The sequence below is a fragment of the Meleagris gallopavo genome, chromosome 6 (assembly GCF_905368555.1).
Source record: "Meleagris gallopavo chromosome 6, MGAL_WU_HG_1.1, whole genome shotgun sequence".
In the NCBI taxonomy this organism is placed as follows: Eukaryota; Metazoa; Chordata; class Aves; order Galliformes; family Phasianidae; genus Meleagris; species Meleagris gallopavo.
In genome coordinates this window covers 21540255-22116970 of record NC_139409.1, presented here as the reverse complement: position 1 = coordinate 22116970, position 576716 = coordinate 21540255, and the positions used below count along the sequence as shown (strand labels likewise).

Sequence of the window (576716 nt, the reverse complement as noted above, 5' to 3'; positions counted from 1 at the left end):
AACACCCACAAATGGGCTCTGTGCAGCCCCGTGCCGCCTCACAGCGCCATGGCACACTGCATGTAAACGCTCCGGGGCTTTGCTGAGAGGGAAAGCTGGCACAGGAAGCAGAGTTTCAAAAAGGATCGTGTTTGAAAAAATATATATTAAACAGAGCAAATACCATGTAAATCAGGACTACACTGCCTGTAGCAGGCAGGGGTTTTAATCATCACTTCCTCGATGAGGTACAAAATAGTAAAGTAGAATGTCATGAAAGCCTTTGGTTGAAGATGATGGTTTAGGTCTTTTTAAATTGTGTGTAAGTGTCTGAGAAGGAATAGCCAGAAGTTCTCTGCAAGCTGCCTTTAAAATGTGAGGCAAATCCTTGTGAGAGGCAGCATCCCAGTTATCCGTCTTGTGGGCACTCAGTTTCTTTCTACCTCCTTATGTCACTGAATATTCACATTGGAAATGAAATGTTGTTTATCTAAAACTTGGCTTATTGAAAGGCTTATATGTTGTCTCCTGAGATGTTTAGATGAACAAATTTGCAGCAGCGCATGGAGAAAATGAATCATTGCTACAAATAACTATGCAGAAGTGACACCTTCTTACCTAATAATATAATCCTGCCACACAGCTGAGTACAGTCTGCTTGCTTTACTGACAGAAATGCACCTATGGTCTGGAAAATAAAGCAAAGACTGCAAAGCTGCAGCATTCTAGCCGAACCTAATTCCAGGTCTGCCAGTTGGGCTTCCAATTAAGCTGTGATTACAAAATGTTATTATCATGCAGAATGATTTCTGTGTTAGGGTTTTCCACTGGTCCCTGTCACTAACTCACTTGTGCTTTTACTGTTTCTGATCAAAATTTGTCTAAATGTAAGGGCTTAAAAGTGTGCATCCCCAGCTGTGGTATTTGGGCTTGTATACCCAAATTACAGCTCACGTCTAGTTTGCACCTTCTAGACAGTCAGCCGAGGTATTTGTAAACCCCTCTGGTTCTGTCTAAAGGTGCAGAAGGAACATAATGTTTCCATGTAAAATGTCATACCCATGCAAAATAATGGGTATCTGCACTTCACACAAAGGCAAAACTGAGCAATGACTAAAAACCAAGTCTGTATTATTATTTTGTTATGGAAGCTGTATAAACTACAGGAGAGAACACACTGAAAGTCTTTATTTTCAGGTGCTTACAATCATTAAAAAATAAAATGCTCATGGGCATGGAAATTGTCAGACCAAAATGATTCTTTTTCCACTTGAAATTCTAACAACCTTGTAGCTGCCATTTATAATGCTGACGTGCTCCTGGGTCAGAATTATTTCATCTCCACCAGTTATTATGCATAGTTCCTTCTGCACATGGGACAGCAAGAGGCTGTCTGAAGGTGCGGATCTGAGGCTACACAGATACTACCTGAAGTCCCTGGTGGGTTCCTGCTGCTGCCAGCTCCCCTGACACTCACACCTTGGGGTGCTTGGAGGTTTGAACAGTGTTGCCCCCAAAAGCCACAGAACATTGTCCCTGCAGTCAGGTTCTCTTGCTGATTTGATATAATCCAGTGGATGTTTCTTGAAGCTAAGGATTGCCACAGTTATATATCTATAGAAATCCATCACATTCCCTCTGTGTCAGCCCAGCAACAGCAACAAATGCGGGTGTCCCTGTATACAGGGTGTGTGCACACATGCACACGCTCATACACACCTTGACAAATAGGATCTGATGCAATCTCCAAAAAATCAGTGGCCATTTATCTCCAGATCTCAGTAAAAGTTCCTCCTAGCTTTTGATATTAATGCTTAATGCCTAGAACTCCAGACAGCTAGAAAAATCTGAACTTATATGCTCTGATAGAATCATTAAGGTTGGAAAAAAACATTAAGATCACCTGGCCTAACTGCCAACCCATCCCCATCATGCCCACTGATTATATCCCTCAGTGCCACATGTACATGGCTCTTGAACACCTCCAGGGATGATGGCGCCACCACCTCCCTGGACACAGCCATATAATGATATATAATAATAATGACTAGAAAATTGTTACCTGTCATCTTTAAGTACAACCGGAATATGAATTATGGAAACCTCCAGGGAGTAAAGAGCAAGTGGTCTATGAACAAAAGGAGGCAAAACTATGATAGCAAATGTCAAATTTTTAATCAAGTTGATTATTTAATGATGTGTTAGTCAGATGCTGTCTGACTGATCTCTAGATTTATACATACATTCTTTCTTGCATTAGGTCTTTTCAATATTGAGCATCTTTTCTAAAATGTCCTAGGTATTGCTGATCCAGGTTTGAAAATGTGATATGGGCTGCGAAATCTCTGGAGTCTTCCTTACTGCTATCTGTATGATTCTGTGTCTTTTGAGCCAGATCAAAATCCTGCACTGATAGTAAGTAATACTAAGATAGTAAGGGATGTAATTACGGTTTTAGTGCAGCCTTAACTAAGGAATGGCTAAGCATTTTCTGCAGCTGGGGAAAGAACAGTGCTGGATCTGTCATGCTGTCATGTAACCCACTGCCTAGCAACTCTGCTTGCTCTCAAACACTGACCTGCATGTTTTTGATAATTTTATTGTATATGCAATGACTGCTGCCAGGTAGCCCTAATGCTGATATACAACTGTGTCTACGAGATACCAAACTGGGATGTTACTCTTGGCAGCAGGCCGTGGCAACCATCTTTGGGACATAGGAGATCAAAGACAAGTCAGGGAGCCAAAATACATCCTGAAACAAAAGTAGCAGACTAGGGTTGGTTTGCTGGCCCTTTGTTTATTTTGTTAATCAACACTGAGAGTAAAATACTTTCCAAGAAGATATTCAAGTTTGATATTATTTCTTTTTGAAGCTGTGGTTCATTAAAGGGTATTTTATTATTAGCATTATGGTTGCCTGCCTATAAAGGCTCAGGCTCCAGTCTCCAGATCCATCACAAGCAGTTTAATAAGATTCAGATGGTATACAAGCTATCAGAGAGGTATAAAATTTTCAGACTTGCAAAAACAGCTCCCTATCCTGGCAGACCATAATATCAGCAAACTCCAGTTCCGCTTTCTGTTTATCATAGATGGTTCTGATTCACAGCGAAATCAAAATTACACAGGAAATCAAAATATTCTAACTTAAAAGTATGCGACAGAGACTTTTTTACCCTTCCAAGACTATTCTATAATTCTGGGGGGATGAGGGCATTTTGCACTAGTGTTTACCATGCTACAAATTCCACAGGAAGCAAAATATGTGATGGGAAAAAAGGTAACATAAAAACTCACTGATCCTCCAGAAATTGCGGTGTGCTTAGTCTGAAGGAAATGAATGTATCGACACATCTCCTATTGTTTAAAACATTGCTGCTGTTGTTTAACATGAAAAAGCCTGCTGCAGAAAAAGGAAGGTTGGATAGAATATCTGCACGTGCATCTAGTACATCAGTAACTCCTGATTTAAGCTCTGATTTCAATTGTTGCATAAAAATGAGGTTAAATCCCTAAGTAGCTGCTAATTCCCTACATAGACTTGTAAAATTCCTTGGTGAACACTGTTGATGTGAGTGGAGTGAGTCTTTCATATATGTCTGCATGTATGTATTTATATGGTACATCTGTGTCTGTTTTAAATACAGAACAAAAAAGATTCTTAGAAATAGTCCTATCCTTCTACTTCATTGTTTGTAGAAGATCTGATACTTCTGTGTTGAAAATCTGCCATGCTGACAATGAAATTACAGGCTGGAAATGAGTCAACTTCACAATTCACTTATCTCCTATTTATTTTGCTAGTGTTATTGGCAAATTGCATCAACACACTACTATTCCTTTCGTTCTGAGGGAAATGGGAAACTTAAAATATGTTTCAGTATTTTTTCTGTGAAATGTAGATACCAGTGAGGGTGATAAAAGCTTCAGCAACAAGGAGAAAAGAATGAAAGCTGGCAGAAATTATGTGTTCTTTCATGCTCTTTCAACTGTGTTTTTGGAGCAGAGTGATTACAAGGGAATTATGTGCTGATGAATATATACACTCATGTGCTGGAACATCCAGGCAGGCCACCTTTTAACAAAGCACACAGTCCCTGGACATGGTAAAAGACCCATGTTCTCATTTTGGATATGTTTGCAAAGTTACTAATTAATTCAACAACTCATATTCAGTAATTACCATTATCTTTTTTTTTTCCTTCTTATTTTTTTTTTTTAATAATGAGTTCGAATTCCAAAGAAACCTGGCTTCTTTTCCTCCCTCTGTCTCCACACAGGAAAGCTGTTGAATAAGCATAATCTATTTCTTATCTTTCAGGAATGCAGGCTGGTTCACAGTGTAAGCAGCTAAGCAGAAAGATTTCATTCATCTTGTTCATTAAAATTCAAATAATTATGAAGTCAGAGATGTTAACTTTTCAGTTATTACAATACAGCTGGCAAACAGAGACTGTTGCACCAACTGGAGACTTGAAGCTTCATCTTTGGTGGCCAGGTAATTTCATTTAACAGTTCAGCAGGAATTTAAATCAATACTTCTGAGAAATCTGCTTTATGAAATTATTATTATCAGTAATTGATTTAAATGTGCATTTCACAATCTCATGCTATATATGTAAGGATTATTTCCAGTGCCTGTGGGTGTGTTTCTTGCTTTCTGTAGGTACTAGATAGAGTTCAGTGTTGAGAAGAATAACCCATGACCCCTATAAATTCTTACTCTGCAATGTTAAAGGGAATTGCACTTAATTGTACAAGATGGGTGGGATTGCTTGAAATGCTTGTGCTCAGGGGATGGGGTAGAGCTGGGCTAATAACCTTTGCTAAGATATTTTAAATTATTTTTTCTAACTTTTTGCTATTTGAAGTCCTCCCTTGAAACATTTATGTTCACCTCTTGTATTTGTCTTCTCAACTCAAAACTGAGAATACTTCCAAGAATAACTACCAAAAAATCAAATCAATTGTTAGTTTTGAGGCTTTGGCTTTGCCACACTAGAAGAAGAAATATTTGCCCTGAGGTATTTACCCTGTGGTAGACTGGTTGTACTGGTCAGATTTGTTGTGAGTGTATACGGACGTAGCCGCTGTAAAATGAAAGTCTTTCCTTTGGGAAATTACCATTAACTTCAGCAATTACCACTTAATTGCATTGTACTTTTCCCTCAGTTATGTGCCAGAAAACAGACTCAGCTCCTGTGAAACTTAACGAGTGATGAGAATGAGTGAGATAAAGGCAAGGTATTCATAGACCAGTCATCCTCGCCGCATAACTTGCAAATTACTTTGAATGAAAGAAGTTAAAATTCTTCCTATCCACTGCATGTCACCATTACACCACAGAGATGTGCCCACTGCAGCCCAGTGCATTGCTGGATGCAACCATTTGGACGGTAGGGATGTTTGGACAGAGGAGCCTGGGGTATCTGGCAATCTGACACTCTTCTGCGATCAGAGACTCTAGTAATACTTCTGAGGCAAAGGGATGTTCTTTGAATTCAGCCATGGCCATGTGAAAAGCTGCCATGTTGTTTGGCAGCTGAAGACACCTATTTTCAGTGCAACGGGTAACTCCTTGCAATTTGTGGAGGGACAGTGAGAGAATACTTGGTGGATATTGAAACAGGAAATTCCTAGTGCTATCTTTGTGCCTCTGCTCAATGAATAGCTCTCTCCAGCCTTTTATATTATGTGATTAGAAAGAGTTAAATGAGCATGATTGCCATGGAAATTTCTTAGGCATTAATGTTTTCTACTTCTGAATTGAATGCCCTTGTGATAGAAGAGAAAGAACAAACATCAAAAGTACCTTTTAACTTCACAATTCTTTCTAAATTTCTTTAAACTTATAGGCTATACTGCTGGCTTTCAAACTTCAAAGCGTGCAGGAAGATCAGGGTCACACAGAAAATTATTTCTTACAGTTTAATAAAATATGCATGTGAATCGTATGACCTGCCGGAGAAATTATTTATGTGTTAATGTAATGTTGTAACATTAATTACACACTTTAATTTCTTCCTTAGTAGCTTCTTTACCAGTAAGGACAGTACCGGTACTAAATTGGGCTTGAAACATATGTTGTGTCACCAAAGCTTAAATTATTTCCAGACAGAATATAATTTTTGCTTCCACAAGAAAACAATCCTTTCTTTTAGCATCTGGGAAAAAGGAAGCAACTGAGATATTTTGCCTGTTTTCCAGTCTTGCTCTTCCGCAGTGTCTCAGTATGCTGAAAATTTATTGATAATTCAATGTGTAGTTATTTATTTATTTATTTATTTTGTGAATGAGTCACACAGCTTATATTTATGGACATTATTACGAAGTGTTTAATTCCATAGGATTCATCCTTTTGGGCCTGATTCCTTAGGGGATTTCCTAGCTCTCTTGCTATGATACATGCTATTAAAAATCATGTTTGCGCTGGCACAAAAGCATATATTGAGTTTATCTTCTGATTTATTGCTTATGTAAAAATCTTACTGCATACACAAAAGTTCTATATTATTTATTTTATCAATGTCCTGTAACAACTACATAGTTCAATTCTAAATTGTCTAGAGGCTGTGAAAATAAAATAGGTTCTTCTCTCAACTACAGCACAAACTTTCATATCACTTACTTCTGATTCGGTCTTCTCAGGAGTAAATCTGAGGCCTTACTTCATTAGTGTGATCTAATTAGTCAAAATTAGAAATTAGTCAAGGAAAGATGTTATAGATGTGAAAAATATTATTATTCAGAAGTATTTTCTTTTATCTCTTTTTACTGTTTTGCCCTTTAAGATTTCTTTGGTTACATTTTGTTCTTGGCTGACGGTAAATTAGGAGAAAAAAGAAATAGGAGACTTGACTGTATCATACATTGTTATATACATCTGCCATAATTTTCTTAAGTAAATTGTCTTTGTTTCTTTAACCTGCTGAAATGTATACCTGCCTACTATTTGAAAATTGTTTGACTTTATTTTATTTTATTTTACTTTATTGTGACAATTGGAGGTACATTTTTATCCAGAATTCTTCATTTTGTTGTCAGTGCTAATTGGGTTACTACTATGCTTCTTATACTATCACATAACAACCTGAATCTCATACAGCTAATATGTTTTCTCTAGTTAATATGCCACCTTTCTTATACTTTTCCCATACCTCCTCATGGAAGAAGGTTTCCAATTGAACTTCCACCTGCATCCAGTATTAACCCAACCTTTATTTGGCTTGATAACACTGTGATGTCCTCTGATGATTTGTGTTGTAACTTGGACCCAAGTTGACTTCACAAATCAAACAAACATATAACATACACAAACAGTGTCTGTCTGGACTGTGCTGGATTCCACTACATTCCGAAGTGTTTGATATCACTAGACATTTGAATCTTTGTTATTGCTAGGCTTGTATATAGGCTTTATAAATTTAGGGATAAGGACCTGCTGGTCATCTCAAAGTACAAGTTACCTACCTACATAAGAAAGTCCTGCATAATATCTCGTTTAGAAAAGGAATTGAGAAAGCATAATATGTTTCTCTAAACAGTGCAAAATACCAGTGCAACAAGTCCAGCTTGTACAAAGTGCATTGGAGTTGTTACAAAATCTGTGGAGGAATCATAAGTAAAGATGAATGAGACACTTCACAGAAAATACCAGTTAACTTGAGCCCTTCCCTGAAGCATAAATGATTCAAATATGAAGCTTTTTTGAGGTTAGGAATGGTGTTTAATTTTACATTTTTGCACATGTTGGCACTTTGTGGAATCTGTGGCAGCAAAAGTGGAATTACCAAAATACCACAGGTATGTTTTGGGCACTGCTGCTCTAAATGATGTTAGAAAATACTGGAAACCATACAAAGACATTTTTTTTTTTCCTGGACATTTCCTAGCATTAGCACTCTGGGATGCTTTAGATAAATGTCCAGAAGCCTTGGGTGGATGCTGGTTTTTGCATTCTTCACAAAATGTACTGGACTGCCAAATATTTTTGTAATTCACTTGTAAAGCTAAAATGTTTGCATTCATTATCTAGTACGATCCTGTGATGTATTTGTTCCTTCACTTATTCATAAACTGTTCATATATATATTCTTAGATTCTTTATATTAGTCTATTTAATAAGAGGGAAAAAGCTACAAGTTTTCTTCTGTCTGAAACTTTTCTTTGAATCATTCATGTTTAGCATTAGCACGGTGAAGCCTGGGCTTGAAATCTAAGAAAGAAACCAGAGGGATAGGAAATGAATCCTGGGATAGAGAGAAGAAAAGATCATGTAATCATAGAATCACCAAGGTTGTAAAAGATCTCCAAGATCATCCAGTTTAACCGCCCACCTATCACCAGTATTTCCCACTAAACCATGTCCTTCAGTACAACATCTAAACATTTCTTGAACACCTTCAGGGATGATGGTGATTCAACCACCTCCCTGGTCAGTCTGTTCCACCGTCTGATCATCTGCCTGATGATTATTATTTTTTCAAATTATCAACTTTTCTAATTAAATTATGGCTCATCTAACTATCCCAGGAGTCCACAACACACAGATGACTCAAATCCCCTCCTCTAAGTTTGCTGGCTCCACCACAGCCCCCTTCCCACTGTGCTGATGCCATGCAAGAACTGTGTATTGATGTGTTCATCAGCTCACATTTACATCATCTTTGTTGTACGGATTTCCCCAGAAGGAAAGAATTCTTCTCTCCTCACAGGTCATGCACTCCCATTGCCTTTCTGTGCTGATCTGGCTTTGCCGGAGTTAGTTAAGCTGGAAGAGGGCTACTGACTCCTGAGTCTGGTGCTGGGTGGGCAAAGTAGGACCTGAGGAACAGTACCACAGGAGAGGTATGCTGCATCTATAGGGCCCACGAGCATCACCCACATCCAGGCTTAAGCTTCACCTCTTTCAAAGTTCCTCCAGCCTGAATAGTGCTGTACTTTCTGGGTATGTACACTGCTTTTTCATTGGAAATCAAAACTGCTATTCTGCTCCACTAGCCTTCCTGATCAAATCAGTCCATTTATTGAGAGGATCTACTGGCTATATTTATGTACAACATATTTTCATTTTATTCCTCATTATATATAAGTAATTATTTTTACACTGCATTCTCAGAGATGAGTGACAGCATACCAGTACCAGAGATCCTATTCTGCTTCCAGCAAATGCTCTGAGAAGTGTATATTTAGTAAGGTCTGTTTCCTTGGTTACACTTAGCAAATTTGCATACCAGCATGGTGGTATTCACCATCAGAGACACTGTAGGCCTTTCCATGTAGAGAGGGTTTTGGAAGTGAATAACCTTTGTGTTCCTAGCTTCAGTTTTGAATAAATGGATGTATGGGAACTGCTGAGTCACAGCCTGAACATCTGATTGATCACCTGAGGCAAAGTCAACCATGGGAGCACAGGTGAAGGCAATTCAGCTGTGTGACCGGGAGGGGTGGAGTCTGGCTGCACCTCTCCTAGACCACATTTAAGGACTGACTGCCACTGGGGAAGGGTCTCTTTCTGGAGGCCCTTCTTTTTGAAGTTTTCTACTGTGAGCCTAGAACAAAGGTGAGCATTTCATTTTTGATTGTCTATTTCCACTACAATAATCTTTTTAACTATAAACTTGTAAAATACCATCCCAACTATGCCACTCTTCTAACTGTACATTTGTTAATTGTACAATGGCTGAGGAAAAAATAGTTGTAAATGTATATATAGTAGGAGATAGATTGAGAATTTGAGCCCTAGGAGCCTTTGGAAATGAAATCAGATCTTTTATAAGATTGGGTGATGGAGCTGTGACTGTGATTGCAGGAACAGCTTGCAAATTTGGATCTAGTACCAGCTTATGAATACTCAGAAGATAATTACGTGATCTTGCTCAGGGTTTGTGTCCCGGCTACATTCTATGATTAATCACTGTGATGGTGAATGATAGGGCCCCGCTGTTGAACGTTCACTCAGAATTCCCTGAAACATGAACAAATTTCTCTGAAGCTGTGCTGAAGCAATGGATCAAGAGCAAGGTAATAGGGTACAGAATCTAGGGAGACCAGTAGAGCTTATACTGGAAAATAAATCTTCCCCTAACTGGCACAGCCTCTCTGACAGAGAGGTAAAGTCATCTCCTGCCTTCTTGAAGGAATGTGTGTCTGGGCTGGAAGGGATCTGTCTTCCCTTAACAGACCCAGCTACTCCATGTCCCCCACACATTTTCCCTCAATAGTGCCTAATTTCTTCAATAACCACTGGAAAGGGGAATCTCACCCCAATCAGCTGTCTGTACTGCTTTATGTAAATTCACCAATGCGTATGATCCTAGGTGAGGAGTTCAGTGAATAATCCAAAGCCAAGGTAATCCATTCATTTAGTTTCTATTTCATGATTTTAAAGTTATTTTAAAAAATAAGTATATCACATTCATTTGGTGATTAACAATGAGTCTGCTACTCACTAAACAGAAGCTCTGTTAGTTTTTGGTCTGGCCAACGACGCACAGGGTATTCAAGTGTCTTGGAAATGGATGAGGAGTCATGGCTTCTGGGATGCTCTGCCTGTGTTGACTGTGCATGTGTATTAACTCTACCTTGTATTCAGTTTCTCCTTCCAATAAATGTCTCTGCTTTGTAAAGTGTTTTGAAATCTGTACAGAAAAGTAGAGTGGTAAGCTGTGTATATGTAGCTGCATTTCCAAACTAGAAAATGTAAGTGCAGTTTCCAGCAACATATTATAAATGGATTGAGCAGCAAGCCATTGATCCAGATGTAGGCAACTGAAGGCAATGTAAGCTGCAAATTTATTAGGTTGATGTACCAGCTCTTTTCTGTTTTACTTCTGGACACAAAGTGCCTGAGCTTCCACCAATGTGGTAATGCAGACAGGACTAAGTATAGAACCATGCTCAGTCTCCCAACCTGATGATGGGGCTGATGTACTCCTGGAATTTTGTTAGTATCTTCTCAGATGCTGACTACAAGCTGGGCTACATGTTCCTGAGAACTGTTTTAATAGGAATGCTGCACTTTGAAATTTATTGCTCTAGCTGTGCCTTTGTGGTGCTGAGATGAAGATGGGATGAGCTGAGGGATTGCTTAGGCCCAGCTGGAAAAATTTCTTTTCTGATCCCCAAGGAAATATCCTTGAGTCAGAGCTATTTCTGAAGGAAAAGAGGTAACTCCAAGACACTCTAATGCAAATGATTAAATTACCAAAGGAAAGGTAATAGCCAGTCTATTCCCTTCGACTTCAAAATGGCTAATAGGAAGGATGAAATTTTACCTATCTCCTTTGTAAAGAGCTTTCCTGTGCATTGGTCTCCTCCTACCTCGGCCTGATTAAATCTTCCACTTAATGAAATGGGGAGAGGTGTTCTGATACGCTTCTTCAGAACAGTTGTTAAGGTTGTAAGTCTAGGAAGAGAGGATATGTTTTCTTTTTACAAAAATAGATTCTTACCAGAGTAAAAAAAAAAATCTTTACCTTTCATAAAGGTTTGCTATTTTGTCTTGCATTGCAAATTAAGATGTTGGGACAATGTGCAAAGTGCCAGTGTTTTCTGGCCAGGGTTTCCTTTCTTTTGAGGTACTCTTCAAACCATTACTATAGATTTCAAAAACTAATCTGGTGGGTCCCACTTAAATTGAAAAGAAACTAACTTTAAGGTATAGAAACATTTTCAGCCCTGGCATTTGGCTGATCTATGGCATTGCATTGGCAGGTGGTTTGAGCACTGTTTCAAGCAGCACTTGCTGTGGTGGTGAGGGCATCCTGCTGTGAAAACAGATCTGCATGGTTCATTAATGATAACTGGTGCTCAGACAACTCTCTTTATCTTGAAGAATCCTAAAGCAATTTATAGCTGGTGAGAACCACTGCCTGGTGTACTGGAACCAAGATACTGATATCACTTCTGCTGCTGCGGGCTCATCCATCAGACCCAGGTTATTCCTTTTGGCTCTGCCTCATTATGTGCTAGATGTCTTGCTTTCTAAGTAGTACTTTCTTTCCTATTACATTACTTTTATTTCCTCAGTGGCTTATAGGTTAGTCATACCAGGAGCCAAGATCTCCTAAATCCTGGCTCTGTATTAATTTGGAGAGGTCTGAGCCAGCCTCACATCTAAGCCTTAAATGCTTGCAATAGTAATCAACCTGAGATCATAAGGGAAGCTTTCAGGCTCTGGTGAGATGGACTTCAAAATAATTATTTTTAAAAGTGCTATTTTTATTTGCTATTTGTATTTATTTCCAATTTCAAGATCTTCACTGTGAACTTAGGAGCTTCTTTCATTTTCAATGAACATGGGAATTGCAATGTCATCTCCAGATGCTAAAAAAAGAATGTCTTGTCAGCTGCAGGGAGGTTTTTGCTAAAGTCATTATGGTGGGTACATAGGCCTATGAAATTATTTTAATAATAATGTAGTTTAAAAGCTTCTGCTGCACCCCCAGTAGGCCATTTAATCCCTGAAGAATTTACAGGCATATGTGTTCTGCTTCTGAATGTCTCTGTTCTTTCCACATTTGATAAACAAAAATCATCATTTTTGTATAGATGTATATTACACTTCAAGGAAACAAAATACACTAGGCTGTGTTTCTTGGGCCTTAGTATGAAGACATCTGCTGTGCTGTGTGCTGGCTTCTTGAGGCCACACATGTACTCATATGTAATACACCATGTCAGTGCTTTGCAGTATCTTGCTTCCATATGCAACCCTCCTAATGCTATGTGTTAATGATGGGGCAGAAGCAGAGGAAAGGCATTTGTAAATATGGGGAAAAGGGAAGAAAGAAGAATTCTGTATGTTAATTCCTCTAAGATGTGTACGTGAAGAGTAACACAGTAACTTGTGTACAACTGGAAAACTGAACTATGTTTGGTATGAGCTATATTTGGTAATTTCCTTGATGACCAGAAAGACTTAACACTAAAAAGACAAAAAATTTGATTAAAATTGCATGTTTGAATGAAGTGTGAAAATAGAATCGAAATATTGGTTGGGCACTGGAACAGGTTGCCCAGAGAAGTGGTGGGTTCCCCATCCCTGGAGACAGCTTCTCTATATTCCTCCCAAGCTACCTGCCACAGAATCACAGAATGGCCAGGGTTGGAAGGGGCCTCAAGGATCATGAATCTCTTACCCCCTTGCCACATGCAGGGCCACCAACTCCCCATTTAATACTAGACCAGGCTGCCCATGGCCCCATCAATCTGGCCTTGAACACCTCCAGGGACAGGGCATCCACAACCTCTCTGGGCAGCCTGTTCCAGCACCTCATCACTCTCTCTGTAAAGAACTTCCCCCTGACATCAAACCTAAATCTTCCCTCCCTCAACTTAAAACCATTTCCCCTTGTTCTGCTGTTATCTGCCCTTTCAAAGAGCTGATTCCCCTCCTGTTTGTAGGCTCCCTTTGGGTACTGAAAGGCTGCAATGAGGCCACCCCGCAGCTGCCTTTTCTCCAGGCTGAATAAGCGCAGCTTCCTCAGCCTGTCTTTCTAGTGGAGGTGCTCCAGTCCCCTGATCATCTCTGTGGCTCTACTGTAGACCCTCTCAAACAGCTCCATGTCTTTCTTGAACTTTTGGTTCCAGAACTAGACACAGTACTCCAGATGGGGCCTCACAAGGGCAGAGTAGAGGGAGACAATCACCTCCCTGTCCCTGCTGGCCACCCCTCTTTTGCTGGAGCCCAGGATACCAATTGCTTTTCGAGCTCCAAGAGTACACTGTTCTTGCTTCCACCCTCTGTAGGCTTCCTTTTTGTGTTTTAATTTGTTCAGGAGCATCTTGCTCATCCATTCAGACCTCATGGTATTTTTGACTGACCTTTTCTTTGTTGGGAGGCATTGTTCCTGATCTTGGTGATTCTCAAATACTAGCTTTCTTGGGACCCTCTGCACTCCAAGGCTTTATCCCACAGCTTTATCTTTTTAAAAATCGCAATGGACAGATTAGGTACACAGGGAAACATTTAGTTTTCATAAAAGTATACCCAAAGTGAATTATCTCTGGGCTAGCTTTCTTCCTTTCTCCCATAGAGGTAGCAGAAGGCTGCTTTTCTTTTTATCCTTGCAAGTCATAGCACCTCTGGAGTATAGGGAGTAAAATAATTCTAAAAACTGGAAGCCATCAGTGTGTGTTTGTCTACGTTTCCTGAATTTGCTGAGTTCTCTGATTCACAGAATATTCATGTCTTAGTTTCAACTGGAGCAGAATTATTTTCTTCAAAGTGTCTGGTATGATGCTGTTTTGGTTCAATGTTGGTAACCAGTGATGTTTATAGTTTCTGCTAAGCAGTGCTGTACAGAGTCAAGGCCATTCTCGGTGGAGGGCCCAAGGAGCAGGGAGGGTACAGAACTATAACAGTGGACTTAAACTGGCCAAAGGGATATTCCATACCATATGGCATATGCCAGGAGAGTTTTGAAGGGGGTAGGAATACTTCTTGCTCTTTTCTGCTCCTTGGGGGTGAGCTGGGCATTGGCTGGGGGTTGGTGAGCAATTCCTTGTGCATCACATATATATACATGAATGTATATGGCATACTGTCATAACTATTACCCTTTTCCTTTTCTCTATTTTAGTAAATAGTTTTATCTCAATTCAAATTTTAGTTTTTTGGTTTTTTTATTCTCTCCCTCATCCCACTGGGAAGGGGAGAGTGAGAGAATGACTGAGTGGTGCTGAGCCACACAGTCACAACATGTACAACTTGCTCAGCACACACATAGAACATAGGTGACTGAAGCTTGTGCCAGCAGTGGCAAAGCTCCTAGCAGTATAGAAAGTGTGCACGCATAAGTGCATATCTGTTTTCATGGGAGTGGTAATTATTAAAGAAAAAATCTACCTCAGAGCCTTTTAGAATGCAGTTCTTCACAAAGACCTGAACTCAAATTCATGAAATTAATAAAATTTACGACTTTGAAACATCAAGAAGCTGGATTCTATGGTAAATCTCTAATGGTTTCATTTTGCTTCAATTTGCCAGATTATGGCCCAGTGCAATGCGTGGGGGTCTGGTGGGATCCTTGCAGACAAATAAGTGCTCTGGGACAAGGCTAGGGCGAGATGCCATTACAAGCTATCTTGATTTAAACTTTTGGATTAAGCAGAAGAAGATGGAGAAAAGTGCCTTGTGTGTATGCTGGGGAGAAAAATGTTAGACCCTCTTAATTGCATACAGTTCAGCTGCAATGATATATATCCATTACGAGTTTCTTTTTTTCTGGGTGAGAGACTGAGCACTTAAACCAGGAACACATTTTTCATGTTAAATTCTCAAGATTCAACACCTCTATTTTCCTCCCAGAAACATGGATCTTTGTGTTTCCCATTAAAAAATAAGCAGCATGGACTCCAATGCATTTCAGACAGTACTTTTTCCTAGGTGTCTTCTAACTAAGCTGTAACAGCATACTCATTGCTGTTCCTGTATTTTGTCAGATTTCAGAAGTGCAGTGTCTTGGCTTCTGATGGCAAAAGCAAATCCTCTTCCTAATCACATTTGTCAGATAGTCTTTGTTTGCTTGGAATGTGATTTGGCTGGGCTGTTCACCTAAAGACACATCTCATTTTTTTTTTTTGACCACGTTTCATGAGGTGCTCATGTTTCTGCAAGCTTTCAATAAAATCCATGAGAAACAGGAGGTGGTCAAGCAGGATGTCCTAAATTAACATAGTATCAAATTTGAGACAATTTAGAGGGAATATGAAGCTAATGCAATAAAAACAATTTGTAAATAATATATGAACAAATGTAATTAAAACAATAAAATTTATTTAGGATTTTTTCGCTGAAATGTTAAGATGTTTTCTTCATATATAATCAGTGGGGTCCTAGGGACAGCTGAGGAGTAATCTGAATATTTCCAAATTTAATAGCTGGGAAAGTATTGTAATAAGAACTAGTAACAAAGAAATCTCTGTCTAACAATATTGCAGAGCAACCAAATGGTTGGTTCTAAAAACAGAAAGGAAAAATACTGTGGTTTTGTTTCAAGATAAATATTTCTGCTTTATGCATGCTATAAAAATGTATCCCCTTCTGGACAAATTAACTAGTTCTAAAAAACTGACTTTTTTGCACTCCCTAAATCTTTCTGTTTTTAATGACCTCTGTGCTGCAATTTTTGCCTCCAAGCAGTAATTAACCACTCTGCAAGTCACCACAAGTAAGTCAGAAATGAATTATACTTAAAAAAAAAAAAAAAAAATCTGTAGCATTAATATAGTTTAAAACAAAGTTATCAAACTTGTGCTGCTACTCTCTTGTGTGATTCAAGGACAAATGTTATGAAATCTTCAATAGCTGTTAGTGTCCTGCATAACAATTTTGGTTGAATACTGCAAAGCCTGAACCACTAAAGGAAGTCTGAAATGAGCGGAACTGTCCTTGAGCACACCTTAAAAATAGTTCATGTTTGTTATCCAAGCACAGAGAAACACTTCATGCAACTTTTTTCTAGGGTCTTGCATAAGATGATAGGAAAATATGCGAATAAAGATGAAGTATCTTCAGTGCATTTGGTCATATTTGATCAACATCTTAGGGGGGAGGAAATATGAAGAATGCTGTCATACAATTTTACCTGAGGTCTTTAGTTAACCAGCAGAAGGTCTACATACAGATCTTGGTTCTTTCACTTAAGCTGCTACCAGTTGGGAGTAAATCTATTCAAATCAACTAAACCTCCCTCAGGCATACAATGCTCAGAATTCTATCAGTTTACAGCTACAAATCTTTCAATAAATTGATAGTAAATCTCTTTGCTTCTGAGATGTGGCTTGTTGGTTTTTGTTTTTTTTTTTTTTAAGGAATACACAGCAAATCTTTATTGTTTGCTTCGCACCAGCTCATACAGCATCTGCTTTTGTCAGCAGCATTTCTTTGACACCATATGTGCCAAATGGAGTGGATTTTACATGACCAAAATTGTATTAGAATAAAGAGCTCAACTTTGCTTTTTTTTCTTCTGACCAACTTGCACTGAAACGGGGCATAGCTCATTGTTTAAATCTCTGCTCATTTTGCTAGGGTAAGGTTCATTTGATATTAATGCTGATATGCAGCTGTTCCCTTTTTGAATTGGAATTTTGAAGGGGTGCAATCAAAAGCATTTTATATACTTGTAATACATATTTTTGGGAGTCTGCAAATAAAGACCATCTTTGAATTTTTTTATCCCCAAATTCACTAAGTCAGTAGGAAATAATTTCATAGAGTAAACTTTTTAATCTGTTGGAAGTTAGAAATGTAATTCTGGTAAGAAAATGCAATCTGAGATACAATAATTGATATTTTGAATTTAAAGATAATAGAAATGAATTAAAAAATATCTTTTATGGGCATTGTATCTTAACATTACAGTCAATTTTTTAGATTACATGATGTTTGTGTAGGCTGGATATATCCTTGAGTGAAGTCTTGCAGAAATTCCCACTTGCTATCTACCTTCATATTTGGAGTAACTATATGCAGCATATCAAAATTAGCTAGATTTATATCACAATAGCTAAAGTTAGGCTTCTGACTGGTTAGTCAGTCAATTTTGAAATGGAGCACTGAACTATGATATTCAACCTGAATGATCCAATGTCAGCACTGCATTCTGCATGTGTGTATACATACCATCCTGTTTGTTATCTAGGTGCCCCAGCGTAGGTTACTTCCACATTGAACAGTTCATCTCTATGCATATCAGAAATCTGCTGAAGAAAATAAAATTGAGTTATTACAAAAGATTTTCTTGCCTGAAGGTCATGTACTCAGTGTCAGTGGGAAGAGACTGAAAAGCCAATGAAACCTTAGGCATTTTCCAAGATTATTGCATCAAAATACCAATCTTATGCTACTCATTTTTTTTTTTTTTAGGCTGGTTCACATTTTCAGTTGTTCTTTGATGACAAAAAAAAAAAAACCAATACAGATCTCAGGCATTATGCTTGAGGCTGCAAAGGAGTGAGGGGATTATATTGGCTATTCTGTGTCACAGAAACTGCAATGCTTGAAATGAAACAAGTGGGAGATAAAGAAGAGGACTGCAATGTGAAGGTGGAATGCTTTTTTTTTTTTTGTCCCCCTTCACACAATTTTCCCTGCTCTCCTCATTACTTCTTTCTTCCCTCCTGAAAAAGGAAGTTGTTGTGCTTACTACTTCCAGGATCCACTTTCCCACCTCTTTTTCTCTCTTTTCTGGATTTCTGTCTCTTGCCCTAGGTCTGACGGGCTTTGTGGAGTGGCACTGCCATGAGCAGCCTGGGGCTCTGCCCTGTGCATCATCCTCCTCTCTAGCAAGGCCGGGAGTGGGGGATGGTGCTGTACCAGGAGTGTCAGGAGATGCAAACAAACAGTGTACATCTGTTGCTAGAGCTGAGCTAGCAGTTCCTTTTAGATACAGTCAAAACCCCAGTCTAAGAGACGAGTCTCAAGCTGCTCATGAACACTATTTTGTCTGATGCAGAGGCTGGAGCAGGAGCCCATGTAGTATATATCCATTCATCTGCCAGGGTAGTGAAGCAAGTCTGTATTTCACCTAGTGCAACTCTGCTTGTTGAGTCTACTCATGGTGGATTTTTGGGATCATACGCACGTTTTTACTGACTGAATAAGTGTGATGACCCCAGCAGTTAATTACATAAGACATGAAAATAGTTTATTTCCAACAGAACATTACTTCTATGCACAGCAAAGGGTTCACACAACTCATGAGGCTCACCAATCTGGCTCTTTCCCACATACTGGAATGATTCTCTCTTCCTACTTGCTCCCATTTCTGGTTACAGGAAGTAGCCTCCTCTCCTTTCTGGGTGCCTGTGTGCACATGTTGAAAATCCACGTTCCCAGTTCCAGTCTATATCCAAGTATTTGAGCTCTCCCTTTGTTCTTGGACTCTGCCTGGGAAAGGTAAATCTTACTTGCTGGATTTCCATTAGGCAGATGTGGTCCTAGTTATTGGCTGTTCAAGTTGTTACCTCCAAAGTTTCCTTTATAACCTTATCTTTCTCTCTGTCTCATTTCCTGCTTGTGTTGCACTAGGAGTTGCCTTTGATTTAGTAGGTGAACTCTGGGTCAAATCGTGTTTAAAAAAAATATGTATGGGTGCCTTACTCCCCAGTGAAACTTGGGAAGACAGTCTCCCTGAACTATTCAGAAGAGTTGAGACTAATTCCAGCTCCTCCTGGTGAGCTTGGCTGCTCTCCTGCCTGCAGCTGTCTTCCAGCTCTGAAAATCAAGGACAACCTGGAGAAAAACAAACAAAGGGAATGCTTTGTTGGCTTGTAGTTTAAAATAATTGCTTTGCTTTTAGACCTTGTAATAACCTCCATCATTAACTTTTGGGAGGGGGCTGTTTCCTTAAATCCAAACACGTGCTCATATGCTCTCTGGGAAATTTGTGACTTAACCCAGTGAGATGGCATGACCTTCTGCCAGGATGAATAATTTCTGAGCAGAAATTCCAGTGGCACTTAGTAAGCTGTGCAGAGAGGTCATATACATAGCATTACTCATGATGATAACAACATCCTAAACCTTATCATTACGTTTTCACATTCATAAATATTTCAGCAGTAAATCTGTGACATTTTGCACTTGATTTTTTCTGCACTCATGGAATCAAAGAGTGCTAGCAACACACCAGTGAAGAAAAGGGCAGTGAAGCTGTTGTTTTCCCTCTGATATGCGTTCCTTGATTTTGTCTTCATGTATCCCAAGAAATTTGCTGTTTTGGCTTGTGTGTTAATGGCACTTTGAGATGGGATTGAACTGGGCTCCCTCAGGCCCAAGGACTAGCACATAACCATTAGAAGTTGTTTTAAAATAACAACTGCTTTTCTATTCTGCAGCGTAATTATTACCTGCTTACCTTAAAGCAAAACCAATGAGACCGCAGCCAAAAAAAAATTGCAGAAAGGAGCTTTTTCAGTTTTTGCTGTTGAAAATAGAAAGCAAGAGCATGCAAGTATACAATTGAGATAATGCTATCCTACCTGAGGTCATCTAGTCACCTTTCTGTACTACCTTTACTTTTGATGTGTCAACCAAGAAGTTTAAGCTTTTCTACTTTCTCCCACTAAGAAAGTTTCTTGCTTTAAAAAAAAAAAAAGCAAACTCAACTAATGAACAGGAAAGATTTCTTCTCAGTTGTAGTCATCTTCCTTTGTGTCCTTTGCAGAAAATACTCATGAGTGTTAATGGGCTGTAAATTTACTATTTGCATAGCCCCAAGTTGAGCTCTATGCTGACATTATATCAAACACAGTGTAGCTCCAAAGATCTCACAGTTCAACAGGTAAGGAAAAAACAAATGGAAGAGATAGAAGGGAGCCAGGATAAGAATACAAGAAGAAGCTACAAATAGCATATGATCACTGCCTTGCTGTTCTCCTTGTTACTTACCCATAACTAGATTTTACTTCAATACTTACAGTATTGTAGTGATGGCTTTTTGGAGTCAAGAATAATATCTTGGCTTTGCGTTTTTTTTTTTTTTTTTTTCCTGGAAGCTGTGCTCATTTGTACCACACGTCAGGGGCCTGCTGTGGAGATCAAGAGTAACTTTACTTGGAATCCTAAAATTAATAGATGTGAATAACTATGTGAAAGCTTAACTGCAGAAAAAAAGAAACAACAACAACAAAAACTCCACAAAATCCAAACTCAAGAATATAATGTGTCTGATGCATCTAATTATAACTAGTCAAGAGAGTTCAGCTACAAGTTTGTTGCCTCATGCAGTGGGTTGCTTGTGAGCAGTTTGCAGACTGGTCTCTGCATCCTAAACCTCTAGGTGGGGACTGGAGTGGTAAATCCCCCCCCCCCCCGCTGTGAGGACAGAGCAGGTCTGAGCCAGCCTCATGAGACCAAATGCGTACAAGTCTGTGGGGCTGGATGGTGTACATCCTAGGGTTCTGAAGGAGCTGGCTGAAGTGGTTGCTGAGCCGCTCTCCATCATATTTGAAAAGTTGTGGCAGTCAGGTGAGGTCCTGGATGACTGGAGGAAGGGCCACATCACTCCCATTTACAAGAAAGGGAGCAAGGAGGACCCCAGAAACTACAGGCTGGTGAGTCTCATCTCTGTGCCTGGGAAGATCATGGAACAGGTCATCCTGGATGACATACTTGATCACATGAGGAATGGGCGAATGATCCGAGACAGCCAGCACGGCTTCACCAGGGGAAGGTCATGCTTGACAAATCTTGTGGCCTTCTATGATGGAGTGACAGCACTGGTGGACAAGGGAAAGGTGACTGATGCCATTTACCTGGACTTGAGCAAGGCCTTTGACATGATCCGCTACCACATCCTTATCTCCAAATCGGAGGGATGTGGATTTGATGGGTGGACCACTCAATGGATAAGAAACTGGTTAAAAGGGTGCAGACAGAGGGTGGTCATCAATGGCTCTATGTCCAGGTGGAGGCTGGTAACAAGTGGCATCCCCCAGGGGGACCGGTGCTCTTTAACATCTTTATCAATTACAGAATTGAGTGCACCCTCAGCAAGTTTGCTGATGACACCAAGCTGAGTGTTGTGGTTGACACTGTAGAAGGAAGGGATGCCATTCAGAGGGACCTCAACAGGCTAGAAAGGTGGGCCCAGGTGAACCTGATGAGGTTCAATACAGCAAAGTGCAGAGTTCAATGGATTGAGAATTCACCATCCAAGAACATAGCCTGTTGGATTATATGGCAGGTGAAATTCGCCATTCGATGTTATTTTCTTCTGCCCAGCATTGTATCGTTGCACCAGTAAAATGAGTTCCTTGTTCATTCTCAAAGACTTGAGGTGTCCCATAGGCAGACATCAGTTTGGCGAGTGCCTTGATGCTATATGCCTGCTTTGCTTTTGGCACTGGATAGGCCTTCAGTAGCCCTCTTGCAGTGTTGATGCAGGTCAGGGCATATCTCGCCCCCTCAGACCATGGAAGGGGCCGGATATAATGACCTGCCATCATTGGAGAGGATTATGTCCTCTAGCAAGATGGGCTGTTGTTTCAGGCAACAGTCTCGGTCTCATCTTGGTGCAAGCATCACAATCCTGGCATTCCTGGACGATGAATGGTAGCTGTATGGGCAGTCCCCACGCTTTAGCAGCTGCCCATGTTGTCTTTTGTCCCGCGTGCCATAGCTTCTGATGTAACCAACAGGCGATATTCTCAGATGGTGAATTCTCAACCCATCGAACTCAGGCCAGCGTGTCAGCTTCATCGTTTCCCAGTGACTGTAGGGCTGATGACCAGAAACATGGTAGACACGTACAGTCCTGTGTTTGACATTCCATATGTCTAACCACACATCGTTGCCCCAGATTGGCTGGGCATGGATAGGCCATTCTTGGGTTGCCCATTGTGCAATCCACAAAGTGAGCCCCCAGTACACAGCCCAATTATCTGTACAGATATTCAGGATACCATCATCGGGTTCCTTAGTTATAACCATCCACACAGCTTGCAGTTCTGCCCATTGGCTGCTCTGACCATCCCCATCATCAAACCAGATAGTCTCGGTGGAAGGATGGTATGCTATTGCTCTCCACTTGCTTGGGTTGCCCTTACTGGACCCATCTGTGTACTAAGCATCTTGAGGGATAGGGTATTTTCCCTCCTGAACAGGACTCTTCTGCAGTGGAGCAACCAGTATTTCTTTTGGTGCATCACTGTGATACGCTACCAGGCCTAGGACCTTCTGGAGTTCTTCTTTCAATGGTGATAAAGACAGACTACTCTTTTGGCTGAGATAGGCAACTCATCATGCCACTGTTTGTGCTTGGGCCACCCCTGTTTTAGGAAGGTGGGTCAGATCTTTTACCCACCCCTGAATCAGCAGAATGGTCTTGACTATAACTTCAGCCGTTTGAGTTATTGGCTCTACTGCCTGCAGTGCCAAATAGGCAGCCAATAACTGTTTTTCAATCATACTGTATCTTTCTTCTGCTCCATGCCAAACCCAAGTCCAGAAACCAATGGGGGTCTGAACAGAACTCCGGTGTTGCCACAGGCCCCAACCAAAGCCGTCTTGAGTAACAAGAATATCCAACTCGGTTGGGAGGGTAGGATCAAGTATACCCAATGCCTGGGCTTATTTGACTGCCAGTTTTACATGTTAAAAAGTGTCCTGTTCTGCTTTCCCCCAATCCCATAGCTGCCCCTTTTTTCTGAGTCTATACTGTGGCCTTAGCAGTTGTGCTATGTGAGATATAAAAGAACACCAATAACCCAATATAGCTAGAAGCTCTTGCAGCTGCTTCGATGTTGTAGGGACTGGGAATGCCTGAACCTTATCTATGACAGCACTGGGCAGTACTTTGGTCTTTCCTGACCAAACTACCCCCAGGAATTTTACAGACAGGCCCAGACCTTGCACCTTTTGGTGATTTATAGCCCATCCCTTCTGTTGTAAATAGGTGGTTAATGAATCTGCCGCCTGTCCTACTGTCTCCAGTGAGTCAGATGTCAGCAGGAGATCATCAATATAATGATATAGGTTAACATTATCAGATGTGACAATACATTGGTGAATGCACATACCCTTGTGGCAGGTCCTGAAAGGTCCACTGCCTGCCTCCCTATGTAAACACAAACCAATCTTGCGATTCTTCAGTAATTGGGATACTGAAGAACGCATTTGCTAAATCTAGGACACAATGAGTAGGGAGACAACCTATCAGTGTGTTCATGCGCCATCTGACTTTCACACTGGCCATATGGGGGAATTATATGGACTGCGAGCAGGTCTTATAATGCCCACTTTTTCTAATTCCTGCTCTGTTTTTGATATTTCCTTTGGGTGGGCAGGATTCTATACTGTCTCACATTAGTAATCCGGCATGGTTTCGGCAGGCAAATAGGCCCATGTTTCACATGGCTTCTTATATTACCTGCACCGCCCAGATACTAATTCATCTCAGTCGAAATCTGAACTCTCCCATGGTTGTCTGGAGAGCCAGACTGCATAGAATATCTATGCCCAAGATGTATTCCTGGATTAGGGCAATAGATATCTTAAACTCCCAGGGTGGGAGACGCCCAACTCTCAATTTTAACCATGTTTGGGTGACAGGAATAGTTTGTCCCCCAAAACCACCAGTCATCACTCTGTCTCTATGAAATTTGTTCAGATCTTTGTAAATAATTGATGTTTCTGCTCCAGTATCAACAAGTGCCATAACTCTCTTAATATAGAAACTAAGGTCCCATATAGGTGGGAAGGTGCCTGTTGTAAGATTAAATCTTGCTTACCTGCCGAGAACTTTATCGTATCTGGGCTATTAAACGAGTCTTCATATGTTGCTTCTCTCATACCTAATTCACAAATATAATTTTGAAGGTCCTCCATGGAGGACCATAGTCCTGTGTTTAATGGAATGTCTGATTTGTTCGGCCAGACCATACGGCATGTTGCCATTAACCTGTCTATTACTGAATGGTTTTCATTGCTATACTGCACAGCAGAGCATAGTCTCTGCCTGTCAGCAGGGTGTACCGTTATGGTGGCCAGCTTTGCTACTTCTGGCCCATTAACCATGACACTTTCCACCCCGAATCTTATAATCTAAGCAACCATGCAGGTACACTCTCTCTTGGCCTCTGCCAAAATTGCTACACCAAATCCATTTATTCGGTTGCTGTATATGGCCTAGCCATTACATGTAAGTGTGTTTCAGCAGGGGGCCATTGGTCAGGGGGCACCCCTGCCTGTCTAGTATTTCCTTCATCTTTTGAGTTATAATAGGACGAGTTCCAGGGAGTCCACCATAAGCGGAACCTCTAGATCTGACTTAGAGTTTCTGCTTTTCTGTTCAACCAGATCCATTACTTCAGAGGTGTGATTATTATCTACTGAAATACTGTAGACCTGACCTAAAGACTGTAAAATTGTTTTTTTTTTTTCTTGTTAATACATTAAATTCCTGTTCCAGTTTGTCAATACAGGCTTTTAATAGCTGATTTTCACTTTTTAAAGCGTCTGATCTTGTCTCAGCTTGATTTAAGGCATTTTACAGTGGCCATGCCACTGTGGATGCAGCTAACTGCCTTTCTTTTGCGGTTAGAATGTCTCTGTCTAGTCCTTGAAAGTATTCTGTCATGCATACTGTGGAAATATTCCCCATAGTACGCAGAGGACCCCATTTCAATTGTGGTTGCTAATTGATAATAAGGAGATCCCAGAAACCCTGGGATCTGCCTAGGGATCATTTTAACTAGGGGAATGTTGTTCTCCCCCTTGACCCATTTATAGAATTCCAGAAAAAAGCCATGATATAAAGTATATTTGGTCTGCTTGGCTCACCAATTGTACAATCAATAAATATACAGAAGATATAGTATATCCAGGAGTTTGGCTTGATATAATTATTATACTACAGTAGGAAAAAAGGATACTCACCCCATCCTGGGCTCACATGATAGACTCCAGTGGAGCAGATCTTCAGAAGAGATCCTTCCCTACTGGCAGTCAGCTCTTAAATGGGTCTAGGAGAGGTGGAGCCAGGCTCCACCCCTTCCTGCAGCACAGGTGAATTGCCTTCACCGTGGCTCCCGTGGCTGACTCATTGCTCGCCTCAGGTGATTAATCAGAGGTTCAGGCTGTGATTTAGCAGCCCTATACATGCACTTAAAAAAAAAATAGTAATCAACATTTGCTGTTTGGTAAGAGTTGTGATAGTGCCTACTTCTTGGGCCACAGCTCAAGCACGTATTTTGTTCTGTTAGGCTTTTTGACTTGCTAGATTTCAATGGAGTAGCCATTAAAGATTCTTTCTTCTCATTAGCAATAAAAGGATGGATTAAGTACAAGTGTGATACTGACAGTATTTCATTGTTATAATGGAGAAATGAAAGACATTCAGACACTAAAGAAGAAGTGCAGGGACTAGAATGACGATTGCAAGTCCTATAGACTCTGGGTCTCAGTACAGGTCTTGAATGATGCTTTAAGACTCAGCAAGAGGCACACTATTTCGTAAAGTTTTCTATATCTACACCTATTATAGCTGCTTTAATCTCTGATTAAGAAACAGAGTCTACAGAGCATTCTACTCTGCCAATTGCAAAGTAGGCATATCATATGATGACAGAAAAGCATCAGCAGCATTTAGGTCAACTTCACACTATGACTTATTAAGCCTTTTAGAAAATAAAGCTCAAAGACCTTATTAATATCAACAAGGTGTGTTATAGCCACTCTTAATGGCAGGGATTAACCTTGTCATGGTTTGCTGCTTTCGTTACAGTGCTAACAGCTAGCGAGGCTTATCATTCTGTTCACTATACTGTATCTTTACTGAGTGCAACGAATAGCTGATTTGGTCTTATTCACAGCAGTGAAATGATATTTCAGGATTTCAACTTTCAGGATATTATGAATTTCTTCTGCAAAGCAGGGATCTAAGCCTTGAGATACTGTGGCTAATCAATTCTATTAATTTCTTGTTGAAGCAGTGAAATAAATTTTCTGACCTCGTATGTATTTTTCTGTGAATCAGACAGGAGACTTGTGGGGATGTAAGAGAACTTCTGGTTAAAAACAAAACAAAACAACCCCAAAACTGGAATACTGAGCTAACACTGTGAATTTAGTGGGTAAATTTGAATCTTAGTTGAGGAAGGCATCAGATATTTATTTCTGTATCTCTGAAATCCGTCTAAGAGGGATTTGATGTCCCTATTAGTGGCCTATGCTGTATTAAAGCCAGGAGGGCTTGAACAAGATTGAAGCAGGCAGAGTGTTTTGGAAAAGGACTACCACACCAGGGGAAACAAAACCCCAGTGCTTATCTACAGCTTTCAACTGCAAAAGGAACGCTTCTGTTTATTCCAGGCTGCCAGTATGGAGTTGGCCATATAAAGCTCAGCATAACATTTTAAAGCACAGAGAGTAAACTTAAACTGTAACTATCCAAAAAGGGAGTATATTCCTTTATATGTAAGAGATTAATACAATTATGTGTACCACATCATCTTAGGCTTTTCACCTGTGAGTCTTCCTGCATGCTGGGGGAACCTTTTAAGTCTTGATTTCTGCTTCCGTTAGGCTAAATGGCAATTTTCCATGGGACATGTGAAAATACTGAAAACCTCAGAGACTCAAATAATACTTTTCTTTTTAAGCAGACCAAATGACTAGAGAGAAAAACCTGCCAGAGTAGTGAGTCTTAATGACTCTAATGCACATTATGTTGGAAACTAGGACAATTAATGATTTAACATAATGACAGAACATGTAGAGAGATTTCAAGGATGGCTAAATAGATTTACTTCAAAGTCAGGCAGAATTCACATCTGGGAAGAAGTAATGCCTTTGTCTCCAGCCTCCCTGAAGTCAGTATTTAAACAATTTTCTTTCCTGCATAACAGCTGGGGAATAAACTCAAGAGATTTACTGCATTTGAACCAAATCTCAAGGTTATCTATTTCAATGCAGCTAGTACAAGCTGCTGTAAATACAGAGAGGAGATCAATATGTCTCTCCCTAAAGGAGGCAGGACAGGTAAAAAGGTATTTCTGCCACAGGGGTTGGTGTCTGCTAGGATGCCCTGAAGAGTATGAGACCTCAAAACATGCACAGAGCTGCTACTCTCATCTCATGGGCTCACCCACTCCTCATTCGTCTATTAGGCCTAGAGGATGGCATTACTATGTCTATGTTTTTAGAAACTTGACATCCTTTCTATTTATTTTTTTTGCCTGCTCTCCATTCCAACTTGAACCACTTCAGTGAAGTAAAGGGGTGAGAACTGGATTTGATTTCTCCAGTTGAGCAGGAAAAACATCCAGAGAATATAGGATGTCTCTGGCAGCTCTTTTGCTTTCAGATATAACTATACCTTTCTAATACCCAAAGTGTTTTCATCTATGCCGGGACTAGTGCCAGCAAGAGTTGGCCTAAACACAAGGAAGCTGCAAATGAACTGCCCCCTCATCTCACTTGTGCACAAGCTAAAGGTATCTGTGGATCTGGTACTATTTTCTCATTTTTGGACATCCTTTGATTAAATTTATCCCATTTAGACACCAGAGACAGGAAGAAAACTTAACATACCTTTGAAATACAACACACTGCACATAAAGAGGGATCTAGAGGAATGACTTATGTCCCTTCCAGAAACAAAGATATGAAAAATCAATGTTAATATAGACAGAGAGAAACCCAACACAATTTCCCTTGTGTTTGTGTTTTGGCTTGGCTATAATCTTGGGGCCAGAGTATTGAGACAGAACTCAGAGGGCATCAGGTGGCAGCATGGCTGCTGACAGATCTGGTGCCAAGGACTTAGTTGTCCTGAGACTGCTGGAGCATGAGTACAATTATCAACAATAAGGCCACAGCCTCATCCAGCCCCACTTCTCCTCCAGGGAAAGAGCTCAGGTTACAGGATCATTTGCGTAAGAAGGCAGTTCAAGTCCCAAATCTGAACACTCCCAAAGATTTAGATTTCAAGTTTGAACCCTTTTCCTCACTGATGACAAATTAGGAACTAAACTAAAAGTGAGTAATCAGAGATGTCCCCTGTGGAACTGAGCTATTTTAATGTAGTCCAGAAGACTGTGAAGAAAAAAAAAAAGAAAGAGTGTGTGAGCTGTGTGATGAGTGTGTCAACAAAAACTTTAGGAGAACTTTCCATTGTGTTCAGATGTAACAGACCCAAGTGCAGGAGATGGATGGAGCAGCAGCACTAAGAAACCTTGAGTGGTTGCAAAACCTTTCAGTGCTGGCTTTGCTTGGCTTTCCAATGGATTGCTCCCGTGGGCTACTTTTCTGAAACATTTCTCTTGAATAGATTTCTACATATTTTCCTCTGGAGAATCTAGGGAGAGATTTACTGGAAGTATCAGGAGAGCTGTAACCCCACAGGCATTATGGCATGAGATGAACTTTGTGTCACTAGTAGGGAAAGCAGAAGCACTGCTGCAGAGCTTTCTCCTTACTCCTTCTTCCAAGCAGACCTGAGAACGGAGCATGGTGCCTGCCAACCAGACCTCCAAAACTGAGCACCAAACTGCATAAGATCAGACTGAGTAAGGTGAAAAAAAAAAATCTGCTTTCTTTCCTTCATGAATTATGCATAGGTTTAGGAAATATCCCTCACTGCATGTCAGCACCAGGTCTAGCCTCTGTGTAGGCCCTCTTTTGGTTTTTTGAAGCCAAAAGTTTTGTGCTGCAGAAAAATTAGGAGACATGAAGTTCAGTTCCTATTTAGCTTAGCCTGTAGATGAGGCTATGTCTGGTTGCAGCTTGCTAGCATGCTGAGCTCACTTGGAGCTGTGGTGGTGACACCGTGCAGGTGTTGTGTGGCCAGTCTCACTCCTTGGTAGTCAGGTCTGGTATCTCACACATTCCCATTTCATCCATGTTTTTGCCTCTTTCTAACAAAGTTTGATGTTACTTCATAAGGCAAAGCTACTTTAAGATAATAATTAATAATTATTTTCTGTTCAAGGCAAAACATTTGCCTTATTTAACATCCTGAGTCTCTTCATTTTAACAGAGAGGTTGCAAGTCCTGCTTGATTTCTTTTTCTTCTGAGTAAATAACATTATTTATTCTATACATATACAGTAAGTCTTATGCAAAATCCAACTTTGTGCTTCCAGTTGTGGCAAAATGACGCCAATAATCGTTCCTACCACATCACAATGAGTGCATCATTAGCACTTGTCTGTGTGACATTTTCCTAATTAATTTCCTAATTAGTGCTTCATAGAAAAAGAGCTTGAGGCACAGAGAAGGCAAGTGGCTTGCAAAGTCAGCCAGAGCCAGGTATGAACCTCAGATCTGATAGTCCCAGATAGGTGATTTGGCTGTAGAATTGTCCTTTTACAGACAACTGTGACTTGAAAAAAGCCTGCACACCCTACAAATTCCAATCCATGCAATTGAGCACCTAAATCCTTTAGTACCTTTGAAAATCCACTTGAAAATATTTTTTTATCCATTTTTATAGAAAACACTGTCTTCTCTGTTCCCTATCTAGGATTGTACCTGTTTGTAAGGGTGGACATGAAGTTTAAGAATATCCTTACCTCATTCTGACTTGGAAAAAAGAATGTAAGACTCGACATTTGTTCAACTGCCTTTTGCTGCTATCACACTGTGTATTTACATTTAAGTCCTATATCCTAACTGAGAGTGAATATATTTTTGCATAAATCAACCAGCAAGTCCAGAGTTTGCAAAAATCAAATAAGCAACATCTATTTTGTATTCTCACTTTTTGAATGAGAGCTATGATAAAACGAATTATTTTCTGAGTTGCAGTAGATGGAGGAGAAGTTGCTGGTAAAGCACAGACAGCAGCCTGTAAAATGCATGCATTTTAGGGCAGCCAGCCAGCCCCCAAATTCTTCCCCTCCCAGATACACAACCTGAACTATATTAATGGAACTTCAGCAAATGTCAGAGCCTTTCCCATTCTCTTTGCATTGCTAATGCATTTGTGCGTTGCAAAACCTTGCATCTTCTTGAAAATATCAGCTGATGAGGGGAGCGAGGAAATCCATATTCCTCTGTTTGGCAGAATCTCTTTGACGCCTCCTCTCTTCTCCTGTCATGCTTCTGTTTGTGTGAGGATAAATGTACTGCAACTGGAAAAGTGAGATAAATAGCATAAGGAGAAATCATTATAAACCCCAGTGCCTGAGAGGTGCATTCTCGGAAATGCACCAGTCATAAAACCTGACCAGGCCTGAAAAATAAAAATCCCTCAAATAATAATATAAGATCCCCATAGACCATTTTCTTATGCCTCTTCCACAAGCATGGAGCATTAAAAGATTGAAAACTCTTTTTCACTTCATTCCATGCAGGCTGAAAAATCATATGACATACTCCACATGCATTTATAATAATAAACAGCGGAACAAAAGATTTTTCCTTTTTGGAACTGCGCACAAAACAAAACTTGTCCCTTCAAAATGAATTACAAATGAAAGGAATAGAGAAGAGCTATAGTAGAAGCCTTAAGTATTCTTCCCAACCCTCTTCAGAAAGATAAGTTGGAAGAGTGCTGAAAACTGGTGCTTTTTTTTCTGTTCTATGGGTTGATACATTGTCTATGGGTACATATACGTATGTATATATTTGTGTGCGTGGGTATGTAACTGAAGTGCATGTCATTCAGTTTCTGTAGGCAGCAAGCTTCCAAAGGCTTCCCTTCTTTACTGAGAATATTTCAAGCATGCAATGGATGTAAAACAATGTAAGAAACCTTGGGCCACCCAAGACGTCATGGCTATTGTGCTGCATTTGTGGCCTTTCTGGGGCTGACACACAGCATAATGAGGAACAGCTCTCCTCCCCTTGTGCTCCTGTAGGCAAGTTGCACAACTTGTTTGTGAACTGTTCTTCCTCTCTCTTGGTAGCGCGATTGGTGTAACGATTTTGTAACTGTAGTAATCTCCTCAGAGAAGCCTTGCTGATGCAATGTTATACTCATTAGGCTTTGCAGGTTGATTCCATCTGACTTCACCATCTGCTTTGATGGGCAATTTTCATTCATGAGAGGGAAGTGGTTTTTTTTTTCCAGAGGTTATTCTGAATTATTATTAAGGAAACCACATCCTACAAATGGGGATCACCCCAATAGAAAAAACCAATTAGCACAAGTTGCATTCTGGAACATTCTTTTGCCAGCTGTGTTTAAAATAATGCCAAAATGATAGACTAGACACATCTATCATGAACAACCCACGTTGGCACTCAGCGCCCGACTTGCACTCTGCTGTCTGAAATTCCTGTGTGCAGGAGACACACAAGGCAGAAGGCAAGGCCTGCTCCTCGCCTGCCCTGATTGCCTCACAAGAAGTCAATGGCTGGTGATCCTTCTCCCTACACCTCCCCCTTCTTGCCTCCCATGAAGATGCCCTTGGGACATGAGGAGCTCTCAGGCAGCTCCACACTCTTTCACCTGGTGGCAATTTTCACCTGGCTGCTTAAGCGATTTTTAACCACTGGTGAAGTAAAAGCACTACAACTGGTATAACAGATTGACGTATTTCTTCTAAGAGAGGAAATATAAAACTAAAACATGTGAGTTTTTGTATTGCAACTGGTTATCTCTCTATCTTCTAGGTAGGGTTTAATTATCTTCTAATTCTATTTTCCTAAGTTTTCTCCAATTTCTTCCTATGGATTAATACTATTCAGATCAGACATTTATGGATTTGCTACTTGTGACAAGACCAGTCTGGCATTTTTATTATTCTTCAATTTTATCACTCCTCCTGCATCGAAGCTCTGTCATTAATAGCATTTTTATTGCCACAGTTAACTTCAGCTCAGAATTGAGACTGTAATTTTTTCAGCTTGACACAAAAACCTAAAAAAAACAAAGTCTCGGTACTGAGGAGATTACCTGGTAGACTGACCTTTCAGAGTCCTCATACATTCTTTTGGAAATGGTTTCCGTTGAGAATTTATTATTTTCTACCCGCACTTAAATTTCTGAAGCTGTATTTTTTTATGTCCTCATGCTCCTGTTCCAGTGCTGCCTGAATTTATTGGTACAACACATCTTGTGCCACTGTCCTAATAAGCACCTCGCTGTGGTGTCGTTAGCAGTCAGCATTCAGTGTTCAGAAGCTTCCCCTACACTCAACAAAGCTTCTACCTACCCTGCCCAGTTTGGTTTCTTGCTTTAGGTAACGCTCTTCAAGACACAGTTCATCAAATTCAAATATTCATTATCTACTTTTTACACTGTTTTATGTATGGAAGCATAAGACATGTCACGTGTTTTTAGTCTTCTATTTCAGCTTTGGCCAGCTTCGCAGACCACAGTAGGTGGTTAAAAATTTACCTCCACTGTGCTGCAAGATCCCTTTTCTCTACCCTTTCAGTTACTCATCTCTGCTGATCATACACTATTGGACTTCCTCAAGTTTCCTTTGAGAGACTTTTTCAAAAGAGACTTTTTCAAAACGATAATTTATAAATTAAGTAAGTTTGCTTTTTAACTACTTGCCAGGTTGAGAGTACTGTTGTTTGTTTAAGAGCTGCCAGAAGTTCCACTTAAACTGTTAGTGCAGACAGTTGTATATTGATTTGCTCATCAATTCCTGCTTTGTCATCTCTCTTCTGGAGAGAACAGAGAAATAATTATTCTCTCTCACTCAGCAAGGAATATAAAATTCCTTTCTGGCATAGATGTTGTTAGTTGACAATTGATGTTTTCCTTAATATAATGTGATAAAGAATAATGACATAATGCTGTGTTTATTTCTGATCATGAATAAAATCTGAACAAGAAATACTTCAAAAGGTCATCCTTATATATATCTTTTTCTCTGCTCTGAAAGGATTGACCTACCCATCCAGCTGTGTTCATCTTGGCTACACAAATGCTTCAGACTGAAGTTAAAAGAATGCCTGTGTCTAAATTAACACTGAAAAACCGTACACAGCTCTGGGACAATGACAATGCCTCCAAACTCTTGCTTTTCCTTTGTCCTCAGAATGTCCCATCTCAGACTGTCAGAGTGAGTGTCCCCAGGCTCTGTCTTTGAAGACTTCTTTTTTCTTTTTTTTTTTTTTACATTGCTAATTAAATATATTTGCTGCATGAAACTCATTTTGAAATAGTCATGGACGATCACTGAAGCAAGAATTTATTTCAAACCATCTTAAGGAAAAAAAATCTGCCAAGGTATAGTTAGGAACTGATGTTATAGATCTAAATCTAGTAAGTACTTAATTAGCTAGTGCTATGCAACTCGATGTTTTGCAATGCATACAAGTCCTTTTGGAAGTTTCCATTGCCGGTTTGGGAACATCCAACCTTAAAATTGAATGCAAACTTGTCATCAAAAGGGTGCTGAGTTGCACACAGTAGTAGAAAGATTTTGGGTATTAAAGTGAAGACTGCAGAAGAAAGCAGAAGTTATAGTGGAGATATGGATCAAGACAGGGAAAGAAGACAGAAAACATAGGCTTCTTGCTTGAGCTGGGCAAAGAATTCTGATTTGGAAGAACTTCTTAGAGCATATTGATTTGCATAATGAATAAATGGTGAGTCGCTGCGTAATGACTGAGTGACAATGGAGAGATGACTCAGCATAGGTAGTAGCTGATCATGATGGTACATGTAGGATCCTGCACATTAGGCAGAAAAGCAGATGGTATAGTCCTGGTCTTCATCCCTACTATGCCAGAACCTACCAGGCAGCCCTCCCTCTGACACAGCAGATACAGCCCTTGTGTAAATTTGTCTGTTGGTGTAGTAAAGCATTTCCAAGATTGCAAATACAGTTTTAAATGCATCGTTGACATGTCATTACCTCTCCATTATATAGAGAAATGATAAAGAAAATGCAGAAATGGCGGGGTAAATATGTGGTTGAAGAAAATTATTAGAAACAGTATAGCTTCTGGTTTTGATCTGCCTCTCACAACAACAAATTCGGGTTCAAGTGGCCTTGTATAACATCAAAAATATGCATTTGAACTTGGACTCTATTCTTAAACTACTAAGAGAAATGAACATTTCAGAGACATGATCAATCTGCTCTCTTCTCCACCCTCTTTGGTTTTGTAAGGGATTTATTTCCTTGTGAATGGCAGTGAATTAACATAAAGCACAGGTTCCAGAAATGTACAGTTGCAACCCTTCTGGGGCTGAAAGCAAAGAAATACATTCTGATGTACCACAGCTTTCTCCAAATGGAGGTTGCTTATATGCTTTTACCTGCAAAGCAACTTACTCACAAACCAGATGGTCTGCTCATGGATAATGGATAGTTAAAAATACACGATTATGGCATGCCTGCTGACTATGACACATTTAATGTCAGTAAATGAGATTTGGTATGTGGACTATGTATCTGAATTCTCATTAGAACTGATGTAGATCAAGTCAAGACAGCCAGCGCAGCCTAAAGAGTGATCCAATTCATTCTAAAGCAGATAGAGCCTGAAGTATGAGAAATTCACTTCCTCAGTGATGTTTAAAGCTATAAAAGTTGTCCCAAAGACAAAAAAGATGACCAGGCCTCAGCTCTTGAGCATGCTGTGGTGTGAAAGAGCTTCTACTCCTCATATAGATGTCCTGTGTAACCCCACGCATCCCAGCTTTGCACCAGGTACCCACACTTTGGTACTGATTCCTTCTGGAGTGGCTCATCAGCTGAGCTGGTCTTGAGACGCTATTGATTGTCCTGACCAGATTTCTACTGTGAACAGTGAGAGTTTGGACTCCATGTGACACCTAGACATCTACCTGCAGATATATGAATTTATTTGTCTTAATCTGTGAGTTGAGTACCACCCTTGGTAAGTGCCTGTCATTCTGTAAAGAATAGCAGTTTTCTCTCCTTCAGCATCTATCTCATCTGACTCTGGGTTGAGGAGAATGGTGGGAGCGATGAGCAGCCCCCTGACAGTGAACCTGACTTTCACCATTTGTTTTTTGTGTTGTACAGAACAAAGCTTATGATCTCTCCAGAGCGGTCTTTGTCTCTTTTGTGCAAGTAAAGCTCATGTTCTAATTCTGCACATCCATGGCCACCCTGCAGACTGATTTCTTTCATGGCACTCATTTTGACCATGGGAATGCAAGGTACCATCAGTGAGTCATTAGCTGTAGGTCTTGTAATGCAAATCTCAGTGACTTTTTACTCATAATTAGATACGTCCTGTGACTTGAAGATAAACACTCAGATCTGATAGTGTGCCAAGGCAATTTATCAGCTTTTATGCACCATAAGATTGCACCATGAATATGACTGCTAAAACCAACCTCCCTTATGAGAACAACGTGAAAGTGTGCTTGGTGTAAACGAGAAAGATACTGGTAGGCTGCAGATTTAAGCTCATCTTAGAAAGGATGAACTTATTCTATCTGATACATCCAGCTGTGCAAACAGCTGTACAGAGAGACCTGTAATTAACTTCACTAATACATGAGGATTAGAATAGATCCCGTGCTACATATAAATGATACCTCTGCTTATAATGTACTTGAGTACCACAGAGGAAAGAAAGTACAAAGGGATATAAGTTATTTCTCTAGGAGTCAAGAAATAGGTTTGAAACCTCTGTTCATATCAGAACTTAGTTCTTTCACTTTCCAATGTCTTTTGCCTTTTTGAGGTAGAATTTATATGATAAAAATATATCCATTGCTAGGAAAGACAACAAGGACCACGCTGGCACTACTTCTGTTATGTAGTACTGAGTTTCTAACAGTCCAGTGATACTGACCTTCTTGAGTGACAGCTTGCTGTGGCTGGATCCTCAGTAAAAAAAAGGGAACTGAAGCTGTTATCCTTTGTTTTGAAACTGAGGGCATGCTGTCATCTGCAGTCATACTGGAGATGAAGATGTCCAGTGCTCACCAATGATTTTGAGAGCACTTGAATCCTATTTTTCTGCAAAGCAGTTATTGCAACTCATTACATTTTAAGTCCACTGGATGACTGTTTGTGCCACCTGCAAGCACATATGGCTCAAAAAAAAAAAAAAAAAAAAAAAAAAAAAAGGAGCAAAACCAATTTAAATTGCCATATGCAAGAATATGCAAGATCAGATGTTATCAATATTACAAAAAATACCAGTGTTTCTTATGGAAACTTTCTAAGGTTTCACATGATGAGCATGGAGCGTGATGCTTCCACTAAAATTTCTACAGAGCCAAACCACCACTGGCATCTCGTTAATTCACCCAGCTGTGACTACTCTGTATCAACATGTGCAGCTAACCTTTGTGTTCACAAAATTCACTCTGTGAAAACATTTTCCAGTGGTCAGTGTCAGACTCTTTCTTGCTGCTTTTTTTTTCCCATTCAATCTTTTTTTTTTTTCCCTTCAGTTTGAGATGTAGGATACCATTTCCCTTTGGAGCGTATCCCAGTGCTGAACTGTTGAAACAGCAAGAGATGCTGTAAATCTGGACAGGGAGAGTTCTTCATCCTCAGGAGCTGAATGCTTTGTGGCCATAGCAGGCAATGCTTCTTCTAACCTCTGTGACCTTTCCTGGTCTTAGACACAAACCTTTCAGTCTAAGGTGGAAACCAGCACCATGATAACACACTTCCAAATCTGCTGTTCCTCAGTCACCTTTTCAAACAGATATCAAAGAGTACTTAGGGCTTTTAAGGCGTCTCCTCATGACCTAGTTGGACTATTTTGCCTCTACGAAGGAAGAAATAAAAGAAGAAAAACAAAAATTTATCTGAATACAGTGTCCAAATTGTAAGGATTTGTTCTTAAATATATAATGTTAGAACAGCTCGAGCCCTAATTAAAAAATAGCCTGTTGCACTGCTTATATAATTTCTGCTTTTAATGTTAATAATGAATAACTGTTCTGATTAAATTGTTCAGTTTTCCGTAAAGTAGGTGAAAGCTAGTAATTTTTCCTAATTTCTTTTGGTCTTTTAACGTAAGGAATATATCTGATATAGAGGAGAAAAACATGCTTCTCAAAAGTCTTTTTCAACATACTTTTTTCCCTTTTGGAGAAAAAATATAAAGAAAAGTGATTGTTCTTTCTCAGTGATGTTTTCATTTTTTTAAATCAAACTAAAAATTCTCATTTAATTCAATTTCCTTTTTGTGCACCTCCCCTGAATCTTGGAACAAAGATTTAACATCCCTGAAGTAGCTTCTCCATGAGTAAAGGTTCACATTATCTTAGTTGAGATTTTTTTGAAGAGAACCACAATCCATTGTGTCAAGGCCAGTGATCTTTGTGGAAGAGTTTAAAAGATGCATTCCTGAACTTTCTCGAGAAGAACAGAGAATTAATTGAATAGAGATTTCTGCTGTAGCATGGAGACAGAGAGAGAACTGCTGTTCATATTGTGTATGTATATACATTCTCAATAGGTTGCTCCAAAATTAGTGCCTTCTATTTATTTCCATTGGAACTATCACAGATACAAAGAGCACAATAACACTATTTGATAGAGCAAATTCTCATCTACAAAGCACTATTTTTCAACATAGTCACCACTATTAGCTACATGTTTTCACCAGGGATGAAGAAGAGCCTGCATGCTGCGCTGGTAAAAATCTGCACCAGTGGAGGTGACCCACTGTTTCATACACAGCTGCTGTGATGATGTTGTTAGGAAAACATCGCTCATGCAGTGTATCTTTCATTGGCCTGAGCAAATGGAAATCAGAAGGCATCAAATCTGAGCTATACAGTGAGTGTGGTAGGTCATTCCATCCAAGACTGGCAACGTGCTCCATGGTCATCCTGGGGCCTGGCATTATTGTGTTTCAAGTGAACGATTATCTTTTTCTCTGGCCTGACTCTGGAAGTTTAAGCCTTCAGCTTAGTCAGCATCATGATGTAGCTGAACTGATGGTTTTTCTGGATTCCAGGGAAATCAGAAAGATCACTGCTTTCCTGTCCCAAAAGACAGTGCACATAACTTTACTCACTGAAGACTGTGCTTTGATCACTTTCTTCAGTGGTGAATCCACATGTTGCCATTCCATGGACTGCTGTGTTGACTCTGGTTTGTAGTGGTGACACCACTTCTCATCACCAGTAATGATCTAATCCAGGAAATCATCACCTTCAGCCTCAAATTAGTTCAATAGGTCCTGACAAACTTGCATACAGTGTCCTTTCTGTTCCTGTGTGAGTGTTAGTGGGAACCACCTACACAAACTTTGTAGTAGTCTTCTGATTTACATACATATACATCAGTTCCACAGGATTGGCTTTTTTATTCTAGGTTAATCAATATAGATCTGAGCATAATTTTGATGCAAGGAGGTGAAGGTGTGCTTATTACCCGTTTTTATTCATTCTCAGAATTGCGTTTTATGATGAGATTATTTTACCATCAGCCTTTCTACACTGATTTTTATTTTTGTTTGAATAATTCTTAGATAATTTTGTCTGTAACTAAATTTGTAGTTGTTCTACTGTTTTGTTGCTTTTATTTTTCTGATTTCTCTAAGTAGAGAGATTTTATTTTCATTTAGTTGTTGTTTTCCCCTCCTGCCAAGTAAAGTGTTTTTTGCAGTCTTGAAACAAGTATCACTCTGGGGTTGCTTGTGTTATGGGATTTGATGCGTCTCATTAGAAGGCTAAAGAAGTCAGTTGTAACATTTTGGTACCAAGATGATCCTTGTGGTGTCCCAGAAACTGTGCTGATGATTGTCTTGGTTGATTTATGTCATCCAACACAGTGTCAAGTACATCATATTTATTTAATATTATGACAAGATTATCCCCTATAATGTATTGAATTCTCATGCATGTATGTCACACCAGACATACCTCTGCATTAGAAGAATAATTACTGTTTTTGCAAGAAAATGGCAAAGATCAGTACTAATAAGCATCAGGTTTTACAAAATAACAATTTCTAATCAGCCATATGGCCTATATCTTTCCACATATTTAAGTAATTGGAAATGCAGTTATCTAATGGTGATCTTGATGTTTGTGTTAAATACTGATGATGATGAATAGAAATTGTGCCAAATTTGTATTTGTGGTTCTTGGATGAAAGTGCCATCAAAAGCTATTATAAGACAGTGTTATATGGTGTTCATTTCCCTCTGTGTGATGAGGTCATCATGCAGTGGGATAGGCTATATCCTTGCTTCCAGTTACAGATTGAAATAATCCTTGTTGGCATTTGTTACTCCTTCAGTAGCAAGCTGTATGTCTATGCAGAAAACCTAATCTACTTGCATATAAAATATTACCAGATACAGAATGACACATTAAAAGTGGTTTCACATGAAGCATGGTTAAAGAATCAGTATTCCGTTTATTTCTCAGGATTGCAGCAGTCCCGTTTTCTATGAGGCACTGAGAATTATTACTGAAAAAGTTCTGGTATTTCTGACAACGGCAGAAATACTGTTTCTTTTCAGTTTTCTTCCTCAAACTTCTAGAAAACAAACCTTGTTATGTGACAGATTGTTGAATTTCACAGCAATTCTCAATTTAGCTAGTATTATAGATATCAGGCTTTTCGAGGATTTCTATTGACAGCTTCTATATCTTCATGAACAGTGGAAAAATGAGTATAGTGAGTATGTGTACCTGTGCCTATATTCTGGGTTGTAAATTTTAGTTGGTGTTACCAACTGAAACTAGTTCAACTGATGTGGTTGTGCCACATAGTTGTGCAACAGATACTGCCTAACCTTTTACGTTATCTTTGTTTTGAAGTAAGTTATAATATCGTCTTTGTTTTCTGTTGAGTTCTGAAGACTTCTACTGAATGACTTCTGACTTTTGTCTTTGATCAGAAATGTTAGCAACCAAGCAGGTAAAGGACCTGTAAATCTTAATGTGCAAGAGATGGAGACACAGTTTGTCCCACTTGAACAGAGAAGAGATCGCGTTAAGAGAAATCTATACCTGAAATGCAGTCATTAATGTAGAAAGGAACCAAGCCAAAAGTGACATAAAAACATAATTGGTGACTTTTTTCCATTTCTCCTTCTTTCTTAAAGAAGAAAGATATTCCCAAAAAGAAAAAAGGTATATTTATATTTATTTCAGGAGTGGAGCATGAAACATTTTCCTGATCCAGTATTTTCTCACTGCAACCGACAGACAGTTTTCTTTTAAGACCCATGGGGGGTCTTATTAACACAACTAGGTTCTTCTTATAAATCCCTTTGCTTTGTAGTGGAACAGGACAGAAACTACTGCCTTGTGATCTTCTGGGACTCAGTAGCTTTCTCTGATTGTTACTTTTTTCTTACCTTACAGTGTCCCATGTTTTCAGAGCCAAATCTATAGACTTGAGAGCCCAACCTCAGCTGCTAGCTGCTGAAACCATGCAGACTTAGACTTCTGGAGTATTCTTGTACAGCATGTGTGGCCATAGGTCTCACACACAATGGCAAGTGCATGGAAATCTGCTTGGCAGGGAAAAAGAGAATTATTTAAATGTTTCTCAAATACAGGTATTTTGAAGAAAAACATCTGTTAAATCTTGCTGAGGGATGATGCTGCCTTCCACAGAACAGGAAATGATGGCTTTTATGCTTGTATGGCTCTCAAGAATAATAATTTAGCTCTGGATGTGTTCAGTCTGAGAGAAGTTAATGTGCAAAGAAAATACTTGTATGACATTCAAAATCTGCTGGAAACCTTGTTAGAAATAAAAAACTGGAACCCCCTTCTAAGCACAGTAGGACTGTAAGATTCCTGGCTGCTAAATCATGGAAAAGAAGAAGAAATGAGAAACTCTTTGGAGGATAAACCTGTTTAAGAAGGATTAAAATATATAAACTGATTCATTCAGTTGGGCATATCTACCAGCTCTGCATGTGTTCATTCTGTCTGTTAACTATTCCTAGCTGCAAGAGATACATGTGCTGTGCACAGACAGTGATAATGGTAGTCCTGCATTTTGTATGATATATTCTCTGCTCCAAGGGCCTAAGTCTCTACTGAACCTGTTACTCTATAGGCAGTATACCAGGGCTGCAGCATAATTCCAAAAACTTCACTCTACTCTGCTCTAATTGCCATTTTGTTTAGCCTACATGTTGATGACCATAGATACCGTTTGGTCAGTGACAGGTGATGCCAGTTTTGATTGGGAGCCCCTTGCAGATGCCATGAAGTAATGCTCTTTGGTGGTTAAAGTGCTGGTCTCAAAGGAGCAGTCTATTCATTATGCAAGTTAATGTGTACATGGTTAATTTTTGGCTGGTTTGTCTTGGATCACAAACACTGTTGAAGATTAGCAGTTGAGCCAGTTTGTTAATTTGTCCCTGATGCTAAGCAGCTGTCATTTAAATATACAAAAAGTACCTGAAATCCAATTCATATTCTACATAAAAATAAGCCATGAAGGATTAAGGTAGAAGGGCAACAGGAACTCTGGAGAATATACCTTAAATCATGGACCAAGCAAACATCAGTGTCAGCAGACGTATGACTGTGGTCTAGAATTTCCTTGTCCAGCAAGGTAGATACTACATCATGAATGTAGGCTTGATCGACAGCACCAGAGGAGTCTACAGTTTATCATGACTGTAGACTATTGACAGAATGCCTGTTACTGGAATTACATTTTTAATTTAGTGTCATTTGTTTAGAGGAACTACAGGTGACAAAAAAAGCTGCCAACTGAGATTGTATCCCAGAGCCTCATGGAGACCATTCTAACATCAATTCCATTAGCTAAAAGCAAAGGCACTTGAATTTTTTTCCCATAAATTCGGAAAATAATAAAAAAAAAAACAACCTTTGGTCATCCAGAGAGCTTTCTCATTTCTCATGAAAACAGATTTGGGAAAATGTTGAGACGAATTCTCCCCAGGATTTATTGAGTGAACAGCTGGGGAAGAGAAAAAGACTTATGAAGCGTTTTAGGTATTTTGTCCAAAGGCTGGCTGTATTTTTGAGGGAGAGGACTGCAGTAACCAGAAGGGAGGAGGAAAATGTAAGGCAGGTTTTCACATGCTTTATTTCACAAGCATGTCAGGGAGAGCTAGCTATTGAGACATTCATGGAGGACACATTACATCCGTGTCCTGCATTTGACATTCTTCATCACCTGCCTATCCTGCAGCTCCCTTTTATCCACCTCATTAAAATAGTCTAGAGGCTATTCATGCAATCACACTGAGAGAAGTCATTTCAGCCTGATCCAGTTGTCTAAGGATGCAAGATTCTTTTAGGCTGAACATCAGGAATAATTTTTTCATGGAAAGAGCAATTAAGCATCGAAACGGGCTGCCCAGAGAAGTGATGAGGATGCTTTCCCTGGAGGTATTTAAGGGGCATGTGGATGTGGTGCTTATGGAGCATTAGCTGTGAGCATCATTAGCTGTGAGCTTGTAGCATTGGGTGGATACTTGCTCTTGATTATTTTTCAAGCCCAACCTAATGATTCTATTATTCTAATTTTATGTTGGAGCTACCAGTGGTTCAGAGTTTCAGAAGAAGTCTTTGACTGTGCCAAATGTAAATTCAAAATATATATAAATTCTTCTATTCTATACTGGATTCTAGATGTCTCTGTAAGATGCTAGGTAAAGATGGAAAAAAGCTCTTTAATAGAGTCCTCCTGATTTGTATCAAAGAAGTTGAGAAGAGAATCAAATCTCATATAATTATTTTCTGAACCAGTGTAGAGACAGAAACACTAGACTGTAAGGCCCTGATTCAGGGAAGCATTAAGCACCTGCTTAACTTTGAGCACTGACTTCAATGTATTTAAAGTTAATCAAGCGCTTAAGCTTTTTCCTCTATAGGGATTCTTCTCTGCATAAGGGCCTAAGAGAAAATAGATAACTATAAAGAGCAACTGTAATGAGAGTGCACATGGGCCAAAGAGAAGGGGATTATTAATGCTTTCAGGTTCAGGGAGGACTAGGGTTTAAATATCAACCTCCTACAGTGAAACATGAAAGACTCTCATAAATGTGTTAAATCGCATCAGGTCCATTTAATATCATTATGTTTAATAAAAGCATCTTTACACTATAACGATCAGCAAGGATAGTAGGTGGACCAGTCAGGCTATTCTGGAAACAGAATATATTTCTTCTGTGGGGTTATCCTCCTTACTGCTACCTTCTGTAGTGTAGGTCTCCAATAAACAATAAGCTTCCAAGCTTTAATCTCTGGGAAAATCTTGAAATTGCCTTGAGGGTGGTAAAAACGTCTCTTCATGACACAACTGAGCTAGGCAATGAAGAATGAGGTTCTCTGAACCAGAATAGGACAAATGAGTGTGGGAAAAGTTCTTGTGCAACCTCTGTTTTGTTGGCAATTCTTCCAATAATTGGTAAGAGTGACCACAGAGTTGCAAATCAGAATGTAACAGTACAAAACTAAAACCAGACCTTTTATCAGAAAGGCCTTTCAACAGTATTGTTGATCCCTCTGTCTTTCTAAGTCTGTTGTGGATAGAGGAAAAACACATCACTTCTTGATTGTTTACAATCCTAGAGGGCAAACTGAAGTTGTTGATTTAATTGGAGCATTTAATTTTAAATATAGTTTATGATATGAATAGTGCTGCAAAGATTATTTGTCAAAACAAGAACCTTAGGGATCCTTGACTCCAAACCTCAACAGCTTTTATTATAACCACTTTATGATACCGAAACATCTTAGCAGTGAGTCTTTAATACAGTGCTCTGAGATTTTGTAAGAAGTTTGGGCAGAGTCACTGGCAACTTTTAAATTTGAAAGCTTATATGGGACATTTTTATTTTAAACAGGTCAAAGATAAAACATTCTGTGCAGGGAACATAAAGGCAGAACTGGGAATAACCAGTCTGGGTTTTATAAAATCAAAATCGAATTGGTGAAAAATGGCAAAACAGATTTCTGTTTCCCCATCTTGCAGAAAGTTTAGCATAAACAGAAGCTGTCTATTCAATGCTAAGACCTCATGCTTCAAATGAAACTGTGCTTTTTAGAAGAAAGAAAAAGAACTTTATGCAATTTTACTAAACAAAAAAAGAAAGCCCATGTCTTTTTAAGATATTTGCAGTTTGTATTGTCTTTATAGCAGTATTCTTAGCAATCTTTTATGTTAGGCAATAAAGACTTGTGTGAATAAAATGTAAACAATTGCATTAAGAGATAAAATGACACATTGTCAAGCACAAATACACCTTTCTTTTCTTCATCTATGGCTTTTTATTTCAGAACATTTTATGCACTAATCATTGTACCCTATAATGAATCCATCAAACTCACTGTAATAGAGTGCTAGAGTACTTTTGTGTTCAGAAAAACAAAGAGCCAAATTAATGGAAAGAAGAAATATGTAGGTTGCTCTGAAAGTAATACCTCCTATTTATTTGTATGGAAAATACAAAAGATACAAAGAAGACAGTAACACTATTCAATAGAGCAAACTCTCAGCTATACTATTTTTCAACATAGTCATCACAATTAGCTATGCATTTTTACCAATGGTGAACAGGAGCCTGCATGCTGTGCTCATAAAAATCTGCACCAGCAGAGGTGACCCATAGTTTCAAAACTGCTATGATGGCGTTATTGCTGCATTGAACCACTCATGACCTCACTGTGCTCACATCCACTGCTTGGTCTCCGTAAACATTCAGCAAGTGTTGATGAATGTCAATGGATTCCATTCTATCCACATGCAGGAATTCAATTCCATGACTTTGCTTCATATGCACTTCCTTGTTAGACTCCATTCTGTCAGACTGCCCCTCTGCAGCCATTTGCTGTATGGCAACAAAATGTAATGGAATATTGTTGCAAAGATTCAGCCTGTACTGTCACACCACTAACATCTGCCTATGATGTTGTGGGCCAGCATAATAAAGTTGGAGGCATTACATTCAGAGCCACTTTTACACATCTCCATGGATATGAATGCTGTCTGAGAAATCCCTTAAACTGCACAGTGCCCGAAGCTGGAAGGGTACACTGAGGGAAGGATTCCTGTATGCTCTTCTTCTATTTGTACTCTTTCCATGGCTTCTGCATTGCTGACTACATCCAAAACACAACCTGTAGGCCATGGATCTGCCAGTACGGCACAAAATGCATTCAATGTCCTTTGCCACTGCATTAATCTTTTTTCACATTTCACCTGCAAGTGCTGTAATTTAAAAATTTCTCATTTGAATGAAAGGCAACATAGGACTTGTTGCAGAAAAACAAAGAGTAGAATATCCTTCCATCCCATTAGCACTCCCTTGGGTTTTAGGGGGTATGTATCTTAGCAATTTAAAATCTCTGGTTTTCTACCCCCAAAAGATGCAGAAGTGATCCTTGGTCTGGAACAAAAAACAACAGAGAGCTATTGATCTTCAGGATGGAAGTTGCTTCTTCTTCAGGCAGGGCTCTCAGAGTTTTTTCTGCCATTTGTCAGGAAATGGCCAGGCCTATCTGCCAGAGCATCCCCATGCTTTGGAGCTGGTATTATAATCTGATAGTGATCACATCTCATCAGGAAAGAAACTCCAATTACTCCAAAAACAAATTAACAAGATTAAGTCCTTACCTAAATGTTGGCTGTTGCAAGTGGGTTAGTTTGGATTCTGTAGCTTGTTTCACTTCGGAACAGAGTACAAGGAGAAGAAACTGTACCTTTTACTGCTGACCAAGTACCGATTCATTCCAAGCAGAAATACATACCACTGAGGACCATCCTGTGCATCATGCAGACTCTGCCAAATGTGATGAATTTTGTTTTGGAGTGGGAAATGGGTCATACATCAGGTCAAGTTCTGTCAAAGTTTTTTCCTTATTGTCCTCGGGGTTATGCTGAGTTAAATAACAAGTAATTGTTTTCCAAGAAATACTAGGGAACAATAAGCAAATTCAGAGAGAGAAGTGAGGCCAATCTGTAGGCAAGTGATAGAAGAGATTATTAAATTTCATAGCATTTCCATTAAAATTTTATCAAAGTCTAAACAAGGATGAAAAGAAGTGGTCTGTTGCTGCCAAATTATTCCTTTAACTGATGATTTGTAACAAAGGTAGAAAAGCATAATTCCATAAGCTAAGTAGAAAATTTGAGTTAGTAGAAATGTCCTTAAACTAGAAGGCGCTGAATACTCGAATCCCTCGTATAGGTCTAAGTGCACAGTGCAGAGTTATTGATGAATGATATTTGAGAAGAAATACAACTGCAATGCAAACTGATCTTCCATTCACATTGCAGTCTGTTTTTATGTTTCATATGCTCATCTTTTAAAGATTTGCTAGAATCTGGTTCAACAAATATGTAATGAGCATGTCAAGAAAACAGGGAGATGGTACCATGTGACAGCTGGGCTGAGTAGGAGCTTCAGGATTCTGTGAAAGAGAAATGCACAAGAGCAGGAGGAGAAGGGTGACTTCAGATAGGGACAACAGGGGCAACACCTTTGCAGAAAGATTGTGTGGGTTGAGATATTCTTTTTTTTTTTTTTTTGTAACTAAGGCTTCATTAAGACCACAGTGTTAAACATAGTAGGATGTAAGTCTACAGCCAGGACTAAGAGCGCCTACTAAAAACTAGGTCACCATCAGAGGTTATATCAAGTAACCCCTTGGGTAAGTTGCTCTGAAAGAGTATGCACTAAAATATTTTCTATTTTCCCCCATTTTTCTTACAGCAGCTGGGAACGAAGATCCACTGATTGTACCAGCAGTGCTGTCCTGATCTGTAGTGAGGAGAACTCAGAGGAGAGGTGCTCACTGCAAGGAAACTGTGAAATGAGTCTCATTTTCGTGTTTGATTTTTTTTATTATTATTATTATTTTTTTTTTGGTGCATGCTCCAAATATTGCAGTGTGAAAAAGCATACAAACCAAACAGCAGTGGATGAACATGATTATTTTTTTTTGCAACAAAACAATCTTTCTAAACAAAAAGAACCCTATTTGTATTTAATGAGTTCTTTCTCACCAGTTAGCCAGTGGAAAATAAATTGGGGAATTGCTCATCCTAAAGGAATCCAAATCATTTAAAAGTAATAAATTAGGCACATTCCCTCAGGATCAGGGCATATTATCAGCCAATAAGCAGGATTAATTTAGATTTCAATATGTTATGCTCTCTATAATCTTTGCTTCTGGTGCATATTAGAGAACATTTTGCCCCACAATATTAGCCCAGAATAAGCAGGCTTTATCAAAGTTCATCTAGTTCATCTAGCCTCTAAGAATGATTTAATATCCTCAGTATTTAATAATGAAACTTTTAAAAAATCTGTTTATGTATCTAAAAGGTGATCCTCCCATTTTGAGTAGATCATTCTGTTCTCAGCTTTAAGAAAAGAATGAATATAGAATAGGATAACTCACTTTAAGATATCCCATCACAGTAGTGCTTCACAGCATGAAGATCTGTGTAGAGAACAAACATTTGCTTCACTTGATTGTCAGATGAGGTTGTCCTAAGACTCTCAGCATCCTTCTCAGACAAAACTAGTTCTTCAGATTTGACAGAGATTCTCATTTAACCAAATAGTAATGATTGATTCATTTCTACTGCTTTCCTCTCTATTCTGTTCTACTGAGGTGACAGTATACTTTATCCATTTTAGAGATTCAGAAAGGCAAAGGAATATGCCCAGGATCTCCCAGAAAGCTGAAGTCAGAAAAAGAGCCAGAGCCAAGGCAAAGAGAAAAAATATCTGCCATCTTCTCATCCACTAAGTATGTTGCTGCCATTGCTTATGACAGGCACAGCTTTGCACTAAGCTAGTGGAATCAGCCTCTGAGGGTTTGCCTGAACTCATCAGGAGGAGATTTGCTTCAGCTTGTAGTAATAGTTACCTAAGGGACTGTTACTCACTTCATATAATATCTATTACTAAATATAGTTTCATAACTATTATATAGTGGAAATAAAGCATTTCTCTATTACCCTAGATGAAAATGCAGCAGAAAGGGGAGAAGACATAGGATGAGGGCAGAGGCCTTGACAACAGGCAAAGGAAGATGTGGAAGACCTATGGGCTATAAATTGGAGCCACTTATGGTCAGCAAATGAAAGCATCCTTAGGCAGTGTATAAACGAATCCCATGGACAACAGTGAGAACCAAGAAGTATCCAACATACATAAAACACACCATATAGAGTTCATGGAGATACAACATGGACTTGTGCACTAGTAAGAAACAAGGCACATAGCACTTAAGCAAACAGAAAAAAGCCCCCCACCAAATCTGAGAGGTGAAGGAGAAGCCTTTAACACTAACATCATACTTCTCCCCCAGGAGAGGGCTTGAGACACAGAAGACTTGTGGTAACTCCACCTTGTGCCATACACTGAGAGACACATCAGCTTTAGGAAACTGAGCAGCAGTGGATGTGTAGGCTTGGCACTAGACAAGGAGGAAGGTGCTAGAAAGTTGGTGTATATATCATTTTAACTGTGCTACACAATTTAAACTGTGTAGTGTCATGGTAACTGCATTAACAATAATTGTTCATTGAGACTGTTAAGACTGTAAGTAGAACAATAATAAATTACTGACTTTGCGTATATGGTGCGCTTCTTTTGCCCATAACAAAACTGTACAAATAACAAATTGGTGGGAATTCAAACAGCCTTTATTTTAACTTGATGATAACACACTGACAACGTAAATAATATAACATACAAACATAAACAAACAAAAATAAAACAAACATAAACCAGAAGAGACAAAGTACAATGAAGGCTGTTTCTAGGATCATTATTACAACATTGAACATACTGGTAAATATAATCTAGGCTCAGATTCAACAAAGTGGTTACATGTAACTTCACATATAGGGCAATATTTAACTTACACTGCCTTGTAAACAGCCTCAGACGGCATAGGAAATTTTAGCCCTGCTGTGCTGATCTCCAACTGTCTTCTCTTGCTCTTTATAAATCTTTCTTCCTGTCTGCTTTCAAAATGTTATCTTAACTGGGATTAATAAAGATACACTGGGGAGCTTCTTATCTCTCATAGGAATTATGATTATAATAATAATAAAAAAACTTTAATCTTGGAAGAGTAATAGAGAGGAAGGGAGCTGGAAAGAAAAAAATGTCTGTGGGGGAGAATAGGTAAATGGTGATATAGAGGCAGTGCAGGTCATGGATGGGTCTACACCAAAACCAGAAATCCAAATAGCCCTGAACTTTGGGAACATTTGAAGCCTTTTGATCTGGACCCCTACTTTTCTCTCTGAATTAGGGATGGATAAGCTGATTCTGATAAAAGAAGATCCATCCTGTGACTTTTTGAAATTCAAAAGAACTCAGTTTACCTTTTAAATTAAGTTCTGAGCGGCTTTCCTACTTGTGTTCAGCTAGGAGAAGATGTAGAAATATCAAAATGCAGCGTGCAAAACAAGCCTACCTGGTCTGAGTGAGGGCATACTGAAAATCTCCTTGGGAGAATTGATCATACGAGATTTCCAGAGTAAAGAATCCTGGATGTGCATCAGAAAAATAGTGGAAGTTTTAGGCAATTTATTGAATGAAATCACAACATCAAACAAATTGAAATTCACCATGGCTTGCTGCTTACCTGCAATATAATTACATTTATTTTAGATATATGTGATTCTTCTATTTTTAACCAAAGGCCTGCAGTTTTTACTGGTTCCTATGCCGAAGATATGAGTGTCTATATCTATACTAGGAAATTAAGTACAGCCTGGCTCTTTTCCATCCTGGAGGCAAAATGAAATGGCAAAGCTCTTGGCCATAGGACTGAACTGTTTTGTTCTCCAAACATGGATGGCTGTATCCAAAGTCTTTGCAGGGAATACTTCTTGGCCTGTGAGTCATTCCTGCTGGGGAAAGGAGAAGTAGGCATGACCAAAACTAGTGCCAGATATTTTGCTTATATCTAACAGTATGGACAATCATGGGCTCATGCCTTGGCACTATTTAATTTAGTAAAAACAACTGAGCTGGATGTTGGCCATGTGCTGTGGAGGCTGCATTCTCTCTTCCTAACAAGGTACAAGAAGACCACCACAGTGACGAGTTTTGTATACCATAGAATTGTTGAATCATAGAAAGGCTTAGGTTGGAGTGGCTCTTAAAGATCATCTAGTTCCAACCCCACTGCCATGGGCGGGACAGATCAAGCTGCCCAGGATCCCATCCAACTTGGCCTTGAATGCCTGCAGAGAAGAGGCATTTACAGCTTCTCTGGGCAGCCTGTTCTAGCAGCTCACCACCCTCTCAATCATCATTCTTCTCCATACTGCTAAGTTTCAGTATGTCTGAAAGATGCTACTTATGAATTAACTTGTTTGTCTCCATTTAGAGACTGGATATCTTTGGTTTTGGTGCTGTGAAACATCCCACTTGATATTTGTCCAATTATCCAGGACCAGATTCACTTTTAATTGAGGTGTATATCCCTACTGTCAGAGCTCTGTTGCTATTCTTTGCTATTCTGAGTAGCTAGCACTGGAAGCTGCAGCTGATTCAGTAGTGCATCTCTGAAAGGATATAGATTACGGAGGACTTGTAAAGGCAAATAAAATAATCCTTTAAAGCCTGGAAAGCTAGTCATGACTGGTGAACAACTATACTGAACTCCTGAGTCTAGTGTATATCATGGACACATCTTGAGTCTTCACTGGAAAGAGACATAGATGGACATACCTACAGTTTGTCACCGATCGCACACCACTTTCCCACTGTAAAAGCCTACATCTTATGAACAAAATGTAACTTATGGACCTCTCCTATCTAGGTGACTGAGAAACAAGGGTTGCAAGATATGCTATGACATCTAACTACAGTGTTGGATTTCTTTATTTTTTTGCAGTAGAATATTACAGGTCATTCATCTAATGCAATCTCTTGACCCTTGTGCTTTTTGAAAGACCACTTTTCTTGCAGATATATTATTCAAGTGGGTCACTACAAAAGCACATTATGCTATTGAAAAGTGTAAGACTCTCAGTATTATCTCTTGTTTTGACATGTCTTGAAATCACCCCTACTAGATATATTATTTGGTTTATCCAGGTTTTAAATTGAGATGTTGAGATATTATTCAAGGAACTTCGTCAAATGAACAAAATCTACACTCATGCTATTTTAATATCTGACTAATAAAATCTTCAAATCATTACCCATATACACCTTACTCTTAAGTTACTGAAGAAGAAGTAACTTGATTATTTTGTGTTCTGGCTTATTGGGGGATTTGAACAGGAATGGAAAGATGTTTTTTAGATAGTAAAGTAGAGAGCAAATTACAGAAGAGAGAATAAAGGGATGAATTTTGTTTATAGATCTGAATGCAACGAGACCTGCAGCAATAAGTTTCTGCTTCATAAAGTCTGTGTCTGACTGTAGTGTAACAATATCTGTGTCCTGCACTCGTGCTTCTCATTCCTTCCCTCTCACATAGATCATTTAATTGCTTCAGGAAGGCATTGTTATCCCAGGAGTTCCTATATGTGATTCTCAGATCCACTAAGGCCCGCAAGTGGGATCTGGGTACCATCTGCTTTGACTGGACCTCACAATTAGTAAAGAACCAAAGTGGATAACCAAGACACAATAAGTACAGTGTGTTTCAGATTACTGTCCACCATGTTCTGTGAGAAATGATCTTTTAGAGCAAGTAATAACGCTTCATTAATGGATATGAGCTGAAATGGTCAAGATTGAAGGTCCTTAATGCATGGACATCTTTTACTGGAGTTGAGGCTGCTTGGATACAGCAGAGCTTCCTAGCCAGGGAATTATTTTCTTTCATACAATATGAATTTTTATGTCAATAGATGTTTGTATGAGCATCTGTGTCCGTGAGGAGAGGCTGGAGCACAAAAAAAACCATCAAGCATGCAAATGAAAAAAACCTGCTCTTTTATGAAGAAAATGGATCTGCTCTCTGTTGGTTGCATTGCTTGCATAGTTTATAGTTTAAACTTTATAATAACGTTTAAAAAAAAAAAATGTGTGGCAAACTAAGCAACTGGAACATAGGTAGAAATAATATATTTGGGTTACAGGAAAAAAAACTGGCATGACTTTAAAGGCACACATTTCATAACACCACATATGCAAAGCATTATAATAATTGTACTGTGCACATCTGTAACAGACAGAGTGAACAATGAATATTAAAAACATGTTCCTGGGGCTGGTCCAGAAGCTTGGCAGTAGAATTTTATATGGGAGACCTGTACTAGTGTCTAAGCACTGGGTTCTCTGCTGGCAAGCTTTGGCTTTGGCTGAGGTGGTGGGCTTGGGTGCAGAGGGGAGGAATTTGGTGATGCTGTTCCAGCTGCTGCTGTTTCATTCCCTCACTTGCTACCCCAAAGAATATATTTTGCTGAGGCAATCTGGCTGGAGATCTTGGTGACTGCTTTTCAGAGCTTTTGTTTTACTAGAATGAGGAGGAAAAGGGATGGATGTGGAAGCAAACATGCAGCAAGCAAATGGGCTTGAGGCCATGCTGGGAACACCTGGCCTCTCTTCTTAACAAGGTTTTCCTTGTTTGGATTTCCTGAGATGGGACTTCTGGGCAAGATGGTCAAGATAAGTACTTACACTGAGGTTGTATGGTTCCTGCTAGCTGATAATATATATAATTTAAATAGTGGACTATGCAGCGCATTAAAGACATTTTACGGGGAAGAACAGCGCAGTGTTGTTCAATAAAGAACTCCTTGCAAACAGTGTAAGGAATAGTTCATCTTTCAACCAAAATGCCAAGTACAGAATGATTTGAAGATTCAGATACAGATTTAAAAGGAAAAAGTAGGGTTTCATGTTTTTCATTTTATAGCAACAGGAGACACGCGATGAAAAGACCCAGAACTCAGATACCTTCTACAAGCACAGGAGAGTGCTCTAAAAAGGGCATGGATATCAAAATGCCACAGCTCTGAATTCAGTGGCTTTGCCATAGATTGCAGCTGTGAAGACAGCACTCAAGATTTCATTATGTCCTGTAGAAGGAGGAGCTTGGAACACTTGGTGTCCAGGCACAAATTATAATCATTTATCAGGGAAATGTTCTTCTCATTCTTCTCTTCTCGTTGAATTCTTTTGTTCGTCTACGTTATTTTACTTGCCAGGGCCATTTTATTCCTTTCCTTTTCTGTCTTTTTACAACATAGAACTTTTCTCTTTGGATGCCTAAGAAAATTAACAACTGTAATGTTGCTGCATTATGTCTATCACACTTGTCACCACTATTTCACTTATGCCTTTTATTTCTCTGTCAGCCAGTCTGTATAACATTATGAAAGCACAAAGCTTTTAGAGGAAAGACCATCCTTGCATTCTGTGCTCATGTAATGTCACTCTCACCGATGATTAATGCTCAAAAGTGCTATGGTAATACTTCTATTATTACTACTAATCCATCCTTAACAAATACTATTTAAGATAACGTCAAATTCTGAAAGACTGTTTTGGGCTCAACAGAAATAACATCTTCATTGTCATGAGACAGATTTAAAAATCTTACTATTAATAATAATACATAGACTTCCTGAGGCAATGCAAAATAGATGCTTTATTTTTCACAGGAAAGTGGGGATTTGCCAGAAATTCTATGACTTTAAGAGCAGAAGATTAAAGGAAACAAACATTAGGAGATTAGCAACAAAGTCATAAGAAATGAAAACATTGGATATTCATAAGCTAATAGTCACAAAAATCAGAGATGCAATGAATTTCAATTGTAAACATTTAAGTCATCTAAAAATTATTATAATCCCATTTTTCTTTTCTTCTTTGAAACACTTCTCTGATTAAATAAAGTTAGTTAAACTGTGGATTGTTTAGCTTAAACATATCTTCAAAGACAATTAACAGCATTCAAAAAGGTTCTTTGATGTGAAATGAGAAAAAATTAATGTATTAAAAAATACTTATTTGGATTTTGATTAAGTAAACCAGGAAAGAGCCATTCTGAGATGGAAAGGTAGAAGTTTTTTATATAGGAAAGCCATTGTTTGTCTATGTCCATGTAATGGATTATGATGTGTTATAGCTAAATTCAAAGGTGTTACACAGAAAAAGTACATAAATACTATGCTAGTTAGTATGCTAGTCTTCCTTATCAATATATCATATGCAACCTCTATCAAAAACTCACAGTAACCGAGCAATTATGAAATCTAATGAGAAGTATTGAAAATAAATACATCTGATATTACATGATTTGCAAAATATGGTAGCTATCTTGAATTGTTGCAAAGAGCAAGAAAATGAGTTGGGTAGGAGTGATGTACTAATCAAGGAATGCTATAGGAATGATGGATACTGTGATAGGTATCCAACAGATATGGGGGGAGAAGAAATCTGATCATAGTTAGTAGGGAAGAAGGAGTCATACTTCATGTAAATCTTAAACCTGCATTACCAAGAACCAGAGATAAAGTGAAAGGAAAGCAAGAGAAGCGATTGGGATCCACGCTGGAGAGAGAATATACAACCTGAAATATCTCACTGATGTTGGCAACTCTGGAGTTGTGGTGGGGTATTAGATATCTGTCTTCCTTTTCGTCTGTTGTCCCTTCCATTAATGTTGTAAGTCAGCTCTGTAAGACGGTATTAAAAAGACAAAAGACTACTGAGCTGCTAACTTGGATTTTGAGGCTCACTACAGCCCTAGAGAGTATGCTCTGGAATACAGCATCCTGAAGGAGAGGCTAAGCAGTATCTATTGCCAACTATCATAGCTAAGGGAGAAGTGATGAATGGCAGTTGGGAGAAGAGGCTAATTACAGGCATATTTTAAGCTGTTGAAAATACATTGTTTTTAAGGATTCACCAGGTTCAAGAATTAAATCAAGAAAAGATGTCAGGAGACGTGTGGATGATCGTGTCTATGTCATTGTTGAGTCATTTATGATAGTATTTGATAGTCCATGGAAATTAGGGGGGAGGAATGAAGAAACAGAGAACTATAGGCCAGATACCCTCAGTTTGATCTCTGGGTAGCTGAAGAAGGAAATAATTCTTGAAGCCATTTCCAAACTCATTAAAGACAAAAAAAAACCACCTGCATGAGAGGAGTCAATATGTATTAATGAAGGAGAGATTATGTTCGGTCAGCTTGATAACATCTGATGATTGGCTTGCTGGATGCATGTAGAACAGTCAGCAGTGTTTATTCTAACTTCAGTAAGGCTATCAGCACTGTCTCCCATAGTACCCTAGCAGATAAACTGATGAAGTACAATGTATATTAATGAACAGTGATGTAGTTTGAAAACTTGCTGAATTGTTGGGCTTAAATGATTGTCATCACTGACGTGAAGCTCAGTTGGAGGGCACTCATAGACGGTTTATCAAAGAGGTTTATCCTGGGGCCAGTAATGTTTAACCTTCTCATTAATGACCTAGTCTACACAACAGAGGGCACCCTTAGAAAATTTGCAGGTGACAGAAAAATAGGAGGAGTAACAGATCTATCAGATATTTAGGCTGCCATCCAGAGGGACCTCAGCAGTTTGGAGAAGTGGGCTGAGAAGAATCTCATGAAGATTAGTAAGGGAAAGTACATGAGTACATTTATTCCACCTGAGAAGGAATAAAACCTATAAAATATCAGATCTATGAAATCACTAGTAAATGCTGAGGACTAACCAGCTAGAAAATATCTTTGCAGAAAAGCACCTAGCTGTGCTGGTGGATAACAAGTTGAATATAAGCCAACAAAATGTTTTTACAATGAAGCAGCTTATTGTACACTTGAGGTTTGAGAAACAACAGCTTGCACTAATAAATAGCTATGTTGATGCATACATAATGTGTTAAAATAATTAATGAATTTAAATGAAGTCACAATTCCAAAGATGCTTTATAAAATCTCTTCAGTTGTATCACATAATTTTCTCCTAAGGACAAAAACTGAACATATTCATGTTGCCCTGGGGAACTGTTTGCCTAATGGTGATGTCACAAGGTTCATACAATAGGCATTTAGGATTCACCTACTGGTAAATGACAGCTTGCTGACAAGTATGTCTTCATTTGCATAAATAAAGTCAGGAAAAAAATTAAGTTGTACAATCTTTAGGACATGTTCTTTTTGAAAACACTCTTAGATGTTGTAGCAGTGTAGTTATGTGAAAAAAAAAAGGGTTTGATAATAGAATTCAAAAAAATGTTGTTATCCTTTTTAGCATGGCTGATTTCTTTGGAAGGTCAAATAATGAAATCTAGCTCTCTTCAATTGCTGGATAACCTTGAAACCACATTTAAGATATGCAGGATGCATGCTAACATTAGCTAATCTCTCTGATTAAAATTCCACACAACAAGTTATTTTAGTCTTAATGTATGAGCCTTTTCATTCTCCAAAAGACAGATTTAAAGTTATTAATTTCTAGAGGGAATAAGTGAGTAAAGCAATATATGAATTATTTGCTTATCTACATTAAATTGTTCCATAACATAAATATATATATAATATATGTATATATATACACACACACACGTGTATATAATCTGTATCTTCATCTTTGTACTTTGAGGTACAGGACTAGATTAAGATATTATTATAGCTTTATTTTGGGTACAGAACTGCATTCACTTCATATGAGTTACTCCAAGCTTACCTCCAGAGTGGAAACAGATTTAAGTTGAAAAAATAATGAAAATAAGGATTTATTGATAATATTTGTGATGTTAATGGTGTAGCTGCTAGAAATAATAGGTTTGAAAATTTCTCTTAGAGGCGTAAAAACTAGTTGTAGAATTTCTATGAGTAATCACATGTCCCACCATCATTAAATGTAATTTTTCTGTGAGATCTGCAGGAATCCCTTGTCATTACACTAGTATACAGAAAATGCTCCAACAACAGAGACTGTTTCAGAAAGACTTCACTTATGTCTCAGTTCATGGACTTCACTGCAGCACCGAGATTCTTGCCCTGGAACATCTTGAAACAAAATCAGAGTGTTTAGACACATGACAATAATCTCTTTACATGCAAATATCAAAGTAAAGAATAGCTTGGGCTAACAAAAATTCTAAATGACAAATTCTTTACTTTATTCTGAGCCTGTGTGACAAGTACTGGTGAAATGAATAAAGAGGTTGGTACAGACCAATCCATGTAATGTGAAATAGTGCTAGGAATTGAAGGGGCATGCAAAATAACTAGCAAAACACTGTAACTTCACAAAGAATGTGTTCTTCAAGATATGAAAGTTTCACTTGTAAAGTCACAAGTTCTATCATTTGGCAGGGAATTTTAATTCATTTTGTCTTTGTTGTTTCCTGGGGAAAGCCAGACCTTTCCTCTCAACAAAATTACTTCTTATAAAATGATTTATTTTTTTTTTGCATCTTTTATGGCATTATTCACCTGCTAGTGAACTCTATCGTATCAGAGAACTGATGGAAGGCAGGCATTGGAAAAAATCTTGGATTGAAAGAACTGCAAACTAGGAATCATTCTTCTCGTTTAATATTTATAATGCAGTAGTGCTCAAAGATTTTGTTGTTGCAATGAGATACAAACATAGTGATACAAATGGGCCCTTCCCAAAATGCTTTCAATAAAAGAATTAAAAAAAAAAAAAAAAGGAAAAAAGAAGTGGCAAGACTAATAAAAAAGACTTTATATGAAAGGACAATAGCTTGCAGAGTTTCTGAGAAGGCTGTTCTTCAGCCTTAGCTCTGACTTTCTGACTTCAGAAGGGATATCTCTGGCAGATGGAAAAGTCTTCAGCATCCTAAGCAAGGGTAAGACTGCTTTACAAGAGATCAGAGAATTAAGACTGATCTGGAAAGAAATGGGACCTCATTGCACATAATCTAGATTCTTCCTTGAGATTATTACTTCAAGTTAACTGTCAATTTAGTAGGCAATAAATCCAGTTGATCAGCACATGGAATGCTTCCCACATGGAAAAAGATTTTTTCAGATTAGACAACAAGCTGATATGATCATGCCACACCATATGCCTGGGGAAAAAAAATTCTGAGTGATTACCAAATAATTTACAGCTAGTTTTGCACAGCTGTCTGAGAGAAAAATGACTGGAGAGAGGGGGAGGAAGCAAACCAAATATCTGCTGACACATAAATGTGAGAACTAAAAAGCAAAAGAAATTAGGTTAACTTTCAAGTGACTGAGCCAGGTAAAATCAAATCTGAACAGCTGCATTCATTTTTGTAAGAAGTGAAATTGGGAGAGGATGTTTTTAAGGTAAACTACTAAGCTATGCAAAGCAAGACTAGATGGAGTGAGAAAGAGACCGTTTTCAGTGATGGTCTCAGTCTGGGGTCTGTAGAGAGCTTTGAAATTATTTGCAAAAGGTGACTGCAAAAACCAAGGTTATAAATATTCTAAAGCAACCCACGTGTGTTAATTTTCACTGAGGTTTCCACTTCTCCAAGTTAATTAGGAAGGGGTCCAGGAATCAAAAATATTGAAACCATTGAGTTGTGGACTAACCTCGGTCCTTGGACGCGCACCCCGTTCTCATTGCTGGCCCTGGGAATGGCTCTTGTGTCTGAAGAATTGGCCCTATTCATCCAACAGTCATTAAGAAAGAAAAGTCATCCCCAGCCAAATAGTGAGCAGAAACAGGTATATATCAGATAATGGACAGCCCAGAATGCACAGAGGTTGTAATTCACCCATGGGGTCCCTGTGAATGCATGTGCTCTAACTGCACAGCAGCTTGAATTCAGCCTTGTGTTTGCACCACAGCCATCTGGTGCTATTTAAAATATATACTCTTCAACTTTGACCTTTTAATCTTTCTGGTTTGAAAACATACAGCAGTTCAAAGGTTACCTCTCTTAACCTTGAGCAATTCCCTTTCAGGAACAGCACTGAAGGGTTATTATTATCACCACTTTTACTGGTGTTAATGAAGGAGTAATTTTCTATTGTGGTGTGTACACACATTTCAGAATTAAGCAGAATGCAATCATTATACATTTAAATCCACATTTTCCATAAGTGCCATGATTTTTAGGTGCCTCAGTTTTGGGAAATTCAAAGCGAGCAGCTTTCTCAGGGGCCTAATTATCAAATGGACTGAAAACTTGCAACCTCTTCACTGCCCCTCAGATTCCAGAACCTGAGGCACTTGGGAGCATTGCTAATGTTTTAACAGTTTAGCCATACATGGCCATGCAGATGCACACAAATCACTGTGCTGCTGAACAAATATTCAAGGTCTATGTTCTGCCTATGATAACGAAGAAATAAAAAGTCAATCAAAATGTACTTTCTGCCCTAAAGCCATATAAAATATAGAAACAGCCAACAGTGGACAACAGCAACAGGACTCTCCAACAATGGAAGCTATGATAAGGGAACCTTCAAGTCTTTAATAAAAACATCTATCTGGCCAATATCAAGAGAGGTGGTAGGTAAGGGCAGTATTGTGATAGCCATTTTTTTCAGTGACAAAGAAGTAGCCCTGACAATCAGTGTCATTTATTCCTTTTAGTTGATTACTTGTGTGAAGTGTCACCCAGATAGTTTAATACCACATGGAGCTTTGAGTGAGGCTGAGGTATTCATAATTTGAACCCTTCTCTCTGGATCTTTTCTTTTGTTTGGAATTTAAAATTTTATTTTAAAAAATATAGTATTACTTGAAATGAAACTATTTCCTGAACCAATGTAAGAGAAGAGCAAATTCAAAGGAAAGGTAGCTAGCTCTGTAGGCACCATCTGAAGGAGCTGATACCTGACCCTCCTCCATTATCCTAAGATTTTTGTTTGGTTTTCCAAAACTGCAATACTTGCTACTGATTATTTCAAAAGGGCTGTAGATCCCCTGGGACTTAGAGTCAAGTATGAGAAGCACACCTCTCATTTGTCCCCAGTTTTGAGCCTAGGATTTGAGTTCTTCTATCATTTAAGTTTAATTCTTAATTCTACCCAACTTGACTCACAAACCCATAGTCATTTCTGTATCAACGTAAAAATTATTTGAAATAACCTGGGGTTGGTATTGCTTTTTTACTGTTGTGGATCAGATTTTAAGTAACCCACAAAGAATATGAGAGGAACTAATTCTCTTCCTTACATTAAAAAAAAATATTGGAACTTCTAAAAAGAATTTACACATATTGCTTCAGGCTGCTAGCCACTCACCTACAGGTGGGTGGTGTTTGTTTAATAGCTGAAGTACTTTTTGACTTGACTTTCTGTTTTCCTTGTTTCCCAGGTGATTGGTTCTGGTGTTTTCAGAACTGTCTACTGCATCCTGAACATTTTCCATGCATCACTGACTGGGAACATTTTAAGTTGGCGTCAAAGATAGAGTCTGTGGGGAAGTCTGTACACAGATAATATTTCTTCTTTGTTCTTGCTTAGAAGCGAACATGCTTTTTGCAAGCTGTTTCACCCTCTGTGGCAGAAGAGTAAACTATAAATAATCAATCCATTTTTTTTTCCTTAGCAAGCCATATTCTCATTTTCAGAGCCAATGTACCACTGGATGACAGAAAGAGAAAGTGCTCAACTCCATTAGCACCAGCCATCCACTGAGGCCTGACTTGGCAGGCATGTGATAACAGCCATGTAAGGAAGCTTAGGAGAGGCCACACAGGAAGATTATATAAAAGAGAACCACAGTTGTAGACAGATAATGAAATACAATGAGATGGGCTGGAGGATACTGGGTGTCCTTTGGCATAAGGAAACAATCTATTTTTTGTAAGCTTTTATTCAAGAAGAATGTCTGACATTCACATATATAGACCACAATCTGCGAGAGTAGCATAAAGAATAACTCCAAATCTTGAAGTAGTCTCCTAAGCAGAGATACTTATGAAGCAAGAGTTACCTCTGAAAGTGCAGTAGATTGCTCCCTGGAATCAAGCCTTTAGCACCCTATTTTATTTTATTTTGCTCTGAAGTTGGAGGGGAAGGTAAACAGTAGGGTGGTGAGCATGGTGTTTGGGCTTGCACATTTAGTCAGGGTGAGAAAAATTTTGTAGAGTGTCCTCACAGGCCAGAAGACAAAAAAAAATGTGAGAATGTGTCATTGAACTGTACTGCTGGAAGCAGCACTAGCAAGGATATTGTGTGCTCCCTAGACCTATTTCCATCCTATCAAACTGGAGCAGGAGATATCACTACTACTGTGGGAACTATCCTAACTATTCAGGTAAGGGCTGTGAGGTATTTGCCAGAAGCTCTGGGCATGGCCTGAAGCAACAAAAAACAAGACAAGAAGCAAAATCGTAATTTCTGTCATTAATTTCTCCTTCTGCTTTTGGTCTAAATAAGAAATGGTGGGAAAAGAAAGGATAAAGTAAGGTAACAGGGAAAGATACTTGGAAGTATTTGAGTAGGGGGATTCTTGACCTTTCCTATACAGAAACTAAAAGAAAGACAATCATCTAGAACTGGTTCAAAATAGCAAATTTGCTGCTGATGAAAAGATAAGGAAAGAGACTAAGAGCCCAGATGGAACATGTTTTTTATTGAAAAACTCTCTAAGAAGTAGTTCTGTTGGGAAAACTTGATTGTCCCATTCAGGAGGCTTCATCTCTCACTTGGTGCTCTCATAGGTGTTACCTCTTGGGCCACAAAAGTGGAAATTTTACCTATTAGTCGTGTAGGAACTCTGAGATGTCCAAAAGAAGATATTCACACAGCTAACTGATTTTGCAGAGAAAAAGAATTTAGGTTCCCCAAGAAAGCTCATTATGGATGTTTTTATGGAGAAGGAAAATCTACCTGAAACTTTCAGGCATTCAAGCAAAAGCCAGAGACTTTAAGCAATTTTATACCTGGATCCTGAAGGAGCACCTATGTCTGGATCATGGAGAGGCATCTAAGATGAAGCCAATAGAAATGGAAAAAATTCTCCCTATTCCAGTAAATAGGCATACAAATCTAAGTTAGGTTTCATATGTTTTGAAAACAGCTCCTCCATGGATGAAAAGGAGGTTCTATATTGAGTGTCCTGTAAGTCCTCTACCCATTTATTTTGTGAAAGGTCTCTACCACCTGTATTTGGACACTCTGAAAACAAGGTACTTCTGCTTGTGCTCATGTTTGAGTTGGAAATCCTGTTTACCAAGTTACCACTTGCCTGGGTAAAGAGTTTCTTTGCTAGCTTTTTACTCCTGGGACACATGGAGCTCTCAGGAAAAAAAAAAAAAATTGCAACACATAATTTATTTGGCAAAGTTAGCCTTTTGCTCTTTTTTCCATGAGCGTAGCAGCAGCATGGTTTCTTGAATGTACTCATTATTCAAATATATTCTCTGAATAAACAGCCAAACATTCTGTACTGTCAGATTTTGCCATGACATGTTGACTAGTGATGCATCTCTTTTGGGCTTAGCTGATCACTCTGAGGTTGAGAACATTTATGCAGAGAAAATTTCCCACTGTGGTTTGTAATTTGCCTCTGAGCCCCTCTCCCCTCATTCTGAAAGGCGGATCTATGTGATGATAAGGGCTAAACTTAGATGTGGGTGATGGAAAGGGGCATCAAAGAAAAGCCTACTATTCTGCAGTTCTGTAGTGTATGATAGGACAAGCAGTCTCATATCAGGGGTGTTCGTTTCTATTTCATTATTCAGAAGGGATTTCTGAAGAGATCTGAAGAAGAGTGAGGAAAAGCAACTGTGTTTTGTCTATTCCAGAGCTTGACTAACTTGCTGAGGGAGTCGTGTTGTCTACCTAGACAAGACTTCCTTGTCTGTCTGCATCTTGAGTCAAGCCACTGTGGCAGCAGTCCAGGTAGGAAGAATCAGCTGCCGATCTCTGAGCAGTGCAGGCAGGGATGGGAGGGCTGGGGAGCGTGGGAGCTGTTGGCAGAGTATGAGAGGATAAAGTGTCCTCATCTGCACAAGGCACAGGAAGAAGGTTGGTGGGGGAGAGGAACCAAGTTGAGGCCAATACTTTGTTACACAAAAAGATGAAAAAAGGCACATATTTCCTTATCTAGCACCCAGCCCTGCAAGCATGGGAAGGTGCGCGTCAGACTGTTGTGGTGGAAACATTCTGGCAGCCTCAGTGTCTGCCATATCTGCTCAGTCACTTCCACTCAGACCTCAAACAAAGCGAAAACATCAAATACATGCAGGACATTCCAGAGTTTGAAGATGTTACCTCCCTAAACAGCCAAGACAAAATTAATGGTTAAGGTAGATGTTAGAATGCAAGATAATTTAAGCTGGCAGTTATTTAACTTCACTGTTTTGAAGGGAAATACACATTTTCTGTCACAAATTCAATTAGGAAAAATTGTAAATAATTCCACTGTGCACAGAAACTATAACACTTTTTGCCTTTTATGCGCTTAATAATAGATGCATCACTTCCCTTGCTAGCTAATCTCCCTATAACAAAGGCAGGTCTTAACTGTGGTGAAAGTGCAAGATGCTACAAGAATTCAGATCCAATTTGGCACATAATTGTTATCACCTCAAACCATCAGATGATGGTTTTAGGTGTTCACACTGGGTCTGGATCTGAAAAGCACCAAGTAGTTGTAACCCATAGGGGCTTCCCACTGGGTAGCTACAATTTTTCAATCTCTCACAACTGAGTCCCATTACAACGGGAAGTCTTGGATGAATTGGATATACCAGGGCCTGTTTCCATTCTCCAAGTGAAACTCCTGCATAATACAAACAGCTCTCTATATCAACCACAAAGATTATGGAGTGTGAAGATTAAAAAAAACAAAACCACAGCTCATCCAGAGACATCTTGATTGCAGATGTTACTGAATGATTCTCTGGTGCTGGAAATGCTCATCCTGGCTACATGTTGATCATAGAATACATTCTGTTCTCATGGTTTTCTGACACAAAGAATGGAAGAAATGCCTCAGAATGTAACAAGGGAGAAAAATACTTCTGTATGTGGTGATAGCCCTCCCTATCTTTTGCTCTGGGAGTCGGGTTCCTGCCTGAGGGGACCTGCGTGAGGGATAGTGAAAGTAATTATCCTGTCAGTTTAAATATGATTTTCTTTTACGTGTCTGTTTCTTGTGATGTCAGTTGATTAACCTGTCAGTCATCTTCACATGGCATGGGGCCACATGATCTCATGTGCTGAGGTACATGGTTTATTGTGCTAATCTAACATAAAATTGAAAAAGGCTACAGTTTAAGCCTTATTTTCTTATCTACATTTTGCAATTTTCTTTTGTGTAAATCTTATGCATTACTTATCTTCTTAACTCCATCCCATCTTACCCAACATTTATTCTCCTTGACTCAGTTCTTCCTTTAATTTACTATCTTGGTACATCTCACTTTTTCTTTCCCACACCTCACTTCTGCTCCACTATTCTCACGTTCCTCCATTCTGTCTCTTCATTTTTTCCACACTGGGACAGAGAAAGCCATGATGACATAGATACAGATCGTTTTGCTATTGCCTTTACCACATGTTGCTCCCTCTCAATCTTTCTGTGCTACAGCCCTTTCACTTTGAAAAAGAAAGGAAAAGAAATTGAAAACCAGAGGTCTTCACCTGAACTGCCCTGATTATGTCAGAAAAAAAATAATAATGGGGGAAATCTAGGAGATGCTATGTGTTACTTGTAAATTCTCCTTGTAATTGTGAGTTTTATTCTTTTCTGAGTGTTAGAATTTTGTCTTAAAGGATTTTGCTTGATCATCACCACATGGCAGTAACAGCAGCTTTATTTTAACCCCAAATTTTTCCCTTTCTTAATATTAGAACACTATGCTGAAACAAGCATCACAACAATTTTATTTGTGGGAGGACATCTCAGCTGGAGCCCAGCTGGCTGTGGAGGGTTTGGATGGAGGTGTTCCCATTCAAGTAATTCAGAAATCAGGTGCAGCTCAAGTTTACGTTAGCAGGTTAGGGTGGGGATGGTCCAAATTGATTTCTCACATGGACTAAATCTGTTCTTCAAATTTCACATGGGCAATGTGCTTTCCCATCCAGGTGGAGGACATTTCTGTATCAATTCTGCTCATAGTGGCCAGGAGTGGAGACATAAAAGAAACTGTTCAATACCTCTGCTTACAGAGATAAGTGAAAGAGTCATTGCCAATAATTCTGTAGTAATAGCAGAAGTAAGTACTGGGCATGATTTGAATCTCTTGATAGTGATACTGGAATGCCAGAATATTTATCAAGTCATTAGGATAGGCTGTGCCTAGCTGATAAGATGACTACAACTGATGAAGTCCACCTGAAGGCTCTGATGATGTTGGGGCAGATTTGCAGCCAACAACAGTGGGTAGCAGCGCTTGCCTTTAAGATCAGCATGTACTGTTTGTCAGCAGAATTATGCAATCTTCTGCCAGGGGCAAGTTTGTGGAATCTTTAATAAATAGACTTAGGAAACATCCTGATGTATATGTTTCTCATACTGGGGAGCCAGGGCCCTGCAGAGGAAAATTTCACTGTGTTTGTAGCAGAGAGGAGGGACCTGGGAGAAAATCGGTATCAAGAGTGATTAATATAGGCCTCATTTTACACTCTCCTGTGTCAAACTGCCAAACCTGTGATGGTTCTGTCCTTGGAAGATGAAATTGCCCTGTTTATATCATTTAGTGTCTCTTAGTGTCATCAAATCAAAAGAATGTTTTGTCATTTTGACGAGGACTAAATTTGGAACAGATTTTTTGCTATAATCATCTGTAAGCAACATGAATGAGGAAGGATTTCTCTCTGCTTTTCTGATGTTTAATCAGCATATGTGATGTATCGTGGATAAGATCAGGAGCTAGCACTTGAATTTAAGCTGAGAAGTGTTTTTCTTTGAGTGTCTTTTGTTAGTCAAGGCTTTAATAATTGCAGAAATATTTTATTACACACTTCACTTCAGCTGCCCAGGTAAAGCACAAAAGTTAACACTGACATTTGTTTTTCCTTTTTGTTTTGTTGTGGGACCCCTGCCTGCTGATGATCGTAGCTCTCTGGATAATGGGAGCCATGGTCATGCAAGTACAAGATACTGTTCCTGTATTTCTGTCTCCTTGTGTGTAGAGGTATGGGTTCGACATAAATTAGATGTTTTCCCTTAAAGGAATTTTACAGATAATCATAAAGGATTTTTAAAAGGCTTAGTGCTATTTACTTCCAGTAAACATAAAACAGTAGATAGAGGGGAGAAGTGGAGAAAACAGCTTGTTTTGTTGTTCACAACAAATTAAGTGTATAAATCCTTAACAATAAATGAATACTATTGACAGAGAAAAATAAATACGTCTTAATTATTTTTGACTTCTAAAACAAAGACAATCAATGGCAATACTGTGCTTTCAAATGTGTTTTGAATTTGACAGTGTCTTTTTGACATTTATAAAGTACAGTGATGAGCATGTAATTAAAGTTCTTTCTCTGTTTTTCAATATTGTGTTCTCAGTCTTCCAGACTTTCTTTAAGCTTGAGAGGGCTGAACAAAGGAGGAGAGCTTGCCAGCAAGTGGCCCATTCCCATGCAAGCCATGCTGTGCACCAGCAATGAGCTCCCCTTTGAACCCAGTGCCAAGCCAGACCATGTGCGTGCACTGAAGAACATCCATTCCCAATGTACTTGGGTTTTTGTTTCAGTTACCACAAAAATGAGGAATAAGACATTTTTCTAAATTTATTTGCTTTTTTTTTTTTTTTTTTTTGTCTAAATAAGAAGTATCAGAAATTTTGTGGCAGAAAGAGATGTTTTCTTGGGAGCTCACATATCTGGTGTGACTGTAGATAAAATACTGAACAGCATGTATAACCCTGGAACATTAGCACTGAATCCACAGGTAATGAATTTTGCTGTAGGCTGTTTTTCAATTGTTGTTTTCATTCCTTGCTCTCAGAGTGTGCTTTTCAGTAGTAAGTATCCTGTTCAGGATTACACACCAGCACTCCAGCCTGGGAGGGTTGGAGCAGGCTTAGCTGTCTCGGTAACACAAGCCCTGGAGCCAGCAAACTCTGTCACAAGCACACAAAAAAGGCACAGTACCAAAGTTGTCTAGGTTCTCTCACTGTTTCCACTGAGAAAATCATTATTTGGCCTGGTCCATTGGTAGAGGTACCTACTTGCCTCTAATTACTTATAATATAGAAATTACCATTCATACCATAGCTGAACAATACAGTAAAAAGCCACAGGACAATCTATACAAACAGTCTGTAGGTCAGGGACAGGAAGTACTTTACCTGTCAGACTGTCCTGTCACTGGAGATGAGGCACGCTGCTTGGAAACCTACCCAATCCTTGTAAGGGTTCATCTGGAATATTCTTTCCAGGCTTGGGGCCCCCAGTACAGGAAGGATGTGGAGCTGTTGAAGCAGGTCCAGAGAAGGGCCACAAAGATGAACAGAGGGCTGGACCATCTCTTGTGAAGTACGGCTGAGGGAGCCGGGCTTGTTCAAATTGGAGAAGAGGAGAAAGCTCCGGGGATACTTTATTGTGGCCTTCCAGTACTTGAAGGGAACTTACAAACAGGAGGGAGACAAACTGCAAGCAAAGTCTCATAGCGATTGGACAAATGGGAATGGCTTCAAACTAAACGAGGGAAATTTTTGTTAGATGTTAGGAAGAAACTCTTTACTCAGAGGGTGATGAGGCATTGGCACTGCTGCCCTCAGAGGTTATGGATCCTCTCTCCATTGAGGTGCTCAAGGCTGGGTAGGATGGGGCCCTGGGCAGCCTGATCTGGTGGGTGGCAGCCCTGCCCATAGCATGGGATCGGAACTGAATGGTCGTTAAGGTTCCCTCAACCAATTGATTCTTTCTAGTGACAGAGTGAAGTGAACCTGACAGCAGACATAGCTATCATGTAGATGTGATGTTGCCAAATGGTAGCAGGCAAATGCAGCTTATGGCATGTCCAGAGAGACAGCAGGAATTTTGCTGATATGTAAGTTACTGTGTGAGATATCCCAGTCTTTTTCTGAATTAGTTCTTCCTAGAGAGTTGCTAAATTCATATAGAAAATCATCAGCAGGTGACAGGACTGTATGCAGGCCTCCAGAGCAGCGCCTCTGGCTACACTTTCCTGAAGGTACCAGAGGTTGGATACCTAAAATTAATGCATTTACAATTATTTAGATCTTTAGAGATTAAAAGATAGCGTAACTATTTCAAGCAGAAGGCTAATCTGTGACTAGCTGCTGAATGACTGTGCCAGAAAAAGGCACACAAGATTGCTAAGGGCATCTGCTTTAGGAAAAATACCAGCAGGTTCCCATGAGGGACTTGTGTGAGCTCCTGGAGAGGGTGGGGTACAGAAAGAAAGCAGACAAGTGTGGTACAACCCAATCAACTCAGACAGAAGCCACGTGTGGGCTGAAGCTTGAGATCTCTGCGTCACATGAATGTCACTCTGGTCTCGTCTCAGAAGAAAAGTGGAGCATGGGTCCTGTGTGCGTTCTCTGTTGTGCACAGTTGGTTTACCCTCAGCAAATATTGTTCTAACAGAGCCAGCTGTCAAATTTGCATCTGTTGAACAGATACAAAACAATGATCTCAGTGGGAGGCAGGTACCTACTCTGCATAAGCACTTTTGCAAATCCCAAAAGGCATTTCTCCATCTTCAGGCACTTCAGCATCTTTGAAAATCTTGCCCTTTGTGCCTAGCTTTACCTCTCTACAAAACAGAGAAATCTGCCTCCCTAGGAAGTGAAGCAGAGTTAAATTTATTCATATTTGCTTTAAGCTGTGGAACCATAGATAAGACGTGTGGCACAAAGGTGTTCTTCTTGTTCAGCATATTGCACAATGAAGCACCTGTGTGTTCAGTTATTGTCCATGCTGTCATTGGCCTTATTTGAAAGATGTATCTATGAAGCAGAGGAAGGCAAGGTGCCACGTTAATGAATGATAGCTATAGAAAGAATACAGTATAGAAGCTACGCTATTTTGTGATGGCCCAGCTGTTCTTTTATGAAGGACACAAGCAATAGGATCTGCTTCAGGTATCCTCCTGTGTTTGAATGTCTTGCAGAAAAGAGATAGAAAGTTACTACAGGTGCTCATTACAATCATTGTGCAAGATGTTTGGTGAGATAAAGACAGTAAAGATAGCTAAATGCCTGGATCTGCAACTTTGGTGTCTAAAAGAGCTCTCAGTTTTCCAAAAGGTGTCTCACGCTCTGTGTGCTGAGCTACTTCTGCAATGAATTTCAGGGCAACTTCATTGAGTCTCCCTTATTGCAGAGGCCCCCTGGCCTTCTTTCCCATGTTTGCTTCTCTGTATCTTGCCTGACTGTAAATCTCACGGGGTTTCAGAATCTAGCCCAGCACTCTTTTGATAACCTGAATAAAAGCAGATGTAGCATTCGTGCCCTGAAAAATCCTTTTGTCCTAGTTTTTCCATGGACTGTCTGGAGTGCAAATAATCATCTGACTTGCTTGCCCTACTCCCAGATCCATGAACTCACATGGGCTGCCCTTTCACTGCTGGCCTTACCTTGAGATTGCTGCTGCTATTCTTTTGCTGGGACACCAGCAGTGGAGCTATCCCGGCCTCCCTAGGACATTCCATCCTCAGCCTGACAGTGATTTTGGCCCTTAGATCAGGTAATGGCCTCTTTTCTGTAGCTCAGAGGGGAAATAAGAGGATAAGACCTCTTTTGCTTTCTGCTTGCTCTTATTTTCCTGTCTGCATGAATAACATCATGCTCTATTAATATGATATATTTTTTAATTATGATCTACATTGTCCATTTAGAATTTGTGATTTGTTTTGGTTTATTTAGTTGGGGAACTTGATCTTTCCAAGTAGCAAATGCTGAAGAAAACCATACCAGAACTTCTCTTATGAGTCTTTTCTTAAGAACAACGTCTTAGCTTTCAATACCTGAGAGGCAACTGAGAGACAATAAAATGACACAGTTTGAAGCCAGAATACTTTGTTTTAATGCCTGGCCAGCCTAAGCATTCCAGTGCTCTGCTCATATCTCTTCCATTTACTGCTATGAAGACAGAAATATGATCAAAGAAAATAAAAAAGGAGGATCTGCAAAAAAAGTTGTTTAAGCTTCACAGAAACGTTGTACGTTAGCAGCGCCAAAGGCTGAGAACTCTCTCAGTGTGTTAAAGCCTTTTAATAATTTGAGATCACAATATAATCCCCTTGTCCAGAATCCTTATAATTTATACATGGTTTAATGCTTGGAATAAAGTTATAGTCTCAATTTTCTTTTTTTTTTTTTTTAACTCTTATGCCATAGTCAAGGATAATCATTTTAAATGCTGAAATGTGTTAAATGCATTAGTTGCACTGGTTTAAATGTTTTATTTTGAGTTAAAGTCACTCAAAACTTTAATATGACAGAAAGATACAGAGTAGTAATTCTCACTGTGACTCAGAACAGGAAACAAATCCTGACTTTGATCTGAGTAATAACGCTTCTCTCTCTGACCGACAAGGTTGCATTAGTGCTGTACTGAGCCTGCGGTTGAGGCTTAACACCGGGAGCACCCGGAGTGAAGCTCTCAGGCACAGTGATGCAGCCGGTGGGGGCTGTGGCTCACCCTGGGCTCAGCCCCATACTCCAGCCGTGCAGATGGAGCGGACTTGCACAGCTCAAGTGGGAGGTAGGCTTAGGGTGTCACCCTCCCCTGCCTCAGAGATAGGAGCTGCCTGTCCCCATGCTCTTAATCTGTTTCAAGGTAGTCACAGCAATTAGCTTAGACCACTTCTGTCATAGAAAATGTGTTTCTTCTGATACATAGACGTTTAAAGCTGGAGCACTTTATGCATTTGTTAGAGTGGTTAAATGAGCAAAGTGACAGATGTGATACAACAGAAACATTTGGGGAAAGAACAGGCAGCTGGAACACACGCTTGAGGAGCAGGCATGGGATTACAGTGAATCACATCTGCCTCCTAAGGAACAGAATACGTTTCCACAGCTCTGGTTCTGCTTCCAGTCCTACTGGTGAAGAGTGGGCTGGGCTCACCACGTACTCTCTATTTTAACTGGGGTGTGAAATGTGTGTGCTAGCAGCAAAATTTTGAATGAGCCTGGAGTCAGAAATTTAATCATACTGCTATGCTGCTGAACTCTGGTGCTAGTTCACCTAAGGCCTGCTAATCACCTTCAGGGATACAGTCAAACCATTCAGGAATGGATTACTAGCAGCACGAAGGGCAAGCTGCCATGTCAGTCTCACTCTAAGACACCTAGGGAATGATTTGGGTACCCAAACATGTGTGTCCAGCACAGTTTAAATATCCCACGGAGTCCTGCCTCATTACAAAAGGCCATGGATTTCCCTTTTAATGCGTCAGTTAACATGGGTGTTTAAGTACCAGAAATCACCTGAAATGGCACCATTCACCTATATTTATATTTAGGCACTTGAATTTGTGCCCTAATGCAATGTTGCCCTTGCAGCTATTCAAACTTGTAAGAGAAAGAAGAAATATCTGCTCAGTTCTGCACGCTCACTTCAGTAGGTCACTTCCACCTATTTTATAAAACCACAGTGAGTTGGTGGTCTTGCGGTTTGTACAGATTTTCCTAATTTTTTAATGTTTTCATTGGGAAGAAGTCATATTTCAAAACTGTGTGCCTAAAGTTAATCGAGCACTATTAGGTTTCAGAGTTGACTTGCATCTGAAAGACCCTAACTTCTTCACTTCATAGGCCATCATCTCCCCTGTGCCAAATATGTTGAAGGAAAGTTGGTCTTGGCAGTGTGTTTGGAAAGTTACAGGAATCCAGTTAAGCTGAATCATAGACGGAATTGTTATATCTGTGTAACTTTCACAAAAGATGTGCTACCAAAGCCTTTATTTTCCTCCTGAACTCCCATGGTGATATGGACAGATGAACTTGGCCAACCTGCTTTCAGAATCTGAAGACAACATGACTGCTCAAACACCTATCGGTATGAATACTTTGCCTCTTTTTAAAAGCAACCTCAGTGAGCAACATAGCATCTCCATCAACCTGATCTCTCCACTGATCCCTGCATTTCAGGCTTCTTTGGCTCTGAAACCAAGAAAATTCCCATTTTTCACCACCCTGCTACTCCTCTTAATGTCCAGCTTGCACAGACATTTCTGCCACATGCCTAATCTCAGTCCTCCCCAGAGCAAACCTTTATGTTCAGGGTATTTTGACAGCATTCCTTCCTTTTCAGGAAATTCAGAACTAATTCTGTTGCTTCTTTAGTCTTCCAATCTCCTCAGTGTATTAATCACACCAGGTGCCACACCCATTCAGGTGTCTCAGATCAGAATAAAATGGCAACAGGGCATCCTTATTTGATTTAAACACTAAATCACTTGCAATCTATAGGGGATTTGGACAAGAGAATTTTTATATGATAAAGAACTGTAAGGCCCAACTATGGGTCGTCTTCTCTATTTGATGGGAAAAATCTACTTAGGGTGACTGACAAACCTGCAATGCTTGTGCATAGAAATAATGCCAGGAACTCATTGCCAGATGACGCTGTTGGAGGCAAAAACTCATAAAAAGCATTAGGGCCTGTGCTGTGATGCATTCAGATTCTGAGTGTCCAGCTTGATTTTCCCTAGAGCACTTTGATTTCCCTCAAAGCAGTGGATGTCTAATTTTTGAAAATAAGAATCATTCCAAATGGAGTTGCATTTTTATATGTTTGTTATGTAAATATCTAGAATACATACTACTTTGAATACATATAAACCCTCAAGTATCAGTCCATAAAGCCAGAACCTACCAGAGATCATGAATAAAATTTGTCAATGAACAGGTTTAAATTTCAGTGACTTCTTAAGAAAAGATTATATTTTTGCCTTGCTTTAATTGCCACATGCTACAGTTTCAGAGGAAAGCACGTATGGCTAAGCAGTCAGCAAAAAAATGATACCATTAGCACATGATACATTGTGTTGTTTTCTGTGCCATGGATTCTCCTCCACATTGCTGCAGTTTACCCAGATCTCACAACAAACTCCAATCTGTCTTTCTGTAGCCTGGCTCTTATTCCTGCTAAGATCAATGCCTCCTGGTTGGCTGTAGATATTTAATTGTTCCCAGACATGTAATGAACTGAAGCCTTACTGTACATTTAACTCTGAGGATAAAGGGTCCATGACCAAACCTTTCTCTGAGCAAAAGTCACTTAACACATTTTTGCATTACAAAATATTCCACAACAAGATCTCACTGGAACCAGATGTTTGTAGCAGAAAGCATATGGCAAGAGGATGTAGGTCCATTTTGCTTAAATCATCTTGAAAATTCATTGTATCATAGCCCAGATTCTGCTCAAATTCATGCTTATAATTCCCAAAGCCTTTTCCCAGTCAAAAAAAAAAAAAAAAAAAGAAACACATCTCTGCTTTCAATGCTTGTGAATCATTTCCACATCCATTGATTTCCAATGGTTTGCTAAGAAAGCAGCTATGAAGAGAATTTGACCCACAGTGTACAAGGTGTGCATGAAGCTTGAATGAATGGAACATGTATGAAGAATTACTGAATGAGTGTTTGTCCTGAAGGAACAGAGACAATGGCTGAATAAAAGTCAGCCCTTTGTGTGTTCCATAAATATTTGATCTCAACCTGAAGAGATAGGAGTTTCCAAACAATGTGTATGCTGTTTATGATATTGTGTCATCTCATATTATACACTGCTTGTTGGTGCATGACAGCTGCTTAATCTGTTTATGTAGTTGGGTTTAATCAGGTGAGTTTGTTCTTATTGCCAGGATTAGGGTGTCTGACAGCATACTTCTTTTTAAATTGAAAGTCTCTGCCAATACAGACAAGAGCAGGGCCTTAAATAACACTGTAATCCAATGCCTCGGGCTAATGAAGGCTAAACATTAGCACTTCAGCCATTCGTTTAACTCCTTCAAACCCACAGGTGCTGCATCTGCCAAAGGGGTTAATTGCTTATGTTATGCCCAGCATAAGGCTAGTTGCGTGGCCAGGTATGTGTCTTTCATGTCAACGAGACAGGGATCCAGCAGACGTGAGAAGAACATTTTGAGGCACGTTTGGAAGGGAGGACCCAGGCCTGAACAAGTGAGTACAGAAAGCTGAGGCTGATGGATGGCTTTCTTGTCACACACAACCAGGTCCTTCATGCCCATTGCTGGACTCCCTTGTTTTTGGGAAGGCTGGTACTGCTGTCAGTACTACTCCAAAGCATGGCAGAGGAAGTATGAGCGCCTACTTTACTCTGAGAAGGAGCCACGCTTCAGATCTTTTTACAGGAGATGGTCATTATGTGGCATCTTTAAACACAATCAGAGCTGCTCAGTCACAGCCCAACTTGCTCTATGCAGAGATTTGGTCTTGCCAAAGGTAGGAGAATTGACAGTCTAATGTATTTCTACAATAATCTCCCCCAATCTTTAATTTGCTCTTCACCTAGGATCTTTCAGGCAATTGCATTTTTAAAAAGTTATTAGGTGATAGGAATGCTTTCAAGTGCATTTGCAATGTGTAGAAAACGGTAATCCAGACAGGCCTTGGTGTTTAATAATGATTATTTATTTATTTAATAAATACAAATCATTTACAAAAGAAATATGGAATGGCAGTCTAAGCTCAGAAAAAGGAAACAAAGCTTTTATTTGAAGGCTTTCAATAACCAGTCTGTACTTTCAATTTTTATCTGTCTCTTCTATTTAAAGAAATACATGCTGTCTTAATGACTTTCTGCATTCATGCAGAGCTACTACTTGCCATGCATAGATACAATAACAGAAAACTTTGAAATACATGAAGAGCTGGTCTGGTATCACTGCAGAAATTTTGTAACATCATGAGGACAATTAAGAATCCTCTTCAAAAAATTTTAACTGATATTTGACTGATGAGTATTATATGAATTTCATTCTTGTCATATTTAGTAAGGCATCGTTCCCAAATACTCAAAGCAATCTTATTTTGTTTGTGAGATATGCTTTTATAAAACCATAAACCACTTAAGGGTATTATTCAATACTGAGTTATAACATTCTGTGTGATAGGACTTTCTCTGTGATGATCTAGAAGCAGTTCTCATCCACTGATGACTATATTCTCATCACACCCATTTTTAGGGATTTTTTTTTTTCCCAGTTTTGGAGATGAATGACTGAAACACAGGTTGTATCCACACTGGGAATGCTGATATGGGGATTCCAGTACATTATGGGAATGAAGTATGCTTAGTATAGGCATAGTTGGACAAGCAGGCTTGCTTTGTACTGGCATAAGAAAATAATTTTGCCCTTCAAATAAAACAAGCTGTACTAGTACAATACAATTTTCCTAATGTGACTGCAAATCTAAATTCTTCTGGACAGGTCTTCTTTATCTAAACAAAAATCCTGGCTGAGCAGATTTTTAGGATTTTCCACCTTTGTCTGGACTTTACGGGCAGATCCTTGCAGCCGCTGCTCTGACCATACTGCAGCACTCAGGCACTCAGGACACACCTGTCCTGCATGGGTTCAGACCATACTGGGTGTGCTGTGAAGCTCTGGTGCTGCTGCTGTGAATCTGTGCTTCAGTAGCTTGTCCCACTAAAATCCAGGCCATGCAATGAAAAACAGTTGCTGTTGAGTTTCCTGAACAATAATAATTCAGCTTCTTCGTAAGGCCAACTAACTATACTGCAACGAAATGTTTCTGTAGTAGCAGCATGTCTGTTTACCAGATCATGTGCATATTGGATGTGAGGCTTTATGCTGGGGAGGACACATGGTGTTTATATACATACAGATGAAAGGTGCTCTGAAAGTACTGCCTCCTATTTTATTACCTTGGCCCATGGCATCAGAGGCAGATGTTCATGGTATGGCAGTAAAGACTGAACCTTCTTACCTTCCAACATGAAAGGTACCTGGTAATTCTGTAAATGCCAATCAAGTAGTGAAAATTTTCAATATTTATAGACAGAAAGAATAAGTTACAGAAAATCCATGTATTAGTCTTTGGTAACTTTTCTAGGCCTCATTCTGTTTTCCTTTTTATCCCATTACATGGCACTGGTAGAAATGTATCTATCAGTTTTTAACTTCAGTTTTTCTAACAATTATTTTAGTAATCAAACATATTAACTAGAATCAGAACATTTTCTAATACTACAAATTTATCATTCCATGAGGTTGATGGAAGTAAAATGAAAAGTAGACCCTTAAATGGGGAATTTTTTTTTTTTAATATATGGAATACTAAGCCTCTTTTTAACCTTTGGGTAGTCTAAGCTATTATACATTTGCTTCTAAGTGCTAGAGAAAGAAAAGAAATAAATAATACAAAAACTAGTATAGCATCTACAGACCTCAAGATAAGGAGCCAAATACTATGCAACCTGCAAATATTATGCAACTGAGCTTCATATAGAATTAGATTACTGTAACCATGGAGAAAGCACTATGAGGAACAGGTTTATCACATTGTTTTCATGGTTGCCAGTTGGATGCAGAACAGTATAAAATCAGTGAGAACTTTCAGAATAACCACTCACTGTCTGCTATGTGTTATGTCTTTCCTCCCACCCACAAAGGCACACCGGGTCAGTAGACCCTGTCCTCTGGAAAATGGTCTTGGGTACTTTACAATGAAGGGTGAGTGAGTGCTCTTGCAAAGAGGATTTAACCAGCAGGATAAGCACATTCTTTTGGTTGGGATTCACCAGCCCAATAATCCCCTGTCTGAAGACTGTGTTGCTCAAGAAACAAATCCTGTCTAGCCAAAAAGAGGGAAGGAATGAGATCCCAAAACGACTACCAGCACATTCCTCTAAACCTTCCCAAAATGTTGGTTCAAAACAGATTATTCTCAAGGTGAACTTACAATTACTAATGCACTCCTCGTGACTTGGAATAGCTTTCGTAAGAGGGGAAAAGTATTTTTGTGGTTATGGCTCAGAAACAACATTGTGGAGGTGTGTTGCAGGGGCAGCTGTAACATCATTCCATGGACTGATGAAGTCCTCAGGAAAATGCTCACAAATGTGGATGCATAAAGGAACTTGCTTACATTTGGGAGCCCACATTTGAAAACAGGACCTTTAATCTCTTCATACTGCATTTTACTCAGCTACACACAACTCTGCTGGGACGCTTAATTAATGCAAGTGAAGGCCTTTGTGATCCTTCAAGAATGATATGGCAGGATTACACCACCTCTAATTCTCATTCTCCCTGAAGAATAATCAGTATAGAATTTCAAGTAATAATGCCTGAATATATCTTTTGCTAGATACATGCTGAGCCTTAAGGGCTCTGTATCTCTGTAATACACAGTGCGAACATAGGGAACATGATTCAGGTCTTAGCCTTGTTTTTGGGACAGAATAATTCATTGTGGCTACTTGTCTTTCATTCGTCCTGCTTGCCAAGTGTGTTGGGGCAAGAGGAGGAAGGAAATACTCTCTTTGTCCCAATTTGTCATCTAATAAGGAGGAAGAATAATGAGAATAATGGGTATCTCCCTTTCTCCTCCCCTCCATCACGAGCTGCCCACAGAGAAATCATGTTGGAACTGAAAAAAGAGGAAGATATATTTCCTTTCTCCCTTATAGTTTGTCTCCCCCTCATCTTCATCCAGAAATGGTATCTTTGATCCTCTTGTCAGAAAAATGTCAACTGCATGAGAGTCAATTTATCATTTCTCTTTTGGTAGTACCCATGGTGCGCTGGACACATGAGTAAGGAATTAGCCCTAGAAAACTTTGGAAAACTAATTATCAATTGATTGATTTATTTCCTGAAACAAAAATGTGGGAGTTTCTGTCAGTTAATTTGTTTTGGTAACAGTATAACAAACACATAATAATTACTGTCCTGCATATAATTTCTCTGCTTGTTATTGCCTTCCCTGATTTACCTCTCAGTAAAATAACAGTCCTTCCCCAGGGCCTTTCTCAGATGGAAAACTCTGGACTAAGAGCCAGAGAGAAAGCTGGAAGCTGAGTGACAGGACACACTTACCCTTAATGAGGCTGACAGAGACACAAGGCAGCCCTGCAGTGGCCATAGGAACCTTTCCTAAACAATTTCTGATGACAAAGAATAGTTTTAGCCTCAGGACTTCAGTGTCTTGTTTCCACCATGCTTTTATGGAGACAGCTTACATCAGCTTTACCCTCCAGAGATAAAGGACCCTTTGTTTCATTCAATGAAGATGTGATATAAACAAAACCAAGACCTCTAACCTGTGTCTGTCTCTATTCTGCTAGTTTTTCTCCTCCAGAAGATCCCGAAAGTCTTTGGGTTCCATGGCATGGGAAGCTGATAAAGTAAGGTCCTGAAGGAGAGGGATGCATCTGAAGGAAATGCTACAAGTAAATAAATACCACTAGGATAATTCACTTCTCTTCTTTTAGCTTAAAGGGGTTACTGTTTTGCAATCCATCCTAACGAGATGGAACTCCCATTGGTATCCTGCAAATAACCTGCTGTTGTCACTGTATATTTATTATTCTATGTAGCTTGCGGTGTTCTCTCTTTATCTTCTTATTTTTTAGTTCTGGAGATGTTAAAATGAATACGGCTTTGTGATTTTTGGACCATGAAAGCAAGAGGCCAAGAGTCATCGTGGAAAACTGTACCTTTGTCACATCATCCTTAGAGACACAAGAGTCACAAAAGTTGAGGAAAAAGTATATTAGGCACAATTCAGCATTCTTCTCTACCTGCTTCACTCATCAACCTAAGGATCAGATGAAGATCTGTATGTACTTGCAGAGTATTTTGTATCACCATGGTACCAAATGAAGTGGGGAAAGAAATTGCTATTCAAATAGTTACCTCTCTCGGTGAAGTAGCCATGGAAACAGAGTAGAGCAGTGATGGTCACACCATCAGAGAGGAAAATAATGTATGGCAAGGGAAACGGTTTGTCTTCCAGTCCCTTTGCTTCAGCACAATGCTCCAGGTGTATCAGAACCAGAGCAATGCCAGGGCAGTTTTCAGGTAACAGGATGGCCCTGGGACTATGTAAGCAGCATGGATTAGGCATTCTTGTTTTGTGCTGTGCTGTATTAATGTACAAGGATACAGCATGAAGAGAAAAAGTGGTAATTTTTATGTGATATAGTTGATCCCAGCTGGAAGAGATACTACACCAGAAAACGTCAGCAACTAGGAAAAGGCATCTGAAGAATATTATCAGCATTTACTGACAGTGGTACTAACAGGGGGAAATGAAGGAGAAAACTGGACAGTGAATAAAGAGGTTTCTTTAAACACTGTAAGCTTTCTAGGCATTTATTTCTAAAGGTATAAAGTGAAATCTGGGAAGGCGAGTTCTATAGCTATGGATCTGGGCTGCACACTCCCAGCTGGCTCCAGACACCATTCATGCCTGAACAGTGAGGAGCATCTGCTCTGCTGTGTCTCCAGGCTTTTGCAGAGTCTTCTCTGCAAGTAACATGGACCATTAAATATGATAAAATGCTACAGTGTGAAGTGTCATGACACTTAATCCCTGGATGCCCTATATCCTATTGGGATCCTCAGTCATGAACTGGGTGTCAACTAATTGCAATGAATAAGGCAAATTAGATGGCTGGAAGAGGGAACCTCAGAAAACAGCTGAGCCAGGAGATAAGTTAGTTTTGTGAAGTGTAAAAACAAAAATATATTTATACACATGCACACATACATGTATGTTTAAAGAGTCTAAAGAGGCATATAGGTGCTCAGGTACTTCAGATGACTTGGACCTTCGGTACCACTAAGAATCCCTTTTGATGCTTTAAATCCACCTAGAATAATGAAGAATATGACCATGTGCCTAGAATATATATATATACACACATATATATATCTGAGCTACTTACCTTGTCCTCTTTTGTAATTTAGGCATAATTAATTTCAGTCAGAAGTTCATCTTCAAATAAAGAAGACACATTATGAAAACATGTATTTCTCACTATTGACAATAACAGGAGCTCTGAGGTAGACGAGGTGAATCCTACAGTTGAAGACACTTTTGTCTTTATCTCAACGCATTTCTTGCCTTGACTTCCTGTGTGTAAATTAATGGCAATCACTTCCACACTCATCTCTGTGTAACTTGCCACTTGAAGTTTGGTTTTGGGAGGAGGGGATCATACGTCCTGTAGACGTTCTGATAGAAGATGATGGTGTGGCAGAAGCTCTACACACCACTGTGATACTGCTACTAACCATGGCTGGCTGCACAACTCACGAAAGGAAGGCCAAAATGTTGTCTTTATTATGAACCAGGTGCAGTCTGCCCACCCTGCCTGCACAGGAACAAATATGCCCAGCCATTGCAATCAAAGCATAAATGCAACGATTGACTATTTTGTTCCATCTGTGCCCTATTTTGAAGATTGATGCTCTAGACTTCCATGTGTTTTCTCACATTCCTCTAACTGACCATTAACTTCCCCTTTGTGAGCTGGAGACTATAACTAACACCCGATTTCACTTGAATCAGTGGCAGTAAGCACCTTATATCTTGTTGTGTTTGGAGTTTATCAGAGAATGAGTTTGGAGTGAGAATTCTTTTAAGTGGGGAGAACTCCGCTACTCTCATTCTTAGAAATCCACACTTAGAAATCACTTGTTTCCCCTCAGCTTACTCCAAATATTTTGCACTTCAAAACATCTTTTTATTCACTTGACATTTTTGTATGTCAGCGTGCAGTTATTACTACAGTTAATTGAATAGTTCAATGTGATAATATGGCAGTCCATACATACCAAACGGAAGAATTTGTCAGGGCTTTTTGGCTCAGATTAGTTTTAAAAGCTTTTCTAATACATCATGTTATTTGAAGAACCAATATTCCCTCTGTGTGTGAAAGAGAAAAAGGAACAGAGAGTATGCAGAAATTCCTACAGGCATACTAAGTCAAAACACACTGTTATACATTTTGTCCCCACAGGATAATGGTGAGACATCCACAGTATGTGGCCTACTTTTCTCACAGACCCAAGATTAAAGTCTTGAGAACTGAGAAATGCACTAAATGTTTGCTCTGTATTCCCTTATCACGTTCACACGCAGATCCTGATGTGATAAGTACCGGCTGTCCTTCCCCTGGCAGTCTACAGGACCACAACCCGGTGTGGGAGGGCTCTGATCTGTTTTGGGAATGAAGCCTTTATGAAACATTTTTGGAAGTAATCCAATGACTATCAAAATGAGTGAAACGGGAAAAAAAAGCCAACCCCATCTCCCAGCCTTTCCGCAGTATTTTTGGGACCAGCTCACAAAATAGTAACTTTTTTTTTTTTTTTTTTCATGCAGTAGAAGTCATTCAGATGGATATTCTTGTCAAATTCCAGTTTGAGGAGTTGCATTTTATTGATTTGGACTAACTCCTTATTTCTGTTGAATAATGCAAACCCAGTATGGGTTTGGAAGATGACTGGCTGGATTTTCTTCCTGTCCATATTTTAAATCACATCTGATTTCATATTGCTTGCAACACTGATTTCCAGTGAACTTTTAAGGCGAGACTGACTTTGCACAAATGTTTGGGAAATATAATTTCTCCATATAATTTGAGTAGTTCAAGCCAGCCTATTTTTATAATTCCTGTTGTTGTGATAGCTGGATGTGTAATGTTGATTTGCTTAGATTTTGATCTTGTGTGAGATTTTGCCCACTTGCCTTATATTTGAAAACATAATAAAGTAAAAAATCCCTCAGAGCAGTAGTTTCCCAGACACTGTTGCTAGGTGATCCTCCAAAGCAGAATAAATTTTTAAACTCCTCAGGCTCCAGGCACCTGAGTAACAACCAGTAACCACACATTCAAATGAGAAGGCAGCATCACCATTTTCCAGCTGCTTCCTAGTTTTGCATCCTTCTTATATGCAGACTAAGATGGGCGACAGCTGTTCTGGTCTAATCTTCCGTGGAAACTGGGCAAGGCATTTACAAATACTATCAAAGTTAGATGAATTAGTTGGGTAGAATATCAACATGTGTAAAGCACATCAGTTTGCACCTCCTTGTTAACAGCTATTTATGTAACATTATTTGTGTTAAAAAGGAAATACATGTGTTTATATGCATAAATAATCAGTCAAAGGTGAGCATGAACTTTAGAAAAGCTGAAAGTCTGTTGGTTGATGAAATACAACAAAATCATTTATTTTTGAACGCAGCAGTTTTATGAAAACATGGGTCCTCCTAAATCTTTGTCAATTTCATTAGAATTTATCTCAGAATTTGCTAATTATATTCTTTAAAACAGACTATTATCCTAAGAAGTCTTTCAGATAAAACTTGAGATTTCACCTTTTTTATCTTCACTAATCATGCTGTCTGTCTCTTACAAGGCTCAAGTCAGCCAGACAGACTGGTGTACAGTATCCCTTGCATTCTGCAAGAATGTGTCATATGAATGTGATAGTGTAATAAAAAACAAATATAGCCAGCAAATCTATTTTATTTTCTTCACTTCCTTGCTTCTACAAAGTTACTAAAGCATTGCAAAGCCTTTGCTTGATTTACACTGCCAGAATTCTTCTGGAAAAGAAGGAAAGTTTTAGCATTTCATAATGTTCTCAAGCTTCCTTATCTCCTGATAAGCTGAAAATCCTTCCCCTTTCTCCCTTGAGACTCCCTTCATTAATCAGAATATTCTCACACACAAAATACAGCTCACTGTCTTCCTCTAAACCAAAGTCCATGTCTCTGCTGTAATGAGTATGTCAATGCTGAGAAGGAGCCAGTCAAGGAGTGACAGTGACAGCACATGGAGAGGGCCTCTTGTAGCTCTCTCCTTTCCCCTTGTCCATGGGAGAGGCACACCAGCACCTCCCAGCCTTGTGAGAAAAAATTTAAACTTCATTTCTGATTTTCTACCGACAAATACCCAAAAGTGTTGCAGAAAATTAGTTACATCACTATAATCTGTGACTGTGTAAAGGTTATTATAATGCACAAACACCAGAGAGACTAGGTTAAGCTTACACTGGCAGCTCTAATATTCACGTTGAATTACTGACATTGCAGACTTAATAACAGTACTTTCACTTCAGTTCTGTGTATGATTTTCATAAGCTTTGTAAAAGCGAAATTTGGAAAAAAATAAAACCAAATCATCTCATTACCTGAGATTTTCATTCCACCTTTATGAATTATAAGGAATGTTACGAATGGTGAGAAAAAAAAAAATCAAAACAAGTTTTCAAAATATTTTATGCAGATATTTATTTTTTCTCATTTTCACACTAGACATGTGCATGAGGCTGTGAGAAGCTAGGCTGGGCTGGGGAGTTGTTGGGAATCTGCTTTCATTAGTCCCTTGCTTGTCCTGCTCCTGGGAGCACATTAAGTGAATTAATGCCAAACCATGACTCTAAAAGCTGGATAAATTTCTGCTTCTCTCCTCCAGCATGTCTCATCCCAGCATACTGATGGCATAGTCATGGCTGTGCCTGCCAGGCAGGCAGCTGGTGTGGTGGCTCTCTTCCTCTTTCTGGGTGGCTGTGAAGATATGACAAACAAAGAATGAATCCTTATTGTCTGTGTGGAGCTGAAGGAGGGAGAAATGGATGGAGCAGTTTGCAAAGACTGGCTGAAAGCACCTCCAGGACAGATCTTTTCCATTGCACTGGAGTCAGCAGTGCTACTAGGGCTGCTGACAGCGTGTTCCCTCTCCTCTGGCTCCATTCCATTAATGCATTCCTTTCTCAGTCTCTCCCACCTTTTTCTCATTGAGTGGATCCTGGTGCTATGCACCCATCAAGGAAAGGCAGTCTTCACTAGGCCTAATTTCCAATCCACTCAGTAAAGTGTGGGAGAATGAGACTATCCTAAATAAAAGCTTAGCAGAATTGTTGTTTGCATGGCCAAGAATAACTTTTCTTCCACCCTCCTTTTTGCTAATGGGCCTGAACAGTGACAAAGATTTTTATAAACTCTTGAGTCTCAAGTTAACACGTGGCAAGGCAAATCTCAGCCCAAGTAACTAAAGCCTGGCATTTGATAACAAAGTCCTTAAAACAGGCAGTGTCCTTTGAATGTATTGAATGAGAGCTTTCACCATTATCAAGTATTAGCCAAGAGTAATGCAGACAAAGACAAAAATGGAAAATTTTTCTGGTGACCAAGTAAGTAACGCTGATGGTGTGAAAGTTTTTGCCAGTGTATGGGAGTTGTTAGGTCATGGCCTGAGCCAGTAATTAAGCACTGGGTGAGAAGGTGTGGCTAATCCAGGGAGTAGATCCTCACCCCTGTTTAAGGGTTAGCAGCCAACAGAGCAACATTTCTATTTGGAGGTCATGCCCTTTTTTAGACTCCATCAGCCTTTGGAAAGGGTAAGTTAATTTTTCCTGTATTGCTTTCTAAACAAAATGTTGATTAATATGGTTACAAGCATGCGCCAATCCTGGTAGAAGGCACTGTTGCACCTTCCTTTGCTGCACAATCAGTAAGGTGGGTCTTCTCCATACAGGGATGGATGGACTAGACAATCCTCACCACCACTTCCTTCTCATGCATCATAACCACCATGATGGTTTCAGGGAAATAAAAAAAAAACAAATAGTAACCATGTCTGAGCAGTCAGGTGAGACCCTCAGTACTCTTGCATGTTTTCATAAGAAAACCTACTGTAGGCAGAACTGTAAGAGTGATCTCTTGGGTTTTGCAAGGGCTTGCTTGCTCAGTGCAGTGAACAGAGTATGGAAACACTGGAGGTCCATTGTTATTACTACTGACAAGTGCTCTTCCTTCTTCCCCAAGACCAAAGTATTTATTTAAATTTGGACAACATCAGTTGAAAGGAAGACATTTTTGAGTGATATAAATAAGGAGAAAAAAATAGTACCAGTGCTACCTTACTGCATATTATATGTCATCCTATGAGCTGTAAAATGTCTATAAAAATTAATTGAATAGTTACAGGTGGTCTGATTTATTGTCTGATTTCTACTGTTAGATTGTGATTGTCTTATAGATGAACAATATTATTTTCTTCATAAACTGAGAAGCTGAGAGACAAACACAATTCAGAAATGGATCTCAGATAAAGCTTGAGGATCAGTACTTGTGCACTGCAGATTTCAGTCTAAAGCATCAAAATAGAGACCTTTTGAGACTGTCAGAAATAATGTTTTGGGAGGCAGATGCAGGAAATTGGCTTAGGGTTATGCCTCTTTTTCAAGATTCGGTTAGCTAACCTATTTAGAACGCTGGTCTATGCTTACAGGTGACAGTGAACAGGATTAATATTCAGAAAGAAAACAGAGCCTGGTGTCTGATCCTTCTAATTATTATAATTGCAGTAAGGGCTGAAAATGTCGACTCAAAATAAACAGCAACCTTTAGTAATGTTTGCTATACAAGTCACATTGAGCAGAACCAAGACCTCAAAGGAGAAATATGTTTTCTAGCCTCCCACAGGACCAGCTTGGTTTTTTGACAAGATCTTGAACACAAACAGTATTACCACCAAGATAATCTCCTATCTGGAATAGATCTTTTAATGGATAGGTTTGTGTACTGCTATCTGGTAAACAAGTTAATCAGCCATAAATAACATTGAAAGGAGACCAGAACAGTAGCAAATATTACTGGAAGGTGCACTGGCAGCCCTGACTTTAACATTGCTCTCTTTAAATCAGTTACCTATCACATTGCTATTCAAGTAATTAATTGTTATGGGATAAGTTCTCAGCTTACATAATATAGCTCTGTCTTAAATTTATGATGATAGGCCAATGCTACTGATATGATACTGATACTGTATGATATATGCCAGAAATATGTGTATAGAATCACCAAGAATTAAATTATTGTTAAAAAATGGTCTTCTCCCCACCATGCAAACACTGAGAACCATGAAAGTGAAACTTATTGGAAGTCTGTGGCCAGGAGGGGTTGTTAGAAAAATCTCATCTGAGCCCCTACGCAGCACAAAAATCCTGCCATTAAGGCTGGCTCTGTTTGAATCTGTTTTAGAAAGACATCCTGCCTTGTCTGAAAGCCTCCCATATGAAGGAGAATACACAGCAAGCTGTTTCAATAGTTAATTGCATGCACTGTTAGAAACTTGTCCTTTATTTCCAGTCTTATTTCTTCCTCTTTTTTTTTTTTTTTTTTTCTTTTCTTTCTTGAAAGGAAGAGATTAGAAAAGAGAGCAATTCAGCTGTGGATCTCATCAGGCTTGTTCAACATTGTTCACTTGTATTCCCTCTTGTAACTATTCCTGTTTGCTCACCAGCTCAGAAATGAGCCTTAGATGAGTCTTCCATACAGACACAATACTCATTATTCCAATTTAAGTTATATTAAATGAAGGATAGCCTCTTTCCGTTGGATGAAGGCTCAAGCAGAACCACCTTACTGAGAAGAAAGTGTTTTCAGATAGAGCTGACAGCATATTCTATTCTATTCAGGTTCCTCCACCGTGCCCATCACCATGTATACGAGCACCTTTCTGAGCAAAACTAGCACAATGCTACTTGCACCAAAACTTAAGTGTTCCCCTTCCATCTCCATGGCCATGGAGTGTACATTGAGCAAATGAGAATGGCCTTTCAGGATCTAAAGGGGGCTGTAAGAAAGAAGAAGACAGTTTCTTTAGCGGGCAGAATGATTTCAAACTAAAAAAAGGGAGATTTAGATTGAATATAAGTAAGAAGTTTTTTTTACAGTGAGGGTGGTGAGGCACTGACACAGGTTGCCCAGAGAGGTGGTGGATGCCCCGTCCCTGGAGACATTCAAGGTCAGTCTGGACCAGACTCTAAGGAACCTGATCTAGCTGTAAGTGTCCCCACTCATTGCAGGGAAGTTGGACTAGATGGTCTGTAAGGGTCTTTTCCAACTCAAATGATTCTCTGATTCTATGATCTCTGCAGAAATTCAAAAAATCACTGTCAACAGACAAGCCTTGTCAAAGAAAGGCACCAGAGAGGACTCCAGCTTCTGAAATAAAGATAAAATTGAGATCCTGACTGACCCGATTTACTTGGAGTTTGGTTCTCTAAATCAGAAATCTCTCACACTCTTGTATCTGTCAACTTAAATGCTTATGTTCTGTTTTTATCCTTCCAATTACTTAGTTGAACAGAGTGAACCTTAGTCAATTAATTCTTACTATATAGTGAAAAAATAGAATTGTGGTTGTTATAAAACTTTTTCACAGTCGAAAGGTCACATTTTATACATACTTTGGATGTAAATAACTATAAGGCATGTGGAACATGACAAAATTAAGTTTGCATCAGTGCCTCAGCCTATGAGACAGATAACAATGTAATAGCATTAGCAATGAGTTATTGAATGGGAATTACTGGAAGAGATTATCACTTTGTGTCAGGAGATTGGACTACCTTTGTGGCTCCTGTCCCTCAAGTCTACCAGTGTTAGGGCTTCTCAAGTTTGCATTCCACCAGCATTTTTCTGTAAGAACAGGAGGAAGGACAATGTTTTTGATACACAAATTGCACTGTTTATCTCACTGTCAGCATTATATCTCTTCATTCAGTGGGATCAGGAGCCTACTACCAAATAGCTTTGTAACATCAGTTGTTTGACCAAAGGCCTGTTCAGTCAAGTGTTTAACTGCTCATCTGTCACTGGGATTGCCAGTAATAACAATTAGCTTGATTTAGTTGTGTATTTTATCAGCAGCTTAATATTACCCAGATCTTTCCTTCACTCATAATGTAAGATACCTTTCTGCTGAATGTGGTTTTAATTAAGACTGTGTTCGCAACTTTGCACAAGCTGTTGAAAAATTCTTTCCCTGTAAGAAAAACGATGATGCAGTAAATGCTACTGTGACAGAGAGGTTTTTTGTGAGTTTTTATTAGATGCATGTTGAGCCCTTATGAATTCATGACCTTAGATGAGCATGTGTAGATGCTGAAGGAAAGATGGAATAGATTTAACAACTGCACTAACGTAAGTGTGAAATAAGCAGGTGCTGATACAAGCACTGCTATACATTGAGAGGGCATGTATCCTTACAGTAAGTGTTACCAACAGCACAATGACGTGAGGGCTGACTGGCCTTCCATGTGGTTGAGTAGATGAAGAAGACTGGGATGGAGCAGTACTGCAGCACTGATGCACTTTAAGCCTACAGATTTGTTGCACAAGAAAACAAAATCACATTTTTCAAGAATGTTACAGGAAACGAGTGGAGCCTGGAATATAACTTTCGCTTAAGGAAAGCTCTCACATATCTTTACACATGCCAGATAGATAATTCTTTGCAAGATATCAGCTACTGAACCATTACCCCTCATCTTCACAAAGGAAATTTGAGTTTCAAACTCTCTTAACAAGCCAAAGCTGTTACATTGACAGTCCTCCCCAGATGCTCCAAGTAATTCCTTGGAAAGTGGAAAAAAAGAAAAAAAAGAGGAAGTTGTTATATATGTGGAATTACATTATGAGCATGGTTCACTTTCATCTGGAGCAGATGTCATGTGTCCTTAACTTGGCTTCTATTCGGACGTGGAAGGCGTGACATTTACGTTTCTTTATAAACAGGCTGGGATTTGATACTGAGCAAACGTTTTCGTTATAGACATTCAGAAATATAATCATCATCCTCTCTTCCTTTTTATTGTCCAGAAGTAAATATTTTATAAAATTCACTCCTCATATTCTGCCAATAAACATTTTAGTGATCCTAGCAACAACCTTTAGATGTGCTGTAAATATACTTGGCAAGTTTAGTGCCCTTAGCCACTTTAAACAGTCACTTCCCATTTATTTTATATATTTTGCACATGTGGAGAACGTCAAAGGAGGGTGGAGCAGCACACACAGGACCCACAGTATTCATTCGTTTTGTATCTAGAAAGGTGGAAACTCCCTGCCTGAAAGCTTCTGTCAGGATCTTTCTTTTGTAGACAGTTTCCTAGTTTATTGGCTCTTTAGGAAAGAAATAGTCTTTTTGGCTTTTTTCCATTGTGGACTTGGTTGAAATATGCAACATCTTTAAAAGTCGATTTGACAAAGCGTGGGCCAGCAGAAACCCAACCCAAATAGAGGTGATCCAATGACTGTTTCTAAAGAAACCAGTCAGCTACCACTGAGCAACTGAGTCAGACAAATGATGGTGCATAGAAGCCACAGGTGACAGTGTCTTCTGCTTGTCCTCCTTATGATAAAGCCCCTGTCAGTGCATTGCTCAACTTGCCACCCACCACACTACAGGGCTTCAGCATCCCCCAGTTCCTAAGGCTTACAATTGGAATGAAAGTAGCTTTTAATAACTTAGCAATTAACTATTCCATCAAAAAAAAAAAAAGCAGATTTCTTGGTGAGCAATGCATCTGGCAGTGACTCTGCCAGTTTATGGCCTGTGTCTTGCGTCAGGATTCCCTTGCTTCTCATATGGGGAAGATCCACTGACACATTTTCTTCAATACAGACAGTAGTACAATCTTTCCCATCATGTGGCTAGCTATTTTCATACAGCTTGCAGGAACTTAATGGATCTATGTCAAATTCCAGAAATTATATAGTTAAAATATATGCTGTCACAGACAGCATACACACTTATACAGCAGAGCCATGTGAGACTCATTTTAACAGGAAGTCAGGTTAAAAATTAGCCCACATTGTTCGCTCTAAAGCCAGACGCACAAATATGTCAATTCCATTGAATAAACCCTAGCAGCTTCCTAGAACAGGGGAATGGCCCGCTTGCTGTAAAAGTGAAGGCTGTGTGTGCACCCCAGATCCTGAACTAGTTTCCCCAAATAGTCCCAGAGCAATCTTTCCTTGTAATGGTCTTCCTTGATTTAAAGACAATAAAGGGAACGGGTTCACAGAAGAAGAGACTGTTCCCGCTCTGAATCTTTAGAGAACTCAATGGGATTTTTATAGGACATTTTTACACGGGTGAAGGTGAACCAGTCGCTGTGTTAATGATCCTTGCTGAGCTTAATGATGAAAAGAACTGCCTGGAAAGCCAATGCAAAAGACTGGGACATCTGAAAATCTTCCTCAGCTACTTCCAAAGCAGCAGCTTGAGTCCCTTCTTTGGGAATTTAACAGCACTGGGGAGTTGTCTTTGCTGTGTTTTTACAGCTCTTTGACAGTAGCTGTGAATGTCAGATCAGTGGGATACCGCTGTTCCTACTTATTCAGAAACAAGCGCAAAATGCAAAATGTGGATCCAGATCCGGATCTAGAATTCAAGTGTTGCAGAGGCACAGGATGTTAGGATCTGGGGTTTTGGTCTCAATGCCAAAAACAGGCTGAAATCTAGATATATCCACACTTGTGTTTGTTCAAGTATTGCTCTGTTTTAATACAGTGTATCTTAAAATTTGTACTTTGATCAAAGTTGAAGCACAACTTGAGGGAGCTGTCTTCTTCTTGGGCTCTGACTTCATGGGAGTGAAAGGCCTTATATTTTTACGCTAAATGCTTTCACTGATCAGGCTTCCCATGAATGGCAGTGCTGCCATCATCACAGGTACCTGCAACCCTTTTCTCTGGCTCCCACACATCCAGGACAAAGCAGATAGGACTACAGGGTAGAGGAGTCAGCATGCAGTTATGCCTTTTGGAGAAGGCCCTACAGGGCTTTGCACAACATAGCAAGTCCAAGCAGGTAACAGGAGAACTAGCATTTTTCCCAAGCATCATGATAGTCATAATTATGGTCATATAAATCAATATGATGAAAGAAAAATCACGTATTTCCAGATGCCCATGGTAAGCCTACTTACTGTAAATTAGAACTAGAGTTATGTGTGTGGAAAACTCCTATAATTTTGGCCACAGTTGCAAGAAAATCTGTAAGAAAAGGCTCAGAGCTGTGACTTTGTTTTCATCACAGCATTTTGTTATGTCTTTTGTTATTGCTTTATCAAAAGAAAGCTGGGGTAGCAACATTCTCTCTTACAACAGCCCTATTTTTCATTTTGGGGAAAAAATACAAAAAACAATTACATTAAATGAGTTGAATGACTACCTTTAATTATCATTCACTGACTACGCTATGTCAGTTAGATAGATTCTTATATTAAAATGAATGCTTTTGAAAAATATATCAAGCACGCTGCTATGATTTGTCCTGCCAGCAGATTCCGACATTAATCCTTTCCCAGCATTGCAACAGAGAACTGTCTCACCAGAATTTCAATAGCAGTCATTGCACAGAGCTAATGATGAATCTTTTTTTTTCAAAAAGCATCAGTACATCATCCGTTCTATTTTGTTTTGTAATAGTTTGTAGCTTATTAGTTCTTTGATACTTACCTTTTCATATCAGATGGTTTGATAAAATATTTTTTATTAATATGCTTCATTAGGTGGTAATATAGGTGGTAATCCATGAATAGGGAAAGTAGTCACAGATATCACTTTTTATTGTTTATCCAGTTTTACAACCAAGACTCTGCTTTACCACTAGGTATTGGTAGTACAGCTTTAATATTGCTAGTATCTTCTGCACTGAGAGCTAGCATGCAACTGCCACAAATCTTCTTAATAGCTTCTAATCATAGGAAGTTACCCTCCAGAGAAACAAAGAAGACAGTTTTTCTCCCATCTTACTGATAAATGCTTTCTGTTTGTTGTCCCTACTGACATCTTGTAAGCATCTTCATACAGCGTGGTAGAAGTTCCCAAATCTCTGTATAACAGGCTCTCTTCTTGGCTCGTGGCTGGTGCTCTGTGCTGAGCTCTTCCAACAGGGACAGAAGTTTGACTTTACACAACATGACCTACAATATGCTTCTCATTGTTGTGGCAACATCCCCCCAGCTGGGAGAAATCCATCCCTTCCCAAGCCACAGGCCTCTTGGCTTCGCAGTACCTACAGGCCATTGGAACTAAACTAATTTGCCCACTAACAATTTTGTTTTGTTTTGCTTTAATAGAATCTTTCAGTGATAAATTGGTTTCAGACTAATTTTCTGCTCCATCTAAATTGTCATCGTGGGATGGCAGACTGCAAAGTCCAGACAGATTCTACACAAACAGATTTCCTGCTAGAAGATGATCAGGGAGCCAAGAAAGGCATGCAGGAGCAAGCAGATGCCCCCAAAACATCCCACCAGGACCTCATATTTCCCACTATTTTTGCCCTGGGGCAGGGGTGCTGCCTGCAGCTTGCCACCCTTGAGATACTCTTGGGTTTGGAGGTCAGTATGCTGTTGTGCCCAAAAAGAATGGTGCTGGCAGCTCTCAGGTTATTTCAGCCAGATACAAGTCTCAGTCACTTGCAGATAAACCTTAAAACAGAGCTTTTGGCATCTTCAGCCAAGGGCTGTATGTCAGTGTGTCAGTTTCTAAGGAATTCAGTACTGCAGTTTCTGTCAAAGGCAGTCCCCATTGTTCTCCATTTTTACAAACATATGATTTTCTTCTAAGCAAAAATAATATGAAATAATTTTAAATCTGTGTCATATTTTGCTTGTCCTTCACTGAGAAAATATACATAGCACATCATTTATACAGGGCAAAAAGGAACACATTTTCATAGCCATAGGTTCAAGGGCACTGCACACAAAACTGCATTTAATTCTGTTCACTTACATTATTAACTGCTCATGCCAGATCAGGAGTATTAACATTTTTGGACCCAGGCTACAGAAAGCTAAATGGTCAGTGCTTTAGGCTTCAGCATCCAACTATCATAACCTAAATTCGTCCTTGCGGAAAAGTCTTTTGAGAAGAAACAGGAGACCACTGAAGACCTGAAACATAGTTGGGTTCTGTAAATGACAAATTCATCTCCCAGAGATGTATAGTTTTGTTTCAGCAGCCTTCACTCTTATAGCTTCTGTTCATTCTGTTCAGTTTTTTAACGAGAGGCTTTATGAATTTTTGGATTTTTTTTTTTTTTTGAATGTAAAGAGACGCTCCATTGGAATGTGTGTAGGGATGTGGAAGAACAGGTACATTTATGGATGAAGATGTCAGGTTCCTCCTGCAGATATTTTATGGACTTCTCCTGGAGTAATTCACTTTGGTGTCCGGTTGTGGTCTGACAGCCTCAGATCCACTCCACTCCAAATACTGCCAGGACAATTGTGTATGCTGGATCTGGGTTTTCAACAGGATCCATTAAAAAGGCTGAATTCCGAGAGTTTCTTTTAAAAACACATTTTACCCTAGAGCCTTAATTTTAGCATCACATTCTATCCAGATATCTACAATTTCTATTAATATTTTACTAATCTTAATTAATCTTAATTAATTAATATTACTAATTATATTCCATAGCCTGTTCTAGGAACATAATCCTTACTGAAGTAAGTAGATTTTTGGTCAGACTCATACTGAGTGTATGAAATCTGCTTATAAGAACAGTAGTGAATAATCAGCCTAGTATCTAATAACAGATCTACTAATCTGTAATTGTATAATAGCCTACATGAGTAAAATAGGATATTATAAACACACACATGCTATAGACAGCACTGAGCCTGTTAGTGTCTTTTTCTCTTTTTTGCTGATGTAATCATTCATGCAAATTACTGAATTTGAGTATTTTTATTTGAATAAATGTTTCATGAATCCAAGTTGTTGTTGTTTAGCTAGTCTGGGAGAATAATAGCCAAGATGACTGAATAAAATTCAGCTAATAACGTATTGGTTGATTTTTGTTCATGATCCTTAATCTGTCAATTGTGAATATGATTTTTTCTTGATTTTCTTGATCATCCTTGAAATTAATGCAGAAATAAACAGTAGAATTACCTCAAAAAAGTAGGAAGAAAAAGAACATCAGCATTTTTTTCTACATTTTTCCTATAAATAACTTATTGCAGTAGGAAGCACTTAAAATCAAACAACCCATACTATAATTAGAGTACAGTTCATAAGAAGGAGCATGCTTGGCCTTATGTTTCCAGAGCTATACTATAGGCATGAAATAATAGCCAAACCAACGTATTATTTTATCAGATAAGAGTCACAAAAGTAAACTGAAAACTTTGCTCTGAAGCATATAATGTGGTTTTTTATATGGATTTTTACATATTTTACAGGTGATATGGGATTAAAGTGGGTTTAAGTTGTTCCACAAAAACAATTCAACTATAAAGCTTGAGCACAGGCTTGAGCAGGAGGCATGAAACTGTTCTGTTTTATTGCACTAGTTACAATGAACATTATATTTACAGCTTTCTTTTGAATGCACATTAAAATGATACTGAACAGAAGCAGGTAAAACAGAAACCTTAGTCTTTAGCTGTCCTGTTTGAAGAAAAAAAAAAAAGAATTATGACTTAGTTGTAACAAAAGCCTTGAAGCGGATATAGAATCCGAGTTAATGATATCCTGCAATCTGATCCTGAGCGGACACTGACAGCTGTTCTTGGGGCCCTAATGAACCATGCACATTTACAGATCACTGATTAGCAGAACTTGATACTGGTGGGCACAGACAAGTCCTAACACTATTTGAAATAGCTCTGGTGGTGTTAAATAACAGGGGTCTGTTATCGTGTGATTACCTATCTGTAAAATTCCTATTTATCTTCATTATGCTGCTGCTTTTCTCAGAGATGAAAGTGGGAAACGCTTGTCATCTTCGATACTACACCTGTTGCTTTAACTCTTTGTGTTTCTCAGATGAACAGATTCCTTGGGGTCAGGTTGCAAAGTGGCTCTAGGTGCAGCCATAGCCCTGCTGCCTGCCATACTGCTTTGAGAGGCAACAGTGACTTCAGTCAAAGAGACAGAAGGATTCCTTAGTGATTTTTGACTATAGTCACTGTTCATTGCATATGTGGGGAAATATGGTCCCATGCAAATAATAATACAGGCAAAGGTGTTCAGTTTCATGAAATGGTGCAAACTAAGAAGACCAACAGTAACAGTGATGCCAATTATCCAATATGGCAATCCAGTATGCTTTAGTTATGTATCTAATATTTGCATTTTGTTGATGATATCTCGGGTGCGTAGCCCAGTTTGTGCAATTTAAACACTGAATTTCCATAAAAAAACTTACTTATCTGCTTTTAGTTACCAACACAGAATGCTCACTGTCTGTCAGAGAGCATCTGCTACACTGACTGTAAGGGGAAAATGCTTCACCTCTGCAGAGTGATCCTATCATCTGAACTTGGAAAGTCACCTCTCTCACTGAAGGTCTCTCTCTCTCCTTGAAGGTGGTAAGAAGGTAGAAAAAATAGCAGTGGACATTTGCATAACAGTCAGAGAAAAAGCTTGCATCTGTCTGCATGATGTTGACCTGATAGGCATTATTTGTGGCTGTACTTCAGTCCATAGAATCATAGACGGATAGAATCACAGGATGGCTTGGGATGGAAGGACCTTAAAGTCCACCCAGACCCAACCTCTTGCTAAGGGCTGGTTGCTTCCCACCAGCTCAGGCTGCACAGGGCCCATCCAACCCAGCCCTGAGTGCTTTCAGGAATAGGGCACCCACTGCTCTCTGGGCAGCAGTGCCAGTGCCTCACTGCCCTCAAAGATTTTTTTCTGAACACCTAACCTAAACGTCCCTTCTTTTATCTGATGAGGACTTCTGACATGTAAGTAAATACCACCAAACCCAAGTAATCTTGCTAGGATTGCAAAACTGGAATTCCAGCCACAACAGAGATTTAAGGATACAGGTGGAAACCTCAGAAGTAAAAACCTTTTTGGCTCACTTTTTAAAGAGTGACTAAATTAATCCCTGTAAAACACTGCTCATTTCAACATTTCTTTTAAAAAGCCCAAGTGTAACCTAAAATTAGTGTACTTTCCAGGTATTTTCCTTTACCTGGGTTTTCTCTAAATGAATTATTCTGAAACATTTGTCATCTGTAAGCCATCATCTTCATCCTGTGTACATGCACAACCTTTCAGGTCTCAGAGAAGATAAAAGTTGTGTTTCTAAGCAACACAGAACACTGAAAATGAGCTCAGTTTCAGCATTGCTCACTGGTCCCTAAATCGCCATTTCTCTCAACTTTGCTGCTTACCAAACTGGCTGGACAAAATGAGCAATACTTATAACTTTGGGATAATGCTTAGTCTGAAACCAGCAAAACTAAGACTCAGATAATTATGGCTGATATCAATTATGTACACCAGCAGCACATCCCAGATTTGTGCTTCTGTTCTTTTGTTCACTATCACAGATTCAAAGTTTTCAATACCCTTGAAAAACTTTGAGTGCTATACCTTACATACAGAGGTAAATAATTATTTTTCTGTGTTTATGTATGAGCATTTGCATTTTCTTGAGAAATTTCCCTTAAATATTTAATGTTTGCTCTTCTAAATTATCTGTGGAAAAATCTACTGCTTTTTTTTTTTTTCTTTTTTTTTTTCTTTTTTTTCTTCCAGAACAGATGGATGACAGGGAATGAAATATGTCTTTCAAGGAGATTACCCTTCTATAGCTAAAAGGTCTATTTCTGGGAGAATTTTGAAAAGATTCCCCACCACAGTTTGGACTTTTTCTTCAGTGTAAAGAAGGCATTACTGTGCAATAGCAGCATTTCAGGTTCTCTTACTTAATTTTTCACAGTGCACTAAGCTGCACACACTGCCCGGACCCTTCCAAGAATAGAATGCAATCTTGTGCAACAAGCCCTTTGACTTGGTGGAAGATGTAGATGGCTTTAGGTACCTCATAATTTATGGTCCAAAATTAATGTTTTTATTTCTTTCATTTTTACATTAGTGTCAATTTCATAAACAGTTTTGAAAGATTATCTTAGTTCTAATATAATTCTATCATGGAAAATTAAAGAAACACTATAGCAGTCAATATGTATAGCTTGGGGTTCCTCCTGCTGGCAGCTACTGGATTGTATCCGATGTTCTCCCTAAGATATTCCTGCTTTCTTTCTTCTTCTAAGCCACTAACAAAGCAACATTTTGGTAGCATCAGTACTTAAAGAAAATGATGACACAAATATCTCTAGAGTCATTTTCTGGTTAGGTAACACAGCCTCAGTGAAACATTTAGCTGTTCATTTGTGATGGGATGACCTTCATCATAAAGCTCAGAAATTAGGCATTTATTCTCTGCCAGTTATTAGGGTCCATTAACAGTCAGTGGGAAGAGACAAGCCTTCCAAAGTGTGATTTATTCCATCCTAAAACAGGCATTTAAGATAGGGCAGATGAATTGCACTGTGGAGGTCGTATCTCTCCTAGATGACTAGAGCAGTCTGAAGTCATTTGTTCCTAGGACCTTTACAACAGGACCACAAAGTATGCTATCATTAATTTCAGAATAAAGGAATCATTGAAAATGATGTGTCTGGGGTGAGCAGAAAGTATAGCCAGGCTTTTCAAATCATACACAAGGAAAATTTGAACTGTAGTCAATGAGGTACTTCAGAAAATGGCAACTGGAATCTAATTCCGAGGGCAGACAATGGTGGGGAGAGCTCAGTGCTGACCTGACAGAAGTTGAGCCTTTGGCTGTTAGAAGCAGTTTCTTCTTTCTGATAGCTTTAATTTTACACTTTATATCCTGAACAGTCAGTTAATTTTTGTACTTCCCTCAGTCACAGCTCATTTAGGAAAACCTCCACAGAACTGCAGAACTAAAAAATGCAGACAATACTCTGAGAAATCGAAACCTTCAGCTGTCCTCTTGGCATAATCACCACTTTTTAACCACCATTTCAGGAGAACCATCCAGAATGGTGCAAAATAAAACGTGACTGCAAAGGCAAATGCCCTTTTTTGTGCTCTCTTTACTTAACTGCTCAATTTCTCATTTGCTCAGAGACCTGAAAAAAGAGAAGAAACTGAAAGTAAGAGGCCAGGAAGAGGACTATGGATCAATGCTGAGACACTACTGAACGTCACAGACAGAAGACCTTTTCCCAGGCACAGAGAGTGGAAACCCTGTTAGCTGAGCCAAGGGAAACAGGACCTCCTTCAGCAGAGACCTCGTGTGCACAGATGGCCACCAAGGCTGTGGACACCCAAGGGACATTGGCAGCCATTTCCCTGGGACATAGGAGGGTCAGTGCTTCAGAGAAGGCTGAGCTGAATTCAACTTTTCTTAGAGCAACTGTGCTGAACCGTGAGGATGACCTTGAGTTCCTAAATGTACACAGCAAGTGTAAGTGAGGGGTGGAAACTATTTGACCCATATATTGACATTTACACTGTGGATGTATTTGTCCAGGCTAGTCACAAGTCTCATTTTACAGTCCACGTAGAGAAACAATGATTTTATACAGGCTGAGGGAGATCAGTCATGCTCTGATTCCACTGAAACTGACCACTGTAATGTAAGCATCTATATTAAATCAGAGGTCTCTCCTTCCCCCATTGTAGTTACACAAAACCTGCAGGACAAGGATACAACTTCTGACCTGTTGATGTGTCCCAGAACCTTCTCTATCATCAGTGTAAAGAAGCTAGAAACCTCCCTTAGCAAGGTGAGTGGTGATAGCAGTTATCTAGATAATACCGGAACCTGAGTTGAAAACAGGAGAGGCTCTGGCTTGGCTACTGTATTCTTGTGATTTTTGCTGGAATGTAGACCTTAAGGTACAAACTAGAAAAAGCTGTTCTGAGATTGGTTTGGCTTTCTATGAGATCCAAAGAGGCCATGTGTTCCCTAGAGACTGCTGAGTTTTTTTGAACTGTGCTACAGCAGGACTGCAAGCAGCACCTTTACAACCAGTGAACTGTGGTATACTTCAAGAATACTCTGAACCAATAATCAGCCACTAAATCATTCTATGACTCTATTCTGTTTCCCTTCGTTAGCAGTCCACAAGCATGAGGAAGGCAAACTCTGGAATCTTCTGTGTTTTCTTGCTTTCAGAGAAGCCCTAGAAGAGCGTTGCTAACTGAAGTCTAAACAAAAAGCTGCTGTACTTTCTTTTGAATGAAATCTCCCATGTCAATGAAAAATCTGTGCTTTTATCAGTTCTGCAGAGAAAATAAAATCATGGAAGAAACTATGAAATACCAGGATCTTGTTTTTAATATTTAAATGCTATCATTAAAACTCATTGTATTGCTACCCAACTAATCTTCATGACAACTGCTCCAATTCAAAAGCTTTGATTGTGAAGAAATGCGAAAACAACGAGCAGAAATGAATCAAGATGCTGAAAACTCTCATAAAGAGTCTTTTTAAAAACCACTACCCCTGGGCTTTAACCTATGCCCATTTTTCAATATAAAAATACCACTTGATCTCAATAGAATGGGAATAACCCATAAACCAATCTTCAGATCTGAATGAAAACACAAACCACTGCATATTTTCAACTTTAGACCTATTGCAAGGCCATTGCGTAGTATCTGATAATGACATTTATGTTTATAGAGTCCATTGTTTTTCCTGTGCTGCAAACTTTCCATTCTTGACAGCCCTGTTTCCTGTTTCCCATTATGGAAGTCTCCAAAGGGGGTTTCCTTCTGTTTTTCTTATGGTCAAAAGGAATTTCATAAGTACAAGTCAAGTTTCTTTTCAGTACTACACGTGCAGAATGGAATCTGAAAGCTCCCAGTGTAATCATCTCCAGCATGTACATAGTTAGTGTTACACATAATCCACATCTGGGTCACAAAATCTCTGAAATGCTTCCAGGAATATTTAGACAGCCATAATGCAACACATTGCTGTATAAGGGAGAAATAGAGCTAACCCCAATGTCAGGATTATAGCTTTTGAGAAACACAGCAGCTCCCCTTCAGAACTTTGTAGCTCACCTTCTGGGTCCTGATTCTGCCATCAGTTTGAGTAGCATTAATATTTTCCTTTCCACTCGAGCCCATAGACACATCTGAAAACAGTTTACATCCCAACATGCCTTATGCTGCTGATGTTTAAGTCTAAACTGTGTATAAAACTTGGTGCATATGTAACCCATATATTTTAATACAGGAGACTGTCTTGGCACCTTTTTCTGCTACAATCAGCTCAGAACCCCAGGAGATAAAATATGGTTGAAACCAAACTAGCAGGCAGTCTGCAGTACAGTATTCATTTCAGAGTTAAAACACATTTCAAGATTAGATCTGGGCTTGGCACTATGCTGCAGTGCTGCCTTGTGTGTGATATAGTATCTATAAACTACTTTTCAACCACTGCTTATGGCACAGAACCCGTGCTGTATAAAGCCCTTACGTTTTCTTTTTAGCAAACTTTATTTAAGCAGTGGATTAAGGATGATACTTCAAGGAAAACAACAACAGGCATTACCTGTAACCATCAAGCGTAGTGGTTACTGTTATAGTTTCATAACTAATTTTTTAGGCAAGTAAAGGTAAGAAAGGTAGTTCATATTTGGTCTCTTCTTCATGCAGGTCTGGGGCTGTTCCTCAAGTGATTTGTGCCAAAAAAAAAAAAAAAGTATATATATTTTTTCACTCCCCAAAAGCAATCTAATCAGAAAAGATTATCTGGATCAATGTTAATCTGCTCTGTCTTGCCACTGCTTTTGAATTTTTTCATTGCAGACTTGCCTTCTAAATTGCTTTTAGTATGTATGACTGATTTTCATATAGGTCGATTAGTGAGAGGATGTTCCTGTGTGTACCTGTGCAGGATCTCCTCTGAAGAACATTTTTCAGCAAAAGTGATTCAATGCATGGCCAAGATAATAGGTGCTGTCTTAATGAGCAAAGACAAAACATTTATCCATGGTTCATCCATATTGACCTCTATTGTTTACAGGTTCCTACGATAGCCTCTGACGAGTGAAGACATGGCCCTTGGAAGGGGCTGTAAAAGAATCTAAGTAAGTATCCAAGATGAGATATCTTCCTTGTAGGTTGGTAAAGATGGGTGAATTGAATCTAAACCATGCTTCATTCTATGTTATTTTACCATTTATTCTCTCCATTTTTCTTACCATTTGTATACCAAATAGTGTGAATGCTTCTTGGGAGGTGGAGGTGGGGGTGAAAAGGGGGAAGAAGATGGAGAAAACCTTTCAGAGGTTGTTCTCTCCCTCTGCAGTGAGAAGATACTCTGTGATACCAGAGGTAGTGCTTTGTATCATAGTGGCTTGGATGGAGTACAGGCGATGTCACTGTTTACTTATTTACTTTGCTTCTTGCTAAGCTTTGTGTGTGCCCGACACTGACTACTCATCCAGCAGACATACTTTCAGAATCTTTTCTTTTCTGAATCTCTTCTTTTCCTCCTTTCTTTGTGTAAAGGATATGTACTGGCTTTGTGGAATCCCTGTAGCAAGTTGTGAATGATGTATGAACTGAAAAATCTTTGCCTGGTACACAGTAGGAATACAGAAAGTGCTGTGCAGTCACTGCTGTGCTATGCTTTTTTCTATATATACAGACTCACAGTAGTCATCTCATATTCATTTTGACAAGCCCTTTATGTCCAGACACCTTGGGATGGGATGGCTTGTGTACCATTGGCCTGTGCTGGAATATATATCAGAGAGATTTTTGTGCATAATTGTTCCCTGTGCTGTGCTTAAAAGAAAGTGGTGCCTTTTGCTTTTGCTAATATGCCAGCCTGAGGTTCTTCAGTTGAAATTTCAGGCAGCAAGCATACCTGGGAAGCATTGCTAAGATGTCTGTATTTTTGCAATCGTGTTCTCAGAGAGGGACTTAAATCCGAGACATTGAGCTATGAAACTCGAGGACATACTCCTTTTTCTAATTGGCATGAACCGTGGATATTCTCTGTTTATAGCCTATTGTGAACTGAATCATTTTGTTTCCTTTGGGTATCCTGACCAGCTTAGATGTGGAAAGAGTGCAGAATACACAGTAGAAATGCAAGTGCAAATCATAGAGGAAGCTTTTTTCTTCTATCTTAATGGTTACAAGATTCATACCTCTTCTCAGACACCTATTGCGAACTTAGATTTTTTATTTCCCATGCTGACATACCTGAAAGAGATGGCTTTGCACTAAGGTATTTCTGCAAGACATGTATTCCAAAGGAAATCTTATTTGATTTCCCTTGACTATACAAAGATGTCTTCCTAATGTGATGGTTGACTATTTTTCCCTCTGTGGTCACATTATTTGTTGGTCGAACCTGTTTGAATCCACCTCACTAGAGAGATTTCATTTTTATGAACACTGGCCAGTTAGGCTTCAAGGTAATTTTAGCCTTTCCCTCAGTGTAGCTTTCTCATTAATAATAAGTATTGAAGTAAAAGCAAAGACTCATTTTATTAAAAGAGGAGAGCTTAGGGAGAAGCAGAGGTGATTGACTAAAGCACAAGGATCTTGGCTTATGTTGAATAAATCACGTCTCTGCTCTGAGCCTCAGCTTCCTAACTTGAAAACAGGGATGAAACAGAAGGCTCTTCAGCTTTGGAGACTAACTAGTGAACAGTACTGAACAAAAATTATGGACTTGTTTAAAATATGAGGAAAAAAGAGAAGCAAACAGATAAGATCATGAAGGGGGAGAAGAGACAAATAGGGAGGGGGATGCCTGGACAAATGTAGCTGATTCTGGAGCCTGTGAGCACATTGAAACTGTTATCGCATTACTGCAACCTTGGCAGAAGTAAATTGCACTGAGGTAACACTTCTGGACATGATTTCAGTATAATTCCTTTCTTTGCACTGCAGAACCCTGACATGGTCCTACCCTAACCTTTCTTTGAGTTAATTCTCCTGCTGGGGAAGTTAAACAGCGAAAAAGCTTTCTGCACTTGCTTGAATGCAGCAGAGAGGAGCTAATGAGCCCTCCTGATCCTCCGTACTGCCAGGATGCACAGACAAGATGGCAGTGGCAACTTTGCCTGAGCCATGTACCTCACCAGACAGGGAGGCACACATCTTGCAGATGTTAACTGACAGCTTTGGGTACCTCAGGTCACCCTGGCACAATGTGCTGTGCTGACAGCAGGCATTCAAGAGCATGTGATGACAATTGTATGTCTTACTGTACCTCTTTCTGACTTCATTTGGTACTGTATTATGCTGACAAAATAATATACGATGCTTCTACCAACAAGATAATTAAAGTTTCGGTCATGATTAGTCTATAAATTGTTTCTGGATGCTTGCAGGAAACTGATATAAAAACGTGTCTTAGATAATTGGAATTTTTGAGAAACTAATGACTATTATTATCAAAATATGTTAAAATGGACTAGGAGCATATTGCCTGCATTTCATCAATGCTTTTGAGGTGTTCTCATCATTCTACTCTTTAAGAGTCTAAATCTAATACATCCAAGTGTCTACCAATCAATTTTTATTCATATACTGAAAGGAGAAAGCAAGCTTTCTTGTTTTTCCGTACTTGATCACTTTCTCAGCTTGAATGAATGACTTGAATAAGTCCAAACACAGAAAAAAAATTCACTGCAACTGTGGAGAAGATACAGCTGGCAGAAGCAAACATTTTTCCAGGTGTTTAGTCACCAACTTCCTGCTCTTGAATGGCCAGACTCTTAAAATTTCAAGAATAAATACACCCAGCTCAAGTATTATATTTAATTTCACATGAAATGGCCTTCACTTATTTCAATAACATTAGACCTTCAAATAGGTTAAGCTAATTCCAAACTTAATTCTAAATTATTTAAATACTTGTTATGAATCAGTTTTTGGAACATTTAAATACAGATCCTTTCATTATTATTTCTGAGAACCAACTTTTGCACCCTTTGTTTTTGGAAAATGTCGATTTACTGTTTCTTACTTCTAAGTCATATTGAGACAATACCATTTATTCTGTTACTTTTAACGTAAGAAGAGCAAAAACTGTGATCACCAAATAAATATGGTGTGTTCGCAAACGGGGAGGTTGTATCGAGTAGCACAGACATGTGCCTTGCACAGTCCAGCAGAACTTGCATGCAGCATTCATGTTGGGAAGCTCTTCCTTGCACTAGTCTTCAGTGATTACTTGCAGATATTTACTTTAGCACATGGCATATAGAACATTAAAAGGGTTTTGAAAATCTCTCAGTTTTTCAACTTCTGAAGGATTATTAACTTCAAAGTGTGAAGAAATGTCGACCTTCTATGTTTGGAAATGCCAGCAGCCTTTGCATATCCCCACCGCAGTCCCAAGCAACCCCCAACAGAGAGGAACGATTACTGCCTCAGTGGCGTAAGGATGGCTTTTGATCTCCTAACATATTGGAAATTACTTAAAGGTAAGCCATCTGCTAGCAGAGGAACAAAAATAGATTACATCACACCCTGCTAGAAAGATTGTGTTAAATCCTGTGTATCAAGGCTTTTAATAATTCTATATTAAGTCAGCTAATAGGATTAGGTACACATTTTCCTTAGGCTTTTTTCACCAACTATTAACAAAAAACTTTTTTTGGTAGAGATTTGTAAAATTCATGTGTCTTCCACTGTGAATAAAAGGAGTTCTTTCAGGAATTAAACATCTCTTCAGATCACAATTTCTCCCCAAAAGCACTTATAGTAGGAGAGCAGGATGATGCACGGGGAGTGGGAAGAACTTTAATTTTTTGTTAATGTGGTAAGTATTAGCTGCAAATGTCAGATTGCACTGCTAGAATGTTGTAACTACTTACATATGATGCAGCCTAGCCTTAAAAGATTGTTGAAGACATAGTTAAAAGGCTTTAAATTTTCTGTTTTCTTATTTATTCAGTTATATATATTTTTAAAGGTAGACTGCTGATTAGGAAAGGTGATTCAGACCGTTTCTGTTTAAACTTAAATTTGGAAAGTATTTCTTATGATTAGTGGTGAAATACAATAGTCAGAGTAGGAGAGCATAAAGTTTGTTATTTTGAGCAAAAGCAATGATTGTAAGACACCACTCACTTGTACATCCTTCTGGTTCCCAACAATCTGCAAATCATGGACTATAAGGGCTAGAACATTTATCCAAGTCATCGGGTTTAGAAGCACTTAGTGGACATTTTCTTCCATTAATTTGTACAATTATTTTGTAAGAGCATTATATTTTTGGCTTCTGTGGTATCCTTTGGCAGTGAATTTCACAATTTAAGTTCATGTTGTTTGGTAGCTAATTCCTTTTGTTAAAAACTTCTGATCTCAAAATTGCATAAGGAGGGCTGTTTACTGACTGCTTTTCTTGCCAAAATTAAATAATTTGAAACCATGCTTGTTGGTGACATCCTGTTTAGAATTTTGTTTTTATACTTGCTGATATTATTTCTTGCACATTTATCAGCTAAGTTTTACTATCTCTCTATCAAAAGTTTTATTATCTCAACATCTGAAAGAAGGATTACTTCTGTGTGTTTTGATGGTTTGTATTTCAGGTGGATTTATTTGTGAAATTTTCAGTATGACAAAAGGCATACTCATCACCATTAAGAAGTCCTGCTAACCAACCAACATTCACAATCCTGCTGTGGTTTAGAATCAAAAATACTCAATCAATGCAAATGATATGTTTTTCTGAGTAATTTATTTCATTTCAAAAAAAGATATCCCCCCATAAAATGAAGCTATAAGAGTACAGAAGCATGTCAGTTAAAACCATATCCAAAGGCATATTTTCTGAGAAATGCAAGAAATAAAACCTGATGTCACTAGTACTTTCATAAATTTGAATCTCTTTTCAAGACCTCATTGCCTAGAATGTGAATTAGACCTATAGCATCTGTTCTGGGATAAAGAGACCACAACTTGAAAATCTTGGGACATAGGAAGAGCTTGACATTATATAGTGGTGTAGTGATGTTTACTGTTTGTTCTATCCCTTTCCTAAAAATAAAATCTAAATATTTTACTTGCCTTTTTGACAATTACTCAATGCTTATATGACATTTACATTCAGTTATCCATCTTTGCAACTATATCTCACTCCTGACTGTAAAGACCACCACAGAGCCCTTAATTTTTTATATAAAGATAAAATTTTCCCATGCACATTGCTTTAAATTGTTCAACATCAAATTTCCTTCGCTATTTTATTGTTTAGTTGCTTAGTGACATAAAATTTGCTTGCAGTCCGCCACATTTGGCCCTTGTCCTTTGATGTTCAGGGTGACTAACTATCATTAGCAAGCTTGACTTGTCCCTTTTCCAAGACATTTTCAATATATCGAACAGCCTCTGAAGAATTCTTTTTGTGGTTTCCCTCCAATGTGAAACTAAACATTTACTCCTACCCTCTATTTTCTGTCTTTCATTCAGATATTCATCTAAAGAAAAATTCCCCTTTAGGCCACAGATGTTAACTTTCTTTAAATCTTTACTGAGGGATTTTGTAAAAAGCCTTTTGGAAACCCAAGTAGATGGTACCTACCAGATCATCCTTATCTACATGTGTTTTTTTTTTCAAACTACTCTGAATTTATAAAGCAATACTTCATTGGACAAAAACAGGGAGTAGTTCCAGATGTGTATTATTTCTGTTCTCATTAAACATGCTACTGATGTGCACTGTAGATTTCAGACTCACAAGCCTGTAGTTCTTCAAATCATCCCTGGAATTATTTCTATAAACTGACATCCCATTTGGCAGTCTCAAGTTCTTTTTCTAAGGCAGTTTCAGGCAAGAAGTTGCATACTCCCAGTAATAACTCAGCTATTGCATCCTTGCATTGTCCTAGAACAACTGCCTGAATAACATCTGCTCTTGGCTATTTTTTACTGTTCAGTTGTCCATTTGTTCCTTATCCATTTCTGTAGTCATTTCAATTTCAAAGAGATTCTCTGCTCAGTACTCAACAACAGAAAAAAATTATTCCTGAAATTATTCCTGAATGTGACTGTGAACACTGATATAATTCATATAAACTCTGAAGTGAGCTTTTCCTTCTGCATCATTACCAGAAAGTGGCCCTGTAGACTAACTGAAAAGGCTTCCTGTTTTAAAAAAGTATATTTTTGTAACAGTTCTGTTGACCTTACAGCATTTTCAAATATAAACTCTCAGAATTTATGATTTTATTTTCCTTACTTGGATATGATTTAAGGTTTTAGAAGGACACACTTAAGCTGTACAAAGCACTGTTTTTCTGTTAACTGAGACACTCAACTGGAATTCTTAAAAAGCTAGTCTTGCACAAAAAGTAGCTGTAAGAAACTGTTGGCTTTTTCCTCCCTTTCTGATATTTCAAAATGGTTAAAATCAACCTGTGAGAATTACTATTCCTTAAGATAACTGAAGTCTACCTCCATCTTAACAGGAAGACTATATTTGACAATAACCCTTTACTCTCTTCTTGTTGAAGATGTTCCCTTTCTCACAGCATTAGTAAAGCATTAGGTAGCAGAATCTAGAATTTGTTTTAGAATGGAAGTATCATTTTAGGTCTCTGTGATTTTGTCTGTGATTTTTCCTGTTTCATATTATCTGTGCACCGGTTAATACACATCAATAATTTTTAATATAGATTAAGTTGTCCCCCTTACAAATTTTATGCTTTTTAAGTTGTACAGCCATTCATACTATTAATGATATCTCCAAGAATCAATGTGAAGTAGACCTTCAGCAAAAAATACTTTTACCTTAGTCCAAGTCCAAAAGACCTTCTAACTTGCAGTTTAAGGAACACATTGGGAGGTAGAGAATCAAACTCACTTGGTCACAATCAGAACGGAGCCATGGTCTCCCAGCCTGTGACAAAATAGTGCAGAGTCATCAGAGAAATTAACGTCAACTTTTACACAAACACCAATGTTTTGAAAAAAGCGAAACCTGAGTCCTCTGAAATAAACACTTTTTGAAAGAGTACCCAGGATCTAAAATTCTGCAGCAGTGCCTGACCACCTCTGGTGTACTGTCTCTTGGGCTTTGTGAACCTCTGAGGTGCCAAGAGGGGGAACTGGATCTCTTGTTCAAAAGTACAAATTCAGTTATTCAAATTTTGGCCGAAGACTGAAACAACCAAGAGATTTATATGACTAACAGCCACTCAGGCACTTAAATCTAACGTTTATATATTAATGAGATGATTAAAACTCCCACTAAATTGCTGCTGACCATTTTAAGTCATCCTTACTTTCAGAAATTACATCACCTAATCTTAATGAGTTGCAACGTAGATATTTACATCTGAATTAGTCATCCTTAGTTCCTACTCTGTGGAGAGTAAAGGGATTTAGTTTCGAAGGTATGATTCATGTGGCCTACTTTTGAGGTCTACAGAGCATCCTGTGGACTATACAGTGAGCCCTTGGTGACAAGCTCAGATGTACCTGCCTGCACAGTAGGTGAGCACATTTTTGACAGATGATTTGAAACTCTGGTGTCAGCAGAGCTACAGATCATTTGTGCACTCTGTACAGCCATAAAACACCTGTGCATAGCAAGTGCCAGGCAATATGTGCTATTTTAAACCTCAAAGAGAAGTCATATTGAAAACTGATATAAGATAAAAGCAAGCCCATGAGCAGTTACCGTGGCTGACATGCAGGGAATTAACAAGGTGCTCTGTGTGACATGGGTGCAAAATGGCCCAGGTCATCCTGTGCTGAAGCTGTACAGAGCCCTTGTCAACTCCGTGTCTCACCAAGCTGATGGCACTAGGCATGACCACATCTTCCCAGAGGTGCCAGCACATTAAACAGCCTCCAGGTACCAGCTAATCTTCTTAGAAAGCCTAAGCATAAGTGGATGCCTGAAATGTCAGAATGCCTAAAATTTAAGCACTGAATTTTTCAGGTCCTGCTAGCTCTAGATTTAGTGAATTTCAGTATAAAATATTTCTGTTGCTTTAATCTCTAACTCAGAGAATTTAGTGTTGAATTTATCCTAATTTGACTTCACAGCTCATGGCTTACCTGCTATTTCTTCTTCATAGGTACATGCCTTCTATTAGGTTCTGGAGAACACTGACTTCAGATTTTCAGCAAGTCTAAATGGACTGTGTCCCCCAAAAAACTGGTAACAAATTGAGCTTGTGGACTTTACAACACTAATGGTTGCAGAAGAAAATATACTGAAGGAGGTGGAGGAATAAACTGAGTGGCTGAAGTGATCTGCAGGGCAAAAAAGAATTGCATGATGAAGCCTAAGCTTTCCTTTCTGGGATACTTTTTGAGGTGGCTACACCAAGTGATTTTTATCATCATTACACTTGACAAACTTAAGCAAGATAATGGCAGGCAGCTGGTGACATATCCACGATAGAATAGAAAGATTTCTGATATAATTTTGCAAGGAAAAGAGTTGTTGTGCTTTATTTGTTACTTCTCCTATTTCTTAACTAGAGGAAGAATTTATATCTTTCTTTAACATAAATGTTATTAATGGTAAGTATCTACAGCTCTCTCTACAAACAAAAAAACTCATAAAAATTGTAGTCCAGAACATCTAGTAGCTGTCTGTTACTCTTTAGGTAAGGCAAATGACTTGATTTTCTATTTAAATTCACTTAATTTCACAACTTTATACAACTACGACCAAATCATACTGTACTGACTCATAACACGTTTAGTACTCCCAGTGACATAAACAGAAATTGCAACTAAATGATGATGGAAGGATTTGTTCTCTGATCAGTAAATATTGCTGGTTTTGTAACCCTCTACCATGGTCCAACGTTTCTTCCACAAGCAATCATCCACAAGGTCTGGTCCTTGCCTACAGCACACACTCCATATCTCACAACAGGGAAATGTATTCTGTTTTATAAGGCCCTGGGGAATGGAAGAGGCACTGATCTTTGCAAGAACAGAAGACTTCTGTGAAGTGGGATTCTGCCTGGCCTAGAAACTACTATATACAGTGGCATTTGGTAATTCATTTGCTATGGAGAATATGTAACTAGAGCAGAGTTACAGGTTTAGATTCAGGTTTTCATTTCTTCATGCTCTGACAGAAAGATAATCAACATCTGAAGCAGTAAACCAAAACTATAAGGTGCTTCTCAGTGCTGCTGGCATTTATTAAACTTCTCTACATAATGTTCCTTTCATATTGATTCATGGTAGCAATAAGAGTATCCCCCCCGAAGAGTCAAACTTCAGATGTGTTGTGAGAATATCACTGCATCCCTGAGTCATGGATATTGCAGATCTTTTACATGGATGTGTCAGTGCTACCCCTATTTAGATTCATTTGCTTTAGGTTGCTTTTCTTTCTTTGCCCGAAGACAAAACAGCAGGCAAACCGTTGAAGCTCCCATGCCTTTTGACCTTGCCAAGCTTTGTTAGAGCATCTTATCTTTACACAGTACCCACAAGCATGCATAGGACACTAGAATCAGTGTACCAGAAACTCAGTGTAGTCTTGAGTCACAGCACCATAGGCTAAGAAGATGTGACATGCATTTCCATATCAAAACAAGAAAAACCTTTATTTCCCCTCTTCACCGATGCATAACATCCCAAAAGGCAAGAATGGCCTTCAGCTAACACAGATCAATTTTCTTTCAGCTTCAATCACCATTTAATTACTGTTGACTTCTTTAACCTTTTTCTCTTCCTTTATGGATTAGATTCCTTTATACTCTATCGCCATTTACTTTCTGTGTGACATAAGCAAACTTAAAATGGTATGATAAAATTTCAAATTTTTCTTCTTCCTTTCTACTCTTTATGTTCAATTTACTTCAAAAACCAAATCATTTATTGAGAAGGAAAATATTTTTAATGAATAGTCTTTCAACTTTATCTTTCTCCAGTATCTAGACGTCATTTGCTTTAAGCAAGTAATTGCTCAGATGACTGAATGGCAAGCTGTATAAAAGTATTAGCTTTTCACCTCTTAGCATTTTAGGAAAAAACACCCACATAGTAGTATATGTTTGATGCAATGAGTTTTGTTGACTTATTTTCCTCTTCAGCACATATTCCACATTTCATTAACCGAGCCAGACACAGATTAGTAAAATTAACAGTTTTTATCAGAATAAAAGCCATTGTTCAATGGACACAATAAATGAATGATTTCTCCACTAATGGCTGTAAAACAGCCAGAATATTGGGCAGAAGTCCTCCAAACACAAACCAGATTGTTCATTCTTTGTCACATTCCTTCTCTGGGTGAGTTCCATATATATACCTGTATCACTGGGCATGAACTGGTATAATTCAGAACAGAACATGGGTCCCTTTATTATTCAGATCAATTCCTTTTAATTACCTTCAACTGGACATGGAATTAAGATATTTTGCTTTCTAGTACCCAAAATTTTGCATTAGTACTCCTAGAATTGCACATATACCCACTCCTTGGTGAAGCTGCAAATATCAAACACCACCTATACAGGGGTAGGACCAACAGAGTTAGGCAGCAAGCTGGGGAGCAGACCAATTCTTTATTTGTATATTCCTAGGGCCAAAACAAAGGAGTGGAACTTTAAGTATTACCAACCACAGTGTAACATTGATTTCCTTAAGAAATCTTATGCATTTCTTTTGATATATTTTTTTTCAAAACATTTATCCTTGAACTTCTAATTAAGTTGGAGTAATGATGTTTCAAGAAACACAAAATAGAAGATGTTAGAAAAATGAGGGTGCTCTGAGGTATGTGGTATCATTATCAATTAAGTTTGATTTTTATACACCTTTTGCATATCACAATTAATGGAAATAAAAATATTGTTCCCTCATGGGAACTTAGCACTGATGTCAATTGAAGTTATTTCCTTTTTTTTTTTGCTACATATCTTGAGTGGAAGAGACATATTTGTTTCTCCTTCTTATACTTTCAACAAGCAAAAATGAGGGTAAAACAAGGTATAAAAGAGTAGTAATTCTTACTTCTGTTATACTACATAATACCTTTCTTGCATTTATTAAACACATTTTTTATTTGTGACATATTTTTTATTTGGTTACAGTAAAGTAAGGGAAATGAAGAAAATAATTTAAAAACAATTTTATGGAATAAAACACATCAAATACTGATGAGAAAACAGAATGTAATCCTTTTGGGTCATTTAGTCCTTGTTTTATTTGGTGGTGTGTGTTCCCGTACTCTGTATTCTGCTTCACTATATGCTTAAGTATACATATATACACATACATATAGATAGGTAGATAGCAAATGATGTAGCTTTCACATCCTTATTTTAGGGTGAGGATGAGCTTACTTTGAATACCCAGTGACCTACCTGCTTTAAAGATCGGTAACTGTGACCTAGCTGGTTTTAATTATCTGAAAACACTACACATGACCTATGACGTCTTATATCAAGAGCATCATTTTCAAATATAAGATGTCAATTAACATTAGACGTTAAGTGAAAGTGTACACACCTGAGTTTAAAAATATCAATAAAATGGTCTGACTCTAACCAACATAGACATGATAGAACGATATTTAAAAAAAAAAACATCAGTTTTAGCTAAAACAGTGGGAATTTGTGTTGGTTTAGAAAATTAGACCTTTCTACAGTGAGTCATTTTATTTATATAACTCGGTCATATTGTCCACAATGGTAAAGAGCCTAGTTAATTAGATCTTCTGCCATTGTATTTCATTCTACCCTCTCATATGTATCTTAGGACAAGCAGGAAAGGATATCTATTGTTTACATATTTTAGAAATAATATTTAAACATGGTTTCTTAGTTTAGCACTGGAAAATGTTAAACGACTTGCCATCAGGCTTGAAGGATTTTATCCTCAGAATGTTAAGAATTATACTCTATTTTTATGGTACTATAATACCTGCATGGATATAGTAAGCAATTACTCTAAATTCTGAAATATTTTTTAAAAATTTGAGGCTTTTTCTGTAAATTTACACATTATCCCAAGATTTCAGCTAAAATGCCTGGAATTGTTCTTTAAAACAATTTTATTTAAAAAAAAAATTCTGAAGTTTTCCAAACTGAAGATTATACGAGCAACTATAATTAATCAGAGCTCAAAATTTTGGGGTAAAATCAGGAATGACCTAAAGGAGATGACTGGATCTTCCTGTGTTTATGTATGTCCAAAAATGATCAAAAGTTCAAAAAATATGACTAATATCAAAGATCAGTACAAAATCTAATAGTGCCAATTAAGTCCCTGCATGACACATTCAGTCTTCTAATATAGACCAGGCAGTTAGTGAACTGTAATCAGATGTTAAATGTAGTTTATGTCACACTTATTAATATTTACAGTGTAAATGATCTGAGACAATTTTATCTGTTTTTGTTTGTTTAAATATTTATCTCTCATTTTCAATTGTTACTTTATTCAATTAGGGCCTGAACATCCCACATAAATCTGAAACCGAACATTTTGCAGCCCTGGAATAACAGAAAATGTTAAACATGATCTGATAGATGGAGATTTGGGAGACAAAGGGACAAATCTTTATAGAGTGAATTATATTCGGAAAAGATATGTATGAGTCTGCTACAAGAAAGTGTCAGTGACTTCCTTGGAAAGAGATCATTTACTGTATACTTGTGACATTCCTGGCACTGTGCTCATTCACCCTTGCAATGTCTACACATTGTTTTACGTTTCCCATAATGCTTTGAACAAGGGTAAATCAGAAGAAAAAGCTATGTCCTCCACATATTCTTGGGCCATGTCTTTCTTCAAAATTGGTAAAAAGTGATAGCAATGTTGGTATGAAAGAATTCTAGGGCTGCTCTACATTTCTAAACCAGAAGAAATGCACAAACACAGTGAACACCTTTTATATCCTGATAGTGTGCAATCTATGCTTACCTGAGCTTTGCAAAAAATTGGTTGAAAGCTGTAATGGTTTAGACTTTTGCCACTGCATGCTTCATTGGCTATATGACTTTCTGCTTATTACTTCTAAAATTTCATGTAGTAGTTCATTTTAAAAAAACTTGTTGCTCTCATTTTAGTTCGGATAGCTCAGGGACAACTGAACCCGGATATGAAGCAATTGAAGAGAAAAAAGTGGAGGTCAGCTAATAACTTCATCTACTCAGACACTGAAGTTTTTACTTTGGTTTTTACTTGGAACTTGAAATCTGCATTTCTGTATTCTCCTCATTTTGAAACTCATTATTTTATGAGTAGACTGTTTCTTTTTTCAGATCATCAACATAATGATTTATACTGAAGAAGAAGTTAGCTTAGTCAAGTAAGTTAGACAGTAATTTTCAGTGGAAAGGATTAAAAATAAGACTTGCTTAATAGAAGCCAAAATCAAGGGTTAAAAATCATGTGGAAAATTTCCTTTTAACGTTTAACTATTAAGATAGCAGGGATAACTGGAGAAAGAAAATATTGCTTATGAATGCCATATGTATCAAAACTATTGCTGACTCTTCAGGTAGAAGAAAAAAATCTTGTCCTATACTCACTGCATAGGAAGTATTAGCAAATGAAGACTAACATACACTTGGCCAAAATATAAGCCAAGTAGGCTGCTGCTAGTACTGCTTCTTATTATTATCCAAGACTTCTACCTTATTCTTCTGCCTTCATGCTGCTATCTCTCCTTCTCCTATAAAACTATTTATACTCTTAGATAAGCTTCAGGATTCTGAGTACATTCTTTAAAACCCACTGTCCTACAGCGGAACAGTCACTGAAAAAAAGTCAGATGTTCCTGTTATTTGCTTTCTAGCTCTTTTGCATCATCTATACGAGACTTTATCTTATTTTGCAGATTTCTGCACCCTGTTCTAATGCTACCTCTTTCTAACCACTCCTTGAGCTTTTCAAGTAAATATGCAGTAAAAATATACTTGTTTTCTGTATTCTCCTTGATAATAATTCATGCAGCTGTCTATAATTCCTCTGTTTAGAGAAACAAGACTGAAAAATAATGAAAACTATCACATTTCCACGAACGCATCCCCCATCTGATTGCTGGAGCATTAGTGCATACAAGGACACAAATGCTCTTGTAAACCTATGATCCATAGATCTTGTTGGAAGCCACCTATAGATCTTATTTCTATAATATGATACACCGCAGTTTTAGATACTCTGCCATACCTATTTTAGCTACTAACTAGGTTGTGCAATGTACAGAAGAAGCATTGTATTAAATTGTTTCCATTGAGAATAGGAGCTTCAGGTAGCAACACCTGAAAAACCTCTTTTGATACTGTGTATTAATTGAGTTGAAAAGCAGCACATAATTCATGAAAAAAAAAAAAGTAGCAGATCTCACTCAAAGAAAGGGATCGATGGAGTGGGATAACAGAGCGAACAGAAGGGCCACCTGTTCTCATTAACTCAATGATTAGTATTAATACAGTCCTATTACAAGGGAGAATAAAAACACATAATGAGCACATCTCAAACCATGTTCATATGGAAAAAAAGAGGAAATAGTACCATCCTGGTTCATGTAACACAAGATTTGGAAAGCTGGTGCACACACAAATAAGAACTGATTTACTGCATCAAGCATGAAAGCAAAGATGTATAATCGTAAATGCTCATATTGCTGAGTTCATGCTTTGTATAGAATCTATTTTCAGCAGCTGCTAAAGATCAAATGCTTTAAGATGCGAGGTCATACACAGAGCTTCTTTTATAATAGAAAATTAAACAGTTCTCCATGCACGTAAATTAGAGATCTTCTTTTGTTATGCAGGAAACTCCCATATCTACATATTGTAAACCATTACACGGTTTACAATTAGCTGATGAGCTAATGGACAATGCATTGGATGGAAATCCACAGACATTTTATTAATGGCTTACTCCTATGAGAGCTTACAAACAGTCATATTTTTTCTTCAGATTTTTAGGAATATGTATCACAAAAGAAGCATATAAGCAGTTCCAAGGCATAACATGAAGCTAGAGAAGAAAGCAAACTGTTACAATAATAAATCTCTTAGCCATACACAGAAGTACTATGTGTACACTGTGTACACTTTTGTAAGTGGGAAAAAAAAAAGGCAAAAAAGGCAAAGTATTCTGTAAATCTAAATTTGACATTTGATTCTATTTAACTTTCTGCTTGACCTGAGTAGGAAGGAAAAAATTACAAAATATAAAAAAGCTGAGTTCTCAACTATCCACATGAGATTTCAGAATGGTGATCTAAATGTACTACTTTGAGCCTTTCATGGTCTCCACTTGGCACTGCCAAAGCCTTCCAATCATCTTTCAAAATCTAGTCACTGCACATCATTCAAAAAACATAGAGCATATCTTTTTAATAAGACAAAGATATATAAAGATATATTGCTTAACTCAAATAGAGAGATGGTAGGTTATTTTGTTTTCATGTTATTTGAGGCTAGAGAAAATAATGGATCATATTTTCAGCTGGATTTTGAAAACACGCCAGCAAAATATGGCACGAATGCTTTTCACTGGATTAGTATAGCTGAGTGTTTATATGTAATCTGTCATTTACTTCTATAAACCCATATTTAGCATGCAAGTAGATACTTGCATGTTGTCACTGGACTCTGTTTCTATAGTTGGTCAAACCAAAACCTTGATGTGCATTGTAATGAACAGTGCTGCCCAAAAACTACTTCATTCAAATTCTGCAGCTCAAATCTATTTCTAAATAAGTGGTATCAGTTTTCCGAGAAGGTCACTCCTAGTAAAGACTGTGGTTTTGTTGAGATCAAGTGGAATACTTATTTTATAATTCAGCATTTTATTTAAATTTATATATATATTTTTTCTCTCTATGGCTAAATTCACATTCTCTCCCTGGACTCATTTATTGTAATTTAAAAGATTTTTTTCTTTTTCTGAGACTTAATCACTGCTTCTAATTGAACATCAGCAGAACTAAGTATGGGTCAAAACGATTTGCCAGTTTCAACCAAGAGAGAATTTCTGAACATGGATCTAGAATGGAATGTGTGTTTTCTTAAACTTGGGTTACAGAATATACAGGAAGAATTTCTGTTTTCCCCTCTCATAAATACAACTTTGTTAACTGTTACTCTGTTATTGATATGGTACTTTGTTTGTAAGTATTGTCTACTACTTTTAAACTTTGTTTACAAGTATGGCACCTATCAGAATATTTGGCCATAAGGGTGCAAATGAGTTTCACGGACAATTTAATAGCACAGAATCTGTGAGATTTTATCCCTTGAAGTTCTCAGCTTACCACTGTGGGATGCTACTCGTCTCACAAGACCTTGGAAGTTTAACAGCCATGTAAGTCTATATTAAGCATTGTCTCTATGTGAAAAGACCAATCATTCCATCATTCAATCAGTTAAATATTTGGGAGGATGATCTTCCATGGCTGTACATTATGCTGAGAATAGAGGTTGTTTGTTTTTTTTTTAATGAGGTGTTATTAGTTGTCCAAAGTCAGATTAGATTGAGTTTATCATCAAAGCTATCTAAATGTAAAAAAATGAGTTTGGGTAGTTCAGGGTTATAAGCTCTGCCCCTGAAGAGTTTCGATCACAAAACAGCAGTGATTTGGAACTGCAGTTTTCAAAGGACTACATTTGGCACGGGGAAGCTGTATTCTTCACCTGACCACTTCCTCACGCATTTTACTCTGACTAATTAAATAACAATACATAACAAATGGTACTTGAATTTAAAAATTATCTGCAGGTTCTCAACCCTGACAGTCATCCTGTGATATAAGTATTAGCTCTGGTACTTCTGGAGCCAAGAGCTGAGCACTTAAGTAGAAGCAGAGACGGACTAGGAGCAAGACAGGAAGGTGAATATCTTCTGGATCCCACTTGCCTAATTCGAGGGCAAAACATGTGCATGAGCCATAGGCACAGCAGTGCTGATGCATTTAGTATACTGTCTGCCACCTCCAGCAGATGTGGGACAGGGTGAGATGCACGGGGAGGTTATAGCTGCGCCTGCCCAGAGTGCCTGGCTCTGCCCACCAATCCCCAACATGGGAGAGCTACTGGCTCCTCTGTCACCTTGGCATGTCTGCCCTTGTTCAGTTTGATCAGATGTCTGCTTGCAAGCTTATGAAAGATAAATTTTCTGAAGCTGCTTTTAATGCAGCTTTTCCTAATGCCGGAGAATGCCATGGACCCCACTTAACCCAGTGCAGTTAAAAGGCTTATTTAATTTTTGGCTATTATCTTGAAGGACTCAATTCTGCAGTATGAGTAATAGAGAATTACAGCTATCTGGAAGTACAGCTGTCTTTATCTGCCTTCAGTTGCACTTACAAGCAAGTTACTGCCTCATTACCAAACTTGAAGCCTGAGATTTATTTGCACAGGGACAGAATGATTATGCCCAATGTCAGGTGAAGGACACTTGCTTTCATTATATTTCCCTTGTCTCTTGTATTATTCACATATTTCCTATTCTTTAATGTCTCTTCTCTTGATTATTAATGTATGAAGAATGCTGGCTGCACAGTTCAGAACATGACAACACCTGAGAAACCCCAAAGAAGCCAAGCATTGCTATGTGTTATTTATAGGGTTTCAGATTTTTCTGTATTTCCCTCAATTTCTGGGATTTTATAATTAAGGAGAGAAAGGCTGCAAACTCAGATTCAGATGGTGAAGGAAGCTCCAGAGCTCTATGCTTGACCTACTTATGCCAGAATGTCTCTTTAATCACTAAAAAATTCTTGTTGTAGGGGGTCAGAGGCTTCATGTATTAATGCACAAAATCATGGGATTGAGCTGAATAATTTATTAATTGCTTTTGCTCATCACACATAGCACTTTTGGGGGGGAAAGGGGTGAAGTATTTGATGAAGTAAAACATCTGAGTCATTTAAACTCAGTTTAAGAATGGAAAGGCAAAATGACAAGTGATTCCTTCCATGATTTCAATGGTTAAGGATTTGAATTGGTGTTTTGAATTCACCAACACCACAGATTCCCTGTTATAGCTGTTATCTAGCATTGTCATTGTACCTCATGACTGGAGGGAAATCAGCACGGTGAAATAGTCTACAGAGGACTAGTAGAACTAATTCTTGAGACAACAGGATTGTCTCTGCCACTCAAGCACTGTATGTGAGCTTGAGTATGTCTGGATCTCCATTTTTTACTTTTGTTTATGTAATTTTTTGGCGCAAATATGAATGAGAGAAGAAGGAAAACATTTGTGTTACAGTTGGGATGTATTTTGAAATCTTTAGGTGAATAATACTGCATGGGCAACACTTAACCTCAGTTTGGACAGCCAGCCAAAATGCTCACGAGACTTTTGAAAGTCTCCTAGCTGATGCTCATAGCTCTTAGTCCTTGGCTCAGAACAGTGATCTTCAAAGGGCAGAGTACTTCATATGGAAGGCTTTTCCCAGAATCTTTTCCCCACTGTCTGGCTCTAGCTGTCCTCACAAAGCCATTATGGGAGAGACCTGCCCTCAATAGCTGCTGGAAAAGCCAGAGCAGCTGAGAGACTGCAATTACAGCTCATTGTCTGAATATATTCCTATATTAGCAAATGCAAAAGAAATTTTCTTAAAGAATACATGCGATCCCTTATTGATTTCATTTTGTGTAAACTAAGAAAATATGCATTCAACTTTTTGCTGTTTCAAAGCCCACTAAAGATACTTTTCTGAAAATGTACTTCTCTTTTCATTTTAGATACTGCCATTAAAAATAGACAGAAGAATGTAAAATGTATATGTAGGGCTGTGATTGCTGAACATTTTGTTTAAGTTAGCAAAACTCTATATTTTATTGTTGTACAAATAATTCAGAATTGTTTGGATTATGAAACTAAATATAAAATGGAAACTGTAAAAAGACATGATGAAACAAAGTGGGATTAAAAAATACCTCTCAGTAGTCTCCTGTACATCTTAAAGACAAAACGTGCCACCAGTAGTGTAAAACTGTTTCACGTGTAATTCTTAGAAAGACTTTGGAATCTTTCTGTTTGTTTCATCTTAATTTTTCTTATAATATTTTAAGACTACTTTTGTAGAAGAGTTTATTAAATAAGATATATCAGATTTTAGGTCTGTAAAGAAATTGCATGTCAACAACTCACAATAGTTACTTCTTTTTCTATTACCATGAAATTTTGAGGGTCTTTGTGAAAATAAATAGATTCTATGAAGTCATTGCAAACTATCTGTCCAGTACTCACAGAAACTTGCAATTGGGCTGTGTGATGGTTTGCTTCACTACTGTGGTCTTGTTTCTTTCCTAATCTGGATGACTGTACCTGAAAAAAATGTAAAAGACTCTCAAGGATGAGCTCCAGCATGAAGATTGGAGTTGTCTTATGAGTTGTGTTAAAAGTGACAGCAAACTCCAAACTGAACCTGGAAAGTTTCCACTTCATGGAAGGAGGCACAAGTCCAACAACTGGCATGTGTCATGACATTTAACAGAATGAGGATCTCTAGGAGGCCCTTGATATGAGTTTCTGGAATTTATTTTTCCATCTAACATTTTACATTAACATAATAATTTTCATGCTGTCACTACACACGCACCCAGGCCACACTGCCCACCATCCCACACTGTCCAAACGATACCTACTGCTTCAAATCAACTAGCTGCCAGTCAAACAAAAAGGGAAAGTGGTGCCTGACCACTGGAACACAAAAGGGGCACTAAAAAACAGTCAACAGCTTTAAAGGATGCTCTGCTGAACTGAGTAATTCTAGCCTACAGCAGGAGTCTGTATTATATCAGACACAACTTTTCATTTGTACGATTGAATTTATTCAGGCCTGTCTTCATGACAGCATTCATTTCCTGCTTCTCAGACCTGTGCTCTTCTCATCCTGTATCACTCATCAACCCATTCTATTTTGTGTGTCAAAATGGCTGATGAAAACATTAAGCAAGATCAGTCCTGAAACTAAACTTTGAGAGGCATCCTTGGCAGCTATTGATTGGTACTTCTCCTTGCAGCAGGACCCTCTGCCATCTCTCTTTGAGCCATCTCATTATTTTAAAATTCATTTGTTATCTCTATGCTCTTTGTCATAACCAATTGTTTTTCACGTGACATAACGTGAAATGCCTCTTGAATACCAGATAGATGAATTCTACGGTAATTATTTAGTTGATTATTTTTTTCTTTTTAATGTAAACCTCTTACCTTGACAAGGAAACTTATCATGTTATTTCAGCATGATCAACCTTTAGTAAACCTATTTTTATTTTAACCCATCTTCAATGACAGGAGCAAATACAAAGTGAAAAATGGAAACCTCATTTGTTTGGAAAACATTATGTCTTCATTATCTATATCATCACCTACTGGATTTATCATTTGCTTTATTTTCAGGTTTCATACATGAAGAATTTCAACACAATGATCCAGTAGATTAAAATCCCTCACACTCTCTGTTCTTGGCCTGAAAGCTGATGAAAATGAATCAAGAAAATCAAGAAAAGTGACTTGAGATGCAAATGTTAGATAGTTTTAGTGCTCATAGAGCTTCTAAATCTTTATTTGTAATATCAGAAACAGTTAAACAGTTTAACAGTCATCTTTCTCTGCCACTAACTGGGAAAATAATGTGTTAAATATGAGTGAATGCTCATTGCCTATGTACGCCTGTGTAAGAATCAACAAATGTTTTGCAGTTCTTCATTCACAATGGGAAAATTATAATCAGTGGGCATTTTTGAAACAGAAGTTAATTGTACACTTCAGTGAGATGATACAGATAAGAAAAGTGATGGCTGCAGGCACACAACTACTCCTCTTTTTGTAGCTAGATAGCTAAGAACAGAGAAAAGGGAGGGGAGTATGAGAGAAAACAAATCCCCAAAGAATCACTAGTGATTGCTTCCTGGTGACTTATTTTTGTTCCTCTCTTTACCAGAGGACCACTTCCAGAAATTCTGCTTTTCAGGCTCCATCTACCTGGCCCCCCTGAGGCTCCCACCAGGCCTCAGTGCCCACTGGAGAAAGGTGGCCCCGCTGGGTCCTGCTGAGAATGATGCCAGGCTGAGGCCAGTGCCATCTGCCAGGAAGGCAGCCCGGGGTGTTCGTGTGGATCTAGCTCTGACCTATTTTAGATGTTTACATCTCAGTGAGCGAGTCACACCCAGTATCTTTTGTTTCTGTAATTCTCCATAATAATGAAACTATCTCACATGATGAAAGGCAGTTTTTCTGTCAGCCCTTCCAACGTGAGAGGTGTGCCATAATGACTGACAAGACAGAAGAAGTCATGAGTGCAGGAGAGCTAAAAGTGGTTTTGTACAGACGTGTTGCAGTGAACCTAAGACGGCTCTGCTTGACAAATTCCGTTCAGCTCACTCCAGAATCTGTAAACACAGATATTGGCTGAAACCTCATCTGACTCTTCCTGGCAATGAAGTTTTGGAAAGACATCAGTTTGTTACTGGAAACCTCCTGGGAAGCATTTCAGTACTGCTGATTGAAATTCTAACCAGGGCGTATATAGAAGGAATAGCAACAACAGGAAGTATTTTTAATCCAGTAAAGTATCTGTAGCACCAGCTCTGACACTGCAGAACCAAAGTGATCTGAGCACGACCCTGGAGGGAGCATGTAGGCTTGGCTTACTTGTGCACATAGGAATGTGCAAGGGAAGAAGGAGACAGTGTGGATTCTGTGCAAGAGGTTGTACTGCTGTCCCACTTGCAGATGCAGTAGTATTTTAATATTACACTGTGACAGAGGATGAGTGAGCTGATACCAGAGTATCAGATTTTTCTCCCCTTGCTTTTCTTTCCCTTTAGCCTGTTGGGTTCCAAAGTCGGAAGGCTTCATACTATACTGTAATCCACCTCATGCTAGTTGGTAACAAGCCAGCAGAGACAGTGCTGACATGAGTGAGGCCATGACTGTTCAGCAAGGCCAGGACTGCTTCTGTGATCTGGGCAGCTTCACAGAAAGCTGCAGTCACTGCAGTGGTAGGAGGAGGACACCAACAAGCTGCTTAGGAGGGATGTTCTGTGGGTCACCTCACTCAGGGCAGCACATTTTGGGGCTTACAGAATGACTGCCAGGCAGAGTAAAAGGATTGTGCTGCTGGAGATATGGCTGCAAGAAAAATGGCCCCCTTCTGATCAGCACAAATGTCACTCCTGCTGATGGAAAACATTTTCTAATAATAATAATGAAACACTAGGTTTGCAGGGAATGACTCACAAAGGCTCCAGTACCAGGGATAACACACGCTCTTAGTACGCTCTGGAGGATGAGGAAGATGAAGAGGTGACTGGAATACTTCTGGAATTCTCTCCTCACCCTGTTGGTGTATGATTTTAGCAAAACCAGTCTTCATTACTTTTTCTACATTCACATAAACACTATCTGCACAAGAATGTAAACAACAGTAATAAAGTGAAATCTTGGAAGCAGGACAGCTCCCGAAGAGTGCCTGCTTTCTGAAAACATGTACATGTACGCAGTCCTGCAGCTTGCAGCCAGTAGCTAGGGGCCTTTAGCCTGGCCAGTCTGCTAGTGACTTACAGGCTGACACGCAGGCAGGTGAATAATGGAGGACCTCCAGTGGATGAGGACTGGCCACCAACATGAATACTCATGTCAAGGTGGAGCAGTGTTGGCTATGGGAAAGGAAGACAGTGCAATACAACCTTTCTCAACAGTTACTTTAGCAATGGCTTTGCATACATCTTTATTCCTCCATGAGGCACCTCAGTCCCTCCTATTCTCTTTGAGATAGAGGAGTCCAGACAGATATCTGCATGGCTTCAGCCACAAGCTACAGCACAGCACTGCAACTGTAGCCCAGTGGTGCTGATATCCAGAACAGTTAATCAAAGAGGCTATGGTCTTTAAATGACAGTTTGTGACTGAGTGATCCAGGAATCAGTACCATCATGTTTCATACAGGGCTTAGAATTGGTTAAAATACATGAAAGCAGGCCTGCAGTCATGGGTAGTAGAGAGGATGGAGACTTGATCAGATGCAAAAGGGAGCAGGAAGTCCCACACATGATACTGAAGTTCACCTAGTTGGTCCTGACCTGTATCCCGTTGCAGTGTGGCCTCCAGCTCATTCGTGACTGGGGAAGATGACAGAGTATGATGAGGCATTTTGCTGTGCTGCTGATTTAGACTATGGTGGGGAACCTCCACAGCAGGCCAAGGCCATTCCAACCTCTACCAACTTAGTGCAGGAGTGTGAGTTGGGTGAGGCTGGTCCATAGACCTCTGACATTACGTTAAAAATGAAAAAATAAAAAAGAATCTGGGAGAGAGGAAAGTGAAATCTTTTAGTATTAACCACAATTAGGACTCACAAAATTCCCATTGACTATTACATGTGGCCATGGTACTAATAAGTATTAGGATTTTTCACTTTTTTAAGAGAGTTATTTTTATTAACACAAGAGTATACAATAATAAATAACTGCTTTGTTGTTCTTAAAGGCATTTCATGTAAAATCAGCCCACATAAACTATCAGGAATATATCTTTAAAATTTGTAGAGTATATAAATGGTCAGTAGCCCACTGCATTTTTCTTTTGAAAATATTCTTCATTCATTTAGTTGACAGCCGAGTGTGCAAAAATGCAGTGCAGTTTTGATTATAAAGTAGACATTTCAATCATTAGCCTATATAAGACACTTAAATACTCCATAGGTATCTAAATTTGTTTTATTCTGAATATGCTTTTCTTATTATTACATACCTCACTCACAGTTTAATTCTAGAAAAATAATACTTACTCTAAAAGTCATTTGCTGGAAAGTTTTATAGCCTGTGAACAGGTGAACAGCTGTCAATATCAGCTGGAACACAGTCGAAGGACCTGTAGCTCAGCATCTGGCTGAGAGAAAGGGCAAGTCCTCATGGCTCAGAGTTTCCACTCCATGTCAAGCTCCTCATAATAAAATCCTTAGAATCCACCTGCTAAAGCCTTTGGTCTAAGAGGCATGCTTATAAAGCCTCTGACTTTGAGGTCTGCTTTCTGGGACTAAATCATATTATTTCATCCTCCGAAGGAAAGCTGACATTAGTGGGACTTGGTGGTTAGTGCATTAAATGATAGAGCTTGACCCACTGGCTTAATAAAAAAATAAAAGAGGTAGGACTATACTGTTCAAGTCCATACTACTGCTTGACAAACTGAAAGGAATCAAATGATTGTCTCAAGACGTAAAATAAAAATTAAAACATTTTGTCTGCAGGATCTATAGATCACATCCATGAATGCATATTGAGGACTTGCTCTGCAATATTTGGTCACTCCATTCCTGGAGCTTGGTAGTTTGGACAGATCAGGAGAGATAAGCTCTCACTCTCTTAAATTTTTTGTTGCAGATGACAGAAGATCTGATTTGCAGCTGCTTAAATTACTTTTTAATAATCTCTAAGCATTGAAGAAATCATGCTGGATGTCTAGCACTGGTTGATTTTCTAAGAGTACCTTCTAGCAAAAGTAATTCTCTTGGCTTCAAGAATGAGGTTTGAGGTGAACAAATCAACTTGGCATTCCTATATGGGCCCAAGAGGAACTAGTTCAGATAGGGACTGGGAGGCTCAGCAGTGCAAACTGCTCTGACTGCCAGCTCTGCAACTTTAAAGCCCCAGCATGTGAGAGCACACTGGATAAAGAAGTCCTTTCCGTGACTCCAGCTGATGGCTCTATCACTTCTGGCTAATGAGAGGCAGAAGCAGAAGAGGAAGAAGACAAGTGGCAGGAGACGGCAGCAAAAGTACCATAGATAAGCAGGGGGGGAAGGATGAAAGGGGAGTGCTAGTCTGTAAGACACTTTTCCCAGCACAGTACCTGAGACCTGAGGCTCAACAGTCTGCTATCGGCAAATACCTGTGAAATCACTGATAAAACCAGAGTGGTAGTCCTTTCAGGGGATGGCTCAAACTGTTCGCTATTGCCATCGATTGCATCAAGTCACCCACTGCCAGAGACCTGGAGCTTTTATCCCTCCTGAGATAGTCAGGAGAGACTATTCTCATGACAGTGACTTGCCCATTTTCAGCTTTGCGTTATTTAAAAAGGGAAACTGAAGAAATTAGACTACTGTTAAAAGAACACTAAGATTGCATAGTCAAGCACCAAAGAGAAGGGACATACCAGACACAGATTGTGAAATATACATGCCTTTGGCCTTGTAGCACTCATGTAGTATGTTATGGCTCCAAAAGAAGTGACTACATGCTCATTTTTCCCTGGGCACCTTGCCTCTCATTCAGAGCAGAGAATGGCCAATACTTAAAACATTAAATGTGGTGAATGTACAGTGTTGTATAGGGCTGCTTCATCCAGACATGGAAAATATGTTCTGGGTTATGCAAGGGGCTGGAGGATGGCTTTAGTCTGTTGTTCTCATATTCCACCTCAGTACTGGCATGAATCACAAATGCTTTCCATTACAATAGGAGTCATAGGAAACTGCTTTTTCATATATAAAACTATTTCATAATGTTAACTGTCATGTAAAATGATCTCCATATTCAGTTGGGAGACATGAGGTTTTGGTGAGATCAACTAAGAGAGGTGGCAACACCACCAAGTTTTCAGGATTACAGATACTTGAGACCTGAAACAAGAACAGCAGAAAATAAGCACAGCTGTGGCGCTCAAAGGAAGAAAGAGAAAAGAAGAATCACAGAGCTGAAGACTGTCATGGGGAATACTTTCAGAGGTCAGATTAAAGTCAAATGGAGCAAAATTTGGCATTGTTTTCTTCATGTTGAATGCTTGACTTTATAGGCACATAATTCAGAGATCAGAATGTTAAAATTAGGTATAAGAAAATATCAGAGTATGGAGCAGAACCATTTACCTCCTATTCAATCACTTTTTGAATTTAGCTCAGGCTATAATGACTGAAAGCCACTGAAATGCTGATGATCTCCATCCACCTTTGCTAAATGTACAGAAACCAGCTTCAGCTGAAATTAAGTTTTCTATGTAAGAAGCAAAGAGCAGTTGAGAACTGCAGAGTGCTCTCACCATCCATTTGAAAAACAGCTTTTTCTGATGAAGATTAAAAGGTTTTGGTAGGGGAATTAAAAAGCACATAGTTATTGGCTCTACCGTTTGGTAAAATAAAACAAAACACACTTTTCTTATTTTTCCTTCATTTTTCTGAAGCTTATTTAATACATATTTTTTTTTATTACAGAGGGAGATGAATCAGGAAGAAATGCCAGTGAGACATGTAGACATTAGAGGCATGTAAACATTTTCCTTGTAAATATTCCCAAAGTCTAGACCCACATAAAAGCTGGAACTTACCAAGTCAGTCCTAATTGCACAATTTACAATGGAAAGCACTTAGATATTTTCCCAAAGGCAGGAATGTAGTTCTCAGAGTAATGAAGAGTCTTCTAGAACCTGTTCCTAGCTCTCAGACCTAATCTGGAAAGCAGAGCATGAAAAGAAAGCAAATGTAGATATACCAAACTTACAAACAAACAACAAGACCTTAGAAACCATGTGCTGTTTTCTAACCGCATAGTCAGCTTCTGAGAGATCATTACTGTTAATATCCAATCACTATGTATGGGCTTGCATTCAGATAAAAGAATAGGTCAAAGCATGGAAAGTTCTCTCATTGCTAGTGCTATTTCTACAACCGTAGTAACTTTCATTTTAGCACTGCAGTTTTTTAGGTGTCGAGTTATTTCATAAGCTCTCCCAGAGCCTAACAAAGAAAAAAAGATACAAAATTAGAAAACTACTAATCACTTTTTCCTAATACTTTCACTTAGAAAACACTAGCAAGGTGTATTCTTTCATTTTTAATTATTTCTTTTTTTCTGAAAACAAAACCAAACAAAATGAACTCACACTTAATATGCTTTTCCTGAAAATATATTAATTTGTATGGTTTGGATTCCATCTTCAGCTGATATTCTGTTTAATCAAAAATACTGCACAGAATCAAAGAAAAAATGCTGATTTATATTTTATTGCTCATGTTTTATCTTTCTTACTTGCATAAAAGGCCTATTTTCTGCATTTTTAACATATCTTAATTTGAATATGTTAACACATATATTCATATGCCTATTCTACGTACAAATATTTTGTATAAGTCTATAACAATGCATGCATATACATGAATATACATAAATATGCAGATATACAACTTTCAATTATTTTTTAAAATACATCAAAGGAAATCACTATTGTTATCCACCAGCTGTGACCAGAACTGTCTCTTTAACATGCTGCATTTAATGAGACATTATGTTAGCATTTCTTGCTTTCTCAGGAAAAAAAAATATCTATGTTAAAATCAGTAAGCGAATTATGTAAATAACGTACCAACCCTGATGAAACAGCAATTATATATCTCAGCAGCTGCGTACATCCATTTATGATAGATGATTAACTAGCAAATTGTTTGCATATTTGTTTTATGGAGCATTTGGCAATTTAACTATTAGCTATGAAGGTTTAGCCAAAAGTCATTAAAATGCTGAGACTAGTATAGATCACAGCTGGTGCTGTTTTAGCAGACCAAAGAACTACCTTAAAAGACTACATCCACAATGGGATTAGATATCATGCTGGGCACCTAATCTAACCATTCAGTGGTTTGTGGAGAGTTGGAAAACCTGAGTTTTGGATTCTTCTTCTGTTTGAACCCTAACATGTACGTCACCAAGTCTGTGTTATCCATATCTCCTGCTGACATTTTTGTGAGGACAGATACCTTTGCATTGGACCAGAATACAAGCACAAGTTTAGAAAGCCCATAGAGCTTCACAAGTAGGTCTTGGCTTTTGGAGGCTTGTATTCCAGTTCTACTTTGATAGATATCTTATATAAATCTCTTGCAATGTAGTTTAAATCTGTTCAGAAGAGAACCTGCATCTTGGTTCCCCATGGTCTGGGTAAGTGCACTGACGAGGGAAGAAGAACAGACAGACACACTTGTAGGTGTGGCTGAAGTGATTGAAGACATCATCAGAGATTTCTTCTAATGTTATCAAGCCAGCAGAATTTAATTGTGTGTTGTCCCTCTCTGTTTTTAGCACCAAATGCAGAGATTCAGGCTGTAAAAGCAAACTTTGCACTAAAACAGATGAGAGATACAGATATTTTCACAGCTGTTGCAAGCAGCTGTAAAACTGCATCCATCAGCTGCAGATACTTGAAGAGTGTGAGTTGCTCTGAAGGTAGTGAAGTTCAGGTTCTGGAAAACAACTATTAACTGAAGTGAACATGGATATTCATTTTGGTCTTTAAGACTTTTCTGCAGGTGGTCTGTTTTTATTCAGGGGTTCAATAATTCCAGTTCTTCTATTACTTTACATCATTATTTACGTGGAAACAGGTTTGTGTAATTTTTAAGTTAACTGTACATTCTTGTGCTTTGATGTAGGAGGTGTTGGTGCTTCTTCATCCCCTTTTAGGTCTCCATCCTCTCTCATGCCCGATAATTTACCACTGGCCGTTTTCTCCAAGTGCTATACTATACTGCAAAGATTTTTCCAGACACACTCAGATCCATAGCATGCACAAGCAGATTTAAGGAGTTTTTCCTCCCACCACTCCCGTGCATTTCTGCCCTGCCTCTAGGCATAGTCAAACCCAGAGCAAACATTGATCTGCTAGTGTTGCTACACAGAGATCATGCAGCTCTAGCTGTTAATTACAGGCAAAGTACACTATTTAGCAGAGAAAGACAAGCATCAGAGTAACTTGACATGTAGGTGCAGCTACACTGCTGCGCCTACGTATATTCACATGATGGCTGCACCCCACCTGCTTGTCCCCTGTTGTCCCTGCCTGCTCTCCCTGCCCTCCAGGAAGGAGCTAAATGAGCTCAGGCTTTAGAAGTATTAAACATATAAACATTATTTTGGAGGTCTGAGACAAAGAAATATGTATTTGTGCTTCTGAAGCCAGACTGATTCACCAAATCAGCAGTGATACAAGGCTGTTTCAGCTTAATTTAGCTATGTGAGTTAGAAGAGGTGTTTAAACAGTAAATTGCACCTGGCCAAAAGTCTACTGGATTTATTTCCTTGAAATGTCAGATACCAACCATAATTTTCATGTGTTCTTGTTCACTTATTTCATCCACAGCCTCGTCAGTTTCAGAGTTGACCTAGAAGATTTGTGAGGAATCAGAGAAATACATTGTTTGCTCTGTTTGTGAAACAGGCTTTCCAGGAACAATATTTTCTCTTGCTACTCGCCTCTCAAATTTCCTTTCAGCCTGTTGCTATGCTTGTGGAGTCTGTATACACTCAGTTTATACCATAAGCTGCTTACATCAAGGAGGTACTACTCTTGCTTGTCTGTAATGTAAGTTTTTCACTGTGGACATAGCAACATATGCAGATAATCTACATTATACAGCTAACAGGGGAGATGAGTAAGTCATCATGATCGTTGCTCCTTTGAGTAAGCTTGACAATACATGGTCATCAATGTTGAGAAAAAAGAAGAAAGAGAACTTGTACACAACACACAAGTTGTACACAACTGTGATGAGCTTTTAACTTGTTTCTGTAAGTGAAAAGAATAATTTTAAGATGAGATATCTGTCTTGCTGGTGTGTGGTTTTGGGAAGCACTATGGGATACCCTGCCAGAACAGATTCATCTAAAATTTAAATGAACCAAGTCTGAGCTTTCCCATTTTCTCATTTTTCCTGATTCAGTGCACAAGAGGATGGTGATTCCAGCAGGAAGAAAGCAGGAGGAAAATCTGCTTGAAGAGTTGCCTTCCTAAATTAAGCAGGATAAAGAGGCGACCTGAATTTGTTTGCTTGTCTTTAAATAAACAACTCATGAAATCTTAAAAAGAAGCTTTTGACTGTAAACAGTGACTTTGCCTATTTACTGCATATTAAAAGACTTACCCTGCCTCCTCCACCTCCAGCTGACAGGGAGACTTCCCAGGGAATACATGCAGGCTTGTTGCCTTCCTCAGGCACTGAGCTTTCTGGTGCTTTAGTTTCTAGCCCTTACTGCTGTAAAGAAAAAGCAAAATATGAAAGTGCTCTCCAGGTGGGAAATACAGCAATACCAAAGTACTGTCACCCTTTCCCATTTCTCTCTCCATCTCCAACCCACGGTACAGTTCTGCCTTGTTAGATGCTACTGGCACCAAAGAGAGCAAGAACCATTCATCTGGACAGAGCAGAAAGCCTTAAAATCTTCTTGCTTCAAAATGACATATTTTGATGTTATTTATTTGCTTTCTGTGCTTGAGTTTTCAGAGTCATGCCAGCGATTGCAATCATGAAGTCTACATTTTTTTCCTAAAATGGGACCTCAGGCTGCCATTAATAATTTCTTTCCATAGATGAAGCTTTAAGAAAAATATCAAGCATTTTAAGACTCCTAATAAAATCTCCAGAACTGTCAACATTTTATGTTATTGGCTCCCATGCTCTCCTCATCTCTTCCTGCTTTGAAAAACCAATTCACTCATGTCAGATAAGAGAGCCAGAATGCATGATATCCATCCAAAATTGGAGTGCAGAAACACATTTTGCAGTTCAGGCCAATCTCATCTCACAATCTTTAATAATAGCTCAATTTTAGAACATTCTGAGAGTAAAAAATTAACAGTAAACAGTAATATTTTCTTCAGATAGAAAATGTAAGTAGGGACCCAAATATGCACTACATGGTAGAATGAGCTGCAGTCCTACTGAGTGAGGTGCTGCCATTTTGATTTAACTTGGAGATACAGTTGAGGCCATTAGTTACTACAGCAATCAAAGTAACAAATTATTTTGCTTTTGACAAGTTGCTTTTTAATGAAACTTTGCCTTTTTGATGAGAGATGATATGTGACCTGAAATTTATAAACATTCCCGGAGCAACTCTCCGACCTTCTTTGAAAGATTGAAGTTCTGAACACCAAAACCAATTTGAGTCATTTTTGTGAAGAAATCTTTTGAAGTGTGTATACATGTATGAATTGATCCTGTTTGCTAGTTTATTCTGAAAATAAGAAAAACAAAGTTTTCCTTTATTTAGTGCTACGATGGGAATGCCACAGAACTGCAACTGAATCTGAGAGTCCCACTGTAGTAGTTACTACAGGAGAAGTCTGCTCCTGCTCCAGGACACATATAAACCCAGATGTCAGTTAGAGGAGAGAATAATGAGTCAGGGTGATGAGGTCACATTAAAAAAACAGAGTTTAGCAGAAAAACAGGAGCCTTAGTCTGCCACAAGAACTTTTTTCAGGATGATGTAATTTCTATTAAATGACATGAAATTACATTATTCTCCAGTACTGCACACAGCCCAAAACATTGACATGTATGAAGGTATGCAGTTTTTCCAAAGAGAAGAACTATTCAAAAATAAGTACAATATCTCAAAATGCTGTGACTTGTAATAGTGGATACAAGTATTGTGTTTCCAAGGTTTTCAACATTGGAAAGAACATTTGCAGACCTCATTTTGAAATAACTGTCCTTGAGTAATAGAAGACAGTCCCCTCTTTTTTTACAATTAATATAGTAAGTACATCATCATAAAACTTTGAAAGGATTGGGATCAACTTATTGTTTGACAAAGCTAAAGCAAGAAGGGTAATCAATCCCTTGGCAATGGAAATTTTAAATTTAAAATAAGCTTTAACAAAGCCTTTGAACCTTCAAACACTTTATCCTTAAGAAATTAATGGGTCCCTGTAGAAGTCGTATTTCCTTTTCTGTTGCAGTTATATATACTTCAATTACATTAATCAACAATGAAGCAAAATAGCAGATAGAGACCAGCCTCCTAGGAAAAAATACTTCATGTCTCTTTGCCACTTCTTGCCCTCCCCTTCCCCTCCTTATTTATTTATTTATTTATTTATTTATTTATTTTCTTTTTTGTATTTAAAGTTGCTCTGGGTTCCTTGGGAAAAAAAAAAAAAAAGTATTTTCTGTTTTTTTTAAGCTCTGTTTATTTCAGCTTCACTCTGCTGTCGTAATTACACCTCCCTCCACCCCTGACCTATTCCCCTCTCCAGCAATTTGTGTTGACTGCGGCAATACCTATGGATGAAAGCAGCCCTACGTGAGAGGTTTCATTCTGCTGAACTTGGTACAGCACTGAAGAGTCCTTCAAATGTTTCTCTTCTTTAAAGGCAATTGGAACTTTATGGAACATTTTCTTTTTCCTCTTAGGAGCAATTACCGTTGTGGTCCCCAAGCTGCCATGCCAGCCTCTGCCTTTGGGCAAAAATGAATATATTTTTCAAGTTTCACTACATCAAAACCTCCTAGAAGTGACCTTCCTTGTTACAGGTATAGATTGTGGCTGCCTTTATTGTGTCTACCCTTAAATCCCATCTTAGTTATAGTTTCAGTTTAGCTCAGCTTCTCCAAACATGAAAAGAGAGTCTGTGTGAACTGTTGACACTGTTTTCCCCTCTTGGTTCCTTTGCTCTCCTTAAAAACCCAAAGCCTAAAAATAAATGTCTTCAACTTCAGCCTTCTATCTGGTGTCTCCTCGCACAGCTTTGTAAAGAAGCTCATATCCACCACTGAACATTATTTTGTCATTCTTGTGATGTTTAGCTGATCTCTCTGCTAGCTTTACCTGAGAGCACCACCGTGTAGAAGCTGCATGTCTATTACTATCTGTATTATAAATGTTCTGCTTAAGGAGTTTATGTAACTCAGAGGTAAGAATTTGGTTTTGGCTGAAAGTCATTACCTCTTAGCCAAAAAGCAGAATTTTGTTTAATTTGACATAAATAAAATTGACGTGCTGTGGCAGGTCTATTTATACTGAAGGATGGGCCCTTGTGTTTAAATCAGTATCTCCACATACCGCATGAGGATAGCTTTGCTAGAAGAAAGCCCACAGCATTGGGTTAGAATTTGTGTAGTCTCTAACACAGATAGCACTAATGCAAAGTGAGATAGACAGATCTTTACAGAGCAATTCACTATATCCATACCTCCTGATCCTACAGAATGTGCAAGAGGACCCAACAAAGACATGCTATGTCCCAAGGCAATAAAAGGAAATTTGTCCTTTTCCTTCTCTATCACATAGAAATACCTCTTATTTGTCTGTATTTGCAGATATCTAGCTGATGAAGTGGGCTGATAATTGATCACAGACACTGAAATTTAAATAGAAACATGTATTAGATGAAAAGTTGACGGAGCTGGGCTTGTTCAGTCTGGAGAAGAGGATTTCCAGTACCTAAAGGGAGCTTATAAACAGGAGGGAGACCAACTTTTTATGTGCACAGATACTGATAGGACAAGGGACAAGGTTTCAAACTAAAAAAGGAGAGATTTAGATTAGATACTATAAGGGTGATAAGGCACTGGAATAGGATGCGCAGAGAAGCTGTGAATGTCCCATTCCTGGAAGTGTTGAAAGCTAAGTTGGATGGAGCCCTGGGCAACCTAGTCTGGTGGGTGGCAACCCTTCCCACAGCAGGGGGCTTGGAACTGGATGGTATTTCAAGTTCCTTTCAACCCAAGCCACTATATGATTCTATGATCATAGATAAAAATTCTCTTTGTAGCTATGTGAAGGCACATGGAAGACAGAAAGGTGATTCAAGACAGCCAGCATGGTTTCAGCAAGGGCAAAACATATCTGACCGATCTAGAGGCTTTCAATGATGGAATGGCTATATTAATAGACACCTGGACTTCTCTTAGGCCTTTTATATAGACCCTGGACAACATCCTTGTCTCTAAACTGGGGACATATGGATTTGAAGGGTAGACTATTCAGTGGATAAGAAATGGATTGGATGGTTGCATCCAGAATTGTGGTCGATGTCTCTATGTTCAAGTGGAGACCAGTGAAGACTGGCATTCATCAGAGGTCCATATAATGACTAGTACTGTTTAATGACTTTATTAATAAAATATGTTATTATGAATTGACATGGTTTGGCCTAGTGAAGGATCTGGGAGACATTATAGCAACCTTTCAGTACTTGAAAGGTACCTAGTGGGAAGATGAAGAGTGGTTTTTTATCATGGAGCGTAGTGATAGGACAAGAGGGAACAGTTTAAAATGAAATAGGGCTGATTTGGATTAAGTGAGAACAGAAGACAGAATACAGAAGAAATTCTTTACTATGAGGCTTGTGAGGCACTGGAAGAGATTGCCCAGAGAATCTTTGGATATCTACTCCACAGAGCAAAGGTTCTTCAAAGGAATCTTTAAAGATCCCTTCCAACCCAAACTATTCTATGGTTGTGATTCCATGAAATTCAGCCCTGACTTTAATCGGTTCTGTCATCCTTAAGACAGAAATTGGAGGGAGAGGGAGATTCCCACTCTGCTGGGTGTCTACTTGTAAAATGCGTACAGTACAGTTTTGAGATTACAAAATTGATTTCTGCACATTCAGACCTCCTATGTTACTATCCCTTTGCTTTCCTCTGCAATAAGCTTACATACTTGGCTTTGTTAGAGTATTCAAATGGCGAGATGTGTCTTTACTGAAATTGTCTTATATTGCACACCATGAATGTACTTCTATTTTTTTTTTTTAAATCATGTTAAAGAGAGCTGATTGCTAAGTTAGTTTCTTAAACTCAGTGAAAAGCAACAGTAACAGACTGGTTATGAAATTAAGTATCTTGTTTTGCTTCCAAGGAAATTGTAGGAACTATTTTGTGGTTGAAATAATTATGGATATGGGTGTGTTTTATATAATATGGGTACTTAATTGCTGCATTTAACGCACTCAGACTATTTTTAAAGGACTTTTATTTATAATAAACTTCTTCATGTCCAAAATTGGTTCCAGCAGTTTTAAGAACTGTAGACAAAATGCATGAGACAGAGCCTTGAAATTTACACCACTCCCAAAACACAACCATGCTGAGATGGCTGCTGATGACAGTGCTCCCAAGCTCATTTAAATTTCTATAGTATTATAGAAAAATAATTAAAATCCCTGGCCTCATTTTTCTGCCCAAGTACAAATTTTCTGACATTTTAGTCTGCTCAATTTACAAGTGGAAATCAGTGTTTATTTGTAAAGAGTAACCTGTTTCTGGTTTCTGTATCCCTTTCTGGATATAGAAATTAAGCTATATATAGTAGAAAACAATCTCTGAAGTTAATACATAATGGAGAACTGCAGAGGCAACAAAACTCTAATGGCTGGAAGGTCAAGTGATGGGAAGACCTAGACTTGCTCAGTGGCAGTGAATTACTGACTGATGTTGTCCAGAAATTCATAAAGAGGGAGACGAAACAGAGGGTGGGGAAAAAAAAAAAAAAAAGCGTTTGTCAAGCAGGACTTCCAGTATTTCCTGAAAAAAATTGTTCTGAAGCATTAACATTGGAGAGACATTGAGAAACAAGATCAGTTTATCTCCCTGGTCATAATAATGAACAGAAGCCTTCTGAAGGAAACAGCATCGAGAAACGTACGCACCGGTAACTAAGTGTCCCAGCATATGATATAAAACGGTATATAGCCCCTGCTTGAGGCAGAGTTCCTGATCCATTGCAGAGTGCCTGGGGGAGCTCTGGAGTAGCAGATCAGCCAAAACATTCTATAGGAAATCAGATATCTTTGATAGCAAGATCAAGAGTAAGTAAATAGGGCCAAAAAGCCCTTTGGAAAGAGTCACCAGAGAGTAGAGCAGTGTGCTTTGCAACAGACAGAAGATGGAGCAGAACATAATTCAGATCATTGTGCCTTGTGGCCCTGTTTGGGTTTAAAAAAGAAGTAGCATTAAACTATCCAGGAAGTGAAATATAGGCAACTCAGGAGCCCATAGAGCATTCACTCATCCTGGGCAATATGGGACGATTTGCTAGACTCAAGTCTACATTCTGACCAGTGCAGCTTCCCGAGACTTTGATGCATTTACAGGACAGATTTACAGGGGAGACAGAAGAGCAATTTGACTTTTTTTTTTTCCCCCCTCTGCTTCCTGACTGGCACTGCACACAGCTCCCCCACTTCTCCAGTTCAACTGAGACTCAATCCATCACTGATTTATATGTATATAAATCACAGACGAGATCAGAGGCAGGGTGTTTGTATAAAAGAAAAATCTACTTTTGTAGTTTGAGCAGTAAATGTAATTAGCAGTAGGATTAACCCGAAACTTGATGTACAGAGTACAATAATATTGTGAAACAGATTTTGGATCTAAAGTTTGTGGTCTGCATTATCAAACCTAGCAGAAAAATATGAATCTTTAAAGAAAGGTTTAAGCTACTTTGACATTCCTTACAAAGCACTGGAATTGGTAAAAAAAAATGAGACTTGACCTTCTGCTTTTCTCCTTGTAGAAAATATTCTTTCAAAAAGCAAAAGCAACTCTTTTTTCTGAAACTGACTATCATTCTATTGTACACTTTATTTGCTCCCCTTCTTTCACCCTATGTCATTCAGCAGTTTTTCAATATGGTTCCGAGACAGTCTCAAAGGGAATAAACAAAAACTGTAAGTGCTTTGGAAAAGTTACTTTTTTTGTGGTGTTTTTTGTTTTGTTTTTAAAGAGCATTAATCCTGTGCATCAAGCAGTTCTGAATGATGTCATTAAAAATAAGAAAATACAGAGGCAAAAATTGATGGAAAACATCGGATTCTTCTAGAGAAAGCAGACCTTAGGGTACTCAGCTTGCAGTGCCTTTGCACTGCTCACCCTACCTTTCCTTTGGCATTTCTCACTGATAGTTTTTGGCAATAGCATGGTTCGTCTGCTGGTTTTTGTGGCTCTCTGTCTACCCATGTTTGGTCACGAGGATGAGCCATTCAGCTTGTAAGTAGCATGAAGGTTAGATGTTATCTGCTACGCAGAGAGATGCTCATCACCTTTCCTTCTGGCTTTCCACAACAGCTGCTCTCCTCCATTCGGGCAGCGTTTTTAACTCATCTGCTGATATAATCCAGGAAAAACTCAGCTGGTGCCTCTACTTTGGGTGAAATTTGGGATACAATTACATTGTCCTGGTAAGTACAGTTTGCCTGCAGGAGTTATTCAGGTCCTGGATATGACCTGGGAACTGGGGCATTCAAAGTTTTATCAGAAGTTTGTAATTCCCTTGAAACTTTGTCTTACAGGAGAAAGGAGATAGCAAATATTGAAGACTATATCTGTGTAGTAAACTAGGCATGACGAGGGCTATACTAGGGCCCTGTCGTGCTATCCCCTGTACTGTTTAATACTTAGCACCTTTCCTGCCAATTATCCCTCTTTCAGACAATGCTTGGCTGCAGCTTAGGGCTATAAGAGAGGCCAAGGACTATTCCCAGCAGGCATGATGAAAGAGGCCCTGTTGTTTGAGGGAAAACAGAGCTCGGGTGTGCGGACACAGCAGCACTAAGGCAGTGACCTAGCTGCTTGTCTCTCTCCTATTTGATTCTCTGTTATAGACACAGTCAAAATACTAGCAATGAAGAACTGATATACGGAGGAAAAATAACCATGTTTTTATCAGTAGGATTATATATAGTTCAGCTGTTTGCAATATGGCTGGTACAAGAAAACAGCTGAACAGAGTTGGGGCTTCTGATTTTCCCTGGGTCTCAGCTGATTCTGGGGCAGCCATGAACAAGACTAAAGGGCATGGCACTTGCTTCCCACCCGGGTGACCTCACTTCAAGTCAAGACTCCGATACTGCTGAATCCCACCGGCAGAAGCCCAAGCAAAATACAGACACTATTCAGATCCCAAATAACCCTGAAGGTGACTAAAGAAAGAAATTCTACAACTTTGCCTGAGGACTGGCACAGAGGTACTTGGGGGAGAAAAGCATGGCTCACATACTCTGCTTTTTGAGAAGAAAAAAAAAAAATCCAGAATATGGCAGAAGATTTCTATCAGTTCAAAAACATTACAGCAGCATTTGTAAGGGCATACAGTGTATACACAGCTTTAAACAGTAACTATTTCAAATAGTGTCTTCACAGATCCTTTTTAGAGTGTTATTTTCACAGCAAAAATGTCTGCATTCATAATTACAGTAGGAAGTTCAAGGCTTCTGGAAAAGGAGAGTGAAAAGATGGAATAAAAGACTGCATGTGGGGAAAAGAGATTGAGAATTACTCAAATACTGAAGCGATAATATATTCTTATATTAATCTGAATAATTTCCTAGTTTCTATTTTAATATGTAGAATAGGGAATTCTGTGTCCCTCATGCACTGATTTGGTCAGAAAAATCACCCACGCTGTTTTATACAAAACACTGCAGCAGACAGAACCAATTTCCATTAGTGTTCACATTTTTTCCCCAAAGCATCTCCTTACCGTTAATGTAACTGCTCTACATTGTCCTCTTATTGTCCTGGACATGAATAAATCATTAGCCTTATTTTATTAATGAGGCCTAGCTAACAATATTCCCAAACTGACTCTGCTCTCACATCTTTCAGTGTTACAGATAGGTGCATGCTGTACTTTTGTTTCTCTACCGGGAAAGTATGGAAGCTTCACCAAGGTGATTATGTAGATTAATTGATAAGCAAGACCTGTTCCAGGCAAAGCTGGAAAGAAGAGGTCAGATTCAGTTTCTGATTTATTTTTTTCTTAAGCACTGGAAACTTTTTGCTGATTTTACATGTAATACTTGGCATCTACATTAGATAGTATCTTTTTATCTTAAGTATTGTAATGAAAATCCTTAAGCATCCTTAAGCATAGGTATTCCTGAACACTGTTACAGTGAACTACTGTTTTGAAAGCTGCTGTAACCTTACAGATAGTGATGAGAAGCAGTAGGAACAGCTCTGCGCCAGTACTGAGAGAAGTGATGGTTTTACAATGACGTATTGCAGGGTAGAACTTTGCACTGATTTGTTTCAGGGTCTGTTTGTGATGCAGTCTGTGAGGAAAGACTGAAGGGAAGTGTGTATGGGAAAAGAATCGAGAAGAAAAAAAAAAGGAAAAAAAATGAGAAAAAGCTGATATAAAGGGAATAATAAAAGACAAGAATTGGGGTAGACAGAAGCTTGAAGATGATACAGAGAAAGTAGAAATGGGTGAACTGCTGAACTGACCACAGGACTAACAAAAAGGCAGTATGAAGACTAGATTTTGAGTTAGATGAGACAGAGGAGAAAGCCAGGAGTTCTGCACTAATGGCACTGTGGCTGTGCTTGCTTCTGAAGATACTCTACTTGAACTCCATAATAGCCATATCCCAAGATATTTAATTCTGGCCTTTGGCCTTAAAATTGATTTCCTTCAATGTTCTCAATGCCTGATTGGGGATGGAGAGATTAGCTTACAAATATGATGCATCATCACAGTTGCATGGATGGATTTCTCTCCAGCTATAACTCCCAGCCCTTTGCATATTTTTGTTGACCTAAGAACAGAGAGCTTTCATTATATATTTTCTGCCTTTTCACTACGATTTGGAAAATTACCTTTGCCACTGTTTACTCCATGTATGGTAATACACACTCACAGGGGATCTTTCCTGCCTATCTCACATTATGTACCTTATTCCCATAACAATAAATGATCCCTCTTGCATTTCTCACTCCATGAATCCAGATACTCTTGAGAATGGTGCTATATAAATGCCTAAATGGATAAATCAACAAGATACTTCTCTTCTTTGTACTCTTATAGGAAGGAATATGGGGACTGTGCATTCCTCAGTAGTCTTTGTTTTTAGAATGAAGTATATGTTCTACCACTCCAGCAAGAGAAAGCAAGAGGTATCTGGTGCCAGTGAACTCCTGTACTTGCTTTGAATACTACAGTGCTATTGTTTTTAATATTTAAAGCTTCAATGTTGCCATGTAACTGGGGAAATAGCTTTTTGTGTTTAAATATTTTATGGCTTGTTGGAGTCCAAGTACAGGAAGAATTTCTTTAGTATGCTAGAGGCCCACCCTGACTGAAAAGTTTTTTGTTAACTCTTGAATGTGTAGAAACTACTCTGCATTGCAGAAATACATTAAGCATGGTCTGACCCATTTAGACACCACAAAGTACTGGAAAGTTTCTTCATTTTCACTTTTATATAGACCTTTCTATCTTTTAAATTGGCTTTTCAATGTTGAAGAAAATCTTTTATTTCATATTGGAATACTTTTTATAAAGATAACATTTAAAAATACGTGTTTATTTATAAATTGTTCCACCATTGCAAACTTCCAGAACCCATCGATATCAGAAATAAAAGCTTCATCATCAGTATTGGCTACTGTTTGCTATTTCAAAGTTGCACAAATTGCTCTGCCCTCGTGGCCAAAGAAGGCCAATGATATCCTGGGTGCATTAAAAAGAACACGGCCAGCAGGTCAAGGAAGGTGATCCTCCCCTCTGCTCTGCCCTGGTGAGGCTACATTTAGAATACCGTGTCCAGTTCAAGGCTCCCCAGTTCAAAAAGACTGGGCTTTCCTGGAAAGAGTCTAGAAGGGGGCTACCAAGATGGTAAAGGATCTGGAGCATGTGCCATAAGAGAAAAGACTGAGTAACTGAGTCTGTTCAGGCTGGGGAAGACTGAGAGAAGATCTGATTAATGTTTATAAATATGTAAAGTGGGACAGAAATGGAGGAGACCATGCTCTTCTTGGTGGTGTGTAGCAGTAGGACAAGAAGCAATGGCATAAAACTTGAACATTAGAAACTTCATACAAACATGCGTAAGAACTTCTTTCTTTAAGGTAAGGGTGATGGAGCACTGGAACAGGCTGCCCAGAGAGGTTGTGGAGTCTCATTCTACAGAGATATTCAAGACCCAACTGGACACCTACCTGTGTGACCTATTTACAGGGTAACTCCTTTAGCTGGATCTCAATGATCTCTTGAGATCCCTTCCAACCCCTGTGATTCTGTGAATGGTTCTTAATGATCTGGCTAAGAGCTACAGCCCACTTGACTCCTGTGAGGTATGTTCAGGGTGTCACCATCTTAGCAAAGTTTCTTTGAATTTCAACTGGAAACTGCTGAAATTTGATCTCTTCTGAAAGTTTGTTTGTGCACCAACAGTGAAATCAGAAAAATGAGGTCATAAAAATCAATTTCTGATATTAGTGATGAAACAATCAGTTGAATCAGTTCCTGAATTGCAACAATTCTCAGTGATCTTTATAGCAAATACAGTAAATACTGACCCCATATGAGAGATGGCTTTTACCACTGCTTTGCACAGACAACTAGAATGGTAGGTTTATTGTGAAACTGAGGAAGAGGGTTAGTGCAGAGCAACATCACGGGGACACTTGAGAATGCTGACAGTGCAGCAGGACACTCAGATATCACAGTGTAATAAATCCAAAATCTTTTAAAGTGTGGCAAAAAAAAAAAAAAAAACTTTTCTCATGAGCTTCTGTAAATGACAGAAATGTTTGCCTAAAATCCTAACACTCATGAAGTATTCCAGGGGAAACCATAATTAACATGTTCAGAGATGAAAAAATATACAGTGGATAATCACTCTGCTGAAAAACACATTTGTTTTCTCTTTACATTAAAAATTAATGATGTGCATTGGCAAGAAGAATGAAGTACAGATGATGGTTTGAAGGCACCCATGCCAGATGTCTGCTCAATATTTGGAGTAGTTTTTTTTTTTCCTCTAAGCTCTCTTGCTCACATGTCACTCCCAAATGTTGCCTGCAAGGCTGGTCTCAGGGCTCCTGATGCAGGATCTGAAAATTTGTGGGTGAAACTCTGTATTTGCTGACCTAACCCAAGCATAGCAAGCATTACAGACAGGATGTAGGTGCTGTAAGACTTTTGCAGGTAATGTCAGCACCTGCCAGGCACTGGGACTTGCAGCCCTGGTCTTAGTGCATGGCCATCTGTATGATACGGAACACAGAGGGACATCTCACTTAGAACCAATGAAAAGCGATGGATTGAGTAAAGAGACCTAAGGTCCAAAGTGAAACTGGAGTGGAAAAAAATCTGTGTATTTTCAACTTTTCTCTCTCAAGTTTCTAGATGTATAATTTATTCTTTCCCTAAACACTGCAAGGATACCTGCTTCTGTTCACAGCCATAGGTTTAGCACACTGACCTAGGATATGAGAAATCACTTCAATTTTCTTTTCTGCCTGAAGGTATGTGAATTGAGATCTGCATGAGGGACTTGGCCATCATGTTAGTCTGGGAGAAACGTGCTGAAAATTGCTCTTGCTTCTCCACAGTGCATGGAGAAATTCAGAATTACTGTGACACAGAGAGGAGCGAACCTCAGAAGGACTCTGTACTCCTGCACCGACAGCAGAGAGGAAGATCTGGGAATCAGCCATGTTCCAACAGTTACTTGCAATGTAGTTAAAACTACAGTGTTTCAACATTGGAAGAGGGAGAACTGAAATTCTTTTCCTTTTTTGTCCCATTGGTAGACTGCAAAGTCACGCTTACTCCCTTCAGCAGGGAAGCACCCCTATGCCAACACAGCAACAATCCAGAGCAGTTTACCAATGGTGCCCGAGTGTGTGCAGCCACACAAAGGGACAAATTGGCTTCTCATCAGAGGAAAAGTGGCTGTTAGCCCTGCAAGAAGAGAGCCCTGCAAGGCATGTGGTGTGGACATGTATGGGAAGGTCAGTGGGATGTGGTGTACTCGAGCACTGGTCATAGCACAGGCCCTTGTGGGCATGGAGGGTGCCCTTACTGCTCTAGCAGGACAGAGTAGGGGACAAGGCGGCAACTAGGATTGTGTGCATTTAGGATTCTGTTTATGATATCAAAGCTGTTAGATAAAAAGCTAGGAGGTGAGAGGGAGTGAAAAGTGAGAGAATGAGGGGGAGCAGCTTCTGCAGAATGTGCAAGAGGAACAAGTGTGAGGGGGTGTGGATGGAGGGCATTGTAAGTCACTAAATACTCAAGAAAGATAGCTTTAAGACCCATTCCTCTCTCCTTCATTCCTCTGGCCTCTTTGAGAGCTGCGTGCGAGCCCCAGCAGTGCTCCTTGCTTTCACTTGGTTACAAAGTTCCTGTTTTAATAGCCTATGCCTCAATTTTTAGATGATCCCAGAAAAGTATGAGGCAAACATATACATCTGAGAGTAATATTTGGCCTGTTATGCTTTGATCTCTTGAATATTGAACTTTAACTATTAAAAATACATGAAAAGTATTCAACTGCAATCAAACATCACCTACACCGTGAAAAATAAACCCTTCTCAGTTTTGTTGCTCTCTTGAAGTCTTAAACATATCAGATAACGCACTGAATTCCTGCCTCTGAAATAGCTTAAATTTCTTCTTTCCAAACAGTCCTCTTCCCTGTAGAAGACTACTGTACAATCAATAGGTGTACAAGGTTAGGCTCAATAAAATTACCACAATGGAAAGATAATCAAAATAAATAGAAATACTCACCAGTATCATAGGCTCACAGTAAATTCCACAAGGAGCAATCTCCAGAAAGAGGCCCATCCTCAGTGGTAGTCAGCCCTTAAATGCAATCTAGGAGAGGTGCAGTCAGCCTCCACCCATTCCAGTAAAACAGGTGAATTGTCTTCACCTGTGCTCCAGTGGCTGACTTAGTGCTTGCCTCAGACAGTCAATCAGAGGTTCTGGCCATGATCAACAGTTCCCATATAACTACCTTGACCTATACTATCTGGAAGTCCAAGTCCAAAGACGCTCTGCAAAACAAAGGAATAATGGCCTGTGGTATAAAACTGGTGTGGAGTGGCAGCTTAGAAAAAAACTCAGTGAAGAAACAGACTGAGTAAAAAGTGGCAGCACATGCAGCAGATTTTTATTCCTGATCACCATATTCTGGGGATAGTCCACATCTGCATCTGCCAGTGTGATTGGCTCTGAGCAGCTTGATCTAGCTGTAGATGTCCCTGTTTCCTGCAAGGGAGTTGAACCGGACGACTTTGAAAGGTCCTTTCAAACTCAAATGATTCCATGATTCTATGAACATTATGTTTGATGAGTCCAGTTGCCCTATGAGGAGTTCCTCCTTTGAAAACCCTAAAGCAGGTCACTGATTTACTAAAGCTGGATGCAGTGAGTCCTGTGAAGTTTCAGGTTCATACACCTGCTCCTCCCATTTCACACATCTGAGAGGACCCAATTAGGCTTTTGCCCATCCAAAAAGAAAAACAAACAGCAACAATGAAAGACGGCAGGACATCCATGACTGTTTCAAGGGAAAAGTTAAACAAGAAATCTGAAGAACTCAGGCAGAAATGAAGGGTAGGAGATGTAGGGCACAACTTCATAATTACTTAACTTCCTTATTCATAGGTAATTCATAGGAGGAATAATCTTCCCTGATTTGAAAGTATGGATTCATTTTAGCAGTCTCTGAGGAGTAGAAACTCACTGAATTAGAAACAAGAATAGCCTGTGCCATCTTTCCAGAGGAGATTTTGTAAAAATCTGAATAGTTTCACAGGAAAAATGAAAGACCATTCCTGATTTTTGATGACATAAATACAAAGAAAGTTAAATGAGTATATTCATGTTTTGAAATGTACTGTTGCAAAATGAAACAAATTTAGAAAATGGAATTGTACAGTGTACCAAAAACTCTATTTTCAGCCATGTCAGAACTAAAAAACTATAAAATAAAGTGAAATTTAATAGCCTGCTTTTATCGAGACAACCTTGGAGTACGGCAGTCCAAAGAGATGCAGTGGCAGAGCTGGTCTGGAATTTTCTGGTGAAACCTCTCTGATCTGAAAATAGTAGCTCCCTCTAAGCCGAAGACTTTGTAGAAACTAGTCAGCTGAGAAGAATTTCCAGTAAAATAAAACCCAGGGCACATCCGAAATTGTCTTGAGTTCTTGCCAAACTGTCTCATGTCCTGCTTGAAGAACAGATTTCAGGATGTGGCTCAGCTTCTCTATCATGCAAAATCCCTCATCTCAGATACTCCTGGGCTTTCTGACCTTTGCTCTTACCATAATTTCTCCATATAGCTGCTTATGTGACACAGGTTGTCCTCCAAAAGCGCAGCTCCTGATTAGGTCCATCATGACTCTGCTTTGCATCAATACAGGGCGAGCTGGAACAGTGCGGATACTTCTCTGAACCCTCATCTCTGTGGGGTGACTGTCAGTTCACCCTGAGCTGGGTGGCTTTTCTTCACTGCTCACTGCTTGGTTTACCACAGGTTTCAAAGGGCTCCACTGGAGATCTGGACAATTGTTTTCTCTGTTTTGTTTCAGAAAAACAGAGGGCTAATCACACTTACCCAAAAAGAGCATGTTTTTCAGAATGACATTTCCATTAAGGGTTCTTACTTTATGCTGTATTGGAGCAAATCACCAATTGATATATGGGTTTTACAATGAAATCAAAACCCCTAGTTTTAAATGTCTTTAATTTATGGTCTCAAAGAAGGAATGAAATCCTATGGGATGAAGTCTCTCTTAAAGAAATGACTACCTATCCCACACTCTTCTAATCCTACATTTTAAGTCTTCCAAGAGCCGGAACTGGGAGCTATTAATATCAGCAACGTCTAGCAGTCTAATAGAGAAAGAAAACGGATTGCTCCTTCCCTGCGTATGTATTCATATCTGTGTTAGTTATCCTGTGGACTTATTAAAGCCCCATGCTGTTAGAAGCATAGAGTCAAAGTTCATTATGAAGACCACCAAATACTGCGTGAGTTACATCACCAAACTGACTCGTTTCGATTGCAGGAAGTCAACTTAATTTTTCTTGCCTGTAATAGAAGAGACTGCTGAAGAATGATAACAGAAAGCTCAGGGGCTGTAGGACTGGATGCAGCTGTGTTTGTAATAGGGAAGCTGCATGACCTGCAACTTTTTACCTTAACCAGTTTAATCTTGTTAGTTTGAAGCTGACTTTTGCATTAGATTTCCTCTCCCTTTTCTCAGAATTATTGAATAAACTAAGATTACTGCTTACAAAACAGTCACTAAAGCTGCAATAACCAAAGAGCATCTGTGAGATCAATCATAATAATGTTTTTGCTCTCCACTAACAACAAAATTTACCTCTTCCCCTTACCCCACACATACCTCTATTGATTCCATTTGTAATTAACTATTCTTGCTGTTTGTAACACATGGAAATGAAATGTTTGCTATTTTTTGTTTTTTTTTTCACTCACACGTGGACAAAATGAGATTTAGGGCTAAATATATGCATATGTGAAAGAATATGGCAGTAAACAAATTCTGTGGCAGACCTTCAAGCAAATGCTCATGGATCATATTAGATATATGTAAAATTAAATCTGAAATTAGTACGTGGGTGGTAATTTATCTGGGGGACAAAGACTGTAGCAGGCCTCTTACCACAACACCTGCCAGGGATATCTAACCCAAAAATCACAGTTTTCCATCTGGAGGGAATCAAAAGGGGTGGGAAGCAGGCGGCAGGCCTGGCCAGCCCACACACAGCTCTGGGCTCGGGACAGAGACCCAGCCACGTCAAAAATCCCCGAGCTGGCTCCCCCGAGGCCAGCTGGGTGCTGGCGGTGTCTGGGAGCAGAGGAGTGCCGGGAGGAGCTGAGGTCTTGCAGCAGATGTACTGGCATATTTGCTGCAATGCTGGAGAGCCCTGTCAAGGGAAAATTATTTATCTTTGGCTGTTTGTCAGGGTTTTCAGTAGCTGAGACTTTCTGCTTGTGAAATACTTCCTTGGTGCTTAAATTGTTTTCTTGCGCTGCTCTTCTGAGCTTTCAGATGCTTCATCCAGTACAGTCTGACAGGCTCCACAACAGCCTAGTAAAATCAGATGCATGATGCCAGACAGAGATTTGCCAAACCCCATTTCTATGAAAACTATCTCAATTTGGTTACTGCAGTGGCAATCTAAAGTAGAAAGTAATCTTATATTCATGAATACACGTATTCATCTGCAGTATTTGCCTTTGATGGCTAGGTACCAATAATTTAGCAAGTGACACATACTGACATTCACTCCAGAAGTTCAGACTGTCTCAATACTATAGCAGCACCAGTAATATAAAGTACACTGCCTTTCTCTCTAGAGCAAAATTATTTATGCATGACATGGAATAATGCCTAACAGGAGCCATGAAAGGAAGAAAAGTGCAACGAGTGAGTGTGTATATGATATGACCTTGTTAACATTTCACCGCAGCATAATCTTTTTGTACTTTCAAGCATGATAAATTAATGCATGCTGCTGTGAGACATATTGGAAGTGGCAGATAGACACCCATTTTAAAAACCTGGTTCAGGGACTGTCACTTCACCATTAAGCAAGTAAAACATATAATGGACTCAAGAATAAAGATGAAAAACCTTATAGAAACAACAAAAATCCTTCCTCTTCAGCTGAATATGTTCAAATACCCATAGGTTCCATGAATTTGATGAGATAAATCTGAGTAAGAAATATACATTTTGACAAACAACTTACAATTTAATCCAGAAATCATGTATATTGGCATGAAAGAATGCTCATTACATGTGAATCTGAGGATATGATAGTCTTGTCGAAAACACCCAGACAGAAACATGAAAGCTGGTCTCGAAAAAGGTTATATAAAAGGTTATATAAAGGTTATATAGCTAAATCTTTGTGTATATTTAATGCAGGACCACTCCTGGAATTAACCTAAAAAGAATGAATGTCGTACAAATAGGATGTATATATTTAAATGCTATCAATACATAAGCTTGCTTAGATTTAGTTTTTTTGAATCTGGCAAAGCATTTTCTTACCTGTTTACACAACAGTGCAGCTTGACTAAGAGAGAAATTGTGAGCTGTCAAGTGAATGTCTAATGACACAAAACGAATGGTATCAGTTGCTTGATCCATAGTACACCATCAGTTCAAAGTAAACATCTAGAAAGAATACAATGCTGTCAGACAGCTATTCTGTTGCATGCTTGTGGCATAATTCTGACTGCTGAGAATCCTTAGCAACACTGCTTGACTTTTACATAGCAAAAGCAAGATCTAGATATCTATATTCTGCAGGGAGAAAAACTGTCCCATGGAACAAACAATGAAGACCAATCTGTTCTTCCTCTGAAATCTTTCACTTTCTCAACGAAAATGTACAATTTCAAAAGGAATAAAAGACATTTGCATGGTTCAAACTACATATTGATTGCTCAGTCTACTTTGCCATTTGACTTCTTTAAAGATTATCTTGCTTGGGTTTAGGTTTTGAATAGTTTGAATTCTGTTGATACTCTTGCCTCTACTCAACAACAAATCTATTGCCAAATGATCCCAGTCATTCTGACAGCATAAGGAGTGGTAATTCTTCTGTGTGATTTTTCTCTCATTCCATGACCTTTGTTTCTCATGCACACAAATAATACAAAATTTAAGAAAAGTTATTCTTCCCTCTTTGAATCATTAGAAATGTTCTTACTTGATCACATAAAATTTATTTGGAAATGGGTTTTCTTTTCCAATTTTGTGGTCACTGAATGCTGGTAAAATGAACTAGTAGTGATGTAGCATTTGAAGAGAACTATGAGACCCCTAACATTTAAAAAGGAGAACAGAGAACTTTCTAAACAATCTAACTACAGTTATCTTGAGCATTCTCTGGACTTCTATGCATGCTAAGGATATAATCATAGAATCACAGAACAACATAATGGCTTGGGTTGGAAGGGACCTTAAAGCCCTTCCATTTCCAACCCCTTTGCCATGAGCAGCGACACCTTCCACTAGATCAGGCTGCCCAGGGTCCCATCCAACCCTCAGAGATGGCGCACCCACAGCTTCTCTGGGTCACCGTCCTCTCTGTTGAGAATTTATTCCAAATATCTAAACTAAATCTACATTATTTTAGTTTAAAGCCACCCCTCTCCCGTCCAATCACTACACCATTTGATAGAGAGTCTTCCCCAAACTTTTCTGTAGGCCTCCTTTAAGGACTGAAAGACCACAATGAGGTCTCCCCTGACTCTTCTCTCAGTAAGACCAGCTCCCTCAGCCTGTCTTCATAGGAGAGGTGTTCCAGCCCTTTGATCACATTTGTGGCCTCCTATGGACCTGCACCAACAGCTTCTCATTATTCTTGTGCTGTGGTCCCAAGACCTGGACACAGTGTTCCAGGTGGGTCCTCGCAAGAGAGGAATAGAGGAAGACAGTCACTTTCCTCGCCCTGCTAATCATGTTTCAAGGAGCAATTGAAATTTCTGCAGTAGATACTTTTGACTTTAATTATGTAGAATGCACCACTTACTTCATTTTTTGTTTTGTTTTGTTTTTTGTTTTTGTTTATGGTGAGAAATAGGACACCACTGGAAAACAGTTTTACTGTCTGTGGAGGAAAAAGTAGATTTTCCTTGACATTTTTCCCATGAAATTAAAAAAAGAAAGAAAGAAAGAGAGAAAGAGAGAAAGAGAGAAAGAAAGAGAAAAAGAAAGAAAGAAGAAAGAAAGAAAGAAAGAAAGAAAAAAGAAAGAAAGAAAGAAAGAAAGAAAGAAAGAAAGAAAGAAAGAAAGAAGAAAGAAAGAAAGAAAGAAAGAAAGAAAGAAAGAAAGAAAGAAAGAAAGAAAGAAAGAAAGGAAAAAAGAGAAAGAAAGAAAGAAGGAAAGAAGGAAAGAAAAAAGGCTATACGGGTCTGAAACAGTTTGTATCTAGAGCTTTAATACAGAAAAAAAAGCCCTCTTTCTAGATGAAAAGCTTGAAAATGTAGATGACAGCCCCACACGTGCTTCCACAGAACTGCAATGAATGTAGCGAAATATTAAACAGTAAATTTGGCACAAAATAGATTGGAATTATAGTTGCCTAACTTTGTAAAGTTTAGTTACAGAATAAATGCTGTAATGCCTAATCATTTCACTGAAAACACTTCATTGTTGAAAGTGGTTGAGAGGATTGACGGGAAGCAGTAAATGCAGCATTAAAGCAAATCAGTAATAACATACTTTCGGACATTATTTCATCCTTTTTTCTATTTTCATTTTAAAGCAAACAATTTCCTGTAATTTTTCTCTTTCTTTTTTTTCTTCTCTCCAGTTTCTAGTTTTTCTGTCACAAGCCTTCCAAAAGAATTGAAGAAAAGGGTAAGGAGATTTTTTTCTAGAAGTCTTTCTGTGATCTTTAATCATGGAAGAGAATTTGTTAAGAAGCCTGATGGAATAGATTGTTTTCATACCACACATCATATTTCATTCTTTCAAAGCAGTGTTGGGTGGAAAAAAAAAATCCAAATCATGGACTGAACTGTACTTGTGTAAGTGTTGTACCTCTATAAGGCAAATGCAATCTTCAGATCTGGTCTCCATCTCTTTAATATTCAGATCAAGGTTTTCTTGTAATCACTTTACAGAGAAAGAGATCTGCTGTAAAATGTTGATCCTGAATGGAAGTGTACCAGAATCCCTGCTGCTGAGCTTCTGGGTTTAGCTTCCAGCTGCAAACCTGAACCCGCATCTGACCTTTAAAAGAATTTGGGAGGATCTTTTTTTTGTGTGTCTTCTGAGGGTATGTGCCACTCCCTCCTACAACCACAGCTGCGACCATAGGACTTTATCTGATGGTTTCTCTTACAACAAGTTGCATCTTTCACATTACTGTGTGGAACATATTTAGTATCGAGAGGAAAAGCTTTCTTCTTTTTCCAGTACTTCTCAAGTAATCCTCAGCCTTAATAAAATCTAAAGATTTTTCTAGCTCATTACTTACATTCATCCTAAGATCATTACCAAAAGTCATATTTAGAAAAGGATTTTCACAGAAATGATGGCTTCCAAAAATGACAGAGACACACATTAAAGAGTTTACAAAAATGAAACAAGTAGTTGTGCTCCATGAACGTTTTGAAATTTTTCATCATTATTATTAATTAGCTAAGTGAAATTACTGTACAGAAAAGAAATGCATGTCAGTAACTGTTAGTCTCATAGAGTGTTTTATTTTAAGACTGTGTAATACCACTGATGGATAAAGTTCTAAAGATCTAAAAGTTGGATTGTTGATATGAACAACTCACAGTTCATATTTCTGTCTGATTTTTCCTGATGTTGAAAACAGACTCAAAGAAGAAACATCTCTTTGGGGAGACTGAGGGGTGTGCTTTTAAAATAAAGGAGACTTGGTTAAGCAAATGAGACTGATATCTCATTGGTCTTAGGGACATGTTTCTGCAAAATTAAAAGCAGGATTTGCTTTCCATAATTTTATTTGGAGGTGGTCAGAGCCAAACCTGCCTTAATCATTTAAGGCTAAGTTTTGATGGCATATGATAGCTGTCACGAGATCTAAGTTCCTTACACTTTATTCATCCCCTCCCAATTCCCTCCAAATTCTCTTTTCTCCTTCCTGCATCTGATTCCATCCAAGAACAATCCTTGACCTTGCAGGCATTTTCTTCACTCCAGCACTCCCCCTCTCGCCATCAAGGAAGTCTTTGCCATTTCATTTCTGCCTCTCCTCATTGACTTCCCTGCAATATGATGCTGAACTGTCCTCAAAACTCAGGGGAGTTGCACTTAATTTTAGAAAGAGGACAAAGAAATGAATCTCAGATCTAGATCCAAATCTGAAGTTTCCTGTGTCTTTGGCCTTTTGATAAAGCCTTCCAGTTTTGGCACTCCCGTGCTTATTTCATATGTACATTCCCCAGTGTGTGGGAGTGCTGTTGTTTGGGTTAGAGAACTGGAATCCTGCAGTCAGGAACTCAACATTCTTCTAACTTACTCCCTTCATGGTCTTTATGACTAGTTGCTAAGTTGTTTATTTAAGTGACACTGACATAGGGTGTTCCTCATTTTTTGTGCCAACTTGAGACATAGTTGACATAATTTTTGGAAGCTATATTTATCTATTTTAGAAGCCAATAACACTTTGAAGCTATGAAAATTGGCATGGAATTCCCTAAAGTTGGCCTCTGCAAAACTTAAGTGTACTAACTCAGCAGCAACTTTTGAAAATTCGATGTTAAAAGACCAAGTTTATCAATCATCTACCTAAACAAAAGGCATAATCGGTAACCTCACAGGATGGGGATTAATTGCTTTTTCTTGCAGATCCAGCTGCTTTTCCAACTTTCTTATCTCCCTAGATACAGATGCACCATTCTTCTGGTCACCGGGAGAGTTGCCTAAGGCCACTCTCACTGAACTAGATAAGCTTTGCAATTCACTGTGATCCTAAACATCCTTGTCTTAGCAGCAAAATGTTAATAAGTTTTTTTTTTACCAGTCTGTCATCTCTGAAAGTGCTGCTGTGAGCCACAGTGCAGTTATCGCTGCTTTTAGTGCACTTAACCCATGTCTTTCACATTTTGCAAAGCACTGTGTGCTGTTTCACAGGAGCTTGAGAACTCGCCTGCATTAGACACAGCATGTTCTCCACTTTTACTTGTTTTACTGTAGCAAAGAACTTTGTCACAATGATTTTCCCTGCTTATAGGATGAACCATTGATTCAAACTGTCACTGTAGAGAAATATCACTCTCTCAGACAGTGCTGGAATTTGGCGCTCAAAATGTACTGGAAAGACTTATATTCAAGGCAATTTCTCTGCTGCACATCAAGCCAAGCATCTGAGTTTTCCTTTCAGAAGTGCCCAAAGATGTTATTGCCAAGTCTCACCATTAGACCAGGAGACATTTTTTTTGGTTTTCAATTTTGTTTCTCTTATGGGTTTGCATTTTTTTTTCCAAATCCAATTTACATTTCATTCTACATTTGCCTTCGTAGGAGATCAAAGTGTTTGTACACTGTACAAATGTAGGTTTCCACACCCATCCCTATTTTTTCAGTTTTAGAAGGCACATTATAACATGCGAAATCAGTTTTTCACAGAGCCAGTAGTAACAGAGGCACATATTTCTGCAGATTAATAATTCTCTTTACTGTAGCGCTCATGAATTCTTCTCCTCCCTTTTCCTTCTTCTCTCACAATTTCAAAGTCCACCCAGTGATTTCAGTGATCAAGTCACATTTATACAATTATCTGCTTCAAAGACATTTTTTAGGAGAAAATTAAAAAACAAAATAAAGGATGAACTGGCAACACGAACAATTTCCTCTTCACTTTAATCATTACCATAACCATTCAAAAAATAAATAAATCCTTCTGATTTCAAGTAGAAAGGATCTTTTCTAACTTGGTGGTGTGCATCACTGCTATTATCACCACCACAAAATAGAAGAGTACGAACCAGAAGAACTGCAAAATTGTAGATCAGTTGGCTTCACAAAAGATCGAGTTGGTTTGGGTTTCCTGTTCCTAACTTTAGGTTTCTGAAAGCTGTGTTTTTGCTTTGAATTAGTTATATAGGCTTTCTCTGCAGGCAATGGCAAGAGATGCATATCTCCAGTTCTAAAGTAGTTGAGTGCAATGGACCAGCCCTGGCACTGTCTGCATTTCTCCATGGGCTTCAGAGGTGACCTGCATGACTGCCTTAGAAGAGATGACAACTCTCTGACAGGTAAATATATGTGAGATGAATCCCATCCTCCATGTCTTCCTAATGAGATAGCTATATTATTACTGTGTATGTAATCTACAACTATTTGTGCACATGTATGGATATGCACAGATATAAATACACATATAAATGCATATAAATAAAGAAAGCATGGATACTTCACATATATATGTATGTATGTGTATATATATAAAACAAATTCTGTGTGCTAGATATATTGCAGTTGGGTTGATGAACAATAAACACTCAGCTCAGAATGCTTTTGTGCAATCAAACATTAAATTGGTATAAATTGCTTTATTCAAAACAATGAAGCACTTCTCTCTCCAGTCCTTTAACGGAATGTAAGCAGAAACAAAGAAATCCATAAAACATATCAAGATTGTGCAAATATTTCTAAACCTTCTTTGAAGCTTTTTAAAGCTACCCATTAAAAAAAAAAAAAAAAGATGGTGAAAATGTTCAATTACATGTATTTATTGTGCTGTGAGACAATGCCTGTATTGTGATGCAATACTGAACTTAACACAGCTGTGGAGTCAGCAATGATGACCTGTTAGGCACATATGATACAATATATTAAGATGGCTGGCCAATTCGGGTGAGATATGGAGAAATCAGAAAGCTCAGTGCTCACACTGCTAAACCTCAGGAGCTATGCAGAGCCAGTGGGACAGTGCAGCATGCATTTATTTCCCTGAACCTCAACACAGATGGTAGCCTTAATTACAGGCTGCCAGCTTCAGCATTTCCTCCTTCATGCTGGTTTTATTTTGGTTTGTTTTCAAATGATATATTTCGTCTCTGGTACCACAAGGACAATGAAATAACAGTCTAGTGCTACTGTTATTGAAATTTCTAAACACAAAGCAAAGTAATATATATGGGTGAAAAGGCTGCTTCATTTTATTTTTTTAAACACTTGAAAGCTTGTAAAATGCCATATGTCCCATACGTCTTTGTGGAAATTATTGTTGAGTAATGCAGAAAATGACCTTTCTTGGTCTCTGTTAGTGCAACAGCCCTTTTCTTTCTTTTGGCAATGAGTAGCATAATTGCATGGAGGTTGAAGTTCCCATTTCACTTCTTGTGAATAAAATATATTACTATGGACATGTACATAAGGATGACATAGCCATATCCTTTTTTTTTTTTTCCTTCTGTTTTGTTTTAATGGAGTGCTCGTAGTGCGTGGTGCTAGTAGATGATTATGCAGTTAAGTCTCCATTTTCTGACTTTGCTTTTCAGACTTGCAGTGAAAATGGTGAGCAAGGTGAGCAGTGCTTTTCTTCCCATGATTCTCCTATGAGTGCACAGCTGGATCAGCATAGTTGAGATGTTTGAAGTCCTTCATTTTAGTAAATTTTCCCTTGGATTTATTATAGCTTGCCTAATTTAAATATAAAAAAAAAACCATGGTAGAAAAATTGACAGCTTTTTTTGTTTGTTTTCAATTTAGTGCTTTATAGGACATGGATGATCAGGGATAAACATTATAAAAAATAAATAAATCAGTATGTTCTTAGTAAAGTTTTTAAAAATAATAATAATAAAAAAACTACTTCTTATAGAGCTGGTCATCTGCAGGAACTAATAAAACGCCAACAGAAAATACTGTGTTCCAAGTACAGCGTTTTTTCTGTATTGTTGTTATACACTACTTAAAATTTCTTTAAAAGGTGGGGTGCTGGAAAATGAGAGACATCCTGGCAGAAGTACAGGCAATTTTTAGAGGGAGTCCACCCACTGAGAAATCTGTGGAAGCAGCTGTAGGCAGAAGAATGATACCAGTGGGATCTGGAAGTGATCCTCAGAAAGAGTGAAACAACAGGAGCTCAATACTCAGTTCCACCTTTACTGCATCCAAAAGAAAAGAAGTAATGTTGCAGTATTTTCAGCCAGAAAGTGCATTGTGAAATCCTCCTGCTCCTCAACTCCTGATCTATTTTGGAAGTTATTTCTGGTACTAAGAACGGTGGTAAAATAATTAGGAAAAGCTTTAAAAAAAAAAAAAATCACTCATTAAGGTCATTTACTTGCAATTGTAGACAATCATATCATCACACTTTACAAATACAGTTTAAAAAATGGCTTCAAACTGTGGTTATAGAGCCCAGTAAGTTTCCAGAAGTCCAGCTGAGACTCTCGCTCATTTCATTGTTAGTTCTTTTTGTATTCTCCAACATGAATGCATGTTCATCCATTTTATATCCATTTGTCCTTGTACTCACTTGCCCTTCAGAAGAAAAGACTTTTTTCTCCTGGAGACATGCTTAAGAAATAAACAGTGTCTTCTCCGAGACTTTCTTGTGCTACATAAAGCTATCAAAGTCCTTTTAACTTCTTCTATGTGATGTGTTTTCCATTCTGTGGTTATTGTCCTAGTCCGAGCTTTCACCTGTTCTGAACTCATCTATCAGTGATGGAGGTAATGGAGACTACTCTAGCAGTGCTTTGTGTAACCATGTCAATAGCTCTTTCTTTAACCACAAAACATATTGTAAGTCCTTGGCAAAACCTTAAAACATTGCTCAGGGGAAGTAAATGGTCATGCAGTATTTCTGTTTGGTTGAAATTCAGACCCATGAGTCACTAAGGATTTGAACCTTATTCAGTGAAGCTTTGTAGGTAACCTGCTCATTTGTCAGCCAAAGGACATGAGTGACCTTTTCAGCATGCAGCTAAGCATAGCTGTTTCTTAATGATAATAAAGGGAAAAAAATGGTAGGATGGGACTTGTGGGAGTGATTATTCCAGGCTGAAAAATTGTAAATTAGCTTTAACAAGAATGGGATAAAACAGTAATAAAAGTAGAATTTATTATTTGTATTCTTTGGATCCCAAAGCTTAGTGTCTACTTCAGACAAAGAAGTCTGCGTCCCTGCCCATCCTGTCCTCCTCCAACATGGGAGGAGCCCAGGATCCCTGCCGGCCATGTCCTGTTCTCGCTTTCTGTTTTTATAAAGCACTTTATGTATATACATTTTTGCTTTACCTTTTATATTGTTATGTATTTTTTAATATAAAAAATACCTACCGGAGAGTCAGAAGAGAAAACTACAAAATGGTTTAACATTTATCCCCATTCAAATATGCCTGTTTGTTCTGGAGGATGCCAGGTGCTTCAAAGGCTGCCAAACTTATGGCAGGGCTGTGCGGCACAGCCGCCTTCGACGGGGAACTGAGCTAATAGCCCCACATGCATTTCATTTAAAAATATGGACAAGCATTCAATCAAAATGAATTTTGTCATCTTGGTCAGGACCGCATTCAATCTGCATCGAGAGACATGAAAGGACTCTCTGTTACCCATATTTTATAACAATGACTCATTCAGCTACTATAATCCCAGTCAGATACAGCACAATGCCATTTCTTGCCTCTTTCTTTTCTTTCAGCTGTAACTTCTCTGCTACACACAAAACTCAGTGGTTGTCAAGAAGGTCTTGTTAGCACCTGCTTTAGGGGCTACCTACTTATATCCAAGGCTTTGCACTTTCATACCATTTTCTCCCTCTAACTCTGACCCTTTTTCTCCAAGTACGAAGATGTGTTTCATCTTCTGCTTGCAGCTGCAGGACAGGAAAGCAGCTCCAGTCACAGATCTGTGTGATACAACCTTTTTGCCTGATTTGTCTGATGAAAAATGTATAAGCAAGTAAAAAACATTATTATCCCAAAGCAATTCATACACAAAAGCATTACAGCCCCACTCACTCCAGCAGAGGCAGCAGATAACTCAGCTACGTACACTTTTTGTTATTTAAAAGGGATTTACCTTCTATCGTTGTTTTCCTACACTGTTTCCAATGCTCATTAAAAGAACTAGATTAAAAAAAAAAAAAAAAAAAAAGCCTTAGTGAAATCCTAGTCTGAGTGAACGGTGAATTTTCTCACAACAAAATCAGAAATAATAATTGGGAGAGATAAGCACATAAATTAATCTGTGGTTCTCGTTAGACAGCATTGAGAAAGACATACTTTCTTGGGAAGCAGACTGACTTAGATATTGAAGACATGAAGCAATTTTAGTAGGAATGATCAAATTAAAGGAAGAGATTTTTCTGTCAGAAAAATCATCATTAAATAACCAAACAGCCAGCACCAGATTGCACTCATGTCAAGACACACAGTTTCTGTTAAATCAGTGGGAAAAAAAAAGACAGAAATAATGACTGCATGTAACCCACACAGAAATTAATAAATTGTATTTAAAACAATTTCCACCTCCCTCCTGCTTGCTGCCTGCCTCACACCAGCTGGGCACGTGAGCTGCAGGCCTCAGGGGAGGGCTCAAGCCGAGCTCTGTGCCCCTCTCTCAGCAAAAGTGGGTTTGAGGGTGACATGTCCCTCACCCCAGCTCCCAGCTGGTCCCAACACGGTGTGACAGCCCTGTCCCTACAGTCAGACCATGGGAGGTGGGCACCTCCAGCCATGGGCTGTGAGGAGACAGCAGCTGGGTTGGGTTTCCCCAAGTGGCTCTGCATTTGGTTCTTGTCAGGCCAGAGGGAGCCGAAAGCATAGCAATGGGTGGATTATTTCGGCTAAGTCATCAGCAGACTGAAGTAAGTGGCTAGACCACAGGTATTTGGAGACAGTAACTGTAAGCTCGGTGTATGCACTGACTAAAATAGCTTCTCAGCAGCTGTAAGTTATTATGTAAACACTGGAATCTTACATCCTTTAATAAAAGCCACCGAGGAACCGGAGCAAATTTAGTTTTGTCTCATGCACAGTCTTATGAAAAAACATATAAAAACATTCCACAGTAGGCTGTTGCAATGTTTCTAAAGACATAGCATTTTATAAGAATCCAACCAAGTAAACTGGGTTAGAGTTTATTAAAAGTCAATTAAAAAAAAATCTCTAAACTGTATTAGGAACATCCAAAAGGAGGAAATATTTCTAACGACGGTTAGCACATGTGCATTTCTCCCTTGGAATCAAAGCAAAACATATGAATCAAAATAATGCTTATGGCCAATGGATACAACTGTTTCTCAGCCTGATTAGGGATGTGGGTCCCTCAGGTCAGCAGTGCCTCACGTGTTCTGATTCCAAAAGAGGGAGAGATGTTTCTGAGCACCGCATCCAACTATGCTCATTGTGTGTGGGAAATCACAACAGCTGCACAGAGTTTAACATGCATGCTTGTGGATACAGGCTATCTTCTACCAGCTAAGCAGTGTCTGAGATCTCCCAATAGGAACATGACTACATTTTTGGAAGAAGATCACTAAAACAGGTGACAGTCTATTTCCATGTAATTTAACATACAGGTATGTGCTCCCTCTTGGGAACAAAGAACATTTTCAAAAACCTAAAGAAAGAGCCTCCTATCTCTCTTACACTCATACACAGGATAGACGTTCTATGACTTTCATACAACTAGCAGAATTCCTTCTGCTTAAGACTATAATAAACAATATGCAAAGCAAACTCATAGACTACGGAGTATACTTACTAATCAATGAACAGAGGTGAGCTGAAGTCTTGACGGACCAGGAGAGGCAGAGATGCTAATCAGATTTAAAATGGAGCTCTATGTACCTGGGACCTGGCTAAGGATGAAGCCCTGGTATCAGGAGTTTAAGCTTATTATGAGTACTTTTGTCATTGGTCTCCAGAAGAAAGTCAGGTTTGTCTGTTGTGTTCATTTATTCCTCAACTGTATAATCTCATGCCTCAAGCCTTTCTTGGACTTTTAAGCCAAGAAATAAGGACTTTTTATTTCCCTTCTTCAGAGAAACTTGAACTCTGATTTGTTTAGCTTCCACCTGAAGCATCAGAGGTAAATCGCAGCTAGAGCCTTGACAAGCTACATTGGTGCTTCTGTTGAAACACAAATCACTTAGGTGCCTTCAAGGTGTATACAGAAGGTCTGTGTATATCTGCCACATCTGCATTTGCAGAGTGATTTTCCTCAAAATTATATTGGCGAGGATGGTTGAATGTCATCTACCTACCTTGTTATGATAACGAAGAGCATAAATGCTCTTGTGTTAGAAAACACAAATCAGTAGTAAAGCACTTGAGCAGTCAGCTGTCTCTTTGATGTTTAACAGTTTCTATAGATCTGCAAATAGTTATAAGGAATTGGCAAGATTTCTGTGGCTCCTCTGTGGCTGAACATTTATTGAATGATCAAATGCAATAATAAGAGGCTGGGCAATAAAAGCATCTAAATGATGCTTTTTACTCCATTTTCATGTAATAACTTCACTTTTTCACAGACTACAGCTATACAGAGGGGAGAAAGGTGAGTGATGCACCACAGCAGGGACATCATGATGTAGCAGATGTTTAGTGTGCTCAGTATCTAAATGAATGTCCTGGTGGTCTTTCACTAGGCGCTGAGGCCATGTGCAACACTACTAGGACAGATCTGCTGAACTACCAATATCAACCTTTTTTTAAAAAAAAACTCTGGTCTAAAATTCATTATCTACTTTTGCTCTGAAGCTGTAAAATTCCTATGAATTTGTTTCACAAAAAGCTTATATTTCAATATGTCTTAAATATTTTACTAAAAGAATTATTCTTCTATTATCATTTAATCCAATGTGGTATGAACACGATATTTGACAGCCTGTGACTGAAAATTCCACCTGCCTTTCTGGATTACTAGCATAAAGTTTTACAGCTGTATGTGGCAAGCCAGTAGGGTCACTAAAAAAAAGCAGCCTGAATTTTCTATGCAGATCAGTGAAACTACTGTTGGACTGTTATTATTCTTCCCCTTAGTGAGAATCTCAAGAGACCAAATGAGCTGAATTATCTTCTCTTCACTAGTGGACTCATTTCCCGGAGGGTCAAAAATTAAACATGGCAGGCAGTGCAGGAAAAGTTTTGGGCACACTTTGAAGTCCTCAGAGATTCATGGTAGTCAAGAATGCAGGCATGAGGGTCCACTGAGAGGGCCATCCTGGTTCCCATGTTACAGAAGTCCTTACATGAATCTCCTTTGCCTGGAAAGCCATTTTTTAGGTGGTCAGGCTGCAGCAGGATGAGAGCTGTGCTTGGCAACTTTGGAATTCAGTGATAAGTAAGTCAATTGTGTATCCCAGAGGATGAAGCTCCTGCCTCTGCCCAGCCATGCACAAACAGGGACCTGCAGTCTTCTACCATTGAGGCTGTGACATAGTAGAGTGCTCATAGTTTACGTATGGTAAGTCAGGGAAAACACGGGCATGAGGAAACCAGAAGTGGTAGCTCACCTGTGCTACTGGGCAAAGAAGCAGATTCTCAGCACTAACATGGGTCAGTGATATCTTCAGGCTTCAAAGTGCCCAGGGTGTGGCGTGGGACTGCTTTATGCTGTGTGAACCCAGGACAAAGAAACATTCACCACTGCAAAGTTTTACTAACTTGTAACTTAATCTGAGTAATCTCATCTAAGTGATTTACATTTTAATGTCAATAAATCAAACTAGAAAAATCTAAATAATATTGAAAGTTCAGAGATCATTTCATTTAAGTGATTTATTCTGAGAAGGTGGAATAGTATCCATTAGGAAACAGACTTTGGGCTCGTGGCAATCTGATGTGGCTGAGACATCCTGCACAATTTTTGAGGAATTTATTCTTTACAGTGATTTAACTTCATTATATTAGTTATCCATGGAGTATACAAAACACTGTCCAAATAGTTACAATCCTTTAGAATTTTGAGTTAGAAAAGTCACAGCTTGTGATGAAGACTGAAAAGCATCAGATGAGGAAATATAACTCTTCCTCCCAGAACTGAATAGCTTTTTTTCCCCTGAAAAACAGCCTGCTCTAAATGCTCTAAAATTATACTGAGGAACACAATTGCAATGTATTAAAATGGTTGTCACACATGAAAAATCATTCTTCTCAAAAAAGACCAACTTCTGTTCAGTCACAATGAATGGCTCGGCTAAAACACAACAGAAGGCGTAGAAGTCCAGCTCTCTTTTCTCAGGCAGCGCTTTCACAGAAAACAAATGGCTTGTTTCCTGGAGAAGGTCAGGCAAAACATAAAACCGAGGCAAGGAGTAGATAGACACAGTTCAGGAGGACTGGATAGGGCAGGAAAGAAGACTTCAGCCACGAAACCCAGCTATTAATAGGCAGGAGCAAGGCAGCCCTCCAAGCATGATCCCGTGTAATTAGGCATGGAGCTGCAGGGAATCTGACACAGAAAGGCACAACTTCACAGTTTTGAACAGCAAAATAAACCTGGCCACTCAAAGTCATCTGTTTTCCTTCTCTCCCAACTTTCTCATTCAGAAATGTGTCCACGGGGGTGAAATAACCTTCCCTTCTGAGCATCCATCCACAAAGGCACTTTGCTTCCTAGCGGGACCAGGCCTGTGCCACGCACCATCATCTCCAATCTTCCCATGAAGGAGGGAAGGAGTGGGGAATTAAAACATAATTTGCATCGTGGTCACTTCTCAAAGCTTTGTCATGCTCAGCTAGGGTGGGCTGGGCTGGTGGCTCTGCTGTGCTGTGGCATGTAGAGGGTGTCAGAGGCAACAGCAGAGATGAGGAGAGCTGGTGTCAATGACGGCGATGGGGGACAGAGCAGGATGGTCTGGTAACTAGAGATTAATACAAGCAAGCTGTATCATTTTTGTTTAAATAGCAGTTAGGCCTTCGTCACCTGGCCACAGAGACAGGTGCACTGCCTACATGCTCTCCTGACATGGGAATGAGCAGTGTTCCTGGTGGGACAGAGATCAGGCATGAGAGTGCCCTGAGATGCAGAACAGACTGACATAGCAAGGTCAGCATAAATCACTGACCTGGAGCTGCAGGGAAGCCTTCATAAACCCAAAACAGGAAGGGATTTAAGCCACTTCACCCTACCTCACTTTCTGGGCTGAGTCTGCCTAACTAAGCACAATTCAAATATTTCCTTTGTCTGTGTATAGCAGTCCAGTACCGGGCATTTGACTCTTCCTTTACTATTTTCTGCTCAAATAGCTTTTCCCATCTCAGCTTTTCTCACTCTTTCTGAAGTACCTCAATAACAGCCAGTTAATCACAGCAGGCACTTGAAGGCTAAGGATGAATTGAGGATGGCAGAAGTGGCCATGGGAATTTAGGGGAATGATACTAATTGAATCATCCTAATTGCAAGCAGAGGTGTGCTCTTGGAGACATGCTACCACAGAATTACAGGGAGAGGTGATCCACTCCAGCTCCCAGCTCCAAAACCAGGCAGGAGATGCTCAGCCCCTCCTAGCAGGTGTTCATCTGAGTGCTCCATAATGGGCTCAGTGATGGAGATCTTGCAGACTGCCTCTAAAGCCCTGTCCTTATGGTTAGAAGCATTCACTGCAGTGACTTGCTGCTTCAGAGTATCCCAACCTAGCTTTTAGCTAAGGCCTACCCTTGAATAAAGTATTCTTAAGTTTTACCTTTTCCTTTTGAAAAAGTGAAAACAAATAAATATTCTCCTCCCCAGTAAGTGTGCTTATATAATGATGAGCTTCACATCCTTTAGACTGCTCTCCCAGTTTTCACTCATTTCTGCCTCCTGTACCAAAGCAGGTGTGATAGGAACAACAACCCAGAAGCAAGCAGCAAGCACAGCTCCTGACTGAATGCCCTCCCTAAACCTTCATTGTACCAGGAAGAGCAATTTTACCAAGTCCCTGGTAAAGCAAAATAATATGATTCTATGAACTCCTCCGCAGTGAAATGGCCAGTTTATCAGGTGAATCATGGATGTTCAACATTTTGTTTTGCCTTGGCCACATGGAGTGAAGAGGAATTGTCTTGGGCTACATATTTGTAGGTTGCTCTGAAAGTAATGCCTCCTGTTTATTCCCATGGACACTACATCAGATACAATGAGCACAGTAACACTCATAGAAAAACAATTGTTTGATAGAGCTACAAAATGTTGTTTTTCAACAGTCAAAACTATACCAGCAGAGGTGTTCCACAGTCACTGTTGCCACTGCTGAAACACATCACCAACTACCTCACTGTGCTCACGTTCAATGTTTGGTCTCCAGAAACATTCAGCAAGAGTGAGTCAAGGACTGTCAGTGGATGCAGTGTTTTCTTCACAGAATTCAATTCAACCCCTTTTCTTCATCCGCACTTCAGTGTCAGATGCCATTTTGCCAGACTCTCCCTCTGCTGCCATCTGTCACACGGCAACAAAATGTGACGGAATATGGTGGGAAGGTTCAGCTTCTACTGCCATACCACCAACAACTACCTCTGATATCATGGGCCAACATAATAAAATAGAGGGGCTTACTTTTGGACCAGCCCTCATAAAATATAAATTATAGTTAATTTATGTTAGCTTTTTTTTTTTTTTTAACTAAACCATAAAAAAAAAAAAAAAAAGCAACAAAATCATAATACTACTGGGATATGTGACCTTGTTTTTGTAAGACTAATGCATCAGGCTGGTTCAGTGGCAGTGGCTGCAATTCTTAGTCAGATCTTAAGATGTTTGTCAGAAATCTTTGGTGAGATTTTACTCTTCCAGTACCTCATCTTTGAAACAGGTGTTCACGAATGTGCATACTGCCAAAGAATGATGACAAGACAAGAATAAGGAGTGACTGTGAAGCAAGGGATTTTTCTCTCTGATAAGACAGGTCTTACTAAAATCCGGTAGAGAGACATGATCTGATTTTTGAGTTGAATGTCTGTCTGATTGCAACTTCACACATTCCATTTGAAAATTTGCAGGTCATGTCTTTCTGTTGACTGAAAATGGAATTGCAAATATGCAAAAAAATTTGACAACTTCTTTGCAATCTTGAAATCTCAAATTTCTTTATCAGAATGGAAAAGCATGGCTGCATGTACATACCACTACACAAGCCAGTGTACATACCATTACATCAAAGTTCTTCAGCAGCCATCCCTAAGAACCTCTGCAGCATTGTGAGGGTGCTAGCAGGGTTATTCAAGCCTGCAGAGCTCATGATGACAATAAAGTGGAGACATCTGAAAATACTGAAGGAGTATGCCTTAACAAAGTAGAGCACATTGCTGTCCAGGGTTATGTAGGTTATGTCCAGGCTTTATACCTACCCAAATAGTTCCACTCAATAGATATTGGTTAGTCAGTGTTGTTCTGAAAAATACTGATTTTGCTGTTTTATGAAAATGTATCTGCCTTCCAGGGAGGTATGCATTGCTTCGTTCACCAATCTTGAATCAGATGCTGAGATATAATGAGAGTGTAGATCTGATGGAGAGGGTGCATCCTATACTCCAAATGAAAGAAAATCAAATGAAGGGCTTCTGTCTTTTGCAGCCAGAAAGAAAGAGCCTGCAGAAATTATAATTAGGCAGTGCTGTAACTCATTGCATCAATAATCATTTCTCTGGTATCTGGGCTGCTGGATGGATTTATCTGTTGTCTCTTGTCTTATGTTTAGTCTGTGAGAAATATGGAAGAGAAGCTGTCTTCTGCGTGCTGATGGGAGACATCAATCTCTGAGAATGCTAATTGCTGCCCTAACATAAAATAATAGACAACAACGATCGCTACATAACAACTGAATATTGGAAATGATGGCAAAGTACACCGATCCCTCTGGTAGCAATCAATATTGTAACAAAATTGGGTAATCATCATCTCTTGCTGAATGAAGCAGAAAAAGCTGTGTCCTGCATTTACATCAGTTGGGGTGCTCTCCAGTTTATCTGTGAAGTCAGGCTTGCCAGCTCCTAAAATGCAATTTGGGAGATAACTGGATCAGTTCTTCCCAATGGATATAAAGCAATGAAGGCTCTGATGAGAGACAAAGGGAGAAGGATTTGGTCACTTCATATGTTCCAAAATAAACACAAGGAAAAATAAATCTTAAAGAAGGACTTAACAAAGGAAGGGGGGAGAAAAGTAGAGATAAAGAAAAATACTTTGAGATACTGCGCAAAAGCAAAGCGCTCTGTTTGAGTGTGTATTGTTGAGCATGGAAATGAAAGGAGATGCTGCTATTCCATTTTCTGTGCACTGAATATTTAAAGTGTAGATGAATCTCTTTGCCCACCGTGGGGGCAGTTCTGAAGCAGCTGCTGTCCTGTGTTTCACTGCAGAGGTAGAAAAGTGCCAGAGCAAGTGGCTTCCTCTTATTTTCTGACTAACAACTTTTAAAAAATTATTTTATTTAACTATTTTTTTGGAGTATTCCCCTTCTACAAGCAGTGAAAGCAATCTAGCCCAAAAGAGACAAGCAATTTGTTCAGTCAGCTGCTAAATGTGCTGGGCACTCAGTGCAACCCTGCAGAACCATCCCAGCAGCCAGGTGGTAGCAGGGCAGCTCTGTGCCCCAGGAAGGCAGGACAACAAAGTAGGTGCTCATCTGTGTTGTATCACGAACATACACACCCAGCTTTCTTCTGCCCCTATTTGGCTTATATCCATCACTACGAAACCTCAAAACATGCTCTATAGTCAGATCAGAGGATTGTGCCCTGAAGTGCATTTGGAATGGCTCAGAGAACAGCTTTTCTTGTTCATTTCCATTTTGAGAGACAGAAATCAGAGCGGTCACAGCTTAGCTTCTACCTTGGGCTCCCTGGAATATTTCTCTCCGTAGACTGCATACTGTAGTGCACAGTACACATGCCATGTTTCTTTATGAAAATCTGCCTTTTGCATAATTACATGCAAATGGGGTCACTGTACTACAGACCTTTAACTAGCATTAGACCCCTCAAATATCACTTGCACTAGAATATCCTAAGGGTATTCTCATTCCACTGTGAATTTATCCCAAAGCCAATACCCATTCGTGTATTTTTTCTAAATGTGCAAAAATAGCCTAAGTGCACACTTTCATCCATTAACCTCATATTGATGGAGACAGCACAAAACTCACAGGGCTAAATTCTAACCTAAGTTCAACTTGTGGACTTCAGCGCAGTTGAATGCATAGAATTGGGCTCAAATTTTGATTCATGCATGAGAAACAGAAGGGCTGTGTAAAATGTACTTGTGACTATGCAGGAATTACACATGTGAAAAATTACATTAAAAAAAAAACCTATCTATCAAGAAAATGACAGCCTAAGGAAATTGTAACTTTCAGTCTTTCTCCTCCATTGGCAACATTAATTGTTTTGAAAACATCAAATCTGACCACTCACTACATTGGCTCCCTATAGAGCTTCTCTTCAGATTCATGTTCCCATTAAATGGCCTAAAACATTTGCAGAGGCAAGGAATGTACTTGACTATTGAATTCGTTTGGCATGAAGGATCTGTCTGTAACAAGACATAACGTCTTTTGTACAAGATAGAGAGCTTTCCAGGAAGCAAAGCCAATGCTCTGGCCTGTGCATTTGACAGGGTCCTTAATCCACTTTCATTAGTAAAAAAAAGAAAAAAAACCCACCATAATAATAAAAATAAAAGATAAAAAAAAAACCAACAACACGGAGTCTTTAACCTTCCAGAAATGTCTCTGTACATGAAAAGAAAGTAAAACTGTGAATGACATGCATGTCCTTACTTTGAATGCTTCCAATGAAAGCATTCAGCTACAATAGAAAGTAGCATATAAGAGCTTGAATGGAAAGAAAAAGAATCTTAGCAAATGATATACAAAATAAAAGGAAATTGATGATCTTTCAGCTGCCAGATCACTGGGTCAAATCTATCTCACAAGAGCTCCAAAAGTAATGCCTCCTATTTTATTATGTTGGCCCATGATGTCAGAGGTGGATGCTGATGGTAAGGCAGCAGAGGTCAACCTTTTCCTCCAAGATTTCATTACATTTTCTTGCTTTGTGACAGATGGCAGCAGAGGGGCAGTCTGACAGAATGGTGTCTGACATGGAAGTGCATATAGACTAAAGGTATGTCACCAAATTCCTCCATGCAGAAAGAATGGTAACCACTGACATTCCTTGACTCTTGCTGAACGTTTATGGAGACCAAACAGTGGACATGAGCACGGTGAGGCAGCGGGTGGTGTGTTGCAGGAGTGACAATAGTGACTGAAGGACAAGCTCATTCTAGACGGCCATGCACAGGTGTGACAGCATGAAAGCAAGAGCATCTCTATCAGCTCACCTGCACAAATCAGCTAATGCTGGTGACTACGTTGAAAAATAGTGTTCTGTGGCTGAGAATTTGTTCTATCAAATAGTGTCACTGTGCTCTTTTGTATCTGTTGTAGTTTCCATGGAAATAGAAGGCATTACTTTCAAAATTACCTGTGTAATACCAGTTCTACATGCAGCTTTTTGGTCTATTGGTTCCTCGACTCAGAAGAAATCAGCAATCAAGTTTGACTCAACTAGAGCCAACAACACTGAAACAGACTAAGAGGACATCCAAAGTTACATTATATTGCACAGAGCTGAATGCATTCTAGTATTTTGGGATACAAGAGGAGTTTTATAGGGTCATGAAGAAAACTTTCCTTGTGAATGTTCACTGCTGGATTCCCAGCTCCTTCCTCCAAGTCCTCTGCAGTTCACCATTGCTATTTACCCAACAAGGCAAAGTATGCTCTGTAATGCAGCAAGTTCAAGTGTTACCTGGAGATCATTGCAATGAAGTCTCGTTGAGTGGGCAATAAAAATATACTGCCCCCTTTTACAGACCACAGACCACAGACCCAAAACAAGGTCACGGGAGAAATCTGCAGCCTTGGTCAGACCAGCAGCAGGATTGCTTGGCCATTTCTACAACCAAATTTTCTTCAAGTATCTGCAATCTGGAATACCACTGTAATATTAAAATGAATCAATCCATCTTCCTTGTGACAGTAAACTTTTCTGTACAATGCTTTATGCTGCAAAAATTTAGCAGCGTGTGTTAGATATATGCATAGCCTTATAACAATTTCTTTGGCACAGAATTTCATCTATCTATCCACATATTTTAAATGTGGTTAATAATTTATTTTTGAGTCCATTTATATCAGTGCTTTATTATGGATCTTAAGGGGGAGTATAAAACATTTCTGTCATACTCAACTTTAAATTTGCCCAGTGTGATTACACACTACCTATGGGAGGATAGGTGTGATAGAAAAAATGGAGGTTTGCCAGACAAATATTGGTTGAAGAAGGTTTAATTTTTCAAGTGAAGAAATTCACGCAGTGTAAGGTAAAGTCTTGAAAGCTTGAACCTGTCCACTCTTACACAGTCCATAAGCTGCCTCAGACCTCCAGTTAGCTTTATGGTCAGCCAGTCTGGAGATTTACAAGCATCACTGTAGTGATGGTGATAGGAAACCACAAGGTCAGAAGCCCTTGGGAGGCTGAAGAAATGGTGCCTACGCTCTGGGGTTCACAGTGCATCAAAGTGTCTCACAAGAAACGCTGTATCCTCTCAGCCACCTTGGAGGTGTTATGGTCAAGCATCAGGGGATAAATCTGATGTGAAACTTCCCAGCATTATAAGGGCTCCACAGTCCTGCCCTATATTTTTGTTTCTGGAAGCCATTTTTAAAAATCTATCTGTAGATGAAGGAGTTAAATGTTATATTTCACCTCCTCTGCAACTCACACTGCAAGGCTTATCTAATTCATGTTTATGTGCAGCCTGATTCCTCTGCTAAGTGCTTTTACTCTCCCACCCAATTTGGCATGCAGTGAACAGTGCACAAAATAGATTTAATTGATTTGTACAGGTATTAAAACAGATTATCATCTACGCAGATTTGGAGCGCAGTCACTGTGTGTTAGCCAAATAGATGATGCAAATAATAATTGTATGAAACAGACGGTTTCAGAGAGCTGGGTATTAGTAGATCGTGTTAGACAGCAAAAGAATTTGACATTTACCCAGCAGATGACAAAGGAGGTCCAAACATAATCACGAGATGAATTGAATATCCGGGAATGGATGATTTAAAATATCAGTATGGATATTAAGAATATCATTTTCATGCAAAGGCACTTAATCTTAGCTATTCCTGCAAATGATACGCATGATGAAATGCACCAATTTCCAATGCAGTCCAGAGCTTCCCATCCAGGCACTGACCATAAATAAATGCCTCATGCAGGAGGCACAATTGAGCATATGTGTGCAGACCCAGCAAGAATAATTCTGCTCTAAAACTCATATGTGCCAAACATCCAATGGACAATATTGACATACTGACATACTGATAAATAAGCAAAGCAAATGTCACCAAATTACCACCTTCTGCATGCAGTTAACAATGGAGAAACATAGAATAGAATCACAGAATCATTAAGGTTGTAAAAGACCAGCAAGATCGTCTAGTCCAACCATCAGCCCATCACCACCATGCCCAGTAAACCATGTCCCTCAGAGCCACAAATTATGTAAGCCATTGTCCTCTCTCTTGGAAAAGTTGTTGTCCCTGCTACTTTGGAACACTATTACCCATTCATCCCACCTTGCTCTAGCCTGGCACAGGATGATGGTGGGCTCCTGGCACTGCACTGACGTAAGTGCAGCACCAGGACATGCTGGCTGCCTGGGGATGAGGATAAAACCAGGACATGCAGTGATCTTTCCATGCAGCATCCGCAGTGACCACACTTTTCTATTAAATGAAATTGTGGAAGGAAAATGAAAAACCTTGCCTGGAGAAAAAGGAGGCACGCTGTGAAGACGTAGAGTAAAAGACTCCCTTTTGTGTGCAACGAGGGGAGGGGGGGCAGGGAAGGTTGTTTTTCCAAGAGCATGGGACGCTCTTACACGATCGGGGCTATAGAAACTGAAAAAGAAATTATATAGCATATTCTTTAATCAAATGCCTATGACAGCTGAATTAAAACATTATTTAATAGAGTTTGCTCTGAGATTTGAAGTTTGTTTCACTTTGTTCCACAGCCCAGGAGACCACTCTTTCTTTATGTCTCCCTGATGTATGAAATCACTTCAGTGTCCCTCGCACGGCTTCAGGAATAACGAAGGCTGGAAAAATACTCTTCTCAGGTAATAAACTCTTAGCTGGCCTGATTTTTTTTTCCCCTTTACAATGAATGCACAGTTGAACAGTCTTCTTATTCAGCAATGATCGATGCTCAGTTCTGACCAAAACTCTGTTGTTCCAGCCGATTTTGAAAGGTGCCTGTTCAGAACAATGTAAACTCCAACAAAACTCCCTCCTGTGATTTTAAGGCTCTTGCACAATTACAGACATCACAGCTTCCAGGCTTTGATTCAGAAAAGTACTTACATGTTGGACTTCAAGGGGTCTTTTCAGACACGATGTAAGTTGCCTATGTAGATTGTTGCATAGAGGTCTGAAGACAAAGTGTTAGTAATTACTGTTGTCTGAGAGCATGAAAAAACAATAAGGAATGGTTGGGCTTGGTGTTCAAAGGCTAAATAGTTTAAAATGTTGATTATTCTATGGTATGATAAGAAAAGAAAAGCCAAAAAACCAAACGCTTCCCAGAAAATCTCTGAAAAATAATAGAAAGGTTATAGAAAGATGGGTTATAGAATTGATTGTATGCCTACACAGAATTATTCATCACCAAACACCTCAAAGGGCTTTATAAACCAGGACTGTATTTTACTTCGCGATTAGAAGAAACATGAAGCGCTTGCTTTCAAAGCCCCAGTCCAGCTTCTAGGAGACTTCTCCTTGAACTAAGGTCAGCCACTGCTTTTCTGATGTATCAGCTGATATATCACATGCAGATCCAGTGTGGTTCTCTCCCATCCCCTGACCTGTTCTTCCCTTCCGCATGTTGCTATCTATATGGTTCCTCCTTAGTGGAATAAAGAAAACCAGATCAAATTTCAAAGACTAAAATACTGACTCTAAATAAAAGGAATAAAAAGAAAATTGATTGTGGTAGACCCAGATTGTATCTAAAGATGTCAGTAGTATTAGTTTTAGAAAGCAGTGAAATAATAAAAAGTCTTGTCAAATAAAATCTTCAAATGAAATTTAAGATTTCCACTGAAACTGAAAAACAGCACATTATTGTGTACTAATACAGTTTCAAAAACAGTGCTATATGACCTTCAGTTGCTTCAGTTTAAACCTATTTATTTATGATACCACTGACCTGTTCTTATCTTACAATCTTTTTATAGGCAAACATTGTTTGCTTTCAGCAATAATCCTTCTTCAGTGGGTAGCACAGAGATTTGTACTTTTATTATGACTAAAGTGGAAGTACAGCTTTGTCAAGACAAAGTAATTGCATCAAACACAAACCTGACAGAGTCTAATAACAACAGAGCTACACGGCTGAAACGCGTGCTACTCTCCTCCTGGGAAATCTAAAATCCACAGAGGTAATTCTTCAGGTAAATATGTCTTGGAGGCTTCTTCATGTCATTGTTCACTGATGTATTTGCCATCAGAAGAGAATGGCATGGGACAGAATTTAAACTTTTTTGGAGAGCAGGCAGCACAAAGCTGGCCTTATTTTGTTTTTCTAAAGTTACTTGGCACTGTGGATCTCTAAATAAATATAAAGTCATTCGCAATCAAACAAGCAAGCAAGAAATGACAAGTGTTTTGACAGTGTTCAAAATACTTTGAGGTATTTTTAGCATATTTCTGAGTCGTATTAGCTTAACCTGTAATAGAATATAAATGAGCCCATATGGCAGAGATGTAATTATGTTCCATGTGAGAAATCCCTGTGGTAGATTTGGGGAAAAAAAAACTCACCACATGTGCCTTCTGGAGGGCACGATTTACACATGATTACCTACTCATTTGCATCGAGAAGAATATGAAGTAACACAATGCTAACAACACTGTAATGAAAAGGGCAAGCAAAGACTCCAGATCCCTGGGGGTGCTGATCCCTCTGACTGACATCCAGTTAGGAGCAGGGAATTCTTCCCTTTAGGGAGTACATTTTATGAAGCGATCTTTGATTATGTGGGCACAGTAATCACAAGTCTTAATTATTATTACTGTGAGAGAATGGGCTACAAATCTCCGGGGAACATCTCTGTCACAGATATTTTGCCGGCAAACGCTCTAAATGAGTGTTTTCCCAAGGATCATTTTCATTCCAACCTGATATTTAGCTGAAGTTTCTTTGACTACTAGTCATGAAACATTAAATATAGATTAGAAGCAGAGAGATGTTGAAAGTTAAAATTCACCGGAGGTGCACACCCGTGCACTTGAGAGACAGCCCCAAATGTTGTCCAGATGTTGTAGCAACAAGGCTGAGGGTTCCCAAGCTGCAGCACAGCCACAACAGAAGAGAAAGTGGATGTTTAGCATTCCACTGGCCTTCTGTTTAGTTTACTTGTAGTGTATTAATTTAGCAGAAAGTCCTAACAGCCTGTTAGCGGTAGATGTTACCAAGTATACACTGCCCTGAAAGAATGAAGAAATTCTTTTATAGCAATAAAGGGAGTAATTCAAAGCATGTAATTGATTTTCCACATTTTCAAACTGTGATAAGACTAAGCTTTAGCAACAGAAACATATGTTTGCAGTTTTGCCAATGTTCTTCAATGAATTTTTAAAAAAAAGAGTCTATAACTTATTGGTTAGATTGTTAACATGCATTGGGCATTTCAGTGGCTATTAAAGCACTTGCCAAAATACTATCATCTTCTAAACAGACACAGAGGTGGTACGGCTTTTTTCATGCCATAGGACATGTTTTCATGATTATGAGTTTTGAGGAGAAATGAGACAGAAGAACAACAAGGCTTTCCTAATGAGCTATTGTCAGGTTTCTGTGCTGTCCTCCCTTACCTCCTCCACTCTTTTCACTCTGAAAATGCTGACTGAGGCACAGCTCTTGCCTTTACTTACTCTCACAGCACTTCAGCCTGCTGCTGAGCAGTGTCTGACAGCCACACTGTTGTCCCCAGGCTTCCCATTAGTCCTCACAGTCCACTCTGGGTTTCCGATGAACCTCCCTGATAACGTTCACCAGAAGAACTCAGAGCAGAAGCATTTGAGTAATTTCCAAATGTCAAGCAATGCACTGCAGAACAGCAGCAGGAATCTCAGGTGAACTCCTGCAGCTGTCATTTCAGATAGAGTTTAAGTCCAGAAGGAACATTAAGAATTATTATTGTGGCCTTTTGCCTCAAACAAGCCTCAAAATTGTATCAGGAATACCTGCATCAAATACAATAATTTGATGGTGTGTAACAGCTTATCTTTTGGAAAGACAGCCAGTCTGAATTTAAAGGCTCCAAGTAACAGAGCTTCCAGCAAAATCTTTTGATGTTTCTCTCATTCAGCACTTTTACTGTTAAAAATATGTGCTTGTTTCCATATTAACCATGTCAAAATTCATCAGTGCAGTTCAGAATGGTATTTGCTTTCTCCTGACACCAGAAATAGTGCATAATGCTATGGCTAAACTACAGAGACCAGCCTCAGGCTTGTCATGTTTCAGCAAGAGGTCACCTTCTTTTCTTGGACACTTTATAACTTCTGTTTTCTTCCCATCTTGCATTATGAGAAAAGTAGGATGCCTTATAGTTCCTTTACGGGGAGAAAAAAGAAAAAAAAAGCAAGGGGACAGCCTCAGAATAACCTTACCTGTCAAGATACACAAGGGAGATATGGAAAATTTGAGTCCTATTCCCACTCTCTAGGCCTTGGAGTTGACATTTCAACCCAGACTTTAAGTCCTGCTGGGTGTGCTAAGACCTGAACTGCAAACTCAGATTCTCTTTGTGTTTCAACAAATGCTGGTGGAGAGCAAGGCAGGCTGAGGTGGCAACACTCACTGGGACCCACCAGAGAGCTGCAAAGTTTCCAGAGGCTTAGATAGTTACTGTGGAGAGAAAAACAGAGGTTCATGTCACCACATGTCATTCGCTCCAATTCCCCTGTCGGAAGATTTGCCAAAGCGAGAAGGAAACAGCTTGGAGGGTTGCCTGCTCCCAACCAGGAGGGTGTTTGCAGTATGGCAGTAAAGAGACCATCTTTTGGCATGGAAAGAAGTTGGCAACGCTGACTGAGAATCAAACAGGGCATAGGGGAAAAACCCTCAGAGACTGGAAGCCAGTTGGTTCATGTTCACTCCCTCAGGACAGCACGGAGCATCCCCACAATGGATGAATTACTAGGTTTTAAATCATGTAAGCAGGCTTCAGACAACAGGAAATGGGGATACAAGGCCATTTAAACAAGACTCTCTAGGTTTGAGTTGGCAGATGGTGGGAATAAGTACTGAAGTTTGTCACCATCTCATTGCTGTTTGGTGCCAGGAAGCAGCAGATGATGATATTGTGTGACTTCCTCCTGGACAAACACAGCAAGGATCAGCATCTGAACCAAGGTTTTCTGGAGGTTGGAGAAAGGAGAATGCAGAGGCCAGGAGTTTCTTCCGCCTCTGCAGGTTCTTCTGCAAGCAGGGACCGACTTGTCGCTGCAGCTGACACCACGGCGGGCGACACATTTGATGAGGCAGCCGCACTCTTCCAACACAAAGTGGGGTTTTAAAACACATGAAGAATAGATTGGCTGAGAGATGTGCTTGCAGCCCCCTTTTCCCACAGGAACTGGTATTTGTAGAGTCACAAGGCTTTTCTTCTACAAAACAATAAAACTAGAAAGGTAGAATATTGGTGAATTCATTCTGTTGTTTAATCTGACAGCCTGGAAGAAACACAAAAACAAACAAAATCCCCAATGGTTGCTCTATCCTGTTCCTCCTCCATACATGCCTCCTCCCTTTCAAAAGCTATGCACAGTGAAAACACAAAAGGAATGCTGCTAACTTCCCTGGGGCTTAGAGAGCTGTTTGCAGTGACCATTGCGGGCAGTGTTGTTTACATGGATATATTAACAGCAACAAAACCTAACTCCTCAGTTCCAGGTTTTAGCAGCTTATAAGGCCTTAGTGAGTAGTTTGGCAATGTCCAAAGAATACTAAGGACTGTGCAAAGTTCCTGGCATGAGGGCAATGTGAATGGAGGATGCTCCACCACATATACAGCCAAAAATCTTGATAATCTCAGCTTTTCCTGCTTTCTACTTTCAATTTGCACTTAAGAACTCCAAGCCTTCATGCAACAGCACTCTTCATCAGAAAACGAATTTGTTTCTGCCACTTCCTAGCCCTTCTTTTGTTTGTTGTTGTTGTTTTTTCCGGTACTTTGGAATATAATAACAACAATTATAGTAATAAAGAAAACAACAAAGAAAGAAAAAAGGGAAAAGCTACAGGAACTGTGTGTGCTTCACTGCAAATGCTGCTGATGTAATTCTCTTTGAAGTGAGCAGCAAACTCCTTTGGAAGTTAATGAGAAGAGGATCAGGCCCTCCACACTGAACTCGCATTGAGAGCAGATAAGATCTTGAATCACTCAGAACCAAGCATGTTATTTGTGCAATATGGGCAGGCTGAGTCAATCTCTGAATATTTTTAATGGGTGTCAACGTGAAGTGTTAATTCCACAAGTTACGTTGTTTTGCCATTTGCCAGTGCCTGCTCTCCAGGCTGCCTCCATAGATGGTATACATGCCTCCGTTGCCTATGAAGAATAGCTGTTGCACAGAAATTTCCAGAACCACTGCAAGAAAAAACAACATTGAGAAAATAGAAAACAAAACTTTTACAAAGAACTGGAGAAACAAATGATGACAGAAATACCTGCTATACCTTCATGTTCCTGGTTTGCATAGAAATAAAAGTAGACCCATTTCAAATAGGTATGACAACTTTTTTAAAAAGACCTCTAAGTCAAAACAAGTGTTTTGTAACTGATCACTTTTGAGAAACTAATCTTAATCTCCTTTTTATGATAAAATAGAGGAAAAAGGTACTGAAGAGTCAAACATCATTAAATAATATCTGCCCTTGGAAAGTGCCTTTATATAGAGGTCAGAAAAACACTGAAAATATTTTTACAGTCCAATGAAAGGAGCAAAGTACTATGAATAGCTTTTGAATGAGAAATCTTTTTTTTATTTTTTACATTACATTTTTCTATCCTCATGATCTTAAAGCACTTCTTAATACATCTTGAACCCAAGAAGAAATTACAACCCTACCAAGGCCAACAGGAAACTTGCTGTTGCCTTAGCAGGGTGAGGATTTTACCCTTACTGTAAAGATATCCTAAGAAACACTGGGCCCAACTGCCCACTTGTATGGAAAAAGACAGCTGGAAACACAGCAAGCCTACCACACAATTTCCTTTTCATTCTCTCCTGAGGAGAGATTTTTAATCTTGGAGTAGAAAACAGGATCCAAGGAAAGCTGAAGGAAAGCCTGCGGTTGCCATCTAGAAGGAGCTCCCAACCCACCACCACCCGCAGCCACAGCTGAGCCCATGCCTGCTCTGGCACAGCGCCTGCTGCTGCCCCGGGGCCATGCTGGCAGGCAGGCCGGGCACCCACAAGCAGCCATGAGGGCAGCGGGGAGGGTGCAGGAGGCTGCTTTGTGTGAGGCAGTCAGGAGGATTTCGTCTAGTCTTCAGAAACACCCAAGCAGAAGCTGATTCTCTGTTTCCACCTTCTTTGGCTCTGGGACATACTGATGGAGACCTCCCAGTGGTTTATGCAAGCTCTGGTGAGCCATTTCCTTTCCACATCAGTTGTAGTGACCCTTCAGCTACTTTGGCAGGGGCTGCAGTTTCCAGTTCATCTCAAATTGTGCCTATGCAGAAGATATCTCCTGCTACTCTCCTCCTCTGCCTCCTTGGCCTCTCTTTGCCCACACAACACAGCCTCCTGCCTTCCCAGCCCCCACGTCCACCTTTCTCCCCATATCCTCAGCAGTGGGGGAATGGAGCCCCAACACAATGTCAAGAGTGATAGATCTAGAAGCACCCATCACAGCACTCTTTACATGTTGGCGCTTTTGGGCTTAGGACTCTTATGCTTTGCCACTCAGGAACTGTTAACCTTTGCCTTTGTGTCAGGAAGCAAGGATGGCACTCAGGCATCATGGTACAGCAATGCCGGTTGCGTCTCTTCACTAGAATGGGAGAGGTTCCATTTCCTCACCTTTGCAGCTGGGCACAATTTGATTCTAACAATTTCACTAACATTAATGCACCTAGTTCTACAAAACACTAATCCCTTGAGCACATGGCAAAATTTACTTTAATTTCCCTCTGAACTATTATTTTTTTAATTAAGTTTTAACTTAGGGCTTCATGCTAAGAAGTGACTAATTCCTGTCTCTGCTCACAGAAAGCAGAAGGAAAGCCTGCAGTTGACATCTACAAGGAGCTCCCAACCCACCGCCACCAGCCACAGCAAAGATTTTACTGCCACAAAGAAAGTACTGAAAAGTCAACAAGAGTTATAGTAAAATCTGGCTTTATGATGAGCTGTTTCTTCTGAAAAAAAAAAAAAAAATTTAAACAAATATATAAATATTTTTAGAAACCCACCTGGATGTTTTGAGTTTTTTGGTTTTTTTTTCTTCCATGTTTCCTCTTAAGATGCATTTGTAGGGGAGTAGGCTAAATCATTTTCCTGAAGGCAATCATGAAGGTGTGATTACACACTTTTCTTCTCAATTTTACACAGAGCCAATTTATCATAATGCACAGTAATATTTGAACATGAACAACTGGAAAATCCTTATTTGCTCATGCTATACTTCAGTGTTAACTCAAGTTCAGTTCCTTTTGGATAACATCTGTTCTTGTATTTAAGAGTAGAAAGTCTCAAACAAAGAAGCTGTGGAACAGCTTCAGGGCAAGTCACTTCTCTATTTGGCCAGCAAGGACTTTGTGATTAATGTTGCGCGGTCATTCCTCAAAAATAAACTTGTATCTGCATGAGTTGTGTTCTGCCAACTGTGGGAGCAGTGCAACTCGTGCTAAAGTCACAGAGATGGAAAGGGCAAGCAAGCAAGCAGTAGAATGGGATCATTACAAGGCTGACTAGGGATGCTGTAGTGGCACATGATTGAGGACAGCCAGGATAGCCTCTGCCCTAGGTAGGTAGGGGAAAAACAAAATAAAATCCAACGCATAACCTGGTAAGCCAGGAAAATGAGCCAATTCAGCACACCCCCAGTAGTGTTTCTGCCAGTAGGACACCCATGAAGTTCACAGAAGAAGCAAATGTTACTTCTGAGGGAGGATGGGAGCCTGAGAGGATGGGAGCCCAAGAGGCCAAGATGGAACTCCAGGCACTGAATCAGTGGTGGGCGAGCTGCCAGGGAAGACTGACACGCTCTTGTCTTTGGGAAGCAGACTGCAACCTCCTGTGGCTATCAGCTCTATCCTTCACTTCTGTAGTAATCTATGCATGGTAGTGGAGGTCAAACAACTTACCAATGATAACACAATAGTAATTAATGCGAAGACGACAACACAACAAGTCATATGGCATTGATGAGTCATAGTTAATCTCTTAACAGCAATGAGACCAACACTGAGTCATCACAGTAATGTAAGATCTGATACTGATCAAGTATGTAACAAAACAGCATAAAGACATCCCACCTTAGGGATACAGACCACTTTTATTTTTTCTTGTAATCTTTATCATCAAAATATCACATGATAAATGACTTTTTAAATTGTGTTGCAGTAAGTAGTTAATATTTGTAAAAGTTGTATTAAATCTAGACAAAAACACTCCTCCATTCAGAGGGATTCTGCTGATAAGAACAAATGAACAAGAACAAATTTCATTTAATGTGATGTACTACTGAACTACGGCAGCCTTATATGTTAGCCTATAATTACACCTTATTAGACATTGCAGACCATTAATAACAAAACAGTCTAAAAAACAGCTAATTACAGATAAATGTCTATCTCTTCAGTTACAAACCTGTGAAGTTATTTCTAAGATAGCTCATTAGGAATATTTGTCATGGTGGCAGATACACCCTTCCCAACACAGCATGTTTATGTTGCAGCTTAATGGTTATTGTGAAGTTCCACCTAAATGCAGACACATCACACCCAGTACTATGAGTGTGGCATTGAAATACTTGGAGAAGACAAGACTTGCAGGGTCTCTTGCCTGCAGCATTTCATGTGACATCGGTGGCTAATTATCGGTCTTCACTGAGAGTTGTTTGACTAGAAGACTAGAGGTTATTTATTCAACCTTAAGATAAGCAACGTAATGTTGCTGATTTGAATGCAAAGAAGGGCAGGACCTCATGCATGGAAGGCTCTCTGATGTGGTTATGCTGGAAGTTTAGACTAAACACAACTTGAGATCTGAAGCACAGTTGTCAAGGCCTACGAAATCAGGATGCTTTCTTAAAAATATTTAAATATTTTGAAGTGTTGCCTACAACTAAATGGTCAGTGTCATTGCTTTTATCTGCAAATTGTGGCACTTGCACTTATATACTACTTATAAATGCCTATTTTGCTCATTCACAAATACTCTCCTAATATCTTCTACTCCATTCTATGTTCATATAGGAGTTATTATTGACCTAAAGTGATTAACTAAATGCCTTTCATCTTTCTTAAAGGGCCTAATATGATCTAATCTGTTTTAACACAGTTAATGGGCTACTCTCAAATCAACATGGGGGCTCAAATGCTTGTGATATGTCCAGGACCCAATCCTGGGGTGCTTTGTTTGTCCTTACACAGCTATTTCAGATTTAAAGTGTTTGGAGACTTCTAAAAACTGAATAGTGAAAGCAAAACCTCAGCCTCAAAGTCACCAAGTCTTGTTTTCTAAACTCGACTGTAGCCCATTCTTAAAATTATGATATTATTTCAAAACTGATTGGGAACTCAGAAAAAAGCCCTTCTGTGGCAGCACTTCTGTGCAAGGGGTTCAACCTAAAGCAAGAAAAACAAAGTTCCCTTTCTCTTCATGAATGTGAATCATTGCCAAAGCCTTCCAACTCAACCTATGAGCTACAGATGCAAATATGTGTGCAAGCTACAAGGGCAAGTATGTGAGAAATCCCCACAGCTGTGGACCAGAGAGTGACCGTCACTTCTAATGGGAACACACAACAGAAGGACTTGCACTTTAAATCAACCTTTAAATTCAGAATCCATATGATCTATTCACTCTACATTTGCAAAACATGCAGAATAATGATATTTTGGTTCAGCAAGTGCAAACAGCAATTAATACAAATCTAATAATGAAAAAAAGGAGGGAAGCATTGGATAGTTAGGATGTTTAAAACTGATTTTAGACAGTATTGCTACAGAATCCTGAAGCACTGTCAATGCAAACTTCTTTCAAATATAATGCAATTCCATTGTTTGAGCACTAGAGGGTCAATTAATGATGAAAATAGAGTCTTACCTCAGTTTCCTTATTTTTATAGGTAAGCAATTTGACCTCTTCTCACCTCTTCAAGTGTCACAAGAAGTTCTGCTAGCTGAAGCTCTTTGTGATGCCATGCAGTACTGCGGTAGAGGAGTTGTCACACAAATGCAACCTTTTTTCAAACAGTACCACCAATAATTTACACATCACACCAAGATCTTAACAGATTTCCCTATTCAGCTGTTGCATCCATACCTTTCAACAGAATCATGGGGTTGTTCTAGAATTTGTCTCTTGACCAGGGGGACAAAAGAGGTATTACTAGCCTGTAGCCCATTTTCAGAAATACTCATCTTGTGCATTTACAGCAGCCTCTTTTCATATCTAATGATCATCATACAAAGATTCCAATTACTGTCCAATTAAACAAATGAAATACTCAGCACCATCTGCAACGCACTTGCACCCAAGAGGAATTAATGAGATGACAGTAGAAAGGTGGGCACCATCCACAGGGCAGAATACAGGCCCTGTAGACTGCAGCTTTTCCATTTGATCAGGGGAAGAAGGAAAAAAAAAAAAAAGCAACACTTTTTTAAAGTATATGCATAGACTAGAAATTTGGGGCATTACGATATGAACTAACCAGAAATCCTTCCCCTTACCAATAGGATTTGTTATGGAAACAGCATATAATTTCATTCCAATACCACAAATTTGCCACTACATTAAAGAGCATTACTGTTACTGAAGGATGAACAGTAAATCAGCATTCCCAGTTCTCCAGGCTACAGCCCTCTTCAGTGGAATGGTTAGAGTAACTTGGTAATTCCCAGTGCCCCTTCAGTTCAGGCTATAAATACACCCTGTGAGAGACAGAAAAGTTGTCGACTAAGGAATGCCTTAACAAGTACTTCTAAACCTAGGATACTTTGCTATACCACAGCTTTTGTTCTTACATTATTCATCTTGTCAGGGAGGAGAAGAACTGGGCAACGCTGCTTCTTTTTAGACAGTGATGCTCTCTCTGGAAAACACAGTACATCAATTACACAGATGGTGCTGTAAAGAATCCTTTCTGAATTCCCTAAGCCAGTGGACAGATTTGTTTTTGAAGCAAGGTAAAAGTATCAGCGATCACCACACTGTACCTGTGCAAAAGACACCTTTGTATCATATGAGTAGAAAGTCTCAAATATGATATTTGACACGTTAAGAAATAAAAGCATAAAAAACTAGGGAAGTCATACTGACAGTACCAGAGTACTCAGTAATGGCTGTGACCTTTCAAATTACTGCAATGTGAAAGTTCACAAAAATTAGCAAACAAAAAGGCAGAGGCTTGCTCTGCTAAACAAGGCAAGCCATTTAAATGACTGTACTGTCTCTTGAGTGTATTTATTGAAATAACCAAGATTGAACATGGAAATCAGCTCTGCAATCTATGGAAAAAATCCTAAGAACTGGAGAGGACCCATATTTGTTGCAAAGCACAAACTGCAAAGATTAACGTTTCACTTCATAAAGAAACTGCTATTACTGAACTTTCAAAGTATTTTGTTTTTAAATTGGCCCTCCATCCCTTACCATAAATACAAAGTTTCTATTACAATTAAATGTGTTCTCTCATGCATAAGTAAATCACATGCATTCAGCTGCAAGACGACAGATCACTCAAAATGGCTCAAATGTAATTATACATTGACCAAAAAGAATTCCATTGCAAATGAAACAGAATGGCTTGCAGTTCAGGTCATTAGCTGAATGCTGACCAGTACAATTTTCAATGCTAAAATTCTGAAGAAAAAAAAAAAATACTGAGAAAAATGGGGAAAACATCTGAGAAAGAAAAATATGGTTATTTTAAACAAATTAAAAATTAGGAAAAAACCCTCCATCCTCTCATCTCATGTCATTACAGGAGGTTTTAAGCTTTCCTTATTTCTCTATAGCTGTTTACTCACCACAAAAAAAAAAAAAAAAAAAAAAAAAGTAAATGTGCCCCAAATTATTTCCACCTTTCTCTTGCTCTGCAGAATGATATGCTGTACTGGGTTATAGCACTGGAAATCAGATCCCCATAATTAGGCACTCTTTCCTAACAAAACCACGCGTACAGAACCGCACTTGGAACAATGAATACTGAGATGCAGAAAAAGTGATGTGTATTAAGGTTTAAGAATGTGCGCAGTTTTTGTAAAGCTGAAATATTTCCATGAGCACATCTTTTAACTATGGATTAACCAAACGTTCCAGGAAAACAAAACTATTTTACTCGATCTATTCTGACAATATTGCAACATAATCTGAGTTTCATTCGGAGCAGTGAGAAAATCTTTTTATTTTAATAGGAAAGAGAGAAGAAAGGCTAAGTTGAGAGAACCCTTTTCTTTAAGGGAAAAAAAAAAAAAAAAGAACTGGTGAGTTTCTTTCTTCTCCTGCCATATAGCAGATCTCTTCTTGGATTTCACACCACCAACCATACCCTGTCAGAGATCTTGAACAGTTTACATTACTTCTTTTGAAGGATTAATCTAGACCGGCCCAGAGATAAAAACCAAAATGCACAATGAATTCCTGCACTGAATTCCAGCTTGTTACTGTGAACTCAACACAAGAAAAGAAAAAAGTAATCCCACACATCTTGTAGCATACACACTGCTTTCACACAGCATCTTAGACAGAGGAATACGTAAAAGGACAAGATAGTTTTGTACAAAACCTCAATTTATTTCAGAGAAATTAAAAATATGGTATTTAATATATATAAATTTCTATTCCTCTATAAATATAGATGATCTTGTGATAATGAACAGAAATAAATGCATACCAAATTCAAATAATTTTGAATTTCAGGGTATGGTAGCCATAGATAACATTTATGAACCTAAATACAGGCATTTGTAATATAAAAAAGTTTAAAACAATACAATCAATCAGGAGAGAGGCATTCTGCTGTTTTTCGTACAGAGGACTAAATATTTAAATGCATCTGTTGAAAGTTACATTTCATTTTTAACCTTTTTTTTTTTTTTTTTTCCCAAGAAGAAGCACATTCCCAGGATCATATAAGGTAGTAGATACACTCTGCACACATGGTATCAGATCTTTGTAGTGTGCAATGTTATTACCGTAGTGGAGGGGAAAAAAAAAAGGAAAAAAGAAAAGACAGCAGAGGCTCTTTCAGGTCTAACATCCCATCAGAGCGCTCAGACATTCTGGTTTTCTGTTTTCCCTTTGTTTTTACTACTGGCAAAAATCATCACACCCTCATAATGTGTAATGAACTAAACGTCAATGAATTAAAATTCAAGGGAACGGCAATGGCTCAAACGTTTCCAAACTGAGGAGCCAGCTTATGGATTTAATTAAAAAAAAAATCTGAACGCTGCATTTTATTCCGATGAAGCTCTTTTTACTGAGCTCATATTTCCTGATTCTGTTTGCGCAGAGCCCGCAGTTAACCCCCGTGAGCACAAGCAGGCAGCAAGGCGTTCCAGGTAGTTCTCCCTCAATGTTTTCCTTATGGGGAGAAGAATGCCAATGCACACAAGCAGCACCATGAAGACAGAAGAAGCTGCAACTGACTCCTGGGTCTGGATTTGCAGGTGGCCTTTGTCTTTTCCTCCAAAAACTCTGCACTTTGTCAGTGACAAGGCCAATATCTTATTCCTGAGGGAGAACGCAGAGTAAGCACCTCCGGCTTTACAGCTCAGAAGTTCACTAGGGTGGCTAAAATACATATATATTTATATGTATATTTATATATATATATAAAGGAAATTCAGCATACCTGTGTCCCCATTCACCTCCAAAGCCATCAGACATGCTACAAGTGCAGACAGTGATCGACCTCAACTCCTGGCCAAAGAGCAACAGAACAGCTCACTCCTTCTTCAACTATGTGGTGCATTTAAATCAATTTAACAAGGAGAAAGGACAGCCAGCAGCCAGTCCCTAGTACAGGACACCATGGTGAAACTCTCCCTTTGCAAAAAGGCCAAATGAACCTTCAGCAGGACAGGCTATTGTTCCTCACCTCACAGAAAATTGGGCCCCATGGCTAAAGCTTGGCCTGGGAGGGCTGGGGCGTGCCAAAGCATGGTCCAGCAGCAGTGCCAGGCCACATAGGTGGCAGGATGGCTCTCCTGGCCACACTGTCCCTGCATGGTGTGAGGCAGAAGGCCATGAGGCAGTGCACTCCTCCCCACCCTACCCCCCCCCCCATACACCTCTAGCAGGGAGGGAGCGGTGCTCTAGCCAAGGTTGGCCAGAGCTGCTCCACACCGGCACCGGGCACCTGCCCCAGCCCAGGCTCTGCTGCTCCTGAAACTCCAGGCAAAGCCATTGCAAAAGCTGCGTGGGGGAGAGGGAGAGTTTGTCAGAAGTTTTTTCCATCCTGCCCTATGAAATAAAATCGCAATGCCTTTTTCTTTAAAGTTAAAAAAAAAAAAAAAAAAGTGGTGGCAAGGAAGTAAAATCTGCAAACGGGTTAAAAATGTCCTAAATAATTAAAAAAGTGAGTTGTTTTTTTGTTTTTGCAATTTAAATACAAATATACTTACAAAATCTTACAGAGGCTATTTACATCTCTCTCCCCCAGCCTCACGGTATGTTCAGTTCCTACAGGAGACAGCAAGAGAGAGGAGAGGGAGAACATAACCCCCAAGTCTGTCCCAAGCACAGAGTTCCCCACCTGACTTTTCCTCTGCAGGAACGCCAGCGGTCTGCACAGTTTTCCAGCCCGGCCGCGGGCTCACACGGTGGTCTCACCCTGCTTGCTGTTGGTGAGCCTGGTGTAGAACTTCCGCCAGGAGTTGAGTGTTTTCCCCGACCAGATCCAGAAGCCTGAGGTGATGCCCACAATTAAGGTCATGAGATACTTGATCATGAAGACGGTGAAGTCAGGGCTCATGGGTGGGTGATGGCTGCTGTGGTTATTTGGGCAGGGGATGGCATAGCTCTTACAGCTCTGCGTGACCCAGCTCCTTTCCCACTGTTCCCTAAAAGCTTGCTCGTAAAAATAGCAGGCAATGACGATGGTGGCCGGTACCGTGTAGAGGACGCTGAAGATCCCTATCCTCACCATGAGCTTCTCCAGCTTCTCCGTCTTGGTGCCATCGTGCTTCATGATGGTCCGAATCCTGAAGAGGGACACGAAGCCAGCCAGCAGGAAGGAGGTGCCGATGAACAGGTAGACGAACAGAGGGGCCAGCACGAAGCCTCGCAGAGCGTCCACATTGTTGATGCCCACAAAGCAGACACCACTGAGCACATCTCCGTCCACCTGCCCCAGGGCCAGGATGGTGATGGTCTTGATGGCCGGCACAGCCCAGGCGGCCAGGTGGAAGTACTGGGAGTTGGCCTCGATGGCCTCGTGGCCCCACTTCATGCCGGCCGCCAGGAACCAGGTGAGGGAGAGGATGACCCACCAAATGGAGCTGGCCATGCCAAAGAAGTAGAGCATCATGAAGAGGATGGTGCAGCCCTCCCGCTTCGTGCCCTGCGCCACGGTCCGCGAGCCGTCCTCAGCGAAGCGCTCGTTGCAGACCACCCTCTCCTCCAGCAGGAAGCCGGCGATGTAGGCCACGGCCACAGCCGTGTAGCAGCCCGAGAGGAAGATGATGGGCCGCTCAGGGTAGCTGAAACGCTTCATGTCCACCAGGTAGGTGAGGACGGTGAAGAGCGTGGAAGCGCAGCAGAGCACGGACCAGATGCCGATCCAGGTGCGGGAGAAGCGCAGCTCCTCGGGCCCGAAGTACATGAGCCCGTAGAGGCGTCCGGGCTCGCAGGGCGCCCCACAGTCCTTCTCGCCCAGGAAGCGGTAGTTCAGGTAGGAGGGCACCTTCAGCGCCCGCGGGCAGGAGAAGCGCCCCGGGCCTCACCCGACCCCGAGCCCCCCGCGCCGCCCCCGCGCTGGGGGTTGCTGGTCCAGCTCTCGGGGCGCAGGGCGGGCGTGGGGGTGCCGCGCTCGGAGGCGTTCTGCCCCACGCAGAGCTCGCCGGCCCCGTGCACAGGGAACTTCTCGCAGCGCAGCGTGTCGGGCCACTGGAAGCCGAACTTGTTCATGAGGGCCTCGCAGCCCTGGCGGGCGCGCTCGCAAAGAGAGCGGCAGGGCGGCAGGGCCTGCTCCAGCACGGTGCACACCGGGGCGTACATGGAGCACAGGAAGAACTTGAGCTCGGCCGAGCACTGCACCTTCACCAGCGGGTAGAACTGGTGCACCTCCAGCCCCGCGTCCTCCTGGTTAGTGTGGCCCAGCAGGTTGGGCATGATGGTCTGGTTGTAGGCGATGTCTGTGCACAGCGGGATGGAGATGGGCTGGCAGTAGCCGTGGTCCGGGATGGAGATGCCCCGCTCGCTGAGCGCCGCGGACTGCGCCGCGGGCTGCCCCCCGGCCGGCAGCGCCGCCGCCCACAGCAGCAGCAACAGCGGCAGCGCCGGCGGCCGCCGCGGGCACCCGTGGCCGCCCGCCCGCCGCCCGCCGCCAACTTCCCTGGGGCCGCCACCCGCCGGCCCGCGCCGCTCGGCCATGCTCAGTCGGTGCCGCCCGCCCAGCCGGGCTCCCGCCGCCGCGCCGCCGCCGCTGCTCCTCCCGGCCCGAAGTTGCGACTCATGAAGGGAGCGGAGGACAGGGACGGGGCGGCCCCGGCCGCCGCTCGCGCAGCTGTGCCCGCTCCGGCGGCAGCTCCCTCCCGCCGCGCTCCGACTACCGCCGCCGCCTCCTCCGCCGCCGCCGCCGCCTGACCATTTGTGCCGGCCCCTCGAGCCCGCGCCCCTCGCCTCGCCGCGCCGCGCCGCGCTCCCTCCGACCGGTTTCCAGGCGCCCCGCAGTCTGCCTTTCACCGAGAGGGAGGAGCCTTGAAACCGACGCCGAACTTTCCTGCGTAAGGGACCGTCTCCCAACGCCTCACCCGGGGGCGGGCGCAGGCGGGCGCGGGGCAGCACAAAGGCGGCGGGGGCGGTGAGGGGGCGGGACGGGACGCGATGGGACGGGGGCGGGACGGAGGGGCCCCGGGGCTGAGCCTCTCCCGTGCTGCCGGGCGCGGGGGGAGCCTGGCCCGGGGGACACCCCCCCCAGTTTGCCTCGCCAGGCAGCGTGGCTCCGCGGTCGCCGCTTCTATCGGGCGGGACAAAGGGCGAAGCCTCATACAAAGCCCCGGCCCCGCGCCGGGCCCCCGCGCACCACGCGCTGCCCTCAGCGGGCGGCCGCCCCCCTCCGGCGGTGCCGCGGCCCGGGGCCCCCTCTGCTCTACAGGGATGGGGCACTGCTGGTCCTCCTTGGCGTCCCCCTCCCCAGTACGGGCAGCTGCGCTAATTCCAGCTCCCTGAAAGCCCAGCGGGAGCTTGGGAGGGGAAATCGATATTTGCCAAATGGAGGCGGGCACGGTGGTGTGGGGAGGGGGAGACGGGACCCGGGGAGGAGGACCGTGCTACTGTCGGGCTGCCAGGACTGTGTTTGCAGGGGTGAAGGAAACTGGGAGCGGGGAACAGTAGAGGAGTATCTTTACCGGGACAGAACGATTGTTGGGACAACTTTGGAGGAGCGACGTCAGTTTTAAGACTGAGATGGTGATAGCTGCTCTGAGCTGTGCAGGGGGATGTGGGAGCAGCCAGAGCACGCCAGAGGCATCGCTAGTGTCTCGCTATTCCATGTCTGTGCTTTATGTACATCCTCTGTCTAGAACCTTTACAGCAGTAGCCTGAAAATAATCATGAAAATAAGGCTTTGCCATCACTCTTGCTCCACTTGCCCAGATATTCGAGTTTAATTTAAGGTGAATGCTGCTTGACTTAAAATATTTCAGGTCAGGGTTTTACAATACTTGCTAGGAAGTGTTTTGCCATGGGCACACAGTAGTTACCAACAGTGGCCATTTCTTCCTGTGTGTCTGAAGTGCAGTGTCACAGTTCCGTTTGTTCTTCCAAAACATGTAACCAGAAAAAATGGTAAAGGCTGAACGGGGGATTTACTGTACTCACTGAAATTTGATATGAATAAGAAACTGCTGTTGGAGGTGAGGAGAGTGCTAGCACGTTTTCCAAGCAGTGAGTAACCAAGCCTCTGTGCTGTGACATAAAATCATTAGGGTTGCAAGAAACCCCTAAGTCCAACCATCAGCCCATCCCCACCATGCCCACTGATCTTGTCCCTCAGTGCCACATCTGTACATTTCTTGGTCACTTCCACGGACAGTGAGCACCACCTCCCTGGACAGCCCATTCCAGTGCCTCACCACTCTTTCTGAGAAGAAATTTTTTCTAATACCTGACTGTTATGACTGCCTTTCAGAGCAGAAGCAGGCATGGTGCTTCCCTAGTTTGATCCCTTGCAATGTGCCATGCACAGTAATATGTTGCTAAAACCCATTACGAATAGGACAAGCCCAGCGTTTATTCCAGGCTGCCACAGGTGGCAAGGGTTAATGAAAGATATTTGTATCTCTAGAAGAGCTGCAGATAAAACTTGGACGTGCTATTTAGGCCACTGTTTTTCTCCCAGCAGTGCTGTCCCACATTCAGACTAATTAATAGCGAAATCTATGCTGTGTAACGACTGTAGGAGTGGGATCATGTTTAGAAATTGCACAACCTTAAATATGTCGATTGCTGATGTCCTCAGTTACTGAGGTTCATTGGATTCTTTCTTGAGCTCTCTTCTCTGAGGATCATAGTTTAAAAACGATGTGTGCAAATGCTGCCTTTTTCCATCGCTTACTGGAAAAAAAATTTTGATTCATTGCAAAACATATTTACAGGTTTAATCTGTAGATTTTCCTCTTCAGATCTACCTCAGTAATTAAAATTACTAACCCCTTTCTAGCACAAAGCTTAATTTGTATTCAGCTAGAATTGTTTTCTTACTCATTCTGAAACAACAACACTGAATCTTTGGACAGGAACATGTATTTTTTTAATGCACAATCTTTCTCACTGAAAATGAATATGGACTTTAAGCCACTCTCAGGAAGCTTCTGTGGTTTTCCACCTGTGGTTTCTAGCCCTAGAAGTACATTTCGCAGTCCATGAAAGGTGGTTAAGATACACGAGTCCATCCACAGTTGTCTTAGATTTTCTCTACAGGGATCAGTATTTGTAATATTTAGAAAAGATTTCTCAAACTTAAAACAAACAACAACAGCAATGACAATAACAACAACAACAAAAACACTGAAAATCACTAAGTTGCTGTGTGCAACAAGCCAGAAGTTTTCTAGTAGAAGGAATTGGTGTATGCCAGACAAGGTTTGCACGTACTTGTAATACCTGTTATCAGGCCAGCTGGTATGGAAGGAAAACCAGACAAATGTCTGGGTTAACACACCATTTTCGTGGTTCTGAAGCAGTAGCTACTAAAGCTAAATGCAGCTTGGAAACAATTGCTTAGATTTAAGGTATGGATGTACCAGTGAGACCAGATTGGAAAGAAGGAGGGAACTGGAATGGATGGGGTGTTGTGGGGAAAAGAACTGGGCTGAGAGCTGTTAAGTTCATGAACATTCCTAGAACCTGATGGTTTTATCTGTTCAGTGACTTTTCTTGTAATAAAAGAAAATTCTATGTGGAAAAAATCCTCCCAGCAGCACTTGTCCTAGATTTCAAGTACCCCAAACCACAAAACTCATCATTAGAAGCGTAATTCTCTGTGGCTCAAAACACCAGCTTCATTTAAACTGTGCCAGAGCAAGAAACAAGAAACAAGTTGATGTCTATCAGCTACTATTGCTACAAATGCCCCTGCCACCAAACCATCAGCATCCTCTAGTCTCACATTTGCAGTTCCAGCAGTGTAATATACTGTGCCCTGCACATGGCTGTGCTATCAGTGAGTGAATTTCCCCCAAAACAAGACATTCTTCTCCTTCTTCCATCACCCCACTTATCCTCTCTGAAACAGACCAATTGTTTCTCCTAATCATAAAATCATAAATCATTTGAGTTGGAAGGGACCTTTAAAGGTCATCTGGTCCAACTCCCCTGCAATGAACAGGGACACCTACAGCTAGATCAGGTGCCCAGAGCCCTGTCCCGCCTGACCTCAGACGTCTTCAGGGATGGGGCATCCACCACTTCTCTGGGCAACCTGTGCCACTGCCTCACCACCCTTAGTGTAAACAACTTTTTTCTTATATCCAATCTAAATCTCCCCTTTTAGTTTGAAACTATTTCCCCTTGTCCTATCACCACTGCTAAAGGGTCTGTGCCTTTCCTTCCTATAGCCCCCCTTTAGATACTGGTCTCCCCAGAACATTCTCTTCTCCAAGTTGAACAGCCCCAGCTCTCTCAGCCTGTCCTCATAGGAGAGATGTTCCATCCCTTGGATCATTTTGTGGCCCTTCTCTGGACACACTCCCACAGGTCCACATCTCTCCTGTACTGAGGAAACACGTGGAAGCAGGACTCCAGATGAGGTCTCACAGCACGGAGCAGAGGGGCAGGAACACTCCCTGACCTGCTGGCCACGCTTCTTTTGATGCAGCCCAGGATATGGTTGGCTTTCTGGGCTGCGAATGTGCAGTTGCTGGCTCATGTCCAGCTGCCATCCACCAGTATCCCCAAGTCCTTTTCAGCAGGACTGTGCTCTATCATTACATCCCCCAACTTGTACTGATAGTGGGGGTTGCCATGACCCAAGTGCAAGACCTTGCACTTAGAGTTGTTGAACAATCTGGTCCCACTGCTAGGCCTCTCTAGATAGCATCCCATCCCTCAAGCACGTTGACCACATCACACAGATCAGTGTCATCCGCAAACTTTGCTGAGGGTGCACTTGATCCCACTGTCGATATCACTGATGAAGAAAGAGCACTGGCCAGTACTGACCCATGAGGAATACCACTTACCACTGATCTCCATCTGGACACTGAGCCATTGGCCACCAATCTGGGTACAATTTCCCATCTAGCTCTTCATCCATTGAAGGATGTTGTGGGACCATGTCTGAGACTTGCTGGAGTCCAGATAGATGACACCAGTGTCTCTTTGCTTGTCCATTGACACAGTAATGCCATCACAGAAGGCCACTAGATTGATCACACAGGACCTGCTTTTGGTGAAGCCACGCTGGTTATCCTGTATCATTTCCCTCTTTTCCAGAGTACCTTCTTCCATTGCCATGTTAAAGCCACTGCGTATTTCTGATGATAAAATCCTGAATCCACATAATACAGACTCCTTAAACTAAATTGTTTGATTCTCAAATTTGATACAAAGATGTACAGACCAAACTTCTAGAGAGAAATTATCCCAGGCAGCTTTTACAGTTGCATAGTGAGGTAATTTCATTTTGCAACATGCCAATGACATATCCATCTTCTCAAAGGCCATGAGTGTCTCACAGATTTAGTCTTGCCAGAAGAATAAAATCCTGACAGTGTAAAAGCCTACCTTGGTTACTGACTATTTCTTGGAACATCTAGGAGACTTGGAAGTATGCCTGCATAGACAGAAATAGCAAACACATGCAGCAACTGGCAGAGCAGATTGGTAGGAGCTGACCATGAGCCCTATTTGATGGTGCAGCCAGAAGCCAGAGGACTGCAGCAAAGCATCACTCAGCTGTACAGCCAAGTGCTCAGAAGGCCATTTCAGCACAGAGACAGTTGTTATTTACAGGCGCTTGACAAGATACCAAGTAATTCCATTGCCATCAGATGTCCTAGGTTGTCTCACTCTCAAATTTCTCCCAGATGCCTTTGTACACGCCTTTTATTAATTGGCTTCATTCCTTTGTGATTGTTGATTTAGGTAAAAAAAATGTACTTTGTATTTGGGGTTTGTGAGAATAGGAGAAATAGAATGGAAACGGAGCTCTAGCCTCTGAAGTCAGTGGTAATTTACTCCTGCTGCGTGACACCTATTGTAACCCAAACTCCTATGGTGTAGCATGGGCTAGGAATAAAGAGCAATCTCTGACTGGCGCTTCTGTAAGTCAGACCCCCATTACAGTTAGTTTATACGCTTTAAAGAGGCACAAGGAGAAACACTGTGCACAGTCAAAGCAGAATAAAAAAAGTCTCTTCCTTCCAATACCAGCAGCATTTTTTTTCCTTAATATCATTTATTCAAGATAGATTGAGTATGTGGAGATTTGATTTTGTTTTCTTTTCAGAAGAAATGTATATGCTCCCTTGCAAATTGAAGCCGCATGTTGCCTGCCTTTCCTGCCGTGTCCTGTGCTGGGTGAGAGGCACAGGGCTGCAGCCTCTCTGCTGCTGCAAGAAGTTTTCTGGGGATTGAGGCAAAGTCACAGCTCTTAAAAGGGCAATTGCAGATCACAGCTCATTTTGTTCAGAGGAAATGTGAACATTTTTACTCTCTTTTTATTTCCCTTTCTTGGGTGAATTCTCCCACAGTTATGTACAGTGCCTGAGAACAACACAGCCTCTCTCATGTTCCTTAGACACAGATGCTGATTTAAGGGCTGGAGCCTGCAATCCTTACTCCCCAGAGCAGACCTGCTGCTTTTATTGATGCAAAGGAAGTGAGTAGAACTCTGTAAGGCTGGGATGTGAGGAGAAATTACAGAATAAGCTTTCACTGCTTCTGGCCTCTCACTGCTTTTGCCATGCTTTAAGCACATTTCCCTTAGTGAAATTACTCCCTATTTACACTGATGTAAATGAGATTTAGATCATATTTATTTGTCGTATTTATAATTTCAAAACATCAGATTTAAAAGGCTATGTGTGAGGTGAGGGGATAGAGTGGAAGGAAGTTTGTCTTCTTTGTTTTTTAGGCACACATGCATTTTCCATGAATGTTACTGAGAGAATGAGCAGGATGAGGTCAGAGCTGGGAGTAATTCAGAGCCTCGATCTGCATTTATCTACAGAATGTGGCTCGGTACAGATTAGAAGAGAATCTCAGCTTTCACTTTAAAAGAAATCTTTTGGGCTTTTGTTTTACTTTGGAAAGACACTTTTAAATATTTAACCAGTGTAAACAGAGGCAAACTGCCCAGAAAGATTGAAAGGACTGAGCTGCTAGGATCTGCTTGTAAGCATTTCTTCTCCCCTGAATACATTCTTCTTCATGTCAGAGGAGTCAGCTGTATTTTGAAGTAAATTCTTTTCAGAAGCTTTGGGCTGGTTTTGTGAAAGTAATTATCCTAAGGATGGGGAGCACTGGTTTTCTAGGCCTTCCCTAGTTCTGCAGCTGGTTTTTCCTGTTGGAATTTCCACTACTCTGTGACCCTCGCTGCGCAGTCACTGTTTGACAAGGCAGCACCTCGAAGAGTATTCAAGATATTGCACATGGTCCCCATATGAACCGTCCTTAGCCTCGTCTTGGTGTCCTGAGTGATCTGTTCTCTTCAGCTGGCCACGTGCTGAATGCAGGATCTGAATCAAGGTCTTCTTCCTTACATTGGAGTCTCATGCTCAAGTGTCCCAAGTCATGTCCGAGATGACCAGTCTGCAAGCAGCCATGGCCTCGGGGCTGCTTGGCGGGAGTCAGCCCACGCACAGGATTTATTCTGGCTAGACAGAAACTCATAATATTTCTGAAAAGCCATTGAGTTTTTGCATTTCTATTTATAGACTTTTTTAGAATTGTATAGCTTTCCCATGAATATACCTTAGCTTTTAGAAAAATGCAGACTCTGATGTAAAATGGTTGCTTAGAATTTTATAATAGGAGGGCATTGTGCCTATACGTACATCCTTCCAAGTACATATCTGACTGCAGTTAAGTTTTGGAGATTGAGGTCTTCCTTTTGGCAGAGAAGGGCTAGCAGCATCCTAAACTTTATCTACACTGATACAGGCTGGTTTAGCAACAGGAATCATATATATTAGTTCAAGGACTGATACATTATTTGAGCGAAAGGAATCAATGAATGCTAGTTCTAAAACTTCCCATTTTAACTTTGCTTGGTGTTTGAACTGCCATATTTTTCTAAGCCATTCTGCTTCACAGGAAAACTGGAGTCACAATAACTACTTTTATCTTTGCTTCCACCAGGTGCAAGGGCTTTTTCATCAGATTTCACATATATTGTTTTGGATTAGAGTGTACTAAGATAGAAAGTTGTTCATTATGACCTAACAAGCAATGGAAATTTGCCAAATTGGGGAAAAACAGCTAGAGGTCAGCCAAAAGTCACTGGGATGAAGCTGATGATGGAAAAATGAGGAGAAAGTACGTGGTTGTACAATCACCTTAGATGCTTCCACACATGCTCAGAGGGACATTAGCATATAATAATGAGTTCTTGGAAAAGAATGAATATGTATGCCAATGTATTGCATATGTATATATTAACTGTTTAAATGTAGAACCTGACTCTGCGAGGGCGCACTTGGTTTGTTAACTTGCCTGGTACTTATTGTAAGGACTAAAGGAATGCCACTTTCTAACACCACATTGGCTTTAGAGAGTTTTCTTCCCGGATTTTGGATGACAACACCACTCCACAACAAGCAAAAGGGTTTAGTGAACGACTTTAGAGGGGTACTTTTCCCTCCTTCTTACAAAAGTTGTATTGGCAGCTTCCAGGTTACATGATGGAGATATTTCACAGCTGCAGTTGATCTGCAGCAGCAGTTCCAGTGAAACTGCTGTGAAACCACATCCTTGAACCCACATCTCTGGGATATGCCAATCAGCATCATTTCAACTGTTAAAAAGCTGTGAAGAACTGTGTTCCCAAATGAAGTGCTAAAAGGAGAAGATTTAGAGATGCTTCAAATGAAAGCAAGCCTGATTTTGAGATAATGCAACACTCAGAATGCCAAGGAAAAGATATATCTCAAACCTAATTGTTTTGCCATGTCTACTTTACCACTCCTCTTACTTTTTTTTTAATTTTCTTTTGAAATGTTCCACACTAGGGATATGAGGCTTAAAAGCTTGTCTATTTCGGAAGAAAGTGCCAATATTAAATGAACCCCCTGTGCAGTCACTCTTATTTCAGTTTAAAAGTATCTTTCACAGAATTAGCAAGTAGATTCCTTGCTGACATAAGCTTAATCAATATGAAGCACTCAGGCTGATGTAAATTTATCTCCTCAATGGGGTTGCACCAGTTTCTCTAGATCTCTTTCAGAAAGCATTTAGTTAAATCAGTTTTTTTCTTCAAATGGGCAAATCTGGATTCATTGAAGATTTGCATGACAACATTGTTGCCAGCTAAAAAAAATGAATCACTTCAGTAGTACGTAAATAACACTTCTCCTTTGTTGAGTACCACCCGTTAGAGATCTTGGAGCTGAAAATTCAATAACTTCGAACAGTGTTCTTAATCCCCATTTTCTAAACACAGGAGCATAAGCACAGAGAAACAATGTGTGTTTCCAAGGTCAGGGGAAAAGTGTATGGTAAAGCTGGACAGAAGATACAGGCACGTGATTTTGGAAATAGCCCAATGTCTTTGAATATCTTTGGCTCCTGCATCTTTCAGGGACCTTATACATAAAAATTGGTGATACCCATGCTTTCTGGTAATTTGCCCTTTAAAGTCAGATTGCCAGAGCTGGACTGATGTATCCCAGAGTAACCAGTCTGTAACCTCTCATTTGAGTTTTGTAAATACAAGGCTAACTTTTTCCTTTTGAATGATGATCTGTCCTTGTAATAAAATCACCAACTTGATAAATATTTATTTCTAGTGGTATCCTCATTTAGCTATACATATAGACATTCTAATCTCAAATTCTGCGGCAAAAAGGGTATTCTACCACATGTTATGGTTGTACCAAGTATATTTTCTGTAGAGATAAACATTTCAAATATTACTCTCAGAGTAGAGCTTTTTAGACTAAGAAGAGGAACACAATGACAGTATTTATATAGTACTATCATCCATTCTGGAAAAATGGTCAAGGTCCAAACAACCATTCCATCTGCTCTATTTTAAAGCAAGTTTATTATTTTGAAGTCCTGTAAGTGTTGGTTCTGGTCACAAACTAGACTGTCCATTAGCTCTGCTGAAAAAAAAAAAAAAAAACAAAAAAACAACAAAGTCAGGTCTGATGAGCTTGAACTGATCTCCCCAGATCAGGTGTGGGTTCAGAAGAAGAGGATAATGCTATGGTATGAGTGATTGCAAAGTAACTGTGTAAAATAAACCAGAGCTAGTGTTGTCATCATAAGTGCTTGTTCATTCCTTTGTTGAGTGATGTTACTGGAAGTTACTGCATCTTGAAACACACTGAAAATGCTTTCAAAGCTTGACAAAAAGCCTTCCGCCCTTTGCCGTACATGTTCTTACACCATGAAGTCTATTTGGAGTTCAGTTACGCCAATGATTTGCCAAAATATTGGAGACTTACAGCATTTTTAGCTACAAAGAACTTAGCTGTGCAGTACTAATGCAGTATATGATTTCTGCAATTAAAAAGGGAAACTTGAGACAAAAGCTGTTTAAAAATATTTGCAAACCTCTCAACTCTGTCTGTTCCCCTGCTCCCTGGGTACCTGGACACCTTGGCACCTCAAAGTCTCTAACATTTTCTTCTGCGAGATAAAAGCATCGCTCTGTTATTTTGGAGACGGAAATCTAAGGCAGAAAGAGATGAAAATGGCCTCAATCAAATTCAGGTGGGAAGTCTCTGTTTGAAGAGGGAATTTAACCTAAAGTTGGCACATGCAGTTCTTTTTCAGAAAACTATTTTCCCTCTGGAAAACTTTGGAGGGCTGTGAATCGTTATTTTCTTAAGGTCCCTGAACCATACTTCATCCCACTTCTGTCCATTTCTCCCAGCCCTACCCTGTGCTCTGCTCAGTGCAGAGAAGCAGTGCAGCCACCTGAAGGCTTCACACCCAAATCTACTTCTACTCCAGTGCTATCAGTTCCCTCTCTAGGCCTGGGATAGTACAGAGGCAGTGGTGCAGAGGGAAAGGAAGGCATGAGCTGAAAGGTAGCACGGGGGGGGGGGGGGGGAGGGGAGGGCTCCTGTCAGCAAGAGCTCCAGCTTTGATGGGCTTCAAGCAGTTGTGAAACTGCAGCTTGGGCTGCACCTTCATGGAGCAAATGCAATCATTAGTTATTCTGATTTGAAAAAAAAAAAAAGGAATCTGGACTAACCATTGAGGTGATAAATATGGGGAGATAGCCCTCTGCTTTGTTCCTCCCTGTAAAAAGCAGCTTGCTGAAGGACCTGAGAGAAGAACAGGGCTTGAGACACCTTGAGCTAACTGCCCTGAGAATTGAGAGCTGAATGCCATTATTTATCACCTCTCCCTCGCTGCATATGGCAGGGCTCTTTAAAATGGATTTATTTAAACTCACAGTGTTGGTTTGTAGCCAGGATAGGACCTTAAACTGTATTCTCTCATAGTAGCATGCCAGCTTCTTAATGTATCTTCTCTTGACTTAAAAGCAATCAATATGATAGATGAACATCCTGACTAAGCATTTTTATAGTTATATGTTTATTTCTTGCTTCAGCTCCAGTTTCCTCTCCTTACCTCCCTCATGTGCTCTAACAAACATCTCACTCAGCATGCATTGTCAATAGCCACTGAAATACCTATGGGTAGCACTCATGTTGTCAGTTCACTGGGAGGGAAGCCCCAGTAACAGGACTGGACAGCAGACTTTCCATCTCTGCTAACCTGCCAGTTTTTACAGGGGCTCTGGTGCTGTGAGAGGATAGCAGCCTGGCACTGAGGCACACTGCTCTGCCCACATGGGCTTAATTTACATGGCAGACCAGCTGTGACACATCTCAAGTGACTTACCACTGGTCATCCTAGAGATCCAAGCCTTGGCCTGTTCTTCTCACAAGTGGATAACCATGCAATAAAAATAAATAAAATTGTCACCCTTCTGAATTCAGAAATTCTGATAGTATCTGACCTGTTCAGAGACCTCTTTCACATTTGCTGCTGACAGCTGCATCTTTCCGCTCCCCTACCAATTCTATTTAGCCCCTATAGCTTCTGCCTCTGAATTGGATACGTGTAGCCTTCTCATATTGCTGTACACTAATGAAAGGGAAGTTTTAGGAGATTCTCATGCTGTAACCAGACATCTACCCTATATAACACAGTGTTACACAATTACAGTTTATTTCCATGCCATGCTGGAGGATTAGATTTGAGGTTGAATGCCAGACTATTTCAGATGAAGAAGCCTCTTCTGCACGTCCTTTCTTTAGAACTGTCCAGGATACAACCTCTTTATTGAGGTCTGATTGTTGCTACAAAGTTCCCAAGTAAGCATTTTTATCTTTTTTTTTTTTTTTTTTTGTCCTGACATCTAAATCTTCTATCATAGATTGTCCATAGATTTATAGCCAGGAATATGCCTGTGATCTGAATTGCTTTTTCTCCTGCCCTGGAGAGCTGCTGGGCAGGTGGCAGAGCAGTAGGGAACAGGCAGCACCCCAGGTGATAAAATGTCCCGTTTCCATTCTGCTCTATGGAAAAATTTAAAACCTTTGATGTCTGAAGGCATATACACTCCAGCAGAGAGAACTTCACATCTCATCCTCTCCTTAGTCCAGAGTAGATCTTTTCCATTATCTCACAAGATGCCTGACAACACAACGCATACAAAAATTGGATTGCTATATCAGATCATGAACCAGCTTTCCTGAGTGTTGTAATTAAGACAATTCCTAACTGAGGTAAAAAATGGTGGTTTAAAAATTCATCCTGAGAAGGATGCTCAGTGTACCTGAAATAAGGCTCAATACAATTAAATTGACTAAACAATTCCAATGAAATTATCATGTTAATAGGAAAAGTGTAATGGAGGAGTAACTACATGAATGCCCTGATTACCTACATTCTAAAACACATAGGGATATCAAGGAGCTGGTGGGCACTGAAATCCATAATTTCTACTATCATACGTTTTTGCAGTAGAAAGTAGAATTAAGCAAGCACATTCTTTGGTATTTAATAAAAACAACTCATAGTGTTATAGATATTAGTCTTGATACTGACATAGAAAGCATGGCCCTGCTTCCATGCTGATAGCCAAGAAATTACTGACATTTCCTCCATGGAGTATACTGTGGTAGTTTACCACCTTGATGCTGAACAGGTAAATATGCCCTCTGCAGGGCTACTCTTTAAATTCATCCAGAAATAGAGGCAGAATTCATCCTCCCGTTTATGTTTTGCCTCCCAGTCCTGCTGCATGCTCAGATTAAGAAGGTGGGAGAGCTGCACACCAAGCAGTGCAATGGCTGAGCTGCTGAAGGCTGTCAGGACAAGAGCCAACAAAGCAGTACAAACTGGCAAAGCTTGCACAGGAACATAGGGAGGTGGTCAGGGAGCAGCTAGAAGCAATACCTGTACTGGTTTTAAAGAAAGGAAAATCTTGCCTATCCAGATAATTACGTAAGTTTGGACTTAGTCACTGGTAGGAAAAATAATCCTGAATGTAATTATCAAGAGATTAAAGCCGGCTTCAGAGGAAGCAGTGGGCCTGAAACGTGTGACTGCTGTGCAGTCACAAGCTGTATTGATCAAATTATCACTCTTGACAACTGATGGGGGGGAGCAATAAAGCTATTTTAAGTAAGCAGCCCACTTGGTTTGAGTAGATACAATAATAGAGGGTAGGGTTATCGTATGGAGTGTCAGTTAACTGTAATTACAGAAGCTGTTCATTGAGGCTCCTATAGTGCTGTAAGAAGTCATAGGAAAATAAAGCAGTTGGGAAGTCAAAGTTTAATTTAGGAGTTGGAGACATGGAATCACACTCACTTTTCATTGCAAAGATGAATGTTGGTGTTAAATGGCTTGGAGGGCATAATTTTGGAAGATCTACAGCAAAACATTTGCTAAAGCAAATGTAAATGATAGGGCACCAGTGGCAGATATGTCTGAACTAAAAAGAAAAAACAACTATTATTTGCTGCCCTGAGAAACCGGTTTTGTGGATCTGAACTACTAACTCCAAGAAGATGCAACAGCTGCATCTTGGAGAAGGAAAACTACATCCCATGCTGACATGCAGCGCAAGGGGATTTACAGACAAGTTAATATCCACATCAGTGTCAGGCAGCTCAGCACTGATAGTTCAGTAAAGATTTATTTAAACGGGCATGTACCTTAGTTATATTTGATACACAATAGCTGGTCAAATTGTGGTTCAATAAGTTCTAACATGCATATATTTTTTTTCAAGCTTTTATATCTTGGGTTGAAAGCAGCTCAGTTGAGTGAGATAAGATGGCAAAAGACTGGAGACAGGAGAAGTTCTTCAAAAGATTGCAGGCAGAAATGGAAAACATTTGAAAAGGTCAAAGACTGAGACAGGAAATCAGGGGAAGGGATTGGCTTTAATTAAAAAGATTATGATGATGATGATGATGATGGTGCATCAGACAACAATACATGTCCATACAAAAATAAAAGAAATGCACTGAAGGCCTAAAAGCTGTTACAAAATTCATGACTGGATATTATATTACATTCATCTATTTTTAATGGTGAAAAAATTCCTGAATATGAATGAATAACAATGTCATAGTGTTCCCCACATCTCGATGGACATTCTAAAACAGACAGAGAAGAAAAGGACCATTTACCTAATTTTGATAATTAAAATTCCTAAGTTTTCTACAGCTCCAAAATTCAGCTGTCTCGCTATAGAAATCAGAAGTCAGAAACAACCACCACCACTTGCAATAAAACCACAAATTCAGAAGTTTTGCCAGACAAAGGAGGCAGTGTAGATTCATTATCATGTGTATTTAGCATACACAGACATGCAGGACACAAATTTGCACAGTAAGAAGAGACAACAGACAAATCAAATACACAGAAACTGCAGAAATATGATATGCTTGCCAAGACTCAGACACAAGTCTTCACAGGAGTCTGCTTGTGAGCCAATTTCGTATTTGAATAATTGAAACGACATCTAATGGAAATTAAATATACACCATAAAATACATGTCTGTATTCACCTTTATGACAAAAGTATTAATACAAAGGTACAATATTGAGATTGTCTAGGAAAACATCTTGTCCTAGAAAATGTAAGAGCTTTGTGTTCAAAGGAATTAGAAAATAAACTCCCTTTCTATGGAGCCCCTGTCCCTTGGGATTTGGCATAAGAAAGAACAGAGAATTTCTAAGAAATGCCAGGTTTTCTTTGCTGGCGTATTTTTCACTTTGTTCTGAATGGAAACAACTTGAGCTCAAAAGGTAAATTTCATTGACTGTAGATTTTACTAAGTGTGAGTTTAGCAGAGAAAGCAGAAGAAAGCGAAGGATGTGCTAAATATGACTGCATTTTACAACCCCTTTCTTTTCTTTTGATAAGCACTTAAGAGAAGTCTATTCAGTGAGAGCTGCCAATTCTTATTTTTACCATATGTACAGATCAGGAATGTTGGTGTGTATGGTATGTATGGGTGCATGGTAAATTAGGGTGAACTCTGTTGCCCGAATGTTAAATAAGAGGGCAAATTATGCAGGATTTGTCTATTTTGCTGTTCTCATTTGTGATTTCTTTGGGCAGGGCAGCTTTATAAGACTGCCCTAAAGATGATATCATAATGGAATGTTTTGCATAATGGAAAACACAATCACCTCAGATCTTCTTTTGCATGACAAACCGTTGATTAGAAAAATAATAGGATGGAAATTGAATTTGTATTTATATAGGCAGGCATTGGAACCAAGGAGAATGGCAGCTGACCTCAATACACTGGAGAACTGACATAGGCAGATGCAGAACCTCTCTCTTTACAGTAAATTTAGCTTAGAAATAGATTGGGAAATGAGTGCGAGTCATATAAAAGCCTTCTTGTGGTAAAAAGTGTCTTATTCATGAGGAAAGCATCCGAGATATACAAAGATAGCGCACATTTTCAAATGATTCATAGCTGGTTTTATACTGTAAAAATCACATTACACCACCGTGAAAACAAGAATGTTTTGATATGGAATGAAACTTGAAATGTCTGAGATTTTGTAATATAAATCCAATTCAGCTTTTGCAACTGAGTGTTTAGGTTCCTCAATGCACTGTTACAAAACAAACAATAAATATAATGGCCTGAATCAGCTTAATCAACCATCTATCTACATGGTTGAGTTGTTGGATTGTTATTTCAGAACTGAATAAAGCCACGCTCCTATTCTCATCCAGGTTCACACGTCTGCATAAATATTTGTAGGATCGTTGCTGATACGCCTTTGTCATAAGACACATAAACTCAGTGGATTTATTTATCTCAGTTCTCAGAACAAGGTTTATTTTGTAAGTATAAGCATGGAAATAAAATGTACTTTCAGGGAAATTGTAAAATCAGAAGATGGATTTTGCACACTGTAGATTTCTTATTAATCTAAGTTATGTGGCCCTGTGTGATTGAACTTAACATGTTCAGCTTAGAAGACAGCAACATAATTTCATTACTGTCAACAATCTTGATGGCACAAAACAATGTTGTTCTCTGCCAAGTTCATACTTTGCATAGGTCTAACATTGATTTTGGTTGATAAGGATTCCAACACAGCTGGTTTACAGGAGAAGACTGTAACGCAACTGCTTAAAATGTGCCTTGCTAAAAAAATGCTACCATCTGTGATGGGAAGATAATGTTGTGATTAGCAGGAGTTACGTGTGCTTGCAAAGTGCTAATTACAATGTGTAATCTCATGGTTAGTTCTAAAGTAGTCCTGAACTGAAGTGTGTTGGCCAGTCTTGACACATCAGTCAGTATCTTTCTGTGAGCCACTTCACCTCAGACAGATAAGGATAAAATCTTGGCCTACCTTTGGTCTTCTGATGACCATTTCCTCTGTCCCTTCCTCACTGTGATTTGCTGGGACATTCTTAGTCTAATCCAAATTCTCCAGAACTGCTGTTGAAAAATGCAAGGATGGGTGATCCAGCATCCCTCAGGATCAAGCTTATCATTTCAGCTGTATATACTGTACGACTGGAGTTACGTGTGTTCGCTTTGAGATAATGTCACGATTTCATTGTGATCAAAGATCCTGAAAAAGCAAGGCATGGCTGATCTCTGCACAGTGCCTCTTCATGTTATTATCTTAACAGTAAGCTCTCAGCTGATTGCAGTTTGGATCTTATCAGTTTTACCTTCAAGCAACAGATAAAATCATTTCAGTTTGCTCAGGAATAGATCCACCTTAAATAAGACACATCTTTACAGACAGCTGACAGGTAATAGCAACCTTTTCAGGAGTAGTATCCTTTTAGTATAAAAAATGTCACAAAATTGGCCACAACAATTAACATACATATGTGAACAATGGATCCAGGTCTGCAGCTTTTCAGTGCCTGAAGAAGAAGAGTTAATTGGGGATTAGTACTGCAAATTGCTTCACCTGGCTTCAAGCAAGCTCTAAATGAACTGGTTGATGAGAACACTAAAAAGATAAGCCAATTTAATGATCAAACATGCCTACAGAATCCTCTACCTGAACAGCAGTATTCTTTGCAACTTTCTTTGAGGAATAGTTTGCAGTATACTAGAGAATGAATTTCTCACATCACCCAGCCAACTCTTTCCAGTTGTCTGAACCCAGAAACACATCCATCCATGTTCCCAAATGCTGTTTAATATCATGTATTAGCCTTCTTTAAAGTGCTAGGAACAAATCCTGTGCCAGCACTGCATACTCAGCGTATGTATTTGTTCCCTCCTTCTGCTTTCCTGTAATTGATTACAAAGCTGCAAATAATCCATCATGACATTTGTTTCATTTGTGGGGGGGGAAAATGTGTTTATGAAACATATTCTGAAATAGAAATGTAAGTCATAGTAATCTATTCAGCCCAGCTCAGCAACAGCTCTGAGCATGTCCCCTGACAGCAATAAGTCAGAACAAAGCCAAACTCTGTAATGACAACCACTTTCAGATGCAACATTCCTTTTCTTTTTTTCTGTTCTGCACTTCCAGTAAGCTGATCCTGGATGCTGTTTAGCCAGCTCCAGTTTTGGTGTCTCCTCTATCCAACTAGTGAAACACAAGCAAACAAACAAATCCCGAAAGGAAGGGCAGGAAGTTGTGAGAGCAATGTCATGGTTATTGTTACTAGGGAAACCACTTCCTTAGTATTCATGTGTTCAGCAGAATTGTCTGGCTGTGTCTCCAAGTCTCAGGCAATGTCATGAAATGAATGGCAACCGAGAAAATAAACTCAAACCAACACAAAATGCACTACCAATGTCCATGATGCTTCAAATGAAAATCTAATTTCTGTAAATCAGCTCTAAGCAGAACTATCTTAACACAATGTGCTTTTATGACAGGAGTGTGTGGGTTTGGAAGAGGAGTCACCCCTTTCTCTGGCTATACTCTGCTCTTCTTTTCCTCAACATTAATACAACATCTGTGAAGGCAGTCAGTATTGAGAGGCTAGAATTAAAATCCTAAACTCAGATACTTTCATTTTTTTTGGTGCTGACCCTAATTCCAATTTCGCAGCCAAGCTAAGGAAGGGTAGAGCTAGGATGCTGCTGTTGAGGTGCTTGAAAACTGGATCTTGATGTTGGGACTTAGCTCTAACAGGACACAACATGCTCCCATTTGGTGGCGGACGGAGGTTTTGTGTGTGTGTATGTGGGGGTGGTGGTGGGGAGTTAGATCTCTTTTTTCAAGACGCAGCTTGTTGCTCAGCCACAGAAGTATGTGTGCTGACTTTCAGGACAGTGATGAGAATCATGTCAAGGAAAAGCCTCGTCTGTTAATACCCCCACCATCTTTGCACGGTTTAAACAAGCAGCTGCTTTCACAGCTTCAATCACAGAAAGCAAGAAGGGCTCTCAAGAAATCAGCCACACAGAGCAGGTTGCAATATATCTAGCCTGCACACATATGCTCGCCAGTTCCTAATCTCCCCAGTGGTGTAAATACAACGTAACTTGTTTTCAATAGGAATTGATCAAATGATTTTGCCTCTCCTCCATCTTGCTGAAAATCTCAAATGACTGATAAAGCCTGAAGATGGTTTCACACACCTTCCCTGAGCATTTTCAGTCCTGGGCTGGCAGTTCCAGTGCTGGCATTATTGCAGAGCAGCTCTGTGCATTGCTGTACCCACTGGACTCCAGTCACAGCCTGGGTTTCCTCATTCAGCAGAGGTCCAGGCTGGCACTTGAGAAAGTTATCATTCTTGAGGACCTCAGTAACCCCAAGCTGAGCCAGAACCAGCCATCTCAGTAGGCTTGCTCTTGCTTTAGAGCTGAATGAATTGCAATCAGGGAGTAGTGTGCAGCATCACTGAGTGTTTGAAAGTTCACTTTGAAAGGAGGACTTTCTAACCTGACTTTTTAGAACACAGCAAGGGTGAGGCAGTTGCAGGCAATGCCTCAGGAAGAATTGCAGTGCGTGGCTTTCTAAAGAAAAATGGGGGGAAAAGAGCAGAAAATGAAAATACCTTCTTCTAGTGTAACCAGATGATTAACAGCTATTTGAGCCTTGCTGAAGCAGTAGGCAAAAAAAGGGTAATGTAAAACTCAATCTATACATTGAGATAAGACAGCACAGCAAATGGATAAAGAGGAAGATCCTTTTGACTCCACCAAAGTCAACTGTGACAGAGATAGACATATTTAAAAACATCAGGCTTGCTTCCATTTAACAAGTTTTATCTCTACTGCTTAGCAACTATAGTGGACGTGTTTTGCTTTACACTGAATAGAGTAAAACCATAGGACCATAGGATTTAGAAATATCCCTGCCATGAAGACCTGCAATACAGAACAGCAAGTATATCAAGATGCAAAGCCTGAGTGGAAGTACAGCTCCTTTTTCTTTCTGTGCACTTGTGTTTTTGCATGACACTCAGCCTCATCCTCAGTCTACAGTGTGATATGGACTCACCTGATCTACAGTCAGATTATATAAAATAGGCAATGAAAGACCACTGGGAAGAGACTTTGGCAACTAGAAATACCCAGCACAAACCAAGAGAATCTAGTTGTTAAATCTCTGATGACACTAAATATGTGTGCTACAGCATATGAGAGCAGTGAACTAGAGTTCATACACACAGGTAGAAGCTATTGGAAGAAGGTGATTGAAGAACACACAGAACCCCTCCCTCCCTCCCCTGCTTACCAAATTAAAGATGATCTAATAAATATGAAAAACACTTTTAGGTTTCCTTTGACAGTACAGCACTACATTGCACAGGAAACACTGTCTGCCCTTCAGACTTCTAGAAGTGATCATTCCTCTGTACTCAGCCCTGATGAGGCCACACCTGTGTTCAGTTTTAGGTCCTTCACTACAAGAGAGACATTGAGGCCCTGAAGGTTGTTCAGAGAAGGGCAACAAAGCTGGTGAGGGTTCTGGAGCACAGGTCTTATGAGAAGTGGCTGAGGGAGCTGGGTTTGTTCAGTCTGGAGAAGAGGAGGCTCAGGGATGACCTTATCGCTCTCTACAACTGTCTGAAAGGAGGTTGTGGTGAGGTGGGGGTCTGTCTCCCATGTTACCAGCAATAGAACTAGAGGGAATGGCCTCAAGTTGCACCTGGGGAGATTCGGGTTAGACATTAGATCAGGCACTGATGCGGGCTGCCCAGGGAGATGGTGGAGTCACCATCTCTGGAGGTGTTCAATATATGTTTAGATGTTGTACTGAGCGACATGGTTTAGTGGGAAATATTGTTGATAGGTGGATGGCTGGACTGGATGATCTTAGAGATCTTTTCCATCCTTGTTGATTCTGTGATTCTGTGTAAAGGACAACAAGGCGATGTGTTCAACACAAGCAGTTGCTGCAGGAAGGCTAGGTAAGGCTTTGGCACTGAGAGACAGACATGCTGTTGTCAGTTTGCTGTGACTCCTTCTGGCTTTTATTTCGCCTAGGTTGTACCTAATGGCCTCCACCACAGGATGTACTTCAGCTGGACACCACTGAAAGTGGGGAGACTACAAAGAGGGAGTGCTGATCTGAGCTTGCTGTATTCACATAGCTTCCTAAGGTACTGGCTGCCAGCTATGGGATTATTGAGCTGGAAGACTTTTGTGTTGAGAATTAAGGTTATTTTGATGAGGCAGGGTACATTTGAAACACACAGTAAGACCTGCAAGGTGCCCATTGCTCCTAGGACCCACCTAACAGACATGGGTTAAGTCTCCAGGAGCCCCATGCAGTGGATGGTGAATTTCTGGGGACATTCATGGGAACAGAGCTGTGCCCACTGGGGATCGCCACATGGCAAAAGTACCCCACATAAGGAAGCTGCCACTTCACTTTCATAGGAACCTACAGTCACAGAGGCACAGATAACAAAAGCTGATGACAAAAGGAAGGCCCACATGTGGTGGTTTGGACAAAGAGACAGCCTAGGGAGCCGAGAAAGAAAACCTGCTCATTTGTCAGACAAGGAGTGCAGGCAGCAGAGCTGGAAGCACCTCCTGTGGTTCCCCAAAGCTGTAGCTGTTGGAGGAGGGCAGGGGCCAAATCACCCGCCTCTCTTGTGCTTTGAGATATACAGTCTCTAGCAAGTTGGAAAAAGAAGCAAGCCCCACTGCAGCTGTGTTCACACTTGGCAGGAGCTTTAATAAGAAGCCTGGTTTGCAGGGGAGAAGAGGAAGGGGAAACAGAGCAGCCCTGACTTACCTGTAAAAATTCTCCAGAGGGACAGGACATCTGACTGGGGTGCAAATGAACAGCATGGTTTCATTGCTTCCTGGCTCAGAATGTGCCTGAAAGCCCTACATTTTGAAGATGACTACATTTGTCTCTGCTTTCGTACCTTCCCATCTCTACTTTCAATATCCTGAAGAGCAGCAGAAACCAGCTGAGAAGCCCATAATGGATATTGATGGTTGAGGCTCAGTTTGATCAGAGGACAGCGTGTGTGCAGTGGGCCATGCTGACAGTCAGTGCAGATAGCAGGGCTTCCAGGGAGCTGCACAGAATTCAAATCTTCCAAAAAGACATTTATACTCTCCCAACTGAAAAAAAAAAAAAAAAAAAAAAAGCATTGCAGCTGTGACTTTTAGCAACACTGCTGAGAGATCCATTCTTAATGTTCTCCATAGATTATTGATCAAATGAAATGTTTGCCAAGGTCGAATGTATATAGGCAACAGTTATTTGATTTTGAAAAGGGAGGACTGAAGTTGTATTTCTATAGTTTATCACAGCAAACATTTTGCTGGAAAAGTCAATGCAACTGCAAAGTGAGAACATCTGCTGGTCCTTGCAGAGGAGGCTGGAGCCCCCCAGCAGTGATTGTGGATGCTCCCAGAACAGAACCTGAGGAGGGCAAAGGAATGGCAGAGCTTGAGCTAGGGCTGGGCACAGAGTGTGTAAGGAATCACTGTGTCACAGAAAAATGCACGCACTTTGTAACCTTAAGACAAATGTAGTCAACCATTTCACCTGAAATAAAATGTGGAAAGGGTTGTGTTGGCGGATTTGCAATATATATTTTTTTACTTTGGCATTTCAAGCTGACTTGAAAACAATTTCTGAAACAATAGATATTGGGGATAGAACACCCATGTGCTATACCAACTGAATTGAGACTGGAGGCAAATAACCACTTCTCTTTCTACTCAATTGAAAGCTGGGTCATGGGCCTCCTACATCTTCTGGTTCTAAGTGGGATGCCTTCAATTCTTTTTCATCTTGGAAGCAGAGACCGGAAAATTCAGGTGAGTGTACTATACACAATAGACAGCAAAATTCTCACCTGTTTTTGTAGTGAATGTTCAGGCTGGACACCTCAGCAGTGTCCATTCAAGAGAGGATGCTCCCTATCTTCCATAGCTGCTTTAATGAATTTTCTTCACTCCAAGTATCAAAACCTTCAAGGCACACACCACAGCTCCAAAAATGGGGAGTGGGGCTGGGCTGGTGGCAGAGCTGGGAGTCAATGGGCAGGGCTACCACTGCAGCTTATGCCGTTTTACCTGTCCTGCCCAGTGGGTTACAAAAGGACTCTGGCCTAGCAGGACCACAGTCTCAGGCAGTGTCTACGGCAGAAATTTTATTTGATCCACATGTGAGGCACAGTTTGGGCAGCCAGTCCTATGACTTGGCATCTAGGATATTTTTGTGAGAAGAAAACCTGGAGATTGCAGAGCAGCTGGAGCCTCCCACATAAGGAGGGGAAGTTTTCATTGCTGCATGCAAAGGGTATGTCCTCTTCCCAGTTTTGTGAACACTGCTCCATTTACCCTACATGAGTTTATTTTCACATTGCTTTCATATTCTTTAGAATTGCCTCAAATAAAACAATGTAATGTTTTATTTAACCTGAAACAAAACCTTTCCCATTTGCCTTGCAGCCTAAAAAATTCTGGTTTCTTGTCAATACAAAAATGTTCTTACTTTTTTTTTTTTTTTTTTTTTAAGATTGATTTATTGTTCTGGAGCACACGCACGTACTCATGCTGCCTCGTGCTGTCATTTGACACCAAAAGTAAAGGTAGACTGGTAGAAAAAGTAGGCCAGAGAGCAGGAAGCCTTCCTGAATGAATCAAGTTCTTTGAGCTCAGCAGCATCAATAAGTGTGTAATGATCAGCTTGTCCTGACTGCAGGCAGGGAAGGAAATGTCCACGGGCAGTGCATTAGATGGGCGCTGAGCACTTCCCATCTACAGAATCTGCCTAAAATCCTTTTATGACAAATTCAGATGAATTGTGCATTTCTGCTGCTGCCCAAAGCAAATGTCTATATTTGCTCTGCCCAGCAGTAGTTTGCTCTTTTTATGTTCTTCAGAAAGTTAACACAAAAACCCTCTTCACTGTATAAACTGCCTAAAAAGGTCAAATTCTGATCTCATGAAATTAAGATCCTATTCCAGTAGGATCAGAATTGGCCAAAACCAATGAACTTAATCTGTCTCAGATTCCCATGGTCTTTGAACTGAAGATAGATGGAGACAGCATATTTGGCCACTCATCTTCTTTACCGCCAGATGGACAAATCAGCAAAGTGAGCAGAGGTGTGCCACTCAAGGCCACAGCAGACCTCTCTGGCTTCCTCCTTACCACAAGTGAAATCATTTTTTTTCCATTTATAACCAAGCTAAATAGCATTACCTTGGTGATCATCTTAAAGGTGATGGTTTAAACGTTCCCTGAAACTTGGAACTGATGAGGCACAGTGTTTGCAGTATCCCCTGTCACAAGCAGCCACAATGAGCTCAGACACAAGTGTCTTCATAGCAGAATTCCCAAAGACAAGCTTCACACTAGGGCTTCTGCTTCAGAGGTTCCTTGGTAGGAGCAGAAAGTACCTCTGGAGCATCTGGGAAACCCCATCTTTTTATTTGCATAATTTACGTTTAAATTATTTAAAAGACAATATAAAGATATAGGAAAATATGTGTATGTAATCATCTAATTCCCTGGAGTGTCACCCACATAAACAAAGGAGAATCAGTATGGACTTTAAACAGAGTCATGTAGGAATTCCTGGCTTTCTCTTTATGGCTGAAGCATGTGTGACAGAGCGAGAACCTGTGTTCTGGATAAAGAAAGCAGACTGCATTAAAGGAGAAAATAAATAGTTAGCATATTATCCATAGCAAAATGAGACTGTCCAGATCTTCCTATTTTCACTTAGCATTATATTTAAAAGCAGTATTAGACTAAAAACCAGCAAACTTCACTCCAGTTGATTTAAAATGCATCTCAGTGCATCTGAGCTACTGTCTAATCCTTTTGTTGGAGATGTTCTGCATTAGCGAGCCACTTTTGATTCATGTGCTAACAATCCCCCTGAAGGCAGGTAATTCACAGGCGATGTTCACCATGTGCAGAGTGGTGCTCTAGTTCCAACAGACAGAAGTCAGTAAACTTTAAATCCCAGAGAGCCTAAACTTACTTTGCATAAATTGCCCTCACGGGAGCTGAGATCTGTTTATATGCATCTGCTCTATCAACTTAGAATTCAAATAATTTTCTTACAACAGTAGGAATGCAGATTAGAGAAAATCACGGCAGAAAACAAAGGTTGCAACTAATTGTGAGTACAAATAAAATGGAATGTGAATTGCCTCACTGTAACCTTTATTTAGTCAGATACATCCTACTGCAGTATGTTTGCAATGGAAGATTTATTAGAGGAATGATTAACAGAAGGCAAGTGCATTTTTATTAAGTAATAGTTAAGCCTAACAAGTACTGATTTCTCTAAGACTGCAAATGAGACCTACACACTATGGGGAATTCAAACCTTGGTCTTTCCACTGTGAACACCTTGAGATAAATCTATTACAAACAATACAATACAATACTGGTTGTAGCAGAGAGCTTGACTTCTTTTTTTCTGAGCAGTGGTGCTCAGACATTGACATTTCTTTTCCCTCAGTAACATCTATATTTACAGTAGACAAGAAATTTGTTATCTCATGCAGGTGAAAAAGAAGACTGTGAGCCAATGCTACCAGAACATCTGCAAATGAGTTAAAACAGGACAAAATGTAAATTTTATTGTAGGTAAACCATAGCCATTGCAACCTCTTATATAATTAACAAATTTTAGGGCTATCAACTGTGACTTCTCCCTTGCATACACCACTGACATTCACAAAGTGGAATCTAGCCTCAAGCTCCAATTTGTTTTTAAGCTGAAGCATCTGTTTTAGCATAGCATATGAGATAAAGTCGTCAAACTACTGAAATCAATGTAAAAAAAAAAAAAGAAAAAAAGAAAAAAAAGAAAAAAAAAGAAAAGAAATCATCATTTACTTGATAAAAACACATCTTTCCTGCATAAGTTATGATGGTCTATTAAGTCATTGTTTTCTTTAGAGAGAATACATCCTATTTGTAATCTGAATTTACTTAGTGTCTCTGACAGCTGGTGAAGCTTGTGTGTCCCCTTTTGATAGGCTACATTGTTAATGCTAATCAGTAATTCATTCCTTCATGGAGCTAATGTTTTCTAGAAATACTTCATTATGAACTAACAGCAAAACCATGAGTGTGTGGACTTGAAATTTTGTGTTCAAACAGTGAAATATTGAAATACATGGGGACAACTATTCGTCCAATTTCACATCCAAAAGTAAGTCTGTGGTGTCTGAAACCAAAATAAACTTACTGATTTTCAGCAGCTGCACATGCTGGTAGATCCCGTTGGCTCCCAGCTGTATAGTGAAGGGACAAGGATCCCTGAGGTCTGCAACCCCGCAGTCGCTCAGCTGGAAACCTGTCACAGAGCTGGCAAATTTCAGCTTCTGGCACCCACAGGTGGAGGGAGTTAATTGGAAGATAAGTGTTTTATCTCCTGATAAATCATGATTTTCCAAAGCTGTTGTATAACCTTGCTTTGCTGGGGAAAACTTCCAACCAACTCTAATGAGACAGCCAAAATTAAGTTAGGAAAGTAATTTAACTGAAAAAAAGGTGCAGGGAGGTCTGGGAGATTTGTAGAAGTGCTGAGGAACACCTCCAAAGAAAAAAGCATATGTGCAGCTACAACACTGATTTTGCTGTTGGGACAATGTGGAGCATATGCTGTGGAGCATACCTGAACGAGAACGTGTGGATTTCATTTTTTCCTGCATTGCAACCCACAGCTAGAAGCATCGCAGGCTGATCCCCCTCTGCTAATCAGTTGTTTAGAAGACTGCTACCAGAGAACAAAGGAGACTGCATGGGGAAGAATAAACCAGGTAGAGACTGAGGATCATATGAGAAGAGTGATTAAACAGCACCTTTTCTGCCTATCTTTGTAGTAAATGTCCAAGTTAAAAAAAGAAAAAAAAGCCACCTAAGGCCTTTTCTCTAACTCAGACTCCAGAGAGATCTTTAAAAGAACTTGGTTGTATTTTTTTTTTCTTCTCTGTATGGAAGAAATTAATAAAAGATCAGGGTCTGGGGCAAGTGTGACTTTGATACTGTGTTTTATAGATGCCATGATGTCCAATTCAGACTTCAGGTGTTCACACAGGAGCACAAATGCCTGCTACTGCACCAGCTCTGCATGGATGTATTTGAGGCCGCATTATGGATCTGAGACAATACAGTAAATACAGTTTAAGTGTTCTAATGTATGTGTGTTGCACGTAAGCTGCTGGGATGCAGCAAAGTACCTTCAAGCACTAGTTGAGCTGGTGGAACCCTGGTCTTATTCAGTTTTTCGATGGAAAAGGGGAAAGCTTATTGGGGGTCTCCTGGAGCTTGATGTAGGCTTGATGTGACTTGATGCCAGCTTGCACCTGCAGAAGCTTCCTCATGTGCTGTATGTGTTTTGAAGGTGCAAGGTGCACTTTAGGGACAAGGCAGGCAAGAGGAGCATGAGGATCCTGAGCTGTAAGAGCAACCAAAACCCTGCGCCTGCTCTGCCCCGCAGGTCTGTGCAAGCCTGATGCTGTGGCTGAGGTAAAGAGGGCCTGCATTCACAGAGAGATTTTCTACAACATTCCAGAAAACGTCAGTGAACATTTTTTGCAGGTGTGGTGGGGTGTGGGAGGGCCGGTTCTCCATCAGGGCCCCCTCTGAGCCTGGCAGGCTGCTCACCAGGCTGAGGCTGCAGCAGGCAACCAAGCAGGAGCTTGATGCTGCCAATAACGAGCACTTTCCAACCAGAGGTGCCATTTTCTGTGGGATACCCGTTGAACGTTGCTTCAGTGTAAGGTCGCGTCTTGCTGGTAGGCCTCCTTCATGCTTTGTGTGCAGCGACATTTCTGTGGCCTTCCCACCATGACGCTGAGCCTGTGCTGCTGGGCCTGAGCCAGCAGGGCTTCTGAGAAGTGGGTGTTTGTTCAGAACAAGGCACCCGAAGTGATGTTCAGCGAGCCCAGCAAACGTAAATGTGCTCCTTGTTTGTTACTGGCACATTCTTGTACCAGACAGATTCCTGCAGTCAAAATATTTTGGTGAGAGCACAGCAGCCAGATTTACAGATGCAGGAATTCACCGAGCACAGTGTTTTGAAGGGCACTGCAGGTTTCTCTTCATAAAGTTATTTTATTCCTGATACAGTCATATCAGGCAGGTGGGATGAGAGAAAACAAGTGAACAAATGATGTGCTGTGTCACAGAGGCTGGATTTTGATTTATGCACAGTAACACTGCATTAATACAGTGCACTAACTGCACTAATAAGTAGCAGCTGAGAGTCCTGATGGCAGGAGGCAAAGCTGGCTTTAGCTCCGATTTGTCATCTGTCCTCTGGTAAGATGTTCCTGTCATTTCCAGGCTCTGGCTCCTTTCTTTCTCTTGTGAAGACAGTGTGTGCTCCAGCCCACCTGGCATTGCTGCTTCCCACAGAACGGGTGCTTGTCTCAAGCCTCCCCTCCCCAAAACCAGGTATTCTCACACTTGTTTATTTCTGCAGCGCTGGTGCAAGAAACCAAGCTGAGTAATACTGCAGAAACACACTGAGGTGTTCAAAGCTCTATGTTATTACAGAAGGTGAATGTATAGCTCACTTCCTCATATTTAGGGACTTGTAAGGGCTCATCCAAGACTCCTCTTTCCTTTCATCAATTGGTTGTCTTAAATCTAAATTGCAGTTGTTGGGGAGAGGGCTTGGGAAGATATCCAAATGTCCTCTTCTCATCTAGGGATCAGAAAAGAGCAGCCAGGTTAGCAGGAGGGTGAGCATTCGATTGATTTCTAAACCAAGGAAACTTGCCCATGACCACTTCCTATGAACTACCGGGCTCATGGCCTAGCCCTAGACAGCATGCAGATCTCCGTCTGGTGCCCTCTCTCCTGCTTCCTCCACCTCCAGTCCTGCTGCACCCACAGATGTTGTGTTTGAGTGGAGATCAAAAAAAGCAGCCGGAGCAGAGGCGCAGTGAAGGGCCAGGCTGCTGCATGCTGCCAAGCAGAGCTTGCTCCCTGCTGTCCTGGGCTGGCAGAGGATTGAGATACCTGTAACTTCTAATGGACTGGCTCCAAAATTATGGCTTATGCTACTCTGAGTTAGTCACTAAATATGCACAAGTACAAGCTAAAAAATAGTAAAAAAACACTGCTGTCACCCAGATACATACAGGTTTCTGGAATGGACATAGTGGATGTGGCAGTACTGCTTTCTCCACCAAAGAGGCAGTTGTATTCCAAAATGTGCTGGGCTGTTCTCTGGATGTTCAGTAGATAGATGAGCACTTGTAACAGTCAACAACGTACATAAAAAGGGCAAGTTGTGGCTATAGTGGTTTGCAATTATCAGGTGCAATGGGCCAGAACAACACGCTGGGAAAGAAGTACCTATAAAATATCATCTAGCTATATGAAAGGGGCTTCTTCCATAAAATCATAGAATCATGGAATCATTAAGGTTGGAAAAGACCTCCAAGATCATCTAGTCCAGCTGTTCACCTACCACCAATATTTTGCCACCAAACTACATCTCTAAGTAGAAAGACACTTTTGCTTTGCTGTATGGATTCAGGAGGGCAACTGAAAGCCTCTGAAGAGTTTGACAGTTCTACCTATGTCTCCTGCAGCATTCAAGAGGCTGTTCATGTTTACAGTGTTTCCCAGTGAATCTGACATGATGATTCATGCACGGGCTCTTGCTTCACAGTGACATATGCTCATCATCTGGACAATAAACAACTCTTTGCAGTTGATAACAATATTTTGTCATGTAATGTTTCCATCTATCTGTACAGAGAAATATAACTTTCTTTTCAAATATAACTTTGGGGGGCTGTTTATTTTTTCCTTCCACAAAATCTGGTTCTTTATATATTCACAGTGTATGCCAGGGCTGTGTGTACAGCTCATCTCATCAGTGCATGAAAACCTCTGAGCTCTTCGAGTGGAAGCTGGGGGCAAACTATTATAATTAGCTGGATTGTATGCTGCACACCTACACCACAATCCTAATTCCAGTTGAAAGGTGAGGCTGTCATAAACCTTTTTGGGCTTCAAGACTTTACTGGATTACAGTTAGCACAGTGGCATTTTCTTGCACAACTCTCAGAGTTGTTATGTGTTTTATATGAATCACCATATTGATCCTTGGAACATTAATGTAAAAATATGTTTGATTTTAGTTTAGTGGTTCTTTCAGAGCAGCGCATCCCGAGCAATCACCACCAGGCCCTCTGGGAAACAAGAGAAAAGGAAGAAAAGGAACATTTTTTGGAATCCCTTTCTCTTGCCCAACTCAGTCTCAACCAGTGCAGGCAATAACGAAGGGGCTGCAGGACTGCTCTCCACTATTATTGTGCCTGGCTCGCTCTCAGCATGACTCACTGCAGACAATATGTAACACCACTCACAAGGGGAATGAACAGTAAATACTTGGCCCTGGATTTTTTTTTTTTAATCTCTTCAGGTTTTTCTCTCTGATTTGTATCCTTTTATCCTCGCCCATGTGCTATATAAGCTTCTCAAATCTAATGTCCATAACACCACCCCCCACTGGTAGCAGCAAGCCCTTCCGCTGCTGTAGGGTTTACTTTGCAAAGGTTTACAACGAAAGGCATTATTTAGAAACTGTGTGTGTTAACCTAGTGGCAGAAGGTTGCTCCTACACCTTCCCCCTGGTTTTTCTTCTGCCGGGGGAGGGGAGGCTGCTATTGTGGTAAATCCATCTCTTGCTTCGCTGCAGCAGCCAGGCCAGCTTGGAAAGAAAACCCTGGGGCTAAAGAGGCTCGGAGTGGAGCCAAGGGGGTCAGGAGACGGTTTTAAGGATTATACTACATAATTAAAAGCTCACTCTGAATGTGCTTCCTGGTACCCAGTGCTCAAACATACAAAGCTTTTACAATAATAATTCCTCGTTCTCATTTGTATTTGAGAGATTTGTAGGGTAAAGTTGTCACACAGGTAGTGAGTCAGGAGTGCCAAACAAATCAGCTACAGAACTACAAGCATAAGACATTCATCGAGGTTGTGGCAAGGCAACACCCCAAATGTGCCCTGGTCAGTGATATCAGGAGGTAAGCTAGAAATAGACGAACACAACACACATATGTTTCCTTGGGTGGTTTGGTTTTGGTTTTGGCTTTTTTTTTTTGGGGGGGGGGGGGGGGGGTTGGTGCAATTCCTTTGGAGTGTAGCTGATGTCATTTTGTGGCAACTAGATTTAAAACTGGGGATTAACTTCCTGAAGAGTTTTGCCGTTGGAGCTGGGACAGAACGTGATGCTACCCATGTAAAACCTGGGAGATGGCAGCCAGCCTACATTGCCTTAGCCCTAAAAATACTAACATTTTATCTTCAATTATTCATAGTTGGCCAGAGCCAAGACCAGAACTTTGGTCTCCTCTATCCATTCTCTAGGCTGGTAGCTTCCAACAGAAGCATCCAGCCCTCCCCCATGCAGACCAAAGTGATGTTAAAACTGACAGATTCCTACAGACTCCTGCATTTGCTAAAAGAGCATATTCTGACATTTCAGTCAAACATTCCAATCAAGTCTGTGCAAGCTGCATCAATTTAATGTGCATTGTCTAAAAATAGGTCTTAACAGGATGTTGATATCAAAAAGCTAGAAGTAATGGAAAGGAAAGTACTGAAGGTGGATATTGATTATATACACTGTATGTGAACAGTTTCCTATTGAAAGCTGTAATGCACAAATAAACTGAGTTAAGCATCAAGCAGCACTTTCTTACTCAGTGAGATAAATAAGCAGGTACAAGCAGATGTAAATCCAGCTCCTGCATCAAGATTGTGAAAAACTGTTCTTTAAATAATTTTCTACCAGAATTCTCAGGTCTTTATTTCAAGAGAAGCTGCAATAAACCAGAATTCATTCTCTGTACAAAGACAGATTCAAATTTGGCGGAAAACTGTCCCTTCTACCACCTTCAGTTAAATGCCAGTGTACTGTGCCTATATTGTACAGAGGGATATAAGGCATGGAAAGAGACACCAGACAGTGAACTTAATAACTAGCACAGACAGAAGTGTGCTGTGTGCAGAGCCTTGCCCCATGTAGCCTGCTAATTTTGATTAAACTCACATGTTTGGCTGAATTGGTGCCTGATCTTTTCAATTAATTGCTGCGTAAACACCTGCCTGCTTCTGGGTGCTTTCCATTTCATAAAAATCTGTTGTTTACAACCATCTCTTATTCAGTAGCTGTAGAACAAAACAGAAAAGAAAGGCTTTATTCCATTATTTAGGTCTACACCACATATACAAAGGAGGAGAGAGATTCTGCTACACTTTATTCAATATGATGTTACAAGAAAACAACAGTTATAGCTGACAAACCATTACATCTTTCATAATACAGACAAATTACAAGGTGTAACAAATAATGCAACATTTATTTACTGTACTGCTTACTATGCTGTTCTTCTGAAGTATATATATATATATATATTTAATTACATTAACATTGTTTTCATGTACCAGCCCTCCCTTTTTATTTGTTAAAAAAAGAACACCTCTTAGTGCACCATACGAAAACCCGCGTGGAAGCTGGCAAGCTGGGATTTTGTATACAGCACCATTGAAATGCATTTGGGGGGATGGGAATTTTTAGTGCATCCTTCCCTTTTAGATTTTTTGCTCACGTGAAAAACGCAAGGCAGTAACATACGGTCACTCCACCTAACTGCTGGTAGGGGAGAGTTTTGTTATGCTCAGTAATGCAACATAATTCTATTTATAAGGGGTGTAGTGTTTTGCTCCCCAGTTCGTACAGCCCGAATGTTTTATATAACAAAGATTACAAAACCCAGTTATATTCACAGATGTGTATTTTGTATATAAGCATACCGGAGCATTGACTACACATTCACTTGTGTGCACTGACATAGAGCACATAGAAGTCACCCACCAGCCAAAGGGAATTTTTTACCCTACCCTCTTCCCAGGAGTCTGAAGTCCATAATCTCCACACAACAAAGAGAAAATGGAAACCCCGGAGCCTCTGTCTACTGCTGATTGAATTTTCAGCGTTGCATTTACCGGCATTATACTAAAACATGATCCTGTTTAAAAACAATAGTGAGAATTGGAAGGACTCAACAACCCGGGATGTCATACAGCAGTGTAATGTTGAGTGTTGGAATGTCCTGCTGGTGCTGTGCCTGCTGGGTGTGGATTGGAGCTGAGCTGATCCCATCTGGAGTGGGACCAAGCCATCTCCAGGTTCTTCAGTTGTATAAAGTTGGGTTCTGTGAATGTGAACTTGTAAGGAATCTCTGTATCGCACAGGCCATCTCTATTGCCACTTTCCCTCCTCCGTTCACCTGATATTGTACAGAGTCAGAATAGCCCTCCCACTTTTATCTGCCTACTGCTGCCCTGTGGCTGCTCGTCCCTCTTGCAGCTGAGCCACATCCTCTCAGTATCATCAGGAAGGATCTGCTGGGGCTCAGGCAAGAAAACAAAAATTACACTGCTGGCGGCTGTCAGCTCTGGGTGAGTCCCACAGTTTCTCAAGGACTGTGCCCCACAGAATACCATCCATTTAAACTAACTTTTGACTGCTGATAGCATGAAACACTGCACTCCCAAGACCTGCAGCATGTCTGGAAGACCAGGCTGATTGTTTTCTTGTCCCTCTGAATATTCTGCAGGGAACTGGTTTGGGAAGGATGAGAATAAAAGAAGGTAGAGCTACTGATATTCCCTGACTCTGCCTCAAGGACATTGACGGAGTTTAAAAAGTTCATTCATCAGCACTGAACAGGGCTGTGGTGGAAACCTGCAAGATGCTGGAGAGGTGGGATGACTGCCAGGGGACCCTAACTGAGGGGGTCTGTCAGGTGGCTGATGCAGGACGGGACAAAAAGGACGAAAAGGGAAAAAAAGGCTGTAGAGTCCATTCTCTGCATAAAGGTACTCCCATTGTCTCAAAATAAAATAAAAAAAAATATCAGGTTTCCTAGAAGATTTCATGATCCAGAAGAATAATGTGCAGCAGGTACCCTTAGTGCAGGGAGAAAGACCTCTGCAGGTGACAGCAAACCTGTGTCACCAAAGGCAGTTGGAAGAACCAGAAAGGAGGTGGTCAAGAGATTCGGGTCATTCCTTAACTGATTGGTGGCCAAGATAGACCCACTACTGCTGAAAATCAAGTTACTGTTGAGGAACTCAGATGTTTGTGCGCTTTGGGCAACTGTGTTTGAAGATTTCTGGACCAACTCTAATTATTTCAGTGGTGCTTAAAAGTGGGAATGGAGCAGAGCAGATAATCTCACATGCACATGTGTACACACACACACACATACACCATAAGCAAACATGACATGATTCACAATGGACAGCAATATGCTGGGCTTGTGGGAACAGTTAGGGAATCAGTCTCTATGTTAAACCTTCAGATGTTTAGTAGAGCAGCATAAATGTGTGCCTCCCAATTTAAGCTGCCCAGTAGATGTATCTATGAAACTACCTTTATATTCCTAATTGAAATCTTACATTTTCAAAAATTCTTCAGATTTTTTTTTGCAGCATGATTTTTTTTTTCTAAAAATAGCTAATTTCAATCATCAAACTGCACAGCGTTTCAGTAGCAAAGATAATGTATAAAAGACTTTTCTCTTACAAAAAAAAGAAACATGAAAGCCGAACAAACCACATCTAAGGCAGTTTCAGTGTGTGATAAAGTCAAAAATTCAGTGGTCACTTTTTTTTCCCTCTTAAATACAGGAGGAAAACTGTAGTAACTTCTAAATAGGATTGTGACTGAAAGTGGCTTTCAGATGGCTTTTACCAGATCCTGAAAGAGAGATATCATTGGAGGAAACTGTGTTTTAATGGCTGTGCAAATATTGAGAATATTTCCATGGTTCAACTCTTTGAAAGTGTAGACTCATATGCTAGTTCATTAAGAGGCCTTTCGTAGCTACTTGAGCATTCAAGGATTTGCCTTATTGGGTGTTCTTTTCTTATTAAACACTGCTGGAGTTTAATAAGATGGCAGTAGCACAAATCCTTTCCCCCTCCTTTTAACACTGAAAGCTAACCCAAGTGTTACCGCACTTCTTAAAAATGTAATTCAATGCATCCAGCAAGCAAGGGATGTCAAATTTATGTGTAGAATAATATTGCCTAGCAAGCGGTTCTGTCTGAGCAGGAGCATAACTCAACAGCGGTTTTTGCATCGTGCCCTGCTCTTTCTCAATGCAAGCATTGTAAATGATCAGGGCAGTTTTATCCACCCCTGAACACAATGTGCTCCCCAGCCACAATGTGGCAGGGGCTTCCTCGCCTAAAATCACACAGCTTTGTTTCTTGCAAAGTTTGCATTTGAATGATTCATTCAGAAAAGCGATTTAAAGACACATCATCTGGTAGCGCCTTCCAATCAGATCGGGGTACCTATAGAAAATAATTTGAAAAGTGCTTTGGTGTGGAACAGCAAATCATTTGGAATAAGGAAAACTCTCTCTTTCGCTTCGTAAGCAGCAAAATAACACACTTAGACTTAACGGCTCATTCAACAAAAATTTCTCTGTACCTTAGTATCTTGAATTAAACAGAATAGTTTCAGAATCTCTTTTTTCTTTTCAGGAAAACATTCCAAAAGGTAAACAGCATGAGGAAAAACATGGAGATCTGAGCCAAAACCCACAACAGAAAGAAATACTCAAAAAGGGAATAAAACCATAAAGAATTCGTTGTATATCTGTCAGCTGAGCGCATCTCATTTTTGCTTTGTCTTTCTCACAGGCCTATTTCAAAAACTGGCATGCTACATAGCCTAAGCAGAGTAACCAAATTCAGAGTGCTGAAGTAAACATGCGGTTATTGCCATGTTTTTAAAATGGATATAAATGGTCTGAGGATAACATGAGAAAAGAAAGAACCCAACACCACTTCAGGAATAGTGGCAAGGCGCTGTAACTGTCAGCCCAAGTCGGGCTTGCTCTGGCAGAAATAGTCTTCCCATTGGTTGCAATATGTGCACGACTCTCAAAGAAAGCACAGTCCTTTATGCCACTGCTGGCTTTTTTGTACAGTCATTACTGAAGAAGTGTGAACACCAAATGTGTTGTCTTAATGTATTTAAGACATTGCTGGTGAAAGCATAAAAATCCTTACAAAGATGCAGCGCTGCAGTGGAAAATCAAACAAAATCAAACACAAAAGACTGAAAGAGTACATGCCATGTATCAGTAAGCAAAAGCTTAATCTTCACATAGTTCTCTGAAATCACAAGGTATCCAAAATGCGTGCAAGGTTTTAAATAAATTGCAGGGAAAAACAGGGTCTTGCCAGCTTCAATTTTCTTTTGAATGAAATCCACCATAGAGAAAGAAAGGAAACAGGCCATGGTTCCTTCCTGGTGTCGGCCTCCTCATTAGGTTTTTGTTTCCCTCCTCCAAACTGGTAAATTTAATCCTGTAAGGAAACAATATAAATTATAATAAGCTTCATGACTTGCATTTTTAAATTATTTTTACTTGGTATATAATAGATCAGTCCAAAGCCAGTTCTGAAGACACCAGCTCAGAGCGAAGGACAAACATCCAGAGCACTTTTAGATCTGGAACCTCAAGAAAACGAGCTTAGAACACTGATGTTTTCATGGTGCTGGTTGCCTAAGTGAGATATGTTTATCCATATTCATGTCTATCTGTCCCAAGTGCTAATCTTCAGAGGTGCCATCAGCACTCACATTCTCCATGGAAATTACAGGCAGCTATATATAGACTGTCAGCTCTTCTAAAGGTAGTCATACCCTGAGAATGCAAAGGAAGGTTACTGAATGCTGCTGACATGGCTTCAGGAGTTTCAGGGGCTATTTTTGCCCCTTCAGCTTCACAGGAACACTTGTGATCAGGTTGTGGAAAGGTTTCCTCAGGTTCATTTCTCAAGAGTTATTGGAGGTACCTCACAGTAATGTCACTTTTGTAAACACTGCCGAGTTACAGAGCAACGTAGGACACTACATTCAAACACCTTTAGTTGGCTGTTCTTCTATTTATAAAAAAGATAACAAAAATCTCTCCTTTTATATACAGAAAGTAAGCATTGCACCAAGAGCTTTGCTTATATTGCCTTTCCCTCTGCTAATGGTTCCTGGCTCAGTGCAGTGACTGGACCTACAAGGATGTATTGCAGTGTCCCTGAGATTTACACCAAGCAGGAGGCAGGCTAACAACGTGGGAAGCATTACTTTAAAACAAAACTAACAACTGCAGGACCAGCTCAGTGAGGGCTAAATAAAGGCTAGATAGACTGGAGCCATTGGAAGGATTTTATAATTAACATACTTAGCTCTTAATAAATGTTCAGGTAGAATTCTATGCCAAGTAGTAAAGTGGAACTGCATTTTCTGATAATGTTGAGAAATTCTGTAGTTTTATGAAGTTCAAAATGTTTTTGTTTTACAGAGATTTTCAAAACCAAGGATTCTAACTACAAACCTGCTATTCTTCTAAAATGTAGTTTCAGGAAGACAGTCAGATATGGAGAAATTTTAGCACTTAATTAAAAGAAAACTTAAAATTAAATATTCATTGAGCTTAGAACTGGTTTGTATTAGCATGTCCTAGAACTATTTAAATCAAACTCAATGCAGGTGCCAGTGAATCTAGTCTAGTCCTCATTTCAAAAGCAGGACAAAAACAAGGCATCAGTTTCAAGCATAAAATTTTAATTGTGGCTTTCATCAAAACAGCCTAATCTCTACACTACATCTGACTTTCATAGTACACAGCGTTCCTGCCGTGGTTCTCGAGAGCTCTTCTTCTGCCCTTCAAGTGCCAGAACTCCTGAACTGGATTAACAAAAGCCTGTTCTTAATGATGCACGGCAGCATCTCCTGGAGCTTGGTCTGCCACCTCCTGAGCTCTGCTTGGGTTGTTTCCCAAATGCCTCTGGAATGTCTGTTCCACATGAAAGTCCCCAGGGTCGAGGAGTCTGGCTGAAGCCCCAATAAATCTTGTTTCAAGGAATAAATTAGAGTTTAGTTTACTCGTCATAAACTCAAAAAGAAAAGCAGTATTTCGAACATGCTGAGATTCACTGCTGCTTACTTGTGAAACATGGTTGACACTGTTGCCAAATTCTACATCTGCCTTCCTTAAAAAAACCCACAAGAACAGACCAAATAAAATAAAAGCAAACCAAACCACAATACTTTTGGGGGATGATCACTTTGGAGCACCCCCTTAGAAAGGAGGAGACTTCCTGTTTGGAAACCTGGTTCTGCATAGACACAGGACAAGTGCTCGATTTCAGGTTAAGCCCAAACTGCTGGAGTTCTAGAGCCTGCCATAATGCTGCTGTAACATTAAGGACAAGTGACTAAATGATAAAAGACAAAGACGCTTCTCTGAGAGTTACCAAACTCTTCAGATTTGATGAAAATTGCATCTTAAAAAGATAATTACATTAATTACAGAGAGCTTTTTCTTTCTATCAGTTGACCTCAAGGCAGTATCTAAAGAAGGCTGGAATCACACTTCTCCTGGGGATATGCTGAAATTCACCAATCATTTTCTGGCTTCAAGTATGGCTCAGCAGGCAAAGCTGATCACACGTTACCAAGCCAAAGGCAGGTCTTGTGCCTCGAAGATGGGGAATTCCTTCATCAGAAGCTTGAACATTCAAAATCAATCCCTGTAATGCTAAAAGCTTCCATAGAAATAAACAAAGCTGCCACCATTTAATACAGGGAATAACCTTAGCATAGTGCAACTGCTGCCAGCATCAGTGCAGAACAAGGCTGAGATCAAACAGGAAACTCAACAGAAAAAAGAAAGGTGATTTAATTCCAAATTTCCCAAGTGGATCTGGCTGAGGGAAGACTGGAAGACAGAGCGCAAGCAGAACCAGAGCATGGCTGGTGATCACCATCTCTCAGAAGATGCACTCCCCTGCCCCATTCAGGGCTTGTGCACAGCCCTCCCATTGCTCCCACCACACCCCGACGGCCAGGTGGTTCTGATGTTGAACCCTGAGTTTTGGCTGCTGAAGCAGTTCTGCTTTGCATAAAATCCTTACAGGAACAGGCCCAGTGGTTAGGAACACATTTGCTGGACAATACATAATGCTTTCAATGGAGCTGAATGCTTATTGATGATTCCAAGTGGAGTCAACAGGTGAAATCCCTTCCCTCTGCCTTGTGGTTAACACCTCTTCCTGGGAAATGGAGAACAGAGGTTCACCTGTCCTGAGGCAGAGGAAGGAGCTGACACAGTGAGACCCTCTCAGGGACATGCTGTAACCACTGTGCCATGGGGCAGAAGGCCTCCTTCCCTTTTTGTTTGCCTTACAACAAGACTTGTTGTGTCACATTGATAGACACCGCCCTACACTGGAAGAAGAAGAGAGTCTCTATTTGTCCATAGCAGAAAATCCATAGTAAAACAAACATGAAATTGTAGATTGGTGGGAACCAGGCATTTTATTAAAAAAAAGCATTGTTTCTCCAGTGAAGCAGTTGAACTGAAGCATGGGTTGTTCACAGAAGCAGGACCCGAGGCAGTTCCTGAAGCAAGGCTCGCCACACAGTGCTGCTGTTCAGTCCCCAGATGGCCTAGTATTCCATGTTTGCATTTTTTAAAGATGTATTTTAGAAATACCCTTGCTTAGAATTTAATACATTTTCCCGATCAAGCCAAATCAAAGTTTAGCTTTGTGACTTGGCAGATTGTGTTTATGGCCTCTGGTCACAGCTTTGCTTATAGAAGCATAAATTGTTAAATGGAATATTTACAACTTGTGATTTCCCAAGAGCAAAATAGGGTTCTTTCAGATCTCCTTTCTAAAAAAAAAAAAAAAAAAAGAAGGAAGAAGAAGAAGAAGAAGAAAAAAAAAGAAAGAAAAAAGGGCCCTGAAACAGACCACCTTAAAAATGAACTTACACTCTTTTACTCTTTTTTACCACAGGTCCAGGCAGTTTTGATTTTCATGATGTTTTACTGAACCCACTGGAAGATTACAAGCGCGGTAATGATGCGCTTGAAAGAAAAAAATATATATATATCAAGTGATCTAAATCAAATAACTCAGTTGTATATATATTATCTAGAGAAATCATCTGCTGCGTACATCCTGCTTGGCAAAGATCCTAAGAGGGATAAAATAAAGAGTTCACCCACCTTAAAATGGTAGCGGCCAGTGTCAGAATATAGGAGTTCTTGATGTAACAAAGGATACCAAAGGTTATAATTTAAACATTAATCATGCACTCAGCACATGAGGCAGAGGAGGATGACTCAATGGCCCTCAGATCCCAAATATTTTCCATTATTTTAATTAATAAAAGAATGCCATTTCCTTTAAAAATGCAAATCACCAATTCAATACATGCCCTTTTTGGCAGCATCAGCATCCTTCTCTAGGTGCTTTTAATTTCTGAATAAATCATAAAATTGGGTGGAGCTGTGCTCCCGCAGTGTCCTTAACATGCAAAGCATACCCAGAGTGCAGGTCTATTTACGTTGCAGCTGATTTAGCATTATTATAAGAGTATTCATTCTACAACACCATATTTAAAAGCAAAATGTGAGCTGACAGCTGGAGATGCTGCATTCCTGTGAGCTGAAACGTGGGGTATTTAGGATCATCAACAATATATTCATTCTCTCCTTCCACCAGACATATACATGCCGCAGATACCATTCATCCCCTCTAAAAGAAATATGATATTAACAGGTGATTTTTCCCCCACAGCTTTTGTTCCTCTCTTCATTACAGAAGTCATTTTAAAAAGCCAACCAAACATTATCAATATTATTTGCACTCGGGTAATATCTGCATGCAATTCGTTGCTATAAATATTAATTAATTGGATCACCAATACCCATAATGCAATTTTATTGTGACCTACATGCCCTATGAACCAGATATTTTTTTGGATTCCGTTTTCTTAAAACCAACTGTCAGCATCATGTGATGGAGGAGATGAAAAATGAAAATGAGCGTTCCCGCTGTGCAGGTGAGTGACCTGTGGGAGACAGCTCTGCCTGCCAGGATTTTTACATGTACCATCAGACACAGACCAATTGATTAGATCATTTTATACCCGCCACCAACTAGGCTCAAGAGACTAATTAGAGAGAGTACTGCCTGCACAGGCACCCCATTGACACCTAATTTGCTCAGCCAAAGCCTTTGGGGAGAATGTATTATCTCTGCAGCTGCACTTCATGCATTTCTGATTTGAGGCATAAGCAAGGAGTACTTCTTCACTCTTTTGAGCAAACTGAGTATATAAGCCCTTAAGTGCTAAATACAAGCAGACAAATTAAATCCAGCCAGCCTCCCATAAATTCTTTTTCCCCTTCAGATCTATATATACATATGTACATACATACACATTTTATATCAGTCTGCAGTATATGTACACAAGCGTGCAAATAACATGTACACATGAGCATGTGTGGAAAGCATAGGTGCAAAAAAAATATTTCTATGAGTATATGCTTTAGAATATGGAATTACTGTCTTTCTGTGGGAACTTTTATTTCTGTGAGATATAACAGCAAAGCAATTGTTCTAATATATAAAAATAAATGATCTGCAGTACGGTTAGCTCAGGCTCTGAATTACCACATGGACAAAGCTCAGCAGACTGCTGCCTGTAAAGTTTCTCTGCATATCTTTAGAGGTCTTCAGTATGCTGCCTAGCTTTGTTGAAAGCTTTTTTTCAATGGACTGCACCTTCTTTGTGGTTCCTGAGGAACACTGTTCACTAAGGCTAAATATAAGATTGCTACAATTGCTTTCTGCTGGGCTTTGGTTTTATCTAGTTACCCAAGCCCCAAAATACACTGGAGAAGTAAGACTTAAGGCTGTCATTAAAAATTTATTTAAAAGGAAAAAAAAAAAAAAAGACACTAGAAAAACTACGGTGCTTTTTTTTTTTTTTAACAGCTGGAGAAGTGTGGAGGAAAATATTTTTTGCTGCAGGTTGGTATGTGATTCCTCAACTCAAACATATTGTAACACACAGAGAAAATGGTGAATTTATATTGCTTCTAAAATAGCACAGAAATGAACATCTCTTCTCTGAGATGTGGTTATAAAGGAATATTTAGGAGTTTAATGAAGATGAATTAATAAGTCAATTTAATTTCAGCTCATGAGGAAGCATGTGTTGATATGGTCAATTAACTCAAGATTTTGCAGTAAGAAAAGTATTAAAGAAGTCTTAGCTTAACATGGGTGAGATACCAGTGTGGCAAAAACATCAGCTATAACCTTCTTTGCTAAATGCATTTGAATATGACTTCCAATTTTTTTTCTTATGTTGGCACAGTATAAAGAGAGGACATTCTCACCTCTCACTATTTACACGCACCTTTTAAAATTTGCTTTACATTTATTCAATAACAATAAATCTCACTAAACGTTCAGCTGACACCTCTCAGTTATCACAGTAAATGCTGGCTGTTCATAGAACACAGTACTGCATGGGATACTTACACATCATAAAAATAACTACTAACAGTCAACAAAAGTAAAACAGACTTGACAAGTAACTAACAAAGCACTTACTGATGCTTTTGTCTGTTCTTTTCCACTATGTCTGATTTTCTGTGTTTTTATTCTTATATGTGCTGGATCTACCAGACTGTATCTTCTGCCATGGATACTGCTGTATATTCTTTCATACACTGCTTATGTATTAATGAGAATATAGAGTCTATATACCTCACTGTCTTCAGAATTTGTCTTCCTGCAATTTTTTTTTTTTTCCAGATAGGCTTTGTGCAGATCACTGCAACTCCAGACAAAGTAATTTGCATGAGAAGGTGACCACAGGATCACTGCCTGCTGCCAGAGTGGATGAGGGGATGACCCTGAAAGAGTTGAGTGCTGGATGAGGACTGTACACCAGTCAGAAAATAAAACAGAAAAAAAAAAATTGATACCAGTAAGAAAAAAAAAAAATTGAATAGAAACAGATTTATGAACAAACTAATTTTATGAGTATACATCCATTGAAGTAAACAACGTGGCATAACCTTAATAAAGGTGAACAGCCAGTGGCTCAGTGGATATGGAGCTGAGGAGCAAGAAACCAAGATCTGACTTTGCTACTGAATGTCCCTATAGGCAATTCATTTTATCCCCTTGCAACTTCTGTTTTATAACAGAAGATTTTGTTCTACATTCTAGCCTTTGGGTTTAGAATGTCTCCCCAGATTTAACAAAAGAATATAGTATTAAAACAGCTGCAAACTTTGGTGCTTGTTGAAATCCTTACTTGGACTGTCAGTTTTCCATATTTTGCCTTTGCATATAGTAGTAGTCCAAAATGGGAATTCTGCATCACCTAGAATTTTGTGCTCCAACAGGCAAATGTGGGAGGTTGATTCTGCAGAGTGAAGACTAACCCTTAAACTACACATTGGTTGCTAAGTAGCATTTATGCATATCAATAATTGCAAACCAACCAAGCATAATGTTTTGCACACAGCTCTCTTCAAAATATTATAATTAATTCCTTCATAGTGTGCCTTGCTAGGAAAAAAGAAATACAAGTCCTGACCATTACGTAATATTTTATCAACAGTATTCACTTCCAATGACATTTAATAACATGTTTGGTTTCACAGTTGATTTGTACGTATACCTTAAACTTTTGAATGGTTGTGGTAACTTCCAAATTAGTTTTCTCCAAGTCTTTCAGCAAAAATTCCTTACTGCCCTAGCTGTCCACAGCTGAAGTTTTTTCTTTGAGTAGAGAACAAAGTCCACAAAGCCTTTTACAATTACCATTTGAATAAGGCTTCACATGAAAAATGGCCAGGAATGAATCTACTACATATCTTCTAGTTTTTGAGAATAAAGCACAGCCCTCTGTGAGTGAGCTCTGGGAAAACTAATACTTCAGACAAAGTTACAAAAATGGCAGTGTTATTGAGCTCGATATAGTTTGCAAGCACAGCCACAGAAACTTTATTAAAAATAAAAAAGAAATCAGAAAAGCAAACAAACAAAGAAGGCATACATCATGACCAGAAAAATATTAGTGTTGTTTGTTTGCAAGAATATACTTTCCACTTGTGATTAGATGAGTAGAAAAATTCAAAGATGTAATATAAAACCCTCCAGATCCCAATATACAGGCAACCCAAACAAGCCCCTACCCATCTCCTCCTTTCCCTCTATTTTTTGATTGATGTGTTGTACCTAAAACATTATGTTTCTAACCCTTATACTTGCAAAAACGTCTGCCAAAGTGACTGAATGTGAACTGGATCTACAATGAAAGAACCAAAACCTTTTTTTTGCCAGTGTTTGTTACAATGGGATCCTTATCTCAGCTGTAGCACCAGTTCTTTACTCTGAAACAGGTCAATAAATGCTATGCCTGAATCAAATTTGTGTATGGTTCTATTAAAATATCTAAAAGAAAGCAAAAATAGTCTATTAATTATGGTGATAGATTTCTTCTTGCTGAAGAAGCAAAGAGGCTGGAGATGCAAGCACAAGCAACGAGGTGTAGGTCAGATGAGCTGTGGTACTCTTCCACAATATCTCATCTTTGTGGCAAAGTCAAGTTAAGAAATTCCCATTGCCTGTAAAGCTCACTCACTATTAATTCCTGCCTTGCAATTTGTATTCCTGTTACTTCTCCTAATAAAACTGCCTGTGGCTCCCCCTGTACAATGGATAACTAGAAGTATCAGAAGTGACATTATGTTAAACCCAAGTCTTCTCAGTGATTCAGTTTGATATAAACTTATAAATGGTTGCCCCAGCACAGCTAGAGGGACTGAAAACTGGTAAGAGAGCATGAAGGAACCGCCCAGATAGAGCTGAGCAGAATTTTTTTCATGCTGTCCTTGCCTGTAAAGATAAAAATCTTGGAATTACATCCTTGTTTTTCATTAGCAGCACTTCCCTAGTGCAGTGCTCATAGCAAAGCTTCACTTTCTGAATGCTGAAGCCACCTCCAAAACCACAAATGGCTAATTATTTTCAGGTATCCAGAAACATAGAAAAATCTGCCTTAGCTGGCTACTTAGGGAAGCAGACAGAAGTCACATAATGATCTACTAATTAAAAAGAAAGCAAACTATATTCAGAAGGTCTGGGAATACCTCTAAGATTGCCTAATAAGGATAATCTCCTATGCATGTTTGAGGGAACAGCAAACAAGACATGGCTGAGAGCCCAAGCATCTAACTAAAAGTTTCTTGCATTTTTTGGGGTTAGTTTCCACTTCTTTGCAATACAAATATATTGGCCCACCAACACATCAGGGAGATGTTAAACAGACTGTGAAGCTTGAAGTTATATTCAATCAGAGCTCAGAGACCTGAGAAGAGATAGAAAAGCTTCAGATTCTTTATATGATGGCATTTAGCTTTGGATGAAGAAACCTAGTGTTGAGGGAGAAGAGATCAACTAGACCCCAATCCAAATACCATACCATGCATGAAGCTTCCTGACTGCCAATCTCAGGTCTGACAGTCACTGTTATTTATCAACTTGAACTTAAACACTTTTCTACTATCAGCTGATCAGTTCGTAAGTCAGATGTGATGACATGCCTGACTGCCTCACTCCTCTTCCCCCATCCAAATAATACATTCAGAGAAGTTATTCAGAAATTTATTCGTGGTTCTCCCTGTCATGTTTTTTATCCCCATGGTTGCCATAGAGCTGCTAGGCTGTATCCTGCTGGAGCAGTCTGCTGGAGAAAATGACATACAATAGATTAAATGCCTGCCAGATGACTCATTAGCATTCACCTCCTCCTGAAAATCAGGCACTACCTCATGCAAAGATTGATGTATCCATATGGTCTTTATATAGGGCATTTTGTACATATTTCTTTTTGAAAGATAAGTGCTCTTGGAACAAACGTAATCCTTCTTATGCAAACCAGTGCAAAGCAGCAATGGCATAGTCTTGAAATTGGTGTGGATCATTTTTCTAATCAACTTAAGAGAACCAAAGACAGCTTGGAACTTATAGATACCTCTGCAATGGGTCCACAACACCATAAATTAGTTCAGTTCCCAAATAATTAACATTAAGAAAACAAAATGAACGATTATCATTACGAAAATCATTGTAGTAGCTTGAAAGTATCTACAGGCAGTTTGGGATTAAGTTATGTTTGTCAGTTGTTTTTTGGAGAAGAGAGTTTGAATGATGCAAGGAAAAGAAAAAAGAAGATAGAGGGAAGGCTAAGTTAAGAAAAAAAAAATCACCTATATTTTTTGGTAGTGTTTTTCCTAGAGTTTCTTTTCAAAAAGAGTACTTTTTAAACCAGCAAGCAATTTTTAATTAATCCAGAATGTGGAGTTAACAGCTTTTGTTTTAACTGGACCAAATAGACATCATTATAGTCACATTCTGGATAGCTTAGATCCTTCTAGCTGAAAGCTGCTATTTGTAAGAGCCATCTGGTTATACAGTCTATTTGCTGTAGCTTTTCAGAGACCAAACATCGTGCCAAAATGGTCATGTCAATTAAAATAAAACTTTTAGGACAGTACTGCAACTCTTAAGCACACATACAATTAAACAGAATGTAGGCCTCACATGCTGAAACACAAGGATCTTTCCCACAGTTACAGCATATTAAATGAATGGCAAGATTAAGTAATAGATATATTTAAATTTTGGAATATATTTCCAAATATCATTATGTCCAAAGCTCTTAAGCTATGTGCCCACCCATTCCACAAATGTCATACAGTATGATTGACAGAGAGATCAGGAAGTCTTCAGAGCTGACCTTTCCAAGCTTGAATTGTTTCCCAAACTAACAGTCATTAAGACTAGAATGGGGCAGGACAAAAGCACTGGCGTCTATATGGAATATTAGCTGCCTCCATGCTCATTCCACATTGGTTCTGCTAGTACTTACTATAGCCCTTTCATCTATACAAACCCCACTTGGAATTCTTGCTAAAAATCTATGACATTAAGAACAGTTACTGGCAGTTTCAGGCCAGCTGAAGTTTTCCCTGTCAGTTTCATTTTTACATACAAAACCATATGGAGCATGAAACAGATATATTTCCAGAATGTGGTCTGGTCTCTGTGGCATTAAATTGAAAAAACATTCCAGAATTGGCATCTCAATAGAGCATCAACACAGCAGTGAGGATCTCCTGTCTAGTGCTTAGAGAGATCACAAAGCAGCTCAGTGAGTGATTTTATTTCTCATAGTTCCCACTCTGGCTGTGGTAGGAGCTTTTTCCACTTGTATGACTAAGATGCTCAATTATAACACATGATTTGGGAAACCCAAATTGTGGTTATTTCAGATAAACACAATTTTTAGAAAATGTGGAACAACTACATCCTTCGAAAATCAGGCCTCCTTCAGATATCACAGAGGCTTTCCCCACAATCCTGATTGTTTTTGAAAGATTTGTTTTTAAAAAGCAGTTTCACACACACAAGGTTTCATATATGTGGCAAAACTAGCAGATGCCAAATCAGGTGTAACATTCCATGCATTTTATGGCATGCAAGGACAAGGATCATGGTCAGATAGAGGACTAAAAGCTTTTCTTGCTGTACCATAAGCATCAGTTTTCTTGGAACTGCAAGAAATAATCTTTTGTTTTGAAGCTTGGTTATAAATGTGAGGTTTTGCATAGCTCATTTAAATAGTTTAAAAGGCACAAGGTTAAGAACAGGAAAGCCTTTCACTAAAGGTGGTTAGACCTTTTCAAAGATTTCATATTATTTGAAGCTTACTTTCACTGCATTATTCTGCCTTGGCTGCCTCCCAAGTGGGTATAAGTTAATTAAGTAGGATTTTGACCCTCTAAACTCTCTACAAACTGCATCTTCACCTAACTATTTAAAGAAATCAGATAAAAATACAATCGTGTAGCAGAATATGTATTTTTACAGCTGTGGAAAAAACAAACATGTCTATTAAGCTTATTTGTAAGTACTTCATAGTCAAAGCAGCAGCCAAGAATCATAGACGATTTTAATTAAAATAATTCTGGGTGGGCACATAAATTCATTTACCACAGATTTTCTCAAACTGGAATTTCTCTAGCATTACTGAATAGCGTGACACTCCTGTAAGTCTTCATTTGTTCATGGTAACTAAAGTTCAAGCTGCCTGATTAGCTTGTTTATATTTATATATATATATATATATATTTATATTATATAGTTTCATTTATAAATCAGGAAACTATAACTGGGCTCTATGAAAAATACCAAAGCCATGTGGCTGAAAATTCATATAGGATAGGAGAGAAGTAAAGGGAAAAACAAAACGGCAGATAGCAACAGTGCAGAATGATAACCAGCATTTCCATGACACATGCTCTGGGTCTAATTTTCAAAAGAAGGTGGAAAAGATGCACTGGGAGAGTACTGCATTGCTCTCTACAAGCAGAATTCTTGTATGCTCCTCTTCATCTTAAAGTACAAGCTTTTGCATACAAACACAATCTACAATCTCAGATTAATATACTCTTCTGAAACAGTATGGCCTTCTTTTAATTTTGTCCAGAAACACATACAATTTAGGTGTGAAAGATTATAAGAGTTATATATGTGTAAGTTAATATCTAGCTCATTTGTAAAGAATGAACAAAGAATTAACCAACCTCTTTGTCCATAGGTGATGTGTTCAGATCTTGGCATGGGCAGTGACAAAGAGGCTACTGCTGGGGTCAGAAAAGTGATCACATCCTCACTCTCAGCAGGTACTTCATAAATTGGGTTACCATAGAATGAAACCTATCCAAAATGTAAGTCTTTGGTTTGATACATTAATAATAATAGAACCTAACTGCCTTACTGATGCTTGATGCTCTAATTTAGTAGTCATTTGATAATAGACACATATTCAAGAGTGCTTGATTTGGATCTGACTGCAGTTCACTGACTGGGATGGATTTGTCCGTTTCTCTGTACTTCTCTGAACTTGTCATTTCTGCATTACAAGCAGGAAGACACCACAGAGTCATCTCAGATATAAGACAACCCTCTCACTGTAGGAGCAGAGAGGAGGGAGACCTGCCCACGTCAGACCTTCTGAGGTGAATGATCATAGATCATAGGGTCTCACCAGCAAGGTTTCTCTTCTCCCCGTTTCAGTATTCCCAAAACAAAGGATTCTAAAGTAAGATTTAGCAGTAGTGTATGTTAAAAATTAAAAGAAAGAAAAAAAAAAAAAAGTGATCCAAAAAAACACTGGAAGTTCTGAAAATTATAATAAATAGTTTGAAGGAATGTCAACAGCCTGTAACTCTCACGTATCAGAACATTTTTATCCCTACAAGTAAAGGCTACAATAGCGGTACTGTAAACTCAATGAGATACATACTCTGTACTTTGAAAGAGCTTAGCACAGAATTGTTTCAATTATTTTCCTCGTGTAGTAAGTGAAGGCTGAAAAGGAGATTTTTGAAATAAAAAATGTTATTGTTAACTCACTAATAACAGCTTAGCGTCTTGGGAATAGTATGGTTTCTGAAATACCTTTTGGCTTATTTTACCTAATGGACTAAGTTGGTGGTATCCTTTTCACGTGGATTTTAATGTAAGGCATCAAGACTTCCTTTATGCAGAAGTACAATAGACAACACTGGACACTGATATCATATCCTGGAAAATTTTAGAACACCAACATTTGAAACAGGGCATTTTTATTAATTCAAAGAAGTTAATTTTTCATTTGTAAATGCCTAAGAAGTGATTAAGTTTAGAGCTGATGTATAACGTACACAGTACATTATTTATTTTTAGAATATAAAATACATATTCCCACTGTTCTGAGAAAATACTTATCCTTAAGAGTCAAAGTAAGGGTTTGATTTCTCTCCTTTGATTCTGGAGGCCCCATAGATGAGAGGGTGATGAGCTTCCCTGTGTTGCTTCTGACATTCAACCTGCATATGGCTTGCAACCAACAAAGTAGCTAGGGATAATAGATAGCAATGCTTAGATAAAGCTGCTGGAAGGGATCTCAGGAAAAAGCAGAGGTGACAGCAAAGGTGCCCAGCAGGCCAGGGCAGGGCAGACTAGGACAGACTGCAGTCAGTGCCAGGCAGCAATACCACTAACAAATGATGAGGTATCACAGCAGAAGCTGCTATAATATGCAAATAGATTCTTACCCTCCAGGCCCGTATGTCATCACACCAAGCTAAACTGAAGCTGCCTGCTAAAATGGGCAATTTCACATGAACTTGGCAGGAGAACTGCCAACACAGGGCTTGTTTTCCACTGCTGCCACCCACTCTGCTAATTCAATTTTGCTTCCTGATTTGCTTTTAAATAATAATGAACGAAGCAGATGGGAGGGGAAAACGTTCCTGGCAGTTAAGCGAGCATATAAGTGAGGCTCTTTGCTTTTCATATACCTTGTGCAAACTAGGCTCTAAACGCGATGTCAAGTGAGTAACAGTGGTTAAACAAGAAAGCCAGGATTTGCCATGTTCTCAGTCATTCAATCTTTGACCAGGACAGGCAGACAAACAAAACAGGCAGAAGGATAACATGTTGAAAGAGAAAGCAGCACCTTTCATAACATTTAACTTTTATAGGCAGAGGGATGGACAACTCCTCTTCCCATCCTCACAAATACCAATTATTTTTTGGGACGGTGAAAGGAATTAAACTGCAGAGTAACATTAAAAATATCTTTCGAGTCAAACCCCTAATAATCAGTACAGGCACCCATTGCTGGCTCCTTTTTGACAAAGAGAGGGGAATCAGGCTGAAGCACCAAATTATATGATGGTAAAAAAAAGGACAGAAGACTCAGAAAGGCAGATGGCAGATAGCAAAGAGCATACAGTCGGGTGGCTACACGTCTTTTCAGCAGCAGCAATACAAACTATTATTCCTGGGTCACACAACATTATTTCCTGTCCAACAAACAGCAGGTAAGCTTGTTTGCACAGTGCATAGTGTTTTCTCTTGTGTCAGCCTGACACAGAGGACAATCACCTCCTACTGCTACTGAGTGGCCTCACACTGTGGGTTGAAAGGTACGAATCCTGCAGACAACAGATCTTGACGAAGGTGAGAGAAGGCATTGTTGTGATTCACTACACATGAACTTTCTTCTGCCAACCCTTTAGTTTCTGAAAGTTTTGGATGTTAAATACCTTGTGCAATGTCGTGTCTATTCCTTCTAAACCTATATTATGCATGCTTTAACTTATGGTTATTTTCTTCTCCCATGAGACCTTTGACATATTCACTGACCAAACTATATGCCACTTTTGTAAGACAATGAGTTTTATTGAAAATTAGACCCACTACTCCTTTATTTTGGAAGCTGGAAGGCTTCAAGCAATTGGAGCAGGAGACAAGAAAGAGTTTCATTAGATGAATGCCTAGAAAACCGCATTTGAGTCCTGTTTCTGCCAGAGCTCCAATGTGATGCTAGAAAAATTATATCCCAGCTCCTACATGATGCTAAGGAATTTATATTAACCTATTTTATGATTTTTTTTTTTCTAATAGGAATTTGGCAACTCTAATTTTCCGTATAATACAAGATGGTTCCTGGTTTGGACTACTGATACACTGAGCATTCACTGCTGCTGCTGGGGTCACTGCAGAATGAAATTCAATCTGAACACATTAAGCACTAAAAGATGCTAGGAGCTCTGAGAAATCAGGCAGGAAAAATTGATTTATTTTTAACAATTGTCATTTTAATACCCACACCTCAGCTCCTGGTGTGTAAAATAAACACCTCTGCACCATCTCAGCTCATGGATGCACCGTGAGGGTAGCTTCCCAGTGCTGGGAAGGAGCTAAGGTATAATGCATCACAAAAAGCCTCCACTGAAATTAATGATTCTGCATATCCAGTCTATGGATATTGTAGCCATAATGCACAGGATCAAACGCTGAATTATGAAAATGAAAATAAACATTAACTATCTTTCAATATTTGCAATCTATTATCTTGGGGGGAAAAAAAAAAAAAAGTGATTTTGAAGTCCCAAAGAAATGATAGCATATCATCCTGTAAATGAAGACTGTAGATGCATAAACATCTGGAAGAAATTAAATTTGAAACCTTAGTTACTTTTTCTTAACTACTGCTTTATAAAAGTTTTCCAGTCAGATGCGTTAAGAGAAAAGAGTATTGCTAAGAACTAATGGATTGTTTATCTTCCCACTTCGTCACAAACACGATGAAGAGATCCGTAATATAAAACACAAGCCTGGCTCAAATTTATTATTAGCTTCTACTTCTTTCAAATGAAATCTTGCGTCTGGTTTGATCTTGCAAGACCACCGTAATTTAATTTGAGGCAGTAGTCTTTGACAACACAGGATAACGTATTCCATTGTGTCAATTTTCTGATCTTTGTTTTTCCATCTGATGTAGCTATTTCACTGTATGGCTTCTAAAAACTGGAAGAATTTTATCCAGGCATCAGTACCGGCCTGTTCTTTGTACTAATTAAATTAGTTTCCTGTTGAGTAAGTAAAATACTGGCAGCCAGAAATAGTTGGGGAGACAGCTCTGTGGCTTAAGCACTGAACCATGAACTTTCCCGTTCACCACAATATTAAACGAGTAGACTCTTGCTGACAGTATGGGGAATGAAAGAGCATTCTGTTAAGATATTTGTTTCATTCCTGTTCATGAGCTACCGATCTTCTAAAAGAGAGATTTCTAAAGATATAATAAGTATTCCATGCTGTAGAGTTAACCAAACAAACACATTATTTGGTTCAAAAATATGCACGTCAGTGTTAAAGCTGAATTTAAACTTCACATCTAAGGGGTCAAAACTCAGAAGGGAGAAAAAAACCCAAAAGCGGCACAATGGCCCAGTCTCATCACAGGCTCCTTGCCTCCATCCTAACAATCACAGAAGTGAAAATTGATACAAGGCACAGATCTTTGGCCCAAGCACCACACAAGTGGTGCTGACACCTTGAAGGATTAGGGCAAGAGACATCGCGTCTCTGATCTTCTATTCTAGTGCCTCTCAGCAAGTGCTGCAGAGTTTGCTATGTGGGTAAATAAGGTATAAGAGCAAAGCAGCACACACAGCACATGAATGGGACGTCTAAATATCCATCCTTACTTCACTTTCATTTTCCCTTGTAATGCAAGAGTTTCTAAAGCATTATACCTTGTTTACATTAAAATAGTCATGCTTACTACAGTACATGTATACTGAGACCTTGTGTGCATATATTTAGCTTAAAGCTAATCTAAGGAGTAAAAGCTCCTTCTGAAAATAGAGATTTATAAAAAGAAACACTGATAAACCTTTAGCTACAGGGACTGGTGGTCACTGCAAAAACAGCGCTGCAACACAAAACCTGTGTGATTTTGCTGATCACCCCATAAATCTTCCTTTGTCCCCTGAGTTTAAGTTTTCAGCCAAGAAAAACAACATTCTTCATAAAATTAATGAAAACAAGCTGCTCTTTGCCTACAGAAAAAGATTTTTCTTAATTACATTTTTTGCTTTGAATCATATATCCTGTAGTTTGATTAAATCCTCTTAGAAGTCAACTAAAAATTAGAGCTTTGCAGCGTGAACCTCAGAGGTGGTGTTTACTTGGAGAATATAAACCCACTGTGCCTTTGGAAGTGGATATTTAAAGCAAGAATAAGAGCAATATGCAGGACAGTTTTTATTATTTTTATTATGTCGCTGCATAAATTTATTTTCAGGGCTTAAATTTTCAGAGAAATACGATCTGGCCAATGCATTTATTAGAAATAAATGGGCTGTATAAATGAATGTAGATAAAGCAAGAATACTGGAATTCTGGTTAATCCCTTGAGGCAGTAAATCAGGATTTCTAAAGCACTTAATGCAAAATATCTGCATCAAGGGGTTAAATATATAAAATATGAAAAGTCAAAGACAAGAACTAGATTAAAAGGTTACATGGAGACAGTGCTGTAAAAAATGGAGCCAGCTGCTGAATAGATATCCAACAGACATTTATTTAGGTTCACTGGCTGCAGCAGCCGCTGGCATACTCTAAATGAACTCATACAACAAACAAAAATCGAATTCTAGTGACAGTCTTTGATCATTTTTAGTACCAAAGCAGAAAATTTCCTTGTGAGAACCAAGCTACATAGACATGATTGAGCTAACACAACTAATTGCCCTGACTGAAAACCCTCACTGAATCCTTACAGTCCCAGCAGTCCAGATGAGCCTCACGCCCTTCCTAGCAAACAAGACAGCAGACAGTGAGAAGACATCGCTCATTAATTCAAACACTAATTGAATCAATTCCTATTCTCCTAAAAACCTCCCTTTGCTCAAGGGTGAAACTAGCTCAAGAACTATGGCTTTGCCAGGCCTCTGTTACATTCCATCCAGGTCACCCAGCTCCCTGCTCTTACAGCCCTTTCCAGCTCTCAGACACAACAATGTCCACTGGCTTCAGCATCACTATGCCCGTGCAAGCCATGAGGGAAGGTGCTTATACAGCTGATATTCATCTTATTTCTTAGAAAGTTTCCACATATGCAAAGTGTTATCACCACTAAACTACTTGCACTTTGAGGTTTATTTTTTCCCCAACAAAACTGCAGGCTGAAGAACAATTTTCCTTTCACTCTAGCTCATGATGCTTTCATACACAAATGTATTTAAAAATCTTGTTTTTATGTACTAGTAAGATCAAATTAAAAAAAAAAAGGCAAAAAAAGAAAACAAACAAACATACAACAAAAGCTAAATACTTTGACCAACAAAAAATTAAAGTATTGCTCATACAAACATCAATCTTCCCTTCGATTCTCTGTATAGGTGATTATTTTTAACACAACTGCAACCATCCCCCAGGACTAGTAAGAGTTGGCTCTGAAGCCCAGGAGTGCACATTTTTGTAAGGTATAAAGCAGCAAGACATACCTTCATACATATATTCCTGCTTTCATGCACATGCATGGATAAATTTCAACATCACTTTTGTATTACCATATGAAGACTGTAGCCCTGATCCTTTAAGGGGCTCCATGCAAAGAAACCAGTACCAACACAGGGCTTGTTTGAAGTCAATGTGGTTTTCCCAGTGGGAGACAGGAAAAGACAGGAATTACTGAGTTAAAGTTGTGTATTAATATTCTCAACATAAATTAAATACTTGCAGCTAGAGCAATAAATACTGAAATCCTACTATGAATCAATATTTTTTAGTTCTTTGGGAAGACAAGTGACCTTGATCCTGCCTTTGTCATTCTAAGCTTAAAATTTTTAATTTTTAAGGGAAATGTAGTCCAGATTGAGTGAAATCCTGTTCCCCACGCTGGCATCTCCAGAAACTTCGCTTGCTTCAGTAGGTCTTAATCACATCCCTAAAGCTAAATATTTGTTCAGCTACATTCCTAAATTGAGGTTTGTATGAACAGGAGATGAAAGGAGACTTTTCTTTGTATGACAAATTACAGTACTCATCACTTTTGTTCAGCAAGGTCATATCAAATACCATTTCACAAATCAAGTAATATCTTAAAATTCCTATGAAGAGACACAGAAGATTACATCCTGCATTTCTGTTTGGGACGAGGCTGACAGAATCCACTAAAGCCCTGAACACAGTTAATATGACCTCATTATACCTTTTAACCTAAATTTGATAGCACAAAAGTGAGTTTCAAACATTGTATTTTCTTCCTTCTCCCACCTCTAATTTTTTTACTGTTAAAGATGCATGGCTGTGTTACAGTCAAAATCATTAAAATGTACATTAAAATTAACTTCCACTTTATCTCTTGATAGCTCTGGTATCTTGAAAATACTTTTTAACAGGATCTTCCACCCTGTTTTATTTAATGTTACCTCTCTATGGAGAACCCATATCACCTGGATGGTGTCAAATGTTGGCCCTGCTAAGCAAGCTTTAGGGCATCTCCTCACTTGTTATTTAGCCTCTTGATTGTCACTGACACACAGGAAGAAATAACAAAACAAAAAAAAATGCCCAGGGAATGGTTATAGACTCAAAGCTACTATTTTAAGTGATTATACTGACATAATTAGCTAACATATAACAAAATGTGTGAACTGTGAATTGTGCTCACAATTGTGAATTGTGCTCAATACATACATTTTATTTGTGGAAAGTGGCTATCACGATTACCATACATATGTCAAAATTCACTGTAAACTGTTCTTTTCACAACTTAGTTTTACAGTGACACTTGAAAATACTACACTTAGACAACAGACAAGTACATGGAAGAAGCAAATTCTGAACAAAATGACACTTCTATCACTAATTTCACTAATCTCACAAAGCTGATACATTTACTCCCATGGGTCTGCATCAGTGTGGGAATGCACAGGGAATATGCTATCATAGCATTGCTAATTCATCTGTATTTGACCTCTGAGGAGCAGTTTGTGTCATTGTGGAGTGGAAGCGCTGGTAAAACATTTGTCTAGATAAAAGACCTCAAGCAGTTAACCTGCTCAGCAGAGGCAATGCAACCAGGCACCAGGATAATGACCTCTACCCAAATGGGGAAGGTACATCAGTGTCATACCATGACAGCAAGACAAAGGATGATGGTAGCTCAGCAGGAAAACATTAGCAATGATATAACTCTTGGTACTGTATGGGAATGAAATGCCTTAACAAGTACAATGGCAACCTGTTTTTACCTAACAATGATTTAAAGTTTTGGTATTTAAAAAAGCAATTAAACCACTTTGTTCTTCAGTTGTCTTTTAAGCTCCTGCTTTCATTCCATTTTGCTTTTTCCTTAAAAAAATCCTGATAAGAGTAAATCCACCGTGTGGGTAAAAGTCACAATTCAGATCAAACCAGCTTTTCCCATTTGAAACGTGAACTGCAGGATGGCTGAGCTTGTCTTACTTCAGTCAGTTGTGACACCATTCTCTAGCACAAACTAGAAGAACCTGATGAACCTCGTTCAGCGAGTCCAACCTGTCCCAACAGACAGATTAACTACGTTTTTATGCAGATTATTTAGGTTTAGGATGCCCTTTGTTGTTTATACTGAACTCTTCTTTCTTTTTTTAAAGAGAGACACTGTGTCACATAGCCATAATTTTTGCCATAGAGAATGCCTTGAATACTTAGCTACTGCTCTTTTAGCTCCACACAGAAAGTTCTGGCTTTAAACTATTTATTTTTAAAGTAGTAGCATGATCAGACTTGCATGTTTATCTAAAGATCTTTACTTTATGAGAGTGATTTTAGTCTGTGAGGTTTCCTCTACACATGGTAGGCAGCTGTCAGAAGCAGTGAGCAGGGCGAGGGGTCACCACAGCTGCTCTGCTAAATCACAGGGTTCCATCAACATCGCAGAAATCCTGCCGAGTGGGAGCTGGGAGACCATGGATTAGAGTGCACTGGAGTGTGTATATAAGGTCACACCATGTCTATCAAAGTGATATCAAACTGGTATGCCGTACAATACATTTTACTGTGTTCTGTGTTCAAAGAAAATAAAAGGAAAATGGACATGTGTGTAGCAGACCACAGTTCAATACAAAATTTCACACTGTCCTTTCAAACAGATGGATTTACTAAGTTCACAAAGATGTGAATATATATACTTAGTGGAGATGTGTTGACCAAGAACTGCATTTCATAAATTCTACAAAGTAAACATGAATTAAAGTAGCTCTCATTAATTAAGTAGTGAAAGAAACTATTCAGGGAAACATTTTCTAAGTGCTTTACCCTCATATACATAAGACAACTATAAAATACTATAAAATACTTAGTGGTATCTCCTCATTAAACTTCACTTTTACGAAGTAAGTAACCTTATCATCTTAAGATAATACTCAGGCTAGGCTTGATAGGTAGCAAACACATAGTTTTGATGTGTGGGTCGACAGAAATCACCTTCAAACCTGCCTGTTTCGTAGGACAGCTACAAGACTTTGTATGCTTCATCTGTCATGTAGATGACATGACAATCCACAGAATTGGTGTGTATGTAATTCTCATTATTAGGATGTTTCAATCAGAAGCACAGAACTATGTTTCCTGACCAAAAAGAAAAAAAACACAAGATTCAGAGCTTACATCTTGCATGAGGACAGAAGGAAATGGGTAGGACTACAGAGAATTTATTTTGGCTGAAGTGTGGAACAAATGAGATGACTAGACACTAGACAATGTCTTGTACTTCTGGCAGCTTGTGCAAGCAGAAAGTTGGTAGAAGTATTGAGACAAGAAGGTTTTATCAAACCACATCTGTCTGCAAAGTTAAAACGTTGATGATGCCATTGCAAAATAGTTTCCACAATTTTATAATTACTGGTAATCACTTTCTGCAATAGGAAAAATGAAAATAGGTGCAAAGATACTGAAAAAGCATCTTGATTAGAAACTAGTTGTGAGGCATAAACTGTTGAAAGAATCCAAATTCTATGATATAGGAGAAAGTCGCCCAAATATCTGAACCAACAGATACTTTTTCTCTGTAAAGTTCTGAAGTTTTACTATTTAATCTGGTTCTGTGAGATACCCATCATGGGCAAGTGGACCACTTCAATTGCTAACCTTGGCAAAGTTCGCAAAGTTCTCAAAAAGAAAAAAATTACCACCTTAAGCAGAAGTAAATTACAAACCTCCTTTTCTCCTTCCCGTAAATACCAACACCCACTTGCTCAGTAAACCCTTTAATCTCTTCGTCACAAAACCCTTCGTGCCTGGCATTCACTCACACATGCATCCGCAGTTCTTTTTCACAGCAGATTACCATCCTCGCCTGTTCATTGCTCAACCTTTCTGGACAAACACATCCTCAGTTTACTTGCAGGCATCCTCCTCCACCTCACTACTACCTATGCCAAAGCCCTGTCTTCTTAAACACTGCCCAAGTACATCTGAGGTGCCAAGAGATTTTTTCTCAGCCATTGGAGCTCAGGGTGAGGTCTTTCCTACCTTTGGATTTCTCCAGTTTTGTTTTGTTTTAAGCAGAACACTTTGATTCTGAACCGTTTCTTCCTGGGAAAGGTTTACCCTTATACTGGACAAGCATGAGTTGGTACAATTGAAGAAAAATGCAGACAAATCTTCCTGGCAGTGCCAAGCCCTTTCCTCAGCTCAGCTGCTGCTGGCTGGGGATGGCCTCCAAACTCTGTGGCTCTTTGGTCTTGGATAGTTGGTGGCAAAAATGAGAGAAAGAAGGAAGTTTCCCATGGCTTGATGGGAAGCCCTGCGCCTACTCTTCTAAGCCATGGTCTTGTGGAAACAGACATATACACACAAAAAAAGACCTAATTCAAAAACAGAAACAAAAAAAACATTCTCCAAATGCTACCTTATTCACATGTAAGAAACTTATCTTATTTCAATGGAAGAATAGGTTTCTATTTTTTAATTTTTTCTATAATTTTCAATCCCTCCTAAGAATTGCTCTTCATCAGAGAAGAAACATGCCAAAAAGATTTGAAGGAGCAGTGAGTTGTAAGACAAACTATATACATAACATAAAAACAAACAAAAAAAAAACATTACACCAACATTATCACCAATTTCACTTTGAAATCCTCTCTCCCCATCCTCTAGTGAAAAAGCACCATTTGCTAAATACTACTTTAATATAAACTATATTAAGTACTACTAAATACTGAAGAGCACAAGTCCCACACAGACAGTGTATATCTGGTATACCAAGCCAGTTGTGCCACGTTTCTGTGTGTAATTTCTGGGATGACCATTTCCCTGTGTTCTGTGGGTCATAGCAATTTTTCCACAGGACAGATCAGCCAGCTACATAATCAATACATGCAGAGCTGAAAACCCCAAGAGTCATCTGGTAAGCATGATAATTACATCTGAAACACTGTAATTAAGACCACGCTGCACTACAAGTTCCACAGAACCAGCAGATGAGGGGATGACTCAGATACAGCCTTCTGCCTAGCTCTTTGCCTGGACTGCAGCATTGGCTTCTGCAGGCTGAGCTAGGAACAGCCGTGCGGGCTGCATGCTGGCTCCACGGGCTGGCCTTGACATCAGTCCGTTGTGGGGCACACAATTCAGAAATCTTCCCTGTGGCACGCAGGCAAGCTTTTATAAGTAACAGCAAATCAGCCAAACATTTCACAGATCAGCTGCCACAGTACAGACTAAATGAAGAAGTCTGTAATTAGCATTACTAGTTTAATAAGAAGAACTTTTCAATAATTCTATATTAAAAATGTCCTGGTTATAATTATTATGTTAGGCTGGTAACATAATTACGTATATAATTATTAACCCATATTAGAAGATTAGGGCAAACAGCAGCTAGCTTATAGCAGTTAGCTCACAATTAGCTCATAATGATTTCATTATTTGGCACACTGTTTTCTACACAAAGCTCTCATGATTTCTTTTCTGAAATTACAGAGAGAATTGCTGATTGAGAATCTCTGCGTGAGCCTGGAATTTATGCACTTGCTTCACTGCAAAGTAAATAAAACTAAAGTGTGTACTTACACGCCTACGGACCAGCCCCACTAAGATCTTCAGGACAAAAATATTCAGGCTTTCAAAACAGAGATACAGCCACTAAAAAAATAATCTCTAGCTGCAAACCAGTCTTTCCTTCCCGTTATAATAATTCAGGAATAAACAAATATTTTTTAAAGCAATTTTCATTTTTTCAATAGATTTTAAAAAGTTCTTTATGTCCCTATGGTTTTTTGTTTGTTTGTTTTTTGTTTTTTTTTTTTAACAGAATGAATAGCTGTGCATTTGGCAACCACTCTAAGTGTTTTGGTTATACTTGAAGAAAACATAAAGCTTTTATCAGCATCTTTAGAAAGATATCAAATATTACTTATACACATTTAGAATTTTTTTTCAGGAAAATCCTTACACCACACTCTTCATGTTTCCCTTTCTTATTCCTGGTAATTTCATCCCCGTCTCCTCACTGATTTCCCTATCTGCTCTCCTACTTTGGCAAGAAACACTGCGTGTCTGAGAGAGGTGGTAAGAAAAATAAAGTCTTGTGGTGACAGAGCTTCTCTGCATGCTGACTGTGCAAGACATGGCCTCTAAATAATTCAGTTTGGGACCAGAAATGGCCATTCTATGTAAATAAAAATAACTCAACTCGGAGGTCAAATGCTCCACATTCCTGAGAACTCACAATCAGATCTCTGTTGCAACTGCTAAGTGGAATTTCCACATTTTGAAATGAGTTCATCATTTGCTTTCAACTATGAGTAAGAAAGATTAGCATATATAGAACTCATGTGTCAATATCCTTAAAAATATTGCACCCCAACAGCTGCTATTTTAGATTATTTGATTTTCTTATGCATTTCAGCTTTTCCATACAGGGTGCTTATAAATAGGAGAGAGACTTTTTACATGGTCTGATAGTGATAGGAAAAGGGGAAACAGTTTTAAACTAAAAGAGAGTAAATATAGATGAGATCTTAGTAGGAAATTCTTTACTCAGCAGGCGGTGAGGCACTGGCACTGCTGCTCAGAGAAGCTGTGGGTGCCCGATCCCTGGAGATATTCAAGGCCAGGTTGGATGGGCCCTGTGCAGCCTGAGCTGGTGGGGGCAGCCCTGTCCACGGCATGCGGTTGGGACTAGGGGGGCTTTAAGGTCCCTTCCAAAGCAAACCATTCTATGACTCTGTGATTGATTTCATGTTTCCTGGTAAGAAAAGTTGAGAGGTAAAGGAACCACACGTAATACATTTATTAGAAAAATAAGATATCATACACAGCATAGTGGTAGGATAAGAGTGAGAGGTGTTACCTCTAGCCTTCAGGGTGTTAGGGATGGTACTATTAGATTGTTAGGCACAATGCTACTAATCAAGAAAGGCAAGGCAAGAAAAAAGGCATGTTATCCAAAGAGAACACTGAAATACCATGCAAACAAATATTTCACGTTTGCACATCACATATACATATAACTATTTTTTTCTTAAGTATATAAACACCAGTCCATTTCCATTTTGACTCCTACACTTTAGGCAAACCCAGCCCTAGAAGTGCAATAGATAGTCTGAAGCCAGCCGTGAGCTCTGCCCTCCCTCTGGGTGCATGCAGGCCTCCCTGCATACAGCTGGCACATGAGGGCACTTCCAGTCCCTGGGGAGGAGAGGAGCTCTTAGCATAGCCCTTTCTGGGCTGTACAAGACAAACGTTGATGACAGCAATAGGAATAATACTCCCACAACAAAGGAACTGCTTAATTTAAGTCTATAAAATACAAGTTCACATTTATAAATATGTTCTATTTAGCATGCAAGTTCTTTTCACCTAGATAAAGCATTTTTTCTTTTTTCTTTTTTTTTTTTTATTTAAAATAACTCTCTTAGGTCTGGAAGCAAACCAAATGTGAATGTGAAGTAAAACTCCAAAAATCCAGCACAACTCTGGCCTATGGCAGTGCTGTTATTACAGCCCCAGCTTCTGCTGGAGCTGCCAGAATGAAGCTGCACAGGAATGGCTGAAGAGCGATCACAAAAATACCTTTTTCCCCACTGCCCCTCCAGAAGCACGGATCAAATAACTGCTGCTCAGCTGTCTGCCTTTTAAGTAAAATTATTTTAACCACTGTACAAGTCTCAGTGTCAGGCTAGGGGGTGTTTTGCCTCCATTGTTTTCCATGCTCCCAGCCTCGAATCACCAGGCAGCACTGCGGTGATAAAAGGTCAGCTGTTTTACAAAGTATAGTTGTTTCCTTTAGGTAAAGGAAAAGGTGTGCCCAGAGGATCTCATAACTTCTTTTCTCTTGTTTAGCACAAACAAAAACTGTCAGAAACCAGTAGTTATACAGATCAGACATAAAATTGGTAGAAACATACCACTATTTCACAGGAAATTTTAGCTATTTCCTGGGACGTGCCCTATACCTATGATAGACATGAACACTCAGTACTATTGTTTTTCTTCTATTTTATGCTACTATCATGAATATTTTTAAGTTTTTAAGGAAAATAATTCCACCACTGGCTTTATTCTCAAAAATATGTGCATCTTTCTCACAGAACTAGAAGTGTGGGGGGAAAGATGAGCACCGTGTAAAGTGGTTCATAGGAAGAAACAGAAACAGGTTGGTGGAAGAGGATGTGGGAGTTGTTACGCCATCTGCTAGAAAACTCCAGATTCAATCTTTAAAAAGTTTCCAAAGTGAGAATTTCTTCAGAGGCATACTGGGAACACAGCATTAGGTATTTGTGGCATCTTCTCTCCACCCTACCACTTGCACAGACAACTGTCAAGAAGATACTTCCCAGATGAACTCCCAGTCTGTATTGGAAGTGATCTTAAAGACCTCCCCGAGCTCCAACCCCTGCTGTAGGCAGGGCTGCCACCCATCACATCAGGCTCCCCAGGGCCCCATCCAAGCTCGCCTTGAATGCCTCCAGAAATATAGTTTTTAAGCCCAGAATACTATTTTGAAGTTTTATTGTAGTTACTTACAGGGCTTCTAACACTAAATTTCAAGCTTAATTGCATATAGTCAGAGTTTTCTGAATTGCAGTTCAATTACTTCCTTCATTATTATAACTAGGAGATAGGTAATTACAAGATCTCATTCAGTATATGTTCTATAAATTCAATTTTTCTGCAATGAAACACAGCACTTTATGAAGAGAATGTGCTTTTACTGTAGTAGACAAAAATACTTCTAGATGTATACAAAGAACAAGAACCGTTGTGACTGTCCGGAATGGCCTCTGAGTTCTTCAGCAAATAAAATCATTCAGTGGTTGTCCACTAATGAATAACAAGCCTTCTTAGACGCCCAGCTATTTCCCTTCACTATCACAGATGCAGTGCAGTGCTTTCAGCATTTATCTAGCTAATACTTTGAAGCGTTTGGCTGGCTAGAAGACCCAGCCCACACCCATGCTCCACTGCCCATTCTGGGGGTGCAGAAAAGGCTTCACACAGAGGCATGATCACTCCATTCAAAAACATGAATGTTGGGAGCTAGAGATAGAATTTAGACTTACAAGTGGTGTACGAAGTTTAACTCAATTCTTTTACTTATATGGCAAAGCTGAGGAACAAGCTTTTTAAACATATTTTCTCCCATTACACCTCATCTCCTCCAGCAAACACTGTCCCTTGTGAGGACAGTCAATGGGAGCGGTTGAGGGAAATATTCCTATATATGGAAAAGCTCTGAGTTAAAGATAGCTCTGGATGACAGATCATGTTAAATTCTCATCATGCCCAGGCTCCTCGCAGTTACAGTAGTAGAGATTTAAGTGATGAAGGAAAAACCCGCTATTTAATTCCAGGGGCTTCCTGACAGGAAAAAATACTTCAGAAACTGAGAGAGAGTCCTAAATTCCCAGCTATTTCCTCCCGTGATATCATCCATAATGTTAGCCTATAGTTTCCAGAGAACCCGACACCTGAGAAGCATTTTATGTTTTCAGTTAACAGCAGTTCAAAGGCGCCAGATAATATTTGTCAAAAAAGGGTGCTGTTTCTCATTTAGGAGAGCTATCTTCACAGCCAAATGACTGCAGGATCAGTGTTGCACTGTAGCCATAATTCAAACCACAAGTCTGTAATATGTTGTTTCTACTGCCAACATGTAATGTTTGCTGAATATTAAATAAAGTGTTCACAGACTCTAACACTGTACACACACATTCTCCTTAAACGGATAAGGACACTGATAAGCAATGTAGCTGCCATTTTTATTGGCAGCTGTGAGGTACATGTTTAAAGTCTTAATCTTTACAATCTGGTTCTACATAGACAGGTCTTATCCACTTACTTCATCATTTTTAAATTAGATATACTTGCTATAATAAATATTTCTACTGTGTGCATTTTATTTCTATTAAGGTTAAAGATTTATCCTCTCTTAAAGATGACAATTTATCAAACCATTCTTTTCCCCTTAAGTTCCTGTGCCGCTTAAAGATGTAATGAAGAACACTTCTCCCAAAAAATATTTCTAAAGAAAAACATCTAGTACCTAAGTTTTAAGTCAAACAAAAGAGGTTTTAGTTTGTATAATCCAAAATCATCCAAGTCAATTCTCACTCCCTGTGCCATGCTTACAGAAACTGACACAGATGAGGACCTTGCTGTTCTGGAGATGAGTCTCCTCCTCCTGCTTTCCATTCCATAGGAAATGAAGAATGGCTGGTTGGTCTACATAGCTGCAAACCCATTATTACTCCTCACCTTCTGCCTATCATCCCATCTGCCTCCAAGGTGCTGCAAAAGACTATCACATGGAGCACAACTCCTTGGTGTAAGGGCAGGCAGCATTCGACATGAGCTCCTACATCATGGATTTGACTCCTTCTCTGATTTCAGCAGGAAAAAAAAAACATTCTCTCTACCATGTGCATCTTAGTTGGTTGCTGAAGGCTTTCTCTCTAAAGATGCTGCCTCTGTGCTCTACTCACGCCAGATTCAGCAAAGTTGGTCTCATGAGATGCAGAATGCCATTTTCTCTTACTGGGAGAGAGCAGATCTGCCTTTTGTTACCCCTTTGGGATTCCCTCCCAATATGGAAGGGGAGGAAAGCTTTAGACTGCCAGAGGCTTTAGAGGAGCTCAAGCCCTAGGCCCAGTGCTAGACCAAAACCAGCACCAGCACCTCTGGCCCCCAAACTCTCCTTCGCTCACTCCCATGGCCCCTTTCCATAGGGGCCTTCAGAAGGGCTGTGAAAGCAGAGCACAGTAACTTCAGGATGAATATTTAACGGTATGCATACACAGGCATGCATTCAAGATGTACATTTCACAGCTGGATTTCAAAACTGGCAAAGCCAAAATGTAAAACACATTGAGGAGTTTCATCAGCTTTATTTTGTATAAAGAAGGAGTATTTGAAGGATGAAATAGCACTCAAGGACTCCTTTTGATACTCCTGCAGCTTTACCCTGGTTTCAGCTATTCTCTCCATGGGTAATGGTAAGTATCCCATAAACACACATGGTGGGGATGGAAAGCAAGACTGAGAAGAAAACGGGACCAACTTCCATTCTCATCACAGGCAAATGGAAAAGGAAAAAGCAATCCAAGTAATCCAAGCAATTTATTGTATAGCTTAAATGGCAGCATTCTATGCTCTGGTGATTTCCTATACATTCTGTAAGCAGATAATACTAATTATTTAATAGAAAGCTGAATATATCGTGTAAAGTTTGGTTACACAGATTTCTTTATCTTTTAAGAATGGATAAAATAAAAACTTACTATGTGCTAGAAGCTTCTTTCTTTGCTGACAGGAACCAACTACACTTTTGCCCCCTCTTAAACAAACCAGTGTACTTTTCACTCCATAAATCTCATATTACTTCCTTCCTTTTCATTTATTTTGAACCAGGAGGAGTTTTTAACAGAAGTGCTTTATGGCAGCAGGAGGAAAACAGCAAATGAGGATGGAAGCTGCATAAGGAAAGTAAATCAAAAGTAATAAAATCACGCAGATCCAGCAAACTTTGTGGGGGGAAATGAAGTCGAAGCTGACTGAATCCAGAGCTGGAGAAACATTACACATGAGAAAACACCATTAAAAATAGGCTGCCCTCTTAACAGATGATATGGGAAATGAAGCAATAATTTATAATGCAGATAGGAAAAAACCTGCCATGCTTGCAAATTTCAAATGAGATGCAAGTTTGAATAACAAGAGATAATGAAATGCAAACATGCAATCTTAAGGGTAGAACACCATGGAACAATTTAATTAAAAGGAAAACAATATGCTCTGCAACCCAGGATCAGAAATAACACAGTGCCTATGCTCTTGTTCATCTAACCAGACAGCTATTTAGCAGAGAGGGTTAGCAGTGCATTCTGAGGCTTGAAAAATTGTGCACGAAGGTTTGAACTTGACCTGGAAAATATCAGTAATGATGCAAATCTTTTCAAGCAAGTATTTTAGAGAAAGTCTTTCAGCTGTCTGTAGGTGACACAAGCATAAAACAAATTGAAACGTCTCTGGTAATAAGAACTTCTGCTATGCATTTATAATTTTTAAAAGTAGTTTTACTTTCAAAAGCAGAATATGGTAAGCATTTACTGTAATAAAATACAGCTATTTTCCCCAGATTTCTAATAATGATTTTAAAAATATTTGCATGTTCTGCACCCTGAAAACCTCCTATAGCCACGATATTAAGCAGCACAATGAAAGAATAGCTTAGTTTATGTTAAAGGATATTAACTACAGTAAAAGATATTGTAGAAGAATGCGGCCTGCAGATTTGCAAATGAGTTTCACACATGATTTATAAATGCAAATGTGAATGGTAGGTGATAATGGAATCCAAGCAAGCGTGTGCACACGATAGATCAGATATGCCAGAGAGGCAGGGGAATTGTGCTGCACTAAATCTAATTTTTCAGACTCAAAAATGCCAAGTATTCGGGCTTAAGTAGCATGAGAAAGAATCATCTTGATAGACTGGAATTATAGGAAAATAGCATCTGGGTAACGCCAAATGGTATCAAGAAGGTAAGGGCAAAGTATTAGCAGTTGAGAGAGAAATTATAGCACCAAGAAATATTTAAAAAAGACATCACTCAGTTCTGGAAGAGAGATCAGTAGATTTAGTAAAGATTATAAAACCTCACAGAATCCAGAGGACAATGTGTGTGTATGAATATAATACTTCTCCCCAAAGAAATGGCTTAAGCAAGTGGGTATTCTTGAGTTGCCATTACATTTAACATCCAGATACATACAGGAAACATACGTGGAACACAGAACTGGAGCTTCCAGGTTTTAATACGTGAGTTGAGGATTAATTACACAGGGTTTTATTAAAAATTAATTACTAAAACAGAACATTAATAAAAAAATGAAAGATAAAAAGGTTGGGTATATACAACTATCTGCAACTTACAACTCAATGCCTCATGCAGAGCAATGTGAGATTAAAAAGAAGCCTCAGATAATCCTTAAGTGACAGAATGATCACTAGACAACTCTGACAGTTGAATTTTTAGGGTAGCTTTAAATCAATTAAAACCAGAGATCAGCCTGAAACCAAGCGCTATTAGGGGTGGCCATCTGGACTGCTCTTCTTTTGGACATCCCATGAGCTCCACCTGCAGCAGCTAAACCAGGCCAAAGAATTTAGCAAAACGTTTCAGGTGACACATGGAAAGACACATTATACACAATTACAGCAACACTGTAAGCCAAACATGAAATGTAAGAAGAGAGAAAAAACTGATCCTTAGGATGAATATATGAAACACTTAAAATATTTATACAAAGTATATTATAGAGTGCCAGTATTGCAGTGTACTTTGAGTGACTGAGATCTCTCCAGGCTGTTACAAGGAAGGCATTCAGAAAAAGAGTGTCCTTCTTTCACACAAGCTGCTCCATGTTCATGACATTCAAAGGGTTAATTACACAGCTGAGCGTCTGCTTCATTTACTGATAAGCAGAGAATGTTTTAATTTTTCGGATTTATGAATTGCTGGGGTCAGTCAACATCTTGTGCATTACAGCTCCTGTCTATATGTATCCCTTACCTGCTGGGCAGAGACAATTCCTCGCTCACTTGGAACCCTGAAGCCCTTTAAGCCATTTGCTCTGTAGCCTTGGCAGCTGGGCTGAATACAATTCTTCATTTTTTTGCAACTAAGCCTCTCTAAATAAAAACTATGGAGACTTGTTATCCAACAACAGAGCGTGAAATCACTACATTGCAATTCTCTACTCTAAGAGTCAATTTTTTTTCAGTATAGAATTGTATGCTAGGGTCAACAAGTAGAAAAAGCACATGCAATAATCTATACCAAGCTGTAAATTTATTTTCACTATAATGAAATGCAGCTTGGAAAAAAATATGCTCTTGATATAATTTATAAAAACAAAGAAAAGCTAGTAGTTGATACTGTCCTTTGAATGCTAGCTCACACAAGGCTGGACACAGCAAAGCAATCAGCGCAGCACTCCTGTGTTGTTATGGTATAATGCTTTATATTCAAAATTTTTTACTATTCCTTTAAAAGAAATTACATCATTTGACACTAAGCAGAGAGTAAACGTAAGTAACAGGTCTAAACTGCTAAATTTTCTGGGTGATATTTTCATTGCATTAATTAGTAGGAAGGAAGATTAGATAAAGGCACATGGCTAAGCTGATACATGTTAGCTTGAGAATCAGGGCTGATCTGCTACACTTCCACTTTGACTCATTTCCAACAAGTTTTTTTTTTTTTTTTTTTGCTTGGTAGTATCCACTGGACCCTCCATTTGCCTAATGCATGATAAAAAGTGTTCAGTGCAGCCTGAAATAGATCCAAACACCCCTGAAGTTTTGGTAATGTAAAGATGGCCACCACAGACTCTGCTGGTTTTAATAGGCAGTCCATCCACTTTTTGGACGGCTGTACAACAGTCCCTACTTTGAGGCCTGATGCTAAGTCAGGACAATTTGCCCCTTTCAGGAAGACCATGAACATGCTATGTGTCCAATAGAAAGAACAGGAGAGAAGTTCTGTTACTTATGGTGCTCTTTTAAAAATATTTTCTTTTGTTGCTTTGTTAGAGCACTTATAAGTAAATTTTTACAACCTAGCTTCCTCATAACCAAACTTTTTCTGAGAATTTTTTTTTTTTTTTTTAAATCTGCATTTGAAATGAACCATCCCTGTGTATCTTCAAGGACTCTTACTCTTAGTAAATATTCTTGCAATAAGACAAATAGCGTCAGATATGAACCCATTTCAGAGATAGTACTTTACAGTGTGAGTTGAACCTCATATGGCTGTGCACTCTTGGTAGAGCCTCACTGTTGCTTATTACTATTAACATGAAATAATGGTCTTGATGTGAAGGATAGCCATCACAGAGGGATTTAGACATGTGCTGAACATAATCCTGAAGATCATTTTGCCCTAGTCAAATTATTTGCTAAAAACTCTGAGGTCAGATTTTCTCCTGATTCACCTGAAAACAGTGAATTTATTGCTACAGGTCTATACAGTTAAACTATTTATCTACTGTAAGAGAATCTACTCTCTGGTCCAAAGAAAGTCACCCATCTCCCTGCTGGGTGGGAATTTGCCTCTTCACACTTCAATTCTCAGAATACTAATTCCAAACCTTCTCTCTTCAAACTTGAGTCCTACACAGTTCAAAAAGCCAAAAATCTGAAGACTGGGGAAAAAAAGAATTCATTTACAATCTAGAGAAGACAGAAGTATTAGTATATATATATGAAGGCTTTTGCAAAACCTGCAGTTTTCCATGTTTATAGTAAATAGGAAAAATAACAGTGGACTCAAACTGCAGCCAAAGCAGCCAAGTTGGAAGTTTTTCTTGATGTCTGAGAGGATGGATAGCAAAGCTCTGGAAAGGACTGCCTGGGGCAGGTTGTGGAATCTCTATTATTGGATGTTTTTAAAAACAGGTTAGTCAAACATCTGTCAGGATGACACAGATACAGCTGATCCTGCCTTGGGGAAGGCACGATAGTCTAGGTGACCTCTCGAGGCTCTTCCTGCCCTATTTCATATGATTCAGTGATTCAGCACATACTTTTGAAACACCCGGGGGCTTGATTCCTTTCTTAACTCATGTTATTTTTAAACTGGTGAAACTTCACTGATTTCAGCAGAGCTTTTCCTTCCTCTCTTGCAGTAAGTGTGAGAAGAATCTACTTGCCACTGCACTGCTCAGCTGGTTTCCTAAGATTACTTTTTTTTTTTCCTAAATCTCTCTAAGGCTGGCAATATCACTGATTTGATTCAACTTTTGTATTATTTCAGTAAAAATCTGAGTCCCATCATGTACAGCAGAGGCAAAAAATGTTTTGTGTGGGAAAAAAATTGAATAAAGAGTCTTTCAAGTTGCCAACAACTCTCAACTTTTCCCTCCAGTGCATTTACATTAAAGTACAGAGATAGAGCTTATAATGGGCAAAAAGTTCACCTCATCTACTAGAGGAAGCCAGAATAGAAATGGCAAAGAGGAAATAATGCAGGATGAGCCATACTAAAGTACTTAGCAGTACCTTAGAAAGAAGGACACAACCTACCTCTGACACAATGACATTATATATTACAGTTGGCTGTATGTCTTATTAACAGGGTATTCTAAATACATTAAGGAGTGGGGACAGGTTTTGCATGACAGCTATTAAGCATGGGAGCGAATCACATTCCCATCTTTTAATATCCAAAGAAGCAGATAAAATATGTCAAAAGCCCCTTAAGCTATGCAGAATCTAGAAAACTACTTATTTTAAAATGTCAAAGCTATCCACAATCCACACACCATCAGCAGATTACACAGAGCTTCAAATAGCCAAAAAAATTGTAGTCTATAAAACAGTAAGTGAAATATAGTTACATTGCACTAGTTCTAAACAACAAAGGAACCACAGAAAACACATTTCAGATCTCCTAATTTGTTCTCTGGCCACTGCCATTGCCCATAAATGTTAAATATCCAGACTGTCATCATTTCTCTTATAGCACTGCTAGGTATATTTGTAAAATCTCAAGTCTTTGGTGCTCTTTTTGTTTGTTTTTCTGGTTTTGATGCATAATAAAATCTCTCTTGTTCTTCAAGTGTTTAAAAAGATACAATACCAAGAACTAAACTGCACATTTCAGAAATTGCCTCAAATCCAAAATAATGATAAAAGGATTCTGGCAAATTTACTGTCTTCAAAGCAGATCAACTATATTATATACATGTATATATAATATATATACGCATACACACATACGTATCTGTATGTGTAGGTGGATTTTCACCTCCAGAAAATTTACAGAATGAAGATTTTAAAGAAATGTCATTGTTGGAATTCACCTGAAATGTGCTGCTTAGGACTTCAGCAATTTCTGAGACTTCTAGCTGATTCTTTCTTCTGACTGGGTTTGAAGTGGTCACCCCTTTTCTATGATCCTACAGCCCAGGAAAAGCTTACGTACAACTTCATGAAACAGATGGTAAAGATGCAAATGAAAAAATCTCAGAGGCTGATAACTCCAGTGGTAATTGAACCTGACGTATTTCCTCTATTCTGGTCTAACAGGGATTTGAATATTTGTTTCCCTCAAGTAAAGGTTGTGAAATCCCTTGAAACACAAAACTATGATGAATAGGTCTCCAGCGTGCAAAAGACATTTCATTTACTTGTGCAGAGCTTTGAGATTTGATTCTTCACTTAAGAGTAGTCAATTTCCCTGGGATGATGAAAGATTGTATAAACCCCAAAGGAGCACAGGAAGGTTTAACTCCCACTTCTGAATTCCTTTAATTAAGAAAATGTTATCTGCAGATTTGGCAGGAGTGGGGGTGTCAGTTCTTGGCTTGAGGAGCAGTGAAAACATAGCAAAAGCTTTAGATGTGCTCAAGAACTATATTAACAGTTTTTTACCCCTTTAACAACAAATCACTCAGACAAACCTGCACATTAAGTTTCACCCAACAGTGAGCTGTGTAGCCTTTTAAAAATTCCTCTGACTACCCAAGAACCCTCGACACTATGTTAGATACATGTGTTCTCTTCTGAATGGGAGGCAGCTTTGCCTCATTCCTTTGACATGGCCTGCTCTGCATCTGAGTTCATCACAAGGGCATTTTCCTTTTTTCACCTTTTCATCTCATTACATTTGCTCATCTCTAATAGATTTTGTCACTTTGTTCAAGTGTTGAAGCTTGAGTGGTGGCAATTGGAGATACCTTGATGGTATCATGTTAGCTCCTACATTCTAGCTTATTTTGAACAACTTGGTTCTTCCATGATTGAATGCACCCAGCTCTTCCAGGATTTAATTCACCTGCACTTGAATGGGGGCTTTCTTTTACATATTTTTTTCATTTCCAATTAGGCTGTGCACATCGCAAGTACTCTGGCAACAACGGACAGGGCTATTCTTTAGCCTGACTACCAAGATTCTGTGTATTTTCTGGGAGACAAAAAGAAACGAAGAAACTTATCTTATCTGGAGCATGTGGTATTTAAAAGCTTTTGCCTTATCTTACTGGTCAGCTATCCATCAGATATCCTCAGTGATAAAGATTGGAATACCTGCAACAATAGACTAGAGGCAATAGAGTTGAAATCTTTATAACTGAGACCCATTATAACAAGTTAATGGCAAGAATGTCTTTGTATTCTGTTTTTATTTAGGCTTTGTACATCTCCTCTGTTATTGGCCATTGGCTCCAGAAACCGGTAAAAAAAAGGAATCACTCAGTGTTTCCTCATTCAGAAGTTCAAATCCAATGTAGTTCAAACAGTAAATGCAGTCTATTTAACAGAGCTGTTGAAACAATGTGGGCTACCTTGTGTTCTACAGGAACAAAGACTATTCTGACCATGTTCTAAAGAAGGGGAATGAATTTTTCTATTCTTCCACCTCTTCTGCTCCTAACAGCAATTCTTTATGCCAGCAGTGAGACTTGGACCTTGTCAGTGACTTCTGTCCCTTTGTGCAAGGATGGGAACACCTTCCATTAACTATCTGTATGATTGCAAGTTCCCCTGAGTTTCATATAAAGATCTCTTTCAGTAAGTTCCTGATATTTTGCCATTCAGCTAAGGACGTTCAAAATTATCTCTCCATTATCAGCTCCTACCTAAATAAGGGATGTCAGAGGGCTTTATTCTGTTGTTCCAAAGTGCTATGACAGGATAAAAAAAAAAAAAAAAAAAAGCCTAGATCTCCTTTTATTCAGATGGTGGAGTCACATACAGTCAAAAACCTGTTATAGGAAGCTTACTGTAAGTGGCTGTGATGCCTGTGAGGGAGATGACCTTTTGCTTTGGAGATGCACAAACCATCCAAATCAGAGGAAGGAAAGAACAGAGTGAAGCTGAAGGAGAAGCAGTTAACTCATATTCCAGTTGCCATCTCTGAGGAGAATCGTACTCACCAGATTTAATAGCTTATATAAAAGTTGATTTCAGCTATCCCAGCACTCTTAGTATCTGCATTCTGAACCCTTCCAAACCATTGTTAACAGTATGCCAACACTACTGGAGAACTATTAGACCTCTCAGATTAATACTAATATTTTAAAAGCTCAAGCCACTTATTCAGCCTAAAGAATGCTTAATATAATGGAAAGGAATTAATCCAACTAGACTACTAGTTAAGGCAATATAGTTTTCTCATTTCTAATGTGCACAACTAAAACAAATAAGCAAGCCAGATTAAGACAGAGGATTGCTCTACCATGTACTTGAAATGAATTAAAGCTCTACTGAAGGAGATAAGCAAATGAGAGTAAATCTTTACATTGGGGACCTAGCAGAAACATTTTATAGCTGAAAAAAGCCCTCAATTTGATTATGCTGTTGTTGCACATTTCAAATAATTAATTATAGGTAAGAAAGTTCAACAAGTTTTGTTTACTTCTGCATCAGATTTTTAGCTCATCACAATAAAGTGAAGAACTCAATAATATGCATTCAAGGGGTTGTCTGAAATTATGCATAAATTAACATTTTTCCTAAAGCAATATTCTTTTAATCTACTTGCAATTGTCCTATCTGTTGGCATAAGCAGAAGGCCAAAAAGATGATAAAGGGCCTGGAGCATCTCCAGTATGAGGAAAGGTTGAGTAACCTGGGTCTGTTCAGCCTGGGGAAGACTGAGAGGGGGTCGGATTAATATTTATAAATATCTAATGGAATGTGAGAGGCAGATGGATGAGGCCAGACTCTTCTCAGTTATGTGTAGTGATAGGACAAGGAGCAATGGCCTAAAACTTGAACATAAGACGTTCCATGCAAACGTGAAAGAACTTCTTTACAGCAAGGGTGACGTGCACTGGTGCAGGTTGCCCAGAGAGTCTCCTCTGGAGATATTCAAGAACATTCGGATGCCTACCTATGTCATCTATAGTAGGGAACCTAATTTAGTGGCAGGGTTGGACTCAGTGATCTTTTGAAATCCCTTCCAACTCCTGCAATTCTGCGATGAGACATCTAGAATATTTCATAAGATGTAGAAATCTAGTAATTCCTCAAGAATTCTGACTACAAATTAATGTGATGATTGGAGCATTTAAGTATCACTGAGTATTCAGGAACGAATCTTGAATTGACAGGCCAGCCAGTTACTTGAATAAAAGCAGATTTTATGCAGAGAGGGGTACCAGCCTACAAAGCTGAAGGCATGGCAAGAGATCTCTGCATGCGTGTAATCAATGAATATATGGATGTTATAATTAAGAAATATACAGAAACGTCAGACTAAACAAGCTATCACACTAAAGAAGAATGGATGGAAAGCTTACCCCTATTCTGGGCTTGCTGAGAAGACTCCAAGAGGAGTGATCTCCAAAATAGATCCTTCCCTAGTGGTGGTAGTCAGCTCTTAAATGGGGTCTAGGAGAGGTGCAGCCAGGCTCCACCTCTTCCAGTAGCGCAGGAGAATTGCCTTCACCTGTGTTCCCGGGACTGACTCATTGCTTGCCTCAGAGGTCAATCAGAGGTTCAGGCCATGATTCAGCAGTTCCCATACACCATGAAAGAATTACCGCATGATTTTAGCATCACTGAATTTCACTATTCTGAGATAATTGAGCCACAACTCAAGATAAACACAAAACAATTAGATTGCCCTTCCATAATATGGAAAACATACTCCTAAAGCTCAAAAGGAAAAATACTGCTGATTTGTAAATATTGAAATGTCAAAAGCTTATTTTCTACTTCAGACAGTTAAGCAGCCACATTCTGGAGATCATGAAGCACTTCCAAATAGGAACAAATAAAATTAACAGCAAATGCAGAGACTGATCATCACAATATAGTAACTGTAAGGAAAAGAAAACATGACATTGAAAAGCATCAAGTAGAAGTTGATAGCATAAAGATGATAACTTCTTAGCATGTAAACGTTGTGGCTGGAGGCAAGTTAATAAGGGATGTATGTGTAAGTCATTAGGATTTATTTGTGCTAGCCCTGTAAATTATACATGGGTCTGCTTTTAAGGAAATCACCTTTTTGCACTACTGTAGATTTTATGCCAAATCAAAAAGCAAGGAAGCAAGCATAATTATTCTTGCTTAAATAACAGTTTGAAGAAACATGAAAGAGTTGCATCATTTAGGAAAAAAAAACTGTTAAAGGAATATCAGATTTACCTAAAAATTAATTAATGCAATGTAAAGTAAAGGCAGACCAGTTTGTCTTCTTTTCCCAGTGGCTACTGGGGGACTGTTAAAAAGCTCCTTAATAAACACATTTACACACAATTTAGTTTGTGTCTACTATTAGTCAAGCACTTCAGAAAATCTCCAAATTAAGACATCTGTAGGGATGATATGGATGATATGCCAAAGTGCAGCATAGCCCATATTAAAAAATGCTAATGAGTATTAAACCATATGAATTAATAAATAATTAACATGCAGCAATCCCTTTGCATTTAAGGAAGACATTTGAAAATCTTTCAATGCACTCAGATTAGATTATAATCTCTTGAGCAAGCAGTTTTTTCAGCAACTTCAGCTAGAAACCCTTTCTTATTTCCATGACATCAGGATTTCCCAATCTGGTTCAAGATTTTTATCATCACTTAAAAGAAATTATTCAGCAAAATTATTTTAATGTAATAAAATATTAGAATATTATATATTATAGATATTATATATTATAGAATATTAGATAATTTTTCAGCTAACAGTTGAGGAAAAATTGATTGACAGAAATATGTGTGACAATGCCACAAACCCATCTTTAAAACTTCTACAACTGAGTGAAAATCACTTTGATGCAGCATAACCTAATCCTTTAGTTTCAAATCTGATAAATAAAAATCTGATGGGTTTAATTTGAACCAGAAATTTTAGAATGGGCCAGGAACTCTGTTCCCAGTAACCAGCATGAAGCCACTGTACACCCTGAAAATGAGATCAGGTGTCCATTCTTGATCCATATCAAATTTGTTCTGCTGGGCAAAACAGGAGTGCATAGACCCCATGTTAACTGTGGAAGCATAGCTTTATTGTATTAAATGGAAAATCTTTATGTGCAATACATACACAGAAGTCAGTGGGGTGAAATTAGTGCAAAAATATCTCAAAGCCCTTAAAATAATTAAGAAATCTATTTCCTAGAATAGCCTTTCAAGTGATTTAAAAGAAAAAAATGTAGAAGAAAGAGGCTTAGATAAAAGAATAGTTCTCCCATATATATTATCGTTATGCTAAAGAAAAATAAATCTAACAAAATAGAAAAGCTTTATTTAGAAAATAATTCTAGTGAATCTCTGGGCTCAGAGATGACCTAATTTAACTTTTTAAAAACTGTTTCTATTGACTTCACTGCTGTCTTAGCAGGAAAGTAGAATACAGCTTTCCCTGCTGAAATATAGCTGACCATATGCATGCACTCTGTAGCACTACAAAGACAAGACTAACACAGTGTCCCCACTCTTCCAGGTTGAGGTACATTCCTATACCCCAAGAAACAGAATAGAGCAAATGCTGACTTCAGTGCAAGACCTAAATAAATAGTTGCACTTATAAAATCCTTACACATTTATTTGGGACTAAAATGCTCTCACTTCATGACAAAGAGCAAGGGTACTGCATTTCTGTACATCTGAAAACAGCTTTCCAACTAATCATCTTTTGGCCAAGAACTCCAAACAGTTCTGGATGCACTAGGCATGCAGTGAGCATGCTTCTGGGTTTCACTCAGAAGGAGGAAGAGCAACCAGCTAAATCCAACTCCATGGTTCAAGAGACCCTGTTCACATTATTTTCTCCTTTGGCATTGGAGGTCGATTTTGGAGGATTTGACTTTTGGTCTTAAATATTTTATTACCCACTTGAAATTCCCTGTAAGAGAAAAGTCACAAAATCAAAAGCAAAAAACATGAAGCAAATACTTTTTTCTCCTTTAAGTCAAAAACACAGTGTCAGTTTGGAATACACACATGATGGCACCAGTTCAGGACAGAACAGTGTCACAGCCGTTTATGCTAAATATTGGAAAGTGAAATTAGTATTTCATAAATGGAAAGCAAAAGCCTGACAGGAGGCCATGCTTCTGTCAGAACATTATTCCTAAACACACTGTAGCTCATCAGAATGAGCAACTGTGCAACTCTTGCAACTCTTTTGATGACAACCTTCTTGTGGTCCACCTAACTTATCTGCCAAACGTATGAAAAGAGAGCGGCAACTACTTTTGGAAATGAGCAATGACCTATTTCCTACCTCCACTGCTGCTTCTCAGTGAATTTATGTGCACTTGCAATATATGAGTTTTTACTTAAAAGTTAAAGCCTCATGCTACAGCTTATAGCTCTCCAGTGGGATAGGCAAGTCCACGGCAACATGCATGCATGTATACACGGTCACGACCTCTTCTCTTCTTCTAACTTTTCTTCAGTAATATCCCATTGTTCCTGCCCAAAAATTTCACATTATTTCCAAGGATTTTTTTTTTACTCTGTTGTATCACTGGTCTGCAGTCTGTACTTCACACATCGCATTAGGAAGCTCTCAGTAATATACTTTACAAAGTTGCATCTTCCGACCTTATGAGTTAGCAATTCTTTCAACAAATTGTGCCCAGAGAGTAATGAGCAGTTGTCTGAGAATGGTGAGTCACGTAACCTCCCTGCCATTACTATCATAAAAAGAAATGACCATTCCTTTATTAATATTCAAGTTGATAAAGATAGCTTTAGATATAAGCTTGCATTTCAATTTGTGTATTACTCTAAAAATATGAACAGAGACTTTCCTTGTAAAAGGAATTTTTACATTACAGTTATGAAAGTATCTTTTATTTTATACTCTCTTTTAAACAGCTCGCTTCCTGTTTACAAAAAAAAATGCCCTGCATAAAACCCATTACAATAAAGAATCAGAAAATAGATGCTCTAATTTTCTTTTAAAATAAATAAATAAATAAATAAGAAAATGTAATAAAAAGATAAAACCTTCATAGAGAATTGCAGCAATTATATCTCCACAGCTACAATATAACCCAAAACTTTGCAAAGCCTTTGATTATTGAACCATGGCTGAAGTGAATAATTTGGCTTTCACTAAGAAAACAAGCACATTCATTCTCACCACAATGGAGAGAGGCAGTTTTAATTAAACCTTATCAAAAGATGAATAAAGAATAAACTCAATACCCATTCCACAGGACTCTATTTTCATCTGTTTAGTTTAAGCCTGCCATGTTCATGCAGTAATTAACCACTGTCCAAGGAATGCTGGAGTTGTGTTAATGTTGGTAAAGATTTAATTAGTTCAATTATCTGGAGAATATTGAAGGCTCAGCACAGTACCAATTTCTTCAGGCTCTATACATACCTCAGATCAAAATATATTAAGTTGAAGTATAAGTGAACAAAGAAAACTTACTATTTCACTTCAGCTACTGAATGAGAGTGTGTTTAACAATTTTGTTACCCTAATTTTAAAATAAGGTTTCAGAAGTAGAATGTAAGTTGTGACTCGCCCATTCTTCCAGATAACTTTTTTTCTAAGTCAGCTTATAAACGTATTTTAAACAGAATTAAGTTTACTTTAGAGAAGAAAACCCAGTCCCCCTTTATATAGGAGAAAGTATTGCTCCTTTAACTTTTTTTTTTTCCCATTGCCTACATATTTTATGTCTTTCATGGAAAGTGAGGCATTTAAAAAGCATTGAAAGCTGTGACACAGACAACTGTTTCAATCTGTCAGACAGCATGGACAGACAGTAGGGATCATTTCAGAAAATAGCCCGGCCCCCCAGCGGCCTTGACCTTCCTGGTGGGAAAGCGAGCGCTGTGCTGTGCTCAACAAGCTCGCCAACAAAGAGGTATATTTAGTTCCCCCAAATTCTGACACGCTTCTCACAGGAAAAACTCAAACCGGGATGAGGCACTGATGACTACTGCTAACAAAGGGTAATTTCTAATTGGAGACCGCACATTTACCTTGAAACAAAAAGGAAGAGAAGTGAAAACATTCCTTCATCTTGCTACGTGCTGACTGTAAGTGCTGGACTGAGCCTGGATCCTAGTTTTTAACACTGCTCAGCTTCATGTTAGATTCTGTTCAAGACGCAAACACTGGGAGCTGTATGTGCAGCTCCTGCTGCCTTCAATGGGAATGGAGCCCGAGAATGAGAGCAGCAGATCTCTCTTTGTGTTACTAAAATATCAGCATTAGCTATTATTTAAAATGGATGTTTAAATAAACCATGCTGTACCATCCTGTAAAACAGGATGGTTAAATAAACCATCCCGTAAGGTTTAAATGACATGTTTATTACTACCACGTTCCTGTCTTTGTTTTCCCAATACTGTTTCTTTCTGAGTTCAGGTTCTTTATAACCACTGAAGGCAGCAGAAAAGACGGCCAGCATGTGAGACATTCACATCAGTTTATTTCCTTCAGGAGGGAAGAACTGTAGGAGTATGCTATACCTTTCTTATGAAGCAATAAAAACTCAGAAGTTAATATAAAAGTAACTGCTCTGAAATTGTGTATGACATTACACCCATGTTGGATTCAAAGTCTTTATTCGTCTCTGTAGCCAGTCAAAAACTACTTTATGGATAGCACTGCTTTGCTTCCTGGCAGTGGATACCATTTGGTAAATAGCCCTTATAGCACAGAGTTTCTACTACACAAATTAGCTAGAAAAATGTAAACACTTAAGGCATAAATTAAACTAGTAGAAGAAGGTGTGAAGTGCACACTGAGTGCCAGCTGACGCCTCAGTTTAGCACCCATCTTGGCCAACTTTTGATCTCTCTTTCCAGTTTTCAGTAGGGTGGGAGAAAAAGGGGAGATACCAAAATTAATTCAGGCTTTTCTAGAGTCCAGATGGCAGACAATGCTCAGCAAGCAGCTGGATAAAGCACATTTTCCATTACCTGACTCCATTTCTGTGCTTGATTTTTAAGTTGCATCAACACTCTGAAGACTGAAGGTGCCCTGGTGTCCTATAGCTTATTCCTGAAAGACTTTCTTCTGTCTCATATTTCTGTGAGGTTTTATGATCCATGTGGGAGCAAACAAGGCTAAGTATGTAATGATTCATGTTTATCATTATTAGTTGAACAAAAGTTATGCTGAAACATCAGCATCTGTCTCTGAATGAGCATAATGAAGTGTCTGAGCTTAAAAAAAAAAACAACCACTGGCCACAGTATGTACTGAGTGCCAAATTTCATCATATGTTCAATCATTTATTAATATTAAAGATATATTTATTTTCTCCTTAATTATAACTATTAAACAACTGCAGAGCAAACAGATATATCCATTCAGATATATCCAACCTCATATTCCAACTTATAAATTGCTCTGCATGTTCTTTCCCAGCATTTGACCAAGTCTTAAAGATAGCACACACTTCCATTAAAGAAAACACAAGCTATATTCAAGCAGGGACTTTGCTATCCGTCACACTCACGAAGCATGACAGGGAAACATATGTTGCTTTACAATGACCATTAAGAAACAGAGCTGAAGGGAAAATGAGTAACTAGATGCTGACAAAGATATTTATAGAATAGATTTTGTAATATTATACGTTCCACAAAGAATGGGATCTTTACTGAGATCAACATAATTAAAAATTATTTAAAATCATTTAGACTATGGTGGTGACACAAAAATTACATCAACAAAACCCAAAAGCTATATATTTCAGATGCTGTACTGCTATGCAGCTTATTTAGTCCCTAAATATTAATATTCTTGAGATGATGCACTTTCTTCCATGTGAAAACCTCGGAAGGTGGTTGTGTGCTCTGTCAGCAGAGTTATTACTCCAAGGAGGAGTAATTTGCCTGCCAACACTTTTAAATAGGTTTTGGCTTTGAAACACTAATCACTTATTTTATCTGGAAAAGTTCTAGGAATGGAATAGTTCTACTACAGATTTTCTACAGAGTGGGTTTAGCTTAGGGCTTCTGACCCATCTCTCAGGTGAGAAAAAAATAGGACAGAAAAGATCCTAGAGGAGGTATAGTCCTTTACCCCAACTGGCTTTTAAAACACTATTTTTAGTTGGCAGGATGCTGTTCGCTTAACAAATAATTGTTTTGGAGGAGGCAGCAAGCGTTTGGCTGCCTTAAGCCTGGAGGTCATCTGATTTCTCTGCTATCTCAACTTTGAGAACATAATTCTCCTGGTTTTATTTTTATTAGTCTGAAAGAATTTTGTGATATATGAGCGTGGCTGAGAAATACCAGGAAACTTTGTCTGCACCAAAAAAAGGAACTTCAGAGTATTTCGTGCACATAATGAAACTAACTCGTTCAGTTTTGCAGTGTAAGTCATTTTTACCACACAAATTCCCCACTTTTGTGTTAGCGAAGAAGAATACTTTGAATCTTTCAGTTTAAAAGATCTCCATACAGACAATAGTGTGTAAACAATCCCAAAGTACATAACTTTACTAGAACAACCTCACGTCTGTGAGTAAGGGCTTCAGAAAGACCCCTTCATCAGATTTCCTTCTGCTCTTCGCCCTGAACAAAGCCTTGGCTGACAATACAGAAATCTCCCTCTTTCTTTGGATTAAATCCCCTTTGCAGGAGAAGTATGCAAATGCCATACGTGTTTCCCTAGCTGAGGCTACCCTCACCCAGCTATCTTTTCATTGTCTATTTTACTCAGGCAGACCATCCTACTGGCTGACAGGGAGCCCAGCCTTCCAATTCAATATCTTTCACAACACTGACAGTTGGATGCTGGGGCCTGCCATGAACTCTAAAAGGAGCTCATTTAGTCATAATTAACTATTCCCTGCATATTTCCTAAGGTATGGTAATTGTGCTAAAAGACAACAAGTGAAGCATTCATTCTGGTTTTCTTTTAAACTTTTATTTTTTCCACAGCAGTCTCTTTCTCCCCCACTCATTTTTTTTTTTTTTTTTAAATCTTTTCTTTCTTTTCCTCCTCCCTGGTAACATTTAGAGTAAAGAAAAGGAATGACAGTGGAGATAGGGAGCCACTGAAAACTGTGATGTAGACAGCTCAAAAGGCAAAGCTGGCCATATGATATAGGACACCCTGGCAGCACTGAGCTATTCAGCTGGGCAAAACATAAAGAAAAACGAAATGAGTAGAATAAAGCTATGTCGTCAATACAGAATGATGGACATCCTATTTGGGTAACAGGGAGTAACACATTTCCAATTCCTTAGATAAGGTGATAAGTGATCGGTTTCTATTAGCACCACAGTATATGTATTTGACCAATCTAAAATCTTCAAGTTATGCAGACGTGATGCATTTTATACAGTACTCTTCCCCCACCACACAAGAAATGCACAGACCAAGTCCAGCCCTGCCTTGTGTTGCACACCCCTTGTGTGTCGAGGTTCTCACAGGAATCAGGTTTGACAGACCCAACCCCATATAGCGACCACATTTATCCTTGTTGAGGCAGAATGCTGTGGGAAGCTCACATGGATTATTTACCTTAAAAGGCAAAATGTGATCTCATGTCTGCCCTTATCTGTTTTCTATTTTAGCTTAAATGAAGGAAAGGCTGACAGCACTCTCTATTTAATTACTGAGTTTACATCTGCTGGAATTCTTTTGCCTTTCAGAAAGATTGGGACTTAAAGGATACCTATCCATCATAACTGCATGCAGTCTATATACAAAAGCGAGTGACTACAAAGCTAAGTCTCTTCATATTCCAATCTCCCCCTTGGATGTGCACCAAGAGCAAAGAAATTTCTGGCTGTGTAAAGAATTCACAATGGGATCAGTGGGCATGCATGTGTGTGTGTGTGTACATCTGTGTGTTTTACATGTTACAAATCCAGTAACTGCACCAAAAGTGACAAACACACTGCAATTCATTACTTTGTGGCATTTTTTTCAGTGCCACACAGAAATGCCACAAGAAAATGGGTTGTGATCTCTCATGAACAAGGTAAGTAAAATTTGTGACCCACAAAATTTTATATTCTAGGTTTATGACTTCATAAGTTAATAAAGAAAGAAATAAGGGAGAGGGGGCAAAGCTTCAAACAACAGTCATGGAACAACTCATTTTACTTATGTTCACAAATTAATAATTCTGGTTTAACTTTTTAGTAGTATCCACTCAGCTTTAGCATATAACCTTACACAGTGTTTGCTTCAAACTTGCAGACTATTTTATGATTTTTAAAAAGTTTCCATTTTTTCTTCAAACATTGAAATGCAACCATTTTTTGAAGAATACATCATAATATTAAGACTAAAGTTACTTACATGTTTCTAAAATCCACTTTATTTCCCTTTATTTCTTGACCACATCAAATATGTGGAGGGGTTGGTGTTGAGACAGGCCTGTCTGCTAAATTTTTTGCATTACCATGATCACAATTCATAGTGGATTCACAACAGAAGGTCAGAATATCCAGTAAAGAGTATGTTTCTTTCACAGATATGAGATGAAAATTTTGTTGATTCCACTAAATACACACTAAACAAAGAAATTTTACAGATGACACCTGGTGGACCTCCTGCCTTTTTTTGGCCTCCAGTGCTTTCTGCTCTTGAATAGTGTATCTTCCTACATTCCTGAATTTGAGATGTTATTCTCCCTCCTGTGTTTCTGTAAGGACTCATGCATTTAGACTAAGCTCTGTTTACTCTCTGTCTTTCACAGTAGCTCAGGAAAAGAGAATTAGATCTCTGAACCACTTTGTTCCAGGGAGACACATTTAAAACTCACCTAAATCCACAGGTGTGTTGCAGTTTCTCTATGCTGCATTTAAGATTCTCAGAGAGGAGGAGATGACTATGTCCTGTTGTGACTTACTGGTAACCTTCCTATTTTCAGTATCACACAAACAGGTAGAGTAGTTTCCCAGAAAACCAAGAGGTTTGGAGGCGATTAAAGGAAGTGAGGAGTGCAGTCTACACAAGAGAGCTAATGTAGTATTTGGAAAATCAGAAATTCTCAATTTTTAACTTCTCTGAGGAAATATGGCAACGGTTAATGATCCCAAAATAATATCCCATTTTTTAAGTATCAAAATTAAGACTTACACTTTAAGTTTCTGATCAAGGATTTTTACAGAGTTAGGTCAAGAAACCTCCTATGTGCTTTACTCTATGCGTACACTCCTACAAAAGGTTTAGTCATATATGTTAACAGCCTTCTGGGAACTTTAATTTAGATATTAAAAAAAGAAAAAAAAAAAAAAGAGTGAGGCAAAATCTTAGGAAAAGATTTTGAGAAAGACATATTGGTTTTCTTCAACCCACAGGTAATGCAGTTGGAAAAAAAAACTACAAAGTGATTGCTATCAAAGTCACAGAATAAAGGTTAAAAAAATAAAGGAAGAAAAGAAAAAGGACATGGCCAGATCCTATGTTCAAAATATGAATTGTTTTATACTGTCCTATTTAAGTTGGAGCATAATATATAAAAACAAAAGTTGAAATTTTATTGATTGAACCAGGTTTCATCAACAACTGCTCACATTACAAGAGAGCTGCTTAGATGACCTCAAGTCTCACTAGATTTTTCCAGAGCTCTCTATGCATACACCTCCCCCCAGAAAGACATAGGCAATTCATAGAGTATGTGTTTTTACACACAAATAATGATAAAAGGAGCCACTGACGTGGAATACAGACTGTGTGTTGGAGCTCCTTTCTGGCCGAAAAGTGGTTCACAAAGATGAGTAACTTCACCAAACACATACTAGCAGGTGTGCAGAACTTTGGAGCAGAGACGTAGAGATGAAATAGAGATGAGTATGTGATTTCCCCATTACTGCTACTCTCTTAAAGAGTCAAGGAACAAACCAGGATTCATTAAGGAGAGATAAGTCAGGATTTGAGCAAATGTCAAAGAACTGCAGGAACACTTTCCAGGTTAAGTTTGAGGGACAGAGGGCATTTACTAATTCCTTCCTTGCTACCATTCTTCATTTCTATTATAAAGTTCCTAGAAGCTAGGAAAACACTGAGTCAATAATAAAATAAAATACAGAAGCCATCCAGTTAAAAAAAAAAAAAAAAAGGATTAAATTCCTCCTTCTGCTTCAGGCTACTTTCTTTTACTTGCAAGAAAATATAGATTTGTGGGAAATATTAACTGTTGAACTCTATCTACGTACTTCTAATTCTGAATGATAACTTCCTTGGTCAGGAACATGGGACATGCACAGGTCACCAACCTGTGGAACATACAATCCGGGGAAAAGTGATTATCTATACTTGCCTAATTTCCTAGCCAAAATGTTCCTTTCCTTGTGCCCCAGCAGCTGCTGCCAGATGTAGACAGACACTGGTCTCTAAGATACATCTCAGGGTTAAAGTTTAGCAGGTCTTCCCAGGTTTGTGTTCTTACTGGCCCTTGCCTTATTCCACTGAGCTAACATACTCGGAGATTTCTCAGACAGCTCGCTCTCTTTTCCTAATAGAAGTCTCATCATCAAACTCCATTCAAATAGTTTAAATGCATACTGCTTCCCCAAACAAAGCACCAGAGCAGATATTGAGTAATGAATACCTTCTGAACTTTTCTAACTCACTTCCAGTTTTTTACTTAAATAGTAGCTGGGCAAATGCAGAACTACCCAAGGTGTGAAAAATTCTCCTAGGGGATCTGTATAGAGGATATTTTTACTCCAATATTTTCCTCTCTCTATTGAACTTTGCAAAGGTCTGAGGCTGTGCATTCATTAGAGCGGACTGTGGCAGCCAATATTCACAATGCGTTTCTGAAAGAAGGTTGCACTGAAAAGTTATCTGAAAGGTAAAGAATGCCTGTGCTTACTGTGCTTTATTAACTCTTTGTTTTGTCAAACTAGCAGAATGTTGATGCTAAGCTTTTTATATTAAATGCAAAACAGAAAACACTAATCTGTAAGTCTCTGTACAAATATTTTGATTAAGAAAGTCCTTTCAAAAAATCTGATTCTGATTCACATTAGGTAGAGAAAGGGAAATTCAACAGCCTGTGGTTACTCAAAAAAACAAACCCTGGCTACTCCATTACTAACTGTAAATCTTTGATGGATGAAAGAAAATGAAAACTGAAAAAAATCATCAAGGATCAGAACACTAAGCAAACACTCCTCAGTATTCAGCCAAGGGACTGCATAAGCACAAGCTGCAAACTTCTGAAAGAAGAACTTGCACCCTTTAAATCTAATTTCCTCAGCCCATGATGTTATTGTTGTCTCTAAGTTAGTTTTGATAAGAGAGCCAGCTTTGCTCCCACTGAAGAACATGGCGTCCTCCTGTTGTCTTTAGGAGGAGCACAGCTAGAATCAAAGCCTCTGTGATAAAAAACTCTGGAAGGTACCATGGCCCTGTACTGCTTTTCACATTTCTGAAAAAAACTGGGGCAAAAAAATCTACGTAGTTCATTTCCATTGATATGAATTACGCCTCTTCTACAGAAATATAGTGAAACAAATGAATGTTTAGCAACATTAATGACCATGAACTAGTTAAAGTGCCTGGACTGGAGAATTTCCCTGCAATTTTATCATTACAGAATGCCTCAGATAAAGTATTTTGTAACACTGGTATTTGTACAAGCATTCTTTTAGTTCCTAATAGCTAGCAGAGCTGCTGTCTTCATTTAAGTTTAAATTTCAAACACCAAATCTAAATGCTTTATTTATTTTTAAATCCATACTTTATGGAAGTATGCATTCCTTCCTGGAAATGAAATTGTATCATGCAGCTGGAATTGGTTCCTGATTTTATGCAGTCTGATAAGGGTTAAGAAGGAGCTACATTATAATTCAACTTACAACAGAAACACGTCTCTTTATAACAACAGCTTGCTAAAAAAGCCACCAACGCGCCCAGAAAACAAAACACTGTCCCATGCTAATAATGCATGCGGCTCATATCCACCACGTTCTGTTAAATTGCTAAAATTACCCAGATAAACCATTGGAGAGTATGTTGGGTTTAATTAATAGAACATGACCTGATCATTTTCACACTTAGGAAGAAAGAAGTTTGCATTCTTTAAATCTGGAGCTCAACCTGGAGATTATGCTAAGTTGCTTCATTCATAGTCCACGCTCCTCCGCACATGTCAGGAGGACAGCATTTGTCCCCTCTAGTGATAAACAAATTATACATGAAATCAATTCCACTTCACAATAATTTTCCCTATTGGGTATTATCTTTCCTCCTCTGCTCCCTCCAGTTAAGCTTGCGTCCTGTAACTTGCTAATGAGCTGGGGGCTTTCTGTTCCAGGTGGCACCCCCTGCCTCGAAGTCATGACATTTCCCATTTCGAATGCTGCTGGCATTTTTCGACAGCTCCTGCTAACTAGCCTTTTTGACCCGCACTAAGAGGAACTCATCTGATCGAATCCTCTAACCTGCCAATCATTCCAGCAAATGATCTTCACAGTCACTCCCAAGGCAGGGGCGAGGGGAAGAGAGAGAAAGAGAGAGAAGGAGATGGATAGAGAGGGAGAAAGCTAGCACGAGCGCGATGCAGCAGGCAGGCAGGCAGCTCTGCAGCTACCTAATGAGAGTGCTTTAAGTCTCTGAGGCAGCTGAAACACTGAAAAACTGGGGGGAAAATTAGGGCAGAACTGAATGCCTGGTGCTGTAATTACTGATTTCTTTCCAGCCTGAGATCATTTTGAGAGCAATACCTCCGAGATGTGCCATTTTACGAAGAACACAAGTTAATTTTCCATATAAATAGAAAACAGATATATTTTTCCCTGCCACCATCAATATGCAAACCTCATAATTCTGCTCTGCCAAATGGCGTTCCTTACAGAATTAATTAGGAGCTGTAAGCTTGTTAAATGAGTGTCTTCACCTAGGGATGATTATGAATATTTTTTGTTGTTGATGTAAGCCATAAATAGCATTTCTAACCTAATTTAAATGCTGACAACATTTACACCTCTGTGTTTACAAGTGTCTGCACACAGACACATGAAACAACAAATACAATATCTACATAGTCTAGTTGAGACTTTCTGGGCTGAAACCAAGCAGAGTCACGATAATGACTAACTTGTTTTGATTTCGTTCTTTTTATGATGTGACAGATTACTCACTGTTGAAGCCTTCAAGAACACAAGGACAGATTTAATTGTGTAGACTTTCTTTGCCTACATATAGCTAGTTCTATTCTTAATCAAACTTAACAGGTAGACCGTGAAATACCCAGATTTCAGTAGATGAACAATACACAAAGTGAAGATGACAGATACTAAAAGCAAATGTGTAATATAAATTTCAAGGAGAAAAACAAAAAGGCTAATACTGTGACGTCATATGCTGCAATAGTATTGCTACAGTGTCCATGTAGGAATGTACAATGCGTAGTTAGTAAGGGCTAACTAACAAACATTAACTTCAAGAGAGTTATAGAAATGTCTGTACAGAATTAATGGCAGAAAATGATCACTCATAATTCCTAATTCAAAACACACATATGTTCCAAAACAATGTTATTAATTTATAATAGGGTCACAAAGTAACAAAGACAGCCAATTTTATCTCTGCTTCTTAAAATACTGGAAGATACAGTTTCAGACGTATTCTTCCATATCATATTTCTATTGGAGATTTTAGAATATTTTTTTTTTCCCATGGATTTTTTATATTGATTTAATAATAGAAACATGAGGAACACCTCCCTCATCCCCAGTGATGAGGCAGAATAGATTCATTTATTTTTATTAGTGGAGTTTTAAACTACTGCTGCATTTTTAAGCAAGATTCTCCCCACACCTAGGAGTATTCAGTGCACATATTTTGCACTGGTTGATTTGATTTCTTTGTTTCATAGAGAATCAGGCAATATAAACTACGCACTAAATATACAAACATAAAGCTCTCTCCTCATCTAAAATATAAAAATTAGGGTTTGTTTTTTGGTGGTTTTTTTTCTTTTTCTTTTTCTTTTTTTTCTTTTTCTTTTTCTTTTTTTTTTTTTTTTGGACTGCTGAAAGTAGTATGTTTTGTTACTTTTGAATGCTGCAAATTGTGCCTCAGAGGCAATGCCTCTCATTAGCTGTGCTGTCTCTCCGGGTTACAGATCGTGTGTCAGCACTGGAAGCCTCTGCTTTGTCTGGAAACCTCAGTTTCTCCCCTTCAGTGGTTCCACTTTTCCTCTTAGACAAAGCCTAACTGAGGAATCACGTGATTAAATAATCCTGGAGTAGAGATGACTGTCCATGGGAGAATAGGGATAGCTCAGAACGGCTTTTGCCTCCCTCCCAGTCATTGTCATTTATACATTGTCCTCTGTGTATTCAAACGTCATCCCAGGCTATCAGCCCACTTCAACTCAAACTGCCTTTCATGCCTAGACACTTCTTAAAGCATCAGTGGACCACAAAGCCTGTCTAGTAGGAATCATTTACTATCCTAATATTAATAATACAATACAGTGCTCTTCTGGCATAGAGGTTTCACTTTCTGTGTCCTAAACAAAGCAGAAGACAGATGAACAGCATTGCAACTGAGCACATGCATTCATGCAAATATCACTAATATCTTTCCTACAGCTCTAGCAATTGTTAAATTAAAACCTCTACACTGAAAATTATTTCAAAAGTGAATCTTCACAGTGCTGAAGGCAAGTCATTGTGCATTAGAAAAGAACTAAAAATAGGCTCCAGACTATGCTATGGAACAAGAAAATATGGTATTCTCCCTCAACAAAAGTACATCTCTAATAGCAGTAATGGTTTTCTTCTGCCAGCTCTGTAGCTGATATGGTTGTGAAACTCCATGACTTAAATAGATCATACCAGTAGGTAGCCAATAATTTCATGCAGAATAACATAGGATCAACCTCTCCTGGCTACGGAAGTTGGAAAATCTTGTCCCACCAAGTGCAGTTGGTAACAGTCTCTCTTCACCTTCCTTCAGCCCCAAAGAAACTTCCAGACTAACTCCCCAGCCAGAATACTGCCTATGTTTCTGGAAATCCTGTTCATGCTCACTGATTTCCATGCATCAGCCTTCCCTTTCCTCAAATCCCTTTTACTCTCTTCCCACGTGGCTCAGGACACTCATGAACAAAGCTCTTTTGCTCATTAGGTGATGCCAGATGGAGGCCAATCCTCCCTAACAAATGTTTCCCCCAGACACTCTCAGAGCTCTCTGACCATTCCATCACCACAACCCATATTCATCACTTATGTTGTTAAGTGGTGCTTCTGGTTCAGGAACTTCAGGCACAGGTGCAGACACTGTTATATCCTGTGTATAGGAAAACTCCGGGCCCCAGTGCTCAGATGGCTGAGTGGAATTGCAGAAGGACTTCACTGATTCACTCTCCCCAGTGCTATGCAGTAGAATACCCACGTTCAGAATGGATTTTTTGTCAAGAAGTCAAGAGACTGAATTTTTGCTTCTCCAGATTAAGAAATTGTATTTACATTGCTGTAGCCAATAGAAGCTGTACTGACCCAGTACTGATACAGTACTGACACAGGACTACCATCACACCTATTTCCAGCTTCCACCAGATGCATGATGGGAGTGTGGATCACCCTTCCCTGTGGCACACCACAAGTACCTGGAGGACTTCTGTGTGGGCACCATCTTCCAGCCTCACATGTGCTTAAGGGAGATGGGGCTTTGCATGGGCCAGCAATTTCCTCAGTTCTTTTCACTGTCTGAGCAGATTTTACTGACGACAGTGGGATTTTCTTTATGGCTGAATAAAGGGCAAAATTCAGTCTATAAGTCTTATTTTACACTAATAGGAATGAGATAATAAATTCTTAGATATCAAGAGGAAAATGTAACCCAACGCCTGGAGTTTCTCCCTTGTGTGTTAAATTTAGGGCATATTCTATCAGTGTGGTGATCTTATTCTTTGATATTAAGTAAAGCACAGCTGGAACAGTCTCATAAAACCATTATGTTGTTAACATATGAAAATAATGGCACTAAAAGTATTAAACAGCCAAAATATATCTTGGATTCTGCAGTCATCTTTCACAGCTTAACACTAATTTAACATTTTTCAAAATTGATGCTACAATTGCAGCTCTGTTTAGTACTATCATTACTGGACTCAAACCCAAATTACTTTCAGCTGCCCGCCACAACTGCAACTTATTAGCCTTTTCATGAAAGTCAATTTATGTAAATCCAGTATTAGTTAAATAATTAAACTGACCCTCAACATTCGTGTTCGTTGTCTAGTACTAAAAGATGCAAGAGAAATTTAAACCTCCTATCTTCACTTCTTAGCACTCCATCTTTTTCAGCTGCAGCAGCACAATGACTGTATACATCTACTTGGATCTAATAAGAAAAAAGTGCATTTAAAAATGAGACTGTTAACTGCTATGCTTCTTGGACTGAGCTTTTCTCTCCCAAGCGAATTTATAATCTAGCACCTCTAAAACATTACTGGCTACTTTCAGCTTTTTACAGTGACAAAACGTGGCTGACACACAGTAACTGCCCGGTATTTCTCTTTCATGCAGATCTTCCTCCACAGTAATTACAGGGTTTTGTCCCTGAAGCTGGACAGATGAAGACTCAGAAGCACAGTATACAGTGTTCCATGGTGATTCAGCAATGCTGGGATACCCAGGACAGAGTAAACATGGGGAAACAGTGAATTAGAATGACTTTTCAGTACTGACTGCTGACACACACACTGCTGGACTACAGCCTTCCCGCAGCTTGACTACTGCAAAGCAGGCAACAACTGAGTTTCCACACAGCAATGCTAAAGAAGCACTCATACACAATTTGCAAAAGCAACACTGAAGTTTAAAAAGGGCCAAAAATCAGAAATGAAATTATTTGGATAAGGCTGAAATAGTCCCCTCCCCACCTAGCAAGTAGAAAAGGGTAATTTTATGTAACAATTCTGGGCTTTGGAACACTGCTGGTCAAAAGCAACCAAATCAAACAAGCCCTTCAGTAAGCAGCCCTTTTTGCCATTACACTGGTAACTGTCACCTATTCAGCTTTATTTTGTTTTACACGGCTGAGCTGACCCAAATAACAACATCATCCTTCCATTGGCTGGGCTTGTGTCAGTTGCCAGCTTAAATGTGTGAGGAAGAAAGAATTCAGCATCCTGCAATTGAAATTCAGGATTGCTTGGATGCATGTGCGTGTGGTGAAGCAATACAAATAAAGACCACTTTTTGTTTTGCTCCAGTGAATTGTCAAAGTGATTTTGAAAGCCAGGGGATTTCATTATGGTAATACAGGTTAAATACTTTAAAAGCATATGGTATTACCATCCTGAATGAAGCTGTCCCTGTGGCTCTGGGAGGCACACAATAGGTCAGGAGCACATCTCATGTCTCTGGTCAGCCAATGAGAACTGGGGATTATAAATCTCCACAAGAAAACACTGCCTGCTATCTGGTACCAGGTAATGCCTTGTCTTTTCAATTACAATTTGACTCATCCTGCTCCAGAAAGGAACGTTCTCTAGCCATGTATTCCACCAACCAAAAGAAAAAGCAGGTCTAGAGGTTCTTATGGTCCACCCTCATATTGATAAAACAATACACGTAGAGATGAATATTATATACAGTATATCTCAGCAGAATATGTAGAGATGGGGAAAGTTTCCACAGAGATGCTTTCCAACCACTGGGAAAAAAAAAAAAAAAAAAAAGAAAAAAAAAAAGGCAGAAAACCTTCAGGCACAAAATAAAAATATAAAAATATAAAAATCTTTGGTGTTATCACAAAGCTTTGAAGATACTTGGATATGGTCAAAAGATTTCTTCCCTCTCTCCCTGAAATGCCCCATCTAATTCACTGCTGACAGACTCTTTTGTGTAAAATAGAGCTCATTACTACATATTTACTAATTTTCTCCAATAGGGACCAGTCTGAAAATTGGTAACTTCAAATGCCAGCTCTTTCCCCATGGGCATGGAAATAATGTGTTGTCTCTCTCCTGGAGTCCATGACAATGACAATTTAGTCCACAAAAACCCTATTACCTGTATAGGTCTGACACAGGCATTACTTTTCAGAAACATGTCTCAGATCATCACTATTTTAGGCATTTTTTTTTACTCAGGCGGGCAACTGAAGCACTGCAATATTTTAAACAGTAGAAATTCTCCGGGATGCACCAGTTTCTTCATCTTCTTTGAAGCTATTTCTGAGGGCAGCAGATGAGCTCTAACACATGATGACAGAGCCATTTACAAAGTTGCTGCCTTTAGCTCCTCTCCCTCACTGATCTGCCAGAAATTGCTTCTTCCAAAGTTGGCAGATGCTGATGTTTGCTCACGCCTCAGCCTCTCCAGGGCAAAGCCCACCGTCTTTGCTCTCCAAAACGAAAGGTGGATTTAATTCACTGGGTGTACTGTTAGGGCAGCAGCTTCTGGCAAGCATATGGAGAGCTCAGCAGGAGATGATAACTTCTTAAATTATCACAGCAAGATTTGGCACTGTTTGTTTGTTGGAGCTCTCTATTTTATCTCCTGTTCTACCCTGACAAAGAAAACGAGGAACACTCGGATGAAAAGAAGAGACATAACAAACACAAAACTAGAATTTACTTCTGCACCATTGTGGTTTTGGCATTGATTGAAAATGGTTCCTTGTTTTTTTGTTTTTCTTTATTGTTTGTTGTTTGTATAGATTTTTTTTTGCATGTCTTTTAATAAATAAATACACAAAATCCAGAACCACTCTCCCCATCTACACTTCAGAAGATTCAGAGATAAACTGCCTACAAATATTTCTCTTCTACAGCTTCCTGATGAATACTGGAATGCTTCAACACATTTTCAGTGGAAATACATAGCTGCTATTTTGGGTGGGAACTAAAAAAATAAAATAGATTGTTCATACTCCAAAATTCAGATCTCTGCAAACAGGCAGGAACAGAGACCTTGTCCCTTTGACAAGGCCACTGCACACACTCTGCTGTGTTTCCATGCTCACCAGCAGTCTCACAGCTGGACACTGAGGCACACAGATATGTTTCTGAAAAAAGGCTCCTTTTTACACCACATGGTAAGGAATAGTTGCCTCAAGAGTGCAATCAGCTGGATCTATTTGAATGCCAGCTCTGGCACAAGAAGATCCAAGCTCTGGAAGTACTTCTTTCTCTGTATCTGAAAGGATACTCTAATGGTTAGCTCAGATGCCAACATGAGATTAAATTCCACCTCTTCCATTAATTCCTTACCAGCTGTCTATATGCAAAGTCCACTCAAGAAGATGAATAAAAACATGCACGTACTCATCTTGTCCAGGAGATGGGCTACAAGTATTTGGTTTCCTCTGTTTTTTTATAATTTGATCTATTTCCTTGCAACATTGGCAATTTTTAATTTTCTTTTAACACTACGGGGTATTAAGTTATCCAGCCATTCTTGCTGAGACTTAAACAGCTCATTCTGTTTGTCTCCATCCTCACCTCACTTACGTCATGGTCCTGGAAAGCTACTGTCATCTTCTCACTTTTCATGCATCTTCTTGTTTCACTGAGACTTATGAATGCTGACTTTAACTGAATATCTCACACTAAATATCCTACCAGCTACTATAATTTATTACAACTCTGCTCCTCTGCTAGAATAACTGGCTCAGCTCCTATCTCATCCATTTTTCTGCTCACTTTACTGACTGAACATTCCACTTCAGTCACTACTCTTCTACTTAAAGTCACAGCCACCTCCTATTCAGATTAAGCCTTCACCAGGCCTCCCTTTCACATTATCAAGACTTCAGACTGATTTATCCTAACTTGTTGCTTTTTCCATACTGACTGATCTTTCCTCTTGCTTGCTACTCTTACTCCTTTAGAGGTTTCCGTTCATCCTAACAGCTCCTCACCAAGGTCCAGGTTCCATGTCCATATTTCTTCTGCCTCCCCTGATATTCTAGTTTCATCCGAATGAGTTTGAGCCCACATAAGAGGACTTTTACTTTGTACTTTACACTCTTTCAGTATTATCTGCTTTTCTCCATTTTAAGGCTCAAGCTAAACAGTACAGTCAAGAACTGACCTTTTATTTCACTGTACGCATCTACCACAATGCAGTCCCAAGCAGTGATGGAAAACTGTAATCAGTAATTACAAACAGCTACTTAACATTTGTTAAGTATCCCCAGCTTTAATACAATGAAAGGTGCTATTTTGTATTAAAGCTGTGGTTAAATAGCCACAACGGCACAGCAATGTATATCAAACGTACACATGGCTCTCTCTGCTTACAGATAACATTTTTAACCATGTATTTTGTATAAATGAAAACTCATTTGTTTGTAGGCAGAAAGAAGATTTTGTGCATTAGGAATAAGATTCTGTACATTAGCTTCCACACAAAAGGTCTTTAACACACGTGGGCACATTTGAAGTTTACTTTAGATGGATGATACGTCACGCTAGAGCAGACAAGGTTGAAGAGACGTCTGCAGGGACACATCCCCAGGAAAAAGTAGGGATTAACTTGTCAATAAAGATGTAAACAGACTGCTCTGAGCAGCCTCATTTCTGACATTAGAAGATCTTAAATGGTTCGCTGGCAAAGAGCACGTGCGAAATTGGGGCAGACTGTCAAGACCGCAATCACTTCTTTTCAGTATTCAGCCATTGCTGTTTTCCAGGCAAACAGCCTTCGTAACATTACAGATTAAAAAAAAAAAAAATTGCATGTAAATACCAACAATAAAACAATGAAGGTAATTCATTAGGGAAAGTAACATCTGATACTGTAACAAGCAGAAATAGCAGAAGCTATTTGCACATAGCGAATATATGCCACATAAATATCAGTCTATACCTTTGAATAGGTACAAGAGCAGCAGAAGAGCTACACAGCAACCGCTCCCTTACTTCAAGTCAGTAAGCAGCCTCTCTACACACTTGCCATTCTCCTGTTCTATTATTGGAATATCTGGAGCCAAATTACATACTGTTCCATCGCCGAACAACTGTGATTAAAAAGATCGAGTATCAAATCCCCAATGGGTATCAAGGCTGTCCAAGAACAAAAACAGTTCTAGCAGATCCAGATATATGAATCGAATTTATTAACATGTCAACACTTCTGTCTCCATCAAGAACACCCTTCTGCTATCAAGTTTACCAGACCTACTAAAGGAACCATTCCTTTGTCCTTGCCCCAGATTTTAACAAGAGAATTGGTAAGAGGTATTTTATCTCTCTCCATCTTACCAGGGGGAAAAGCTCAATCTAAATTAAAGGCAATTCAATGTTTAATCTGCTGGCACTGACTTCTGCGATGTTTTCAACCTGTCAGTCACACTGATCCTGCCCACAAGGCCAAGAATTTACACTCATCATATTGACAGATGTATACTGCAGAAACAGATTATCTGCTCGAACACGTGCAATTTAAGAAACATACAGTCAGTTTCATTGGTCTACCGAAATCTAAAATAAATTGTATTTTCAAAGACATACTTCCCAATAACCATCTTACCTGCATCATCTATTACAAACTCAGGTATTCTTCAGTGTTTGCTGTTTGATACACCTTTGCCATAACTATTGTTTTTCCCAAAGACTCTCATGCTTTCTCCGGTCTCCGCTTGTAATCTTACATTCGGTACAGTAAAAATAGAAGACACTGCAAAACAGAATGTCAGTTCAGAAACTTTGATTTAACTTTGATTTTTCCCTGAAAAGCAGTTATATAAAAATAATTGGTTAATATTTATGCCAAACACAACACTGAATAAATAAATACGGCTTTTATTTATACCACCCAATTATGCAAGTAAGCACAGTAAAAACTGTGAATGGAGAGGGATGGCAAGTGCTATGATGGAAGTTGTCTGATGTCAACATTTTCTGTTGCATATGCCTTTAAAAAAAGAATACAACCATTTCCAGGGCGTGCATATGCTTGCTTACTTCTCCTTGCAATGCTTACAATTCATATTTTCCACTTTAAATTTTCCTGACAATGATTAGGGTTAATTATGAAGATGAGAAAAACTAGCAAATTTTTGTAATAATTTGACATCACATATACCACCTTCAAAATCTCTGCAAGCCAGTAGAAGTGAGCTATTTCATTAGACTTCATTTTACTAACTGTTAAAGATAATTAGGTTTGTTAAAAATATTCCAGAAATTCAGAAAGCCTTCACATAAGGCAAATCCTTTCTGCATGAGTTAGAAAAACCTTGAGGATTTCCACGTAACACAGGCAACTAATTAGCAGCAGACACGACATTAATCACAGGGGTCAGACTGCAAATGGTTAAGGATTCACACAGTGATGATATGAAAACTCACTTTTACTTGGGATACCTCAAACTGCTGGGGAAAAATGACTAATTTTTGGTACCTTCCAAGAACAAATGTGCGTATGAAAATACCCTTGGATAGCTGCCAGTGCATTGCTGCATAAGGAAATGTAATGGACTGTTTGTTAAAAGAAGTAATCAGGGCCATAACAGTTTCCTTTTTGTTTGTTTGTTTGCACTAAAGACTAGCACAGCTGTATTTCGTGCATTTAAAAGATGAGGATAGTTTTTAAGCAGATCTTCCCACCGTACTTTTGATATCTCAACTTATATTTGATATTCTGCTTTCCTCAGTAGCATACATTACAAATGACAAATTCTATGCAAATAAATCAATATGAGCTTTCAGATATAAAAGCAGGAAAGGGGGAGGACTAAAATTACTTTTTTTCAATAGAAAAGAGTAAATAAACATATATAGTATGTACATAACAGGGGTTAATTTATAGATTACTGCTCATGTCTGAGATGAATGAGAACTGCGTTATTTCATAAACTGTATTGTATTCTCAGACAAGAATTTTTTAGCTGAATTGCAAAAGTCTTACATTTTAATGTAACATTTTTAAAACTGAATGTGATTAGATGACAGACAGCTCCTGTCTGAAAACCTAACTCTCAACTGAAATTGTGCCATGACTTGAAACCAAAGCAAAACCTAACTCAACCCTTTTGGGAATTAAATTTCAAATAAATTTTGCAAGTACATTTAAAATAAAACGCAAGATTAAAACGTTATCCTGTAAAATATTATCCAGAAGATAAATAACTAGCATTAAACCTCAAAAAGACAGAGAAACTTTTTTTTTACATTATTTATTTAGTCCAAGGCACCGTACTTTTGTGAAATACTGTGATTCTGAAGAAACAATATTTTCAGATGGAAAATCATACAACTGACTTTTTTTGTCTCTCTCTTTCTTCTGCCTCACCTGTGCATCTTTCATTGGTTTTGGTCCTAAATCCCCAACTTTGCAATTCAGTATTGGAAATAGACAACATTCTGTGATGGATACTATCAGGCACACCCTTCTGCTGTGTGCAGATTCTCAGGGCATTCATGCCTACATTTAATTAGCTATGAATAGCAAGTCTTTCTCAATGCAAAACATTAACCCAGAGAACCAGAATCACAAAAAGCGGTGATTTCTCTATACAGTAAACGTTTTCCAAACTCTCCAAAGTATATGACTTCTTTGTTTTGTAAATATGTTTACAAGTATATCCAAGTCATATTAAATAGAAATGATTGTAGTACTTGATACTGGGATTGTCCTTTCTTGCATCTGGATTTATGCTTCATAATGATTATCTACTAGCCACAGAAATAGTCTTTCTGTAACTCAAAATTTTACTGGAGGCATTTAGAAGAACCTTACTTTAAAATATAATGATTTTTCATCTTTATTCTCCCCCCTTCAAAAGGTTTCACTGCTCCTGATGTTTAACGTTATGCAAAGACGTGTTTCTGCCAATGAATATCGCCTTATGGTTATGCTTCTGCAAATAACCTGCTGTGAGCTGATAAAAGGATTAATGCAGCCAAAATTCTTAATCTGTGAAATTACAAATTAAATTCTCATATTAAAAATACCACCCTGAGGTATTTTTTGTGGTTTTAATTCCCCTCTGGTGTTCTGCATACATTGTGCTTGTTAATGACTAGGACAAGACTGTCTCTGTTGGCAGCCTGCTGCAGAGTGATAATGTGTAGGCATTTACTTCACTGATAGAACTGGATTTAACCACTGACTGATAAACTAAGTGGCAAGTGGGTAATAAGTCCATATTAACAAAAAAGTACTACTGCAGAATTCAGAATTCAAAATCCTGGCTAGACTAAATCACGCAGTCAGAAGGATTGAGATGTCACTAGTGAGAAGTGATTTTTGTTTTCCATTTAGAGGAAAAAGGAAAAATGAACTGGCATTCTTGATGTTTCATTAGTTCTGAAGAAATGAATCTCTTTGCCTCAATTTCAGCAAAGGCAGACTTTCAATGGTACCCTTAATTTACTCTGCATCTCTTGAATTTTCAGCTTATGAAGGGCGACGGTCAGAAAACTGAGTGGAGTGGGCAGGGGATTTTCATGGCGGGGGGGAGCTGGGAATCTTTTTGCAGAGCAAAGAGAAGATCTGTGACATAACCTATGCTGTATAAAAATTAGTGTTGCCACTTCAGTGTTAATGTTCCGGTTCTACAAACGAGAGAGAGCTCTTCAGGGCAGAGTCAGGAGTAGGGCACTTAGAGTGCCAGTCACAGAACTAGCTCAACACGTGTTGAGATATACACATATTACACATACTGAGAGTGGAGAAATGAAACTTTTGGAAGAGTTTTCTTATTGAGACTGAAATAAACAAAATCTATTGAAGATTAATATTCAGAAAGTAAACTCAATTTTTACAAGCTTCTACATAGGCTATAATTAAGCACATGCACCACTGTTACATATCCAAAGATTTTACCTTGAAGTTGGATTTAGATCTTTTGGTACTGGATGCATATTTGAAAATAGCAACTGGAACAGGTTGCCCAAGGAGGTTGTGGATGCCCCATCCCTGGAGGCATTCAAAGCCAGGCTGGATGTGGCTCTGGGCAGCCTGGTCTGCTGGATGGCAACCCTGCACATAGCAGGGGGGTTGAAACTAGATGATCATTGTGCTCCTTTTCAACCCAGGCCATTCTATGATTCTAATGAAAGCATGCTCCTCTAAGTTAAATTAAAATAATGATTTGTATTCTCCTGTGAAACCTATTTATAATGCTAGAATCTTCTCAAGCAAAAAATACCATGCACAATGATATTTTTCCATAGAATAAATAGTAGGGCACTTTTAACTCTCTGGACAAGAATTAAAGAGATAACTGTCAGCATACATTCTGATTTTTTCCAAGTCAATTAGAATGCATTTTGTTTTATAAAAGACATAAAAAGATGCACGTAATAACTGAAAGCATTCTCAATTGGAAATATCATCCCCCATCTTCTACTTACACTATTTAATTCTGCAAATTAACCAATTGTCTACTTGTTTTTCAGACTTCTCAATGCCAATTCCCTTCTTAAAGGTTACCATTATAACAGATAGAGATTCTGGATTTTTATCCTGCGTGCTGCAGCTAGTTAAGAAGTACTGTATGTCAGAAAATGAAAAGCACTAAATATGTAAATTGTATTTTTCCTTTTGCTTTATGACAATTCAGATAATTCTCTTGGCTGCACACATAATCAAATACAAAGATAGCTAGCTGCAGACTGCAGAGCAGAGATAGCAAAAAAAAAAAAAAAAAAAAACAGAATCCATTTTTCCTGTGTTCAAGCTAACTACAAGCTAACTATGTAATTTCAGATACACAACTGCACTCACATATTTTGTGTGTAGATGTGCACATTCATGAATATGTTGCACATGAGTGTTAGCATACATACAAGTATACACACATGCACCTGTATGAACTAATGTCTTTGTTTTCAATCGATTCAGAGGAGGTTATACTCACTATCAGTTAACTCCCATAGCCGAGGGGGCAGATCACTGAAATACTCATGGCTCAGAGCTGCCTGTGCTGACAATCTGTTCTTTGGGAAACACTGGAGTAGTTTGGAGGCTAGATCTTCTGCATGATTCACATAGCTCAGCCTGAAACACAAACAAGGAGGTTTTTCTGAAAAACAATCTCATTATGCTGTTTACTAATACCATCTGCAGTTGGCCCAGCTGAAACAAGCGTCTTGCTAGCCAGTATAAAACAAAGCCTGTTTGGAGCACTGCAGGGAAACACATTCCTTTGGTTGGGAGTCAATGAATTATTTCTGGATAGATAGTGGAAAATTTATACACATTTTTCATATACAGAGCATATAATGTGCCATATCACACATGCCCCTACCTAGGACACTGAAAGATCGTGAGCAGAAGCATCTTGAAAGCAACTGTTCTGATTTCTTCATTTGCATTTTATTTGAACATAATGACAGGCTGAGGGTTTACGGCACTGGAGACAAATGGTTATTTCTATCTAAAAACCTGAAATCCAAGCTTAAAATCATAATTATTTATAAAACTTTGTAAATATCAGATTTTAAAATCCAATGATAATTAACACGAACATATGCATCATGATTCATAAAGGCGTTTTGAGAAGTATTGACTTATTTTTCATCTATTCACATGGCAGGAGGCTGACTTCATTAGGTGTTAATGCAAGGCAAACATTAAATTGTAAGTGAATTATCTTTTGTAAACTACGTAGGGAATTTGGGGAAAACTCATTATTTTACCAGGAGTTATATCTTTGTGGTATAATATGAAAATATAAGCTAAAAATAATAGATTCTGAGAGGGGAGAGTACAGTGGCAATCATCAGGATATAGCTTTGGTCTATGATAGTACAGCCACCCTCCATTTCCAAAGCCAACAATTTTTTTATAATACACAGTTCAAAAAGAAGTGCTGGATCAGTACACATCGTGTTACTACTGCTATTAGTAGGTAACTCTATAAACACTATAAAATGCTCATTACAGGTCTCTTGTCAGGTAAAAATGTCAAGCTATATTATACTGATTTACTAAGAATATATATGATTTACTAACAGGTATTAGTTTACTAATACAGAAATAGCAGACTGCAGTCCAAAATACTGCAGTAATTGAAAAAGATAGTGTTGGTGTGCTCTAAAATCAATAAACCTACAGCATGTTTCATACAAATTCTTCTCCTTGTTCAGCTCAAGATGGCTTTCAGGAATACCATTCAGAGAACATGGATAAAACATAGGATTTTTTTTCTATTGTCCCTATCTATCCGGTCTTGAAGAACAGACAACATTTGTCCAGAATTTATCTGGGGACCAATTGCTCAGAAACACTGACATTTTTAAGCCATTACTTCGCACGAGTCATAAACCTACAGAAGTCCCAGGATATGGATTTGGAATTAGTATTCTAGGTGTTCAAGACAGGCATAATTTTTGTGGTTTTGGTTTGTTTGTTAATTTTTAAATTCATGACAAAGTAAAGACATCTCAAATTAGACAGTTATTGCCTGTAAATTAGATTTTACAAAAGGATTAATTCCAGACTCCTTAAACTACTAGTACATAGAAACTCTTTTACTCAACTTTTTTGAAAAACACAGCAAAGTTCATTAAAGAGCACTGCAAAATACCAGGAAAAAAAGACTATTCTTCACAGAGAAAGTGGAAAGGATGATTAAATACCCATTGAGAATTGGCATTAGTTCTTCTAGACACCTAAATTCTCATGGACCGGTGATTATATTGAGCAAGCGAGGCTTGTTTATGTCTTAATCCCACGTACACCAAGTATTTGTTGAGAGGCCCTGGTAAATTATTTCATCTAGGTATTTTTTTCCCATACACAGGTAGCTACATCTGTTTTGGTAGCCAAAGTAAACTTGCTGTCTTGAATGAAAGATAGTGTTAAGTTAGAAAAAAGTAGCCACTTCCTAAAGTAGTGAAATATTAACACCCAATATGAGAAAATGAACTTTATCATCCTTAGCTGTATATTGAAGGTATATTGAAGATGCTAATTGAGACTGGCAAAGCGTAAGGAAAAAAAAGTGAAGCATAATTCAAAAATTAATGAATTCTGAACTGCAGGTGAAATTTTGGATGATGACACTCTAGTTCCTTTGTGTTCTGGAATAAAGGAGTGTCACTGCTTTGTTTCCATCACCAAAGTACCTGGTAAGCTGCTAAGATTTGTTAAAAAAGAAAATCAGATTTACTAATAAATTGAAATTTGAGTAGGAATGAGTTTTGAAAGCCAAATTCACCTTCTCAGTTTGGAAACCACAAAGATATCAGTTAACCAAGAAGCCAAAGTAAAAAAAATGAGCAGATTCTACATAAATACAGTTTAAAAAAAAAAAAAAATCTACGGCTGCAAAAAAAAATCCTATCAACTAATGAGACAATTGTGAATAAATCAGTCAAAATTAGAACCTGATTTATAATAAATAGAAAAAAATCCCTAAGTTTATCACACAGCCTGCAAAAATATTGCAATCTGCTCTTATCATTACATTTTCTTGTCCAGATAACACTCCAACTAGGGCTTTGGGGGTTAGTTGATAACACAGTGCTTTGAAGATTCCCGTTGCTCCATATTAGAATCAAGTTCCCAAGCATTCATATATTTAAAAGTGAAAAGGGACCATAATGATCATGTCTCACCTCTTATGTTCTATAGTCTGAAGATCATCCAAGTAACTCAAGGAACAAAAGCTAAACAAAGGTCTACACAAAAGTGGCAGTTTTGTTTGTGGAGATTTGCACAGAAATGAAAAAGTTCTTCTCCAAAGAGCATGTCTTCTGATAAGGACATTTCTGGCAGTCACTGGACATTGCAGCAGGCATATACACGCGGAATCCTAAGGTTGTCGGTCTTAAAACTGATGCCTTAGAAGAATGCATGACAAATTTTGTTGCTTTGCATGAACTCAAGCTATTCTTTTACTTATGAAAAATGTACTCTATGATCATATTCATCTACTATATTAGAATTGCTTGGAGAAACCCATTTAGTGCATAACCTCAGCAGTTTGGAACATCAGAACATCAGAACATTTGGTTTTGTTTCCTTTTTCTTTCTTTCTTTCTTCTTTTTTTTTTTTCCCCCAATAGTCTCTTTAAAATCTCTTCCTTAAAACATTAATGATTTTTTTGATATAAGTTTGAAACATCTCCTCAATAGGAACAAAAGCTGAATTTTCTGATGGGGTTCAGTAGTTAAGTATCTAATACAGAAAAGTTAACAAAAAGGAGTAAAGAAGAAAAGATTTAATTTTTAAATACACCTCCTTCAGTATGTGACAGAATAGAATTTCATACAATATGGCTTTGTGTCTAAAACATAATAGCATGTTTTGTCTCACAGCAGTTGGGCCATATAGTAACTTGGCATGCATGATATGGCAAGTCTCAATATTCACGCTTCACTTACTGTCACACTAATCACCAAGGAATAGTTACTAGCCATGACAGCATACATACTTTCAGAAAATGTGGCATACAGCAGAATACAGATAAATCTTTGACAAAGAGTATTAGATATTATGTATATATTATTCTGAGAAATATTGGGAATATTTTTACAGACCTACTTTGGTGACACTTGCAAAAACGCACTGATTTTCGACTTAATCTCTCTGCCTTAGTTCAACAAAAGCAAACACTATATGAACCTTTCTCACTTCAAACACATTTGAATCTGACTATACTTGAGCAGTTGTAAATCTCACTGGATTACATGAATTTGATTTAATTTTATAAAACAGGCTTGAATGTCTTTCTACTGCAAGGAAGGTCAGTATTTGGTCAAGCAGAACAAGACTAAGATCACTGAAGTCTGTTCTAAGCACTTGAGGAAAAAAAAAGTTTGGGGCATGTGCAATGAACTTCTGAACTTGGGGTGATTTGCTTTTAAATGCAACGAAGAATGCAGCTCAAATTCACATTAATAATTAAGACAAATGGGCATTAAAACAAATGGAGATAATATGCTGTCTATGTACTCCTAACAGCATGAGGTAAATACTTCCCAAAGCAAAAATCGTTTACTGTGCGTATTTGCCATCTCAAGATACAACTCTCACAGCCTATCACTGATTCATTTCTCAACTGGAGCTTACAGGATGGCCCCGAGGAGGGAGGCACCTAACTCCCTGTGGGAGCCCCAGCTCTGCTACTGTATTCTAAGTAGTCTCTTGTCACCTGAAGAGCTGAAAGACAAAACAACAGCTAACTAGAACAATCACATTATTTAGCGTAGTTTAAAGCTTACAGATATTTTACCTACAATCACAGCCATGAGGGCCATATTTCAGTTTTAGGATTTTCACCCAAGCCAGCTTGGAGTTGGCAATCTTTCCACCTTCTCTCAGGCTGTAGGGCTCTCCTGATGCAAAGCTGTGCCAACTTCATGCATTAGAGTTAATGATTGCATTGCAAATCCCTTTATCTTCTGACCAGCTGATGCCCCTCTGTGCCTTGACTGCGTTGCATCTCTGAATACGTGTGTGACTCTGTTCAGAGAAGCCACACATTTCACAGACCAGAGCAGAACCTACCTCAAGCCACATTTTCTTTTTACTAAATACAAAGAATATTTTCAGTTGTTACAGCCCTGCAGAGAACACATACCATTTTCCAAGAGCCAGTGTGCCAGCGCACCCAGAGAGCCTCCGCACTGCAGCTGCACAGGTTGGTCAGCCATCATGAACCAACAAATGAGCTCAAACTGGGATGCCATGCTTTTAGCTTTCAATAGAGATGAAGGGATGGAAATCTAGCGGAATAAAGAAGATGCCTTTTTTCTTAGTGTTTTACACAGAAGGTACCAAGGACTAAACCTCATGAACAAATTGAGGAGACAGCTTTTGAAGGTTTACTGAAGCCATGGTTTACTCAGTCTGTTTGATCAATCACAGAAAGCAGAATTTGCTTTGCAACACAGGGTAGAGGTACGTTAAGCCAAATCACACAGTTACAGTTAACCTACAAGTGCAGTCACACAACCATATTTCAGCCCAGGGATCATCCCCCACATCTGCTTGAGGCCACCATTCTGTGCAGGCGTATGTGCCTTCCTTAGAAGAAACACATCTCCTGACATCCAGTGTTCCTCTCATTCCAGACAAACTGAGTTGCTGGCAGCAGTTTTGGTTGAGAATCACAGAGCTCTCTGCATAAATGATGGAAAATCATGCTCTCTAGCCTCTGTAGGCCACCAGCTCAATGGCATATTTCTTGGTTTCTCTTACAACAAGTAAGATAGCCACATGAGAGAAAAATGTTGTTAGGCTTCTTAGATGAGCAAAGCTGGGGCAAATCTGGCACTGAGGTCTGGTACTACACTGCTTCCAGCAACCTTGCTCAGTTTTCTTGTGCACAACTGCACTCCAGTATCATTAGATCTTCATAATTTCCCATAAAATCGTATGAAACAATCTCTCTTCGGCATTTTAGAAATTAATCATTTTAAATTATATTAGTATATAACGGCATCAGCAGTTCTATCTGTTGAAGTACTGAAAGGGTGATCAAAGTGTTTACTAGCAAAAAAAAGCCATGACAACCATTCATGAATGCTCTCCTCATATCTGCACAGAACTAGAAGTATTGGTGTTTGATTCTTCTTGCTGTTCACACAGATGTAAAAGAGGTCATACCCCTCTTTGAGAAGCTGTGGAGGTGGGTTCATCCAGTGCATTCCAGCAAGCTAATAACCCTGACAGATCTGAACTAATTCTCAGTAGCTGGAAAGCAGGTATGGAAAGCAATAGCATTTCATGAAAAAAATTGAATGTGACAAATGAAGGTTCTAACAGTAGAAATAATATATATATATGTATGTATGTATGTATGCATGTATGTATATATATAATTACTGCTCATTTACATCTAGATAAATTATTCTTATATGCTTGGTAAATTCTTAAAAGAACCCACTGAACCATACATAAATCATTATTATATGTAACTGCAGCTCTCGAACTTCTCAGAACGGAGTAATACAACATCAATCTCTATTTTGAGAACTGCTGGTTTTCTCTCAAGCACAAATACACTTAACTATCAAGCCCTGTAGTGTTCTGGCCCAGGAAAATCAGGACTGGCTGTTTCTGAATATCTCCAGATAGCACAGCTGATCAATGTTCCCAAATCTGAGTCACATAACCACAACATTTCTGTATCCCATTGAGACAAACAGGGAAGAAACGATGGTAATAGTTGCAATGGCAGGAAGTGACAGTGATTTGCAATGTCCTCCTCTATTGTCAGGTTAGGTATGCAGTCGCCAAGAAGGTGTTGAGGAGTGGCTTGATATAGATGGAGATGATTACTGCTTTGTTGCCTGGGCTCAAGCAATTTTGCCACCAGTCATGTGATACTGCTGTAGTTAAATACCTTTGTGACCCACGTGAGGCACCAGATACTCAGTTTGGCCACATCTAAGCTAGACAATAAAGTAATCCAGATCATCACAGCAATTCTCATTTGATAATGGCTATTAAGCTCGGTTGTGACTACGAGATAAAATCATTCAAATCTGCCTATGTGGATATCACTGGATGTAATTCAGGACCAAAATTTCCCTATGAGTCTATTTCTCCCTGACTTTTTCTCTGCTACATTTGACATGTTTTGGCATTTGTTTCAGATGTATTATTGTACTTCTACTACATGACTCTGCTGGTGATATTCAGTTTGAAATGTTTGCATCATACAGGATATGACACTCCTGGACATCACAATACTTTTAAAAACTGATTTGGTTGATTTGAGCTTTAAAAAATTAAGGCTATAGAGAGTCAGCCAATGTACAACAGACTTTAAAGTGTCCTGGCTTTTGTCCTCCTATGGTCTGACACAAATCCAGGCTAGTTCTTGCTCTGATGTCTCCTATTAAATATTTTGGGCTATGAAACCTTTCAAAGAAACACACTGCCAACTACGGAAAGTGTAAAGCATAAAGACAGTAAAAATTGCTCATTGACAATGTATACTGTTCATTGATAATATACACTGGAGCATCAAAAGAAGTGATTGAGAACACTGTGATAGACATTAAAGACAGGAAGAAGAAAAATTTAAGCAGCAACTGTTCAATATATGTCACGTTATAACCTACTCTCAAGTGTGGCTTTCTGTGATAAGATCGTGTAATTTCCTGAAATTCTGGGAATTCTCAGGTTATGATATTCCAAGCAACATGATTACTGAGTATAGTATTGTGCTACTGCTTAAAATCACAACAAGTTACGTGAACACAGAATATTTTCTTGGGTATTTCATTTTCATTCATTACTTCACCCAGTTTTCAGCAGTTTCCTCTCAGATACAGATATTTCCCAGGGAAAGCACTTGCTAAGAAATTTTAATGAGAACATCCCTCACCATTTTGCTCTAGAAAGAATTTAGCAATTACCTCTTTATGATTTTACATGCCACCATCAATCAGGTATCTCTCTTAATTCTTTCAGCATCACAGTAAGTCCAGCACTAAAGATATTCACTATGAGAGACATAGTATATTACTTAAACCATCAGAGAGTACTATTGAACGTGCCAGATTTGCAGTTTACTGGAAGGTTTTTGCTTGCTGTAAATGTAATTAATGAAGAACAACACCATGGTGGTGACATCTAATCAGGAGCTTTTGATTATTTTGAAATTCTTTAAAGAGCATAAATCTTATGATCAGTAGGGCACTTATTAAAAGCCTTCTTCATGCATCTCAGCAAGCTATACAGAATATCCTTGGAAAATAAAAATATCTAAAAATAATTACAAACACTCCAATCATTTTATAAGCTATTATTTCACCAGAAAATGGGGAAAATATATCTTTAATCCTGAACAAAAGCTCTTCAAGGTTTATGTTCTCTATAAACCTTTCACTGAGAACTGAAAATATAAGTTAGTAATGCAATAAATGCCCTAACAAATATATCAGATTTTTCACTTAATGCTTTTTACAGGCTTAAACCAAACTGAGTGAAAGAAAATCACCTTTTACAGTCTGACTCTTAAAGGAAGAATGCCTTTCTGTTATGCTTTTTAAAAGAAGGCATGGTGAATTTATATCAACTTCGCTGAATCTTGGGGCGTGATAAAAGGAAGAAAATACGGCAGTGAAGTTAACATTCTATAGCATTCTTTCTTCACATATTTATTTCCTCCCTGGCTGGACATGAGCCAAAAAGAAAGGAGGAAACACCACCCCCATCCCACCCCCAATGTAGAAATAGCTGAAATAAAACTTTGACACATGATACAGTTAGAACTCTGTGCTCTTCTTCCTCTCACCTTCAACAACCCAATTGTTTCCAAAGAAATACAAATAAAAACACACCAGAGAAAAAACAACCAACTTCTGGATTTCAAACTTGTCAGTGGGTGCAGCTGTAGGGGCAGTACAGAAAGTTTCCCCTATTTTCATGTATTAAATGGCTACAGGAAGACAACATAGTTGGCTTTTTGGACCTATTACCACTTGAAAGCTAAAAAAAAAAGAACTAAGTTCTGGTAAATATACATTAGCACTGCCTTATAAATCTCTGCCCTCCTGTCTGGTATTTTATCGTCTTGGGTTTGAGAAGTCTTAATTTTATTCCACTGTAAATAAGAACTGGTCTGTTTGCTCAGTACTGCCACAAGAATTTGCTGCAAGGTTGCAGCATGCCAGCAGTGCCCCATGAAGAGTGACCTTGCTTTACTCAGCGAAGCCAGAGATCATTTATCACAGTTAACTTACAAATCTGTCTTTCTGGGGCCTCAGGTCTGTCAACCACTTGGAAGCAGCTACTTGTCCTGTCCTCCCAAAGCATCCTAAAACATCAGGCAGTCTGATCTTTTCTATTATTGTATACCTCTCAGCTAATAAAATGTATTTTATGGATACCGAATGATCAAGAGTACTCTGTATTTATTTATACAGCTCATTAAAGGTGGATAGAGATTTGGAGGCAGAGAGAGTGCCTCAAGTCTGAAAAGCTCATGAAGATAGACCCCAGGCATATGCATGTGTTTAACTTTATGTATATGAGTTGCCTGGTTGAACCCAATGAGACTAAGCAATTATGTGCAAGTAGGCATCTTGGTCTTTTTGGAAATATACTTCTAAACTGAGATGATGGCATGAAAATGATGCACAGCTAGCAAACACTGAGAGGAGTAAACCAGGGTTATTATAATGAGAGCATATGGGTAATATATCCAAACCATTATATGTTATTATACATATATATTTAGATATATAGAACTAGCTGTAGCTCTCACATACCAGGTACTGGTTCTGGTGACATTAGGAAGCCACATTCACACCAGCACCATAGTGCAGAAGGTGCCATTCCTTCTCCAAATTCACTCTCACTGCTATTTCTCATTACATTAATGGAAATATTTTCTAAAGGAAACATCAGGAATCATGCAGAAGGGAGAAGCTGGCTGATTGAAACTCCAGTGCCTGCTATTGATGCTAACAGCAACAATACTTGTTAAGAGACAAACATGCAATCTGTTAAAAGAGGCATGAATTTAACTTTGAACTTGAACAGGGAAAGAAGTGTTTCTTAGGCACAAGACTGCTAGAGAAGAAGAAAACAGCAATCGTTCTTTAGTATGCAATTTGGGGAAAACTAAACGCAATTTTGAACTTTTTTTTAAGTAGAACAGTGTGTATCCACACATACGTGTACTGAAGTGTGCTTTTTTTTTTTTTTAATTTAATAAAGTTGCTCAGCTTTAACACAACTGCTTAATGCCTTTTAAGTTATGAACAGGCTGGAAAAGACTGACCAAACCACAAATTCCATATATTTTAGCTACCAACTACTGAAATATATGAACTGTAAGTGCTTGCACTCATGTACATGTGAGGATGAAGTGTTATCTACACTCAGCTTTCAGTAGGGAAAGACTCAATCCCAAACAATTTTTGCAAATCCTAACCTGTTGAAGTAGCATGAAAGAGATACAGCTAAGCAGGGAGTTATTGCTATTTAGACATAAATCAGCATAGGTGATTTAAGAACTAAAATCAAAATTGTTATCTATTACAGTGACGATTAAAGATCAGATTTTCCAAAGAGCCAGCTATCACTAGAACTGAATGACAGAAGAGCTCAAGCCTCTTCTAATGATCTAAAGTAAGCAGTGGATTTTCAAAAGATTTTACGTGTGGAAAAGTCACATCCATGGAACACTGCTACATGTCTGATCCTGTGTGCTGCCACTGAGTCAGGACAAGAAGGTAAATACCTACATGGCTGTTACGCCTCAGCAGAAAGGAGACAGATTTCAGGCATTCAGAGCAGATCAGGGCTGATCATAGCAGCTTCCATATTGAGGACAAGAAGCCTGGAGAAAAGGACTGCAAAGAAGTGGACACAGGGGACACAGCAATGTGATTCACAGAAGGGAAGGCAGTAGTTATGAATCTGTTAGAAAGGTGTAGGGAACTGGAGAAGGATTAAATAGGACTGAGAGAAGAGTGGGAGCACATTCAGAGCTTGCTGAAGGAAGAGGCCTAATAATTATGGAGCACTTTGAAAAGGATAAGAAGGTGCTCAGGCATGATTCATTGAAATAGCCAGTGTTGGAAGGGAAAAAAAAATAAACTGAATGATCTGAAGAAGAGTGTTGGGCAGAAGAAGATATGAGAAGTATACTGTGATAACAGAAAACGAAGGATGTCAAGATCTGAATGACATAGCGGCTTGGAGGAGGAAAAATGAGTACTCTGGAAAAAACATTTAAAGCAGTCTGGATGCACAGGATAAGGAAAAGATAGATAAAAACATCTCTAAGTCTTCAGGTCCAGGCAAGAAAGGATGTAGATGGATGTCTCTAGCACTGTAGAGAGAGAAACTGGGAAACTTCTCTAAGAACAAGCTCAAGAGTGCAAGGAGCAGAGGCACTAGCATCTCAGTTAAAGCCTGGTAGCGATGACTTAATGGGGCTGCAGTGAGAGCCTGGCCGCTCAACTGCTCAGCACCCACACTGCCAGATGGATTACTTTGACCCATGCCAACCAACGCACTTCACGACCATTCCTGGTCACGCAGAGGGAACAAGCCATGCCAGAATCTGTTCCCTAAAGGTCGTATCTACAGCTTCCTACAAACAGGGCGTGCAACAAATTTTCTTCAATCTTGTGCTACGAAATACTATCCTGCAGCCTGCAACAAGGGTCTTGTCTTATCCTGGTAATTTTAAATTAAAAAAACAATAGTAAACACCCTAAAAATAGTAATTGCACCTGCAGCTGCATGGGAAGTGCACAAAACCCACAGGAGATGCATGTCCATGCACTTTCTCCTACAGATGTAGCTAAGGTCTGCCACATGGCCTCAGGGCCAGAAGATAGGGCCTGGCTCTGCTTTAGTTAGCACTATAGACATTGGCTGTATCTGACAGAAAAAATGATATACACCAAACACTGCCTGTCAACATCTCAGGAAGGATTCATGCCCTCATGGTTGCAGAATAAAGCTTGACTTAAGGGCACTTAAAGATCAAATATGAAAGAAATAAAAGGAATATAACAATCTATTCCAAAACAGTCATAATGCTGAAAGAAGGCTGGCTATATTCTGGAAATGATTTTTTTATGTTACAGCAGTAAAATTAATTTGAAGCACACTAATAGAACACAATTAATATTAAGTAGTAAACACAGTTTTAAGATTGCTACTAATCCAACCAAAGGAAGCAAATAAAAAATGAAAGTCCATTCTTAACTGGCACCAGAGAGAAAAGCACACATTTCATCTATTTATACAAGATTTCCCTAGATTTTTTAAGTTTGGTTCAAAACAAAAGCAATATTTAAAAACTATTCTGCATTCCTAGAAAAAGCAAACAATACATTCATGAGAACATGACAGCTGAAAAAATTTTCTTTTTTTCCATTTAAATTCGTTGGAGTAAGATTCTGAGTTCACAAATTCAACATGAAATTTAGAGCTTTTATTCGTCTGTATTTCTACCCTCCTACTGCAGTAGTGATCATAAAACACACACAGCTGGCATCTTTATTATTTTATTCACTGAAGGATTTAGCTGGACAAACATCACAAAGATGGTAGCTGCTTTCATTGAATTTATGATCAAACATACTCCAGCATAAGATCAACTCTGTAAGATCAATTATTATGAGATGTGAATAATTTAACAGAAAGTTTTCTCTATTTGTAAATCAGATCTTACAGATATAAATTCAGCTAGAAGCAGACCTTAGATATACACTGTATTATTATACATTACAGTATTTAAAAGAATGCAGGTTTTTTTGTGAATTCATATTTATTGCTATATATTATCATTCACATTTTGATATCAAGGAGACCTGCTAATTCAGACAAACAACATTTCACTTTTTTTTTTCCTAAGCTCCAATTAAATTTATCATAACCAGAGAGCAAATGAACTGTTTTAGTGAAATCTTTCAAAATTACAGAACGTGTTTCCTATAAAGGCTTAATTTAAAACAATATATGAACAACCACCACCTTAATTTTACGTATTCCTTTCACAGATTCTCACCACAGTCTGTTGTTCAACCTAATACCAAGGGAGTTATAATAATTTTAACGCAGAACATGTGCCTTAGGATATGGGATTGACTCAATGCCTAAAAGAAAAAGGTCAGTTCCCTTTGGAACCACTTGCCTCTTTGCCCTCCAGCAATGACAGGTGCTCCAGTCCAATGCTGAGTCTCTTTCTTCACCAGCATACTGCTGAAGATATATAATCTAACCTCTCCATTTTAATACCTCAGTAAGAATTATTATATTCCATCTTCCCATATTGATAATTAGCTCAAGAAGGCTCCAAACCTTTCTACATACCTGGTGCCTGCTTGCAGCCAGCATCTTTCACAAATTCTCAAACAATAGCTCTAAACTTTCTAAAACCAGCTACTGAAAGACATCACTAAATTTAGGTATGAAAGTTATTAGTTACTTAGCTAGCAAATAACTCCAAGTTTCCTTGCAATCACTGCCAATCACTAGTTTTCTACAACATCATATGTTTTTAGATCTCTAATTCAAAAATACTGCATGAAAAATGGAAAAATTCTTATTTCTCTGTCCTACACATCAGGAAAGAAGTGCCACAATTGGAAACATAGGAAAGGAAGCAATGAGAAAGAGGTGGTTTACAATTTTCTAGTTAAAATGGCAGTGAATTTTGGGAGATGGTCACAGGAGGTCCTGATGAATGACAATATCAGCGATCACAAAAGCTACTGAAAAATTCAAATCAACGTAAAAGACAGTAAAATAAGTATTTCTTTTAGGTGAAGCTATTTGTGATGTTTTCATTACTGCAGAAACCTTAACTACTCTCTGTAATTCCTTGGTGGGCAACAGAGCCAAACAGCATGGGTTTTGAGATGGGCTTGAAGTATTTGCAGAGGTGAGAATAATCAGTATCATTATTGATATTTATAACACTTATTGCCTGTCTGTGCCATCTCCCAAACTTATATCAATTTCTGAGACACTGAGATAAGAGTCAGAGAAGCTGCTGAGTTGAAGAAAAATTATCCATGATACCTGACAATAAGCTGCCGAAAATATCAAGCCTCTGGAGCCAGTGGCAGCTGCTTAGCACTAAGCACTTTTGAATACCAGCCCAATTCTTAAGATGCACAGGATATTCTGGCACTCATTTTGGAAAAATCTTGCCCTTAGTGGACACATGCAAATAATGAGATACCCAGCAGCAAGATTGACTTCATTTATATTGTTGACTTCAAAGTATGTCTTCAATTCTTCAGACAAATGTTTTTAAAACACATCTCAGAGTAAATTTTGTCAGCAATGTTATTACGTAGAGAAGAAAAATTTCAGCACAAAGGCCAATGGTACAGAATTGTAGCAACAGGGCAGACTTTGAAATGTAAGAATATAAAGATACTTGGTGCCTCTGATCAGAATATATTAGACTTCAAACCAAGAAGTGAACAGAGACACTATGGCAACACATGAGTAACAGATTATTGACCACCAAAAGCACAGTTCTGAGAAATTAATAAAACCTTGGCATATCGAGATGCATAAGCAAAAACAAACAAACAACAACAACAAAACTCCAAACCAATGAATTCAAACACAAAAACAAACAAACAAAAACAAAACAAAACAAAAACTTGGAAACATCTGAAAAGAGTTGATCACTACTCAAAACCATTAATTAGGAAAATATTTTGAAAAAAATCATGCCTAGAAACATCAAATAAACATGTCTACCTAATATACGTTCAATATCTTAAGGAATTCTTACAGAATTAGTAAATATCGCAAACAAATTTAAGAATCTTTTGATTCTTTCTATGAAATACATCTAAGAACAGTTTGCTGTCTTTCCTCCTTTCTCTTTACAGGCTTACTGCTGTAGACAATTATAGGCGATGTTTACTCACTTTGCTCTGCATTCTGAGTTATTTCTTGCTTTTCAAATAAAGAAGAGAATCTTGGCAAATATTGGATGTTGACACACAACATAGTAACGAAAGATAGAAAACAGAACAAAATATGGACAATATAGAAGCAAAAATTGTTTTAGGAAAAAAGGGCTTTGTAAACTCTTAAGACAAAATGGGGATTAAAAGAACAGATTACTAATGAACAAGACATCAGATGAATTGATTAGCTTTAAAAATGGATTTTTTTCATTGGTGGAACAAAGTGACCAGAGAATGTTCCATGAGGTTTTTCTAAAAATCCTTCTCTACAGAGAAACTCAGAAGAGCTGGGATGTGATACGCCATCTCACAGACTGAAAACTGGCTGACAGACCATAAGGAAAGGGTAATGGTAAGTGGCAATGTACTGAGTTGGAAGGGAAGTGTCCAGCTGTGTGCCACAGGGATTAGTGTTAGTCACAGTTTTATTTAACATCTTTATTAATCAACTGGACTAAGGAATACACTGCATTCTGAATCAGTTCGTAGATGAAACCAAATGTGAAGACATCAGCAAAGCCAAAAAAAAAAAAAAAAAAATAGTACAAAGAGACTAAGAGAAGTGAGAGATGTGGACAGAAAATCCACCCACAAGATAGAGTATAGAGAATTACAAACAACTAATTCCAGGGGGCACTAAAAGATATATGGATTGCTTCAGAAATAATAGGCTAGCCATAAAGCCAACAAGCTCCAATCCACTGCTAGATAGAATTAATGTTGCACGATACAACAAGGATTATCTGTGCTGTTTTTGGCTGTATTTTTACAGTTGTCATGGATAGGAAAGTTACACAATGGTAACAGTGTGATTTTACTAAAGAAACAGAATAGTAGTATACAGAAGAAGGGAACAAAGGCCTTTGTGGGCCAGTTTAGGTTTATTAATACTTTCAACTGGGCCAAGAGGATGTAACACATAAAGCATATCAACATCACAAAAGATGGGGAATTATGTGTAAAGCAAAAATAAATTGAAAATCAGGATAGGCATTATAACAATGAGACTCTTAGGCAGTGCAATAATCTCTGCCCAAATGTATAGAAGCTGTAACATTTGTGTCGTTTACAATTAGAGTTAAAGAAACATTCACATTTAAATTGTTAAGAATTTTTGATCATGGCAAAGGAACAAACAGAGGAACTCTAGAACTCTTTCTCAGTCATTGGTTTCAATCGGGATAAATATAATTAATTGTATGAAGCTGGCAAAGCATAGAGCACATTTCAACTGCCCCACAAGCATTACTGAGCAGGGCTGAGAACTTTGACTTTTGCACTTTTCCACTTGAGCCCTTTTATGATGCCAGAAACATAAAATATAATATTAAGTGGGTTCTATGCATAGTAACAGACAACAAAAACAGGCACAGGTGCACAAACACACCTCTTCCACCCCCTGAAATCTATTTAATAAACCCCACGAGGCAGCGAAATAAACAACAATGACAACAAAAAGATGGTATTAGGAAGATAGAAAGAAAAGTCTCCTCTGCTGAGGAGGATCTGTGCCAGCAGAGGAGTGGCTGCTGCCTCGGCTCAAGCGCTCCTCCTGCTGCAGGGAGCTCCGCAGCGCTGCAGCCTGCCGACCCCCTGTGTGGCTGTGTACGGGGGGATCGCTGTGGGCTGCCCTGCCAGAGGCTTCTGTTGTATTGCATTTTATTTTTAATAAAATAGGGTAATAATTTCACTGTCTGGTAAATGGCTTTTTATTTGCATCCCATGTTAATGTAAGTTTCGTCATGATATGCATCCTAAGTTCCCTTGGGGAAAAGATGACTGATAAAGGAGGTATTTATAGGAAGCAGGAAACAAAATAGGAAATGAAAAAGCATACAGCAGTATCACAGCAAGCAAATCACTGGCAGGCTGAAGCAAGTTATACAGCTCTACATTTCAAACATGAAATCTCCTCATTTTGAGCCTGGCTTCCATCTTTGCCTCCCTAGATTGGTCCTGAGCTCCCCTGAGATGCAGGCAAAGAGACGGCGCCAGCACAACCACAGGGCACACTCCGACTGCACATTCATACGTGTATCACCCATCTTCAGCCAAAGTGCACTCCAGCTTCTGCACAGGCCTGCTTTTAAACAGGCTTGCTTTTGTCTGTTACCAATTACACTGGGGAGGATTTTGCTTTTACTGTGCTTGGGAGCTTGAATATTTTTTCAGTGGCACTACAGACTGCACTACAAGGAACAATGTAGCTCACAGGGTGGTGGGTGAAAGGGATAAAAATGACAATTAGAAGAATTTCCTCTTTAGAAAAAAACCTCACTAAGGCAAAAGTTTTCTTAAAACAAACAAACAACAAAGCAAACAAAACAACAAAGCAAACTAACAGCAAAAAATCCCATCCCCAAGTCTCAGCTTCTAACAGTTCCAAAGTCTATGTCATGGTTGAAATGAAATACAGATTCAAAGCAAACAGACTCATCTCTATCTGTTTGCTTTGCTTTGTTCAGGAAGTTTTCACAAAAGCAGTCCCAAAATAGACAAGGCCATCCTGGAATGCAACACTGTGTCCTCAAGAAGAGCGGTTGCAAATACAGAGGCCATTTTGTTGGAGAAAGAAATCCTCAGCAATGGGACTAATGGGACGTAAGAATGAAGTCCTACTTCGATAATAAATACTACATGTTAGGGAATCACGAAGTAGCAGTGCTATTTATGTAGAGCAAAATTTGTGTTTTCAATTGCGCCTTTTCTTTCCAACCTAATTTCTCACAGTGCAACCCATTATGACAGAAGGATCTGAAAAAGCTTTTTATATCCTAGCAAATACGTACAAGGATAATTAGTTCTCTTTTGTCATTTGTCCGTAAGGTTTTATTATTGTGGAGAAGCTTTTGCAAATTGAAAGAGGCTGCACTGCATTCTGAAGGCAGAGTGTTCTTGGATTTTATTGTGTAGAAGTAATTGAACAGAAAAGTTCAGAAAAAAGGTGAAAGTATAATTCACTATGGTCTCTATAGGAAGATCATATTACCACATCTTAATTATTTTTAGACCAGCATTTTATAATCACATTCCTCAATGTTAGGTCACATAATGTACATGAAGCTTTATACTAGAGGGAAGTCAAGGCAAGTTTCTTTTCCTAACACAATCAGCGTTTTCTACAAAACTTGTAACCAGATCTTATCCGGTAAATGTTATCTTTATAATTTTTAGATGTTTTCACAAACAGTGAGGAAACAGCCTCAAAAGGACTTAATTCACTATGTGTTACCTTCTGTTACATGACTTCCTCAAACACTGTCCAAAAGTGGGCTTAAATATTGACCTCTTCTGTTAGGGGATCTGATTCCTTATATAACAAGGGTGCTGGGTTTCACTTTGATATTGTTGTTGCATTCCACACTCTCTGCTAATATTCAGTTAGTCTGGGAATTAAAGTGTCACTGTCTTGTGTGCATCGTTATTCCATTACCCAGCTCTGCCTTTAAACTTCACATCTTGTGGAAGCTGATATAGTCAGTCAAGTGTAAACATTTCACCTTCAGTTTACATCTATGGCTTTCTGGGAGTTCTTAGGTTGGTGTTCTATTTTTTGCTGTTGTTGCTGATTGGTTGGTTCTTGTTTGTTTGTTTGTATCTTCTGCCTTATAGACATGAGCCCTGTTCCGTGGAATTTGGAAGAGCATTATTCTTCTACTAACCTATCCTGACATAAATTGTAGTTTATATTTTGAGGTAAGTCTCTCTGAAGATTTCTGAAACCATATAGTTATTCTTCCATGGGTTCCATAAAGGTCTCAAAAGATGTACGCAAATAACATAAAGGGGTGGACTGTGCTTACTTTTGAAAGACAGAGCAGTAAATGGCAAAAAACTGACTCTGTTTAGAAAATGAAAGATGTAATCTCTGGATCTGGGAGCACCAATTTCAATTCTTGCACTGTCTTACAGTTTCTGTGTGACAAATTTCTTAATATCTTTGTATCTCAACCCCCAGTCTATGAAATGCAGTAAAGGATTTCACCTCAGAGAGGTACTGCACAGATAAATATATTGTCCAGGAATACTGTTATGAAAAGAGGTTGTTGAAACTGTTCAGAAGAGTTTTTGTTGCCTCTGTCCACATTTGTAAGTATGAGTGGTGCAGAGTCGAGCAATTGAAAAGTACCATGGCCCTGTCTCTGACTGTTGTATACCTGCACTGGGTAGTAATATTTACTGTGGCAGAGATTAATAGCTGCATCAATGGTAAGACAATTTTCAGACAACCCCTTCCTCTCAATCTAAAATAACGCTTAAAGATACAGTTACAAACTTTCAAAACCCATCCTGGGATATTACTTTAGAATATATCCATAAAACACTTACTTCATACCATCTAGAGATTGCTGCAGAGATTGTCTAAAACACTTTCCTGCCACAAAGGCCTGATGCCCATGCTAGCCTCAAACTGCAAGAAGTCATTTCAATTAGTAACTTTATCCATCAAAGCTGAAGTTTTAACACACATGTATATCTTTCTAAGACCATTAACATTGTTCTTTAAGGTTTACCTATCAAAAGTGCTTAGCTAAATGTATAGAGAAAATGTATTTGTAATAAAATCAATATATATTTTAAAACAAAACATTATATGCTTTTCTTCATGTTTTAGGTCTCACACTTAACCCAATTATCCTTAAAACAATTCTGTTTTAAATAGAACATTTTTGTGACAGTCTTCAGCAAATTAGATCAGGATGTTAAAAAGGATAATTATTTTAGAATAGATATTGCTGTTATTTGAAACATCCTAATAAAAACAGAAAAATTCAAAGATGAATCAGTCTGTCAATGTGTAAAGTTTTATAGTTGAATTATAAACCAGGTCTTTATTATATGATGCCTATAACAGAAACTTAACTACAAACGTGTAAGCCACAGCACTCTAATACAGCACACAGATAAAGACTTACAGTAGAAAAAGGAAAAATCCTTTACATTTTGAATGTAAATGATACATCATTTTGGGGCTCTAAATATTTCCTATTATAGTAGAACTGCACATATGAAGCACTGAAGTTTGCATTTTTCCTGCTTTCAAATCCCTTCATTTATACTGAAAAATTGCAAATCCTTTATGCATGGAACATTGTAAATGTGTAAATATTTTTTGAAGGGGTTTCTTAGGAACAAAGAAGCTTTGAAACAGTCTGTGATGTGATCATAACTTGTGTCAATTATGAAGTCTCAGAGACTGAAGAGTTGGTTTAAGCAAACTGGGTTTTGTTCCTTTTTGATATTTAAAAAATATATCATGAAATTGAAAGTAATGTAAGATACCAGCTTTTAAATTCAAATCTATTGTTATCCTGATTTGTGCACTGGAGAAACTGTTAGGTCTAATTGCTGTTAAATATGGAAAAACAGTCAGTCCATGCTTGCAGAATGGATGGAATAGTGTAGCAATATCTATTCACATTACTCACGTATATATATGCCCCCAAGCAAACACATTCACATCAGTATTAGTTTCCTTGTCCCTCTTTCCCAATCCAAATCTAATTGCCTATGTTGTAATATAATTGCTTCTTCCAAGCTTTTGTATTTCATTAACTACTTTCAAAGAAAAGATGAACTTGCAAGTTTGTTCCTTGTCAAAGGACAGAAAATAGACAATTTGAGTAAGTTTTCAAATGAAAGCTGTGACTTTCAGGGAATTGCATCAGTCTAAGCAGCATGACTGAGGTAGAATAAGATGCTGCAAGATGCCTGCAATGATCACAAGAAATGGCAAGACTATTTTGAAATCTTCCCAAAAACTAACAGTAAGAGCAGCTATCCCTCTATTGCTCTTTGTATTATAAATAGTAGATAGTCTCTTCCACAAAAACCACTAAATTAGGCCTCCAGACTGAATTGGACTACCCAGCAACTTGTCTACAGACTGTTGAAAATCAGTTGACTATGGCAGGTGACACTCAACATTTGTGAAAGCCTGCACTGGCTTTGGGTCTGTTAGCTTTGTATCTCTAATTGCAGGAATTAAATAGTAATGGAGAGTTACATGAAAGGCATTATAGAAATGCAGGTTCTGACCAGAAGGATGGGCATTTGATGGCATCCCATCTGAGAACTAACTTCTGATTTTAGCAATGATCCTGGCATGTTTAAAGACTTCTTTTTTCATTTAACCACAATTTCAAAAATTTTATTTTGTTTGGTTTTAATGAAGAATGCCTTTGTGATTCAATCCACCATGTTGGACCAAATGGGATGGAAAAGACCAGAAATAGAAGGAATAACAGATTAGCAAATTGAGAATAAAACTAATCACCTCTTGGGCAGATGACTGAATTCTAGAGTTGTAGGCACATCTATTGTTAATAAATATGATATTGAAAAAGGATTTTGACTTTTACTGTTGGTTGGTATTACAGTAAAATTTGGAATGAGTATAGAAAAAAAAAAAAATAAAATAACAAGCAGAGGCCAATCCCTGCTGAAAAACAAAGAAAAAAAATTGTCAAAAGGAGGAGAAAAATTCTGATTTTTTCTGTCCAGAAAATTTGTTGATACAGTTATTATTCTACTTATTGAACTGAAACAGTATATGCTTTCTTCAAAGTGTAGGAGATCTTAATTACTCAAGACAGTGCTGCCCAAATATTCTGCGTACAAAGAATCTGCATGTGCTGAGAAATCTAGTAAACTTCACACAGATGGTGGGTTAGGCACGCCTGGTTCGGCAGGCAATGTTTCTGGATTTGGAGCACAACCCCTTTATATCAGCAGCCATTTGATGTAAACACAACAAATTTCAGGAAATATTAAAAGAAAAAAATAAATTCACATTGACTTTCTCAGTCAAATTAATTAAAATATACAACAGTATGGTTATTAACTCACAGCAAGGAACCTGCAATGGGGGATGATTGCTTGAAAACAACAATCCCTTCAAAGTTGATTAGAAAATCAAGATCATTTAAAAGTCTCAAAACATTTACAGTTGAAGATTCAAAACTGAGGGTCTGAAGCAATATGAAACATCTTGCAGTGAGTTCAACAACCTTGCTAGTTGACATTCCCATGAATAAAGTATTATGCAATGCAGTTTCTCCCTATTTACAGAAAATTGCCAATTCAAAAAACATTCAAAGTTGACAGAAGCAGGAAAGAACAATATTTCAGCAATTTTATATATGTACCATGATTAAAAAAGTTAAAGCCATTATAAATTAATTGGGATAACTTCAGATTGGTATGAGTCATATCCCCGAAGAGTTAAAAAAATAATAATAATTAAAACAAAAATGACTTACTTATTCCATGCTTGCCTAAGGTTTTTAGGGCTGTACTGTGTAAACCGTTCTGTAACAAAAAAAAGAAGATTGTACATTCAATTATCTATGCTAAAACCAGTTATTTTTATTTTTTTAAATATAGTTATTTACCCTCAATTTTCACCATTTTTATGCAACTACAGCAGCTCAAGTTCCTACACAGGGAAATAAAAACAACAGAGAAGCAATTGCCATACAAACACAAAGTTATTATAAAAGAAAAAGAACAATAACAACCAAAGATATGGCAAAAAACTGACTCACTGCAACATCACCACAAATGGAAACTGTTAAAAATATTTACAAAATACTTTTGACTGCTAGGAAAAAAAAAAAAAAAAGATGCCTGACATCTAAAATTAGTTTTATTTTTCTTAATCATGAATACAGTTCTCTATGACCTGTCACGTTTTCATGGTTCCCATGAGGAGTTAATGTGGGGCTGTGTGATGCGCAAAACATGATGGCTACATAAGAGTTCACTTTCTAAAGAACACATACAAATAACCAGCAGAGGTAACATGTTGGCAGCTTATTCAGATGTAATTACTTTCCCTCCCAGATCCATGAAAATCCTTGCTCTGCACTAGGGCTCTTGTTGGCTAAGAATGACGCTATGAAAACTGCTGCAAAATTGAAGAGGCCACACTGGGCTAATGCTTAGAACAGGAGTTAAATGCCTCTCAGTAAGGAACATATGCTATTTGGCTGGATGGCATTAGATGCTTCGTGGAAAGCCTTATCACACTAAAATGCAGACTAGTACTCACTCTGGCCATCTGCCCCAGCATGATGGCATTAGGTGCTCTGAATAAACTCCACATTTACAAAATATTCAAAAAAAAACCCACAAAAACATTCAATTTTGTTTCCACTCTACGAAGAGAATGAAATTTAATAGACGTACCGTACAGTTACAACAGTATTTTTACATATGTATCTACAGAAACAGGCTAGGCAGAGAATGGCTTCATCATCAGAGGGCTGGAGCACCTCCCTTGTAGGGACAGACTGAGAGAACTGGGGCTCCTCAGCCAGGAGAAGAGAATGCCTGAAGTACTGGAAGAGAGCTCATGGAAAAGCTGGGGAAGGACATTTTATAAGGGCATGTGGTGACAGGCTGAGGGAAAATGGCTTTAAACTGGAAAAGCGTAGATTTAGATTAGATATCAGGAATAAATTCTTCGCTGTGACGGTGGTGAGACACTGGAACAGGTTGCCAGGGAAGTTGTGGATGCCCTAAGCCTGGAGGTGTTCAAGGCCAGGCTGGATGGGGCTTTGAGCAACCTGGTCTAGAGGGAAATGCCCCTGCCTATAGCAGGGGGGTTGGAACTAGGTGATCTTAGAGGTCCCTTCTAACCCAGGACAAAGAAACAGTGTGCAGCATGGCAGTGCTGTGTACTGGATGAGACTGAGATACACATTAGAGTTCAGCTAATACGGCACAGGTTTGCACATTAGTCTGTGTTGGTGCAGAAAAGTGCTTGGTGGAATGTGGACTGAACTTGCTTGAAGAATCTCTGAAGAGCTAACTTAAATCTATGGAAAGACAGATCTTGATTTCACGCCTCGTTCAGGTTAGGTCAGATACTGGCAGAGATACATACACATTATTTTTTAAAGGACTGATAGAGGTTCATTCTAAGCAATTTAGCATATTTTCACAGTGAAGCACTGAGTCAACTATTTGGCCAAATTGCTTTTAGGTCCAAAGATCTGTTCCAGCTCTGCAAGAAAATGAAAAACTATTGCTATCCCAGATGAGATTTTACTACAAAACTGAAATATTGGAATCAGTTATGTAAATTCTGGGCATACACAATCAAAATGAACAGACTTTTCAAAGTGATCTTCCTTCTTTATGTTTTCTTTTTAAATAAGTACCTTATTCATCATATATGTATCAGGCAGTGAGAGGGGGAACTAGGAAAAACACAGTAAGGGTGAAGCCCTCTACAAGAGGCCGATGTCCTGAGTCCTCCATTCATTTGCTGTGTGACTGCAGACCATGCTTCTCCTAATCACTGATATCAACTCTTTCCCTCTACTTTAAAGCAGATTAGAAACTCCTCTCTTTAAATTCTGCAGAAGAAAGGAAAACATCGATAGAATAAAGCTCTCATTTTTCTCTACCAAAGCTTTTGGGTATGCCTCCAGCCAGAATTTTGTTAGCTTACACAGAGTAAATGGGACTACTGTGGCAATTAAGCCAGTCTCCTGTACATCCCAGCTCTTAATGTTTTTCTTAAGTAATCCTTCTTCAGAAAATAAAAAACAGAATAACAAAACCAATTATTTTGATTTTAGAGCTGCCAGAATAGAGGAGCTACAGCAGTCTTGTCACTGATTTTTTCCACCATGATCCAATTTTTTTAAGTCTTGAATTATGGCAACAAAATAATTGACAGACAACATGCCTGTCAATATCAACCTGCTAGTCACAAGGGAGACAAATAAAGAAGCCATTATCACCTTTTATCTGAGAATCTCCTTTCTGTGTCCTATTAGTGAGAACTGGAATTCAGTCTCACAACTACATCCCTAAGTTTTCCTCTGAATTACTTTTCAGCATGAACTACTTTCACATACCTACATGGATGCCCTGTCTGTTGTTACTAGGTGGATTTAACACAACTGGATTTAAAGCTATGCCTGTGACTGTGACCAACAGTATGAAATTAAATTTTATAATATTTTCAAGCATTCCATACCATTTTGGTATTTATTTTTCAGATGCTCCCATAGATTTGATAATAAAAATTAGTAATATTGGTTGGTAGATTTTGACTGTATGAGATCCTGTAATACTGCAGAATTACCTTGAATGCTCCTCCAAAAAAAGGAAACATTTGCCTGACACATGCTGCAAAAGGCAGCAGAAGAGGTGGGCAAAATCTCAGTCCAACTTTACGGAAGGAACCCAAAACTTTACTATTCTCTCAGAACCATAGGGCAAATGATCTCAAGTAGGAGTTCCCTACAAATATTTGCATCATCACCCACTCATGTAATCATGCCTCAGTGCAGACAAGCCACTGTCAAGTCTGCAGAGCACACTGTCTTGCTGTTATAGGTGCCACTCTTGTCAACATTTGAATTTTAAAAAAAATTGAAAATTTGCACATTTGCAGATTAAGACTTGGTTTAACATATTTTCGAATCTTTATAGTTCAGATATTTTCTGATTGTGATTATGAAATATGCTTATTTTGAATAAAAACATTGGAAGACAAACATGGTAAGCTCTAAAATACAGAGTAAAAAGCAGGATTTTAATTTACTTTATGCAAACACTTAAATACTTGCAAATCTTTTGGAAACAAATTCAGGAAACAAATATTGATCCTCTGATTTTTTATCCCAGATATATACCATCATCATCACGAGCTACCGTGTCTCACTGTTAAAGAGCTGGCTTTTCACATGGATGCCGTATTTCACTAGCCAAAGATGATTTGTCATTATGCGTAACAAAAGAAGGGAGACCTCACTTGTTATTTAAATCCCATAGCACCTAGAAGCATTCTTCCTTTTGCCTCTTAGAAGGCCAAGTTAGCTAAATTTTGATTAAGAAGTTGTTCATAATCAAACACCGTGTAAAGAGTGCCTTACACAGGATGCAGAAACAAGAACAAAAATACAGTATTAATATTCCTTAATGTGACAAAGTACCAATCACGTGATCATCCTGTAACATAACATTTACTCTTAAGCATTTAACAGAGCACAGACTGTAGCACAGGCTGTAGGCTGACATGCTACATCCACAACTCCAGATTACCACCCTAGAGTCAGCATTAACTGTTTTGTCGGACACCGAAGGTAGCCCACTGGGAGATGCTGGGTACACAAACATTCTTCCTGCAGCAGATGAATTTGAGTTTTGATTTGTTTCAGACCTTTTAGCATAACATACTCAATGCCTGTTGTGCCACAGAGGATTTTATGTCTCTGCCCCACAGATGAGTGCTATTGGAAAGAATAACAATCACAAAATGGAGCCAGAAGTGAGCAGCCAGAGGTAGGAGAGAGAGATTTCTTGAGCTGGTTAATATGACAAATCTGATGCATCGAAAAGCATGTTTTCAAGCAACTGCTCCCAAGCTATTTTCAGCTTGAAGATACACAAAACTAAAGGGAGGAAAAAAAAAAAAAAAAAAAAAAAAAAAGCTGGTGCCAGAAAGCTTATCCATTACACCCAGCTGCATTTAGTGGTTTTAGTAATAACAATATTTCTACAGAGCTTACCTCTTACTTTCTTTTTGTTTTCTTTAGACAATTGCTCTAAAGCAATTCTGTTATATATGCATATTTGTGTGCCCACATATATACCTATACGCTCTTCACTGCAAACATCATTATCTGCTCGATAAACACACTCCATCTGACAGCCTTGCATCAAGGGCAGGTTCAAACAGAAGAGAATTTCAGCAGAACTCACTAGTGAGCTTATTAGCAGACCACTGAAGAGCTACTGGTCTGCTGTGAGAATTGAAAAAATAAGCACTTGCATTTTAAGTAACATAAAGCACAATGAGGTTTAATTCTCCTTTATCTGTCAGAAAGACACATGAACTATTGTACCTTTGGCACATTCGCCTTGCAAGAACTTAGAATAGGCAAGAAGAGCTACAGAAGGATTAGAAACAGCTACATTTTGATTTTTAGCTCCTTTTTAACACTATTGATAATCAGCTTCTAGTCTAAACCAAAGAATTTAAAATGCAGTTTGACTTCAAGGCATTTTTTATGTTGCTAATCAAAACATGCTGGCTAATATGCATTCCTTGATTAATGTTCTTCTGTATTTAAAACCAAATGTGATCAGCTTAAATGCAAATATTTAAACACTACCATAATTAATATTTTGAAAAGTCTAGTGCACAATTTCTTTAAACTAGTTTTCTTTACATTTCTTTAAATTAAATCTGTAGTGACTAACATTGCACTGTGATATGTAAAACTCAGATATGCTATTTTTATTAAAGATTTGATCCAGAAAACATTTACATTATGTGAGCTAAAGACATGAAGACATTGTCCATTCTGACAAGAAAAAATGTCAAGCTCTATCTGCAGCTCTACTGTGCAATTTGAATTTTTACTGAAGTTCAACCAAAAGAGGAGTTTTATTGTAATACTGAATTAAACTTTGTTTTCTCTGTATACCAAGTATCTTGAGAAAAATTACTTCTGTTCCCTGCCGTCCATCCCCATTTCCTTTGCCTTTCCTCCTCTCTCTTTCAAAAGGGAGAGAACAGAGCAGAACACAAGGTGTGTACAGAGGAAGCAAGAGAAGCTGTCCTAGGATCTCTATTGAGTATGGAAAGGAAGTGTTAAGCTTATTAGCTAGCATGGTCTAAAGTACTGAACTGAATTACAGTACCATGTGAAATGGCTCTGCCTTTCATCTGGCTCCATTGCATATATACTAGTTACTTTAACATTTAGTTTGATGCAATTTCATTTTACGGCGGATGAAAACACCAACAGTGCTGCTTCCCTTGGGTCACCGATACCAGAGACTTGAGGAAACGTGTGCATATTACAATTTTGACAAAACTAAAAAAGAATGAGAGAAAATTCAAATTAATTCTTCTTTCCAGATACCTCTCTGAGTCAAATACTCAAATTCCTTAAGATTACACCTATGCCAGTAAATGAAATGTAGCTGGGACTTGCAAATTGCAACCACTGTAGAATGTCTGTGGTACTGCAGCACCCTCCCACCCCCATGATAGGTGTGAGACCTCCTCCTTAGTAGGCATGGCCCCCTGCCCATGATAACTCCCAAAGAATGCCTGAAAGTAATTATTTGGAAGATATAAACTAAAGGTAGTTGTTAAAGCCAAAAAATGCTCTAACAACTTAACAGTAGAGATTCTCCCTTTGCCTAGAAACATTTGTTGGCATCAGTCTAGATGGAAACAGGCAAGATATTGATTCAGTGTGTAACAAATTGTTGGCAGGTTTTGGTGAAAGTCTGTAGAAAAAACTGTTACTGAAATTTGGAAAGCTGTATGTCCTCATATGCAGTATTTGCATGACTTTGTGTCAAAGGAGTTTCTTCTCTCAATCCAGTCTGGACTGGATTAAATGAAGACTGAATTCTTTGATAAATCTTGGTTATCAGTCAGCTGTTAGAATACAGGTAATCAGACCCTATTTCTAAACTAAATCTATATTTATTGATCATCTGGGAAGCAAAGCGGAATTCCTCAGTCAGAACAGCAGCTCTTCAGTGATTTTGTCAGCCACACAGCCAGGAGTTTTGTTGTACTTTTTTTTTTTTTTTTTTAAATAAATACTAAATCCATGAAGTTTCTATCAATCTCTGGCAAACTCTGTAACCTTTGTCACAAAACTGCAATATTTCCTATGAATTCTGTTTTCCCTACATAGTTTCCTTTTGCTTTCTCCTTAAGGATAGTCTCTCTTTTTTTAAGTGTTTTCATCTTCACTTGACGGATTCTGTTTTAGAAAACAATAATACTCTGCAGATGTTTCTACTGTCTCATAAAAGGCATCCATTTCAGGTATATTACTTTATATTATTTCTGATAGTCTGTTGAACACAGTCAGATTCAGGCTCCCACATCACCAGCCCAAGACTAAATATGAAACTTTCTCTTACCTGGAGACGGTATTGTATATTGAGGTAAACAAACCACTCTCCTTGACAGTTAACATCTTTTAATGGCCAGCATCACCTCGTTTATCTTCTGACTTCTACCCCTCTCCTCACTGACAGGATCTTTCACCAAATCCCTATTCAACTTCCCAATATGGATATTACACATCAACAATTCCATAAAAATTAATTGAGAACGGAAGAGTAGAAAATTAAGTGTGGATGTCAATATGAGTGGCTTATCTTGCTCAGTTATTTGGAATAGACTCTGAATCCATCAGAAATGGCTGGAGAAAAAAGGAAAATTAGAGTCTAGACTAGGAAAAATGGGAGATTTAATGTAGATGGAGAGAATAATACACAAAATCCAGGAAGATTCAAACGTGGAAAGGAAAAGAGTCTGGGAGTGTTGGTCAGTGCTTGGATGAACTTGAGCCAGCAGCATGCCCAGGTGGCCAAGAAAGCCAGTGGCATCCTGGCTTGTATCAGAGATAGCATAGCTAACAGCACCGGAGAGGTGATCATCCCTCTCTACTCAGCTCTGGTGAGGCTGCACCTCAAGTACTGTGTTCAGTTCTGGGTCACTCACAACAAGAAAGACATCGAGGCCTTGGAGTGTGTTCAAGTGAAGGGTAACAAAGCTGGTGAAGAGCCTGGAGCACAAGTCTTACGGGGAGCTGCTGAGGGATCCCTGTTTGTTTAGTCTGGAGAAGAGGAGGCTCAGGGGAGACCTTTTAGTTCTCTACAACTTCCTGAAAGGAGTTTGTGGTGAGGTTGGGTTTGCCTCTTCTCCCACACAGCAGTGATAGGATTAGAGGTAAAGCCTCAAGCTGCACCAGGGGTGATTCATATTAGATATTAGGAAAAATTTATTTTCTGCAAGAAAATAAATAGCTACTGGAATGAGCTATCCATGAAAGTGGTGGAATCATCATCACTGGAGGTATTCAAGAAATGTGTAGATGCTGTGCTTAGGGACATGATTTAGTGGGACATATCTGAGGTACGTGGACAGTTGGACTAGATGATCTTAGAGGTCTTTTTCAACCTTAATGATTCTATGGTTCTATGAGGCTGGTAAAGAAGCAGCATGTTTTAGAACACTGCTCCATCTTGTAATTTACTCAAACTGCCTTCTATGTGAGGGCAAATAAGTTCTTTTCACAATGATCCTGATGGCTGGGTTTCTTTGGTTGTATCTGAGTACAGGAAGACACATTCAAGATTACAGCAATAATGACAGCCTCAAAGTAAATCACAGAAGTAAAACCCGAATCCTAAATTACGACATATTTCAGAGTTTTCAAATGCATTTTTTAGATCATTCATGAAAGTAATTTACTAAGCAGAATGTGTGCATGTGCGCTTGTGTGCATGTCTGCAAACACAAATGGTTGAGGCTGATCTTGATAAACTCAAAGAATAGGCCAAATTTTATCTATAAGTATCTCCCATATCACTTTCAGTATTTGTGAGATGGACTGCAATGAAAGATCTCAAAGCAGGCATATAAAATATAAGTTGTTTTCTCACTTTTCTAATGGCAAAAACAAATTACGTCCATTTTATTTCCATAGTTAAAAGCTGTTAAAATTACTGAGGTTAGGAGTTTAACTGATGTAGAGCCACCCACTGCTACCCTTAGAAATGCATCTCTAATTCAGAATCAGAAAAGTTCCTGCATATAAAGATGTCAGAGATCACCATTTATGCACTGGCTGCCTACCAGAATAATCAGACCTTTGGCCACTCTAGGGGAGAAGAGGCTAATGTCATGTTTTTCAGTCATTACTTGTTTCTCCCATTAAAATATGATTAGTTCCCTGCAGCACTGGACTGCGTCCTATCAAATCACAGCATGAAAATTAGTTATTTATATCTATGCAAACAAGAAATACAATGAAATCTTGTTTCTGCTGTCATCAGTCTTCCCAACTCTGTAGACATTTAATGTGCCCCTTTATTATTATTATTATTTTTTACTAGAGTTACTACTAATACATCCTGTTTAAATCCCATTGTTTTATGCTCACTTAACCGCTTAACTCAGTTTATGGCATCAAAACCTTCCCTGAGTGGACATTGATACTCTCATCACCAGTGCTGTCTTAAAACTCACAGTCCACACAAAGACACACAAAGCACAGGAGTTATTTAACCCTATATCATATATAATCAAATGCAGTAATTTCACAGATCTTAAAGAATAATGGAATTGGTTGAGAGCTGATGAGACATTTCAGGTTACTCTGCACTCTGGCTAAGGAAAGGAAAAGAGTAAGTTATCCTGAATGTATTAATCTAAGAAATAAATGAAATCATTCAACTTTGCTCTTAATAAATTATTCAGGAAAGAAAGGTGTTTTGGTCCCATAAACTTAGAATGCTTTGTCTAGGGAAAAACATAGAGGGTAACAATTTCAGACCAGTAGGAAAGGGAACATGGCTGGCTGAGCATTGGTAGATGGAGCCAGTCAGCCTTGCCATTGACAGAAAACTGCCATGTGCAGAATGGCACAAAGGAAATCTTTTTCTTAAGAAGCAACAGAGAACCTGATATCCATGACTAAACAGCTCCATTGACCCCATTGATCATCATCAGCATGAGCACACAGTGTAAATCCAGCACAGTCCATGGGTCAGAGCTCTGTGTGCAGAACCTGCTGCTAGTATCCTGGTGTGATCTCAGAGGTGATGTCTTTTGCTGCTCTCACAATTTCAAGTTCTACCAGCATAAAGTCCTATTACTCTTGGGATATTTAGACCAAATTTTGGATGTCCAGTTAGATTATTGTTTCTATTGCTGTATTTTTTATTTATTTTTTTTAAACCAAGACACAAAGGGAATGTAGAACAGTATGTGTTTCAAGCAACTACAGAGAAGTGCTTTTTCCTTCGGAGTGCTCTTAGACCTCCACAGTATATAGGAATTAAGGAGCTCAGCACTTTGCATTAACAGGTCCTAGAATCATTAAACAATTGCCTGATGGGATAATAATTATTCTAACTTGCAGATCTGCATACTTCAGAGGTGAAAAGGATCTGAGAGAACAAAGAGTACACTGAGCAGAAATTGTGAAAATACCAAATGACCATGTTCTGATTCAGGGGCACCTTCCCTCCTTTCCCCATTTTTATAACTGTTTTATACTCATAGCTGACAAAATTCTGGGACAGAGAAAATAAAAGCAAGCCTAATACAATGCCTGTCTAAAAATTAGATTTAATGGAGTATGCACTGTGGATTTATTTCCTGATGATCTTCTGTGGTAATAAACCCACATTCCTAAAGACAATTAGAAGGCACAGAAGAATTAAGCCAGGAAGTTTCTTGGCTGCCATCTACTGTTCAAAACTCTTGAATGCAGAATGTGAAGGAAAATAAATTCATAGAATGTACATCAGCATCTCCAGGTTTTCTCCTTGTCTTTAATCTCCCTGGATAACAGCAGTATCTTTGAAATGTTTTTAAAGACCACTAAATTTTTGTAAGGATTCTGCATATGTACTCACTTATTAATCAATAACAAATGAGAAACACAAAGTCTTCAATACTTAAATGTTTAATTCACACTAATTTAGGAAGAATACTGTGGATTGCATATATGCAGTAATGCATACTATAATGCATATATGTATTATAAAAAGGTGTGGCCAACAAGTTGAGTGAGGTGATCCTCCCTTTCTACTCTGCCCTGGTGAGGCATGGAAAAGACTGAGAGGGGATCTTAGCAACACAAGTATCTAAGGATGTCAAGAGGATAGGGCCAGGCTCTTTTTTGGTAGTGCCCAGCAACAGAAAAAGAGGCGATGGGTACAAATTGGAACATATGAAGTTCCATGCAAATATAAAAAAAACTTATTTATTTTGTGAGTTACAAGCAAAACAGGCTGCCCAGGGAGCCTGTAGAGTCTGAATATCTGGAGATATTCAAAACCTGCCTGGATGCTTTCCTTTGCAGCCTACTCTAGGGAACCTGTTCTAGCAGGGAGTGGATTTGATGATCTCCAGAGGTCCCTTCCAATCCCTGTGTTCTGTGATTGTGTAACTACACAGCAATAAGACCACAGAAGGGTAGAGACTGAAAAACTGTGTGGAAGTGTGCAGAAATGTCTGCCTGTCCTTTTCTCAAAGTTTTGTTTTATTACCAGAAGAAGCCCAACAATATTTCTCTCTCTCATTTTCAGAGCTGCCTTGATCTCTGTCCTTTTCAAGTCTTCTGCCTCACTACCCACCAGAAGTAGCCAGAGTTGCCATTACAATATTGCAAATCTAATGAACAAGACATGCTGGAATGAAAGAGGAATCTTTTTCTCTAAATTGGACATATAAGAGGACTTGGAAATTAGTCTTAATATCAAGTTTTCACAGTTTATGACAAAAGCTGAAGGGAATACTGTCTGCAGTAAAGAAGAACCAGGAGCCTACTGAGAGCCCTTAGGCATGCAAGGAGCAAGATATCTGAAATGTAAGTCCTGAATTAATTCTGTCAACGACGTCATTTATGCTGATGGAGGACAGGCCCCACATCAAACTTCATTGTAGCATAATGAAGGTGACTTTGTACTTATAAGTCTCTAGGGAACACACTCTTTGCTTGTTTTTGCACAAATGTATCAGATGGTAGTACAGATATTCAAGAATGGTTGTAGACTGTGACAACTTAGGTTATAGCGCCCACTAAAAAAAAGTAACTTGTAGAAAGTTACTAACAGATGATCTAGTAGTAGCTTCAGCTTTCACTAAGTCTTTCCCCTCTTCTTTGGTTTCCTTCAGTATTCCTTAAAGTTCAGAGTGGTCTATGGAAAAGTAAAAGCTAATTGGGAATCAGCCTGCCAAGTTATGATGCTCAGTAACAAAACATAGCAGGGGAATGCAAGCAGGTCAGGGCTTATTTTGTAATAAACAGGAGAAAAAGCAAAAGAAAGCAAAAGCAATTAAGCAAAAGGAAAAAAATCAATCAAACAAATAACAACACCTTGAGCACAATAAATAGCGAGGATCAAGAAAATTATGGTCTCTGCACTGAATTCAGGTCATTTGAATATTGTGGAGGTTCTTTAGTAAATTAGGAGCTGCCGAAAAAACACAAGGGATGCTTTCACAAGCAAGTTCCTAGACTGCGGGCAGAAATTACCTGTGGCCTGTATTTTCAGTTAAAGGAAAACGTGGATGAATGTGGTATTTAGACCTACCTGGTTTGAAATGGGGTAATGAATGGACTCCAGGCCACGTATCTTCATTTGGTGTTCCAAGTACCTGAGCACAACAGAAAAAGAAACAAACAGCTTTAATGGGAAATCATGATGATTCATTGCATAAAGCCATTCCTCCAAAGAGCTCAATGCACCTCAAAATCTAAACTGTAAATAGGCCTTATTATTATAGAAATATATTATTATAATTATTATAAAAAGATAAATTTACTGTGGTTACAAGGTACCATTGGAGCTAGTAAATGATGGTATGTTTGCATCAGACAGCCTGTTTGACCAATGCATGTTAAAGCTACTTTCCACTGACTAATTCAAGCTAATTGTATGGTGCAGAATGCTGATGTTACATAGGCTAAATTTTTGACCTTGGAAATAATTTCAATCCGTGTAAACTTAACTGAACAGACACTTAGTAACAGATGTCAGGATAGAAGATTTATACAGATGAAAAAACAGATGACTAAGAACATGATGTGAATAGCAGCCTGCTGAGATTAGCTGTCATTTTAAATGGATGTAGCAAGCTTAGAACAAGTGAATTTTTAGAAAATAAGAAATTATTGACTCATAAATTGTGTTTTGTTTCTATTCCCTTCAGCTTGTAGCACAAATCAGACTAACTTTTAGCAGGAAAGAGCTTAGCACTTCTCACTTCCATCTTATATGCTTTGCACACATGAAAGTTCAACTCCTGGTGTCTTTGGCACAAAAGATAAATTAGTTGAGAGAACAGCTATATTTAATTCTTCCACAATTGTTTTTACTTCATGATACATAAGTGACAGCACTTGCTTTAAGTGTGGCTGGGAGGAACATCTGAAATAGCAGCTCTAAAAATGGGATTCTAAATGAATTGCAGAATTTGGAAGTTCTCCTGTGGGATCTTCCCTGTTACAAATTTTCATACAGTTTCTAGCATCAATGAAAATCCTAGGGACTGTTTCAGTATTTGCTGTAAGCTCAGGCCCTGGAATAAAGGCTTGATTTTGTGAAGTGAATGCATCTCACACTGGTATTGTGCTCATTTTGCATTGTCATAAGCATAGAAAACCCCTCTGCCAGCCCTGCCCCTACCTGCACCACTGATGTTCTGAATAAATCTTTCATCCTCTGTAGCTTATGTCACTGTGACACTGTGTGGTGACTTACTCCAGCACAAAATGAGCACCAAGCTAGTTATTTGTGTTTATAAGTTAATGCTTAAAAAATTCTGTGGAAAATACACACACACACACACAAAATCTTCAAAACTGCCAAAAAATTATTTCATGCTATTTAGAAGTTGGCTTAATAATTTGAAGTAGAAGTAGTGGCTTCTTAGGCAGAGACAATTACAAGGTGAGTTTTATGACTCTAGGGCAACAAGTTCGTCAAGCAATTTACAGCATTGCCTGTTTCTAATATGAAAATAGTAACGCAAAGACACTCTACACAATGATTAATGCCTCAGATAGAAGAAAACACATCTAAATTGGACCGTTTGCAAGAATAGTAGGAACTGAAAGTGGAACATCAAGGTGTCAGAGAAACAAAGACATCAGTCTCCTTTCAATTAGACAGTATACATTCATGGAATTATTTGGAGATGCAAGTTCGCTGATTATATTTGTTAGTATTATTTGCAGAATCTTGCTGTCAGTACTTGTGAAACAAGACCTAATCAACATTTGAAAACTTGCCCTTCAACCTAGATCATCACAACACCAGAACTCACTTCATTATTGCTATAAATGCTTTGAGTGCTACTGCTAGCAGTGCTGTGATTAAACATAAAAGAAGTTAGAGACGCCGCTGACCCATTATTACATGATTAAATCAATTTGCTTTTGTAAGTAACTTTCACCTGCCCGGTACAGATGCACATGTACACTTGGTGTCAAGCAGCACCCAGACCAGGAGAGGGAGCCCGTGGATTAGAAACAGAGCTGCTTCAGTCTGCTTGGTTTAAACTGAGAAATGGGGCGGGCACTTTGCAGTCCCACTTGCAAGTGAGAGGAATATTCTCTCACAAAATGCTATGAACGTAGTAAAATTAGTCACACCTTTTCAAATACATATTTTCAATTTTATCTTATTTTAGATGAGATATAGGCAGCTAAGGAATTGCACAGCTGAATATTAAAATCCACTAACAAAATATGAAGCTTACAGTAGGATATTTATCAGACCAATTTAAGGTAGAACTCGGAGCTATGGAAATGGATTATTCTGATTTTCAACATAACAGTAGACCCAGCAACGGAGGGCTTGATGGGAGATCTCTTCTGTAATTAATATTATGTGATTCACAGTTTTTCTCTTTCACCAGTTTTCCAAACCATTCTTTTAATAACATTCCAGCACATCTGCTATTATAATGTTAAAGAGCCAGCTACAAATGAGTACTGTGCAAGGCATCACTCAGACTGCCTACAACATTTATACCTTCTGTCAAGGGTAGCGGCAGTTTAGAAACAACCAGGTTTTTCTATCATCTAAATGCCTGCCATTTCAAGGTAGGAGCAGCTGGTAGTTCAGGCAGTGATCCAGACCCTGTATTTCAATTCTCTGTACAAACACCAGAAAGATCATCCTTATTCCATACACATATTAACACGCACAGTGCAGAAATTCACAATATGTGACTATCAATCAACAAGTAAGGAGGAGAAGGCAGCAGGGAAACAACTGCGTTTTTAATAAAATGAAACAATCGCTGCCCACAGGTATGTCACCATAAAGTGATTTGTAGGCAGCACTTTGTGCAAGTAATGCTTCTAAGCAGCAATTCATCCCATTTTGATGAGCGGGTATTAGGCAACTTAAAGTGATGAGTTTTGACATCTGCTATAAACAAAGAAATGAGAGTTCATGTCACACTACAGTGGAAGATCTCCTTGGCTTTTGGCTTGCAAAAGAGAGTTAAGGGACCAATCTGAAGAAGGAAAGCAGAGCCAAACAATCTTCTGGTTTTACTTCAGAACACCATCCCATAGCTGTTAAGAGTGTTTGTCCAGACCCTACTTGACCACTGTCAACACCTTGGCACTGCAGGTAAATCTGATTACATGAGGGGTTTGCAACTGCTGTGGAAGATACAGGAGACCCAGCCTGTTGGATATCCACCTAATGCCAGCAGCTGTTACTTTGTGGCTGACCTCACAGTTGTGACCATTCTTTCATGGGCAACCACTTCTCATCCCAAGCATGCCACCGAGAGTTCAGTCTCTTCTACGTACTAACACCTTTCCTTTCAGTTTCACACAGATTCCAGAAACGAGAAAACAACTACTGCTGTCACATAATTCAAGCCCCTGTTTAAGAATGGAAATAGTCTTTTATTTATTACTGGGAATTCTTTGGAAAAAATAAGACAAACTCGTATATTTTTTCTAATCATAATTTGCATATCAGCAAGATAAACATTCAACTTGTATTCTTTGATATCCTATTTTTAATTGAATTGCCTACACAAAACAAAACAAACCCCTACAAATTTCAAATTTGGAATGGATTTAGTGTTTGCCACAGGCCAGGAGGGTTATAGCTTCTGTAATGAAAAGTCCATGCTCTCATGGGGTTTTGCTGTTCCACAATACATACAATTACGACATGAAAAAACACCCTGACCTCATTTATTCCCTAACAAACAAGATAAAATGACCTTAACTTGTCATTTGAAATTTGATGTTCAAAATCAAGATTAGATTCTGATCTAATTTGCATGGTGAGAAATCTATTTATATGAAAATAACAGATTTACAGTGCATGAGAGTACTGAGGGCCAAATACCCTCACTGCGAGTTGATGCTGTTACGGTTTGGCAGCAACAATACATGGAAAGTTATGAAAACAGAACCTGCTGTTCCAATATCCATATACAAGCATAAAATAGACAGATTGCTCAAGAAACGCAACACAAATGCACTAAGGTCTACTGTGTTTCTGTAACTTTTTGATAAAAAAAATAAGTTGCTTGCTTTCTACATTTTATTTTACAAAGACTCATAATTCACTTCATGAACGTGCTCCCTTGTGTGCAAGGGAATCATTATTTTATGGTGAGCATTATGCCAATCTATCAACACAATTAGCTGTGAAGTCCTGCATTCTGCTTAGAAAGCATTCCCTGTTACATCCATGTAATAAGGTCATTCTGGCTAACTATTTGTCCAACGAAGTCATCTGATTCTCTTGTGAGATGAGCAGTAGTGCACATATTTCCCACCAGCTCTTTCTCTAGTGCCACAATTAGTAAAAAAAAAAAAAAAAAAAAAAAAAGTATTTTCATTTCTAGTACAACTTTTGAATATATCAAGCCATATATTCTTGAAATAGTGCTTTCACTCTTTGCTAAATACAATGATACTCAAGAAAAGTGATGGTCTGGATTTCAACAAGACAAAGAATGTGCAGCTAGTAGATTATTCAGGGTTTTCTAGCAACAGAACAGAATGAAAAACAAGATCAGCATGCAAATGAGATGCCTTTCCTCAGAAAAAAAATATGGAAATTAGGCTAAGCAATTTGCTGAATTTTCAAGTCTTTTCTTATTAGGTCAACTTGGTGAACAAAAATAAAATACAAATAAAATATAAATAAAATAAAATAAAAAATAAATAACCAGGACAGTGAATCATATTTTTTCTTTAATGAAAAGACCTTAGAATTTAAACTAGAATAAGCTACAAACTGTTTGTAAAAATGTTATTTTCATTTTTTTAATTTTTTCTTTCCAAATGTCATCAAGATTGTCTGACTATTCATTCACTGAGTCTTACTGCATTTAGTGTGAGCTCTGGGCTGTCAGACACCATACGAGAGATCTGTCCAAGGAACTGAACTTATTAAGAGAATAAGAGAATAAGCATTGTGGAGTTACTTCCAAATCATCAATCTCTTCCTTTTTAGTAAGATATGGAGGCCTCAGGCATTCTGCTTTTCAACAAAGATCTGCTACGTTCATCCAAACTACACATTTCTAGTGAAACTTCCAAACTTCCAACTTAGTCAAAACGCCAGGCGTGTCTTCCATTTTGGTTAGACAAAGATAAGTTAGCTGTTTAGATCTGGCTCTTGATAATGAGGTCAAATTCCATGATGCTCCACCACTCATAGGGCTTCTGAATGGGCAATCTTGCATTTGCGAAAAGACAAAGTTAGATGATCTCTCTTTCCTGGTGATAAGACTGTGCCCAGCTGATCCAGCCAGTCCTGCATTCCCCTCCTGAGGGTTCACTGTTAGCTACACCTTAATCACGTCCTCTACCATCAGCAAAGCCCTGTAGTACCACCTGGTAATGTCAGTGAGCACAAAGTGAGTAGTGAGGACTGAAGGAGGAACTTTGTCCTTCAGCTCACATTTTGCTAACGGGTTAAGCAAAATTCAGCAACTATTTGTGTATTATACATGCTGACTCAGTCTGCTGACTGACAACTGCAGCTACGCTCCCTTCTACTCTCTCCTGGGCACAACGGATGACAGCTGAGTGTCAAATTTAATATCCAGAAGACAAAGACAGAAATGGAATAGTCTTAGTAACAGTCTTTTCTTCACTTTGGGAGCTTAGCTGTTCAGTTTCCTTAAGGGACAATAAATCTCTCAGCTTGTGTAATGCACTTCCATTTTGGTTAGAGGATGAATATATTTTAACTCAGAGAAGGCATTGAATATTCCAGGAATCCAGCTGGAACAATAAAGTAAACATATTTTCTCTACAGAAAAAGCCTATCAGCTAGGGTTACAATAACATGTTTATTTGGATTCACTAGAAACAAAAAAGGACCTTCCTGTCAAGGACCACTGTCATCAAGATTTAAAATTCTGAAGTCTTTCTTCATTGAATGTATGACAAAAATTACACACAATCCCAAATCTGGAATTTCACATTAGATCAAAGTTAAAGCAAGTGAAGTGAGACTATGTGACAAAGGCACAGTCTCCTCCTATGTGTAAAACACTTCTTCAGAGCCTGAAAACCGTATTTTGGAACAAATGATTTTTCAAACTTGCAAATCTTGCTGTATTTTTCCAGCCAATTGTCATCAAAGCAACTCTCCATTATTCCCATACAGGTAAGAAAGAAAATACCAGCCAAACATATCAAACATACAGAATGTGATGTAATGTTTCTCACATGATTCCTCTTCAGAATGAAAATTTAATAAACAACATCCCATAATTCTCTACTGACAAAATTAGATTTTCAAATTCTTGTTTTCTTGTATAAAGCAGGTCGTATTTTTTGCTTCCTTATGTCCCTTTAAAGCTTCCAAAATCATAAAAAAAGCTTTTAGTGATGATATTTGATAAAAGGGAGGAACTTCATATGTAATATGTTGCAGAATAAATTTAGTGTGATCTGCATTCATTCAGGACATTAAGTCAGAATTCAGAATTTAAGAGAAAAAAAAGTGCTTAGAAATCAAGCTGATTGGAGTATTTCTTTTGCAAGTTATTTTGTGAATGTTTTGTTGTAACAGAACAAACAGAGTAAAACCTAAATATGAAATTACTTCAAGAGCTGTAAGTAGCACCTGCTAAACAACAACTATAGCAAGAAAAATAGAAAGAGAAAACACAACTCACCAACTAATAAGCTTGTTTCTCCTATACAATGAACTGATGCTGTTTTATGAAAAACAAAAGTTACTGCGGCATATTCTCTAATGTGAAAAAGGAACCGAGCCATGCGCACCTATGGTAAGATGCCAGCTCCTTCAGGCATTAAGTGGAATATCATTGTTGCGTTATAAAGAATTAATAAAAACAGCTGCTTTGAACATAAGGAGTTCATTTACGATGAAGCTGGCTTAAAAAAAACATTTAGGTAATGTGCTATTATGGATGAGGGAACCAAAACACAAAATTAATATCAACACCCCCCCAGAATTTTAACAAAACACATTAATTAAAAAAATATCCAATTCAACAAATGTTTGTGCTTTTAGCTCCATCATAGATCAAGAATGAGGCATTTGAAACAGCAGAAAACTCAACTGTTGTTGAGAAGCTTTTTCACACTGAAGCAAAATGCAACAAAGTCTTAATAGGAATCACAGAATCATAGAATAGTTTGAGTTCAAAGGGATCTGGAAGATCATCTCGTTCCATCCCCCTGCCATGGGCAGAGCTGCCTCCCACCAGCTCAGCTGCCCAGGGCCTCATCCAACCTGGCCCTGAGCGCTTCCAGGGATGGGGCACCCACTGCTCTCTGGGCAGCAGTGTCAGAGCCTCAGCACCCTCTGAGTGAGAAATGTTCCCTTCATACAAAATCTAATTCGCCATCTTTTGTTTAAAAATGTTCCCCCTTGTCGCATCACTATCTACCTGTGTAAAAAAGTGATTTCACTCCTGCTTATGAGATCTTTTGAAGTATTGGAAGGCCACTATCAGGAGCCTTCTATTCTTCAGACTGAACAAGCCCAGCTCCCTCAGCCTGTCTTTGTAGGAGAGGTGCTCCAGCCCTCTGAGCATCCTCCTGGGCCTCCTCTGCACCCTATCTAAAAACTCCACATCTTTCTTGTGCCAGGGCCGCCAAGCACAGATGTAATCCAGAGGGGGACTCACAAGGTTAGAATAGAGGGGAAGAATCCCCTCTCTCTCCCCGCTGACCACCACTCTGTTGAAGCAGCACAGGATACCACTGGCCTTGTAGGCTGCAAGTGCATACTGCTGGCTCATGCTAAGTTCTTCATCTATCAGGAACCGCCAAGTCCTTCTTAGTAGGGCTACTCTTGAGGAGTTCTTCTCCCAGTCTGTATATATATCTGGGAAACTTATTCAATATATGATTTTCCCAAGCTTACTTGGTGCATTTAAAAAATATTTGAGTAGCTTTATGTATCAAAAATTTAATTTTACCCCAACACTGCTTCTGCTCTCTTTACAGCACAAACAAAGAAACTCAGAGCTCTCTTCATCCCTGATGTAACCAAAGCTACCTTTCTGGGGGACACTGCCAGCGAGGCACCTCCGCCATCTGACAGGAGAAGGGGACCAGAGACTTCCCAGCCCTGCTTCTCTGTCTGATTGTGCTTGCTTCCCCGTGTCAGGAGCAGTGCAGGCACTGAGGCAGAGCAAGCCCACTGCAGACAGATAGCACAGGATGAAATGCAATCCTCCTCCATTTAAAAGTGCACTGCCAAGGTTTGGCCTGTCAGCGTTTGGCCAGGGGACAGTTTAGTTTATTCCAGAAAGGACCTGCTAAATAAATATTTTACTTTGAACCACAGAAATAGCTCTATCAATGAGATGACTGTTAGAAAATAATTCTGTCCATAATCCAATTTAAATTAGAGAGGAATCAAAGCCAGAATCATTTCCTCTAAATTTCACAATGAGACAAAAAAGTCAGTGTGAAACAGCTTGTACTGGACTACAGCATCCTCTTCCTAAGGCTAATCAGCACACCTTGTTACAACACTCTGCCTTCATTAAGGTTCATTATGGTGGAAGAAACTGGTTTCTGACACAGTGATTCCTAATAAAACATTCCCATGAATAAGACTAAAAACATTAAGAAAACAAGATCTGAAAAACTTATTGAGAAAACAAATGGGTCTGTGTTGTAGAGAGAATCTGAAATTAGCAGCAGGAGGTGGGAAAAAGGTGAACTCTTGACAGAGACTGTACTTTTCCTCAAACCAGTGAAAACATGCAAGAATTCAATTTGAAACTGCAGCACATAAGAAAAGGAGACACTGTTTAGCTCCAAAGTGAAAAGAGGGCTCTTTTGTCAGGGCTCTCCCAGGCCCAAATGGGCTGAGGCAGCAGAGCTGAGGTCCTTTCCTTCCAGTTTTCCCAGCCAACAGGCTGAGAAATCTTCCTCAGTCAGGAAACAACCAAATCATCAGAATAAAAAGTCCTTGAACTTAAACAATGGTGTCTCTTCTGCAGAACCTATAAAGCAGCTCGATAGGATGAGACTGAGTCTTAATGCAAGAGAATTTGAAAACTTCTGTGTACCTTGAAACTGTGGATTAAGAAAGGTCTGGGAAGAAAACTCATGCCTAAGACTACTGCTGATCTCAACAGATTTCTCTTCCCTTCTTCCAAGAAGAGGAGACTGCTCTTCTATCAGTACCACTTGTGAGCAATCCAACAGAGATGGAAAGGCTTCGCTAAGGAAGACCTTGCTGTTAATATATGCGAAGAAGTACTTGTTTCTTATCTCTGTGCTAATAGCTCACTTCCTTACTGTTTGGGAGTAGAATTGTTTCCTTCAGCACAAAGCAGAAGGAGTACTGTAACAGTCTAAGAACCCCTAGCTCACAAGACATGCTTGTTTACGCATCCTTGAAAATCTGCTCTGATTTACCATGTACAGAAAGGTAAAGACTCTGCAGGCAAGATTTCCTGCACCGTTTGTGTTGTAAAGCCTTTGGAATAGCCCATCCAAAGACAATCCCTTCCTAAACATGCTCTTTAAAGATTTATTTCAAGTTTTTTTACTGACTTTTTTCTTTAAGCTGGAGAGAAAAAAAAATCCAAAAGCCTGTGGGAGGCTGTTATGAAATGTACTTCCACATGCTGTGCTGTGCTGCCTCAGCAGCTGGTTCATTTGAATTCCAGGTATGCACTACTGAGGTTTGTGTTGCTGTTGTAGGGTATTTCAAAACACCGGCTTATCGGAGGAGCAATGGTGCTTTTGGATCATTGCCCCTTTTTGAAGACCACAAAGCTGGCTCAGTTCACACACACACACCTTCCTAGCAACGTTACAGTGCCCAACCTTACTGGCATGAGTAAAGACACACCATTTTGTTAGGATGTCTACAGTGCTTAAAGCCAGAAAGCTTATTTAAATAAATAGCAGACCAAACTTATTCAAGTTCCTATGAATCATCATAAAATTAGCAAAGAAAACATTTAAAATAAAATGGTATGTCTTCAGTATACCAATGTTTAACTGGAACGATTGGAACAAATAAGCATGTGTAGGATCAGACCCGTTCCTGACCAGGGTCACCAGTGAACCACAACCCGACCCGATGGTTTAGTTTGCATAGAAACTGATCTACAATTTCCCAGAGCAAAATCCCACTCTGAGCAACAAAGCACAGTGCTTCTTGGGTACTGGAAACCCTACGTCCCTGGCCTGGTGCCCAGTCACAGCACATCTGAGGAATGAGTGCATCTCATTGTGACACTACATTGGAACCTGTCATTCCTCATGCACAAGCAACAACATACACATGGCACAACAGAAGCTCATTACATGACAGAAATACGTTTGCAGTGCAAAGGAAAGATGTTGTACCGAGTGAGATAGAATATCGCATCTGGGCTAACAACTGCCAAGCTCATAGTCTGGAATAGAATGGTAATAAAGAGAAAATTCTTTTTCTCACCTAAAAATTCTGGGAAGATACCTTACACCAAGACTACATGTTAAGCCTGGTGCTCAGCACCACATAACAGCGTGATACTTGAATTAGATCACATCATCCAGCTCTTATTTTGCCAGTCAAGGTCTTGATCTTGCAATAATCTCAATTCTGAATAGATTCATGCAGCCACATGGAGTCAAGTGAAGCAGTGGGTATTCTGTCAAGGTTTTTTTAAGCAGCCATTTGTTCAATCTGCAGCAAATGAAGGCAGCTAGTCATGCTGCCATTTGAAGAATGTGTGAGTCCAGGTGTTACAATATTTCTGAAACAGCGAGTGCATTAATAATGAGCTCCAATTGTGTCGGGTATATGTGGTGGATATAAGTGCACTTTTCCTGGCTAAATATCCTGCTGATTCCCTACACTGAACCATATCAGAATTCTCAATTCAAATCATTTTTTAAAACGTCTAACATTATCACTTAAAAACCACCTCAAGTGATTCAGTTTCAGGTGCACTTCCTACAACAAACTGCAGCATGATGCTTAGCATATTCAGAACTCATTCCAAATAGTAATATTTAGTGGTAAAACAAAAACAAAAACAAAAACAAAAAAAAAAAAACAAAAACAAAAAAAAAAAAAAAAAAAAAACAACACCAGAGTTTTATCCTTCTACCTTTCTGATTTATAGGAACAGAACAGGAAAGAAGAACAAAAGAATGAAAGCCTCCAAGTCGTATTGAAAATTCTAAAAAAAGGGAAAAAATAATACCCTATCTTGATGGACTTATCCAGGCCACAAAAGCTGCTGGGGTATTTTTCGTGTGGTTGGGGCAGAATACCACTGCTGTCCTTTAACACTCAAAGCCACAGGTTAGCCACATGTTGCAGCCTGCTTTCAGGAGAAGCCATGTGTGTGTGTTCCTCCTCAGGAACAGAAAGCTGGAATGTGGAGGGGTCAAAGCAAACCCATTTCCCAGGCTGGCAGACTTTCCCAGCTGTCAAGAGAGGGAAGTAGAATCCATATTATCACCAAACACTTTGTGACTGAAATTAAGGTCATTTTAGCTAATTATATGTCTCTTTGCCATTAAGTAGCAATGTATCTGTTGTCAGATCATGCTGTTACTTCATTTTAAGAAAAAAACAGTACGCTATATGATTCTGAAGTGACAATTTGATTATACTTGCTTGATGAAGAATTTAAGTGGGGAGGAGGGCAAACATTGGGAGTGGTTTTTGAAAGAATGCCAAATTTTGAGACTCAAATTTCCTGAAAATTCAAAACTGTGAGAGTTAGGAATTTATTGATTATTCAGCAGCTGTAGCTTTAACAATCAGTTGGCAGGTGGTCTAGGACTTCTCATTTTGGTTATTTAAATGAAGGTGGAAGCAGGTGTCCCTCAACTGGAAAAGGCAGCTGCACTTCCAGCTTCAGTGAACCCATTTGTTTTCTTCGACACTCGTTCACTCAGTTACTTTGCTCTTAATTTCTGAGCTTTCAAAAACACTAGGCAAGAAGGATTAGGGTGTAGTCATCTACTGTCTCCTCTTGAATATGCTTCAAGCCACGTGCAAGCTATGCACGTTGGCAGCCTTTGCTCTCTGCAGACTGTGTTGGGCAAAAGGGACCTCCTTCCATGAAGCTGCTGACGTGCAGCCCCTCCTCTCCGCTGATGGCTAAGAAGGTTGCAAAAGGGAGCTACAAGGGCTGGGGGGACTTGTAGAACACACTGCCTACAGCTCCAAAAGGAATTTAGGAGGTTGTATTGAAACAGCTGGTGACAAAGTGTGAATGAATAAAGACAAATCCCTAAAAGATCAGAGCTGCTTAACACCTGCATACCACATACTTTTTTTTTTGAAAAAACAAAAAACCTCCACATTGTTGACAACAGAAAAGGCTGAAAAATGATTGTACAGGAACACTGAATACGAGCAATGCTACTATTACAAGGAAAAAACAACACTTGATAGGTAAGTTTTAAAGACCTCATTTCATTATCAGAAACGAAGGTGTTACATCAGTGAAACAAGGGTAACTACACAAGTTAGAAAGAAAAATCAACCTCTCAACAGTATAGGTGCAGTTGATCTCTTGAATTATGTAAGGAATACAGAATAGCAGCAGGATTTTATCATTAGTTGAAAGGTTGCAAAAGCAACAAAAATGTGGAAATACTGGCAAGAAAAAGATAACATGAGGCAAAAGTGGTAGGCAGCTGTGCTGAATATTAGTGGTAAATGAAGCTCAAAGAAGTGATGACTTTAGGAAGAAACAGATGTTTCACTATTCCAAGCTTTCAGCTACATTCATTGGCCAGATAAATATTCTTTACATTATTGTGTAGTCTACGGATAAAACAACACAACAAACAAAAGAGGATTTACCCTGGCTACAGTTATTACCCTGCTTGGAACTGCTGAGCAGCTGATAAAGCAGTGTGATCAAGTGAGGTCAGAATCACCACATCTCCACCTATCCCTCTCCATGAAAATTGAGTGATACTGGTGCATGTAACTGTTATTCACCAAATATCTTAGTCATCAGACCAAGGCATATTGGACCAAAATGCCTAGGATGCTGAGTATTCAAATTATTGAGGCCTCTTTTGAAGTAACTGGAGCAACCTGCTGTATGTATGCATGCCAAGATGAGAAATTTAGGATAACTAAAAGACTGACAAATTCTCTGGCTGCATTCCCACTGATTTCACTGATGGAGTAGTTCAGTAATATAAAATTTACGAACCTTTCATTCTTCTTATGAGAGGAGCACGGTTACCGGCTGCTGCATAACATTTACCTTCTGGATATATGGATGGAAGGGACACACAACAAATATAATATGTACTATGATGAACATGAGATACAATACAATTAAATAATTTTTGTATAAGGCTCTTGTTTCCTTTTATAAAACTACCTATTTATCCATCCCTGTGTTTCTTCCTGAATCGTTCTTGAACAGAAATAACCTACCACGAAACATTAAGTATGATTGTATAATACCAAAGTTAAAGCACATCTGTTATAAAGTTTCTCTTAGAACTATTTGATTCTGACCTTTGACTCTTTTCAGCCATACAGCAAATATATTGTCTAAGAGCAAGAGATGATGAACAATAGCTTTCCTATCGGTAAACATAACCTTTTCATAAACAAGAACAGAAAGCATTGTTAGGAAAATGTGTGAGAAAGGATGCACTTAGCTCCATATTACCAGTTAAACTGCTTAAATCTTGTCTAAAGCAAGCCTGCTGATTTATACTCCTGATGATGGCAACTCTCAGAAAAGCAACTGACACTTAAAATGCTTTCAAAAAAAGACGTGACTCAGTGACCTCTCAAATCTCATAGAACCATACACAGATATTCTGCAAAAGTGGCTCACAAGATGGAAAGATTAAGGAGCTGAGGGACTGTGGACTGAAATTCCCCATCCCAGTGTAACAGAAGACAACGTGTTTAGAAAAGATACTAGCAAAGTCAGTGAATACAGCTATACAGAATTTAGGTATAACTTACTATAGTCTTTTTATTGTCATTATTTTTTATTTATAGCTCTCATTAATTTTCTAATGCTGTCAAGTAAGTATGGGCAAAGCTATTCTTGTGCTGGCATATTCATATCATCAGCAAGTCTTCTGCCAGCACATAAATGGAGCCACAAAAATCACACCCTTCTACATACACAATGCCATAACAAGAAAACTGATACTTAGGAATACAGGATTCTTTTTTTTCTTTTCTTTTCTTTTTTTTTTCCCACGAGTGTAGATTACATTAATTTACACTACAGTAAGACAGACAGAAGAGACTGGCCACCTTGAGACATTAACAGATGGTACAGAACTGAAAGTAGTAGCTGATACACCAGGTCGTAATGTTACTGTTCAGGAAGATTTGAATGACTGGAGAACAGGGTGACAGGAATGTCATAAGCAGAAGGCAAGGCAGAGTCCTGCACCTCAGGAAGGATAATTCCATCCTCTGTACAGTGTCCAGGTGAACCAGCTGGAGATCAGTTTGACAGAAATGGATCTAGGAGTCTGGGTGGACACTAAGTTGAAAATGAGCCAGTAATGTGCCCTTACAGCAAAGGCCAAAAATATGTTGGTCTGCCTTAAAAAAAAAAAAAAAAAAAAAAAAAAAAAAAAAAAAAAGTATTACCAAAAGTTCCAGGGAAGTGACTCCTCCTCTACTCAGCACTGGGGAGACACATCCAAAGTGCTGAACGCCCAGCATAAGACATAGTGGAACAAGTCCAGCAAAGATGATTAAGGGCTTGGAGCATCTGACACACGAGAAATAGCTGGGATAGTTCATGCTGGAGGAGAGAGAAGGTTCTGGGTGATGGTATCAATACTAATCTGGTAAATAAATACACATCTGGGGGGGGTGTGAAGAATGCAGTGTTATCAGTGGTATCTGGTGACACAACAAAAGACAACGTGCACAGACGTTATATGCAAGAAATATCACTTAAATATTAAAAAAATTCTTTTTTATTCTAAGAGTGTTTGAACAGTATAACAGGCTGCCAGAGAGACTATGAAGTCTCCATTCTTGGAAATACTAAACAGTTCTGGGCAACCTGCTCTAGCTGACCTTGGTCTGAGCAAGAGGTTGGACTTGACATTCTCAAGAAGTTTCTTCCAACCTCAACTCTCTGTGAATCTGAACAATTTCTGTGGTTAAGAGTGCAAAAACTGTTTCTGGATCATAGGTTGTTCCGTACCCAGAAGGGTTAATAGAAAACCCAGACCAACTCCAGACTTGGGAGCACCCTGGCAAGTTCTATGAAACCCCGAGGAGAAAGATTATGTGAGATCCAAAGAAGACTCACAGAAACATGAAAGGGAAGCCAGGAGCTGAGAGCCAGAGAGACACTTTCCATGGAGGTTGATACTGCTCTCACACAAGACTGCAACTCAAAACACATCAAAAATGTATCAGAGTAAGAACAGGATATCTTTAATGATCATGAAAGTAATTAAGCAAGTGTTTTAAAAACATAAGTCTCTCTTTAATACACAGTAAAGTTTAATCAAATTGAAAGTTTATGTGGTCCACAGTTTTTTAATCCAACTGAAGACACAGAAATTTAACCAAGAACTTTCAGCACAATAAATAGGTGCCTCAAAAAATTCCTTGATTTCTCCTCCAGATGTAATTATTATGAGGACCACCATATTTATGTGAGCACCATACTACTCTTTTTGTTAAGAATTTACATTGCACTTCTCTGCTCCATCAGTAAGAAGGTTTTAGAGTTTACACCACAGCTGTTTGGATCATGTTGTGTCCAGAAAAAGTACTGTGAGTAGTTCTCATTACGTCCTCATTATACAATATATATTAATAGTTCTCTCTGATGTACTCTGAAACAGACCTCAACTGCCAGAAATACTGCTATGCAGTGATACATATATATGCACTCTAAAGACAAATGGTGAAAATTGGGCATTTTTATTTCTGTAACTGACAACTAGAGAATCAATTTTGCTATTGTGAGTTATTTTAACTAGAGAACTCAGAATACTGTGAAGAAAGAGCCAAAACAGCAAGAATGAAACATAATGCTTTATTATCTGGAGCTATTTATTTCACACTCAAACACCTGAAAATACCTACTGCATTAAGAACCTAGTCAGGCAATTCCCCTACTCTCAACTCCAGTATGAAAGTTCTTGTTTTCAACATCTTCGTATGAAACAGAATTTCTTTTCTCTCTCTCTTTTTTTTTTTTTTTAGATTTTTTCTTTCTTTTTCGCTCTTATTAATTTGTACAGTACTTCTCCAGCAGTTTCAAATGAATGCATCTTATTTTCCATGGATCACTCCTCTAATAAAAAGACAACAATAAAAAGGAACAAAAAGAATAAAAAATTCAGATATGTTCTGAAATTCTGTTCTCTGTGCAAACCACATGAGCAATGACAACACCAACAGTGGACACACAGGTATTATTTGATAGTATTTTAATATATAGTATTCAAAAATCAGGTGAGATTACGTAGATATTTTTTGCGTAGGTCAAATTAATGCCTAGGTTATTCAACCACAGCCATTTAACACATTAGGAAAGCAGCTGATCTGGACTAGATAGACTAATGATAGCTCTTGAAAACCTGAAATCTCTATAAATCCGTAAGCTTATCTGAAAATTCAAATTTAGTTTAGATAAAGATGTTAATCAGCAGCTTGTATAAATGTCACTGACTACAATCCTGTGGCACGTGTTCAGCATCTTAATAAACTAAAATATACTCCAGGATACTGATTCAGGAAACACTTAAACAGGTATTAAAGTCCATCTTTATTCAAATTAGCCATATTGCTAATTTGCAGTATCGCAAAGTATACTTGTTATGTACATGCATACCTTCTACTAACTGTGCTGAAAGAGGATGTTTCCCTGAAATAATATCTACACAATGATAAAATAGGTATATATTTCTTCCAGTCCCTACTAGGGCAAGAAAAAATTAGTCTTGAAGTCTTTTAGGGAACATGTGCAGATAGGACACATCAGTCATATTCTCATAGCCTCCTTCTAAAAACATCATCTCAAATTGCCACTCAACGATTTTTAGATGTTTTCAATAGTAACAATGTTTGACCTTGAACTACAGATTGTAAGCAACAATTTTGGCAATCAAGTTGCTCTTCAGAAAACCTGCTTTGATGTGCAACATGCAGTTGGATATAAGTAAATGAGGAAAAGAATATCCTGGTTTATTAAACATTGCTCCTTTTTGTATGAAATGGAAAGAGAAGGCAATATAAATGCTTGATATTTGATCATTTATCTTCCTTAGGAGATACAACCAGCACTTGAGAGCAGGTTTTTGAATAGTCCTGCACTCTATTGTCTTGTAGAGTAAGTTTTAAGATAACAGAATATCACTACGGCTAAGAACAGGCTTCAACATAATTTGTAATATGCACAAATTGCTTATCACTGCACTTGTTTTCAATGTCATCTGCATCCAAAAACAAAAAAAAAATCCAAAAAATCCAAAAAAATCTGAAAACATTTGAAATTACAGCTCTGTAACACATATGGACACAAACTGCACAGGAGATTTTACATGGCACAGTTTGTTTCTGAGGTGCATAAGGCCAACAAGAAAGGTGCCTGAAATGACACATATGTAAGTAACCAGAGTTGCACTGATTTACACTGGCTGAGCCTCAGCACATCTTTTCAAAGGACTGCCTGTAACCACCCTCTGGAGGGACAGATGAGCCTAGAAAAGAAACAATGCTTCTTTATAATTATAGACCATTTCTCATTCAGCAACTGAAATATGGCAGATACTGAAGAAACATTCCAATTCCAAAGAAAACCACAAAGCCATTGCATTTCACTGAACCATGTCTTAATTTGTTTTCTTTTTCTGATAGCCAATTACTCTTCGCATTTCATACTACCAAGCTGATAATGAGCCAAACTCTGGGGGTTTGGCTCAGAGTTAGCAGGCTGAATGAGAACAATTGCCCATAAGCAAAGGATGACACCTGTGTTAGAAGGAAGCCACCAAAACCAGTATGGCACATCAGGTTGTATGACTGGTTGATCCAGCACCCAGCCATCCTTTGAAAGTCAACAACAGAGTCATACATCCATGCATTTTTTCCCTTCTGTTGCCAGCTGGTAGCTCCCCCAGCAAGCGTCTGTCATTTTCTACTGAGTGTTTTTATGACCTGGAGGTTACTTCTTCCCTCTTCTAATGGAATTGTTAATAGAGTGCAAGACATATAAATTATCATCAAGAACCTTGTGCCCTCTTATAGGGAAAAAAAATTCATATACATCGATAGTAAACTATATAGTGGATGCCAAGCTAAAAATAAGCTGAAAATCTTTTTAAAAATCTCTTAAGAAATCCATAACCCTTTACAACACGTGAAAAGATAGAAGATTTATTTTTTTGTTTTGTTTTAGACCACTTTATTAATTCACCACATGCTAGTTTAGAATTATACTCATTTTAAGTTTGGCAAAAGCATAGATAGCCCAGAGAGGAGCCACGTAAAAGTGGTGTCACTGCAAAACCTGCAGACAATTACCCTAAAATGCTGAGTATGTGCTAATGACTTCAAAGAGAAAGCTTACAGCTAGATAAGCCTTTTATTTATTTAATTAATTTCAGTGATGCTAAAAAGTAGTGAAATATTTTGTGTATTATTATAATGTGAAATAGACGTAAATTCAATACCAAGATGTAATACATTGCTCTCCTCTTGTTCTATGTATATGTTGTTATTGAAGAGACCTCAGCAGTCAAGTTTCCAGTTTAAAAAAAAAATTGTGTTTGCATCATGAAATCATCAGTGGGAGGGAAGCAGAGAGAGATGGGAGGAAAACAGAACACCTTCCCCTACCCCACCAAGAAAGAACAATCTCTTTTGCAAAGATGAAATTTTCTTGAATCCAATTCGTCATCTGTAGCATTCAAGACACCAAAGATATCACGCCTACATAAAATGAAACTTCAGACCAGGCCCAGCCTTACAAGTGCATCTATTCCATCTGATATGAATGAGCTGTATTTCTGACCAAAGTACTTAACATATGACAGAAAAATGTGTACTGAATAAGGAAACAGGAACAGAAGACCAATAAAGATAACTAAACATCTCATTACTGAAATAAACTTCAAAAAAATCCCAATAGTTGAAAGTATTCCTCCCTTGGGCATGGCTAGTTTTCCCCAAAGACATTATTAACACAATGTACCACACAGCAGGGTTCCTATGAGCTCTTCATAAGCTTAAATGAAAGGGAGGTTGTTAAAAGATATCATTTCTGTCTTTAGAGGATGTACCTGACAGGAAGCAGCCCTTTGGGTTCAGAACTAGAGGGAAAAGCTTTGCAGCTTCACAAACACCTATTACCATCTGAATCTCAGAGGAAACTACCTATGATCCTGCTTTACATGACGCATTAGGCACGTGGTTATAAATATATACTAAAGAATATATTGCTAGCATTTTAAATCTTCAATACCAGAAGCAATACATATGTTTCCATTTTAAAACAAAAATTCAATTTGAAAAAATATAGTTACTGGAAATTGCAAACCCCTGCAAACCTTCGCTGTGCAGCTCTATGAAGAAAGTGGTTTCACAATCACCCTTCGGAATACCAGACTTCTGGGCTCAACAGAAGCACACTGTTCTCTTTAAATTACGTTTAATACTGTGCATGATGGCACCCAACAGAGCTACAACTCCTAGGACCAAGAGCAGGCACTGCTTTTTGCAATATGTGTGTATGGAAGGAGAGGAGTTCCAGGCTCCGAGCTCCCCACTGTGTCATGTCAACTACAGCAGGAGAGCCCACACAGGGCACCCACACAACCATCCTTCTGCAGACTGAAGGCTCATTTATAGCAGAAACATCCTTTAAGAGCCATTATCCTGCACAGAGATCTGCAAAGTATTAGAAGAACTGTTTGTGCATTACTCTCACAGTGCAATGTAATTTTTAGTGTAGCTGGCACCAAGACAGAAGTTCAGCCAACACAAAAATTATTCCCTTATCAGGAGGGCTTCAGAGCCTGAGAGGGAAATTCACTTTGATCTGCAGTAGCTTACCAAAACCTCACGAAAATTGGAAGAGACAGAAATACCTTCCCACTTAAAAAAATCTCTCTAGAAGAAAAATAGAGCTAGCACTAGGAATTCAACACTGATCTGGTTTGAATCTGTGAAGAACACTGAGTATAAAAGCATATAAAAGCATATCCTTACATCAAAGCCAGGGTGTACCCAAGCTGGTGCTTCCAGCATGGCTCAGGGTGGAGCCTGCACAGCACACCAAGCCTCCCACTGGGAGCAGCTCTAGCACTCACACAACTAAGTGCTGCTTAGCTGTCAGCTCCTCTGGGGACAAAGCTCACATCCAAGCATTTGCTGCAGCTTTTACTTCCAGATAAAATTAAAGCTGTATTTATGATGGCAAGTTCTCCTTGATACAGAAAACCTTTAAGTCTTTGTCTACGGAAACGCATGCCAATAAACGATCAAAAGGAAGGATCTGTTGATAAAGAATGCGGCTACTTTGTATGAGAATCCAAATAATATTTCCCAGTTTTGCGTAGTTTTATTCAGATCCAACAGACTGCGCCACACTTTCCCTTTTACCAGGGCAGAATGGTTTCACTCTTCACATGATCCAATCTCATCAGTCTCATGCGCATATCACAAGACTAGAGAGTAGTGCTGAGATTATCCTATCAGATCATTATTCCAGCACATCTAGCATCTTGCAGCAAAAGCTTGGGCTACTGATCTCAAAAGATGGTGAAATAGTTTTCTGGATTTCTCAGCTATGCTAGGATACATCTGAGGAATAATAATGGTACATCACTGCTGTGATAGTTCAAGGCACAAGAATTGTTAGCTGTTACAGTCTGCAAGTATGGATTTCTCTCCAATTGTATATAATACAGTTCTATCCAAGAAGTAATCCAAGTCCCGGTAAGCAGGAAAAAGTATGGGCAAAGATGTAACAGTACACTGACACTGATTAAGCCAAATCACTTGCATTAAGACATTTATTTTGCTGTTAAGCCTTTTCGAGACAGCAACCTATTCCTAGGTGTTCTTTCCCTTTTATTTGGTAAGTACTTTTTTCTTTGTAACTATTCACACTTGTAAATATATTCAGGAAAAAGCAATCATATTATTAGATCCAAACTGTGACAATAACAGCATGCAGCCTGCTCATTCATACGGTCAGCACCTCTACTACTGCTCCATTTCAGAGAAAAGATTCTGGTTTATAAACTCTTGTTATTTTATTGGGGTCTACTACAGTAATGGAACCTGAGAATGTTTATTAAGAACAGCTATTGCAACATAAACATAAAATCAGTTCATATTCCTGTTCATAAAATTCCACAAGTGTCTAAAGCAATAGAAGTCAAAAAAATACACATTTAAACAGATGCTTTCTTTAAGATAACTGAAAGACCAATCTCTTTTCCTAATCTATTATACACAATCAATTAAGCCATTATTAAACATAAATATCAGTCATAACCAGGAAGAAACACTGTGCTGTGCTGTATTGGATCTACCCTTGCTACACATACATGTAAAGAATGTTTATGGTAGGGTTATGTAGAAGCATTTACAGAATCTCTTCACCTTGCAATTCATAACCACTGAAGCAGCATACATACAACATACTCTATTTTAACTTATATAATAATGGAGAACTATACAATAGGGAAATAAACAGCCAGTAAGAATTTTAAACTGTTACTTGCATAAAATTATGTTTAGTTTTCCTATTTTTCTTAGTTTTTAGTACAATGTAACAGATTTCCTGAAAGTTCTGATCTGCAACCCAGACTCTTACCTGCAACCCAGACTCTTACAGGCTATGGAAGTGTGACTATGTCTGGTAACAGTGGGAAGAGATAAAACACAAGTTAATGCAGCTTTTGGTGCAAGTGGCATAGGAGAGGGATAAAGAACAAAAGCATCAGCAAGAAGGTGGGCAGCAGCCTTTGCCATGAGAAACACATTACTGATGATGTTGAAAAAGTGAACTACAGGAAGACTTGTGGGAGAAATCTTGTAGTGGTTGATCTGGTTCGTTATGGCTGTGAGTCTTCACCAACAAAAAGTTAATTGTATTAGTTATCTTGTGTAACAACCTGATTAATTTTGTACTTCAGAGTAGCTAACTTCCATACTGTACATGATTCACTGGAGAATGAATGAATTTAATCCTTCTCTTTAAATATGAAAGCAAAGAAGAATAACCCTTTGTTTTATAACTTTTAAACAGATAAATTCTTAATGATGCTTAGAGCACACTAGAAAAACATTCACTGAAACTATTTAGCTAAAGGTAACTAGGTGCTTCCATTAGAAAGATTAACTCTGATTTTCAACAAATCATAAATCTATCCTTTCTCACTTTTTCTTCTCAGGTTTGTAAAATATCAAGTTATAGAAACATCAATAAATTATCTCTTGCTGTTTCAACACTGTCCTCGGTATTTCAGCTGCAATTCGAAAACAGAATAAAAAATTTGGGAAGATACAAAACTCATTGTTTTGGCATTTTGACACAAAAACAGTTGTAGGGAATAAGGAAGAGGAGGGAACACGGGAACAAACAGCAGGTTTATAAAAGACATTTAAACGTAGAATTTTATGACACACCTATTGCAAAAAAAATGTGAAAAGGGGCGCTAATTTCTGCTGTTACAAGTCTACTTAACATCCAACACAGACTTGCTCACTAAAATTTTACCATAATATAAGAGATGAAGCACAAGAGAAGAATTTTTACTTTTGAACTTTTGTGTTGACCAACAGGAAGAAATTTCATCTCAATAAATGAGAAGCATAAGTTTTAAAAAGAGGAACTCTAAAACTGGCCCAGTAGTTGCTAGCTTAAAACAAACACGCTGGCAAACTAACAAAGCAATTGAATACAACACAGAAACTCATCAAGAACTGCTTCTGGTTGGGTACATTGCGGCACAGCTATTTTTCCTTAGCAGAGGATTAGCCAAGTGGGCAGAGTAACAAAATACTTTACATGAAATGAGAGATTTCTATATCACAGTCAAATAAGGTCTAGTTTTATAGATTTTTTTTCAGTCACTCCTAAAAGCAGGTGATAAATTCATTGATGTTCCCCAAAAAAGACAGGTACAAAGGCAAGTCCGAGTGAAATTAATCAATCGGCAACTTCATTCCTGACACAAAGGCATACACGAACATTTGCCAGCCATTGCTTTGGGTATGTTATGTCAGCAAAAAAGAACTCACCAGAAATATCCTTTCAAGTTGATCTTGAATGTCTTTCATTCCTGGAAAAGCAGCGACTCCTTGAATCATTTCTACAAAGATACATCCCACTCCCCTACAGAGGGAAAAAAAGAAAAGCATGCATTATTAGAAGATTTATTTTAGATTAAAGAACTATAAACAATGATTTGTCTCTATTACCAATATTCAAATAATGTATTTTGTTTGCATTATATTTCAGATAAATGCCAGGCTGAAGGACAAGCATTTGTACTTACTGAAAAACAATGTACACAAATACTTCGTTTTTTGGGTGTTTGAAGGCTAAGAGTAGAGATAAGAGGAAAATGAATGCTAGTTGTTGACACCAGTAAAGGCACCACAGCAGCTTTCTGTCCCTATGAGTGCTTCCCAAGGAACATGCTCCCATACAGACTCTGGGGATGTGGGAGTGGCACTGAGAGAGCATCTTTGGGAGAAGCTGAACGGGACAGGACCGTGGCACAGAGGTACATTGGAAGGGCTCAGAGTGGAGGCAAATCTGGAAAAATGAATCAAAAGGACACGTGGTTGCTCACAGACAATGAATTATGATGCTATTGCCCGAATGCAGGTGACTCCTGGAATAGGCTTGCAGCCGCAGCCTCTCTCCTCTCCCCATCATGACAGCTGCCTTGCTACAGCTCCTTGCCCCATGCTACCATAAAGGGTATTTCGTGCAAGTCCCCTCAATCTCACGCATTTAAGTATTGACAGAAATACTAGGAAATTGGGGAAGAAATATACAGCCAAAAGAATGGATTCTGAAGACCTGAGGAAAGTTTCTGCAGGATGTAAATGATGAAACTTTGGATAACCCGTGTAATTATTGTGTCTGAGGAGCAAAAGAAATTAGAAATTTGCATTTGCTCCTTTTCTGGATGAAAGGAGTTCAACGCTTGTTCCATCAAAAAAAAACAAAAACAGTAAGAGAGAACATGTCTCTTGGCTGCAATAGGATGCAGAGTTCAACTAAATGCTGTAACTTGTTGAATTACAATTCCCCATACATATACAACTTGTATATGCAAAATCCTATGTATGACATATAACCCACATCTGTGTAGCAAGCACAGAAAAAAAAAACTTACTGCAAATGTCAATTCAATAACCCAAAATATGTATCAGAATGAAGTAACTCTCAGAGCCAACTGCATTTCCACCTTCCCCTTAAACTGTGAGTTGTGCCCTTTTTGTCTGAAAATTCCAGTAGTAATCTCTAATTTAACTCTGTTTTCAGAGGTAAACTATTACAGCTGGGATTATCAGCAGCTAAACCATGTTATACTCATTTCTGAAGGCTCTGACTACTGCAGAACAGAATGAAATAATTCTGTGTTTCAAGACGATGAGAGTTGATGGTTAAATCTCTTGGAGAGAAAATTAAACATGCATTTCCAATTTCTACATCCCAAAGCAGAGATACAGTAAACAAAGTTTCTCCCTAGTCATTGAAAAAGTGGATGAAAACATTAAAGGCAGGGTTCTGGTCCAATTTTGGAATAATTCAGGTGTTTATAAAAGAGAGAGGCTGAAATTTATGTTCCATATGCTGCTGCTGGTTACTGAATGAACAGAATTGATTAAACTGCCACTCATCATTCACTCTGGTTTGTGCTTCATTAGGCACAGATAGGCACAATATATCTTAGTCAAATACTTACAAACAGTATCAGGATCTCAAGCAAAGAAAAATTCAAGATTTCTGTTGGAAGCCATTTATTCCAGAGAAGAAACAAAACAATAGAATTTAAACCACAGAAAAGGGGATTGGAGCACTTTTACAACCGGAAAGAGGGCATTTCATCAAACCAGTTTATCATTTTAACACTAGAGTGATGTATTGCTATCTGCAGAGAAACTACAGCTAGCTCTGATATAAAAGAAACACATAGATTTTTCCAGATTGTTCATATTAACAAATATGAACAAAAAAAACATTTTCAAAATTTTCCACTTCTAGCAGATTTGGTACAAGAATGAGCCAAAAATCTAGAAAAAAAAACTGCAAATACCACTGAAGAAAAATTTCCTGCTTGGAAAGAAGAATCCTATTGAGTGACTCGGGCTGTTGTGTAACCTAGTACTCCATTTAGTCATATGCTGAAATAAGGAGTTAGATGAACAACTAATACAAAAATGAAAAAGTTATTAAAATAACTGAGGAGAGAAACATGAAAAAACTTCCAGCCTTGGGCTGGAGGACTGCTGTTCACTCTGGCCCACTTGAAAATTATGCTTGGTTTCAAAGCTTATGGCACTCACCCAGCACTCTGAAGAACAAGCCTACAGAAAGGAAAGATTAAATGAATACTAAAGAGCAAGAGAGAGAGGAGGAGGAAAAAAAGTATGACATTGAAATGAAATGAAATATCCAGAAAGGCAAAACTTCACATGAAGACTTTAAATGCATGGAATGGTATTTTAGATGCCTTATTGTACTTAGTGAGTTTTGTATTAAGCTCACAGCAAGTAAAAACTAACTGTATGGCAGGAATTCTGAATCACAAACCTTAAATACACACCTGGAACATGAACAGACGTAAAAGTCTGTACAAGGCCTTTACATTTAGACTTGTTTTTGGAAAGCTCACAAACCACTAAATAGGTTAGAGAGATTTTTGAGCGAAGTCACAATGATTTACAGGCCAGATCTTAAGGAAAGAAATAAAAGATGTCATTCTTGGCTAAAAGAAAACACGAAGGACAGGGAAAATATGATTACTCTGTATTTAACATTATGTAAAACAAAGGACAGTGAAGAATTGGCTAGGATTTTATGATTCCCAGAACCATAGGTAGATCAAAGATAATCAGAAATGGGAAAAAGCATTTAGGAAATGAAAACTTCAGGATGTGTTAGAGAAATACTCTTAACAATTATGCTGTACCCAGGCCTCCCAAAGGATGGGAACTCCACAGTTACAGTCAAGTGAAACCAGGCAAGCTGCAACACTTACGAATGTCCTTCAGGGACCAGATTTGCATTAACAGTGAGGTGGATAAGATTATCCACAGATCACTCCCATCTCTAGTTTCTGTGATACAAAGATTACATCTTGATATGTGAAATATGACCAATTAACTTGGTTGTACTGTGCATGAATCTCCAAGGGCATGTTATTTATGTATCATCTGGGCACACAGCACACATTGTCATTTCCAGGCAGCATTTCAGAAATCATTTTTGTGACAAAAACGTATCTCAGTACATTCAAATCAAATTTTTCTACTTTCTTGGTAGGTCTTCTGACTTTGAATAAATAAGCCAAATGCTGCTAAGTCTGAGATGCTTTTCTTAGAGATCTTCCCCATGCAACAGCACAGGATAACCTTACAAAGTAAAGTGACAGCCATTTAATGTTGAAATGTGTGGCTTACTCTCTGATGACAAAAAGCATGACTAAACCTATTGATGTATTGATGAGACCATATGTGGCCATACCATCTAATATTGCTCTTCTATTGTCCTGCTTAATTTGCTGGGACTTTGGTTGCCACCACACATCCTCACACAGGCTAAGAGTTAATAGCACGGCTAAATGAGTTACTCTTGCATCTGAAGTGACACAGTAAATGAGCCTGTAAAAATGAAGTGGGATGCCTCAGGAAACTGTTTATGATGTGGACTCTTCTGTTTTTCCTCTGCACAAAATCTGTAACTCGAAAACCTATTGTCTTAAAAGTAGCTTGCTTACTTGGAGTTTGGTTTTATATTTTTGGTTTAGGAATTTGCATTCCTCTCTTGTGTAGCAAAGATTCTTACTGCAACAAGAAGAATCTACAGCCTATCTCTATTTGGATACTACAAGAAACTAATATAAAAGTTCTGAAGAATACTGTGTATAAAAGATTTTAGGCTGGTTTCCTTCAGCTATTATTTTTTCCTGATGGATTTGCAAAAGAGAATACAAACACATTTTGGAATAAGGAGTCATTTCCAAATTTTGTGTTACTTTATACTTAAATGGAGGTTATATAAAGCCTGAGTGGATACTCGAGGAACATTTACTCTTAAAAATTGTTGAACTTTTTGCCTTGGACAGATCTGCAATGCTTTCTAACAGACTCCCTGAAGGTGATGACATTCAGCATGATCTTCGTAGCAAAGATACATGCTGGCTCTTCACATAAGGTTTTTAGGTGGCCATGAAGCCTATGTTCAATGTGGAGAATTTGGCTTCAGAGTTGGAAGGCATCTTATGAAAGCCAAGTAACTACTTCCAGTAATCCTCCTGATCAGAATTCTGAAACTCAAAGTTAACATTCTCAGAGTTTTCATACAAAGCTTACCAAGCTACACACAGTTTATACAAACTGCTAAATATATCATAGTAATTAAAACAGCAGCAAACCTGCTTCTTTTTATGGATTCTTCATAAAGAGACAATAGTTTATCTTCCATAAAATTCACTTCTAATATACATGTTGGAATGGCATGGAAGCCTTTCTCTTGCCAGATTTATTCAGAGGCTAGCCAGGTTATTTGTATGATCCTGCTTATGAACAGAACTATGAAAACAAGCTGTAGGGAAAAGAAGCAAGGGACTTCTGTCTCTTTAACTGATCAAATGCTGATATTGTTCTACAATGATACAGAGTCAGAAATGAATGGAATAACATAATCACAGGATGGCTGAGATGAAAGGTAAATCTGGGCCCATCAGCCCAGCCCCTGCTCCAGAGCAGGTGCCCAGCTCACATCCTGGAAGCTTTTGGAGATCTCCCAGGAGGAGATCCCTCAACCCCTTGGCAGCCTGTGCCACTGCTATGGCACCTGCAAGCACAGAAGTGCTCCTGGGGTTCAGATGGAACCTCCTGTATTCTAGTTTGTGTCCATTGCCTCCTGTGAATGCCATGAATGATGAACTTAGCTGGAATTCATCTTTCCTGATTGCAAGTCTTTGATATATGAAAGTAAGAAGGGAATTTAGACTGATCAAAGGATAGGGGCACAAGGTAAATAGATTGCAATTCTTACATGAGAAATCATGAGTGAAGCAAAATTTCTCTCCCATACTGATAAAGAACATTAAAATTTCTATAGAAAGGAGATGCGACGAATGAAATGTAAATTATTTCAAAGTATGAGATTTCAAATTATTTATTGAACCAATTGTAGTTAAAAATGAATAGCATTCTAGTTCTTGCCTGCATCACTGCACTATCTAGATACAAAAGCTTCACAAAGTGTTTGTGATTCAATAATCAGTAGCAACTTTCAGATTCTATGCTAATATGAAAGATCAAATTGTGCATAATGACTTTTTGCAAGAATATTACAATTAGCTTATTTGTTCTGAAAAAAGGAGAATGCAAGAAAAAAAGAAAAAACAAGAAATCACCTTCATAATTAAACAACATTTTGCCACAAGATCCTGTTGAAAATGCTTTTCTCAGTTTTCTTTCCCTCCCATGAATCCATACTTTTCTGTCCCGACACACACACACACACAATATTTTTATCAGTGTAAAAAGGATAGTAAATCTCTTGTTTCAGATGGATAAAAGTTGTTCTTTAGATAGGAACTGAAATGCCCTTCCAATAACCAGAGACAAAGATGTTTTCCTCACAGTCAGTATTTCTATAAATTAGACCCCATGACAATTTTCCAATCAAAAGTTAACTCAGCTGTTAAAACTTTTGAGGAGCTCACTGACAATAAGAAGTTTAATTAACAATACCTTGACAGTTATTACAATATTCTTGCCTTAATATCCTAATCCTGAAGATTAGCATTTCTTTCTAGTGAAAGTTCCAATCATAACTAACACTGAGGGCAGACGAACTGTTTTCTCTCTTGGGCCCCAAGCAGCATTTCTTCAGTATGCACTGGGACTCCTACTCTGAGATTTCTTTCACTGCAAAGTGTTTACAGCAGATATGGGATAAAGATGCATTTGTAATGTCTCCTACATAAAAATATAATTTCATGCACCTGTGTCTAAAACAAGATTTTTTTTTTTTCCTAATAATAAATATCTTAATTACTATCACAGGTCTTTACTTGTCAAATATTCATAAAAGGACACGTGGAATTACATCAAATACTCAAATCTACCTCAGAGCAGACAATATGTGGAAAGCGCCGTACTCCTTAAAATTACCATTTATTTGTCTATGAATACAATAGAAAATCTTCATGTGAATAGCTGACCCCAGATTATGATCTGAATTGACATCATGTCCATCAACTCAGATTTATGAAGTTAAATAACAGTGATTTAATAAGCAATTTCATAACATTTGACTTGCCTAGTTATGAGCAATTTCTTTCACAGCTCTAAGCACAGTTGATCTTCATTACTAAAAGTGAATTTAAAAAGTCAACATGAGGTTACCTGAATTGTTACTAAGGTTTGTTTTTTATAAGCAAAACAGGATATGCAAAATTTGCCAGCTGTTAGCAAAAACAGTTTTTAGCCAGCTGCACTTGAAAATAAAACATCCCTAGTGACTTCCTGATCTGAGAAACCCAGACGCAGCAGCACATGTATTACCAGAACCAAAAATGGCTTATTAAGCCATTTAAATTACTTCATTTACTAAGACTATATTCTTTCTGTAAAGAACAAATAGAAGAGGTTCATTTGGGGACTTTTCCCTATGTTTCTGTATTACTTATATATGGTTTTTAGTAATTCATAAACCCTTTATGTATTGAAGCTTATTTTCCTTGCATTGACTTTCAAAGGACTGTAAAATTCAAGGATTAAGGAAAGTTACACCAGAGGCAATGCAAAGCCATTTTCGTAAGCTACCATTAAGTCCTCATCAAGAGGAAAGAAAAAAAAAAGAGAAAAAAGCAAACATATCAAAGGTTATCACAACTCTTTGATGTAGTCTTAGGTAGCGTAGCACATTCACACAATGCCACTGTATCAAATGCTGTCAGCAGTAAATCACAAAGCCCACTGCATTCATTGATTTCCATCGCTAGCCTGACACCACTAATGCATGTATGTCTTCATTAATATTATTTTATTGCCAGTGGCTATTTAAAAAGAAAGCAGGAAAATGTAATACTGTATGTGGATCATTAGCTTTTAGTTACTCCCCTAATGCCCTACACCAGCAAATGAAGTGTAAAAATAGCCTGCAGCCTCTGCCACCTGCTTCCCCGCCACTGTCCAGTGGTTAATACTTGGACTCCTTTTTCATGCAGCTGGGCTTTTCCTCGGTAAGAGCTCCACTTTCCCTTCCTTGGGAGCCCCCATGAAACATTATTTATCACGGGTAAAGCAAGGGCCCCTTGCCAGTCTTTTTTTTTTTTCTAAGTGGAAGAAACAGCTGTGCTTTGTGCATCAGCGTTATTTAAATATTTAGTGAAGTGGCTGCCTAGTTTTGTCATAATGTGGATTATCAATAAGGACACAAGAGAGCATGCAGTTTCTGCCATAAGGACATAATGCCAGTAATTGCATAAAAATGCTAATGCTACAAACACACTTTTGATAACAAATTACCAAATTATTTTTGTAGGTGATGGAAGATAGGTTTCTCCACGACTCTGCCTTCCTCTCACTCTGGGAAATCACCAAGTGGTTTTGATGTAATTATTGCCCAGCTCTGAGCAGCCTTGCACAAAGGGAGCCCCTATGCTGCCTGAGCTCCAGCAAATCTCACTTCTGGACATGCCACGTCCACAGAAGTGACCCAAACATGGACCAACACCTCTCAGCAGCACACAGCAAGAGCTGTTGCAGGCAACCCAGCAAACACACAAGCAAAACCCAAAGCTCTTCTGTCACATGCAATAGAATTTTGCTGTAACCTGACTTCAGATGCAGCAGTAGATCAGCCTTTACAAAAATTCCTACCATGTGAATGAAACTGCATTACCAGGGCCTTCTATGCTATCCATAACATGGCCTATATCCATAGGCCAGTTTGTGAGGGGTAGCAGAAATTTGAAGGCCAACTGAATCCTGGACTGCATCAAAGGAGGAATGGCAGCAGGGTGATGAAGTTGATTGTCCCTTTCTACTCTGACCTTGTAAGGCCCCATCTGCAGTACCGTGCCCGTGGCTGGGCCCCCAGCACAAGGAGGATGCAGAGCTGTTGGAAGGAGTCCAGAAGAGGGCCACGAGGATGACCAGAGGGCTGGAGCACCTTTTGTACAAAGGCAGACTGAGGGAGCTGGGCCTGTTTAGCTCGAAGAAGAGAAGGCTCCAAGGAGACCTCATTGCAGTTGGCCAGTACTTGGAGGGAGCTTACAAGCAGTAGGGGAACCGATTTCTTAGACGGTTTGATAGTGATAGTGCTGTCACTAGAGGAGACTGGCTTTAAACTATAAGAGGAGAAATTTGGGTTAGATGTTAGGAAAAATTCTCTACTCAGAAGGTGGTAGGGAACTGGCACAGACTGCCCACTCTATGATTCATTGATTCAGCAAGCTACAAAATAAATCATTTTTTTTAAAAAACTTGTTCAGGGTAAGTTTTTCTTCAAAGTAAATGTATTCTGCAGATCTAAAGGATTAAACACAAATTCAAATTAACTTTTTCCACAACACAAGATGTTCTTGATGAAGAAAAAATATTTTTCTTACACATTTCTACTTCCTGAATCAGTCTGCAATGCTTCTGTCAACAAAGTTGATGTTCTAACTAATGACTGCATGCACAGATAACAGAGGCTTGTGAATTCAAAACCAACAGGATGAACAAAGAACCTCTACCTTGATTTCTAACAATCAAAAAACCAAACGCACATTTATTGTTCAACATGGGCTTAACTGATATAAAGCAAGGTAGGTGCTGTATCCTGCATGCATCACACTGTCCTTTCAAATCCGTAGTTCTAAAAAAAGCCTGCTTGTTTGAAAGAAAGTTGTCCAACAATGTGTCACACACTGACTTTCTGCTAATGAGTAGAGGAGATTAAAAACAGACGCTGTATTTTTGCATCCAGAGAATCCTGGGGTTTTACTTGCTACATCTCAGAAGAACTGAGGGACAGGGCAAATTTGGGCATTTCAGTCATAAATGCAATGCTTTACCAGTCATGCGTTTTGGCAGGTTTTGCTAATATAGCACTATCCACCATGTACTGTATCATAGTGATCAGTTGTTTGCTAAGGAGCAGGAAGCAACAACTTGTCCTCTGAAAAGCCTTACTGGCTCTGCTAGTGGTGTGCCAACAGCAGGTATCCACCTGGATACCATGTGTGTTGCAGGAGGGTATTCATTTATGGAAATAACTGAGTCAACCACAGAAATTACCGCAGACGAGCTGTACCACTAGGACTTTAAGCTTTAATTATACCATTAATTGTGCCACATATTTGTTTTACCACACAAACAAAATCTGAGCTAAAGCACCTACGTAGAGTCTTGTGCAAAGATGCTATACTGACCACATATCAAGGCAGGTAGAATATTCTGTTGATCCCAAAAGGACATCTGGAGGTCTGTACCATAGGGTTACCACTTCATTAGAATACGTATGGCTGGGAACTGATTTAGCTCTTGCAAGACCTGTGGGGTAAATACAAAGAAATTAATAAAAACTGAACAAAGAAATGATTTGCTGTAGAGTTAAGATCCTAAAAGTATATATGAGACCACATCATATTATCATGAACTCATGTTGCAAACAATTTTTTCTACTAATAACAAAATAAGTTGCTTAATGAAAGAAAGAATCTATGATTTAATACTTGGCTAAACAGAGCTGTGGTTATTATGAAGGAATAATAAAATTTGACTTTGATAATGACAACCAGAGGCCCTGGAGAGATGTAAAGTTACAATGTGGTATACTTAAGTGAAAGACAAATAAATAAAGTTATTCATTACCATTAACTACTCATCCTTAGGCATCAGAAGTCCTTTCATTTAAGTGCTTAGGAAAAGAGAATGAAAAGGGAACTCCCAGACATACAGTGACACAGATGAGATGTTTTTTAGGAGAGCCTAAGGAAACCTTCCGCCATTTATGCTGCAAACTTCAGCCTGCTTATTCAAATTTATATTTGAAAGCAGTAGAAACACTCAGACATTTCCATTCAAATAAATATTAATATTGCAGTAATACATCAAAAAAATGTTACATGCAAAACTCTTCTTTCTCAAAAAATATATATTGGCAGTGCAGCAATCTCAGAAACAGAAATCAATGTGATGAAAGCTGTGATCTACTAAAAATACACTATTTACAATAACTGTCTTTCAAGCTTGTCAGTCATTTAAAATAACTCACAGAACTATATAAATCATAATCTACCTCATGTAAAATTGGAAAGATTTTAGGAGAGATGCTCATGTGCTTTTATAAACATCAATAAAATGCATATCTTTCTAATGGTTCTCCTACAAGAGTGTCTCTCCTTAAGAAACTGGAAAAAAGATTTTCAGGACTTTGGTGACTGTTCCCATCACCTACAAACACCCTTTCGAAGCAACTTGCTCCTGCTTACTGCCTTGAGACAATCCAGTCCCTCACTGGGAACACTGGACATGCAAAGTAACAGAAATCGGGGCAATGCACCACTGCTTTTTGTCTTCCTAAACAAAGAATTACCAATTTCCCTTTCACACACAAAAAACGAAATCTCTAAAAGGTCACAGTCATGTCTTACACCCCACATGAAACAGAAAGCAGTCATGCCCTTAGAAAGAAATACACAACATGAGAATCACATAAAAATGAAAATGAGAGTCCTTTGCACCTTTATTCTCAATGCACTGGAGAAGCTATTTAAGAACAGTTAATCTCAGTGAATATATCTCCATAGTAATGATGGCAAATCTTGCCAGTAGATTGCATTATCAGCTGATTATAGCAATTAGACCAGTGTAGGGGAATAATTTGACTTGTATGCCAAAATTTAAAAAAAAAAAAAAATCAAATACGAACAAGCTTTTTTTTTTCCGCTTCAGTTTTCAGACTTCCATCTCCTTTGTATTTGTCCACTTCATCACTAGCTTGATAGTTTGATCAACACTTGGCTCATGTAAAGAACTCAAGGTTGGCAAGCATACCTCACAAGACAAGAGGTAGCCTTATGCTACCTGCAGTACCTATCACAGAATCATAGAATGGCCTGGGTTGAAAAGGCCATTGAGTTTCAGCCCCCTGCTATGTGCAGGGTCATCAACTACCAAACCAGGCTGCCCAGAGCCACATCCAGCCTGGCCTTGAATGCAATGGGGAATCCACAACCTCCTTGGGCAACCTGTTCCAGTGTGTCACCACCCTCTGAGTGAAAAATGTCCTCCTAAGATCTAACCTAAACCTCCCCTATTTCAGTTTAAAACCATTCCCCCTTGTCCTATCATTTTACCTCTTTAACATTTTTGTTTCTAGAGAATCAGAATCCAGCAAATGCTCTAATTGATGAATAGCTCACATTCCTAGCACAGAGAAACATTCACAAGTCTCAGTTTTTGAGCTCCTACAACCCATCCTACAGTATTCCCTGAACGTGTGAATCTTGACTTACTGTTATTAAACTAAGTAAGTATTACACAAAGACTGGAGAATCGCTGACGGTGAATGTTCCCATCCTTCTTTGCCTGCCTGATACTCCCTTCCAGAACTCCTTTGCTGTTGCCTCAGAGACTGAACTGGGTTACAAACCTTTCCTCTCTAATCTTCTGCCCAGCTGTGATAGGAGTGAAAGCCCAGGAAGGCAGGGAAAAGGCACTTTTAAGAAACCAGCAATACAATATGATATTGGGAAAATTGGCAAAAGCTTTAGAATTTTGTGGGGTGATAATGGAATGCAGGTTTCCCTGGTACAAAGTTCTTGACCCACACTCTCAAGAAGTCTCCAATGTAAGGAGGAATAAGCACCTAACTGGCCATACCAGAAATCATACTGCAAATAATACATTTGTGCTTGCCAGTAGGTTTCTGCCACCATTCTAACTAAGGCAGAGGTCTGCAAGTACTGTAGCCAACCTGAATACATCTTCCCTGACTTGCGCCATTGTTCAGCCAGAATCCTGCCCTCTGTTGGGATGCTCCCCACCCTGCTTTCACAACCTATTGTTTCCAGATCTCCTTCACCCCTAATCCAGGCCAGGATAACTGAGATCCATCACATTTTCAAGGGATGCCTCTTTTCAGCTAATCCCAGTCTGCTGGACAACTAAATGTTATTCTTCATTCTACTTTCACTTCCAAAACTTCATGAAAGCCTTGTTTGAGGTTGCTACATCTGGTTTCTCAGTTATAAGAAGATCATTACTGGAATCAAGAAAGTTAGGAAGCAAAACGTTAATTTGTAAGAGCAAATTGACATCAAATGGCATCAGTGTTCCAGGTTTACAGCCATAAGTTTTATGTAGTGGCTAACTGGTTTCCTGTTCATGCACTTACACTACTTTGCAGACTGTATGGACAAATTTAGCAGAACTGAACAACCAAGGGAAATACAAACAAAAACTAAAATTTGGCACAGGAACATTTGGCACAGACCCTCTTTTTTTAGTCAATTGCTTTTCCAGTGCAGAATTCAAAGGCCCTAAATTAGGCTAATGCCTTAGAGGAGCTTCTTTTTCTTAGGAATGGGAACAAAGTTTGCTTTTTCTGAAGAACACTCTGCACAAATACAGCATTTGCAATTATGAACACTTTCATTTGAAGACTCAAAATTAATGTAAATGTCTTCCATCCCACTTGAAGCATGAAAAACATCCTCATCTTTCAGATATATTTACAGTTTAAAACCAGCGCTACCAAAATATATATATATAAACACTGACAAGATTCTGCATTTCTTGTTTTGATGTTCCAGATGTAAACAGATGACAGTTACCATCTTGGGTTACTTTGGTGGGATTTTTTTGTTTGTTTGTTTAAAAAAAAAAGCAGAAAAAAGCAAACTGAAAAAAAGCTATGTATCTCATACCCTTTTGCACATTCAAATATGCTTACTCATGCAAAATTTATTTAACCACATCCTTCAACTGAAAGGAAACTGAAGGGTAGGATTAATTAGCACAGCATGTTCGATCACTTTCTTTAAGGGTTCCCTGTCTGTTTCCATGGATACCCTACAGGAAGTGTGACAGTCTCCTTTGAAAATGACAGAGCTCAGGGGTGATCATCAAAACTTCAGATCTTAATGGCAATGACAAACAAAAGCCAAAAGGGAAATGGTGACATCACCAGGTGAAGGCACAGCATTTACATACAGCTGCTTGCACCCTTCTTGCCTGTGAAGGGGCATAGATGGCTCACTGACTATTGGTGAAGTCCCTCCCAGATCCAACAGCCTCCAAAATATAAAAGGTCACCATGCAGCCTGTGTCTGGTCTCATCTGGAAAGGGGGAAGCAAGCATAAGGCCCAGCAATTAAAGTCAGATGGCACCAGCCCTGCTCAGTATAATTATGGCAACAACAGACACTCCTGTTATCCAGGGAGATTACTTCACTGGCTATTATTTATCCTAGCTGGAAGAAGAAACTTTTCTCATGCATCACATGCCTCCAGCAACATCTACCTGTGCTATGCCACAAAGCACAACTTTATTTTATATCATTCATTAAACAAAAGCTTATGTGATCCTGTAATGCCCTTTATTTAAAACAGGCTTACTGACTATGCTGATGTATGGAATGGAATGGAATATCTAATCCAACTGTCTGAGCTCTCCAGGACAACTCAAAAGCAAGAAGATATTTCCCTGCATGGTAAACACAATTTTCTCTGCTTCGTCTGGCTTTACCTTTTATCTCAGACCCAGAGACTATCTCCGATTTCACCTAGCATCAGTCAGCTATGTAACAAATTTATTTGTACTGATTTATCACCACTTTTTAATTTATTTTATTTTACATGGCTTTTAAAAGAGGAAGCAGCTATACCCAGACTCAAATACAGTATCTTTGGTTGTGAGCACAAATTTTAATATTTGATTTTTTTTTGTCATAGAATTACCTTCTAGTCAAATTCACGTGACAACAGTAAGCCTTTGTTCACAGTGAGCTTCATCCTACAACTGACAAAGACAGTAATGCAAAAAGGAGGGCTTGCCAAGTATGTGCATTGTTTTCCTTTCCACTGCACTTTAAATGTATTGATTTCTTTACTAATTTTATTTAGATGTGATGAAAAGGGCTTTAGTAAGGCATGCTGCAGCCAAAAAAAAAAAAGACTGGTTTTTCTCTTTCATTGTTGTTTATCCTTGATTCATAATCTTTCATGCTTCCTCTCTTCAATTCCTGTTCATTTATTTTATTTTTTTTTAAACTACTTTGAGGTAAATGGTTTATTACCATTGTTCAGTAACAATATTAAAATATTATTAACGTAATCTATTCAAATCATGAATTGTCAAATTCGCTTAAGCTATTTATTTAGCTACTTATTTACCAACAAAGACATATTTATTCAGTGAATACTTGAATGACAGCAAAACAGAAGTAGAATGGGTGGAAACTGACATTGTTTCAACAGGACACTCAGTTCTCCACCCCAGAATTCAGTTCTTGGCAAGTAAATGTACTGCAGCCTGAAGGTCCCTCTGCTGAACAGAAATCATCTGTCCCTTATCTGTAGCTTATCTGAGTTAAATTTCTTTCAACTATGATAAATTACCTACAGTATCCTTTGCCTGACTCCTAATGCAGCCACCAGTTCACGATAGTGACATTCATTTACAAAAGTCACCCACTATTAGAGAGAGCCTAATTAGGTTCCCCGGTTAATATTCCCCAAATGCACTTGGGCAATGACTAGTCTTCCCAAGCAGAGAGCATGAGTCAACCTTCACAAGACAGACAGCAATAAGTCAAACAAAAGGCATGTGTGTCTGACAGCCTGGGTTTTCCCACACTATCACTACTTGTTCTAATAAAAGATTATTTCTCCCTGCAAATCTTATCTCATGTATGCCTTCAGACAATCACAATGTAGATGGTAATTATTCTGGTCTGTGTAAAAGTCTCCACCATCAATTTGACAAACACAAGTTTGAGGAAAGGAAGATGCAGAAATATTTTTTCTGCTAACAAGAAATAAGAATTTACCCTGCATGAAAAGCATTTTTCTCTTTTTAACAATTCAATAGCAACTCTTTTGTCTACCTCCAAAGCCATCCACAAGACCATAGGCAAGTGACAAGGAAAAGAGCTCAGGTGTTCGTTGTATATTAAAGACTTCTCTGATTAATTTGACTGAAAACCATCCTAACTATAAAGCTGTTTATTTCTCTGCTTTAAATCCTTTAAAAACTTTCTGACACATATTGAAAAAGCCTGCTGATGCTGAACACACACAATGACTGCCAAACTCATTCATTCTCCATTAGCAGAAAGGAACACACAAACAATTCTGTTCCAATCAAAAATAGGTGGCACAGAAGTGCAAAAGAATACACATTCCATTTTTGACATACTGAAATTATATATATCCCCATGACCTTCTGGGTCAGCGTGAGTGTGTTCAAACTGCCTCTCCAATCTAGAAGCAGAAAAATAATGGTGTGGGCAGGATAAAAAGAAAAAGAAAAGAAATCCACCACTAACACTGCCAACACTGTAAACATGCACACGGCCGTGACAGCTCACAGAACTCAAGGACAGCAAGCAATTTCACATCAAAGATAATTTCTGCATTAATGAAAAGATCTGGATTCATTAAAAACATAAGATACATGCCCACGATATTTCAACTGTTCACTGTCTCAAATCTTGCTTTCTACTTTCTGGATTTTTCCTTAATGATCCTCATTTTCTTCTGTCACAAAACATTCCACATGAAAATGATTACCTCTCCTCTTAACAACATTCCAGCACAAACACAACTACTTTGCTAATAAGGCTGCAAGTGAAGAAGTCAGTATTGCTCATTCCACAGTTATTAAGTTTGAAGCAAAGAGTTAACAATGCCTGAACAGATGGTTTTACATTGGGAGGATCTGCAGAAAACAGGGATGAAGTTCTAGAAGGGACAAACAAACAGAAAATAACTCTCGGTTGAAAATGAGAGGTAATACATTTGAGAATGGTTCGGTATTTCCTGGGAAAAGAGAAAACTGGGAAGCAGCTATGAATCAATGAGCACTGTACTGAACAGTTTGAGTTTAGAATATAGGAACATTAGAAAAAAACAACAACAACAACATGGGATTTTAAAACATATGAATAAAGATCTTGCTGAAGACAACACAGGTTGCATACTACTTTCATGCAGTTTTGAGGAGTAATGTTCTTCTTTCCCTATCATCAGACTTTTTCCCTAACAAACCAAAGGAACTCAGAAAAGAAAATGTAAAGTGATTCAGACCATGAGGGAAAAACTGCTCTGCAGAGACAAAGAGAAAGATCTGTGTGTACAATCTGGTGAAGTGTAATAGCCCATCAAGCACTGACCATAGAAATCAACATCTTACTGCAATGCTACGTGTGTTAACAATTGTCTGTGTTCCCCATCTGGACAACTAAAAGCACGACTATAAGATCCAATTTTGGATTACTCCATCTCGGGACCAAGTTAAACTTTTATCAACTGCTATCTTGATAATTTATCATTCAATAAAATGCAGTAGGTACTTGACACGCTAAATAGGACACACTGGCAAGGAAATAAATAAGCTTTCTCCAAGCTGTTCATGACTTATATTTGCAGAAAAAATGTCATGTAGACAAACTGCCTTCCCCTTTGCTGAGGTAAGGTTTGCTGAGGGGACTGAACACACACCAGACTCAAGTATACGACAGCAGTACCATTTAAATCCTTCCACTGCAATGTTTCATTAAATCTGACAGCTGAAGAACTGTTAAATAAGCATGTTTTGTTGCTAGTGTAGGGACTCACCAACATGCACAGAGAAACACAAAAGCTAAGTTTCACCATGAGTTTTATATGCAGATATCTAAACTCTGTTGTTTACACTCAGGTAATTTTGTTTCTGAAGTGAGCATACAGCACTGATCCTGACTGTTTCCATCAATGAGGACCACAGCTCAGTGCAATCAATCTGGGGCTGCTGGAACGTCTAAAAGGCAAAGATACTTTGGTGTCTATTAGAATGTTGCTGCACGGAGTGAGACAATGCCATTTTGCTGATCATTTCTAATTCAGAGCTAAAACATCCAAAGAATTTTGATGAAGATAACAGCCAGGATAAAAAGCCTATTGTAGTATCCGTAAATTTATTTACAAACAGGGAAGATCCCATGAATTAGTTTAGGCTAATTTAACAAGAGCAAGGATACATGAAAAATCAAGTGTTAGAACAACGTTAATACACAAGTGTTAGAACAACGTTAATACAATCTACAAACAATAATACCCATGAAAATCAGATCTAACAATTATTTCTATTTGTAAATCCAATACCATTTGGCAATACACACAAAAGTGAAATTTGTGAATCTCAATATGGGCACTGAAATGCCAGTTCTTACAATGTAAGGCTTGGCCCATACGTGTATAAATGGCACCATTCTGCAACTAACAGATCCACCAACACCCGGCCCCTGTGCTGCACAACCAGTGCCATTAAGTTTGATGTGCCTGTGCTTTCAAGCTAAGAGTCCCTTGCCATGCACGTCCCTGCTGCAGGACACAGCTGCACTGGTTCCACCTCACAAGCCTGGCATCTGAGCCATGGCTGGCACAAATGGTTCTGTAGCAATGGGGAAGATTAACCCAGCTGCTTCCAGAACCCATGCCAGACTGTTCATATATAATACAGATACTCAGCTAATTCTTGGTGTTGCTGCAATACATTATTCTCTTAAACTTCTATATTTTCTTAGCATGTAAAACATTGTATCGGCTCTTCTGTGGAAGAAGTCCAGTACATTTTGCACTACCACATCAGAACATACATTCAAATGCTAGATAATGCCTGCAGAATCTAAGAACACATCTGTCTGTACTGGCTTAAGTCAGAGAAAAATGATCTGAAAAGATTAGGATAATACAGTACAAGCATTGATACAAAGCTAACAAAACAAAATGAAACAGAAGTCTATCCTATTTGAAGAACAAAATAACTATAGGAGACCTAAAGATCTCACTAAATTTTAACATTACTTTCACTTGGCCTTAAAGTATGAGACCATTAAGAAAACCTATATAAGTATAGTTGCTTCTGTAGAGAAGCATTATAGTGCAGCAACATATTACGACAGTGATCTCTGGAGCCTCAGATTCATCTGTTCAATTGAATTGCTCCTCAAAACTCATCTAACGTCTATGTCATCTTGAATTAGCTGAATCGCAAATCTTACAAGGAAAGTTTTGTGAGAGACATTCCAATATACTTAAGTCTAAATGATGATTTGACTTCACATCAGTAGTGCATCTGTATTCCTGCAGAGCCACCTAATCAGTTCATAATACAATTTTGTCACAGAGAAAGAAGAAATGAAAACAGGCAGTTTTGTTTTAAAAAATTTACATTGGAAATGCAATAAAGCTGTGGATTCTACAATATAATTCTGGAAAGAGGTGGTTAAAAAGCAAATGTTCCTCATGTGACATCTTTCTAGAAAGTGATACTGAAATGCCACTGCCAGGATGGCAAAATTTGAGTTCTTAGGACCAAATCTACTCTGTTACATAGATGTAACCTTACTAAGTCAGCAGATCCCTTTATCGAAGAAATGAAAATGTTAGTACTGAATCCAAGGCATTTTCTTCTCTGCTCTTTCAGACTATTGCTGTGCTTCTCCATAGAAGTGCTTGATAGAAACTACTTCTACATTGCAAGAAAAGTGTCTTTAATAGTATTTTTCACAAGGGGCAAAACACTACTGCCATGCTGTTAGTAACTTCGCAAGATTTATTTTTTTCTTAAACCGCTTCTTGCATGTATGAACAAATTTGAGGTACACAGGTGAGCACTTCTGCAGGCATTATCTAGCATTTGAATGTACGTTCTGATTATTTTGATAATCCATTCAGCATCACATCCTGCAACCTGCATGGCTGAAATCTTGAGCACCATCCTGAACAAAGAACTGTCAGTTTCCAGAAGGTAAATTAGAATTTTGTATTTATGAAGTACATTTCAGTAAGAATGTTTTTTATTATTATTTGAGTTTTTTTTCCTAAGATCTACAGACAGTTTAAAGCTGAACTGAATTTCCACCTTGCTTGAAAATTCCAGAGCTTAACATCAATTATGATAATATCAACACAGTAAAGAATTTTCTTCCAGTGCTTCATAGTCAGTATCTACTTCTGTAATCAAAACTACCCACTACAGTTAATAAGTAACTTAAATTACTTAAACCATTGCAATGAAATAGTGTTAAAACCAAATACAAGAGTGAATACCAAAAAAAAAAAAGAAAAAAAAAAAAAGTTACTTGGAAATGACTTTAAAAATGAAATACGATGAATGTGAGTATCATAGAATTCTTAGAGTTGGAAGAGACCTTTAAAGGCCATCTAGTCCAACTCACCTGCAATGAACAGGGACACCTACAGCTAGATCAGGTTGCCCAGGGCCTGATCCAGACTCACCTTGAAAGTCTCCAGAGACAGAGCATTCTCTTCTCCAGGCTGAACAGCCCCAGCACTCTCAGCCTGTCCTCATAGGAGAGATGCTCTATCCCTTGGATCATTCATTTGTAGAAATGTACGTTCATAACTAGGAGTGGGGATAATAGAGATGACACCTGAACATCTTCTTCTCCCTTATTTTCAATGGCCACAGGAAAAAAAAAAAATAAATCTAAAAATCCCCAGGGCTGCCAGGAAAATTCTCCTCTCAATACATGAATAGGAATCATGCAACTAAAGAAATACAAATACAGCCAACATTGTACCTTTCAGAAAGAATGGAAAAAACTTGCATAAATTATTAAAAATTACCTAGATAAAATGTGAATCTAACACAAGGACTTAAAACATCTGGGACAAAAAAAACCCCATGGCATAAATTACAGAGCCAACACTTCCTTAATATGCTATCTGAATCATGGCATTATTTCACATCATGTTAAACAGTACATTTCTCTTTATGAACTGCCATTCTCCTTTCACGTTAATCTTTTCTTTCCATATCAGTATTTTTGTTCTGAGTGATGATAAATTCTTTCTTCCTTAAGCCACACCCTTTCTCACTTACCCTTTCATTTTCCCACAGCTGATTATTTGCTATGTAAAATAAATCTGCATAATCAACAACACATCAAAGAAATTTAAATGATTTTAAAATTTGGGGTAGTTTTCTCCCTTTATTATGTAATGTTCTCCTAAATAAGGAAGCAATAAACAAAACCATGATCAGACCAATAAGCCCAAAAGGGAAAGCACTACTATACCAAACCAGGATGTCTGTATTCAAAAGCTTTACCAGGTGCACAGCAGGCATTCAGATATAGCTGCACTGACAAAAGCAGCTTGCCATTTTTCAGGCAGGAGAAAAGCACTCCTCAAATATCCCCATGGGCTGACGCACAGGAAGCTCCGTTTGGACTGAAGTTTTCCTAGCTGCAGCTGCTCAGCATGTCTGAAAATATCGTGTGACATATTAAATTTCAGAAACCAGACTGGCAACATAGAATGCCAAGGTGTTTCTCTCTTAATTTCTAATTTGAGAAAGGAGGGGAAACAAAGTTTTTAAGAAAGTTTGGTGCTTTAAAAATGGAGGTTTATAGCCACAGTATTTACAGGGCTACAGAGTAAGGCTAGAGAAGCAGCAAGACGTGTAGACATGAAAATGTGGTCACATGACAAAATAAGGCTTTTTTTTACGATGAAAAAAAATTTCTTGTTTCTACTGCCCAGATTCTAAATACATCCACACATTCCTGTGGATGGATGGGCTTCTCTTGTGGTAATAATAACTGGTGTGGTAGTAATGCAAGGTCACAATCAGAACTGAGCGAGCCGCATTGCAGCTGACATCTAAAGACCACATTCTTCCTATGCACAAAACACCCAAACAGAATTTTTATCACAGTTGTTTTAATGGTGTCATAACCAACTTCCTTTATTGCCCTTAATGGATAATTAAGATGCTTTCCTCCTACTTAAAGGCTCAATGTCGCTAACTTGTAACAGTGGGAAACTGGATTGAACCTTAAGTAATCTGAGATGTTTTTAGCAGGGGACTCATTTAGTGACTCAAGCCAATCTCCAGTTCCTTATTGGTTTTAAAACAAATTACTATTTTATTCCTTAGTATCCAATAATTCTACATGGTGTTTCTCAGTAGGAAGAACTCTGTTATAAAATCTGCTCACTACTATAGCAGAAAAGATGTGTATTTTCCAAGAATTTTATTTTCAACTTTTAAAAATCAGTCAGTGGAGACTGACATGGACAAAAATTCAGTGTGTGGCTGACTCCAGATAGAAATCCTGTGTCAAATCTATTAATTCTCCATAGGCTAGCAAACCTAATTTCTCTTCCTGCATTGACTCTCACAATGGCAATTTTAAAATTAGATACGTCTGACACCTCAATAAAACCATCAGATCAATGAAACAAAGGAGATGAAGGTCTATAATGGGAAATAAGGAACTAAATATGCATGAGAAGCAAGAGGCACCATAACAGTACCAGGCTACACATTCTTTGCCATCTTCATCTCACAAAAACAACGCACAAAAGAATTAATCAGCCCAAATACCAGAAATCAAAACCACCCTTCTGTACTGCCGCTGCTTGAGACTTCCTGCCACCTACACACCTCTTCTTGCTCCTTACCACAAGCCTCTTCTGTGGAAAACATGAGAAGGTAACACGAGCTGCACAGGAAGGCCTTGCTTTGGGGAGAGGAAGGGAGCAGCTTTGGCTAACCACAGCCATCAGTCAGTTGTGCTGTTAGTACATAAAGTCTGAGGTGGAAGGACAGCTTGTCATCCTAGGGAAGCAAATAATCCTTGACAGGAGTCTCCACGTACATCATACTCACAGCCTCCACAGCCTACAACTTTAACCCTTCCTCCAAGAGGGAACAAGCTTAGCTCCTGAGCTTTTGGCTCCCTTCCTCTAGATGCAGAAAGCAACGGGGGTTATAAGGGTACTTTTTCACTGATTTGGTAGTATGCAGTCAGGGTTAGGCCAGGCCAAATGCACACAGTCTGCTCTGTTGCTTCGGACCTTGAGCCCAGAAGTATCAGCATTTCAAGCACAATGACAGTGCCTTTTACCATAATCTTCAATAACTGATACTCCGTGGAACATTTGCACAGAAAAAAATAGCAGTTATCTATGCAATCTTTTATGCTATCCAATGTTTCATAGGAATGTATATGGTACTTTATAAAGAAATTCCTTATGGGATTCTTTCTGTGGAAAAGAATTTTTTTATTCAAGTTATCAACATAGATTTAATCATTTTAACAGTCAACTAACTATACACCAATAGTTTTGACCCTCGTGATAGATCTCCAACATGCACTCCATAGTAAAATCCGTATGGAATTTCATGGAAACATGCTCTTTAATACTCAGCTGCAGCTTAAAATTGCAACTCCTTTGAGTATAATTCTTTTTATAACGAACCTCAAGCTTCTTTGCTCCTATTTTCTATTATTAATTGTACTATCTATCTAAAAGGATGCAAGACTTAATCATTCCTATTTGACACTTTCTTACACCAGAAGCTTTTATATCAAAAAAGCTTAAAGTAAAGTAAGACTTCCACCAAAATGCAAACATCTTGCAGCTCCTTCATAGAATCAAAGAATCACAAAGGTTGGAAAAGACCTACAAGATCACCCAGTCTAACTGTCCACCAATCACCAATAGTTTTTAGTCCTTACTCATTCTAGGAGAGTCCAATAGGCAACAAAAAGCTGAAACAAAAAACATTGGTGTCCATGTTATTCAGGAAGGCATAGTCTTGGCCTTACACTGTCTTAGAGCCATGGCAGACTGAGAAAGTCAGTGTTTATGCTAAAAAGAATGGCACCCAATTAAAATATGGAACCACACAGGAGATATTTGCACTTGAAATAATGGCACAATCCAAAATGCAGACCAAACAGATCTTCCACACACCTTGTGCAATTCACCTATATTGCAGGCCTAGCAGAAAAGACAAATGGAAAAAGTGGCTGCAGGGAAGTTTCACCAATGAGTAATTCCCTGAATTGCAACTCCCAGCAGCAGGTTGATCAACTCACAGATAAAGCAGGAAAAGGGCCCTAATAATTTGGCTAGTTTCTCTCACAACCTGAGGTGCTATGACAGCTTCACATGCAAGCCAAGTATATGCTCATGCCCTGAGAAGTTTTTTCATACATCAGTAGGTGACGTGTCATACCTGCCCCTAAAAGCTCTGTAAATCTTTCATGTTACAACTTCTAATAATGACTGTATGTTTCCAAGCCGGAAAGTGCAATATTATTCTAACTAAACAATATGTAAGACAAATCATACTACAAACAGATGAACAGTCCACCTTATCCCTAGAAGAGTCACAATATTAAGTACATAGCTGAAATTTTGGGATAAACATACAGGGAGGTAAATACTTCCTGGGAAGTAAAACCTGGATGCTGGGATCCACTTCCCATCTCCTTGCTGAATGCTATAAGATATTTAGAGTCTGCGAGCTGCAATTTCTTAAGAATCATGATGTAGATGCAAACATAACTAATAATTTTGATTTAGATTAGCGTACACAAAACACAAATAGGAGCTATTGTGCAAAGAAGGACTTGCTTCAGGGATGGTGGTTGATCAGCCCCAGAACGTCTTTCCAGCTCTTTTTGAAAATGAAAACAGCATTCACCTTTCATCAGTTACTAGGGACCTAGTCTAGTTGATACAATTTTGCTAAAATGATATAGAAGAGCCTCATGGTAACATTAGCCATCCTTGTCAGTACCCTCCAGATGCCTCCTGTCTGGTCCCGGGAATGTACGTGGGTCAAGACTTTTGAGAAGATCCCTGATTCAGTTCTCTTCCATTCACTTCTCTCCTCCCTGAACCCTGTTTCAGAAAACAAAGGACTGTGAAATTTTATTTGTGAAAACCAAGACAAGGAAGTCATTGAGTACTGCATCCCTATGTGAGTCTGCTTCCTCACTTAGCAAAGGGACAACATGTTCCACAACTGCATATTTTTTCTCTTATTTTCCTCCAGCCCCTTACACCTTTGCCTCCTCAGCAGTCTGTTGCCTTCTACTTCATCTTAACCCATTTTCCTCCCAGGTGCCTTAATCTTCTCACAGAATGCAGAGCTGCTGCCATCTAAGCCCCTTCAACATTTTGGACCTTTCTGCATGAGTATCACTCAGAAGCACCCTCATGCAGTGCCAAAGATAATATGCCTGGCAGGGTTTGTTCTGTATTTGCTCCTCTAGTTAAGATACACATCTTTCAGAGGTCTGACGCTGAAGAAGGGATCAGTGAAATAACACAACATACTGCTTATAATGTGTGCTTCGTATATAAATAAACCAAAGAATTCTTGAATGATTTTTCAGTATGAATACAAATCACTTGTGTCCTTACGTAGCTCTTTTGCTTAATTATTAATCATCTGATCACAAATAATGTTTGAAAAATACATTTTCTTAGTGTTTAGTCTTTGAGCTCATACTCCTGTCCACTGTTGTACAATCATGTGACACTATAGAGTTAATATAAATGCATTTATTCTAGATACACACTTTGCTTTCAAAGCTGCTCAATGACTTTTGTAAACAGAAGCTCAAAGATAATTTTTTCTAAGTCAATACATATCCAAAGGCCAAACAAACACATTTGTAAACAGTGTACAGAAAAGTTAAAGTGAAGAAATTACTAACCAAAGCCTTAGCAACAGCTGTGCAGCCCAGTCTATGGTAAATAGCAACAAAAACAAGGCTCTATTCATTTAAGTTTGTAAATGCTTAAGGTGTTACTCATTACAGGTTTATAATACTTTATTTCTAGTCAAGACAGACATATGTACTGGGAGAAAATAAATGAAAATAGAGACAAATTTACACTACAGAATCAAAAATAATTCTCACATTTATTCAATCATTTCATAACAAAAAAACCCTAATACACTTTAATTTCCTCTGGAATTTTAATTAGATTGAAAAAAGAATGCAGGAAGTTCAAGGACTATTTTTCAGAGCAGTAATTATTCAGGTAGTAGTCTTCCCTATTATATCTTCTGAAGAAAAGCCATTTTTTATACCTCATAAATTTTTAATTTGATAAGGTCTCTGTGTTGTGTTATCCCTTTTCATTTTGCTGCTGTATTCTCATAAATGTTCATTTCATAGCAGCTATAGCACAAGAACAGCAAAACAGGCTGCCGCTCAGCCAAACAAAGGCGCTCCCACACAGCCGAGTGTCAATGTCTGGGAGCTGTGCTGTAGAAAAACACATGCCCACGGTTGCTCAAAGATTCCACTTCAGCTGCAACGCAATGCACTGGCGGGCATGAATAGCCTTTCTTCTACCTTGTTTATTCAAGAACTATGATCTGCTACAGCCTGCTTTTAAGTATTTGATATCCTGTGCTGAGGAGACTAAATAAGCCTCACTCCAAATTAAAAACCTTCAGTCAAGCTGTTGGTATTTTGTAAACTTATGAAACCAAAATATAAAGGTCTTCTCCTTAGAGACAAAAAGGCCTTTGCTCTAGGATTTCATATTTATTGTGCTGGCAAAGTCAATACTATCTCTGACAGAAACCGATTTTGTGATAGGTTCTCTTCTGCCTTGAGTGCATTTAAAAACAAAGCACTCATTTCTCTAATTTCCATACTGCTTCTCATGTAATTAATCAAAAGCATAATCTAAACCAACTTCCTCTCCAAGCACATTATCATGAATTAGGAAATTGTGGGAGAGAAACATAGAGAAGCAAACCTCTCTTTTACATTTTGTTTAAGAAGTAAACGCGCACATGCATGCCTGTGTGCGCACACGTGTGTGCTCTCATTTCTCCTGCCTCCAGTGAGAGAGGTCACAACCCTTCAGACTTCAACCCCATCACTTCTAATTTTTCAGCTCGGTTCTCAGAAGAGAAATTCAACCCATCTGGTTTTCAATTTTACAAGGTCATCAGCCATGAAAGAAAATACTGCTTGAAAAAAAACAGAGACATATAATCTCCTCTCAGTATATAAAAGTAGATTACACAGATGTTTCTGTTAGGTCAAGACAAACTACAAGCAGAAAAGAAAAAAAATCCTTACCACATTATCATACATTTGTACGCCTACTACTGGTTATTTCTTTCTGTTTTTACCTTCTACGTTTCTATTCTTCATTTCATAGTAATGCAAAATTGTCAACCTTTAATTCTTGCCAATACAAAGCTGAGAAAATCTTGCCTTTGATGTCACTGAAGGCACATTTGGCCTAGTGCTGCACTGAGGCAAAAAAAGACAGTTCTATTTTCTACTACAACGGGGTGAAAGCAGACAAAGCAGAACAAACATCCCAGCCTTTCTTCTGTTTTGCTGGCCACAACAGCCTGCACACCCAGAGAACCCAGTCAATTGTGCATCTGAGCTGGACACTGCATTGATCAGTTCACATTTCCAACAAATTGCTTAGAAGTGGTGGTGAAAGGCTTTTAGTTTGTTTTCTTAAGAATGCGGCTGAAAAGTCAGTAGGCTCCCCGCCCACAGCCAAAAAACAGGAGGCTACTGAACTTTGCCCAAGGCTACTGTGGAATTGAGCAGAGGCCACTGACTTTTTCAAACTTCTAATTTTCTCTTCATTTTTAATAGGTTTTCCAGAGATTTCACTAAACATTGTAATAAAACATGAAGACCTAAGACTGGTTACTCTGATGTGTCTTATCAAACAAGTTGCTTGAGAGGAACTTCAATATACTACATTTGGAGCAGTATTTAACCAATGAACTTAATCAAGGTAGGACTGTTTTACCTATATATTATTGAGTATGTTTGAGTATGTTTGCATTCATATTGAGTATGAATGCCTTGCAGTCCAAGATGAGAATCAGTATCATTATATATGTTTACTAACCAACCTAACGTGGGTTTCAAGCTCAAGAGAGACTATAACCAGAGAAACAAAAAGTGAATGAAAAGTTACAATGGATTGACTATATCTGTATCTGTCAGATGATTATTTTATTACTTACTATTATCGTGACTAACTTATTGTAGAAGATTATTTTCTAGGAGGATATTTTTTAAATAGTCATTCTTCTTGAATGGACTTTGCCTTTCTTTTTAAAAAAGCTTCAAATTAGACATGTAGCTTCAGGGGAGAAGATAAAGAAAAGAAAGAAAGAAAATAAAATACAAAGCATCATATGATCATATGAAGCACTCAAGATAACAAAAGAGACTGCAAGATTATCAACAGATTTCCCAGTATCCTCCAAGCTGGAGGACCATCATAATAACATCTTAAAGAATTTATAATATAGATATATTTGGGGATATTCCAGATAACTGCACGGTGTATTGCACATATAAATGACATAAAAAAACCCTAGCCATTTCAAACAGCATAACACCTGCAACAGAGAACTAATTTATACTTCCACTACAATCAGAAACACTTCATAATTCATATGTTGCATTAATTTAAGAAAAAAAAATGTGGGAAAGCTTTTTTAAAACATTTAAGAAGCTTTTGGTATCTTCCAAGTTTTGAGAAACAGTAACAGAAAACCATATGAAAAAAAATTTTTTTTTTTTTTTTAACTTAGTGCTCTTTCTTTAACCACCTCACAATCTACAGGCCAATCAAGTTATGGAGTGTGTCTACCTGAACTTCTTTTCCCTTCTACAGCAGTGCAAATACACACCAAGCTGTTAATTGGAGTAATACTAATTAAAAGACAAAAAACATGACTACATTAACAGTGAAATTGCCAATTAGCACATAAGGCTTCCTCATTACTGCTGGTGAATGAAATGCGAAGCCTGATGTGGATAGCAGTCATAAAAATAAAAGAAAAAAAAAAGCTGATAGGCCACATTTTCAGCTTATATCAGAAGTTCTGCTGGAATCAGTAAATGAAAAGTAGACCTATAGGAAAAAGAAAAATTCCTACATGTTTTGAAAATCACTGAAGAATTACACTGTCATGATCCACATATCTACTCACAGTGATTTTCATAAGAAAGAGTAATGTTCCTGTGCATCCACTAGAAAGTACTTTAAAATACATTTATAAATTTTTATAAAGACAAAAAGGGTAATCTTTCAGTGGACAATTTCCCACGCCTTTATACTTCACATACTCCTACTTCATATATATACTCCCCAGAAGGGACTAAGAATGGATACTCAAAGCAGTCCAGATGATCTTAGTTTCCTTTCATCTTTAGAAAGAACAAATATTCTTGTAACCTTCAGTCTCTTTCAATCAATCATCATTTTATGAAAGTTAATCCTACTTCCAGATCTCCACAACCCTGGAGCTGCTTGTATCAAGTGCTTGTGTTCTTCACATATCCTGTATTTCCTCAACTCTTGCTCCCTCTTTCTTCATCTCTCTTTTCAAAGGTTCTGAATTGTAATTCAGAGGTCTCACAGGAAGAAAAACTGAAATACTTCCAGCATTATTTTTCTGGTGAGAACTGGAGTATATATTTGTTTTTCATTTGCTCCCTTTTAATCAAGCATTTTGTTGACCATAATCAATTTCTTCGCTCAGGAGAAAAATGTGCAATTATCTACAATAAAGAACGTGTGTCTAAGGAATAGGGTGGGGGGGAAGAGAAATCAATGGAACCATCTGTCTGACATTCCTACAACATTATAAGAGACTTGTAATTAACTGCTTGCCTACCAAAGTCTGCCAGCTTTAACTCCCCCGTGTCACTGATCAGAAGATTCTGTGGTTTCAGGTCCCTGTGCAAAATGTAACGCTGGTGGATGTAAGACAGTCCTCGCAGCAACTGAAATAAAAATAACTGAAAAAGAGGGGGACAAAAAATGACCTCTGTTAATATTTTGCATATAACCACAGATGATTGCTTCACAGTATGCAGGATGCTTGCATACTGTGGTAACACTGTGTTAGAACTCCTCCCAAATTATGTAATTCCCACCCCAATTTAACACATGAAATGTCAATCTAAAAGGTTTGTACTTTGCAAGGACTAACCCCATTTTCCAAGCCCTGCTATATTTTAGATTCTACTTGCCTACATTAAAAAGAACAGCAATATAACCATGTGTAGAAGGCTCAGTTCCTACCAAATTATAATTATATTCCATTTACCCATATGGCCTTAGAGATTAGGTGGTAGCCTGAAGACAGATGTGTATCTTCTCTAATTATAGGAAACAACAGTATGGGGTGGATAGGAGTGGGGAGATAAGGCTGGGGGATGGAACACTGAAGCTAAAACAAAGAAATTAATAGTATAACAATAATGCCTGTGTATGTAAGCAAATCCCCAAGTAGGGGAGGTTTCCCTCTTTAAAGCTTTTTATGGAAGTTATTTAGGTACAATTCATAAATAATAATTTTTAACAAGCCTAAAGATGACTTTGTAATTACACTTACAAAAGTTTTTGAAGTAGATTTAGATAAGAACCCAACTTATTCCCCAAGGATTTTTTTTTAACCCTTCACTATGCTCTACAAATGTATCCCTAGAGCTAAGTAATAATGCTGTATATTTTTGAAATTTACAATTATGAACAAAGACTTGAAAGATGGAGAACTTTTGTCCTCCCCTTTTCATCTTCTCTCCCATCACCCTCCTGCATTCTAGTGGTGTCTGATGGAAAAGGTTGTAAATCTTATCCTAGCAGATTTCTGTCAATTCAAAGGGTGAAGAATTGCTTCCTAGGAGCTTTCTTTGCACTCTGAAAAATGTATTGAAATTTATTGAAAAATTACACAGATCATTCCTATTGCCTGACGTAGTCAAAGGAATACGGTTTCCAAGTGGAAACAGAACAAGCATGTCTAATACCAAAAAGATGGGATATTCAAGAGTGGATATGGACCTTGTGACCCACAGCTCACTGGCTGGTGAAATGTGCTCTCCTGTGAAATCCACACCAAAGATTTGAGGAAAGTCAACCTGTGTGCATGAGAATCTCTAATTAACTTGCAACACAAGCATCCTATTTAGTGACTGCTGAAGAGAGGAGACATTATAGAAGGGGTTACAAAATCTGATTATAGAAGAGAATAAAGGCTGACATGAAAGAAACAGAAATGTCATGTTACTGAAGTTGAGATGAATTTAATTGCATTTCTTTTTTTTTTTTTTTCCCCCTCCAATTGCAGACAGAATACACTGTATGTTTAGCTATTTAGCCAGGGCACAAAGAGCCATATCAATCACTTTCTTGCCAGAGCTGGGTCTAACAATGTGCTGAGGAAACTTAACAGCAAAAGACAGAAATAAAAGAAAGAATAGCAGGAAAGTCATAAGTAACATGCACATTGCTTTTTAGAATTGTGGTTAAAATGGAATTCACAGTACACAAAATCTATCTGAAGGGCAGGAAGCAGAAATGGTTTTCATTACAGCCTTAAAAAATATATTCTATTAAATCACTTTCAAATACTTTTTTAATAAAATATATGGTAAATAGCCATTTTGCTAAACCAACTCAATTGTGTTAAACTTCAACTATTATTTTTAAATATGCAAAGAAATGTCAAACAGCACATTATCTCACAGCATTATGATCTATATAATTCAAGAGTATTAATTAGTGTGGCCTTTCATTTGGCTTTAATGCAGAGTCAAGTGATTTGACATGACACATTGTACTAAAGAAAAAAACAGCAATTTTGCAGCTAAACAGCACAAACATACACTCTTGAGGACAGCATTGGAATATGGTTTATTCCAAACTTCTGGACACATTGTTCTCGTGAAGTACTTTCACAAAAGTCAATTAATTCAGTCCCATACACTATATAAATTGTTTCCTCTTTGGATGAAGATCATAAGAGAGAAGGAGAAAAATCTCCCTGAACTCATTAAAGGGTAAACTTTGCCAAGTTTTTGCTGTCTTCTCTTTTCCCCCTCAGTGTTGTTTTACTTTGGTTTTATGAAACGTGAGAAGATTTAAGTGAAAATATGAGCCTAACTCTTGGCAGTATTCTGCAAACTGTGTGTCCTTTGGGACTGCCTGGAAAGAGAGAACAGCAGAAAAGACTGTATTTCCAATTGTTAGCCACTCCACAAGAAGAACAAATGAATTGGAAAGAATTGTTTCTCATGCCTCAGGAAACACCTTTCAGGCAAGTAATCTCCACTGCGTTCAAGGAAAGCTCTGTATGAGAAACCTCTCCACTTCCCTTCAAAGCTATCTGTGTTATAAGGACAGAAATTGATTCCAAATTAGGTACCTTTACACCTTATATGCATATACACTTGACCTCAAATCAGCATGCCCCCAAAACCACGGTCAAATCCTCATTTAACCTGTTCCTTGCTCAACTTCCTCCATCTTGCCCAACTCTCACAGCAGTGGGCCTTCTGTAGGGGTTGTGAACAGTTCTCTTAACTAACATCTCCTCTCAGCTCTGCTGAAGGCTCAGCCACCATATGACTACAGCCCTGTAGACCAAAAGATGACTCTAAAAAAAGTCAAGCCAATATCAACTTATGTCAGTGGCTTTTTGTGAGAGGAGAAATTATACAGAAGAGATTTGTGGCTCTTAAGCTTTAATGTTACTAGCTTTAAAATTTCCATTGTTGTAAACAAAGCTATATAGCCTTCAAATAACTTGTAATAAAAAAGCTGTGTACTGTTTGCCATTTATTACTAACAATGGAGATTTGGTGATAAAATGAAAGACTCATAAAATGATAAGGGTTGTTATGATGAAAACTGGAAGAGAAATAAAACACAAGCAGGATAAATCTATAGAAATAAGGCTTTTGAAAAGATTTAATCTTGTGCTAGGGCACTCAACAGCTTTCATATTCATACAAAAAATGCATATATATATATATTTGTATTTCAGGCCTTGCTTATTTAGGATACCTGTTAAAAAAAAAAACAACAAAGAAACAAACTTTTTCAGCCTAAAAAATTACCCTGAGTTTTCACTTTAATCTGAGCTACATGTTCTGATGAAGATTTTTCAATGTCACAGTGAGAAAAATGCACGCAGGTCAAAGCCAATCTGGAGTTTATAGACTGTGATATTAAAAGATTATCACTTTAAAACTTACAAGAGAAAGTTATCAATGACACAAAAATACTGGCATTTATAACAAATTAAGCTAGTTTTATGGTGTACATCCTGGTGGCCAGTTGAGCTACATGTAACTTTTGACCAAATGCCTGTTTAAGCCAATTAAATATTTTGAGAGACTTGCCAGCTGCTTGGCTTAACAGCCCTGCTTTCATGGTGTTTTTGTGAGTCTGGGCAAGCGTACAAGCTAGACCACCGTACAGCTGCAAGATAGCTCATGCACAGCAAAATACTTTACTATCTTGTTGGTCCCTGAAAGTCACATAGGATCTCAAGCTCTTCTCATCCAAATGAACATATAAACTAAGCATTAACACAGGCCATCCAAAGCACATCTACAGCGTAAGACTGCTGGGAGTTAATGCTTTCCGACTTATTCTCAGATAGCTCTGAATAGTATAATGATAAAGGGGGATGACCACATACAGATGATCTGTGTAGAGCTTGCCCAGATGAGGCCACATAATTGCTTTCCATTCCCAGAGATTGTAAAGAGAGTTTCTGGCAAAGCATGCTGAAGTAAGTGAAAAGCAGGAAATAATTCACAACATTGCCAAAAAAATCCTCTGGAAAATGCATAATTTCAACACAGTGTCTGCTGAGGCATCAAGGATCCCGATGACAGTAAAGATGCTGCCCCAGAGGCCTGCAGGGGATATTTTAAAGAGAGGAATTGTCTTTTACTGATGATACAGAGTGATTTCTGAATGAAGTGAGCATTTGAACTCCCTTACCCCATGTTTTATTGCAAAAATAAAGAACCTGGCCCTAGATACAAAAGTTGAAACTAAATGAAACCTTTTAGTCTATAGAAAATGCACAGAAATCTTTGTAGCAAGAGAACTGAAATGGACCTGAGCTAAGCTGGATCTTGAGTTCACATCAGTGGATCAGAAGAAAGCTGAAGAAAGACTAGATTAATATGCCAACCCTTTAGCAAGCTCATTTCACTGTATTAACATAGTTACTTTCAAAAAATAATATACAATACTGCACAAGCTTTATCATCATTGATAACACAAATGCTCCTGCTTGCTGTATGTATTAATGCACACCAGCTGGGTATCACATAATCGTTTGAATTCTCTTGTGTGCATTCAGCATCAATCAATATTGTATTCAGTCTTAATAAGCCATCACATGTAAAAATGCCAATAAAAGTAACCCAACTCAGGACACCTCATTCTTGCAACTATCATACTTCACCCATGCAGTACAATCACACAGCCTTAGAAACAAACTCAACCAAACACTGTGCTCAGCTAGGTTTGGGTTTACTACATGGTTTGGGAATTTTAGATCTAGTTGTCTTAAGCCATATTAGCATATGAAAAACCTACCTGGTAATATTTATTAACACTGAGACAATGAGAAATATCTGTGTGACTTCGGCTAATGTGCCAAAAGCTGAACATGCATCATATTTAACCACTGCTGGTTTTGCTATTCTTTTATCTCCTTCTAACCAGGATAATACTCACAAGATTAAACACAAGTTTTCACTTCTAAGAACATCCTGGGGAAATATCTAACTTTTTAGGTCAAAGCTTCATAGACTCTTGCAGTCAGATGAAGAAATTCCAAGAATAAAGTGTTGACTTGAGATGAATTTGAGTCCTGAGGAATAAATGATCTTATCTGAATAAAAAAATTGTTAGCTATTTGAATCAGTATGACTTTCATGATTATAATAAGCTTTATATAATAAGAGATACTTCTCTCCGACCTTCCTCAAATCGAATTCTCTCAAAAAGAATTTTAAAATATTTCTGTCCAAAAATCACTTTTAAAGGCTTCTAACTTGTTCTTGTCTTCCTTATACAAAAGTCTTTTAAAGACAATTCCACAAAGAAATGTATAATGATACAGCCACTAGGGATGCAAATCATATAATTTATCTTTAAAAAGATCCTAAAAATACAGGTTTTTTCCACTTACTAGCTGCAGAACTGAATGGGAAAGAGACTGGAAAGTGTTAATTGGCTAACTTCCATTCTCTTTGATGTTCCTTTAATCATTTTTTTCTCCCCTCTGGGTTCAACTATAGCCATGCAATGAGAAAGGTGTGCTTAATTGAGTATAAAGACCCTCCCTTATGATCAGTTACAGTCATCTACTAATGTTCAATAAGTAGAAGACGATTCCAAATCCTTACTCCTGAATGGTGAAAGCAAAAAAAAAATAAAAAAAATAATAAAAATCCAATAAAATCACCTATTCTTCCTTTCATCAATTCATTCCCATGCTGAACTAGGCTGGGGTCGCAATTGGTACCTCACCAATTTTTAAATGCACAGGAAAATGTTTTTGTCAGCCCTGCAAATTCTTTTTTTTTTTTTTTTGCCATATGTGAACCATGTGGATCATACATTGCACATATAGACAAAACATTATATGTGCACACATTCATTTTGATTTAGGGTTTGCACATATTTCTCACTGCAGTAAACTTAAAAATTACATTCTTCTAGCATGAATTTTAACACACTGATAAAGATTCTGTGTTTACTATTCACAGTTGTGCATATTATCAAATCATTACTTTAAGTGACAAGACTGACATAAAGTTGAGTGAAATGCTGGTGCCATATTTAACGTCTGATAACTAAAAAGTCTAATTTAAATAATCAATTCTCACTGCCATGTGTAAAAGACAACCTTAATTTAGCATAACATTATTCTGCCTGCTGTACACCTGCTTGTTCAGTGGATGAGGAATGAAAAATAGCAACTTCTCAACCACATTAAATAGCCTTGCTTCCTACTTAGCATATCTGTTAGAATACATTTTTTATTCAGCTCTACATCAGCAACATCACTAATTTCAGCATGCAGGAGAGAGATTTAAAAAGGATCACATTTGTTTGCTTTGCTTCCATTAATGACTGCTAAAATTAAAAGGACCACCATAATAGATATTCATTCAGAGTAAAAAGTGTTTTCACCAGATTCCCGTGAGTTAATGAGACAGGTGAAACAAGATACAAAATTTCACTGTAGCCAGATATAATACCATGGTTTCATTGTCCAGTTCCTGTGTATCCAAGTCTGTGGCAATCAGACACTACTAGATACAGAAAGGAACTCAGGTCACATTTTCTCCAACATCACTTAGTCCTACATTTGTCCCACAGAGACACAGGACAGGCCATGTGCTTCAACACATTCTCCCAAAGGGGACCACAACACAATCACATGATGGAAAGGAAACAGAAGCACCACAGCGAGATCACTACCAAAACCCAGAAAAAAAGTTAATCATTCTTTTCAAATACTGTGCTTTACTAACAAACATATGTTTTCTGTATTACAAATCTCAGAAGGAGTTTCTGACCAGCAAGACCCAATATGTAATGCTCTGCTACTGCCAAAGTTTCAGCAACTGCATTTCCAACTCAGTAAGCCTTGTGTAGCTTGGACATAAATTACCTAATCTATCCTTCCATATTCCAAATGCTTCCTTATCCTTTGTGCTTCAGGTTATTCTACAACAGTAATCAGGTTATTTACAAATATTTATGTGTACAGAAGACATAAGATAACTGCTCTATGGCTTTGACTCGAATTATTAATTTTCACATTAGTCATTAAATGACAAAATTATTCATCTGTCAAGATCAGATTCTACTCTAAAAACTGCAATCATTAATTAAGGACAATGTTCACAGAGCTGCTGTATGGAGAGAAATGAATGAATGTTGCAAAAGACTCAAATGCCAGAGCAAGCCTGAGACTTCTGATAACATCACATAACTGTATTTCAGTATTTTCAATTCACTCTGCATTTTGTCTTGTCTAGAAGGCCAGTAATAAAACCTTAGTTTAATAAACCCAGTATTTTTGGCATATCTGATTTAGATTTTTTCTCATTTTTGTTAACTTAGAACACTGATCACTTCTGGACACTTCTGGAGCACTTGGCATGGAAAAATATTATTGCACTACATAATGTTTCAATAGTTCCTATTCATTACATTTCTTTCTTTTCATCTTTTTCATCATCTTTTTTTTTTTTTTTTTTTTTTAAGAAGATTTAATACTGAAACTAGTTGTCTTTGTGTGTGTGTGTGTCTGTGTGCGTGAAATGTGAACATACTTGTACTAGAGATTACAGTGTTGTCCCTGGAGACTCAGTACTGAATTCCACCCCATACTTTGCCAAAGATAACATGTTACCTCGAGAGTCAACAATTTCCTCTGACTTAGAACTTTAGTCTTAAGAGTGATAAAGTATTTTCTAAAGGTTGTAGGTAGGGGTTGAGATTTTGCTTTTGTTTAAAAAAAAAAGTCCATCAGTTCTACATGGAAGTCTGCTGCATCTCACTTCCTGGGAGCAAGGAAGACTCAGAAGTGAGAAGGGTAAGAGCTGAAGTCAAGCACTTCTGGGAGAAAGCTGAATACTCCTGTGCTGAATACTCCTGTTCCCTGCATGCAAAGTTCATAAACAGTAGCTTGCCTATTTCCCTTATTGCTTTTTTGCCCTCGGAAGAGAAAAGGTGCCCAGGGAGAGGAACAAATTAGAACAGCAAGATTAGATGGAAGATGAACAAACTGGAAGCTCCTGCTCCCTATAGTCACAGTAGATGATAGCAGCCTTCCAAGTTGCCTGAAGTAAAAGATTTAGCAAGTGATTTTAAGAGATGGAGACAGCTTTTGTCTGGTTGACAAGCACACTGTCATTCAGGCTGGTGTTGCACAGATTGAGGAACAGTGGGTAAGAGGCAAGTGACTTTATTTTGTCAGATATGTTTTTTTTTTGAAGTTAAATGCTCACACAAACCAATATTACCTCCAACAGTTTGAGCAGAGAAAAAAAAAAGGCAGAGAGAAAACCTCTCTTTTTGCTTTTCCCAAAAGACTATAGCTATTTCAATGCAGCATCATTAATTAAGAAGCAAACCAGCTTTTATTTATTTTAAGGGAAGGAATACAAAGAGGCAGTACAGGCATGACAGATGCGAGCCTGCGCTCCACTTGTTCCACCAATAATAGGAATAACAGGAATTTTAGAGAAAATGAACTCAGCTATAAAATAGATGAATCAAAATGGAAAAATGATTTTAAGTACAGATAAAAATAAAATGTGACTGGGAATGCAATAATATGGAGTAAAAAATGCAGTTAAATAGCACTATTATTTCAAAGGTTAAAGGAAGGTTAAGAACAGTTTTAGCAGTGTGATACATTGTCATAGGATGTGCTGGAGTGTAGATATTTAAAAATTAAATTGTAAGTTTACAAAACAAGAACTGCTTGTAGACAGCTGCAAACAAAGATTTGGGAGAACCAAAAAGATACGTCAAAATGGTGGGGACCAGACTTTGAACATCTCCATGTACCAGACCAAAAGAGGCACAAATCAAAATGTAGCTCATCACAAAAAAGAATTTGCACACTCTGTTCACTACCGTGATCATTTAAGCTTATGCTGTAGAAAGAAATCCAGATATTTCAAGAGTCCAAGAAGCGTGAACTGCAGGAAGTCAGGAATAAGTCCTGTTCCTCAGTCTGCCACAGTCACACTTTGAATCTTGGTAGCTTCACACAGCACACATCTCTATGCTCCATCCAGGCTGCATCAGAACTTCCAATAAACGCAGAACAGGGCATAACTTATACCTGGAGGCATATACTTAAGATATTTGCCTGCCTTCAGTTTTGGAAAACTGAAAAAGACATCTTCAAAACAAGAGAAAAAAAGATGAGACTGTGCCTATTAAACAAGAACTTATTTCACGATTAGCTTTCTTTTTTCCTCATCTCCAGTTGAAATACCATCCACAGTATATTCACATATAGTTATAAAAAAATAGTAGATATGCAAGCTTGTTACCTACCAAAGTTGTATACAATTGTATATTTGGAAGTAACAGTCTTTGAAGAATTTATAGATTGAAATTACTCTTTTCTGCCGATTTCCCTTCTAGCTAATAAAGATTTTGAAGGCATCTAGCACCCTTAAGTAAGCAAGATCATAAAATTATGAATCGTTTGAGTTGGAAGGGACTTTCAAAGGTCATCTACTTCCAACTCCCACACAATGAACAGGGACACCTACAGCTAGATCAGGTTGCTCAGAGCCTAATTCAGTTTGACCTTGAACATCTCCAAGGACGGGACATCCAGCATCATTACAGGCAACCTGTGCCAGTGCTTCACCATCCTTATCATAAAAACATTTTCTTTATATCCAAGCATAATCTCCTCCCTTTTAATTTTAAACTATTTGCCCTCTCCTATCACAACAGACCCTGTTAAAGAGTCTGTCTTCTTTCTTACAGTTCCCCTTCAGATACTAAAATGCTGCTCTCAGGTCTCCCCAGAGTGTTTTCTTCTCCAGGCTGCACAGCCCCAGCTCTCAGCCTGTCCTCACAGGGGAGGTGTTCCATCCCTTGGATCATTTTTATGGCTCTCCTCTGGATGTGCCTACATCTCCCTCCAATAGGTCCCATCTCTCCTGTACTGAGGACTCCACACGTGGAAGCAGCACTCTAGATGAGGTCTCACAGCACAGAGCAGAGGGGCAGGATCACCTCCCTCACTCTGTTGGCCACGCTTCTTTTGATGCAGCCCAGGATATGGTTGGCTTTCTGGGCTGCAAGGGCACAGTACTGGCTCATGTCCGTCTGCCATCCACCAGTACTCCCAAGTCCTTTTTGGCAGGGCTGTGCTCTATCCTTTTATCCTCCAGTTTGTACTGATAGTGGGGGTTGCAATGACTCCCAGACATTGCACTGGGATTTGTTGAACCTCATGAGGTTCTACTGGGCCCTGCCGATCAAGCTTGTCTGGGTCCTTCTGGATAGCAAGATTCTTGGTTAAACTTTCTCAGTAATGGGTGCATTAAAAACAATATTAGATAATGAAATTTCACACACAAACTCTTTGAAGAGTTTAAAAACTGATGGTTTTTTTTGTAAGACTTGAGCCTCTAACACAAGGAGTAAAAAACTCTGAAATCGCTATATGTGAATATGTACATACCAATAAAAATGCTAAAAAAAAAAAAAAAAAAACAGTATTTTTTGTTTGCTGGCATGCATCCCAAGACTCTTACCACTACGAATGGAGACATTCTTCTTCATATTTCCATGTATTTGTAATATTCTGTTAATGCTTTACTTAAAATATCTAAGTGACAGCAAAAATACTATCCAAAACCACAAAGAAAGGCAATGTCAAACACAACACCCAAGGGGACAGCAGGATGTGTGTCCATCAAAGTAATTTGGATTTTATTTTATTTACAGTTCTTCATCTAAAAGTAAGCCTGAGAGAATGGCATTGTTTTAGCTTGTAAGTATGGTAAAAATTCAGAAATGTAATTAGGATTAATATGTTCCACAGAAACCAAAACATAAGTAAATAATGGCTTTGCTTCTGCATTCCTACAAAGTCCTGTTTTATAGGAACTAATGTACAGTATTTTTGGAAGAAGAAAGATTACCTGGTTTTGTATTTATAACAGATGGCAACAAGTCAGAAAGAAATATCCATCAGTAGGCTGTAGCTTCCTCCAGAACAAAATTAAAAGGCCTTTGGTCACACAAGGAGAGCATCAATGGCTTAATCCCACAGGTTAGCTCCAGAGAGCCAAGACTAATTTGTTGCTTCTGGGATATAATTGCTCAAGTGGAAGTTTTTAAAAATGGACTTGGAGATCACATAGCCAGCAATTCTGAACAAACAATGTTTAAATTCTGAAACTGTAGCAAGAAAGAGCTGACAGGGAGAGAAGACTAATTAACACTGCTCAGTTCAGCCCTTGAATATCAGATATATATATATATCGGGGGGGTTCTGGTAACGGGGGATGCTGAGAAAGCAGAGATACTGAATGCCTTCTTTACTTCCGTCTTCAGTGAAAAGGCTCTCCCTCAGGTTTCCCACACCCTGGAGATTAGTGAGAGGCTCTGGGGAATGGGAGACTTCCCTTTAGTCAGGAAAGAGGACGTGCGTGAGCGCCTAGGCAGTACTAAGGTCCACAAGTCCATGGGACCTGATGGGGTGCATCCACGTGTGCTGAGGAGCTGGCGGAGGTCATTGCTGAACCGCTCTCCATCATTTTTGAGAGGACTTGGACAACAGGGGAGGTCCCTGAAGACTGGAGGATAGCCAATGTCACTCCGGTCTTCAAAAAGGGCAAGAAGGAAGATCCGGGTAATTATAGGCCTGTCAGCCTCACCTCCGTCCCTGGAAAGGTGATGGAACAGCTTGTGCTGGATACCATCTCCAGACAACTGGGAGAAAAGGAGGTTATCAGGAATAGTCAGCATGGGTTCACCAAGGGGAGGTCGTGCTCGACCAACTTGGTGGCCTTCTACAATGCTGTCACATGCTGGGTGGATGGGGGAAGAGCGGTAGATGAAGTCTACCTTGATTTTAGAAAGGCATTTGATACTGTCTCCCACAACATCCTTATAACAAAGCTGAGGAAGTGTGGGATAGACGAGTGGACAGTGAGGTGGGTTGAGAACTGGCTGACTGGCAGAGCGCAGAGGGTCGTCGTTGGTGGTGCAGAGTCTGGCTGGAGACCTGTAACCAGTGGTGTCCCCCAGGGGTCTGTGCTGGGTCCGATCTTGTTCAACATCTTCATCAATGACCTTGATGAGGGGATAGTGGCCACCCTCAGCAAGTTTGCTGATGATACGAAGTCGGGAGGATTGGCTGACACGCCTGAAGGCTGTGCTGCCATTCAGCGAGACCTGGACAGGCTGGAGAGCTGGGCAGTAAGAAACCGGATGAGGTTCAACAAAAGCAAGTGTAGGGTCTTACACCTAGGGAGGAATAATTGCATGCACCAATACAGGCTGGGGGATGAGCTGCTGAAGAGGAGCTCTGCAGAGAGGGACCTGGGCATCCTGGTGGACGACAGGTTGGCCATAGCCAGCAGTGTGCCCTCGTGGCCAAAAAGGCCAATGGCATTCTGGGGTGCATTAAAAAGAGTGTGTCCAGCAGGTCGAGGGAGGTGATCCTCCCCCTCTACTCTGCCCTGGTAAGGCCTCATCTGGAGTACTGTGTCCAGTTCTGGGCTCCCCAGTACAAAAAAGACAGGGATCTCTTGGAATGAGTCCAGCGGAGGGCCACAAAGATGGTGAAGGGCCTGGAGCATCTCCCCTGTGAAGAAAGGCTAAGTGAACTGGGTCTGTTTAGCCTTGAGAAAAGAAGACTGAGAGGGGACCTGATCCAGGTTTATAGATATCTGAGGTGTGGCGGCCATAGCGGTGAGGCCAGTCTCTTTTCAGTGGTACGTGGAGACAGGACGAGGGGAAATGGACATAAGCTGCAGCATAGGAAGTTTCGCACGAATGTGCGCAAGAACTTCTTCACAGTGAGGGTGACGGAGCACTGGAACAGGCTGCCCAGGGAGGTTGTGGAGTCTCCTTCTCTGGAGATATTCAAGTCTCGCCTGGACGCCTACCTGTGCGACCTGGTGTAGGGAACCTGCTTTGACAGGGGGGTTGGTCTCGATGATCTCTAGAGGTCCCTTCCAACCCCTACGATTCTGTGATTCTATAGTTTTGGATGGACAGCTGTGTCCAGAAGCTAGAACCAAAATAGGTGACAAAGCCTCAGAGTAGTGATTATGTACATTAACAAATTGAGTACTGTGCAACAAAGCATTAAGATATTATGCAGTAACCATCATCTCCCTCTGCAAGTAAAGAGCAAAGTAAGCTTGTAATCTGCAGGCTGGCTGTGGTCTGGGAGCTGCTTGCATTCGGGACTGAGTTCCCTGCTCTGCACAGCCTGTCCTCCTTGCTGAAAAAAGCCTTGTGTTTGGCTGAGCAGTTTTCTTTGCCTCACAATTCAGAACAAGTAAACATTCCACTGAAACACCAGACAGGTTGATTCAGTGTTAGAAAGGTAGGAGCGCAAATCACCATGCCAGGTTTTAGTACTGCTTTAAATTAAGGCTAGCTTTTGCTGCTGGCCTGCTAATAGATCCAACATAATACAGACAATCAATCTTCATTAATATTGTCTAAGAGAAGAAAAAGTAATTTTAATTGTCCAAGAGGACATTTACGGCAGTTCCATCTGCTCCAACTTCCCCAGGTTTTTCCCTCTTTTTCCAGTTTTTTTTCTATTAATAATCCATTTGGATTTAATTAAAAAAAAAAAAAAAAGGAACTAGCAGTACATCAGACTTAGCTACTTACAGAAATATTTCTCATTAACTCTGAAAGCATCGCTCCTACATTGTAAAGGCAGCTGCAGGAATATATGCAGCAAGTTTTGAGAAGAAAAAGCTTCTCCTGCTGCAGCTCCCTCCACAACTCACCCAGCACTTAGCAATGCCCCTAGGCAGCTAGCCAACTAAATAGCAAAGCTTTCCTGCTAAGCCTTCCTCCTGCCTCAACATTTATATATGGTTTCTGAGGTAAATCTGCTTCAGAAGACAGGTAACTCAAGATTTAGTGGAGTGATGCATTAGCAAGCCTAATTATCCATGTATGCCTGTCCTCATCCAACACAAGCTCACTGGGCCCTGATATTGTTAAGAAAAGGTAGAACTATGTGAATTCCAATCTCCTCACAGTGGGGAGCAATTAAAGCTACAACGACTGCTACATATTAGGTCTTAGGTGACCTAATATACAGCCTTGCAGTATTCCTATGAGGTTGAAGCAGCATAAGGGACTTTCAAAACCAGTTGTAGTTTATCCCAAAGCTCACTGGGTGGAACGTTCAGCTTTCCACAAAGGGAGATGAAACACAAAGTCACTGTATCAAGAAACACATTCAGCACGTGAAATGAAATTTCTGAAGCTCATCAGTGAAGAAGCTCAAAAGCTGTGAGGAAGAGTTCCCACATGGCCCACATTCAGGGGCTGCACTCAGAGAGGGACTGTAAAGCCAGTGCCTTCTGAAGGACCTTTCCTGTCCACACTGCCAAAATGTCTGAGTGACAGTCACAGGTTACAAGGATGCTAACTTGCAGCATGCATGCCACTTATTTTCAAAAGAAAATCTGTTTATTTCAGTTTGGCCAAATATGTTTCCTTAAACCAAACAGGTCTTTTGAATTTTCCAGAGAAAAGATACTTATTTTTCCATGAATTTCTCAATTTCTGTGTTTGGGAAACAAGATACTGAGTAAAAGTCTCAGCATGAAAAGAAAAGATTTAGGTACTTCCAAAGTACAATAGGAATGATGTCAAAGTGCAAGACAAGTGTAACAACTATCTGTGTGATCTACATGTACAAGACACCCTTTGTCGGTCTGACTGGCTTCCCTTTAATGCTAAAATAATTTGGCTTAATTCCCAGAAGGCAACTGAATCAAACCTCTACCAATCTATTTATCCAGTAAATCCTGCTAATAACACCTCTTGCTGCACAATGATTCTTAATATCTACCTTAGAACAGAAAAATGAAAAACAGTGAGATAGCTACAAAAATGCCTAATCAGAATGAAGGAGCTAAAGGATTTTATATGTTCATACAAAAAGCATTACAATCAGCTAATGTAACTTGTTACAGTCCCCTCAGACTCCATAACCTTACATTGAGGTACCTCACTGGAACCTACAACATGTTTACTTGGGAGTTTTATGGCCATATTGTCTTGTCGTAAGAACAAACCCTCGAATGGAAGAGAGGGATTACCAACGCTGTAACACTATTTACTCATACCTTCTGTCTTGGAATCAATTTCAGAGATTACAGAAGTTCTTTTTAGAGGAAAGTTCAAATATTTTTACTATATAAATATATATATGTGTGTGTATATATATATATATATGTATGTATGCATATGTATGTACGTATATATATATATATACTTCAAATGCCAATCATTTTCCCTTTAGCTAATTTAGCTTCAACAAAAGCAGGAGTTTATACATACATTTATCATTACTGTACTTGTCATGCGTGTCCTCTTTTTGACTCTTACCTTCACATTTTCTGGATGAAGCCCTCCAGGGTGTTTGTCCATGTACTGACATAAATCAGTGTGCTAAAAGAAAGCCAGATGGAAAAAAGTGTATTAATATCTGTATGACTACAATAATAAATATCCTCCTACTTTGGAGTGGATAGAACAAATGGAAAATAAGGAGATTTTTCACACAAACACACGTTCCTTTAGGCTATTATTTTTTAAATAATCTTAACCCGACTGATATGAATATTCAATGAATGTAAATTGAATTTGTTTCCAATGTCTGCATATGGTAAATGAATTATTTGAATTTCAGCATCATTTTATAGCTTGTATGACCATATCACTGTCGATACCATATAGTTAATATGGGGAAGAGGAAGAAACTAAGGCAGAACCTCAAAAGCTACTCATATTATTCATTAAAACTTTACCTTTTAAATATAATTTTAGTTTAAGATGGTTTAATGATTTAAAAAATAAATTTAAAAGGCATAGCATGTCAGAGTATTTGATAATACTTTTCAGCTCAAAAAGAAGCCCATGTTATACACATACACATATACAGCTATCAATTATGAAGCTTTAGCAAAGTTCCTCACTGAAAACTCAAACACTACATTTTCACTTCACAGTTGCATATATTTCCTGCAAATGCACCATAAAATCCTTTAGAAAGTAAGGAGACTAGTATTATATTGATTAATGCTATTCATTGGTATAATGCTTACTGTTTACTAATGGATATGTATTATTTTTACTATGAAATCATTATTTTCTCTGAATTTTTCATTTCTTCACTTCCCTACCAATCAGCAGCATACTCTCAGTGAAGTGGCATTTTGTTTCTCTGATTTGTTTGCACAACTCAGCTTCTGGAATTATGTTCAGAATAAACAAAGCAGAAATATGCACTGGAATAACCACAAAAACCACTCTGACTTCTACATCTGGTTTCAGAGCACATCTGGTAAAAATCATCCAGCATTCCTTGCAAAGCTGCTTGGTGATGCCTGCCTCGCATCCAGAACAGACCAGATAAAAAAGGGAAGTTTGAAGGTGAAGTTTTGGATAAAAACTGCCTTCCACATACTAAAGCAGTTCCTCTGTGCAGCATAGCGCTCTTTTGGAGAATCGTCAGATGGATACATAGGGAAATTTACATCTGCTATGATGCAAGAACGACGCTGACCACAACTGTGTATCATCTTGAAAAATAATGGCAATGCAATGCACATGTGGAATAAATGTTGCAATGGTGTGATGCACAGGTTGATGGGATTGTGCACTATCACACCTTTTTTGGTTGTTCTTCCTTGGTTTCAAGATAGCAAATGTCTTCACTGCAGGACGTTGCTTGACTCCCAAAGTGAGCCATGCAAATCTTACAGTCAAACAGATGCACCACCACAAGTATCACAGAGCAGAACTTCCTCCAAAACACAAGCTGCAGTAATACATACTTCAGCTCACAGTTACCACTGTAAAATTAGTGAACACATTTACAAAATAACTGAAAAACATACCCAAGTTAGTATTTACTGTCCATACAGTGGTTCCCAGGCAGTTTTCTGCAACTGTATCAATAAGCTGTGCCAAAATGAACCAGATATCATCCTTCAATACTCATCAGCATCAGCACATCAGACAACTTTGTTTAGCGTTACTGTTATCAACAGTAAGGAAATTAAGAAAGTCATCCGTTAACCCTGTCATTTAAAAAAAACAAAAAACAAAAAAAACCTAAAAGCTTTCTTAGACCCAGCTCTTCGGTCACATCACTAGTAACACAAATTGTTTTATTTCCAATAGACTTGCAACAATAAACCCATTTTTTTCCACTTACATTTCAGTTATCATCTGGATACTTTTCCTCCATGCATGATCATCAACTACGATCAAACACAAACACAAAACTATGATTTGTGTTATGTATCATTCACTACTTACTCCTTCCTATCCCAACAGCCAGGAAACCAGCCTAGTATAACTTGCATCAGTAGTTCTCCTGCAAAAACTGATTACTGGTATCTACTGCAAATTTCATACATGCAACAACTTCTAGGGAATCCTTCAAAACTAACAGTCAGTTGAGCAGCAATTGCAGCAGCCTTTTGGCATCTATTTTTCCCCTTCTCACAAGCTACATACATAGAGAAACCTCTAGTAGATCTTCATTCAGACTGTAAACAGAAATGCAGAGTATTTTGTGTAAATCTTTGAAGAACTTCTCCTCTTAAGAATAAGTTAATCTTTTTCATAAAAGCAACCAAACACTATGTTACCAACCAGGAAGGCAGCTCATAAAATTATAGTAAGTTGTTCCTCACTTAAAAAAAAGACAAAGGACAGCACAATCAGCTCTATTCTTTTCTCAAGGTAGGGGCTCAAAGTGCACTGAATTAAATAGTACAGCCAGGAAAGCTGACAGCACAGCAGAGAGCTATTCCTAAACCATTTTCTCTTTTGGCAGGCAAATGTCCGCTCCAGTGCTTGTGTGCTCGGCTGGCAGTGCAGCTGAAGCCATGAATGCAAGATTCAGGAAAGCATGGGAAAAGGAAACAGAGAAAACTGGGCAAAAGTACTTTTCTAGTGGCATTGCCTGAATATCTGTGACACCATATAGAAGACTAAACTTTTCCTCTCTCACTACATTTCAAGTCAGAAGGCAACACGCTTTGCCAAGTGGAACAGTGGCTGCAGATACAGCATGACACACGACACTGTAAGGGTTTGCTGCGGCTAGTGCTTTGGTCTAATTAAACATACTCACTAAAAGAAAATTCAGGACAGAATTATGTATTGGTTACAACATAAAACTATGCTGAAATGAGGTAATGAAGAAGAAAACAAATGAACCAAACACCTTTGATAGTCTTCTCTCCAGTATCTCCGAGGTGAGGATGCCTTACAGGTAAGCAGAATAGAAATGCACTATGGACTCCCAGTAATTGGCAATGCCTGTCTCACACATTCCAATCCCAAGCTGATCTGGCTAGGCCAGTTCTTCTTCGAGCTATAGCTTCTAACAGCTCTGTCAGTTGCACTGTAAACCTCAACACAGGCAAATTACCACAGGTAATTCCACACTGACAGATTATTTGATATTTCAGATAAACTAAAAATCTCATTCTTTCCTGCTCTTAAAATTCCACTAATCTACCCACAGCTACATGTACAAATAGCATGTTAGCAGTCATCTGTTTATCTCAGCTACATAGAACTAAACAGAGATAAATCAAGCTTCCATTGTGAAGAATTCAAAAGCAAGGAAACTCCATGATTAATAGTGTTTATCCAACCTTTCATTTGTTTGCTCAATGAATTTACACTGTGATAACTTTACAAATGCCTGATGTGATCGCATGCTTTCCTCCTTGCAGGATGAGACATACTCATTGAGCAGAATTAGGAGTATTTGATTACAGAACAGCTGTTCTGGTTTTGTGGTGGGTTGGTTTTTTCTCCTTTCCTTTCTCACACAGCTTGCAGTCTCTGGCTTATTTACTACTTGAAGGCAGAAATATTAATCTCACGGGCTTTCCTGCCCTGTTTATTGCTATGCTATTCACATGCTTCACAAACATAAATGATTTTGAGAGCAATTCAGGGGAGATGTGACATTATTCCTTTTTATCAGGTAGGGAATTGAAGCACAGAGAAAAGAGTCTGATTTAGGGAAGTCAATAAAAGCACTTTGGTTTTCAATTTTCAGAGTATTTGGCCTTCTCTCTTTTGACTGACTTTTGTTACAGGTGAGTATGTGAAACTTTGCAAGGGAGACAGAATCTCACGTGGAATAGCAGAAGTCTATTATTTCTGAACTGTAATGCAAACTTGCAATGACAGCAAAAAACTGTGGTTGTGATGAGGATTTCCCTTGTGGCATCGAAGGAAAAAAAAAAAAAAAAAAAGAGACAGAACAGGGCAATAAACACCAGGCCATACCTCCACTGCACATTCCTCTGCAAATCTGCACAGCAGGCTCTTCCAAGGATGCCAAAAAGAGATCACACAGGCAATCCTTCTATTGGCGCCCATTAATTTTAAGAACTTGACTTTGCCACTTAACACTACACTCTGTGCAAAATCTGTTATGCTTTAAGTAAGCAATTCGACCTCCTCCCACCAATGCCTCCCACAGAAGCAATTCCACTGGCTCTGTGGATGCAATCTACATCATTAAGAGTTGTGAAAGACTAAAGTGAAGTTTCTGAGACAGTGCAACTTCAAAGAAAAAGTTCTTAGGTACAAATGAGAATTTTTCTGAGGCAAATTAGCCAATCAATGTTTTTAGCATCAGATTTCTTCAAGCAGATGTATTTTGCTAAATTAGACCAGAGATCATTGCTCCACAGATCCAATTTGAATTTGGAGTTCTGGCACATGTAGCTGCATGTCCTTGAGGTAGACTCCATCAAGCCTTTGTGCTACCTTCTCTCAGCTATATAAAACACAAACCCTTACCTCAGTGCACATAGCAAGTAACTGGACTTCCACCAGAAAACTCTGCAAGTCCCAGGATCCTTCCTGGATGGGCATCGTGAATTCTAGTTAGGGACTAGAAGAGATGGAATAGAAAACTACCACTACAACATGCTATTTCCATTCTTCTGTTTCTAAACTCCATGTAGAAGTACATCAGTCAATGCCTACTTCTGACCTACTCCAACCTCCATAAATTTCAAATATTTTTCTCCCAATAAATTTTGTATTTCGGTTCACATGAAGAAATGTATTGGAGTTCTGCTGTAGATTCATGGCAGTGTATAAGTCTGCAGGTCATTTCTGTTCAGTAAGACTCTGTTTTAGGTTAGCAGACACATGTATGTATGTGTTTGTGACCATACTGTGTATAACTGTGTAACTGTCTGCTGAGGGGAAAAGAACCCAGGCTGATATTTATACAGCTGAACCAAGGTTTACATATATTGCATTGTACTTCTGGAAGAAAGAGAGTTTGCAAACAGGAAAAAAAAAAGGAAAAAAAGAGACAAATGCTGACGATACAGACTCACTTTGAAGAAAGAATTCTAATTATGAATAAATGAGTAAACCACAACCTACAAATGTCCTCAGATATGCTCTGTGCCTCACTTGAACGTCAAATATTTTGCTCAGCTCTCTTGTTCAGAAATCAGAGGCCCTGCTAACTTACACAAAATGTGTTCAGACAAACAGTAGGATGTCTACTTTTAAAGGCGCTGCCCTTTTTCATAATAATTTGACCATCATTCTCTTCTAATTAAATTAGCCATTTCTGTTTTCCATGCAATACATTCTCTTTCCCTCCTCATCCTCAGTGATGATAAATCTACATGTGACTTAGCTGTCCCATAATTCTGCCTAATTGGTTTCAGCTGTCATTTTTGAAGCTGAAATGCATGCAGAGCCCGGGGCTTGTGAACGGAACAGGAAGCATTTCCAACCACATTCCCATCATGTAAAACCAGCAATGTGAAAGAACCCTTCCATTAAAACAAAAACTGCACTATTTGGCTTCTGGCAATGACATCATGCAGCAGACAGATTGTATTGTTTCACTTGGGCAGCAAGACTGTTGCAAGCCATTCTTTTCTGTTAAAAGGAGAGAACACATTATTCATGCCCTAGCAGTTTTACTGACTAAAATACTGTCCCTTTTGTCACCGACAAATTCTCAAACTGATAATGCAATTTACCAATAAAAGCACAGGCAGTGGTAATATTTGATGTGACAACAGAACAAAGAGAAGTTAATTCTATTTAAATTGAATGCATCCTCTAGCCAAAACGTTCTGCAGATTACTGCACAACAGTTCAATACTTCTGGTGTTTTCAAAAATGTCACAGACCTTCATTTCCATATATTTCTGTGACTTTCTACAATTCAGGCTTTTCCCCACATGAGAACACACAGCATTAGCCATGCTCACATACAGTGCCCTAAAAGCCATCTCTGAGCTTTTCACTTCCAGAAAAACAGCAGAAGGCAATAGCAGCAGCTGGCTTAAGTAGCGGGGGAAGGACTTATATTAGAGATTCAAGAAAAAATATAAAAAAGAAAACAAAAACAAGACGTCTTTAATGAAAACAATTTTGCTAACAGATGTTTCCAATGACTTGGATCTCTCTCACATGGCCAATAAAGGCAAATATATGAAAACATATGAATATTTCTATATAGAAAAGGAGGTTGGGAGGCATGGGAGTACATGATACGTAAACAAGCCTACCTGAAAATCCCAGAGAAAAAAGGGAAAACACAGTTGTGTGGGTGGTATTAGACAATATGTGTTTATTGATACCAAGTCTTTGCTCAATGCATACAGAACAACCTGGTCTGAGACTCAGATGGGTAGGACACACTGCTTGCAAAGAGTCGGTGAGCAAACTACAAGGATTTCAGCAAAATTCAGTTTTCTTCAAATGCCTTTATTCTCTGTCCACCTTAATAACTGTATCGATCTTGCTTTCCATGTGAAGCAGGTTGAAGAGACAGTAAACATGATTATTTTAAGGAAGAAAAAAAATCACAAATCACGAATCAGTAAGAATTTCTATTTACTATGACCAAAACGCAGCAGCATATCATCACCTTGTTTAAACTGTGATGGAATTACAGTCCTCAAAGTCAACATGTTGGGACAACTTTTACAAACTGAGCAACCTGCAGTGCGCGTGGACAGTTAAGTGTGCGCACTTTCTTTAATTTGCTTATTCATTAGGTTTCACACAGCACTGACTTATACTCCCTATATAAACTAACTCTACAAATACAATAATAGTCATCATCATCACATTTGAAGATACAGAAAGTTTTTCCTTAGAGTATGACAGACAGTCCTAAGCTGATGGGGACAGAGGTCACCCCAGGACCATGTAAAGCAGACCACACACAGCTGAGAGCTGATGAGGCACAAACAGCCATAACAGAACACCAGGTACAAACACAAATGTGGTCACGATAGTAGGCTGGACAAACCAGCACAAGATGAGTCTGCTATGGCAGTGTGCTGTGCTACAAAGAAATTGCTACCTTCACAACAGGAAAGAACAGTGCAAACACTTTCACTAAAAGCTTCAGCATCCTCTGGCAGACCTCTCTCACATTGGCTGAGTGGTTTATTTTCAGCCATGCCTCCTAATCCCAACTGTCCATATATAATCACAAAATTAATAAAAATTTTACAGGAAAAATTGCAGTTCAGACTAAGATGTGAAAAGAATAACAGTGCTACCATGGATTATACCTTCTATACTCAAAACAGTAAAACAAGAATAAACAATCAGACCTGTTTTTACTTTCAATTGTTGCATCTGTCTATTATTCAAACTAAATTCTTGATTACACGCTATTTTTTAATATCATAAAACTATGGTCATTTTATAAAGATAACTGCAATAATTAATATCTTTATTCTGATTCCAAGATTTTTTAAAATATAATTACTTGCCAGAAATGCTCACCCCAAGTTTCTGTTTCCAACAATGTCTTAGATCTTTATTTTCTACCAATAGTACTAAAATAGTACGAAGATGCATAATGCTAATTGAGAAGGGAAAATCTATTTTTAAGATTTACAGTCATCACTCTCCAACTGTTTTTGAGTTCTCCCCCTAATCTGCACCAAGTAAATCAGATTATTTCATTGTTAGAGAAATTAAACAGCAGTTACAACAAACATTATTAAAGAGCAAGAGAAAATTAACTAGATTGGACAGTCTCTAAGTTGAGATACTGTCAGGTTTCACCTCAGAGGGACCAGGAGAAAGCCAGTTTATTACTGAAATTAAAAGATGAGGAATATTACTTTTGGTAGAGTTGAGCAGAAATCTGTATTATACAAGGGCTGCTCTTCAAGTAATGCCTCCAATTTTATGATGTTGTCCCATAATGTCAGAGATGGATGTTAGTGATATGGTAATAGAGGCTGAACCTTCCCACCAATACTACATTACATTTTGTTGCAGTGTGACAGATGGCAGCAGAGGGGCAGTCTGGTAAAAGGTACCTGCCGTGGAAGTGCATATGAAGCAAAGATGTCACTGAATTCCTCCACATGGAAAAAAAATGCACCTATTGACATTCATCATTGCTGAACATTTCTGGAGACCAAACAGTGGATGTGAGCACAGCAAAGCAGTGAGTGGTACATTTCAGTAATGACAGCAATGACAGTTGTTCGCCCCTCCTGGTGCAGCTCTTGTTCATTGCCATCAAAAATACATAGCTAATGGTGTTGACTGTTTTGAAAAGCAGTGTTCTGTAGCTGAGAATTTGCTCTATCAAATAGTGTTGTTGTGCACTTTCTAAATGTTGTAGTTTCCATGGAAGCAAATAGGAGGCATTACTTTCAGAGCGACCTACATAGAAATTACCAATTTTAAAAAACCCTAAAACTATAACTGCCAGTAGTAGAGAAATCATCACTCCATAGTATCTTTTTCAGTGCTTTATTATCCTTATCATTAAAGAGTTTTATAGTTTAATCTCATCCTTACTACAATTTAGGTCATTTGATTTTTTTATTCTCTTTACCACTGACATGGAAATAGGTCTCTGTCGTTATGATTTATTCAATGGTTTTCAACTATCTAATCCTTCCTCCCCCCCAAATAGTCATACTTTGACTTCTCCTCATAAGCCGTTCATTCTGAATGGTTGCTCTTTCCCCCTCATCTTTCCAGTTGATTTATAGAATCAGAGAATCCTTAGGGACCTTTAAAGGTAATCTAGACCAACTCCTCGGCAATAAATAGGGACATGCACAGCTAGATCAGGTTGCCTACGGCCTGATCCAGCCTCACCTTGAAAGTCTCCAGGGATGGGGCATCCACCAGTTGATTTATATTTTGCTTGTGTATCCAAGGCTGGTGGCCTTACCTGTACTGAGTAGAGCATTACATAGACTATCTTGCTTGTTTCCTACATAGAATATCTTCCTTGTTTCTACCATTTCATTCACCTGCTCAACTTTGGTATTACTTATGCTCTGATTTTTTTTGTTGTTTCAGGCTTTTTAACACTCCATATTGAATACATTTCTTACTATTAAACTAAAAGAACAGAACATTGGAAAGCACATTGCAAAATTAAACATTTGATAAGGTTACAGAAAAATGGTACAAAGAGTAGATACCTAGATAGGCAAAGCCTCCCAGTTTGTTAGACTGACAGTCTCGATTAATCTCCAGATGAGGTCTGCATATACTTGTGAGACCTTCAAAGTAAAACAGTAACATTCCTCCTCATGCTAGGCCTGTGTGAGCCTCTCACCAGGCCTCCTTCACCTAGCAGGAATACCTGAGCTTTAAAAAGACTTTTTTTATTTAGATTTTTTCTTTCCTTCTTCCCTGCTGATTCCAGAATGTGGAAGTCTTTACCAGACACTAAAGCAGGAAGCAATTTCCTTCTCAAATCCCTTCTGAATCCCTGTCTTCCGAGGCTGACTTTGCATTTCCAACTTACGGTTGGACATTAGTATTTCCCATCTCCAATTTGCTCATTAAAAATTGAAAAACAAAGCTTTCCCAAGAGCAGTATTCCCCTTCAGCCTGTTCTTAACAGTACTGGATTTCCTTCTCTTTGCTCTTTTATTCTGTTGTCTTATTGACTGCAATTTAAATAGTCCAACTCGAGGCAAATCTGGGTAATGAGGCAGGGGTTTAAGAAACAGGGGAATGGTCAAGGAAAGTGGAAACTATCAAATTCACTGTTGTCATGCCTGGGAGCCCTCCAAAACTCTGCTCCTTCCCTGAGCCGGACAAAGATAGCTCACTGCAAGAACTCCCTGGTTTGACACACACCTTGACCTAAAAAGGGAAGAAAATGGCCCAACATTTCACTCACATCAAAATAAGGTAGCTAAGCTGAAATTAAAGCAGCTCTGAGACTCTACGGGCTTTCCATGCTCTCTCTTCTATGAAGACAACACTGTTTTTACATACCAACAATTCTATCCTACCTGTAGATTCAGTATGTTTTCATTAATACATTAAACAGAAGAGCAATAATGTGCTTTGCTTCACATTATTAATAGATAAGAAACTCAAAATTTTTAATGCAAAATTTTTTTTATCCTTTTAGGTAATGAGTGTTGACAGTTCTCTTACATAACACTTTTCTAAGACATCCCATGTCAAAATCAAAATTTCAGATCTCAGAACTTCAACTCTGTGATGCTTAATTGCAATAAAGAATGTATAGCTGATTTTTCAATCAACACTAAAATGAAAAACTTGCATGTTTTCTTACAAGAAATAGGAGGAAAATGTAGTTGGATTACTTCATTAACACAGCTCATATAACAAGTTATTTTAGCTGTGATAATCAAGCAATGAGAATTAAGCTTTCTTCTTTAATATAAAGTAATCTTTAAGAAGGAAAAGCATACAGAAAGATTAAAATAGGAAAGGTAATTGAAAGTGTTTGGTTCTAAATTACACTATTATATTAGTCTGGAGGTTTTTTTGTTTTTGTTTTTGTTTTTTACTGTTGAGGCAGAAATAATATTACTCATTACTCATACTTCCAGTTATAAATGTATTTGTTCTCATTTAAAATCTACTTTATAAATATTGAAAGCATAATGTTAAGTATTGCTATACAAGCTCACTGTTATAAGCCAGGAATAGGATAAGTTACCAATTCATTTATGGATAATAATATACTTACATAATTACACATAACATTAAAGACCTCATTATCATTCTAATAAGCCAGTTGCAATATGCATTGGTTTGAATTGCCTTTCAGGAATTGAGTGCTTCTAAATACAATTGTTTTTAAATAAAAAAGTCGGAATCAAATGGTATCAGCCACTGAAAATTGCAGTAGAAAGAGATGTGAACTAATCTTCAGTCTGTAAAAAAATCTGAGATCCTGTCTGTAAAATTCTTAATTTCCTTTGGCAGCATTGGCCACATCAGTGCCACTTGCCATACAACTTAGGGAAAAGGGGAACTAAACTTATGTGAACAGCCTTCATCAAACTGTGACGCTGAAGTCACCTTTTTCATTTGGAAGCCATTATGATTTTAAACAGCATATGCAAAACATATCAAAATTTCACATTTTTTTCAGGTTCTGTTTAGCACACGTCAGTACAACTAACTTCAAAAAAAAAAACAAACAAAGAAACCACACAACAGCAACAAGAAAACATTTTCCATTCATACATGAAAGACAATACCAATCCTTCAAGTTTTGAACAGCTCATTCTTACAACTCCGCACATCATAAGCAACAGTTCCTTTCAGCTTCTTTTTCAGTATGCTTGAATGACCAACAGTAATTACATAGAGCTGATATAAGAGTTACCAAAGTATAGAAAAAAATTATGCCCTACTGCATACACTAAAATATTTTCAATTAAGTTCTTTTATTTGAAAGGAGCAAGCTTCCTTTCTTAACTTCCACAGAAATATCTAGTATTCCTTACAATACCAAAATGTTTATTGTATGGACCATGAAATTTCCCAGCCGTACAACTGTCACGTATATTCTTAAAGACTGATTTGTCTTGCTTCCTTTTACTGTCAAGATTAGAAAGTTCTGTCATGTTTACTTGTCTAACAAACTTCCACAAAAAAGAAAAATTCTAGGTAGAGGTACTCAGGGAATTTAATCACTGCCATGTTTCCTTTTGGAGGATATTCTGCTTGCAGCTTTTAACTTATTATTGTAATGCATTTTGCTCTGAAAAGTGCTACATGAAATTAAATTTCCTTCTACTCTTTCAGGCTGAAACTGAACACCTCCGATAACCTCAGACATTTCATCAGTATTAATTCCCGAATGAAACTGTCACCAAACTAGCAACACAAAGTTTTCATTTGCTGGATTAGTAACCATTCATCCCAAATTTAATTATGAAATCTAATTCAAAAGATTTTTATTATATTGGAATGGCCAATAGTAATTAACGGCAATAGTGTACGAGTTCCATGATTTTTCTTTACAAAGTAAATCAAACTCAAGCCTCCAAGTTTTGTTCACCCTGGCCTTTGAAAATGTCCACCACTCTGTAGCTTTAATTGCATAAGTATTTCTATTGATTTTTGTAGAAATCACACATAATATTGAGTTAAACCCTGTAGAGATGTTTCAAAAAGCATTACAGACATAGAGCTCAATAACATCAATTATATAGTTAGATTGCATAATTAACCAGCCAAAATTGGTAGATTTAAATGGGCAACCTTAATTCTTGTCTCTGCACATTCATATTGTGCACTGAATGAACAAAAAAAGAAAAAAGGCCTTAGTGATCATGCAATTACAACTGTATCATGCACACAGTTTAGGATATCCTCAAGCATTAAGCATTATCAAAGAGCATTATCTATCCGACCAGCCCATAACTTCACATTACAGAATAATGAAAACAATCTTTTTAAAGCAGTTGTGCCATCTCACAGAGTAGGAGTAAGCTACAACGTGATTAAGATATATTCCATAGGCTGGTTAGAGAGAACCTTCTCCTTCTTCCTCAGCACCACCTTTCCAGACTCTGTCCACCAGCCAAAATAGCATAATAATAAAATACTACTTGAATCAGTTGCTTGAAACTGTTATCAAACAAAATCCTCTCACAGTTTTGATTTCAACCAAACACAAGAGGAATAAAAAGGTGTAGCACCAGTAGTTTTGATCACAAAAGCACTTTGATTAAAAGTAAATATCTAAGTGAATTCAAAAGAACTGCTGCTGCCTGAGGTTCAGTCTGTGCCCATGCTTACTAAGGGTGGCAACCTGATATAACGCGTGGTTGAGAGCTAGAGTTTATAAACACTACTACTGCATGAAAAATCCAGAAATTTGATATTAGTATTACATGCAAAAACATCTATTTTAGGGATAAATATATACTACATATCTAATTTCTCAGCCATTTCTGACTAAAATAGCTAAATACAGACAAAGATAAAAAGAACTGTATGAACTTGTGTTCATATCTGCAAGTAATTCTACACTGACTGTTAAATGAAATTAAATACCAAAGCTTTTCCTATGCTAATACAGTTTATAAGTTAGGGACAGAGGAATCACATGTTTTAAGAAAAAGTATTGGATTTGCATCAATACTCTCATACATGAGGAAAACCTATGTAATGTATGCAACTGCTCAGTAGGCTCTTGTAGATGAACACCTTCATTATTAAAATGTAGCATTTCTATGCAAATAGACAGGGCAAACAGCTTCTTCAGACAAGAAGTCATGGACTATCATGTAATGATTAAGGCATGCTCTCAAGAAACACACAAAAAATCTCATCTGCCTTAAGTAGGGACATAGTAACAGCAAGAAGGCAATTTCCCATTTGTAAAACTAAACGAGTAATCACTGTGTGTTATAAATGCAAAGCCTTACTGACTGCAACACAATAACAGATATTATGCTGAAAATTCAACCTTCTCTAAACTCATTTGTTTCTTTTAAATTACATGTTGTTGGACCCTTCTGTGAAAACTGAGAGGTTAATTGTGATAGAACATTGCATAATTCCAAAGCCAAATGCTGAAGTACTTCTACATAAATACCATATGTTTGTCTCAGGGAAAGTGAAACGATTAATTAGGAGTTCAAGCCCAAGACTTTGGAAAGTAATACTCTGAACACAATTAGATTGTTACACTGTATATTGTGAAAACTGAGGTTTTAATTAGTAGCTAAACTATGAGCTATGTAAAAATAACAATAATCTGAAATTCTGAATTGTGTGTCAGATTTTGTTCTTTTAACTGACATTGTTTATAACAAGACACTACACAGAAGCCAGTCACAACAAAAGCCATTTAAATTTTCCTGTCACAAATGACAGGAACTACCTGTTAAGAATTTTAATTTTGTTTTTCTTCTTACCTATGCTATCCTCATCTACTTCAAAATTATCTGTATTACATTAGTCAAGTAAATGCTCTAACATTCCTAGTTACAGCCATAACTAGGAAGCAAAATAATGAACCGGTTTGGAAAGACCTTACAGAGTCCTATAAGCCACATCTCCAGCTCTGACTGTGGTCTAGCCTACCTTGCCCTCTGTTTCAGCACACTCCATTATAAAGCATCATCTCCTTTAATCTCCACTCTTCCAAAGAAAGCACAGTGTTATTTTGGCCCAATTCATAGATCACTGACAGCAAATAGCTTTTCCATAGTAGTCAATGCATTCTGAAATGTATCGAGAATGTTAATAACTCTACTCACCACATATTCAAAAACGAGTGTTAAAGTCTCCTTTGTGTGAATGATGTCATGAAGGAGCACAATGTTTGCATGTTTCAGTCCTTTCAAAAGAGAAGCTGAAAAGGAAAACATACATGTTATCTTAAAAAGGATCAAAATATTTCACTTTGGCCTATTATTTTAGTGACTCAGATGATTATTTGACATCTTGAACTTCATAACCTGATAACCAAGAGTTGTACGTCAGCATCCTTTAGCTCTATGGACTACAGTGCAGCTGAAGACCATATGTTCCTATCCAGTGTGGTGCAGCAGCATGATGGCTAGAGGAGGCTTAGCAGCCTCCTATAGGTGAATCAATCATTAACTTCGAGAGAGTAACTTCTGGAGAGAGTCAGGGAACTTCTAGAGAGAGTAGACTGGGAATTTCTAGAGAGAGTCCAGTGGAGAGACAGAAAGATGATGAGGGGCCTGGAGCATCTCCCTTATGAGAAAAGGCTGAGCAAACTGGAACTGTTCAGCCTGGAGGAGATTGAAGGCTGATCTTATCAATGTTTATAAATATCTAAAGAGCAGGAGCCAAGTGCATAGAGCTAGGCTCTTTTTGGTGGTGCCCAGTAGGGACAGGATAAGGGGCAACAGGCAAAAACTGAAATGCAGGAGTTTCTATCTAAACTTAAGAAAAAAAATCTTTACTTTGTGGGTGACAGAACACTGGAACAGGGTGCCTGGAGTGGTTGTGGAATTATCTTCTCTCTGGAGACGCTGAAAACTCACCTGGATGCTTTTCTGGTAGACATGCTGTAGGGAACCTGCTTCAGCAGTGTGTTGGACTTGATGATCTCCAGAGCTCCCTTCCAACCCCTATGATTCAATGATCCTGATCAAACACCAAGTTTGCTTCAAAAGAGCACATTTTTGTCTCAGCCTGGGAGGTTTCGTGTGTTTTTTCTTCAATGTTCCAACACAACAAATTTCCAACCAAATTTTAAATCTCTCATATGAATGATGTTTTAAGCAGTAATTGTCCCTTATCTTACCCAAAGAATATTACAGATTTGATGGCATCTCTTGCATTAGCTCATGAGAATAGAAAAATGGTGTTGTCACCATATATTTTTTTCTTTAACAGAACCAGTTCATGTTTTCAGACTAGTGACAAATAAAGATTTGGTGAACTTCCAGGTGATCACCCTCACTAAATTTATTTTCCTTCACAATGCATATTTTATGTTTATACCATAATACATATTAAATATTCCACAAGTATGGCATATTTCAGCAATATGTGCTGACAAGCCATGCGCTGTTACCAAAGTCATGCTGTTTTGTCACCTCATGCATTCATCTGAACAGGACTATCAGTCACTACAACAAAGTAAATAATAGATACAAAGACATGCAAATGAGTGGCATAGTTCAGTAGTGAATAAAAGGGAACTTTCTTCTCTCATCCATCTTCTGTCATAGAAAATAACAAATCACCAGATGACACTGTCAATTTCTAAGACAGCATGGGTCCCTCTCCACTGCTGTGTAAAATGGAAGTTAAGGAGCTCCCACAGCACAATTACCCTTTGCTATCCTATCAAAAGTTCTCTATCAGACTGAGGTAACTCCAGGGGTTATCTGGCTCTGTATTAGGGTAAGTATAAATCACAACTTATAATGGTACTCAAGAGATCCAACAAGCTGATACCATTCAAGGAAGAAACACAATAGCGACACAGCATCTGGCTGGATCAATGCTGTCCTACAAGCATCCTCAGCAGCAAAACTCTAGATCTTAGAATAAAGGGGAAAAAAAGCATACAGCAGCTTCAAAGCAAGTCCACAGATATCCTGTTTCTGAACCTGCAAGTAAGCTGTATGACCAGGAATGTGGCAGCACTCCATCTTGACTGAGGAGGTGAGAAGCAATGCCTCCAGTGAGCTGATTCAGCTTGTGCAAAACAGCTCATGCCACAGAGAGTCAGAATAGAGGAACCTTTCCTGTGCCCTGAATATGATGCTACTGAGCTGTAAATTTGCTTTTACAGTTATTAAGCATTTGATCAATACATCTCTAGTCCCGATTAGCATTGCACAAATAGAGAAGAAGTTTTTTCTTCTGAAAGGAAAGGTCGTGTATAATTTTTCACAGGAGATTTTCTTGGAGTAAATTTTCAAAGAAAACAGTGAAAAAATGCCACTTAAAGAGAGAAAGACACAAACAGCAGACAATTAGAACAATTATTCCAAAAGAGTAGTAATATCAGAAATATTTCTATCACTTGCAGTAATTGAGCTTTTCCCAGTTCTATTGACAAATAGCCACACATGCAGAGAGATTGGGAACATAAAAAAATCTATGTCCTGGCAGAGCCTCTGTCAAACCATAATAGTATTTATGACTTCTGTCAGCTTTTGCTGTTCAGCCCATCACTTGAGGCCTATAAATCCTCTGGTTGGCCATTACTATGTTACTAAAATCTGTATATGGGTCATTAAAGCTTAAACAGTACATTGAGAAAGCAGCTTACCCTGAGGTCTTTGCAAATATTCTTTCCTCTTTGGTCCCCTCCCCCTCTTATTTATCTTCTCTAATATCCAATTCTCTCCTTTTACAGTCTCAGTACTCAATACCTGCTATGTATTACAAGAACTACAAAGAATCACTTGCAGCTTGAGATTGTTGACTTCTCCCCTGGTCCAAGTGAAATATGGTAAATAATAAGGCACAGAAAGTAAAATCTTCTTAATTAAGCTAATTTTACACCATGGAAGCAAGAGGAAATTGCACTATCAATTTACATTGCAACAAACCAAGTGCAACTGTGGATATTAACAGAATTAACCCTTGGGTTTGCCTATCAGTACTGTCATTCTATTACTGATAGGATCACAGGTCTTTGTGGAAATGTTACCTTGCTATAATGAAGAAGAAGAAGAAAACAAACAAACAAACAAACAAACAAACAGAAAAAGAAAAAGAAAAAAAAAAGAAAAAAAGATGAAAAAGAAATAAAAATAAACAGAAAAAGGAAAATAGACTTGTCTGAGGTAGGAAAGCTGTTTCTTTTTCCATAGAGCACTTCATAGACAAAATGAAATGTGAACTGATGGTGCTTGGGTGTCTTTTTCAGAAACAGTCCCTTTGAGAACAAATGACCAACATACCTACTCAGTTGAGCAACGTTTTGCTAGAAGTGGATGGAACTTTGGATGAACCAATTCAAAGTTATCCACTTATTCAAAGACAAAACCCAGAAAGTCACAGAATGAAATGAATGAAAAGCATAGTCTGGGGAATTCATCAGCATCACTCTGAGGCAAATCTGACTTCAATTTTGAAGCTACCAAAGCAGCTGCTGCTGTAGCTCCATGAGACACCAGGTGCTGCTGTGCCTGATGTTACTTCTAGAACAAAACATTCTCCTTCGAATGCCAACTCAGTCCAGTGGTTATCACCCACAGATCTCACGCAAAGATCTTTTCTTTTAAGATAAAAGGACAAAAAATTGGTGAAGAAAATTACGACAAATCAAACGTGGGAAAAACATACCAGCACTCACTTATCCTTAGTCCATATTCATAAAAACAAAATTATATAACACTGCTTCAATGCCGCTTTCTTTTTTCACCCTCTGTATTCTATGTAAGATAAACAGATGGCAGCATTTTTAATTCATTTCCCGAAAGAGTTTTGAAGAAGCACAGTAGCACATGATGCTAAAATGCTTTTTTGAAACACTTTGGACAAAATATATGCATTTGAGTGGACAGGTGCTTTTTCTGTCACATGTGTTTACACATTCTCTTACAGCAAATTCTAGCATTAAAAAACAGGGCAGAGAAATTAGTGTCATAATTCAATAATTAATGACGTCCAAGATGATCATTTGAGTGACTTGTACAGAAGTTCACGACTTGAGCAACTGAAAGTAACGACACTCAGCACTTATCCATCAAGAACTAATAACATATTTGCATACCTAAAGGAAACACATTGTATTTGCCTGAATAACCATTACAGATTTCTCCTCCAACAAGGAGATGCTCTCATCTATTATGAACTCCTGGCAAACTGCTTTATTGCTTGTGGTGGTCAAGGAGCTTTTTGCTGCTCCCAAAGGAGCTGGGTTCTAAAGTATGCTCCTTCTATGAGCAAGTCAATCCAGATGGACAGCAGCCAATCCTACCCAAAACATGAGCAGCATTAGTAAATCAGTGCCTTGCTCCCTGCAGGGTTTACAGCATCAGCTCAAGCCTGGCACTCCACTAACATAGCCAGACCAACACTGACTTGCATCCGGAAGGTTTGGAAAGCAAGAAGCATGCAAACAGTCCTCTGAAAAAGGCTATTCCATGCTCATGATGTCACATTTCAAAGCTTCTTTTCACAATCAACAAAAGTAACTACTGCTATTAACTCCCAGGCCTCACACAGGAAAAACATCTTACTAGCAGCTCTATCAAAAATGGCACCTTCTGACACGGGGAGCACAGTGAGCCTGAACACTAATTGTGGAGCTTGGATCATCTTATCACAATTTGTTCATTCTTGCAATTCCTGGCTATCATCCTGTTCTCACTTTGTGAAAAATCGTAAGTCTCCACAGTGGCCCTAGATAAAAGAATCTCTGATGATTTCTAAATTGCCTGGTATTGCAGCAGCCTTGAAACTGTTCTCAGCAGTAACAAAACATCTCAGCTCTCATGCTGCTCAAATTTACCATAATGTACAACTGCTACTGATCCTCTCACAGATTACATTCTGTATGCAAAGGCCTCAGCCTACTCCCACCCTCCTTCCAAAAAGTGACTGTGACAGCGCTGCTTTTCTCAGTGTATAGTAATTGTGGTACCCTATGAGGCTGCCACGTACCAGTGCTCACCATCTCAGCAGTTTGCACACTGCTCCTCACACATGTCCTTTTTCGCTAATGTCACCATTACTCACCTAATATCAGGAGGGTTTTATTCTTCAAGACAGCACGTTGTGGCAGTTTGTGTCTATTTCATATTATTAACATAACATCTTGGCTGCACTGTTTAATTTCTGAGACACTAAATCATGCAGGTTGTAGTCAGTATCACAGATTTGGGAAAGCAAGTGATTTGCTCTATTTCAGAGCCAAACAACGTATCTGCAAAATTCTGTGGCTTGTCACATTCTGCAGACACAAAGACACTCTCTGACAGAGTGCCAACTTCTCATAAGCAGTTGGGTTCAGTCTCTTAATTCTGATCTCTCCTGGAAAGATGCTTTGAGTGAGAAAACTTTCACAGCTTTTTTCCTTATCATGTCTTCAGAACAAATATACCCAAAAGTGCCTTACTGACTGCACAAATCACAGAAGTTCTGCTTCCTTTCCCAGAAACTTATGTTTTCAATTACACATATTTTATAGTTTTGTTCGTGTTTTTTTTTTTTTACTCATTTGGCCTCCAAGGACAATGCCCCTTATGCTTCTCATCCACATCCTACAAGGGGGACACTTTGCGTGAAAAACAAGTACCCAGAACTATGGGAACAGGAACCTAGCACAGGAACAGGAATTCACCGCTCTGTGTTGGTTTTGCATAATAAATGTGCAGAAATTTCCTCCTCAGAAACACAATCCCCCAATCTACACTTTGCTATTTTTGAGTTCACCCATTTGAAATAATTTGCTAAGAGCAAATAGATTCATTTTCCTACAACCCCTATATTACACAATTCAATTCAGTGGAACTGTACATCCCTGGTAAGACCACAATGGCCACACATTCCTCATGTTCTCACTGCAGGATAAATTCTGCAAAGTGATCATTATTTGTAATCTCAGGTAATTGACTTCAGAGCTGCACACAGGTAAATGCACAGAATTAGCTAGCTTCTGCTCTGATCTTAGAGAGCACAATGCAATGAAGATACACAGATCACAGTTCAGATTTGAAAGATTTCTAGGAAGAAATTTCTTAAAAATTTCAAAGGTCCATGAGCTACAGGAAGAGCAGAAAAAGCAACGAAATTCCAACTGGTGATTATGTAGGCTTAGGTGAATTACCTACTTTACAGCCAGCTCCGACCTCATGACAGTCTCTTCTAGATTTAACAAATGTCCTTTATTCTAGTTTTCATTAAGTCACAAGAAAAATGACAGTTTGGCATTAAGGAAGTGCCTCAAATCCTTGCAATAAAGAATTTGCCAGCCCCCCCACTGTAGGCAGCTTTGCTGAAGGAGTGTTTGGAAGACATGAGCCGCATCTACCTCCTCAGGCTGAAATTCAGTCTGACACATGAGTGGGCTGAACTTTTATCCAAGCATTTTTTATTCGTGAAATTTCAACTTACTGCTCCTACTTGAAAGTGCAGTGTATTATTTAAACCAGATATACAGAAAAAGAGCATGTGTAACAACAGAGGCACCTTTAGCATTTCTAAAGAGGCTGAAGCCACTTTGCCTATTGAACTGTAACAATGCATTGGAAAGACTGATCAAATAAGCTCTGAAAAGCATTACAAAATAATATACTCACAGATATACAGAAGACTGCTGCCATGTGAAATAAATGTCTCTTTTGTTATGTCCTAGATACAAATTTATGGGTTGTGTATTGTTCCCGATGTTCTTTAGACACAAGTACACATGGAGGTCAAAAATAATGGGATATTATCTTATTAAAGCCAGACTGTCATGGAAAAAGACTGTAACATGCTGCTCATATCTTGACAGAGCCAGTCATATCTTGCCTTCACTTCACTTTCAGTACTCAACAGGAGGAAACTGTGTAAACCAAAAACACATCAGTGCTTATGGAAAACAATTTTACAACATAGGCAAACATGTGAGAGCACTTGCTACCTTTTTGTACACAAATACCGTGACTGGGACTAATAGCGCAATGTACTAGTAAAACTGTCACTGTTTTATTATGAGCTACTTTTTATTAGTTTTGCTATTTTGCTGAATTTCAGACATAGTTTTCATTTAAATATCTGTACTTTCTCATAAGTTCTTTGCAAATTTTCAGTATAATCAGTTCCTCCATTTCTCAAAACATGGGCTTAAGTAACACCTTCCATAATCCCTCAGTTACCTTCCCCTTGAAAAAAAAAAACAATCCTCTATTTGAGTCAATACTTGAAACCTGAAAATATTTTGGATTTTAATACAGAAATACACATTTTGCCTTCTCTGTGAAAACCCTTTAAATTTGGTCTGGTTACAAGATTTTGAAATCACTTCTTTGGATCAGACTGACACTAGGTATGTCTTTATGTAGTGACAGCATACAACTACACAACGGCCTTATAAGAACAAAAGAAAAGTTAAGAGTCTGTTGATTCTTAAAGGACAGAAGATAGGCACGTGGGCTCAGAGATGGACTGTGAATGACTGGGATCCAGGACTCAAAGACAGGAAACCCAGATTACCCCAGCAATGACTCTGGAACTGAGTCACAGATGAGAAAAAGGAATGAGGAATGCAGAAAAGGGGAGAGTGCATGAGGGGTTACAGTCCAGAGTGGAAGCTAGGATGGCAGCATAAAGAGAAATAAAAGCCAGAGGACAACCAGAGAAAGGGAGAGAGCGCGCAGACAAGGCGCAGGGACAGAGCACAGAGTATGGGATGAGCGAGTATTGAAACTTAGGGTAAAGTAAAGGAGAGTACAGACAAGTAGCACATATTCTCCACTTAAGCCCATATGAGAACACAAGATTCCAGGTATAGGATTGCCAACCTGCTGCTTTCAGCAGAAATCAGTGAAAACACCAGGCACTTTTCTTCATTTCACTCTAACTTGAGCTAACAGATAGAAGCAAGCTAACATGGCTCCCAGCAGGTGTTTCAGTTCGAGTAGGACATGTCCATATGAAATACAGAGCTTTCAAATACAATGAAACAGGAATGTAGATGCAATATCACAAAACGGAATTTGGATTTCCACTTGATTTGTCAAACAGAAAATGATATAAACAAAAATTTGAATCAAAATAAAGCAAACCATGCCAAGTGAAATGAAGGAAGTATACATTTATAATGGCTTCTGCACAGTCACTACTATAAGATAAGTTATAGCTTTCAGCACATAGTTGCTTCATTAGCTATCTTGAATTTATCCTGCACTTTGGCAACCTTTAAAGTTGCAGTCTAACTTATCCAGCAGTGACCGCTTTGTGTGCTTGTACAGAACCCCAGAATGGTTGAGGTGGGAAAGGACCTCTGAAGGTCATCTGGTCCAACTCCTTCTCAAGTAGGGCCATTTGAAGCACTAATTGTTCTCAGCTCTTTTTTTTTTTTCCCCCCGCAGATGGAAGAAGTGATTATTTAAATCTAAGTTTTATACAGGATCAAGTGTGAATTTGATCCAGCAACTTGTCCAGCTTCACTGGAAGGCACAACATTCTTTGTAGGATCTTGCTCATTCACTAGAGAAGTTACATGTCCACAGGACCAAGCCAGAGGAAAATTCTCCAGACTTTCATCCTTACCGCTTAGCTTGAGTCACTCAAGCTGAGATCATTACCAGGATCTTTATTTCCTGGGCACATGCACTTGAGATCTTTATTCACAATTATCAGAACTAAGAGGTTCTCAGGCAATTACTATGGAACCCCAAGTGCCTCTGTACAGTCATATTATTCAACACTATGCAAGTACTTTGAAAGTCAGCAAATATCTCAAAGTCACAATTTAAAAAGAAACACACTTCAGCAAATGGGTTGGTAGGAAGATGAACAAATATTTGCCAACTAGTCAGAGTACAGTGATAAGTAGTCTAGAAAAATCTCAAAACCATCTGTTTTAGTAACGCACAGTAGGTGCATACAGCTAGAGCCACGCAACAAGAACACTGAACAAAATTAATCATTCAGCATCTGACACAGGCAGAGATCACACAGCAGGAGCAAATATGGTGCTACTGTGTAATTAAAGAACTGCACTGTACAAACATTAAGTTTTCACAGATAATCTTAGTTCTGACATCTTCTGAACAATTGACTTTATAGCTGTAATAAAAACCTGCTGCAGTACATGGGATACAAGCATACTAGTATTACATGTTCCAAATGAGGGTCTAAGTAACTGAGCACCTACTGAAATCTTTGACCTACAGAAGTCAGTGTGAGTTCTGTTACCTATTTTTCCCAATGCATTATGTTCAACAAGAAATAATTTAACTGCATTTAACTTCAGTGAGTGATTTCTTCATACGCAGAAGATAGGAAGGAGTTTTGGGAAAGTATTTAATTGCATTAACATGAAATCCAGTCACTCACCAGCATATTTTATCCACTACTTACAAGTGAGGAATACCGAAAAAAAAAAAAAAAAACCAAAAAAAAACCAACCCTATTTACTAAAACCTTCTTTTGCTATATTTTTCTGTGGGGCATTTCCTCCAGTAAAAACACTGCATGAAAAGCAGAAAGAATTATTTCTGTCAGCATACACTTAAGGCTGCAAGAAAAAAAAGCTAGTGGCATATGTCTTGCCTTTTTTTTTTTTTTTTTTTTTGTAAAGGGAGTGAGACAGAAGCCTTTAAAGGATAATGTCAATTTTCTTTTTCTGGGTGGGTGAGGCTCAACATGCCTCTTCATTCACAGCTGGAAAATGATGCTGGAGTGAACACAGCATTGCTTTGTCTCTTGTGGAATGATGTAAAGGTTAAAGAAAGGCAGGCTCAGTAAGAAGCTGGCAAATATTATTTTTATGAATATTTTAATAAATAGAATTACAGTGAAGGCATGCTGTTCTGCAACCGAAAGGAGAATGACAGAGTATAGGAAATTTACATATTTCTTAACAGTAAATGAAATCCAATCACAGCGTAACAAGCACTAAAAAGCAACTCAAAACAATGAATTACTGGACAAGCATAATTAGAATACTAATAGTATCCAGAACATTTACAAATATTTTTAGGGACAGGAAATAACCTTAATTCTGTCTACATCTCTTTGATGCATATTATTTCATTTGCATGAAATCTTTCCCATCCAAAAAAGTGCAAAGCACACAAACAATGAAATGGCAAGATTCCCTCACGTAACTTGTAAACTAATTTCCAAAATGAAAAGTAAAATAAAACGGTGATGAAGTAATCTGGTAGACACTACAGCAGCAAAACCCAGTGATAATTACAGTGAAGGTTATTGCAAAGTGTTTTCCAGATGAAAGAGGCTGCATTACAAACTACTAATGATGCTGTACTACCAACAGCAAAGAACTTTGGTGCCAACACTGGCAATCACCAGCTTAGCAATCATATCCAAACTTCAGCATTCTTTTCACATTTTAAGGACCTACCAGCTTACAAAGGGTAGATATAATGTCCTCCTTCAGTCTTCGCTATGGATATTCCCTTCATTCTCAACTTAACTGCCATTTACTCTTGCAATTCATAGCATCCATCATCAATGTTAATTGAATTTCAGGTGTAATCAATTAGGAAGAAACAGAAAACCGTAAAATAGACCCACACGATTTTTGCTTTATTCAACCTGGAATGCAATCAAACCTAAATCAGGATGACTGCAAACTTTACAAGTTTACATTTAAATGACATGAAGATCTGTACTACGTTGTCAGTGTCTAGAGCAGCATGTGCTTGTTTAAACCTAATGAGCAATGTTCAATTTTTAAAAGGACAAAAAATTCCTTTAAGCAAAAAATGACAAGCACTGTATGTTACTATATAAAGCAGCTGGCCCTCACAGAAAGTAAGAGAGGTGCCAGTAAAGAAAAGAGGGGCTGAAGGAATGTCTCAGCTTCACAAAGCTGACAGCCACAGCTGATAATGACAGGGTGATGATAAAGTTAAGTGATGCTAACATCAACAAGAAACCCAGTTGAGGTAAGTTAGTCATTTCTAGCCCCTGTGTTTGCAAAAAAAAAACACAACAAAACAAACAAACAAAAACAAAACAACAAAAAACAAAAAACATAATTTTCGAAGACAGATTCTGAATTACCTGTTTAAATACATTGTATCAGCAAAATTGTAGCTCTAAATCCATACTGAAAGTCATTCTGTGCAACAACATAAACAAAACGCACCCAAGAAACATGAAAGTAATGAAAGTATACATTAAAGAGATCTGTCAGCATAACCCATTAACACCACAGGCGGTAAGAAATCATATATTTCTTTAAAAGGCCAACTCAACAACTAACAGCTTGTCTGTCTACTACTTGCAGACATAAAACATTCTTTCCAGTCCTCTTGAAAATGTACTTGCTTCTTCCATCCTGTTGTGTCATGCATCAATTATGAGATAATTATATCAATTTAATATTTGCTTTTCCAGATAAGATTCTTTTTATAGAATCATAGTAATTAATAATTACTATTATTAAAATTGATAGCGCGGCCTCATAAAGTGCTGCAAGACAACACTATTAACTTGCCAAACTTTAATCAGATGTCCTGATCTTTTACAGTTTGTGTCTGACAGTGTTTGTTCCAGTCCAAACAGGTCAGCCTTTTCCAAGAAAGGACTCAAGGACAAAAGCACTCTTTAATGTTGTCGACCTTATCTTTAAACAGTTCTCTGATGTTATGCACTGAAAGGCAGCCATCAAAAGTTACACTTCAGGTCAAGGAAATGTTTTTTCTTGTTTCTTGAAAATCTGTCCTATTTGTCAAAGTTTATATCTGGTCAGTGGAAAAGTCTACTTCAAAGCTACTCTTTAACAGCTAAAATCTCCCAAATAATCCATTCTCTCTGAGCACACTCAAACATTCACACATTTGGCAAAAGCAAAGGAAATTTGAGCCAACAAGTTTGAAATCAAATGTCAGCTATAGATGGGACTATGTTAGCAATAAAACTCTTCTGATAGTTCCCCCCAAAGTACACCAAAACTGTTCCTGGATGAACATGTTTCCAAGCCTGTTTGATTGCTGCTCCCTCTCACTCTTTATTGCTGCTAATGACAAAAAGGTTGGGAAATGCTGCCCTGCCCACATAGAGTCCCTGTCTCAGCCCCATAGGCTCCTGGCTGAGGCCACCAATCCTTCCCATCTTCCCATGACTGCTTTCCACACCTGCTGCTGCATTGAGTGGCCTCTGTGACTTGAATTCTTCCAGACCCACCAACCATTCCTAACTGACAGTTTTCAACATCGCTTTTCTCCTAGTTCTCCTTTCTATCAGTACTCAGATACAGGCACTGCCAAGTATCTCAGTGAGGCAGGCTTCCTCTCCCAGGCTGCCAGAGCACAGCAGAAGGGGGAACAAGGATGGTAAAGGTTAAAATGGAAGGAAGACAGGAAAAAAAAAAAGAAAAAAGAAAAAAAAAAAAAAAAGCATGGATAATGTATGTAAAGTTTTTAACCTGGTTGATATCACAGGAAAAAAAACAACACACACAAATAAGTGGGGTTTTTTGTTTGTTTGTTTTTTGGTTGGTTGGTTGGTTTTGTTTTTTTTTACACTTCTGCAATGCAGTATGGCACTTGAAAAGTCCTCTTGTGAAATTGGCTTAAGTGACATCCAGAAGTTCAGGAGAAACCAACAAACCAAAACCATAGAACTTAGATCTAGGTCCGCCTTCACCCGCATGAGCTCTAAGACAAAGCTAATTCTTTAACAGAACTCTTTAAGTCTGTCTTGATTATTATTATGGTTGAACACAGCAGTGACCTGCTATCCAAAAGCATGAGGCATAAAATGGAACAGAAAACAAGCAGGGTGCCTTAGTGAACAGCTGGATCTAGAACTACTACAACCGGCCTAAATTAATGCATTTCTCTGTAGCTTCCGTTTTTAATTAGAAGGATCAAAGTGAATAAAATACTCCTAGATTGTGTGATTCAATAAATAGGTATAGCAGTCACTATAACTGATGAGTTCTTTGTATTTACAGAAATCAGGTGAGGGAGAAATGAAACTTTAGCTGCTAATCCAATTTGATAGAGCACAAATTACACCATTCAGCGTACCAATGTACTGGCAATATTGGACCTGAAGATCTCCTTATAAACATATCAGTCGAAGAGAAGTCTGTCATCTCACCAGCTGAACCCCAAAAGATTGTCCAACACAGACGCAAGGCTTTTTGGTGCTGTGCAACAAAAGTTGAATGCTTCCAATGTTGATGACAATGCTTGACTACAGTTTAAGAATAACAAAAGCATCATGGCTTCTATACCTCTAAAATTCTCTGGAACACATGTTGTTCTAAGCTTTCTCTTGATGCAAGTTCATTTGGAACATTATTTTGGCATACCACAATAGGTCAAACACATTCTTAGTCTCTAGAATTGAAGTGAGAACACCTAAATATGCAGGAAAACACAGTTCTGGCTCTATGAGGTCCTTGGAGTTCTTTGCTTATTGTGAGTAAATCGAAGAATGATTTCAACAATGCCACAAAATTTCTGGGGCCAAGTTTCTCTGTTAAGAGAACACTTGAACCAGGAAAAAAAGTCACAGGAATGAGGACAGAAATATATACTCTCAGATACTAAAGAATTTCTTTACCAGCATAGCTAATTAATGTGCATGCTACTTCAGGCACTCCTCAACAATAGACTGCAGCTCTGAAGGAACTTACTAAATGAGGAACACCAAATTCCTCTTCCAACACCCGCCAGAAAATTTTGGCAAAAAATCATGAACTGAATGCATCTGAAAGTCTAAGAGCAAATTCCAGTTCAGACATACACATTAAAACAGTGGCAGCCAAAGTGCTAACACAGTGCTAAATTACCACCTCAGTTCAATATTTCAAACAGTACCAGCAGTTTGGAAGCAGAACAAAAATATTCCCCAACAGGAAAAGGAAAGATCAGCCCATGAAGCAGGCATGAGAGCACCTCTCATTTATATCTAATTAGAGCTCAGCAACCAGTGATGACAGATCACAGACTTCAGCAGGTCCATCAAAATGCCTCTCCTCCAGCTGGTTAGGATGCTTACATTTGACAGACTGATAATATTCAAAACAAACAGATGAGATCTCTACAGATAAACAAACCTGGTCTGAAGCACATTTATCACCCAAATTTCTGTGTGAACAGGACAAGCTACACATAAAATATCTGAGAATAAATTACAGTCAGGTACTTCTATCTCAAAGATATCCTTAACCTTAACTACACTATGAGTACTACACATTGTAGTAACTGGGATGGTGTAACTGCCATTAAAATTATCTGCTGGTTTTTTGTTTTTTTTTCCAATATTTTCTTGGCCATTAATACACTGTTAATAAGGCCTCATCCTTTGCTGTGGTTTGGCTTTCATTTCACATTCAAGGAACTTTTATAAACTTGTTTGCATAATTCTCAAAGATGTTAATTTATAATTCTGTCAATGATTTTACAAGGTTAATGGCCTCCGCAATTAAATAAACAAATGAGAAACTGAATGACTTCCATTTTATGCACTTCAGTCAGCCATAAAAACAGCATACTCTGCATGGATCTTGGGCATACGAAACATGGAGGTAAAAACATCCTTCTGCTGACAGCTCCAAAAGAATGTACAGAGAAGGACTTACTCCTCTTAATGACGAGCCATGGTGTGCTTCGACTCAGAAGCTCATTGCAGAGCAGAGATTGAGGCAGTTTCCCATATGCACCTCAGAACTGTCTGTACTCCATAGGAATAATTTCAAGTTAAATAAAACCCAAACCACTGAATAAAAGCTCACCTTGTGATACTGAAGGCTCAAAACCATAGCTTCTCTTTTCAGAAGCAAATCTGTTACTCAAGATGCTTGTCATTTAATTTAGACATTGCTTTTATTTAAATTTTAAATTTAAACCTCAAATGAATGTAATAAGAACTAAACAGCACTGATAAAGGAAGCTCTAAGTCCCTTACTCTAAAAAAATACACATGCTTCAATCAGTCTAAAAGGAAGCCAATTAAGACTTGAAAAATGTCACAAAACTGGTGAAAATATTTCATTCCACGCCTTAATAATTTTTTTAATTAGTTGATTTATTAGTTGATATCCAGTAAAAGGCTGGATCCCGTGGATCCCATCATACTTGTTTTTAACATCAAAACATCAGAAGTTGCAACAATTATACCCAAATTTCTTTGTGGAACTAAAAGTATGGCTGTCCAAACTTCACTGGAGAACTTGATATTACAGCAGCAATGTATCAGAAGTTCATTCCAGGAAGAAAAGGGAGGGGAGGGGGAGGGAAGGAGGGGAGGGGAGGAGGGAGGGGAGGGAAGGGAAGGGAAGGGAAGGGAAGGGAAGGGAAGGGAAGGGAAGGGAAAGGGAAGGGAAGGGAAGGGAAGGGAAGGGAAGGAAGGAAGGGAAGGGAAGGGAAGGAAGGGAAGGGAAGGGAAGGGAAGGGAAGGGAAGGAAGGGAAGGGAAGGGAAGGGAAGGGAAGGAAAGGGAAGGGAAGGGAAGGGAAGGGAAGGGAAGGGAAGGGAAGGGAAGGGAAGGGAAGGGAAGGGAAGGGAAGGAAGGGAAGGGAAGGGAAGGGAAGGGAAAGAACAAAATCCCTTGGTTTTGGGAGGGGTGGAAGGATGTGAGTTGGTTGGTTGGTTTTAATGCCCAGAGGTTTCCTACTACCTCAGAGAGGTAAGAAGTTGCTTCATGCCCTTGAACTCTGATCAGGAATTATTTACAGTCAAAGAAATGAATTCTTTGAATGAGGCACTCCATCCAACATCTTGTCTGCAGACATAAAAAAGGAAATTAATGCAATTTATAAGCCTCTTGGACCAGTGGCCAGAAATCTGACAGAAACGTGTTAAGAAAATCTTGAACCCATTATCCACAGACATATACACTTACAACTTATTTAGTTTGACCTCTTCAATAGAAGGACCAATTTTCAAGCTCATAAATTTTTACTGAGCATATTTTTAGAAAGACATCTATCCTCCTGCAACAAGCCTAAAGCGTCCCCAGTTCTCATGCATGTTTTGGAAAGTAAGAAATCCACCTAATCCCATGCAGATTTTGAATGAAGACTACACATTGCTCCAAAATTTTTTCTTTTGTTTTAGGTAGATTTATGTGAGGAGGGCTAAGAGACGAAGCATACAGACAGAGACACTTCAATATCTGTAACTTGAATTTTGTTTGTGAACTGCTGCTCTAAGCCTTAGTTTCTCCACTGACATGCAAAATAATGCATTTTTGATTATGCAAATAGTCCTCTGCTTTGTGAATAGGGCCTCAAGTGATTCAAATGGTAATTCAGTCAGAAATCTTGATGCAAAGCCAGCATTTCAACCATGTCAGTTTTACAACCAAGACTTTCTGAGAAACACAGAATTAAAAATTGAAAAAAAATACCATTTAGGATCACAAGTACATTGAGATAAAGTAACCTGAAAAGGATGGAAATTCTTAACAAGATTTTGTCAATGAGCCTACACCTGCTGGGTCTGTGTTTAGTTGCACATCCCTTCAGGAACTGACAGTTTCCTAATGGCAGCAGTGCAACACCACTATGCTGTGAGAAACCAAACCAAAATAACAAAAGCTAAATTTCATCCGGAGCTTAATGTGCTAAATGCTCAGGGTGTTTTGTTTTGTTTTTAATAAAATCCCCATACAATCCAACACATATTCTAATGAAAAAGTTAACATGAAAACATGTTAAACACTGTTTCAGACTTCACAGCACACAAAAGAGCAAGCGTGCATTCTGTATTCCAAAGAAACAGAAAGGCAGTGTTTGAATGATTTATCCTGATGTTTGAGGCTGATATTATAAAAAGTGTTGTACATATATTTTTTTCTAGTTACAAAATTTTAGGCAGACAACATAAAAGGAGACACATTTTAATTGTGTCCAAACTAGAACTCCAAAATTGACCTAGTGACTTTTCCTTTCCTTTTATTTCTTTTCAGTCTGTAGCTATAAGAGTGATTTGAACTACTTTGTCCTCTTGCATTTTGGGAGATAAGAAGGGCAGGGAGTATGTTTCCAGCACTGCTATCACCCTGCCTGTAAGACTAGCTTGGAGGTACGTAGATTTTCTATCATCCATGTGACCTCCTTCATTGTTTCTGCTCAGCGAAAATCAGGTGATAATTAAGACTAAATGAAGCCCAAGGACATTTGATATTTAATTACCTGACCTGTACAGCTAAGAGGGCTTTACATTCCTAGCTCTCAGTTTAAGTTACTTATAAACAAAAAAGGGTGTTAGGATGCTTCCTCAGGAGATTAAGAGCAAAAAGCTAAATGCATAAAATCAGTTCTCATTGACAGTGCAAGTTTTGAGCATCTTTTCAAGTCACAATCCACAGCAGTCCCATTCACATTAATCCCTTTCTAACATCCTAGATTAATAGGCAAAGAAAACTTGTTGGTATGACTTCTGCATCAATTAAAGTAATTCTGAAGTGACATTCACTAAAGAAGGACAAATATCTGTATCAAATCAGAATTGACACAAATCACCAACTTCAGCTAATAGATTCTCATTTACAAGGCTTTCCTCCTTTTTTTTTTTTTTTTGTTCATTTTTCATTTGGCTTCAGCTAAATCCACTGCCAAATGAGAAGCTGTTGACTTTTGTGTCAAGTGGCCCAGACCTTAAAAATTCACAAATTGCACCATTACAGATTCTACAGCTGTAGAATATATCCCACACTGATAACTACTAGACAGCACTATCATGTCTTATATGTTAATAAATGGGTCAGAAGTGGAAGGTCAGGATATCCTATTACCAGTCTCTGAACCATCCAGTTCCCCTTCCTCTTAGAAAAATACAATGAATTATCAGTTTCTTTTTTGTATTGCTTACTCAGGAGGAAAATTCCCAAGAAAAATAATGTGGATATTCATTTTCATTGCTTTGAAGATGACAGTAAAGGTCAGTTTCTGATTTTGAAATGCTGCTCTCTTTGTATTGATTATAAAGACCAAAAGCAGTAAATTCATTGTTGCTACAAGAAGAGATCCTATTATGAAGCATGTATTTCAACTTCATATAATTCCTGAATGATAAATCTCCCACACAAGCAACAACTGGAGAATAGAACTAAGACATTTGTAACACAGTCTTCAGCATAAGGGAAGATAGGAGTGAGGAAAAAGACCGATGTTATCTCCCTAAGGGCCTGACCCAGACATCTGAGCCTACAGCACCTAGTAGAAGCTAGACCTAGACACAAAAGCTAAGGAGAAAACTAAGTCTAACTGAACTGGTTCAAATGATGAACTGCCATCTTAGAATCATCAAGGTTGGAAAAGACCTACAAGATCTTCCAATCCAACCATCCACCTATCACCAATAGTTCTCACTAAACCATGTCCCTGAACACAACGTCTAAACATTCCTTGAACACCTTCAGGGTGAGTGACTCCACCACCTCCCTAAGCAGCCCATTCCAGCACCTGACCATTCTTTCAGAAAAGTAGTATTTCCTAACATCCAGCTGAACCTTCCCCGGCACAACTCGAGGCCATTCCTTCTAGTCCTATTACTAGTTGCACAAGAAAAGTATAAAATATCTTGCTCAGATATTTTTGAAATTCAGGACATAGCAGTGATAGAAAACACACACTAAGATCTTGACAAAGACGAACATCTTCATGTAGATTTGAAGTCACCATTTTAGTCACAAGGCTAAATAGTATAGTTGCTGGGGTTGTTCCTTTCATAAAAGGAAGACATATCAAAGGACAAAACAATCTAAAGAATTGGCTAGGTTTAAGAGACACCAACTGATATCATGCTTTTGCTTACTACGCATGGCATTGGTATTTGGAAGGTATGCCCCTGAAAGGTCTCTAATCAATTCAAGCAGAGATGCCAGAACTTACTATAACCTTCATTTACATTAACAACCAATTAGTATTTCTGTCCCCAGTCAAAGCATACCAAGGGATATATGGTCACAGAGAAAATGTTGATGTTACTCTGAGCAAGATTAACGAGCTCTCCATTTTATGGCTGTAGTATAGCTGTAAAAAGAGATTAAATTTTCATACAGAATAAAAAGACATGCTCACCAACTTCCACTTAAGCAATAAAGCCATGAGGGTTGCACAAGGGTTCTGTAAGATGTATAGTTATGTGCTTTTGTTGTGTATGAAGAAAAGATTGCACCCTCTTATTATCTTCCTAGATTTTTTATTTGCCACTTTTTCCTACCCTTCCTGTTATAAAAGTACAGCAGAGCAGAGCACAGTTCTGAATCATGCCTTAAAACAGCAAGAAAACAGATTTTATGAGCAGAAGAAACTTTTTGGAACAGAATGTCCCATCTGGGCCAAGGTGGAGCTCAGGTGAGGTGTAAGCAGAGTTAGGCAGAGGAATTAATGGCTTCCCTGAATGAATGGATTTTGAAGCTCCTAGTGCTAGGAATTAGCACAAAATCCTTTACCCACCACTTTCCATGTGAATACTGACAATTTCTGCAACAAAAATAGGGCAGAGCCTGAAAGGTCTGCCATCAAACTAACTGGTAACAGCCATGAAGAAAGGACTCTGAATGGTGAAATGATAACATAAATAAAAATAATAACAATAATAATTCCCTAAAGTGCCACCACATTCTTTTCTGTCTTTATCTGTGCCCAATAAAGAAAGGCAGAAGACCACATCTTCACTTCAAAAGTGCTAAATGAAGATACAACCAATAAAGCTGTGCTCAGCTTCAAGAGCCTACAGTAAAAATATGGGGAGGGGGCAAACAACTCTGTGAAACATATTTAGCTTTATGGAGCTGTCTAGTTTGGAACTTTTGTTTACAGTTGTTAGAAAAGTGTGACACTTTTCCCACATAATATGAGTTCATAGAGGAGTTTAAAATTTATATCATGATTCCCAAATGGAAACGTCATTTATATTGCATTTATGTAATGACAACCCTCCTGAAGGATTTGTAGCTGTGAGAGACACTAACATGTTAGAGGGTAAAAGAGGGGGAGAGGGGAAAAAAAAAGGTTATGTTCAGTCTGTGAATAGCAAGGAACAAAGAAAGAAATAGGACAGACTTATTCAATCTCTACCCCTTCTGAGCACTGTACATAAACAGTAGCCTTCGTTCAGTACAGTAAAAAGGTGAGAGAACAACAACGTGAGGTGTAGTTTGCATGCACTGAAATGTAATACAAACATAAAACAGCATCACTGTAACCTCTCATTAAATATCTGAGTGGGACAGGAAAATGAACAGCCACTCACGTTCGCCTGAGACAGGCAGAAACTTACTTCACCTGCTGAAGTCAGTCAGTCAGTCCAATTGATTTCCAAGAAAAACAAATGAATTTGTCATGAAAAAAAAAAAAAGTAACATCAAGGTGAAAGCTTCAGCTGCCCTGAACCCACACAGAGCAAAGGATCCAACATGTTTCTCTGAGGCATAAGCAAATCAAACAAACTCAAAAGTGGGAGAAAGCACAAATCAAACATGGTCAAAAATCTGAGCTAACAAAAAAAGAGTCTGTCGTAAAAGCTAAAAAAAATTAGAGGTTACTTTTCTATCATTAATGTTCAGTAAAAAAGAACATACACTTCCCTATGTCATTGAAAAAGTATATAATAAGTACCATCCAAAAGTCTTGGGAATTTAAAAACAGGAGAACCCTTTTTGTAATTTTCAAAACTCAGCTCACCTTTATATGGGAATCTCTCCACACCAGCTCTATACCAGCAATCAAATACATTAATTTTTTCCCCACAAGTTCAGTTTGCATTTAATGTCTGGATAGGAGGTTGGACTCGATGATCTCTGGAGGTCCCTTCCAGCCCCTAGAATTCTGTGATTCTGTGATCTTGTGCTCTTCTCTTATCTCCAGGCAGCATACACCTCATGTAAGGCTGTAGGATGGCCACAGCAGAGATCAGAGAGAAAACATTTTTGGATTTTCTTTACCTCTGAATACTTCTTGACCTTAAATATTCAGTGATACAGTGTCCCAGAGGCTCTTGGCTTGTGCGCTTTATTTTTAACAACACTGAGAAACAAAGCTGTTATGATTACAAACTGTACTGTCTTTACAGCTAATTGAGCTGTAGCTATTTAGCCTGCAGAAGACTGCAGCTTTGCCAACTCCATAGGCAACGAAAAAGTGCCCAAATCTACAGCCAAGCTCCTGTTCATTTTTTACTTCAGAGCTCTGAATCAATCCAGCTTCTAGGGAGAATGAACTTAGCCTCAGCCTCTAAAAACAAAGAGGCCAAAATTCTATCATAACTCATATGATGTGAATGCTTAGAATAGCTACATCTCCACACTCTTAAACATAATTTCTTAAAGTTCCCTGAGGCTTGCTGAGCCAAACACAGATGAAGCTTTAAGGCATTCCAGTTATGGAAATTTAAATTTCTTGACTGGACTTCATGAAGGAAATGCAAAAGTCCTCCAAACTCCTATCACTCAAAATAAAACAGCTGTCAAGCTTCCTTAATAAAAATAAAAGTAAAAAACTACTGCATAAAAGGTAGAATAGATTTGACATGTGGTTTGTTTGTTAGTTTTTTGCTGTAAGGATGATCTAACTTTAAAAAAAAAAAAAAGGAGAAAGTAACTTACTCTTTACTGAGAATACAATTAATGGACTCCAATTCCTATTTCCAGGTTTACCTCCTAGTAGTAGATTGACCAACGACTCTCCAGAAATATGCAGATATTGTTTCTCTGTGCCCTTGTCCTACAGGATACAACCTCATGTAATGAATAGGAAGAGTCATCTGGCTAGTGCCATGAGGTCATTGGTTGACTAATTTGTAAAGATTATCATGCTACGTATCAGTTCAGAATCACAGAACTGGATACAAGTGATACAAGTACAATAATTCATCTACTTTTTTCAGATAATATTTCAGTATGAGATCACAAGTATGTCTACTGAGTAAAAATATAATTTTCTATAGCACTTCCTTAGAAGGTACAAGTACAGACTGTACTATTTCTTTTGGATAATATAAAAGCATAAACGTTTTACATGACTTGCAGTATTTTTACTACAAAGCAGTATTTTCTACTGTGATCTTATGAGAAATTCTTTGCAATAAATCTCACAGTCACTTCAGTCAAGAAGCCTCTCTTGACGAAGAGCTGATTTTGTAATTTTCACTTGGAAGTTATTCTGCATCAATTTTAAGAGGACTTATCCCTTCTGCACAACCAAATTCAGATCAAGAGGCCTCAGAAAAGCTCCTAACTTTGGGAAGTCTGTCTAGACTGGAACAATGAAGGGGGACTCAGATTTCCTTACTGAACACCCTTCAGGTATTCCTTTTTTTCTTTGGGACGATGCTGTTAGGAGGCCCTTTCTAAGGGGTGGAGTCTGTTGGATCTTGTATTAAGAATGATAATTGTATAGGGAGGAAGCAAGATTTCGCAAACAGCATACAAAAATGTACGTTTCTATTATTTACAAATTTTTTTATATTTTTTAAGAAAGTTGTTAAGCAAATCTTGTGTTCTTTGACTAACACAAGACAGGTGGCTGTTCCCAAGGCACTTACATGTCATTTTTCACACCAGTGTGAAAAAGCAACAGCTTTTTTCCACTGGATCATATGAAAAACTACTATCTGGGCAACTGTCAAACCAAAGGCATGGAGACACTCTCTCACAGGAACACTTTTGAATGTAAAATACAAGTACACTTCACTAACAAGATGTAAAAAAAATAATAATAAATAAGATAAATAAACTAAAAGTTGCTTAATTGTGACCTTTAAATGGCAAAGCATCAAATTACTTTCAAAGTGTACCTGGTTTAGATGATGCTTCAAAATATGATTTAGGCCTATCAAAAATAAAACATACCTATATAATAAAACGATAGAATAAAGTTTTACTAATAATAGTAAGTCACATTAAGAAGAATAAAGAAGCATCAATATTTTCACAGGAGGAATTTGGAATTAAAACCAAATACAAAACAGTATTCATGATTAGGATAGGAAAAACATTTTATTGCCCAAGTAACTGCACAAGCAATGTCATAGTAGTAAAACCAGGGCTTGTCTACATATATACCTAAAAAGTGGAATCTTTGTCCTGCAGGCTAAAAGGAAAATTATTACTCTGAAACCAAAGACAATAACTATGGAATAGTAAGTCAAGCTGCTTTCAGATTTATAACCTATCATGGAGTTCAGTATTTAGCCGAGATAAAAGTATGATATTACAGGAAATTAAGGGAATGAAATATGTGAGATAAAGTTTAGGTCACTGAACTTTTCTGCTGGCTGCAGTGGATTTAATCACACTGACTCTGCTGCTGAAGCGTCTCTAAAAAACCAATAATGAGGGTTACAGTGACAGAATAAAACACAACTACGCAACACAGAAAACCAATCACTGGCTAATTTGTATTCTACTGAATTTAGTTTAAGTGAGAAAATAGTGTGTAGATGGCTGCCAGACTGCATACTCTCTCAGCTATCTCAGTTGCAGGACATTTTGGATAGAAGGTAATCTGCTGTTGTACAAACAGGAGGGAAGCCTGCATCACATTCAGAAAATCATGTAGGTCAATTCAGTCGTATACATACATCCAATCATTGTTTTTTCTTTTTAATTTCAGGCTCTTCAGAAGTAGATTCTATTATCCCAGACTGAGTGGGTTAAATTCAGAGCACAACATCCTGCAAATTGCACCCCACTAAATGAAAGCCTAAGTGGATGCAACTGACTCGGCCAAACTGAAATATTCTTAGCAAAGGCTGCCTCCGAATTTTGTTCTACAAATTCAGGGAAGAGCTAAGCAGCACCGACAAACAAGTCCTATTTATCTACTTTCATTCAGCTTTCATATTTATTATTTTGTGGAACACACAAAACCACAGCTACTGTGAAGCAGAAATACTCATAAGCAGAAGCTTTCACTGAAGCTCTAGCTAAATCTCACCTGGGCAGTTTGAAAAATCTTGATTTTTCTTACCCTGCTTTTGGTAAGTTGGTATTTTTTAGATGTTTGATTGTTTACTATTTCTTCTTTTTTTTTCTTTCAGATAAGTTAGTGTTTATTTCCGCAGTCACACAATCCATATATAAACTCTACATCATATCATTCCTCTTAATCTTTTCTCTTCCTGCTTTTGGTTTTCATTCAGCTTCATTCTGTATCTGTCTCAAGAGTAACAATATGCTTTCCTGTGCACAGACATTTACAAAATTCCCTCAGCATGGCCACCATGGCAGATTTCAGTTTATAGCTTCCCCTAATTAACATTACACAACATTCCAATAAGAACACAATGCAGGTATGCTATTTTCTCTCACTGTTTTACAAAAAAACATGTTCTACACCACTTTAAACAATCAGCATACAATAGTTTCAAATTACAAACAGACTTCTGCCTGAATTTGCCTTACACTGACAGAAAATTAGAGAGTAAGGATCAAATCACCACAGCGTAGACCCTGATACGAGGGGTGTGGTTCCATAGACATCACAGCCAAAGTCCCAGACCTGCAGTTTCACTTCCCTTGCTGCTGCCCTCATGTGCATTCAGCTCTGTCTGCAGGTGCCCTGAGCCAGCCTGGGGCCAGACTGGGCAAATATCTCAGGTTGCTGAGGCTGACAGCCCGTGTTCAAAAAACCCATAAAGCACCATTGATCACCACCTTAAGGTTGTGCTACATTTTGCATTTTAAAGGCAGCTCTTCCACAAAGGAGGGAAAACCGTGGGTGGCCAATAAAGAAAGGAATTTCTATAGTCCTTGTGCTATGCTTTGTTTAAATCATAACTATTGAATGATCTGACACATTTATTCGTATTGATCTACATTTTTTTTCTGGGAGTTGGCTGTTCCTGCAGCTGTGCCATGATAACGAGGTGTGTAGAGGGCTATGAGCACAGCTTTCAGCATTTGAAATGCTGAGTTCAAGGTGTACCAGCCTGCCTTTCAAATATGTTTACTATTCTTCAGTCTTTTAGTTGATACAGTACTGATTTAATAAGAGAATGTAGTACATACAGTTTTCTTATGCCTGTTTACTGACACTTTAAAGGCTTTTTAATGAGAGCTTGGTCTGGATGAAAGATTAAACGTTATAACTGTAAAAAACAGAATAATGTTTTTTTTCCTTTATAGATAGTTTGTTGTGTGAGCTCAGTATAAATAAATATTCTTGGGAGCAAGAGCAGAGATTTTCCACTTGACTTTTTTTTTAATTATAGAATCTCATAGCATGAAAAAAAAATTTCACACTATCATTGGAGGAGATTTCAGTTTAGCTCATCCTAGAGCACTGTAGTTATGGTTCGTTAAAATTCTTATATTTAGTATTAATAAAACAAAGCTCTTGTCTAACAAAGCTCTTAAGGTTATTAATTCATGTATATTTTCTTAAGCATGTGATGTGTCACTGATTTTGATAGGGCTATACTCATGTCTTGTATTTCTAAATACTAATCTCAGCTGGGACTAGAGCCAAAGATTATTAGGCTAATGAAAGTGGTTTGTTTTTGTTTTTGTTTTTTTTTACTTTTGTAGACTTTTGGTTAGGCTAGGTCAAAGTCAGGTTAAGAGTGGATTTGTTGTTTGATTTTCTTTGCGTGCATAGAAGTGACCTTGTTTCCTGGGTATTTGAACTTCACTCACATTTGTGGAAGCTATTAGAAGAAATAAAGTCCAAGCAGTATCGTGTAGAAGGCAGACAACCCAGACATAAGATGGGAAGGAGAAAAATCTATTCCTGGATAAACTCTTGCTTTTATTTTCTTTGTTTTGATTTTGCCACCCTAAAAATGTTAGGGCTAGAAAGGTAAGGAGCAGTACATTACAAGTGTAGCTTTAAGAAAGTAATTTCCACAGTGGTGCGCAAGTTTTGGATTATTTGACAGCAATGCTACAGCTGTGGGCTTTGTCAGAACTGAAGGAAGCCGTTGCTATCCCCTTAGCAGCATCTAATCCACCTTGAGCATGCTGAGCTCATCAACATAGGTGGGAAATGAAAAGGAAATGGTAGTATAAGCTCTTAGGTTACCTGATTAGTGTAAGACTGAAAATAAAAGTAAGAATGAGACACTGTTGAGCAGATTTATCTTGAACTGTGTTCGGTGACTAAGGGGCCCTATCCCATAATTTAGTCTGGGACAATTAGAACAAGGGCAAATAGCATTGAAGATGAGTTCAAATTCTAATGTCAGTTATCTGTACAGTACTGCTGTCCTAATTTAAAAAAAAAATAAAATGCATGTATGGTAACATGAGCCAGAGCTGTCATAGTCGTAGATATGTTTCTTTCACATGTCGTAGTACATCTCTTTCCAAAGTCTTTCATACTGGTATGCTACTGGAATGATGCTGATAGTCAACACAATTTTTAATGACATCTCAAAAGTTGCAAGTCTCCATCTCTTCAGCTCTAGACTAATTTCATGAGTTTGAGTCAACAGTGTGATGGTAATTTGTTATTTCCAAAGCTCATATTTAGTGCCATCCAACAAAGGAGGCTCAACAATTTCTGCAGAGGAGCTGAAGAATGCCTAGCTCAAATCAAGCAGCTGTCAGCAGGGAGCATGAGGCTGACAAGGAGAATGAAGGGAGCAGAGCAGAAAGCATGACAGACCTCTCAGAGTGAGCAGGAGAGCAGTTATTCCCAAGCCCCACAGGTCGGAGCCCACAGGGAAAGGAAAACAAACAAAAGCTATCCCAAACCACACACAGTTTTTATGATGCTTTTACTTTTTGTGACCTGATCTTCTGATTGTCTTTACCAATAAATGCTTTCTTCTTTTCATGCTGCACATACATGAAAAATTACATCCACATTCATTTTAACCTGCTGCCCCTAGGCAAGAAACACCATTTATATGGCTTCTTCATGTTCCAGAGGGATTTCTCACACCCACCTTAAACACGACTGTGCTGTTAAGTACTCATTGGTATAGTAAATCTAATGCAAGCCCCAGCAGAGGCAGAGCTGCATTATTTAACAAGAGCTCCCACACTACAGGCTTTGTTTTTGAAGCAGCGAAGTTTCTTCCCACAAAGAACACAATCATATTTGAATTCCCAAGCTATTCACTATAGCACTGCAATAAGAAGTGCAACATAATTACAAAACAAACAAAACAAACAAAAAAAAACCCTAGAACCAACATGTATAATCATTCCCACGCATACCTTCCCTGATAGCTGTAAATGGGGTTCCTTCTTCTTCTTGTAATCTTATCACCTTCAGTGCCACCAGCTTTCCATTAACCCTAAAAGGGAAAATTTAAAAAAGATTAAAGCAGAAACAGTATTTCTCATAAGAGAACTTATTTCCCATCGTATACTTATTCAATTTCTTCTTGTCAATACCAGTGATTCATTTATAGCAATGTAAGAAACGCTTCATAGCTTCCATAATGTCAACTTTATATTTTCACACTCATAAGCAATCCAAGAAATGATCTCAGTTTTCTGTGAGTCAGCCTGTTTCCTTTCTGTTGCAGCACTAAACCAAAGCTTTGTTAAGAAGTAGCACATTGAAAAATATGCTTCTATCCATTATTTGATCAAAATGTTCAAGCAAAAAGGCATACAATTCTTGTCAATCCTTCAACGTGCAGAAAATCCATATTTGTATTGATTGCCTTCTTTCCACTGCATCACACCCATAATTACCACCCTCCAAAAGCCATGGAAGGTTGAGATGGGAAATATTTTTAGGTCATTCTGGTCATTTCCTTTCAGGGCAGCATTGTTCCTGAGGTACTTTCTTGAATACATAGCCCAGGCTAAGTTTAGATTTTAATGATTCACTTTTATAACATTAAAAATATTTGGTGCTCAAAGGGACCATCTCTATTTTCCAATCTATTTGGTTTCACTTCTAGAATTCAAAATTTCACTACACAAAAACCCCATTTAAGTCTTAAAAAAATCCAGTGGGTTCTCTTCATGCAAATTAAATATCACAAAAACTGAATGAAAATTAAAGATTAATATCAATTCCTCAAGAACAAGCTCATACTTCTGAACCTTTACAGAATCCTGTGGTATGAGAAGAAATGGTAAGGGTAGGTTACCAAAATGTCCCAAATAAAAATTATTATTTTCTTTTCTCTCTGGAAAAGCAAAATTAGCCTTTATAGCCACAAAGCCCAAGGAAGGTTTGGAGCTTTCACACTCCTGTAGACATAGAAGCATTTCCCTACTGCATTGGGCTCTAGAAGATGTATGCATTTTTGTAAGCAAGATGACACAGACATCTACCAAATCTGAATTTCTCTTCCTTAGGCTTTTAATTTATGCACTCATGTAGCTTCTGTAAGGCTACAGTATTATTTCATCTGCTTAACTTTTACTATTGCTAGATTTTCATTACACCTACACAGTGCATCTCACAATGACTCTGAACAACTTAAGAAACCCTGGTTATCAAAAGATGGTTTACTCATCACCTCCCAACTGTTCACACTTGAGACGAGCACCAGCTCCAGTCCCAAGACACTAATCATTGTTGAAAGATAATCAGCACTACATTATCTGGATTTATCCTCATGATTACCAAAATCTTGCCCCAAGAAATGTTGTATGGGATGCACAGACAGGAAAATAAATCTTAATAAAAGCAGAAGTAGAAAGATTGATCACAGACATGTGGCTAATACCATGTGTAGTTTTCAGTTCCTCTGTCAATACAGCAGCCCACCCACCACATACATATAAGATAGACACCTGGACAACTTGATTATTTTACAATAAATGAAATAACATTGCAGGAGAAATTTGAATAAGAAAGCTCATTCTTCTGATCAATAACAGGATGAATGCTCTACTCAAAGAATACAATGTAAAAGACATGCAAAAAGCAGATCACCGAGGTACTAAGGAATGTGGATTTGGACTCTTGCCAGAGAGACCAAAAATTAGCACCTAACGCGCAGATTATGTTTTTTTGTAATCCGAAGTCCTGCATTTCACTGACTCATTAACAGTAATAACACAAACAGTAGTAGCATGGAATTTGTTTTGATGGATTCACAATTACACAGTGCTCTCAAACACAGTAGGTGGGCTATGCTATTCAGTTATTACTGCCACTTCGTCACTGCTACCTATCATCATCTTGACAGACATCACGGCAACTCTTAACACTATTAAAATGACGGAGCTAATCTTAAACAGTATTCCTCTGGGACTGCTTACTCCATTTCATTGTTGTTTGTATCCTAAATATCCACCTATAACTTCTGAAAAAGAAAACAGCTTCATTGGTCCCATTGACTCCTCAGTCATTAGAATTTTTTTTCTTCAGCTCATTTTTCTATAAACAGGACAATTTTTAAGTGTACATCTGGAGGTATGAGAATTGATGAAGTATCATCAATTAAAAGAGATAGGTGTGTATGTTTAGCTACATCCTTTAGCTGCTCTCCCACTGATGCAACCTCAGGCTGCAGTTAGACGATACCGCAGTGATGAGCTAATGGCTACCTCGGGGTACAGCTCTGCTCCTGCTAAATCCCTGCTGCTGTCTTGTATCAGCTCTCGTTCTTGCCAGACCCTACAGCAAGACACTTACTGAGCTTAAATAGGAAAAGATTGGAGACAGGCCCTTCCAAAAACTTAACTCATATTTTCTGGAAAAAAGATGAAAGCATATTTCATATTTTAAAAAGAAAAATAAAACAACCACAACAATAGAAAACGTATGAGAAGAAGTGGGACCACCCCTTTGAGAAGCAGCTCACCACGAGTTCAAGTCAGTTACATCATTAAATTATGCTCCTAATGTTGTGATGACTTGCCAGGATAACGTGGCAATTTCTTTAGAAACATTGCAAAAAAAAAAAAAAAAAAAAAAAAAAAAAACAGAGATGGAGAAACCTACTCTGTAACCCATCAGCATTGGCTTTGGAGATTTAAGCAGTGATCAGGTTAGCAGAATTCCTCCCCTCCCCCAGATATTATTTCACTTTTGTCTTACACAACTTACAAAGTATGCTCACTGTTTTTATTATTTTTATATACAGCTAGGAAAACTGACAGGCAGAGAGCATTTTAGAAGGTTGAAGTCAATGCTCTGTGCCTTTCAACACCTAGGATTCGTTGAGCCACCTCTCTTGTTCATTGCCCAAAGTAAAGTTTCATGGCATCTCAGAGTACATTTCACATGGTCGAGGATTTTTCATTCTCTTAACTGTCTCATTAATTTCTACTAAGAATAATAATGATTAAAAAATTCCTACTTTCTAACTTGCAAGCCTTCCACTTTCCTAAACTAAGAGTTCTTTCTCTTATCCAAAATCTTTAGGAAAAGGATAAAAGTACTGAAGCCATTCTGATGACTACACAGAGATTTTACTTTGTAATTCTAGGCAAATCACCAGCAGCTGTTGGTTAGTTTTCCAATTCATGAAAATTCAGCATTTTAAATTTAGATAATAACTTCTAATACATTTCAGATTTTATATGCAATGCAGGCAAAAGAAAAATGAGTCCAAATACTTTTATTTGGTAAATGGTAAAAATTTGTATATTCTATTAAAAAAGAAAAAAGAGCCAGATGTTACAAAAAATTCTAATCCGTCTTTCAGCTTTTTATAAAACAGCTCACATTGGTATTGCCAAACTAAATACATTGATATAAATGACTATTTTTGAGAAAGTATAGAAGATTATAAATGATTCAGTGCTTTAATGCATAATTAAGAACATACAGTAGTGTTTTCAATATAAAGAATATGAGGAAACTACTGACTTAACGGCCTTTACTGGAGGTAACACTTGGGATGCTGATAATGTTGCAAAGAGAACAAAAGAATACCATAACACTATTTTCACAAGAGGCACTGGCACTGCTACCCAGAGAGCAGTGAGTACCCTATCCCTGAAAGCACTCGGAGCTGGGTTGGATGGGCCCCGAGCAGCCTGGGCTGCTGTGGGGCAGCCCTGGCCATGGCAGGGTGGGACTGAATGGACTTTAAGGCCCCTTCCTACCCAAGCCATTCTATGGCTCTATGATCCCAATCATACAAATACATAATAGCGCCATTCTTAGCAGTTGTATTCAATATAATTATGTTCTATTCTGAATTTTCTGCCAGATTCTTCTCTGCAATCCTGGGCAGTACAATGAATTTTCTTCCCTTGTTCCCACAGCTGTCTCTAGAGATGATATTTAGTCACCTTTGCAAACTACTTGGAAGGTTGAAGCACAGTATACAGAGCATAATGCGTCTTTAATATGTACAAATATAGAAAACAACCTCACAATGTTTCTTTTAAACACAAACTCACTCATTAAGTGCTTAATATAGTCAACGATTCATCTTCCAATTAGAATCTCCAAGCCTGCATGATTTTAAAATGTTTTCTGAAAAAATAATTATTTAATAACCTGTTTTGGTACTTAGACCACGTTCATATTTTTTCCAATATTTGGCATTTTAGTTCAGCATCAAGTTGTTACTAGTCTTGCATCAAATTCAACTTCTAGTTATACCTTTTATGAAAGATTAATAATACTAGAAATGTTTATAAACCATTTACTTACATGCTTTATGACATCTTGACTTTCAAATGTATAGTGAAGAGCAGCCTACAAAATATTCAAAACATATCAGCTAAAAATAGAAATTGAGGGGGAAAAAAGGAAAAATAAACAAAAGAAAACAAATCAGGCTGCTCTATAAAGTAACTATGAAGTGTATTTTCATAATTCATGAATATATATTCCTTTTGCAGCTATCTGGTACCCCTCAGATAAAAGCAGTTTCATTTGTAGGTGAACACTGATTTTGAACGGTTTGCAAGAAAAGAAACAGTTCACAAAGTGTAAGTCACTAAGGCAACAGAAACCGTAACAGTTCTGAAATATTCCATCTAAAGAAATTGGCCAAAAGATTTATCTGTGAACTGGACTGCTGCACATAAAGCATACCAGGGAGCATCTGAATATAATACTTCATGCTGGTATGGATTAAAGCTAAGGGAATGGCTAAAGAGCAGAAGTGTGACAAACAAAACAAGTCAAGTTCTTTGGGCTATCTGAAGCCTACGGCTCTTGCAATAGATTGTACATGAAACAAAAGGAAAGGCAATAGAAGAGTTATGGAGGTTTCAAGAGAAATAAATTAAATACTGCAGTTTAAAAGAAAAATAAAGTGGGAATAGCAATTAGCCCTGTCAGGCATCCTCTGTAAAGGATGCACATCAAAACATAAAAATGAAAATCCCTAAGTGATCTTTTTTTCTTGTGAACAGTCATCCACAAACATTTATATGAAATACTTCAGTCAGCCATTTTGCATAAAGCATTCTACAATACATCATGCCAACAGCAAACACAGGTTGTTTCCACTGATCATTCTACTATTCCCTGTTGCCACAAGAATAATATTGCATAGGAACCACATCTGGTACAGGGCACAGGCACTGCCTCCTGAGCAATATTTCTCTAGAAGATCTGTGTTTTATACCTCTAATTTCTTATTGATTTTTGTGCGAATGGAAAAAAAGTACTGCCTTTGAAGGATATGAATGTAAAATGCTATGCATAGGAAAAAAAAAAAGCCTTTCATCTTTTGGTACACTCTGGAATCACCCTGATTTCAATCCAATTTCAAACAAAAATTGCAGCAGCACTTCAGCAGAAGAACATCCCACAGCCTCTGTGGGCTTTGGGTGACAGCACCAGCTGGGACAGGACACCACTTTGCATCCCACCAGACCATTTCTCATGTTAAAAGTTAGAAGAGAAGGGGAAGAGAATTGAATTTAGGACAAGCGTTTTATATAGGATACACTGTGTGAAACTATGCAATTTTGTGGAAAATTTTAGGCAAAATTGTATAGATTGATCTCTCTGTTACGAGTTCTGCATATTATTGCAGTACTCTGTGCACAGTTTAGTGAAAACTAGTACACTAAACATCATATGGAGAAGCAAGAAATAGGTTGAGATCACAGCAGGGAAACTGGCAGATATACCATTGGCTTACTTCTCAGAACACAGCTCCATGCTGTGCAAGAAGCAGTCACAGATCACATCACTTTAACTGAAGTAATCTGCTTTAATTCTTTGCCTATAGCTTAAAGGGCAATTAAACACTGTGGGAGAAGAGGATGGAAACCATGCCAGCACATAATATTGCCAAAAGCACAGGGTTTTTCCTTAGGGGCAGTGAGTAGAGTTCCCAGGGCAAGTACAGGATGCCTTCACATTGCTCTGCAAGAGGTTCCCGTTAAGTGCATCTCCTTCCTGCTGTCCCTGGCTTCATCACTAGACTCTCAGGGCTCACGTCAACATTTATTTGGCACAGATCAAGCAAGATTCCATTGCTTTAAATTCAGGTATATTTATAGCAGTGCTCAAGAGGGAAGAAAGACAAGGTCTAGCAAGAAAATGTGTGTGTCCATAAAGACAGACAGCATTTCTTCAGTTCTACTGCAAACAGAAATGATACAATAATTCCAAAGGAACCTACTTCTCTAATTTATTTTCTGCAAACTACTTACAAATACACTAATATTTTCTAAAGCTGCTCCCAAAAGTACATGGAGATGAAGAGCTAAGCCACAATACTTATATTAATTTCTGTTAATCTGTCTCAACAATAACTTAAAACCATGAAAAACAATCTTAAAAAAAAAAAGGGAGACTGTGAATGAAAGAATATCCATTACTTGCCTCTCAAACCAACTTCAGTAGGATTGTATTTATTTTAACTCAAAGTTATTAAAAGAGATTACATGTTCACAGTATTAGTAAAAAATACAAATCCAGTTTAACTTGCAACATTTCTTAGAGTGTAACTAGCAAAATACTACATCTATTTCTCCAGAACTTTACTAGAAATACAAGCAGCAAAATGATCTGAATTTCAATACAGACAGTAAGAATCCTTTTGGGATTTTATGCAACCAAGTAATGTGATAAATTAACCTGGGAGAAAGTGGAAAATGAATATGCCAAAATAATTTTTATTATGTGTGTCTGAAGTTCAACATGCGAATTCAAATAGATTTGCCCACTGATGCAACCACTGTCAGCGAAGAAACAAATGGTTGCATGGCTATTTCTGCAATAAACAGAGAAGCCCAGTCTGAGAGAGCAGTGCTACAGTTTCCTCAGTCACTCAGTTCTCTTCATTCTGCTGCTTCCCCACACTCCAGGGAACCACTTTTATCTGACTACAAAAAGAAAAATCCATCATCCGTTAAGAGGAATTAGCCTGCTTCATTTCACATTCCTGGGATGCTATCACAGACTCTCACATAGACAGAAAAATAATGTTTAATAGGGAGACAAGGGCTTGGTACTTCCGATCCTTCCCCATTTCCAAAATGCAAGGCTTCTCTGAAGGCAAGTTACAGCACACATTCCTTCAAAAAAGGAACGGTTGATTTTATGTCTTCGTAGGCAGCTATTTGTCTATTCATCTTTTCAAGCAGTAAGTTAGAAGCGTGGGATTTTTATTCTGTCATTATGATCAGCGGGGTATAATCTAAAAGGCTGAAGGATTCCTCATTAAAAAAAATCACAGGCAGATATTTAGAAGAAAAAAAAAAAGAAACAGTTATCAAGATATTACTAAACAACTCTACAAAAGAAGACTAAGTTTTAAAATGACTTTCTGCTTTATGGCATTTCTTGAAATTTCTGTTCAGTTGAACAGATCCAAGGAGGGCTTGGTATAGACTCTGCATTCCCAATGGATTCACGGATTCAAATTTAACATAATATTCAAATTTCAGAAGTCCTTAACTTTTAAATGATAACAATTATTATAGTGTCTGAATCACAGCATGGCAGAAGTTGGAAGGTATCTCTGGGTCCATGTGGCCCAGCTCCTGCTCCAACAGGACACCCTAAGCAAGGTGATCAGGCCCACACCTAGGTGGCTTCTGAATTTGTCTGAGGAAGAGATCCCACTCTGGACTGGGCACTGCACAGAGCCTATCTCTATCTTCATTGCATACTCCTTTCGGGCATTTATAGACATTGATGAGATCTCCCTGAGCCTCATCTTCTCCATGCTAACCAATCTCAGGTTTCTAAGCCTTTTCTCATAAGAGAGGTGCTCCAAACACTTTAACATCTTTGTGGCCCTTCTCTGGACTCTCTCCAGTAGTTCTGTATGTTTCTTCTTCTAGTGAGCCAGTATACTCATAAGGAATATTTTGGGTTGAACAGAAGAGGTGAGCCACCTCTCTTCACCTGCAGGCAACACTCCTCCTAATGCAGCCCAGGGTACCATCAGTAAAAAGTAAAAACATTGCTGAAGTCTTAGAAGTATCAAAAACTGTCTAGCAGTATCAATTTTCATGTCAAGAGTATTCAGCAAAGGATGTGTTTGGAAATGTAAGAATCATTGCATTCAAAAATTATTTTACAAAATAATTATCATGCTTTGCATGTGTCCTGGTTATCCTGCCTTGCCTGTGCCTGTTCATTAGCTGCTGCAGGCAAAGGAATGATAACAAATAGTTGCCTATGACTTCCCAACTACAATTTTTTGAGTCATTTATTCAAATTTTAGGCTTGAAACTGCAACAGTATGGGTGAAAACCCAAACATTACTTATTCCAGAATTTTGCTATAAAATATCTTACTGAAGGATTCTGTAATTTCAGCCAAACAAACCTTGCTTTCAGTGAGCTCATGAGATTACTGTAAACAAGGTAAAAAAAAAAGTTTGGGGTTGAACCTAAATGACCTTCAGCATTGAAACACACTGCTAATTCCTGAAGCCATCAGAAATGTAGGGGAAAATAAACTGAAGGCAGAAAACCATGTAATTTTTTTTTAATGTCATTGTTTCAAGTGATATATAACCATGGAGGTTAGAGACAAGCAGTTTAAAAAGCTGAAGGAAGAGCAGAATGACCACAACTACTACACAGTGCTCTTCTTAAAAATCTTCCTCAATTTGCAGTTGTCATATATAAACATTACTAATCTTAAAGATGTCTAACACCCAAATCTGGGGTTGCACCTGATTTCTCCCAGCTTTCTAACATCTATTTTCTCTTATTTTCTCTTCATGTTTACAGATGAACTTGGATTCTCAAAGCTGAACGCATGCAAATAATGTATAACTATTTCTCCTATTTGGACTTAGAAATTATAATTGTTCTGCTTTTAACAGTCCATTTATTTGGGAAAAAAAAAAAAAGAAAAAAAGCCTTGTTTGAGCATGCAATAGTGGAATAAAAACAAAGAATAGAAATTATCTGAGAGCAATTGTTTAAAAAAAATATATCTTTCTGGATAAATTGAAAATCCCTTAGTAGAATCTGAAACCAAATTATCTTTGTTCTGGAACTTAGTATGTGATAGTATATTTGTACTAATAGAACAATATCCTTTCCTTCTTTTTTCAGCCAGCTGATGACTTCACTTGAACTTCGGTAATGCAAAACCATCAACTACTTCATGCAGAGTACCAATGATCAGCAGTAACACAAGCTGGTTCTGGGAGACATTCTCAGTGATTTGCATGAGTGTATCAAATACAGAAACATGATATGTTGATGAGAAAGCTAGCAGTCGTTTTTATAATGGGTAAAAAATTGATTTTGAAATGAAACAGATTTTCTTTCTCTCCTGCCTCAGATCGTTGTAATGTAAACACAGGTTTTTCTTCCAGAGATTCAAGAAGGCCATAAATTGAAAGATCTTTTCATTTAATGGAATAAACTTGAATTAGGAGTTGCACACACTTCTATGCAATTATATTGACTAACTTATAAAACACAAATTTACTCTGATCATGGATCATTATGAAACATTTTCAAGCAGCTGAATATAGAAGTCAAATGTAAACAAAAATAGGAAGTGGATTCAGAAAACTCAAATTTATAGCATAGTACACTTTATTAAGCTGGCAATAAGAACATGAAAGAGCTCATAATGGAAAATGGGATTCATTCACAATAAGTGAAATGAATCACGTTGCTATTAACAAATATTAAGATGATCAAAACTGCCCAAGTAGTTAGATGAAAAGTAATGTCTACACTAGAGACAAGTAAATACACAATAAGACTGATAAAAATATGAACTCAGTTTGCACTCTTCCAGATTTAGTTTGGCCAATTTGTTCTCCAAGTACTTGCTAGACATTACTATAAAGCAAACTTTGATATTTATCTACAGCTTTCCAAGTGTTAATAAGACAGAATCTACACACAACGCTTTATGTGGTGACAAAATTTCTTTAAGAAGAAAATGTACCATTAAATTCTCAAAACGATATTGTCCTTCGTTTTGTAGATATCTTATACAGCTAATAAACTTTCCCTTGATTTCTATTACCTTGATGTCTATGTACCTCATGAAATTTATTTTTAAGATAAAAGAAAACAAAGAAAAACCCACAACTTGATGCATGTGCCTGGTGATAAATGCTAAGCACAAGAATTTTGAGTACAAAGCATCATTCAAAGCAGTTCTATCTCATCTTAAATTCTACTGTTTAAACTACAGTTAAGGACACGTACCCAAAATATTTTGGCAAAATGACGAAGTCAAGCATTACAGTTGGTTGAAAATCAGGGATTCTTAAACATTTCAATGAAAATGCACATATTACCAGCCTCTCCATATAAGCTCTGTGTCTGTGTGCTGCAAAGTGCCATGAGGGTTTAATCCTTCAGTAGTAAAAATCAGCCACGTGCCAAAACAAAAAAAAGTTTTGCCCATTTTCCTTTCCACTGAACAGACAGCCAGGGAACACAGTGATGCGTGTCATAGTCTTACCTTATACCAGGTGCTAGGAAAACACTCTTGTATCATTACAGACAATGCTTTAAGCAGTCAGAGCCGATCTGCCAGAAAATAGCACTACAAGGCTCTAATGGGACAGAAGGAGCCAGAGCTGTCCTGACCTTGTGTCCCTGCCCATTTGCTGATTCCTCAACTTCTCATGGGGACCAAAGTGGTAACAGAGCTTTAGTCCACATCTCCTTTTGAAAGAGCAGATAGGCCCTATAGTGTTTTCCCCTCTTCTTAAGGAATTGCCTCCTGCCATTATGAAGTAATTCAACTGTTTCTTCTGGAAACAGAAGGCCTGGATTCGAGGTGCTGAATCAGGGTGGTGCCGTGTAATACGGGAACTGTTCAATTCTTAAAGAAAAAACTAAGGCAGCAAGTAGAGGAATATTGCCTCAGGATTAGGAAGAGACCAAGATATTTACTGCAAATGCATTCTTATCTAAACTCTAGTTACACACTTTTTCAAAACAAATTCTAAAGCCTTAGCAAAAGATGTTATGAAGCAGCAGAATAAAGTTATGTATAATTATTATAATTCACACCACTTGTTTAGAGCTTGCTATTCAAAGTGCAGAATGCAGAACACCCAGTAATATCAATTTATTATTCAGCTACCATTAGAACCATTGAAGTATTTGTTACAGATCTGCAGTCAGCTCTGTTAAAACAAATGAAGTATTTCCAACCAATATATGTTTTATAACACATGCACAAATCACTACTGAATGAAATCGCTTCAGGGAAGTGCTTTGGTTCACTTCTAAATTTTGGTCAAATCCAAAGATTGACAGGACATCCAGTAACCCCATTTCCTTAGTTCAATCTTATTGAAAGGCAAAGCATATCAGATAACTATCAGCAGATCCATGCCGTGATTTTGAAAAAGGATTTTAGTGAGAAGGCACAAGCTGAAATCTATATGTTCTTGTCCAACTATGTAGACCTCAATAAAAAGATTACTTATGTATTATGTCTGGAATTTATAGTGACATGTAACTGAACCCTTCACAATGCAAAATAACTGCATTTTCTTGAAGAAAGCTGCCACTGAAATACAATACGTGCATCAGCATGGCAGGAGTGCAAATACTTCTTTTACATTTACAATTTGGAACATGCATTATTTGTAACAGCTCTTGGTATTTTATTCATGCTTTTTAGAAAGACAAACAAAAGATTAATGAATTCATTTAATACATATAGTCAATATTGATCTTGGGACATCGGAAAAAACTACTTGATAGGATACAGTGCTTTTATCTATGAAAATTAAATATCATACTTTTCACTTGGTATGTATATTGAAAAAGTAGTGCAACAATAAAGTATAAAGAAAACATTAGATTAACTACATGGAATCTCATCTTGTTTTGACATGAAGTAATGTTATCTCTGCTTTCTGCTTTACCTCTGCTGTTGTTTTCACTAGAGAACACAGAAATAAGTAGCCATCTACTTTCATTCAATTGTTCTCTAACAATTGCAGCAACACCAGTTACTATTTTCTGCTTATTTATTGAAATGAAATGCCAAATAATACTACTACTACTAATAAATAATAATAATAATAATAATAATGAAAAGGAACAAAGAAACCATAACTTACTTGCTTTTCCCTTTGTATACTGTAGCATAGGACCCTTCCCCTAGTTTTTCCAGTTTTTCATATGAGTCTGCTTTTCCAAACTTGGGACTTGTAGGCTAAACAAGAGCAAAAAAAAGAAAAGAAATGATAATCTGTCAGCATCTACTGCAACCAAAACTTTAACTGCTTTGTTTCAGCCTTTAAAGATCAAATGCCTTTATGAAATCTCATACACCTACAAGTTTTTAGCAGCCAACAATAAAAGAGTTAATAGCAGAACTAATAAAATGACAAAACAGGCTACTCCAGCAAAATCATAACATCATTAAACACTCCACATGGTAGTTGCCCATGTTAACCATATATTTACATCTCCAGAACTGTCAAAAGAATTTTATTCTTAATCAAAGGACACTTCAGTTTCATTTTTCACATACATCACTTCATACAGTGAAAAGGATCACTTGCAACTAAACCAGATTATCTTTGTTAAAGGATCTAAGCAACAGCTTCAATCTGCTCTAAAACATTGGATTACACAAGCTTCTTAAGTAATTTATGTGAATATATATACACATATGAAAATCTACCATCCACATAAAAGCATTGTGTAAGTAGCCAGTGCCCTCTGAACATCAACTGTTGTTCAGTATCATCAAAATACTACAGGAAACCACTGTTAAATAGACTATCTTGTTTCTGAATTAAGTTTATCATCTTCAGCTTGTGGATTCATCTTCAGCTGGTAGTTATAATGCCATATATGAATATGAAGTTGAATAAAATCTTGTAGTCTTCACACCTGGAGCCTAAGTGTAGGGCTGAAAACAGAAGCAACCAAACATGGCCTCTTGCTGCTGGTTCTGACAGCTCAGCCCATCTCTCTGCCTAGTGGCCCTGCTGCCATTCTTCACAAGGAGCACCACAAAGCCGCAGAAACAGAAACTCCTCTAACACGAAAATGATTCACTTGGAAAGCTGATATTAAAAATTAACAAAGTGAACATGTGTTATGAGGAACTGCATTACATAAAATCGCACTTCCAGATTTTTATTCTGTGAAAGAATGTTGTTCCAAATGATGCAATACAATATCTACTTTTAATAATTTCAAAATCTGTCAAATGAAGTCCTGGTCTACAACTACACACAGTAGACACTAGAATAATTTATATTTTTAATAATAAATAATGCGTTTACTATGTGGTTGATACAGGTATTTTGTTTCTATACCTGCACATCTATTTAAATATTGGTATGTTAAGAAACACAGGTACATAAAAGAAATGTCATTGTACACAAAAGAATGTTTCTTAATTCGCCTCACAGTACTTGTCTGAGAACTTGAAATTCTATTAAGAGGCCACTTTTTACTGTGAATTAGTCCTAACTTTTACAAACTGAAGTAATTTGAAGCACTTTGGCATAAGCGTTTTGGTGCATAGCATATGATGAAGTCCCTGGTAAACATTTGAGTCTTTTGAAGTACACCCTTTTTTCCCAAGCGTCCACATATTCCATTTTCAGGAGAAGTGATTTTTATATCTCCTTGGACCAGAGGTACACAGCAAAAAACTGATTTGCAACTGCCACCATCACTGACAGGTATTTTAGACTGCAGTGGTCATATGTCCTGTACTTCAATCAAGCAAAGGGTTCAAATTCAGGGGGGATCAGCACTGATGCTCACATCAGATTCAGGGACTGTCTCCATAGCACTCTGGCCAAAGCCCTACAATGGAAAGCAGCCGAAGAAATTGAGCATGTGGAGTCTTGAATTCATGTGGGAGACTCCAAGCTGAAGTCTGAAGATAATATAGATTCACATTTGAGATCTTCTATCTAATTAACAAGTACTCAAGTTTCAGTTTTTTGGAAGGAGACAATCATTGTAGTGCAGAAAACAGCTGTGCCTAAATTATTTTAGAGCTATGGTTGAAATTTTTAAATCAACTGAGCCTAAAAAGTGCTCCTACTTAAACAGACAAGAGCACCCCAGGTAGGATGACGTGGGCCTCATACAGCTTCATTGCACCTAATTAACCATGAACCAGAAAATACAAAAATTCTCTTTTCTTAGCTACTCTAAATATTTCCCAAGTCATAATTCTGGCACTTTGGCACACATACACAGTTTCTGGGACTAAGATCCCAGATTTCTATTGAACTATATCAGGATAAATATATGTATGTATGTTTGCAAAATTGTGCCTTGTCATCTCTCATCAGTACACAGAATAATCTACTGTTTTGCTATCCAAGTTATATGAATAACTGATGAAAATATGTCACGTGGGAACTCTCTGATCTTTTTCCTCTTGCATTATTGGGACCACACTTCATTACAGATAAGAAAGTGATATGGCTGGCTCCCAGATCAATACTTAAGGCATTCTGCTTGATTAGGAATGCTAATTTTACTTTTTTTAATTGCAGTTGTATTACAGATGTCACTAATAGAGGTGACTAAAACATTTATTCAAGTAGCTTTCTCATTTAATTGTCTAATATGGACTAATGTAACATTACAAAACAATAGAAGAAAAGCGTTGAGGTATTTAAGCATCTCCTGTATAATAAAGTGGTAGGAAATTATTTTTCCCATTGCAGACTGCAGGGAACACACAGTGAGTAGCTTTGTTTGGATTGCCAATGCTGTTTCAGTGAACAGCAAATAGTTCATTGCTAGTTTCCTCATATAGCAGGGAAAGAAAAGGACATGGTTTATACATGTGCTTCACATTCACTCTTATTTTCACACTGTGATTTACTTTAATTTTATACCTCTGGAAACCATAATGTAAAAGGCCATAACAACTTGTAACACCTTAAGATCTTGATAGGAGACAGGGTGCCTTTAATCCATTATTACTCAGTAAATCAACAGTAGTAATTACTCTTACAACTTCATTTCTCCATGTTCCAGCTGCCAGCAGCACTGTCCTACGCTCATGTCTCTTGCCTCATTCTTCCCCTCAGAGATGCTGCATCCTCACCAAGAACAGATAAACAAATAAGAGCTCGCACTGGCAGGACCAGCTCACTTCTCACTGATGAAAAGAGGAGCTGGTTTTGACTGATCTGCCCACACCAGGCAGCTCAAATTCCTCATCCAGTACCTGCCCAATTAAGAGTAGACTAGAATCAAGCTGAAGTACAACCTGTTAGCAACTGTTCATCCTACACTTGATAAACCATTGTGGATCTCCTTGTCTCCCCTGGTGATCACACTCCAGCAGTGAAGCTCAGTCCTCTGCTCCAGAACCACAGAATGGATTGGGTTGGAAGAGACCTTAAAAATCATCTAGCTCCAATCCCCTGCCACGGGCAGGTCTGCCACCCACCAGACAAGGCCGCTCAGCTCCCCATCCAACCCAGCCTTGAAGGCCTCCAGAAATGGGGCATCCACTGTTTCTCTGGGCAGTAGTGTCAGTGCTTCACAACCCTCTGAGTAAAAATGTTCCCACTAACATCTAACCTAAATCTCTCCTTTTTAGTTTAAAACCATTCCCCCTTTGCATTCACTGTCACTCTTCCTTTAAGTACCAGAAGGCCGTAATGAGGTCACCCCAGAGCCTTCTCTTCTCCAGTCCAAACAACCCCATCTCTCTCAGCTTGACTTCATAGGAGTGGTGCTCCAGTACTCTGATCATCTTTGTGGCTCTCCTCCAGATCACCTCAACAGCTTCAGGTAGATGTACTGAGAGGGATGGTCATATAATCCAAATTCACACAGTACTAGATCTTCATTATTTTTTCTTACATTTGTAACTTTAAAAGACTTGGAATTCTTGAAGGAATCTGCTGTAGAAGAGTACTTCAGAGGATTTAAAAAAAATCTGCAGTTGCTTAGATACTCTGCAGTATACTATATTCCCATATTCAGCATCAAAACATGATGAAATTTTGAAGTGAAAGAGTCTGCAAACTAATTTGCAAGACATTTCTTAATGAACCATCAAGACAGATCTCACACAGCACATGCAACTACTTTTGTTAAATTACCATTTAACAAAATTACCATTTCCCCAACGTTTTTTTTTTTAATGAAGTCTCATACAGTAATTCAAAGTACATTTGCCATTGCTTGCATTTGCTTAGTTCAGACACTTCTTACCTATATTTCTGGATTATAAAGCCAAGTCAAACTCACATAATTAAAAATATGAAATTTTCCAAAACCTACATTTGATTTCAAAAAGATATAAATAAAGTGCTACAGAATTGATTGAAATCAAAATTCTGTGTAATTGCTAAACACTATAACAATTTGTTTTATGATTGCACTTTCTTTCCTATGATTATTTTTCCAGATTTGCCTTGAATTTTATTATTCAGACTTCTCTATATTAGTTTAACTTTCTCAACCATTTTCATTTTTATTAAAAAATACATCTTGTTACTGCAAGATAACAGTACAGATTTTTTAATGGTAATATTACAATCCTACATACAAATTCATTTTTAAATAAAATCTTCTGTTTTCTTTTTTTGGTTGTCAGCATTTTATTTCTTCCAGTAAAATATACCAGAATAGATATTCATAGAGATGTGCGTTTGTTGAGTCACAGGAGTCCCATATTTGTTCAGGACACGGTTGACTGAAATACGCACAGTAAGCGAGAAGTATCCAGAGCACACTGGGTTTGCAGTGCTTGCATCAGCCACTGAACACCTCACAAGAAGTCTCCCTACATTTTAGAAAAACTACTGCAATCCTCACATTTGACCCAGACAAGATTTCTCAATGGAAAAGAGTATTAATTTTAGCTGAATACACATATTTTGATAAATGTTTGTGCAAAGCTACTTCTTGAAGCTCAACTACTTCTGTCGCTATTCAAATTTTATTTTGTTTTTTTTTTTTAATTATTATTCCTTTTATTTTTCCTTATTCCTCCTTCCTTCCTTGCTCTCCAGAACACCTATGGAACATGACTGCTCAGCATACATTGTCCTTTGTCTGAAAACCAGTCGTTTATTGCATGCATAAACTGTACAGGTATCTGTAGATAATTCAAGCCTCCAAAATTCTTCTATGAATTCTTTTATCATAATTGCTTTGATACAAGCTAAAGACTGATGTTTTCTAAAGTTCAGTGTCAGAATTTTGTACTTGCTAAAATAAATAAATAAACAAATGATAGGCAAGTCACTGAAACAAGTAATCTTCCAGAGAATTCAGATGGGAAAGATAGACAAGACACTATGACAGAAGAAGTCAAGGTGCTTGAGCCTTTGAAGAACTGCAAATAGAACCAAGTCTCCATGGAGGCCAGCACAGATTGCAGCAGATCACATTATTCCCCAGAAGACAGAAGCATAGAGAAGTGCACTTTTTTCCCTTCAGAAACCACACTGCCTTTGTGCTTTGCTTTCCTTGAAAACAGTTGTCATTAATGTACTTCTCTTATTATTAGCTTACAGCTTTCCCAGTGCAAGGTTAGGCTCACAGCACCACGGAGTGCTGGGAGAGGGCATTTTTTGTTGGATTGGTTTCAACAAACAAGATTAGATTTTTTTCTCTAGCTAATTAAATAAAGATCATAGTAACAGACATAGAAAGAGTATGCCAAAATACTGAACACAGAAATAGAAGAAGCTATTTCAAACTGACATGAGTGTACTAAAAATAACAGAGAGAAAGAGAAACAAGAGGAAAGAGTCTTTTCTGACCAGGTCATTTCAAATAAGCATTACACTGATACAGACTGTAAGAGAGATAACAGAGTTATTCCAAGATCCTGCAGGATGAGTCCTCACACTACGTTCTCACGTGAACACTGTTTCAGAAATTTCCAAAATTCTTGCAGTATAGAAAGCTTTAATGGAAAATTACACTGAAAATCACCTGACTGTTCTTACACAAGTTGTGTGGGTTATGTTCTCATGCATTTTTCATAATTATAAAACAGCTTGTGAATGTCTACTTAACTGTCACACTCCTGAGCTTAAGTTTTAAATGGATTTTCTTTTAAAAAAAAAAAAATCTGTGGGATATTAAACTTCAATATAAAGCCATCCTCAAGGGAAAACTATTATGTTCACAGTACCACTGTAAATTATTTAACTAAATATCTTTTCTGTCGTACGACTTAAAAGAAATAAATTTATTGCAAGAATAACCTGAAAGTGAAAGGTAGGCCAAAAAGCCTGAGATTAAATTGCAAAAGCTGAAGATTGCTTTTAAAACATTTCATATTTTGTCTTCTTTGTCGCAATGGTAAAATCACTCTACAAAACCTTACGCACATTTCACAGTAAGGAGATCTCTTACAGTTTTATCATATCACTATGATCCCACTGTTTCAGTTTTAAACCTCTCAAGCTGGACAGTCATCTAGAGCTATGATCAAGGAATACAAACTGAGTTCCCCTAGGAGCTCTCCTCCCACTGTCTGATCTGTTCCCTGCATCTTCCCACCCTCATGACATGTAGCTGTAAATGAGCAACCTGAGCTACCACAGAGCTCTACAGAAGGGCTGGGTGCCATTTGTAAAGATGTTTGCTTGTTCCCCAGGCTATTAAAGTACAGGAGCTGGACCAACTGCCACATTTTATTTGCTTTATCAGTTAAAGTACATCCCCCAGGTTAAGATTCTTAAAGCTTCCCTCTTGCCTGAAAAGAAAAACCTACACTCTGCACTGAACTCTGAATGTATCTTACCTCAATGAAAAGTATTATCCAAGGAGGATGCAGCTATCCATGTTTTGCTTCCTAAAAATGGAGACAGTTCCATCTAACTGAACAGGAACACAGGTAAGAACAGCACATGAAATCTTTAGGCAGAAAAAAAAAATCCTTCCCTTTTAGACAAAATTCTAAATTTACCTTTTGCTTTCAAGTTAGGCTTTTTATGCAGCTGATTTGCAATGAGTTAATAGGCTCACTTCATATTTTTTATTTGCATTGCTTTGGAAAAAAGTTGCAAATGGACTGAAAATCAATGGAAGTTACAAAAACTGAGGAGAGATTGCTCTCTTAAAAACAGTGCAGACTAAATGTCTGCTCATCCAACTAATTTCTGTCTGATTTTTTTTTTTTTTTACATTTATGTAAATACACTTTTATACATTTACATGTATTAAAAAATAGTATTTCTCTGCATTTAGTTTTTCTCCTACTGAAAGTGCACATAACTTAGCATGATATTTGAATTCACTGCCACGAATCCTAAGTCATCCAAAGAACAAACCAAAGCATAACATAAGCATGGAGCTAAATCTTGACCGGACGGTTAGCTTATAAAACCTGCACTATTCTATTTACATACTGTGCAAAGCACTACTGTAGCATATAAAATATGAATAGTGAATACAATGAAACTTTACCTTGGAGAACAATAAATGTGGCCATGTGCCCAAAGAGCAAACATCTCAAATATAACTTTCAGGGAATTAGTCCAATCAACTTCCAAAGCAAGAGTTATTTTGGGTAGAGGCACATATGTTTGGTTTTAAATTGTGGTGGGTTTTTTTTTTTTTCTTTTGCCTAGCTTATTTCATAGCTTTACTCTTTCACCTAATAGCAAGCAGAGAAAAACAAGTTTATTCTTGTGGTAGGCAAAGACTCAACATAATGATTTGTAAAGAGATACCAATTTTCCATATGCACACACACACATGTATATACACACACACACACTTGTGTGCTGTGTAGCACTGGATCAGTGCAGAGGTCTGTCTAGCCACATCACCTTCCACCCTCAGTAACTGATAGATGACCCACAGGTAAGCTAACATCTACTTTATAACCTCCAAGGTGAAGAACAACCATTATTCTGATGCATTAAAAAAGAATGTTTGTTCTGTTGTAGTGTTCATTCCATAATTACATTTCATTTCAATCAATTTGGGATATCACACGCATAAATGTTGTGGGTTTTTCTTATATTTAAAAGAAGGGCAGGGGAATACAATGCAATGTCAGTGTTTTGCATAAAGAGAACATAAATGTCAGGTGGAAGGACCTTTTTTGTTGTTCTTATAAGACAAACTGATTTTTACATTTAACATGCTAGCTTCCTGCTGTGCTAATTATACTGCTACTGCACTAATTAACAACATGGAATTTCCATGGGGTTCCAAGGAGGTGTGACATTAAGTATAGAAAATTACTTTGTGTTAAAGAGCAAATGGTTTATTTTCCAAGTGACAATCTGTGGGCAGGAACACTGAGCTTTCACAAACTTCTGCTTCATCTTTCTCATCATAGCATTCAGAAGGTACAGAAAATATACAATAAATCACATTCCATCTAGCGTGTATTATCTGTTGATTTTCACCAAGCATTGATGCTGGTAAGTGCCAGGGAGTTGCATTATAAAAAAGGTTTCTAGTGAGAAATATTAGTTTTGAGACCAATTAGGAACTTCCATCTGACTAGAAAGAGGCACAGATTGATAGAGAGCCTGCAAGCCTCAACCTTTTGCAAGACATCGATTCTTCACCTGATGGCTACAGAGGACTCAAATGATGAAAGCAAAAAGAATGAAAAGAAGCCTTTTTCTAATACGGAGCCTCTAGTAATCAAGTACAGCAAATGAAAACTGAAAGTAATATACTTGTATCAAAGTACCTTAAAAAATAGTTTATATGAAACAGTCAAAATTGCATCACAAATACACAGCTGTAGCCAGTGCAACTCAAAAGGCATAGCATGCTCAAGATTATTTATAGAAATCGGAATGTCAGTTTAGAATGGCATCATCCACACAGCAGAAGAATTTGCAGAGAAGCAACTTACTGAATTATAAGGGAGAATATGGAGCAGCTCTCTGACACAAAAGAAAATGTAATAATTTGAAAAGGAAGTATCAAGGGAATCTGCTACACAGTATCAGGAGTAGGGAAGGAAAAAAAAAAAAAGCCTTGGTCAATTCAACTGTAGTTCAAAACAAGAGAATGACAAATCCCTGCAACTAACTATACAGGCATCTGTTCAATGAAATGTGCAACAGAACATCTTGTGCTTGAGGCAATGCAGCCAGCTCTGGGGAAGGGAATGGCTTGATCGCATCTTTGCCTTGGATGTTAGAATGTCTGCCGGTCAAGGACCGAGTGTGAACTACCATCAACAGAGTGGTAACACTGCCTTTTGCTGTGAGCTTCTATTCTTCTTTCTTCACTGACTGAAATACCCACATTATTCCACAAACTATTCCCTGCCAGGTGCACTTCTGAGCACCTTGTCTGAGGAAGAGTTAAAAAATGATTATGAAAGCATGTGAGCAGAAGGAGGGAATTCACTGAAAAGAGCTATAAAAATCACAGGAATTACAGGAAGTTAAGAAATCAGAATTGTTCTTCAGGAAATTCCTTTGCATCCACTTTAAAACATGAAACATTCCCAATAAATGTGTGTGACTCAGCACACGAGATCAGTGAGCAGCATGTATGGTGGGGGTTTTATAGAACACAGCAGTAGAGAAAACATTAATATCACGTATGTGAGAAACTATGGGGATCACAGGACAGTGTGGGCACAGGAGAGCTCCAGCCCTCTGGAAAAGAAGAACAAGATGCTAATAACATGTTTCCAAAATAAGTTCCAAACTCCGGAAGCAAAGTAAACGAAAGGATTTTTATTTGAATAGAAACCAAGTGTGCAAAACATTAACAGAAATTAGAACAAATTCTATGTCTATTTTATGTCTAGGAACAAGACAGAACAGCAGAGATGCAGAATAAGACCACAACAAAAAACGAGGACCTTTCAGAAAAAAAATCACGGACATTGATAGGTGAGCTGCCAACCAATAGTCAGGCATCATTCACAAGTAAGTGATGTGCAAACTGTAAAAGTGTAGAAGTTTCTCACTTCCAAAAAGTTTTATTTTAAGAGACATTAGCAAGAAATAAACAGCTGCAGTCTGACCAACAGACAGGATGCTGAATATGCGGGGCTTGTAGTGCTTATGCAAAACAACTATCCCCAAAACAATCCAAGAGAAATAAAATCTCCATCCTTCCTTACTGACTATAGCAATTTTATGGTAAGAACTCCTTGTTGTGAGCTGATGTGGGACATGCTGCAGCTATATAACACCATATAATACTGAAAAAATCACATTTCTTTTCGCTACAGATGATTACATTTTAAAAGGTAACCTTTTCTCCAAAGGACAGTCCCCCAGAGGCATGACATCTTATCCATTAAATTCCCACGGGTTAAGAAAAGCTCATCTGCTGAAAATGAATCTCTGTCACTTCTCCTTACAAGTCTGACAGAATTCAGTCAAACTTCTGCACAGAGGACAGGAGATACCCAGAAGATAGAGCAAAAATAATTAATTAATTAATTAAATAAATAAAAAAGAAAAATCAACCTTTAAAATTACTTCATGCCAACTAAGATTTGCAGCATTACACACATTCTGCTGAGATCTGTAGTCTTCATCTCAAAGGTCCCATTATTATGATCTCTTTTTCTTACAAAAGCATAACAAAGATAGTTTTTCAATAATTTTGAAGGTCTTTGGGGGAAAATATGTCTGGGTATTATTCATGGAAGATGTGACATTTTATTTATCTGGTTTCTTTCAAAGTACTTGAGAGTAAAAACAACAGTGATGATGTATGGCCAACCCCTTCTCAGTTGTTTTCTCTCACAGTTTCTGACAGGGAAATAAATGCTAGTTTTACTACTTGATTTTAAAAAGAGAATTTTAAAATGTAAACAAAATCTGTCAAATCTGACTTGTTTCTCAAATTACTCTGAAACTAAAATCTAAAAGTCAAAATGCAATACATGTGGTTTCCTACACATCACGGGAAAAAATTTGTCCACACCAGTAAGTAATCTACAAAATTTGCAATGTAAACATCAAGGCAGCTGTAATGCCAAACCAGGATCAGGAGAAAAATGCTTAGAAATTCTTTAACATATATAGCTGATATAGAATCACAGAACATCCAGAGTTGGAAGGAACCCACAAGGATCACTGAGTCTAATTCATGGCTCCATACAGCACCACCCAAAATTAAACCCTATGACTGAAGGCACTGACAAAACTCTCCTTGAGCTCTGGCACTTGGGGCCGTGACCCCAAGGAGCCTGTTATGTGCCCAACCAGACTGTGCTGCAGACCCTTCCCCTGACCCAGCTGCCTTGAGTCTGCTCTGGACAGAGCAAACCAAGGGACCTCAGCCACTACCTATACACCTTGCTCTCTAGACCCTTCTCTACCTTCGTAGCAGCCCTTCTTTGGATGCTAATAGCTTTATGTCTTTCTCATTGTGTTGCCAAAACTACACACAGTGATCAAAGTGAGAGAAATCTCACATGTTATCTTTCAAGATACATATATATTTTTTTGTACATATATTTTAAATGAAAAATTAGAAATTTGCATTGTAAGCATTTTAATAACAGCCATTAGCTTCTGCTTTGTTTCTAAGTTTCTTCTTAAAGAAGAAAACGTTTATCCAGTGTTATTAACCCCACCAGACACCAGTATTGCAAACTTACAGAGCTAGGGCTGGAATGCCGACGGACTTTGGGTGATTCCTTCCCTGCAGATGAAGTCTTGAAGTTAATGCAAGCGTTGTTCTCTGAATGAACCCTCTTCACTTGATTAGTTGGTTTCTCAAAGGGATCGAAGCTACTCTGCGTCCTCTGGACCCTGACTTTCTTATCCTCAGGAATTGTATCTAGAGGTTTGATCACTGAATCCATTCCCTGGCAGTTCCGTGTAGACATCTTTGTGACACATATCTGAAAGGAAAAAAGGAGCCTGTTAAAATCAATGAATGCTGACTCTGTATCGATCAATGTATCAGACAGCATCAAAAAAGGCCCTGCATTCATAGGCATTCACTTTCTATTGAAATATTGAAATCACATATGCATTTTACATAGGGAATATAAATGAACAGTAATAACAATAAATATGTGTTTGTATAGTGTTCCAAAAGTTCCTGAAAAAGATAAAACAGAAGAGAAACATACATAACAATCATACATCTGTGTGCTTTCTCATATAGGCGGTTCTTAGCAACAATACCATTTCACTTTTTTCTTCAATCCAGCTGCTGATATCTGCGAGCAGTATTGATTTCCATTTGTTTAAAATTGGATGTGCCAAAGCTTAAATAAATGATGGCAGTTTGGGTGTGTACCTTGGTACTGGCCTGCCTGAGATCCAATCCCAGTATATTACTGTATTTTTAAATAATGCTTATACAGTGTTATTATATTATCACCGTATGTCTTAGAAAATGAAATCAATAAATCAGTTCCCAGGCACTGAGATGTGCAACTGCAGCTTAACGGTGACTAAAGCACAGCACTTCCATACTTCCTTACCAGGAAGAACGATGCTGCCCAGCCCCACAGATGGCAGCTTGCTTCCTGAGCCACCCAGGCAGGTTCTCTAGCAAGAGAACTCACTGAGCAGAGCAGCCAGCTTAAGACACTCCAGTTGTGTAGTTTTATGTATCTTATGCTTTTTTTTTTCTTTTTTTTTTTTTTTTCATTCCACTGTCCACTCATCTATCCCATTAGATTGTTCTTTGCAATTTCCCTTGAGGAATTTGGTGCCTTGAAACTCAGCACATTACAATTGATCATAGAAATACTAGGTGGATATTCCTTATGTTTGAGGTTTTGTGATTTAGGTGATTCACTGTAAAAGCAGATCACAAATTGCTTTTGTACTTTAAAAATTATAGTTTGCTTCTTGTGCAGTGTCACCTGGTCAAGCTGCCATCCACAGCTGAGCTCCAGTTCAGAACATTATGGGCATTACAAGCCACCTTCAGCAGGGTGCACATTTCTTCTTGTTAATGTGGATTCTCCAAGACTAAAACTTTACCAACTTTTAACTGAGAAAATGAACAGCCTCTCTTCATTCCAAACGATAATACTCTCCCAGGTCAAAATTAAAGCAATTATGTAATTTTGGTTTATTACTTCAGAGAGAAAAGATAAAGAGCTGCTGCACAAAGCATTTTTAATTAGTCTTCTTGTAAAACTAATTGCTTTCTTTTGTCCCCTAAAACAATGACCATGTACAGGCACACACATACTTCCCACTGTCCTCTCTAGATTTGCCTCCCTGCCATGCTTGCTTCCAACAAAGGTGTTTTGAGATTATTAAGTGTTTCTTAGCCTCTGAAATCCTACGAATAGACAATGGGAGCAAGGGATGGGGAGAGAAAGTTGAAAGCTGCTCGTCTTCCCTTCAAATCACCAAAGGGCACCTACGACCAGTTAAAATGTTTGGAATCCATAACTACAAGAGTGCTGTATCTCAATACTTTATCCACTGCAGTCTCCACTTCTCACTCTAATGTGGGCTAAGTAGGCAATGCATTAAAATAACAATAAGAATCAAGCACTCCTGTTACTATTGATCATCTTTTCATAGGAAACAATAAGAGTTTATAATTAGATACTGATGGGGAATGCTTTCACCTTCAGGTCATTCCACTGAGTCAGGAGTGGGACAAAAGTCTCTGCAATCACCCATTAAAGCCAGCCTCAGACCTGCAATGGGATGGAGCAAGCCACACACCAGCCAGTCTTCTACACAGAACTCAGGCAATCCACAGGGATGCCAGTGTCACCAGGGCAGGAGAGAAGACTACAGAGAGGTGAGCAAGCAGAGATGCTCGCAGCCACCATGAAAACCCTGCTGTCACTGCTGGGTGAAGGACACACAAACCTGACATCCTCTGCTGCAGCCAACTGTGAACTTACTTTACTTATCATGTGACTTATCAAAGGGAATTATCATGCAAATAAGGAATAGTGTATTGAGCAAAAGTGATGCTTAGTATGTTTTGGAAACTTTCTTGTGCACATAAATGATCTTAGATTTCATTGGGATGCCCATAGCACTCTTTGGAACAGCACAGGTCTGAACTCTTCTGCTACACTAATTCAACCTTTTAGGTATCATTTTTCCTTGCACTGTGTTACAAAAGTGATTCCTATAAATTTCAGCCACTCAAATGCATATATACAAAATATATACATTTTTTTTTGTATATTTGTACATACAAACATTTAATGTCAGAAAAACTCTTAGAACGGTGACTCACTGTACATCACCTGATAGCTCCTTGCTGACAGGAGGTCTGACCTACCTATTCATTTCCACCTTGCTCATTGCATAAGAGACGGACTGTGCTCCAGTTAAAGCTCAGTATTTGCCAAAAAAGCCTCTTTTTACCTGCTCCTCAGGATCAATCAGAATTTATCTCTAAGTCCATTTTGCTGTCTGTAAGACAAGTCTTTATAGCCCATTTCATGTTCCAAATGTGTACATAAAGTCATAGGTTCCTTGAAATGGACACTGTTCTTTTATTCAGGCTACATGTAGAACAACCTTTACACATTCCAATAAAGATGACAAAGTCATCCACTGCAGTCTCAAAACTAGATGATTCTGTTGAATATCTGCTTAACTACAGTTACTGGAATGAAAAACAAAGTTAAACAAAGTGTAACAGCTCATGACATATAGGAAGTCAATCTAAATGAATCATTACCTCTTCTTGCCCTTGCTCTACAAATCTATGTAAATCTGTACTTAATACAGATTAGATGCGGCACAGACACTTACTGGGATGCTGTAAATGCTACCATAGTCTAAAAGCAGCATTACATGAAGGTTTGATCAATGGTACTTGAACTATCACAAATATTTAGACCAAATACACACCATATAGATGATAACTTAGCTGGTCATAAACAAGATAAATTATATTTTATAAAATACAATCAGGAGAAAGAGTGTGTCATATTCATTTAACACAAATTCCTCCTAGCATGAGCCATTATGCAGTTTTAATTACTGTTTCTTTAACTTAAATCATCATACAAATAAATATTATAGTATTTTAACACTGAGCATTTCTTTCCCCTTCAGGAGCTTCTACCGTGATTCAGTACTTTTCCCCACCACAAATTATAGTCAAAGCCTAACTTTCAGATGTCAAAACATATTCCAGAAATGACTTGGCTTTTAGAACATGTGAAGTGCAAGCCATAGCTCTCTCTTTCAGAGCAGGTACTACTGCCAGCAGAGCTCATAAGGTTGGGGAACATTTCTCCGTTCTCAGTTTATGCCTTCTCTCTTCTTTATAGGAAACAGGACTAAGAAAACCAGCCAACTTAATGCATCTAATAGTAAAGGCCCAAGAAAGTCACTGGTAGCTTCACTTTTGAGAACTTTGTAAGCAGAAGGGAGCTGCGCCTGTTTCCCATTGCCAGCGTTCCTGTCTGGCAGAAGGCACAATGAGGGCACTTCCCAAAAACATGTTGAAAAACAGATGTAAACAAGAGCAGCTACAGAGAGGCAGGAATAAGGGCAGACTTAGTACCAATGTATGAGACACACTTGCCTGCCAGGAAAAAAAGTAAAACAAAGCAAAGGTGGTATGAGGTATGAACTGTATTCACAAAAGCAAACTCTACCTGTAAGACATAAGTACTTCAAATCTCTGAATCTTCCTTTGCTCTCCTCCATAGAGGATGGAGTAGTCCTGCAGAAACATTTTTGTTTTGTTTTGTGTTTTCGTTTTTTCATTTTGAAGATACCGTTTGGGAAAAGCATTTAGAAATTGTCCAGGGACTCAGCATCTTTACGGGAAATCTGAAAATAGCAATGCATACTTGTTTCTACACAGTGAATGTCCTTGAGCTTGGCATCCTAGGTGTAATCTGACAGAAGCACTTCCCTGTGAACATTCTGCCTGGTACTTGCAATCTCTAACATTAAATACACAGTTGTATTTCTATATGTTGTCTCACTCCCCACTGCCAAACTCTACATCAATATTCCAAATAGTCACCAGAACCACTAGGGATGCCTCATTCATTCTGCACGCCCTGATAGCTGAAGGATATCCCCTTGTTAAACAAGTCCCAAATTACTTAGTCTGTCTCAACTAAAAAGCTAAGACAAAATGTGAGATGATGAGACAAAAGTCATTTGCCTCTTAAAACCTACAGCACAAAGTCTCACCTGGCAGCTGCCTGAAGAGCTCTTCTCTACTTTTGAAAAATAAAAATAAAGGATGATTTATCTATCAAATCATAGCAGTCATGGCAATTCTAATATTAACTCAAGCTATTACAGTTTCTGGCAATGTAACACAAAATAAAACTTAGTGCACTCTGGTACAAGAGGTTATTTTAGTGCTTCTCTTGTGTTTTTATTTATTTAAAGTAAGAACACACCCAGAACATTAAAACATCATACACTTTACGATTCCTAATTTGGGAACCGCAAAAAAAGCATTACAGATTATACTTTCTTAGTCCTTGATTAGAATCAGAAAACGGCATATAGCAGACAACAAAACAGCCTGGCCAGCCTTTTTTCTCCTGTCATCCTACTCAGTCTCATAGTCGGTTTGAGAAGATCCCAAGGCCGCTCTAGGATAAACATGCTTAATCACCACTACATCAGGAAGAATCACTGGGCTACTATTTCCTCTGTGTCCCACTCCAGCATCACAGTATTTATCATACCTCAAGGCATAATAGCTGCAAACAACCCCATTTTTTTTTTCCAATAAAATTTAAAACTGAAGAGCCTGAACTTTCAAGTTGCTGCATCAGAGAACTCCATAATATGCTCCACTGAATAAAAGTAAGCATAATTGCTCATGGAATCATTTCTAAATAAAGACATCTCATTGATTCACCTTATATCATTTCAGACAATATTCCTTAATCTGCATTTGGGTTTCATGTCAAAGAAATTAACAAATATAGTTACCATGATACAATTTCAATGCAAGTTTTTTTCATTTCATCATCGTTGGCAAAATTCAGAGCTCCCAAGCAAACTTTATTCTTAGAATTAAAGACTACCAGATTAATTCATTTATAGTTTCAAATTACATAGCATTTAAAGAGTGAGAGTAATCAGTTAAAACATGTAAGTAATTTATAGTCCTTACGGGTCATGAATTTTAAAAAAGTCAAGAATGTCCCCTGAATTAATTCCCTGTTAGGGTACTTAGAAAAAGAAAGGCAGTCTCATATCACTGGACTTTATTCAGGTAAATAAAGGCATTCTCAGTAATGAAGAACAATCCTTTCTTAAGCTTTGGCATGACAAAACCAACATTTCAACACACTGAAGGAAAAATAAATAAATGTGTCTGTATAGTATAAAGACTGCTCTAAAGCTCATCGTGTCTTCTAGGAGGATGTGTTGTGCTCATTTTTGTTGGGTTTTTTTTTTTCCTATATAGTACTCTGTAAATTTTTGCTTTGGTCATCCACTGTGTAGTACTTATGCAAAATGTAAAAAAAAAAATAAAAATAAAAAAAATCAACATTCAAGTTTTGATGCCATTCTTTCATATTAGGCATTGCCACTATGTACATCCTGGGAAAAAAAGTGGTCAGTTGGGTAAATATTAGAGTAAAGATCCAAAATTCTTACTAAAAATAGTAATCAGAACATCTGAATTCCCCTATTTGGACTGTTTTCAACAGAAGTAGTACAATAGGACCCTATACATGAAAATCAATGATCTAGCACCCATGATGGAGAAATACAAAGAAAAAAAAAACAACAACTGAATGACTGGAGGCAAGGAAGTCACTTAACTTCTCTCCAGTTTCATTTTTCTGTTTATAATAACAATCCTGCCCCTGTCACAAGGAGAAACCAGGAGAACCAGGAGCACTAATTAATTTTGCAAAGCACTTGGGCTTTCGTAAGTGAAATGTTATGAAGATATAGATTATAATTTGTAAAGCCAAAGCCCTCTGGAAGGTAGCACAACAATCTCATTACTGCTGAGAACAAGATTTAGCACTTGAATTTAGCTGATGGATATAAGAAGAAAAAAAATCATATATAGTCAAGTGGCTACAAACTCAACAACTGAACTGAGAGCATACAGCCAACATTAATTTTACTGAAAAATCCTATCTGCATATATTTTCATTATCTTCTACAAGCATGTTATTTTACATCGTGTCTTGTACCACGGCAATTGAGAAATACACAAGTCATTTGCAGATTCTTGCAGCACTGGAATTTGACATTTGCTATTTACAGAACATCATTTGGGAATGTTCTGGAATACTATAAATGGTTTTGTTCAAAATTAAAAAGGAACTGACAATGTTGTAGGCTCATTCTCTTTGGAGGGAGCTATATTGTCACAACAGGCCTGTTGCACACAGGTGGCTACGCTCTATACCTACCCCAAGAAGGCTTTCAGCCACCCCAGCAACAACCTCAGGTAGAAACCCCAGAACAAACAGAACAAGAAATGAATTTAAAAGGAAGGAAAACTGGGGTCGTGCTGTTCAGGAGGATCAACAAAGAATGAGCGTTAAGGGAACAAAAATTTCTGAAAGGAGCAGTAGAGCATGTAATGCTACAAGACATCATCTGTGATTTCATACTGGCACAACCAGCTCAGTCAGGCCCAAACTTAAAAGATGTCCTTCAGTGCTCACCTTTCCCTGTAATTATATGCACCAAGCCGCTGGCTTGAACATTTGATGGCATAGCTACAAAGAACAGTGAGAAAACTCAAGTAAGACAGAAAAATAAAGGGAAAAAATGAAGCAGAAGAAAGAGAGCAATGGTCATGGAAGGAGGGTGGGGAGGAGGGAAGAAAGGAAGAAGGGACGTGAGGAAAAAAATGATAGTAAGACACGGCCTGTCTTGGTCTGCCATTTCTGTCTGGTGACCTCGGGGCTAACAGGCTCTACTATGTCCCAGAACTGTCATGCATATCCTCAGGTATTATTTATTTAACTTCATGTGGATACAGCAATCGCTAACTATGTTAGCTATAAACTAGCAGCTACAGCTGAAGGGAGAGCCCTGAGACTCAAAGTGGCATCCAGTGATATCACAGGATCCATGCTGCACCTAGCACAAACTTGCTCATAAATCTGTGAGGCAGCCCATCTCAGAGGCTTATTCCAAAAATGGCCTTTTTATTTTTGAACTCAAAGCTCATGTTAAACCAACTGTCTTTGTCATATGGAAGAACGCAAATATAAAAAGGTCACTTGAGTGCCAGATGGAAGAATTTTTGAACTGAAAGCTCTGACATTAATTCTCTGTTTGTCTGAAACACAGAATTCAATGAGCAGATTAAATGTCTGTGCTGAATTGCCAAGTGTGAAACAAGTCACTCTCATACAAAGGCCAACTGATCAGACCTGAACTAAGAGTCCCATAATCTTACCAATCTGAGAAAAAGTTTAAATACCTGAATCAAGGAAAAAAAGTATCATATTGGAAGTTACAGTGGGCAGTGCTTACACAATTTCCCAGCCAAACTTGCACTACAGCATGTACTTATTCTGCTAAATTAGTACCTAAAAATTAGCATGATTAGTGAATTGAGCATAATCCTAGGGGTGAGGAATTATTGCACATAATTATATGCCCCTTGAACAAGGCAAGGTGGAGCTGAGCATTTCTAAAATTAATGTTTTTTGTTCTGTTCACAGCACAGCTTAGCTTCAGAAAAGTGAGTTTTCAGTCCATTAAATTTAATGTTCACAGAGGAAAAAAAAAGTCTGATTTTGAAGAGAGACCAGACTAGACCTTAGGTGTAGAAAAGCCTACATATGTCCTTGCAGCAAATCCTGTTCCACAACAACAGCAGTCAGGAGTCACCTAAGGACAGGGTCTCAACTGAAGGTCACCCAGAAGTCCTGACAGCCTGTGACATACATTAAAAGAGACAGAAACTCAATGGAGCAGATATAATGGGGAGCGTCTCTCTATTTCTGTACTTATGCCCTACAACAGCTCCAGTAAATACATTCTTTCTTTTACCTGCCTGATGCTCAAGTTTTATGCAAATTAAATATCACATTTTTGAGGCTCTTCATGGAGTTAGCACTGGGCTGCTGCTCCCATTGCCCCAGTTCAGGATTTGCTCCGCCCAGAGTCAGAAGGGCTGGTCCTTCAAGGGCCAGGAGGGCAGAGGTAGCAGCATGGCAGATGGATGCCAGCAAGTGGCATTCACCAGCAGCACCAGTAATACTGGGGAAAAACAGCCTCAACACATAGTTTCCCATGAAATTGTGCCAGGTGGTCTTTATATTATTTTGCTTAGTTACTCAGTTGTATCTGTTGTCTAGCCTCCTCTGTTACCATATGAACAGCATTTAAAAATAAAGATTAAAAAAATGTATTTTCAATCCTCTTCCCATACCAACCTCCTGCTCCAACAGATGGCTCCATGTGCCACTCTGAGTTTATGCAGTTTTCTTCTCATAAGTGCATTATTAATAGGTTTTTTTTTTTTATTAAACATTTTATTGTCTGAGTTCGTAGGTATATATTTTTATTTTACCCTCCAACACTTCCCCCAATCATAAAGTAATCAAGGGCATATCCATAAATGCAGAAAGTCTTCCCACTACCATTCTGAAGTGTGAGAAATCTTGAGAGACTTGACAGCAAAATGCCTATTCTTGCTAAATTCTGAGGCTGTGTCAATAGGGTTTCTAAGAAAATAAATGGTAAACAACTCCATGACTTGAAAACAAGTTTTACTTAGCTCCCTTAGGCTCCTTTGCCTATGCTTGCAAGACACTTGATTATTTTGCAGGTATCATCAAGTAATTTCTTTTGAAAATAAAAGCACTATTTGTTCTCCTACAAACAGAGACTACAACTAAAATACCACTTTTGGTCAGATCTGGTCATGTAACTGAGGATATAAGACTTAAAGTCAACAACAATATTAAAATGCAACTAAATTTGTTCATATGGTGAGTCTGAAGTCAGATAAAAGCAATGAGATATGATAAATCAAGTTTTTATCTCATAATTAAAATGAGCCAGAACATTTGCTTCAGACTGAAAACCAGTCAAAGATTGTTTTAAGAACGCAAGACTGAAGGGCACCTTTCTTATAAAAAGAAAAGAGGAAAGGGATAAGTTATACAATTTCTTTCCAAAATAAATGCCTTTGGAGATGGAAAGATTTTATAGCCATTTGCCTTCAATACCCCAAAGCGCATGCTCTGTAGTCCATTGCAAATCATTAGGAATCTCACGTACTACCAAAAGACCATTATTAAGTATCACAGAATCACAGAATTGTAGGGGTTGGAAGGGACCTCTAGAGATCATCGAGACCAACCCCCCTGCCAAAGCAGGTTCCCTACACCAGGTCGCACAGGTAGGCGTCCAGGCGAGACTTGAATATCTCCAGAGAAGGAGACTCCACAACCTCCCTGGGCAGCCTGTTCCAGTGCTCCGTCACCCTCACCGTGAAGAAGTTCTTACGCACATTCGTGCGAAACTTCCTATGCTGCAGCTTATGTCCGTTTCCCCTCGTCCTGTCTCCACATACCACTGAAAAGAGACTGGCCTCACCACTATGGCCGCCACACCTCAGATATTTATAAACCTGGATCAGGTCCCCTCTCAGTCGTCTTTTCTCAAGGCTAAACAGACCCAGTTTACTTAGCCTTTCTTCATAGGGGAGATGCTCCAGGCCCTTCACCATCTTTGTGGCCCTCCGCTGGACTCTTTCCAAGAGATCCCTGTCTTTTTTGTACTGGGGAGCCCAGAACTGGACACAGTACTCCAGATGAGGCCTTACCAGGGCAGAGTAGAGGGGGAGGATCACCTCCCTCGACCTGCTGGACACGCTCTTCTTAATGCACCCCAGAATGCCATTGGCCTTTTTGGCCACGAGGGCACACTGCTGGCTCATGGCCAACCTGTCGTCCACCAGGACGCCCAGGTCCCTCTCTGCAGAGCTCCTCTCCAGCAGCTCATCCCCAAAGTATCTAGCAAAAAATGATCTGAGACTAGAGCAGTAAATTAGTTTGATTCCTTTTTTGTCCGTTCAAGCCAATTCCTTTATAAAAATATATTCCTATATACATATATATAAAATATACATATATATATATATATACATATATATAAAATTACTTCTTCATCTCCACATTTTTTTTCCTTCCTTCTCTTGCAAAGCTCCTTCTTACTAACTTCACCAAAAGCTAGATGACAGTTCTTCATTTCAAGTTGCTAGTGCATTTCAAAGTTTCATTCTAGAACAAAGAAAAAGCTATATCTCCTACTCTTAGGTGCTTCACCCCTGAGGTCAACAACCTTACAGCTTAAGAAACATAGCTTCCCAGGCAAAGCAATGTCACAAGGAAAGACAATCTCTCACAGTGATGCCAGATCTGGTCCCTTACATATTATCTTCCAAGCGAATGAATTTGACAAGGTATCCTCTATCATATCAGTATAAAGATATAGCAAGAAAAAAAAAAAGCTAAATCTTCGTCATTATTCTGTCACCTGAATACTCTTCAAATATCTGAAATAACCCGTATTCCAATCCCATCTCCCAGAAATCTTAGAAATAGCCATCCATGGTCTTTCTGCTGATATTTTCTTTTATGAAAATCTGAGAGTTTAGATGAGGATGACAAGTCCAGATTCACTCACTATTAAATGAAGAGAGTTCTCACCTATGTTTGGATCCAATACATCTATTTATTTTTTTTGTTGTTGTTACTTTCCAGATAAAGACCTGGATACAGAATTCTTCCAAACTGGAATGAAAAGTCTTAAAGGAATTTTCCAGCAGCTACTGTAAATTTATCAGACTTGCAGTAGCACAATACCTTGCAAAGCAAATAGTGCAAGAAAGCATAATGAAACTTGCTTCTCTGTACATAATGTGCTATGCTGGAAAAAAAAGGCACAATTCCTGCAGATGTCCTACATTCTCATAATTCAGGATTTTGTCTGGTGCTCTAATGGAAATTGTAACAGCCAAATTTATTCAGCATATGAAGAACACTCAAGGATATCTACTCTTGCAAAGAGGTATAAAGCTTAAATGGAGAAGTTTCAAAATGACAGTGAGAAGAGTTCATTATAAGGACAATGGTAATTTTATGAGAATTCTCTGAACAGCAAAGAGATAATGCTCAATTTTCAAAAAACTAGGTATCTCAACAGAAAAGTGAAAATCACTGCTGTTTCTTTGATGAGTTCAAGGGAAAATGCGTGCTGCAGTAGACTTATGAGTGTGCTCAAATCAATTCCAGAGAGAAAGCCCTAACAGTACAAAACAATCCAGTCTGCTGCAGTCGGTGGCAATTTGTGCCTCCAAAGCTGGGAGTTCATCTCAAATGACTTGCAACGAACAACAAAATCCAAGCAGTAAATTGGTTTAAAAACTCACGTCTAGCATCCAAGAACACCAGTAAGAAGCCCTCTATCTTTACAGCACAGTAAGTTTCTCATGAAAACACTTCACAAAACTGAGACTGACTGTAGTTATTTTGTGAGTCTTCTCTTACACAGCTGCCTAACAACAGTAAAAACACATTTTGTAATGATACCCTATTTGGTATCTGGACTATTTGGCCAGAGAGAGGTAATTCCTGGCCCACCTGCAAGTTACAAGTGGCAGTTTCCCCATTTCCCCAGGTGAGACAAAACACTTTCCAAAGCAACTCTTCCTCATGACATAACATTATTTGTACCCGATATTTTATTATCAGAAGATATTTGTTAATAGAGAAAAACACTACTGACATAGAATTCCGGAAAATCATTTCACACACATTCTCTACAGTTTTGAATACTTTCTCTTTGCACTTGTACAAAGATTTAATAGACTGAAAGAGGATATATTCAAGTATACTGAGCCTGTAGGACTAGACCGCAACAGAGATAAATCAAATGAAGCCGAGCCTTCACAAATGCAAACTGGCATTAGGCTCTTATTTCAAGTGGTTTTATTCCCTCACTGCTCTTTTCGCAACATTTGGTATTTTTCTCTTCAGGTAAGTCATATACAATTTAATATTAAGCATCCTACACAGCAAAACTGAAATATAAATAACATGAATCCAATACAATTTCCTGTATAAATGATATAAACTGGGTCAAATTCTTGCTGACATTCTCTCTGTTACTAGTTTAGATTACTTTACGTTTATATAAAGTCTAGCTGAAGTTTATCACAAATCTTTTTAAGTCAGAAGCTACAATGGATCCCATAGTCATTAAGTCAGCAAGTTCTATTGTAGCAGAAACTTAGAAAAACTGTAATAATAAATACTGAAAAGTTTTGTAAAACAAAGCAAAAATCCCACCAACAACTTTAATGCCATTTCTATCCAGTGTGCTGTCATAGGCCAGTTCAGAACTCATAGAGGAAATTCATGAAAGACCCATCTACCTAAAAATATGACACAAAAAGGAATACAGCCTCAATACTTATGTTCAATAGAGGGAAAAGTTATTTTTACATGCTCTGCTTATGCTGTTGATTAAAAAAATCTGATAAAATAAGATAACTCTCTGAATGCAACAAGCAAGACAATGATAAATTGCTATTTGACCGTCTGCTCTTTTCTAAATTGCTAGAGCCAGAATAGGCTTCTATTAGGGCATGGAGTGGAAGACAGTGAAAAACATGCCACACTCAAACAAGATGCATATAATTGTTACTTGTGGAAATAGATAATAAACTTACATCAAAAGCAAAAAGTAGTCACAGAAAGGTATTGATCAAACTATAGAAAAATAAAGAAGTACAGAGAAGCTCTTCATTACAGATGGAACCACTGCTAGGAGAAGACCTGCCTTTAACGTTGATGGTGAGATTTTTATTTTTATTTTTTTTTTAACTTAAAATTAGTCCTTTTTCCTTAAATAAGTAACTTTTTGTTTGTGTACCTTCCTGACAAGTTTCAAACGAAAGATATATGAGAGATGCTGAAAGCCATTCTTGAACTACCTGAGGGAACTAAAACTCTGATAGCATTATATTTAACCTGAGATTCCTGATTCAGGAACTAAAGTATACGGATTCTATATAAATAGAAGAATGTAATTTAAAAAATACATTTTTTTTTAGAAACAGACTTTTAGAGAACTGGTATCACACAGTCTCCTTCCCCGTTGTTTTAGTTACCATTTGCCAGATACTCGCCATTTCAACACGTTTTGTAAGATATAATTATCAATCTATTGCTACCTGAACCATCCCAGGACCCCAATGGGAAATTAACCCAAAGCTGCCTGGATCTGCAAAACAAGATTATATTGATGCTCCTATGTGCTTTAAGGGGCACCCTAGCACTCATATTTATTATCAACAAATTTTCCAGTACAAGATCCTCACCTGACCCAGGCTGAGCATTTCCACAAGCTCGTTCCTCCTGCAAATTCCTGCTGACCACATAGGTCAGGCCAGGCCAGCGCACTGAAAACAGCATGAGGCGAAATGCTTAGTGGTAGCTGGCACTGTGCATGGATTTTCCTTAAGAACAAAATTATCTCTTACCTACAACAGCTGGATGCCACCAGAGCTTTGTGACTCACACTTGAGGTGCCCGAGCCAACCACGAGTTGTGATTGACTACGGATTTTTGTACTTCAGTCTAATCACAAGCTCTTTGGATAGTATTATCCATTTCCTTGTCTGCGGGGTTTCAGAGAAACAAGACTGGCCTGCCAGAGAAGAGGGCCTATCCAAGTGGGAAGTAGCACATAGGTCAGCTCTTTAAATAGCCTGAGCTCACAGGTTTAGAGAAAAAAAATATTAAAAACAGTGTGGGGTTTTTTTCATTAAGTTTTTCACAGTAAAATAGATTAAAAAACAATGAGGTGACCACTCTTGCTGTAGGACTTCCAAGCCAGGCTAACATCCTTTGCAAGGAGATATCGACAACCCAAACTTTGGTCTGATCCACAACTTTTTGAAACTCTACCTATCTGGAATTATTGAGGATAATATGGCAAATATTCATCCCCCAGGTAAGTTCTAACCTCCAGATATATCAGTCTCACTACAAAACTGATGTACACAGTGAAGGTCGTAACCTTTATGGAGCATTCAGCAGTACTTGCCAATTGAACTATGCATATCTTACATTTCCCACCTGCATGCCCAACTTTTGACCAAGTTTTCCACATATTTTTTGCCCTAATTAATTTGGGGTCTGTGTTTAGTTAAGCCTTAGCATAAAAAAATTCCAAAGCATTACTGATTTCTTAAGATCAGAAAACTAAAACGTGTGAACCCCAGAGACAGTAACACAATGAACACAGCAGGTAGTTTCAACACCTGGGGAGAAAATCAGTTTGAGAAACAAAAGCTGTTATTGGACAAAATAGCTTTCACAAGTATATGTGGATGAAAAAAAACCATGGCTAAGAAATACTCTAATTGAATATTTTCTTTAAAGAATCTCATGTGCCTAAGAGCTTCTGGACTTTCATTGCTTGTACAAAGTAAAAGCAAACAAATGGCTGGTTTACTTCTACATATCAACCAATGAGATATGCACTAAACGTATGCAAAAGGTCTGAAAGTATAACCAAAGGAAAACTTCTATTAAAAAAATACACACTCACTGTAAACACTTGCAGCGATTGTAATAGAAGCATTTAAGGTTATTCTTAAACCAAAAAGAAGCATTTCTACTTTTTCTGACAAAACTGTGGAAGTTTGTATATCGTGTGAAACTGCCCACTTCACATCACTTTCACTGCAGTACATACAGTGTTGCACAGAGAGTTGTTTTTAAATAAGAAGCACCAGTAAAATAATCATAATGAAAATTTCAGAAAATAATTGATAGGATTAAATCTTCCCCATTTAATAGCATTCAGTAACTAAAGAAAAAAAACACCTTAATTGGCAAGTACAGAAAAAAAAAAAAAACAGGCACCGCTGTCAAATTAGCTATTTGATCCCATGTTGATATACGACTGATTGCTTTTTGAATTATAATTCACATACTGCACTAAGCATTAACATGCTTGCCTAGAAGTAAAACTCTCCTGCTTTTACCCTTAACCATTAATAGCAAAACACTATTTCATCATTCTACCTTTACTATCAGAGTTGGTTTGCTTTAAGTACTAGAACATATGGTGAAATACATTTATTGGATTTCTGTTGAGATTAACCTACAACTTGACTTATCTGTCAGCTAAGTCATCAAAAATATTTCAAATTATTCCACACAATGGCCACATTTTAAACTATGTCATACAAATAATTAGTGCTGCTTTTCCCCTCCTCTCTTTCCCTGAACACGCTGCTTCCTGAAGCTCACATACATGTTGAAAATTTCCACTAAGACCCAAAATGCCACCAACGCACTCCTACATAAGCATTCAAGAACAATTACTTAAAATGACTCCCTCACTATTTGTTGTATTAAATAAAGACAGCATGTGACTGAAATAATCACAGAGCTTCATAAGGTAAAAAGATATTCCGACGTCCATGGTATAGCCTGTATTTAGAAGGGATCATTTTATTTTTATCTCCCCACATCAAGCAGATCTGTAACTGATAAAGACATTCATTCAGATCTAGCAAGATGCACTGACTCGTTAGCAGAGATGAAGAAGTGGCTGATCATGTCCTTCACTCACTCGTCCCAGAGGGCATTCAGCCAAGCATATATCAGAAAAAAATTGCCCATACTATTCTCTTAATGCAATAATAAATAAGGCTGCCGGAGAGAGAAATACAAAGCAGTAGCAAGAAAAGCATTGCTTTTAAGCTTCTCCTACCTTTTCCCTGATATTTACAAACCGCAGGCAGCGCTGCCGGGGAGTCTCACTGGGGTGGCTGCCGAGAGGTCTCATGTGGCATCCCCAGCTTCCCACAGCCTTCCTCCGTCTGGATTTTAAGCATTCCAAAGAAAACCCACCCTGACATGCACAGAACGCATCCTGCTCAAGTTGGAAGCATGTGATAACTAGGCTTCAGGCTTAAGCAGGAAAGCCCAGCGCTCGCCTAATGCCAGGCATTTAAATGAGCCCCATCTTACCGTTGTGTTGTTGCCTCGATCAGGTTAGATCCGCCGGCAACTCTTTGACATGTCTCTGGCAATGTTAGTGTTTGCAGCCAGGCCGGGCTCATTCAGCAACTGAATGAATTCACAACATCTTTCTGCACTAGCAAGCTGAAACGCTACGGCTGTACTACAGCTAAGAAAGGGGGAAATTTAAAGCAGAAAACAAAGAAATCCCTAAAGACAGGGTAATCCCAATGGAATAAAATATAAAGGGTACAGATGAGCACCAAGGGTACAATATTTCTCTGTCTAAATTTCACCAGCAATACCATGCTCTAAAAACACTTTTTTTTTTTTTTTTTTTTTAAGATACATGATGGACTTGCCTGTGGAGTTCCCAGAAAGGCAGACTATCCAGGCTCTGCTGCAGCATTGCAGCCAAAGTAACCATGCATATGCTATCTAGGCAATTTACAGCAGTCTTTTTGAAAAGATATTGATTTACAATGTAGCACTGCCTCAACCCAATGCAGAGCTGCAGCCAAAATAGCTAATGATTTCAGAGGAATTAAGGAAAAAAACTCAACATTCAATCAAAAGCATGCAACTAATCATCCCCAATTCAATTACGCCCCAGTCCTGAAGGAAGCCAGCAAGTTCTCGAGTGACAAATGACATTAAAACAATAACCTAAGGGCATCTGAAAATAAGAATTACGAATGCCACTGTCCGCTTCCACAGGAAAAATAAATATGAAAAAGCATTTAAAATGCTAAAATACAAACTAGAAAGTTAATTCTAGCACTGTAACAATGAAATCTAATGTTTAATTTATGAACATACAGATATACAGAGCTGTGAGTAAGCGACAGACACCTGGGCTGGGAAGACACAGCTGAGCCCAAGCAAGCTTGGGTGTGGTACAAGGGAAAAGAGGGCAGCAGAACAAACCCACAAGGAAGGCTTCCCCAACAGAGAGGCAGCAAATCTTCTCCATCTCCTACTCCTACAGCAGCCCCTGCTGGCCTCTGCTTTAGATGGCTCCTGGCTCCCCAGAATCCTCCTGGGGCTGTGGGGGCACTAGACAGACTGCGCTGGGAAAGGGAACAGCCATATATCTGTATTCAAAGCCAAGGAGAAAGAGCATATCCTGAACAAGCAGAAACATCATCTTCACCCAAGGCACAGGCAATGTTAAGCACAGACTGACAGCATTTGTACATTACAAGGAGGGGCAATTAGCCCAGCAGGCAAAACACGACCCTGGCTCATGACTGTACACGAGTGACCCACACTCACCCACCAACTTGAAAACATGCCCTTCTCTAGAGTACCACCCTGAAGAAAGCACAACATGCCTGAACTCTAATCTTTTACTTGAATTCTACCATAGTTACTAAGACATGTTTAAATACTTCTCAAGATTCACAGCTGAGCCTAGCACCAACAGCTTATAATAAAACTTTAATGACATACAAAATTCTGCAAGATGTTCCCAAAATGAAGTAGAACTTTTTTGTTGCCCTCATCTATTTCCCATTCTTAGTCATAGGGGCATATCCCAGAAGACTATTCAGTTTCCGAGGTTGGTTCTTAAGCAGACAGAGGCTTCATTTCACCTGAGCAATATGTTCCACTACAGGCAAAAAACTTCTTTTCAGGTGTGTCAAATGTCAAGCTCCAAAAAAAACTTGAAAAAACTTTCAAGATGAAATGATGAGAAAATAGATCCAAAACATTTAGATTTCTTACACTATCAACATCAAATTGGTCTGAGGAGGAGAGGAAACAGATAGGAGGATCCTCAAATAAAAGAAAAAAAATATCTGGTAAGTAGGCACCTGCAGGGACCAACACACACCAGGAAACACATCACGTCAAGAACAAAGTGGCAGACAGCACACAGGGAACAGGAACACAATGCTTTGCATTCCAGAAGCAAATAACATTTTGGGCCCAAGGTGTGGAAACTGAAAGCAAGCCAAACAGTCTACAGAGTTACAAGATCTGACTCAGAGAAACAATATCTCTCTTATTAAAGTTAATTTATTGCCTTTGACAATGCCTCAACAGAATCAGCTTCCATAGGGCTTTGGCTTTCTTAGCTGCATATCTGCATGCTTGGATAATGTCTCTCTGTTTTTCCAAAGTCATCTGTTCTTGCTTCCATCTGTATTTAACCTTTATGTTTGATTTTTGTCAAGAACTCCATGCTTATCCATGCAGGCCTCCTGGCATTTTTGCTTGAATCCCTAATCTCCTTAACCCCCTTTTTCCCATGTGCTAACACTAGTTCCCATCCCTATCTCTACTCCCAACCCCATGTGCTGACCATGATTGAGCACCTCTTGGTTATAGCATAAATATATGCTTGCTTTTCTGCTCATGGAACCACAAACTGGATTGGGAAACCTGGCTCATCAGAAGCAGTCTAGAATTACAAGTGGAATGTCATGCCATTACTTACATCCCAAGACAAACCTCAAGATGTTTGACTGGCATTCAGAAATAATTTTGTACGCATACAGAGTCATCTTTTGAGCTTTTCAAGATAACAGATATACAGTAATCTGCAAAATACTATACTTAGACTGATTATACAGTGTCAAAGCTCTGCAGGTTTAGTTCATTGACCATCAATTCATCATTTATTAATAGTGTACAGTGCAAAGAATATCCATAGTTATTTTTTTTCCTGTGGTCTTATTACATATTGTCCAAATATAACTTACAAGTAATGTACTCAGTTTATTACTTTATATCATCCAGAACAGGGCAAAGCACATGGCAAGCCTAACTGTAATACCCTTTTGCTTTGTCCCATGAAGTAATAATCATATGCAACAGATGTGCACGTATCTTACAGACAGGAGCTCAATTTCTTCTCACAGAAGAAACTGCATGACCAAGAAAAGCCACGACTCAACACTCAGCTTTCAATTTTAACAACCATCAAAGAAATATACCAAAGAAAGAATATACCAAAGAAAGAATAAAAGCACTGTTTCACTTGTGAAAGTGATTTGGCAATCTAGCCAGCTACTTTATAAACAACACATATTATTTCACAAAAACTGATCTTATAAGATGATTAGCATGTTGTATTCAGAAACACTTGAATGGATGAGACTACTCCAGTTCAGTTTCCTATTATCACCGGCAATCACAAAATCTGATATCTTTTCTCAACTGATCTGTTTGGTTTTACTTAAACGCAGGAAGTTCATAACTAACATTCAGAAAAACTTATTTATGCTAAGGGTCGCAGAGAACTGGAACAGGTTGCTCAAAGAGGTTGTGAAGTCTCCTTCTGTGGGAATATTCAAGACCCATCTGGATGCCTAATTGTGCAATCTATTGTAAGGTACCTACTTTAAGCGAGGGCTGGACTCGATCTTTTTTGAGGTCTCTGCCAACCTCTGCAATTCTATGATTAAGTGATAGAAAAGTAAATAACTAATACTCTCCTCCAGCCATATTTCATATCTGCCAAAAAAATTATCTATTGCACATGGGCATAATTCTGTCTTGGCTAGTACTGTCTTCATGCCTTTTTAATATACTAAAATTATGCTTTTTTAAAAAGTGTCTAATCTGAAAAGTGTACATAGCTACACAGCAGGTAAAACTCGTGTCTTGTTTGCCTGAATTCTTCGTCTCCAATTTGAAAGATAACAGTCAAGCAGACTCATTCGTCTTTAACATCATATAACTGTCAAAAGCAGCAACATTCACTACAGAAATAGATGTGCCTTCTTAATATATTAGTAAAGTTCTCCACAGAAATGCACCATAGCTACTAAGAATTATGATGTACATATATATGCACAGAACCTCATGTTCAGGTGCAAAATCTTAACATTACTAATTAGCAAGTAGAAAGCAAAAGAACTTAGACTTTTAAGGAAAAAAAAATATCAACAGCTCACACATTTTTCAAAAATACCACAAAGAATGAAGAAGCAAAAAATTCAAATTTGTGCAGACTGTCTAGATAATGACAATCAGTAAGATGGCTTAATGAAGTAGATGTAATTAAACTAACCTATCCACAACACACAGTCCATAAAACCACATAGCTGATAATTCGCGCATTTATAATAAAAAATAAATTCCAGCTAATCAGAAAGAAGTAGCAATGTTTCTGTGACAAAATTTTCACGATAAATGGTAGAGACAGTTTACCAAGCTTTTCTTTAGGAAGAGTTTTTAAAAAATTAACAATAGTTTTTTGATATCTATAAGTATAATCCCCAGGGAAAAATCTCTGAAAATGTTTTATTTCCATGTTACATTTACTCCTACTGTTGATGTCATACAGAGTTGAAACTCAATGATACCTCATTGCAAAGCCATCTATATAGGAGAAGAAAGCTTTCTATATATGAATTAAATCTTAACATATAAAGACATGTTCACCTTCATCACTTTCTCAAGTTTAAATACGTCACACGTTGAAACTCTAGGCTCATTTGAAAGCATTGGATTTTTAGCTTTCCTTCACTTTGAGAAATTCACATGAAAGACTTTGTTTTTTTTCCATTTAATCTAGTGTCTTTCCATAACATATGATTAAAATAAATCAGTTTTCCAACAAAAAGCAATAATCTATGCAAGCTATAATTGTTATAAAAACATACGAAGCCAAATCAATCCCAACAATCATACAACATAGATAAGGTAGAATAAGTCAATATACAGCATCCACTTATTAAAATCTATCTATACTCTTCATCATCATTATGTGTTGTTCTTTAGAACCAAAATATCAGTCCTTCAGGCTTTTACTATCTGCTGAGTTCACCATACAATCAAATGGTGGGTTCATGTTATAAGAACAGTAAAACAGTCACCTTTAGATGGGAAAAACTGTTGGCTCATCTCTTGCCCTAGAATTAACTAACAACAGACAAGTGAATGACTTCACCTCACAAGTGTGTTCAGTAACCTCTTTCCCCCTCTTACAGGCTTTAACAATGAGGATAATCAACATTATAGGCAAAAAATCCTCTGAGGATCACAGCAAAAAATATGTGATCTATGAATTCAAGTTTCAGATACAAACATAAATGTCTTCTCTGCAATGGACAAAGGCTATTTACCAGTAGGCATCCTACTACTTGATAGCCTTAAGTGAATCTACAGAAACAAATGACAAAATACTGAAGTCACGTTAAAATTTAGATGATGCAGTCAACTACCCAATGTCTCAAATAATGTTTTCATAACCTTAATCAGGACTTCTGAGATATTCCTATGCAATCTATGCAATATGCATAGAAACAACTTCCATAGGATGTCAGATAGCTTGATGAGCTGTTCCTGAAGTCCAAAACTTAATCAAAGTTATACTGCATTTACTCAACAAAAGATACTGATGAGTGTTGAGGTGAATATAAGTGCTCTATTAAGTAAAGACAAGTTGTCTGGCATTGAAGGAGGTTGATGAAATATTTCTATAAGAGCGAGGACTCTTAGAATTAAGCTTATAAAGCAACAGAATAGAAGGCAAGAGAGAAGTAGATAATCTTTCACTGGGAAGAAAGAACTGAGGAAAGATTACAGTTTTTCCTCATCTTCATGACTGTGCATTTACCTGAGGTTTACATGCATTAATTCCTGTGGAATCCTTGTAGCACAATATCCCTAAGTCCTGTTCTTCCTGAAATTTAATGCCAATATACTGATCCTGAAGGTTAGGCAGGGAGAATCTCCCAAGACATCTTCCCCAGGCTGAACCACCTGATTGGTTCTGTTTTCAGAGAAAACTGTAACTGTTAATGAATGAACCTCATAACAATTTATATATATATTTAATCCTAAATATGGTGTCATGTATTATTATTCTAGGCTCCTTACAAGCTTGTTTCCTTTTTAACAGGTCAATAACATACTTATATTTATCTTCACAACATACATCTTCGAGCTGTGATAAGTACCAGAACAATCATCAAAGAACCACAGAACTGTTGGTGTTAGAATGGAGCTCTGGAGATCATCCTGTCAAATTTCCCTGCTAAAGCAGGCTCCACAGAGCAGGTTGCATGCCCTTAGATACCACTGACAGGTATCTAAGGCTCTACTCTTTGTCTCAGGTTTATGAGAAATATGTGACGTACAGAAGAAAGTTGATTAGAACAATCTAAAGAAAACAATCATACAAACTCACGATGGGGAAGAACAAATAACTGGTTCACACTCATCTCAAATGTCTTACTGGATTCTATGTATACCGTGCACATGTCTGTATAAAATACATATATAATGCTCTGGTCTGGCTGCACCTCAAGTACTGTGTTCAGTTTGGGGCCCCTCACTACAAAAAAGACATATAAGCCCAGGAGTGTGTCCAGAGAACGGCAATAAAGCTGGTGAAGGGTCTGGAGACAAATATCATGTAGATCAGCTGAGGGAGCCAGGATTTTTAGTCTGGAGAAGTGGAGGCTCAGGGGAGACCTTATTTCTTTCTACAACTGCCTGAAAGAAGGTCATGGTGAGCTGAGAGTCTGCCTCTTCTCCTGTATAGTTGGCAATAGGAAAAGAGGGAGCGACCTGAAGTTGCACCAAAGAAGATTCAGGTTGGATAATATAAAAAATTTCTTCCCCAAAAGAGTGGACAGGGACTGGAACGGGCTGCCCAAGGAGGTAGTTGAGTCATTGTTGCTGAAGGCATTCAAAAACACTCAGATGCTGTACTGAGGGATATAGTTTAGTGGAGAAATAAATATTGGTGGTAGGAGGATAGTTGGAATAGACAATCTTGTAGGTCTTTTCCAACCTTGGAGATCCCATGATACTATGATACTTATCAGTCATCATGTCTGTTGTCTTATCATTATGGGGACAATAACAGACAACAAATGTTCTTATGTTATAGTATTTTTATGAACTAGCACAGATTACTCATTAATGTGCCACAGTCAGGTGTATAAATAAATCTCATTTGTTTTTGTTCTTCTAAATAGGAGTGAGTTCTTAGCTTTTCTTCTAGATATGCTACAATCTTTCAGTTATCTCAACAGGTCATTGCTGTTTTTATTTTGTAGAATAAATCTAAAACCATTTTTAAAAAACAGATTTTTAATATTAGCATAATTAAAAGCTGTTGGAGAAACATACATAGTAATAATCATACACGGTCAGAATGTAAGTTCATCTAGTTCATTTCTGAAAGCAACCAAATTTGCTACAGGATAAACCCAATGTGTTCTTTCCTCCTGTACAACCTTCTAGACACCAGTAGTTTACTTACTAATTCAGAAATTAAATCTAGACCTAGACCTATCCTACACAAGTCTGTAATCCACTTCTGAAGTCATAACTTAGCTCCAGGTGGTAAAGAGATCTAACAACAAAGTTAGAAATCACTTATTCTCTTGAAAACTAAACAAAAATAAAACAAACTCTCTAGTTATCTCTCAGTAGCATCTAAAACAATGCTGTGCGAGTATTCCTTCTTCATTAACATGAACTCAGTTTATGACCAGTCTTATAGAGTAAGATCTTATCCTCTCCCAGTTCTCAGTTTTACATTCTAGTCAGTTTAATTTCCTCCTCCTCAAATGGAAGCTATACTGCACACCTAAGTGATCATTCTTGTTTTCTTCCTCTGTTTTTGTAGTCGTTTTTGTTATATATGATGGCTTATATTTTATAAGTTATTTATATAAATTTGATTTTTACTTTGCATAATGATGGTTTTATTCTCCTTTATTTTCGTATTATTTACTTATTTTTTAGACTACTGCTGAACACTGAGGCAAAGTGTTCAACCTATTATGCAACGACCCTGTGATTCTTATCCAGAATAATGTAGATCTGCTTAGATTTGCCTTAACTCACGCAGAGCTACAGATAAGTTTTTTTAAATATATCAGTTTGTAAACAACAGCATGAAATGCTATCATCATTTTATCATCCAAAGAGTCTATACTCCAAAATCCTTGAGCGGTTTTTGGCATTTAACTAAAGAGATTGCTATGTAAATTGCACCATTTTTTCATTCCTTTCCCATGTTTCGGTCTTCTACCTGGAGGATTAGTTGCTATACCCAGTCTCAAAAGCGCATTTATTACAATTACAATACTTTATAGGTCTAATGACAGGAAAATAATAGGTTACACGGTGGCACACTACAAGACTGAAGGAGGTGCTCACCAAAAAAATATATATATATTAAATAAAAACTCTGAAGTAATATCTGATAGAGTGAGTGATACTCTTGAACAAGAGTTTCACTTTAGTCACCCATACCACTGTTCTTTCATGGATTAAACTGGCACACAGTAAGGTATATTAAAGCCATGTAAAAGCTCTACCTGATGCAATGCTGACTCAGATGTTCCTAAGAAACAAAACAAAACTGCAAGTATTGCACTAATATTTATCTATTCTTCAGTTAAATGCAAAGTGTTCGGTTTGACCTATAAAGCCCTTAATTGTTTGGGTAACCAGCACCCTGAAGACTGCTTTTCTTGTCCCGTTTTATCTCAGTATTTCAGATAACAAGGTTACATCCACCTGGGCATTCTCACTGAAGAGTACTTGAGCCCAGAACTTGATAAAGCTTTAATATGTGTTGAGCAGCTTATCTATTTTCCCAGGACATCTTAGGCAAGAAATAGAAAGTATCTGAGGAGGAATAAAGTCAGAACTGTAGAAAGGACAAGAGGAAAGAAAAAAAAAAAAAAAAAAAAAAAAAACTTGTCCTTATATTATGAAAACAATATCTGCAAAATACAGTGACTGCTAGCACAGCTCCAGCACCTTCCATGTTCACAGAGCACTCATTCTCACAGGATTTTCTCCCTAAGCTGTTTTGGTTTTTGTTTGTTTGTTTGTTTTTTTGTTTTTTTTTTTACCTTCTCAGACTGCCTCTTTCAGCATCTGCAGATCAGGACCCCACTTACAGTATATTCCTAGATAGACTCCCCAGAGGCATTCTGCCCTCCCACTTTCTTCTCAAGCAAGAGAACATGAATTTTCATATGATGAGCATACAATAGCTACAAAGATCTGGAATGGATTTATACGTGAACTGATTTGTTCCATTCAGCTCAAGAGCATTTCCTTGACTGTTTTCCAGGAAACAGAACGCCACTTCCATCTTAACAAAATGTATGTACTGTCAAGAAAATTCAAGAAGCCTGAAGAATTTCAACAATAAAACAGGAGCAAAGTTTCAGGAGGAAGAAAAAAGATTTTTTGTATTCTTGATTTCATATATTTGGTAATTTCTTGAATTTCAATTGAGACAGACAAGGCGATAATACTATTTCAATCTAGCAAATTCAAATGCAAAAACAAAATAAAGCCCTTACCTTAGTTATATTGTATGGGAACAATAAAATTTGATTAATTTACCTATTCTATATCTCTCTCTTGCATCCAGTCAAAGACTCTCTATCACATTAGGCAAGGTAAGAAATGAAGGCCTCCAAAAACAGGTGAATGTTTTCATAGATCTAATGGGTCAAAGGTTGTGATGTCTTGTTCTGCTTAAATTGTTAATCCTGTAGTAGCACAACATTTCAAACAAAGTCTATAAGATTGTCAACAACATAGTTTTGAGCGAGAGCTATCCATAGTATTGGGGGTGAAGCGGGTGGAGGGGGGATACATTTCTCCTGGGGCATGGTTGCCTTGATGCTTGCATACATACTGCCTTGTTCAAAATTCAAACAAGACTAAACTCACTTGCAAAGTTGTCCATGGAAGCAAAACTGGTACTAGATTTAATTATAGACTGATTTAGAAGAGGAATACTGTGAGAAGAATTCTTACTGCACCATAAAACTAATACAAAGCCCCTTAAATCAGTCATTCTCACAGTCTATGAGGTCTCACGATTACCTGCACACTGACAGCATGAAAGATATGGTTCTCAAACAAAATTATGCAAGAGAGCACAATTTGTTCACAACTTGTATGTTAAGAAACTTTGATTATGAAGTAAGATCAATGACATCCAATTTTTCTGCTGTTCTTCAAATTATTAAGATGTCCTCTTAAGTAAAACTTAAGAATTTCATCAGTATTACGGTAGCAGCCTACTCACTAAAATAGGACTTCATTGTACTATTCAAATGCAAGAGGGAGGGAATCCTTCATTTCTTGGCTTCCTATTTCAATGGCAGGGAAAAATCAGGATACAGAACAGAAGAGAGGTAAGAAAACAGATCAAGAAAATTGCAATATTAACTATTACAATGGAAAACCTAATAAGGAAACTTGTAGCAAGACACGTACTTGTCATTTTAGTTGTGTGCTCTCTCAGTCACAATGCATATTTTCTTTCAGTAAAATGTAGCTTTATTTTGCCCTCTGAACAATATAATTTTTGCAACTATTGTTTTTCTCACGCCCTCTACGCTCTCATTCAAATAAAGCATTCCATCTTCAGCCAAATAACGCCTGCCTCATAGCCAATGAGTAATATGCTACCCACATGACATTAGGAATTCTTTATATAGCTTTTATGACATCACACAAAGAAAAAATAGCCCAGTCCACAATAGATGTACATGTGAATCCCCCTTATATTGGATAAAACTGTTTACAAAATCTTTTATGCAATTTGGAAGGAAAAAAGTTTTACCATAAAAATACTGTATGTAATTAAGTAATTAAAAATGTTACATGGAAAAAAACAGGAGTCGCAATGGCAGAAACATCAAAATGTCAGAGTTATGATTCCCCTAGAGTATTTCAGCATAAACTGCAACTTCAAGTTTCACTGAAGTAAGGTTTGAAAGCATCAGAAGTGTAAATGCTGCAGAACAGTCCTTTTAAGGTAAAATTCCCAACAGAAACGGATGTCTTTGAAAGAACATATACGCATGAAATAGTCTAGCATAACATTATGGCTTCTGCCTGACACAATTTTGGCAAATATGACTGAAAAAAATCATACAGTGCTTTCAGAGTTTATATTACTGGGGGCTTGCACGTCTAACAGGGTGCCTGTCCCTCCTCAGAAAAGATTGTGGAAATAATTTAATACTCAGTCTTTTTAAATTTTAACAGCTAAGGTTACTAAGTCAATAAAAATTCACACAATAATTCCATCTAAGATTTCTCTGAAGTCACAATGATATTAAAAAAAAACTAGCACAAGATCACATTAAGATGTCTTACGGTTTCTTCTAAATTTCATATCTCAGACACAGATTTGGCACATCTCACATAAAAGGTTTCCTATTAGAAATGTTACAATAAAAATATAGATCTCATATTCTACTGTGTTTATGCTCCTGAGGAGTCTCGTTAACCTCAGTGCAACCAGTACGTTGTGAAAGAAACACAGAAAGACGGTGTTCTGTAACTGCCCATGACAGCACAAGCTACCAATTACAATGCACTCACAGATGGCTAATTGGTTTTAGCACAGTTTTCACAGCTCAGGAAGGCAGACATCACCGTTCTCTATTACTCTGAAGGCCAGTGCCAGTAGCCCAAGAAGAACTCAAGCATCTAGCCCCCCTTGGGTCCTGTTGCCCTACTTGATCAAAAGAAAGAAAATAGCATTTTGTAGTAATTTACACAGTCAACATCCCCAGTGTAATTTTAAGTAGCTTCTTCAGTGTACACAATTTCAGCTATTGCCTTCTTTTCATAGCCACAAAACCCACAAAGTTATTTTTGAAAAGCTAAAGAGGACAACTTCATTCAAATCCACTGCCTGTAATATTACCCTTTCTACTGAAATACCTGATAAAATAAATCTCTCTCATACAGATTCATCTGTAGCTATAGCGTTATCAGGAAGATTAGACCACAGAATTCTGTCACTAGCTTTAAACAGTGACAACAGCAATAGCCTCTAACTCAAAATGGGTCAGGTAGGGCAACATATCAGTGAGTTTGCAAGTGCAGAATAGGAAGACTGAAGACTTCAGATCTGAATTCCCCAAAGTAACGTTATTTCAAACATTAGAGATCATCTTCCTCAAGACCTCCTGTCCATTCTGCCCTTACACTCATCAGCTTCAAGCTTCTTCCTGCCCTCCTAAAACCGCTTCCAATAATGCCTCTCCTGCAAGCCCTGCAGACAAGCCAATGCACACCCTTGTAATTTCCAAGCTCTTCCTAAGCCTCCCTAATACCCTATTATGCATATATGAGATGCATTTAATATATTCAGGAGAAAAATTGCCTCATTGCTCTTCTATTCTCCAAATGCTTCAGGGATGCACTGCAGCTCAAGTTGGACTTCATCCCTTTTCCAATAGGAGGCCCCTCTCATCTTTCAGCATGTGCACAGGTAAGTCAGCACATAGCCTATAAAAAGCTGCAGCATCCTTCAACCATATGAAATACTAGAAAGTTTCCATTACGCTTTAGCAAATATCTGATAAGCATTTAATATAAGTTTTCTATGTATGCCACGTTTGAGAAAAAGATGAAAAGAAGAAAAATCATTTTTAGAATGAAGATCATTGCTTCCCCAACTGGAAGCATTTGAGACAATGACTGATTTCTAAAATTACTGTCAATTCTTACATCATTACTTCCCTGAAAAATGACATGCAAAATAGTACAAAAAATCATCTGGTTGCACAGACTGCTCATGGCATCACGAGGCGAGAAGAACTCAGTTCCTCCTGCCTCACCTAGAGGTCATCACAGCTCCAGGCTGTATTTTCATTTCTTCACAAAAGTAGCGAGAAAACATAGAATTGTTTGGATTTTTATTCAATATAATAAAGGATGCCCTTCATCACATCCCTCAAAGTTTCTGCTTCAAACAGGCACTGAAACCAAAGTGGCACATGCAATGATTTATGCTAGGCCTACTTACTGGCTGTCAAGTGAAAAACAAGAGAACCAGCTGACAACTGGAGGTCAAGTAATTCAAATCTGTCTTTGAAAGGAAAAGTGTAGCTTAATAACATTGGCTCATTGAGGACTGCTATATACAAAGATTACTAGCAAAAGCTGTCAGTTGTGTTTACAGATCTGAAATAGATCTGTCCCATACACAAATGGTAGACTATCATTATCTTATTTTTAATCTTCCATATTTGTAACAGGTGACTACCATAAAGCAAATAAAGCAGCTTTTGCTGCTGCATAATTCCAAGCATTATGCATGGACATTTCCCAAGTTGTCTCCATGCAAAAGAAGAAATTGCAGTGGCTCATTCATAAGGTCTCACAAGTGAGAGCAGAAGAGGTTACTAGGATTGAGCATGGAAGGGCAGGAAAGCAGCGTAGGTTTCAGAGGTGGTGCATTGTATCATATGACCCCACATTGGGAGGGTTTCCTTGCACTAAACTAATCCCTCAGCCCCATTCTTATTCTGCCGACCATATTCCCATAACACTCAACTTGTCAGTATAGAGGGAGAAAAGTATCAATGAACATTAAATTGTGTAATATTCCTCCACTGCATAAAGTGTAGGAAATATACATGTGCCCCAGGAGACACTCACCAGAAATATTCATTTACATTTTTTAATTGTTGCTTTTTGTTCCAAAATATAGATAATACAAACAGCATTAAGCATGTCCTGATCAAACCAAAAATATCAAATCAAAATAAAAAAAAAGCATGAACTCATGTTGATACAATGCACAGTGAAAAAACCTAGCAGCAGGTTTTTAACCGCGTATGTAAGAAAAAATAAAACCACAGAATAAAAGCTCACTCTGTTACGTAAGCACAAAGCCACAAACATGGCTCTTCCTCTAGCAAAAGCCTATGCATGAAGGGAGTTATGTTTATCAGAACCATGAATACACACACAAAGAAAAAGAAAATGAAAAAAACAACACCCAATATTTAAACCTGAAGCGATAGCATTCCCCAGTTCACGTTACATACAACTAGCATTCTTGAACACACGTAAATCCATTCTGAATAAACTAGGACATTAACGTAAGTGTGGCAAAAGTCCAACTAAGACATTTTTACAAAAATCTTACAACTACATCCCTTGTTCTTAAAGTAAGGAATTAAAATAATATTCTTCTTTATTCCATCAGAGAAATTAGGTAAAAAGTTGGTGAACTTCCTACCTGTTCATTTGCACTGCAAAAAGTGGTTTTATCATAATAAGTGATCAAAAGTACAAAAATAGGCTAGCTTCTTTCTAGCAGAAAGATTTTCCTTATACTGTCATATAAATCACCTTTACTCTTAAAAGAAAAAAACATCAGTAATGAAGTGCTCTTTCACGTGGAAGTGTGAAAGTCTTAGCAGAGGTTCATTTCACTGTTTTAGACTAAAAGGCTAAAAAAAACCTATACTGCTCCAAGAACTACATTACAGAGAATAAAACTTCTTTGTGTTATGGGTGCAAAAGAAAATCAAATAACTTTTGTCTGACTTCATCTTTGTACTTCCAAGGCCATTCTCCCTCACTACTACTGTAACATCTGAATATCTTCAAGCTGTACTAAGAAACGTCTTTCAACATTCACTGAGAAAGATAATTTCCTCAGCCCTCAGATGGAAAATTAAGGCTTAGATGTTTAATAACTTGCCAAAAGCATCAGAGCACTTTCTCTACCAGAAGAACAGAAACAGTATTTCTATGCAGGTTGGTTCTGTGGTTGAAAGTACTAAGAAATCTGATGTAGTCATTTAAGTCCTGGCCTTTTATATCAGTTTTATTCTGCTGCCAGGTTGGAAAACTCCAATGAAAACAATTTCCTCAATGTCACTTTAATGCATTCTACTCAATAGATCATCCACAGTGTTTTAAAGTTTGCTATTAAATTATTACCTTGGCTTAGATTACCACCAACAATTACTATTATAGACATGTATTAAAAATAGATGTAAGGCTTTATGTACAGTCCCATAAGCACGTCATTTTTACTCCCTACATTCACCTCTCCCTTCCAAAACCATCATCCTTCGCTCACCGTAATCTATTAAATATGCCTCTGTCGTAACATTCCCTTTAAAAAAGAAATTGCTTCTTAGTAAACCATGAACTTCAACTGACTGAAAAGCAGCTGTGACTACGGAGCACTGACAATGCTTTAAAAGCATTGTGCCACAACTACAGAACACAACTCAGAGAAAATGTGATTATCTTTTACATTAAACCATGTGAATTGCATTATGGAAATACTTGGTCATTTCCCCACAGGGAAGGGAGCACAGACTCAGTATTGCATCATCATCATCTCTTGACTCCTTGAACATGTTTTTAAAAAACATTTTATACGATAGCAAAGTGGATTTTTTAATTCGTTCTCAAACAGAAAATTTTGCACTTACAGTTTTGAACAAAAACACAGAAGGGAGCATCTATTTAATTCAGGTTGTCAGCTTTGTTGAATCACCACCCACATGCATGTCATAACTGTACACACCGACACAAATTCATGCTTACAATTCCTCATGCACCCAAACACCTTAGGGAGATCGTAGCTGTGGCTCCCCACTACATGCCACAAGGGCTTGCTAACCTTACCATGGTTTGCTCAGATCTATCTGAGCACAGTTTGAACTGACAAAGAATATTCTAAACAGTTCTGAAGAAGTTTGAGTGTTGGCAGTACTTACATATGGCCTACTATGCTTGAAAAATAGCATACCTACACAAAATAATCATTCAGAATATATTATTCCATCTTATTTCCTATCGTCATACTATATTCTGAATTAAGCATAGTATGAAAGGACAGTTCCTTTCTATCTGCTCTCACCAAAACTTTAGCTTAACTTTCAACGAGGAACAACAGCAAATAACGGATCCCCAAAACTGTGATGAAAAGTGTAAGTAATGTCTTCACACTGACTGATGACACTCAGAAAAGAACAATAATGTATTGCACTTAACACCAAAGAATTAGCATTAGTGAATCAGCATTAATGCAGACATAGTGTAACAAGCTTTCAAAAGACAAATAGGAGTCATTACACATTACTCCAGAGTTTGCTTCACCTGCCTCTTAAATGAGGAAGTCATGACTTGACTTATGCAACCTGCACAAGAGACCTGGTTCTTGGGTGCTTTTAAAATTATTATTGTTTTGATTTGTGTCAGGTTGTTTTGTTTTTACACAAACACACACAGACCAGACACGGTTACACAAGAGACAAAAAGGTCATCTCTGGAAAACGTTTTGCAAAAAAAAGTGTATGACTTTGTTGGGAAATGACAGCACTGAATGAGAATAATTAAAACTGTTTTGTTTTCTGTGCACTGTGAAAAGAAAACTACCCCTGGAAGGACAATCTCAGATGCATCAGGTGCCAGCTTCTGAGATGAGCTCTGACTCTCAGCTACAGTATATTTTAGATTTAGAGTCTAAACCCACCTATTTGGGCACCTGTATCTTTTACAGGTAACTAACGGCAGTTCTTTGCTTTCAAGAATAAAAACCACTTACAGATATAGAAGTGTCCCCTTTTTACTATTTTCCATTGAAAATTAAGTTCAATCATCCATTTTAATCAAGAACTGACTAATACAAACTTATAACAAGTTCTGAAAACTGTTTTCCTTAAAACGTTATGTATAGATAAGCATTAGAAGATACTTTCAACTGGAATTTGTATGTTCAATTTGAAGTTTTTTCCAATCAAGAAATATACATCACAACCGCGACCTTCAGAAATGACTTACATATTAAAATACTCAATGTACTTTTTTAATATTATGAAACACATAATTGCAGCCTAGTAAAAAGAAAATAGGAATTATTTCCACAGTTTGTCAAAAGCAGCAGTTAAAAGGATACAGGAGCTTCAATATTTGAATGTCATTTTAAAAATGTGAATAAATAAAATTGAGCATAGTTGAGTAGGCAGTGAAACAAAGAAAAATAAGCCTAATCTTCAAACAAGTGTGCTCTTCTCTACAGCTAGACTAGAAAACATGGAGGATTCTCATTTCTATTTTCTTATGACTGGAGAACCATAGATAGGTGCCATAATTTCAAGCTCACTGTTTTAGATGTACTTAAGATGAGAACAAATAACCCCAATCTTCAGCTTCCAACTGTTTTCAGTTTATGAATAAACCAGCTATTCAATTAAGAAATCATTTGTTGAAAATTTTAGTTCTGCAAAAACCACGGTCCTTCAAAAGCTGTCAGAATATGATTTTAAAAAGTATTTTTTGTTTGGCATGAGTTTTGCTCATTTGTCTTTAGCGTGTTTTTCCCACCACTTCATCCATTTGTATACTGCTCAAGTTCATGGTAGCTGCTTGAAAACATACAGAAAATACTTTCCAATGGTGTGTTCACATTAGCAGGTCCCCACCACCACCATGCAGAGATAATTTGCTTGCACACCAATGATCTCACTGACATCACAGATAAGCTATTTTCTTAATGAGTCTTTTTATCACATCAGAGATTAAGGTTAAGATATTAGCTTCATTTTTCATAACCAGCTAATAATACGAAAATACATCTACTAATCACTTCAGCTGGACAAATGTTTGCACTTCTCTCTGCTTCGGCAGGCCCTCTGCCATTCCCCAGCATTGCCAACTGCTCTCCTGCAGCTCTCCAGCAACTCTCAGGCTGCACAGCTGGTGCAGCTGAAATCCTCTGCTTGCATTCTTCCTATTCACACACCTGGCATCTGTGGATTGAGCCATCCATGCACACAGGGCAGATATCGATTTTACAAAGACTTCACTCTTCCTTACCTTCCAAACCACTGATTCAAGCAGCTAATCCAGTCTCCTATTCAGAAACAGGTTATATAGCCCTGCAATTTGGTACAGCGTGCCATAGGAAAACCAGAGCAAATTGAGAGCATTTCTTTGCTTACACAAACTAACATGTGACAAAAACGTTCCACGTTACTATGTTACATGGGGTCAAACAGCAGGGAGAAAGATGTCAGTGAAGCCAGGATTAAAAAAAGCAAAAACAGGATAGATTTTAGAGTTGAAATCTCAGCAGTTGTTTACTCTGAGAAAGCTAAAGGGGAAAAGAAGCACAAACTGAGAAGGTAAAGCACTAAGATTACAAAAAGAAATGCACAGAACACTTTTGGCAAAGAGATGGATGGAAGCAGGTCCAGAGAACCTAATAAGAGAAGCTAACACTTCAGAGTTTATGTGAAGCAGTGGCAAAAAAGTTTGTACTAAAACAAACCAAGCACCAATCTGCTCATTTCATTTGGGGGAAGATATTTCAGTATTAGATTAGGGAAAGTAGAATTCAGCACCACTCATATGAACCTTCTTCACTGGCAGGACTTCAAGTTTCAAAATGGCTCAGCAAACACTCAGATGATCACAGTAGTTGTTATCCAAAAGTCAGCCTGGGTTTAAGACATGCAGACCCTTAAAAAAAGTCTAGCATCTGGTTCAGAAAGGCACCTTGCAATGAAATGGTAGCTTTGGTTAGAAAGTGTGAATAGACAGAATAGATTTACCTTAAACACCAAGACTCAGTTTTCATACTATATTCATAGTGCCCTTTTTGGAATACTTGAAGGTCACTGCTTGTAATACTCAAAATACTGATTAAGATCTCCACAATATTTGCTCAAGCATTCCAGGATCCTGCCCAGAGTCTACTAAGAGCGAAAGGGTCAGTAAACTGACTGTTCAGCCAAGTGAGTAACGCTTGGAGCTTGGAAATCAGCTGGGTCAACGTAGATGCTAACTAGGTTCCTCATTCAGACTAATGAAACACTACAGCCTCTGATTCACGCTTTGCAGTGAACTGTCAGAATAGCACCTACCAGTGCTCAAAATCCAGGTGAAATTAGCCAGAGGTCAGACAGCAGTGAGAAACAAGAAAACACAGCACACAATTTTTTGAAGTGTATGTGCATCTTTGATACAGGTATTTATGTAACAGTACCACTGTTTCTCCCAGAATCTTAGCCGTCCTCTTCACTAAGGAAGAAAACAAGGGATGTTGTCAAACACCTAACTCACAGTTTTCCTTGGCACTGGGATCCTATACTAGCAGTTGGCATCCTCAACTCAACAGGTCAGAGCAACCGCAGAGACTCTGGCAAGCTCTGGATACAGACACAAGAGCAAGGTGTACTACACGGCAGCTTCTGAAGTCTCCAGATATTGACAAAAATCAGATGCACAAGTTAACCATCAGCTGTATTACAAACAGAGAAGTGCCTTCACCATAGATGAAGTCACCCATATTAACCATACATTTCATTTTCTATAGAGAAAAACGCATGAGGGGGAGAAAAACATGCACCTGAAAGAAAGAAAAGACATTTTAAATTCTCAAGAGTGCAAGGACATTTTTTCCTCTTTCAAGTATTTTCAGACAGCCTGAGAATTCCAGCATGCAAAGTAAACAATACTGCTTGAAGTAGGCTTCAGGAGCCATTGCAATCTTAAAAATGAAGATAGCAAAAAGTATGTGATGACCAGAAAATGGCAAAAAAAAAAAAAAAAACAACAACACCAAAAGGATAATTAGAGACCTACAGACTGATTCCTCTCACTAAGATCCTTAGAAAAAAACGTGCTCCAAGAGGATTTGTTCCACAATTCCAGCACATTTTCCAAGCAACGGTGACTAAGAACAAGCCTGTATGGATCTAGCAAGGGTAGATCCTTCCTGATCAACTGAGTTGCCTTTTCTGATATAGCAACTGCATTTCCAGAAATGTGAGAAGTGAGCAGCTCTGAGTTGAGCAAGGCTTTTGAAAGACACTCAGTATTCCTGAATTCAAGACAGTATGCTGCATCCTGGATGGGTATAGGAAAAGCATTTGGTTTGTGCTGTGCCTGGAGGCCATTGCCAAATTAAGTTCTGTAAAGGTCCACCACAAGACATGTCTTGTTTAACATCACACAAGACATATGGATACATTTTTCCACGCTTTTGACAGTGGGTTAGTGGAAAAAGTTATGTAGAGAGGTTGTGAAGTCTCCAGCCTAATAGGGTTTCGAGTCTTGAGTAGACAGTTGGGCAATAGAATTTCCTGTGTCCCTCCTAACTTGGATTACTCCACCATTCTGTAGAATTACTTCTACCAATCAAAAAAAGTCACAAACAAAAACATCTCTCCAGGGAAACACTGAGATGCTGAAAGCACACAACATGGAGCAACATGGACAAATCAGTCCAACTCTCCTACTGATCTCTAGGAAGTTTCTAAATGAGGTTTGTAGTCTAGCAAGAAGAAAAATAACTATTTCTTCATCACCTGAATTAATACATTTGTTTTGCCTAGAAAAGTCATACAACAATTCAAGCAAACCCTGTTAAATCATGTTTTACAACTTCTTATTGAATTTGCAAAGTTGTGATATCTACAGACTAAAGCACTTGAGAAATTGGTCCCTTTGCTACATAATCTACAGAAACTGGTCGGTTCCCAAACAACCTCCCAGCAGAAGCCAGTCAGGACAAATGAATGTGGAAGAAAGGGACAGTCATTTTCTATAGGAGGAACTACTAATTCACAGGTTTTCAACATTTGGCATTTCAAGGGAAGAACTATAACACTTGCCTGTCCAATCTAGTGAAATATCTTCTAGAATATCTAGAAGACATTTGGGGAGAAAATCTCCTAGATTTTGTTCATTCCACTTCAACAAATCACATGTTAAACTACTGGCTCAGGAAAAAGTAGGGCATACAAATTGAACACATAACTTTTGACCTCTGCTCTTAATGCTAAGCAGCCTTCATTCCCAGAATGGGATGATGTTTTACTACAATTTTCCCCAAAGAAAAATCAAGGTGCTGTTGTTTCAGCATTTTTACGTAGCAGTTAGCAGCTGGGCATTTGCATCAACTGATTATGATACTGGTGATGATCCTTTTCTGCAGTTGTTGGATATGCTCCGTTTCTCCTCCAGATGGTCTTCTCCCAAGTCTGCAAAATTGGCTGGGAAGCTGATGTCCTTTTATGAATTGACAGCCATCCTAACACTAATCACAATTTCTTGACATTTTCAGTAATAAAATACCAGAGTCCAATAGGTTTTGTCTGTGGGGCTGGTTTTTCAGTTTTTTTCTATTTTAATTTTTTTTTTTTTAATTACATAATAGACAAAATTACCACTGATTTGAGGAAAATTAAAAAACAGGAATTATGTCCCTGGTCTTTATCTGGGCCCACCATGTCACACCCTTTTGGAAGTAAGGAATGAAATTTCACACTGCCTAAATATTCTAAGCATCACCGTGTTCCAGATGGAGGGAATCAAATCCCAGCACCACAGCAGTAGCAGACATCCATCGACTGGAGTAAACCACACACTGCAACAAGGAAAGGTTAACAATCTGTTAAGACTTAATGTTAACCCAATAATTACACTGAAAAATCTGAACAGAACCACAGATAAGATTACAGAAAAGTTAAGAGCTCATCTGCTTTTAGCCTTCTTTCTCTCTCGCTCTCCATGAAGTCTGAGTATTTCATCAGTTTGTTTGTTCCTCCCTTCACATAAATAAAGTTATAAGCAGAGGTGGACTTAAAAGTGATACCTGATCCCATTAAGGGTTATGTTTTCACTTCTGGTCAAAATATAGAATTAGTTTTATAAACATTGTGTAATTGACCTGTGACGTTCACTAGCTCAGAACATATTGAGCAAAGAGCTTAACAATATTCAAGAAGGGATTGAACATAATGATTAATAGCCTCTGTTACTAGACTAAAAATTGCAAGAACCTCAATCGTCATGCTCCAGGGCACAGACTTATAACCAGCTGAGATCAGGAATAAATTTCTCCCCAGTATATTACTGTGAAGTTAGGTGCACTGGGAATGCTTCACAGCTTTAGAGGCTTGCAGGGCCTTCAGTTTTTTCCATTTGCTGAAATCATCTACACTGATCCTTAAACATCTCAGAATATAGGACTGAACAGACATTCCCAGGAACACAATGCCTAAATTGAAACCATTTCTGACGATGGCTCATCTCAGCTCACTTTTAAACCATTTTAAAAATGGTGAATATTCTACAATATCATTAGAAAACTAACTGCAAGCTTCACTGGTCTTCCCTGGTGATTGGAAAAAAAAAGCAGATAAACAGACAACATACCACAGCCAACCCCAACCATCCCCACCCCCAAACACAGAGAAAAACAAATCAATTCCAGTCAAATTCTTTTTTAATGAAAACTGGTTGCAGAGGGGTCTCCTAAATTGCTCTATTCTTATGAAAAAGAGACTAACATTTCAACAGGAAAAGAAGATCCCTAAAGAATAGTAAAGCCCTTCCAGTCCTCACCCTGAAAATATTTCTACTTAGGTAGAACAAGGCTGTGCTTCACTTCCTCTACTCCCCCAGCAATCCCTCCATGGGATGCACTTTTTGCAGGGATTATGCTTTCAGCCACAACCTGTACCTGGCATTCCCACCACACATTCTCCCATTGCAGTGCACTGGAAACAGCCTTGGTTGCCCATGAATTAGTCACACAGAGCACTAACAATCCATCCCACCTGCAGCACTCATTGGTTAACGTGGGGTTAACAGTGCACAGCTAATTCCAGAATTTGGGAAAACGTTGCTTTTTATTCCAGTTGATGACACAGGGAAGTTTTCTCCCTAGTTATAACATTTATATTACTTTTGTGGTTCTTTACCTTTAAATGCTTATTACTATTTTGAACAGTTACCACTCCACAGACAACACAGTGCAGTCCAAATTACCATTTCGTCATAGGTTCTGCAGTCCCACCAGCATTTCATCACATCCTACTGTTCTTTTCCTGCTTACTACAATGTCTCAGGTACTAAAGGGTATTGCAATAGAATGGCTAGCTCTGATTTTCAGGGCAATCTGTACATTGAACACATCCGGTTTAACTAGGATTTGGGTATCTTGATTTTATTTTTTTCAGTGAAGATCATCTTCTCACATAGGAAATATATTCCTCTACTGTGTAATAAATAAAAAAAGACATACACAAAACACGTTAACGGTATGAAAATCATGAGATAGAATCTAGAACAAAATGAATCATGAGGAAATAAAACAGGTAGAAAGAGTTTCCATTGTCATTCTTATCTGAAAAACAAACAAAACAAAGATTTGCCATCATATAACAATTTAGGAATTACTGTTATAATAAGCAATAAGGATGAAATAACAAAAGCAAAGACTTTTTTCCCCTGCAGTCAGACTGGGGCAAGCTATCCATTATTCTCCATGCAGAAATAGAGAGGAATCTCCCCGATGAAAGCCAAGCATATATTAAAGTGAAAGGACATCTTACTAGTCCATGTTGAAGGAGAAGTCACAAAGCCTGAGGCCTAGTATATAGCATTTAGAACTATAAAGGGAGGAAAAAAAGCAGAGTTATTGAATCCCCATACACATTCTGAACAGGTGAACCAAAATATATGAAAAATGATAGGAATCAGACTGGTGTCTGTGACTACACAGCAAAGCACTGGGAGACAAGGACAGCGCAATCAGGAAAGCTACTAGAAGTTGAAGGACAAACAACTAATAACTGGCCATTCCATCACACTGTAATGATACAGAGCTATGAGTTCTGTGGAGATGGCTGACGCGCACCCCTTCAGACAGGTGAGAAGCTAAAGAGCAGGACAGATAATTTTCCCAGGTCTCTCCATACATTTACAATAGAGAGGTTTGGCAGCCAGACCACAAAGCTCACTGGGCGTGTGAAAAATAGTCTTAAGGAGCAAACTGCAGCTGCCACGACAAGAAGCAGTGCCTCAGCAACAGCCTCACAGAGTCTCTGTGCATTTCGTGCACAGGTCCCTGCAACCTTCCTGGGCACCAGAGCCCTCAAAACCAGGTGGGGGGAAGATGTCCCCTGACTTACAGAAGCCTAGTTGAAGTTGGATGCAAATACAGAAGCAGGAGACTTGTTAAAGCATCAGTGAAAGCATATGAGCTAATGCGCACAGACACTATCTGGGAAGACCAAAGTATTATCGTGCCTACAAGTGAAGACGAAAGCAGTGTAATGTAGGTAGTTCTGGAAGGTCAAAAACACTACTTAAAGCAAGCTGGTCAACAGGAGGAATTGAGCTGACACAATCATGTTTGCTTTAAATTCCAGTTTAGAACAAGGCTGTCTTTTCAAGCGGGTAGAAACAGGCATCAAAGTCTAGTGGGACCCAGTGCCTCCTGTGGCACCCAAGATAATTACTAAGAAGGAGCTGGAATGTTTTATGTGGAATTTCTTCTGAATGGCAAGACTGCCCACAGGAATCTTGTTTTTATTATGGTTCTGATGCTACAGCACCACAACTTTGTTGTTTTTTATTTTATAATAATAATTTTTAATACAAAAAAGCTGTAAGCAGTGAGAGTCCAGAGTTATGCTGACCGTGTACAAACACATTAATTTAATTTACATTGTAAAAGTTTTGTATACATACGCACATTGCACAGCATTCATGTAATTAAACAATATTTAGGATTAATTTACAGTGCTGAATATTTACTTCCCACTTCATAGCCAGGAGCCAGACTCAACGATCCCTGCGGATCCCTTCCAACACGAGATATTCCATGACTCACTGAAAACTGCCCCAATCACCTGTATGTCTTCAAGTTTCAGACTTACAGATGTACTGAATAGCAAGAAGCAAACTGCCGTGCCCCAAATCTCTTATTTCTTGAATGCCATCTCTGTATTTCTCAAATCACTGAAGTCCAACACTAAAGCTTTTTTTGGAAGTTAGTAACCAGCTGAGGATATGAAAGCCTGAGAAGGCAGACCAAATGTTCACTAGTTTATTAGCAGCCATAAAGTACATCTCTGATCCTTTACGTTTTGTACTATTCCAGGCAATGACAGCAGTGTATTATTATGCAGACACGTGGGATAAAGTTAAACTACATGTTTAATAGACAGTGGCATTCATGTACCAAAGCAGAGCTGCTTCAAACATGCGTGGGTATGTTCACTTCAGTTCAGTATTTGAAATGCAAAGCATTTCTATGAAAATAGACAAAGTTTGAGATTAATTCAGAGTGTTTGTTTTAAAAGTTCTTGGTCTGACATAGCCTACCTGCAAAGAAGTCACCATAGCTTTTACTTCTCCATTTTGGAAGGAGCGTCTTCTGTGCCTCGGTTGCTGGGACACCATTGCTCATTTTCAGAGAAAACAGCTGTTACAATTACTGCCACCCAGACAAACGCCGCAGACACTTCAGCTAATACCAGAACATTATTATTAACACCAGCCCTTCAGCAGAAGAATGTAACTTGCACTGTAACACTCCTTGTTTCCAAAGAAGCCATCTATCTCTGTTTAGCAGTTAGCAGGTTTTTGGCTCCAGAGCCCTTCTGGTCACACCAGGCCAGCAGCACAGAGCAGGGCAGGTCTGACGTGCAGGAGCTGCAGCAATATCTCAGCCCCTCTGCAAATTAAAGCCTTGTGTGAGAAGCCGTAGCATCCAGGTGCTGCACGGGTTTGGCCATTTTAAATGAAAATTCCACCCCATGGACAAGCTTTCTCCTAAATGAATTGCAAATTATATCCTTGTTGAGTGCCAGCTGGTTTTGTTTCTCCATAGTTCCTCTCTCCCCTCACTCAATTAGTACAACAATATTCATGTCCTGTCATGTCTTACTGCCTAATTATGTACTTTGTGGAACAAAGCCTTAAAAATGAGACCATCAAGCAGGAGGGGATTACGGGGAGAACAGGACTACCAGATGTGCAGAGAGAAGGGGGAAACAAAGGGCATTTTGAAAGGGAAGCGAGAGAATTAGGATTGATACAGGGATGAGAGGAAGGGGAGACAGAAAAAGGAGATGCACATAAAACACCACTTTTCCAGATATATAATAAAAATCTTGTATTAAATGACACATTCTGCACTTATCTAATATGATTTAATAAACACTTGGAGCTGAGATCTCAACCCACCCTTGTTTCATTACACAATGGACACAAAATATCTGGTGACAGAGTGGGAATGCTGCATTATTTTGTCAAAATAGAAAAAAAAAAATCAAAAAAAGCAAGACTCATGAAAATACATTGTCAAGTACTGTGTTAAAAGGTATATTTTAGTTGAGTTAATGAATTTAGATTAAAAGATTCTATGAAGAACTGCTGCACAGTTATGCAATGCAGTCACAGTAACCAAGACAGTTTTTCACACTTCCATTTCCTTTTCCTAAACTTTCTTTCTTTATCCAGTATACTTCTGAATTTATTTTGCATACATAGTCAATTAAGGACACTTAATGCTTTGAGAGGGACACAACTATTAAAAATTAAGACTTTTCAAAAGCCTTTAGGCTTACTGTATCCTAAAATATCCTTGCAAAAATAATTACTGACAATTCCAAGTATACTATGTTTTGCCACATCAAAATACTTTGTACCAAAAATAAAAGGGAGGGAGACTTCTCATTAGAGAGAAAAAAGCCTGCCCAACAGCTAAACAAGGAACCTGACTGAAGGAGGACCAGCAGAGCCTTTCGTATCCCCATTAATCCTAATTTTACAGCACAGAATCATTTGAGTCAGAAAGGACCTTTAAAGGTCCAAGTCCCCTGCAGTGAGCAGGGACACTTACGGCTAGATCAGGTTGCTCAGAGCCCCGTCCAGTGTGATCTTTACTGTCTGCAGGGATGGGGCATCCACCACCTCTCTGGGCAGCCTGTGCCAGTGCCTCACCACCCTGATTGTAAAACCTTCCTCCTTATATCCAATCTAAATCTTCCTTCCTTGAGTTTGAAACCATTTCCTCTTGTCCTATCACAACAGACCGAGCTAAAGAGTCTGTCCCCTTCTTTCTCACTCAGTATCCCAAGTGGCCATTAGGTGAAATTAAAGATTTTGGTACAAATATGAAAATTGGAGAAGTTTAGAATCCAACTGCTGTTTGTTACCATTGCAGAGCAAAGCTGGCGAGAAGACAAGGTTTGCTGGTTGTAGTAGTAAGGAGAGATAGGCAGTAACCAACTCTTAAATGGCAACATAACAGGAATAGGTCATCTTTAATCTAACTAATAAACCATGGAGGGAAGAAAAGATGAATCACAATCTGCTTCACAATTTGAAAATGCTCTATCTAGTTGCAATAACTTCAGTTTTAAGAGTGACCTAGTAGATAAACTATCAATTTACACTTACACATTGTATAGATATGAAGGTAGTGATCACAAAACAACTGGTTCTCAGAGTTACTGTATGGGCAGTAATCCTCCTCACTTCATATAGGAGCTGAGAATGATGTATTCCACATCCGCTTTAACTCTATTTGTAAAAATATTTTATAGGAATCAGTTTGCTCACTATTGATCTTCCTCTTTTGCTTTCACACATCGCACAAAACAGTGTCCAAACACTGTTGGCTGAACTTGATTCTCCTATACAGAAGTATTATACAGAACACAGAAGTATTTTCCACAAGATTTTTGTAGTACTAAACACCAAAAGAACAATTTTAAAAATGAATATGAAGACTTCAAGACAACTTGTAATAACAAAATAATATTCTGTTTGGGCAACAATTAATAGATGCAGCAATTCTCTTAGACTCTTTTTGTAGCAGAAGTCACAGCCTTCGACATCACAAACAAAACTCAGAACTCATTTGCTTGCTTCCACTTGAACTGAATATCCACCAACTTTGCATAAGTCATAGATTATTCCACAAGTGAGTGTTATTTCATTAGAACTGTTTCTGTTTATTTGAAATCAGATTAAGAGTTACACAGCCTTTATCCATATGGAGAGTGTAACGCAATGGAAAGTGCAGCAATAATAGCAGAGCAGCAAGATCTCAGGTTGCAACAATGAAGGTTTGCTCAAATACAGCAGCAGTGGGCACAGAAACAAAAGAAAGAATCTGCTTACCTTCAGAAGGCCTCAGATATGCAGGAATCTTTCCAGCAAGATACCTGTCTCCACTGCCAACACTTACATGAGTCTGGGAAGGATTGCTGCACCCCTTTCAGTCACTCAGATGCATTGCATACACCTGAGCTCCCCTGGGTTGGCCCTGCCTTCTCACCAGGTGGTCAATCACTGGTTCATGACTTAATCATTACAAGGCCATGACTTAGCATTTCTGCTACAGGCAGAAAACAAATTTTCTTCTGACTTCATTGCCTACCTGTCTTTGTGAATTTAATACTGAACATTAAACTGACCAGTAACAAAGTAAGCTTGGCTGTGTCAGTGCCAAATTCAGGGCATGTTCCTGGGTCAAGACAACCCAAATGCTGTGAAATTTGCAGAGCCCATGACCATACAGTGTTGATGTCCTTCTCAAAAAAATCTCTGCTGAAACAATTTCTGGTCTTTTTCAGCTCCATTAATTAAAAGTAATAACATAGTCTGATCATCAAATGGCATACGACTAATCTTGACAAAAACAGTTTTATCAAATAGGTTTCTGAATGCCAAAACCCACACTGTATTTTACAAGTGGACACATTCTCCATAAATAAGTTTTGCTTGTTTTTTGTTTTTTTTTTGGGGGGGGGGAGGGGGGGGGAGAGGTTGAGACATGCACAATCAAGAACAGAATGTAGAAAAAAAATACAGAAACAAAACGGCCATTTTGCCCACAAATTATTGTCAAGACAATATTTTATATACAAAGAGGATATAAGCACGAACAAAGAACTGCCAGGGAGACTACAACAACTTTACAAAGCACAAACTAAAGAATTCATTTTCAACAGGAGATTCCTATTGTTTATTTCTTTGTTTTTAAGGTAGTCCCCACAGTATAACATACCCAACTGTATATCAGGCTTTCCAACATCAAAAGAATATACTTACCTAATTAAATCAATGCACCTTGGACACAAGTAAATTTCCCAGCTTTTTCAGTCACAAGATTTAATTCACATTTAGTTACTCAATCAGCCAACTACATGCACAACATGTAGATTCATGGCTCTATTCTGTCAACTAGAAAAATAATTTTATAGGAAGGAAAAAAAAATACATTTTACATGATCTATTTTGCCACCCTAAAGTAATGTGTTGAACAACACAAAATTAACTCCTCACTGACATACATCAAATACCATCCCAGCTCATTGGCATAACCTGTACTGACAACAAATACAGACTATTGTATCTATCTTCTAAGTACTAAAACTTTTAAAATATACTAATTCATTAAGTTGTAGTTTGTTAAGTTCATTAAGTTTTAAAACATGTACATCCCTCCCAGAAAGTAATCCCCAGGAAAGAGCTCTATTTCTTCTCCCTTCTTACAGTTATTTTTAAAGGGATTTTATACTGGAAAAATTGCTGCAAACAGCAAACAAATCAAACATATTCTTCAACACACGAAGAAACCATATCACAGATACTGACATCAGATGCAACAGCTAAAAACTTGGTTTCCAGAGCTAGCAATTTTAAACTGCTTGGGCTAAGTAATTTCCTCAAAGAACACGTGCCATATGATGACCACTAGACATACTAATCTAATCTACCTCAGCCTCATCTATCTGCAACAAAAGAAAAAGAAATACAGATGTATGCAGACTGGAAGTGTTTCAGTATTATGTAACTGTGGCATTAAACATATTCTGGTAAATAATACATTTCAAGTTCTCATAACTGACTACATAAACTTGAAGCCAGATGTGTTCCAGCAGCTGGACATCAGATCTCAAAGCCAGACCTGAATGAAAAAGGGGGAAGAGAAAGGAAGAGGGAGGAAAGAGAAGTTTGAACTTAGCAGGAACCTATTCACTGCTTAAACAATATTTTCACAAAATGCCCTTATGTAAGAAACATTCCAGGCCTCTTCATGCCTTTACCATTTTTTTTTTCCTGCTGATGAAGCAGTTTCCTCTACTTATAAAACAAATTACAGTATCCTAGTTTTCATAACCACTACCATGCCTTTTAATTGCATTCTTGTGTACTTTCTCCCCATTAAGAAAAAAAAAAAAAAAGAAAAAAGCATTTCATTATGCTAAACAAAGCAGAATATCATTTATGTTTTAGACACTGCTCTGCTCTGAGTACACCTTTTAAATAAGTTACTGTATTAGCTAATATTAGACAACCCTTTCCCTACCTGTAACCCTTGCCTTCTGTATACTCCCAAAATCAAATTTAGAATGTGTACTCCTTTATTTTCACCATTGTAAAAAATCATTTTCTCTTTTTAAGAATAAGCAGCAAATCACTGTATATTCTACTTAGAGGCTGTGTAGTCTGTTCCCCAAAATAAATGAATTTGCTTGAGCAGAACATGGAAAGCTGCATGTTTCTCTTAGACCATGATACCAAGATAACCTGCCTTCTACACTAATGTATGGGAAGAAATCATATCCTCAAATCTAAGAGCAGCATAAGAAAACTATCTGATCCATCACACCCAAGAATAATCAATATTAATTGAATGTCATGTAGTGACCAGCTGTAAATAGGTTTTGATTTTCTATATCACTATAGAGTAACTTTTGCAACAAGAAACGTTGCTCAAAGGTAGCAAAATTATTTCCCCCTAGAATTTAATGAATTAGTTTAAAAACATTAATTGTTGAAATCTACTGGTACTATTGGCTTCTTTCAGTCCTCTTCCTCAACCATTTGATAAAAGCTGTTACTCTGAAGCTCTATGGATCCATTCAAACAAACACTTGTGATTACAGTGAACATACAACACTTGGCATCAAAAGAAAGCCTGTGAACACACAAAAGCCATGTACGTGTGAAGCCTTGAACACTACTGGCTTCTTCACCACCCTTCCCCTGTCAGAGGCAGGGCACCCACCTACTGCAGCCCAGTGCTGGCAGCTGCAGGCAAGGGGCACTTGGCTTTGTTAAGGACTAATTTTTATCCTCGTTCCAGAACAAATGGACAAACAAGCAAAAAAAAAAAAAAAAAAATTAAATTCACAGCAGACAAACTCTGAGGGATACTAACTACAGAAGTGGAAGATGTCTCAAACTACTATACCACCACCTCAGGTTACATGTAGATATCTATCAGCAAAAAACAGCAGCTTTTGTAATCTTAACTTAACACACTCTTGTGTTTCCTGGTGCCACTTCTTATTTTCAGTACTATTAGAACAAGAGGGAACTCAGCCAATTTCTTTTTTTCTGTCATCTGGATCTTAATGAAGTTTATGTCCCTGCTTGCTGTTAAATTGCACAGATTAGTAACATGAGTAAAATAAATGCAATCCTTCACATGATGAAGCTTTCAATTACCACATTTGAGAAGAAAAGCACAAACGAGATGTATTTGGCACAGACAGAGCAGTTGTTGTCCAGGTTTGGAGGCTGGGCTTTTATTTCTAAGGCTTTGCCACCTCAGCCAAAAAAGCCCTTTAGTTGGCTGGTTGCTATTAAAGACTTGTCAGCAGGAGAAAGTACCTTCCAACGCCGTATGAATATTGTGGCAGTGAAATACAAGAACAAAGTACTACCTGGACTTATAGTTAGTTAACTGTCGTGAAGCCGTGGCAACAATTGACACCATACACATAGATTAGGGATGCAAAGGAATACACACAGCCCAAGAACTCATTTCCACACATTTAGATTCCTCAAAGCAGTTACCTTAGAGAGAATTACATTCTGCAGCTCTATCCAGAAGTTTATTGCATACCTATGCTTATGCCTCATCTGGCCAGGCTATTAGAGAAGGGACCAGTGCTTCCCTTAATCCCATTTACACCTACTCTGCTAAGATTAGGCCCAGGTTTGCAGCTGTGTACGCTTGCAAGGCGTTCCTATCAGGTGCTTAGCACACAGCTGCTAACACCTCTTCAATAATCAGCCATGTTTGACTCTCCAAGCCCCAGCCCCTGTGATATGATGCAGATTCACTGTGGAGGCATTGCTGAGGGCTCCTGATTGGAGTCACCCACTTTCATAGATGCAAGCCATTGTAGCACATCCTTTTTTTTAGCACCATTTTTCTGGACCGGTTAGTAACAGCTTTACAACTGAGGACAGCCTGGGGAGCAAGAGACTGCAAACCTAGTGCAAACGTAAACCACTTATTGTAGCAATGCCTTGTGGAGGAAGTGAGTGGCCTTGCTGAAGCACAGGATGCACTTCAGCACCAAGCCTCAAATGGGGCAGAGCTCCATCTGAATGACTTCACCAGCTGGTTTTGGATTAGGAAGGAAGGTCATGTACCAAAATACAAAATCCTTCTTGTACCTGCTTGACTACACATCTCTTAATGAAGTACCCTCGATATTTTTTCTCTAGCCTCCAAAGATGGCACAGGTTTAATGTATAAATGGCTCACAACTCTCAGAACAGAATCAAAGCATCTTTTCCAGAGTGACTCCTTTTCATAGAGTGATGCTCTGTTCTGTTGTGCTCACTTCTTGTGACTGCTTCAGAGGAAATTGCTTTGGACAGCAGAACTGACACCTCTGGCATCCTTCCCATGAGCTGCCTTGCTTCACAGGTAAGCTACAAAAGGTTGTAGGATATATTTTCTCACAGACATCTCCATGCATACTATGATTCAGAAAGAGAAAGCCTGCACAGACACTAATAAAAGCCTCCATACACATATCCAGCTAGTGCCTCAGCATCCAAGTTTCCCCAGGTGCTCCCCATCACTCCCTTTCCTCCAGCAATACCACCAGGCCAACCACCTTTGATTACCTATCTCCCTCTTCCCTTTGCCTTCCGTGCTGGAAATAAGGCTTTTGTCTGTTTGTTTTCTAAAATGCTGAGCAAAGCTACAAGAGAATCTGCTTTATGCTTCAAAGCACTGCTCACTGGTGGGAGAAATAAATGATAGCGTCTTGCTCCTGTTCTTTCCCATGCACTATGTTTAGTAATGAAAGCAGTCTATACACACACACACACAGTCTTAGAAAAATTAAGCATTCATAAATCCTAGAGGGGCCTTGCTAGTGCTCCAAAACTGAAGGAAGTGGCAGTAAGTCTCCCCAGCCATAAACCTACTCTGAAGTTCTTCTGCCAAGTTTAGTTTATTTATGCAGTTTGCAGAAGTACTTAGGCAAATGTTTTACTTTCAAAGCACGTATAGCTCTTTTCAAATGGCTCATGATCCCCAGAAGAGCCAGGGGAAGGAAGAAAAAGAAACAAACATCTCAGGACATACTTATTATCTGAGCAAGCCTCTGTCCCAGCTGTACTCCCCTCATAAGTATATAATCACTGCATCCTGCATACCTTCCACTGATGGAGAAATGCTCCAATCTGCCTGTATAGTTTTAAAAAATAGGTATTTGTGCTTAAATGAGAAGAAAGAAAAAGAAGAGTATCCATCCACTTCATTGGTGCGTGCTCTACTAAATCTTTGTAAGTTTTGGTTTCACCTTGTATTTTTCAAGTATGGCAACTCTAGATTTACTTGTGTCTTTTGATTGAGAAACCAAACAAAAGCAGGGAGACATTATCACAATGAAACTGTTAGACAAGAAAATTCATGATTTTTGCTGAAGAAAGAGAGCCTGGAAAGATAGCAATCAACCTCAAAACACAACCACCCACACACACACAAAAAAAGAAAGTATTTCAAAACACATTCACAAACATATTGAAGTAGTGGTACTTTTCCATACTACCTGAAACATGTGTGAAAAGAAATGGTAAAATACTTCAAGAGTAATTTTAGGTTTCACTTTAAAATCCTCATTTTGTAACATCTCCATTCCAGTCCTGCACATTTCTTGTTTTCTGCATACTGAAGCTAGTGGTGAAAGTAAAACAGAAAATCATACCCTTCTGCTTAGCTAGAAAAGGTTCAGAAATCTAAATTCACTGCCTTCTCTCTACCAGAGATGAGCTCTCAGGATCACAACTGGTAGGAAATCAGAACAGGCAAGTGATATATCGCTACTCTGTTCCCTGAATCTCACCAAAAATACACTAAAGCACTTGCTAGTTATATTGATGAAGTGACCTTATCCCTATTTATCTGCTAAGAAAACAATGTTGTCAATCAATCAAACTGTTGTCACTTGCAGCCTACATTCATATACTGACTTAACTGTAATAAGTCAGTTAACACCTTCCTACCATCACATTTTAAAAATTGATACACTTTCAAGCAATTCATCTAGGAAGATCATTTTCTACATTATTGGGATAGTCACACTGCCCCTTTTAGGAACTTGGAAATCATTCACAAAATTCTCAACTTTTATTTCAGTCTTTAAAGACAAATCAGCCTTTCTGCTGTATTAGAAAAGCTCAACGTTCTTTCAGATTTAATTTATAAGAGCCAAGGTGTCCTTTCTCCCCTCAGTATCTTCACATACACTTGACAGGAACTCATTAGGATGCCTGCTCACACCTGTAATATCTATGCAGTACCAAACAAAGTACAGTGCAAAGATGACAACAAATATATGAAAACGAGCATTACAGATGAAGATTTAGGATATGCAATCTGTCAGAACATACATCTCACACTCATTTCCTTTCAAATATCATGCACAAATGCTACAGTGTTCACCTACATCTGTAACACATGGATTTCTGATTATATGTACGTTTTAGAATTCAGATTTCTTTCTGGGCAAAAGTCCTTCAAATACAGTTAATGTTCCTTTTTCATTAATTAATGGGAATTGTTTTTTTTCTTTTAATATTATTTTAATATTAAATATTAAAATGCATTTGAAATAAGATGCTATATAAAGCATGAACTCTTGCTCTTCTTTCTAGTACTGGGAATAGAGATTTGTTTCTTGTCTGCTGGAGCTCCCAAATGACAAGACTCTCAGACAAAATTAAAACAATTCAAGGAGTCATTCGTCCTAGCAGTTTGAGTGCTGATGTGATTATACCACATTTAGAACTTCATGTCAGAAACTCCATTCCTTGATCAAATGACATTTCTCAAGTGCTTAATCACTCTTCAAGATATTTTTTCCTTACGTGTGCACATGCAAAGAACCATTCTCAACCTCCTCTCCTTTTCCTGCTTTTTTACCTCTGGGTAATAAAATTTTGGTTCACTCCACCTGCAAGACATATATTGAAGAAACAGTTGCTGTCTCAGTAGGCTATGCCAAATCCAAGTTCAATCCTCAGCTATGCATTTTCAGCTTAAATTACTTCATCTTCCTGTATTTCAGTGCATTATCTGAAGTGGAGATAGTAATTGTTTCTTACAACATGGGCAAAAATAATGCAAATTACCAACATGCTCTGGAAACAATTTCCATTTCATTTAAATTCTACAGACAGAAGAAGTTCATCAAGAATTATGAATGTTCTCCAACTCTAGCCATCCCTTAATAGAACCTCTCCAACTTCGATCAAGAAAAACATCACATTCTTGTATGCCACATTCTTGGTTGTGAATTCCAATTCTTACACTTAGGGAAATGTCAGTATCAAAAGCCTACCCAGCTTTGGAGAGTACCTCCTTAGACACCAGCAGCAAGGGCTTTTCCATTCTAATTAAAATAAGGCAAATAGGGCTTTGAGCAACTTCACACCTTGCCCGTGTTTCACAATTGAGGGCAGTATTAGCAACTCTTGTATCAACTCAAGTGACACTTGCTACATAAATTTATATAGAGGAAGTATTAGAAAAAAGTAATACCTTTGTATTTTCTTATACAACAAAGAACAGGGAAGGCTCAATATCTTTTTCCAGTGCTAGGAGAAAATGTGTTTCATGGTATCTGTCAGTTCAGCAGTCCTCCTTCTCCTTCACAGTCCCATCCCTCTGCAACTTCTTAAGCACTTTTTCCTACTTTTCAAGTTTCCATAATTCTGCTTTGTATCTTTTTATTTCCCCCTTACTGGGTCTCTTCAGCTTGTACCAAATATTCTGCAAAAGTACAGTCACATCTGATCCAACAGAAGCCCTCCTACCTCATATTCCTGCCTCTGAGGACTGAGCATGAGAAGCATACCAGCCAGCCAGGCAGCTCTGCCTTGCCAGTCTTGGTCCAAGAACATTCCAACCAAGAACATTCATGGTATAGCCCAAGGAACTTTGGTTGGACAGCCCTTCATGAACAGCATTCAATTGATTTTTAAACCTACCTCAACTTCAATGTCTCCTCATTCTGTGACAGTGAGCTCCATAGCTTAGTCACATGTTATATAGAAAGTATTCTTTCCACACATTTAAAATTCCATTGGCTAATGGAAGGTCATTTTAGTACCCCCAATTCTTTGTTGGGACATCTAATAAATAATTTCCAGTGTTCTTCCCCAATGCAGTTCTCAGTTTTATCAAATTCCACCGTATTGGCCATTAAGTTGTCTTTTCCAGTCCAAAAACTTCTAGTCCGAACAATCAGTAGCTCCCCATACCTATACTGTTATTCCACATTTACAACCATCCCTTCCCTCCTAACTCCTGCATTGTTTCTGAGATTCTGGAGACCAAATGCTACAGGAGCATAATAATATCTTATTTTTGGTTTCACTGTCTCCAAATTTCTCTTAATCTTCCGTTTGTCAATTTGATCACCACTAACACCTCTACTCACCTTCTTAAGAATCTTGATCTTTCAGTGGATGTCTGAAGAAAACTCTGTGGCCTTCCCCATACTTTTCCCCCAACGTTTGCACCACTAAAAGAAAGGGAGAAGCCACATTCCTTCCTTTCTTCTTTGCTGTTGACAGATGTTCCATCACAATACATTTTATTTTTCCCTTTAACACAGTCTCTATATCAGTAGCTGTGTGCAAGACTTGGTGCAAGACTTGGTGTTCCCTAAATATTTTGTCTTGAATGCAAGTCATTCAGCACACTGAAGTACACACACACACCAAAACAAAACAAAAAAAAACAAAAAACAAACAAACAAAAAAAAAAAACCAGGCAGATAAGAGAGCACAGATATGAGATACCATTATGCTAGAAAACATGAATGGGTCAACTGTTTCTCTTCTGATCTGCAAACAACTACGGATGTCCTGACAATGTAGCTTTGCTTCACAAGTGAAAGGGAACTAGAATGCTTTTCCTCACTTTTTTTTAGCAGTCTGAGATCTTTTGTCAGAACTCTAGGCCTGCCTTCTTCCAGCAAGGCAGTTTTGTTCCTGAAGCTTTGGAGCAAGCCACCACAGAGCACTTGTGCCAACTTCTTGTTTTGGAATACCACATTTAAAGTAGTGCACTCAGAACAAGAGCTTCAGACCTGCACTGCCTGAGTTAGTGCCCTACCAAAGCATTTAAGTGCTCTGGTAAGTTGCCTGCTACTGTTTGTTACAACATCATCTCAAAAACTAAGCAAGCTGTAGTGGGTCTGGCTGGGATGGAGTTTATTTTCTTCATAGCAGCCTGCACACTGCTGCTGTTTACATCTGTGACCAAACAGCACTGATTACACCCCAGTGTTCGAGCAATGCTCACACAGCATCAATGGCTTCTTTGTCTCTTTTCTTCTGAGGTTCCTTCCAACATAAATTATAGTATGATTTTCTTTCAGACTAAGTTTTTCTATACAGAACTGTCTTATTGCATACTTACGAGTTCACGCAAATGCTAGATAAAAACAGCAGAGCTAGCAGCCCACTACCAGTAACAGTGCAAACATCACCAACACTGCAAAAATGTCAACACAACAGAGCAGAAATCAAGAACTAGTAGCCTAATTTTAAAAAATGCTAATTTGAGACACACAGAACTCTTAAACATAAGCACCAAGATAAAGAGAACAGGAAACGAAAGCGATTCCATAAAAGTAGATATACATACACTGTACAGAAACTAAATTGCCTGACATATGCAATAGCCTATATAATATATAGTAATAATATATTACTAAATATATAGTAATAATATATTACTGTGTGTTATGGCTTAACCCAGCAGGTGGCTCAGAACCACACAGTTGCTCACTTCCTCCTTCCCAGTGGAATGGGGGGAATCAGAAAAAAAAAATAAAATAAAATAGAACTCATGAGTTGAGATAAAATTATTTACTAAGATAGAAGGAAAGATAATAATTACGACAAATATATATATATATATATATGTATATAAACATATATAACAGGTGACGCACAAACAATGCCCATCTCACCCTGTGATCAGCATAAGAGAGCAAGACACCTTCCTACCCTCCTTCAAAACTCCCTCTGCATGACATTATATGGAATGCGATATCTCTTTGGCCACTTAAAGTCAGCTGCCCTGATTCTTTTCCCTCCTTGCTCCTTGGGCCCTTTGCTGAGAATGGACCTGGATCTGTACAGCACTGCTTAGCAGCAACTGTAAACATCTCTGTGTTACCAACACTATTTCTCTCCTAGAACCACAACAGCATCATACCAGCCACTCTGAAGAAAATAATTCTGTCCCAGCTGAAACTAAGACAAAGAGCTACAAGTAAGATACTTAAACACAAAAGATACAAAATAAATTTTTAAAATACAGATGACAAGCCCAACAGCAAGAAAGAGGTCAAAGCTCATACATGAACCTTGTTAAATATGAAACTTTATTATTTCTCAAATAATTTAAAAAAATAAAATAAAAATTAGGCTGATCAAAATTTTTTCAGTGATTAAAAATGTCCCTTTCCCTCTCCAACTGTTTTAGCTAGTTTAGCTATTTAGCTGATAAGTTAACATTTTCCTATTACTATTCTTTTTCAGGACCAAAATCATAGATAGATGTGCCTCCTCACATTCCCAAGACAAAGTTATCTGGTGATCACAAAATCCAACGGGGCTGTAAAATATGAAGGCTGAAGCACTGTCAGCTTTTCTATGGTGGGGCTGGATCTTTTTTTGAGAGTAGCAAAAAGGAAGTTTTTTATCTTGTTACAAACTAAAAAAGCATTAGAAATCTCAGTACTTTGAAGTACAGATAAAATGTTTATTTCTGTGCTAAGAGAGTTAAGTTTATTACACCTCTACATCAAAGGAACCTTTACCCAAAACCTGACATTAAACAAAAAAAGTACATACGCACAAATACACAAGAAAAATGCCTCCAGAGATTCCCAAGCTTGAAGGAAACAGAACACAAACAAATTAAAGTAAGCCTCTATGGTCCCATTTGAAAATAATGCACAGGAAACCAAGATTTGATGAAATTATTCCTAGTAGGAATAGAAATAGAAAATCTAGTAAGAGGAGCTGAAAGAAAGTAGTTTTGTTTTATTTTTAAGTCTTGAAGAATTATTAGGAAAGCAGAAATAATTTTAATGATAAGCAAGCAGTTTATTATGCAGCACCTCCTGTGATGCTCACAAAATTGTAGAGAATGAAGTCACATTTTGAATCATACTTCAGTGACATGATTTTTCCTCTCTATGGAAAAGAAAAAGCCCAGATGCCTTCACTATACTCCATCTTTTTTTCATTGTTCTCTTCATTCTTGTTTCTTGGCTTCGTGTTGTATTGCATTGCGTTTGCCAGCAGCTCAATAGATTAGGTGGAATTTCAGGAGACAACTCTTTCCAGCAAAAAATTTATTTTGTTCTCTTCACTTATTCCAGGCATCTGAGAAAGATAAGTCAAGAACTGCAAAAGATTAACCAGTGCATAGCTATGACTAAGCCTGGAGTTTTGCCAGAAGTAGTATTGTTTAACAGTATTATCTCTAGAAAATGCTACCAGGTCATTGCAATTTTTAGATGTCCCTAACTCTGAGCAATAAAACCTAAACACGTGAGAGCCAATATTGGATTGAACCACTCAGCCCAGTTTGCTTTCTCCAAGTAGATAAGCTCTCTGGTTTGTGTTGAGAGCACATGCCCTCCAGTGAGAGACGCCTCCAGATGGTTTTCATTTGTCCCCTCCTCCAACATCTGCCTTGCTGCCCAGACACGCTTTGTTCTCCCAAATCTTGGGAAAAATCCCACAAACACCAAGCCCTGTGAAGGCCTCCAGATCAGGCCCTGGTGCACCTTTACTACAAGAAGCCAGACAGCAATATGGGGTGATGAGATCAATTCAATTAATTCAATTAATTCTCTCTAAGGGGAAAAAACAAATATATCTCTTTCCTATTTATTTTTAATCACTTCATCCACATCATTCAGAATTTTGCACATCTGTCATATTCACCCTTGGTGGTCTTTTCAAGACTTAACAACCCAAGACTGTTGAATTTCTCCTTACAACACAGCTGTTCTATATCCCCATAACAGTTTGTCTCATTTCCTCCAGCTCCAATGCCTTCCAAACAGACTCCAGAAGGCACCTCAACAGATTAGCAAAGAAGGTGAGAGCAAAGAAGGAAATTGTGACCTCTTTCTTCATAGGCATACGAAGGAGCAACATGCACAACTCCTTCTGTGTCACCTCCTCAGCTCTTTCAGAACTCCACCGTAAAGCCAAAGAAGCAGGTCAGCACATCTTCTGTCTATAAAAGCTGAGAACAAACTAGCAACACAGCTGCTAGCTTCCCCTACCAAATCATTCCTGCTAACATGAGAAAAGTCGTTTATATCAAGCACACAGATGGTAAAGTTTATATAGAATATGCATAACAGATAAAGGCAGGATGAAATGGCCAAGTCAAGACACAACCTGCCAAACATGAGTATCTGTAGTCTGAATACATCATTTCATAGACAGCAATTTATTTTGTATTTACATTCGTTTTCAGATTAAACTAGTTTGAATAGGCTTAGAACAATGCCCAATTTTCAAGTATATCTGAAAACAGATTTGTTTCTAAGTCATTACCTTTAAGGAATGAATGAATAAATAAATAAATAAATAAATAAAAATCACACTGTAAATATTTCTGATGTCCTAGTTACTTCTTAAGCATGCATTTGTTCATAACCAGTTATTTTATAATAAGTATGAAAATACTATACAATAGTTATATATATTACATATAATGTATTATGCACTTTTTATTATATGAATAGACAGCAGAGCAAGATTTATATAACTACATACGACTGATACATGTTACAGAGATTTATAAATAGTTGCAGAGTGAGAAAACTCATTTTCTAAGATAAGTGTAGGGAAGATTTCATTCGTTCTTAGCAAAGCCATGTAAGATTTAAGAGAGAGGAAGGAAAGGGAAATGAGGATGTATCAGAGCTTGATTTAAATCATACAGAAGCACTACCTATCAGTTAGGCTGAAGAAGAATTATGGAGACATTGTACGGAAAACTTATGTAAGATATAATTTTCTCTCCATAATGAAAAGAAATATTTTCTTTTATAAAGCACACTACAGAATATGCAAAAGTCTAGTTTATATGCGTGCTGCAGTTGCAAGGGACAAAAATATTTATGACATGATTTCTACATTGTCATGTTAATCACTTCTGCACCTCTTGTCAGATATCAATCAATGCTGCTAACATTTATCTGTGCAATAACTATTGTTTTCAACAAAAAAAAATTACTACCTCGTACCTGTATTTCTTACTAAGTACCATTTTATGAATCAAGGCTCTGATTCTACAAGCACACAAGTTTTTGATATATTTATGCATTTTCTTGGAAGTCAGTGAAACTCTCGGTGCACAAAGTAGAGTTCATTTTATTACTTGAAAAAAAAAAAAAAAAAAACTAAAATTTTGGAAGCCAAAAACAAAATCTACTTCAGATGCCGATTGAGAAACATGTGATGACCTGTTCATTAACTGGTACCAAAGCTGATCATGTAGGCTAATACAACAATAAGCTTCTGAAATGTACTTTAGTGATAGAATTCTAGATCTTTTCACTTCTATCTGAAAAAGGAGAGAAGCAAGACTCACCAGAAGATTGATGACAGACAACAGAATAAGTAGAGAATGAAGTTGAGGACTGATATTTAGGACCTGTCTAGATCTTCCATCAGTAACAAAAAGTGATGGCAAGAGGTCTATAGCTCACACTAATTCTACTAAGATCTTTATGATATTTTTTAGTGCACAGCTAAGAACCTATTAATTAGAAATGCCAAAATGCACCTGAGCACTGGAGTTTTGTTTTGCATTTCATCATTTGTCTCAGTTGTTAACTTGAGACATTAAAACAAAAAACAACCTCTGCAATTCACTACCCCATGGCTGATTTTACATGATTTGCTTTGGGATTAATTTTTTTAGTATTTTACACAGTAATTAGCTACTTTGGGAGCAAACCTTCTCTAGGGGATCATTAATTAATTACAGTCATGTTGTTTATTAATGCATGTTTCTCTTTTCCAAAACTGTACAAAGAATGAACATAATTTAGTCCCTTCTCTTATAAACATAAATTAATAATAATTCTGTTTTACTGTACAATTAATTATGGCCCAGTTCTAAAGCATCTTTAAGTTTGATCAAGAAGGAGCCTAGGGGTACCATATTTTTAGCATAATGAGCACAATCTTTTGAACTCTTCTATTGAAAAAGCTTGGCACTCAAGACCAAGCTTCAAGAACAGGTTTGCAGGATGCAAGTTACTATTACAGAATGGCAGCTCCACAGTAACAGTATGTTAAGGGGTGTAACTCCAGATAAATGCAAGTTAACATAAAGCAGTTTGCACTTTAAAGTTACATATGTGACCACATGCCCATCTCAGACAGAAAACTGAAATAAAGGGATGCCATACATTCGAACACACAAGTCATTTGATTTTGTTACGTTCATGTTGATGGGAACGTAACCCTTTTCCATTGGGAATACAACACCATTATTGTCACCAAATCTCAGAATCATCCCTAGAAATCCAGGAAAAAGCAAGGAATGGCAACCAGGAGACTGACAACTAGTGAGATGAATAATTTTTGCCACACTCTGGGTCCATGGCTATTTTTTCCACATAGCATTTCTCCATGCTAATGCCAGGGCCAAAACTGGGAATGTGTCAGGATTAGGCCCACACGCAGAGGTATCAGATGATCTGTGCTTCAAGAGAGGCTGAAACATATCTGAAGAACAACTAAATTAGAAAACTAGGAAAAACAAACATACACCTGGTAATACATGTGATGGGACACTCCCTCTTTCCCTAGGAGGAAGAACCACATGCTAACATCAAATCTTCCCCTCTCCTCTGTACTACCTAAAAGCACGACTAATCAACACACAAAATAAAGGAAGCTGTCTGTTCTCTTCTTAATGCCACCCTTCCAAGATTTACAAGCATCCTTTAGAAAGAGAAAAATCAAGACACAAAGCAGAACTTCCCTCCTTTGATAAATGTTACTTCTATTCTCATTCTTGCAGCAGCAGTTATTTCCTCTTTCCAGACACATCATCAGGAGCCTCAGAATACCTGCACGTTTGCTATGAGGGAACAATTCAAGGAGAGAGAAGCTTTATATCTGCTAAATGCATATAGTCATTTCAGGCTTCATAAGTACAGATGTTTTCCATCTATAGGTTGCTTTCTCAAAGCCTCTTGCTTTTGAAAGTAACCAGCTGAAAAGAGCAGAGATGAGAAGCTTAAACGCAGATACTACGCATATTAATAACAAATTCCTCAGTGAAATAGGAGAGGTAAAATTATGCAAGCGGAAAAAACCTGAACTAGCAATAAGCTCTTCGTTGTTCTCCTAGAGTATCAAGTGCTAGGGGCTTACGGAGGGAAAGAAAGAGAAGGATTTTTCCAGAGGTGTTATAGGCAGATGAGTGATGGATAGGAATGAGCTTCTAAAGCTTTTTATTACAAACACTTCTAGAGAATCTTCACATCTGGATTTCTTTTAACCTTTCATAAACAAGTGCTTTGAAACAGTACCTCTGACATTCTTTATAGAACTTGGACCACAAATATTTGCAGTGCAGTGTATGGAATTACATCCAAAGGAAATTACCTCGCTTGCAAAAACATTTGAAATATTATCGGTACTCATAGATGACAAAACTAAAAGTCACTTGCTTATGACACGAAGTGATACAAAAATCTCCAGATGGATTGCAGAAAGAAGCCTGCAATAAATTACATGAATTGCGCAATGGTTGAGATTGGAAGGGACAACTGGATTGCCTCCCCATCTTCTCCACCAGAACCCTCATAATAAAAATGTTTCCTGATGGTCAGAGAGGACATCCTGTGTTGCAGTTTGTGTCCATTGCCTTTTGTCCTGGCACTGGGAACCCCTAAGAAGAGCCTCATTGCCTTTGCATCCTCTACTCAGGTATTTTTAGACAGTCTTTTCCACAAGCAATTCCACCTCTTTCAGCCTTCCCTTGTAGGAGAACAGCTTCACTCCCTTAATTATCTTCACAACCCATTGCTGGACTCTGCCCAGTGTGTCCAGGTCTCTCTTGTGAGAATTAAACTGTGCAGTCCAGAACTGGACCCAGCAACTCCAGCCGTCGCCTCATCAGTACTGAACAGAGGGGAACAGTCACTTCCCTCAACCTCTTAGCTACTGAGGCACTCCAGGACACCATTAGACATCTTTGCTGCAAAGGCACATGGACGACTTACATTCAGCCTGATGTCCACCAGAATCCTCACATCTTTTTTCTGCAAAATTGCTCTGAAGGATGGCTTTAGAGACAGAGTCTCCTCTTTTTCCCAGTCTGAATTCCATCTTGTACACAGTTAAGGCATACAGTAGTTGCCTGCATGATTTGTCATTGATTTACTGTCCCTCAGAGAGGCTCACGTCATTACTGACAGACTGTGAGCACAAGCTGTATGACCAATAATGTGGTTAGACAGCACAGGTGGACTTAAAGTAGTTCTGTCTAACTCATGCCTGCATCATTGATTTACTATCCATGTTTTAAATTTCGAAGAAAGCTAAGAAGCACATTCAGAGTACAATTATTAGTTTCCCACTAAATATCTCCTATTCCATCTATGTTCTTTGGAAAAAGAAAAAAAAAATCAATTTTTTGCCTCTCTCTCCAAGAGGCCTCCCCCCTCTCCATATATAATTAGTTATTTTTACAAGCAGTAGAAACAAAGCAAGGAAGATAGTCATGGCATTTTTCCAAAGTGTAATAATAAAATAAACTGGACTCACATATTTCCATGATGAAGATCCCCTCATAGCAGAACATCTATTCCAAAGTCTGACATCACCACTGAACCCTGTCAGAGTCTTGGAACCACCTCTTGGACTCACCAGCTCATCAGTGAGAATTAAACTCCTGTGCTCTACTAGGTTCTATAGGCATACATTCAAGTAGGTGTTCTATTTGAAGTTTGACTGGTGACATCAAAATGAAGCATCACCTCAACTGTAAAAATCCAGATTGTTCCCACCACACTTCTGAAAGAATGAAGTAATTAGTGCTGACACTACACCTACTGGAGTATCTCAATTAGAACTTTACTGACATTAATGCAGAACATTCAGAAAAAGAGTCCCAGTTTCCATGATAGTACTATTCAAACATTTTGGAGCCTTTTCTCATAAAAATAACTTAGATTTTTACTTTTGAAATCACATTTTGCTGAATACCATCATTTTGGTTTCAAAATATGAGCTTTAACTTTGTCTTACACCCAAACATAATGCACCATTAAGGATTCTCTCCACACCACTGAAAATAACTGTTTGAGCTATAAAAAAATACATGCACTTAGTCTAACTGCTAACATCAAATTTAATTTCAAATTTTTATTTTTATTTTTTTACTGATTTGAACAGAAAGTCTTGAAGTGCTACAGCATGCCTTTTTAAGGACAAGCAAATTGAGCACACCCCTTCATCTTCTCTGAACTTCTGTCCCGACTTGACAATGGCCAGGCATTTAACTGAGCCATACTGCTAACACATAAGTAAATAAGGCATCCCAAGTATTTCTCCAGATGTTCTTCTCTGGTTTCCAGAATTCTGTGCATCTCCAAGGTCAGCAGGGGAAGCCTGTAACATCCTGTTTCTAGATGGTACTTTCTTTAAAAAATATATATTGTATACATATGTACACATATATATACAAAACACACTCCAAACAAGGCAAACTTACAGTCATGAGAAATTTTGCATATTTAGAAACTAAGAATAATAACAAATCCAGTGAATGGAATCGACATTGTACTTTGTATGGGTAAGCTAAAAAACTTTTTTCTGAGCAAGCATAAATTATTATTCTAACAGTAAAACTGCATCAGTACTTGGCATTAGCAAAGCAGAGCATGTTACAGATAATTTAACAAATCTGCCTGGAAAGCCAAAAAACACAAGGAAGCCACCGACCTGTACTTTGCACCACACTTGGCACTGCATCACCAGGTAATGCAACAGCAGGCAGCCTGCGGGTGCTCTCTACTGTCCCTGCCTGCCACCTCTGAAACGTGGGACCAACCGCTGGCTGTGCTTCTGGGCCCCCTGCAAGCACTTCAGTAGTGTCTCATGTTTGTCTTAAGACTTAACCAACAGCCACCATCTTTGGACTACGATGCACCTTTGGTCACTGTATTGAGTAGAAGGAAGTAAAACAAAACCAGACTGGAAAATACAAGTGCTTCAACACCTGCTTCTAGTTCTCAAGTCTGAAAAAGGTGAACATCTAGATCATGTGGAGAAACTTAATTCAGATTAAGTAACTAGCTCAGGAGAACCTGTTAACTAAAGTTATTGATACGACCACTATATGCTCTGTCAGTGGTCTTGACACCATTTTATCACTAAGTTTTCAGCAGCTTTCAGTGTCAATTTTGGTTATTAAATTAATGTCAATATTTCATATTTAAATAACTATAGTATTCATATTTGAATTATGAAACTTGGTATGAGTACTGCCATACCTACATATAGTACTGTATCCAGGTATGGCAGTACTAGCAGGACTGCGACTCAACTGGCTGTAAAGTACGTAGCTTTGCTGGAAGGGAAAAGGGGTAAACAAACACTGGAATTAATATAAAAAGAAGTAAGGCAATAACAATTTCCTTAAGCCTTAATATCATCAATATAATCAAAACGATATTATGCTGTGCAAATAAATCTATTTTGCTTAAATAAATTAGTCTTAACCTGAGATTTCCCTTTCTTATCACTTCTATATACACAAGCAGGGAATGTCAACCGACTCAGAATCTTCATTACTATGAATGGAATCCTGCAAATTGTCATCAGTGATACCATAACACAGCAGATGAGGCATCATGCACACCAAATTTCTCAGGAAAGAGAAGAAAATTAATCACAAGCCATTTATTTTCATTTAGTTTCATTCTTTCATGAGAAGAGCATTTAATTATAGTCATACGTATGCAAGTATTGAAGAAGAAATAATTTAAAGAACACCATAAGGTACAAGAAAGGTAGAAGGGAGAACCATCAAAGATGAATCAAAGATGACACTCAACTATTTCTTGTCTTGCAAGTAGGACACCACCCAGCGAGGCCAAGAACAAGAAGTTACTGACCCCATAGGTAACATACTCTGTTTCGTTATTCTGCTTTCTTTAGTCTACCATTAAATTACTATATCCTGTGTATCCAAAGAAAACAAAAGGATTTACACATAAGTGCACTTCATCAAAATATTAATAGTTTATTATCTGACTCCATGTCTCTGGAATGCATATATCCTCTTATCTGACCAACAGAAACATCCCACGCACAAACACATGTCCAGCTGACAGAAGTAGACCTAGAAATTCATCCCATTTTGCAATGCTTCTCTGATGTTTAAAACATCTCCCTGATGGCCAGAACAGAGGTTAAAACTTTTATATGGCAGTGTTTGGGCCAGATCCTCACAAATTGCTGCTCTAAGCATGGCACAGATCAAGTTCTGCTTTTTTGCTTCATCCTTTTTCAAAGAAAAACTAAACAAAAGGCACACACATTAACTAGTGGCACAAATCTGTCTTCTATCCCATATCCATAGGAGAAGGAAAAGCAGAGGTGCACAAGCAGTTTCACAGTTGCCTTAACTATTTTTCTTTCAAAATGAAAATAGGCACTTTCTGAAGAGTATGTATGTATTGTCAGCAAACACACCAGGCAGAAGAATGCACAGCTTAACACCGCAAGAATATGGGGCCAATAGCTAACCGTAGTCATTCAACAGATTTAGGGATACTCACAGACAAAAATTCTTCCCTGAGCACAACAGAGAAGTTCTCAAATTTTGGTCTTTGTAAAATCTAGGTTATCCACCAACAAAAGATGAATTCCTGTTCTGAATGAGTAAAAGGTAAATCTGAGAACCTTCCAAATGATCTCTGATTTTGCTTCAAAGCCTTGAAACTAGGTGCCGCAAAGCAGCCATCCTCCAGCCAGTTTTGCTTGGACGCTTTTACACCAGCTGCTCAATGTTTATCAGCTTGCACTGCTATCACTTAGACCTGCTTCTGAGGCATCTCTTTCCTTCCAGAGCCCTCCTTTCTTCCACATGCAACACAGAACAAGGAAGTGACAGGAATCCCTAGCAGCCATATCAAACATGGAATAGTGGTAATTCTCCAAGAAATGAAGTGAGGTTGTCCAAAGGTTGCTGCCTTTTTTTTTTTTTTTTTTTTTTTTTTTTTTTTTTAAGCCATGAGAAGTTTCACAGAGACATTTTTACAACTGCCAGAAAGGACATCTTTCACACAGCTGATCAAACAAAAAAACACTGCACTGCAGCAGAAAGGCTGTGTTTGATCCCTTCCATCCATTCTCTTCACTCTCATACTCACCTGCAGCACATTTATTAATAACATTAGAAGTCCTCATCAAGAGGAAAAGATGATTCCCATTAAGCAGCTATGTACATCTTTGTAAGAGCAAAGGTGTTTGCACTGCCCTACAAACTCACACACAGCTGCGTCACACAACACTTCCAAATCCTACTGACACAATCCAGATTCATACTTAGTTAGAATGGTCTTAAGACCCAGCACATGGCTACCACAATCAGAAAATGCACAGGGCAGTCTGGTATCTCAGCTGTCTGCTACAGAAGCACTGGATCAAGAACAGAGCCTCAACAATATAGGGAAACAGTGCTGGGGGAAGAAAAGGTTGAGTCAAGAGAGGCAGGAACACAAACCCAACTAAGTCACCTACCAAGAAGTCTCCTTTGCAAAAGAAATGCCCAGGAGAAAATACCATCCCCGCCTATTCCCCCAGTTGAAGGTGGCAGACTTGAAAAATCTCTATCCAACACATAAAGACCTCGCTGTGAAGCCAAGGATGACATAAGTGAAGACAGGCCGCCCACAGGAAGCATCAGGTTACACCATTGAGCTTTTACATCCCTCTTTCACAAAAAAAGAAAAAAAAAATTGTCTGTCTTATGTCCCCAGTGACAATTCAGTAACAGCAATTTCCAGTACTGATTTTGTTACCTTCTGCCTGAAACTATTTCCTCTCACTTGCTTGGTGACATGTCTGAACAGACCATCTCACAGGATGCTTAAGGCACCTCTGTACGTGATTGGAAAACTATCATAAATCACCAGACGAAGATAACACTCTTTAGCATTATTTACAAACAGATTTGACACCTATACTTCATTTAAGTTTTTCTTCCCCAGCACTTCTTCCTAAATCTCTCTCCCATTAGCTCTCAGCTTCACATTATAACAGTTATCCACCCATTACCTGCTTGCCTAGCACTAAGCAGATGAGAGGTACAATGTCATCATACACCCCAAATCCCACCCAAGTTCTCAGGACAGATAATTCCTCCCTCCACTCTCCCCAAAGGCTTTCAGACTATTATTACAGTACTTATCTTAACCACTTCTTTGGAAAGTCTCCACCACACAAAACATTGCAATAGTCACCAGTCTACTGCATCGTAAGCCCAGTCATCAAGAAGCAGATAACCAGGCCATGCCTTGCAATGATTTTGCAATTCCTTGACCAGTAAAGAATTATCCCATCAAAGAAGGAGAGATAACAATCAGGATACCCTTTTATCACAGGCTCTCCCCTCAATCTGTCACACACCAGTATCATACTTACAAGTCTTCTGGATATGAAACAATGATTAGACCAAGATACCACTAAAGTAACATTAAATCTCAAGAGGGCTAATTTTCTTTCTCCTTCATCTCCTGTTGAAGGTTTCCATAATCCAGATCCTCTTCTGTAGGAGCAAAAGGCTAAGATTTAATGCCATATCCATACTTTCCTATATGTGTTGCTCCCTCAAGGTACTACTGAATACAAAAAAAACTTAAGGGAAAAATGCAAAATTATTACTTATCATATTATGTGCTTCCTGTATTACAGCATTAAAAATCCTCTTTATATATTTGTTGGAGGGTTCTGCTTTATTTTCTGTAATAACCTTTCTTTCAGCTCCCTGAATTTAAAATGCTCTCTGGTTCAGACATAGGATCCTTTAAACCAACCACTTAATGCAACACCCCACAGAAGGAGTATCCTTTTTGGTTGTGTTTCATTGTGGAATTGCAAGAGCAAGCATATTACAGAACTAAGAAGTAACTTGGCAGAACTCCCTTCTCTTCCAGACACTTCTATTTCAAACACAGAGAAGATGTTCCATGAATGAAATAATTAAATAAATGAATTTTGGCATCCTCACTGTTGGACACTCTACACACAGTAAGGAATAGATAAATATGAAGGATTTTGCTGAAGCCAGAGTACTCATAAGCCTTCCACACAGATCCTCCTATATTCACAAGACCTCACACTCCGTCAGAATTTCAGTCAGAACAGATTTTGTCTCTGTCCTTCAGCCAGCTCACAGGCTCTCCCATCAAGCTTCTAGGAGTCCCAGCATTGGTCAACTTCAAAATTACTGGGTGAAGTCAGAAAGAGTTATGTATGCAGCAGACACAATCACATTTCATAATTTCCCAGGAAATTGAGCTTTAAAAAAAATACACTAAAAAAAAAAAAAACAACTGCACTATGGATACTTCTCTGAGGTGTTCTTGAAGCTAATAAAATTAACAAGGAAATAGAGCAAAATAACAGCAGTACAGCTCTGCACACAACTAGCTGTAGTTGTATAAATTAATCAGAGACTTAAGATTATTTTGCTTTGATTTCATTATGACGTTGATATTAATTCATCTAGCAAGTATGACTTATGACAAAAGGCCTTAAATTATGATTTAGGTGCTCAGAGAAACCACTAACAACAGAAGGGCAAGAACCAACAGCTCAAGACTAATAACAATTCAAAATATATTATAAGGGCAAGCAGCTAAGCAAAGGAATAGGTTACCAGCATTGCGATGAGATTAGTCACAATATCAACACTGGGTGTCTCTCCAACAAATATGCTGCAGTTTAGCTACACATGGTCAGCTATGATCACATTCAAGCAAAAAAGAAGAAAACTACACCATTACAAGACATAGTGGCCAAATTCTTCATTTCTTGCTACACTAAAAGTCCACAAACATCTAAACAATCCTGCATAGTTGAAGTTATTACTTTTAACATGGACAGAGAAAGACACTAATGGAATGCCAAAAAAGAAAGTGCTCACTCAAAAGCCAAACTTCTGTTCATAGACAGCTCTTTGCATGTAGCACTACTCCTCAGAGGTGTTTATCTTACATCTTGCAAGATCTACATCTATCCAGAGTAGATAATAAGATAACACTTTACAGATAATCCTTTTTCAGTGCTTTGCCCAAAAGAATGAAACAGATGTTTGCCAGCCAAAGCCTACACTCAGAAAGAAAGGGTTGCCTGGCTTTGGGTTAGGCTGTTTCCAGGGGTAGAGCAACTCTTTTCTATGGCTGGCTTTCTTCAGAGAGCAGGTAACATTTCAGGGCACAAAAAGAAGATGGAAAACTCTGCCTTACTCTCTCCCACTCAACTAAAGTAACCCCGAAAACAGGCAAAAACATCCTGTGCTCTCTACTCCCACATTATAATAATTCATTTTGAAAGAAACTGATCCAGAAACAACTGAAAACTAGGAGAATTTCCCACTGATTTCAGTAGGTACTGGGTCAGGACAACATTCCCATGGGGTGACTAGTAAACACCAATCTGATAGAAAGGAAAAAGACAAAGTTTTAAGACAGCATAGAAAGTGGTCTACTCATTTATACACAGGCGCTTCTGGAAGATGCCACAATCAGCACTGCAGAAATCCCTGAAACACTTCTGGAACAACTAAAATTGTTTTCTGACATACATCTTACAGGCTTGGCTGTTCGCGATTCTGTTGGTCCTCATTTACTAGACAGATTAATTTCATAACCCACAGAAAGCAATTATGGGACACACTTGCCTGCCATCTTTGATATCTTAATTCTTAGTAGCTTCTCTCCAAAATAAAGGCTTCCTGCAGTGTTGCAGGTTTCTAAGCTACGATATGCAAGTGTTAAGTAGGTAGAAAAAGACCCACTAAGCAGCTCATTTTTTTCCTTTTTATTTCCCTAAGGATAAACAACCAAGTGCTTGATGTAAACCCAAAATATGCAGAATAATCTGACAACTGACTTAGCTGCAAAGGCGGTCCTTGCAGCCCTAGGTAGTCTTCCATTTTATGTCATTTTCCCTCTCCCTTCAGAGATTTCAGGCCCCTGCTAGCCTGCTTTTGCTTCTGGTGCTTTGGTCACAATTTAAAGGTCTAAAATCATGACTTCCCTGTCACTATAGAGCCCTTCCTCAAGTTCCTTGTCCCATCACTACAATCAGGTACACTATTGTTACTTGAGATCGTTTTATTTTCTGATTTGAAGGATGTTTGATACAAAGGGAATTAAGCACCTGGTACTTCCCATTCCTTGATTCACACTTGAGCTAGATGACTTCCAAGAACTTCTGCATTGAGATTGCCAAGATTAACGAAACAACATAAAATATGAATCCTGTCTTCTTTTCAATAAGCGCCACTAAAACAATGTAACTGCTTGATACCCATGTCACATTAAACTCCTTCTTACTTACAGGTGACAGAAAAATCATTTTGTGCGCTTTTCCCACTAGTATTCCTTTGCAATCACTGCAGTATATCAAACAAACAATATGTCCAACTCCATTAAAAACATATTTGAATCTTTTTTCTGCACATATTCCCAAATTTATGTAGAAAATCTGTTTCAGTTGTCACTTATTCAAAGAGAAAACCAAGTTTAAAGAAAATGCTCACGAGCTGTAGACAGACAATCCTGTGAAAGGGGAGGATAGGAAAATTGGCATCTTTGTAATGCAGCTTTTTTTTTTTTTTTTTTTTTTAACTTTTAACAAATCCTTTCAAATTCTGTATCAAATGAAATACTTAATGGATAAATATAACAAAGTTAAACCATTGAAGACTTTAAAGTAAAGAAAGTACTGAATAAAAACAGACAAGATTTGTATAAGGATTCAGAGTCTACCAGCCACTTCTCAAAACAGCCATAACTTTAAGAAGGAATCAAACTCTAACAGTGCTGTAGGGGAACCACAATAGTCAGAACCTCTACATAGTGCAACAAGGGTTTCTGAAGGCAAAATCTCACTCCAGAATATTTGCTCTAGATCTGAGAGGGACTGGGCAGAATTTGAACTCTGCAAAATGTCAGAAAAGAATAAAACACTTGTATTGCTATTAGTGAATTTCAGTAGAGGAGTCACAAATTTGCTGTGATCTGTTTAGAAAGAAACAGTCTGATTTGATCCAGTATCAAGGATATTACATCATCATTTATTTCAGAATCTGGCATTAGACACCAACTATTTCACTACAATCAGACAAGATTTAAGATCATTGCATGCAGAACTGTAATATCAACAGATGAAAATATTACTGTTTGTTTCCAGCCATGGTGATGGAGAGAAGTACAAGGCAAGCCTGTCTACCAACTGACAACTTATCACACTGAGATCTACACCCGATCCTGAGTAAACTTGTGCAGCAGAACAACTCTCACCAACCCAGACCTTCCAAGACTCATCATAAATAAAAGCAAGCATAAATTGTGAGCAGCATAGTTTACAACTTAACAAACACATGCATCATTTTACAGATAGGACAAGCCCCAAACATGTCTTCAGTGAATAATCAAGTACCAGTCTTATCATTCCAGCTAGCTGTTGGGTTTGTGTGTGCTTTATTGTTTTTGCCTCATTTCAGAGGCAGCACCTACCTCAGTTGAGACGCTCAGCACAAAGACAATAAAATGCAGAAGCACTTAACACAGTGTTCTCTGAAGAATTATATTACGATATTGTCTACATACCTACAGTTATGACAACTATTGTAGGTAAAGTTCTGTGAAGTATTTTATCCGCACACACACCATTTCTCCGCATTACCCGTTCTACAAGAGCACGCTTCACACAACATTCAGTTTCACTATATTCAAAAAAAAACAGGCATTCCATTCAGAGCCTTCAACCAACCAATTCATCTGGTAGTTATTTGCAAAATGAACACATGTTCAAGCAGTGTGCATGCATTAACACATATGCATGTAGTAACACTATTGTCTGTGGGTCTCCGAGCACAAGTGAGAAATACTAAGCATATCTGGACTATGTGAAGTAGAAAGATATTTAACCTACCTCATCAAAGCTGCTGTCTTCTTTCTTCAAGGCTTTAAAATAAAAGGAAAAAAATAAACAGTTATCTGTGCTGCATTTCAATGAGAACAAAGTAACTAACTCCAGGAAAGAGAAAAACAGAGCAACTCTTTCCTGTTATAATAGAAAATAAGAACATGCTGGCATGAATAACAATTTTACACTCAAAATATGAAACTAAATGGTATGTAGGACTGCACAGCATGTTTCCAAGAAACCACATTTACATATTTATGAAATATATTATCTTTCCAGGTTAAGGAAAATAAAAGTCCACGCTTTTCTTTTAATTCTTAGCGAGCACGAAAACACCTTCCCGAGAGCCTGACAACTTCATACATCAAAAGCACAATGAACTAGCCACATATTCTTTGCCAAGGACTACATCCTTGCATTATAGTATGATGTTGTAGCAGGCCTTCCCCCTTCCCCCCAATATTAATTTCATTAAAGCAGGTGAGATTTCTTTCTTTCTTACCCTATCAACTAGCACACAACCAACAAAAAAAGGAAGTATGAAAACAGTTCCAAACACATGTGAACAGCTGCAGCAAGAAAGACGCAAATAGCTCTAAAGCTGTAGCAAGCACTGCCCTTATGACTTTGATCCTTCAGCATACTGGGTGTCTTTACTTCAGTGTCCAGCACCATTGGGAATCTAGACTCAGTAGTTTTCACTTCTAGGTGTTCCTTCTCCCTTCAGAATCCCTTCCAAACCCTGTCCTCAGGGATCGGAGGTTTCCCTGGAGATGCCCAACGTGGACTGGGACTGGGCCTGATCTGCTGGGGGTGGCTCTGCCCACAGCACAGGGTGGGGCTGAGTGGGCTTTAACGTCTTTTCTAACCCAAGCCATCCTGTGTTCTATGAAACAGAAAGAATAATAATAAAAAACAAAACTCTGGCCGCCACAGCTGTAACACAGAGTAAGTGAGGCAGGGGAATAGGCAGGGGAATGCTGCACTGCCAAAGGATAGTGCTGCAGCTCTGCAACCCTGCCAAGGGCTGTGAGCTACACACCACAGCTCTCCTTCTGCAGGAAAGCAGGCATGTTCCAGCCTTTGTTTGCTCTCATACTGGCATTTCTTCGGAACACAAAAAAATGACTTCGCTCAGATTGCTGGAGATTACTCATCTAGATTTCAAGCTCAAAAAGAGAAAGAAGAGGGGGAAAGAAGAGGGGGAAAGAAGGAAGAAAAAAAAAGAAGTAAGACTTTGCTGAGAAGTTTGGGGCAGACAGACTGCACATTTTTACTGTGAAATGCATTTTTATGGTTGTGAAGGCCTTACAAGGCATTTGCAGACTGCCAATCCCATGCACTCAAAAGTTATGAGGCAGGACATTGAAAAAAAAAAAAAAAAAAAAAAAAAAAAAAGACTTGTGGAACTGTTTTTAAGAACACATTTTTAATTATTTTAATTTACCTCTCAGGTCATGACAACACACAGGCTATAAATATGGTCTATGACACCCCTGGGTCACACTGACAAGCTGTTGTTCCGCACCAAAACTCACAGCTTTCGTAAGACCAAAACGTTTCAGGAATAACCAAACAACAGATCACAACAAAATTCCCAGCGCAACAAGAAATGGGAATCTGTGCACATTTCTGGCTTGTCTTTACTTCTACTCTCCACTTTAAAATAACAATAATAATAAAAAACTGTTTACAAATGCACTTCTCATTACCTCAGGTATGCAAGCTATGCGAGTATACATGAGAGGAGATAGTGGAGATAACCTTTGTGTCAGTGAGGAGCGGGTAGCACAGCATAGCACGCAGGGGCTGGGGGGGCTGCTGAGGACAGCTTTCATGCCCTTTAAGCAACTGCAGCAGGGCTTCTTGCCTGCTCTGCCCTTCCCAGCAAGGTGCTGGGCTTGGACTACACAGATTGCATAAGGAAAAAAGTTAAATGGCGTGAGCTGAAAGGATCTCAAAATATGGTTTGGTACTATACTCACTCCAACAGACACGTAGCCAGGGACTCTTTATATAACTACAAGATGATGGTAATTTTATAAAATTACTGATAATTGATTTTAATTACGTAATTATCAAAGGGTAAAACTAAGAAGCAAACCTAATAAAGGTTTAAATGCTAAAAGAAACAGTGAATCAAGTCAGACTCACAAAGTTGGTTAACATCCAGTATCATGTGTTTGTGTGTACTCTATGTGTGTAAGCAAGGAAAGGATTGTCTGTAAACTAATTTGGCTGTTTGTATAGGAAGTGATGCACTGCCAAGAACTCATCAATAAAAAGAATTCTGTAAATTGTTCAACTTCCAAGCAACATGAGTTCTTCAAGTTGTGCTACGTTTTAGGAGGGATACTCCTTGTAGCATCAGAAACCTGCTAGCTGAAGGGATGCCTTTGTTGCAAAGACAGTTCATTCTTCTGAAACTGTGAGCTCATAATTCTGCAATAGAAGCCATCCTGACAATTTCAGAATACCAGCTTCAACTTCACACAAAAGGCCACATGCATTTCTTCCAACAGGCCACAGTGCTGTACCACCCTTTACCAGGCTTGCAAATGGGACAAGGTGAGTGCTCAGGTTGAAGGCTAAGTCAGACAATTTCACATATCACATTCTTCAGCTCATAAAGCTGAAAGAAACAATTCCAGTATCAGGAACTCCAACAGCTATTGATTGAATCAGCATTTTGCAGTATATATAATACAGATAAATATTCACCACCCTCTGCCAGTTTCTGGATGCAGTGGCTGAAATGTATCAGATCAAAGTTAAGAAAATGGGCCAAGACTGCTCGAGGCTATAACTAGTACTGAATAATGGCTCTTTTCTGTGCCTGGGGATGACTGAGCTGGTTTTAAGGCTAACCCCTTTCATCTAAAGATGCTGGGGAATATCCAGAACTTCTACACCACATTTAATTGTTTTATTCTTTTGGAAAATAGTTTCAAGTATTACTCAGCATACTGTTGCAGACTGGGAAAGAAAAAAAAAAACAAAAACACATCAGCATTTGATTTCCTTGCTGATTTTCATCCTCTCAAATAGAGGGAATCACTCAGTAGGGAGAAAGAGGTCCTGAAGGCAGTTATTGGCTATTGACTTACAAGCTCTATCAAAAATAAACTGCCAATGACAACTCTGAGCATTTCCACCACTCTTATTAGAGAGGCTAACGGAAACACTGTTATCAAAATTAAGGGGCTTAAGGGGCTCTGTAGGACTAGAAGAATCGTATTTAGCAGCTGAGACCTAGTAGCACTGGGGGATGCCCATGCTGCCCTGCCCAGCTAAGTGAGACGTCTCTGTTACTGCAGAGGAAGACATCATCACTTTGCATCACCTGCACCAGCACCAGTGTTCATAATGCTTCTGGGTACCTAAACTTATGAAAACATTTACAAGGAAAAGTTAAAAGACCATCACAGGCTTATAAAAAATTATAAGGAAATGGATGACTGACAAAGCTGAAGATCAGATACAGATTCACTCAATCACTTGCTGACCTGACCAAGGAGCACCTGACTGTCAAAAAGAGATGTGAAAACAGCATGACAAAAGTAAAAGTTTTCTCTACTGAGGGTTTGGTTTCCTTTCTCTAATCTCAAAACAGAAGTGGAGCACATGTTGCACCGGAGCATTTCCTGGTATGCAAACTGAGAGTTTTTGAACAGAGGCTTACTTTGCTTGAGCTTATCTGTGGCTGTGGCTATCGGAGAGTGGGCTCGGTACAAACCTCAATCTGATAAATCAGAGCTTTTGCTCAGCGCACCTTAATAGCATGATGCTCACACTACTGGAGCATCTGTAGGTGGAACAGCTTTGCTGACTTATAAAACAGAACAGCCCAACAGGCAAACACAGCTCGGGCACCGCACAAAGAGCCCTGGTACACAGAAGGTATGACAATGTGGGCACCTAAATCAGCCCAAAGCTCCCACAGAAACTGAAGTGTTTCATTAGTTAAAGCAACCAAAAGAGGCAATCACCCAAGAAAGCCACTAACACATGCAAAAGTTAGCACTCAGAGAGGTCGTGGTGCCAAGAAGGCATTAGCGGGACCGATGCTGCTATGATAATACAGCACTTCCATTTAAAGTGTTGTCTTTGTTAATGACTTCCACTTGGCAAAGCCTGCCCACAGGTCTGCATCAGGCTGTCTGTGTCTGTACGTACACATAAGCATGTGACAGGCTAAACACCTGGGTGGCTTTTTTAATCAAATTGGCGAAACGCCTATAACTGATGTAAGATTGAATATAGGTGAGAGATATTCTCATATGGAAACAGAGGGACGTGCAACTGTGACTTAATATCCACTTCAGAACTGAAACATTCACCTTTGAAATTCTTTTGCAAACATGAATGAGCTCTTTTCAGTCTTACCTACCTAGCAATGGTACCAAACAGGAAGATACCTGATGTCAGGTGCTCTCCTACACTTCAAGCTAAAGGTTCAAAGAATCACTACAGTTGGAAAGGCCTCTAAGATCACCCAGTCCAACCACTGACCCATCCCCACAGAGCCCACAGACCTCGTCCCTCAGTGCCACATCCACACGTTTTGTGAACATCTCCAGTGACGGCGGCCCCACAACCTCCCTGGGCAGCCCGTGCCACTGTCTCACCACTACGTGGGCATCACAGGTTTTCACGTGTTGTGTGCTTCCCTGCCAGGGCTGTGAGGGAGCACAGCTCAGATACAGACGGAGCGGCTCTGGGAGCAGACACGCGCCCGACGGCGCCCTGCCCTGACTGGGTGAGCGCGAGGCCAGAGCTGTGGCAGGGCCTTCCCCGCCGGTTCTGCGGCCCCCAGCTCAGCCCCGCGCCGCTGCCTCGCACCTCGCCCCGCTCCCCGGCTCTGAGCACGCCGCTGCGGGCAGCCGGCAGCAACGCCTCCAACCGGCGCCGGACGAAACCCAGCATCGCGCCCCGGGTCGGCAGGAATACGGACCCAAAGGCGGCAGAACTCTTTAGCATTGTTCTCAGAACAAAACCCGGAGCGGCGTCAAAGCCGAACGCGAAGCGGCGGTACAGGGAGACGCGGTGGGTATCGCTGCCTCAGGATGCTGCGCGGCACGGCTCGGCGGCGATGACAGACCGACTTCTTTTGTCTGCCCTCCCCAGTCTCCCACCCGGCGCTATCAGCCCCAGCATCTCATGCCTCAACTTACAGGAATGTGCAGCCGGAACGAAAAATAAGCGGCCAGACCCGCAGCCACACAATAACAAATTCGTTTCCCCGCATTTTTCCTCAAGGTTTCACTTTGGCAGCGCACTGGGCGATGTCCATTCTCACTTTGCTAGACTGTTTCGGGCTAACTCGATCACGGGCTGAGCGCTCACACGAGCACACAGCAGGGAAACGCCGATCTTCCAGAGCGGTACCCGCAAGAGGCTGTTACCCGGCACCCCCCGCCCTCAGCCCCGCGCTCTCCTCGGGACGCCGGGCAGCGCCGCGGGCCTCACCTATTCGGCTGAAGCTCTCCGACAAAGTTCTTCGCAACTTTTTCATTCTGCTGATCTTCTCGGCGGACTGCGAGTCTATCATGTCGCACATCGCGGGCCCCTCCGCCCCGAGGCGGGACGGCAGCGCGAGCCCTGCCCGAGAGCCGCCGCCTGCAGCGGGACACCCCGGCCCTGCCCGGGGACGACTCCCTACGGCGCGGCAGCCGCTGCGCTCCCCGCACGGCGCATAGCCCCGGCCCGACCTCTCGCCGGGCTGCCCCGGAGGAGCGAGATGGAAAGTGCAAACGGGAGCAGCGCAAGGAAAGTGCGGCCGGGGGGTGACGGATGGAGGGAGGAGGGAGGCAGGGAGGGAGGGAGGGAAGGAGGGAGGGAGCCGGCGGAGAAAGGAGGAGGAGGAGCCCCGCGCCGTGGCCGGGAGGGAGGGAGGAGACGACCGGCCCTGCTCTCGGAGGCTGCCGAGCCGAGCCGAGCCGAGCCGGGCTCCGGCCCCGGGCCGCCTACAGGGCGGTGTCCCACCACGCCCCGCCCCGCCGGGCCGCTGGGCGCTGGGACGGGCGGGGGCCGGGTACGGGGTGACCTCAGACGGAGCCATCCTCCCCGCTCTGCCCGGAGGCTGCTCTCCCGGACGGGGCCCTTAAAGGGAGGTGCGAGGGCTTTGTGTTGGCGGTGCGAGGAGGCGACTCTCCTGGCGGACCTCCTGGCTTTGGGCTGATGCTCGAGTGGCTGTGGGAGAAGGGCACCTGGTCTGTGGTGCCCACCCAGCCCTAAACACAGCCAGGTAACGCACCCTCAGATGTGTTAGTCTATGGGTTAATGAGCACTTAGAGCTTTTGATCTCGTTAACTCAATTGAACCAACGTTACTGGAAAATAAATCAGTTTAATCCGTCAGGATGGATGTCCGTGTCTGGTCTAAAATAGAAAGCATGTACTTTTTGAGAACAAACATGCTTTAAAACTGAGGTTTACGTGTTTCAAATGGTGTTTTAATGCATGTTATCCGGTTAAAATGAACTTGGGTATAGTGAGGCCAGTTAACACAATTTACAGGATTAATTTGTGCCCCAGCTCAGAGTGGCTAACTCAATTTTAAAAGCACATTTGTCTAGACAGGCATTTATGTGGGCTGGATCTGAGCCATCTGCAATTGTGAACAATTTGGGATCGGACCTGTCTGTCAGAGGGATGGCAAATGTGGGGACAACGTGAGGCCTTCCTAGAAGGAACACTGCTATCTGCTGTGTGTGTGTTCTTGTGATGTGCCAGGTCATGGCAAAGTGTCCTGCCATAGAGCCATGCACAAGGTTGTAGGACGGCCTGTGCACAAACCCTGAATCTACAGCTTGGCAGAAAGACTTTCAGAGGTGTGAGTCCTACCAACCCTCTTAGCATCTTTGAAACAGGAGCTAAAATGCTGATTTCATGTTCGGTATGTTGTATTATGGAAAAAAATGGAGGCAGTGGGAATTGAAACACTGAAGAGAGGAATACAGGAATATAAGTGTAAAAAATTAAGAAGAAACAGACAAGGGACTCGGAGGACACAAGCACTTCAGGATGTTTTATTCAGTCTGTGTGAAAGATGACATTTAAGTCCTTAATAACAGTCAAAGAGTTTGATCTCTGTTTACATCTGTTGCTAGTATTTGTGAGTACTCCTCTGGGTGAAGAGGAAAATGCCACCAGCACAAAACACATATTCTGGTCCAGAAACAAACACTGAGCATTCAAGCTCTTCCACTCCCTGTGCATACAACTCACACTGGGGGCCGTGCTGCCCAGCAGAGACTTGCATGAGCACTGCCCTAATTCAGACTGTGGCTGTCTTTGGGCAATTAGGGATAGAGTTTCTGAGGAACTTGTAATTAACCAGGCTTAGCTGACAGATGCTGTCTTACCAATATGAGCCAATGCTTCTAGCACCTAGTGAATTTGGAACAACATTCCCATTTTTCCTCCTGCTTCTAGGTAAGCTATAACTCATGGAGTCAAGCCTCTGCCAGTGCACTCTGCTTTCTGTGACTCTGCAGCACTCAGAATTCCTGACAAGTGTCTGGTTTTACAGCTGCTTGGGAGTAATCTACGAGTGCATGTCAAGCTCTTTTAAATCAAGGAAAATTTTGTCTAAATTAGACATCAGTGTGGTGCCAGCCAGAGAAACCCGGTCCTTGTCTGCTGAAAATGGTACAATCTCAGTCCGCAGAGACATTGCACAGATGTGCACAACCAGAGAGAGGACGAGCTTGAAGCTGTGCAGAAACCTTCACGCTGTGCACTGCAGCTCTGTTATTCTTCCCTCTGTGGTTTCCACTTGACAGAAATGTGTGTTGGAGCCCCTTTTTGTTCTTTCTCCCACCCAAACCTTCTCTGTTTCCAAGGGCACTCATGCTGAAAATTCATTGGATTCAAGCATGTGAAATCACTTTTGTAGCTTTGATCAAGTTCAGAAGTTGGTGGTTATTTTTCTTCTTCTGTATTTCCACCACCCATCTCAGGAAACCAGCAAGGCAGAAAGGCGTAATTAGCAAACCACAGAGATAGCAGCTATTATACTGATGACATTTTGCTTCCTTGTAGGGGCAGGTTTTCACCTCTGTTTTTTTTTTGTTGAAGTCTTGCAATGTGTGGCATAAGAAAATGCACATGAACAAAATGCTAAAGCACATTGCTGTTGGTCACCTCCTTCCACAAGCATTGCATGGAGTTAAAGCCCATTTGCATTTAATGGGACAGCTGCATTATAAAAAGCCAGGCACTTTATTTAAAGCATCCTTTTTCACATCAACTCCCCAAAGATACACCCTAGATAAAAGCCCGCTTGCTCTTACTTCATGACTCCCGCCTCTCCTTGCTGTCTTTACTAAGGATTCACCGTGAGCCTTGACCTCTGTCACTGCCATTGAGATGAGTGGAATCAGGCTGAAAATGTAAGGATTATCAAGTCCAATGAAAATATTTGCCAAGCTATCAATTGCAGGTTGGGCAACAGGAAGTATTTGCTCCATGCATCAGTCAGGGCAGTGAGCCTCATCGTCTGAACATTCTGCACTGAGGTGTGGGTTGGGTTTGTTGTTTCTGGAGGAGAGGAGGCAGCAGGGTAGGCAGTTTGTTTATTATTGTGTAAACTAACATATTGTTTAAAACTATAAAGGGCACGGTAATGGGCCCGGAACATGTGGAATGGCAGAAATCTCCTTTCTGGAGATAGATAGGGCGGCCACAGTCATCCAGTTCATTAGTTGCAAGTAAGATGAGATGCCAAAAAACAAATCTGCAGCGCATGGTGCAGGTGGTGGCTCACAGGGTAATGCAGCACTGTGCATCTGCCAGCTCTCAGACATTGGCTGTTTGGATTCACAAAGTCATTGCATGGTCTGAGCTCTCTCAGCTTTCCCCACACCCAAACCCCGGCATTTTTCTATAGGTACACTAAAAGGCAGCGTGCTTAAGTTACATTCCTGCTCTATTTGAACTCGTGTTGGGACAGAGGGTGAAATTTCAAAAACCTGAAAAATCATAACCCAGAAACCGTGAACAGGCAGTGGGTGTTCATGGAAGGGGCAGTGAAAAATTCGGGGCTTTGGGTGCACAGTGTGCCATGCTGGGAAGCTGGCCCTCATCTTGAGCTCACTGCCCACAGTGGGCAGCGGGGCTCTGCTGGGAAGAAGCGAGAGGAGAGAGCAGGACTGCTGAGTGTGACTCCTCCAGGGAGGACACAGCCTCATCAGGAGGTGGCTGCCAGAGGAAGCAGGTCTCCACAAACCTCCTTGGCCAAAGGCAGCTTCCATTTGCCAGCCTGCTCACCTTGAGAAGCTCTCCCTGATGCAGTGGGTGGGACTGTAGGCTCAGAGCTGTGTTACTTGCTAACACAGCAATTCCTCAGTGACCCTCCTGTGATGAAGATGGATGTAAGGCCACAAAACAGCCCCTGGTCCCCCCCACCCCTGCAATCTCACTTTCACTTGTCCTCTAGCAATACCCAGCCCACGATGGCTGATATCAGAAGAGAATGCCAAGCTCTGCTCACACAAATGGTGCCGTATCCTCAGGGATGTGACCTTTAAGCTCTGCTAGCAAAACGCGTTAGTGATAAAAATTAAACTTCAGCGATAACAGAAGAACAGTACCTGTGTAATCTATATCCACATCATAAGTTGTTCCCCAAAAACCCTCTTGTAGCTAACATATCATGTATTGCCTTTTGGTGGCTGTTATTAAATCACAGCTTTTCTGAACCTGTGGAAACATACCCTGTTTGTATTCGGAGCATCCCAGATGATAAATGGAGGGCACGCAGGCTCAGATGTTACATCTCAAGCCTGATGGCTGTTGTCAGTCCCTGCTCCCCAGGTTAGGAGATGATGAGTTATGGCTCACGTAGCTCCAAAGGCGCAGTGGAAAGTTTGTTTTCCCTTGGACCGGTGACGGGCCGTTGGCTGGGGGTGACCCCCGAGCCACCAGTTTACCTCTCCAGTACCCCCTAGTGGTCAATTTGTTTCACGTAATGCTGTGTGGAGTCGCTTTCTACTTTGTTCTGCCCTTACACTCACATTAGAGGTGGAATGACTCTTGGTGTAACATGGCATCTCAGCTCTGACGTTCCTATGTAGATACAGTTCTTACAGTTTTAGGCAGCTCCCTCCTGGCATAAGCGAGTGTACTTTCATCACACAGTGTTGTGGGTTAATCTCAGTGGGTAGATAAGCACCACACAGCTGCTCACACACCATCTCATCACCCCCAGTGGGTGGAGAAAAGTAAGGGCAGAAGCAAGAAAACACAATGGAGACAAAATACTTTAGTAAGCAAAGGAGAGGTGGAGAGAAATAATGAGAGAGAGAGAGAGAGAAAGAAAAGAGAAAGGGAGAAAGGGAGAAAGGGAGAAAGGGAGAAAGGGAGAAAGAGAGAGAGAGAGAGAGAGAGAGAGAAAGAAGAAAGAAAGAAAGAAAGAAAGAAAGAAAGAAAGAAAAGAAAGAAAGAAAGAAAGAAAGAAAGAAAGAAAGAAAGAAAGAAAGAAAGAAAGAAAGAAAGAAAGAAAGAAAGAAAGAAGAGAAAGGAGAAGAAAGGAAAGAGGAAGGAAGGAAGGAAGAAGAAGGAAGGAAGGAAGGAAGGAAGGAAGGAAGAGGAAGGAAGGAAGGAAGGAAAGGAAGGAAGGAAGGAAGGAAGGAAGGAAGGAAGGAAGGAAGGAAGGAAGGAGGAAGGAAGGAAGGAAGGAAGGAAGGAAGGAAGGAAGGAAGGAAGGAAGGAAGGAAGGAAGAAGAAGGAAGGAGAAGGAAGGAAGGAAGGAAGAAGGAAGGAAGGAAGGAAGAATGATGCAGAGGCAATTGCTCACCACCTCCCACGGATAGATCAATGCTCTGCCAACTCTCAGTCAAAAGGTGGCTAACCTACCCAAACCCTGTTCCTCCCTGTTTTATTGCCAATTGTGATGTGACGGATTAACTCCTTGGTTAGTTTGTCTAACTCTCAGCCTTCTGCCCACCCCCAGTCCATTCACTGGGCCAAGGCACTGACAACCAGAGAAGATCTTGTCACTGTGCAGTCCCTGCTCAGCAATAGATGTAACACTGGTCTGAGCTGGTGCTATTGTGGTTGTTTTGGCCACAGGTCTAAACTACTGCACCACACAGGATAACTGGGAAGAAAATTAATTCCATCTCAGATAGTGTCAGTATACACAGATGGAGGGAGATCACAACAGGAACGAAGAGTGGAGAGAGAAATGTCACAGACTACACATCAGAAAACGACTTGCTTCAAACAATAAAGTAATGTAAGTACCAGTTATAAATGTTAAGCTTCTACGGTGAGTGCTGCTGGATAAACTGTGATCTCAGGGATTCTGCCAAACAAGCATGCATACGTTGGGTTTGCAAGCATTCATGTGCTGAGCTGCCTTCCAGTTTAAGATCGCCTGGCTACCTAGCAACACAGCAGTAATGCCCAGTGTTGTTCCTGTGAAATAAGTGGAAAAACTTTTAATGAGCCCATTTTCTTGTGCCATCTTGGTAAAGATCTCATAAGAGAGAAAATGATGTTCCAAATGTAATGGCTTCAGCCACTGTGATATCAGATCCTGAAGCTTTGAAGCCATCAAAGTGTTCAACAGATACCCTCATAATGACGGTGATGCAAAATGAAACAGCAGGAGCACTGAGGACTATCCACTTAGATGCTCTCAAACAGCATGCATGAATCACGTCATTTTGTCGTAAATATTGGATGAAGGGTGTTTACAGGAACACCACTGTTTTTCATCGCAGCAAAGCCTCTGATACCAGAACTACAGCTCTGTTCGTACAACTTGGAGATCGCACACGTGTGCATACAAAACTCAACTGACTGGCTGGAAAAATGCAGAGCTTAGAGTATACAGCCAGAGGAGATTTCTCACGGGCAAGGATCCTCTCATATGTTATCGGTGCTTTAGAAAACATATAGGCACACAAGCCGAGCTAATTGTGAGTGTGGATATGTAAGTGTTACAGATAAAATTAGAAACACGTATGCTGATATTGTAAAAGGTTGAGAGATTAACTCTACTTCATTTCTAAGATATCTTCAACTTTTTTTTTTGCTTCGTTTTGCAATTTTTTTCCAATTTTTGATATATTTTGGTCATTTGCAATTCTATTATTTAGACAAGATAGCATATTGGATGGGTTCTGAATATTGAGTGCTCTCTGTGCCTTCTTAGGCTGCTCAAATCTGTAGCAGAGAGCATAACGGGAAAGTTAACTCCCATGGAGAGAAGAACTTCTCCCCAACATAACACAAAAAATTTGCAGGGGTTGTACCTGAAAGGCTGTTATGTCAAAATGGAGATCTGCCTTCTTAGCAGTAAAATGCAGATGGATTTCAGGCATGCGTTCAAACATCTTTTGTTCTTTCTTCAGGTTTGCTGTTTACACTTCACTCCATCTCAAAATCAGCACCTAAACTAGTGAAAAACAGTCCAGCCCACATGCCACTCTGCTCAGAAAAAGGTTTTGGAAACTGAATCTTTTATTTAGTTTTATTTAGTTCCCATCACTGTGGTAACGAAGCACTGCACAACATTAAGTACTGAGTACAAAATTAAGTGCTTCAGAGCTCTCAGTCCAGGCCTTCCTTGTACTGCAGCAGCAGTTCCAGGCCCTTGTTGTTCAGGGACCTTTATGGACTAAGTGAGTCCATGCAGGTCATGCAGATACAGAGACTGTTGCAAAAATGAAATTTACAGTGATAGATGGAGAATGGTACAACATGAGTCACAAGCACAAGACACAGCAAATTGGCCACTGTGGAATATATTTCCCAGTAAAAAAAAAATGAGGTTTGAGGAAGATTAAAGACAGGCACTGTGTCTCTCTCTTCCAGGACTTACTTCTAGGAGTTATGAGAAGCGTAAAGACGTAAGGAAAATTCAGCCAAAAAAGAGCTGGTGATGCTACTTAGAGGTAGAATTTGATGCAATAGCAGGAAAAGAGAAGTGCATGGAAGTAAGTTATTAAAATCTTTAGGAGGGAAGAAAAGGAGTGGGTATTTAATGTAGTCCCTGCAATAGAGAGAGGCAGCAGAACAAAACAAAGGGAGAAGTAAAAACACAGGATGATAAGTGGGAACTGTGGCCTACAAAGCAGGCTTTGGGCAATGTATAGAAAACATTTGTCAAAACAGAATGGTAGGAGCTGGTGGCAGCCAGACTGTGAGGTGAAGTGGATTTTAGCTGTGTGGAGAAAGGGAAAAGCCACACCGGACAAGAAGGAGCTGCCATATTTAGAGAGTCTGGCTCTTGGTGAAAATAATACTTTACAATTTTTTTTAAACAAAACATTGAGTAAGTGCTAAAAGGTGAGACCTCCTGCAAAATTAGGGGGAGAAAGGCCCAAGTTATTTTATTAAAGTTATGACAAACTCCAGGCATAGCAACTAATTATGAGACTCATGACAGTCTTGTCAGTACAGCGCTGTGAAAACTCATGTTGGCTGACCTACAAGCCAGGGAACAACACAAGTTATTTTAATGAAGTGTCTTTAAAAACAAACCAGCAAGCAACTATTCATAGCAGAGAGCATCTGTGTTAGAATTAATGGTATCACTGTTCATTGCATTCTGGGTTAGTCTTTGCTGAGTCCGTTTTGCTCACTGCCAGGGCACTGGCTCACCAACTATGCGCTGTGGTGGACTCACTGTGATACTGTTGACTCTTGGGAGAGCATATTAAAATGTGCAGCCCTACGTGGGTGTTGGAAAGGAAGAGTGAATATTGCAGGGAGATGTTGGGTGGAGGGCATGCTCTCAAACACAAGGGGCTGACCAGCTCTCCATGGCAGGAGACTGGAAGAAGGTGGGCCAGGTTGTGGCCAGCAAGGGAAAAGTAGCAGCCTGAAACCATTAAGCTGGATGTGCAGGAGGAACTGACAGAGAAGAGGGCTGAAATCTAATCAGAAGGAGGTCAGTCTGGCACGGAGAGGAAGGCCTGAGTCATCCCTGTAAAGCTGCTGGCAGGAACACATGGTGACTCCAGAATTTAATATGGAGGTCTTAGGACTTCGATGAGGAAATTCATTACTGTCGTTGATCTATGTAAACATGGATTATTACTGCTTGCAACAGTAATGGATCAATCCCAAAACATCTGCAGCATTGCAATTCAATCTCACTTTATTCAAAGTTTATAACTTTTCATTATTTATGTTTCTGAGGTTTAAAGATTAAATCTCAGAACAAATTTCAAGCCTAGTGTACATTCATTTCATGCCATCAGTAATGGTGGTGAGGCATTGGCACAGGTTGCACAGAGGGCTGATTGATGGCCCATCCTTAGGCACAGTCAAGGTCAGGCTGGCTGGAGCTCTGAGCACCTGATGTAGCTGTAAGTGTCCCTGTTTGTTGCAAAGGAGTTGGATCAGATGACCTTTAAAGGTCCCTTCCAACTCTAAGGATCCTATGATCTAATCTTGAGCTTTACATTATGTACCTAAAATTTTTATGTATGATCAAAAAAAATGGGAAAATCAGGACTAATTCCCATCTTTATTACTGCATTTATATAAGAAAAAAATTGCCAAACAGAAGTACAGGGCTCCATTCACTTGTATGCAATTTTCCGGATTTCATATTTTGTTTCTCCTATATAAGGAGACATCTATAAAATGTAACAGAGTGGATGGGGCTTTCACGGTGATTTAGTTAGTATGGTAAGTGTTTAGAAAGTAACTAGTCCCACACTACTTGCCAAAGTATTTATGATATTTCTGAAAATCCCCTTGCACTCACAATCATTCAGGATGGTCAAATCTCTAGGATCTATAAAAAGAGATACATCATATAAATAAATGCACATACCCAAGGAAAAAGGTCCCTGGGGAGTTATTCCCAAGACAAGTTCCCTATAATTTTTTTTTTTTTTTCTGGTGAAAGCTTTGCTTGATAGAATCTCTGCTAAGAAAAATGACTTTCAGAAAAATATCTGAGGGCTATAGAGTCCTATGAAAAGTCCCTGATAATTCCTTCTACCTGAGTTGAAAAAACAAGGCTCTCGTAATTGCATTTTGTGCTTCAAGGATCCCAATGGAGGTGAACTTAAGCCCCCATTACTCCACCCGAATTAAATGGAACAAAATCTATATTGCCTCAAACCCACCTTTTCACCTGGCTTCTCCAGTTCATAGATAGCTACTTTGCCATGGAAGAACATTATATTCTATGAAACTTAATGTTCTGTCTCGCAATTTAGAGAGAGAAAGGACATGGAAAGCCAATAAATCAGAATTAACACATGTCCTCATACAGGTACCATAGCAACACCAGAGGAAAACAAATGACCGTCACACAGAAGAGAAGGGAATACATACTGGGTGTTGTTCAGGAGAAAACAGGTTAGGAAGTGAAAGAAACAGTCCTTCAGGGATCAAAAACGTGTCTTCAGTTTCTCTCTTATCAGTGGAAAAAAGGGAGTCCCCAGTAGAATCTGTGCCTCTTAGGCCACTATGTACGTCCTGCAGGATAAGGGTGTCAATGCACAGCGGTGCTCCTGATGCTGGCTCTCCTGGCTGCAGATCCTTTTGGACTCCCAAACAGCAGTGCTGTAGTGTCCAAGTGCAGCTACAAGCCAGGAGAACCCTTCCCCAGTAACCTCACAAACCTCCTGCAATACTAAAAGTGTTCCTCTGATTCTGCACTTCTGGATACGAGACATCTTCCTTCTATAAGGAAATTTTGTCCAAGTCCAAGGAAATTTAACCAAGTCCAGTTTGGGGAGATGGTGTCTAAATGTGCTTTTTTTATTGTTTATTAATACAATCACTGTTGTGCAGTTCTGTTCCATGGTTTTCTACTTTTACACTGAGGATTAGAGGTTGGCCTTGGAAGCACTAATCAGTGACCTAGTAGTGCAGAGCTGTCAAAGATCATCTGTCATTTCAGACACAAAACTCAGATGCTGTGATTCATGGCCTATGTTTGGTGTCAACGGGAACATCGTCTCAGTAATGACAAACAGCTCAGCCTGCATATCCTTCTGCCCACCTGAGCAGCTCCCATGGTAAGTGAGCTAGCAGTTGTGTTTCATGGCTCTTCCAAGAACTTGACAAGGTTTGCTTTCCGTGTTCAGAACACATCAGACAGATGGCCAGTACTTCCTGTCTCACTGCGAGTCCCAGCTCCTGAGGTATGCTCTGTGATGCTTCAGTAGAGTCCTTCATTAAGTATACTTTTGTCTTAATTGGACTGAGGTCATGTATCTGTATTTTACAGTAGCAGTTCATCATGTGATGCAAATAGGGCATACAAAGAAAAATGAAACTTTTAAAAACGTATTGGCTGTACCAAAAATAATGCCGGGAAGGAAATTTGTAATAAAAGACATAGGACTTATGGCTCCTTTTTTGCTTCACATCCTAATCTAATTTTGAACTCCTTCAAACGGCAGTTCCCTTGTGACGCTCATTTAAGAGAAGTAATAACCACTGCAATGATTAAAACCAACATTGTAGAATTACTTCATCACATCCAAGATCCAAATCCATCACAGAGCCGTCTGATCCGATCTGCTGGTGCCTAGCCCCAGGGTATTAAATACCTTCTCCGACTGATATAATAATGTATATTTGACAAATTTATGTATTCCTACTTTTTTTCAAGTTGAAAAATGTTTCATTTTAAACAAAGTCTTCTCACATGAACTAAAATGGAAGCAGCATAGTGCTTTTCTTGGGTAGCTCCACCCCACAGCTCCTCCCTGCAGCTGCTGGCAGGCAGTTTCAGACCCCCTACACCACCCGCAACTGCACACCCTGCTCCTTGCACCATGGCCAGGCTCTGACACTTGACGGCTTCTCAGTAGGCTAGGTCAGGAACAAATTCAGCTGAAAATGAATGCCCAATGCAAAGTGACTAATTTTCATCTTTCCTTGCTGTATAGGCAAGAAAAAGGAGTCAAATACGGTCATTTGTTTGCTCCTCCCTCCTCCCCAGTACTTTTTAAACTCTGATTTTATTCCCCAAAAGAGACAAATTTAGAACTGTAGGTGCCAAATCCAGGAATATGTGACTGCAAACATATTGTGAATTCATGCATTCTTTCAAATGGAAGCAAGGAGACTCTTATCTCCAGAGATCTAAATCTGATTGCAACACAGACTAACAAAGGGTCTAGAAGTATTTTGAATGTCACAAGAACATGAAAGTGAGAGCCTAAATTCTTGTCCTGAGAATTAGACTGATAACATACTGTATAAATAACATTTTTAATTTATTCATTATATTCTGATAATTTTTTGTAATTACATTAGTGAAGTGGATATCGTTCTTTCAAGTTTAATTTAGAAAGCACCACGTTATCGGCATGTAATAAACCTCATGTATCTGTCCTCCTTCTTTTACTATCACATCTAGAGATTCTTATTAAAAGCTTTTAAAAATATTCCTCTGCTCAGTTTAATAGGATTTTTACAATATCATTACACGTCCTAATTGGGTGATTAGGGTTTTCACGCCAATTATAGAAACACAGGGTGACTAACTGGAACTACAGCAAGTTGTGTAATAAAAATGGGATCTCACAGAGTGATGAAGCCCAGAGCTGAGTACTGGGCATAGGATATCACAGCCCAGAACCAGAGGATAAGCCTCTGAGAGGAGGAAGAGGATTCTTGAGAATCCACAGGGAAAAGTGTTTTACACCATCCCTTCCTCTCTTTTCAATTTTGAGGGACAAGAAAATAAGTTCTGCAACCGGACTTTTCTGCACCCAACCCTTCTATTGCCGGTTTCAAGTCAATAGCTTTGGCCAATCATTGCATTTTGCACTCAGTGAAAGGACTGGCTCAGAACCAGGACAGTCCTGAAGACCTCACTTCCATTTTCCCATGGTTTTGCATAGAAACCCAGGTGTGCTTTATCATAAACTTGATTTCTTTTTATATGTTATTTCTCAGATGGGAATGGCAGTTACAAGTCAATTCTACCAATGCGTGGTAGAAAAATTCAAGCTCAGCACAACTGAAAAGATTACTTTGTCTTAAAAGTGAGAAGAGATTGGGGTCACAGAATCATAGAATTTCTTAGGTTGGAAAAGATCTTCAAGATCATCGAGTCCAATCTCAACTTAACCATTCTTACCCTAACTGATGAAGATACAGATGATAAGGTTTTTATGTTTTGTAGTTATTCCTGTCTCTAGGCTCTGGGTTCTGCTTTGGCTTTGAAGGCTTTCCCACCAGTTAGCATTATTCTACCATGCGCAGGCAGGCTAAAGTTAACTCTGCACAGCAAAAGGGATCATCTCTGCCTCTTGCACAAATAGCTTCAGACAGGAGGAGAGAGATCATCCATGACGTACAGCCCAGTGGCACAGCTGAGAGCGTGAAGTCTGAAATCCATCGTTCATAAAGGCTGCACCAGCAACTGGCATCCCAAAATGAGGCAAAGGGCAGAGCTTACTCTGCTGGGTCTGCTCAAACAAAGCACTGCAGCTCTTCCCCGGGCTGTTGCAACAGGGACAATCCTGCCACAAAACATGGCTTTTTAAAATTAGATATTCAGTGCTCGTGAATAAAAATGATGAGAAAACAATGACAAAGAGAATTGCTGTTTTTAAGGAGAAAACACACTGAACACAGAATCCTTAAAGTTGGAACGGGCCTATAAAGGTCATACAGAACAACTCCCCTGCAATGAACCAGGACAACCACAGGGACATTCCCCTCGTACCATCCCTGATTCACAACTCCATTAACGAAGTCACAGGGGACACAAGGTCCTTTTAATAGCCCCTGCAGCGAAGAACACCAGATGCCCTTCAGTTTGTACACTTCATTTCTGAGCCTGATATTTCTTCAGTACTCTCTGGCGTGCAGTACTGTCAAAGGCTTTTTGAAAACCCAGTCAAGTAGATTGGTTTTAATCAAGGTGCTCACTGACACCTTCCTCAGACTGCAGCAGATCAGGGAGGCAGGATTTCCCACTGGAAACTCTTCCACACCTAACTGCTTTGTCCATTGCTCCACTAATCTGAGTTCACTCTCTTGTGATTGTGACTGTGGAATTCAAGAAAAACATACAGGAAGACCACGAGGACATTGAAGAGAACGTTGTACATTTGAAATCCAATAGGTGAAACTTCACCTTGCAGATTCTCATACCTTGTAAAGTTGTAAGCCCTGGTTACCAGAGGTGAGCACTTCAGAAGTCATCCAGTTACAAGGAGTAAAGAATTGCCACAATAATAGAAAGGAAAAAGTAATGAGAGCTTGATAACCTTTTTTTCTTGAGGGCAAAAGTGATGTGCGTGTGTCATACCTAACTGCTGCTTGGGAAATAAGTAACCAGGGCTGCTCAGAGAACACCAAGTGCTCAGTGCTGCTCCAAGGCAGGTGACAGAGAGGGTACAGGAAAGGTCACCCCAGAGGTGCAGGTCAGAGCTGCAGTTAAGCTCAGGAACTGTGACAGGAGCAGTGCTATGAAAATCCACCTCAACTTAAGATAATTAAACATTTCCTGACCACTTCTGCTATGCTTCCAGTTGACAGCTCTCTGCACAGAGTGAACTGAAGGTCAAAATTAAAAAAGAGAAAACACCACATCTCTGGACCTGCTGTCAATGGCTCTATCTTCAACCTGCATCTAACTTTATCATGTTAACACACACACACACACAGATGAAAGCTTACACAGTTCTCAAAGTGACTTTGCTTTCTCCACTACCCATTTATCTACCAAACAAGCACTTGACTCAGAGTGACAGCTCGAAAACTCTGCCCTCTATTACTTTTTCTTGTTGAGTAGCACTTGCCATACCAGCAAGAGAAAATTCACTCCAATATTTGATTAGCAATTTATATCAGTGGTCCAGACATCCCAGCAGAAGACAAATAAATTGAAATTGCTGAAACCTGTCGGCAGTTTTCTCTAGGTCTGGACTTACCTTCTGCCCCTCCTGTTTTGGTCAAGCTCACAGAAGACACCACTAAACATTTTCTTTGTGAAGTATGTAAGCTAGGTCAGGAAAGCTCTGCCTTTTTAGTGACACTTCCTGTGCACAGTAAGTGAATCAAGCTGAGAATATCTGAATGTTAGATGATGTACTGAGGGACACGGTTCAGTCAGGAAATATTGGTGGTACGTGGATGGTTGGACTGGATGATCTTGGAGGTCTCTTCCAACTTTGGTGATTCTATGATTCTATAATACAGCAATTGAGTAGAGCTCAGCATTTTAATACGACAGGACATATAACACAAGCAAACCTCATCTAAGATGTGCAAAAGGAAATACCCTTCTTTTGACCTGATGGTTTCCCTACTGAGCACAGTAACATCCCTTTTGCACCCTCCACCCACACAACCCCTGGATCCTCAATTTGCAGCAGAGCAGTCAAAGCTGCCTGCAGCCCCAAACCGAAGGCAATCAAGCTCAGATGCCGGCAAGGAGTGCAGTTGTTTGCCACTGCTGCCAGCATCGCTGTCTCCCAGACTATTGACACCCCCACTCCCTCAATCACTCCTTACCATGTCCTCTCACAATCTCTTTACCCAGCAGATCTCTGACACAAGGAAAGAAGAGGGGGAGAAGCACATGCTAGCTGCTGCTTTCACACCTGGATCAAGTGAAAATCTAAAGAACTGCACATTCAGCAGTTCTAGTGGCAGCATCTTATAGCCCTAGCAGGACACTCTGTAGCGTGCAGGTTGGCTACAATGCTCAGGCATATCCTTGGTGTAATAATAAACCAAAGTTTAGCATGCTGATTTTTTGAAAGGAAAGGCAGTGAAAACTACATATGGAAGTCTGATGCCAAGAAGATACTTTAAGAGAAAACAAAACAAAACTCAGAGGCATTCTAGCTCTCAGAGTTTGTGCTGTCTCTCTACCTTCATTCTGTTTGTATGCTGCATCTCTTTCCTATTAAAAAGCGTGAAGGAGAGGAAACTTATCACTGAAAATGATAAATGCCACTGTTCACACAGCTGAAAACCAAACATAGGCTGTTACCTCCTTTTACAGCTGTTTTCCCTATTTCTTGTGACAACACTAAAACACAAAAACTAGTAACCTTTCTGCTGATAAAACCAGACCCAGCAGTCCTGTGAAAATAAGAAATACATACAGGAGAGCTCAGAGAAGGCTTCAGTTAAAATACTGAAGTAAGAATATGTTCCATCCAGTTAACTCCTCCAATGATCACAGCAAACATAGGTTAAATAATCTGAGAAGCCTGGGTACAGACTGGGGTTTTCTGCATTTCCTACAAAGTTTTAAGGCTGCTGCCCACAAAGGTCTCATCATCAACAGTTATTTTGAACTGTATAAACAAAATATTCCAGTACTGAATGACCAGCTTGACTTCTGTATAAATTACAGCCTACACTACAAAGTTAGCATACACAAACACAGCAATTAAAGTACATTTGGCCATTTGTTACTTCTTGATACCCACAAGCACGGTTTAGGAAAGCCAAGTAAACAAGATGTTTACAATGGCATTTATCTCACTCAACTTTCTCTTTAAATGCAATACACAACTATCCTCCACTGTAGCACCCGTTCCACATTCTCAGAACGTTTGGCTCTCTAAGAACATTTCCATCTTTGAAATTATAACAAAGCTTTTCCCTCCTCCTTTTGTTAGAATTCATGACAGCCCTTCATGTAATGCAGCAGGTGCTGAAGAAAAATGCTTTTCTATTAAGTCAGGAATGTCACTACTTGGGTCGTGAGACAGCAGAAAGACCTTCATTTTTGCAAAAGTTCTCTCCGGGGAAAACCATCAGCACATTTTATTTCCACGCTATCAACTCACTCTTATCACAGACCATAATTTTTCCAAGACAGTCATTCGAGTAAGACTTCAGCTGAGGAAACATGAAATTAGACATTTTCTACTAATAAAGTGTCAAATACAAGCTAAGAAAAAAAAAAAAAAAAAAGAAGTGTACCTTGTACCTTACTATTTTATTAATGCTAATTCCTAATTCCAGTACAGACCCAGGAACCAGGTGCCATGTTTTTATATAAACCCTCAAGGAACTGTACACTCTGAAAACCGCAGTGCAAAAAAAAAAAAAAAAAAAAAGGAAAGGATCACTGTATCAAAAGCAGCAACAGAAGACAGTCACTAAAGCTGAAGTACAGGCATGTTCCTGGACACTGCAAGGAATGGCAATTCACCTCTGCACACACAAGCAAAACCTAATTCCTACTGCACTTACATGGCATTAAGTTCTTATTCTTTTATCAGGAAAAAAAAAGCAGAATACTTTCTTTCTCTTCCCAAACTCATACTTAACCATTTATTTTATACCAGGATCATAAAAAACAGAACTAAACAATCAAACTAAGGATGTTAAAGTATTTATTTTAAGAACATTGATAAAAATAACATATCTTCAATACTGTACATTTTTTGATAATACACAGAAAGAAAGGTTAGTTAAACTGTTAGTTAACGAGCCCCTTGCTTGCTGCTTCATATTGGTAAGCAAGTAAAAATGCCCAAGGAAAAACCTCTAGGAAAAGAGAGGAAGTAAATCACATTATGGAGAAGAATGAAAGGTTAACAAAATACTTAGTACACAGGGTCTGGCTGGGATGGATTTAACAGTCTTCACAGTACAGTCTGCATGGTGCAATATTTTCTGTTTGTGGCTAAAGCAGAGCTGATAACACACCCCAATGCTTTGGCGTTTGCAAAGTGTCAGGGTTTCTTTTTTCCCCCCAGTCCGTGCCTACCAGCAAACAGGCTGAGGCTTTGCAAGGAGATGGAAAGAGAAAAGTTTGGACAGCAGGTGCAAACCAACCAAAGGAACAGTCCATGCCATACAACATCACGCTCAGCAATAAAACCTGAGGGGAATGTGTTTGGGTGGGAGTTGGCCACTACGCAAATTGCTTCTGGAAAGTGGTGACTGCATCACACTTATCCTTTTTTTTTTTTCCCCCCTCCCTCCTGCTTCCTTCACTTACTAAACTGTCATAATCTTGACCCATAGGTTTTTTCACTTGTGCAGTTCCCATTTTCTCCCTCATGCACTGCAGGACGGGAAGCAAGCGAGCAGTGCTCAGGTACTGGCTGGGTTCAAATCACCACACTTACTCCATTACAACTACAGAACATTGGCAACTTACAAAAAAGCATACAAAAGAAGTGTTCACAGAGGCCGATGTTCCTTCTTAAAAGTAGGTGCATACACATATAGTCACATTCTACATTCATTTCAAGAATTACCTTCTGCCAATTTTGCTAACTGAAGTAATTTCTTTTTTCAAAATCAGTGATTTGCACAACCGCACTTAATTACTCAAAAACAAATAAGCTCCCCTCATTAAGCCCTTAGACAATAGCTTAGCAGTTTTGAAGACCTTTTTCTGAAGGGAAAACAAGAAAATTGCTCTCACTTGATGGTGGTACCTAAGAACGTGCCTGCTGTAGTTTCACCTACCTCAGTACCAACAACAGCTATTTCTGCTGTGTGAAGCTATGCTCCCTTGTTGCCTTCTATTTTTATAAAAACAGATACAATAAAGTAAAGTCTTTATTTAGGAACACTGGAAGAATGATTTAGGTGGCAGTTGATGCTGAATTTAAGTACATGATTGTGACTACTAAGCATCTAAATTGGATAACGGAAGACAGTTTTAAGAGGAAGAAAGGTAATGTTTCAAACATGTTCAAAATGTTAATATAATCAGCAAACACTTCTACAACCAAAAACTATTTATAAGAAAAACAGTTCTATATGAATAATATATGGGTAAAAGTTAGAGACATGGATTTCATGAAATCTCTACCCACACCTAAGTTTTATAACCGGTGGGAGGAGGTGGGGAACCATCTTCAGAAATAAAAGACAACCTCAAAGAGCAAATGAAAATAAGCAACAAAGGAAACCACCATAAACCCACAATAGTTCTGTATTTTGGAGCTACATATCCAAAGGAAGGTGCACAGCTTTATTCATTCTCAAATCTGCTGTATGGATTATCAGATTCCTGGAGAAGACCTGCAAAACAAAACAAAACTGCATTTATCATTTATCATAAGCATTGCTTAGGCTTGTGTTAGTGATCGCATTACAACTGATACTATGTATGTAATGAAACTAAAAGGAATTTTTGTCTTGTAAGAGATGGTCTATCACCCAGACACTGAAGTAAAATAATGAAAGTGCAACTAGCCCTCTTAATTCTCAGACTGTGCTCATGAATGGGTATTTCAGGGTTTAACAGAGAAAATATTTCTACAAGAGAAGACTTCTGGAGAACACATTTCTCACTTGTGAGGTACTGTCCACAGAATGCATCTGAAAGAGACGGGTCTACAAAACCTAAGTACAGGGCTGGCTCAGGAGGAGCAGATTCAGACTAGTCAGTTTATACATTCAAGTTACACTATCACCATCCTTTCAGATATACGATGCTGCTATTTTGTCTTAACTCTACTTCAAATCTGCACAATCATTTGTCATTTCCAGCCATTTAGGGCATTTCTGCAACAGAACAACAATCTCTAGGAACAAATGAAAATCACCCCTGCATTCAATAAAACCACCAGAGACCAAAACAAGAGCACCACTTAATCCAAGTGGCAGCATGTTTCCATCACAAAGACTCTTGATGTTTTAACCAGAACACCGTCAGAAAACACTGAAGCTACCCAATTATACCAAGTGACTGGATTCGCTTATCATCTTCTTTAAAGGTTAGTTGAGCAACCACTGTTCCACACAGCAATTATTTCAGAAGGATTTTAAACCACAGACCAGATCTGAGCTAGGCAGAAGCGCATACTGAAAATAAGGAGTCCTGTAAGAGTCAAGAGGCTGATGTGAAGTTGTGAAAGGACAGGTAACTGCCAATCTCTTTTATACCAATGTTTTTATACTGCTGCCTGGCAAGCCTGGATTCTCTTCTCTAGCTCATTTATTTGCGGTATAGAGAGAGAAGACAGCTAAGCCAAACAGTCCCAGTTCACAAATATTCACACTCACAACAGTAGAAGAGAGACTACACTAGTCATCAGCCAGTCTTGTAGGAACTCCTCATAGATCTTTTATTCAAAAGTACCGAAGGCAGACTCTACTTGACTGCATTGTTACTTTTCTTTTAAACTAACAGCACATTTTACGATGCCAAGCAAGCAGCGTGCCCGATTATCGTATCTAAGTGCAGCTGACTACTTGATAGGGAACTGCAGTATTAAGGAACATGCACTAAAATTCTTAAAATTATTTAAATTGCAAGGATTTCAAACAGACAATTTCTAAGAAGTTAAAACCAGACCTCAAATCTAATGGCTGTTACTTGTCTAAGAATGGGTCAGTCACCTTTATAAAGCTTCGACCGGTAGAAAGAAAACCTAGTTACCCAATATAGTACCTTGTATTGAAGGCACTTCCCTTTCTATAATTATTCAGAGAAAGTCACCTTTTAGGCATTTTTGCAGGAATTAATCAATGGTATTTTGAGACCTCAAAATTTTTTTCTAATCTTTAACCTTGTAGAAGGCAGTGCCACTCATTAGCTGAGATGCCAAACGCGAGAACGATCTTCCACGAAGTGGCAAGAGGTGCTGCTAGATGCCCTGACAAAATTAACTTTGGAATAAAAGGATGATCTTAATTTTGAGCTTAACCACTTAAAGGCCTCATAAACAAACAGATAAAACTATAAAGATAATCAAAGAAGCGACCGCCTTGGTTGAGTTACCTTGACCAGTAAGTGTCTTTGACCTGTTACAGCTACAAAACACATACCAAAAAAGGTAACTATCTCTCTGAAAAAGGACATATATATGCACACATATATCTATAACTCTGCTGATTTTACTTAGTTTGTGTATCTTTCTGTATATAGTCTGGTAAGCCTTTGTGTCTTTCCTATAATTCAATCTAAATGAATACCATCCAATGTATGACGTGCCAAGTAACACAGTAAAACCACAGAAATGTTCTCTTACAGCTCAAATAGCTGAGATGCAATGAAGTGGTGTTCCACATCCAGTACTGCCAATTTCCAGTTAATCAGGGGAAGATACACTTCATATATCATTTTCAAGAGGACAAGCAGTCTTACTTGCCTTCCCCAACCCGCTCAGCCAAGAGCCGTTTCACACTAGTCCTGATAGTTCAAGTGAATGAGTCATTTTTGTTTGCTATTGCAAATGCATTTCTTTGTAGTGCTTCCTTTAATATTGCTAAACTAACAGTTGATGATGAGCAGATACGTTTTCCACATTTTAAGTTAACTTCAAGTTCACTGATACGTTTTATTCGTACAGTACTGGAATTAATTGCTCAGGCATTAAGAACTATGGATGAATCCCAGGAAAGGAGGTACAAGCCCTTCTTTTGAATGAGGATAATCACAGCAGTTACAACATTTGATAAACTCTGGAGCTCAATCTTGCTCTCAAATATGCATCCAGGGTTAAAGTTTCTTCAATCTTCAGTATTTTAAGTACATTACTAAATCGTATTGAGTGAGAAAAGAGAGAGAGCAACTCATCACTTGAATCAATTCTTACCAAAGATGTTGTCTCAGGCCCCAGTAAGTGGACAAAAGGGGAGACATATGAAAAAAGCAGCATGACAGAAAGCTAATGTCAGCTGCCACAGCTGCTCTTAGCCGTGATACTTAAAGAGGAGCTGCAAGCCTATGCTAATTGGATAGCATGCCCAGAGCAACTGGAGCTCACAGACTGCCTTGAACCAGACATGAAGGCTGTTTTCCTTGGCATAGGAGCAACTACTCAACTTGTAATTTACGCTCACAGGTTCAAAGCAGCTACACACTTGCAGGCTGAAGAGTCTTGTTTGCAATAAAGTCCCTTAAACATTACTGTAAACTTAAATACTGGTGTCCTGGACACTTATAAGAAACGTGAGCATCTTACTTTTATTCATCTTCATTACCAGATTACTATTTGACCTACTTACCAGTATTTAAGTAGGACTAGGAAATTTGAAAGGCATAATAGTCAAAATCTTTCCTCAGTTTGTATGAAATAAGGCCCCCACTACATATGAAACAACAAGGCAATTGTAGAAATTTAATAAGTTTTCCCAGCACGTTTATTTATACTATATACCATGCTAACTATGCAACATCTCACCCTCATCACATACCAGCATTGCTGGAAAACAGAATCAAAAGAAATACTTACAAGACATTGTATACACCTCAAAAATTGAGCTGGTTTGCTATATGCTGCATATCTTCGTTTTCTCTTTAACATTCAAATTAACAACCCTACTCTTAACATACAAGCTAAACAGCTTCAAGTGTACAGCAATACAAGTTTCACTGTGATACATCCAGAACGCTAAAGAAGGTCAATATGAAGTATGCATACCAAATAGGAGAACATTTGATGAGAAAAACTACTGAATATAAAAATCAATGTGCCACATCAAATAAAAGGATTACGTATCACTAAATTGGCTATCAAAATCTTTGCAGTATTGAAGTGGTTTGGAAGCCCAAAACCTTGAAAAGCAATCACTTTGTATAAATAACAAATACAGAATCCTTCCACTAATACCAGGCAAAATGCTAGAAACAAAAATAAAGCAGCTTCTTACTAATGCTATACTGAACATACAATAGCAGCAAATTCAGCAGCAATTAAGTTGTAGTTCCTTTGTATGTTACACAAGCTGCAGAGTACTCTGAATTCTACTTTAAAATTTTCTAACAGTCAACATATAATTTGTGTAATCACACTGCATTCACATATGTGAGCAAATGAGAAATACTACCAAATTTTGCCACAAAGAAAGAATTCAAAGTGTGTATTCCTGGTTGCTAAAGCTCTCTATAGCTTCCAAAGCTCCCAAAGGACTGTGGCTAGAGTGACACCTGCGATGCATTATAAATGTGTAATTACCATTTAAATGGGGTAATGAAAGCTGGGGGATGAAATGGGAAAAGGCATTCCCTTAAAGCCAACCAAATACTGAAATTTCAGGCATGATCATCTTAATCTACAGAGTCAGGTTAACAAAGTCATTGTCACTCTGCCACTCATCCATGCCTACTTAACTGAGAATCATCTCTACAGTGCATAAGAGTGTAAAATAATCTAGTGTCTCCGTAATTATTTGCAGCAATTTTTATTAGATTATGTTTAATATGCTAACATATGTATTTGCTTGACAGCTAAAAATGAAGACAGAAGATTAAAGGTTATAGCTGGACTTACTGCATTGTCTCACTGACTTGTTTTGACTGCCATGTGTCTGCATGTTATCAGAATACAAGCTGTATAGATCAGCAATGATATTTAGGAATTTCAGAAGTTGTATATTTTGTCTTTCACCTCTCTTCAGTTACATGCCTCCTTTCAGGATGTTCCAATGATTCACATAAGAGTTCAGTTTTCCTTTAGGGCAAACAATGAATTATTGAAATACAGGCCTCAAACATATCTGGTAACACAAATTAATCTCTGACTTCACAATAAAGCAAACCAGTCAATAAATAAACCTTACATAAAAATTTTATACTAAAATCTGACAGTTTATAATCTTTTGTGGGCAAACTGCATTGCAAAGTCTAACTACGTGAAGGAACAGACATTCTTGACGCTTTGTGACAAAATACACCTTCCAGTAACAAAGATTGCATGAACTTGATCCCAAATATGTCACTAATAGCCCACCATGCTTCAGCTGAGGGGCAAAATGACACTAACTCTCAGGATAGCTACAAGCAAGATTTTGAATTTGGTATACATATCCCAGAGACACTGAATCACAGTTGTATTCTTCAGAAAACTCACGTATTCCAAGCAAGATTCAATCAAGCATGCCTGAAATTAAGCACTGACAAGAGAAGCTCATCTTCACAAAGATGCACAGCCATCCAGAGACAATCAAACTAAATATCACAACCAGAATATCTGAACACAGCTATTTGAAATGTCACTTAATCCCAGTGTAGTGCTTTGATATGCTAACTGCTATTTCAAAGTCAAATCCTAAGGTTGTTGGTTACTTGAAATAAATAAATAAATAAATTTATTTCAAAAAGATTCAAACCTATTGAAACTGATCCCATCTGCCAACCACAGTTCAGTCACCCTACAAAACACTACAGGACTGAAGTTCATGACTGACGTCTAACAAGAATTCTTCTCTCAACAACATTCTTCAGCTTAAGCTTCACACTGGCTTTTTTTTTTTTTTTTTTCTCTGTTCCAGCAGAATAGTGTACTTCCCAGGGAGAGAATTTCCCATACAGACCAACAGTATTATTTCTGCATCAGCCAAAGGACACACTGCATTGTGGACTCACAGCATTGCCAGAGTCTGCCAATCACTTTAAGAGGAGGATAAATTAACAGTTTTGAGTGACTCTTCAGACCCCTAGAATCACCTTCTCTGACATTATAGGAATTTGCATAATAAGTGCAGGATAGCTTTAGCATATCTGTCTCTGAACAAACAGTGCTATTAACCCAATGAACAAGTCAAATGAAAACTGAAAGGACTGACAGGCCTAGATAATATAAGTCTCCTGTATGATGCACCGGGTCCCACAGCTTGCAGTATGCATCTCCTACTGGATCTCCATTCCACTTAACAAGAAACAAGCCCCAACAATTTGAATTACAATGTTTTTGTTTTGTTTTGTTTTTTTTAAGCTTGATTTAAAAAGCTTATTTTCTAGCCAGTCTGCCTTCCTTCAATAACCACAGGTCTAGGTTTCCTAGCAAATTTCAGCCAGATTGTTTTGTTGAATTCAAAAACCTAAAAAATAAAAAACCAACAGCACTCTTCGGAAGATGCAGAAAGAATTTCTTACAATATATTTAAACACCTACCCTAAGCAAACAACCCATTCAGCACATCTGCTCTCACCCAGTTGGAGAATTAGCACAAGAGAAAAAGAACATAACAGCAATGAGATCAGGTGTTCAGGTGGCAGAAGACACAAGAGTAGGAAACCAGGTTTGATTAGTTCTGCTGCTCATAGAGCAGCATGCTTCCACTGTGAATTTAAAAAAATAATTAGGAGAAGGAAAAAAATAAATTTAGATACTGAATATTAAAATAAAGATACCACATACCATACTTCTTACGTATTTCATCATGCTTCTGTTTTCTGTCACGTTTCCTGCAACAAATAAAGGCATCAGAAGAACATTCAGACTATTTTAAGCTGCAAGCAAAATATGATAATTTGTTAAAAATATGCAATAAATTTTAAAAAACTATTTGTCAGTTATGTTTCTTAAAGACAGGATTCTCTGTAAGTTCTCACTAACCAATATCATCAGTAAAAATACATTTGCAAGCACAACAAAACAATTTTTTAACATATATAAGTAATGTACCCAGTTGTATGTACATATACACACAAGAATCAAGGAGCAATACTAAAAGACTCCCTAAGGCTTTCCAGCTAGGAATATAAATGTAAGATTTAGCTGTGAAGACAGTGTGCTTCAGAATCATGAATCAATATAATATTTTCATGAAGACAAAAGGTGCTGTATTATTGCTTTATTTAAGCAGCACAGCAAGTGTGAGAACTACTAGTTTCTATGATTTAACACTGTATTGAAGCAGAGAAAACACTAAAATATTGCAATATTGTAAAAAAAAAAAAAAAAAGCATCCATTTATGTTGTCTAAATTTTCAAGACAGTATCTAACACTGCCAAACATTAACCATTTCCAGAAACCAAGTACCTAATGAGTTAATTTCTTCTCTCTCACCCCTCTCTCCTTTGCAAAGGTATGGAGGGAAAAATGAAGGAAGACATCAGACACCAGCTGTCAACCACCCTCACTGCCCATCACTGTGCAGTAGCAACATTTTTAAGATACTTACCTGTGTTTCTATTTAACAATGTAATAGTGTATTTATAGTTCTGGATTTAGATACCAACATATTCCTGGTTAATAGAAGGTCACGTTTTCTCTGTAGCTTACTGGTCAAAAAAGACTACTAATGTACTTTAGAGTTTGCTACTAGCAATTCCTTCTCATACAGGACTCACAGGAAGCAAAAGGCAGGGAGAGGTGTTCTGGCCTTCTCCTGGCTTTTTTCCACGACCCTACCAAGCTCTCCCTGGGTACAAAACAAGTACACGTGTGCAGAATACATGAAATACCCCAGGGCTGCTGCTATGTTTTGTCCTGCAATTGGAACAGTGTACCTGTTTCATAGACAGTCCTGACACAAGCCAGGAAAGAGAGCTGCTGCTCCAAGACTACAGCAATCGTTCTGGCAGGGCAGCCTGCTTCCAGCAATACTTGTTCCTAGGCTTAGTTCAAGAACAGATTCAGCCTTAGTTCTGCATTGTACACTGTCCAGTGCAACACCACTTCCTCGGTGTGCACAGCAAAGTATACATTCCTGAAGCATCAGATTTCCTAAAGATTAACCATATTAACAATTTGAAGATGACATACAGATCACAGTAGAGACGTTATGGTATATACAGTTATGGTACACAGTTATCCCCTGTGTCCCTGGTCGTGAGCCATTGCTTTAGAATAAATACACATTCAGTGCTCATTTAACTGAAAATAGTATATATATATATGGCCTAAATAAGTTTAGCACAACAGGGCACGTGGTTTTGACATACAACGGAATGCTCACATTCCTCACAGGATTCTCTGTGAGGATTCCCTTTGGTAGAAAACCACTTTTCTCTCTGTTGTTCTTTATCTCAGCTTCATCAATCCAATTTTCAAAAAACTAAAATGGACAAAATAACAGTGGAAGGGTGAATAACAAGCATAGCAAGACATCATCTACGTATTGCTGACACTGGAATTTCTGACTACTAGCAGTACTATTTTGTAAAGGTCAAATCTTGACGTTAGACAGGGTGACAAGGAATGAATGAGGGACACAGCTTGTCAAGGTTCTTGATGAAAAACTGGGATCCATATTAGTACACCAGAAAATATGTATTAGTCTTATCAAATCATTCAATTAGTCTTATCAAATCATCCCAAGCAGTTTGCTATCTGAAGAACATTTCATAACTCTGCAGATATTCATAATATCAAAAAAAAGTTATCTTAGAGGATCTCTCATTGTGCCTTTTTAAAAGCTTGTTCATAATACTCCAAGCACAGTGACCATCACACAACTGTGAGGTTTTCCCTAAAGAAAAAAAGCAGCAAAAGGTAACAAAAATCATAATGCAAACAATGTAAAGTGTGTACTTCCCCCCGAAAAATCAAAAGAATATCAACAAAAAGAATGAAAAAAAAGACACGCAGATTTTTTTATATGCATTCTATGTTTTTTTTTTAGTGAGCTTGAGAGATAGAGGAATCGTAGTGTCCCAAACTTTAAAACATCTGTAGTTTGATTGTTCATTGTATTTCCCAAGAAAGCACAATTATCAGATAGTACTGGAGGAAGCTTCTCAACAGCAGAATGTAAGTCTGCCAATAGACAAACACTGACATAACTGTTTGTAGCAAGGTGGGTTTGGATATCCGTACTCCGTCACGTTGATTTAGTAAGTAAGAGAAGATAACAAGAAAATAACAGTAGTTGGCTACCTGTGAATAAATACTTCCTGGGATGTTTCACTTGGTGAAAGCCTTTTTGAGGGCAGGAAACTACCAATGACTTATAGGAAAGTTCATGAGAACTAAGTCTAAGATTGACACAACTGTTTCAAACTGAGACAAAAGATGATAGGACAGAAGAAGGATATGAATATAATGGAAAATCCCCTTAATGGAATATACAGAGAAGCATATGACTAGCACAGAAGTCCATCACTTATTACAATAAATAGTTAACCTTGTCATCACCACTAGATCAGCTGTCAGAGTTGGGCTTAAGAACATGCACCCTTTTATAATAAGACTCAGATTAACAAATTAATAAGTGTCAAGCTGGACTAAGTGCACAGCTGTGGCAACATGCTCCACACTAAGGTGTCAACATGTGGAGTATTTCCATATGAGAAACTTCATGCCTTCATTCAAAAGCTCCCCAATGGGTCTTACCTGGAAGTACACCTTTGCTTCCTGCAATCCCTACTCATACTAGCAGTGAATCTAAGCTCAGGAGAAAATGGCAGGCAATGGCCAGGCAGTGAAGGCACCCAACTGGTATCTTACTGGTAAGACCAAAGAAGGAACTATGATTCAAGAAGTACATAGTGCAAGTAGGTATCATGTACTATCATGGCCCTACTTATAACATCTGTTTATCTACAAAATAATGAACGACTAGTCACTGGATACAAAATCCTCCACCCTGAAGAATGCTTCTCTCACTGAGCAGCACTGTACCAGGGCTGACTCTTTGCAGCACTATTAGCCTTGCACTTCCTTCTACACAGCACACAGTTTTCATAAAAATAGAAATGTGGGATTGTAGAAAACTTTCACTCAGGTGTTATTTTATACCTCTAAGCAGAAGTTCTAACTGATATTTACCTATCATCTTGTCTACCTTTCTTTTAAAAGAAAGCAAACAAATTATTAAATGACTTCAAAAAGAGGTTTTCATCCCTGAATCCCAGCCTCAATGAAGCATTAACTCGTGCCACAGACAGGCATCAGTCCAGTGTAGAGACTAGGGCAAGATTTCAGACACAACCCTCCCATTTGCTCTCAGCTGGCACAGAGAGCTCAGGGTACTTACTACAGTGATCATCAACCTCTCAGAGGTTACAGAAATGCTGGCTCCTAATTCAGTCTGTAAATCTCACATTGAGCATCGTTCTTTAGAAGTATGACACTGTCAAGGAAACTTGACAGTATCTCCATCACAGTCTTTGTTTAGCATTCTATGTATTTCTTAGAAAGGCAGAATACTCCCATATTACTGCAGGCATGTAGCTATACATTAACCAGCCATGACTCACCTCTGAAGAGACTGCAGTCTTCGTTTCTCTTTCTTTCTAGCTAGCTGTTCTTCTTCATCTGGTCTACTAGAAGGCGTATGAGGAAGAAAAAGCAACTTCAGTGCTAAACAATCCGTGTTTAGTCATTTATGTTTAGCTATGTAAAATTTAATTGCTGAATAATGGAAAAGTTCGTAGAATTACCCTTTCACATTTTATTACACCCATATGATTTGTTCATTGTATTAACGTGCCATTCAAATTTCACAGGACAATTTAAAGCCTCAGACAGGTCGCAGACTATTCCAGAAACAGGGATCCTACTTGCTATTTCCTCTGTGTGTCGCACCCCATTTAGAGTAAGCCAAGCGCACGCATATGTGCACAGTTAAGTTCATCGCTGCTCCTTGAAAGAAGACTGATGGCTCATAAGCCTTTGGTGTCAGGACAATTTATCTATCCCAACAACCATTGCTATCCAATCTCAAGTTGCCCTCAGGAAACTGTCTGAATGAACTGTCTCATCAGCTGTCTGCCTTGTTATGGAGTAAGCAAGGACTCACCTGAGTGTATCAGCTGTGTGAGTTTGGGAAATGCTGAGTCTACAAGGTACATCTGAACTGCATGCACACATACACTCTACTGAATGCACGTACTGAAATTGTGTAACAGTAAGAATTGCAGCATACAGCCTTTTTCTGCCATTAGGAAAAGCTTTGTGACTTGCTTTGAGAAAGCTCAGCTTCACTTATTCATCAGCTATATCATATGAGAACTGTAAGACTCAAAAACATATACTAAACAATATTTGTCTGTTAATTGTTTGACAGAATTAAACCACAATTCTTAAGGACTAGTGAATGGTCACTTGCCATACTTCTCCAGAGGCTGATCATTTTTCAGAACTGAATGTACTATCTGGAAATGGAATGTTATTAATATCTGCAATACTAACACATCTGCTAATAGTGAAACAGTTACAATGCCATACATCTGCAGCAACCAATATACAAGTTAAGCAAGAGTGACATCCAGTGGTTAATTACAGCACGTCTAATGTTTCAACATGAAAAAGGAGGTCAGAACTAGTAATCTGAACTCAATTTTCCCACCTGTTCCATCAGTCTACACACATTTGAATGCATAAGATGTTTAAATGCAATCCACCAATTCAAAAATCCACATTGTGTTTAATGTACAAATTTTCTAGCCCCTGCATTTGTTACCATTTAAAGTTACAAAATCTAAGAATTTGGGGGTGTTAACAGTAGAAAACAGCAGGTTCTCTTTACTAGAAAACTATGCAAGTCCAAGCACATGGTAAAAATAACAAAATGCAACAACGCCCTAAAAGCCAAAGTATTTCTGTTGCAGGGATGGAGTCAGATGCTGCCTTCTAAAACATTATATAACTGTGCAGTTGTGAGCTCTCAGAAGGAATGCTGATGCTTCTGAAAACCCAATAAATCAACAAAACAGACCTACTACGCTTCTACAAGTTTTCATTTTTCCAATTTGTACCTAGCTTTTTTGATGGAAAAGGAGTCCTTGAATCTCAGGAAGTAGAGGGCAAAAGAATTCCTGTTGAGAATGACTGGGTTTAAAGCTACTAATATCTCAGACTGCAGTGTACTAATACATTCTGAATCTTCCTGAAATAAGCCGGACCCCACTTTGACAAGACCTTTAAATCCTCTAAGTGTCAAAAGATTAAGCTTGACACCTTTGGAGTAGTGACATAAGATGACTCTCAACTAACCCTCTATTTTTAGAATGAAATGTAACAGTAGTGATTGACGACTTAGCTACTAAAACTGAAGTCTGACACAAATCTCTTTTTTCACAGGAATCAAGCTCTATTTGTTTGCATGTCAGCCACAGGAGCCTACACAGTTCTTCTGCAGAAGAAGCTGACAGATCTTACATAAAATCTAAAGCAGTTTTATGCAGTCCTCAGGGCTTATCGGCACAGGGCTAAGGAGTTAACAGTTTTTGCACTGGGATGGATTTGCACTAGGACAGGCAAATCTGCCAGCAAAGCAGGTACATGCATCTTCAAGGAAAAGAGAAAAGAATTACTTTTTTTTTCCCTCTCGAAAGCCACAGATGTATAATTTTTCTCTGGCTTGAAGACAATACTAAACAAGGTTCAAGTGCATAAATTCTAACGAAAGAGTCAAACAAGGACAATGAATTACACCTACCTGAAATAGTACAGAAATCATTTCAGATCAAGAAATGAGGGCTCATATTTCATTCACAAGAGAAATTCCGAAGCTGGAACTGCACTACCCAGAAACCTAAAACTAAAATTTCACCGATGCTAGGGAGAATAATGTGATGCCCCAATAAACATGGTCTTTCAGGTGTTTCACTAGGAAATAACCACTTATCACTTCAGATGACAGCACCGAGTTTGTGTGTGCTAGCTGCTCATCAACTAATGCTCCCTCCTTCAAAAGGACATTAGCCAATTAAAGTAGTACAAAAATAAGTTTTACTAGATCTCCAAGATCTAAGTGATATTTAATTTCTTCAGTATTACTTTACTAGAAAACAAGTCATCCTTAATATCCTAGAGCAAAAGAGCAGCATCTTACATTTAGAATATTTCATTGAATTAGCAAACACAGTGGGATAGTGACAATCCACTGACAGACCCAAAAGCATGGGTACCAAATACTACAGGACATTGTTGCTCAGTCACATATTCCCCACCTGATCCCTTTTTGCTTGCTTTAGAAGACTTCACCATTCCATAATCACAAGTAGTATTCATTTCAGCCATTTAAATATTTCACGTCCAGTCTCATTAAGGAAATGTAAAATGTAGGACTGTAAAGCAATAGCTTATTTAAAAAATACATTTGTGATTCTGTCACTAGTAATGTCACTTCAATGTCATCCCAGCATCATTTTCACTGTCACTAAGTATCTTTTTGTAGTCTGAAATAAATAAAACAGTGTGACCAAATATGCTTTCAAATTGGAAGACTCTTAACATGTTGGCATGCAAAAGATTGGGGTTTTTGTTTTTTTTTTTTCTGGTGCATCAGCAGGTAGGGAAGACGAGCAGCCAAAGTTAGTGAAGAAAACAGATACACATACTTACCTCTTGAAACGTTTTCTGCAGTAGCAGCAGTAACAGCAACAGACTGCTATGGACACCAGAATGATCCCAGCTACTACAGCTATGGCAATAATTAAAGCCTCAAAGTTTACTGAAAAACATGAATATATTTAACTTGTTAAACTCTAGCATTAACATTTATCTTCCTGATAGTTCTTCCCTCTCATTCCCAAGCCTTTTTTCAGCTCCATGCACAAAAAAATAAATACCAACACCCTAATCCAATCAGCACTCCATGTCACATTAGAATTTTGCTATTATGCATTATCTACACTGAGGAGAATTTCTTTTTAAATTGCTTTTTACACATCCAAAACTGTTACAGCTCATTCTGTAATACTTTATATTATACCTATCTTCCAGTACAGTTGCACAGTTCTGTCCTCCCAGTAACTACTTCAGTCACTGTACTGTGACCAAAAAGCAGCTATGTAGATGCACCAGTGCACATACATTATGGGCACCAGCAGTTGATAATGTATTAATATTTTATTCCATAAAAAAACTGTAACTGGAAGCTGGTCATTTATTTTTGAATTTTGAGAGCTGCAATATTTACCTTTGGTTTCAGCAAAACTGAGCCAATGCCTGTCTCTTTTATTTGCAAAAAGGAAAATTAAGATGATTGTGCTCACAGATTAATTAAGTTTCCTACTAAATCTGAAGGGGAGGACCTCAATAAGAACAGGCCACAGAACCACAGAACTGCAGGGGTTGGAAGGGACCTGAGGAAATCATCAAGTCCAACCCCCCTGCTAAAACAGGTACCCAGCAATAGGTCACACAGGTAGGGATCCAGATGATATCGACCACAATGTACTGCTGCATAGAATCTGTAAAAAGATCTCTAAAGCAAGACATATCTTCTGACTTTTTTTAAAAAAAAAAAACTTTTACCACTTTTGCCAGGAACGTGTTCCATTATGATATTTTAATTCTGTGTTTAAGCTATATTCATTCCAGAAACACAAACCACACAAGTAGAAATTCTACCTCTACTAAAAAAAAAAAAACAAACAAGCCAACAACTACCTGTCAAAAGCATCCTTAATATCAGTAAAACCCTTAATGACTACTTTGCAAAACGATGCAGTACAAGTGTCATTCCCTACTGGGCCTAGCTGGGATGGAGTTAACTTTCTTCACAGTAGCCCATACAGTGCTGTGTTTTTATTCAGAATTTTGGCTCAAATAGTGCTGATAACACACCAGCATTTTCACTCAACATCTAGGCTGCTCTTTGTCTAAGTCTGTTAGGAGTGTGCAGAGACTAGGAGGGAGCACTGCTGGGCACCTGTCCCGAACTGACCAAAGGGATATTCCACATTCCAATCATAACCTCTGCCCTTCCCAACCCTTCCACAACCTCCCAGTAAATTATCAGGGAAAAGCTGCAGTAAGTGGCAGCCTCACTTCAGACTGAGCACAGTTGTAGATGCATCCCTACTGCAGAAGCAGAATTAGTACCTACTCCAGCAAACTCCCCATCGAGCATTTGAGAGTGAACACAACGAAGATGGTGGAAGAATGCTTCTTACAGGATAATCGATACAAGTGTTGTTGGTGAAACACCAAAGGCACTGCACAAAACAAACAAAAATTATTGATCTTCAGAAAACAGTTTATAACAACAATTAATTATAAAGCAATTTATAATCAAGTGCTCCTCTCGACAGGCAAAAGTATGATACAGTATTACACACTGATAGCATCTTGTAGTATGGAATCTACAGAAGTTCTGGCAAAATTCCAAAGTAAGCCTAGTTTGAATTCTGTACTTTGACAAATATTTATACAGGTCTAAAATCATTTTGGCAACATACTAAGGTACTCTGTACACTTGAGAATAAAAAGGTTTTTTGTTTATATTTACCAAAATTAACAATTAACCCAGTAAATCAAATAAACAGAATGGAGAATCACATAAAGAGATGATTCTGTTAAGACATCAAGCAATATCTACACATTATCTCATGACAAATTTCTCAGTTTTTAATGTAATGGTAATTTTATAGTAATAAATACTCATTTTGAGTTAGTTGAGTTTCTGGATTCAAAAGTTCTAACCAAAACTCTTACACATTATTCCTTACAAAATAGTACATTTAAAATGAAATGCAACAGCATATCCATGACAGTATCAGTATTCAGAACTTCTTGATAGAAATAAGAGAAAATAGGTACTCATCAACTCAGAAGACTAACTCAACACTACTATGATCAGATAATTTTGAATTATAATTCTATTTAAATGAATCAAATGACTACATTTTAGAGTTTGATTTTTACCTATTCACTAGAAGTTTAATTTTCATTTTTATCTGCTATTACCTACACAACCATCAACTTGCAACTTCTTCAACTAAAGCAATTTACCTAATTCCAGCAATCCTTTGCTTTCATATTGCTCAAACAAATGCTGATAGCTTTACTTATAGCCTTTTTCTTCTTTAAATGTACGTGTGAATTGTCTGAATTAAGTCTAAAGTCACTTCTTCAAGGTTAACAGTGATGCTATTGCAGTAGTTGCTCTGAATCATCCATCATTCTGTCATCGGCACAAGACTGGTCTCCATCATTGGTTTGACAGGTTCTGAGACTAATGTATCTGTAACTGCTGCAGTGCCTTCAGAGCACACAGACATCTAAAGGACTTTTTCCTCTCACAAGGTGAACACACAGCTCTCAGGTTAACAAGGCAGTGCTCATGTGTCAGTTTTGGTCCTCGCAGGCACCAGCCACAGTGCCTATTTGAAGTGACAGTCACACCACCGGTAGTAATAAACACTTAACCTTCAGGGACCCATATTTCCTGTTTCCTACTTTGCATTTTTGGAGATGAAGAGTTCTTTGCACAATGCCAGGTTTGTGATGACAAATACAGAAGTCCATCAGCCCACAATCAATGGCTACATCTATACAACGCAATTATTATTTTTTTTAATTCAGAAAGATACGTAAATGCATAAGACAAGCATAAAGCAGATAAGTTTGGCTATTTCTCAATTATCCCTTGTGAAAATTTTACAGTAACTTATGCAATTGCAGGACTCCTGCAGCAATTCGTCCCAGTAACATCTAGTGACAGGCTGGAACTGGAAACACTCTCTAACACTGCAGGGGCAGATAGACTTGGATATTTATCACAACTTACCATACTACAGAGCTGCAAAGGTTTTGAGTACAAGACACAGAATCAAATTCCACTGATTTAAATGTCTTCATTACTACAGTCTCATCGGAAATCAATACACTTCACTACAGTGACCTAGCCTGGCGGTGGAGACGCCAACACATCTGAACATCTACAAAGCACCAATCCAGTCTGCTTCAGTTGAGTGCACTGCTCAGGACATGTCTAGAAAAAGGCATTTTAGCTTGCTTCATTGATAGCTAGCTCTCATTGTCTGGATAAAAGAAATGCAAGGCATTTTATCCACCTATGACTCATTTTACCTAGCTCTCCTATGAGGTGAAAATACAACCAAAGCTGCTCACAAACTGAGAGCAAGAATCAAAACCAGGGGCAGCAACTTGCTTGGTTGCGTTGTGGAAGCATCCAGAATCCACAGCAATGTGCAGCCCACGTTCTAATCAGTCAGTGTCCTCCAGCCAAGGCAGAGAAATACCCTCAGCAACTGACCAGATCAGAGCACCTGGAGAGGGAAAGTACAGCGTGGCAGTTGGAGGGAAGAAGGACATCAAGTGACCACTTCTACCAACTCAAAACCAGCCTCAAACCCACTGATCTGGATCTCCTCTTATTAAGAGTAGTTTAACCAGGTTCATCATTCCTAGAAAACGAGAACAAAAAAAACAACCAAACAGCCAAGTGAACAACACACAACTCAGCTTAATAGGAAGTGGAAAAGCATCAAGTTCCCAGTAAAATAAAATCTAAAAAGATACTTAAAACCTTACCGAAACATTTTTTAAACATTCTTCACAGGACCTCTGGGAAAACTCTGAACATGCTAGAGAGGAAAAAAAACAAACACGTATCACATTTATGTGTATTCAGTACCATAAAACTTTTAACGTGATACTTAGATTTTTCCCCTCATACACACTAGTAGGTACAAGCAAAAATTTTGTTGTTACAAAATGTAATGCTACCCCAGTAACTGGAAAAACAGTTTTGTTCTGCTTTATACACTTCTCTGGGCTGCCTAGCTTAGAATATTCACAGATTTCCCACCAGTTACATGTTCCCTTCAACAGTAGAGAACAGAATGCAAATTCTCTCAAGCTGAGGAACACGCAGCCCCCCAGTCCGCCTGGAAACAGCACTATGTGTACAGACACAGAAAGAAAAAGCAACTCTGAAGTTTCCAAATTCAAACAGATGTTTTCAAGGCACTATCATAATAACTTCATCGGGAAAAAAAAATTGTCAGGCACAGACTACTACTAACAGTGATACATTTTTAGTTATTCATCAATCGCTTCTTCTATACTGACATACGAAATAAGCATTAAGCATCTAACGGGAAATAAAATGAAGAACTGCTTTTACAAGCAAGCCTAGTTTACCAAGAAGCAGAAGCAGCATTTGATAAGCAGAATCATTCTTACTGAAGTATTTTACCAAGAAGCAGAAGCAGGATTTGATAAGCAGTACCATTTTTACTGAGCATAACACATCTTGCACAGAGCTAGCTACAGTATCAAGATTATATTCTCACGGGGAAATAGATAAAAACTATTACTGTTTACACTCAATTTTCTTTTTTTAGTGACTGGAATTCTGTCAGCATATACAGGAATTGTAATACCTTAATTACTTGTATGACCTCACCTACTGAGGAATGCACTCACAGACCTGTGTAACAACACAGATAAAGTACACAGGATCTTCCTTCACAAAGTACAAGTACAATGGAATGCACAGATAATTTAAAAAAGCCTTTGTTTAAAAACACTGCTCCACTTCCCTACTATGCAGAAAAGCAGCATATACAAAGGGCTGTTTTTTTATTATTACTATTTTTTTTTTAAAGGAAGACAAGGCTCTGAAACACTGTAGCCTTCAGCTCAGTGATCCTTTCAGGAGGAAGCTCCGACTATTGCACTAAAAAACAAAACAGTACAACTGCTCAGATAGTCAGAAACCTTTTCACACTTATGTAATTCATGGATAGTTTGTATTAATTTGTTTTATATCTACATCCTTCCCACCCGGCACAGTTAGAAAAAGAACTCTTACTGCCCTTCAAGTTTCCTTTTATTCCAATAATCAAGCCTCGTAGAGCATCCCTCTGATAGTGACATTTGCAAGCAGAAAAACTTTTAGCCCTGTTTTGTGCACATCCAACTTTGCAGAACTTCCAAAACAATGAGCAGCACAGCACGCCATGTCCTCCAGCCACAGAGTGCCCACTGAACGGCCTTCTTGCTCTTCACTCTGACCATCACTCTGGTTACTGAGCGACCTGACAGTCAGCAAGGCCTTATGTTTTACCAACTACTTTGCTTTAGGATTAAAATAAAACTATAAAACTACTGATATGACATAGCAATCCAGCCTTTCTTCTTAACTTATTTCTAATCTTATTTCTAGCACTTGTTCTTTAAAGGTCACTGAATCTTTTCACAGCGTAGTTTGTGCCATGAGCAACCTAAATCACTGGCAATAATTAATGCATGGGACACTCGAATTTAATGCAGACTAACCCAACCTTTCTGCTCACATCTGCTAACACCACTCAAATACCAGGAAGCACTTCATCAATCGCCTTCCAAAAGCGGCTATGATATAACTGACCCCAAGGCAACGAGGAGGATGTAACAGCACGCAGCCAGCTTCCTAGACGATTCCCTCATTATCAGCGAGGAAACGGGCTGCATGCTCCCCAGCCAACAGCCTCCCAGACCCCAGACCCCATCCCCTGGGGCCGCCCACCCCGCTCCGTGCCTTGGGGCTGCCCCGCCCCACCTGCGGCGGAGGAGGACGTGGGTGCGAGGGCACCCGCCCCTGCTCAGGGCGCTTCCGAACGGCGCGCGATGGCTCGGGGAGAGCTTCGCGCTGCCCGCAATTCCCGCAGAACCTTCGGCCGCCGCCTCCTCCTTACCGTGCGCCGGTGCCGGCGGAGTAGCGGTGACGCGAAGCGCCTCGGCCATCCCGGCGCAGCTCCAGAACAGCACCAGGCCCAGCAGCGCCCGCATCCGCTGCGCGCCCATCGCGCCGCGCAGGCTCAGCTGATGTGTAGGGCGGGCACCGCGCGTGCTCCGTACGGGCCGTGCTGAAAGCGCCCCACAGCTGTGCGTTTAGGTTGTAGCAGGGCGTGCGTTCTGCAGCTGAGCTTCGTTAGCTTCTCTATCACCTGGCTCAGGAAAGGGAGGTTGGATATTGGGCAGTAGGCAGCCAAGGGACAAGCGCAGGTTTCTTAGTGCTGAATGACTGCTTCACTTAGGAAACGAATGGTCGCAGAAGTACTGAATGGCGGGGTTGGAAGGGACCCCGAGGTCATCGAGTCCAACTGCCTGATAAAAGCAGGTTCCTACAGTAGGACCCCCAGGAAAGTGTCCAGACGTGTCCTAAATATCTTCAGAGAGGGAGGGAAACCACCACCTATTTCTGTTCCAGTGCTCTGTTACCCTCACAGGTGGAACTTCCTATGTTCCAGTTTGTGCCCATTAGCTTTTGTTCTGTCACTGTGCACCACTGAAAAGAGCCTATTCCCATCCATTTGACTCCCACCCTTTAGATGTTTATAAGCATTGATAAGATTCCCATTTAGCCTTCTCCAGGCTGAACAGTCCCAGGTCTCTCAGCCTTTCCTCATACAGGAGATGCTTCAGGCCCTTAATCTTCTTTGTCACTCCCTCCAAGAGTGGCTCCGACCATTTTAGGCAGCAGTGATGCCCATTGCTTCTGACCCTCTTTCACATACTAGATGGCATTTAGACCACTTTTGTCAGTTGTGTCATTATGAAATCAAGTTTGTGAGTATAGGGAGTGCAGCTCTTCATTGTTTGAGTCATAGAAAATGCACTTGAGCCTTTAGGAGAAGATGAATGTTCTTCACAGAGTTTGACTTTGCCACCCCCTTTGTCTTCAGACATCTATTACACCTTACTGTGGAAATTAATCTCCCTAAAATCCCCCGCAGTAAGAGATGAGTAGCTCCAGAAAAACATTCAGAGGGAAACAGGCTAACTGCTAGTAACTTGGGTGACTTAGGGAACGAATCTTGTCCCTTGCTTCTAAGATGGGCTGTTGGCCTTCAAAGCTGACATATATCACACCAGGATGGCTTTGTGAGAGATCTGGCAGTTTCAGATTGGAAACTGCCCTCACCTTAAATGACATTTCAACCCATATATTGAAGAGTTACTTACATTTCACATAGCCTATGTCATCTTTGGATTTCTGCCCACAGCACTTGCATTTCTGCTTCTCTGTTTTCAGAGAGTGTTCCAAAACCAAAGTCAAAGTGTGGGTGAAAGCACCATATGCAAATCAAGGTGTTTTTACTTGAACTTAATGTATGACAGTAACGATTCACAAGTTCTTCAGCCTTCTTGAGTTGGCTGAAGACCAAATTTTGCCATGTGTTAAGGCTCATAAATCTTTATGCTCTGAAACACTTTTTTTTTTCATGTTTCCATTTCTTAAGTCACTAGAAAGATGCTCTTGGAATAGCAGATGCATGACAAGCATTATCAAAGGTACAAAACATAGATAGAAGTAATTCAATAAACTGCAGTTAATGAGTCATATGACAGAGATGTAGAAAGTCATGACACAGAAAAACTGAAGACAGAGTGGCTGTCTTTTCTAATACAAGACTTAAACTGTATTGAACAAAATTATCAAGTAGAAAATGGAAAACAAGAATAAAATAAGATGCTTGAAGTATAGCTAAGCTATGAAACTGTCATCAGATGTTAAGGAACTTAAGTTTAGATCAATCCGAAAAGATTTTCTTTTTTTTTCTTTTTTCTTCTCTGAGAACGTGTCTGTTTATAGGTATTGAATACTGAGATATCACCTCTAGTTCGGAAAGTCTCTGAACCACATTGCCAGAAGCCATGTGTGGCTGCCAAGGAAGATGCATTATTTGTTTTCCTCGATCTGACATTCTGCCTTGGGAATCTGATGTTAACTGCAGTTTCAGGCTAGATGCTGAGCTAAAAGTGCCCTTGCAATGACCCTATTGCTATTTTCATTCATTTTCTTTACTTTTTTTCCCAAACTTCTGTTATATTCCATATATTTTTTTATTAAATGCACTGAATTATGTTTGAGGCAGGGTGGAAGTCCTCTAGCTATTTTTCTGAATGTTAGTGTCGGGTAGTTTTAAGTATGCAGTGAAGAATGACTTCTCATAAGACAGCTCAAGCCAGAGCTTGTAATTTTTTCTTGAAATGCTTCTAGCATGGTAATTCCAAAGGAAGTGTCTCTCAGCTGGAGCAATGGGAGAAGAGGAAATAAAAGAATGTGCTGAGGGCTCTTTGGAGCATGGCTATATCCATCTTCTCTGCTCTATCCTTTCGGGGGACAAAAGCATTAATACAATTTATGAACAGCTTCAGTAATTCTCTCACATAGTAATGAATTAGCTTTTTCTTGATTAGGTAAGCACTCCCTTGGCAGACATAAATTCCCAAAAAATGGAGCATAGAAGACATGAAAAAGTGTTCTAACAAGCACCTGGGTTTGGAACAAGCAGTATGTATTAAAATTATAAATAAAAAGAAAATCTCAGAAAATAAACAGAATTTGTTTTCCTATCATAGTTCCCATATTCATTTCAAATGATAGCAATAACTTTTCTGCCAGCTCCACAGACTCTGCCTGGGATTTTGAATCAGGTTTGTACAAATGCTGTTTTAGCAGCAGCTCCAGCCAAGGCCCCTTTTTGTCATCTCTGCTCCAGTTCCTCTCATGTGTTAGAACAGCTGAATGAGCCATTCACTCAGTATCTGAACAAAGGACTGATTTGGCTGTTTTTAGATGTTTTATTTTTCATTATTACCACTGATAACAATCTCAGAAGTGATATAGCAGTTACAAAGCCTGAGTACGTTCAGTTGATAGGCTTAATGACAGTATTACTGCACCACCCTGAGTCTGCCCAGCTTGTCCTATTACAATATATATAAATAATTTAGCTGATAAATTCTGTAAGCAATTAGAACGTCACTTTCTTTGTCTATTTTCTTTGCATTTTTGGTCTTATAAATATATGCTTTGGTAAAAGGTATCTGAGCAAGAAGGGAAAACTCCACATTTTTTGCGGGTGAAATCTTCCTCGTCTCAATGAAATAACCACCATTCCATAAGTAATCTTCATTGAAACAAAGCTCGGAGAGATACTAATAGTTATAAGTAATAAATATAAGCACATGGGCTTCAGTCCCGCAGATACATATTTCATCAGCTATTTTCAGGGATCAGAACAATGCAGTGTAGGGATGAATTGATATACTTGAGGTTTTGCAGTTTTACTATAAATACAATGACCCAGCTGAACTTTCAGGCAAACTCTGTGATTAAACTGGCTTTTAAGGAGTCTTAATAAATTCAGATGTGATTAGCTGAATGCTACGGGGGCAAATAAAATAAGCCGTTCCTCTCAATTGATGTGGGTCCCCGCTGTCATGGGACTAAGATTTGCACCCACAGTGCAAAAAGAGAGCCTAGAGGTATTTTTAAGATCAGTCCAGTATCTTTGCTAAGGGCAGGGGTATGTAAAAGCTGATTTTAATTTGCTTTTCATTACACAATACTCATGTGATCATACACTAATGTTTAGGGAATAAATATACTTTTTAGAGAGTATCTACATAATGACTTCATTCGCTTGTGGCTAAAACAGAGAGATAAAAATGTTAGTCTTGCCAAAAAAGGCATATGGCAAAATTCCTTGCTCCCTGACTCCTGCAGCTCACATTACATACAAAGTTTTTATGGCAGAGGAATGGTTGTGAATATCAGTGCTAAGTGCACTATTTGGCAGGATGGTTAGTAGTACTAAATTGTAATCTAATTGAATTATAGTCTGTTGTTAGGTTTATGGTAATATTACTGCACCCAAAATGGCAAGCCATGTGCTTCCAAGTTTACTGGAGGTCAGTAAAATCTGGCACTGCATAAACATCTGTTAATATTTAGTACTCTTCGATATTTCAAGCAAGAGAGCATTGAATTTTCTGTTACAACTTGTACTGAACAAATCAGTTCCAGCAGGGCTAATTAATTTATTTTGAAAAGCGTTGGACTTAACTGGACAAAAATAATTGTGAAGTGCAGCTTATCTTGGATGGAAATAATATTTTTTTGACTGAGTGTCATTGCATGAATAAATGGACTGCGTTTTAAAAAATAGTCGGGACCTTGGCACACTGTACTCTTCAGATCTCCCAAACAAGATGGTTCTTTGCCGCTGAGAATTTCCCCTTGCGAGCATCCTTCCTTGCAATGTTTTCAGCTGAGACTCTCCAGCTTCTCTGCTCAGTTTTCATAGCCTGGTTGCACTGAGGGATCCTGTGCCACTGCTTTGGCACATGCATCATCCATTGCTATAGATGATTTTAAACTACACTTAAAACATCATATTAACTGTATGCAATGAGTGAGTCCTTGTGTGTTCATTTGTGCTTCTACAGAAACCGCTTCCATGGACCATTTACTAGCATCCTATCTGCATACAATTTGGTCAGTCCTGCAGCAGTAACCACCAGGAGCCTGTGAAAGGAACAGGTTCTCACCCAGGATGTTAAGTGACAAATTTAGGCATAGGATTTTTTTTTGGCCCTGCAGTTGCTGTGTGGGGAGAGTCTTTAGGACTGTCTGAAATTCTCACCTGAAGCCCTCTTGCAAGCATGGGTCTGTTACTTTGTCTCACTCAGTCCATTTCTGTCCCCATTTGTTCCTCATCCATACAGGGATGGGCTGGGGAGCTAAATGACTTCAGGGCAGTGAGTTTGCACACCCAGACATCCCTAATTATGGCTTAAAGACAACTTGACTGGTGTCCATACGTCTCACAAACAACATTCCTCAACTGCTGCACCTCTGTAATTGAAAACTGTGCTAAACAGCGTTCATCCAACTGTGAAATAAGATAAGCAACTTTTGATTGCCTGTTGGATGCATTCTGCATTGTGGTTTAACTAGGCCTACGCTTTCCCTGGGAATGTGGCTGTAATGCCACATGGATCACGATGACTTGGTTTCTGCTATTTAAAATTGCCATTGCTCTCTAAAGAAACCGATTTCCAGGATACTGTGTTTTTCCCCAGAATAAATAGAATTGCATATTATTCATATTATATGTAACTATTTATGGAGTTAATTGCATGTTTTGTACTTCTCATTGTTTTTGCCTTATTACATTTCCTTAACTGTAGCTGGAACAAGAGACACTTTGAAGAACTGCAGCCAGTTGGGGGTAGGGTAAACAGGAACATCATGAAACAGAACAGTCCAGTGGAAGAAGGATCCTGTTGCATTTCAGCAATGAATAACTCCACTTGATTTAAGCTATTGGTTTAGCAGACTGACAGAAAATACCCCTTGACTGCCATTTCCCAGGCCTTATCTAACTTCTGGAGGGTTTCTTTTGTTAAATCTGATAAAGATCAGCTAACTATTTAGCGTCAGAGTATGGGAGAATAATTTAACCACGCAGCTGCTTTCATTTAGACCATTTTCTGTAGTGTGAGGGGTCCAGATTTTCCCTTGACAGTTCACAATCTATTACATGTGACTTAATGTACAGTTTAACTTGGACACTGGATCTTGCTCTCAATACAGTGCATTTACTGACTTGTCAGCACTTCAGCTTTTCTTTACCCTCTGCAACACACTCAGATTTGGTTCAGAATGCTGTATATCAGTACTACAGTCTTTTGAAAGATTGTATCTGTTCTCAAACATCTCTGTCCTGATTGCTTTCCATGTAAAGTACTGATAGAATTTTTTCTGTTCATCAACTGAAGTAATTCAAGAATTGAATGCCAATACATCTACAAGCTGTAGCTTGACTCTGTCTTCCCGTCTGTCCCCTTAATTCAAGAACAAGGTGTATTGCATAAAACTCCTGGCCAGTAAGTAGGTATGGATACTAATTCCACACCACCAAAGAGAATAAGTCTTTTTTATTATTTCATTTGCAGCATAAAATTATCATATTTAAATGCAGGAATGCAGCATTCCAGCACGTATCACAGAATTGCTCACCCTGGAATCTTGACTGTAGCACTTACCTATATCTTTTTCCTTTGGAGGGACTAAAATACATAAGCTTCACAATATAGGCTCCCCTGTACTCAAGGTAGCAAGCTTCTGTTTCAGAACTAATAGCAGCCTGAGCATAGGAATAAACCAAAGAAAATATGTTAAATTGCTGCAATGGAGGATTATCAGTAACAAAATTCAAAACACTATAAAATAGCTCTGAGAAAAAAAAAAAAATCATTTCCAGGACCAGCCTAGGAAACACGATCAATTTTAGCTTACTAATGTATGTCAGTAATGAAGCAAAGCAATCCAGGTGTATGCTATGTTATCTGTGATAGATTATACAGAAGCTTTTGCAGACCCTCCTGTCCTCTCTGGTACCCTGCAGCAATAACAAGATGTCATCTGAGACATCTTGTCACCCAAGAAGTTACTTTTGGAGATCTATTATGGGGATCTGGCCCCAAAGAACCAATTCTCCCAGCTCGAGAAAGCAGGGAGCTGAGCCTGGAATTCTTTAGGGAATGAACTGTCAATAAAGGGCACAGAAAGGGCCTTCAAAGAAAAGGAAAATCTTCTAGGGATAGAAACTGGCAAGGGCAACCTTTCTTCTCAGGAAGCATTAACTTACTTAGCTGACTTAAGAATCAAAATCAAAAGCTGTGGGTTTTTTCATACTTCAGTATGAATACGCTAACAGCTCAGAGGCATTTTTCATCAAACTATTGTTTTCAACTTATCTAAAAGACCCAAGTTTCTGTGGTTTAAGAAAGAAATATAGCTCTGTGATGCATTTGAATCTTACTGTAAGTAGAAAATTGTGGCCCAAACAGATTCTGTTTTGCCCAAAATCTCCAACAGGAACTCCAAGCAGATTAGTGCTGAGAGCATGAGAGAATTACAGCTCTCAGAAGACATCTTGAGTGAGGCATATAGGCTTCAGCAGCTAAGATTAGTGGTTCTCAAGGTTCTCATAACTCCCTGGCTAATTAAGAGGCAGCCACATGGCATTTGTACACGTACAAGCAAACTAACCAGAACCAATGTACCATAATGAATTATGAGCTCTCTAAGCCAGCAAGCAGTTGACAGAAGAACTGATGAAAGCCCCACCAGCACCTCAGCATTTCTAAGCAGCAGTGCCAGAATTGTCATGTGTTGTGGTTGCCCATGTGCCACCCAGCTAGTAGCCATTAGGCTGACCCTCCCAATTACCTTCATGGGAAATACCCTCACCTCTGCTGTTATGGAACCAATAGCATTTGGTCATATTTACAGGTGGCAGCTCAGAGCTAAGCAGGTCTGAAAGTGTCTGCCTCGCAAATCTGAGAAAGAACAGGAAAGGGAATCGGTATTTTTTTTTAATGGCTGGGCTTCTATTCTCAAGGCCATCTCTAGAAGCAGCATAGCAGAATCAAGCAGAATAGGCTGCCACAGAAGGCAACAAAATTTGTCTGATTTACCTGTGGCTGCCCTGTAAGAAAAAAAACCCTCCCGCTGGGTTTGTTTTGGGAGGATGTGATTCCACATCAACTGCTTCCGGAGGTGATATTTTTAAACATAGGCTGAATTTCCTGGTGAAACATTTTAGCATAGCAATAGAAAGAACCTGAGCACTTTATTGCTGCTGAACTGGTTAGAGTCAAAACAGTGCAATAAGACATCCACTATGCTATCTTCATAGCATTAAACCATTCAGATTGAACCATAAACTAAGGCAAATAGGTTAATATTCAGATTTGTCACTTACCAGTATCAGCATGAGTTGAAATTTCTTAACGCATAGTTTAAAACTTTATAATCTTACCATTTAAAGATTTTTATTTTTGCTTCATTCCTTTTTTTTACCTGCCATAGCTCTTTTTTAAATGAATGGGGAAGAAATGAAAGAAAAGAGAACAAACTTTGGGAAGTCTTATGTTTTGAATCATGACTTTTTCCTTGCTAACAGATGTCCCATGTTTTTCTGAAAGCGTAGCATTTCTAATAAACTCAATGTATTAATTTTATTAATAAACACAATCAACTTACACAGAGAATTCCAGAATTAGCATGGTCTTTCTTACATAAAATACTCCTTAAAACAGAGGTCTCACAAAGAGTCAACCTCAGGCTCCCATCTTGCCCTTTACTCACACATTCCTGCTGCCTTTGTTGACAGTGGAGCTCACGTGACCAGGTGGGAAACCAGATTAGCTGTCTGGGAGCCTGAAAACTAAGTAAGCAGAAGAGAAAATAAATGGCAAAAGGAGCAAGAAGATGGGATTTAGTTACATATTTTTCTCTTCACTAGGGCAGATGCTTGGACAGCCATCTTGCCCTCACTGTCCAGCTCCCAGTTTCACTCCTTCAAAGAGACTTCCTTAACCTTCATACATCCACAGCTCGCTGCATTTCTGTTGCCCTGTGTTCAGCATTTACAGCTCCTTTGAGCTGCTGCACTCAAAAGACAGAGCTCTGCCCTTAACAACCTAATACCCAGATGAGCAAACTGACAGGAACACAGATAAGAAGCAGTGTTGAAATCAGAAACCACATGCTTGCTCACCCTTGGATGAGGTCTCTCTGTATCTGGTTTGATGAGTGCCGATATGTCATCAGTGGAGCAAAAACATAAAACAAAAACCAAAAAAATACTCATTTCCTGCTGCTTAGTTGTGATGCCTGCTCATAGAAGAAGGGATAAGTAATATTACATAGCTGCTGAACCACAGATGCAAACACAGATCCTGTGACATAAAGACAGGAAAATCTGCCCTCAGAGATTTGTTTTCAATGACCAAAGATAGGTGAGTTAGCTTTTTAGGAATGTTAGTACAAAAAAATGGGGCACTCCCATGTTTTGGTAGAAGCTGAGATCTCTATTGAGTTCTGTATTTGTGGCAGCAGACGATCAGCCTCACAGCAGCTCTCAGAACACAGGAGGCCTGTCGAACATGGAGCAAAGGAGGAAGTGAAAATCCCAGAGAAGCTGAGGATATCCAGGCATTTTTCCACCTCCTCAGGTAAGGTGTAGCACTGGCAACTGTCTTACACTGTGTGTATTCCACAAGAATTGTTCTCATCTAAACAGTACTTTCCCAAACACATTAAGTTTACCAGAGTGCCAGTTTAAAGTACTAGACGTTTACGGAGAAATTATCAGCAAGTCTCATTATATTCATCATATCATTATCCAGACCGTTTTGTGAACTTGCAGTATGGCCTCAGCTTTCCTAATGCTCAGTTTGTATTTTGTCCCATGGCACTGAACCCCCACAGTGCTGGGGGTGGCA

The 576716-nt window shown here is 38.8% G+C and overlaps 3 protein-coding genes and 1 long non-coding RNA gene across 7 annotated transcripts; all 4 read right to left on the bottom strand.

The window, feature by feature from the left end:
• Nucleotides 1-83463: 83463 nt before the first annotated feature.
• Nucleotides 83464-130952, bottom strand: LOC146544100 (uncharacterized). Its single transcript, XR_014884089.1, has 4 exons — nt 130617-130952; nt 127031-127153; nt 107537-107645; nt 83464-83677 (listed from the first exon to the last, which is right to left on the bottom strand). It is a non-coding gene; the product is annotated as an uncharacterized LOC146544100 (long non-coding RNA).
• A 52840-nt stretch (nt 130953-183792) lies between these two features.
• FZD1 (frizzled class receptor 1) lies at nt 183793-188006 on the bottom strand. Its single transcript, XM_010712691.2, is given in 2 exon segments — nt 183793-186961; nt 186964-188006. Coding segments are annotated over 2 exon segments (1776 nt in total). The 5' UTR covers nt 187618-188006; the 3' UTR covers nt 183793-185839.
• A 31061-nt stretch (nt 188007-219067) lies between these two features.
• Nucleotides 219068-530300, bottom strand: CDK14 (cyclin dependent kinase 14). Of its 2 annotated transcripts, XM_085227412.1 has the most exons (15): nt 529804-530293; nt 524341-524372; nt 453928-454173; nt 442478-442572; nt 430284-430363; nt 403293-403387; nt 389113-389175; nt 373820-373943; nt 354519-354639; nt 345142-345235; nt 321997-322060; nt 310149-310197; nt 288380-288519; nt 284044-284190; nt 219068-223218 (listed from the first exon to the last, which is right to left on the bottom strand). In XM_085227412.1, exons 1-14 carry the CDS (start codon nt 529892-529894, stop codon nt 284075-284077), a joined length of 1410 nt encoding a protein of 469 aa, XP_085083538.1. In that variant the 5' UTR covers nt 529895-530293; the 3' UTR covers nt 219068-223218; nt 284044-284074. The 2 variants fall into 2 exon arrangements, with proteins under 2 accessions (XP_085083538.1, XP_085083539.1); XM_085227413.1 differs by lacking the exons at nt 284044-284190; nt 288380-288519 and having other exon boundaries at nt 529804-530300.
• A 16323-nt stretch (nt 530301-546623) lies between these two features.
• Nucleotides 546624-567481, bottom strand: LOC104911421 (pituitary tumor-transforming gene 1 protein-interacting protein-like). 3 transcript variants are annotated; one of them, XM_010712589.4, is made up of 7 exons: nt 567323-567481; nt 565173-565225; nt 562723-562831; nt 561234-561342; nt 558143-558208; nt 554357-554403; nt 546624-548288 (listed from the first exon to the last, which is right to left on the bottom strand). In XM_010712589.4, the coding sequence occupies exons 1-7, from the start codon at nt 567429-567431 to the stop codon at nt 548239-548241; spliced, it is 543 nt and encodes a 180-aa protein (XP_010710891.1). In that variant the 5' UTR covers nt 567432-567481; the 3' UTR covers nt 546624-548238. The 3 variants fall into 3 exon arrangements, with proteins under 3 accessions (XP_010710891.1, XP_010710892.1, XP_019471920.1); XM_010712590.4 differs by having other exon boundaries at nt 558143-558205; XM_019616375.1 differs by lacking the exon at nt 567323-567481 and adding an exon at nt 564895-564907 and having other exon boundaries at nt 565173-565195.
• Between the last annotated feature and the right edge of the window lie 9235 nt (nt 567482-576716).

What these genes read in the sequence shown, in the direction of transcription:
- CDK14 (XM_085227412.1), bottom strand. Translation starts at nt 529,894, where the DNA reads ATGTGCGACATGATAGACTCGCAGTCCGCCGAGAAGATCAGCAGAATG. An exon ending in AAGACAGCAGCTTTGATGAG is followed by an intron (nt 454,174 to 524,340) that starts GTAGGTTAAATA and finishes TTTTCCTTTCAG; the next exon opens with ATATGTGTCACAAAGATGTC. An exon ending in GGCATTCCAGCCCTAGCTCT is followed by an intron (nt 442,573 to 453,927) that starts GTAAGTTTGCAA and finishes GCTCTTGTTTAG; the next exon opens with CCTACAAGTCCCAAGTTTGG.
- LOC104911421 (XM_010712589.4), bottom strand. Translation starts at nt 567,431, where the DNA reads ATGGGCGCGCAGCGGATGCGGGCGCTGCTGGGCCTGGTGCTGTTCTGG. An exon ending in TCCGCCGGCACCGGCGCACG is followed by an intron (nt 565,226 to 567,322) that starts GTAAGGAGGAGG and finishes TTTCCTCTCTAG; the next exon opens with CATGTTCAGAGTTTTCCCAG. An exon ending in TGCAGAAAACGTTTCAAGAG is followed by an intron (nt 558,209 to 561,233) that starts GTAAGTATGTGT and finishes TACGCCTTCTAG; the next exon opens with TAGACCAGATGAAGAAGAAC.